General features: G+C 46.3%; 3 protein-coding genes and 4 long non-coding RNA genes across 21 annotated transcripts; 4 read left to right on the plus strand and 3 right to left on the minus strand.

Moving 5' to 3' along the window:
• Positions 1-58,452: 58,452 nt before the first annotated feature.
• On the plus strand, positions 58,453-65,825 carry LOC309618974. Its single transcript, XR_014238695.1, has 3 exons — positions 58,453-58,590; positions 58,847-58,964; positions 59,217-65,825. It is a non-coding gene; the product is annotated as an uncharacterized lncRNA (long non-coding RNA).
• A 35,749-nt stretch (positions 65,826-101,574) lies between these two features.
• Positions 101,575-137,426, minus strand: LOC309617951. 2 transcript variants are annotated; one of them, XR_014238213.1, is made up of 4 exons: positions 137,186-137,426; positions 115,627-115,746; positions 112,480-112,616; positions 101,575-106,438 (listed from the first exon to the last, which is right to left on the minus strand). It is a non-coding gene; the product is annotated as an uncharacterized lncRNA (long non-coding RNA). The 2 variants fall into 2 exon arrangements; XR_014238214.1 differs by having other exon boundaries at positions 112,471-112,616; positions 137,186-137,422.
• A 64,669-nt stretch (positions 137,427-202,095) lies between these two features.
• On the plus strand, positions 202,096-366,733 carry HELZ (helicase with zinc finger). Of its 12 annotated transcripts, XM_082370949.1 has the most exons (35): positions 202,096-202,176; positions 203,491-203,546; positions 204,552-204,628; positions 207,511-207,567; positions 213,644-213,701; positions 225,753-225,980; positions 228,313-228,349; positions 238,523-238,647; positions 241,101-241,157; positions 245,294-245,345; positions 246,740-246,815; positions 248,830-249,028; positions 249,499-249,606; positions 250,664-250,961; positions 257,943-258,210; positions 265,909-266,242; positions 267,110-267,240; positions 272,216-272,395; positions 272,938-273,042; positions 278,567-278,745; positions 281,637-281,755; positions 282,909-283,054; positions 284,194-284,341; positions 288,195-288,378; positions 289,530-289,758; positions 296,076-296,280; positions 302,867-302,918; positions 303,701-303,891; positions 305,629-305,836; positions 317,040-317,119; positions 321,059-321,602; positions 322,000-322,258; positions 323,057-323,573; positions 348,627-348,879; positions 352,651-366,733. In XM_082370949.1, exons 6-35 carry the CDS (start codon positions 225,771-225,773, stop codon positions 352,983-352,985), a joined length of 5,829 nt encoding a protein of 1,942 aa, XP_082227075.1. In that variant the 5' UTR covers positions 202,096-202,176; positions 203,491-203,546; positions 204,552-204,628; positions 207,511-207,567; positions 213,644-213,701; positions 225,753-225,770; the 3' UTR covers positions 352,986-366,733. The 12 variants fall into 12 exon arrangements, with proteins under 12 accessions (XP_082227075.1, XP_082227074.1, XP_082227077.1 ...); XM_082370948.1 differs by lacking the exon at positions 213,644-213,701; XM_082370951.1 differs by lacking the exon at positions 204,552-204,628.
• A 5,250-nt stretch (positions 366,734-371,983) lies between these two features.
• Positions 371,984-383,204, minus strand: CACNG1 (calcium voltage-gated channel auxiliary subunit gamma 1). 2 transcript variants are annotated; one of them, XM_082370958.1, is made up of 5 exons: positions 382,849-383,204; positions 376,398-376,466; positions 374,367-374,441; positions 373,100-373,237; positions 371,984-372,670 (listed from the first exon to the last, which is right to left on the minus strand). In XM_082370958.1, exons 1-5 carry the CDS (start codon positions 383,081-383,083, stop codon positions 372,444-372,446), a joined length of 744 nt encoding a protein of 247 aa, XP_082227084.1. In that variant the 5' UTR covers positions 383,084-383,204; the 3' UTR covers positions 371,984-372,443. The 2 variants fall into 2 exon arrangements, with proteins under 2 accessions (XP_082227084.1, XP_082227085.1); XM_082370959.1 differs by lacking the exon at positions 376,398-376,466 and having other exon boundaries at positions 382,849-383,196.
• Positions 381,500-397,316, plus strand: LOC309617952. The gene is made up of 3 exons (XR_014238215.1): positions 381,500-381,841; positions 387,336-394,119; positions 397,180-397,316. It is a non-coding gene; the product is annotated as an uncharacterized lncRNA (long non-coding RNA).
• On the minus strand, positions 394,909-452,382 carry CACNG4 (calcium voltage-gated channel auxiliary subunit gamma 4). 2 transcript variants are annotated; one of them, XM_082370956.1, is made up of 4 exons: positions 452,063-452,371; positions 406,616-406,699; positions 401,757-401,897; positions 394,909-397,664 (listed from the first exon to the last, which is right to left on the minus strand). In XM_082370956.1, exons 1-4 carry the CDS (start codon positions 452,280-452,282, stop codon positions 397,126-397,128), a joined length of 984 nt encoding a protein of 327 aa, XP_082227082.1. In that variant the 5' UTR covers positions 452,283-452,371; the 3' UTR covers positions 394,909-397,125. The 2 variants fall into 2 exon arrangements, with proteins under 2 accessions (XP_082227082.1, XP_082227083.1); XM_082370957.1 differs by lacking the exons at positions 394,909-397,664; positions 401,757-401,897; positions 406,616-406,699 and adding exons at positions 448,946-449,882; positions 450,714-450,950 and having other exon boundaries at positions 452,063-452,382.
• On the plus strand, positions 452,171-462,939 carry LOC309617953. The gene is made up of 3 exons (XR_014238216.1): positions 452,171-452,283; positions 453,522-457,017; positions 457,650-462,939. It is a non-coding gene; the product is annotated as an uncharacterized lncRNA (long non-coding RNA).
• The last annotated feature ends 41,939 nt before the right edge of the window (positions 462,940-504,878 follow it).

Genomic DNA, 504,878 nt, shown 5'->3' on the forward strand with positions numbered 1-504,878 from the left:
AACCCTAACCCTAACCCTAACCCTAACCCTAACCCTAACCCTAACCCTAACCCTAACCCTAACCCTAACCCTAACCCTAACCCTAACCCTAACCCTAACCCTAACCCTAACCCTAACCCTAACCCTAACCCTAACCCTAACCCTAACCCTAACCCTAACCCTAACCCTAACCCTAACCCTAACCCTAACCCTAACCCTAACCCTAACCCTAACCCTAACCCTAACCCTAACCCTAACCCTAACCCTAACCCTAACCCTAACCCTAACCCTAACCCTAACCCTAACCCTAACCCTAACCCTAACCCTAACCCTAACCCTAACCCTAACCCTAACCCTAACCCTAACCCTAACCCTAACCCTAACCCTAACCCTAACCCTAACCCTAACCCTAACCCTAACCCTAACCCTAACCCTAACCCTAACCCTAACCCTAACCCTAACCCTAACCCTAACCCTAACCCTAACCCTAACCCTAACCCTAACCCTAACCCTAACCCTAACCCTAACCCTAACCCTAACCCTAACCCTAACCCTAACCCTAACCCTAACCCTAACCCTAACCCTAACCCTAACCCTAACCCTAACCCTAACCCTAACCCTAACCCTAACCCTAACCCTAACCCTAACCCTAACCCTAACCCTAACCCTAACCCTAACCCTAACCCTAACCCTAACCCTAACCCTAACCCTAACCCTAACCCTAACCCTAACCCTAACCCTAACCCTAACCCTAACCCTAACCCTAACCCTAACCCTAACCCTAACCCTAACCCTAACCCTAACCCTAACCCTAACCCTAACCCTAACCCTAACCCTAACCTAACCCTAACCCTAACCCTAACCCTAACCCTAACCCTAACCCTAACCCTAACCCTAACCCTAACCCTAACCCTAACCCTAACCCTAACCCTAACCCTAACCCTAACCCTAACCCTAACCCTAACCCTAACCCTAACCCTAACCCTAACCCTAACCCTAACCCTAACCCTAACCCTAACCCTAACCCTAACCCTAACCCTAACCCTAACCCTAACCCTAACCCTAACCCTAACCCTAACCCTAACCCTAACCCTAACCCTAACCCTAACCCTAACCCTAACCCTAACCCTAACCCTAACCCTAACCCTAACCCTAACCCTAACCCTAACCCTAACCCTAACCCTAACCCTAACCCTAACCCTAACCCTAACCCTAACCCTAACCCTAACCCTAACCCTAACCCTAACCCTAACCCTAACCCTAACCCTAACCCTAACCCTAACCCTAACCCTAACCCTAACCCTAACCCTAACCCTAACCCTACTCTACCCTAACCCTAACCCTACCCTAACCCTAACCCTAACCCTAACCCTAACCCTAACCCTAACCCGTACCCTAACCCTAACCCTAACCCTAACCCTAACCCTAACCCTAACCCTAACCCTAACCCTAACCCTAACCCTAACCCTAAACCCTAACCCTAACCCTAACCCTAACCCTAACCCTAACCCTAACCCTACCCTAACCCTAACCCTAACCCTAACCCTAACCCGTACCCTAACCCGTACCCTAACCCGTACCCTAACCCGTACCCTAACCCGTACCCTAACCCTAACCCGTACCCTAACCCGTACCCTAACCCGTACCCTAACCCGTACCCTAACCCGTACCCTAACCCTAACCCGTACCCTAACCCTAACCCTAACCCGTACCCTAACCCTAACCCGTACCCTAACCCTAACCCTAACCCGTACCCTAACCCTAACCCGTACCCTAACCCTAACCCTAACCCGTACCCTAACCCTAACCCGTACCCTAACCCGTACCCTAACCCTAACCCGTACCCTAACCCGTACCCTAACCCTAACCCGTACCCTAACCCGTACCCTAACCCGTACCCTAACCCGTACCCTAACCCGTACCCTAACCCGTACCCTAACCCGTACCCTAACCCGTACCCTAACCCGTACCCTAACCCGTACCCTAACCCGTACCCTAACCCGTACCCTAACCCGTACCCTAACCCTTACCCCTAACCCTACGTACCCTAACCCGTACCCTAACCCGTACCCTAACCCGTACCCTAACCCGTACCCTAACCCGTACCCTAACCCGTACCCTAACCCGTACCCTAACCCGTACCCTAACCCGTACCCTAACCCGTACCCTAACCCGTACCCTAACCCGTACCCTAACCCGTACCCTAACCCGTACCCTAACCCTAACCCGTACCCTAACCCGTACCCTAACCCTAACCCTAACCCGTACCCTAACCCTAACCCGTACCCTAACCCGTACCCTAACCCGTACCCTAACCCTAACCCGTACCCTAACCCGTACCCTAACCCGTACCCTAACCCGTACCCTAACCCGTACCCTAACCCTAACCCGTACCCTAACCCTAACCCGTACCCTAACCCTAACCCGTACCCTAACCCGTACCCTAACCCTAACCCGTACCCTAACCCGTACCCTAACCCTAACCCTAACCCTAACCCGTACCCTAACCCGTACCCTAACCCTAACCCGTACCCTAACCCGTACCCTAACCCGTACCCTAACCCGTACCCTAACCCGTACCCTAACCCGTACCCTAACCCGTACCCTAACCCGTACCCTAACCCGTACCCTAACCCGTACCCTAACCCTAACCCGTACCCTAACCCTAACCGCACCCTAACCCTAACCCGTACCCTAACCCTAACCCTAACCCGTACCCTACCACCCCTAACCCTAACCCTAACCCCTAACCCGTACCCTAACCCGCCTAACCCGTACCCTAACCCTAACCCTAACCCTAACCCTAACCCTAACCCTAACCCTAACCCTAACCCTAACCCTAACCCTAACCCTAACCCTAACCCTAACCCTAACCCTAACCCTAACCCTAACCCTAACCCTAACCCTAACCCTAACCCTAACCCTAACCCTAACCCTAACCCGTACCCTAACCCTAACCCTAACCCTAACCCTAACCCTAACCCTAACCCGTACCCTAACCCGTACCCTAACCCTAACCCTAACCCGTACCCTAACCCGTACCCTAACCCGTACCCTAACCCTAACCCTAACCCGTACCCTAACCCTAACCCTAACCCGTACCCTAACCCTAACCCGTACCCTAACCCTAACCCTAACCCGTACCCTAACCCGTACCCTAACCCTAACCCTAACCCGTACCCTAACCCTAACCCTAACCCGTACCCTAACCCTAACCCTAACCCTAACCCGTACCCTAACCCGTACCCTAACCCGTACCCTAACCCGTACCCTAACCCTAACCCGTACCCTAACCCTAACCCGTACCCTAACCCTAACCCGTACCCTAACCCTAACCCGAACCCTAACCCTAACCCGTACCCTAACCCGTACCCTAACCCGTACCCTAACCCGTACCCTAACCCGTACCCTAACCCGTACCCTAACCCGTACCCTAACCCGTACCCTAACCCTAACCCGTACCCTAACCCGTACCCTAACCCTAACCCGTACCCTAACCCTAACCCTAACCCTAACCCTAACCCTAACCCTAACCCGTACCCTAACCCTAACCCTAACCCTAACCCTAACCCGTACCCTACCAACCCGTACCCTAACCCTAACCCGTACCCTAACCCTAACCCGTACCCTAACCCGTACCCTAACCCGTACCCTAACCCGTACCCTAACCCGTACCCTAACCCGTACCCTAACCCGTACCCTAACCCGTACCCTAACCCGTACCCTAACCCTAACCCGTACCCTAACCCGTACCCTAACCCGTACCCTAACCCGTACCCTAACCCGTACCCTAACCCGTACCCTAACCCGTACCCTAACCCGTACCCTAACCCTAACCCGTACCCTAACCCTAACCCGTACCCTAACCCTAACCCGTACCCTAACCCGTACCCTAACCCTAACCCTAACCCTAACCCGTACCCTAACCCGTACCCTAACCCGTACCCTAACCCTAACCCGTACCCTAACCCTAACCCTAACCCGTACCCTAACCCGTACCCTAACCCGTACCCTAACCCGTACCCTAACCCTAACCCGTACCCTAACCCGTACCCTAACCCTAACCCTAACCCGTACCCTAACCCTAACCCTAACCCTAACCCTAACCCTAACCCTAACCCGTACCCTAACCCTAACCCTAACCCGTACCCTAACCCTAACCCGTACCCTAACCCGTACCCTAACCCGTACCCTAACCCGTACCCTAACCCGTACCCTAACCCTAACCCGTACCCTAACCCTAACCCGTACCCTAACCCGTACCCTAACCCGTACCCTAACCCTAACCCGTACCCTAACCCTAACCCTAACCCTAACCCGTACCCTAACCCGTACCCTAACCCGTACCCTAACCCTAACCCGTACCCTAACCCGTACCCTAACCCGTACCCTAACCCGTACCCTAACCCTAACCCGTACCCTAACCCGTACCCTAACCCTAACCCGTACCCTAACCCGTACCCTAACCCTAACCCGTACCCTAACCCTAACCCGTACCCTAACCCTAACCCTAACCCTAACCCTAACCCTAACCCTAACCCTAACCCTAACCCTAACCCTAACCCGTACCCTAACCCTAACCCTAACCCGTACCCTAACCCGTACCCTAACCCTAACCCGTACCCTAACCCTAACCCTAACCCTAACCCGTACCCTAACCCGTACCCTAACCCGTACCCTAACCCGTACCCTAACCCTAACCCGTACCCTAACCCGTACCCTAACCCGTACCCTAACCCGTACCCTAACCCGTACCCTAACCCGTACCCTAACCCGTACCCTAACCCTAACCCGTACCCTAACCCTAACCCTAACCCTAACCCGTACCCTAACCCTAACCCTAACCCGTACCCTAACCCTAACCCGTACCCTAACCCTAACCCGTACCCTAACCCTAACCCGTACCCTAACCCGTACCCTAACCCGTACCCTAACCCGTACCCTAACCCGTACCCTAACCCGTACCCTAACCCGTACCCTAACCCGTACCCTAACCCTAACCCGTACCCTAACCCTAACCCGTACCCTAACCCTAACCCGTACCCTAACCCTAACCCGTACCCTAACCCTAACCCGTACCCTAACCCTAACCCGTACCCTAACCCTAACCCGTACCCTAACCCTAACCCGTACCCTAACCCTAACCCGTACCCTAACCCTAACCCGTACCCTAACCCTAACCCGTACCCTAACCCGTACCCTAACCCGTACCCTAACCCGTACCCTAACCCGTACCCTAACCCGTACCCTAACCCTAACCCGTACCCGTACCCTAACCCGTACCCTAACCCGTACCCTAACCCGTACCCTAACCCGTACCCTAACCCGTACCCTAACCCTAACCCGTACCCTAACCCTAACCCGTACCCTAACCCGTACCCTAACCCTAACCCGTACCCTAACCCGTACCCTAACCCTAACCCGTACCCTAACCCGTACCCTAACCCTAACCCTAACCCGTACCCTAACCCGTACCCTAACCCTAACCCTAACCCTAACCCTAACCCTAACCCTAACCCTAACCCGTACCCTAACCCTAACCCGTACCCTAACCCGTACCCTAACCCGTACCCTAACCCTAACCCTAACCCTAACCCGTACCCTAACCCTAACCCGTACCCTAACCCTAACCCTAACCCTAACCCGTACCCTAACCCTAACCCGTACCCTAACCCTAACCCGTACCCTAACCCGTACCCTAACCCTAACCCGTACCCTAACCCGTACCCTAACCCTAACCCGTACCCTAACCCTAACCCGTACCCTAACCCTAACCCGTACCCTAACCCTAACCCGTACCCTAACCCTAACCCGTACCCTAACCCTAACCCGTACCCTAACCCTAACCCGTACCCTAACCCTAACCCTAACCCTAACCCTAACCCTAACCCTAACCCTAACCCGTACCCTAACCCTAACCCGTACCCTAACCCTAACCCGTACCCTAACCCTAACCCTAACCCGTACCCTAACCCTAACCCTAACCCTAACCCGTACCCTAACCCGTACCCTAACCCGTACCCTAACCCGTACCCTAACCCGTACCCTAACCCTAACCCGTACCCGTACCCTAACCCGTACCCTAACCCGTACCCTAACCCGTACCCTAACCCGTACCCTAACCCGTACCCTAACCCGTACCCTAACCCTAACCCGTACCCTAACCCTAACCCGTACCCTAACCCGTACCCTAACCCTAACCCGTACCCTAACCCGTACCCTAACCCTAACCCGTACCCTAACCCGTACCCTAACCCTAACCCTAACCCGTACCCTAACCCGTACCCTAACCCTAACCCTAACCCTAACCCTAACCCTAACCCTAACCCTAACCCGTACCCTAACCCTAACCCGTACCCTAACCCGTACCCTAACCCGTACCCTAACCCTAACCCTAACCCTAACCCGTACCCTAACCCTAACCCGTACCCTAACCCTAACCCTAACCCTAACCCGTACCCTAACCCTAACCCGTACCCTAACCCTAACCCGTACCCTAACCCGTACCCTAACCCTAACCCGTACCCTAACCCGTACCCTAACCCTAACCCGTACCCTAACCCTAACCCGTACCCTAACCCTAACCCGTACCCTAACCCTAACCCGTACCCTAACCCTAACCCGTACCCTAACCCTAACCCGTACCCTAACCCTAACCCGTACCCTAACCCTAACCCGTACCCTAACCCTAACCCTAACCCTAACCCTAACCCTAACCCTAACCCTAACCCGTACCCTAACCCTAACCCGTACCCTAACCCTAACCCGTACCCTAACCCTAACCCTAACCCGTACCCTAACCCTAACCCTAACCCTAACCCGTACCCTAACCCGTACCCTAACCCGTACCCTAACCCGTACCCTAACCCGTACCCTAACCCTAACCCGTACCCTAACCCGTACCCTAACCCTAACCCGTACCCTAACCCTAACCCGTACCCTAACCCTAACCCGTACCCTAACCCTAACCCGTACCCTAACCCTAACCCGTACCCTAACCCGTACCCTAACCCGTACCCTAACCCGTACCCTAACCCGTACCCTAACCCGTACCCTAACCCGTACCCTAACCCGTACCCTAACCCTAACCCGTACCCTAACCCGTACCCTAACCCGTACCCTAACCCGTACCCTAACCCTAACCCGTACCCTAACCCGTACCCTAACCCTAACCCTAACCCGTACCCTAACCCTAACCCGTACCCTAACCCTAACCCGTACCCTAACCCTAACCCGTACCCTAACCCGTACCCTAACCCTAACCCGTACCCTAACCCTAACCCTAACCCTAACCCTAACCCTAACCCTAACCCGTACCCTAACCCGTACCCTAACCCTAACCCGTACCCTAACCCTAACCCGTACCCTAACCCGTACCCTAACCCGTACCCTAACCCTAACCCGTACCCTAACCCGTACCCTAACCCGTACCCTAACCCTAACCCGTACCCTAACCCTAACCCGTACCCTAACCCGTACCCTAACCCGTACCCTAACCCGTACCCTAACCCTAACCCGTACCCTAACCCTAACCCGTACCCTAACCCTAACCCTAACCCGTACCCTAACCCTAACCCGTACCCTAACCCTAACCCGTACCCTAACCCTAACCCGTACCCTAACCCTAACCCGTACCCTAACCCGTACCCTAACCCTAACCCGTACCCTAACCCTAACCCGTACCCTAACCCGTACCCTAACCCGTACCCTAACCCGTACCCTAACCCTAACCCTAACCCTAACCCTAACCCTAACCCTAACCCTAACCCTAACCCTAACCCTAACCCTAACCCTAACCCGTACCCTAACCCTAACCCTAACCCTAACCCTAACCCGTACCCTAACCCTAACCCTAACCCTAACCCTAACCCTAACCCTAACCCGTACCCTAACCCTAACCCGTACCCTAACCCGTACCCTAACCCTAACCCGTACCCTAACCCTAACCCGTACCCTAACCCTAACCCGTACCCTAACCCTAACCCTAACCCGTACCCTAACCCTAACCCGTACCCTAACCCTAACCCGTACCCTAACCCTAACCCTAACCCTAACCCGTACCCTAACCCTAACCCGTACCCTAACCCTAACCCGTACCCTAACCCGTACCCTAACCCTAACCCTAACCCGTACCCTAACCCGTACCCTAACCCGTACCCTAACCCGTACCCTAACCCGTACCCTAACCCGTACCCTAACCCTAACCCGTACCCTAACCCGTACCCTAACCCGTACCCTAACCCGTACCCTAACCCGTACCCTAACCCTAACCCGTACCCTAACCCTAACCCGTACCCTAACCCGTACCCTAACCCTAACCCGTACCCTAACCCGTACCCTAACCCGTACCCTAACCCGTACCCTAACCCGTACCCTAACCCGTACCCTAACCCTAACCCGTACCCTAACCCTAACCCTAACCCGTACCCTAACCCTAACCCGTACCCTAACCCGTACCCTAACCCTAACCCGTACCCTAACCCGTACCCTAACCCGTACCCTAACCCGTACCCTAACCCGTACCCTAACCCGTACCCTAACCCTAACCCGTACCCTAACCCGTACCCTAACCCGTACCCTAACCCGTACCCTAACCCGTACCCTAACCCGTACCCTAACCCTAACCCGTACCCTAACCCTAACCCTAACCCGTACCCTAACCCTAACCCTAACCCGTACCCTAACCCTAACCCTAACCCGTACCCTAACCCTAACCCGTACCCTAACCCGTACCCTAACCCGTACCCTAACCCGTACCCTAACCCGTACCCTAACCCGTACCCTAACCCTAACCCGTACCCTAACCCGTACCCTAACCCGTACCCTAACCCGTACCCTAACCCTAACCCGTACCCTAACCCGTACCCGTACCCTAACCCGTACCCTAACCCGTACCCTAACCCGTACCCTAACCCTAACCCGTACCCTAACCCTAACCCGTACCCTAACCCTAACCCATACCCTAACCCGTACCCTAACCCGTACCCTAACCCGTACCCTAACCCGTACCCTAACCCGTACCCTAACCCGTACCCTAACCCTAACCCGTACCCTAACCCTAACCCGTACCCTAACCCTAACCCGTACCCTAACCCTAACCCGTACCCTAACCCTAACCCGTACCCTAACCCTAACCCGTACCCTAACCCGTACCCTAACCCTAACCCGTACCCTAACCCTAACCCTAACCCGTACCCTAACCCTAACCCGTACCCTAACCCTAACCCGTACCCTAACCCGTACCCTAACCCTAACCCGTACCCTAACCCGTACCCTAACCCTAACCCGTACCCTAACCCTAACCCTAACCCGTACCCTAACCCTAACCCGTACCCTAACCCTAACCCGTACCCTAACCCTAACCCGTACCCTAACCCATACCCTAACCCGTACCCTAACCCTAACCCGTACCCTAACCCGTACCCTAACCCGTACCCTAACCCTAACCCGTACCCTAACCCGTACCCTAACCCGTACCCTAACCCGTACCCTAACCCTAACCCTAACCCTAACCCAACCCTAACCCTAACCCTAACCCTAACCCTAATTGTCTAACCCTAACCCTAACCCTAACCCTAACCCGTACCCTAACCCTAACCCGTACCCTAACCCGTACCCTAACCCTAACCCGTACCCTAACCCTAACCCGTACCCTAACCCTAACCCGTACCCTAACCCGTACCCTAACCCTAACCCGTACCCTAACCCTAACCCGTACCCTAACCCTAACCCGTACCCTAACCCTAACCCGTACCCTAACCCTAACCTGTACCCTAACCCTAACCCGTACCCTAACCCGTACCCTAACCCTAACCCGTACCCTAACCCGTACCCTAACCCTAACCCGTACCCTAACCCGTACCCTAACCCGTACCCTAACCCTAACCCGTACCCTAACCCTAACCCGTACCCTAACCCTAACCCGTACCCTAACCCTAACCCGTACCCTAACCCTAACCCGTACCCTAACCCGTACCCTAACCCATACCCTAACCCGTACCCTAAACCTAAACCGAGGCCTAACCCTAAACCGAGCCCTAACCCTAACCCTAACCCTAACGCTAACCCATACACTAACCCATACCCTAAACCGTAACCTAACCCGTACCCTAACCCTAACCCCTAACCCCTAACCCTAAAACCCTAACCCCTAACGCTAACCCCTAACCCCTAACCCCTAACACTAACACTAACCCTAACCCTAACCCTAACCTCAGACTAGGGCAAAGAGTCAAACTTGGACGGTATGTTGGACCTGCTAGAAAGGTGTTCTTCGACCAGTGGGAGTGCTGGGGAAATCAAGCTGTCCCAAGAAACAGTGCAGTCTGTTGCCCTACACTCGGCATACACAGAGTGGCTCCGAAGGGCCACGGGCCTGGATGTGGCTTCGCAGGCCCATGGGGGCCTGAGGGTAATCAGTGTTCTTGCAGAGAATAGGGTGCCCACGCGAGGCTCCTAGATGCCCTGCCAAGCGTCCTGACGTTAAAATAATGCAGAGCAACGGCTATGGCCTCCTGAAAACTGCTGCACGCCTCCGCTTCTGCATGACAATTCAGGGCCTTTCCTCGGGACAACTGCTCACGCTGAGTGTCCCGTTAGCGACACAGCATGGTAGGATGCTAACTTTCTCCTCGAGCAGAGTGACTTCTGGTAAGAGGTCCTCGAAGAATCCTAAGCAGAGTGTTTTGTCATGGCAGCTCAGACGGGGGCCATGACGAACACTTCCATGGTACGTCGCACTGGCTAGAAACGTAGTCCTGAGGCTGTTCCGGTGCTCTGGAAACGTAGCTCTCCTTAAAGAACGAGCAGTGTGTTGCCCATCACTCGGCATACACACAGGGCCTCCGAGGGACCGACCTTTGGGCCTCGATGTTGCTCAGCAGGCCCACAGGCTTCTGGAGGTACTCACTGATCTTGGAGGGAAACTGATGCACACCCGAGGGGCCTAGGAGTCCTGAAAAGGGTACTTCCCTTCAAATAAAGCAGAACAGGGGCTTCCCGGGTGGCGCAGTGGTTGAGAATCTGCCTGCCAATGCAGGGTGCACGGGTTCGAGCACTGGTCTGGGAGGATCCCACATGCCGCGGAGCAACTGGGCCCGTGAGCCACAACTACTGAGCCTGCGCCTCTGGAGCCTGTGCTCCGCAACAAGAGAGGCCACGATAGTGAGAGGCCTACGCACCGCGATGAAGAGTGGCCCCCACTTACCGCAACTGGAGAGAGCCCTAGCACAGAAACGCAGACCCAACATAGCAATCAATCACTCAATCAATAAATCTTAAAAAAACAATAAAAAATTTAAAAAATAAAATAAGATAAAGCAGAACAGCGACTAAGACCTCATGGAAAGAGCTGCATGCCTCCCTTTCTGCACGGCTACTCAGGGACTTACCTCGAGGCCAGTACTCACGTTGAGTTTCCCTTTAGCTCTAGAGCGTGGCAGGATGAGCTCCACCCCGGCCATCGAAGCACCCGGCTTACCTGGAGAAAACTCATTTTCTTCCCAGAGCCATGCCTACAGTGGCTAGTGGCCTGTCAACAGCAGTCAATTTCAAGTAGCTTCAAGGCAGCATGAACGGAGCTTTCAAAATGGGAAAGCAAGGCTAGTTCCATCAGGCCCCCATTTCCACGGGCACACGCAGCATACATCCCTGTGCTTTCTAACAAGTCCAAAGAGACACAGGTTACCCAGTGGTTCCTTCCCTGAATCAACTCCTCGAAGCAGGGTGTTCTGCATCTAGCGAACTGCCTCAACCAAGGAAAGCCCCAGCTAGGCTTCCGGCCCCGTGTCTCTTCAAAAGCCTGCAGTGTTACCCGAGGAACTGGGCTTTAGTTGCAGTCGGAACGCAAGACGACATTCTCCTGGAGGCAGGGTGACTTCAGACAGGGGGTCCCAGATGGAATGCGAAGCCGAGGGTTATTCTCAGTGCACCTCAGACTAGGGCAAGGAGTCAGACTTGCACGGTATGTTGGACCTGCTAGAAAGGTGTTCTTCGACCAGTGGGAGTGCTGGGGAAATCAAGCTGTCCCAAGAAACAGTGCAGTCTGTTGCCCTACACTCGGCATACACAGAGTGGCTCCGAAGGGCTACAGGCCTGGATGTGGCTTCGCAGGCCCATGGGGGCCTGAGGGTAATCAGTGTTCTTGCAGAGAATAGGGTGCCTACGCGAGGCTCCTAGATGCCCTGCCAAGCGTCCTGACGTTAAAATAATGCAGAGCAACGGCTATGGCCTCCTGGAAACTGCTGCACGCCTCCGCTTCTGCATGGCAATTCAGGGCCTTACCTCGAGACAACTGCTCACGCTGAGTGTCCCGTTAGCGACACAGCATGGTAGGATGCTAACTTTCTCCTCGAGCAGAGTGACTTCAGGTAAGAGGTCCTCGAAGAATCCTAAGCAGAGTGTTTTCTCATGGCAGCTCAGACGGGGGCCACGACGAACACTTCCACGGTACGTCGCACTGGCTAGAAATGTGGTCCTGAGGCTGTTCCGGTGCTCTGGAAACGTAGCTCTCCTTAAGGAACGAGCAGTGTGTTGCCCATCACTCGGCATACACACAGGGCCTCCGAGGGACCGACCATTGGGCCTCGATGTTGCTCAGCAGGCCCACAGGCTTCTGGAGGTACTCACTGATCTTGGAGGGAAACTGATGCACACCCGAGGGGCCTAGGAGTCCTGAAAAGGGTACTTCCCTTCAAATAAAGCAGAACAGGGGCTTCCCGGGTGGCGCAGTGGTTGAGAATCTGCCTGCCAATGCAGGGTGCATGGGTTCGAGCACTGGTCTGGGAGGATCCCACATGCCGCGGAGCAACCGGGCCCGTGAGCCACAACTACTGAGCCTGCGCCTCTGGAGCCTGTGCTCCGCAACAAGAGAGGCCACGATAGTGAGAGGCCTACGCACCGCGATGAAGAGTGGCCCCCACTTACCGCAACTGGAGAGAGCCCTAGCACAGAAACGCAGACCCAACATAGCAATCAATCACTCAATCAATAAATCTTAAAAAAACAATAAAAAATTTAAAAAATAAAATAAGATAAAGCAGAACAGCGACTAAGACCTCATGGAAAGAGCTGCATGCCTCCCTTTCTGCGCGGCTACTCAGGGACTTACCTCGAGGCCAGTACTCACGTTGAGTTTCCCTTTAGCTCTAGAGCGTGGCAGGCAGGATGAGCTCCACCCCGGCCATCGAAGCACCCGGCTTACCTGGAGAAAACTCATTTTCTTCCCAGAGCCATGCCTACAGTGGCTAGTGGCCTGTCAACAGCAGTCAATTTCAAGTGGCTTCAAGGCAGCATGAATGGAGCTTTCAAAATGGGAAAGCAAGGCTAGTTCCATCAGGCCCCCATTTCCACGGGCACATGCCGCATACATCCCTGTGCTTTCTAACAAGTCCAAAGAGACACAGGTTACCCAGTGGTTCCTTCCCTGAATCAACTCCTCGAAGCAGGGTGTTCTGCATCTAGCGAACTGCCTCAACCAAGGAACGCCCCAGCTAAACCTCCGGGCCGGTGGCTCTTTAAAAGCCTGCAGTGTTACCCGAGGAACTGGGCTTTAGGTGCAGTCGGAACGCAAGACGACATTCTCCTGGAGGCAGGGTGACTTCAGACAGGGGGTCCCAGATGGAATGCGAAGCCGAGGGTTATTCTCAGTGCACCTCAGACTAGGGCAAGGAGTCAGACTTGCACGGTATGTTGGACCTGCTAGAAAGGTGTTCTTCGACCAGTGGGAGTGCTGGGGAAATCAAGCTGTCCCAAGAAACAGTGCAGTCTGTTGCCCTACACTCGGCATACACAGAGTGGCTCCGAAGGGCTACAGGCCTGGATGTGGCTTCGCAGGCCCATGGGGGCCTGAGGGTAATCAGTGTTCTTGCAGAGAATAGGGTGCCTACGCGAGGCTCCTAGATGCCCTGCCAAGCGTCCTGACGTTAAAATAATGCAGAGCAACGGCTATGGCCTCCTGGAAACTGCTGCACGCCTCCGCTTCTGCATGGCAATTCAGGGCCTTACCTCGAGACAACTGCTCACGCTGAGTGTCCCGTTAGCGACACAGCATGGTAGGATGCTAACTTTCTCCTCGAGCAGAGTGACTTCAGGTAAGAGGTCCTCGAAGAATCCTAAGCAGAGTGTTTTCTCATGGCAGCTCAGACGGGGGCCACGACGAACACTTCCACGGTACGTCGCACTGGCTAGAAATGTGGTCCTGAGGCTGTTCCGGTGCTCTGGAAACGTAGCTCTCCTTAAGGAACGAGCAGTGTGTTGCCCATCACTCGGCATACACACAGGGCCTCCGAGGGACCGACCATTGGGCCTCGATGTTGCTCAGCAGGCCCACAGGCTTCTGGAGGTACTCACTGATCTTGGAGGGAAACTGATGCACACCCGAGGGGCCTAGGAGTCCTGAAAAGGGTACTTCCCTTCAAATAAAGCAGAACAGGGGCTTCCCGGGTGGCGCAGTGGTTGAGAATCTGCCTGCCAATGCAGGGTGCATGGGTTCGAGCACTGGTCTGGGAGGATCCCACATGCCGCGGAGCAACCGGGCCCGTGAGCCACAACTACTGAGCCTGCGCCTCTGGAGCCTGTGCTCCGCAACAAGAGAGGCCACGATAGTGAGAGGCCTACGCACCGCGATGAAGAGTGGCCCCCACTTACCGCAACTGGAGAGAGCCCTAGCACAGAAACGCAGACCCAACATAGCAATCAATCACTCAATCAATAAATCTTAAAAAAACAATAAAAAATTTAAAAAATAAAATAAGATAAAGCAGAACAGCGACTAAGACCTCATGGAAAGAGCTGCATGCCTCCCTTTCTGCGCGGCTACTCAGGGACTTACCTCGAGGCCAGTACTCACGTTGAGTTTCCCTTTAGCTCTAGAGCGTGGCAGGCAGGATGAGCTCCACCCCGGCCATCGAAGCACCCGGCTTACCTGGAGAAAACTCATTTTCTTCCCAGAGCCATGCCTACAGTGGCTAGTGGCCTGTCAACAGCAGTCAATTTCAAGTGGCTTCAAGGCAGCATGAATGGAGCTTTCAAAATGGGAAAGCAAGGCTAGTTCCATCAGGCCCCCATTTCCACGGGCACATGCCGCATACATCCCTGTGCTTTCTAACAAGTCCAAAGAGACACAGGTTACCCAGTGGTTCCTTCCCTGAATCAACTCCTCGAAGCAGGGTGTTCTGCATCTAGCGAACTGCCTCAACCAAGGAACGCCCCAGCTAAACCTCCGGGCCGGTGGCTCTTTAAAAGCCTGCAGTGTTACCCGAGGAACTGGGCTTTAGGTGCAGTCGGAACGCAAGACGACATTCTCCTGGAGGCAGGGTGACTTCAGGCAGGGGGTCCCAGATGGAATGCGAAGCCGAGGGTTATTCTCAGTGCACCTCAGACTAGGGCAAGGAGTCAGACTTGCACGGTATGTTGGACCTGCTAGAAAGGTGTTCTTAGACCAGTGGGAGTGCTGGGGAAATCAAGCTGTCCCAAGAAACAGTGCAGTCTGTTGCCCTACACTCGGCATACACAGAGTGGCTCCGAAGGGCTACGGGCCTGGATGTGGCTTCGCAGGCCCATGGGGGCCTGAGGGTAATCAGTGTTCTTGCAGAGAATAGGGTGCCCACGCGAGGCTCCTAGATGCCCTGCCAAGCGTCCTGACGTTAAAATAATGCAGAGCAACGGCTATGGCCTCCTGGAAACTGCTGCACGCCTCCGCTTCTGCATGGCAATTCAGGGCCTTACCTCGAGACAACTGCTCACGCTGAGTGTCCCGTTAGCGACACAGCATGGTAGGATGCTAACTTTCTCCTCGAGCAGAGTGACTTCAGGTAAGAGGTCCTCGAAGAATCCTAAGCAGAGTGTTTTCTCATGGCAGCTCAGACGGGGGCCACGACGAACACTTCCACGGTACGTCGCACTGGCTAGAAATGTGGTCCTGAGGCTGTTCCGGTGCTCTGGAAACGTAGCTCTCCTTAAGGAACGAGCAGTGTGTTGCCCATCACTTGGCATACACACAGGGCCTCCGAGGGACCGACCTTTGGGCCTCGATGTTGCTCAGCAGGCCCACAGGCTTCTGGAGGTACTCACTGATCTTGGAGGGAAAATGATGCACACCCGAGGGGCCTAGGAGTCCTGAAAAGGGTACTTCCTTTCAAATAAAGCAGAACAGGGGCTTCCCTGGTGGCGCAGTGGTTGAGAATCTGCCTGCCAATGCAGGGTGCACGGGTTCGAGCACTGGTCTGGGAGGATCCCACATGCCGCGGAGCAACCGGGCCCGTGAGCCCCAACTACTGAGCCTGCGCCTCTGGAGCCTGTGCTCCTCAACAAGAGAGGCCACGATAGTGAGAGGCCTACGCACCGCGATGAAGAGTGGCCCCCACTTACCGCAACTGGAGAGAGCCCTAGCACAGAAACGCAGACCCAACATAGCAATCAATCACTCAATCAATAAATCTTAAAAAAACAATAAAAAATTTAAAAAATAAAATAAGATAAAACAGAACAGCGACTAAGACCTCATGGAAAGAGCTGCATGCCTCCCTTTCTGCGCGGCTACTCAGGGACTTACCTCGAGGCCAGTACTCACGTTGAGTTTCCCTTTAGCTCTAGAGCGTGGCAGGATGAGCTCCACCCCGGCCATCGAAGCACCCGGCTTACCTGGAGAAAACTCATTTTCTTCCCAGAGCCATGCCTACAGTGGCTAGTGGCCTGTCAACAGCAGTCAATTTCAAGTGGCTTCAAGGCAGCATGAATGGAGCTTTCAAAATGGGAAAGCAAGGCTACTTCCATCTGGCCCCCATTTCCACGGGCACACGCAGCATACATTCCTGTGCTTTCTAACAAGTCCAAAGAGACACAGGTTACCCAGTGGTTCCTTCCCTGAATCAACTCCTCGAAGCAGGGTGTTCTGCATCTAGCGAACTGCCTCAACCAAGGAACGCCCCAGCTAGGCTTCCGGCCCCGTGGCTCTTCAAAAGCCTGCAGTGTTACCCGAGGAACTGGGCTTTAGTTGCAGTCGGAACGCAAGATGACATTCTCCTGGAGGCAGGGTGACTTCAGGCAGGGGGTCCCAGATGGAATGCGAAGCCGAGGGTTATTCTCAGTGCACCTCAGACTAGGGCAAGGAGTCAGACTTGCACGGTATGTTGGACCTGCTAGAAAGGTGTTCTTCGACCAGTGGGAGTGCTGGGGAAATCAAGCTGTCCCAAGAAAGAGTGCAGTCTGTTGCCCTACACTCGGCATACACAGAGTGGCTCCGAAGGGCTACGGGCCTGGATGTGGTTTAGCAGGCCCATGGGGGCATGAGGGTACTCAGTGTCCGTGCAGGGAATAGGGTGCCCACGCGAGGCTCCTAGATGTCCTGCAAAGCGTACTGACGTTAAAATAATGCAGAGCAGTGGCTACGGCCTCATGGAAACTGCTGCACGCCTCCGCTTCTGCATGGCAATTCAGGGCCTTACCTGAAGGCAATTGCTCACATTGGGTTTCCCGTGAGCGACAGAACATGGTAGGATGCTGACTTTCTCCTTGAGTAAGGTGACTTCAGGTATGCGGTCATTGAGGAATTCTAAGCAGTGTGTTTTCTCATGTCACCTCTGACGAGGGCCATGACGAAGACTTCTAGAGCACGTTGGACTGTCTAGAAATGTGGTCTTGATGCTGTTCGAGTGCTCTGGAAATGTAACCCTAACCCTCTAACACTAACCCTCACCCTCCCCTTAACTTTAAACCCTAAACCCTAAACCCTAACCCCTAACCCTTAACCCTAACCCTAGCCCCAACCCTAAAACCCTAACTCTAACCCTAACCCTAAACGTAGTCCTAACAAAGGCCACGAACCTGTGCCTAACTCAGTCCCTGACACAATAGCTAACAAAGGTTCTGATGCTAGTCCTAACTAAGGCCCTGACACTGTTCTTAACTAAGGCCTTGAAACTACTCCTAACTCAGGACCTAGTCATGTCTTTAACTAAGACCCTAATGCTGATTCTACAAAGGCCCTGATGCTGCTCCTAAGTCATGCCCTGAAAATGTCCCTAGCTAATGCCCTGACGTTATGCTTCACTCAGGCCCTGTCACTCTCGCTAAGTCAGCCTCTGATGCTGTCCCTACCTGAAGCCCTGACACTGGTTCTAAAGAAGGCCCTGATCCTCTCAGTAACTGAAGTCTTGACACTATCCCTAGGTTATTCCCTGACACTATCCCTACATGTTAACCTGACCCTGTCCCTAGCTAACCTCCTGCCTCTTATGCTAACTAAAGCCTTTATGCTGTGCCTAACTCAGGCCCTGAATTTAGTCCCAGGGACGTGATACTGTCTCTAACTAAGGTCTAGATGCTCGTCCTAAGTCAGTGCCTGATACTGTCCCTAACTATGGCCCTACCCCTATTCCTAACTCAGGACCTGACACTGTACCTAACAGAAGGACCTGACACTAATCCTAACTAAGACCCTAACACTGTTCCTAACAAAGGCTCTGATGCTAGTCCTACCCAAGGCCCTGACACTGTCCCTAACTAAGGCCCTGACACTCCACCTAGCTCAGGCACTGACACTGTCCCTAACAAAGGCCCTGACACTACACCTAACTCAGGCCCCGACACTGTCCCTAACTAAGGCCCTGACACTACTCCTAACTGAGGCTCTGACACGATTCCTGACATAGACTCTGATGCTGGTCCTAACTAAGGCCCTGACACTGTTCCTTACTAAGGCTCTGACACTACTCCTAACTCAGGCCGTGATACAATATATAACAAAGGCTATGATGCTAGTTCTAACTATGGCCCTGACACTCTCATAACTAAGGCCTTGACTCTACACCTAACTCAGGCCCTGACACTGGCCCTAACTAAGGCCCTGACACTACTCCTATCCCAGGCGCTGACAGGATACCTAACGAAGGCTCTGATGCTAGGCGTAACTAAGGCCCTGACACTGTCCCGAACTAAGTTCTTAACATTACTCCTAACTCAGGCCCTGACATGATACCTAACAAAGGCTCTGATGCTAGCCCTAACTAAGGCCATGACACTCCACCTAGCTCAGGTCCTGACACTGTCCCTAACAAAGGCCCTGCTGCCGTCAATATCTAAAGTTCTGACACTATCCTGAGCTTATATCCTGACCCATCTCGTACTAAGGTCCTGAAACTGTCCCTAAGTGAGCCTTGACGCTGTCCCTAAGTGAGGCCCTGAGGCTGTCCATAACAGAGACCCTGATAATGTCTTTTCCGAAGACCCAAATGCTGATCCTACAGAGGCCTTTATGCTGCTCCTAAGTCATGCCCTGACACTGTCCCTAACTCAGGCCCTAAAGATAGGCCTCACTTAGGCCCTGTTGCTGTACCTTAGTTAGGCTCTGATGCTATCCCTACATCTAGCCTTGACACTGGTCCTGATTAAGCCCCTGACGCTGGTTCTAACTATGTCCCTGATGCTCTCAATAACTAAGGTCTTCACGCAATCCCTAGCTCATTTCCTGACACTATCCCTGGCCTGGAACCTAACTCTGTCCCGAGCGAATGTCCTGCCCCTTATCCTCCCTGAATCCCTAATGCTCTCCCTAACTAAGGCCCTGACTAGTCCTAACTAAGGCCCTGACACTGTCCCTAACTAAGGCCCTGACACTACTCCTAACTCAGTCCCTCACACTGTACCTAGCAAAGGCTCTGATGCTAGTCCTCACTAAGCTCTTGACACTGTCCCTAACTAAGGCCCTGCTGCTGTCAATATCTAAAGTCCTGACACTATCCTGAGCTAATTTCTGCACCCATCTCTTACCAAGTTCCTGAAATTGTCCCTAAATAAGCCCTGACGCTCTCCCTAAGTGAAGCCCTGAGGTTGTCTCTAACAGAAGCCCTAATAATGTCTTTAACAAAGACCCTGATGCTGATCCTAACGAGGCCGTTATGCTCCTCCTAAGTCCTGCCCTGACACAGTCCCTAACTCAGGTGCTAACTGAGAGAGTTCTCAGGTATTCCCTGTCACTGTACCTTAGTCAGTCTCTGAAGCTGTCCCTACATCAAGCCCTGACACTGGTCCTGAATAAGGCCATGACGCTGTTCCTATATAAGGCCCTGATGCTCTCAATAACTAAGGTCTTCACACTATCCCTAGCCCGTAACTTGGCTCTGTCCCTAGCTAGTGTCCTGCCTCGTATCCTAACTAAGAACCTAATGCTGATCCTACGAAGGCCCTGATGCTACTCGTAAGTCATGCCGATACTGTCCCTAGCTAAGTCCCTGACGCTCGGCCTCACTCAGGCCCTGTCGCTCTCCCTAAGTCAGGCTCTGACATTGTCCCTACCCGAAGCCCTAATGTTGGTCCTAAATAAGGCCCTGATACTGTCAGTAAGGTCTTGACACTATCCCTAGGTCATTTCCTGACACTATCCCTAGACCTTAACCTCATCCTGTCCCTAGCTAATGTCCTGCCTCCCATCCTAACTGAAGCCCTATTGCTCTGCCTAACTAAGGCCCTGACTAGTCCTAACTAAGGCCGTGACACTGTCTCTAACTAAGGCCCGGAAGCTGTCCCTAATACAGACCCTGTGGCCGGCAATAACTAAAGGCCTGACACCATCCTGAGCTAACATCCTGACCCATCTCTTACCAAGGTCCTGACACTGTCCCTATGTAAGCCCTAATACTGTCCCTAAGTGAAGCCCTGAGTCTGTCCCTAACTCAGGCCCAGACGCAGTACCTAACTCAGACCCTCAAAATGTCTTTGAGACCCTGATGCTCTTCCTAAGTCATGTCCTGACACTGTCCCTAGCTAAGGCCCTGACGCTAGGTCTTACTCAGGCTCCATCGCTCTCCCTAAGTCAGGCTCTGACGCTGTCCCTACCTGAAGCCCTGACACTAGCCCTAAGTAAGGCCCCGATACTCTCTGTAAGTAAGGTCTTGACACTATCCCTAGCTCATTTCCTGACACTATTCCTAGACCTTAACCTAACCCTGTCCCTAGCTAATGTCTTGCCTCTTATGCTAACTAAAGCCCTGATGCTCTCCCTAACTAAGGCCCTGAAATTAGTCCCAAGGCCCTGACACTGTCCCTAACTACGGCCTGGATGCTTGTCCTAACTCAGTCCCTCACACTGTACCTAGCAAAGGCTCTGATGCTAGTCCTAACTAAGCTCCTGACACTGTCCCTAACTAAGGCCCTGCTGCTGTCGATAACTAAAGTCCTGACTCTATCCTGAGCCAATATCCTGACCTATCTCTTACCAATGTACTGACACTGTCCCTAAGTAAGCCCTGACACTGTCCCTAAGTGAGACCCTGAGGCTGTCCCTAACTAAGGCCCTGACGCCCAGCCTAACTCAGGCCCTCATGCTAGGCCTAACCCTGGCCCTGACATTGTCCCTAACAAAGGCCCTGACCCTAGTCTTACCTTAGGCCCTGATGTTTGGTCTAACTCAGGTTCTGACGCTGTCCCTAACTAAGGCCCTGAAGCTGTCCCTAACGTCAGCCTTGCTGCCGTCAATAACCAATGTGCTGACACTATCCTAAGCTAGTATCTTGATCCATCTCTTACCGTGGTCCTGACACTGTCCCTACTAAAGTCCTGATGCCGTCCCAAAGTGTGGCCCTGAGGCTGTCCCTTTGAAACCCTGTTGCTGTACCTAACTCAGGCCCTGATAATGTCTTTAACTAAGGCCCTGATGCTGATCCTAGCTAAGATCCTGACGCTAGGCCTCACTCAGTCCCTCACATTGTCCCTAATTCAGGTCATGACTCTGTCCCTAACTCAGGCCCTGAAGCTGTCCCTAACTCAGGCCCTGACACTTTGCCTAACTCAGGCCCTGACACTTTGCCTAACTCAGGTCCTGGCAATAACTTTAACTAAGACCATGATGCTGATCCTAACTACAGTCCTGATGCCGGTCCTACGTCATGCCCTGACACTCTCCCCAGCTCAGGATCTGATGCTGTCTGTTATATCTTGGTCTCTCCCTCCCTAATTCCCTGAGGCTTTCCATAACTATAGACCTGACACTATTTCTAACTAACTGCCTGACTCTGGACCTAACTGATACTGAATAATCAGCCTCTCTGCACCGGTTCTGAATCAAATCTTGAGAACAGTGTTTTGGAAAAATAGAAAAGATTAGTTTTATCACTCTGCCAGCCAATGGAGGACACAGCAGTCTTGTGCCCTCAACAGCTGTGTGTCCCAATGCGGGAGGATTTGGTGTTTTAGAGCGATGGTTCAAGGGTGTGGTTGCTCATAAGGATCAGTGTGAATGCAGGGCCTGCACTCCTTTAATCTGGTCTCAGATAGTTTCTTGATGAGCTTCTCTGGAATGAAGAATGCTAACATCTTCCACTTGTTGGGGGTTTTAGTTCTTTAAGGAGCTCAAAGATATTGTTATGTGTATCCCTTGAGGCAGAACCAGGATCCTGCCACAAGGCTGCACTATTGTTTCTTGACTCTTCCTCCCTGTCTCTGCATCCCCTCACTTCCCTGATTAGCAACTGATTAGCAACTGATTGCCCTTTGGAACTCAGGGAAGGTCCTGGAGTCTCTAGTCTATTCCCTACAAACAAGTTAGGAGGCACACAGAAAGGCTTCTGTGCCCAGGAGACCACAGAGTCCCTCTCAGTATCACTCCTCCTCTTCTGGATACTCCTCAATCTTGAGGAGAACAGATTTTTGACAAGAAAAGGAATAATCATTTCAGATTGAGACATTAATCATAAACTTGGCACAGGAACTCGGTTTTAAGGGGACTCGGTTTTAATCCCCACTTCACTTTTATCTTTCCCCACATCCTTCAAGGAACAGGGTGATGACCGCTCTGGCTACTCCTCGCGTAAATGGCGCACAGTCCTGCCTAAATCTAGGGGAATGGATACCAAGTTAGAAATATTTGAGTTCCAAGTCCTGTACCTGAGACTCGTATGATTAAGATCTCAGTCCCTTGGTCCCCCATTTTGGTGCAACCAATCCAGTTAAAATAGGAGGGGTAACAACTGAAATTTTAATAGTAAAAATAGATCTCATTCCCTTAGGAATTCAGGAGAATAAGTCTGAAACCTGGTCTGGAACTGGCACTTCAGAGAGGCTTCGCAGCCAGTTGTCTAATTCTACCTAAGTAGGTTTTAATTTCTGATGTATTATTGATGTATCCATAACAGGAGCTATTGACCACTACACATATGTCTCATCTTTCTATTAGTATCTGATCTAACGTCATTGTTTGAAATTTAATCGTTAAGAGAGGAGTCCTTGAAAACGTACAGTTGCAGCTACCAGCAGACATTGTTTTGAGAATGGCTAGCGGCATCCTGAGTCTGATATAGCTCAGAAATTCAATTTCAACAATACAGGAACACGGGGACTTACCTGGTGGTTCAGTGGTTAAGACTTCGCCTTCCAACGCAGGGGGTGCCGGTTTGATCCCTGGGCAGGAAGCTAAGATCCCACATGCCTCGTGGCCTAAAAACCAAAACATGAAACAGAAACAATATTGTAACAAATTCAATAGACTTAAAAAATGGTCCACATCCAAAAAAAAAGACTTAAAAACAAAAAAAAAAATACAGGAATGCATCTAAATCACATCTACAATGGTCACTTAGGTTTATCTTGGATGTCTAAACCATAGTTACTTTCTGACTGTCAAATGCATTCCCCTCCTCAGTGCCAAAGCAGATGTACAATTCAAAAGGCCAAAAAACAGGCCACTTTGGTCAGTAAAATTTAAGTTAAACCATGTAGAAGCCAGAGTGACTTCCTCACACCTCAATACGTGAAGAGTTTTTTTCCCTTTTGATTACAAGTCTTTCAATAGAAAGCATTGATGATCAAAATGTCAATCCGTCAGTGCCAGAATGATTCAGCTGTTTGGCCCAGGTGCAGATCATGGCCCTCAGCGCTAGGCCTCCTTTATATTTGCCTAGTTAATCCACATTGGGGGAATACTGATCAGGTATCGTGAACATGCTCAGAGGTATGTTAATGAGAAAACGCTTTATATAGGCCATACATTTTATTATTCATACCCAATTGTCACACAAGCATTGTACATGTGCTTTTAGCAGTAGACCTAAAGCAAACAGTGATACATCATGAGTAATTACATTCTGATAACTTCACTAGGTAATTTTCCTTTCCTCTTAAACATCAGGGCAAAATGAAGCCAACACAGTAACTTTCATAAATACACACTTCAGTACAGAGGTGTCATTTACCCAATTGCTCCAAGTCCTAAGTAGCTTCAGGTGAAGGACTTCCCTGTGTCTGGGAAACACAGATCAAAGCCAGTAACAAAAAAACAAAAACATTATAACCATATTCACCAGTTCACTCAGTAACCAATCCTTTTGCTAACTTTTTATGAAGCCATCCGATTCTCCATTAAGATTTTTCATTTCTTACCCAGTTTGGCATTATGATATGAAATTTATCAGAGACCTGTGCTTGCCAAAAGGTCCTTCACATAGATCTTCTTGAAGATGGAGCAGTTTTGCAAAGTGTTAGAGCACAACAGTAACTATCTATAAATCACATAAAGACTTAAAAGGTCATGGTTAAACATTTGATCACAATGTAAATGACAAAAGAAACCATTATTGCTGTGACATACAACATTTAAAAATAACTAGAATTATGACTGATAAAATTTTACCAGGACATACTAGATTTTTAGGAATTCCATGTAATTTAACATACTAATCAAACATTTCTCTCTGAGATGGCTCAAGGGCCTTCTAAAGCATCTCCAAGTTAGCTGGAGATCAAAAGAACCGTTAGAATTGGCCAAACAACACTCATTCACTGAACCAAATTAAAGAGATTTCAAACAAAAATACAGATCACAGACACAGGCAAAGAAACTCACAAGCTGTCCACAATCAAAAACAGCATTCCAAGAAAACTTTGGAGGGAGAAACCAAATCCAGGCTTGCCCTAACCCACTTCCAACAAAATCCATCTTAGAAAATCCCGGTCATGCACAACTCTTTCCTCAGTGTTCCCTTTTCACAAATGTTCATCACTTCTGTATCCATCTTATGTTGCCCCTTATTTTTTTCCACATTCAGACACAACCAGCTCTAGTACAAAGTGACTTTCTTTTCTCTTTGTACCATCAGCCTGTTACCTAGCTGCTCACTTTCTTTATTATGTAGCTTCATAAATGCTTGAACATACAGAACTTCTTCTGTCTTTCTCTTCCTCTGACAAAATAACTAGCTGAAGGATAGTATAGTCATTTAGGCTACCATTCAAAGACCACCTTTCCACATTTTTCAAGAATGTATCCATACACTGGCCAGACAAAATTACAATAGAATTTCATTCTTTTCTTAGTCTTAGGTTTACAACTATAGGTTGACCAGTCTGCCAGGATTTTGCCCATTGGCTATCAGATGGAACCGAAGAAGAAGCACTTCTTATGTCTGAACCATAGAACACTCAAATGCGGGCTAAGAACAAAACAAAATCCTAACCACCAATGGAAGCCTCAAACCAAAGGAACCAGAAACCAAACAGAAACCAAAAACCAAACAGCACAAGACTCAAATCAGCTTCCAAGTCTCAACTTAGCCTGTGGCCTCTGTCCAAGTGGTGCACCTTCCAAATGAGATTTCCTGGAATGAAAAGTCACCCAAATGGGAACCAAGGTTCCCCCAAATGTACAGGGCTAAAAGGACCTCAGAGTGCCTGCCAGGGGAGTTACCACATGCTGGCTGAGGTGCTGCAACATCCCAAATGCTATTTTTCTGGTTCCCCAAAATAATCCCTTGGAGTAGGACATTCGGGGCAGTCCAGGCAGGAGGAAGAGAGGAATGTCCTCAAGGCAAAGACAGCCTCGGCAGCTGCTAGGGTGGTCCCTCTTCCACCATCGACTCCTGCCCCAGAGTTCTAACTGCTGGGATGACTAGGGCTTGGCCTTTCCAGGCAAGGGTCCCACGTGGTCTGGCCTCTAAAGGAATTCTCCAACCCTACACTCTCTCGAAAGAGGCTGGCGTGGAGAAAATCTCAGTGTCCAATCAAGTCAGGGGACCCACAGGGGCCATCACCAAGTCAGTCCCACACTGGGTACTAAATTTGATGTCGAAAACTCAACCTCTGTGCACCAGTGCCAAATCGAATCTCAGAGAGAGAGGTTTGGAGGAAGTAGAAAAGAATAGCTTTACTGCTTTGGCACCCAAAGGGGGACACAGAAAACTCGTGCCCTCAAAAACCGTGCGTCCCAATGCAGGAGGATCTGGTGAGGAGTTTTACAGAAATGGTTTAAGGGCACAGTTGATCCTAAGGATTAGTGTGTGCACAGGGCCTTAACTCACTTTAATCTGGCCTCAGATGGTCTCTTGATGAGCTTCTCTGGAATGAAGAACACGAAAATCTTCTATTTTGTGGGGGTTTTAGGTTGGTAAAGCGCCCAAAGATACTCTTAAGTGTATCCCTTGAGGCAAAACCAGGACCCTGCCCCAAGGCTGCACTGCTGTTTCTTGGCTCTTCCTCCCTTGTCTCTGCATCCCCTCCCTTCCCTGATTAGCAACTATTCGAATCTGCCCTTTGGAACTCAGGGAAGGTCCTGGAGTCTCAAGCCTAACTAAGGCCCTTACACTACTCCTAACTCAGTCCCTGACACTGTACCTAACAAAGGCTCTGATGCAAATCCTAACTCAGGCCCTGACACTGTCTCTAACTAAGGCCCTGCTGCCATCAAAATTTAAGACCTGACATTATCCTGAGCTAATACCCTGACCCTGATCTTACCAAGGTCTGAAACTGTCCCAAACTAAGCCCCTGGCGCTGTCCCTAAGTGAGACCCTGAGGCTGTCCCTAACAGAGGCCCTGAGAATGTCTTTAACGAAGACCCTAAGGCTGATCCTACAGAGGCCCTTATGCTGCTCCTAGGTCATGCCCTGACACTGTCACTCACTCAGGCCCTAAAGATAGGCCTCACTTAGGCCCTGTTGCCTTACCTTAGTTAGGCTCTGATGCTGTCCCTACATAAAACCTTGACACTGGTCCTGATGAAGGCCTTGACGCTGGTCCTAACTAAGGCCCTGATGCTCTCAATAACTAAGGTCTTCACGCTATCCCTAGCTCATATCCTGACACTACCACTGGCCTGGAATCTGACTCTGTCCCGAGCTAATGTCCTGCCCCTTATCCTCACTGAAGCCCTAATGCTCTCCCTAACTAAGGCCCAGACTAGTCCTAACTAAGGCCCTGACACTGTCTCTAACTAAGGTCCGGAATCTGTCCCTAATATAGGCCCTGCTGCCGGCAATAACTAAAATCCGGACACTATCCTGAGCTAATATCCTGACCCATTTCTAACCAAGGTCCTGACACCGTCCCTAAGAAAGCCCTGTCACTGTCTTTAAGTGAAGACCTGAGGCTGTGCCTAACTCAGGCCCTAAAGCTATGCCTGAGGCCTTGACGCTGTGACTAACTCAGGCCCTGATCATGTCTTTAACTAAGACCCTAATGCTGATGCAACAAAGGCCCTGATGCTGCTCCTACATCATGCCCTGACAGTGTCCCCAGCTAAGGGCCTGACGCTAGGCCTCACTCAGGCCCTGTCGCTCTCCCAGAGTCAGGCACTGATGCTGTCCCTACCTGAAGCCCTGACACTGGTCCTAAATAAGGCCCTGATACTGTAACTAAGCTCTTGACACTATCCCTAGGTCATTTCCTGACACGATCCCTAAACTTTACCCTAACCCTGTCCCTAGCAAATGTCCTGCCTCTTATGCTAACTAAAGCCCTTATGCTGTGACTACCTCAGGCCCTGAATTTAGTCCCAAGGCCGTGACACTGTCCCTAACTAAGGCCCTAACACTATTCCTAACTCAGGCCCTGACACTGTACCTAACAGAGGCCCAGATGCTAGTACTAACTAAGGCCTTGACACTGTCCCTAACTAAGGCCCTGCTGCCGTCAATATCTAACGTCCTGACACTATCCTGAGTTAATTTCCGGACCCATCTCTTACCAAGGTCCTGAAACTATCCCTAAGTAAGCCCTGACGCTGTCCCTAAGTGAGGCCCTGAGGCTGTCCCTAACAGAGGCCCTGATAATGTCTTTAACAAAGCCCCTGAGGCTGATCCTACCGAGGCCCTTATGCTGCTCCTAAGTCATGCCCTGACACTGTCCCTAGCTAAGGCCCTGATGCTAGTCCTCACTCAAGCCCTGTCGCTCTCCCTAAGTCAGGCTCTGACGCTATCCCTACCTGAAGCCCTGACACTGGTCCTAAATTAGGCCCTGATGCCCTAAGTAACTAAGGTCTTGACACTGTACCTAGGTCATGTCCTGACACAATCCCTAGACCTTAACCTAACCTTGTCTTTAACTAATGTTGAGCTTCTTATGCTAAATAAATCCCTGATGCTGTTCCTAACTAAGGCCCTAAAATTAGTCCCGAGGCCGTGACCCTGGCCCTAACTGAGGCCTGGAGGCTCATCCTAACTCAGGCCCTGACACTGTCCCTAACTAAGGCCCTGACACTACACCTAACTCAGTCCCTGACACTGTACCTAACAAAGGCTCTGATGCTAGTCCTAAGTCAGGCTGAGACACTGTCTCCAAGGCCCTGCTGCAGTCAATATCTAAAGTCCTGACATTATCCTGAGCTAATATCCTGACCCATGTCTTACCAAGGTCCTGAAACTGTCCCGAAGTAAGCCCTGACGCTGTCCCTAAGTGAAGTCCTGAGGCGGTCCCTAACAGAGGCCCTGAGAATGTCTTTAACGAAGACCCTAATGCTGATCCTACAGAGGCCCTTATACTGCTCCTAAGTCATGCCCTGACACTGTCCCTAATTCAGGCCCTAAAGATAGGCCTCACTTAGGCCCTGTTGCCGTACCTTAGTTAGGCTCTGATGCTGTCCCTACATAAAACCTTGACGCTGGTCCTAACTAAGGCCCTGATGCTCTCAATAACTAAGGTCTTCACGCTATCCCTAGCTCACATCCTGACACTACCACTGGCCTGGAACCTGACTCTGTCCCGAGCTAATGTCCTGCCCCTTATCCTCACTGAAGCCCTAATGCTCTCCCTAACTAAGGCCCAGACTAGTCCTAACTAAGGCCCTGACACTGTCTCTAACTAAGGCCCGGAAACTGTCCCTAATATAGGCCCTGCTGCCGGCAATAACTAAAATCCGGACACTATCCTGAGCTAATATCCTGACCCATGTTCTAACCAAGGTCCTGACACCGTCCCTAAGAAAGCCCTGTTGCTGTTCCTAAGTGAAGACCTGAGGCTGTGCCTAACTCAGGCCCTGAAGCTATGCCTAACTGAGGCCTTGACGCTGTGACTAACTCAGGCCCTGATCATGTCTTTAACTAAGACCCTAATGCTGATGCAACAAAGGCCCTGATGCTGCTCCTACATCATGCCCTGACAGTGTCCCCAGCTAAGGGCCTGACGCTAGGCCTCACTCAGGTCCTGTCGCTCTCCCAGAGTCAGGCACTGACGCTGTCCCTACCTGAAGCCCTGACACTGGTGCTAAATAAGGCCCTGATACTGTAACTAAGCTCTTGACACTATCCCTAGGTCATTTCCTGACACGATCCCTAAACTTTACCTTAACCCTGTCCCTAGCAAATGTCCTGCCTCTTATGCTAACTGAAGCCCATATGCTGTGCCTAACTCAGGCCCTGAATTTAGTCCCAAGGCCGTGACACTGTCCCTAACTAAGGCCTAGATGCTCGTCCTAAATCTGGCCCAGAATTGTCCCTAACTAATGCCCTAACACTATTCCTAACTCAGGCCCTGACACGGTACCTAACAGAGGCTCTGATGCTAGTCCTAACGCAGGCCCTGACACTGTGTCTAACTAAGGCCCTGCTGCCATCAATATCTAAAGTCCTGACATTATCCTGAGCTAATATCCTCATCCATGTCTTACTAAGGTCCTGAAACTGTCCCAAAGTAAGCCCTGACGCTGTCCCTAAGTGAGGCCCTGAGGCTGTCCCTAAAAGAGGCCCTGAGAATGTCTTTAACGAAGACCCGAATGCTGATCCTACAGAGGCCCTTATGCTGCTCCTAAGTCATGCCCTGACACTGTCCCTAGGTAAGGTCCTGACGCTAGGCCTCACTCAGGCCCTGTCGCTCTCCCTACGTCAGGCTCTGACGCTATCCCTACCTGAAGCCCTGACACTGGTCCTAAATTAGGCCCTGATGCCCTAAGTAACTAAGGTCTTGACACTATCCCTAGGTCATTTCCTGACACGATCCCTAGACCTTAACCTAACCTTGTCTTTAGGTAATGTCGAGCCTCCTATGCTAACTAAATCCCTGACGCTGTCCCTAACTAAGGCCCTGACACTACACCTAACTCAGTCCCTGACACTGTCCCTAAGGTCCTGACACTACTCCTCACTCAGTCTCTGACACTGTACCTAACAAAGGCTCTGATGTTAGTCCTAACTCAGGCCCTGGCACTGTCTCTAACTAAGGCCCTGCTGGCCGTCAATATGTAAACTCCTGACATTATCCTGAGCTAATATCCTCACCCATGTCTTACCAAGGTCCTGAAACTGGCCCAAAGTAAGCCCTGATGCTGTCCCTAAGTGAGGCCCTGAGGCTGTCCCTAACAGAGGCCCTGATGTCTTTAACGAATACCCTAATGCTGATCCTACAGAGGCCCTTATACTGCTCCTAAGTCATGCCCTGACACTGTCCCTAACTCAGGCCCTAAAGATAGGCCTCACTTAGGCCCTGTTGCTGTACCTTAGTTAGGCTCTGACGCTGTCCGTACGTGAAGCCCTGACACTGGTCCTGATTAAGGCCCTGACGCTGGTCCTAACTAAGGCCCTGATGCTCTCAATAACTAAGGCCTTCACGCTATCCCTAGCTCATTTCCTGACACTTTCCCTGGCCTTGAACCTGACTGTGTCTGGAGCTAATGTCCTGCTTCTTATCCTAACTGAAACCCTAATGCTCTCGATAACTAAGGCCCTGACTAGTCCTAACTAAGGCCCTGACACTGTCCCTAACTAAGGCCCGGAATCTATCTCTAATATAGGCCCTGCTGCCGGCAATAACTAAAACCCTGACACTATCCTGAGCTAATATCCTGACCCATCTCTAACCAAGGTCCTGACACCGTCCCTAAGAAAGCCCTGTCACTGTCCCTAACTCAGGCCCTCAAACTATCCCTGAGGCCTTGACACTGTGACTAACTCAGGCCCTGATCATATCTAAAGATACCCTAATGCTTATCCAGCCAAGGCCCTGATGCTTCTACTAAGTCATGACCTGACAGGGTCCCCAGCTAAGGCCCTGACGCTAGGCCTCACTCAGTACCTGTCGCTCTCCCTAAGTCAGCTTCTGATGCTGGCCCTACCTGAAGCCCTGACACTGGTTCTAAATAAGGCCCTGATACTCTCAGTAACTAAGGTCTTGACACTATCCCTAGCTCATTTCCTGACACTATCCCTAGACCTTAACCTAACCCTGTCCCTAGCTAATGTCTTGCCTCTTATGCTAACTAAATCCCTGATGCTGTCCCTAACTAAGGCCCTGAAATTAGTCCCGAGGCCATGACCCTGTCCCTAATTGAGGCCTGGAGGCTGTCCTTAACAAAGGCCCTCAACTTATCTTTAACTGAGGCCCTGACACTCTCCCTCACTAAGGATTGAGGCTGTCTCTATCTAAGGCTCTGAGTCTGTCTTTAATTAATGGCCTCATTCTTTCCCTAACAAAGGCCCTGACACAGTCCCTAACTAAGGCCCTGACACGGTCCCTAATAACATGAGCTGTCCCTCATTAATGCCCTGATGCGGCCCATAAATGATGTACTGAAGACGGCACTAAGGTCCAGACAATGTCACTAATGACCCAAAATGTCTCTTACTAAGGCCCTCAAATTACCTCTGAGGCCCTAAAGATGTCCATAACTAAGTCCCTGACACTATCTCTAACTAAGACCCTCAAGTTATCTTTAACTGAAGCCATGACAGTGTCCCTAACAAAGAACTTGACACTGTCTCGAACTAAGGCCCTGAGTCTGTCTTTACCTAACGGCCTCACTCTTTCCCCCAACTACTCCCTGACGCTGCCCCTAACCAAGGCCCTGACAGTGTGCCTAATTGCCTGAGCTGTCTTTCACTAATACCCTGACCCTGTCCATAACTAACGCCCTGATGATGTCCCTAATGAACAGCCTGAAGTGTCTCTTACTAAGGTCCTCAAGTTTTCTCTGAGGCCCTGACACTCTCCCTAATTAAGGCCTTGACACTGTCTTTAAGTAATGGCCTGATGCAGTTCCTACCTGAGATGTTGATGCTCTCACTAAGACCCTGAAGTCTCTACCTGAGAAGCTGACACTGTCTGTAACTGATTTCCTGACTTTTTCCTTAACTAACATCCTAATTTTGCCCCTAAATAACACCCTGACACTGGTCCTAACTACGGCCCTGATGCTGAACCTATCTAAGGCCCTGACGATGCCCCTAATAGACTTAGATGTCCCTCACTGTGGTCCTGATCCTGTCCATTACTAAGGTCCTGAAGATGTGCCTAAGTACGTCTCTGACCCTGTCCTAAGGCCCTGACCCTCTTCCTAACTAAGGGCCTTGACGCTGTCTCTACAGAAGGCCCTGACACTGCCCCTAAATAACGGCCTGACACTGGTCCCAAGTATGGACCTGATCCTGTCCATAACTAAGCCCCTGAAGATGTCCCTCATTAAGTCTCTGACACTGCCCTTAATAAGCCCCTGACACTGTCCCTAGCTAATGGCCTAAGCTATAACTTACAAAGTCCCTAACACTATCCCCAAGATGCTGACACCCTTCCTAACTTAGGCTTTGATGCTGCCCCTTAGTGCCTAAGCGATGACAAAATAACACCCTGATTCTATTACTAAGGCCCTGAATATATCCCTAAGAAAGTCTCTGAAGTGTCCCTAACGGCCTAAACTGTCTCTTACTAAGGCCCTCACGTTATCTCTGAGGGCCTGACAACACTGTCCCTAAGGCCCTGTTGCTGGCCCTAACTAGTGTCCTGATGCTGAACCTAACTGAGGCCCTGATGCTCTTCCTAACTAAAGCCCTAAAACTGTCTGTAACTAATGACCTGACTCTTTCCCTAACTAACACCCTAATTTTGTCCCTCATTAATGCCCTGACACTGGTCGACACTACAGCCCTGATGCTGACCCAATCTAAGGCCTTGACGATGTCCCTAATAGCCTTAGATTTCCCTCACTGTTGGCCTCACCCTGTCCCTCACCAAGGCCCTGACCTCTTCCTAACTAAGGCTGGCTGTGATGACGTCTCTACCTGAGGCACTGACACTGTCTATAATAACGGCCGACTCTTTCCCTAACACGCTGATGCTGTCCCTAATAGCCTCATGTATCTCTCAATAACGCCCTGATCCTGTTCATAACTAAGGCCCTGAATATGTCCCTAAGTATGTCTCTGACGCTGTCCTTAACTAAGGCCCTGATGCTCTCTCTACCTAAGGCACTGACATTATCTATAATAATGGCCTGACTCTTTCCCTAACTAACACCCTGATGCTATCCCTAATTGAGGCCCTGAAGATGTCCCTATTACCCTTAGATATTCCTCTGTATCACCCTGATCCTGTCCATAACTAAGGCCCGAATATGTCCCTAGGTAAGTCTCTGACGCTGTCCCTAACTAAGGCCCTGATGCTGTCTCTATCTCAGAACCTGACATTCTAATGTCCTGACTCTCCCTAACTAACATCCTGACGTTGCCCATAAGTGAGGCCCCGACACTCTTCTTAACTAAGGACTTGCCGCTGTCCCTACCTAAAACCCTGACACTGTCTGTAACTAATGACCTGACTCTTTCCCTAACTAACACCCTAGTTTTGGCCCTGACTAACGCCCTGACACTGGTTCTAATTATGGCCATGATGCTGGCTCGAAGGCCCTGAAGATATCCCTAAGTAACAGCCTGAACTGTGTCTAACTAAGGCTCTCACATTATCTCTAACTGAAGCACTGACACTGTCCCTAACTTAGGCCCTGACGCTGTCCCTTATAGTCTAAGCTGTCACTAAATAATGCCCTGATCCTGTCCATAACTAAGGCCCTGAATATGTCCCTAAGTACATCTCTGATGATGTCCCTAACAGCCTGAACTCTCTTCAAGTTATCTCTGAGGCTCTGACACTGGCCCTTCCTAAGGCCTCACCCCGGGGTTGTCCCAGGCTGCTGGGCAGTTTTCTCTTGTCCGCATCTCTAGCCAGCTGCCTGCCATTGGCCACTCTAAGATTCTGTGATGCAGTGGTCCCACGTGGGATTTGCCTGTGTAGGCTCACCTGCGGGAGGAGAGTCATGGCCACTCCGCCCTCCAGGGGACTGCGGCTCAGGGTAGGAATCTCTCAGCCAGTGTCTGGACACAGGGTTCTGTGTCCTTGTTTGTTGTAAATCCCTTGGAGTTACCTCTAACATTTTTTAAATGGATCTCCCCCTCAGCACATTTATGATTTAAATTATTTACCACATTAAAATACAGGAATGACATTATTAGAATGAGCAGGAAGATATCGGATGCCCCCCCCCCACCATGATCTATTACTTGGAGGATTTAAAATTCTAATGAGAAAACACTCACTCTCCTCACCCTCTTGGGCGTCAGCACAAGGCGGGATTCAGCTGCATTCTTTATTTATCCCTCTGATTTTCCAGAACCTTTCCTTCAAGGAGAAATCTCTGGGCTCTGCGGGAACTGTGAGTGGTGACCATCAGGTAAATATGAGACTGAAAAGCAAGAGGAAAAGAGAGAGGGGAGGAGATGAGGATTGGTGATGGGGAGAAGCAGGATGCTGAGAGTCTGAGTTAGTCTCCAATGAAGCTAAGGACTACCAGGATCTGGCCCCACCGGCCTTGTCACCTGGTGTGGGGATTGGGGACAGCCAAACCACCATGGCCACTCTCAGAGAAATAAAGAAGGTGGGAGGGCACCCCTGAGAGCCAGGTTGAAAATGGTCATGCTGTGAAATAATAAGATGCCCTTTTCAGAAAAGTGAAGACGGTTCTCTTGGTTCTCAAAGACTTGCAAATACTCTGTGTCCTTCTGGAGGCATGCTGAAGCCGTCAGCCTTTGAGGGCAGTAATGGGAGTGCATCTGGGCTCAAGACCATCCAGCGCTCACTCCTTGAGGGTGCTGAGGATGACCAGTGTCCACCCCTCGGGTGCTGTGGGGCCTGAGATCCCCTGATCACCAAGGACGGGAGGGACCACACAGACACTCCACTGGACCACCGGGGGCTTGACTGGAGGGCTACAGTCCTTTATCAGATACATGGTTTGCAAATATCTTGTGCCATTTTGGATGGTGGATTATCTTATTCCTTGCTCCTTTTATACACAACTGTTTTTCATTTTGAGGAAGTCCAATTCATCTATTTTGTCTTTTGTTGCTTGTGCTTTTGGTAGCAGATCTAAGAAATCATGACTAAATCCAAGGTCATGAAGATTTACTCTCATGTTTTCTTCTACGAGTTTTATAATTTTGGTTCTTGCATCTAGGCCTTTGGTCCATTTTGCGTTGATTTTTGTATACGGGGTGAGGGGAGGTAAGGGTCCAAGTTTATTCTTCTGCATGTGGGTATCCAGTCATTCCAGAACCTGTGCTAACTATTTGGGAGAAAATACGCGCAAACGATGTGACCAACAAGGGCCTCATTCTAAAATATACAAACAGCTCATACAACTCAAAAAAGAAAAAAAATCAAAAAATAGGCAGAAGGTCTAAATAGACATTTCTGCAAAGACATACAGATGGCCATTAGGCACATGAAAAGATGCTCCACGTCGCTAATTATTAGAGAATGCAAATCAAAACTACAGTGAGTTATCACCCCATAGTGGTCAGAATGGCCATCATTAAAGTGTCTAGAAATAAATGCTCGAGGGGGTGTGGAGAAAAGGGAACCCTCCTACACTACTGGTGGGAATGTAAATTGATGCAGCCACTATGGAGAACAGTATGGAGGTTCCTCAAACACTAAAACTAGAATTACCATATGAACCAGCAATCCCACTCCTGGGCACATATCCAGACAAAACTATAATTTGAAAAGATACACGCACCCCAGCATTCACAGCAGCACTATTCACAATAGCCAAGACATGGAAGCAACCTGAGTGTCCCTCAGCAGATGAATGGATATAGAAGATGTGGTACATATATACAATGGAATATTACTCAGCCATAAAACAGAATGAAATAATGCCATCTGCAGCTACATGGATGGACCTAGAGATTATCACACTAAGTGAAGTAAGTCATAGAGAGAACGACAAATACCATATGATATCACTTATATGTGGATTATAAAATGAGACCCAAATGAACCTATCTACAGAACAAAAACAGACTCTCAAATATAGAAAACAGACTTGTGGTTGTCAAGGGGAAGACAGGGGAGAGGGATAGATTGGGAGTTTGGGATTAGTAGATGCAAATTATTATATATAGGATGGATAAACAAGGTCTTACTCTACAGCACAGGGAACTGTATTCAATAACCTGTAATAAACCATAATGGAAAAGAATATGAAAAATATGTATATATGTATGTATGTATATATGAATCACTTTGCTGTACAGTAGAAATTAACACCACATTGTAGGTCAACTATACTTCAGTATCAATTAGTTTGAAGGCACTTTTATAAATTAGGCCTTATTTCTCTTGTCCTTTCATCCTGGGACAAATGTATAACAGAAACTAACCTGGATTACTCCAGGATGAACTCATATCACACAGAACTTTAATTGTTGAACAAACCATGAATATCAGTTACACCATGGGATGTCCTGATCCAATATGAAGTTTGTATACCTTGTATCAAGCCTGCAGAATCCACGAAATTTGGAAATTCAAACTGAAATGAAGCCACCTATCCCATGACTTCTCCACAACTAGTTATACAACATCAATTGGAAACCATATACAATCAAATGAATGCAGACAGAAACAACTATAGCCTTCCTTTTTTTTCGTTTTAGATAAAGACGGTACTTAAGGTGATGTCTTGGGCCGTTTCAGGGTGTTACTCAATTTCCTGGGTATCTGCCATGCACACAGGAGGTACACATGTTAGTTAACTTGTTTGTGCAACTATATGAAGGTAGTTAATACCACAAAACTGTATACGTAAAGTGAATTAAATGCTAAAGTCATGTTTTGTATTTCTAATGACAAAGAAAAAAAAAGTGTAGCGCTGATATTTGTTACAAAAATGAACATTAAAAACATTCTTAGTGAAAAAAGCCATACAGAAAAGGCCACCTAGATCCCATACTCATCTTGTCTGCTTCAAATCCATCAAGGTTGTCCAAATGAGGGGGAAACTCAGTAATGGTTCCAGAAAAAGAAAACTGGATCAGGATGGAAAAAGACATTTTCATACAATTGGGACAGCAGGTGAAAGTTGAAGTGGGGCTGAGTATTAAATTATAATGTGGACATCAGGATTTCCTCATTTAGGGGTTATGTGCTGGTTCCTTGGGCAAAACACACAGAGCATTTTGTGTGAAGTGGCAAATGTGAGTACTTTTTGCCATTATTGCAACTTTTCTGTACATTTTAAATTACTGGAAAGTAAATTACTTTTCTAGACAACCATGTCAGTATCATGCCAGAAAATCAGATAAGACAGACATCAAATTTTGTTATAGAGGCCAAGACTCACCCAGACCAAGTTCAACCAAAGTTGTGATACTTATTTCCCTTGTAGGAGTCCGCATGGTATTAAGAGGCACCGTGGGAAGAGTATATTAGTAGCTACCATGTCGTGGGTCCTGTGGATTACCTGGGGTGCAGTAGAAACTGAGATTTTAGTATTGCAATTTTTCACATTACTTCAAAAAATATGTTAAAAAATAAATTCAGTAAAGTTGCAAAATATGGAATCAATATACACAAATCAGTTTTGTTTCTATACACTAATAATGAACCACCAGCAAGAAAAATTAAGAAAACAATCCCATTTACAATTCCATCAAAAAGAACAAACTATTTAGCAATAAATTTAACCAAGGACATGAAAGACCTACACTCAGAAAACTATAAAGCATTGATAAAGAAACTGAGCACACAATAGAAAACAATATTCCATGCTCATGCATCAGAAAAATTACAATTATTAAAATGTTTATTCTACCCAAAGCCATCAACAAACAGTGCCAGGAAAACTAGACACCAGACTCCAAAGAACGACACTGGTCACCATCTACATGGCACATAAAACTAACTAAAAGCGCACAGTATTCCACATTAAACCCTTTCTCTCCTGAGGCCCCTGAAGATGCACCCCACCCACCCAGCAGCCAGCTGCACAGGAAGATTCTCCACACTTGCTCATTTTTTCCTCTTGTGGAGTCTCCTCACCAGTGGCTCCTGAGAAAACCCAGCTCCTGTCAGTGTGGACAATGCCTCATGGTCCAGAAGCCTCAGCCCTGACAGGAGACAAAGCTCCTGTCTGCTTGTCATGGAGCAAAGTCTGTGGGCAGGGTGCACCTGTGCCCCCAGGGTCAGACAGGTGGGTTCGGCGCCCCCTGTGGGACATCAGAGAAGTGCTGGGAGCGCCGCACTCACAAACCCAGAGGCCTCATCCGGAAGGCAGTTCTGCTGTATATACTAAGTTTGGAAATCCAAACTGAAATGGAGCCAAGTATCTCACTGTATCTTCTCAAAAGATGGTTAAGGAGCAATTAATTACAAACCATATGTAATGAAATGAATGTAGACACAAACTTTACAACTTAAACAAAAATTCACTCAAAATTGCCCATAGACAAATTTAAATTACCAAACTATAAAAGTCCTAGAAAAAAAAAAGATAATCTACATGACTTTGGGTCTGGTGACCTTATTCAGAAAACCGGAAGACAAACCACAAACTGCAAGAAACTACTTCCAAAACACATATCTGATAAAGGATTTGTACTCAAATTATGCCAACAACGCCATTAAAATTTGGTAAAGATTGAAACACACACCGGGCCCAAGAAGATAAACAGGCAGTAAATAAGCATACAAGAATATACTCAAGATGCTGGTGGAATGCATGTACAACCAACTTTGGAAGACAGTTTGGCAGTTTTTTCCAAATCTAAAAAGTCTCACCTTAGGATCCAAGAAGTGTACCTCTTGTATTTAGACAACTGCTTTGAAAAACTGTGTTCAAGCCAAAACTAGCATCAAGTAATGCACAGCAGCTCTATTCATAATGGCTAAAAACTTAAAGATATCAGGATGTCCTTCTGTAGATGAATTCATAAGCAAATTAGGGCACATACATGTCAAGGGGAGAAGAATACACCACCCCAAAATATGCCCATTTGACAAAAGGATTATTTTGGACTGATTAATTTAAGAAACAGCAGACCCAGGAGAATCTTTCAAAACCAAGTAGAAAATGCCCTTTTAGGAGGTAAATTTACATTTTTTAAGGATCTCTCCATTTATAAGGGTATGTCCCTCTCTGGACCAGGAATTGAATGATGACTAAATATCAAGAAAAGCTTGTTGGGACTTCCCTGCTGGTCCAGTGGTTAAGACTCCATGCTCCCAATGCAGGGGACCAGGGTTCAATCCCTGGTCAGGGAACTAGATCCCGCATGCTGCAATTAAGAGCCCGCTAGGAATAAACCTACCTAAGGAGACAAAAGACCTGTATACAGAAAATTATAAGACACTGATGAAAGAAATTAAAGATGATACAAATAGATGGAGAGATATACCATGTTCCTGGATTGGAAGAATCAACATTGTGAAAATGACTCTACTACCCAAAGCAATCTGCAGATTCAATGCAATCCCTATCAAACTACCACTGGCATTTTTCACAGAACTAGAACAAAAAATTTCACAATTTGTATGGAAACACAAAAGACCCCGAATAGCCAAAGCAATCTTGAGAACGAAAAATGGAGCTGGGGGAATCAGGCTCCCTGACTTCAGACTATATTACAAAGCTTCAGTAATCAAGACAGTTTGGTACTGGCACAAAAACAGAAATATAGATCAATGGAACAGGATAGAAAGCCCAGAGATAAACCCACACACATATGGTCACCTTATCTTTGATAAAGGAGGCAAGCATATACAGTGGAGAAAAGACAGCCTCTTCAATAAGTGGTGCTGGGAAAATTGGACAGCTACATGTAAAAGTATGAAATTAGAACACTCCCTGACACCATGCACAAAAATAAACTCAAAATGGATTAAAGACCTAAGTGTAAGGGCAGACACTATCAAACTCTTAGAGGAAAACATAGGCAGAACACTCTATGACATACATCACAGCAAGATTCTTTTTGACCCAGCTCCCAGAGAAATGGAAATAAGAACACAAATAAACAAATGGGACCTAATGAAACTTAAAAGCTTTTGCACAGCAAAGGAAACCATAAACAAGACCAAAAGACAACCATCAGAATGGGAGAAAATATTTGCAAATGAAGCAACTGACAAAGGATTAATCTCCAAGATTTATAAGCAGCTCATGCAGCTCAATAACAAAAAAACGAACAACCCAATCCAAAAATGGGCAGAAGACCTAAATAGACATTTCTCCAAAGAAGATATACAGATGGCCTACAGACAATGAAAGAATGCTCAACATCATTAATCATTAGAGAAATGCAAATCAAAACTACAATGAGATATCATCTCACACTGGTCAGAATGGCCATCATCAAAAAATCTAGAAACAATAAATGCTGGAGAGGGTGTGGAGGAAAGGGAACACTCTTGCACTGTTGGTGGGAATGTAAATTGATACAGCCACTATGGAGAACAGTATGGAGGTTCCTTAAAAAACTACAAATAGAACTACCATACGACCCAGCAATCCCACTACTGGGCATATACCCTGAGAAAACCATAGTTCAAAAAGAGTCATGTACCAAAATGTTCATTGCAGCTCTATTTACAATAGCCAGGACATGGAAGCAACCTAAATGTCCATCGACAGATGAATGGATAAAGAAGATGTGGCACATATATACAATGGAATATTACTCAGCCATAAAAAGAAATGAAATGGAGGTATTTGTAATGAGGTGGATGGAGTTAGAGTCTGTCATACAGAGTGAAGTAAGTCAGAAAGAGAAAAACAAATACAGTATGCTAACACATATATACGGAATCTAAGGAAAAAAAAAAAAAAAAAAGCCATGAAGAACCTAGTGGCAAGACGGGAATAAAGACACAGACCTACCAGAGAATGGACTTGAGGATATGGGGAGGGGGTGGGGTGAGATGTGACAGGGTAAGAGAGTGTCATGGACATATATACACTACCAAATGTAAAATAGATAGCTAGTGGGAAGCAGCTGCATAGCACAGGGAGATCAGCTTGGTGCTTTGTGACCACCTAGAGGGGTGGGATGGGGAGGGTGGGAGAGAGGGAGATGCAAGAGGGAAGAGAAATGGGAACATATTGTATATGTATAACTGATTCACTTTGTTATAAAGCAGAAGCTAACACACCATTGTAAGGCAATTATACTTCAATAAAGATGTTTAAAAAAAAAAAAAAAGAGCCCGCATGCCGCAACTAAAGATTCCACAGGCTGCAACTGAGACCCGGCACAGCCAAATAAATAAATGTTTAAAAAAAAAAAAGCTTGTCAATGAAATAGGCCTGGATGTAAATCTGTGTAACAACCATACCCTTGTTTACTGGGCTTTGACTAATAACATCCCTTAAATGGCTTCCTCCATTCCCTAACATCTTTCTTTTGTTCTCAGCAGAAGATAGCATTTAAGGTAATGGCTTGGGCCATTTCAGGGAGTGACTCAGTTTTCCTGGGTATCTTTCAAGTATACAGGAGGTACGCATGGTATATATTAAACTTCTGATTGTTTTCTCCAGTTCGTCTCTTTTTCATTACAAGGGGGATCTCAATAAAGAACATAGAAGTGTAGAGGGAAAACTATTTTTCCTCTCATATACATGCAATGCAATAGTATTCAGAGATATAAAGGAATGGAACATCAACCCGTGCAAAAAAAAAAAAAAAGTAGATGCATCTAACACTTGCATTGCTAAGTGAAAGAATCCAGTGTGGAGTGCTACACACTGTATGACCTCATTTATATGACATTCTAGAAAAGGCAAAACTGACAATGGTAAACAGTTTACGGAATATGTGGTTGAAATAGTCCATATGATACTTTAGTGGTGAATACCTGTCACTATGCATTTGTCTACACCCACAGATTTTTACAACCCAACAAGTAATTTACAATCTATTCAAACTTAGCTACTTAGGATATGGGAGTGTCAAAGACTGGAATACAGAACGTAACAAAGAATCTAACTGATTCAGAAATGTATGAAAAAACTCACTGTTGGTAGTGGGACAAATGGGCTGACCTAAGTTAACTCTGGAAATGTACAGACTCTGTAGGCCAAAGACAAAATGTGCCATACATACACAGTGGACTCTATGTTCTTTCCATAAGGGGTAGTAGCTAACGGTACCGAAACTACTATATCAGTAATCGAATGGAACAAGCACTGAATTTAATAAATGAAAAATGGTGGAAGCCAGGTTTCTTACCACTGGAGTGGGATGTTACAGTCAAACAAAGGGAGAAGGTTACAATATCCATGTCATAACAGATCCGGTTGGAGACATCAGTATAAACTATCTTTAGCCTAATAGAGATACACACAGTTCCACATGGAAATCTTTATAATTACGGGTATATGCATAGGCTGGGATACATGCATATATTTCCGTGCACTGTCAGCTGAGCATATTTAGCTCCCACGCGTAAGTTTTTAATACCATTCTCTAATAAAAGGAACAAGGGCTCTTTGAAGAAAGGGCTGATGCTAGGACTGAGACAGTAAATCTATGAAGCAGGATAATCTTAAAATATGAGAAAGTAAAGAAGTACCAAAAATTTTAAAAACCCACAAAAGGAAAATTATGTAAAATGGAAACAGGAGCAAATGGAAAAAGCTCTCAACAGCCAGAGCAAGAATTAAGTAAGCAGTCTAATAATGTAGTGCTGGATTATAACCAAAAGTTTACAGTAATTATTCACGTGTCCAAACTGGTAATATAAATTACATAGTTTTTGATGAACGGTGTTAAATAGAAATCTCCTATGCAGAAAGCTTCTAAGCAATGTATATAGCCACTCAGCTGTCCATCAAGGATGTGAAGCTAACCCCTCTCTCCTCAAGTGTGGGTTCTGCATTATGACTTCCTCCTAAATAAGGCACACAGGATGGACATGGGAAAAATTAACCTCACTGTGGGAAAACTTGACACACACTACTTCAGCTAGGTGACCAAAGTTAAGAATATAAGTGAGAAGTTTCTTTAAGAGCCTGTCCTCTTGATATATAGTGAAGAGGAAGCACTTCACCTCTGTGGTCTGCTTTTTCAAAGCCAAGTCTAACCATGACAAAACCACCAAGCAAATCCCAGTGCCCAGCAGTCTATAAAATACCTGACCAGTCCTCCTCCACACTGTCAAGGTCATGGAAACAAGGAGAGTCTGAGCAACTGTCAAAGCCCAGAAGAGACTAAACAGACATGATGGCCCCATGTCCTTTGAGATCCTGGAACAAGGAAAGGTATAACAAAGGGAACATGAATAGGGACTTCACTTAATAATAAAGTATCAATATTTGTTCATTATTTGTCATGATTCTGTAGAAAATTAGACAGGAAAGATTAAACGTCAAATAAGAGAAACCTACTGTAACAAACTGGAAATCTAGAGGAAAAGGGGGATTTCTTTGTAAAAACACATTACCAAAATGCACCCTAAATTAAGGAAAATACAAAAAGACCAATTAATCACTGAGGAACCTCTTCCCCATACTGGTTATCCTATCACTGTTCCAGGGTTTCCCTCTCCTGGGACAGGGAAGGAACAGGGACAGAGCTGTTTGGCAGCTCCCCTAGTATCTGACCCCACCCAGTGTCTTCATCTCCCCCAGCCACGCCTACCCAGTGAGGACACCTGAGGAAGGATCAGGGAGTATTGATTCAGATGTATCAACCAGGACTTTTTCTTTTCCCAGCGACTGGACACACTTACTGAAGTAAAATAAATTAGTATTTATTTTAAGGGTAGAAATAAATTAATACTTGCAAGTGGCAAGTTGAAGAATGGGTTTGGACCTGGCAGGTCCAGTGGCTCACACTGTCTCAGTGTGACCTTGCTTCTCTCCAAATCTTTGTCCTGCTCAGTGCCTTTAGGGGACCCCATTCACAGGCACAGGCTCTCTCACTGCCCTTGGGCCAACAGCAATTCTAGGCTGACAACCACTCACCATCCATTTTCCGAGAAAGAGTTTCTCCTTTTCTTGGATTCCAAGGAAGTCATGGTTTTAAATGCCTTTGATCTGGCTTGGGTTGCATTCTCATCCTTGGCCCATCACCAGAAGATGGAAAATGGGACTGGCTAGATGTGGGCTGTAAACCCATCTTCGAGCTGGGTGGAACATGGGCTTATCCTTCTGCAACTGTTTGGACTGGAAGCAGGTGAGATGTAATTCCCAAAGGAAAACTGAGGCACTTGGGCCTGAGAACAGATGCTGGCTGGGAGAAAGCAGCAGATTCTAAGTCAATGACAGCTCACTGCACAGCACAGAATCTGACACAAAAGGAAGAAAGGGGTTCACTCAGGTTCAGGGGCTGCAGCTACTCATCCAGTGCTCTTACTGTCCTCCCAAGACTGCAAGAAGTTCTTTCACTTACTGAAAAGTCAGGATCGTTGGTGGTGGTAAACTCAAGTCTCTTTCCTTGGGCATCAGGTCCTCACATCTCAGAGGCGGGCCCAGAACAGCCCATGTGCCCTCAGAAGACACACAGACCTCATTCCTGCCCCTGAGAGGTGGGAGCCCTTGAGTTATGCCATCTCCATGGCCATATTAATTGCCCATCCCTGAAAAACAATACTGCTCCTTTTCCAGTTTCTTCTCTCTCCTTTACAAAGAGGAAGAAACCAAATGCTAGGGTGGTAAGGAAACTCTGGTGCAATGATGTAATGGGAGGCTCCAGAATTATTCCAAGCCATGGCACCCATAATTGGCAGGCTTTCCAGAGGCCACATGGATGCATACGGCTCTCCAGGACAATGCAGTGTCAGTGTGAACCTTCCATTGGGAGGTCCAGTTGCCTCCATATCTTTGATTCTTAATGACTATGAATGTCAAAAGCTTCTAATGACTGAAAGGACAAAGGATTTCAGGGCCATGGTCTGCTGTATGGTTGTTGGGTCAGGGACACACTCCGATGTTTAGAGGATTATTACTTCTCTTGGCAGCCTATGAGGCTGTGAGCAGGAGGCCTTTTTCTCAACCACATGCATGTTGGTAGTTGAAACTTCTCAAAGGAATGTCTACACTGACCAGGTAGCTGTTCAATTGCCCGGAAGCATGGTCAGCTCAGTAACTGTACATGAGGGCCTGACAATGCCCAGGCTGGACTGAGCTAGAGGACCACAGATGTCTGCCTGGATAGTCAGAGGTCAAGGGCTGTCCTGCCCGAGACTTGATCATCTATTCACGCCCACTCAGATGGGACAAAGGATGCCTCCAGTGCCAGGAGGGCCCCACCAGCCCTTAAGAAGGCAGCATCTGGGGGCTGGCAGGTCACTGCACCCAGTCCTGTATAAATCCACACATGCCCACTGAGTGCCCTGCTGTCTGGGCTGTGCTGGAACCTGGGGCTGCCCAGGCAGAGTAGGGCCAGCGTCACCCTTCCCAGGTAGGAGGGCAGAAGGAAACCATGCATGACTTCTGACACCCTCCCTAATCCTTGACAGAGGTTGAGTTGGATGAGAAACAGTCCGAGACAAGAACAGACATTTCATTCTTCTCTCAGAGCCCAGGACTGGGGGAAGGGAGGCCAGAAAAACAGCTACTGACCTCAGCTCCCTGACTCCTGTTTGACCCTGAGCAAGTCCTATCCATTCTGGAGGCTTAAGAGAGAAGAACAGGGGAGGGCAATGAGGGTCAACTGTGCTTAAACCTAACTCTAACCTTTACCCTAAGAACCCTAACCTCTAACCTTAATCCCCTAACAACCCTAGCCCCAGACCCTCGCCCCTGACCCTTTAACCAAAACCCTCTACCATAACTCTCGAACCATGACTCTCCAACAATGACCCATAACCCTAAACTGTGACCCCTGAACCCTCACACTGACTCAACCCCAGGCCTAAAGCCTGGCCTAGTGGGTACCGAGGGATGACTGTATGAACTCTCAAATAAACCAAGGAATTAAATCTTCCTGACCACGAATTTAGCAATGGTTTCTTAGATTTGACAGTAAAGCATAAGAAATGAAAAAAAAAAATAGATAAATTGGATTTCCTCAAAATTACAAACCTTTGTGCATCAAAAGAGGTTATCCAGAAAGTAAAAAGACAGCCCACAGAATGGAAGACAATATTGGCACATTATATATCTGATAAGACTCTTTACCTAGAATATACCCAGGGCTTTTACAACTCATCAACAAAAAGACCAACAATAAAATTTATGAAACAAATGGCTTGCACGGACTGCTCTCCAGGCAAGACATACAAATGGTCAACAAGGACATGAAAAGATGTCAAACATCAGTAGTCATGATGAAAATGCAAATAAAAGCCACAATGTGATGCCCCTTCACACACACTAGAATAAATAAAAATAATAAAAATAATTTTAAAAATAAATAGAAGTAACAAATGTTGGCAACAATGTAGAGAAAATGGAACCCTTAAAAGTCACTTGTGGAGATGTACAATGGTGCAGTCTATGTATACAAAACTTTAGCATTTATTCAAAAATATAAAATATAATTACCATGTGGTTCAACAACTCTACTCCTACATATATACCTAAACAATGGAAAACAGGCATTCAAACAAAAACTTGTACACCAACTATTCATAGCAGCACTATTCACAATAGCCCAAGGTAGAAAAGATTAAACGTCCATCAGCAGGTAAATAGATAAGCAAAATAAGGAAGATACCAATAAGCTGCATTATTCTGTCATATAAAGGAATAAAATAAAATTATACAGCTGCTGTGGAAAACAGTGTGGTAACTCCCCAAAAACGTAAACATGGAATTAACGTATGATCCCTTGATTCCACTCCAGGATGTACACCCAAAATATTAGAAAGCAAGGACTGGAACAGACATTTGTATCCCATATTCATAGCAACATTATTCACAATAGCCAAAAGGTGGAAGTAACACAACACATCCTTCAACAGATGAATGGATAAGTACAGTGTAGTATATACGCAATGAAATATGATTCAACCTTTAAAACTAAGGTAATTCTCACACCTGCTACAATGTGGATGAACCTTGAAGTCATTATGCTAAGTGAAACAAGCCAGACACAAAAGGACAAACGTTCTATGATTCCACTAGTACGAGGTATCCAGATAAGTCAAATTCAAAGACAAAGTAGAATAAGGTTGCCAGGGGTTGAGGTGAGTTAGTGTTTAATGGCTACGGTTTCACATGGGGAAAATAAAAAAGCTCTGGAGATGGATGGTGAGGATATTTTTACAACAATGTGAATGGAGTTGATGCCATAGAACTGTATACTTAAAAATGGTTTAAATGGGGCTTCCCTGGTGGTGCAGTGGTTAAGAATCCACCTGCCAATGCAGGGGACACGGGTTCAAGCACTGGTCCTGGAAGATCCCACATGCTGTGGAGCAGCTAAGTCCATGCGCCACAACTACTGAAGCCAGCGTGCCTAGAGCCCTTGCTCTGCAACAAGAGAAGCCACCGCAATGAGAAGCTTGCACACCACAACGAAGAGTAGTAGCCCCTGCTCACCGCATGTAGAGAAAGCCCGTGCACAGCAATGAAGACCCAACACAGCCAAAAAATTAAAAATAAAATAAATTTTATTTAAAAAAAGCTTTAAAAAATGGTTTAAATGGTAAATGTTATGTGTTTTTAATCACGATGGAAAAAATGAATGAAATAATGATCAATGTTACAATGTGGATAAACACTGAAAACATCCTAAGTGAAAGAAGCCACACAGAAAAACCACCCAGATCATGCTCATCTTGTACACTTTAAATCCAGCAAGGTTTTTAAAGTGAGGAAAAGCCCCAGTGATGGTTCCAGGAAAAGAAAACTGTATTCGAATGGAAAATACATTTCCACAAAGCTGGGGCAGCTGGTGAAAGTTGAAGCAGGTCTGGGGATAGGATTATAACGTGGAAACCATAATTATTCCTCATTTTGGGGTTATGTGCTGGGTTCCCTGGAAGAGTGGCCCTCCCACGCTCACAGGGTAAAAACAAACTGGAGTATTTTGTGAATGTGGAAAACTTGATACTGCTATTTAAAGTTTTTTTGTTTTGTTTTGTTTTTTTAATAAATTTATTTATTTTTATTTTTGGCTGCATTGGGTCTTTGTTGCTGCGCGCAGGCTTTCTCCAGTTGCGCTGAGCGGGGGCTACTCTTCATTGTGGTGCGCAGGCTTCTCATAGCAGTGGCTTCTCTTGTTGCAGAGCATGGGCTCTAGGCGCACGGGCTTCAGTAGTTGTGGCACGTGGGCTCAGTAGTTGTGGCTCGCGGGCTCTAGAGCGCAGGCTCAGTAGTTGTGGTGCACGGACTCAGTTGCTCCGCAGCATGTGGGATCCTCCCAGACCAGGGCTCGAACCCTGTCTCCTGCGTTGGCAGGCGGATTCTTAACCACTGCACCACCAGGGAAGCCCCTTAAAGTTTTTTATACACTTGAAATTTACTAGAAAATAAAGTACTCATCAAAACAACCATGTCATACCACGCCAGAAATACAGACATCAAACTCTGTTATAGAGGCCAAGCCCTACCCAGATCCAGCTCACCCGCAGTGGGGATGCCAATCACCCTCGTAGGAGTCCACATACTACGAGAGGCACCGTGGGAAGATTATATTGGGAGCCACTATGTCTTGGGTGCTGTGGATGACGTGGATGTAGCTGAAACAGTGGGATTTCTGAATTCTAGTTTTCCACATTCAACCACCAAAAAACTGTTACAACTAAAAAATGAATTCAGTAAAGCTGCAGGATACAAAAAAAAAGAAAAATCAATGCACAAAAATCATTTGTGATTCTATACACTGATAATGAACCATCAGAAAAAGAATTTAAAAAAAAATCTCACTTACAATTGCATCCAAAAAGAAAACTAGGAGTAAATTTAACCAAGGACGTGAAGGACCTGCACACTGAAAACTGGAAGACACTGATAAAGGAAACTGAACAGACAAAAATAAATGGAAAGATACTCCGTGCTCATGGGTAAAAAGAATATTGTGAAAATATGCATTCTAAGGTGGGACTTCCCTGGCCGTCCAGGGGTTGGGACTCTGCGCTCCCACTGCAGGGGGCGCAGGTTCGATCCCTGGTTGGGGAACTAAGATCCCGCATCCTGCATGCCACATGCTGTGGCCCAAAATTTTTTTTTAATTTAAAAAAATTATGCATTCTAGCCAAATTAATGTACACATTCAACGCAATCCCTACCAAAAGTCCAATGACATTTTCCATAGAAACAGAGCAAACCATCTTAAGATGTGTGTGGAGCCACAAAGGACCCAGAAGAGCTAAAGCGACCCTGAGGAAGGAGAACGGGCTGGAGGCATCTCGCTCCCTGACTTCACACTTCATCACGAAGCTACAGTCCCAAAAAAGTGTGGAATCGGCACAAAAACAGGCGCACAGACCAGAGGAACAGAGCAGAGAGCCCAGGAATCAACCTACAGGTACGTGGTCGTTAATTCACAAGAAAGGAGCCAAGAACACACACCAGGGAAAGGACAGTCCCCTCAATAAACGGTGCTGGGAAAACCAGACGCCACACGCCAAAGAACAACACTGCACTCTGTCTACACCGCACACAAAAGGGGCCAAAAACCCAGTTTTCCACATCAAGCCCCTCCTCTCCTGGCTCCTCTGAAGACAGACACCCGCAGCGGTCAGCCACGCACAGGAACCTTCTCCCCACATTTCCTCACCTTTTCCCCCATTGGCATCACCTCCCGGCAGGTCCTGAGGAGACCAGGCTCCTGTCAGCATGAACTGGACCCCACAGTGTCCCAAAGCTGAAGCCCCAGAGGGTCCTGAGGAGACCCGGCTTCTGTTAGTGTGGACTCGACCCCGGCTTGTCCCGAAGCCCGGCCGTCAGCATGGACTCGGCCCCGCGTGTCCCAAAAGCCGAAGCCCCAGCGGGTCCTGGGGAGGCGGGGCTCCCGTCAGCTGCGCGCGGGCGCCAAGTCCGCAGGCAGAATGCGCGATCCCGGGGAGGGTCAGGGAGGCGGGCTCGCGTTCCCTGCCAGCCAATGGGAACGTGCAGACCAAGCCGCCTCCCAGTTCACCTCCCGCCCCCTGAGGGCACTTCCACTGCGTCCACTAAACTGCGGAAATTCAAACTGAAATACAGTCAAGTATCCCATGACTTCTCCGAAATAGTTAAGAAACAATTAACTGGAAACTGTATGAAATGAAATGACTAGACACAAACTTTAAACTTACACCAAACTCACTCAAACTTATTAACAGACATTTAAAATGTGAAACTATCAAAATTACAGAGATAAACACAGAAATACATGACCTTGGGTTTAGTCTCTAGATCACGAGCTTTGAGTTTTAACACACAACGCAAAAAGCCAATCCACAAAAGAAAAAAGTAATATTATGGACTTTATAAAATTAAAGATTTCTACTCTCAAAGACGTTATTCAGAAAATCAAAAGACAAGACACAAACTGGGAGAAAAATATTTGCAAAACTTGTATCTGATAAAGGATCTGGACTCAAAATAGACAAAGACCTCTAAAACAACCCCATAAAAAAAATGGGTGAGGATCTGAACAGACACCCAGCCAAAAAAGATATACAGATAGTAAAAATCATACAAAAACAAGCTCAACATCATATACCATTAGGGAATTACAAATTAAAATCATGAGATATCACAGCACACCTATTAGCACTGCTAAACTCCAAAAATATGACAATACCAATGGCTAGAAGATGAGGAACAACAGAACTCTCCCTCATTGCCAGTGGGATGCATGTGCAGCCACTTTGTAAGACAATTTGGCAGTTTTTTCCAAAGCTAAACAAGTCTCACCTTGGGATCCAACAATTGTGCTTCCGGTATTTAGGCAACTGCTTTGAAAATCTATGTCCAAATGCAAACGAGGATGCAATTATGCACAGCAGCACTTTCATAATGGCTAAAAACTTGAAGAAATCAGGATAGCCCTCAAAAGATGAATGCATAAGCATCCATGTCAAGGCGAGTAGAATATGCCACCCCAGAATATCTCTCTCTGGCATGAGGATTATTTCAGTCTGATTTTTTTAAAAAAGAAAAAAAAAGGAATCTCAGAAAACTGAGTAGAGATTGCCCTTTTGTGAAGGACATTTACAATAGAGAAATCTCCATTTATAAGGGTCTGTCCCGCTTTGCACCAGAAATAGAAGGATAATGAAATCTCAAGTAACACTTATCAATGGAGATGTCCTGACTTAAATGTGCAAACAATCACATTGTTTACTGTGCTTTGCACGATAACCTGACATAACTGGCCTTCCCCCCCTTCCCCAACATCTTTCTTCTGTTTTTAGCTGAAGACAGTATTTAAGAGGATCATTTCAGGGAGTGACTCAGTTTTCCTTGCTATCCCCCCTGTATTCAGAAGGTATACATGTTATTAAATTTCTGTTTTTCTCCTGGTAATCTGTCTTTTATTTCAGGGGCAGGGGGGCCTCAACCAAGAACCTAGAAAAGTAGAGGGGAAATTGTCTTTCCGCCCATACACGTGCAGTGGAGTACTACTCAGCAGGAAGGAATGCACCATCAGCCCATGGAAAGACATGGATAAATCCTCAGTATGTACTGCTACGTGAAAGCATCCAGGCTGAGGAGGCTGCACACAGTATGACCCCATTGGTGACACTCTGGGAAAGGCAAAGCTACACAGATGATAAGCAGATCATGGGGTGGGGGTTTGAAGCGTTCCATGTGACACTCTAGGATGGATACCTGTCACTGTGCATTTGTCTAAGCCCACAGATGTGTGTAGCCCAAGGGGTCAATCATAATCTATTCAAATTTAGTTATTTAGGATGTAGGAGTGTTGCAGGATGGAATACATAATGTGACAGAGTCTAAATGTATTAGAAATATATGGAAACACCTCACTGTAGGGGATGGGGTAAAAGGTGCTGACTTAAGTTACCTATGGAAATGAATGGAATCTGTAGACTAAAGGCAAACTGGACCGTATATAAACAGTGGGCTTTATTTTATGAAGTTCTCTCCAGGGTGTAGTAGCTAACAATTCTGAAACCTCTGCACATGTAACCTGGAAAGGAGCAATGCATACATAAACGGCAGATGGTGGGAGCCAGGCTCCTTGCTGTGGGAGTGGGAAGTTACAGATAAGCAAGGGGAGAGCCTCTGCCCTCGTAATCCTGGATCTGGGCTTCCTGGGAGGATGCTGACTGGCCGGGGGAAACACACAGATCTTCACGCTGGGAAGACCCTGCAGACATAGGAACTTCACGCCCCATCTTTCCACCCATACCTGCTGGAAACACTCAGCCCTCCGTAATCAGTCAATTGCAGCGTTTAAGACATTCTCGCCCCCAGGCAGATAAAGGAGCATGAGGGTCTTGCTTACCCCGAAGCTGTCCCAGAATCCAGGCCCTGGGGGTGGAGCCAGGTTGGGGCTTCCTGGGCCTCTGACCAGCAGGTGAGAGGAAGGAGGAAGACCAGTCCTGAGGACAGAGGTTCCCTCAAGTCTGTGAGCCCAGGAGCCCCGATGGGATTCATTCCCAGTGCGGACATGGGCGGGGTCTGCAGTGGTTCTGTGCTCCCCCTGGACCCCTTTGATGAAGCCATGGCAGCACTGGCCCCAGACGTCTCCTGGCAGTGTCTCAAACTCTGACACAGCGGTTTTACAAAGGAACAAGAGAATGAAGGTCAGCCCCTGACGGCCATTCCTTTCTGGCTCTGAGTTGCTTCCAACAGGACCGCAGTCACCTGCACGTAGTCTGCTGTGACCTACCTGCCCCCATTGGCCTTTCCTCTCCCTCCCTACGATGAGTCCCGTGACATTTCCAGCCTGGACCCCTCTCGCAGGCCAGACGCCTCTGTCCAGTCACTGCACCCCTATCTCACCTTGGGGGCTAACAGGGCCCTCAGGGGACCGGGATCCTGCAGCTCCCCACACCCAGGAGCAGCCCCACCTTCCCAGGTTGCCGAGCCCAGGCACCTGGTGTAACCGAGCAGGACCCTACGGGGCCTTCCCAGGACAGACCCTTCCCCCACATCCTCTGCTGTAGCTCCTCTCTGAAGTACCTGGATAACAGTATCTGAGGCACGCTTCCTGAGTTGTTTTACAGATGCTGAAACCACCACAAAGGGAACAGTGAACAGGCTAGAGAAGAAACATAACCTGGCCTGAAAGAGTTCATCACGCCTTGTTTTACTTTGTCACTAATTTGTAGTAACTAGATTTGTACTTTACAAAGCTAACCTCACTCCCTGACACTATGTAATTTACCTCTGGCACCCATCACCCCTAACTCTGTGTCAGTTACATCCCCTGCCTCTCACTCCCTAACCTTATTATGTCCAGCACTTACATTCTATACGCGCCTCATAACAAATCACCCCCTATAGTTTTTGCATTTCAGAAACAAGGTCACCGGCCGATAAACCAGAGGCAAACGGACGCAATTACCAGACTGCTGGACCCCGATTACCGGGCAGCCTGATGCCAGCTATGACTGTTTTGAAGTAATGCAAAGGAAAGGAGGAATGCAAGACCTTCACTACTTCGATCCTCATCCTATACCCCGGACTGCGAGAGCCCCACGTATAAAACCTTCCTTGATTCTCAAGGAGGGCGGGCCCAGTTCTTGAGGCGCTAGCTGGCTGTGTCTTCCCTTCTGCCTGGCAGAAGAATAAAGCCATCTCTCTCTTCCTCCAAAATCCCTGGCTCCGTATTTCCATTCGGCCTCGGTGCACAGGGAAGCCGAGATTTCGACAACAGTCTGTGGCCAGTTCCCACACTAATTCACCTCTACGCCCACAGCCCTGGCCCAAGCCCGATCCTGTGCCTGGTTCCTCCACCAGGCCGTGACAAAACTCCCTGCCCGCACGGTGCACCTCACATCCCACCCCAACGTGGTCTTTCTGAAGCATAAACGAGACTGTGACTCTCTCCCACCTGTAATCCCCCAAATGTTTCCCCACCTTCGCTAGGGTATCTGCTGGGAGAGACATCTGCCAAGGCCCTGAGAGTCCCCGGGATCCCCATTAGGCTGCTGGCTCCTGAGTTCCCTGACAAGGAGCACCTCAGCCGGCCAGGCGACACGGCAGGAAACCCCAGAACTGCTCACCTCAGGAGGGGACTGGCACGGCCACGGCCTGATCAGAGAGAGCAGAGAAGGGCTCCCCAGCTGGGACACAGACTCTGCACGAGTGGCCTCTCCCTGAGCCACTACATCACCTCGTGTGACTTGAGGGAAGGAAGGACCGAGGCACACCTTGTTCCTAAGGAGGATGGGATAGGCTCAGCCATGTCCCCCCAAATTCACATGCTGAATCCCTAACCCCCAGGACCCCAGGATGTGGCTGTATTTGGAGATGGGATTTTTAAAGAGGCGATCAAGGTAAAAATGAGGTCACTAGGGTGGATCCTAATCCAATAGGATTGATGTCCTACAAGAAGAGATTAGGACACAGATAGGCACAGGGGGAGACCACGTGAGGACCTGGGGAGAAGATGGCTGTCTAAGCACCAAGGAGAGAGGCCTCAGGAGAAGCCAGCCTGCACACACCTTGATCTCAGACAGCATCCAGGACTGGGAGATAGGTCTGTTATTCAAGCTGCACAGTCTGTGGTATTTGTTACGGCGGTCCTGAGCAGACTCACACGCAGGGTAACTCAGGGCTCAGACTGGACAGAGCCCACTCTCCATCCCCCTGTACGGGAGTTACAGGATCCCCAGGAACTGAGGAGGGGGTCCCTGAGGAGAGGCACAAGATAGAAGATGCTAGGCATTAACATGACTGCATTCATGTTAAACGTGCCTGAAGTCCATCCACACGAGATGGTCTTGTCCTGTATGTACATCGGCACCTTCGGTCTGAACTGAGATCTTTAGCTTCACCACCTCCACTGAGAGCATTAGCTTCACCTGCTGTGGACCGTCTCCTATAGGATTTCCAGAACCACAAAGCATCGAAGCTTCACAGGACCCAGAGTCTGTGCGCTACCGTCCAGGTGACCCTCACAGCAGGGCCGCACAGATGCCCACCAGATCCCATTTCCCTTTTTCCTGTTCACAGCTACCCTGCGCCTCCCAGCCTTCCCACCCCTTACAGCTGGGGCACAGTGTCTCGTGTTACCAAGGGGAAGGGGTGGAGGCGGTGAGGGCCTTGCCCAGCCTGCATCCTGCATCCTAGGACGGAGGGCATGATGCCCACCTGGTCACCCCACCCTGCTGGTTGGAGTCCTCACCTGGAAGCAGGGAAGAGAAACAAGGGGGACAGGGCCTGGCACCTGACACCCACCTGCCCTGGACTCTCACAAGAAGGGGACACAGACATCTTGAGCTTCAGTCCAGTTTTGGGAGACACTTTGTTCCAGCAACAAACTTTTGCCTTAAAAGCCAAGGTGCTTTACAAACCCCTCCCCAGCTGTCACAGAAAGGCTTAATCTCATCACACTTTTCTCAAACCCCAGCTCACGGTGAGACCACCTCTCAGGTGATGGTGCTTCAGAGCAGCCCCTTTACAAGATCCCTGGAGTTCAGCTCTCCCAGCCCTGCCTTCAGTTTAAGGAGGAAGTTTCCTTGACAACCTTGACAAACCTGCTCAGTTTCCTTGACAACCAAGCTTTTCAATCTCCCAAACTCTTCTCCTTCAAACATTCCTATTCTAGGCTTGATGAGCCTAAAGTGACTAGTGCTGTCATCATGTGCCAGAGAGTGACTCCTCCAAGCCCGTAGTTACTGGTTACATGATGCTATTGATGACGAAATCCCAAAAGAGCCAGCTTTGCAAGGTAACCACTTCTGGACTCGGCACTGGGTCCCTTTCCATGGACAGAGTGGAGTGGCCGTTTCCACGGACCCTGTGGTGGAAAAGCTCACCTAATGAAGCCAGGACTTCATCCCTTCCAGGTGATTCCAGGGTCCTCATTCTCCCCAGACCCTCACCCACAGGGCTGCTGTCTGTGCCAGTCTATACGGGACCTTGGTAATCTCCTAAAATGAGGGTTATTTTATACACAGGTAATGGGTTGAATGCTGGCCCCAAAAGATGTGCCCCCCGAGAACACGTGAACAGGACCATATCTGGGAAAAGGGTCTTTGTATATGTAGTTAAGGATCTCAAGGTGAGGTCATCTTGGGTTAGGGTGGCCCTCAATCCGATTGAGAGAGTCCTTGTGAGAGACAACAGAGGAGAAACACAGACATAGAGGAGAAGCCACGTGAAGATGAAGGCAGAGATGGGAGGGATGCAGCCACAAGCCTGGGGACGCCTGGAGCCCCCAGAAGCTGGAAAAGGCAGGAAGAACCCTATCCTGGAGCCTTTGGAGAGACTTCCATCCTGCAACACCTTGATCTCAGATGTCTGGTCTCCAGGCCTGGGGGAGGATGAATTCCTGTTGTTTTAAACCACCCAGCTTGTGGTCATTTGTTACAGAAGCCACAGAACAGTCACACAGACCCTGCTCTGTAGGATGCTGGAAGTGCGGGTCTCATTAAAGGCCAACAAAGGCTGGATCGCAGAGCCCTGAGAGTCAGCATTGGGCCCCAGAAATCCTAAAGCAGTGTCTGGACACCAGAACGTTGAGGGGTCAGTCGGAAGCCCATCCCTAAGGGTGCCGGCTGCACACGGCCTCCCCAGGTTTTTACGCCTGTGCATGTTGGGGATAAGTATTTCCATCCTGATTCAGGACTTCTGATATCACTGTTCACATTGCTAATTAAGAACCCACTAGTTACACAGAGGAAAACCCTACCAGGACACTTGCTCCAGTGGTAAACAATTCTGAAGTTGGTCACAGCTGGGGAATCGTCTCCCATGCAGCCAGCAGCACCCCCGCAAGGAGCGTCCTCATTGCAAAGCTGGGGGACCATGCCCAGGCGTCTCCGAGTAAACGTGAGCTGAGCCCCAGGCCAGCTGCTGCTGAACTTTTCCCACCCTTCCCAGGTAAAACACCTGAATATGTACAAAGACTTTAAAGCCTAGAGGAAAGGACTTGGAGTCAAACCAGTGACAGCACGCAGGCCGAGTTGGTGCCTGCAGGCCAGGCAGGATGGTCCTGGCCCCAGGCGCTCTTCTGGAAGCCTTCCATTTCCCTACCTGAGTTACCCCTCCTGTCCTGGCCCCCACAGCTTTTTTCTTTCCTCACCTCTACCTGGGAGAAATTCCAACAGCAGGTATGGGTGACACATCCTCTTCTTTAGCAGGTAGCAGACTGGCAACTCCTGCAGAAAGTCCAGCAGAGCCCCATTCACACCGGGCCACCCACAAAGCCGTGACCCCTCACTCCTTCCCACCACCCCAGCCCCGAGACTGCTGACGGGGCAGAGCATATGGCGTCAGGCACAGCTGCAGGGGCTCTTGCTGCCTGGAGGGGGTGTTTATATTGACCTCAACCCAGGCACACCTGGGGAAGGTTGGCCGGCAGGGTCAGGCTGCCCAGGTCAGCCAATCCGTGCCCATCAGGGACTCAGAGGTGCAGAACATGGGCCTTGCTGCACCCGCCAGGTCCAAGGAACAGGTGTGGGGTCCTGAGGGTCAGGATAGACATGGGGCTGCAGCTCTGCTTGTTTTCTAATCATTTTGTCTGGTCCATGAGTGGGAGACAACTTCAAGAAGACCCTCTCCTAATGAGAGGAACCCAGGAGTCAGGGAGAGGAGGGGTGGCGGGCGAAGACAGAGGCCTGGTGCCCCGGCTGCAATGGAAGCCTCTGGAAGACCCAGTGGAGGGAGGCCGCACAGAGTGAAGCCCAGGGTCACAGACCTGTCGGAGCTGCTGTTTGTTAGTTCGGGTCCTGCTCTGAGGTGCTCTGTGTCAGCTCTGACCAACAGGTGGGCTGGGGGTGCTCTGCAATGAGGGCTACGTGCACGGTTCCTGTGTGCCCAGCCCTGCCGGGTGCCTGCCCAGGGGAGCTCCATATCCTGGAAGGGGCCTGACCACAAGAGCCCCGTGGGCTGCTGGTTACCTGCTCAGGTGAGCTCCATATCCTGGAAGGGGCCTGACCACAAGAGCCCCGTGGGCTGCTGGGTACCTGCTCAGGTGAGCTCCATATCCTGGGAGGGGCCTGACCACGAGAGCCCCGGGGGCTGCTGGGTGCCTGCCCAGGTGAGCCCCATATCCTGGGAGGGGCCTGACCACGAGAGCCCCGGGGGCTGCTGGGTACCTGCTCAGGTGAGTTCCATATCCTGGGAGGGGCCTGACCACGAGATCCCCGTGTGCTGGGAGCGGGGCGTGTTTATGAGCGTCCTCTCTGTGCAGCCGGCACAGAGTTGCTTAGCAACTTCCCTGTGGGCAGTGCTGGGATGAAATGAGGACCAGGACATGCCACGGACCCCCTGAATCCCTGTCCATCCAGAGTGATGCGGTCAGTAGGCAGGTGCTGGCCACTGGGCTGCGTGAGGGGGGCCCCACGGGTACCTCTTGTGTCTTCCACCTGACACCACGGAGGCCTCCCCAGGACAGAGCAGACAGCTCTACCTGGGGCAGGTGGGAGCTCCTGGTGACCCTGCAGGGTACATGAGAGGGACGGACCAGGCAGGAGGGGGTGGGAGCCCAGGCAGAGCCATGGGGCTCGGGGCCGAGGGGGCTTTTCTGGGTCTCAGCTGGGAGTGGACATGCAGGTGGTGAGTGTGATCCAGGAAAGCTGCCCTGGTGACGTGAGGCTGAACCTGCTTCAGAGTGACAAGCCTTCCGGATGATCCCAGAACAGGATAGTGAGACGGATCCTGTTAGAAGAAGGTGAGTGAATCCCCCCAAGAGGAGGCTCTGTGAGCTGGCCCCGGGAGGGGGGCGAAGGGAACAGGTGTGGAAGCTGCGGGGAGTGGGCAGTCCCCCTGGGTGGGCGGCGGGTGCAGACCCCACTCCGTGGGCTCACGTCTGTGCTTCCGGCTGGATTACTTGGCCTCTCGGAGCCTCAGCTTCCTAGTCTGCTCGTGGCGTGATGATGCTGAGTGACATTCTCCGACTCTTTTTCACTGTCTGCCCCTCAAGCCTGTGAGAAATGGAATATTTCTTGCCATATCAGTAAACAAAGGATGTCATGGTCTTCAGCACTTGCAGCCCCCCAATGAGAGCCGGCGGGCCCTGAGGCACTCAGGATATGCAAATACAGAATGCAGGCCCCAGAGAGCTGAGGTGCACATCAAAGGAAGGATTTCAGCGAGCCCAGACTCTTGCATCTTCCCATACAAAGGAAAGCGCTCCATTCCTCACCTTGGGAGAGCTGGTTTTCCTTAGTTAACAATCACCTTTTGATGTTCCCCATTACCTGCGCCAGTCCCCTGCCCTGTCCCCTCCCCCCGGTACTTTAGCTCAGGGAGGAAGGAGCGCAGAGGGACTTGGCTAAATAAGGGGCCTGCACGCCTCGGGAGGAGTTTTCAGCCGCTTTCCCCGCAGTCGGGAGGAGGGGCGCTGACGCTGCAGCCGGACCCTGCGCCTCCCTTGCCCCGTTTCCCCTCAGGACGCTCACGCCGACCCCCTCCCCACGCCCACCAGGCCCCGCGAGCCAGGCCGAGGGCAGGGGCGAGAGGAGGGACCGAAGTTCCCCGGGACCAGACGCTGGGGGCCGCTCTTTCTGCACAGCAGCAGCGGGTGGCAGCGAACCCCTGCCCCTCAGAAGCTGGTCTTGTGCTGCCGCCCGGGCACCGGACCAGGCGGAGGGTCGGCGCCCACTCACCCGGCCCGCCGTCCCCGCGACTGTCACGGCTTCGGCCGCCGGGGCACCTCCAGAGCCGGCAGCCTCAGTGAGGCCGCCCTCCCCTCGGGCTCCGGGGCAGTTCCGTGAAGGCGGAGGGAAGAGACCCCCAGCCGGGAGTTCCAGCTCTGCGGAGACACGGGCTCCGTTCTGGGCTCAGGGGGTGGAACCGCTCTGCCCCGAGGCCTTCCGGGAGGGAGCGGGGCGCCGGGGGTGGAGCCAGGAGCGCAGGGCCCCGTCGGGGGTCCTGGAGGGGCGGTCCGGCCTGGGGGCCCCGCCCACTGTGGCCGCAGCCCAGGCCTTTTTCCTGGAATCCTACACCAAAAAGTTAGAAAGATACACGGTCTATAGTAAATATTCACAAATGATTGTTGCTGCTCTGCTTACTATTCTATTAAAGGTGTAAAATCCATAAAACACTTTAAGTTCAAAATTAAATATGAATTTTTACCTTTCTAATTATGTCTCTGCTATTCCCAACTGTGGTTAATGAATCAGAGACTGTGGCATCACTAGTTAAAAATGAGCTTGTTAAAAAAATAGAACTCAGGCCCACCGGACCTACTGAATCACAATCTGCACTTTTACAATCTCCCCAGTGTACTTGTGTACCCATGAATAGTTGAAAGGTACATTTCTACCCCAACATGTCTTTTCTGTCTGAGAAATACACACATTTTATCCAGTTTGATATAAATAAAACACTCAAAAATGCATATGCCTGTGTTGAAACCATCTTTTTATCATTTCTTTTCCAGACAAGTATAGTCTCTATACTGGTTTTGTGGATCACATGCCATACTCTTTTCTTGTAGTTAGAAATAAGATAGAGAAAGTTACTTTGTAAAAAAAAAATATATATATATATATATATATATATATATTAGTGGATAATTGAAGACACTCTTCTAAATTAAAACCAGTTCTCTTAACTTGCTGTTTTCTTCTTGGGTCACATTATGAACTCTTCCCATGGCCACATGGCATGTGTACTTTGAATTTCAGGGACTGCTGACATTCCAGGATGTGGCCATAGATTTCTCTCAAGAGGAGTGAGAATGCCTGGACCAAGATCAATGGGAATTGTACAGGGATGTGATGTTAAAGAAGTATAGGAACCTGCTCTCCTTGAGTGAGGATACCTTCATTCCAGAATTCCTTATCCACCCACAAGGTTTAGAGTCCTTCATTTGTAGAATGTCTCCTGGAACCTTCTGCTTCCTACAATAGGGTTTCAGATTACAACGTTTCAGGAAAGATTGGGAGTTTGTGAGTATAATTTATCTTATTCTTTTAAAATTGCAGCCTCCCTTTTAATATACTTTATAACTGCTTGGGATGTGTCTATAGGAACTGTGTACTATATGCTTCTGTTATAGTCCTTACAATATTTTATTGTCTTATTTTCTGTAACACTTTTCCATGGATTCTTTGGGCTTAAGGTATATTAAAAGGGAGACTGCGATTCTGGGACTTCCCTGGTGATGCAGTGATTAAGAATTCGCCTGCCAATGCAGGGGACCCGGTTCGATCCCTGGTCCGAGAAGTTCCCACGTGCCACGGAGCAACTAAGCCGGTGGGTCACAACTACTGAGCCTGCGTGCCACAACTACTGAAGCCGGTGTGCCTTGAGTCCGTGCACCATTTATTTTTTGGAGAATAAAACCACCTCTGAGTGATTAAACTTTAGACCAGCTAGTCAAAATGCTTTATCACCTGTTCTTCTAAAACACTGATCAACGGAACAAGTTTTACTAGGGATAACAGTGTAATTGTATTCTAGAGTTCATATCGGCAATATGGTTTATGACCTTGATGCTGGATCAGGACATTTCAATGGTATAACTGCTATTAATTGTCTGTTTGTTCAACGATTAATGTCTCACGTGATCTGAGTTCAGACTGGAGTCATCCTGGTTGGTTTCTGTCTATTGCAGATTTCTCCCAGTATGAAAGGACAAGAGCAATACGGCTTACTTTACAAAATGTCTTCAAACTAAATGATGATATAATCTACATTCAATTAATTTATACATACCCAACTGTAGAACAGGGTTCGTTACGGTGGCAGAACCCAGTAATTATGTAAAACTGAAACTTTTTCTCCACTGGTTCAAGTCCTCTTCCTAAGAATGTGTTTATAATCAACATTCTTTCACAAATTACCCAATTTAATTCACCATAGCATTCCTCATATTAACTAAATGGAAAATCCTAGGCTATATACAAATCCAGAAAGGGCCAAAAATCATCAGCCCCCATGGATTATTACAACCCATTGCTGAGGCATTCAAATTACTTATTAAAGAACCACTATGTCCATCAACATCATCAATTTATATATTATTGCCCTAATGCTAGCCTTAACCCTGGCTCTCACAACATGAATTCCTCTTCTCATATCTTATCCACTAATTAATATAAATGTAAGTATATTATTTATATTAGCCATATCACACCTAGCCATCTATTCCATCCTCAGATCTGGATGAGCTTCAGATTCAAAATACTCACTCACTGGAGCTCTAGGGACAGTAGCACAGACAATCTCAGGTGAAGTAATGATAGCAGTTATTCTATTCTCAGTCTTACTGATAAATGCATCATCTACACTTTCAACAGTAGTTATTACACAAGAACACCTATGACTAATTTTCTCCTGACCCCTACCCAGAATTTGATTATCTCCGCAGTAGCAGAAATCCAATGAAGCCCCACTTGATTTAACAGAAGTAGAGTCAAAACCTGTATTTGGCTTCAATGTAGAAAATGTAGCAGGCCCATTCACCCCGTCCTTCCTAGAGAATATGTCAATTTCCTTATAATAAGCATTTCCACAACAATCTATTTTTAGGAGCATTCGACAATACATTCCCTTGTATGGATGGGCCATGTTTTGCTTCTCCATTCATCTGTTAATGGACACATGTAATATGTGTCATGCTTCCTCCTGCGCTCTGCTCACACAGGGGGACTGTGCACCCTGTGGAGCTGGGCTTTCAGCCTCTGCACAGGACCCCTTGGTGTTGGTTTAAAGTTCAGCTTACACCCCAAGAATGACGAAAGGTGAAATCCTCATCAGCCCTGTGCGGTGCAGGCAGGGAGTCACAATTAATTATAGAGTTAAAAGCAGAGAGGGTAAGGGTGACTCAGCCATGGAAAAGGACTGAAGCACTGACACAGGCTATGATGTGGATGAACCTCGAAAACATGGTGCTCAGTGAGAGAAGACAGACACAGAAAGACAATTAGTGGACTCCACTTACATGAGACATCAGAACAGGCAAGCCCACAGAGACAGAAAGTGGACTGGGGATGCCAGGGCTGTGGGAAATGAGGGGGGACCTCTAAAGAGTGAGGTTTGGGGGAGATAATGGAAATGTTGTCAAATGCATTGTGCTGGTGGCTGCACAACCCTGTGAATATGCAAAACACCACTGAGCCTAATACTTAAAATGGGTTAACTAACTGCGTGGTACAGAAGTTCAATGTCAATAAAGATGTTATCAAAAGCGAAAACCTGGAGGCTTCCAGGCCCACCTCCAGAATGTGAGAGCAGAGGTGCGGGGTCGGACAGGACCTGCGTGTCTGAAAGCCCCATGCATCCAACCAGGTGGTCTGAGGGCACCTTGCGAAATTTCCCCTGTGGCATCAGAAGCATGGGGCGCTAGTGTGGCCAGGCCTCAGGCACAGAGGCTGGATTCCGTGGCCTTGCTGTCCTCTCTTAGGGGCTGTGGCATCGTCTCCGTAGAAGGAGGTGGGTCAGCTTGAAGCCCGGTTCCCTCTTCTGCATGTTTCTTCTTTCTCTCCCAGCGATGGTGCCGGCTGAGCTGTGCCAGAGCAACCAAGGCAAAAGGGTCATGCACCGAATGACTGAGAACTTTGACCAGTCACATCTCCTGGTGGTCGGGTTCCCCCCTCCAGCCTCTTTCCTAACTGTCTCCCCACTTGGGAAGAAGCACCCTGAACGTAAGAATTTCTCTCTCTCTCTCTTTTATCTTTTTTTGTAACTTGTCTTTATGTTTAGAAGGGGGTGTAGCTGAATGTCAATGCTGCGTTTCTTTCTGCTGTACATCCACTTGAGTCACTTACAGAGAGACATCAGTAAACTCTTTTTCAGATTCTTACCAGTCTCGTGTATTGTTTTCCTGTGATTACAGTGTGTTGAGTCGAGTTCTGTGTGCTATACAGTCACTTCTTATCAATTACCGCTTTTGTCTATGGAAGGGTAGGCATTCCAATTTCAACCTCCTGGGTTATTCCTCCCCCACCCCCACCTTTCCCCTTTGGCAGCCATAATTTTGTTTTCTATATCTGTGACTGTTTCTGTTTTGTAAGTTAGTTCATATGTATGCATTTTTAGATTCCACCTATAAGTGATTATCTTATGATAAGTCTCTTTTTCTGTCTGACTTATGTCACTTAGAATGGTTGTATCTAAGTCCACCTGAGTTGCTACAACTGGCCTTATTTCATTGATTTCATGGCTGAGTAATATTTCGTTGTACATATGTAGCACATCTTCTTTATCCATTCTTCCTTCCAAGGGCATTTAGGTTGCTTCCATGTCTAGGCTCTTGTAAACAGGGCTGCACTAAACTTTGGGGTGCTTCTGTCTTGTGGTTGTTTGGTTTTCCCAAGATATATGCCCACCAGTGGAATTGCGGTATCCTCCGTAGCTTCATTGTTTAGATTTTTAAGGAAACTCCATTCTGTTTTCCAGAATGGCGCTGTTAGCGGCTTACAGTCCCATCATCAGTGTAGCAGGGGTCCCTTTTCTCCACACACTCTCCAGCATTTCTTGTTTGTAGACTTTGTGATGATGGCCATTCTGACTGTTGTGAGCTGATACTTCTTTTTTAATATATAATTTATTTATTTATCTATTTTATTTTTCATTGAGTTGGGTCTTCCTTGCTGCGTGCGGTCTTTCTCTAGTTGTGGCGAGCGGGGGCTACTCTTCCTTGCGGTATGTGGGCTTCTCACTGCGGTGGCTTCTCTTGTTGCAGAGCACGGGCTCTAGGACTGCAGGCTTCAGTAGGTGTGGCTCGCAGACTCTAGGGTGCAGGCTAGTTCATTAGTTGTGGCACATGGGCTTAGTTGCTCCGTGGCATGTGAGGTCTTCCTGGATCAGGGCAGGAACCTGGGTCCCCTGCTTTGGCAGGCTGATTCTTAACTACTGCGCCACCAGGGAAGTCCCCCGATACTTCTTTGTAGTGTTGATTTGCATTTCCCGAATATTTGGTTGCCCAAAAAGGGCTTTCAGTTTTTTCCATAAGTTTTTATGGTCCTTAAGCTGGCCAGAATGGTTCCACCTGCTTGTTTATTAAAGTGAAACATCTGCCCTCGGATTATTAATCTGAGGGGCTATGAGGGATGTAATGCAGCTGCTGGTTACCTTGGTAACTGATGAACCAACCTGTCGTCACTTCCCCGTATAAACAGTGGTCCCCTCCTCCCCTGAGGAGCGCAGATGGCTCGCTCCCATGGCCTACCTGCCGTTTGCCATTAAGTGGTGCGCTGGTGCTCCGGACCTTTCTGCTTTGCAAGAGTAGGATCCTCTATCCAACAAATCATTGACGTCTCTGTTGCTATCTCCTGGCTCTTTTCGGTCTCAGAGCTGGGCAAGTATAGGCCTTGCAGGCCTTCTGGGTGCAGCCCACCAACCACATAGTGATTCAATATTTTTATAGATTATACTCCATTTAAAGTTATTTTAAAATAATGGCTATATTCCCCTGTGCTGTAAAATATATCCTTGTTGTTTATTTATTTTATATATGGTAGTTTGTCTTAATCCTATACCCCTATCTCTCCCCTCCCTACTTCCCTCTTCCCACTGGTAACCACTAGTTCTCTATATCTGTGATTCTGCTTCTATTTTGTTATATACATTGATTTGTTTTATTTTTATTTATTTTATTTTATTTTTTTGTCTGTGTTGGGTCTTCGTTTCTATGCGAGGGCTTTCTCTAGTTGTGGCAAGCGGGGGCCACTCTTCATCGCGGTGCGCGGGCTTTTCACTGTCGCGGCCTCTCTTGTTGCGGGGCACAGGCTCCAGACGCGCAGGCTCAGTAGTTGTGGCTCACAGGCCTAGTTGCTCCGCGGCATGTGGGATCTTCCCAGACCAAGGCTCGAACCCGTGTCCCCTGCATTAGCAGGCAGATTCTCAACCACTGCGCCACCAGGGAAGCCCTGTTTTATTTTTTAGATTCCACATGTTAGCGAGGATGTGGAGAAAAGGGAACCCTCTTGCACTGTTGGTGGGATTCTAAATTGGTGCAGCCACTATGAAGAACAGTATGGAGGTTACTCAAAAAACTCAAAATAGAACTACCATGTGACCCAGCAGTTCCACTGCTGGGTGTATATCCAAAGCAAACGAAAACACTAATTCGAAAAGATACATGCACCCCTATGTTCATACCAGCATTATTTACAATAGTCAAGATATGGAAGCAACCTAAGTGTCCATCAACAGACAAATGGATGAAGAAGATGTGGTATGTATATATAGCAGTACAATGGAATATTACTCAGTCATAAAAACAGTGAAATTCTGCCATTTGCAACAATGTGGATGGACCTAGAGAGTATTATGCTTAGTGAAATAAGTCAGGCAGAGAAAAACAGAAAAATGCCTTCCATCATTACTATTGAAAAATAGTTGACTATTGTTTAGAGGTCAGTCTAACTGCCGTGCCTTTAAAGGTAATTGTCTTTTTTACTCTCAGGATTTTTCTCTTTACCTTTGTTTTTTGCCATTTTACTATCATGCATCTAATTGCAGATTTTTGTTTTATTCCTTCCAGTTTTATTGAGATCTAATTGACATACAGCATAATGACTTGACATTCGTATATGATGCAAAATGATTATCATAATGTTTAGTCCATCACCTCATACGGTTACAATTTTTTTTTCACCTTGTGATAGCTTTCGGGGTCTACTTTCTTAGCAGATTTATTTAAATTTATTTGCATGGGGTTCCTTGGATCTCTTTGATCCATAGATGAATGTGTTTCTTCAGTTCTGGGAAATTCTCAGCCATTTTCTCTTCAAACATTTCTTCTGCGTCATTCTCTCTTTCTAGGACTTGATCAGATGCACATTAGATCTCTCATTGTACCCTCCTTGTGTCTTACTCTCTTTTAGATTTGTTTCTACTCCATGTTTCGAGCTGGATAGTTTATTCTAATTTATAAATTCTAATTTATGTTTAACATATATTTATATATTATACATAATTGACATAAAATTAGTTTCATATCAAAAAATATGTCTAATTAATGAGTTCATTAATACTTCCTATATTTTATCCAATCTGGTGTTTATCTCATTCACTGTACTTTTTTAAAATTTTTATTTATTTATTTATTTTGTTATTTATTTATTTAGGCTGCATTGGGTCTTTGTTGCTGGGCGCGGGCTTTCTCTAGTTGCAGTGAGCCAGGGCTACTTTTCACTGCGGTGTGTGGGCTTCTCATTGCGGTGGCTTCTCTTGTTGCAGAGCATGGGCTCCAGGCACGCGGGCTTCAGTAGTTGCGGCATGCGGGCTCAGTAGTTGTGGTGCATGGGTTAGGTTGCTCCGCAGCATGTGGGATCTTCCCCGACCAGGTCTCAAACCCATGTCCCCTGCATTGGCAGGCAGATTCTTAACCACTGCACCACCAGGGAAGCCCCTCATTCACTGTATTTCTTTTATCTTCTCTGCAACCTGCCACCTCTTTCTGCCCTTAGCTCTAGCAATCTGAGTGCTGGCTCCAGTGCAAACTCATGGATTTATAGAGTCTAATTTAGACTCACAGTTGGTTAGAAAATAGGACCCATAAGCCTAGGCTCATCTTTTCTGAAGAGGAAAATATATATTGTGTGCTGTAATGTGAGGGAGAGTTGGTGTGGGAGTGGGGAGCTGAGTGGAGGGAGGGAAAGGCAGCACATCAAGTACAGGTGGCACTGATGTCAACGTGAATGGCTGTCGTGCTGTAGCTGCCACACAACAGCATTTGGCCTAAGGTTACATTAATAAAGATATTGTCTCTAGAATAGGGAGGTGCTCTACACTGATCATTCATTCAACTGATATTTGTTGTGTGTCAGATATATTACACGGTATTTTTGCATCTAGGAAACCTCAGTGAAGTAAAAACAAGCAACCATTGCTGTCTTCGTGGAGCATATGTTCTATTGGTAAGGGGCAGACTGTATACTGTAAGCACAGTAAATGAGGGAAGTGTTTATATTAGAAGTTGCTAAATGCTTTAAAGCAGGTGATTCAGAGTACAAGTGTGTGGGGAGAGGGAAGATGTCTGTTGTGGTCAGTGTGGGCCTCATTGAGAAGGTGACCTTTGAGAAAAGATTGAAGGACCTGAATTTTCCAAGAGGATGTCTGGGGGATGTTCTTTCCAGGCAGGGAGGACCTCCAGTGCAAATGCATGAGAGCAGCAATGTGCCTGTGTCCATTCACTGTATTTTTAACATTGGTTATTTTAATATTTGTTTATAACAGCTCTGTTTGTTTCTTTTTCAAGTGTGCTACAACAAATTTGATAGTCTCCTATAATGTAATCTGTTTCCTATGATATACCTGTTTTCTGCAGGTATTTTCAAGTTTGTCATTTAATTCTTTAAGCTTGGTAATGAAGGTGATGTTTTAGTCTGTTTGATAGTCTCCATGTCTGAGAAGAGTGCAGCTGTGTTTCTGCTTTTCTGCTTCCTTTTGGTTCTTCTGGATCTGAGAATGGAGGGGTGCTTCTTTCTGTTCCTGCTAACCTTTGACTGCTGGCCTTTTTTGCCTTTGTAAAGTTACTGGTAGGGTAAGTAAGACCTGGCACAGGTGTTCCTGCCCCCAAGAAGCTTTGGGTTCACTCTGTCAGGGACCTGGGTCACTCCCACTTGGGATCACCTTAAACCATTCTCACAATTTGAGATTCCTTAGCCAACTCAGGTTGTGAGTCCCTAGGAGTCAGTTCTCTTGAGGCCCAGTCTGGGCCCAAAAGTCCCCCGGTTTTGGGGAAGGAGGGATAGGCTTCCACTAACTTTTCCCTGATGTTGAAAATTCAGCTTTTTGAAACCCCAGCTTAAAGTGAGCAGGTTTCCTACAAATTTTCACCTTTCATGGGCTTTGTGCTCTGACTCTTGCTGCCCCTCCTCCGTGCAGTCCCTGAGCAGAAGCCCGAAACAACAGTAACTGGACATGCTTGCAGGCATGAGCACTTCCTATACTCCACTCTTCTCTCTGGTTACGTGCCTTTCTCCAAAAATTGGCCTGGGAACAACCTACTGCTGTTTGGGCTCGTCAGTCCATTTCAGAGATGTTGAATGTATTGAAACCACTGTGTGCAGGGTGTGTGTGTGTGCAGGGGGTAGTGATCTGAATGGCGGTTGTTTTTAGTGTCTCATATCCTTAAACGTGTTCAAGTTGGCATGGGATCCCCAGAACATAATGGAATTTGGGTGCTTATGAAGTGCTGTACACATGGCCATGGACCAGCACAAGAGAAAATGCACTTTGTTTAGACTTCTTACCTATTTCCAGCTGTTTAAGGATGTGTTTCATGTCTTTACTAGACAACTGCTTGCATGTCTCAAGGCTGTATGATTTCCACAAGTCTTTTTTTTTTTTTTTTTTTTTTTTTTTTTATTTATGGCTGTGTTGGGTCTTCGTTTCTGTGCGAGGGCTTTCTCCAGTTGCGGCGAGCGGGGGCCACTCTTCATCGCGGTGCGCAGACCTCTCACTGTCACAGCCTCTCCCGTTGCGGAGCACAGGCTCCAGAAGCACAGGCTCAGTAGTTGTGGCTCACGGGCCTAGCTGCTCCGCAGCATGTGGGATCTTCCCGGACCGGGGCACGAACCCATGTCCCCTGCATTGGCAGGCTGATTCCTAACCACTGCACCACCAGGGAAGCCCCTCCACAAGTCTTAATACAAGAAGCTGAACAGTCTTTTTAATTGTTAACATATTTACTGGAGAGAAAATAGATTCATCTGTACAAATGATCAGGCTTGAGAAATGAAGCCTTCAAAGACACACAGTTAAGGAATCGACAATTGCTCTTATTTATTAGGAATACAAGCTGTATGTTATATTTTAAAAATGTCAGTTTTCTCGTGCATGCTCTTATGCAAAGTTAATGAAATAGAATATTTTCATTAAACTATTTTCAAATAGCTGTTACTGAAATGAGGAATACAGTGAAGACTAAAAAAATTTTAACCCAAATTATAAAGCATTTTGTTCGGAAGACATAAGTGTACTCTTACTGTCCTGTGCTTACCATATTGTAAAGTTTAAAATCCTTGTGAAAATTGCAAGTGTCAACTTTCCTACTGATGCAGTGCACAGATTTCAAAATCCAGTCTTTATTCTGTTTTATAGTACATGCTTTTTGAAGGGAACAGTCCATCACAGAAAAAAATATTTCTTTTTCTTACTTATGCAACACATGTGTTCATGCCATTCAGTTTCAGAGTAGAGTGAGTTGATTGTTCTTCACTCTTTAAAAAGTAAGGTGAGATAATAATCGCCTGAAAGTACCTCTCATAGAAGAGTTATTTCCTTTCCCTGTGGGTTCCCTCAGCGATGGTGAAGTCAGAGCAGCGCCCTGAGTGGAGGTCGTGGGCGCCTTTCCAGGGCCCAGGGCAGTGGTGTGGAGCAGCACAGGTTTCTTTCCTTGTGCAAGAAGCCAGGCCGACTCAGCCCTTCCTGACTCCGTAGCCTCTAGATGACCCACCTCAAGTTCCAGAGGGCGGAGGTTCTCAATGACCCCTGAGTAGCTGACTCGCGTCATGGTGGGTGATTTCTTCCACATTGCTTTTTGCACATTTACTTAGAAATTGCAATCTCAAAGGGGAATGCACATCTCTCTCTTTAGAGTCAGCAGGGCAGAGTTGGGGAGGGGGCAGTGTGGTCTGGGGGTGGGGGACTGGGACTGAATGTTGATTCACAACTTACGGTCTTTGGAACTTACACAGACGCTCTCTTCTTTCTCTGCCTCAGTTTTCTTACTTGTCAGAGAAGAACAAGGACTGTTTCCACCTCATGGACTTGCTCTGAGGAAAAAATGAGATCATAAGTGGAAGGAATTTAGTCATTGGCATATAAAAAGTGCTCAATAAATGTTTGATTTTAATATTCAGACACAAGAAATGTTTTGCACAGATTTGGTTAACTCACCTGGGGAGAGTAATATTCTTGAGAGAGAGTTTTGAATGTAGTTCAGAAATAATTAAATGCCTTCCTTGATTGAAATAGAAAGGCAATTAAGACAATGAAGCATTTTTCTCTGTGTTATCTAGGACATATTTTTCTCATTTTCCTCTTGTAATGGGAAAATTTTGAAACTCACACATAGTGGTGACAAATTATACATCCTGAGGTTGTTCCCCAACAAATACATTTCGAGTAGGGAAGGTGGATGATTCCAGGGGTTTCAGAATCCAACTGTGGGTAGCATGGTGCTTGGGACTCACACAGGCCTGGGTTTCTGGTGTGGCCAGCATAGGATTTTGGAAAAATTTTTTTAACCTCCTGCGGTCTCAGCCTCCCTCACCATAATTAGGGGTAAAAGTACCAAAGTGCCGTGGTGGTATCTGCAGGCTTGTAGGTGACAGGCTGTCACATGCTATTACATCATAGCTGAGCCACAACCGGAAGCTGACTCTGCAGTATGTTCCAGGGGCTTTTACTTATTGTAAGAGCGAGCAACTGTTCACATGAAATGAACCAATTAACCAAACTCTGTTCACTTTACCCAAGCAAACTGTCTCCCAAATGTGTGTCTCTGGTAATCTGGGATGGGGCACAAACAACACTGATGTGTGTCCAGGAATAGGGTGAGAGAATGGAGGGGACAGAGGTGACTTTCAATATCATAGCTGTTGCATCTATTAATTTCCCCATGCACATGATTATCTATTTGATGGTGTTTTTTTTATTTCACTAATATGTATCGGGAAGGCTTTGTGACAGATGAATAACCCACAGTCTCTGTCTTCAAAGGAACATAGGGCAGAAGAGGGACTTATGTGGTTGGGTATGATATCTGCTGGTTTAAAACCTCAGGAGCTTCCCGGGTAAAATCTGGCCCCTGTACACGGAGGGCAAGGGGAGACCGAAGAAAGAGGCAGACCACTCCAGATTTGTAGGTGGTAGGTTTGATAAGCAAGAGAACTTACATACGAGGCTTGTCTTGGGTGGCTGTAAGATGAGTAGATCTCTGCACGTGCCCATCCGAATCTTAAAAGTTTAGGTAGATTTGGGATAATGGGATTCAGTCACGTATCCTGTCCAGATGGTCTCAACAACACATTGCTCACTCAAGGCCGTGTCCTTGAAAACAGTTCCCACTGTGGGAACAGAGGACAAACGTACATTTCAAGGACAGGGGAGGGGGTGAGGAGCCTCAGATTGCCCTTATGCAGCTCGAGGGTCAACAGGAGGTCACAGCTTCTCCATGACCTCCTCCAAGGAGGGGGTCAGAGTAGGCTAACACTGACCAAACCCTAAAATCTCTTATGAGTTAACATAAGAGAAGTTTATTTCTTGCTTGTATTAAAGTGCATTTCCTCACACAGTTTTAGGGACCCAGATTCCTTTGACCCTGTGATTCTGACATCCCAAAGCAGGGGTCAGCAAACTTGGCTCATGGGTCAAGTTTGAATACTTTTTTGTGATGTTTTTTGGAAATAAAACTTTATTGGAACACAGCTACATCCATTTGTATGTATTACCTGTGCTTTGTAGCTGCTCTCACACTGCGACGGCAGAGTGAGTACTTGTGACAGAGAGAGTATATAGCCCATGAACCCTAAAATATTGACTCTCAGCACTTTACAGAAAAAGTTTGTTAAGCCCTGACTTATAGCATTGGAATCTTCTCTTGGATTCTCTGATTCAGCTCACAGAGAAGGGGGAAGAAGGGTGGAAGATTCTGTGGGAGGTTTTTATAAACTATATTTGGAAATGGCTTCCATCAATTCCACCTACATTTTATTGGCCAGAGCTCAGTTGGAGCCATACGTAGCTGCTAGGGAAGCTGAGAAATGCAGTCTTAGCAATGGCCCAGAAGGAAACACATAGCAGTTCTCCACAGACTGGTACTGTGCTAGACTCTTCCATTTACTCTATCTTCGTTGTTCCTCAAAACAACTGTTTAATGAGTACAGTACTACTTTGCTGATGAGGTACCTGAGATTCAGAGAGGTTAAGCAACTTGCCTCAAGGTCGCTCAGCATCAAAATAGTTGGAGTGGGGATTTGATAGTCAGGATATCTTGCTCTGAAACTTGCACTATTCTCTCTGAAAAAAACTTTTTTTAAATTGTGGTAAAATACACATAAACATGTACCACTTCAGTCATCTTTAAGTGTACAGTTCAGTGGCATATACAATATATTTTGGAGAGTGGGGAGTTTCTTAGATTTTGACAGGAATTTAAAAGCTCAGGGCTTTCATTTCAATGATAATATTAAAAAGTTAAGCATAGTCAGACTTATCTGGGTAATTTCCATAAAACCGAGTACTGACATAAAAATTTTTTAAGGTTATTTATTTATTTATTTTTGGCTGTGTTGGGTCTTCGTTGCTGTGCATGGGCTTTCTCTAGTTGCAGTGAGCGGGGGCTACTCTTCGTTGCAGTGCGTGGGCTTCTCATTGCGGTGGCTTCTCTTGTTGCGGCACACAGGCTCTAGGTGCACGGGCTTCAGTAGTTGTGGCACGAGGGCTCAGTAGTTGTGGCTCACAGGCTCTAGAGTGCAGACTCAGTAGTTGTGGCACATGGGCTTAGTTGCTCCGTGGCATGTGGGATCTTCCCAGACCAGGGCTCGAACCCATGTACCCTGCGTTGGCAGGCGGATTCTTAATCACTGCGCCACCAGGGAAGTCCCCATAAAATTTTTAATCTCACATTTTAGTTTGTGTTTATTGGTGCCAACAGTGATTCTTTATTGTCATAAGCTGGTAAGAAGGAGACAGAGGTGGATTTGCTACTGAAATAACTCCTTTAAGATCTTCCTATACCACATGTATTAAGGAATGCTTTGTGGTGGTTCAAAAAAAGAGAAAAATGGCAGAAGAACTGAGACATTACGTCAGACACAATTATACAGACATACCAGCCTCAAAGAACCTACTTTTTTTTTTTTAATTTATTTTTGGCTGTGTTGGGTCTTCATTTCTGTGCGAGGGCCCTCTCCAGTTGCGGGGAGCGGGGGCCACCCTTCATCGCGGTGCGCGGGCCTCTCACCATCGCGGCCTCTCTTGTTGCAGAGCACAGGCTCCCGACGCGCAGGCTCAGCGATTATGGCTCACGGACGTAGTTGCTCCGCGGCATGTGGGATCCTCCCAGACTAGGGTTCGAACCCGTGTCCGCTGCATTGGCAGGCAGACTCTCAACCACTGCGCCACCAGGGAAGCCCAGAACCTACTTTTTTGAACTCAGAACCATCTTGACATTTGAGTGGCAATTTAGTTTCCACAAAACAATGTTTTCCAGCGTTTTATTATTGTTCATTTATAAATCTTTGCTTTTGTGGTGTTTTTCATTATTTTTATAATTTGTTTTCACAGTTGTTTGTGCCATATGCATAAAGAATTTATCCCTAGTTTTATGCTTGTGCATATTTAAGTAAGATAGTAAAATTAATTTAAATAAAAACACGAGGGATCCAGGAGAATATTTTCTTTTTAAAAGGTATGTGTACAGTCGTCCCTTGGTATCCGAGGGGAATTGGTTCCAGGACTCCACAAATAGAAAAATCCAAGGACGTTCAAGTCCCTTATGTGAAATGGTGTAGTCCAGTCAGCCATCCGTATCCACCACAGGGTTCCACATCCAGTGGATTCAACCAACCTTGGATCCAGAGCACAGGGATATGGAGGGCTGACTGTATATGACTCAAGTTTACAAAAGACCACCCCACAGAGACAGTTTTCTTTTACAAAAGAGTTATTTTTGAATTAGGAAACTGTACCAGTCAGGACAGGCTAATCTAAGCTGCAATAACAAGCAAACCCCAAATCCCCAGTGGCTTAAATCACTTGCTTACATGAAGTCTATTGGGTATTGGCAAAGACCTCTGCTCATTGTGATCATGGACAGCAGGACCCCAACTGGCGGATCTACCCTTGGTAATGCCTCTGGTTGAGGGGAGTGACTACTCTGGGTCCTCTCACTTCTAAATAAATGCTCTAGCTCAAGTAGGTCAGATGACCACACCTAACTACAAGCAGAGGACTGTAATTTGGGGGGATACCCAGAGGAGAGAGAAACCAGGAATCAGCTCACAGCAATAATGTGTGTAACAGAAAGCATCCTTCATCTTTCTGTAAAGTAGTACCCTGTGCCCTGGTTTCAACACTTTCTATTCCCTGGTAGAGTTGCAGACAGTTTTCTTAATTTCATGGGCAGCTGTGGCTCTTGGGTTACAGCCAGGCCTGGCCGCTTACTAGCCACGGGGCAAGGGCACATCTCAACCTCAGCTCCTACCTTGTGAAATGGGGGAGAAATGTCACTTGCATGGTTTCTTGAGAGGAGTCAAGACAATAACTCATGTGAAACCTCCTTCTCAGTTGTAAACTATTACCCAAAGGAAGGTAATAGTATTGCTTCTGGTAATAAGTCATACCACACTGAGGATAAAGAACAGATAGTAATGATTTCACCCTACAGCACTTGTTACACGATCAGTATTTTCTCACAAAAAATTTCCTGAAAATTCACGAGAAATATTTCCTTCGGTGATCTGCTCATGAAACCTGAAGAGAATAGCTCTCCAGTGAAAGAGCAGAATGTTCCTCTTGGCTAGAAGATGAAAAAGCATTTTACATGGCCCCAAATCTATATGGTCCAATTTTCTAGCAGATTCCTACATTAAAAAATGTGAGGTTGAAGAAAAGAGGCACTATCTATTTTCTTAAGGAGCAGTAGCTTTAAGTTGGGGTTCAGTATGAAAAAAACTACAAATGTCTCACAAAATAGTGCTGAAGATAGAAACACAGGAAGATTCTCGTACTACTGTAGCATTGATTCCTAAAACTGAAATCACCCAAGTATCTTGGAGTTCTAATTTAGTAGAACTGGATGGCATCCTAAGATGGTCTTGTCCAACACTCTTATTTTCCAGATGAAGAAAGTAAGGTCTGGAAAAGTTAATTGATTTGCCCTAGATCATGTTCCTTAGACACAAGTTGATAAGTCAAGTATTTTTTCCCTTTCCCCAACCTGAAATTATAGAGATGAACACAATGGAGGAAGAACTGTTTCTCTGTTCCCTCATACAATTGCTAATAAAAATCTCTTCTAATCAGAGCCTATGAAATTCCCTACATTGTGTACCTGCAAGTGGACAAAGGGCCCACTGGAAATTCTTGTGAAGGTCTAGCAATGATTTTGAGATTCCTTTTCTGCATATCTAAAATTCAATTGTTTCCCCATTTCAGAATTTTCAAAATGATGTTTTGATCCACAGGAAATGTATGAATTGAGTAAGAAAATAAGATACCAATTTCTCATTGAATAATTTCATTATCTGATTATTCTATTTAATTAGATGTGGAAGTGTACTTTTCATCCTAGGAGAAGAATTTTCACATTGTCCACAAAAAGAAAAAGAAAGGTAAGCTACCTTCCTAGGCATATTAGTCAGGAGAGGCTCGATTTTGCTGCAGTATAAAATCTCTGGGACATACAGTAACAAAAGATTATTTCCCATTCATGTTAAAAGTCCACTGTGGGTTGGAGAGCTCTTCACTCCACATTATCTTTGCAAAGAGTGGCAGGTGGAGCGAAACTCCATCTGGGGGTGGCCAGCAGCTGTGACACAGGGAAGGGGATTTGGTGAATTGCACACTGGCTCTTACAGCTTCTGCCTATAAATAACACACACTACTACTGCTAATTCCTCATTTGTCAAAGCAGATTACAAGGTCACAGCTAAATGCAGAAGGATCAGAATGCTTTCATCTTACTCTGCACCTGGAAGAAGAAAAACCCTAATTCTGGTGAGCATCTCTAACGGCTACCATACTAGGAATAAAAAAAGAAGAAAATAAACAGAACAGGACCCACCGCCGCCTGCCACCTGACCCAAATGTCAAAAGGCCAGAGTCTCACACCATCAGCATGAATCAAATCCCCAATCAGGGGTAATAAAATATCTGTCAGCTATACAACAAAATCTCTTAACACATTAATTTTAGGCAGGTAAAATTTCCTGAATTCATTTCTCCATCTTCATACGTTAGTATTGCATAGATTAGGAAGCAGGTACAAATAAACTAAACTAAATGTGGGGCTGGGATGAAGTTTCTAGAAATTCATTGTGGGCCAGCTTAATGGGGAGACACATTTATGCCTTTTGTGGATTTTATTAGACTCATTTCTTTAAGGAGAAATCACTTCTTTATGACATAATTATACCAATCAATAGAGTCTTTCTAAAATAATTTGACAGTAAAAAAGTTAGAGCCTGATCAGACAGAAACGTTCATATTCACTTAAATTGCTAATAAGAGTAATTGTTTAATGGGTCGCTCTACAAAGACACCCTGAGCCTTTAAAACTTAGCCTTTTTGGGAAATGTCTGAAGGTCTGGAATATGTTTAAACAAGCTTCATTTGTTTCTTTTATTTGGGTACAATTATTTGCTTAGATACATATTTTTAAACTTTTAGTGTATTACTAGCAACAAAGTGTTTCAAGTGGGGGGAAAAACTAGCCCAGAACGTTCCCAAAATTAAAAAACAGAGTTTTGTACTTTCCAGAATAATAAGCACTTTTATAGTCTTTCTTTAAATCCTTCTTGGTAAAAACCTACAAAGCAAAAGGAAAGGGTGAGAGTCGAAGTCTGCTGATCTGCTGTTTAGTTATATCTTCCCCCCACCACCACCACCACCCCTTAAAATCCTATAACAGTGCAGGGTTAACGTTAACACTCCAACCACAATAAACCAAACATATTTTATTACGTATTTTATGTTCAAGATGAAAATGAAGATATAATAGTGAGACGATTTTATACAGAGGTACCATGAATTCTCTGTGAATAGGCGTAAGTCGATTTTGTGTTTTGTGCTTTAGTTTTCTAAACTATCATTCCTGATTATATAAATAGCAAACTTTTATTGAATATGGACTACAGTACCAGGGGCTATACCAAATACTTTACGTTTTCCCCTCACTTATTCCTCACAGCAAACGTACTTTTACAAGCAAGGAAACTGAGGATGAAATGACTTGACCAAGGTCACCTATCTAGTTAACAGTGGAATCCTCTTTTGGGATAAATCATCGTGGTAACATTTCAAACAAGGTATCTGATAATTGCAGTGTTTTTCTAATCCGGCTGTCCTGGAGAGGAAAGAGTTTAAATTGGCAGTGGTTCCTTTATTCATAAATATATGAATGCCCACTCTGTGCCTGGTCCTGTCTTAAAGCCTGTGGATATAGAGCTGAATAAATCTGCAAGGCACAGAGGTTAAGAAAAGTGGGTTCTGGCATCAGACCAGCAAACTTGGTTTGGGATCTTCAGTGCAGCCTTGGACAGGAACCCTAGCTTCAGCTGAAAACTGGGAAATTATGTTGATGCTTCACTTCATGGTTTTCCTGGTAAATTAAATGAGATAATGAAAGTCAAGTGCTTAGAACAGTACACTGCATAAGACGCTCCATGGTATGCGCTCAGTGAACACTAGCTTTTACTGTCATTTTTGTCATTGTCGTTGGTATAAGCAACCACAGACATTGTCGAGGAGCTCCCTGATTACGGAGGACGGGGAGACATTTAAAGGATATTTCCTGTCCAATATGATATGAGCATTAGGCGAATCAGGAAAAGGCGCGAGTGACTGCCTATCCTATGGGTTTGGAAAGTTTTCGCGGAGGAGGTGAGCTTGAGCCGGTGATGGCAAGAGGAGACGAGCTTCTCCAGGTGGAGAAGGGTGTAGGCGTTCCGCTCCTGTACAAAGGTGCGGCGACAAAGGTGTGTTTGGAGGAACCTCTAGGCTCTGGCGAAGTGGAACGTTCTAGTGAGGGCAAGAGGAATGAAAAGCGAAAGGAAAGCCAGTAGTGGGAACTTGGGCGGTCTGGACCAGGAAAGGCTCTGCCTTGGGCGGCAGTGACGGGAGGGAGGCAGGGTGGTCGCGAGGTGGCGCTGTGGCTCCACGTAAAGGGAAGATTCGGGCACCCGCGGGTCACTGCGCGCCCAGGGCAGCCTCGGGGAGGCGGGGCACGGCGGTCTTGGTGGGCTTGGCACCATCTTCATACAGCCACCAAATAATGACGGTGATAGAGATAGTAAATACGCAGATAACCCGAAGCAGTCTCTTCTAGGACACACGGCATCAATAATCAGAAAGTGTCGCGAGGAACAATTAAGAGCGCGGAACTGTCCAGCAGGGATCAGTGCGCGCGCATTCCGGATACTTTGTGGATCCCGGCGGAACCTGCCTCGCCCGCCTGGAGCCGAGCTGGGCGCTAACCTGTAGCCTCGGGGCGGCTCCTGCGCCCCGTGGGCGACCTCCTGCTACCTGCAGGCCAAAGGAGCCCCAGTTTCCACGCCTGCCGTGGGGCGCTCAGTCCGCAGCCTGCCTGCACCTTTCCTCTGACTGGACCTGAGATCTCTGGGGGACTACTTCGCTGGGTTTCACATGCACATATGGACACACGAATCACATAGGAGCTCAGGCTCAGACACGTGTACCATGCTTTTGCACACACATTACATGCACACCCACTCACATAAACGAGGAATGTCTACACGTGACACATGCACACACTATACACATGCACTCGTGTACTCACTTTTGTGTGCAACAATCCTCCTCAAGCACAGGCGCACACATGCACCCAAGTGCGCGATGTCACTCACTGCCACACACTCGTATTCCACAGACCCACAATCTGCAACCACTCTTCGTTTGTACAAACATATTTGCACACTCACATCACACACATCCAGCAAAGACCTCCAAGCGCGGAGCGGTGCGTAAACACCCAGTGAATTGCACCTTAAAGAAAACACACTGGAGAACGTTTTGTGACTGGGACGTCTCGAGCTTGTCTGCTAACTCCTCCTCCCTTCTACTTTCCTCTAAGCGAACAGGCCTTCTCCTCCTTCCCTCCCGCTCCAAGTCCTCGGAGGCCTCAACTTCCTTCTTTCGGATCTGCACTTCTGAAGGGATGCTAATTTCCAAACAGCCCGGCAACCCTGTTCTCCCACCCTGGAGGCTCCTTCTGTGCGGGGAGCGAGGGCCGTTCAGGCTCCAGAATCAAGCAGCCTGGTCAGACTGCAATCCCGCGGGCTGGAGGACTGTGGGGAAGGGTCAGGGGAGGGGGAAGGTCGCGCCCTGGGGCAGCCTCGGACTGGGACCTTTCTGGCAGTGCCCGTAACTGTGTTCTCTCTGCACAGAGTAACTTCAGCGTTTAGCTATGGTCATTCCAAGGCCATGTGGCCTTCCTCCACTACAGCACATCCGCAGGTGTCCAGATTTCTGCCCTCTGATGGGCGTCCCTGGCATCCCCGCAGTCTTTTATTTAGCCTATTTCGATTAGGCGACGTTGCTTGCGCCTGGAGCTCTAAAACTTCAGCTAGGGCTGGGGAGAAGCGGCTAACTGGAGGTCACATAACAAATGTGGCAGAGCCAGGGCTGGAGCTGGCACGACCCTAGCGCGCCCTGCCGCTGGCGGCCCCGAGAGACGCGGGCATCTGTATCCGACGCTGGAATGCGCATACAGTCCGCGTATTATGGCTTTTCAGAACCGTTTACCCTCCTCTCTACTCTCTGCTGCCTGCCTTCGGGGGGACAACTTGCGCCCACGCTCCTTTGTCATCCAGGATACCTACAGGCCCGAGAGCTAAAGGGATCTTCGAGCCATGGGGGGCACGCACCAAGGCGAATGCGGGAGATAAGCGCCGAAGCTGGGTGAGTGGTTTGGATCCAAGGTTCAGAGCACACATAGGCTCTGGAGAAATTTCGGCTCGGCGAGTTTATTAGCAGTGCGGCTGTGGACAAGTTTCATTTTAATCACAGAGCGTCAGTTTTCTCACCTGTAAAATAGGGGTGATCTTACCTGCCTTGTTTGTCTGTTGTGGGAATTCAGTGAGTTTATGCCCATAAAACCTTCAACAAATGGGATCTGTTCTTATCTGGGGACCACCCCAGAGGAAACCCGAGAGTCTGCAGGCTCGATCTGGGAAAGGTTCTTTCGAACCCCTGGCCTCAAGCCCTCGTCCCAGGCAGACTAAGCGCTCCCAAGCCAGAGCCCCAGCGGCGTTATTTGCCTGATTTCCACCTCCTAGCTCTCTGTGGGTGACTTTGTCCCTCTCTAGGCCTCAGTTTCCCTGTTCGTGCTGTGGGAAGAGGCACGGCCCCAGGGTCTGGAAGTATCAGCCAGGCTGGGCGAGCAAACCGGGACTTCTCTGCAGCGCTGCGGGTCGGAATCAGGGTTCATGGTCCAGGGAAATGCCCCCTTCCCTTTGCCGCTTGCCGGAGAGGACTGAGAGCAAGGAGGGAGGACAGATGGATCTCCGGTGGAACCGTGGCCTCCTGCTCCTGCGCATTCCTCGAGGGCAGCGGGTAGAGGTATTAGGAGGGCAGGGGCAGGGTTTTGCCGCGGGCGACCGGGGTCCGTTGTTTGACCACCCCCGCCGGCGTCTGGGTGCTGCTCAGGGGCCGCTGCGGAGCTGCGCCCCGCTCAGGTCCTCTCTTTCCCAGGGCCGCGGGCCACCACCCTCCACCCACCCATCCCTCTCCTCTCTGGGGCAGTGTCTTGGTCTCTGTCCAACCCTGCCCGTGGCTCCAGGCCGTGGAGGGACGCCTTCGGAACTGGCCGCGTGCGGCAGGACTTTGCGCCTTTGGCCTTCATCGCCCCATCTTTCCCTCTTCCCTTCTTCCCAGCTTTGGAGGAGGCGTCTCTCCTCCGGTTTCACTCTGGTCTCTGGCTAGCGGCAAAAGGCAGGGGGCATTTCCCCGACAGGCAGGCGGCCCTTCGGGAGCGTGTCTTCACAAGGGGGACCAAAACGAGGGAATTTTCTAAATGACGGGTCCCAAGTCTGGCCTCCTGGGGGCGGACTAGCGGAGAAGATGCCCTCTTTCCCTGGGACGTCCCCCTAGTCTTAGCTGGGCAGTGTCTGTCTTGTCTCCGCTCTTTTGGGGGGCGGATGTGTTTCCATTTGCTCTCCCCGGAAGTCACCGCGGCGACTGACGCTCGTCAGGAGCCGGAATGGAGCTCTTTGTGCCTTAAGAGGGTCGGGATAGCCAAGAGTGAGAGGGTTTCAAAGGCCGGGGTGGGGAGAAGGGCTGGCTCACAGGGCCTGAGTTGCCCGCAGCGCGGGGAGACCCCGAGGGCTGGGCAGCCTTGTCTACTGTTGCGAGCAACTGAGAGGAAGTGGGTGGATGCTAAATCGCGCCCACCACCAGCTGGAAGAAACTCTGAGAAGCCCCGAGGGAGTCTTCACACCAGGGGAAATATCAAGCCTTTCCAATTGCTCCTTCAACATCTAAGCTCATTCTGCTGTATATTTTCCTCATGCACGTGTTCTTTAACCCTCACTTTCTTCCTCCCTAATTCTGCAGGTCTGGACAAGGCCTGGAAATCTGCATTTCTAACAAAATTCCTCCTTCCCCTATTTGATTAAGCCGATAAGCAGGGTTTACCTTATAAGTGATTCCCGTTATAAGTTACCCTAAAGTCATATCACAGATATGCTATAAAGCCTGGGCAATGCTATACATACAAGTTTGTCTCTCTACAGAGGATGTGACTATAATGTAAAAAGGATGAAGACAGTCTCAGTACATACTTTATAGTCACCCCTGTACACACATGTTTTGCTTTCTGCAGGTGGTGCAAACCTTACATGAGGGAAGACTGAAAAGCGTTTAAGGGATTTTTCAAAGTTTAAAACTGTCCGTGCTAGTTCATTATCCACCAGAGGAAATCCACAAAAAGGTACCATTCGGCTGGCCTGGGTGTTGTTCCCAGTTTTCTATCACCCTCTTCGTCTCTTTTCCACCTTCTCTTTAGCTTCCTTCCTACTTAAACATTTCTTACTGGGTAGGAGAGCAAGGTTGACAGCACTAGGATGCCCAGAAGAAAAGCTACGAGGTCGCTCGGCTTGATTAAAATAACGTGCACTCACCATCCCAGGTGAAGCACCTGCTGCCTCTGCATAGCCAAATGGACTTGGTCGTAGCAAAAGACACCTGCCCCCTTTTGTTTTTCTTCCCATGGCCTGGAGGATGTGGAGGTTGCCTTCCTCTTATTTAGTTCCTGGAGATTACTGGCTCTGGGGCAGGAACTGGGCTGCTGAAGCTTCTTTCTCTGGGCCAGTTTCTCTTTTGGATCACGCAGCTTCAGGCCCCTCCACAAACACATCATTTGCAGAGTGCTTCTAGATTTGCTTGACCCCCTAGAAATCCAGCTGTTGTGTTACTCTCACTGATGCTGGTCCTCAGAGTGGCTGTGTCTCTCCTTTCTCTGTCACCTTTGGCAGTGACCAGATGCCCCATCACTGGGGTATGTACCTCACCAGACAACTTGGGAGCCCTAACATTGTTTACTGGAGCGTGAAATGGAGGCTCAGGCAATTAAAGAGAGGGAGATCTCGGTCTTACGCCGGTGCTCCCTGGGACTCTTTGATAGGAGGGTGGCCTCTGCTTCCTGGTCCCCCTTCTCTGAAGGAGCCCCTCAGAGAAGGCAGGGGATGGTCCAGGAAGGGGAAGGGATTGGCTCTGGGGACCCTTTGGGCCTTGGAGGTTAAACTTGGAGCTTTGGGAAATTTTCAGCAGGCCAAGATTCAGCTGTGCACTTAAGTTCTATAGAGATGGAGAGTGTCCGGCTTCCCCTTCCCCTCTTCACAAACCTATAGTCCTTCCAGTGTTTCCACCAACGTACCTCTCATGAACGTATACTGGGTGCCAGGAACTCTGGCGGGTGGTGTGGGGATCCTGATGGATCAAACAGATCTCTTCGAGAGCATCTTGGAGGAAATGGCATTAATTCTGGTACCAGGGAGGAAGAGCTCAGCACATGAAGTGGTCCAAATTAAATGGTATGAGACTGGGCAGGCTTTGTGCACAAGAGATAAAGCAGTGTTGAAGACAGTGGCCATGTATCCTCAGGCCTGAAACACAGTCTTTCAACTAGGTTACGAATCTGGAAGTGGCTCCCACTTTCCTGCTCTGCCAAGAGTACTAAGTTTAACTTCTGCCTGTCTCCGTTCCATTCAACATGGGCATGTGTACTTTTCCATCACTGACCCCACGAGCTCCCTAAATCAAAGGGCCAAGAAAGGCCGGCAGAAAGGGGACCTGGATTTCTGGCAGACAATTTCCCCGAAGGAGCCCTTAGCAGACTTGGCTGCAGTCAGGGAGTTCCTTTGAGGGCAATGAAACAGAAGTTCACCATGTGCTTATTAGAGGTTACAGCCTGCTTTAAAATGATGGGGCATGTTACCCAGAAACATCTACCTATTTCCTTTGCCAGCCACAAGCGTATATGCTGAAAAGTCTGAGGAAGGAGATCATTTCGTCTTCCCTTCCTTCCTCCCTTCTTTCCTCTCTCCCTCCCTTCATTCCCTCCTTCCCCAATCTCTCTCTTTCTTGACAGGTGGCAGAGGCCGAAGTTGGGGGGAAGGTTTGTTCAAGCCCCCCATTTTAACAGAAAGAAGGAGGAAGAGAGAAACTCTACACCAGATAACTAATCAGAGACGTTGTTTTTGCTTTGGTAGTTACTCTAAGGGAAAAACTGTTTGGGGGGCGGGGATGAGGGGGTGGGGATTGAATCCGAGCAAATTTTAAAACGCAGCCTGGCACAGCTCCAGTGCGAGCATTCGTTAGGTAAACGGTGGTTTACGTATCCCGCGGGATGCTCCAGAGAAGTGAGCATGTGAGGACGGTGCCTAACGCCGGCGGTCTCCAGGCTAGCGGCGGAACGAGAGGGGCTTCAGTGGCTTGACTAGGGGCAGAGCCCGGGTCCCCCACTCCCTGGGGATCCACGGCGCCTTGCTTGCCGGGGCCCAGGGTCCACCCCTCCCTCCCAGCGTGGAGGCAGTGCCGTCCGCGAGCTCCCAGCGCCGATCTCACACACCCATTTTTCCAACCCACCAACCCTCCTCAAGCGAAGAGGTGGGCGCCTGGCATGCGCGTCCTGCTGCTTCCGCCCGGGCTCTCCCGGCTCCTCCACTTTTGCCCCCGACGTCCCAGAACAGCGGAGCAGGACACGACTCCGGGAGGGCGCAGCCTGTGCGCCTCGAGCGCGCTCAGGGCTCGGCGAGGATGCTTAACGGACTGCAGTGGCCGGGATGCAGACCCCAGCTCAAATCCCTGAGAAGAATATCCTCCTCCCCTTCCTTCTGCCTCCCTTCTCCTGCCCGGCTCTGCCCAGCTCAGCCCCGCTCCTCTCCAGCTCGGACACGGGCACTAAGCGATCCTTCGCGCGCCACTTTGCGAGGAACTTTGGCCAGCTCCCCTGCGCCAGCCGGAGAGGGATGTTAATGAGGGGGCGTGGCCCTGCGCAGAGAGCCCCAGGCTCCTGCGCCGCGATTGGCTGCGGCGAGGCGGAAGGATGGCGTTATGCAAATGAAAGGGCGGGCCCTTGCCGCGCGGGCCCCGCCTCCTCCCTTTGGGGTTAGTGTGCTTGTGTTTAGCTCTGGGGAGAGCCAAACTGGATTCCATAGGGAAAGCCTGCAAATCACTTCTGTTTTAGCAAGGAGAAAACAATCTCCATTCTGCAGGGTCCACCTCTCTCTCTCCCTCTCCTCTCCTCTCCTTTCCTCTCTGTCTTTCCCTACCCCCCTCCCCCTTCCCCCCACCCCACTCTCCCTCTCTGGTGTATCTGTCTAGGGCAACCAGCGTCCTCCTCATCTATACGCACTGAAGGGAAAGAAACATCTTTGGTTGGGAGAGAAGGAGGAAAAAAACAAAAAAAGAGAGAGAGAGGAAAAACTTGCCTGGTAGCGGAAAATGACACTTGAAGTAGCAAAGCCGGCAGCGCGAGTTGAGTCTATTATTTCTTAAATTGCCATCAGAGTTTTTTTTTTTTCTTCCTGCTTCTTCAAGTGAACGGTACCTCTACAAAAGGAAACTCCAGCCCCTCCTGTCTTCCACCGGCCTGTGATCATTACAAAAAGAAAAAGAAAAAAAAAAGAGCACCTAAACCAAAAATTAACCAACCAAACAACCCCCAACAGCCAAGCATACATCTCTGTTTTTTAAATTTTGGTCTTTTTGTTGGATTTCCTCTTCCTTTTTTCTCTCCTTTTTTTTTTCCTTCGGGTTATCGCTCAGTTTTGAGCGAAGGTTTACATTTTTTAAAAATTTGCTTTCCAGCCGGCCTTGATCTTCTAGCACGAGTTCAACGACTCAAAAAAAAAAAAAAATCTCTGGCTGGCGTTTTTCTTTCCTTTTTTTTTTTTTTTTTCAAATTTTCAAGGGGGAGGAGATTTTCCACAAGAAAAGGTTGTTTTCATGTTTGGGATTCAGGAACGGATCCAACGGAGTGGAAGCAGCATGAGGGAAGAGCCGCTGGGCAGCGGCAGGAACGCGGCGCGGACGTGGATGCAGGGCGCCGGGGTGCTGGACGCCAACACGGCGACGCGGAGGTGAGTGAGTACCGCTCGGGGACCGCGGCCGGGAGGCAAGCCGCGAGCAGCAGAGCCCGGAGGTGGTAGCGGAAGCCGCCGCCCCGGGGCCGGGCCGCGCTCGCGCGTCTGCCGCTCGGCTCTGCTCGTCTCCGGGGCCGCTCTGTCTTGGTTGCCTGCGGCCGCAGAGCCAAAAGCTGCCTGCGAGGAGCCCGCGCTTTACCGGCACTTTTCCCTGCCTGGTCTGTGAGTGTTTTCATTTTGTTTTAAGCCTGAAGAGGCGTCTCACCAATATGATGTTGGATATCTGTGTTTTTCTGTGATTGCTGTTTCTTTTCAGGCCGCCTGTCTTTTCTTTCTTTCCTTCCTTTTCCTTTCCTTTCCTATTTTTTTCTGTTTTCTTTCTTTCTTTTTTTCTTTCTTTTCTTTCTTTCTTTCTTCGTTCTTTTCCTTGCCTTTTCTTCTCTATTTCTTTCCTTCCTCCTTCCTCTCCTTCGTTCTTCTTTTCCTTCCTCCTTTCTTTCCTTTTCCCCCTTTAAAAAACTTTCCTTCTCCTTCCTTTCTTCTTTTCTTCCTTCTCCTTCCTTTCTTTTCTTCCTTCCTCCTTTTCCTTCCTTTCTTCCTTTACTTCCTTTCTTTCCCCCTTTCTTCTCCTTCCCTTCCTTCTTTCCTTCCTCTTCTTTCTTCACTCTTTCTTCCTCTTTCCTCTTTTTCCTTCTCTTACCTCCTTTTTCTCCCCTTTTCTCTTTCCATGTCCCCTTAGAATCATCTCTTATTTCTCGTCTCTGGTTCTCCCTCCCTCTCCCTTTAGCTTTCAGTTTTTCTTGGTCCACCGGAAGAAGAGCAACTCCTAACTTTAATTCTGATGTCTCCTGAAAGTCTTCCCCACCGTCTATGACCATGGCCCCTTCTAGCCCCTCTGCCGCTCTCAGCTCCTGGATGCTAGGCTGTATGGCCTAGAGGCACTGCCTTTGGAGATTGACCTGGGGGAACTTTCCTGGGCACCCTCGGTACCCTTTCTGGGGACTCCTGGTCCCAAGTGAGAAATGGTGTCCCCCCCCTTTTTAGGCCACCAGCTGGGCTTGGGGGAATGGGAGATCTGGTGGCTCCATGCTCTCTCCGGCCCAGAGAGGGCGGAAGGGGAAGAATGAAGATGACTAATTACATCACCCTCATCTTCTCCGGGCTGGGGACAAGTGTCCACAACACTGTTCCCATCCCCGATGATAATAAGGATGGGGGTGGTTGGTAGTGAGAGTGAGTTGGGTAACTGGGCTAGAAACGAAAGTGTGTGTGTGTGCGTGTGTGTGCGCGCGCCCTTGCGTTGGGCAGGTCGGGCTGTCAGTGGCCTCCCTGCGCCCCCGGCGCCAGCCCCCGGGAGGGCGCGCTCAGCCGTCAGCCCTTATCCATAGGATTTCTGGAAAGGGTGTGAGGATTTCTGCGGAACAGCGAAACTTTGTCAGGACAGGTCTTTTAAGAAAAATCCCCAATTCCCTTTCCCCCAGCGACCACTCCTGACTGCTCTGAGTTCCACCCGCAGATCCTTTTTCTCCACATGCTTTATTTGGGGGCGGGGGGGACAGAGGGCTCCCCGAGGCCGGGCACCCGCGGCTGGCCGGGGGCGGGGGGGGCGCATGAGGTTTCCCGGAGGATGGCTGCTGCAGCGAGGAGCTGAGCATTTTCCCCATCCATTCTCACCTGCCCACGGGAGATTCGAGGGGGTGGCGAGAACCAACTCCCATGCCCACCCTCCGTCTACGTTGTAAACGGCCGGCTTTGTTCCACGATCGCGCGTCACCTCATCCACCGCTACTTTTCTTCCTCCCCACGCACCGCGCTTCAGGTCGGAGTAAACGCGTACAGCGTATTGTCTCTTGCACAAAACCCAAGCAAAACTTTCACACCTCTTCGTCGGGCTCGGGGGGCGCGCAGGTCCTCGGCGGGGAGGACTGGCCAGGCGAGAGCGCGCATGTCCCGTCGCCGGCTGGGCCCGGGGCGCCTGAGGGGGCGTGTAGGGGGCCCACGGGGCGTTTTGGGGGAGAGGAGGCGGGTGTTGGAGGGTACGCGCGTGTGTAAGGGGTGACAAGGCGTCGCGGTTGTGGTCCCGCTGAGCCGTCTAACTGCGTCTTTGGCCGCAGCGGGGTGGGTCTGGCCCGGGCTCACTTTGAGAAGCAGCCGCTTCCAATCTGCGGAAATCCACCTTCTTCCGCTTCGTCCTGGCCCTCTACGACAGACAGGGCCAGCCCGCGGAGATCGAGGGGACAGCCTTGGTGGGGTTCGTGGAGAAGGAAGAAGTAAGTGGGCGCAGCGCCGCTGCCCCTCGCCCCCGGCTGGGGAGCAGGCCCAGGCGCCTCGGGGGGCGCGCTCCCCCGCGAGTGCAAAGCATCGGTAACACGCCCCCGCGCGGGGTCCCCCAAGCCGCTTCCCGTTCCGGGCGAACCCGGGCTCCTAGCTCCTGAGGTTCTGCTGCAGAAAAGTTCGTGCTGAGTCCCGAAGGATGGAGAGAGGCGAGCCCGGCTTCGCACTCCAGAGTCAAGGGCGCCGGGACGAACCCGCCCTCGGCCGCGCGCCCACGCGCGGCTCCTGCCTCTGCTGGCGCGGGCTCGAGCCCCCAGACCCCAGGAACAGGATCGCCCGTGCGCGCCCCACGGACTTTTTTGGAAAGTTGGAGCAGTAAGGGTCGGAGGGCGGCAGAGGGGTCCCAGCTGGCCGCAATTTCTGCTGCTCCGGGCCTGTCCGGCTCCCAGGCCAGGGGTCCCCGCGTGGGGAAAGTTGCCTCGAAGTCGGTCCACTAGCTCACGCCGACCTCCCTCCCGCGCCTCTTGTGTCTGTGCGTCCTGCTGCGACCCAGGACGCCAGCAGCGAAAAGACCGATAACGGGATTCACCACCGGCTCCAGCTCCTCCACAGCAGTGGTGAGGCTCCCGTCGGGGCTGCGCCGGCACCCCGGGGCTCTGGGTGAGGGTGGGGGGCGCGGGGAGCTTCCGGTGGACGAGGACCGGGAGCAAATCTCAGTCATCCGCCATCCTCGGGGTAAACCGACGTCTCCTAAGTTCCGCCAGAAGAGGTTTCACCTGAGTGGCTCGAGGGCGGCCGCATCAGCGAGCGCGTACCTGGGCCCAGGTGTGGCGCCTTGGCCCCGCTGGGCCGCTTTCTTTCCTCTTCCCCGTCCTAAGGCCGGGTTCCTCCGCTTAGCATAGTCTTCACGCCCAGGTCCCTTGCGTTCAGGGGGCTAGAGCGATCAGGGCCTTGGTGGCTCCCGGAGAGCACGCGGAGGGACTCCAGCCGTGGGAAGGGAGAGAACATGGGGGTGGGGGGGGGGCGGGGTCCGCCCGATTCCCAGCTGCTGTGCTTGGGGGCGGGGCTGCCTTCCAACGCGCTCGCGCTGGGCCAGAGGCCCTCGTCCGGGAACTGGGGAAGGGGGTCCTGGCTGTGCTTCTCCGGGACAGTCGGCCTTCCATCGGCCTCGGAGCCCCATTCTTTGTGTGTTTGTTTCATGCAGATCCGCTCTCACTTAATTCTCCTTCGTTCCCCGCCCCTCCCCTCCCCCAGGAATGAGGACGCAGCGGGATTTCTACGTTCGCCTCATTGACTCCATGACAAAACAAGTAAGTTTCTTAAATTCGCGCCGCGGGGAATTTGGGAGAGTCAAGAAGCCGGCTACTCCTTAGCGGGAGGGCTGGGGCTCGAACTCTCAATGCCAGGGCGGCCCGCGCGCTCAGCGCAGCCTTGCAAGCGCCCCGAAGCACGTGGACGCGCCGCGCGGGGGAGGCGGCTCGGCGGTTCCTTCTTTACGAGGGAACTTCAGACCTTGCGATTTGAGGCTGCGGGGTGCTGCTCGGGCAGAGTACGGGCTGAACTTCCTTTGACCCGGCCGGGGGGCCCCAGGGGGCGCAAAGGTGCCCAGAGACCCTGGTGCAGACCGGGCTGAACTGTGAAACCCAAACCTTCAGGGCCTCGCCCGGGGGGCAGAGGTAGAGGAAGCGGGTGAGGGGCAAAGGCAGCTTCCCCGGGAACGGTGCGGTGGTCTGAGAGCGCGCTTGCCCCACTCTACACATTTTTTAAAGAAGAGATGGTGGTGGTGGTAGTGCTGGAAGACGGAGCGACAACTGTTAGAAGCTATCTTGCAAAAATCCCCCTGCTTTTGCCTCCAAGTTTGGCAAGAAGCCAGGCAGCGTGAGCGAGCTTGTGGTCTTAAAGGTACATAGACAGCATTTTCTTACGCTCCCAGCACGCGGGTGCCGAGCAGTATACGTTAAGGTTGAGTTATGGTTTAAAAGACACAATTATGAGGCGAGTCAGAAAAGAGGTCTGACATTGTTACGAGGCGCAGGAACATTTTTTAATTTTAAGAAAAAGTTTAGGAATTAAATATCTGGTTAGGTAGTTGGAGGATTTAGTTACAAAAAAGAAGACAGTTTTATTGGGTGGGGGACAGAAATCAGAACAAAGAGAAAAGTTAACCATTGTGTACTAACCACCAATTCAGTGAGAGGGTTAAGACTGGTTCGCTTGGTGGCGGTTCTAAAACATTCCCTTTAAAATAAGGGAGGTAGTTTTCATAGATACTGGCTTGGAAGGTTTCAAATTAGAGTATACATGCATATTTAAAAATTGTTTTTAGTTACCCATGGCTTAAATATGTTGTACAAAATGCACGTTAATAACCTGTTGGGAGTTTTAAAATCTACTCAGCAAGAACCAATTTAATAACAGCTAATTGTAATTATTACCTTCATATTTCATTGTGAACCAAGTGAAAAACATGAGGGTATGACATGTATTTTTTAAAATGATAAATACATATCTCTTGAAATCTATTTCAAGTTGTTAGCCTAAAATATTTGACTTTCTTGAAGATCTGTTTTATTCCTTAGTTGATTGTTCAGAGTAAACGTACATTTATACTTTTACTCTTGGTATTACTAGTTTTTTATTATTATTACTATACTGGTTTTGATCATCACATAGGATAATTCCTTTTGATTTGGACGCTCTGTATTTTGTTAAATTTTTTTCCTGCCAAGCAAAAAAATGCAAAAGCCTGATTTCAGTAACTTTTAAAACAAATGATAGCAAAACAAAAATGTCTTAAGTGGAGTTTTGTTTTTAAAAAGTTGTCTTTGATACCCTGGATATCTTTTCCTGCCATTCCCATCAGAGGAAAGAAAAGATGGGAGGGGGAGAGGGAAAGTATGATTTCTAATACATATTCCTTATGTGCTTATTAGAGTTTATTTTTTAAAGAATAAAAACTCCCCACAAACCAGTATGTAAGACCTGTCTGCTTGTGAAACATTGGCCACTTAAATATTAAATTATCGGCAACTCTATGAAGTGAACAGCTGTAAGGTGCACAAAATTGGGACACGTTTGAAGTGATAACTTCTCTCAAAACTTTATTTTAGGCCCCGTAAACAAAGAGCGCCGCAAGAATTGATCTTCCCATTATGAAATGAACTGACTTTACACACCCTTCTAAGGAGGAAGAATAATCTTGATTTTTATAAAGCAATACATCTAATATCATTTTACTAACAAGGTCATAGAGCTTAAGAAAAACTATAGCTTAAGGCATTCTTTGACTGCTTGGTTTCATAAATTCTATCGTGGTGGGGATGGGACCAGAATAAGATACAGTGTAGTAATAGCAGGTATAAGAGAGTTACTTGCCATACTGTGACATCTCACTGAAAGTTAAAATTATAAATGTAGGCAATTATATATTTTGGTGGGGAGTGACCTGAACAAAAGGCTTAGTAATTATCTGAATTTAGTCTAAAAATATCAAGAAAAAAGATTTTTCCAGGCATACCTGTTTGCTTTCATAATAGTTGTCTAATGCCTTCTCTGTAGCTTTTACTTTGAAAGGCAATCCCTGCCTGTTATCCGGTTGCTTGTTCCTTGATTATGTGCTGTAAGAGTTTGGGAAGTAGGTTAGCTTCTTGTGTACACAGCTAATACAATAGTCTTCAAAAAGCAGGTCAGCGTGAAGAGCGTGACTTTCCTTAGCTGTGACATAATTTTTTTTTAATTTTATTTATTTATTTATTTATGGCTGTGTTGGGTCTTCGTTTCTGTGCGAGGGCTCTCCCTAGTTGCGGCGAGCGGGGGCCACTCCTCATCGCGGTGCGCGGGCCTCTCACCATCGCGGCCCCTCCCGTTGCGGAGCACAGGCTCCAGACGCGCAGGCTCAGTAATTGTGGCTCACGGGCCCAGTCGCTCCGCGGCATGTGGGATCCTCCCAGACCAGGGCTCGAACCCGTGTCCCCTGTATTAGCAGGCAGACCCCCAACCACTGCGCCACCAGGGAAGCCCTTAGCTGTGACATAATTATTATGTTTTAGCTTTGATGAGTAAAACAGTGGATTCTCATCTAGCTTGAAATTATTCTGTGATAATTAAATGCCAAGTCTGATTTTTAAATTTCTTAAATTTTTTATTTTAGTTAAGTGTGCAGTGACCCCTTCAATCAGAAGTAAGTCTTGACATAAGGTGACCGATTAAATGGTTACTTTTTTTTTTCCCCTGTGAAATTCTTCCAGGTAGATTGACTCAGGATTTTGAATTTAGAGTGCAGAATGGAATAATTTCAGTGATGTGATGAGTTCTAATAACATCATAAATTTCAGTGGGAATATCTAAGCATAGTTCAAGTGTCTTCTCTTAGCTGCTTATTTATCATAACATTTTTCACATCAGAGATGCAGCTTTATGTATGTGATGTCATATCTTTGACTCACAAGTTGGGGTTAAAACTTGAAGGGAATCTTTGGCAAGCAAAATTCAAAACTAACTGTGCAGTTCATATTTTCATAGAATGTTTGTGATCTTGGGTGGAGTTAGCAGCATTGAGATCAAACAGAAATGTACTCAGTCAACCAAGATGTATTGGTAGGACACAGTATTTCACACCTTTTCAAAGTGTCTCTTTACACTATTTGGGGTAATGACTTAATTTTGGACTCTACCAGGAAAGGGAAAGCTTTATTAGAAGTGAATGTGTAAGGATCTGAGCCCTCTTATCCCTATGCTTTTCTTATAAAACACTAAGGATATAATTATATTTAAAATATTTGTCCACCAACTAGAAAATAAGAAGCTTGCTTTTGGGAAGGGTTTTTCAAAACCAAGTTTAGCTGGACTAAAAATAGGGGTTTTTTTTGTTTTTTGTCATTGCTGTTTTTGGTATTCCATTAGTGAGCATGCAGAAAGGCCTGTAGGATCCAGAAGTTTATGGCTGTTGCATCCGGAAACAGTATCTACTGCAGAAACTCAAATGAACTCAGTGGGAGAGGTGTGAGTTTTAATGTGCCTCAGTTCAGATTTTCCTGTAGTATTTGAGATATAATTACATTCTGTGATTGCTTCAGTGAGTTATCTTTAGTTTTTTTTTTAAAAAAACCTTTAACTTATCTGCCCTCTTACCATCTTGCTTTGAAAAAAGGGACATTTTTACAATTCAACGAGAGTACCAAATTCCATAAAGTTATCAAAAACAAAACATTCCCTGCCCCCAAACCAAAGCTCTTTTTTGGAAAGGGAAAAATAGTAAGTCACATAATCCTTGTGTGTATGGATTTGAAGGTAGGTGATATTGTGAGGGGACCCCTAAAAAGTCCCAGCACAGTGGGAAGTCTAAGGTACAATAATCAGAACTGCTGTCATAGTTCTCTTTCCAGCTAATCTTTATATATTTGTTTTGATGTTCCTGGTACTTTAAGTTATTGATGCAAGTGCATTTTTTCCTATTGATTGTTTCATCATATCCTGCCACAGCTACATAGATTTGATTAACAGCCCTTTCTGTTCATGGTTCTTCATTGGTAGATAAGCACATTTTTAGTTTATCAATAAGTTCCTAAGGAATTCAACTAGGCCAGCAGAGAGGTTCTTTCATATATTTGGGGAAACAAACAAACAAAAAATGACACGGCAAGTTTATAGTTAGGAGCCATATTTTAGCAGCTGTCTCTCTTCTTTGGTAACATGTCAAAAATGCAGGTGATTTGAATTTCCTTGCACATAGAGGAATGAAGAAGTTTGGAATTTTTATGCATGATCAGGACCTGTGTTTGGGAAAATGTAAACTCATCACAGTGGAAAATGTGTTGTTTGGAGTCTGGGGGTGAAAACAAAGCTGATGGTTTTGGAGAGATTGCTGGAGCCAGATGGCCTAGTACTTTCCCAGTCTGGCGGTCCGACTGCTGCCTCCTGGATAATATACAGCCATTTGTTTGGGGATATTTACACTAGAGCTGTTTCCATGTGAATGTTTGAACAGCATTTAAAACGAACGTATTAGTAGTGATGCATTTATCGAATTTGTATGACTACACGGATAGTCTGTTCTTGTGTCTTATATTGCTGAGAGGAATGAAGGAGTATCTCGATGTTGGTGAATTGTTTATATAGTTGTTGAGCAAGAATGATTTGGTCTTAGTTATTAAAATATGTAAGCATTTGGAAACTAACTGAAGTAATGGTAGCACCTACCTGGAAGCTCAGTTGTGAAAATTAAATGAATTCATACATGGAAAGTGCTTAGAACAGTGACTAGCATACATTAAGTGCTTAATAAATTAGCTGCTTTTATTATTTTATTATTATTACTATTATTACCCCATTGAGTTGAGAAAGCCAGTTGTATCTACTAATATAAATGTAAATGTAGTTATCATATGGGTGAAATATCTTTTATTACTGCTAGAAAGAGAAATATTGCATGATATTGTTAGAATGATTCAGTTTTTATCTTGGTGTTTGAATAATATGAGAGATTTTATTTCTTTGAGACACAAAAGATGCATTCTGAAGCTAACTGCTTTTGGTACACATTCTCTTTTTATTCAGGGCTGTGATGTAACTGAACAGCATACTGAATATGATGTCATTCCTTTGCAACTTTCCTAATTCAGTTCTGCAAACAGGCCTGCTTAGCTGCTGAGCTTAAATTACATCTTTGTAATTTGTTCACCAGTAGCCAAGCTGCTAATTGAAGCAAAATAATTTTTTATTTCACTATTAATTTTGGATCGCTGTTTGACACAGTTGTTTATGAAACGTCAAATTTGTAGTGTTTTCTTTGGCACAGGTTAATTTTTAACTAAGGCTCCCTCACCTACTGGAAATTTCTCAAACTGCATTAGCTAACACTTTTTTTTTTTTTAATGACGAGCAGTGGAACTTGGTGGTTGAAAGTAATGATTAATATTACAGCATGTTGATAATGTAGGTGTTCATATTTTTTTTATTAGTTTTGATTCTTGGTAATTTGCTGCCAAAGTCGTGTTGACAGTCTGTATTTAGAGGACACTTTACTTCTGGTTGAAGGAGATACTTTGTACATTCATGAATGTATTCTTTAAGGTGACAAATTAGGTTTGGCGTTTTATTTTGTATTTGGAAAAAAGAGTGATGTATTTTCAAGGTTACTGTTTTGATTTAAATGGAAAATTAGGAGTTTTTGTTAGTTATAGGTAACCTATCTACCCGTTCCTTCTTCCCTTCCTTCCTTCCGTCCTTCTTCCCTCCCTCCCTTTCTTCCTTCCTTTCTTTCTTTCGTTTCATTCTCTCTGTCTTTCTAAATTAATGAGGACAAGTCTCCGATTGTTGGTTTGTAAACCAAGAAAGACTCCTAATGAAAACATTTTGTTCCTAAAAACCTTTCAGATTTTAATGAACCAAAGTCAAAAGTATTCTCTTTGCCCACTTTATTTTTGCATGGAACACGAAGAGTTAAAATTATTTGAAAAGTAAACAAAGAAAACTGTGCTCAATTCTCTGTATTTCTTTTGGCATGCCATTGAAGTGTGATCCCTGTGTAAGTTCACCCTGTATTTTTTGTTTTACTGTGTGCTCTTTATCCATAGTAAGTTTCAATTAACTTTTAAGACCCAGTGATATTTTAGAAAGGTGGAGATGAACCACAATTCACAAGATGCCTTCTAAAACAGTGGTAACAGAGGCAGATTTTTTCTATTGATTGATTTCTTTTCAAAGATGGTATAGGTTAATGTGTAATTGGGCATTTGAAACTGATGGCATTTCATCCTCTCACAGCAAACCTTCTGGCACTATTGTTGTGTAAGAATGTGAAAGTTTAACAATTCCTATTTTTTCCTTCATTTTTGTTAATTATAAAAAATTATGCTTGAAAAAACCCTCAATCAGAAAGTCAACAATTAAAAATAATTGTGATATTTTCATTATGCTCATTAGAGGAGAACATTAAGGGAGGCTGGTATATCAGAAGAATAAATCTGCTCCAAATATGTCAAGTTTTGACAACTTGTTTATCAATTTCACTAGGTTTTTAAAGTTGACATGAAGTTCGTGCTGTTTATTCTTTTACTTTTTTCCTGTACAAGCATTCCTGCCACCTTAAGGGATTTATTTGCATTGGCAGGATTAATGTAAACATCGTTTTCTATTTGATATTGTATTTTGTTGTTGTTGTTGTTTCTTAGGTTAAAACCTCAACTTGCTTCACCATCAATTCATTTATTTAAATAATATATTTGATATGCTTTCTCTCCCCCTCCCGCCCATCTCTGTAACAGGCCTCCCATCCTTACTCCTGATGAACACACTGATTTCTTCAAACCACTGTTGTCTTTGTCGCTCTCACAGCAGACCTACCTTCCTCCCAGTGAGCAGACGCGTGGCTTACTATGCAGGACGAAGATAAGCCTTCTTCTTGGTGTTCCATTGTCTGGGTCCTGAACCAGCTGTCTGTTAAAATGGTTTCACTTAAAGTAGTCAATGCTGTTTATATGCTTCTGTGATCTCCCAACTGACCCCGCCTCAACAAGCTTCACTCACACCCCACAGAGGCACATATTAAATTGGGAAAACAAGCAGAAACTTCTCCCTAAGCTGGTTAGAGGACCCCTTTCCTTTTAGGCTCGAAGTCTGTGTTTGCTGAACTGTGAACCAGTCTTGACGTGTATACTAAATGTACATGGTAGAGATTTGATGTGTGTGAAAGCTGGAGGGAGAACTTGTTGACATTTTTTTTTTTAATTTTATTTATTTATTTATTTATTTTTGGCTGTGTTGGGTCTTCGTTTCTGTGCGAGGGCTTTCTCCAGTTGCGGCGAGCGGGGACCACTCTTCATCGCGGTGCGCGGGCCTCTCACTATCGCGGCCTTTCTTGTTGCGGAGCACAGACTCCAGATGCGCAGACTCAGTAGTTGTGGCTCACGGGCCCAGTTGCTCCGCGGCATGTGGGATCCTCCCAGACCAGGGCTCGAACCCGTGTCCCCTGCATTGGCAGGCAGATTCTCAACCACTGCGCCACCAGGGAAGCCCGGGTGTGTGTGTTTTAACAAGCGTTTTCAGTAACAAAAACTCCTTAGGCGAGGTTGGAGGTGGAGCTGCCTTTGACAGAGTTTCACTGTATAGCTAACTCTATTACACTGAGGTTCTAGATTATTACTCTATTTTCCAGGATTTTAGTTCTACTCCTTAGGAGAGAGAAAAGACTCTCTGTTTCACTTGTTTTTATTTCAGAAGTCACAGAAGCAGCAAGCACTTCTTTGTCTGTGTTTATGTGCTGAAAAGTATTGTTCTGCTGAGGCCCCAAGGAAAGGGACAGAAGAAACTTCATGCTTCCTCCATACCCAGAGTTTAACTATTTCTGAGCAAATCCAAACTCATGCTTTCACTTTTCTATGATTGATGTAGAGAAAGATTCTCCATTTTGACTCCGCTGCCAGAAGCGAAGTGGCAGGTTGACATTTGGTAGAGATGTATTACGGAGGCCCTGGGCCTTCAACGAATGATGTTCAGTCACCAAAGACAAAAACATGGAATACCTGGGAGACCATGGATCATCTACTGTCTGGGGGGGTCGTCAACATATTTTCACTGCAGCATATCTTTAACTGAGTATCATCACAGGCCCACTGATTTCAGTGGAACCAGCAGCCTCAGTAAAAAATAATATTGGTATTATCTAGAAAGACTCAAAATGAGGTCTGATGTAATTGATACTCCTTTCTCCTCCCAAAACCAATTTTTTTTTAAACAGGAAGGAAAACCCCATTAATACCTGTGAATTTTATTTACCAAGTTACTTGTATTAGTTTAGCACGACAGAAAACTAAAGTTGAACCAGAGGTTTTCAGGGGTATTAAGAGAACATAGAAAACATGTAGTGATAATAGGATTTCGCAGAAATGCATGATAGAATTTTTTAGCACCATGTATGAGATCTAATCAGTTATTTACAGTGTTTCTTTGATTTTTTAAAGCAGTGATTGCAGTAAATAAAGCAGGCAGATGTAAGTTTTGGTTTTTCAAACATTTTCAATTTACTTAATGCATTTTCTTGAGTAAAGCAACTTCTTGGGTATTTAAAAGGTCTTTTAAGATTGCAGGAATGCATCATCAGTGCATGCTAAAACTAATGGGTGAAAATTTAAGTCATAATATGATGTTAACATAATCTAGATGATTTCCCCAGAAGATAGTTATGAATTACTTAAAGTGAAGTAGTAACTTTACAGTACACAAATCTGGCTGTGCTCTCTGATGGGTGGCAGGCACCCCCTTAACCAAATGGTCAGAGTTTACTGGCATTAGTGGAACGAGTTGACAGTGTGATGTGATACAGGGAGAAGAACTCAGCAGCATGTCTGTGGTATTCCGGCCCTGAATTACAGAACTTTAGTCTAAGCCTGAGGAAACATTAGACAAACCCAAATTGAGGATGTTCTACAAAATGGCCTGTGTTCTTCAAAAATGTCAGTGTCATGAAATACAAAGACTCAGGAATATTCCTTTTTAAAGGAGATATGACAACTGAATGCTGTGATTGGTATTGGTTTTGTTGTTTGCTATAAAGGACATTATTGGGTATTTGGTGAATCTCAGGTGTTGATTAGATTATTGTATTGTATCAATGTTAATTTTCTGATTCAGATAAGTGTGCTATGGTTATGTAAGAGAATTCCTTGTTTTAAGGAAATACATTCTGAAGTATTTAGGGCATGTCTGCAGTTAACTAATAAATGGTTCAGGAAAAGAAAATAGAGAAAGAAAGAAGAATAAAGCCAATTTACTAAAATGTAAACACTTGAGGCATCTGGGTAAAGAGTATCTTGGGGACTTCCCTGGTGGCGCAGTGGTTGAGAATCTGCCTGCTAATGCAGGGGACACGGGTTCGAGCCCTGATCTGGGAAGATCCCACATGCTGCGGAGCAACTAGGCCCGTGAGCCACAACTACTGAGCCTGCGCGTCTGGAGCCTGTGCTCTGCAACAAGAGAGGCCATGATAGTGAGAGGCCCGCACACTGCAATGAAGAGTGGCCCCCGCTTGCCACAACTAGAGAAAGCCCTCGCACAGAAACAAAGACCCAACATAGCCAAAAACTAATTAATTAATTAATTTTTTTAAAAAAGTAACAAATATTCAAATACAATTGGTGTCTTTAAAAAAAAAAGAGTATCTTGGAATTCTTTATATATCCTTACAACTTTTCTATACATCTAAAATTATGGCAAAATAAAACATTAAAAAATATAGGGTTATAACAGGCTAACCATAAAAAATGCTTTTGATGGGCCAATGGTAGAGAAATGTTTTCTCCTTATACAGGTTTTTCATTTTTTAATTTGTTGCAATTTTTGTTTTGTAATGGAGTTAGGTAACAAAGCCAGAGCCTGCTCTGAGGGTCTGCACACATAGTGTCATAAGCTGTCCTCCATCATTTACAGTTCTAAAAGTCTCAGGTTCATAAACAAGCACATTCCAGATAACTATAAGTTAGTTACTGCAGTTTTTGTGTGTCCTAAAAAAAGGATGGTCTCTGGTTAATTTAAGTAGTTTCGTCACCAAGAAATTGGGAGTTATCTGAATGTGTGAAAGTAATTTTATTAACAGTCTGAAGCTGTGTTACATTAGTATTACGCAGTACTACATTGTTAAGTGAGTTAAAATGTATCCCCATGCAGAGCACTGCTCTACCCATAGCTGTGAGCTTTTCTTTGGCCCAGGTATCAGCATGTAGATCTTCCAGTAAGCAGAGGTCTCAAGGAAACTTCCGGTGACCTTAAGTAACATGTTTGTACACATATTACTAAAAACAGACAAAAAACATCTTGGCTGGGGAGGTGGTTTGGGACTCCAAATATTAAGAGTCAGATATAATTCTTCTTAGTTGAGGGAGATAACTATGGCTTAACTCCCCGCCCAACCCTGCCCTTCCCCCAGCATATGCGGGCGAGTATTACTGTTTGGGTGGTTATACACCCCCGAGAGCACATGTTTTCAACCTGTAGGCAGGAAGGATTTCCCGACTGATGGATCATCTCAAGACAGTGAGTGGACTCATTAACCATACCCTCACTTGTTTTCTACTACTTACCTCTAGAATATTACATGTTGGAGTTGGAAGTAGTAAAATGAGGCGACAAATACGAATCATTTAAAAATAAAATCCATGTGCTTTTCTATATTTTAAATCACTAGTATCTCAGTCTGCTAAGCCTTCTGGGTTTTTCCTTCCCCATTGGTTAGATTTATTTTTATTCTGAATTGAAGAGAGAATTGCGGTTGTCTTGACGGCAGAAGCCCATCTCATACAAGGATCCAAAGATGTGCGTTATAATAAGGTGGTTGATGGGACAAAGAGGAACATATCCCCTTCCACTCAATTTGGGTTGATCCTTAACAACTGTCTTAAAACAATCAGCCCAGTGAGGCCTTTGGCTCTGAAAGCCAGTTGGCCTTGCAGCAGTGGTGAATGGTCAAGAACTCGATTGTGGTAGTTTGTCCTCTGCTACTTGGTTACATTCTTAGCTCAAATTGTGCCTTTGTTTACAGGCCATAGTATATTGAAGGCCAAGACAAGAACCCAGAAATGTGCCAAGTCTTGCTCACACACGAAATCATGTGCAGGTAAGAAATACCTTGTTCTTTCCCTTTAATTAGCAAAGAGAGAAGAAGAATTTGTATCTCAAATCTAGGTGAATTCAGGTCTATTTTTGGGTATATGTTTATCTTCTGTTAGACAGTCTAAAAACTGTTAGGTGTGAGTATTTGGTAGTCAAGTGTCAGGCATCACAGTGGTTCTCAATTATTTATTAGACTTCATCCTAAAAGACGTGTTTCCATTTTGATATCACATTGTTAACGGGTGCGAAGCAGTGCTGTCCCCTTTTTCCTTTCAATCGAGTAAAATACAATATAACCCTTTTACTGTTAGTATATGTGCTCAACTGCATTGCTGGTAAAATAAGGGTTCTATTGATGTCAGCAGAAACCTCTGTTTGGATAAGACGTGAAAGTTACAGTTCCCCTTTTTAATTCTTCCACTTAAAAATGTGACCATCCGTACATAGGCATCATTCCTCCCCACACCAACTCTGCATCTGATCTCTTAATCTTAGTTACCTTTTACATAACTATGACAATGTAGCTAACATTTCTTAAATGTAGCAAGCTTTTGGAAGGATGGCAAAGATGAGTCACTGAAAGGTATAAACATTCATGTTGTCCACAAATGAGTATCTTTATTTTTGTCTGAACTGTCCCTAACTAAGGCCCTGATGCTACTCCTAACTCAGGCCCTGCCTAGTCCTAACTAAGGCCCTGACACTGTCTCTAAGCCTGGAAGCTATCCCTAATATAGGCCCTGCTGCCGGCAATAACTAAATTCCTGACACTATCCTGAGCTAATATCCTGACCCATCTCTAACCAAGATCCTGATATTGTCCCTAAGTAAGCCCTGACGCTGTCCCTAACAGGCCCTGAAGCTATCCCTAACTGAGGCCCTGACACTGTGCCTAACTCAGGCCCTGATAATGTCTTTAACTAAGACCCTAATGCTGATCCTATGAAAGCCCTGATGCTGCTCCTAAGTCATGCCCTGATACTGTCCCTAACTAAGGCCCTGAAGCTGTCACTAACAAAAGACCTGCTGCCATCATAACTAAAGTCCTGACACTATCCTGGGCGTATATCCTGACCCATCTCTTACCAAGGTCCTGACACTGTCCCTAAGTAAGCCCTCACGCTGTCCCTAGGTACAGCCCTGAGGAGGTTCCTAATAGAGGTCCTGACTCTGTACCTAACACAGGCCCTTAAGCTGTCCCTAACTGAGGCCCTGATAATGTCTTTAACTAAGACCCTGATGCTGATCCTAAAAAAGGCCCTGATGCTGCTCCTATGACATGCCCTGACACTGTCCCTAACGAAGGCCTTGATGCTAGTTTTAACTCAGGCCCTGACACTCGGCTTCACTCAGGTTCTGACATGGTCCCTAACCCAGGCTCTGACGAAGTCCCTAAATCAGGCCCTGTTGCTCTCCCTAAGTCAGGCTCTGACACTGTCCCTACATCAGCCCTGTCGCTGGTCCTAATTAAGGCCCTGATGCTCTCAATAACTAAGGTCTTGACACTATCCCTAGCTCATTTCCTGACACTATCCCTAGCCCTTAACCTGATGCTGTCCCTAGCTAATGTCCTGCTTCTTATCCTAACTAAAGCCCTGATGCTGTCCCTAAATATGGCCCTTATGCTAGTCCTAACTCAGGCCCTGACACTGTCCCTAACTAAAGCCTTGATGCTAGTCCTAACTCAGGCCCTGACACTAGTCCTAACTCATGCCCTGACGCTGTCCCTATAAGGTCCTGAGACTGTCCCTAACATAGGCCCTGCTGTTGTCACAAAGTCCCGACGCTATCGTTAGCTAATGTCCTGATGCATCTTTTACCAAGGTCCTGACACTGTCCCTAATAAAGTCCTGATGCCGTCCCAAAGTGAGGCCCTGATGCTGTACCTAACACAGGCTCTGAAGCTGTCCCTAACTGAGGCCCTGACGCTCTGCCTAAGTCAGGCCCTGATAATGTCTTTAACTAAGACCCTGATGCTGATCCTAGCTAAGGCCCTGACGCTAGGCCTCACTGAGGCCCTGACATTGTCCCTAACTCAGGTCCTGACTCTGTCTCTAACTAAGGCCCTGAGGCTGTCCCTAACACAGGCCCTGAGGCTGTCCCTAACTCAGGCTCTGACTCTGTCCCTACCTCAAGCCCTGATGCTGGTCCTAACTCAGGCCCTGATGCTCTCAATAACTAACATCTTGACACTATTCCTAGCTCACTTCCTGACACTATCCCTAGCTCTTTCCCAGACTCTGTCCCTAGCTAATGTCATGACTCTGATCCTAACAAAAGCCCTGATGCTTTCCCTAACAAAGGCCCTGAAGCTACTCCTAACTCAGGCCCTGCCTGTCCCTACCTAAGGCCTTAATGCTAGTCCTAACGCAAACCCTGATGCTAGGCCTAACTCAGGCTCTGATACTGGTCCTAACTAAGGCCCTGAAGCTGTCCCTAACATTGGCCCTGATGCTGTCAATAACTAAAGTCCTGACACTATCCTTACCTAATATCCTGATGCATCTCTTACCAAGGTCCTGACACTGTCCCTATGTAAGCCCTGACACTGTCCCTAACTGAGGCTTTGAAGCTGTCCATGACTCAGGCCCTGACAGTCCCTAACTCAGGCCCTGACCCTGTCCCTAACTCAGGCCCTGACAATGTCTTTAATTAAGACCCTGCTGCTGTCCCTAACTAAGGCCCTGACGCTAGTCCTAACTAGGCCCTGACATTGTCCCTAAGTAAGGCCCCGACGCTGTGCTTTAAGCCCTGTTGATGTTCTGAACTAAGGTCCTGACACTGTCCCTAAGTAAGGCCCTGAAGCTGGTCCTAACATAGGCCCTGGTGCCTTCAATAACTAAGGTCCTGACACTATCCTTAGCTAATGTCTGACACATCTCTTACCAATGTCCTGTCAATGTCCCTACGTAAGCCCTCACACTGTGCCTAACTCAGACCCTGACAATGTCTTTAACTAAGACCCTGACACTGGTCCTAACTAAGGCCCTGAAGCTGTTTCTAACATAGGCCCTGGTACCATCAGTAACTAAGGTCCTGACACTATCCTTAGCTAATGTCGGGACGCATCTCTTACCAAAGTCCTGTCACTGTTCCTAAGTAAACCCTCACACTGTGCCTAACTCAGGACCTGACAATGTCTTTAACTAAGACCCTGATGCTGTCCCTAACAGAGGCCATGATGCTGTCCCTAACTCAGGCAATGATGCTGTCCCTAACTCAGGCCCTGATGTTGTCCCTGACTCAAGCCCTGATGTTGTCCCTAACTCAAGCCCTGACACTGGTCCTAACTAAGGCCCTGAAGCTGTCCCTAACATAGGCCCTGATGCCGTCAATAACTAAAGTCCTGACACTACCCTTAGGTAATGTCATGAGGCAACTCTCACCAAAGTCCGAACACTGTCCCTAAGTAAGCCCTGAGGCCATCGCTAACTCAGGCCCTGAGGCTGTCCCTAACTCAAGCACTGACCCTGTCCCTAATGGAGGCCCTGATGCTGTGCTTAACTCAGGTCCTGGCAATGTCTTTAACTAAGACCCTGATGCTGATCCTAACTACGGTCCTGATGCTGGTCCTACGTCATGCCCTGACACTCTCCCTAACTAAGGCTCTGACACTGTCCATAATATCTTGGTCTGTCCCTCCCTAATTCCCTGAGGCTTTCCATAACTAAAGACCTGACACTGTTTCTAACAAACTGCCTGACTCTGTACCTAACTGATACTGAATAAGCAGCCTCTCTGCACCGGTTTTGAACCGAATCTCAAGAACAGTGTTTTGGAAGAAATAGAAAAGATTAGTTTGATCACTCTGCCAGCCAATGGAGGACATAGCAGGCTTGTGCCCTCAACAACTGTGAGTCCCAGTGCAGGAGGATTTGGTGAGGTGTTTTATAGCAATGGTTCAAGGGTGTGGTTGCTGATAAGGATCAGGGTGTATACAGGGCCTGCACTCCTTTAATCTGGCCTCAGAAAGTCTCTTGATGAGCTTCTCTGGAATGAAGAATGCTAACATCTTCCATTTGTTGGGGGGTTTTAGTTCCTTAAGGAGCTCAAAAATATTGTTATGTGTATCCCTTGAGGCAGAACCAGGACCCTGCCTCAAGGCTGCACTATTGTTTCTTGACTGTTCCTCCCTGTCTTTGCATCCCCTCCCTTCCCTGATTAGCAACTGTTCGAATCTGCCCTTTGGAACTCAGGGAAGGTCCTGGAGTGTCTAGTCTATTCCCTACAAACAACTTCGGAGGCACGCAGAAAGGCTTCTGTGCCCAGGAGACCCACAAAGTCCCGCTCAGTTTAACTCCTCCTCGGTTTTAAGGGGACTCAGTTTTAATCCCCACTTCAGTTTTATCTTTCCCCACATCTTTCAGGCAACGGGGCAACAACTGCTCTGGCTACTTCCTGCTGAAATTGGGGGCAGGGGGTCGTCCTGCCTAAATCTGGGGGAATGGATACCAAATTACAAATATTTGAGTTCCAAGTCCTGGATCTGAGACTCGTATGATTAAGATCTCAATCCCTTGGTCTGCCATTTTGGTGCAACCAACCCAGTTAAAATAGGAGGGGTAACAACTGAAACTTTAATAGTAAAAGTAGATCTCATTTCCTTAGGAATTCAGGAGAATAAGTCTGAAACCCAGTCTGGAACTGGCACTTCGGAGAGACTTTGTAGCCAGTTGTCTAATTTTACCTAAGTAGGTTTTAACTTCTGATGTAGTATTAACATATCCATAACAGGAGCTATTGACCACTACACATATGTCTCATCTTTCTATTAGTATCTGATCTAACGTCATTGTTTAAAATTTAATAGTTAAGAGAGGAGTCCTTGAAAACGTACAGTTGCAGCTACCAGCAGACATTGTTTTGAGAATGGCTAGTGGCATTTCGAGTCTGACATAGCTCAGAAATTCAAGTTCAGCAATACAGGAATGTGGGGACTTCCCTGGCAGTCCAGTGGTTAAGACTTTGTCTTCCAATGCAGAGGATGCCAGTTTGATCCCTGGGCAGGGAGCTAAGATCCCACATGCCTCGTGGCCTAAAAACCAAAACATGAAACAGAAACAATATCGTAACAAATTCAATAAAGACTTAAAAAATGGTCCACATCAAAAAAAAAATCTTAAAAAACAAAAAAACAACACAGGAATGCATCTAAAATCACATCTACAATGGTCACTTAGCTTTACCTTGGATGTCTGAAGCATAGTTACTCCTTTTTGACTGTCAAATGCATTCCCCTCCTCGATGCCAAAGCAGATGTACAATGCATGTCCGAAAGGCTACAAAACAGCCCACTTTGGTCAATAAAATTTAAGTTAAACCATGTATAAGCCAGAGTGACTTCCTCACACCTCAATACGTGAAGTTTTTTTCCCTTTTGATTACAAGTCTTTCAATAGAGAGCATTCATGATCAAAATATCAATCCCTCAATGCCAGAGTGATTCAGCTGTTTGGCACAGGTGTAGATCATGTCCTTCAGTGCTAGGCCTCCTTTATATTTGCCTAGTTAATCCACATTGGGGGAATACTGATCAGGTATCATGAACATGCTCAGAGGTAATGTTAATGAGAAAATGCTTTATATAGGCCATACATTTTATTATTCATACCCAATTGTCACACAAGCATTGTACATGTGCTTTTAGCAGTAGACCTAAAGCAAACAGTGATACATCATGAGTAATTACATTCTGATAACTTCACTAGGTAATTTTCCTTTTCTCCTAAACATCAGGGCAAAAGTAAAGCCAACACAGTAACTTTCATAAATACAGACTTCAATACAGAGGTGTCATTTACCCAACTGCTCAAAGTCCTAAGTAGCTTGAGGGGAAGGACTTCCCTGTGACTGGAAAACACAGGTCAAAGCCAGTAACAAAAAAACAAAAACACTGTAACTATATTCACCAGTTCACCCAGTAACCAATCCTTTTGTTAACTTTTTATGAAGCCATCAGATTCTCCATTAAGATTTTTCATTTCTTACCCAGTTTGGCATTATGATACGAAATTTATCAGAGACCTGTGTTTGCCAAAAGGTCCTTCACATAAATCTTCTTGAAGATGGAGCACTTTTGCAAAGTGTTAGAGCACAACAATAACTATCTATAAATCACATAAAGACTTAAAAGGTCACTGTTAAACATTTGATCACAATGTAAATGACAAAAGAAACAATTATTGCTGTTACATGAAACATTTAAAAATAACTAGAATTATGACTGATAACATTTTACCAGGACATACTAGATTTTTAGGAATTCCATGTAATTTAACATTCTAATCAAACATTTCTCTCTGAGATGGCTCAGAGGCCTTCTAAAGCATCTCAAAGTTAGCTGGAGATCAAAAGAACTGTTAGAATTGACCAAACAACACCTATTCACTTAACCAAAGTAAGGAGATTTCAAACAAAAATACAGATCACAGACACAGGCAAAGGAACTCACAAGCTGTTATCAAAAGCAGCTTCCAAGAAGACTTTGGAGGGAGAAACCAAATCCAGTCTTGCCCTAACCCACTTCCAACAAAATCCATTTACCCAACTAAATTTAATCCAATCTTAGAAAATCCTGATCATGCACAACTTGTTTCCTCAGTGTTCCCTTTTCACAAATTTTCATCACCTTCTGTATCCATCTTATTTTGCCCCTTATTTTCTTCCACATTCAGAAACAACCAGCTCTAGTACAAAGTGACTTTCTTTTCTCTTTGTACTATCAGCCTGTTACCTAGCTGCTCACTTCATTACGTAGCTTCATAAACGCTTGAACATATGGAACTTCTTTTGTCTTTCTCTTCCTGTGACAAAATAACTCTACCTGAAGGATAGTATAGTCATTTAGGCTATACCATTCAAAGACCATCTTTCCTCATTTTCAAGAATGTATCCATACGTTGGCCAGACAAAATTACAATAGAATTTCATTCTTTTCTTAGTCTTAGGTTTACAACTACAGGTTGACCAGTCTGCCAGGATTTTGCCCATTGGCTATCAGATGGAGTTGAAGAAGAAGCACTTCCTATGTTTGAACCATAGAACACTCATACACGGACTAAGAAAACAAAATCCTCACCACTAATGGAAGCCTCAAACCAAAGGAACCAAAAATCAAACAGAAACCAAAAACCAAACAGCACAAGACTCAAATCAGCTTCCAAGTCTCAACTTAGCCTGTGACCTCTGTCCAAGTGGTGCACCTTCCAAATGAGATTTCCTGGAATGAAAAGTCATCCAAATGGGAACCAAAGTTCCCCCAAATGTACAGGGCTACAAGGACCTCAGAGTGCATGCCAGGGGAGTTACCACATGCTGGCTGAGGTATCGCAACACCCCAAATGCTACTTTTCTGCTTCCCCAAAATAATCCCTTGGAGTAGGACATTCGGGGCAGTCCAGTCAAGAGGAAGAGAGGCACATCCTCAAGGCAAAGACGGCCTTGGCAGTTGCTAGGGTGGTCCCTCTTCCGCCATCTACTCCTGCCCCAGAGTTCCAACTGCTGGGATGGCAGATGGGGTATGACTGAGGCTCGGCCTTTCCAGGCAAGGGTCCCAGGCAGTCTGGCCTCTAAAGGAATTCTCCAACCCTACACTCTCTCAAAACAGGCTGGCATGGAGAAAATCATAGAGTGTCCAATCAAGTCAGGGGACCCACAGGGGCCATCCCCAAGTCAGCCCCATACTGGGTACTAAATTTGATGCCAAAAACTTGACTTCTGTGCACCAGTGCCGAATAGAATCTCAGAGACAGAGGTTTGGAAGAAGTAGAAAAGAATAGCTTTACTGCTTTGCCAGCCAAAGGGGGACACAGAAAACTCGTGCCCTCAAAAACTGTGTGTCCCAATGCAGGAGGATGTGGTGAGGAGTTTTATGGCAATGGTTTAAGGACACAGTTGCTCCTAAGGATTAGTGTGTGTACAGGGCCTTAACTCTCTTTAATCTGGCCTCAGATGGTCTCTTGATGAGCTTCTCTGGAATGAAGAATGCTAAAATCTTCTATTTTGTGGGGGTTTTAGTTTGGTAAAGAGCCCAAAGATACTCTTACGTACATCCCTTTAAGGCCCTGTCCTTAACAAAGGCCCTCAACTTATCTTTAACTGAGGCCCTGACACTCTCCCTAACTAAAGACTGAGGCTGTCTCTAACTAAGGCCCTGAGTCTGTCTTTAACTAATGGCCTCACTCTTTCCCTAACTAAGGCCCTGACACACTCCCTGACACGGCCCCTAATAACATGAGCTGTCCCTTATTAACGCCCTGATGCGGCCCATAACTGATGTACTAAAGATGGCACTAAGGTCCTGACCATGTCACTAATGACCCAAAATGTCTCTTACTAAGGCCCTCAAGTGACCTCTAACTGAGGCCCTAAAGATGTCCATAACTAAGTCCCTGACACTATCTCTAACTAAGACCCTCAAGTTATCTTTAACTGAGGCCATGACAATGTCCCTAACAAAGGACTTGATGCTGTCTCTAACTAAGGCCCTGAGTCTGTCTTTACCTAATGGCCTCACTCTTTCCCTAACTACGCCCTGACGCTGCCCCTAACCAAGGCCCTGATGGTGTGCCTAATTGCCTGAGCTGTCTTTCACTAATACCCTGACCCTGTCCATAACTAACACCCTGATGATGTCCCTAACGAACAGCCTGAAGTGTCTCTTACTAAGGTCCTCAGGTTTTCTCTGAGGCCCTGACACTCTCCCTAATTAAGGCCTTGACACTGTCTTTAAGTAATGGCCTGATGCAGTTCCTACCTGAGATGCTGATGCTCTCACTAAGACCCTGAAGTCTCTACCTGAGAAGCTGACACTGTCTGTAACTAATTTCCTGACTCTTTCCTTAACTAACATCCTAATTTTGCCCCTAAATAACACCCTGACACTGGTCCTAACTACGGCCCTGATGCTGAACCTATCTAAGGCCCTGACGATGTCCCTAATAGACTTGGATGTCCCTCACTGTGGTCCTGATCCTGTCCAATACTAAGGCCCTGAATATGTGCCTAAGTAAGTCTCTGACCCTGTCCTAAGGCCCTGACGCTCTTCCTAACTAAGGGCCTTGATGCTGTCTCTACAGAAGGCCCTGACACTGCCCCTAAATAACGGCCTGACACTGGTCCTAAGTATGGACCTGATCCTGTAAGGCCCTGAAGCTGTCCCTCATTAAGTCTCTGACACTGCCCTTAATAAGCCCACGACACTGTCCCTAGCTAACAGCCTAAGCTATAACTTACAAAGTCCCTAACGCTATCCCCAAGACCCTGACACCCTAACTTAGGCTTTGATGCTGTCCCTTAGTACCTAAGCAGTCACAAAATAACACCCTGATTCTATTACTAAGGCCCTGAATATATCCCTAAGAAAGTCTCTGAAGTGTCCCTAACTAACAGCCTGAAATGTCTCTTACTAAGGCCCCTAAGTTATCTCTGAGGTCCTGACAACACTGTCCCCAACTAAGGCCCTGTTGCTGGCCCTAACTAACGTCCTGATGCTGAACCTAAGGAGGCCCTGATGCTCTTCCTAACTAAGGCCTTGATGCCGATTCTACCTGAGGCCCTAAAACTGTCTGTAATTAATGACCTGACTCTTTCCCTAACTAACACCCTAATTTTGTCCCTCATTAATGCCCTGACACTGGTCAACACTACAGCCCCGATGCTGGCCCAATCTAAGGTCTTGACAATGTCCCTAATAGCCTTACATGTCCCTCACTGTTGGCCTGACCCTGTCCCTAACCAAGGCCCTGACCCTCTTCCTAACTAAGGCTGTGATGAGGTCTCTACCTGAGGCACTGACACTGTCTATAATAACGGCCGACTCTTTCCCCAACACCCCGATGCTGTCCCTAATAGCCTCATGTATCTCTCAATAACGCCCTAATCCTGTCCATAACTAAGGCCATGAATATGTCCCTAAGTATGTCTCTGACGCTGTCCTTAACTAAGGCCCTGATGCTCTCTCTACCTAAGGCACTGACACTATCTATAATAATGGCCTGACTCCTTCCCTAACTAACACCCTGATGCTATCCCTAATTGAGGCCCTGAAGATGTCCCTAATACCCTTAGGCGTTCCTCAGTATCACCCTGATTCTGTCCATAATTAAGGCCCTGAATAGGTCCCTAGGTAAGTCTCTGACGCTGTCCCTAATTAAGGCCCTGATGCTGCCTCTACCTCAGAACCTGACATTCTAATGTCCTGACTCTCCCTAACTAACATCTTGACGCTGCCCCTAAGTGAGGCCCTGACACTCTTCTTAACAAAGGACTTGCCGCTGTCCCTACCTAAAACCCTGACACTGTCTGTAACTAATGACCTGACTCCTTCCCTAACTAACACCCTAGTTTTGGCCCTGACTAACGCCCTGACACTGATTCTAATTATGACCATGATGCTGGCTCTAAGGCCCTGAATATATCCCTAAGTAACAGCCTGAATTTTGTCTAACTAAGGCTCTCACGTTATCTCTTAGGCCCTGACGCTGTCCCTTACAGTCTAAGCTGTCACTAAATAATGCCCTGATCCTATCCACAACTAAAGCCCTGAATATGTCCCTAAGTACATCTCTGATGATGTCCCTAACAGCCTGAACTCTCTTCAAGTTATCTCTGAGGCTCTGACACTGGCCCTTCCTAAGGCCTCACCCCGGGGTTGTCCCAGGCTGCTGGGCAGTTTTCTCTTGTCCGCATCTCTAGCCAGCTGCCTGCCATTGGCCACTCTAAGATTCTGTGATGCACTGGTCCCACGTGGGATGTGCCTGTGTAGGCTCACCTGCGGGAGGAGAGTCATGGCCACTCCGCCCTCCAGGAGACTGCAGCTCAGGGTAGGAATCTCTCAGCCAGTGTCTGGACACAGGGTTCTGTGTCCTTGTTTGTTGTAAATCCCTTGGAGTTACCTCTAACATTTTTTAAATGGATCTCCCCCTCAGCATATTTATGATTTAAATTATTTACCACATTAAAATTCAGGAATGACATTATTAGAATGAGCAGGAAGATATCGGATGCCCCCCCCCCACCATGATCTATTACTTGGAGGATTTAAAATTCTAATGAGAAAACACTCACTCTCCTCACCCTCTTGGGCGTCAGCACAAGGCGGGAATCAGCTGCATTCTTTATTTATCCCTCTGATTTTCCAGAACCTTTCCTTCAAGGAGAAATCTCTGGGCTCTGCGGGAACTGTGAGTGGTGACCATCAGGTAAATCTGAGACTGAAAAGCAAGGGGAAAAGAGATAGAGGAGGAGATGAGGATTGGTGATGGGGAGAAGCAGGATGCTGAGAGTCTGAGTTAGTCTCCAATGAACCTAAGGACCACCAGGAGCTGGCCCCACCGGCCTTGTCACCTGGTGTGGGGATTGGGGACAGCCAAACCACCATGGCCACTCTCAGAGAAATAAAGAAGGTGGGAGGGCACCCCTGAGAGCCAGACTGAAAACGGTCATGCTGTGAAATAATAAGATGCCCTTTTCAGAAAAGTGAAGATGGTTCTCTTGGTTCTCAAAGACTTGCAAATACTCTGTGTCCTTCTGGAGGCATGCTGAAGCCTTCAGCCTTTGAGGGCAGTAATGGGAGGGAATCTGGGCTCAAAACCGTCCAGCACTCACTCCTTGAGGGTGCTGAGGATGACCAGTGTCCACCCCTCGGGTGCTGTGGGGCCTGAGAGCCCCTGATCACCGAGGATGGGAGGGGCCGCACAGACACTCCACTGGACCACCGGGGGCTTGGCTGGTGGGCTACAGTCCTTTATCAGATACATGGTTTGCAAACATCTTGTGCCATTTTGGATGGTGGATTATCTTATTCCTTGCTCCTTTTATACACAACTGTTTTTCATTTTGAGGAAGTCCAATTCATCTATTTTGTCTTTTGTTGCTTGTGCTTTTGGTAGCAAATCTAAGAAATCATTACCAAATCGAAGCTCATGAAGATTTACTCTCATGTTTTCTTCTGTGAGTTTTATAATTTTGGTTCTTACATCTAGGCCTTTGGTCCATTTTGTGTTGATTTTGTATACGGGGTAGGGGGGAGGTAAGGGTCCAACTTTATTCTTCTGCATGTGGGTATCCAGTTGTTCCAGCACCTGTGCTAACTGTTTGGGAGAAAATACCTGCAAATGATGTGACCAAAAAGGGCCTAATTTCTAAAGTATACAAACAGCTCATACAACTCAAAAAAGAAAAAAAATCAAAAAATAAGCAGAAGGTCTAAATAGACATTTCTCCAAAGAAGACATACAGATGGCCAATAGGCACATGAAAAGATGCTCCACATCGCTAATTATTAGAGAATGCAAATCAAAACTACAGTGAGTTATCACCCCATAGTGGTCAGAATGGCCATCATTAAACTGTCTATAAATAAATGCTGGAGTGGGTGTGGAGAAAAGGAAACCCTCCTACACTGTTGGTGGGGATGTAAATTGATGCAGCCACTATGGAAAACAGTATGGAGGTTCCTCAAAAACTAAAACTAGAATTACCGTATGAACCAGCAATCCCACTCCTGGGCACACATCCAGACAAAACTATAATTTGAAACGATACACGCACCCCAGCATTCACAGCAGCACTATTCACAACAGCCAAGACATGGAAGCAACCTGAGTGTCCCTCAGCAGATGAATGGATATAGAAGATGTGGTACATATATACAATGGAATATTACTCAGCCATAAAACAGAATGAAATAATGCCATCTGCAGCTACATGGATGGACCTAGAGATTATCACACTAAGTGAAGTAAGTCATAGAGAGAACGACAAATACCATATGATATCACTTATATGTGGAATCTAAAATGAGACCCAAATGAACCTATATACAAAACAAAAACAGACAGATATAGAAAACAGACTTGTGATTGCCAAGGGGAAGACAGCGGGGAGGGATGGATTGGGAGTTTGGGATTAGTAGATGCAAACTATTATATATAGGGTGGATAAACAACAAGGTCTTACTGTACAGCACAGCGAACTATATTCAATACCCTGTAATAAACCATAATGCAAAAGAATATGAAAAACAGTATGTATATATGTATGTGTGTATGTGTGTGTGTGTGTATATATATCTGAATCACTTTGTTGTACAGCAGAAATTAACAACTTTGTAGGTCAACTATACTTCAATAAAATAAATTTTTTTAAAAATAAGGTTGAGATTATACCATCAATTAACTTAAAGGCACTTTTATAAAGTAGGCCTTATTTCTCTTGTCCTTTCATCCTGGGACAAATGTATAACAGATAGAAACTAACCTGGATTACTCCAGGCTGAACTCATATCACACAGAACCTTAATTGTTGAACAAACCATGAATACCAGTTACACCATGGGATGTCCTGATCCAATATGAAGTTTGTAAACCTTGTATCAAGCCTGCAGAATCCACTAAATTTGGAAATTCAAAGTGAAATGAAGCCACCTATCCCATGACTTCTCTAAAACTAGTTATACAACAATCAATTGGAAACCATATGCAATCAAATGAATGTAGACAGAAACAACTATACCCTTCCCTTTTTTTCATTTTAGATGAAGACGGTATTTAAGGTGATGTCTTGGGCCATTCCAAGGTGTTACTCAATTTCCTGGGTATCTCCCATGCACACAGGATGTACACATGTTAGTTAACTTGTTTGTGCAACTACATGAAGGTAGTTAATACCACAAAACTGGATACGTAAAATGAATTAAATGCTAAAGTCATGTTTTGTATTTGTAATGGCAATGAAAAAAAAAGCGTAGTGCTGATATTTGTTACAAAAACGAACATTAAAAACATCCTTAGTGAAAAAAGCCATACAGAAAAGGCCACCCAGATCCCATACTCATCTTGTCTGCTTTAAATCCATCAAGGTTGTCCAAATGAGGGGAAAACTCAGTAATGGTTCCAGAAAAAGAAAACTGGATCAGGATGGAAAAAGACATTTTCATACAGTTGGGAGAGCAGATGAAAGTTGAAGTGGGCCTGTGTATTAAATTATAATGTGGACATCATGATTTCATCATTTAGGGATTATGTGCTGGGTCTTTGGGTAAAACACACTAAGCATTTTGTGTGAAGTGGCAAATGTGAGTACTTTTTGCCATTATTGAAACTTTTCTGTACATTTTAAGTTACTGAAAAGTAAATTACTTTTCTAAACAACCATGTCAGTACCATGCCAGAAAATCAGATAAGACAGCCATCAAACTTAGTTATAGAGGCCAAGACTTACCCAGACCAAGTTCAACCAAAGTTGTGATACTTATTTCCCTTGTAGGAGTCCACATGGTATTAAGAGACACCGTGGGAAGAGTATATTAGTAGCTACCATGTCGTGGGTCCTGTGGATCACCTGGGGTGCAGTAGAAACAGTGAGATTTTAGTATTACAATTTTTCACATTACTTCAAAAAATATGTTAAAAAATAAATTCAGTAAAGTTGCAAAATATGGAATCAATATACACAAATCAGTTTTATTTCTGCATACTAATAATGAACCACCAGCAAGAAAAATCAAGAAAACAATCCCATTTACAATTCCATCAAAAAGAACAAACTATTTAGGAATAAATTTAACCAAGGACATGAAAGACCTATACTCAGAAAACTGTAAAGCATTGATAAAGAAACTGAAGACACAATAGAAAACAATATTCCATGCTCATGCATCAGAAAAATTACTATTATTAAAATGTTTATTCTACCCAAAGCCATCAGCAAACAGTGCCAGGAAAACTAGACACCAGATTCCGAAGAACGACACTGGTCACCATCTACACGGCACATAAAACTAACTAAAAGCGCACAGTATTCCACATTAAATCCTTTCTCTCCTGAGGCCCCTGAAGATGCGCCCCACCCACCCAGCAGTCAGCTGCACAGGAAGATTCTCCACACTTGCTCATTTTTTCCTCTTGTGGAGTCTCCTCACCAGTGGCTCCTGAGAAAACCCAGCTCCTGTCAGTGTGGACAATGCCTCATGGTCCAGAAGCCTCAGCCCTGACAGGAGACAAAGCTCCTGTCTGCTTGTCACGGAGCAAAGTCTGTGGGCAGGGTGCACCTGTGCCCCCAGGGTCAGACAGGTGGGTTCGGCGCCCCCTGTGGGACATCAGAGAAGTGCTGGGAGCGCCGCACTCACAAACCCAGAGGCCTCATCCGGAAGGCAGTTCTGCTGTATATACTAAGTTTGGAAATCCAAGCTGAAATGGAGCCAAGTATCTCACTGTATTTTCTCAAAACATGGTTAAGGAACAATTAATCAGAAACCATATGTAATGAAATGAATGTAGACACAAACTTTACAACTTAAACCAAAATTCACTCAAAATTGCCCATAGACAAATTTAAATTACCAAACTATAAAAATCCTAGGAAAAAAAAAGAAAATCTACATGACCTTGTGTCTGGTGACCTTATTCAGAAAACCGAAAGACAAACCACAAACTCCAAGAAACTATTTCCAAAACACGTATCTGATAAAGGATCTGTACTCAAATTATGCCAACAACACCATTAAAATTTGGTAAAGATTGAAACACACACCTGGCCCAAGAAGATAAACAGGCAGTAAATAAGCATACAAGAATATACTCAAGATGCTGGTGGAATGCATGTACAACCAACTTTGGAAGACAGTTTGGCAGTTTTTTCCAAATCTAAACAGTCTCACCTTAGGATCCAAGAAATGTACCTCCTGTATTTAGACAACTGCTTTGAAAAACTGTGTTCAAACCAAAACTAGCATCAAGTACTGCACAGCAGCTCTATTCATAATGGCTAAAAACTTAAAGGTATCAGGATGTCCTTCTGTAGATGAATTCATAAGCAAATTAGGGCACATACATGTCAAGGGGATCAGAATACACCACCCCAAAATATGCCCATTTGACAAAAGGATTATTTTGCACTGATTAATTTAAGAAACAGAAGACCCAGGAGAATCTTTCAAAACCAAGTAGAAAATACCCTTTTATGAGGTAAATTTACAATTATTAAGGATATCTCCATTTGTAAGGGTATGTCCCTCTCTGGACCAGGAATTGAATGATGACTAAATATCAAGAAAAGCTTGTTGGGACTTCCCTGCTGGTCCAGTGGTTAAGGCTCCATGCTCCCAATGCAGGGAACCAGGGTTCAATCTCCGGTCAGGGAACTAGATCCCGCATGCTGCAACTAAGAGCCCGCATGCCGCAACTAAAGATTCCACAGGCCTCAACTAAGACCCAGCGCAGCTAAATAAATAAATGTTTAAAAAAAAAAAAAAAAGCTTGTCAATGAAACAGGCCTGGATATAAATCTGTGTAACAACCATACCCTGTTTACTGTGCTTTGCCTAATAACCTCCCTTAAATGGCTTCTTCCATTCCCTAACATCCTTTTTTGTTCTCAGCAGAAGATAGCATTTAAGGTAATGGCTTGGGCCATTTCAGGGAGTGACTCAGTTTTCCTGGGCATCTTTCAACTATACAGGAGGTAAGCATGGTATATATTAAACTTCTGATTGTTTTCTCCAGTTCATCTCCTTTTCATTACAAGGGAGATCTCAATGAAGAACACAGAAGAGTAGAGGGAAAATTATTTTTTCTCTCATATACATGCAATGCAATAGTATTCAGCGATAGAAAGGAATGGACCATCAACCCAGGCAAAAAAAAAAAAATAGATGCATCTAACACTTACATTGCTAAGTGAAAGAATCCAGTCTGAAGTGCTACACACTGTATGACCTCATTTATATGACATTCTAGAAAAGGCAAAACTGACATGGTAAACAGTTTATGGAATATGTGGTTGAAACAGTCCATATAATACTTTAGTGGTGAATAGCTGTCACTATGTATTAGTCTACACCCACAGATTTTTACAACCCAACAAGTAATTTACAATCTATTCAAATTTAGCTACTTAGGATATGGGAGTGTCAAAGACTGGCATACAGAATATAACAAAGAATCTAACTGATTTATAAATGTATGAAAAAACTCACTGTTGGTGGTGGGACAAAATGGGCTGACCTAAGTTAACTTTGGAAATGAGCAGACTCTGTAGGTCAAAGGCAAAATATGCCATACATACACAGTGGACTCTAAGTTCTTTCCCATGAGGGGCAGCAGCTAACAGTACTGAAACTACTATATCAGAAATTGAATGGAACAAGCAGTGAATTTAATAAACGACAAATGGTAGAAGCCAGGTTTCTGACCACTGCAGTGGGAAGTCACAGACAAACAAAGAGAGAAGGTTACAATATCCATGTCATAACAGATCAGGTTGGAGATACCAGTATAAACTATCTTTAGCCTAATAGAGATACACACAGTTCCACATGGAAATCTTTATAATTATGTGTATATGCATAGGCTGGGATACATGCATATATTTCCGTGCACTGTCAGCTGAGCATATTTAGCTCCCACGTGTAAGTTTTTAATACCATTCTCTAATAAAAGGAACAAGGGCTCTTTGAAGAAAGGGCTGATGCTAGGACTGAGACAGTAAATATATAAAGCAGGATAATCTTAAAATATCAGAAAGTAAAGAAGTACCAAAAATTTTAGAAACCCACAAAAGAAAAATTATGTAAAATAAAAACAGAAGCAAATGGAAAAAGCTCTCAACAGCCAAAGCAAGAATGAACTAAGCAGTCTAATAATGTAGTGCTGGATTATAACCAAAAGTTAAAAGTTAAAGTTTCATGTGTCCAAACTGGTAAAAATAAATTACATAGTTTTTGATGAATGGTGTTAAATAGAAATCTCCTATGCAGAAAGTTTCTGAACAATTCATATATACACTCAGCTGTCCATCAAGGATGTGAAGCTAACCCCTCTCTCCTCAAGTGTGGGTTCTGCATTATGACTTCCTCCTAAATAAGGCACACAGGATGGACGTGGGAAAAAAATTAACCTCACTATGGGAAAACTTGACAAACATTACCTCAGCTGGGTGACCAAAATTAAGAATATTAAGTGAGAAGTTCCCTTAAGAGCCTGTCCTCTTGATATATAGTGAAGAGGAAGCACTTCACCTCTGTGGTCTGCTTTTTCAAAGCCAAGTCTAACCACGACAAAACCACCAAGCAAATCCCAGTGCCCGGCAGTCTATAAAATACCTGACCAGTCCTCCTCCACACTGTCAAGGTCATGGAAACAAGGAGAGTCTGAGCAACTGTCAAAGCCCAGAAGACACTAAACAGACATGATGACTCCATGTCCTTTGAGATCCTGGAACAAGGAAAGGTATAACAAAGGGAACGTGAATAGGGTCTTCAGTTAATAATAAAGTATCAATATTTCTTCATTATTTGTGATGATTCTGTAGAAAATTAAACAGGAAAAATTAAAAGTCAAATAAGAGAAAACTACTGTAACTGGAAATCTAGAGGAAACGGGGGATTTCTTTGTAAAAACACATTACCAAAATGCACCCTAAATTAAGGAAAACACAAAAAGACCAATTAATCACTGAGGAACCTCTTCCCCTACTGGTTATCCTATCACTGTTGCAGGGTTTCCCTCTCCCAGGACAGGGAAGGAACAGGGACAGAGCTGTTTGGCAGCTCCCCTAGTATCTGACCCCACCCAGTGTCTTCATCTCCCCCAGTCATGCCTACCCAGTGAGGACACCTGAGGAAGGATCAGGGAGTATTGATTCAGATGTGACAACTAGGACTTTTTTTTATTCCCAGCAACTGGACACACTTACTGGAGTAAAATAAATTAGTATTTATTGTAAGGGTAGAAATACATTAATACTTGCAAGTGGCAAGTTGAAGAATGGGTTTGGACCTGGCAGGTCCAGTGGCTCACACTGTCTCAGTGTGACCTTGCTTCTCTCCAAATCTTTGTCCTGTTCAGTGCCTTTAGGGGACCCCATTCACAGGCACAGGCTCTCTCACTGCCCTTGGGCCAACAGCTATTCTAAGCTGACAACCACTCACCATCCATTTTCCGAGAAAGAGTTTCTCCTTTTCCTGGACTCCAAGAAAGTCATGGTTTTAAATGCCTTTGGTCTGGCTTGGGTTACAGTCTCATACTTCACCCATCACCAGAAGATGGAAAATGGGACTGGCTAGATGTGGGTTGTAAACCCATCTTCGAGCTGGGTGCAACATGGGCTCATCCTTCTGCAACTGTTTGGACTGGAAGCAGGTGAGATGTAATTCCCAAAGGAAAACTGAGGCACTTGGGCCTGAGAACAGATGCTGGCTGGGAGAAAGCAGCAGATTCTAAGTCAATGACAGCTCACTGCACAGCACAGAATCTGACACAAAAGGAAGAAAGGGGTTCACTCAGGGTCAGGGGCTGCAGCTGCTCATCCAGTGCTTTTACTGTCCTCCCAAGACTGCAAGAAGTTCTTTCACTTGCTGAAAAGGTAGGATTATTCTTGATGGTAAACTCAAATCTCCTGCCTTGGGCATCAGGTCCTCACATCTCAGAGGGTGGCCCAGAACAGCCCATGTGCCCTCAGAAGACACACAGACCTCATTCCTGCCCCTGAGAGGTGGGAGCCCTTGAGCTATGCCATCTCCTTAGCCATATTAATTACCCATCCCTGAAAAACAATACTGCTCCTTTTGTAGTTTCTTCTCTCTCCTTTACTAAGGGAAGAAACCAAATGCTAGGGTGGTAAGGAAACTCTTGTGCGGTGAAGTAATGGGAGGCTCAAGAATTATTCCAAGCCATGGCACCCATAATTGGCAGGCTTTCCAGAGGCCACATGGATGCATACGGCTCTCCAAGACAATGCAGTGTCAGTGTGAACCTTCCACTGGGAGGTCCAGTTGCCCCCATATCTTTGATTCTTAACGACTATGAATGTCAAAAGTTTCTAACGACTGAAAGGACAAAGGATTGCAGGGCCGTGGTCTGCTGTATGGTTGTTGTGTCAGGGACACACTCCAATGTTTAGAGGATTATTACCTCTCTTGGCAAGCTACAAGGCTGTGAAGGGGAGGGAGGCCTTATTCTCAACCACACGGATGTTGGTAGTTGAAACTTCTCAAAGGAATGTCTACACTGACCAGGTAGCTGTTCAATTGCCCGGAAGCATGGTCAGCTCAGTAACTATACATGAGGGCCTGACAATGCCCAGGCTGGACTGAACTAGAGGACCATAGATGCCTGCCTGGCTAGTCAGAGGTCAAGGGCTGTCCTGCCTGAGACTTGATCGTCTATTCATGCCCACTCAGATGGGACAAAGGATGCCTCCAGTGCCAGGAGGGCCCCACCAGCCCTTAAGAAGGCAGCATCTGGGGGCTGGCAGGTCACTGCACCCAGTCCTGTATAAATCCACACATGCCCACTGAGTGCCCTGCTGTCTGGGCTGTGCTGGAACCTGGGGCTGCCCAGGCAGACTAGGGCCAGCGTCACCCTTCCCAGGTGGGAGGGCAGAAGGAAACCATGCATGACTTCTGACACCCTCCCCAATCCTTGACAGAGGCCGAGTTGGATAAGAAACAGTCCGAGACAAGAACAGACATTTCATTCTTCTCTCAGAGCCCAGGACTGGGGGAAGGGAGGCCAGAAAAACAGTTACTGACCTCAGCTCCCTGACTCCTGTTTGACCCTGGGCAAATCCTATCCATTCTGGAGGCTTAAGAGAGAAGAACAGGGGAGGGCAATGAGGGCCAATTGTGCTTAAACCTAACTCTAACCTTAACCCTAAGAACCCTAACCTCTAACTGTAACCCCCTAACAACCCTAGCCCCAGACCCCTAGACCCTCGTCCCTGACCCCCAAACTCTAATCCTTGACCATGACCTTTAACCACAACCCTCTACCATGACTCTCCAACAATGACCCATAACCCTAAACCGTGACCCCTGAACCCTCACACTGACTCAACCCCAGGCCTAAAGCCTGGCCTAGTGGGTACCGAGAAAGGACTCTATGAACTCTCAAATAAACCAAGGAATTAAATCTTCCTGACCACGAATTTAGCAATGGTTTCTTAGATTTGACAGTAAAGCATAAGAAATGAAAGAAAAAAATAGATAAATTGGATTTCCTCAAAATTACAAACCTTTGTGCATCAAAAGAGGCTATCCAGAAAGTAAAAAGACAGCCCACAGAATGGAAAAAAATATTGGCACATTATATATCTCATAAGACTCTTTATCTAGAATATACCCAGGACTTTTACAACTCATCAACAAAAAGACAAACAATACAATTTTTGAAACGGACAAATGACTTGCACGGACTGTTCTCCAGGCAAGACATACAAATGGTCAACAAGGACATGAAAAGATGTCAAACATCAGTAGTCATGATGAAAATGCAAATAAAAGCCACAATGTGATGCCCCTTCACACACACTAGAATAAATAAAAATAATAAAAATAATTTTAAAAATAAATTTAAAAATAAATAGAAGTAACAAATGTTGGCAACAATGTAGAGAAAATGGAACCCTTAAAAGTCACTTGTGGAGATGTACAATGGTGCAGTCTATGTATACAAAACTTTAGCATTTATTCAAAAATATAAAATATAATTACCATGTGGTTCAACAACTCTACTCCTACATATATACCTAAACAATGGAAAACAGGCATTCAAACAAAAACTTGTACACCAACTATTCATAGCAGCACTATTCACAATAGCCCAAGGTAGAAAAGATTAAACGTCCATCAGCAGGTAAATGGATAAGCAAAATAAGGAAGATACCAATAAGCTGCATTATTCTGTCATATAAAGGAATAAAATAAAATTATACAGCTGCTGTGGAAAACAGTGTGGTAGCTCCCCAAAAACGTAAACATGGAATTAACGTATGATCCCTTGATTCCACTCCAGGATGTACACCCAAAATATTAGAAAGCAAGGACTGGAACAGACATTTGTATCCCATATTCATAGCAACATTATTCACAATAGCCAAAAGGTGGAAGTAACACAACACATCCTTCAACAGATGAATGGATAAGTACAGTGTAGTATATACGCAATGAAATATGATTCAACCTTTAAAACTAAGGTAATTCTCACACCTGCTACAATGTGGATGAACCTTGAAGTCATTATGCTAAGTGAAACAAGCCAGACACAAAAGGACAAACGTTCTATGATTCCACTAGTACGAGGTATCCAGATAAGTCAAATTCAAAGACAAAGTAGAATAAGGTTGCCAGGGGTTGAGGTGAGTTAGTGTTTAATGGCTACGGTTTCACATGGGGAAAATAAAAAAGCTCTGGAGATGGATGGTGAGGATATTTTTACAACAATGTGAATGTAGTTAATGCCATAGAACTGTATACTTAAAAATGGTTTAAATGGGGCTTCCCTGGTGGTGCAGTGGTTAAGAATCCACCTGCCAATGCAGGGGACACGGGTTCAAGCACTGGTCCTGGAAGATCCCACATGCTGTGGAGCAGCTAAGCCCGTGCGCCACAACTACTGAAGCCAGCGTGCCTAGAGCCCTTGCTCTGCAACAAGAGAAGCCACCGCAATGAGAAGCTTGCACACCACAACGAAGAGTAGTAGCCCCTGCTCACCGCAAGTAGAGAAAGCCCGTGCACAGCAATGAAGACCCAACACAGCCAAAAAATTAAAAATAAAATAAATTTTATTTAAAAAAAGCTTTAAAAAATGGTTTAAATGGTAAATGTTATGTGTTTTTAATCACGATGGAAAAAATGAATGAAATAATGATCAATGTTACAATGTGGATAAACACTGAAAACATCCTAAGTGAAAGAAGCCACACAGAAAAACCACCCAGATCATGCTCATCTTGTACACTTTAAATCCAGCAAGGTTTTTAAAGTGAGGAAAAGCCCCAGTGATGGTTCCAGGAAAAGAAAACTGTATTCGAATGGAAAATACATTTCCACAAAGCTGGGGCAGCTGGTGAAAGTTGAAGCAGGTCTGGGGATAGGATTATAACGTGGAAACCATAATTATTCCTCATTTTGGGGTTATGTGCTGGGTTCCCTGGGAGAGTGGCCCTCCCACGCTCACAGGGTAAAAACAAACTGGAGTATTTTGTGAATGTGGAAAACTTGATACTGCTATTTAAAGTTTTTTTGTTTTGTTTTGTTTTTTTAATAAATTTATTTATTTTTATTTTTGGCTGCATTGGGTCTTTGTTGCTGCGCGCAGGCTTTCGCTAGTTGCGCTGAGCGGGGGCTACTCTTCGTTGTGGTGCGCAGGCTTCTCATAGCAGTGGCTTCTCTTGTTGCAGAGCATGGGCTCTAGGCGCACGGGCTTCAGTAGTTGTGGCACGCAGGCTCAGTAGTTGTGGCACGCGGGCTCAGTAGTTGTGGCACACGGGCTCAGTAGTTGTGGCTCACGGGCTCTAGAGCGCAGGCTCGTTAGTTGTGGTGCACGGACTCAGTTGCTCCGCAGCATGTGGGATCCTCCCAGACCAGGGCTCGAACCCTGTCTCCTGCGTTGGCAGGCGGATTCTTAACCACTGCACCACCAGGGAAGCCCCTTAAAGTTTTTTATACACTTGAAATTTACTAGAAAATAAAGTACTCATCAAAACAACCATGTCATACCACGCCAGAAATACAGACATCAAACTCTGTTATAGAGGCCAAGCCCTACCCAGATCCAGCTCACCCGCAGTGGGGATGCCAATCACCCTCGTAGGAGTCCACATACTACGAGAGGCACCGTGGGAAGATTATATTGGGAGCCACTATGTCTTGGGTGCTGTGGATGACGTGGATGTAGCTGAAACAGTGGGATTTCTGAATTCTAGTTTTCCACATTCAACCACCAAAAAACTGTTACAACTAAAAAATGAATTCAGTAAAGCTGCAGGATACAAAAAAAAAGAAAAATCAATGCACAAAAATCATTTGTGATTCTATACACTGATAATGAACCATCAGAAAAAGAATTTAAAAAAAAATCTCACTTACAATTGCATCCAAAAAGAAAACTAGGAGTAAATTTAACCAAGGACGTGAAGGACCTGCACACTGAAAACTGGAAGACACTGATAAAGGAAACTGAACAGACAAAAATAAATGGAAAGATACTCCGTGCTCATGGGTAAAAAGAATATTGTGAAAATATGCATTCTAAGGTGGGACTTCCCTGGCCGTCCAGGGGTTGGGACTCTGCGCTCCCACTGCAGGGGGCACAGGTTCGATCCCTGGCTGGGGAACTAAGATCCCGCATCCTGCATGCCACATGGTGTGGCCCAAAATTTTTTTTTAATTTAAAAAAATTATGCATTCTAGCCAAATTAATGTACACATTCAACGCAATCCCTACCAAAAGTCCAATGACATTTTCCATAGAAACAGAGCAAACCATCTTAAGATGTGTGTGGAGCCACAAAGGACCCAGAAGAGCTAAAGCGACCCCGAGGAAGGAGAACGGGCTGGAGGCATCTCGCTCCCTGACTTCACACTTCATCACGAAGCTACAGTCCCAAAAAAGTGTGGAATCGGCTCAAAAACAGGCGCACAGACCAGAGGAACAGAGCAGAGAGCCCAGGAATCAACCTACAGGTACGTGGTCGTTAATTCACAAGAAAGGAGCCAAGAACACACACCAGGGAAAGGACAGTCCCCTCAATAAACGGTGCTGGGAAAACCAGACGCCACACGCCAAAGAACAACACTGCACTCTGTCTACACCGCACACAAAAGGGGCCAAAAACCCAGTTTTCCACATCAAGCCCCTCCTCTCCTGGCTCCTCTGAAGACAGACACCCGCAGCGGTCAGCCACGCACAGGAACCTTCTCCCCACATTTCCTCACCTTTTCCCCCATTGGCATCACCTCCCGGCAGGTCCTGAGGAGACCAGGCTCCTGTCAGCATGAACTGGACCCCACAGTGTCCCAAAGCTGAAGCCCCAGAGGGTCCTGAGGAGACCCGGCTTCTGTTAGTGTGGACTCGACCCCGGCTTGTCCCGAAGCCCGGCCGTCAGCATGGACTCGGCCCCGCGTGTCCCAAAAGCCGAAGCCCCAGCGGGTCCTGGGGAGGCGGGGCTCCCGTCAGCTGCGCGCGGGCGCCAAGTCCGCAGGCAGAATGCGCGATCCCGGGGAGGGTCAGGGAGGCGGGCTCGCGTTCCCTGCCAGCCAATGGGAACGTGCAGACCAAGCCGCCTCCCAGTTCACCTCCCGCCCCCTGAGGGCACTTCCACTGCGTCCACTAAACTGCGGAAATTCAAACTGAAATACAGTCAAGTATCCCATGACTTCTCCGAAATAGTTAAGAAACAATTAACTGGAAACTGTATGAAATGAAATGACTAGACACAAACTTTAAACTTACACCAAACTCACTCAAACTTATTAACAGACATTTAAAATGTGAAACTATCAAAATTACAGAGATAAACACAGAAATACATGACCTTGGGTTTAGTCTCTAGATCACGAGCTTTGAGTTTTAACACACAACGCAAAAAGCCAATCCACAAAAGAAAAAAGTAATATTATGGACTTTATAAAATTAAAGATTTCTACTCTCAAAGACGTTATTCAGAAAATCAAAAGACAAGACACAAACTGGGAGAAAAATATTTGCAAAACTTGTATCTGATAAAGGATCTGGACTCAAAATAGACAAAGACCTCTAAAACAACCCCATAAAAAAAATGGGTGAGGATCTGAACAGACACCCAGCCAAAAAAGATATACAGATAGTAAAAATCATACAAAAACAAGCTCAACATCATATACCATTAGGGAATTACAAATTAAAATCATGAGATATCACAGCACACCTATTAGCACTGCTAAACTCCAAAAATATGACAATACCAATGGCTAGAAGATGAGGAACAACAGAACTCTCCCTCATTGCCAGTGGGATGCATGTGCAGCCACTTTGTAAGACAATTTGGCAGTTTTTTCCAAAGCTAAACAAGTCTCACCTTGGGATCCAACAATTGTGCTTCCGGTATTTAGGCAACTGCTTTGAAAATCTATGTCCAAATGCAAACGAGGATGCAATTATGCACAGCAGCACTTTCATAATGGCTAAAAACTTGAAGAAATCAGGATAGCCTGCAAAAGACGAATGCATAAGCATCCATGTCAAGGCGAGTAGAATATGCCACCCCAGAATATCTCTCTCTGGCATGAGGATTATTTCAGTCTGATTTTTTAAAAAAAGAAAAAAAAGGAATCTCAGAAAACTGAGTAGAGATTGCCCTTTTGTGAAGGACATTTACAATAGAGAAATCTCCATTTATAAGGGTCTGTCCCGCTTTGCACCAGAAATAGAAGGATAATGAAATCCCAAGTAACACTTATCAATGGAGATGTCCTGACTTAAATGTGCAAACAATCACATTGTTTACTGTGCTTTGCACGATAACCTGACATAACTGGCCTTCCCCCCCTTCCCCAACATCTTTCTTCTGTTTTTAGCTGAAGACAGTATTTAAGAGGATCATTTCAGGGAGTGACTCAGTTTTCCTTGCTATCCCCCCTGTATTCAGAAGGTATACATGTAATTAAACTTCTGCTTTTCTCCTGGTAATCTGTCTTTTATTTCAGGGGCAGGGGGGCCTCAACCAAGAACCTAGGAAAGTAGAGGGGAAATTGTCTTTCCGCCCATACACATGCAGTGGACTACTACTCAGCAGGAAGGAATGCACCATCAGCCCATGGAAAGACATGGATAAATCCTCAGTATGTACTGCTACGTGAAAGCATCCAGGCTGAGGAGGCTGCACACAGTATGACCCCATTGGTGACACTCTGGGAAAGGCAAAGCTACACAGATGATAAGCAGATCATGCGGTGGGGGGTGTGAAGCGTTCCATGTGACACTCTAGGATGGATACCTGTCACTGTGCATTTGTCTAAGCCCACAGATGTGTGTAGCCCAAGGGGCCAATCATAATCTATTCAAATTTAGTTATTTGGGATGTAGGAGTGTGGCAGGATGGAATACATAATGTGACAGAATCTAAATGTATTAGAAATATATGGAAACAACTCACTGTAGGGGATGGGGTAAAAGGTGCTGACTTAAGTTACCTATGGAAATGAATGGAATCTGTAGACTAAAGGCAAACTGGACCGTATATAAACAGTGGGCTTTATTTTATGAAGTTCTCTCCAGGGTGTAGTAGCTAACAATTCTGAAACCTCTGCACATGTAACCTGGAAAGGAGCAATGCATACATAAACGGCAGATGGTGGGAGCCAGGCTCCTTGCTGTGGGAGTGGGAAGTTACAGATAAGCAAGGGGAGAGCCTCTGCCCTCGTAATCCTGGATCTGGGCTTCCTGGGAGGATGCTGACTGGCCGGGGGAAACACACAGATCTTCACGCTGGGAAGACCCTGCAGACATAGGAACTTCACGCCCCATCTTTCCACCCATACCTGCTGGAAACACTCAGCCCTCCATAATCAGTCAATTGCAGCGTTTAAGACATTCTCGCCCCCAGGCAGATAAAGGAGCATGAGGGTCTTGCTTACCCCGAAGCTGTCCCAGAATCCAGGCCCTGGGGGTGGAGCCAGGTTGGGGCTTCCTGGGCCTCTGACCAGCAGGTGAGAGGAAGGAGGAAGACCAGTCCTGAGGACAGAGGTTCCCTCAAGTCTGTGAGCCCAGGAGCCCCGATGGGATTCATTCCCAGTGAGGACATGGGCGGGGTCTGCAGTGGTTCTGTGCTCCCCCTGGACCCCTTTGATGAAGCCATGGCAGCACTGGCCCCAGACGTCTCCTGGCAGTGTCTCAAACTCTGACACAGTGGTTTTACAAAGGAACAAGAGAATGAAGGTCAGCCCCTGATGGCCATTCCTTTCTGGCTCTGAGTTGCTTCCAACAGGACCGCAGTCACCTGCACGTAGTCTGCTGTGACCTACCTGCCGCCATTGGCCTTTCCTCTCCCTCCCTACGATGAGTCCCGTGACATTTCCAGCCTGGACCCCTCTCGCAGGCCAGACGCCTCTGTCCAGTCACTGCACCCCTATCTCACCTTGGGGGCTAACAGGGCCCTCAGGGGACCGGGATCCTGCAGCTCCCCACACCCAGGAGCAGCCCCACCTTCCCAGGTTGCCGAGCCCAGGCACGGGGTGTAACCGAGCAGGACCCTACGGGGCCTTCCCAGGACAGATCCCCCCCCCATATCCTCTGCTGTAGCTCCTCTCTGAAGTACCTGGATAACAGTATCTGAGGCACGCTTCCTGAGTTGTTTTACAGATGCTAAAACCACCACCAAAGGGAACAGTGAACAGGCTAGAGAAGAAACATAACCTGGCCTGAAAGAGTTCATCACGCCTTGTTTTACTTTGTCACTAATTTGTAGTAACTAGATTTGTACTTTACAAAGCTAACCTCACTCCCTGACACTATGTAATTTACCTCTGGCACCCATCACCCCTAACTCTGTGTGAGTTACATCCCCTGCCTCTCACTCCCTAACCTTATTATGTCCAGCACTTACATTCTATACGCCCCTCATAACAAATCACCCCCTATAGTTTTTGCATTTCAGAAACAAGGTCACCGGCCGATAAACCAGAGGCAAACGGACGCAATTACCAGACTGCTGGACCCCAATTACTGGGCGGCCTGATGCCAACTATGACTGTTTTGAAATAATGCAAAGGAAAGGAGGAATGCAAGACCTTCACTACTTCGATCCTCATCCTATACCCCGGACTGCGAGAGCCCCACGTATAAAACCTTCCCTGATTCTCAAGGAGGGCGGGCCCAGTTCTTGAGGCGCTAGCCGGCTGTGTCTTCCCTTCTGCCTGGCAGAAGAATAAAGCCATCTCTCTCTTCCTCCAAAATCCCTGGCTCCGTATTTCCATTCGGCCTCGGTGCACAGGGAAGCCGAGATTTCGACAACAGTCTGTGGCCAGTTCCCACACTAATTCACCTCTACGCCCACAGCCCTGGCCCAAGCCCGATCCTGTGCCTGGTTCCTCCACCAGGCCGTGACAAAACTCCCTGCCCGCACGGTGCACCTCACATCCCACCCCAACGTGGTCTTTCTGAAGCATAAACGAGACTGTGACTCTCTCCCACCTGTAATCCCCCAAATGTTTCCCCACCTTCGCTAGGGTATCTGCTGGGAGAGACATCTGCCAAGGCCCTGAGAGTCCCCGGGATCCCCATTAGGCTGCTGGCTCCTGAGTTCCCTGACAAGGAGCACCTCAGCCGGCCAGGCGACACGGCAGGAAACCCCAGAACCGCTCACCTCAGGAGGGGACTGGCACGGCCACGGCCTGATCAGAGAGAGCAGAGAAGGGCTCCCCAGCTGGGACACAGACTCTGCACGAGTGGCCTCTCCCTGAGCCACTACATCACCTCGTGTGACTTGAGGGAAGGAAGGACCGAGGCACACCTTGTTCCTAAGGAGGATGGGATAGGCTCAGCCATGTCCCCCCAAATTCACATGCTGAATCCCTAACCCCCAGGACCCCAGGATGTGGCTGTATTTGGAGATGGGATTTTTAAAGAGGCGATCAAGGTAAAAATGAGGTCACTAGGGTGGATCCTAATCCAATAGGATTGAGGTCCTACAAGAAGAGATTAGGACACAGATAGGCACAGGGGGAGACCACGTGAGGACCTGGGGAGAAGATGGCTGTCTAAGCACCAAGGAGAGAGGCCTCAGGAGAAGCCAGCCTGCACACACCTTGATCTCAGACAGCATCCAGGACTGGGAGATCGGTCTGTTATTCAAGCGGCCCAGTCTGTGGTATTTGTTACGGCGGTCCTGAGCAGACTCACACGCAGGGTAACTCAGGGCTCAGACTGGACAGAGCCCACTCTCCATCCCCCTGTACGGGAGTTACAGGATCCTCAGGAACTGAGGAGGGGGTCCCTGAGGAGAGGCACAAGATAGAAGATGCTAGGCATTAACATGACTGCATTCATGTTAAACGTGCCTGAAGTCCATCCACACGAGATGGTCTTGTCCTGTATGTACATCGGCACCTTCGGTCTGAACTGAGATCTTTAGCTTCACCACCTCCACTGAGAGCATTAGCTTCACCTGCTGTGGACCGTCTCCTATAGGATTTCCAGAACCACAAAGCATCGAAGCTTCACAGGACCCAGAGTCTGTGCGCTACCGTCCAGGTGACCCTCACAGCAGGGCCGCACAGATGCCCACCAGATCCCATTTCCCTTTTTCCTGTTCACAGCTACCCTGCGCCTCCCAGCCTTCCCACCCCTTACAGCTGGGGCACAGTGTCTCGTGTTACCAAGGGGAAGGGGTGGAGGCGGTGAGGGCCTTGCCCAGCCTGCATCCTGCATCCTAGGACGGAGGGCATGATGCCCACCTGGTCACCCCACCCTGCTGGTTGGAGCCCTCACCTGGAAGCAGGGAAGAGAAACAAGGGGGACAGGGCCTGGCACCTGACACCCACCTGCCCTGGACTCTCACAAGAAGGGGACACAGACATCTTGAGCTTCAGCCCAGTTTTGGGAGACACTTTGTTCCAGCAACAAACATTTGCCTTAAAAGCCAAGGTGCTTTACAAACCCCTCCCCAGCTGTCACAGAAAGGCTTAATCTCATCACACTTTTCTCAAACCCCAGCTCACGGTGAGACCACCTCTCAGGTGATGGTGCTTCAGAGCAGCCCCTTTACAAGATCCCTGGAGTTCAGCTCTCCCAGCCCTGCCTTCAGTTTAAGGAGGAAGTTTCCTTGACAACCTTGACAAACCTGCTCAGTTTCCTTGACAACCAAGCTTTTCAATCTCCCAAACTCTTCTCCTTCAAACATTCCTATTCTAGGCTTGATGAGCCTAAAGTGACAGTGTTGTCATCATGTGCCAGAAGGCGATTCCTCCAAGCCCGTAGTTATTGGTTACATGATGCTATTGATGATGAAATCCCAGAAGAGCCAGCTTTGCAAGGTAACCACTTCTGGACTCGGCACTGGGTCCCTTTCCACGGACAGACTGGAGTGGCTGTTTCCACGGGGCCCGTGGTGGAAGAGCTCACCTAATGCAGCCAGGACTTCATCCCTTCCAGGTGATTCCAGGGTCCTCATTCTCCCCAGACCCTCACCCACATGGCTGCTGTCTGTGCCAGTCTATACGGGACCTTGGTAATCTCCTAAAATGAGGGTTATTTTATACACAGGTAATGGGTTGAACGCTGGCCCCAAAAGATGTGTCCCCCCAGAACACGTGAACAGGACCATATCCGGGAAAAGGGTCTTTGTATATGCAGTTAAGGATCTCGAGGTGAGGTCATCTTGGGTTAGGGTGGCCCCCAATCCAATTGAGAGGGTCCTTATGAGACACAAAAGAGGAGAGGCACAGACACAGAGGAGAAGCCATGTGACGACGAAGGCAGAGATGGGAGGGATGCAGCCACAAGCCTGGGGACGCCTGGAGCCCCCAGAAGCTGGAAAAGGCAGGAAGAACCCTATCCTGGAGCCTTTGGAGAGACTTCCATCCTGCAACACCTTGATCTCAGATGTCTGGTCTCCAGGACTGGAGGAGGATCAATTCCTGTTGTTTTAAACCACCCACCTTGTGGTCATTTGTTACAGAAGCCACAGAACAGTCACACAGACCCTGCTCTGTAGGATGCTAGAAGTGGGGGTCTCACTAAAGGCCGACAGAGGCTGGATTGCAGAACCCTTAGAGTCAGCATTGGGCCCCAGAAATCCTAAAGCAGTGTCTGGACACCAGAACGTTGAGGGGTCAGTCGGAAGCCCGTCCCTAAGGGTGCCGGCTGCACACGGCCTCCCCAGGTTTTTACGCTTGTGCATGTTGGGGATAAGTATTTCCATCCTGATTCAGGACTTCTGATATCACTGTTCACATTGCTAATTAAGGACCCACTAGTTACACAGAGGAAAACCCTATCAGGACACTTGCTCCAGTGGTAAACAATTCTGAAGTTGGTCACAGCTGGGGAATCGTCTCCCATGCAGCCAGCAGCCCCCCCGCAAGGAGCGTCCTCATTGCAAAGCTGGGGGACCGTGCCCAGGCGTCTCCGAGTAAACGTGAGCTGAGCCCCAGGCCAGCTGCTGCTGAACTTTTCCCACCCTTCCCAGGTAAAACACCTGAATGTGTGCAAGGACTTGAAAGCCTAGAGGAAGGGGCTTGGAATCACACCAGTGACAACACGCAGGCCGACTTGGTGCCTGCAGGCCAGCCAGGATGGTCCTGGCCCCAGGCACTCTTCTGGAAGCGTTCCATTTCCCTGCCTGAGGTACCCCTTCTGTCCCGGCCCTCACTGCTTTTTTCTTTCCTCACCTCTACCAGGGAGAAATTCCAACGGCAGGTACTGGTGACACATCCTCTTCTTTAGCAGGTGGCAGCCCGGGAACTCCTGCAGAAAGTCCAGCAGAACCCCGCTCAGACCCGGCCACCCACAAAGCCGTGGGCCCTACTCCCTCCCACCAGCCCAGCCCCGAGACTGCTGACGGGGCAGAGCATATGGCGTCAGGCACAGCTGCAGGGGCTCTTGCTGCCTGGAGGGGGTGTTTATATTGACCTCAACCCAGGCACACCTGGGGAGGGCTGGCCGGCAGGGTCAGGCTTCCCAGCTCAGCCAATCCGTGCCCATCAGGGACTCAGAGGTGCAGAACATGGGCCTTGCTGCACCCGCCAGGTCCAAGGAACAGGTGTGGGGTCCCGAGAGTCAGGATAGATAAGGGGCGGCAGCCCTGGCTTGTTTTCTAATCATTTTGTCTGGTCCATGAGTGGGAGACAATTTCAAAAAGACCCTCTCCTCACAAGAGGAATCCAGAAGTCAGGGAGATGAGGGGTGTTGGGTGGAGACAGAGGCCTGGTGCCCCGGCTGCAATGGAAGCCTCTGGAAGACCCAGTGGAGGGAGGCCGCACAGAGTGAAGCCCAGGATCACAGACCTGTCGGAGCTGCTGTTTGTTAGTTCGGATCCTGCTCTGAGGTGCTCTGTGTCAGCTCTGACCAACAGGTGGGCTGGGGGTGCTCTGCAATGAGGGCTACGTGCACGGTTCCTGTGTGCCCAGCCCTGCCGGGTGCCTGCCCAGGGGAGCTCCATATCCAGGGAGGGGCCTGACCACGATAGCCCCGTGGGCTGCTGGGTGCCTGCCCAGGTGAGCTCCATACCCGGGGAGGGGCCTGCCCACGTGAGCCCTGCATTACCCTTCCCAGGAGGGAGGGTGTAGGGAAACCCTGCATGACCTCTGAGGCCCTAAGAACACTGGACTGAGGTTGAGTTCAATTTGAAACAGCGAGGGACAAGAGCAGACATTTCATTCATCTATCAATCAGAATCCAGGACTGGAGGAGCAGAAAACAATGGCCTAGCTCAACCTTGATGCTAATCCTGACATTGACTCTAACCCTAAACTCTGATCCTGACCCTAAGCCCTGACCTAACCTTAGCCCTAACCCGTACCCTAAACCTGTACCTTACCCTAACCCATACTCTACCCGTATCCTACCTGTACCCTAATTCTCGCCCATGTCCTAACACCCACTCTAACACAGGACCCTAACACACTGAGACCAAAACCATAAACCTTAAGCAATAAACAAAACCACAACCATAACCAAAACCATAAACCATAAAATGTATTCATTAACCACAGGCATAAATAAGTCATAACTGTAAACATAACCATAAGACGTAAACCATAACAGTAGCCATAAGCCATAACACAGCCCCAGCCCTAATGCTAACCCTCCAAACCACTTACACCAAGCCAAGTCTAATCAGATTATACAACTACATCTTGAAAAAGAAAACTACCCCAGGATACCTTATAAAGATGAATGTAAACATCTATCACAAAATAATAGCAACATGAAACCAGAAAAACATTAAATGGATAATGCCATAAGCAAGTATCTCTACACCAGAAATTTCAGGTTGTTCAACATATTAAAATTAAGCAATGTAATAAACCACAATAAAAGTGTGAAGTAAAACACATGATCATATCAATTAATGCAGAAAAAGCTACAATCAAAAACCAGTGTTAGGGGCTTCCCTGGTGGCGCAGTGGTTAAGAATCCGCCTGCCAATGCAGGGGACACGGGTTCGAGCCCTGGTCTGGGAAGATCCCACATGCCGCGGAGCAACTAAGCCTGCGCACCACAACTGCTGAAGCCCGTGTGCCACAACTGCTGAAGCCTGCGTGCCTAGGGCCCGTGCTCCGCAACAAGAGAGGCCACCACAGTGAGAAGCGCGCGCACCGCAACGAAGAGTGGCCCCCCGCTCGCCGCAACTAGACAAAACCCGTGCTTAGCAACGAAGACCCAACACAGCCAAAAATAAATAAATTTAAAAAATTAGAAAAATAAAAAACCAGTGTTATTTCATGATACAAACACTCAAGAAAGCAGGAGTAAAAGGAAATTTGCTCAATATGGAAAAGAGTAGTACAAAAAGCCACAGCAAACACCATGCTCAATGTTAAAGACTGAAAGATTTACTCCTGAAATCAGGAACGAGGCCAGGAAGCTGGTCTTCATCATTGTTACTCAATAGGATGCCGGAAGTCCTACCCAGAATCTTGAGGAAAGAAATAAAAAGCATCCACGTGTGAATGGAAAAATTCAAACTGTGTCTCTTCACAGAACACAGATCACATCATTTTATATATATAACTACCTATAATGAACAAAAAATTATTTGAGCTAGTCAACTAATGCAGCAAAGTTATAGAACAAAATATCAATTCACAAAAATCTATCTTATATATGTATACACTAGCAATAAATAACCTGAAAAAGCATTTATGGTAACAATTCCACTGTAAATAATGTCAACGTCAATATTTAGGAATATACTTAGTCAAGATACAAGACTTGTTTTATGTGTGTAAATTTGTCTGTTTGAAATTACTGGAAAGTAAATTACTTTTCAAAACACCATGTCGATAGCATGTCCGAAAAGCAGAGAAAACATCAAGCTTCCATAGAGCAGCCAAGCTTTACCCAGGTCCAGTTCACCCAAAGTCCACATGTCACTTAGAGGCACTGTGGGAAGGTTGTATTAGGAGCCGCTGTCCTCCGTGTTGTGGACGACCTGGATATGGTAGAAACAGTGGGATTTTTGAATTCCAATTTTCCACTTCATTCTACAAAAAAACTATTAGAACTAATAAATCAATTCAGTAAAGTTGCAAAATCAATACACAGAAATCAGTTGCCTTTCTAAACACTAATAATGAACCATCAGAAAGAGAAAGAAAGCAACCCTATTTACAACTGCATTCAAAAAGAACAAAATACCTGGGAATAAAGTCAACCAAGGAGGTGAAAGACCTGCACACTGAAAACTTTAAGACGTTGATGCAGAAATTGAACAAGACACACGAATAAATGGAAAGATACCCTGTTCTCAGGGAACGGAAGAATGAACGTTGTTAGAATACGCCTTCTACCCAGAGCGGTGCGCGGTGAGCGCAGGCCCTCCCGAAACGCCATGGTATTTTCCACAGAATCAGAGCAAATCCTCCTAAGGCGCGTGTGGAGCCACAAAGGACCCCGAAGAGCCAAGGCGACCCTGAGGAAGGAGAACGGGCCGGAGGCACCTCCCTCCCTGACTTCACACTACATGGCGAAGCTACAGCCACCAAAACAGTGCGGAACGGGCTCAAAACAGGCGCACAGACCAGAGGGACGGGACGCAGAGCCCAGAACCCACCCCGCACGGGGGCGCCGTTAATTCACGACGAGGGGGCCACGGACACACCGAGCGGAAGGGCAGCCCCACGGTAAACGGTGCGGGGAAGACTGCACACCCCACAACCCACGCGGCTCCACCGCGCACCAGCCTGACCGAAAACCCAGCTTTGCACGCCAAGCCCTTCCGGGTCGCACGAAGACGGGCCCCCTCAGCCGTCAGTCGCCCCCAGGAAACTTCTCCCCACTTTTCCTCACCGTCTCCTCACCTTATCCGCCGGCGTCGCCTGCGTCCTCAGGAAACCCAGCTCCCGTCAGCGAGGACGCAGCCCCACGTTGTCCTGAAGCCGAAACCCCAACGAGTCCTGAGGAGACCGAGCTCCTGTCAGCAGAGACGCTGAGCCCAGCGTCCCAGCCGCAGCCCCAGCGGTACCTGAGGAGACACAACTCCCCTCAGCTGCGCTCAGAGCCGAGTCGGCGGGGAACGCGCGTGCGCTGTGGGTCAGAGAGGCGGGCTCAGCGCCACCCTGTGGTCGGTGCGGGAAGTGGTCGGTCACTGGAGACAGCGCCCCCTGCTGGCGGAACTGCTGAATCTGTTAAACCGTGGAAATTCAAACTGAAATGGAGACAAATATCCCAAAAGTTTTCGGAAAACAGGGAACAATTAACTGAGAAAGGAGGAGAGGCTGGAGGCATCTCCCTACTTGACTTCACACACTGTTGAAAAGCTACAGTCGCCGAAACAGTGTGGAATTGGAACAGAAACAGGCGCAGGGACCAGAGGAACCGGACAGAGAGCCCAGAATTCAACACGCACGGATGGGGTCAGTTAATTTATGACAAAGGGGCCAAGGACACACCGAGGGGAAGGACAGTCCCCACGTAAGCAGTGCTGGGAAAACTGGACACCCCATAACTCCAACAAGTTGGAAACCATTTGGAATGCAATGAACATAGATGCAAACTTTACAACTTACACCAAATTCACTCAAAGTTATTCACAGACAAAATTTAAATACAAAACTATTCAAAATTATGGAAGCAAACGTAGAAGACAATTGACATGAGCTTGAGTTTGGTCATGTAGATCATGAGCTTTGGAGTTTTAACACACAACACAAAAAGGCAATCTACAAAGAAAAACAAGGAATACTCTGGACTTTATAAAATTAAAGATATCTACTCCATGAAAGACCTTATTCAGAAAATCAAAAGACAAGTCACAAACTGGGAGAAAAATGTTTGCAAACACACATCCAATGAAGGATTTGTCTCAAAACATACAAAGAACGCTAACACAAACAACTCCATGAAAAATAGAGAAAGATCTGACTGGACACCTGGCCAAAGAAGATACGCAGACAGTACACAAAACTATGCCCAGGACTAGGGGGCAGAAAAACAGTGTCCCAGCTCAACTTTCTGAGCCATTTGTGACGGTGGACTAGTCCTGTCCTTCCTGGAGGCCTCAGAGGGATGGAGAAGGAGGAAGGGGAAGAGGGCCAGTTATGCTTAAACCTAACTCTAACCCTGCCCATTCTCACCACTTTCATTCGACATGGTCTAAGAAGTCCTAGCCATAGTAATTAGATTTTAAAAAGAAATAAAAGGAATCTCATGGCAGAGGAAAAAGTAAAACCGTCACTGTTTGTAGATGACATGATACTCTATACAGAAAATCTTGAAGATGACACCCGAAACCAAATAGAACTCATCAGAAAATTCAGTAAAGTTGCAGGATACAAAATTAATCTACAGAAATTGGTTGCATTTCTATACACTCACAACAAACTGTCAGAATGAGAAATTAAGGAAACAACCCCATGGGCAATGACATTAACAAAGATAAAATACCTAGGAATACACCTAACCCAGGAGGTAAAAGACCTATACTCAGAAAACTGGAAGACATTGATGAAAGAAATGAAGATGACACAAACAAATGGAAATATATACCGTGCTCATGGATTGAAAGAATCCTTATTGTTAAAATGATTCCACACCCCAAGGCAATCTAGAGATTGGATGCCATTTCTATCAAAATACCAATGGAATTTTTTTGGAGAACTAGAACAAAGAATTCTAAAATGTGTATAGAAACACGAAAGAACCTGAATAGTCAATACAATCTTAAGAAAGAAGCACAAACCTGGACATATCATGCTCCCTGATTTCAAACTATACTGCACATCTAGAATCATTAAGACAGTATGGTATTGGTACAAAAGAAATATGCATAGAGCCATGGAAGAGAATTGAGAGCCCAGAAATAAACCCACACTTATACAGTCAATTTATCTATGACAAAGGAGGTGAGAATATACAATGGGGAAAATATAGCCTCTTTGATAAATAGTGTTGAGAAAACTGGACAGCTACATGCACAAGAATCAAACTGGAATCCGTTCTTAAATTTGATTTATTTATTTATTTATTTATGGCTGTGTTGGGTCTTCGCCTCTCTACTAGGGCCCTCTCCAGTTGTGGCAAGTGGGGGCCACTCCCCATCGCAGTGCACGGGCCTCTCACCGTCGCGGCCTCTCTTGCTGCGGAGCACAGGCTCCAGACGCGCAGGCCCAGCAGTCGTGGCCCACGGGCCCAGTCGCTCCGCAGCATGTGGGATCCTCCCAGACCAGGGCTCGAACCCGCGTCCCCTGCACCGGCAGGCAGACTCCCAACCACTGCGCCACCAGGGAAGCCCTGGAATCCTTTCTTATACCATCTACAAAATAACCTCAAAATGAATCAAATACTTCAGTGTAAGACCTGAAGCCATAAAACTCCTAGAAGAAAACATAGGCAGTACACTCTTTGACATCAGTCTTAGCAATAATTTTTGGATCTGCCTCCTCAAGCAAAATAAACCAATGGGACTCCATCCAACTGAAAGGCTTTCCAGCAGCAGAGGAAACCATCCACAAAAGAAAAGGCAGCCTACTGAATGTGAGAAATATTTGCAAACAATATATCTGGTAAGTGGTTCATACACAAAATAGACCAAGAACTCATTCACACAAGTCAACCTCCAAAAAAACAAAAACCCAATTAAAAAATTGGCAGAAGATGGAACATGTTTCCAAAGAATATATACAGATGGCCAAAAGACACATGAAAAGATGGTCAACATCACTCATCATCAGGGAAATGCACGTTCAAACCACAATGAGAGTATCACCTCACACCTGAAAGAATGGCTATCATCCAAAAGACAACACATAACAAGTATTGCCAAGGATGTGGAGAAAAGGGAACTCTCATTCACTTTTGTTGGGAATGTTCATCGGTACAGCCACTATGGAAAACAGTATGGAGGCTCCTCAAGAAATTAAAAATAGAACTACCATATGATGCAGGAATTATACTTGGGGGTATCTTTCTGAAGGAAACAAAAACACGACTTCAAAAATATATACGTACCCTTATGTTCATGAAGCCTTTATTGACAATAGTCAAGTTATGGAAGCCACCAAACTATCCATCAATAGGCAAATGGATAAAGAAGGTTTCATATATATATGTATATGTATATGTATATGTATATATATATATATATATATACACACATATATATATGAAAACTGGACACACACACATACACACACTGAAATATGACTCAGCCATAAAAAAAGAATGAAATCTTGGGCTTCTCTGGTGGCGCAGTGGTTAAGTATCCACCTGCCAATGCAGGGGACACAGTTCGATCCCTGGCACGGGGAGATACCACATGCCACGGAGCAACTAAGCCCGTGTGCCACAACTACTGAGCCTGCGCTCTAGAGCCCGTGAGCCATAACTACTGAGCCCACGTGCCACAACTACTGAAGCCCGTGTGCCTAGAGCCCGTGCTCCACAACAGGAGAAGCCACCGCAATGAGAAGCCCACCCACCGCAACGAAGAGTAGCCCCTGCTCGCCACAACTAGAGAAAGCCTGCGCGCAGCAACGAAGACCCAACACAGCCAAAAATAAAAACAAATAAATTTTTTAAAAAAAGATGAAATCTTGCAAGAACATGAATGGACCTAGAGGGCATTATGCTAAATGAGATATAGCAGACAGAGAAAGAGAATTACCTTATGATGTCACTTATATGTAGAATCTATAAAACAAAACAAACGAAGAAACACAACAAAACAGAAATGGACTCGTAGATGCCAAGAACATGCTGGTGGTTGCCAGATGGGAGGTGGGTGGAGGGATGAGTGCAATAGGTGAGAAAGATTGAAAGGTTCCAAATTCCAGTTATAAAACAAACGTCATTGTGTGTGATGTACAGCATAGGGAACAGAGTCCATAATACTGTAAGAACACAGTATGGTGACAAACGGTAGCTAGACTTGGTGATTATTTTGTAGTATATAAAAATATCAAGTCACTATGTTGTATACCAGAAGACTAATATATAATAATTGCCATCAAGTATACATCAATTTTTAAAAAGAAGAAAAGGTACTATCTTAAAAAAAAAAAAAAAAAAGAGTGTTGGGGAATTCCCCAGCGGTCCAGTAGTTAAGACTCCGCCCTTTCACTGCCGAGGGAGCAGATTCGATCCCTGGTCAGGGAACTAAGATCCCACAAGCTGTGCGGCTCGGCCAAAAAAAAAAAAGAGTGTAGTGAGATAAAGAGGGGATGTCAGATGAAACTATGAAAGGATGCGGGTTGAAAGGCCATCTGCGAAAGTGTCTGCTGAAGTTTGACTCTCAAGTGGCCCAGACAAACAGGACTTGAAGAGAAGCAGCCATGTGATGCTACCGGAATGTTCATTTGTTTCTTTGTTTAAATAGGGTTTATTTTTTTTTAAAGAAGTTTTGAGTTCACAGCAAAATTGGGCAGAGTACAGAGAGGTGCCACGTGCCCCCTGCTCTGCTGTTACTGCTCTCCCCATCTACCCCCTCCCTCCCACCCACACAGGTGTTCAGAGTTTCCCTCTCCCCAACTATCCTATCAACATTCTGGGTGTTGGTCATTATCGATGAATCTACATGGACACATCATGATCACCAGAGTCCAGAGTTTACACTAGGGTTCACTCCCGGTGTTGCACAGTCTATGGGTTTTGACAAATGTATCTCGCCGTGAATGTATCACACTGAATAGTTTCACTGCCTTAAAAATCCTCTGTGCTTGACCTATTTATCATACCCCACCCCTTAACCCCGCCACAAACCCCTAGCAACCCACCCTCTCCGTGGTTTGCCTTTTCCCAAATGTCATATGTAGTTGGTACCCTAAGATATGCCACCTTTCCAGACTGGCTTCTTTCAGTGACTGATATGCACTTAAGGTGCCCCTCCCATCTCCCATGGCTCTTTCTCTCTTATTTCTTTTCAGTGCAAAGAACATTCTGTTGCATGGATGGAGCCCAGTCTATGTGTCCAATCACCTCTTGAAGGACATCTTGGTTGCTTCCAAGTTCTGGCAGCTATGAATAAAGCTACCGTAAACGTCCACATGCAAGTTTCTGTGTAGATGGAAGCATTCGACTCATTTGGGTCCATCAGTACCAAGGAGTTTGAGGGCTGGATCGTATAGTAAGAACGCGTTTCATTTGGAAAGACGCAGCCCACGTTCCCAGAGCTTCTGGAGATGGTCGCTGAGAGCATGGCAGCATGCTGAGGAACCAAGCCAAGGAAGGAGGCAGAATTCAGATGCCGGCGAGGAAGATGTGGCCGGGACAGGACCTGACCTCCACCCTCTTAGAGCTGGAGGCTGGTCCGGAGAAGTAGATGGACACGACACAGACTCACGGGAGGGAACCATACACATTTATTTCCCGCAAGTTTTACCTGACCCAGGGCGCCCTCCTAAGGAAATGGAGAAAGACCCAGAGAAGTGGCGAAACCTAAATTCTTTTCTGTTGGGTTGAATAAAGAGAGGCGATTGTGGAAAAGGAACTGCACTAAGTGGGGAGGCTAAGGAGGTTGAGAGTTATGTTGAACAAGGTCTGTTTGTACAGAATTCTCTCATTCTCCACTCTCTGCCCCTGATGATCACAATGTCACTCTCCTTCCAGCAGAGGGGGGACGTCTTCCTGGGGGGAGGGGTGGGGCAGTGGCGGGGGGGGACATGTTACCTGCTGCTTCCAGGAAGAAGAAGGGGAAGGCTCAGCACGCCCTTCTTGGACCTGCTTTACTGGGGGGCGGGGGGGTGTTTATTTGTTTGTTTTGGTTTTGCTTTGTTTTTTGAAGTGTCTGTAGCTCAAGACAATATTCTGGTTCCCTTTACATCTAAGTCCTTTACCTGGGGTTAGGCTTCTGACAGGAGGAGGGACACATGTTTCTGACATGACGGGCTGGGCAGGCAGAGGAGGATAAGATGGGTGCGGGCCCGTACCTGTTCTCTTCTCATGTGTTGGGAAGATGATTCTGCTCTTGCCAGGTGGGATCTAATTTCTCCATGAACGATCTAGCAAGATATCAGCTGAAAAGAGGAAGAGCAGAGGTCAGAAGAATGTAGAGAAGATGGAATATAGATGCTGGGGTCTCCTGAGCAACGATTTCATCAGAGGTGCATGCACATCCCTGGTCTCTGGACCACCGTGTTTAAGGCCGATTTGGTGTGTAGGTCATTTTCAATGTACGGTGGTACCATCAGGCCACTTTGGGGTACTGTCTCCGGCTCACCTGAGTGGTGCCGTCGTGCCCACATAAGACGGGGCTCACCCAGGGATGGCATGGTGCCAGAGAAAGGGAGACGGCGGTATGTCATTGAACTTAAGGTATTTCCAAGAGAGTGACTCTCTGAAGTGGCTGAGGTAGGAGAGCAGCCGGATATCTGTCTGCTTGTTTGTTGGATATGGGGGTGGGGTGGGGGGGGTGGGTGTTGTTTATTTTCTGGACGAGGTGAAAGAACTCTTAAAGTGCAGGCATTTGTACAAGGGGTCTGGCAGGATGGGAGGGAGGGGGTCCATGTGCCATGAAATCTAGAGAATCTAGAGTGGTTCAGACTCAGGCCTTTTCTCGTAAACAAGCAGAGACAGGAGTTGGCTTTGGTCATGGCAAAGCTAGCTGGCACCTCAGTAGTCACAACAGAGGGTTCCCAGAATGAACTGATTTGAAGGGGCCAGCACACCTGCAGCCCTCCCCCCTCAGACCTCAGGCCTCAGCCCCCAGGTGCTGTACCTTTCACAGGAGAGATTTATTTCCTCCTTGCAGGGAGACAGAGAGGAGATCTTTTGCATGGGTCTTTTCTTAAGTAACATTAATTCAAAATAATCAATATGTCATTAAGGCCTATTTAGAAGTGACCTGCCCTGGACCCTAACAATATATACATACATACATACAAGAAAGAGAGAGAGAAAGAAGAGACAGAGAGAGAAGGGACAGAGAAATAGAGACAGACAGAAACATAAAGAGGCAGAGAGAAATAGACAGAGAGACAATGAACACAGGAGACAGGGAATGAGTAGAAGTCACACAATTTTCATCAATCAGTCCGCACGTTAGAACCCAGGCGCAAGGTCCACCCACCCTGGAGGGGCGGGGATGGCACAAGGACAGGTGAGCAGGAGGCATGAATGCCGGGAGCCATGGTGGGGGCGGCCCACCCCAGGGCCAAGATGAGACTCGGGGACCCGAGTCTAAACGCAGCAGGAGGACCTGGAAGGTTGTTGCCGGAGGGCGCGATGTCTGAATTTTATTTACTTTCAATCCTCCCAATGGGGGGACTCAGAAACAGGCAGGAAAGGGAGTGACTCTCCCTAGATCCCGAGCAGAGCCAGGCCTGTTCAGTTGTGTTCTGTGCTACGCCAGCCCTTCATGGAATCTTTCCTTTGCTAAGCCTGTGCATGAGCTCCACGTGATACCAGCCCACGGGTTTTACAGGCACTGTGGGTGTTTCTGGGTCTGTACACCTGATGGCCTCCCTGGGAAGTAGATGCCAGAATGACCCCCACTGTGCAGATGGGGAACTGGGGGGACCCTGAGAGGCACATGGCTTGTCCAGGGCCGCATCACTGGTGAGGAGGAGGAGCCAGGTCTGAAACCAGCTGTGTCCTCAGAGCTGGGGCCCTGGCGGCACCCAAGCCTCCTCAGGCTATGGGGTGGGTTGTGTTGGTGTCACAGTGCCTAGACATGGCACGGGGTGGGGGTGAGCGGTCAGCAGCCCAGAGGTGCCCTTGGGGAGCTGTGTGTAAGGAGGAAGCCCGGGTAAGGGGACCCCAGGAAGGGACCTCACTTCCCTGGCCATAGAGCCAAGCAGAATTGGAACCTGGGTGACCAGGTGCCCACTTCTAGAGGAGCTCCCTACCCAGCTCACTTGGTTGGCAATGCTCGAATGGACATGTTGTGCTGTGTCCTGATATCCCGAGGCCGTGGCCTCAGGAACGGCCCCAGAAAGAGCATTTTCCGATGCTGCAGGCCTTGCGTCAGGTCTCACCCCAGACGCCTTTGGCCATCTGCCCAGAGGGACCCAAAGGTAACACTGGGAGGCCCAGGGCAGGCCAGCCCAGGCCAGGCCACCGCTCTGATCCCATCCAAGTAGCCCTATGTCCCCCTCCTTGGACGTGTGGAGGTCGGGGCTTCTGTGGGCTGGGTCTGCCTGCCGCTAGAGCAGGCTGATGAGGGGTCAGAGGCCAGGGGCGCCGGTCATGTCCACACCTCCAGTCAAAGCTGGCTGGGCGGGATGTGGAAAGCCAGGGCAGCGCCCTTCTGCCCGAGGTCCACCCCAAGCCGTCTAGGTGGATCTCTCTCCTCCCGGGTGGGGGGAGAGCAGACACAGGTCTGTGCCTGAGCCGGGAGCAGAAGGTCGAGTGGGCGGCGGGAGCAGCGGCGATCACGGCCGGGCGGGGCTCTGGTACCTCCGGGCCGGGCCGGCCGCTGGTCCCTGTCATGGCAGAGCCTCACACTGGAGATCGGCGACGAGCTCATCCAGGGGGACACCCGACCCACCATCTCCCCGAGAGAGGGGCCGGGGCGCCACGCTGCCCGCGAGGGCCGGCGCAGCCTCGGGTGAGTGTGGCCGTGGAGGGTTCCGCGGAACCGGGGCCCAGAGGTAAGCGGGGAAGGCCTCCTGCCCAGACGCCCCCCAGGCCACTCCCCAGGCTCCAGCCCCGGGCTTCCACGGAGCTCAGCACACCCGGCTCTGACCTGGAGCACCACGTGCACCTTCCCCCGAGTCAGCTGCAGGACCTGGAGCCCACCCAGGCAGAGCACAAGGGTGAGAAGGCCGGGAGTGGGTGCATGTGAGGGCGTGGGGAGGGGTGAGTGCTGGGCCACACGGGGGGGGGGGGGGGGAGTCCCCAGAGGCTGGGGTTGGGCCCGGAGCCAAGGCTGGCCTGAGGCCACCCATCTCATGGACTGCCGTCAGAGAGGACATCCTGCTGTGAGTTCCTGGACCGGGAATTCTCTGGGAAGCTCTGGGAAGAGTTCTGTCCTCGGAAGGGCACATGGAAAGGCAGGCGTGTGGGTCATCTTTTCTCCTCTCACAGCTTCAGCACTTCCCCGGACCTTAAACCTGGCTCCAAATCCCAGACCTGTCTATCTGGAGGCATTAGCGGCAGGTGCAGGACCAGGGACCAACGAAAGGGAAATCCCAGCCTAAGGAATAGCTTGCCAAAGACCCCGCGCCAGGGGAGGATTTACCAGCCCAGCAGGAAGAGCCGGCACGTGCGCCTGCAGGAGACCCAGAGCCATTTCTGGAAACATCACCCCCAGGGGCGGAGCCGGCCCTGCAGCCATCATCACCCGATGGTGATGGTCTGCTCCCAATGTACACCACCAATATGCTCCCCAACCCGAAATTTACTTCCCTTGCCCTGTTGTTATTTTTATTTTTTATTTTTTGTAGTTTTGTTGTTTTCTTTCACATGGTTTATGGCATTTTGCACTTCTCTTTTTAAGTTTAAAATAATAAAATTCATGTTCTTTCCATTTTAAATTGTGCAATTCAGGAGCATTAAGTACATTCACAATGCTGTGCAACCATCACCACGGTCTAGTTTCGGACCATTTCATTCCCCCTCCCCCCAGTAAAACCCTGTATTGAAATCATGCCCTCCCCGTTCCTCTCTCCCCCAGTCCCTGACAACCCTTAATCCTCTTTCTTTCTCTGTTTCTTTACCTATTTTGGGTGTTTCCTATCAACGAAATCATACAAAAGGTGGCTTTTTGTTTCTGCCCACATATTTTAAGAGGGGACTGGTGAATTCTTGTATTTTTTTTTTTTCATCTGAAATAGCATTTTGGTATTTGAAAGGGAAATCCAGGTGGATTAAAGATGTCACGTACAAAACGAAGCCCGTTTAGTAAATATGTGCATAGTCTCAGGGTCCACGCTGCTGTTCTAAGTGTGACACCCCAGCCAGAAGACAGAAGGGAAGCACTGAGCTCTTCCTGTGGCCCAAAAATAACTAACAAAACGAAACCAAGAAAGACAGCTGGAAAGACAAACCCCAACACAGACTGGAAAAGCATTCCTCGTAACCCAGAGCCAGAGAAAGACCTAACATCCCTGTGGCCCCAAAACCCTCTCGAAAATCAAATGTTCTGAAAAGAAACAGAAAAACACATGCAGTTGCAATGAGGGGCTATGCACATGGCCAGTGTAGCTTAGAGACTGCTTGACCTCTCAGACGAGGACACACGCAAATGTAAACACTGGGGAAACGGCACTGGTCATCATCACAGAGGTAGGTGTTTAGTCTGGTGACCACCAGCCCTGGGGACCACAGGCCCCAGCAGATCCCCCAAAGGGAAGAGTGAACAGACACTCCTCCCCGGAGGAACAGTGTGCAGGACCCATCACAGTGCCGCAGGTGCATCCCTTTACTAGCAGTGCGGATCCTTGGAGGGGATCCCACTCCAATTCTTGCACAATTTTTCCTGTCAGCTTAGATGCCAACCCTCAGCATCCCAAAGCTGCAGCCCTGGTGGTACTTGAGGAGACAGAACTCCTTTCAGGTGTGCACACGGCCAAGTCCACCACGGAGGGCGGACGTGCCGGGGGTCAGAGAGGTGGGCTCAGCGCCCCCTGTGTTCACTGTGGGAAGTGCAGGCCACACCTCATTTCCAGTTCACTGGACACAGCGCCCCCTGCTGGCAGAACTGCTGAATCCATTAAACTGTGGAAATTCAATCTGAAATGGAACCCAGTATCCCATATGGTCGCCAAAACAGTTAAGGAACAATGAATTGGAAACCCTACAGGGTGAAATGAATGTAGATGCAAACTTTGCAACTTACACCAGATCACTCAAAATTATTCAGAGACACATTTTAAATGCAAACTTCTCAATATTATAGAAGAAAATATAGCAGAAAATTGACATGAGCTTTGAGTCTTAACACACAATACAAATAGGCAATCCACAAAGAAAAAACAAGGAATACTGTGGATTGATAAAATTAAAGATTTCTACTCTGTGAAAGATCTTATTCAGAAAAGCAAAAGACAAGTCAAGAACTAGGAGACAAATATTTGCAAACACACGTAATAAAGGATTTGTCTCCAAATAGACAAAGAACGCTAACAAAAACAATCCCTTTAAAAATAGGAAAAGATCTGAAGGGACACCTGGCCAAAGTTACCCAGATAGCACGCAAAATTATGCGCAGGACTGAGGGGCAGAAAAACAATGGTCCAGCTCAACTCCCTGAATAATGTGTGACCCTGGACTAGTCCTGTTCTTCCTGGAGGCATCAGAGAGATAGAGAGGGAGGAAGGGGAAGAGGGCCAATATGCTGACACATAACTCTAACCCTGACCACACTCCCCACTTTCATTCAACATAATTAAATAAAAAGAAATAAGAGAAATCTGATGGTAGAGGAAAAAGTAAAACTGTCACTCTTTGTAGATGACATGACACTCTATGTAGAAAATGCTGAAGGCAATACCCAAAACCAAATAGAACTCATCAGGAAACACAGTTAAGTTGCAGGATACAAGATTAATCTACAGAAACTGGTTGCATTTCTATACACTCACAACAAACTATCAGAATGAGAAATTAAGAAAACAATCCCATGGACAAAGACATTAACAAAAGTAAAATACCTAGGGGTACATCTAAGCCAGGAGGTAAAAGACCTATACTCAGAAAACTGGAAGGCATTGATGAAAGAAAATGAAGATGACGCAAACAAATGGAATGATATGCTGTGCTCATGGAACGAAAGAATTCGTTAAAATGCTTCCACACCACCAAGGCAATCAAGAGATATGATGCCATTCCTCTCAAAATATCAGTGGATTTTCTCAGAAAACTACAACAAAAAATTTCAAAATGTGTATGGAAACACAAAAGAACCTAAAGAGTCAATAAAATCTTAAGAAGAAGCACAAATTTGGACATATCATACTGCCTGATTTCAAACTATACTGCAAACCTAGAATCATCAAGACAGCATGGTATTGGCACAAAAGAAATAAACATAGATACAAGGAACAGAACTGAAAACACAGAAATAAACCCACGCTTATATGATCAATTCATCTATGACAAAAGAGGTGAGAATATACTGTGGGGAAAAGACAGCCTCTTCAATAAACGGTGTTGGGAAAACTGGACAGCTACATACACAAGAATCACCATTGGATTCCTTTCTCATACCATCTACAAAAACAACCTCAAAATAAATCCAACACTGCAAATACTTCAATCCTGAAGCCATAAAACTTCTATTAGAAAACATAGGAAGTACACTCTTTGACATCAATCTTAGCAATATATTTTTGGATTGGTCGCCTCAAGCAAGGGAAACAAAAGCAAACTAAACCAAAAGGACTCCATCCAACCGAAAAGGTTTTCAACAGCAAAGCCAACCATGCACAAAACCAAAAGAAAGCATACTGAATGTGCAAAAATATTTGCAAATAGTGTATCTGATAAGGGGTTCATATCAAAAACAGACCAAGAACTCACACAACTCAACTTCCAAAAAAACCCCTAACCCTAACCCTAACCTGTATAATTCTTCCTTTTAGGGGGAAACATTGTAGAAGGCAGACCAGGTTGCTGTTAGCAACAGGTTCTTGTCCTTTACCCACAGTATTAAGTTTGTGGGGAGATTCAAACTGATCCTTGACTCTGAGTGTACTCATTTTAATCATTCCCTAGACTCACAATAAAATAAGTACATTAATGCAGGAAATCAGCCCTTTCTAACATTAATAATGAATTTTAGCCTTGCGTATTCTTGAATAAACAGTTTAGAAAATGCTTTTCTAAAATTTTATTGTCTAAAATTATCTTGTCTTAATTTGTTTTTCTTGCAGGATTCAGAGGCTTTTCTCTCAAATCTAGTAGTTAGCAAGACCATCTTTGCTAAAGTAGACAGTTTAGCAGAAATCATCAATTTCCAGGGACCCAAGGATTTAAATAATTTTTTAAATGACTGGTCTCAACGAACTTATGGTTACCAGGGGGGAAGTGAGGAGGGAAGGGATAGTTAGGGAGTTTGGGATTGACATGTACACACTGCTATATTCAAAACGGATAACCAACAAGGAGCTACTGTATAGCACAGGGAACCCTGCTCAATGTTATGTGGCAGCCTGGATGGGAGGGGAGTCTGGGGGAGAATGGATACATGTATATGTATGGCTGAGTCGCTTTGCTGTGCACCTGAAACTATCACAACATTGTTAATCGGCTATACTCCAATATAAAACAAAAAGTTTTTTAAAAAAAAATAAAATGATCAAATAAATAAATAAATAAAAATTAAAATAAACTAATGGTCTCAGAAACTGAACTCACTGATGTCTCTAGTTAACAAAACTACACACCTCATTGCCAAAGAGGAGATGATACATAATCTACAATAAGGGTCTCCATGCCCTTAATGCTTTTAGAAAAGATTTAAAATCAGAAGTCGTATATTAAAAAAGGCTTTTATGATGTATATGTTGGGGTTGTTTTTTTTCTATTCTCAGCTCTTTTGTCTGAAATTTAAAAGATAGTCAATATATTTGAGGCCCCTTTCAATCTTTCTATTCCTCGATTTCATTGTTAACTTTGCATTTGCAGTTGGTGCAAAAATATATAATACATTTCTATTGTCTGAGGACTCAAAAAATTGTCAAACCTTACCTAAATATGTTTTTCTATCATTTGAAGCCTTTTTTTACCTATTATTTGTTTTCATTCAGCTAACAACCCAAATTATAATAATAAAAGCAGTATGTGAGCATGAGTGCCTTGAGAAGGGGTCACCACGTTGTCGTCCTTGCAGTTCTCTATTTGTTGTGAATTGTACAAATTTCTCCTTTCAGAGCAGTCATCTTGTTTTTGCCAGGAATATATTATGGGGCATGGTCCTTCTCATGTCTACTTATTCAGTGAGTGTGAGATGATTTGTATCACTTTCATTGGTTTATTTTGACTGTAATGTATTTTTTTCTGCATTAAAGTTTGAATTACTTAACAGAAAAAAAAAAGCAGTATATGCATATTTACTTTCTAGGGTTACCTGTGTTTCTAAACATTTTGTGGGATAGTGATTTAAGTGTTTTTTAAGTAAATAAATTTTGTTTAAAGCTATTGATTATTTAGTAGAATTTAAAAAGCAACGCAGAATCTATAAGAACATTTGGGATAAAGCTGTGATTTGTGAAGAATTTGTATTTTAGTATCATGTCAGAAAGTCTCTAGATGGTGTACAGAGCTATCAAGTAGGCTATAGACTTTTTTTTTTTTGAGTCAAACTAGTTTCAATCACAGTAGCTTATTTTTACCCCCTTTCCTTGACTTGACCAGTCGTTAAACTAAATCAACTGACATTGTGTTGACACAGTTTAATACACCAAGTCATTTTGATAAGACTCCTTTGTGGCTTTAACTTCCATGTCGAATTACATCATTAACGCTCCAAATTCATTTCCTCCCTATAGGAACTTTAGTTCCATTATAATGCGTGCTAGATAACAACCTAAGATGCATTAAAAATGACCAAAAAAAGAGACTTCAGGCCACCCTCTCCGTAAATGGTATAGTGTTGACATTTTTTTCAAACAGAATTAAACAAAAGTAGTTTCTCTGTCAAAAGAAACATCTGAGATCACTTACTATGAGCAAATTTTAGAAATTTTAAATTTTGATTTCAAAGAAAATAGAAAAGGAACCAATGTTAGGATATTTTAAATATGTTTAAATAAAGAAAGTGTAAGGTCTATTTTTTTAAAAATACAAATAAGGAGAGGCGGGGAAGGCATTCTGGAAACAACAGTTCTCATAATTCATTTTCCATTTAATGGTCACTAAATTGCCATATTTCATGATCCCAGGGGCTGGAGACAATTGTGGAACCTCTATTTTTTTTTTTTTTTTTTTTGTTTCTGAGTCATTGTGAATAATAACATCATACTGATCTAATTTTATTCTTTGGAAATGTAATGTCTTGGTCACGTTAATAACAACATCTACTATCACTATCTTTAAAAACTAACCAAAAATATGGCAAGTTCAGAAACATCAGACATTCACACTAGCAGTGAGAATATGATTTTAATTTTCTTTTGAATGAAAAGGATAGAAAATAAAATCCTTTGCATTGTTAATTTGTAAATTGAGTTGGAATTAATTTGAATCTAGCTTCTCCTTAACTTCATCTTTCTAGGGACTCATTCACCTTGTAGTTGCCAAACCTAGACTATTTGGCCAAATATGTTGCTGTAAAGATCTCAAATGCTCCTTTTCTTTGTTTTTTATTTAACATGCTCACCCGCAAACTAAGTTTTTTGTGTGTTCTGATTTGGTGCCATTTGTAACTGTGTCCCAGGGGCCACATCCCACTTGACTTAATTAACTGCTTATCCATTTTTTTGCTTTTTCTGTCCAAGCAAACTGAAGACTTATTACCAATTTCTTAGTGTTACAAAGAAGACTCCATTATCCTAAGGCAGTGAAATGTATGATATGTTCAGAACCTAAAATCCTGGCTCCCATTTCAGACCTAAAGCTGGCATGCATGAAAAGGATAGAGCCACTTTGTTTTAATATGGAGAAGAGAATACTTGACTTATTGTTTTCATTAGGTTACTAACCAGCAGGAGAGGTGATGGGCCACTGTTTTTGTTTTTGCTTTTTTAACGAAACACCTTTTACCCCTTTATTTCTATATAATTTATGTTTTTAGAGTTCAATTGTTATTTCTGTAATTATCTTCAATTTCCATATGCTTATTATTGAATCACTGAAAAACTCGTCTTTAAAATTCATATCATTCCATTCTATCTCTTAAAAGTGTTAAATGTATGATAAAAGTACATATTTTAAATTATCTTCAGCTCCTGGATATAACTGCAAGAAAAGTACTAATTTGTAGGTATTTAAGAAAAGCTGGAGAATGAACTCATACTTTAAAATATCACATCTCTTTTCAATTCTTTTACTGTTTATAACAAAAAGCCGTAGATAATTTTCATTTTTCTTTCAAAATCATGTTATCTCTCTAAACCTGTTTTTAAGCAGTGGGAAAACATTTTGTACATTGCAACTGGTTGGCTTTTTCCCCTGGATTCTTTCTGATTCGGGGTTGGTGAAAGGCTGTGCCTTGTTGTGTTTGACCAATGGTTCTCTAACTTAGCACGCTTGGGAATCACCTTCGGGGCTTGTTCCAACACGGATTACTGGACCCACCCCCAGAGTTCCTGATCCAGTAGGTGAGGCCCAAGAATTTTAATTCCTAACAAGCTCTCAGGTGATGCAGATGTTGCTGATCTATGCACTACACTTTGAGAACCTCTCCTTGATGATACTTGCAGTAAATGCTAGAAAAGAACCATGTTGAGTTTTTGAAAGATATTTTTGTGAGAAAAATATACTGAGTGAACATGGACATCAGTGAAGTTAGGATTGTGCTGCAGGGTGATGCTTATCCAGTGTCAATTGTTTTTGAATCTAGTTTTATGCTGCCCCCTGAGATGCAGAGAAATGTCACTTTTTGAGTGGACATAAAACAATGTCCCTAACTTGGAGTTTAGCATTTCCTGTGTTGAAAGAATTGAATGACATCTCTTTGAAGATTGCAGAAGCTTTATCATCTTGCTATTTCCTCTATATAAGATTGGGAACGATGTTCTTATCTTTGTATCCATCATTTTGTTACATAGTAGAAACCTAGATAATTGTTGAGTTAAATTGTTTTAACCAATTAATCTTTTTAACCCTTCATTAGCATAACTTACTGCAATATTTTAAAATAAATTTATTTATTTATTTGTTTATTTATTTATTTATTGGCTGCTTTGGGTCTTTGTTGCTGCACGCAGGCTTTCTCTAGTTGCAACGAGCGGGGCTACTCTTCGTTGCGGTGCGCGGGCTTCTCATTGCGGTGGCTTCTTTTGTTGCGGAGCACGGACTCTAGGTATGTGGGCTTCAGTAGTTGTGGCACTGAAGTTGTGGCTCAGTAGTTGTGGCTCGCGGGCTTTAGAGCACAGGCTCAGTAGTTGTGGCGCATGGGCTTAGTTGCTCCGCGGCATGTGGGATCTTCCTGGACCAGGGCTCGAACCCGTGTCCCCTGCATTGGCAGGTGGATTCTTAACCACTGCGCCACCAGGGAAGCCCTGCAATTTTGTTTTGATCCTCAACTTCCAACTTTTAATTACCCTGTAAGCATGCAGCTCAGTGGTATTAGTTATATGCACGGTATTGTACAACCATCACCACTATTTCCAAAATTTCATCATCCTAAACGGAGGCTCTGTAACCATGAGCAGCAGTTCCCCACTCACCTCCTTCCCCAGCCCCTGGTAACTTCTGATCTCCTTTCTCTTTCTGTGAATTTGCCCACTCTAGATATTTCATATAAGTGGAGTCATAACAATATTTGTCCATTTTGTGACTGGGTTATTTCACTTAGCATGTTTTCAAGGCTCATCCATGTTGTAGCCTGCATCAGAACTTCATTCCTTTTATGGCTGAATAGCATTTCATTGTGTGGATATACCACATTTTGTGTCTTCATTCATCTGTTGATATTCACTTGAATTTTTCCTACCTTTCGACTATTGTGATTAGTGCTGCTGTGAACACGGGTGTACAACTGTCTGTTTGAAGTCCTGTTTTCAGTTCTTTTAGGTATATTGGCTTAAAAACAGCAACAACAAAAAGATTCAGAGGAAGTTGTAAAGATTGTGCAGAGAGGTCCTTTGTACCCTTCACTCAATTTGCACACTGGCTTTTAAAACCGAAAGGAAGTTTAGGCACAAAGGAATAATGTGGTAGACCAGAGAGAGATCAATTCCTGATAAAGCTGTTACTATTTAAATCTTATCTCGCTAACCATAAAGACAAATTCCAAAAGAACTCCTGTTCTCTTGGACCTACTGTCTCGGGGAAGGGGGGGGGGGCGGTCCAGAGTCAATGGAATAGGAACCACTTGTGATCAGCGTGATAAGACCAAATGTCAGCCATGTTGAACGTGTATCAGGTGCATAAGTCCCAGTAGTGCAATCGGCATTAAGTAAAGCACTCCTATCTTCAGAATAGGTGGTCTTATATCTGAAACGCACTAAGGATGTTTTAGAGTTTTAGAACCCTAAAAAATCTAAAGCACATTTGGCATCACTGGGACAAAAGAAAAGAGTATTATTTAGATCTTGGGCCTACTTGGTTCTAACCAGTTTATGTCATATCCTCAATGGCTATGTCCTCTAACCAGTTTATGTCATATCCTCAATGGCTATGTCTTCTAACCAGTTTATGTCATATCCTCAATGGCTATGTCTTCTAACCAGTTTATGTCATATCCTCAATGGCTATGTCTTCTAACCAGTTTATGTCATATCCTCAATGGCTATGTCTTCTAACCAGTTTATGTCATATCCTCAATGGCTATGTCTTCTAACCAGTTTATGTCATATCCTCAATGGCTATGTCTTCTAACCAGTTTATGTCATATCCTCAATGGCTATGTCTTCTAACCAGTTTATGTCATATCCTCAATGGCTATGTCTTCTAACCAGTTTATGTCATATCCCCAATGGCTATGTCTTCTAACCAGTTTATGTCATATCCTCAATGACTATGTCATTCTTTTAAAAGTTGTGCCGTGCCTCCTTCTCTCCTTTCTCACAAGTATTTTTTCAAGATTGAGTGTTGACTCCCTCAGGATTGGCTGTGGAGGGAGAATCTTGATGCATAGTGAAAGCACGGAAGTTAGGCTACATATAAGGTGAATCTTGGACAAAAAAAAATCTTGGTCAGCTCTACTGAATGTGGGTGGAGACACCCAAGGCCATGAATACCAGGAGAATCTGAAGAGATGCCTTTCTGCCTACAACAAAAGCTACTGCCATTATTTGGCCAAAAGTGGTGCCCCTGGGCCACAGGGCCACAGGCATCTCCATTTCAGAAGAGTAGCTCTGCTCTGCATTTGCATAACTAAAAGTGCCCTTAAGGGGTTCCCCTAGAATGAAAATGGATTAACGTCAGCTTTGAAATGACAATTTTTCATTTCCTATCCGTGGCAAGGAGAGCTCAGCCCCAGGAAGCCGCTGTCAGTTCATTCAGCCAGGCTTCTCCCTGACAGAGTCAGGCCCAGGGCAAGAGTGCAGATGGACACCCATAGACCATATGTCTAATATTTAAAAATTATAAGCCAGCACACGGAACTATACTCAGTATCTTGTAACAACCTATAATGGAAAAGAATCTGAAAAACAGCATATATATATGAATGACTTTGCTGTACACTTGAAATTAACACATTGTAAATTAACTATACTTCAATTTTAAAAAGAGCATTAAAAATAAATAAATAAGTATTAAAAATAAATAAAAATTAAAAAGCATTATTTTGTACGAATAATAAAAGTTGCTAAATAAACATTATTTATACATCACACACACAGAATAATCTGGGCCAACTTTTCAGAAACTTTAGGATGTAGAAATAACGTTCTCAACATGAGAAGCTTTATCTACAAGGAAGAAAGTAGGTGTCACAGAGACATCCTTTCTTAATTTTTCTGTATTGCCATACATACAGCCTTGTTATTTAATACATGACGAGTACCAGCCCTGCAGTAAAAATCCTCTTTGTCTTTAAGTCTAATATTTCTGAATTTAGTGCCCTGTTTAATTTCACATCTTAATTTGAACTTTGGACATTTTCCTTGAACTGTGAAAGAAAACTTTCTGGTTTCATAATGCCTTTTAAAAAAATGCTTAAATGTCACTTGAAAGTACAGAACGTTTAAAGGTTAAAGCAATATGATGTAAACTAATTTTACTTGATCAAGACTTTAGTATTGTATTCATTTAAAATTTTTGAGGATTTGAAGGATTAGATAAGTTTAAAAGAGCTAACTAATCTTCAAGAAAGAGCAAAGATAATGCTGGGAAAGAATAGACGTTTCTTAAAATGCATATCATGTCTGCCACTGCTGAATGCACAGTGTAATGCCTCACTACAGAATACTAAACAGCTGGTTTCCTGGTGTGTCCACATTGATTTCCATTGTGTGTAGAATGCAGGGCAGGTATTTTATTCAAAGTGTTCCCACTTAATGAAAACGCTATATAAGACCACATCCCCTTCACTTTTTGAATGCAAATCTTGAAAGAGAAGGCTAATGTAATTTCCTTCTGCTGTCAGTACTTAGGGATTATGGTAAGAGTTTGGAAATAAATTCTTCCTCTAAGATTTAGATTGCAGTAGCAATATATTCTGGACCAAAGCAGATAAGCAGATACATAATGACTCCCTGGCTGACAAAAATCTGACTATAAGAAGGTAAGCTTCTAACAGAATATGAAAAATTATATATATGTATAACTGAGTCACTGCTGTACAGCAGAAATTAAACATGACATTGTAAATCAACTATACTTCAATAAAATTTTTTTTAAAAATTAAAAAAAAAAAAAAAAAGAAGGTAAGCTTCTAGAGGCCCAGTTTCATAACTAGTTGACAACTAAATTCTCAACATCTGGAAGGCAGCTATGCTCACCACTATACCACCAACGCTAAATTCTCAACATCTGTAACTAGTTTGCTTAATTTTATGTTATGGAAATTTCACCTTAGGTTTTTTTTAAGATAAGATCACAGCTCATGTAAATATAAAATACATATATCAAGAATTTTATTCAACTTACAATTAATAAGGGAACCAGTAAGATGTAAAAAGATGTTCAAAGGGATCTTTATATAAGAATAAAACTGCTAGTTAGATACAAAATTGGTTAATGTCCAACAAGGCCATGCATTGTAATGTCCTGAGGTTATCTATTTTGCCAGACAGGAATTATTTGAATCACTAGTGGACAGAAATCTGTATTCATCTCTGCTCCTACAGAATTTTATTTATTTTTTTTTAATAAATTTTATTTATTTTATCGATTTTATTTTTGGCTGTGTTGGGTCATCGTTGCTGTGCTCAAGCTTTTCTCTGGTTGCAGTGAACAGGGGCTACTCTTCGTTGTGGTGTGCGGGCTTCTCATTGCGGTGGCTTCTCTTGTTGCGGAGCACAGGCTCTAGGCGCGTGGGCTTCAGTAGTTGTGGCACGTGGGCTCAGTAGTTGCGGCTCGCGGGCTCTAGAGCACAGGCTCAGTGGTTGTGGAACACGGGGTTAGTTGCTCCGCGGCATGTGGGATCTTCCCAGACCAGGGCTCGAACCCATGTCCCCTGCATTGGCAGGCGGATTCTTAACCACTGCGCCACCAGGGAAGCCCCAGAATTTTAAAATAGCCCAGAAAGTGTCAAGATCAGCACTACACTGAAAGAAAACCCAGCAATCTCTTTTACCTATTTCCAAGTTTTAAATACTTTTTCTATACTTAAAAGTGGTTTAGAGACTGTCATACAGAGTGAAGTAAGTCAGAAAGAGAAAAACAAATATCGTATATTAACGCATATATGTGGAACCTAGAAAAATGGTACAGATGAACCGGTTTGCAGGGCAGAAATTGAGACACAGATGTAGAGAACAAACGTATGGACACCAAGGGGGGAAAGTGGCGGGGGGTGGTGGTGGTGTGATGAATTGGGTGATTGGGATTGACATGTATACACTGATGTGTGTAAAATGGATGACTAATAAGGACCTGCTGTATAAAAAAATAAATAAAATAAAAATTTTTTTTAAAGTGGTTTAAATGGTACATTTTATGTTATTACATTTTACTATAATAAGAAATCAAATGAGGAATATACATACATACATACATACATGTTTTTTCTGATATTGTGTATGTCTGCCTCCCAGGAGAGGAAGGGTTACTCATGTGGATGACAGTTAAATTCTCATTAGTGATGAACAAATGGTCATTCTGGTGTTATACACCAGCATTGCAATGGATAGATAGTGCATATTCATCCCTGAAAGATGGATCTGCTCTTTGAGCTGGAAACACTGGGTTTCCGCGCCTACAAGGCCAGAGGTCAGACTTGGTAGAAAATTCACCAAGGTAACATATGTGAACTGGTGCAGCCTTTCTTGATAGACAGCTCTTTGTACTCCCCCTGCTCAAAGAGAAAAGAGAGTCCTTTTCTTATTTTGAACTTTAACAACTTCATGTTGGCCCTGAAGCATTTTTTTTTTCAGATCTTGAAATCAAATGTTTAACCATTTATCTACTTCTCTGACTTTTGAGATATACCATACGGTTGAAATAAGTTTACTAAACTCCAATTACTGTGGAATGTTTGCTGAGATATTCAGGCAAATTACTCACTACTTGAAGTCATTCAAAGTATACTCAATTGTGAAGTAAAAGTTGGATGGGATACAACCGCCTATAGAACACTTGTGCCTTTGTAAGGAAGTTCTGTTCCTTCCCATGAGATAACTATCACTCATTTCCTTACTGGTTTTTCAATTCCCATGCTCTTTGTGAACGTTTACGGCAGGGTTTTATGTTGAGGAGAACATTGGCCGATATTACATTCAAGTGCTCTTTCTGTCAAAAGCGTTTTCAAGCTCTTTATTGGTTATAGTAGTTACACTACAGCTTGGTAGAGTTGCATTAGATGCTACTGCTTTGGAGATGGTATCATCATGACGTGTATGTTTATGAACTACCTGCTTCTCCGATATATGGTAAACTGACTGTCAAAACAGTTTCCTTGGGATCCCGGGGTTTGGATCAAAATCATCCAGTTCTGCTACTCAAAGTGAATTAAACTAGGAGAAGTGCTGAGAGCTGTTTCCATTTCCTTCTTTCAGATGCACCTGGAAGCACTGAGTCACAGGGCTGTTTTCAAAGTTTATGTCCTATAGTATTTCCCATCACTTTGGGCAAGAAAACTCTCGGTGTCCTACACGGGCTAAGTGAACTGAGAGGAGGTGATGGTGCATTGATCTACCCAGGAGAGAACCGGGCAGACAGCCAGGACTCTGGGAGTCTCCCTGCCAGTTACCGATATGGAGATAATTTATCAAGACTTTTCTGCTGTGTTCCCACTGCCATGGAAGACTCAACAACAAACAAGCAATGTATTTTCTCTCTTTCATTCCAAGAAGCCTTTGTGTTTCATGGCCCATCTCCCTTTCCCAAAGGGCTGTGTCGTATGGGCTGAGAAAAGAAGTTATGGGGATGCTCTCCCCTCCACCTCTGGGTTCATTTGAGGAATAAGCAGTTTATTCGGGGAGCCAGATGTTGTCGGGGGATGGGGAGAAAACAGGCGTAACTCCCCTGGGGAGGAGAGAGTTGGTTACACCTTGAAACCCACTCCACTTTTGGTTTTATAAATTATGAGATATAAGAAATTTTTATGGTTTAAGCCATTTCGAGTCTTAGTTTTCTGTTATTTTGCAGCCCCAAATATTGTAACATACTTACATATATAAAATCTGTCCAAAAATGTACACAAGTGAGACCATTCAGACACACTGCTCGGTACTTTGCTTTGTTCATTAGATATGTCTTGTGGCTGTTTCCATATCTCCTTGTACAGATCTACCCCTCCTTTTTTTAATGGGTGTATGGATTTTCAATGTATTAAATACCATCATTTATCAACCAGTCCCCAGTGATTGAATGGTTGTTTCCAGGATTTTTAATTTTTAATTTAAAAATTATTTTAATTATTTTTTCCATTTTTCCCCAGCTTTAATGAGGTATGATTGACAAATAAAAACTATATATATTTGGCACTTCCCTAGTGGCGCAGTGGTTAAGAATCCCCCTGCCAATGCAGGGGACGTGGGTTCGAGCCCTGGTCCAGGAAGATCCCACATACCACGGAGCAACTAAGCCCGTGCGCCACAACTACTGAGCCTGTGCTCTAGAGCCCGCGAGTTACAACTACTGAGCCCGCGTGCCTAGAGCCCACGCACCGCAATGAAGAGTAGCCCCTGCTAGCCGCAACTAGAGAAAGCCCAGGCACAGCAGCAAAGACCCAACGTAGGCAAAAATAAATAAATAAATAAAACTATATATATTTAAAGTGTACAACATGATTTTTTTGAGAGTTTTGAAAATATTTTATTTCTGATGGTTACATAATTTTAATGATTTTATGCACACTAAACATTTAATACAGAGGAATAATAATGTATATGTCTTTTGCTCCCTTTGTAATCCACATTATCACATAACTGTGTAAATAGCAGTTCTAACTGGGCCATGAACTGAGATCGGAAAAGCCAAATGATTCAATAGAAACTTAACCTGTGCCTAGTTGAGCCTAATCTTCTTGTGGTAGGAGGAATCCAAAAAAATTTTCAAAGCCTTTGGAGTTAATTCTTGGCGTTACATGTTGTTCCACAGAAATGCAAGGGTAGAGGGATCTGTTGATAAAAGCTTGTCAGGAAGAGAATTTTATTATTATTTTTTTAAATTGAGGTGACATTGGTTTATAACATTATATAAGTTTCATGTGTACAGCATTCTAATTTGACTTCTGTATACACTACAGTGTGCTCCCCACCAAAAGTAGTTTCCATCTGTCACCGTAGAGTTGACTCCCTCCATCTCACCATAGAGTTGACTCCCTCCATCTCACCGTAGAGTTGACTCCCTCCATCTGTCACCATAGAGTTGACTCCCTCCATCTCACCATAGAGTTGACTCCCTCCATCTGTCACCATAGAGTTGACTCCCTTTACCCATTTTGCCCTTCCCCCACCCCCTTTCCCCTCTGATAACCATCAACCTGTTCTCTGTATCTATGTGTTGGTCTTTGTTTTGTTTGTTCACTTACTACTTTTTAAAAAAATTTTATCGAAGTATAAGTTGATTTACAATGTTGTGTTAATTTCTGCTGCATAACAAAGTGACTCAGTTCTACATATATATTCTTTTTCATATTCTTTTCCATTATGGTTTATCACAGGATATTAGTTTCCTGTGCTATGCAGTAGGACCTTGTTGTTTATCCATTCTCTATATAATAGTTTGCATCTGCTACTCCCAAACTCCCACTCCATCCCTCCCCAACCCCTCTCCCCCTTGGCAACCACAAGTCTGTTCTCTATGTCTGTGAGTCTGTTTCTATTTCATAGGTAAGTCCAGTTGTGTCATATTTTAGATTCCACATATAAGTGATATCATATGGTATTTGTCTTTCTCTGACTTAGTTCACGTAGTATGATAATCTCTAGGCCCATCCATGTTGCTGCAAATGGCATTATTTCATTCTTCTCAATGGCTGAGTAGTATTCCATTATATATATGTATGTACCACATCTTCTTTATCCATTCATCTGTCAATGGGCATTTAGGTTGTTTCCATGTCCTGGCTATTGTGAACAGTGCTGCTATGAACATAGGAGTGCATGTATCTTTTCGAATTATGGTTTTCTCCAGATATATGCCCAGGAGTGGGATTGCAGGATCATATAGTAACTCTATTTTTAGTTTTTTAGGGAATCTCCATACTGTTCTCCATAGTGGCGGCACCAATTTACATTCCCACCAACAGTCTAAGAGGGTTCCCTTTTTTCCACACTCTCTCCAGCATTTATTGTTTGTAGAATTTTTAATGATTATTAGCCCCCAATTTAGAGATGAGAAAGCTAAGGCTCAGTGAGGTTCAGTGAACTGCCTACAACATGATGTTTTGATGTATGTGTACATTGTGAAATGATGACCACAATCGAGCTAATTAACATATCCATCACCTCATATAGTTACCTTTTATGTGTGTGTGTGTGTGTGTGTGTGTGTGTGGTGAAAACGTTTATCATCTACTCTCAGGACATTTCAATTATATAACACATTACTATGTCTTATTACTGTAGTTACCATGCTGTACATTAGAGCTCCAGAAATTATTCCTCTTGTAACTGAAAGTTTGTACCCTTTGACCAACATCTCTGTATTTCCTCTGCAGCACCCTCAATTTTTATTATTTTTACAGCTTTATTGACACACAATAAACTTCCCATATTTGAAGTGAACACGCTGATCTGTTTTCAGATCTGTATACATCCCTGCAACTCTCACCAACAGCAAATAGTGAACATATTTGTCACCCTCAAAACTTTCCTGGTTTTGAGGAAACCCTTTCTTCCTGTCTCCCCCCACCAGCCCCAATCATCCTTCTTTTTAATGAAGCCATAGACTTTCATTGTGTTAGATATCATCATTTATTAACCAGTCTCCATTTTGGGGGGATGATTTTCCCTAGTTTTTGTTCTTAATTTTAATTTTTTTTTTCCTATTACAGACACTGCTCCTGTAAACATCCTTGAACAACTATCTTGGTTTGGTTGTTCTCTTAAAGACATAAAGCCTCACTGACATTTCACTTCTTATGTTCTTTAAAGTCACAGTTCAAATTATTATTCGGATGACCCGCCAGGTACCTCTCATGCACCATTTGAAAACTTCTCGGCCTCATCTGTCACTTTTCCAGTCACCAAGGCAGTGATCATTTCTGTGTAGACGTGACGGATTTCAAGCTGGTGTGGCTACGCCAGGTTCTGCCCTGGGTCTGCTTCACTGCTTCCCTCCTCCTGCCCTAGGGCTTCCCTGTTGACATAGCAGGACCCCAGCTTGGCACCCACGTGAGTCTGTGCTACAGAAAGGGAGGGGGGTCAACATCCCATGAGGCAAATGTTTGACCAGTTGGAGAAGGGAGTCAGGTGCTGCTTCTCCTTCCTCCCACCCCCTGCCCGGGCAGACTGTCCTAAGATGCCAGTTACGTGACTGCTTGGAGGATGGTTCCCAGGACTGAGCAGCCAAGCACACTGAAGAGCAGCAGGTTTAATGATGCCTCTTCCTCCTGGTAGCTCCTCTCCCTCCTTCCAGGCCTCCCTCCCCCGGCCCCTCACTCCTGCTCCCTGAAATCGCACTCCCTAACACATTAGTAGCACATACGCTTTTGCCTCAAGCTGTGTTTTCTGGGGAATCCAGGCTAAGACAACTGGACTTTCCACATGATTACACTGACTTTAAGCCATCTGTAAATCCTCCTAGTTATCAACGTTGTCATTAAATACTGAGTTCTTGGGATTGTAAAGGATGGCATATAGCAAATGCAGACCTGCTCCCTACTCTTCCAGATAAGAGAGGTGTAAGAGGATGAGGGGTCCAGGAAGTAGCAGAGACTTTGACAAAAACGTGTCCTATAACCTTGTTCACTGTCTGCCTTCTCCTCCTCTTCTCTCCTCTGTGCCCTGATGTCTGTCCTGCATCTCAACCATTCTTCTGAAGAGGCCCTTAGGAGGACAGCCACACCATCCACATGTCACATCCAGTGGTCAGGTGTCCTGTTGCTGTCTTACTTGGTCTCTCAGCAGCATTTGGCTCAGTTAACTGCTGCCTGATTGAAGGCTTTTCTAGGCTTCTATGCCAGAGTCACCATCACACCCTACCTCAGGGACTGTTTCTGGACCAGATTCTCAGACCACTGGCAGTTAATGGAGGGCCCAGGGTCTCTCCGAAGTTGTCTTCAACTTCTCTGTCTGTGCTCTCTCCCCAGATACTCTCATCCAATCCCATGGTTTTAGATGTATCTCTAGGCTGATGACTTTCAAGTCTCTGTCTTCTACTTTGTCTTTCTCTCTTGAACCTCAGACTCCAATCATCAACTCATTTCTACTTGAATATCTACTTGGATATTTCCATCTATCAACTCATTTGTCCTTGGATATCTCGAACATGTTGACTTTTCTTGGGTCAGCATCTTTCACACGGTAATCTCTCTTTTCTGAAATACTCTTCCCCAGATCTTGACATGGTTGGTTCTCCTTGGGCTCCTCCTTATCACTTGGGTCTCTGCTCGGATATCATTCCTCCAAGAGGACTCCCTTGACCTCTCTGGTTAAGGTGGTCCTGGTCCTGAGATCCTCCCTACCTCGTTACCCAGCTTTATTTTAGCCACGTCATTTATCACTGTCTGAAATGATCTCGTTATTTGTTTCCTCCTTCTTTCTTCCTTTGTCTGAGTACTGACTGTCTCCCTCTCCTAGACTACTTGACCTTTGTCCTGTTCCCTACTATGTCCCTGGAGATTAGAATAGTGTCTGGAATACAATAGGAACTCTTATTCTTTGGCTACAAAATACATATTTGTGGAATTAATGAATATGTGTGGTAGCATTCTGGGTTGGCTACTTCCCTGTGGCAGGCTGTTTTAAATGACTTGAAACAAAGGAGATCAGAGGGTGGTTTGCAGTCTTTGGAAATAACTGTCTTTTCTGCCCATTAAAAGGAAAATTTCCCTGGCCTTCCTTTCATTACTTTTACAATTATTATGCTTTTGCCCAAAGAATTAGGGTCACAAAGACCTTATTGGATTGTGAGGAATAAAAATCATCCTGTGCCTCCCCTCTGTATCTGATGGGTGTGGAGAATGTCGGAGCTTGGAGGAGGGACCCGAGACGAAAAGGAGGGAATGTATGGTGAACCCAGTGTGCAGGAGTGTCCTGAGAACACTTTAGTCTCAGTGCTGGTTGGCCCAGTAGAGGGGTTAATATGTGGCCCTATCGTTGAAGCCTGGACACGGATCCCAACTTCAGACTTCCCTATTCAATAGCTCTGTACCCCTGAGTAAGTCAATTCTCTTCTCTGTACTCCAGTTTTCCCATTTATATGGAGATGATGATGATGATAAAAATAAAATACCTCTGTCTAGGGTTTGTATAAGAATTAAATAAAATTATCTATCCCAGTAAAATATTTGACAGTTACCAAACTGGATTTCTAGCTAGTTTGGTAAAAGGCGCCAGACTTGAAGTGTCACAGAGCAAGTAACCTAATAGTTCTCCTGGGGGAATATTTAACTTTGCCTCACATTTATTAAACAGGTTAAACATCCCCTTGGTCCCTCCTGCGCCCCTCCCATGTTGCTCCTTTCTCTCCTTTCCTGTCTCCTTCTTCTATTCCTCAGAGGTATAGGGGAAAAGAGGAAGAAAAGAGAGAAATAAGTATTCCCTCCAATATTTTTTTTTTTTAAGCTTTTATTCATTTGTTTTTTAAGGAACTCTTAATACGTGACTTCCTGGAAAAGCCGCCCGGCCCTTAGAAGCCACTAGAGGGCCAGTTCTGCTCGCTGGTCCCAGCCAGTTCTCCCACCACCTTTGCTGCAAGAAAGATCTGAAATCCCCTCCATTCCCGCTCCTGCTCTCCAAAGGAAAAGCTGGCATGTGCTGGGTAGGGTCTCCACTCTCTCAAACAGCAGCAGGAAACGGCTGGTGTCTCCTTTCCGCAGCGGCCAGTGGCCTAGGTGCTGAGGGGTCGAGTCGCCCAGGGCCTTGGTGCCCATCCCATGAGCTGCGGCTCACCCACCCCCCACCCCCGCCCCGCATGAAGCAGGGCTGCAGGATGGGCAGCGGCCGAGCCCTTGGGATCTTCCCTTTGCCACGTGGGGGGGCAGGACTGAAGGAACCACGTCGGAGACCAGGAAGGAAAGGAGACAGACAGGTGGTCTTCTCCCTCTCCTTCCTACAAGGTTGAGGTCAGCTGTAAGGCGAGACCCAGGACCAGGGTTGAGGTGGCCGCCCTCCCTCCCCATCCCGAGCAGGGAATCAGAGGGCCCTCACTGTGGACCTCTCACGGACAGGAAGGGGTGTTCCTTCCACAGGCCTTTTAACAGCCCCTCCACCTCCGCAGACAACCTCTTGCCTGCCAACTAAGGGGAAGGGGCTGTCCTGCGTGTGTGTGTGTGTGTTGGGGGCGCGGTTTGCTCCAAGATGAAGTCCAGAGGCCCCCGGGCCTAGTGAGGACTGTGGGACTGTGTATTAGTTCGCTCAGGGCACAATAACGAAATACCAGACCCGGTGGCTTGAATGACAGAAATTAATTTTCTCACAGATCTGGAGGCTGGAAGTCCAAGAGCAAGGTGTCTGCCGGGCTGGTTTCCCCTGAGGCTTCTTGCTACCTCTTCACGTGGTCATGCCTCTGCCCCAGGAGCCCCTTCCTCTTCTTTTATGGACACCAGGCATATTGGACTAGGGCCTCACTTTAACCAAATCACCTCTTTAAAGACCTGTCTCTAAATAGGTTACGCTCTGAGGTACTGGAGGTTAGGCTTCCATCGCATGAGTTTGGGGGACACAATTCAGCCCATAGTAGACTGTGACTCAGGGGCCTCAGTTCTCTTCAATGTCAAGAATGTCTTAAAAGTCCACCAGCATTCACATCCTCCAACTGGGGTGACAGAGGCAAGGAGGGGAGGCAGTGGTGGGGAACTCTGGTGAGGACAGGGGTGACCGTCTTCTGGTGGCCAGTGGGAAGGCCAGGGAGGATTGTGAAGGTGCTGGTGGTGGACAGAGGGGTGGTGTGAATTGTGCCCCACTTCGTGTGGTCAGTGCCCTGCTGTTGGTGGGCAGAGCTGGGGCTGTCCTCCTGCCCTGGGGCACGAGGCAGGCCCTGCAGAAACCCATGACGTGACACAAGAAGGCACCGCCTGCTGTGGCCACCTGGTCCCTCAAGTGGGGAATCCAATGCTCTTCTTAGTCTCACCTTCCTAGGATGAAGCCCTTTGTGTGTCACGGGAAGGATGGAGAATGAGAAACGTACTCGGGGTCCAGTTCAGGCCAAGAAGACTCATTAGAAAATCCAGGAAGGTTGTTAAAGGGTCCTAACTTGATAGGAGGGTGGGAAAACCAGGACCTTCCTTGACATTTAAACCCTCCTCCCGTCCTCTTTCCTTCATTCCCATCTCTGGAGCTACACCTCAAGAGATCATAGCAAGAGACAGCCTCCAGCATGATGGTCTAAAGATGCCACCTCTTCCCATCTGCTGTGATGCTGTGATATGTGTGTGTGTGTGTGTGTGTGTACGTATGTGTGTGTGTATGTATGTGTGTGTATGTGCGTGCGTGTGTGTGTGTATGTGTGTGTATGTATGTGTGTATATGTGTGCGCGTGTGTGTGCGTGTGTGTATGTATGTGTGTATGTGTGTGGGTATGTATGTATGTGTGTGTGTACATGTGTGTGTATGTGTGTGTATGTGTGTGTGCGTGTGTGTGTATGTGTGTGTATGTGTATGTGTATGCATGCGTTTGTATGTGTGTGTGCGTGCGTGTGTATGTGTGTGCATGTGTGTGTGCGCATGTGTGTGCGTGCGTGTGCATGCGTGTGTGTATGCGTGTGTGTGTGCGTGTGCGTGTGCGTGTGTGTATGTGTGTGTATGTGTGTGTGTGCGTGTGTATGTGTGTGTGCATGCGTGCGTGAGTATGTATGTGTGTGTGTGTGTGTGTGTGTGTGCACGTGTGTGTGTGCGTGTGTGTACAATCAGGCCACCCAGGACGGCTGTGCTCTTGCTCTCTGTGCATCCCCTGCTGGACCAGCCCCGCCTCACCTACACTCTGCTCACGTGGCTCACCTTCCCTCTTAATCGTAGAGCCTGATCAGTAAATGCCTACACACCTGCCCCGCCCAGCTAGTGACTGTGCTAATCCTCAGATCAGAACTATCCCCACCATGATGGCTTATCAAGGGGGCAGTGGGGGGCGGGCTCCGCTGCTGGTCTCTCTGGTGACCGCTGAGCCCCCCTGACATCAATTCCCTCTCTGACTGGTAACCTCCCTGCCCCCCAGCAGCGCAGGCTGCTGCCCTGTCCTGCGTGCCGTCTGCAGCCACGGTGGGGTGCTGCTCCGGGCCCTTGAGCACGATCCCTTATCCACTAAACCACCGACGTCTCTGCCGCCGACTCCAGGCTCTTTCTTGCGTCTGGGCAAGTACGGGGCTTGCAGGCCTGTGGGGAGCAGCCCAGCACGGACTGTGTGTGAGCTGCCGCTGGGGGAGGTTCGGGGGGGCTGCGGCGGTGCAGGGACGTCCTAGCTCTCCCCGCCACACGCCCCTCCAAGACCGGGGCCGCTTCCGAGCACTCACCCAGCTTCAGCCTTACGTGCATCTCCTCACGGTAGCCTTATCTACCGCACCATCCTCCAAAGCAACTGGAACAGTCTCAAGGCCACATTCTACGGCTTCCCCCAGCCCACCCAGCTGTAAGAGGAGAGCTCTGAGGGAGCAACTTGAAACTAAGTTACGAAGAGGCCACGATTCTGCTATTCTGAGGTGGCTGTGAAATAGCTTCACCAGCGTGTTTATGGGAAGAAAATTCATTCTTTGGGAAATTAGGGGCTACAAAAAGATGTCTAATGATAGAAGAAAAAAAAAAAAGCCAAGAAATGGGTTTCTGTGGAATCCAGAGATGACTGTACTATCCCCAACTCTCTCCTGTTTCTTGGGATGAGCTCAGTTTTTCCTTCCAAGGAACATGCCAAATGTTTTCAAAGGACAAACTGTCCATGTCATTTTCCACGGTGGCGGCTGGTGTGCACAGCACGGCCCCAACGTGGCTGAGAAGGCAAGAAAGGTGGTTACGCGGGAGCAGAAAACAGCGTCCCTCCCGCCGCCGCCCCCGCTGGGCTCACACTCAGAAGTGTTAGAAGGTGGAGGTGGTGGGAAGTTTTCCTGGGATGCCAGGGGACGGCTGTGGGCCAGGGGCTCAGGCGAAGCATGAATTCTGCTCTGGGAGTTTGGGCTACATTTTTCTGGGGACAAAAAGGCTGCAACCGTGTTTCTTGCTACGTAGACCTGCAATCAGGGAAACCAGAGTAACTCTGAGAGAAACTATGGGGCAACAAAGCCAGGGGTGTACTCTGCCTCTGGCCTCCCAGAAGTTTCCCCCTCCCCCTCAGCAGCAAGCTCATTGCAACTGCCAATATTTCCAAGAGCCCTCCCAACCCGTCTTCCGCAGCCCGCACCTTCCCCCATGCTGAGGGGCTTCTGCGCTGGTGGAGTTCAAAACGTGTTTATGACTAGTGAATAACCCTTCTAGCTGTAGGAAGATTTAAAACCACAGAAAAAATGTCAACGTGAGATAAATAATTACCTGTTATCGGACCACCCAGAGAATACCACTGATAATATTGTAGTGTATTGCCTCCTGGTCTTACTTTTCAATGCATGCTTTAAAAAACTTTTAAAACATACATGATGTATACACACACACACACACACACACACACACACACACACACACACATATATATATATAAAATCCTTTTATCTTCACTTTTCTATTTAACATTATATCACGAGCATTTCTTCCACGGGTGGTGCCCCCTTGAGAGAATTCCTCAGACGTCAGGGAAATGTTCCAGGCAGAGCCTGCGGGGACAGGCCGCCTCTCTTTCCCTCACTGAGAAAGCACAGGGGTCAGCAGTCGGGACTGAGCAGAACCCTGGATCTTACCCCGGCTTGGTGCTCCCTTCCAGGTCGGGCAGCGCTGTTCGCCGGCTCGTGCCAAGTTCCCTCCCATGGGAGCTGCTCAAGCTTTCCACAGTTTCAGCATCAACGATACTTTTGTCTGCTCCCCTTGGGGAGAGGGCTGGATAGTCCGCTTTTGTGTCCTTGATGGATCCAGCCCAAGTTCGATGGACCCGTGTACTTGCTCAGTTTCCCTTGATGGCCCGGTTCCAAGAACAGCTCAGAAGCCAAGGAAACCAAAATCCATGCCTCTGCAGCCCAAATGTACAGGCTGTTTCCTGATACTCAGTGTGTGTGAGTGTGTGTGTGTGCGTGCGTGCGTGTGTGTGTGTGTAGTCCCAACCTGTGATTTTATTTCTGTCATAGTATAAAACAGCTTAGTGCACAGTTTTCTCCCTGCTTTCATGCAAATAGATGATCTATCCTTCCCCAGCTGACTCAGTTGTGAAGAATAAGTGGCTGTGAATGAAAATTTTTGCAAATGAATCCAACCAACAACTGAACCAGAGCTTTGTTGATGATGAAAATCATCAATGTTTTAGTAGATGTATAGCTGCTTCCTCGGGTGTGAGCTATATATATTGTAGGTAACTTGTTTCTTTTTTTAAAAATTTTTATTTGTTTATTACTGTTTATTTTGGGCTGTGTTGGGTCTTCGTTGCTGCACGCGGGCTTTCTCTAGTTGTGACGAGCGGGGGCTACTCTTTGTTGCGGTGCACAGGCTTCTCATTGCGGTGGCTTCTCTTGTTGTGGAGCACGGGCTCTAGGCACATGGGCTTCAGTAGTTGTGGCACGTGGGCTCAGTAGTTGTGGCTCGAGGACCCTAGAGCGCAGGTTCAGTAGTTGTGGCACACGGGCTTAGTTGCTCCGCGGCATGTGGGATCTTCCCAGACCAGGGCTCGAACCCGTGTCCCCTGCATTGGCAGGTGGATTCTTAACCACTGCGCCACCAGGGAAGCCCTGGTACCATTGTTTGCAAATAACTTATTTTTTAAATTGTGATAAAAGATTTACCATTTTAGCCATTTTAAAGTGTACAGTTCTGTGTCATGAAGTACGTTCACATTGCTGTACAACCATCACCACCTGTCCATCTCCAGAACTTTTTCATTTTTCCCAACTGAAACTCTATACCCATTAAATAATATCTCCCCGTTATCCCTTCCCCAGCCTCTAGCAACCATTCTTCTACTTTCTGGAAAATAACTCATTTTTCACATCAATTAGAGTGTATTCTAGGTTATGCTTATATCATTGCTCACATTCACTCACTCATTTATTCATTTTACAAATATTTATTGAAGGCCCGTACTGGTGAGTAGAACAAAACACCTGCCCATGTGAAGCTTATGTTCTTAAACAATTAACTGATAAAAATAAAATAAGTGTAGGGTAGTAACAAATGCTGTGTAGGGAAACAGTTCCCAGGTGGTCCAAGATGGTTTCTCGCAGGATGTGAAATTGTTGATGGAGACTTAAGTGAAGTGAGAGGGAGTCATGCAAGAATCTAAGGGAGGAGGGCTTCCCTGGTGGCGCAGTGGTTGAGAATCTGCCTGCTAATGCAGGGGACACGGGTTCGAGCCCTGGTCTGGGAGGATCCCACGTGCCGCGGAGCGACTAGGCCCGTGAGCCACAACTACTGAGCCTGCGCGTCTGGAGCCTGTGCTCCGCAAAAAGAGAGGCCACGATAGTGAGAGGCCCGCGCACCGCGATGAAGAGTGGCCCCCGCTTGCCACAACTAGAGAAAGCCCTCACACAGAAATGAAGACCCAACACAGCCAAAAATAAATTAAAAATAAAATAAAATAAAATAACAAGTGTTCAAGTACAATTGGTGTCTAAAAAAAAAAAAAAAAAAGAATCTAAGGGAGGAGAATGGGGGGAAGGTCCCGGGACGGGGGAAAGCCTGGAAGGGATAGATGCACCAACGCTGAGGAGGTGTATCAATTACAGGATTTTCGCTCCAGGTAGTAGACTATCCAATCAAGAATGGCTTATGGGGGTTTCCCTGGTGGCGCAGTGGATAAGAATCCGCCGCCAATGCAGGGGACACGGGTTTGAGCCCTAGCCCAGGAAGATCCCACATGCCGCGGAGCAACTAAGCCCGTGCGCCACAACTACTGGGCCTGCGCTCTAGAGCCCGTGAGCCACAACTACTGAGCTCGCGTGCCTAGAGTCTGTGCTCCGCAACAAGAGAAGCCACCACAATAAGCCTATGCACTGCAACGAAGAGTAATCCCTGCTCGCCGCAACTAGAGAAAGCCCGTGTGCAGCAATGAAGACCCAACACAGCCAAAAATAAATAAATAAAATTAAAAAAAAAAAAAAAAAGAATGGCTTATGGGAACTCCCTGGTGGTCCAGTGGTTAAGACTCCGCGCTTCCACTGCCAGGGTCCTGGTTTTTGATCCCTGGTCGGGGAACTAAGATCCTGCAAGCCCGTGGCGTAGCCAAAAAAAAAAAAAAGAATGGCTTAGACCACCCTTTCTCAAAGTGAGATCTGGGGATCCCCTGGGGATTCTCAAGACCATTTTAAGGCATCCATGAGGTTAAAGCATTTTCATAATAAGACCAAGACCACCTTCATTCTTTCACGAGTGTAAAGTGGAGGTATTCCAGCTGCTATATGATGTGTGATATCACAGAGATGAAGTGCAGAAGCAATTATTATTAGAGCCCAGCCATCTCCTGTTAACTCAGACTTAAAAAGATTTGCAAAAATGTAGAACAACCACTCTTCTTACTAATTTTTTCTTTTGGAACATATAATTATTTTTTCATAAATCCATGCTATTTATATGAACAACAAATGGGTTTATTATCTTTATTTATAAATATTTAAACTTTTTCTCTGTCTCAGTTTCTAGCATGGTAAATACTGAGCCATAGCACACATAGACAGAAGCTCTTTGGGATTCTCAGTAACTTTTTTTTTTTAAGATCTATTTATTTATTTATTTATTTTTGGCTGCGCTGGGACTTTAGTTGCAGCACACGGGATCTTCGTTGAGGCACACGGGATTTTCATTGAGGCACGCGGGATCTTTCATTGTGGCGCGCGGGCTTCTCTCTAGTTGTGGCGTGCAGGTTTTCTCTTCTCTAGTTGTGGCGCGCAGACTCCAGGGCGCGTGGGCTCTGTAGTTTGTGGCACGCAGGCTCTCTCGTTGAGTCGCGAGAGCTCAGTAGTTGTGGCACACGGGCTTAGTTGCCCCGCGGCACGTGGGATCTTAGTTCCCTGACCGGGGATCGAACCTGCGTCCCCTGCACTGGAAGACGGATTCTTTACCACTGGACCACCAGGGAAGTCCCGCCTCAATCATTTTTAAGAGCTGAAAGGGGCCCTGAAACCAGAAGTCTGAGAACCACTAGCTTAACCAATAAGGATATTTGCTATCTCACATGATCAGAGGTTCAAAGGCAGAGTGGTGGCCCCTGGGGTAGATGCAGCGGTTCAGCCATGACATTGAGAACAAGGGTGCTTTCCAGCTTCCCACCTTTCCATCTGGCTACTCTCAGCTTGTCAGCAGCGTCCCTTCTTCACGGTCAAGAGGCAGATGTTTGAGCAGTTATAGACAGTGCAGATACGCACACATCTAGCCAAGAAAGGAATCTCCTCCCATGAGTCTTTACAGTAGGGGAAGATTTTTGCCTAAAAGCTTTCCTACAGAAACAGTTGGCCCGGATCAGGCCACATGCCCATACTCCAGCCCTAAGTCCTAGAGGCGAGTCTTGGCATTTTCAGCTTCTATGGAAGGGGTTTCTGCAGCACGAAAGGTGGGGGGTGGGGAGGTGCGGGGGGAGGGTACTGTGGGGCTGGGGCATGGGAACAGCTTGGTCTGTTGGAGAAGACACAAGCCATCCACAGTGGGAGCATGGGAACACTGTTGGTGACACATGTGGAAGAAAGTGAGGAGAAGGTTAGGATCTACTACTTTAGCTTAGAAAATGTTATTATAGCTGGGTCCGAGGTTGACCTGGGCCCTAGGTAATATTTGATAAGGTTCAGTCAACAGCAAGAATGAGATCCAGCTGTTTTGCTGGATGAAAACTTGATATGAACTTAGAATCCATTATCCTAAATTCCTTAAAACTTAAGCCATAAACTCAGCAAGTTAAGGGTTGGACTTTTTGTGATACATTTTAATTTCTTCACCAGACTTTTAATTAAAAGGTAATCTGATATACAATAGCCGAGATATGGAAGCAACCTAGGTGTCCATCAACAGATGAATGGATGAAGAAGACATGGCACATATATACTATGGAATACTACTCAGCCGTAAAAAAGAATGAAATTTTGCCATTTGCAACAGCATGTATGGACTTGGAGGGCATTATGCTGAGTGAAATAAGTCAGAGAAAGACTTATTTCTGTATGATATACTGTATGATATCACTTATATGTGGAATCTAAAACATACAACAAACTAGTGAATATAACAAAAAAGAAACAGACTCACAGATATAGAGAACAAACTAGTGGTTACCAGTGGGGAGAAGGAAGCGGGAAGCAGGCAAGGTAGGACTAGGGGATTAAGAGGTACAAACTACTATATATAAAATAAATAAGCTACAAGGATATATTGTACAGCACAGGGAATATAGCCAATATTTTATAGAATAACTATAAATGAAATATAACACTTAAAATTGTAAATCACTATGTTGTGATTTGCTAATTAGGACTGGACTCCAAAAAACTGCCCAAACAAACCCAAGCCAGATGGATCACAATTTTGCTTGTCCTTTGTATTATCATTTCCCATCAATGATTTTTTTTTTTTCAAATAGTCAATCAAATGTTTATTGATACTCTTCTAAATACTGGACACTGGTTAATTGATCCTCGACACAAAAATAGACTTAAGTGTCATAAGCTCAAGGAATCCCCAAGTGGAAAATTTTCATGGTCTTAAGAAGTTAGTTTTTAGATATAGTGTCACATGATTTCCTTTAGTCAAAATGACCCTGTATCTAAACATCTCTGTTAGAATGTACTTTGCTTGATTTTACAAAAGCCCTCAAAAGGGCAGTCATGGGCTTTCATGATGGGAATTCTGATTTTGAAAATGATGACCCGGACATGGGAATGTCAGTGTGATGATGGTGGGTGTATGTTCTAGAAGCAACGCAGTAAAGTTCATCCGGTAAATTTGGTTATCTGGCCTAGTGCAGATAACAAAATCAAGGCTGAAAAAAATATAGATTTGTTGTTGTTACTGATGTTGTTTTGTAATTGAAGTTCTATTTATTAGAGGTTTACTATTGAGGTCAGACATTTGCTGATTCAGTTTTTAAAGAATTTGCAAACATTGCTTCCTCGGGCTCACCCAGCCTAGGGGTGTAGAGCACAGAGGCATGAATAATAATTGTAGTTATAATAAGGCTGGGAACACTGAACTTTTACCCTGCCCCCATCCCCAAGGCACCAGGCCTGGGGGCAGGGAGAAACGTGCTTGCAATTTGGGCCTGCCAGCACTGTCATCTGAGGTAGGGTGCTTTGTCATGTAACGGAGGGCAAGGAAAATGTGCATGTTCACGAAGCACAGGGTTTAACGGATTAGTTTATGGGACCAGTCAAAGCTGTGTTAATAGAAGGAATGCAAATTTCCTATGTATTCCAGACAGGAGAGGGTTTTGGACGAAAATTAATCCTGGTCAAGGCAAGAGATGTTTGATTTTAAATACGCTAAGAGAAAGCAGCTGCAGTTCCAAATGGAACATCCCCCCCTCTTTGAAATCAGAGCTCACTCCTCCCATCTCCCTGCAGCCCACTGGCCGCTCTGCAGAAGCGTCAGTAATCTGGGAGAGATGAAAGGGCATCAACATCCTTTTGACACCAGCGGCTTGTGAAATTTGCAAGACACAGAGAAGGAGAAAGAGGGGAATTGAGGCTTGATCCTTTCTGTAAAGAAGGGTGATGGATGGGGGAGAGGGTAGGGGAAGAGCCTTGGAAGGGGAGGGGGTTTATGGGCAAGGGCTGCCTGAAGAGAGAGAAGGGAGAGATTTGCAAAAAAAAAAAAAAAATCTCTTTCTACTACAACACAGAACATTCTAGATGTTTCTAAATTCAAAAGAAAAAAGATTGAACTATATTCAGGATTCTAATAGATTTAGTATGCTTTACATGTAGCAAATGGCGAGGTGTCTGTGGCTAAGGTTTGCAGATGTATGGAAGGAGTGATGACCTGAATGTATCTTGGATGTAATGCATTCTCCAGCAGATACCAGAAATAGTTGGTTCAATACAAATCCAAGAAGTTCCCTAAGAGAAATGGCAAAGGGAACTTTGCAGGATGAGTAGTTGAACCTGCCTGCATGGATGATTTAGGCTTCTCCGACAGGCCTGCTCCTCTTGGGTGTAGATGATGGACACTGGTTGCTCTTAATTTCTTTTTCAGAGGTGAAAAGGGGATGTAACATTGGTGGTAAGAGAGCCCATCCTTACCTCCGAGAGAAGAGTAGTGGCAACTCTGAGACAGATGAGGTCAGGGTAGTTGGCTCTGGTTTCTACACAGGCAGAGTGGGAGAATCTGTCCAACCTTCTCTCCCTGGCAAATCTGGCCTTGGATCCCAGCCCAGGCCAGGAGCTCCGTCAGGGCTGGGCTTGAGGGAGAGCGTGCTTGGTCAGCAGTTATGAGACAATGGAACAAAAGTGAAATTGGGTCCCAAGCAAGGGTGGGTCAGACCTGGGTTCTGGGTCATAGTGTAAAGTGGAAACTGGTGTTGAGTCTTGGGAAGGGGCAAACAAGGAAACAAGTTTGGACTTGAAACATCAAGTTTAAAACCAGGATTTGAAGGGGTAGGTTGGCAGCCCTGAATTGGCAAGAAGATGAGGCTGGGAGGATGGGCTCAGAAAGATCCCAGAAGAAAACCTACACGGGCAAGAACATTTACGCAGTGGAACGGGTAGAACTGTTGAGAGCCTGCATGAGGGCTATGGAAACTAGGACCTGCTCCGGCCCGTGGAAAACCAGAATGGCTGCCAAAGAGAAAGGGCAAATCCTCTGGGATACCTCCCCTGGGAGAGGGGAGGACAAAGTCTAGTAGCATTCAGGGGGCCCTCCTCTCCTCCACTCCCCACCACGCCCTGGCCTTTTCAGTCCATATGGTGTCTCTAGTTGTCTTTGTGGAGCCCGTAACTGGACAGGTTTCCCTGGTGTGTGCTCACTCTTGGGTGGGTGTTGTTTGTGCTAACGACCCATGAGGAGGGGCTGCTGATGCCTGCGGGGGGTCCTGGACAAGGAGGGGCTCTCTGCCTGCTCTGCAGACCTTGAGGCGTCTCATCGTCCATAATTGCGTGAGCCAGTTCCCTATGCTAAACCTGTCTGCCTGTCTGTCTGTCTCTCTCTCTTTGTACACACACACACACACACACACACACACACACACACACACACAGAGGAAACAGGAGATCTCTATATTCTGTATATCTGTATCTCACCGGTTCTGTTTCTCTGGAGAACCCTGACTAATACCTTCTCTCACTCCTCCCTTCATTCTCACTGCTTATCCTCTTTGACTCCTTTTCCCTCCAGAGTTCCTCCCCTGTTCCTTCTTCTTCCCTATCATTCTTTCCTACAGAAATAATCATGTTTCAGTCCTTTTTATTCTTCCTTTCAACTGTGCCTCTGAGTCTTCCATAGTGTAGAAGAAAAAGCTCCACATGTGAGTAAAGGCACTTGCATTTTAATCCTGGCTCTTTCATTTATTAGCTGTGTTGACCTGAACATGTGTCATCGCCACTGTAGTTAAGCTGAGTGGAAACCTCACTGCCCCAGGACCTGTGTCAACCCTGGAAATGTTCTAAGCCAGCTGTTTCCTCAGCTTCCTGAGAACAGAGTGTGTCTTACACTATGACAGTAGCCTCGACCTCCAAGTATGCATGAGGCACACAGTAGGTGTTCAATATATGTGTGCCTTGTGTCAGGAGCACAGGTTATAAGCACCAACTTTGAGACCAGCTGTGCCATGAACCCACCTCTGAGACGCAGAAATGGTGCTTTACGGAGAATGCCTGGAATTTCTAAAAGCCTGGAAAATCACCCAATGTGTGTCTAAATCCAACTACAAATTTACCTAGGCTCCCACTCACAATGTCATCCTTGGTTTCTTTCATGTTTGTTTCCCTCCTGGTTTTAATGTCTCTCTTGTATCCTGCCTTCCTAGATCCTGACCTTTGGCTCCTGATATATCTCTCATTTCACTCCTGGTTTTGGCTTTGGCCCACCTATCTCTTTGGCCTGAAGTCCCAGCTCCAAATTCTGCCTTGGAGTCCGCAGCTGCTTTCCCCCCATTCCTAGGCCCTTGCTGGATCCTGAAAAACTGCATCATCAGGAATAGTGCACGGGGCCCCATTGTACATTGTACATGGATATTGGTGACTCGCTCTTTACCAGTCTGTGAATACAGGTAGAGCCTCATTTAAATCAATGCCCAAATCTTAGTTGCTCTGAGGTCTCACCTTTTCAATCTTTTATAGTAGCCTCTCCTACTTTTACAGAATCACTTAGGAAATACCAGGTACTTAGACATATTCACAAACTAGTGCCGGTCACTGCTTGCCACTCTGGCTACTTGAACTTGGACCTAGTGATCCAGATCCTACAGTTGTACACATGCTGCTGCATGGGCAATACTTAGATTCCACCGCTATGACCTCCACTAGATGCTGGTGGAACTGGAGACCCACCATGCACAATGCCAATAAAACTGGAACATCCCTGGTGCTCTAAACAGCCAGAAATCCTTTTTGCTACCTTGGGAAGCAGAAGGCTGCTACTCTCCTTGCAAGAAGCAAGCTTACTGTCTGAGCGGTCTGCGGGGCAGGTCCAAGTATGAGCAGTTACACCATACCTGGAAATAACCGCTTTTCCCTACTTCTCAGACCCTTTCACTGGATCTAGCTTTCAGAACCATTGTAAAATTCAGGTGCCAAGACAAGTCAATGGGAGAAAAATAGTCTTTTCAACAAATGGTGCTGGGCCAACTGAATATCCACATGTAAAAGAATTCAGTTGAATGCATATCATATACCATACACAAAAATCAACTCAAAATGGAAAAGAAACATAAATGTGAGAGCTAAAATTATAAAACTCTTAGGGACTTCCCTGGTGGTCCAGTGGTAAAGAATCTGCCTTACAATGCAGGGGACGTGGGTTCGATCCCTGGTTGGGGAACTAAGATCACATATGCCGCGGGGCAACTAAGCCTGCGCACCACAACTAGAGAAGAGAAAACCCGCCGCCACAACTAGAGAGAAGCCCGCGCGCCACAACGAAGAGCCCGCATGCCGCAACCCGATGCAGCCAAAAATAAATAAAATAAATTAAAAAATGATAAATAAATCTTAAAAAAAATAAAATTATAAAACACTTAGAAGAAAACCTAGGAATAAATCTTTATGATCTAAGGTTAGGCAATGATTTCTTAGATATAACACTAAATGAACAAACAATGAAAGGAAGAATTCATAAATTGGACTTTATCAAAACTAAAAACTTTTACACTTCAAATGACATCATCAGGAAAGTGAAAAGATAACTCCCAGAACTGGAAAAGCTAGCATATTGTATAACTGATAAGGGACTTGTATCCAGAATATATAAAGAAAGAACTCTTACTTAATAAGAAGAAAATAAATACTTCCATTTTAAAAATGGGCAAAGGATTTGAAGAAACATTTCTCAAAAAAGATATACACGTGGCCAGTAAGCACATAAAAAGATGTTTGACATCATTAGTCATTAGGGAAATGCAAATTAAAACCAAAATGAGATACCACTTTATACTTGCTAGGATGGCCAGAATAGAAAAGCCAATAACAAGTGTTGGTGAGGATATAGAGAAAGTGCTGCTGGAATGTAAAATGGTGCCATCGCTGTGGAAAAGTTTGGCAGCTTCTCAAAACGTTCCCCCATGACCCAGCAATTCTCTTAGAGAAACAAAAATAAATGTCCCACAAAGACTTGCACAAAATGTTCATAGCAGCATTGCTCACAGTAGCCAAAAAGTGGAAACAACCCCCTTGCCCCTCAACAGGTGAATGGATAAATAAAATGTGTTATATCCACACAGTATAATATGAATAATAATAAAAAGGAATGAAGTACTGATACATGCTACAACATGGATGAACCTCAAGACCATTAGGCTGAGTTGAAAGAATCCAGTCATAAAAGACCACGTATTACATGTCTCCATTTATAGAAAATGTCCATAAAAGGCACATCTATAGAGACAAAAAAGTAGTTTAGTGGTTGCCAGAGATTAGGGGAAGGGTGGGGAGTGACTTTCAGTGGGTACGTGGCTTTCTTTTTGCAGGGATGAAACGTTCTAAAATTAGACAGCGGTGTTGGTTGTGCAACTCTGTAAAGGTACTGAGGACCGCTGAATTGTATACTTTACATGTGTGAATTTTATGGTATGTAAATTATATCTCTGTAAATTTTGTTTTAGAAGAGGTTTGATTAATTCAGGGATATTTGTCTCCGAGACAGATAAAACTTCTTGCGACTTAAAAAAATACATCAGTTACTTCAGGTGCAGTTCCTGGGGCCTATGACCTTTGTGTGAATCTACAAAAAGATTTTTGAGACCTAAAAAAAAATGTATTGGCTTTAAACTGTAAAGACTTATTTGAAATAAATCAAAAGCTGACAAAATATAATAATACGTCAACGAACCAGTGAAAGCCAACTCATATGAAACTAATATGCATACACATAAATTGATGTAATAGGGGATGTGGGTGTATTTCCCGTGTGACATGAAGGGGTGAGACCCCAGGAGCAGGGAGCTAGGACTATGAGAGTCTTGGGACAGGGAAGCTACTTCACGTAGCCAATTTTTTCTTTCCTTAAAGTGAGGTCTGGGCTTCCCTGGTGGCGCAGTGGTTGAGAGTCTGCCTGCCAATGCAGGGGACACGGGTTCGAGTCCTGGTCTGGAAAGATCCCACATGCCGCGGAGCAGCTATGCCCGTGAGCCACAGTTACTGAGCCTGCGCGTCTGGAGCCTGTGCTCCGCAACAAGAGAGGCCGCGACAGTGAGAGGCCCGCGCACCGCGATGAAGAGTGGCCCCCGCTCGCCACAACTAGAGAAAGCCCTCGCACAGAAACGAAGACCCAACACAGCCATAAATAAATAAATTAATTAATTAATTAAAAAAAAAAAGTGAGGTCTTTCTTAAGGCTTCTGTTGTCCTCCCCTGTCGGCTTGCCCCTTTCTGGGCTCCCAAGTTCCTCAGACATAACAATGATAGACAGGGTTCAAGTTTTTGCCTTCCAGAAAGTTTGTTATCCACATAAACATGAGTGGATGCAAAGTCGTTTCATAATAGAGCAAATCAAGCGCTCTCATTCCACTCAGCAGAGGAAGCCAGCTCCGCCGTGCAAGGCACCTCATTCCAAACGACCCCGGAATGGCCCTTACCGTGTCGCAGAAAATATATGTCCACGTTCGTGTCCTCCACATTAAAAATAGTGTGCTCCCTGAGGACTTGGATGTGTCTCATTTACTACTGGACCCCAGGGCCCAGCGCAGTGCCAGGCACACGCTCTGGGCCCAAAAAAGAAATGTCTTATTAGGTAAGTTATTTTTATTTATAGTGTTCAGGGTGACAATCACCACATGCCTGGGTTCTTGCTTTCACGTTCTAAACTTCTACCCTCACATACCAATAAAGTGGCTCAAAAAGTAAATAAATTAAAACCTTTAAAAGTAAATAAATTCCAATCCTCTTTGGGAAAGACTATAAGAGAAAAAGTGTTATCATATCACTATTGGGCAACCATTATAGTAATATTTCATTCATGCAAGAATCATCAATGGATGCTAAAGTTAGTGGGTGAAAGTTGAAGGATTCACAGGATATTTACACAGTCTCGAAGTATCTTTCCACAAGATGGTGATATCATGGTTTATAAGAAATAGGTATTTGGTCATTCAGATGACCAAAATATATGTTTCTCATACATTCGGTCTTCACCTACAGTTCCTGGCTCACAGCTCCCCAAACCTTTGGAATTTCCTGAGCTATAAGAGCAATGGGATGATTATTTGGTCTCTTGTCTTCAGTTCCTGAAAATGCTTTGGGGAAGGTGACTTTTGGATCCCACCCAAGAGTGGGGGCTGGTTGCCAGGAAAACCAACCATGAAATCAGAGGGTTGGAACTTTCGGTACCATCCTCCATCTCGGTGGAGGGGAGAGGGACTGGAGGTTGAATGAATCGCCAGTGGCCAATGATTTAATCAATCGCACCTGTGTAATGAAGCCTCCATTAAAAACCCCAAAGGAGAGGGTTTGGAGAGCTTCCGGGCTGGTGAACACGTGGAGATTTGGTGAGAGTGGAGTGTTTGGGGAGACCCTTTCCTCATACCTCACCCTACGTATCTCTTCATCTAGCCATTGATTCATATCCTTTTATGATAAATCTGGTGAGTAAACGGGTTTTCCTGAGTCCTGTGAGCCATTCTAGAAAATTAATCAAACCTGAGGAGGGGGTCGTGAGAATCTCTGATTTACAGTCAGTCGGTCAGAAGCACAGGTAATAATAACCTGGGCTTGTGAGTGGCATCAGAAGTGGAGGGTGGTCTTGTGGGACTGAGCCACCTCCCTGTGGAATCTGATTCTATCTCCAGGTAGATAGTGTCAGAAATGAGTTGAATTCTTGGACACCCCACTGGTGTCAGAGAATTGCTTATTGGTATGGGGAAGCCTACACACACAAGTTACTTATTAATTTTACAAAGAGAAAATAATAACTTTTCAGAGCAAACACCGTCCCAACTGACGGCCAAAGTTAACGTCACCAGTAATGGGACAAATTGCCACCTCTTGAAATGATGCACTGAGAATAACACAGTATTAGTTCTGGAGGATTCTGGTGCAAAATACACAAACTGACTCTAATCATGAGAAAAGCATCCGATGTATCCAAACTGAGGGACATTTTACAAAATAACTGACTCCTCAGAAATGTCAAGGCTAGGAAAAACAGGCCAAAACAGAAATTTTTCCAGGGTGAAGAGGACTAGGAAGAGACTAGAACAGAATGCAGCCTATAATTTGGGGTTTCCTCTTGTCTTTCTTTTGGGGCATTAAGGACATTATTGGGCCAATTGGCAAAACCTGAAAAGAGTCTATAGGTTAGCTAATAGTATCGTATGAGGGTTAATTTTCTGATTTTGATTATCTTCCTGTGGTTATGTTGCACATAAGCCCTTGTTTAGGAAATACCCACTTAAAGTGTTTACGGGTAAAGGGGCAATGTGTCTGCAACTTACTCTCAAGCGTTTCAGGAAAAAAATTTGATATACAAAGAATGATAAAGTGAATGTGGTAAAACGTTAACATTTGGGGAATGTGGGTAAAGGTCATATGGAACTCCGTGTACTATTCTTGCAATTTGCTGGGAAGTCAGCAATTACGCCAAAAAAAAAAAAAAAAAAAAAGGTGAGAAATGTTAAAATATCTTTTGTCTCTGGTCATTAAAGCCATTGTTGGATGTCATTTGTGGCACTGAGGGAGTCTGGTAAACATGTGAAAACTCGTCAAAAGGACTCGGAGTCATTAGCATTTCTTACCTTTCTATTTTCTCTCTTGGCAAGGCCCATCCTTTTGCGTGGGTCCAGATAAATTTGATTTCTGTGCAATATGAATTTATAAATTCCATATGTTAGAATGTGCATTTGGATACATATCTTCCAAAATAACAGTGGCTTAAATGGGATAGAAGTTTAGTTTCTCTCTCGAGGAACAGAACTCAGCAGTCTGTCAGCCCAGGGCTGGTCTGGATGGAGGCTCCTTTATCAACAGAGATCAAGTCTTCCTGCTCTGATGTGCTCGGCGTGTGGCCTCATGATCCAAGTTGGTGACTCAGGCTCCAGACAGCACATCTCTATTCTAATCAGTAGGAAATGGGAAGGAACCAAGAAGGGTGTCCCCCAGCCCCCATTTAAGGACGTTTTCTGGACATTGCGCACAACGGTTTTGGTTACATCTCTTTGTTCCACGGCGACTTCTAGCGGCAAGAGGGGCTGTGCATTGCATTCTGGGTGGTCACGTTCCATCCAAAAATTAAGGAGGAAGAGACTGGTTATTGGGATGTGAGATAAGCCCATGTTCCAAAGCGAGATAAAGATACTCCATAAGGAAACTCCTGCAACTATGACTCAAGTGACAGTATTGGGGCTGCCTGGTGGCATAAAGGATAGTAGATTTGGGGGTGGCCTAGGACATGTAAGTGGAGACAAGAGCTGTTTGGAAAGAGGAGAAGAAAATGGAAACAACCCTATGGATGCTGTGGGAAGTGAGATGAAATAGAGCCAAGACCTCTGCTTAAGTGACTAAGACTCCAGCTGAATAGGGAGAAAGGGAAGATAAGGAAAACAGGAAAAAGGAAGAGACTGGGAAGAAAGGACAGGAGGGCCTGAGCAAGGGAGAGATCAGGAGTGACAGGAGGGTAAAGTCCAGCTGTTCTAGCTGCTGGAGGCTGGCTCTGGGGTCCCTGGGACTGTGGTCTCTTACTCACCTGTAAGGAGAGTCCTGGGAAGCACAGCTTGGTCTGGTATAAGGAACCATCAGTCATTTGTAGTGTTGGAGACTCTCCTGACTTCATGAAAAACCTTTACACAACTAAGCTGGGTGAGCAGACACAGTACCAGGGCCAGAAAAAAAAGTTAGGCTAGGGCTTCCCTGGTGGCGCAGTGGTTGAGAATCTGCCTGCTAATGCAGGGGACACGGGTTCGAGCCCTGGTCTGGGAAGATCCCACATGCAGCGGAGCAACTGGGCCCGTGAGCCACAATTACTGAGCCTGCGCATCTGGAGCCTGTGCTCCGCAACAAGAGAGGCTGCGACAGTGAGAGGCCCGCGCACCGCGATGAAGAGTGGCCCCCGCTCGCCGCAACTGGAGAAAGCCCTCGCACAGAAACGAAGACCCAACACAGCCATAAATAAATAAATTTAAATTCATTCTAAAAAAAAAAAAGAAAAAAGTTAGGCTACACTGAGAAGAAATCCTAATTGTGTGCTAGTAGGAGTTTTAATGACTCCTGATAGATCAACCCATGGCTCTGCTGCCGCCTTCAGGGATATCGCGGGGATGGCTGGAGGGCTCCGTGTGGTGGCCAAATATTGGGAAAGCTGCTCACAAGGCTTCTGAGTCAATAGATTTTTTTTTTTTTTGGTCCCCTTGAAAAAAACTGCCTTTCATCCAATAAATACTTCCCTGTGAGGAGAATCATCAGGGATATTTACCTTTCAGCCAAGCCTACGGGGCAAAAAGATGTATTGAGGTAAAATTATGCACTTGAAGTTTCCTAGGGAATAGGCAAGCTTGTTCATAAAGCACTTCATTTAGAGCAAAATGGTTACATTATAGCATCCTAGAGGTGGAAGGGACCCTTCTCTTTGGGTATAAATATTTCTACAGAAGGCTGCAGAGACTGGAGTTTGCTCTGTTTATGGAAATCCGCTCCACCTCGCTCGTGAGAATTTCACGATGGTGGACCTTCCCTGTGCCAATAACTTCAGTGTCGAAGACTGGCGAATGTTTGCAAGTTTTGCGGAATGTTATGCAAATCTGGACTTGAACCCCTTTGAAGAGTTTAGGCCGCGGCGGAGGGCCTGTGCCTGCTCCCAGGACATCACTTCCCTGAGGCCTCGAACTGTTCTTGAAAAGGACGAGGGACACCAAGATACTAATCAGAGTAGTGACAAAGCAGCGGGAAAGTTCTGGCGTCTCAGTCTAGACCCAAGCATTGCAAACTGCTTGGCCTAATAAAAACACACTGAAGGCAACACATTTTTGTTTCGTAACATGTGAGAGGGCAGGTTGCCAAGCACTTGGTTATGAACGTGGAATCCATTAAAAAAACATCCCTGCACTTTGTCACTGTCCTCAGACTGGATTAACCCTATAGCGTCAGAGTGACACCAGAGATTCGCTCAAGTCATTCTAATGTGAAGCTTTCTTTCTTGGCAGCGACTTTCTGCAAAACTGGCAAAGCAGCTTCCAGGGAGTCCTTCCAGGTGTGTACACTGGCCTGTAGGTGGAAAGTGTAAGAAACCTTCCCCAAACCTTTCTACTGAAGAGTTATCTGCTGGGGAGAAAGATTAAAGTTAAACTAGACAGAACAAAAAATGCCTAAGTGTTGTTTGTTTTCCTGAAAGTAAAATTTGACTTATAATTAAAACACACTTTTTTAAAAAAATTTATTTATTTTTATTTTTGGCTGTGTTGGGTCTTCGTTTCTGTGCGAGGGCTTTCTCTAGTTGTGGCAAGCGGGGGCCACTCTTCATCGCGGTGCGCGGGCCTCTCACTATCGCGGCCTCTCTTGTTGCGGAGCACAGGCTCCAGACGCGCAGGCTCAGTAATTGTGGCTCACGGGCCTAGTTGCTCCACGGCATGTGGGATCCTCCCAGACCAGGGCTCGAACCCGTGTCCTCTGCATTAGCAGGCAGATTCTCAACCACTGCGCCACCAGGGAAGCCCTTTTTTTTTTTTAAAGGAGGACCTTAGAGGCCTTTTTTTTTTTTTTTCCCCAGCTCATTCTTAGCCCAAACCCTCATGACTCCTTTTTATCTTTGGGGGTGATATTGAAGAGTGGAATCCTTCATCATTAAACTGAAGGAACTTTAAAGACCATTCAATCCAACACCCCAGTTTGATGGGTAGGGAAGTGCAGTAGTTAGCCCAGGGTCTCCTGGCCAACCAAAGCCCGGGTCCCCCGTCTCCGAGTCCCAGCATCTCCCAGCATCCTAACACTTCTGAAGAGTAGGCTCGCCACAAGAGAATTCATCACTGAACTGTGTACTTCTTGCTGTCTCTGCGAATGAAAAGCTCCGCTCCGAAACTTCAACGACTAGAAATAAGGGAGTTAGACTTGTAGGCCCTAAATGCCATTGCCAGTTACAATCAGGTCTAGGAAGAAAATGTCCTCAAACATATTATCCTATTTGAGTGCCATTTTCCTGTGGAAGAAGTCTTGGTTCAATTGTGAATGCCAAAAATAGGTTACCAGGGTGTTTCTGGTTTGTTTTGTTTGTTTGCTCGTGTGATATCAGTTCTTAATTGGAACATGGGAGGTGAAAGGCAGGAAGAAAAGAAATGGGTATTTTTTAAACTCTCTACTTGAAAACTGAAAGCTTTGAAAGGAGTAAGAGCTAGCCTTGCTGCAGACTTTCTCTAACCAAGCCATGGCTGGAGATGCCTGTAACCCTCAAGCAATCGTTCCCATTTTACATATGGGGAAATGACAGCAGAGAGAGGCAAAGGACTTGCCCAGGGTCATCTGATCGCAGGAAACAGCATTTCAGGTGACTTGTTCCAGAATTTGTGCTTCTAGTCACAGATGATGGGACTCTTCTCCAGACCTATTGAGAGGCATGTGTTCTGCCTTCAAGTTGGCTGCTTCCTCTTCGACAGTTCTGTGGCCTTTATTTCCTTCCTGCTCTGCTGATTCAGGACCCCAGGAACCCTGGCTTCCTGTCAAGATCATTTTGAGGACTGCCAGCAGAAATGCAGACTCAGCAAAGCAGTGCTCACCACGGGAGAGGCTGCAAAAGGTCAGAGAACCAGAGGCAAAGGCAGACCCACAGAAGTGCCTGTGCACGCAAACATGTGCTGAAAATAACCTTCTAGGGGAGACAGGGAAAGGGGGCGGGTACAAGAACTGAAAAGCAAAACAACACGGATGAACCTGGGGGAGATTATGCCGAGAGAAATAAGCCAGACACAGACTGATAAACACTGCATGATCCCACTTATACATGGAACCTAAAAAAGTCAAACTCTTAGAACCAGAGAGTAGAATGGTGGTTGTCAGGGGCTAAGGAGTGGGGAAAATGGGGAGGTGTTGGGCAAAGGGCACAAACTTTCAGTTGGTAATAAGATGACTAAGTTCTAAAGATCTAATGTATGGCATGGTGACTATAGTTAATAATTTGGTACGATGTACTTGAAATTGGCTAAGAGAGTAGATCTTAATTGTTCTCACTCCCCATCCCTCCCCAAAAAGGTTAAAGTGATGAACGTATTAATTAACTTGATTGTGGTAATCATTTCACAATGTATATGTATGTTAAGTCATCATGTAGTACACCTCAAGGAACTCGCTTTGTACAACCTAAAAGAAAAAAGCAAGAAACAGCAACTAGATAAGTTTGGGGATGCCAGAAATTCTTTAAAAGTCTATTTATTTCCTTTTAGAAAGAAATATTTCTGCCTTTATTAGGAAGGAGAAAAATATAGTCTTTTGTTTGTTAAGTCTATCCACTGAGTTTTAAATTTTTATTTATTTGTTTTTAAATTGGAATGAAATTCACATAACATAAAATTAACCAAAGTGCACAATTCAGTGGCATTTAGTACACATTGGTGATGTGCAACCCCCAACTCTAGTTCCAAACATTTTCATCACTCCAAAAGAAAACTCCATACCCATCAAACAATTGCTGCCTCTTCTTTCCTGCCCCCAACCCCTGGCAACAACAGAAACTTTTACATAGCGGCTTAATGAGTTTGGGGACTTTATCCCTCATGGATGGCGGGGAAGAGTGCATGACAGGACCGTAAAACTAGACTAAGGGCCTGCTTCTTCCGTTCTGCCTTCGCTGGGGCTGGAAAGGAAAAATCCAGTGGTGGTTTTGGTGCAAAGACGCTGCTGCTTCTCCAGGGCAGACTGGTACCATGTGCCCACCCATAATGTCTCTTGCTGCAACCTGCACTTCTTGTGCCCCAGATTATTTCCCCCGACACCAAATAGTCTGCCCAGGGAGCAGTAGGTAAATGTTAGGACCCTCCACAGAGCATCGAGGTTTAAAAAAAATAAGATAACATGATAAAAAAAAAAAGCCAAAAACTCAAATATATAACATACAGGGTTTGCAAACATTCAGCCCAATATTTTGTAACCTTTTCTGTTTTCTTTCGACCTGTTTTATTGTTAAATAGAACACACACAAAAACATATGAAACAGAGATGGACAGCTCATTGTTTTATCACAAAGCAAAGATCCACGTTCCGAAACATTACGTAAGGCAACTAAAGAATGCTCACATGTGCTCCCTAACCTCCCTTTGGAGGTGACCTCAGGCCTGAATTTTATGGCAATCATCTCCTTGCTAAGCATGTATCTCTCAACACTATAGCTGAATTTTGCTTGCATTTTGAACTTTGTATAAATGGACCACAGGGTATGGACTCTTTTGTAACTGGTGTTTTTGACTCAGCATCCTTTGTGAAATTCATTCATGTTGTTGAATGTAACAGTTGTTCATTCTTTTCATGGCTGTGTAGTATGCCATTGTATGGCTGTAGCAGTTTACTTACTTTTTTTTATAGGTACACTTTTATATAGTTTCTTTTTACCAGCTTTATTGAGTTATAATTGACAGATAAAATTGTATATATTGAAGTTGTACAACATGATGATTTGATTGTTTACTTATTCTCCTGCTATGGCTAACAGGTTTTACCCAACTTCCGGCTATTACAAGTAATGCTGCTATGAGCACTCTTGTGCATGTCTTTTGATGTACAAGTTCACATATTTCTGTTGGGCATATTCCTAAAGTGAGATTGCTGGGTTATAGCATAGGTTCATTTCAGCAGATGCTGCCAAACAGTTTTCAAAGTGGTTATACCAATCTAAGCTTTCACCCAACTCTATTTGAGAGATTCCCTTGCTCCACATTCTTACCACCAGTCTGCTTTGTCAATCTTTTAGATTTTAGCCATTCTGCTTGGTGTGTCATGCTATCTCATTATGATTTTAATTTGTATATCCCTGATTATTGCTGAGGTTGAACACTTTAAACATGTTAATTGTTCATTTGGATTTTTTTTTTTTATTGGGGGGGAATTGCCTGTTGAAGTCTTTTACCTACTTTGGAGTTGTTTGTTTTTTCCTTTTTATCTGTGGGAGTTGTTCATATATTCTGGGTATGAGCCCTTTGTTATGTGTTGCAAATATCTCTTCCTACTTGTGACTTGCCTTTGCGCTCCTTTTCTTTCTTACGTCTTTCTTTCTTTCATCAAAGTATATCATATGTTTACATGCACAGAAATTCTTAATTTTAATGCAGTTAAGTTTATTTATTTTCTTTTTGGTTAGTGGTTTTTTTTATTTTTATTTTTTTAAAAATTTTTTATTTATTATTTATTTATTATTATTTTTTTTTATTTTTGGCTGTGTTGGGTCTTCGTTTCTGTGTGAGGGCTTTCTCCAGTTGCGGCGAGTGGGGGCCACTCTTCATCGCGGTGCGTGGGCCTCTCACTATCGCGGCCTCTCTTGTTGCGGAGCACAGGCTCCAGACGCGCAAGCTCAGTAGTTGTGGCTCACGGGCCCAGTGGCTCCGCGGCATGTGGGATCCTCCCAGAACAGGGTTCGAACCCGTGTCCCCTGCATTGGCAGGCAGATTCTCAACCACTGCGCCACCAGGGAAGCCCTGGTTAGTGGTTTTCATATGCTGTTGAAGAAGTCTTTTCTATCCTCAGGTCATGAAGATAGTCTTCAATATTACCTTCTAGTTCTGAACTATCCAATATGGCAGCCACTTGTGGCTATTTAAATGAAAGTTAATTAAAATGAAATAAAATTTTAGAATATTCAGCCCTTCAGTTGCCTGTATTGAACAGCACAGATGAGAGAATATTTCCATTTTCTCTTGGTCTGTACTGTTCTAGAAGCTTTATTGTCTTGTCTTTCATAGTTAGATCTACAATCCACCTGGAGTTAATTTTTGTTTATGGGGTGGGGTGGAGGTAAGGCTTCATTTTTTTCTGTAAGGGCATCCAACTGTCCTAGAACCACATAATGACAAAGACTTCCATCACTGGTCTGCAGTTTCACCTTTGATGTAAATCAAGCATTCAAATAGGATCTGCTTGTCTCTGGGTTCTCTCTTCTTTTTATGTATTTGTACCCAAACCCCATTGTCTTCATTTCTGTAGCTTTACAGTAAGTTTTAATATCTGGTAGAGCAAGTCCACCTACTTCCTGTTTCTTCAAGAGCGTCTTGATAATTCTTAGCCCTTTGCATCTCCTAATAAATTCCAGAATTGGTTTATCATTCTATTGTGTTTGTATCTTTTGGTCTATTTTATACCTTTTTATAATGTTTGCTTTTGTCCTGACCATATATATATTGTATAGTATATAAAGTGTTTCTCCTCCAAATCTGTCAATCCTTGAATATAGTCCCACAGAATATTTGTTTACTTTCTATTTTCAAAAACTTACTATGGGCAATACTCTTTGGGAATAAATGTGTTATATGAGCAAAAATATTGCAAGAAGATCAATATTTGGAGATTCTGATATGGTTGTATATAATCTATAGAGCATTTGTGGGTGAACTGACCTCTTGAAACTTTTTTGAGTCTTTATACCCAGGAGTATGGTATGCAGGTCAGGGTGTCCAGAAACAGATGTTTAATGGAGTTTGGAGCACACGAGTTTATGAGGGAAAAGGAAAGCAGTTGAATTGGGCAGAGGAAGAAATCAGATCCAGAGCTGACAAAGCTTTGGCTACCCTGGTGTGTTTTGGAGCATTTATTGTTGTGAGAGTGTCCGGTGTTGGGCTGAAATGTCCATGCTGAGTCATGAAACCCAGGCTGCCCGGGAAGGGCAGGAAGAGAGTGACCCCAGGCCAAGCAGCACTCAGCAGCTGAGGCAGGCCCCAGGTTGTGCATTCCCCACAGCTGGGCAGTGTCCTTCCCTGAAGGAGGACCGGGTGTGTCTGGCACTCCCAGGTCTACACAGCTCATTGTTAAGCTTTTTAATTTTCTCCTCCACCTTCTTTCCTGGCAATTCTGGGATTTCAACTTTTCTAATAGTGAGTTTGCACCCGAGACCCTTACCAGGATGTTGAATCCTGTATCCCAGGAGAGCACTCCCAAGTCAATAGACTCCTCTGCACCCACGTTTATATTCTGGCCCCCTTGATCAAGCACCCTTAGAATCCAGTCCCTGGCATACTGGCTAGGTCTTGCAGCACTTTTGTGGGATATAATCCCTCAGCATGTCCCTAGCTGCCACAGACTGTGACTTAAGCTAGTGATAGGCATAGTGCCCAAGGAGGGGCAATTCCGAGGAACCTAGGCTCTTCTGCATGGTGTTCCAGCAAATGGGGGTGCTAGCTCTTACTGGGGATTCAGGGGTGATGAGTCACTTCTGCAGGCTCAGAAGGTCCACAGGAGTCCAGGAAGCCGAAATACTCAGTGTCGTCGCCCATACGTCTCCATCCCGTCCAGGGACCGACCGGCCTCTGCTGGGTGTTTAATCTTCTTTGTCTTGGCTCTTAGCTTTCTCTGCCTTGTCACTGTGGGAGACGAGAGCTTCATTTTATGCAACCAAGGAGGCCTCTGGTTTTCACACCTGGCTTTCAACTGCCCATTACCTTCAACTCTTTATCATCTTTCTGTAGAACATTAATGATGCGTATCAATAGTCATCCAAACCAATCATCTCTATAGCAATGATTTCCTCCGTAAGTCTCGAGTGCCTGATACACTACCTCTGCCAGGGCTTTCACTCTGACCAGGACACCCTCCTCATGTGCCAACAGAAGGATGGGAACAACAGAACCAGCACCTTGTGCCAAGGGCTGTCTGAGCCCCACGCACCTACCATCAGTAAGGGGGACCTCCTCGCTGGCCAGCTCCAAACCCCATCTTATCACCTGCTTTCTCAGACCTCTCCTGAGCCAGCCGTCATGGGTGAGAGGCTTCAGAAGCAGAGGCAGAGACCAACTTTGAAGTGCAAGATGCTTATGAGGGCTCGACACTTGGGGAAGGGAGGGGAGGCAGCAAGGTCAGGCACAGCAAAGGGTCAGACAGCAATGCTGGCCCCATGACACTCTGTCAGTGCAGCAGGGAGTGGCCAAGAGCTTTGGAATATCGTGCATTAGCTGAAAATGGCCCTAAGTATGTCCCTGTCCCGTGTGTGTCACTGGATGTGTGCTGCTCTGGGACCCGTGTAACCTCAGGCAAGGCAGCTCTCTGCAGCTGGAGGCTGCAAGCAGGCCACGTCTGCATGGCTGGGCAGAAAGCTCTCTCCTGAGGGGCATCCAGATGCCAGCTCCAGGCCTGCCACGCACGATGCGTCTCATTCATGTCGACGTCCGCCATGGTTAGTTCTGCACAGAGTTCTGGTACACATTCCAACAGATACCTTCCTATGTATTCACTATTTTACCACTGTTGTAAGATTTTTTTTTTTTGGTGATTCCCCGTTATTTAAAAAAATTTTTAACTAAACTATAGTTGATTTACAATATTGTTAGTTTTCAGTGTACAGCAAAGTGATTCAGCCACATATATATATATATATATATATATATATATATTATTCTTTTTCAGACTCTTTTCCATTACAGTTTATTACAAGATATTGAATATAGTTCCCTGTGCTCTAGTGAATCCTTGCTGTTTATCTATTTTACATATAGTGGTGTGTATCTGTTAATCTCATACCCCTAATTTATCCCTCGCCCCCTTCCCCTTTGGTAACCATAAGTTTGTTTTCTATGTCCGTGAGTCTGTTTCTGTTTTGTAAATAAGTTCATTTGTATCAGCTTTTTTTAGATTCCATATATAAGTGATATCATATAATATTTACCTTTCTCTGACTTACTTCACTTAGTATGATAATCTCTAGGTCCATCCATGTTGCTGCAATGGCATTATTTCATTCTTTAATGGCTGAGTAATATTCCATTCATCTGTCGATGGACATTTAGGTTGCTTCCATGCCTTGGCTATTGTAAATAGTGCTGCTATGAACATTGGTGTGCATGTATATATTTTTAAACTTTTTATATTCTACCTGATTATTGTTTTATATAGTATATACTAGTATGTAGAAATACATTTTAATATTGATATTAGTAACCTTACTCACCTCATTTGTTAATTCTAATTGTATACTTGTGGATTTTTAAACATATATATCAGGTCATCTTGTACACAGTGTTTCTTCTTTTTCAAACGTATACCTTTTACTTTTTTCTTGGACTGCTTTCTGCACTGGCTTGGTCCTCCATTATGATGGTAAATAGAAGTGGTCAGAGCAGGCATCCTTGTTGCCAGTTCAAAGGGAGAGCTTTCAACATTTCACTACTTGGTATGATGCTTGTAGCTTTCTACACTATTTGGTGTGTTTGTTGAAAATTTTGCACACACTTTATCAAGCTCAGAAAATTCCTTTTTATTACTACTTTGCTAGTACATACATTTAAAAAAATCATAAATAGTGCTGAATTTTATTCAACATTTTTTTCTGACTGATTTTTGAATGTTAAACTAAACTAACATTCATAGAAAAGCCCACCTTGGTTGTGATGTATATTAACTTCTTTACATATTGCTGGATTCATTCTGCTGGTCATTTGTGTAGTTTTACATTAAAGTTTATGAGTGAGATTAGCCTGTTATTTTTCTTTTTGGTAATGTCTTTGTTAGGTTTTGGTATCAAGGTTGTGCGGACCTCATGGAATGGTTAGGGATTATTTCCTTTTTCTATTCTTTGAAGGAAAATTAGATTGGTGCTATTTTTTCCTTAAATATAACTCAGTGAACTCACTGATGAAGCTGTCTGGGCCTGGAGTTTTCTTTGCAGGAAGATTTTAAATTATAGACCTAATTTAAAATAGTAGATATAGGACTAGTCTGGTTTTATATTTCTAATTGTGCCAGTTTGGAAAATTGTATTTTCAAGGAACTGGTCTATTTCAATCAAATTTTCAGACTTATTGGCATACAGCTGTTCATAATGTTATCTCAGTGTCTTTTTAATGATTGAAAAATCTGTAGAAATGTTCCCTTTTTCATTTTTTGGCATTATTTGTGCTTTAATTAGTCCCATGAGGAGTTTATTAATTTTATTAGTCTTTTCAAAGAATTAACTTTTGACTGTTTCCATTTATTTGCACTTTCTTTGTGGTTAAAGCAATCTCTCAGAAGAATACTTTGCTTATTCTTATATCAGGCTTATTTTTTATTACATGCTTTTAAAAACTTTCCATGTTCGCATGGCTCTAGCTACATCTTAATTCTTGGATGTAATATTTTCAAAAACTTCCAGTGTAAAATATTTTCTAGTTCCCACTGTGATTTTCTAAATCCACGAGTTATTGAGGAGTATATAGAGTTTTCAAATATGTAGATATTTTCTTACTTTTTTTCTTGTTTTCTAGCCTAATTGCATCACTGTCTGAGAATGTACTCTGTATGATTTAGAGCATTTGAATTTGTTGAGACTTGCTATATGGCCCAGCATTTTCATAAACATTCCATGTAGACTTGAGAAGAATTTGTGATCTGCGGCTGCGGGTGTAGTATTCTATATATATCTATTAGGTAAGGTTTGCTTATCCAGTTGTTCAGATCTATTTCTTACTAGCTCTCCATCTGCTTGTTTTAACAGTTACTGATATATGCATCTTCCACTATATTTGTAGATTTGTCTCTACCTCCTTGCAATTCTGTCCATGGTTTTGCTTTCTATATTTTGACGCTATGTGTATTCGGCACACACAAGTTCAGAACTGTTACGTCCTCTTGGTGAATGAAGCACACCGTCATTATACGTCCTCTTGGTGAATGAAGCACCCTCTTTACTTCCAGTTATGCTTTTTTGCCATACAGCCTACTTTCTTTTGGTAGTTTTTGCATGGTTTGTCTTTTTAAATTTTTGTTCTTCTTCCAAAAATTGTGGTACAATGCACATACAATTTACTGTCTTAACCATTAAAATTTTTAAAAACTGCGGTAAAAACTCTGTAACTTGAAGTTTACCATTTTAGTCATTTTAAAGCATACAGTAAAGTACATTTGCATTGTTCTGCAATTAATCTCCAGAAGTCTTTTCATCTTACCACACTGAAGATGCTATATATGTATCCAGTTAACAATTCCCCATCCTTCCTCCCCACCCCCTGCTTGGCAATCACCCTTCCTACTCTCTAAGAATTTGTCTACTCTAGATGCCTTCATACAAATACAATCGGACAGTAATTTGTTTCTTGCTGCTGGTTTACTTCACACATAGCACAATGTTGTCAAGGTTCATCCATGTTGTAGCATGTGTAGCATTTCCTCCCTTTAAGGCTGAGTAATATTCCATTGTGTGTATATACCACATTAAAAAAAAAATCTATTCATCTGTTGATGGACACTTGGGTTGCTCCCACCTTTTTTGCGATTGTGAATAACGCTGCTATGAACATGAGTGTATAATATCTGTTTGAGTCCTTGCTTTCAATTCTTTTGGGTATATACCCAGAAGCGGAAGTGCTGGGTCATATGGTCATTCTGTTTTAATTTTTTGAGAAACTGCCATAATGTTTTCCATAGTGGTCGCACCATTTTACATTCCTACCAGCAATGCACAAGTATTTTAATTTCACTACATCTTTGCCAACACTTGTTATTTTCTGTTTTTTGTTTTTGATTTGATAACAGTTGTCTTAATGTGTGCGAGGTGATACTTACTCTGGACTTAAGTTGCTGTCAAAAGCAAAGGACCTTAGGGCACAAGGACCCCAAATCTTAGAATCACCTCCCTGTTCTGTCTACCCCTGCTCGTTTTCACTTTTGTTACCCTACCAGATGTTTCCAAGCAGATGTTTTGAGGAATACCTTGTCTATTTTGTTTTAGTAGTCCTTAGTGGGAGGGTTAGTCTGAATTACCTGGACCACCATCACTTCTTTTCTGTATTTCAAGAAGAAATGAAGTGGGCCTTAAAGGTAGAAGGAGAGTAGGAGTCCACGGATTTAATATTTCTTTATTTTTTCACCCATGTTATTTCCCACATCTATATTTTAAGTAACCTGGAGTAGATATCCTGGCCGAGTACTCGCAGTAGCTCAAATTAACAGGCAGTGAATTTTTTTTTTTTTTAGATTAAGTGGGAATAAAAAGAGAAGAAAATCCATGGAAGAAAAAGGAGTGGAAGAAGAAGGGGAGAGTGAAGGAGGACCTGGAGGGATAGAGATGGAGAAGGCAGAAAAGTGGGAAGAAGAAAAGAGAAAGATGAAGCGGGGAGAACAGAATTAAAGGAAGCTCCATTTAGCTTTACCAAGACCTGTAGCCAGTGCTCCTCTAGAAATCCAGTTACTACTTGTTTAACAAGCAAACAAACAAAAAATTCCTTTCGCATTGTCCTTTCCTTGACAACCATTCACTTATTTTCATGATTGGTCGTGGAAAAAGAAATTAATTCATTCACTCAACAAATATTTATTAGGTACCCACTATATGCCAAGCTCTGTTCTGGGCACTGAGGATAAACAAATGAACAAAACCTACACAAGCCCTTGCCCTTGCTGAGCTTCCGTTCTAGTGGGCCACTGTACCCAAGGTACAGTGACTGAGGTGCTAAATGCTATAACTAACAGATCACAACTTCTCAGCAGGTTAACATAATAAAGGTCTATTGTCTGCTCAGCTGAGAGTCCTTGCATGTATTTTTGGTCATGCAGATCTGCCCTGCTCATTCAGAGTCACACTTCTGCTTCATGTCTATTGGCAAGAACTAGTCACATGGCCCCAAAGGCAAGGGCATGGCTGGGAAATGTAGTTGCCAGTAACAAACACAAGTCTTTGGTGATCAGCAAACTGATTCTTCACATGGAAAGATACAGACAAGAAACTGAATAACAAATTATTTACTACTTTAGGAGGTGATAAATGCTACGGGAAAAATGCAGGAAAGAAATAGAGTGGGGGGGGAGTATTGAAATTTTAAATAGACTGGCGAGAGACGGACTCACTGGGCTGAGCAAAGCTTGCAGGAAGCAGAGGAGTGAGCCATGTGAATATAGGGGAGACGGTGTTACTGGAAGAGGAAACACTCAAAAAGGAGCCCATTATGGCTGAAACAGAGCCAGCGGAGAGAGGGAGGAGATGAGGTCAAACAAATCAGAGGCATATTGTGTGGGACTCTAGTTTCATCCTCTGAATGAGATGAGAAGAAATCAGATGGGTGTGAGCAGAGGAGAGCTAGGATTCGATCTGCACTTTATCGAGACCAGTGTGGTAGCTACATTGGGAATACACTGAATGGGGGCAAAGGGAAGGAGATAAAAGTGCATGGGACCAGAGTGGCAACAACGGAGGTGATGAGAGATGTCGGTTGCTAGATACATTTTGAAGGCAAAGCAGGATTTGTAGATGGATTGAAGATGGAGTTTGAGAGAAAGACAGGAGTGACTGTGGCCTGAGCAATTAAGAGATGGAGCCAGGGAAGACCGTGGTGGAGCACGTTTGTGGGGGGAAGTCAAGAACTCATCTCTGGACATGTTGAGCTTGCGACATCCATGCGAGTTTCACGTGGAGACGCTAAGAAGCTGCTGGATTAGGGTCTGAAGCTCAGGAGAAAGCCCTGGGCTTGAGCTACAGGCTTAGAGTCCTTTCTCAGGGTAAAGACGCTATTCAAAGCCTTGAGACCGAAAGAGAAGGGCAGGCAGTGTAGTTGAAAAAGAGAGACCCAAGGACTGCGCCTTAGGTCTGGAAAGAATAAGATGTGGCCATTGTTGGGGATGGGGAGAAAAAAAGTGAGGGAAGGAAGCGGGCGTGAGTGGGGAATTATTTGGGGCTGTGGTTCATCAGATCAGAATCAGAATGGAGCACCATTAATGGTGACCAAGCGGTCTGTTTCCCCCCAACTCCGCTCCTACCTGCCTGCCTCTAGCTGTGTACAATCCCAGTGGTCTGATGATGGGCAGGGCCCTCAGCTGCTCATTCCATGCTTCTGCACTTTCACCACCACCCCTCGCTCCCATAAAGGTTTGGTCATTCATTCAACAATTCTTTGCTGAATGCCTATATATGTGCCAGGTCCTGAGTGAACAAGCTAGACGAGGCCTGTGCCCTTATGGAGCTTATACTCCAAGGGGGCTGGGGCAGATAACAAACAATCAACAAATAGACAAACAAGAACATTCCTAACCCAGGGTAAAAGAATAGAGAATGCCCTGCTTTGGTTAAGGGGATCATGAAAATTCTCTTCCAGGAGGGGACATCTGCGCTGAGACCTGAGCGCTGCAAGGATGACGGTCATCAGATCCGGGGGTCAAGGGTCTGGCCGCAGGGAGGCTTTTGCTGTGCTGCCGGGGAATGCTGAAGGCCAGCGTGCTGGTCACGGTGAGGAGCCGCCTCACACAGGACCCTGCAGGCTGCGGTTAGGAATTTGGTTTTATTCTAAGTGTGACGAGGACACCTCCCGTGGGTTTACGCAGAGGACTCACGTGACAACATTTCACAGACCTCACTGGGTTGGTCAGATGGAGAGCAGACAGTAGGGGGCAGAGTGGAGGCAGCGAAAGGAGTTAGGAGGGTTTTCTAGCTCAGGCCACAGGTGGCATCTTGCACTAGGATGGGCCAGGATGCACGTTGTATTGGACGAACGGGTGGGTCAGGCAGTCGCATATACCAAGCTCTTCTCTGGGTCCAGGCCTATGCAAGGCCAAGAAAAGCACCTACTAAAGAAACGTCGGCGAGGTACAGTCCTTGCCCTCAGCTTACTGAGTGCTGAATTACAGGAAACTCAGACCACACATATTAAGGTGTCGGGTAAACCCAAAGCAACTATAAGTCAGTGCATAGGAGAGGCTGACCAGGTGCAGAAGGGGGAAACAGTAACTGGCTCCCGCGTAAAGAGGAGACTTCGGAGCCTTCTCCAGACGGGCGGGGCGGCCCATCTTCCAGCGGGCAGCAGCAGAGGGTCGCGAGCAGCGCTGCCCCCCCGCCCCCAGCCCACGGCCCCGCGTGGCGGCGGGGCCTGGATTGTCCAAGAACTTGGCTCCGGGCTCCAGTTTCCCAACTCACTCGGAGCTCAGAGAAGCGGTGACTCAGGCGAGGGCCCTCCCGGCACGTCGCGTTCTCAGCCGGCCTGCAGTGACTCACCACCTCGCTCCCTCCCTCACCGCTGACCCCGGGCCAATCCCTTAATGAGTCTACACCCCACTCTTCTCACTTGGCCGGGACAATTGCCTGGTGGAGTTTTTAGCTCCCCGGGGGCAGGGCTTCTGTCAGCAACCGTCCAGGTTCCTCGAGAGAGGCTTCTCCTAGGGTCTGGAGGAGCATAAAACCCTTGGGTGGACCCGAAGGCCCCAGGCCCTTCCCGTGCACCGAAGGAGGGCTTTAATGCCTGTGCATTCTTCTAATTTCAGAGCCTTTCAACAGCATTTTATACCAAACACAATTTCGCAAGTCTTGGTGTCCTGGAGGAATTTTCCCTTGGACACCTCTTGGTCAAAATTTGCTTGGGGGAAACAAAAAAGCAACCAGAGTTGGTCCCCAAAGTCTGCAAAGCAGAGACCAGTGGCAATGGGAGGTGAGAGTGCGGCGGACTGACCAACGGGCCCCGGGGCAAGGGGACCACCGCGCGAGGGCGCGGGCCGATGCTCTGCTCGCCCGCGCAACCGAAAGCAGGCGGCGAGTATCGCGAGAGCGCTCAGCTCCCCTGCAGCGAGCCCTCGGGCAGGAGCAGAGGCCCAGGCGGCGGGCGTGGGCTGCGGGGTCGCTCGCCTGGTTCCCCGGCTGGCGTCTCGGCGCCCCTACTTCCAGCGCGCCCCGTCGCAGCCAGGCGACCTGAGCGGCCCCCAACCAGCTTTGGGCCGAAGTGCTGCCCGCAGTCCTCCGCTCGCCCGGCCGCCAGCGCTCGCCGCCCGGCTGGGACCCGGCAGGTGGACTGCGGCGGGCGCACCCTCCTTCCGGCCCCGGCCCCTCTCCCGGACCCTCCCTCGAGCCCTGGCGCGCCTCTGCTCCCCGGCCAGAGCTCGCAATCTGCGCCCCCGAGTTACCTGCCTCGGGAAGTCCCAGTTCGCAAGCAGCCCGGACTGTAAAAGGGTGGATTCGGCAGAGCCCAAAACCACATTCCTAGGGGAGGGGTGGGGTCCCCATCTAGAGGGTCGCGGATCGCATTACCGGCCGAGGGGAGGAGACAGCGGAAGGGAGAGTCAACAAGGGTAAAAGTTGCCTTTCGCTTAGTACTCCCCCTCCCCCTCCCTAACGCGCTGCGATGCCGGCAGGCTCGGGGACACAGTGTCCGCCCAGGTTCCGGAGCCCGACGGCCCCGGAACGGTTTGGCAGGACAGAGGCATCTTTCCATCCGCGGATGCGGCAGTCAGAGCGCCGGTTGGCCTGCAGGGCTGCCGGGCTCCGGGGCCCCGAGGGCGACCCCCGGCTGCCCGGGGGCGGGAAGCAGAAGCCCGCCTCCGGGCACCGAAGATCTAGAGCAATAACAGACGCATAAATAAATCAATGAGCAGCTCTTTGCTGCCAGCAGCAGGGAAACCTCGGGCTGATTAAATGCAGACGTGGGGTGTCTGCCAGGACAGGAGGGCGGCGGGGTACAGGGAACCGGCCTGGAGGCGAAGGGTGGGGGGAAGGGAGGCCGGGGCAGGAGCGACGGGTAAGACCCAAAGCCACGTTTTTAAACATGGGGGGGAATTTTAAAGGCAAACAGTACGGGGGAGGAGGGGGGCCGGGCTGCGGGCCTCTGGGCCTCCCAGCCACCCGGGGCAACTTTCCGGGCGGGAGGTGCGGCCCGAGGGGCGGCGCCGGCGGCGGGAGGCGGGAGTCCGAGGCCGAGGGGGTGGGGGGAGTCACTTTAAAGGCTCTTTCTTACCCATAATGCTTTGTGGGGACGTTGACAAGTGGATCCAAGATGGCGTAGAAAGTAATGACAGGTAAGTCCTGACTTCCCCCTTCTCTGCTGCTGGGACCGCTCCGCGAGCTGCCGGAGCCCTCCGGAGAGGGGACCGGACTCCCCTCCGGTCCCCCGAGTCCCGGGAGGGGCGGCCCCGGGGCGGGCCTGGGGCCCAGACGGCCCGCGGCGGGGCCTGGGAAGCGGGGCTCTTCGAGGCGAGGCCCGGACGCTGGGGCTGTTTACAGCTTCTTCCCCTCCCTGGCCCCCTTCCCCTCCGCTGGGGGCCGCGGAGCCCTCGGCCCAGGCCGTGGAGGGGGCCTCGCAGACCCCGGCCGCGAGCCTGCGGGAGGTTTGTCCAGCCCACGGCACGCCGGGAGGGGGAGTCGAGCCGCCTTGCACGCTCCCCTCCTCCGGGTCGCGGCTGGGGGTGGGGAGCGTGCAGGCCTCCCACGCCCCGCTCGATTGCCCCCTCTGGGCTCGGACTTCTACGCGGGGTGGGGCGGGGGCCGGAGGGTGGGCGCGGGGAAAAGTGGGTCAGGGGTGCACCCCTCCCTCCCCCGCCGAGGGCTGTTGCCTGAGCTCCACTTTCTTTACCCCCTTTCTCCGCCCCCTCCTCGGAAATTCTCATTGGCCCACAAGCACATCAACAAAAATAAAAACAGACGATCCTTTCCTGGAGATTCCTTCAAGACTTCCCTTTTCTTGAGCTAAGGGACCGCAGTTTTATCTAAGGAACTTTGATTGCTCTCCCCCCAAATTATTTGAGCTTTCTGCACCCTCCCCTTTGCTGAGGATCCTCCAGCCAGGGTTGGAAATCAGGGTCTTAGGATTCTTCTTGGATTGAGATCCTCAGGTTTTGTTTGAAACTCAAAACTGTTGTTCCTTCACCCTCACCACTTACACTTTTCAGGCAAATCGTTAATAGATGTGTAACTCCAGAGACAGTGGAATCCTAGAGTTGGGCGGGGGGAGGGGGGAGGAAGGCGTCGTCCTGGCTAGTTCTTAATTTTGCCCTCTCTTAAACTCGTATGAATGGATTTCTTCTTCATCTTTTCATTTTTCTCCTTCTTTTTCATTTCATTTTTTGAAAGTAAGGTCAGTCAGATACGACATTTTTATGTTTGGATTTTAAGAGCACTTTATAATTATTCTTTTATCACACAGAGAGGAAATGTTTTTGTTTTAAAGTAAAGCAAACAGACTCATTTACAAAGCTTGCATACTGTACCATTTTGGTAACTTTTTCCATTTGAAATTTATATGCCCTTTCACTTCAGGCTGATAGAATGTTTGCTACTGATCATGTCTCTTACTGGTGTTGTATAGACACATTTTACTTTTCTGTTTATCTCAGGAATTGGATGAAGTAATTGATCACTAAAGAACTACAGTGCTGGTGAGATGTGTAAGGTGAGACTGCAGTTAAAAATGATTTACCGTTTTTCCTTCTTTATTTTAATCAAGTCATGAGGGTGAGACTGAAACTAAGTAATTTGATGGGGCCATCTTTATTTCCAAATCACTCACTCAGTCAAATGGGAGTAGAGGCAGGGCTAGATTTGGAAAAGACAACTGTGTCAAGTATACCAAACTTTTCAGCTCCTGGAGCTTATCCAGAGCCAAATGTTATTTGCAGCCATCCTTGATTAGTATCTTCACCAGGGGTAATTATAGTTTGCCTATTTAAATTCCCTTGTGTAACTTTAATTGAATGTCTTAATTTTATCTGTCCTTTGGTGTCCATCACTTAGTCTGCATTGAGTGTTAGTGACTGTGTATGTGGATTTTGTGTGTCTGCAGTTTGTGGGACTCGTGTAAAGTACACCCTTTCCATTGGAAAGAATTATTTCAGGCAAATCCTGCTTTTATTTTCTGAAAAATGGAACAGTGCTTGTCTCTCTCATAATTATTTGGAAATAAAAATGATAGTGGTGCATTTTGGTTAGGTTATTAGGGATAAGACTGGCTTGTTATTATCTTCTGGTCACATGTAGTGTGTGAATTCAGAGTGTTGCTCTATTTAATCTAACTTATAAGGCTTTGGATTTATAGAACATTATTAATATAGTGTCAATGAACAGTCAGTATTCTGTACTGGTGAGAAGGAGAGTGGTTTGCTAATTTTACATTCTTCACAAGCAATTTTCTCAACTTTAAAAATATATCTTTTTTTTTTATTTTAGGCATTGTAGATGTACTATACTACAGTGTGTGAGTGTGTGTGTCTGTAAAATATTTTACTATGGTTTATTGAGAAAATGTAAGTTGTTATGGTAGGTTGGTTACTGCAGGGTTTTGTTTTTTTTTCCTTTAACACATCTGGGTAGCCTTTGTATTTTGAAATCCACTCACAAAGTTTTCATCTCTATCACACATCTGTTTAAGAAGAGTAAGCTGTGCTTTATTTTATTCCAGATTGAGGCATACAATTGACATTTCTGCCTTAAAAAAAAACTTGGGAGAGGAAGGTGGACATAAAGCAAGATCTTTTTGTAAGTGCACACACCACATTTGCTTGTGTTTGAAACTCAGAAGTGCTTGTGTGTATTACATATATTTTTATTTTTATTCTTAGCAGAGCAGATATGGATTTTAAAATTTATTTATTTTCAGCTTACAGATGGAGGCATATTCATGCCTTAGACCTCCCAATCTGTACCTTTTATCTTTTTTTTTTTTTAATATACATAATATTTTGTGGAAAGAACCAATGATCTACTTTTGGGCCTATGGAGATGTTTGTTTATAATCCAAAAGGGAATATTTAGAAATAGGTAATCTTGTGTGGCTGGTGTTGTTTGGCCTGAGCTGTGTCAAGACATTTTCCACAATTTTCACACGTGTGGACCATGTGAAGTGTTAGTATTCACTTCAAAGTGAAGTTGGTGGTTGACCACCGAACAGGTTGTCACACGAAGCATTCTAAAATGGGAAATGCCATAGTACTGAAGTTTGTGGTGAAGCGGGGGTCTGTGTCTTTGAGCTGAATGAAGACATAGCTTTCTTAGTCTGTCCTTTTGGCTGGGAAGCTGGGACACTATTTTTAGGTAAGGCGGGAGTTTTGGGGAGTCAGTAAGTGCCTCTCCATCAGCTGGTGCGCTTGATTTTTGCAGTTGTTAGCAAGAAGTTTTATTTCTAATACCATAAATATTCAGTCTACATTGTTTTAAAGTATGTATACATTTATGGACAGTCCAGTGTTTTACTGGAGAAGGGAGTGATGCCAAAATAACAGGGGAAATCATTCCTACTTGCAAAGGGCCTTGTGTAGTTTAAAAATATAGAGCATATTCATGAAAGGCTAAGAATATTGCAGAGGGACCTACAAATAAGTAGACCAGATCTTACAGATGCATATTTGTTCTCTGTTTAAGAAGTAGGCATGGTATTGATATTAAATGCAAATTAGTCTATAATTATCTGTCAGACTATATTTAAGATTCTAAATACAGGCCCAGCACAAGAAGTAAGGTCCTTTGCCTGTTGTTTTAAATGCATAGCAGTTTTAAATGCATAGTAGATTTGGGGCCAAGTTTATCAACTTGTCGATAAACAAGAGATGGGGAGGAGCTACTTAAAAAATTATAAACAAATTGTTATGGCTGTTTATTTCCATAAACTTAGATAAGTGTACATGCAAATATAATTTGATTTCTAAGTAATAGTTTGAATTGTTTTCTAGGAGAGAAGTATGATACGTGTGGAGAGTGCGGCCACAGCAGCTTGTAGTTCATTTAAACTGCTGGCTGTAGTCAGGGTGACTCCTGTAGCATTGGCTAGGAGCAGCACGAAACTTAGTGGTCTGTCACTTCACCGGTGGCTGAGATAATACTTTTGAGCTATCCTGAATTTAATAGAGTTAATATTCCTCTTTCAAAAATAAATAGTAGATATAACATGAAGATTTTTAATTTATATATATGTATATATATGTGTGCATATATATTTATATATGTATATATCTTTATTTTAAAAGCTACCAATTGTCTAAAGCAAATTGAAAGTTTTTCAGCATACTACTAAAGAGTCATACCAACTTGTTTACTGGTGTAAATTGTACTGGGTCAGTTTCTCCAAGGGCAGGAAGTTGTCTGGTAAAGCCAGAGTTTGTGTGTTCAACTTGTTTTGACCCCCAAAAACCCTGATTCATCATTAGGTTCTTCAAAGAATGCACGGCAAATTTTTTGAGTAAACCATTGTGACATGTGAATGTTTGTGATTTTTGTTATTTCTGTGCCATATTTTAGGTGTTCTCGGAACTTCTGAATTTGCCTTTTTGCTTTCTTCTGTCGATATTCTCCTTGTGGTGAAAATATTCCTGTGAGGCGAGCTTCCTTTCAGTAGGCAATACGTGTAACTAATACAGTTAAAAAAATTATTTATTTTTATGTAAAACTGATGCATGCTATGGTAAACAAATCCGAGCAGTGCTAAGTGTATATAGGAAAAAAGATGAAAAGCCTCTGCTCTCCTTCCTCCATCTTTAGCCATGTCCCCCTAATCTGACCGTAGAAAGCAGTTGGTGTTACTTGGTGTTTGGAAGACCTCGCTTGCCTAGGTGCGCGGGCAGCAGTGAAAGCAGAGGGAGAAGTCAGGGACGGCGTGGCCACTGAAACCGTTTAGATGTTAGGCAGGGACGATTCCGCCCTTATTTCCGGTGATGTTAATTAATATTGATAATCTTAAACTTCCATTCGTTTAAGATAACTGTAATTGAATTGTTAGTGAAACACTCAAACAGTTAATTGCATTGTCAGGTTGGTAAAGTTTTGATTTGTTGATCTTGTAAGGAAATAAATATTTGGAAATTGAATTCACGTAACCTTAGGGCTGGGAGTAATGTTGGTAATTATCATCTGTGGAATTTTATGATGAGATGCACAGTATATTTACTATAGGCTTTTTATAACTCATTATCTTTCCTTTAGTTTTCAGAACAACTCCAAGGTAGCTGTTATTTCTGCTTTGCAGAGGAAATTTAGGTTAAATGTGAATTAACGAACATAACGTCGCAAGACTAGTAAGTAGTGGTGCTGGCGTTGTGCCTTGGAAAGGGCGTTCTCTTTCCATTGCAGTCTGCTCTGCTGCTTCTATCTAGTCTGTCTTATTTTCCAGATAAGGAAATTGAGGCCTGGAGAAGTCAAGTGACTTGCCCAAGGTCACACAGCTAATTAGTAGCAACATTAAACCAAATTTTTATCTCTGGACCCTTATCTCAGGACTCTGGGTCCTGGCTGGTTATGCTACATTTTATTGAAGTACTGTGGACCAAACAACCATGCGCTGTGAGCACTGGATACAAATGCTTCAGAACTGATACATCAGCAGTCTTGTTTTCTAGTATGTATTAAAAGGTTCCTTCTCTCTCTTTCAGAAATTATAAAGAGCTCTGATGGGCTATTTGGGTGATACCCAGTGCAGTGAACTGCAGGTGAGTAAGGTCTGGGAGAGCCTTATTTACAAAGCGAGGACTTGGTAATGCCTGAGGAAGAGACAAAAGAGACTTAATCTAGAGGAGAGTGTCTGGTCAGCAAGATGAGGTGGGACAAGGTGGAGGAGGTAGGGCACTGGTGCAGCAGTGGTGACCTGGCTGAATTGGCGACTTCTGGAGCAGACTGGATGATGGTGAACATACTCCAGACAGACTGCCTGACGCCTTGTCAGTTTGTTTGAAGAGAAGTGAGGGTAGGTTAATCTTCCACTTCTGTTTTGAATGAGTAACTGCACAGGGATTCAACCTATCTGCATATGATTGGATCTTCAGAGGTCCTTCAGTTTTTGTGTCAACATTCTTGAGTGTTGGTCACCCAGTGCTCTGATGAACGGGTTAAGTATTCAGTTGTTTGTTTTTCCTGTTATCTGCTGTGTGTATTGTCAGGAATGACTGTATATATCTGCATTTTTGAGGATCTGGATCCCAAGAACATGTCAATGGAAACAAAAGGTTAAACTTTTTTCCTAATGGTTGTATTAGTCCTTCAGATTATTTGTTTTTTGCTGAAATGCCCTAAGAATGACATTTTAGTCTTGAGTATTTATTATTTCACAGTAATTAATCTTCTTGGTCCATTATAGTATCTTGGCCATTCAGTGTTAAACTAAGAAAATGGTAATACTACAGAAAAACAATTAGAAGACTGTTTTAATATTGTCCTTGTGGGGCATCAGTGCTAAAATTATTTTTTGATATATTTTTAATACTAGTCCCAGAGACTTTAATGAGACAATGCTATATACTTTTAGGGTTTATAATTAAACTTAGGCTTGGCTACTTATTGATTGCTAAAGGAAAACATTGTTGTAGGGGTTCTTTGTTTCTTGAGTTAGGGTAGTTTTGCACAATTCATCCCCCACAGGTTCATGGGAATGATCAGAAGACTAGTTGAGCTGGCTTCTTGGTCCTTGGAAAGCTGGAGTCTGGGTTGTCATAGGTCGTTGTGATAAGGAGTGCATGAGAGTTCTCAGTTAAGGCCAAAGTGAGCAGTAAAAGAGAGGTGTGGACCTCTTCCTGAGACTATATCAAGTTTGCATCCTGGGACCCCTAGTTTCTCCTCAGTATGGTAGAACTTTTTCTCTTAAATTATAAAATCATTTAAGAATTGTTATTAAGTAAATTGTTAAATATTTGGGTTACTACCCCTAAAACAGTTGATTTTGTTTTTGGCATTCTGTTAAAAAAAAAAAAAAAAAAATATATATATATATATATATATCTATATATATATACACACACACACACACACGCACATATATATTATTGTACTCATTTTTAATTATGCATATAATTTGAATTTTTCCTATTTATTAGATTATGAAACATTTCCATGTTATAGTTGTCACAATTTTAATTGACATGATTACACTTTGAGAGGCTGCAAAATACTTCATCGTCATGCCGTCAATAATTTACTTAAATCTTTTTATGTTAGATATTTATGTTGCTGGCTGGTTTTCAGTTAATACTTTAACCTACGTTATTGTAGATACTATTGTATTTTTTTTCTGGCTGATTATATCTTCTGGGATAAATTTTTGAATGCATTATTGTGTTAAATGGTATGAATGTTTTTATGGCTTTTGATGTATATCGCCATACTGTTTTTCAAGAATGTTATCCCAGTTTGTACTACTAACAGATATATAGATGTACCTGTTTCACCATAGCTGGATAGAAATACATTTTTAACTTAAAAGTTTTTGCTTATTTAATAGTGTAAGGTGGCATTTGTACTTCTTTGTTCTATAATGTTGAATTTTTCTCTCTGAGTCTCTTCATGGTGAATTGTTTGTTCATATCCTTTGCTATTTTAATCAGTAAACTATCGACGTGGGCTTTGGATGGTAAGGCAAGTATAACCAGCTAATAAACAGGTGATTATTAAAAAGATGATCAGAACGTGTTCAGTGAGAATGTTCAGAGGGAGTCGAGTCTAGATGGTAAACTTTCTTGAGAACTGGCTGAAGGGGAACAGGCGACTTATTCCGAGATTCAGCTCAGCAGGTGTTCAGTGCGCATGCGCTGCGTACCACGCGTTGCGGCCTCTTAGTGCTTCTCAGGTCATCATGGCATATACGTGGTCGAAGGAGGGGGCTGCTTGAGGCCTGACTCGTTGGGGCTTTGGCTGCTGAAGTCGCTTTGTGGAGGGAGGGCTGGGGGGATCGCTGACGAGGACATCTTGCGCTCATTCGCGGCATACCGCAGTGCCGTGGCCCAGTCTTTGAGAAGCTCTGTTCTGAAGGATACAAAGATGAATAAAACATCATTTCCTCTGACAAGGAACGAATCATCTAGTAGAGACAGTAGGGGCACCAAAAAAAGAAAGGACTAATAGGAATCTGAAGGGTGCTGTAAGAGGGGTTCCGACAAGGTGCCTCGGGGTTCAGTGGAGGGCGCGACACTGCCCCCTCGGGGATGTAAGGGAACACTTCAGCTGAGGAGGTGGCATCTAAATTGCACCACTGTGAAACTGAGGCGCCGTGGCAAGAAGAGGGCATTCTGGAGGGAAGGGTAGCTTGAGCCAAGGCTGAGGGGCGGTGTTGGAAATGAGGCGGATGTCCGGAAACGGAGTGTCCAAGTTACCTGGACCCTGGGTTTCGTGAAGGAGCATGGCGGACAGTGAGGCGGCTGCGAGGTCACGACTGGGGTTTGGAGGGTGAATATGGTGGGTTGTCAGCGAGGAGAAACTAGAGACAGGGTTTTCAGCTGGGTTCAGGGTTCTACTCCGGGCGAGGGATGATGAGTGCCTGAGTTGGTGTACTTGGGAATGAAAGGAGGTGGTGGAGTCAGGAGAGATTTCGGAGGTTGAACAGAGAGGTGTGGTGACTGATTAGGCAGGAGGGGAAGGGAACAGTCAGTCCTGTGTCTCGAGTCAGAGGTGATGCTGAGGCTTTCATGGTTGGGTGGCGGCAGAATGGGACAGCAGGAGCACAGGAGCCAGCAGGGAGAACGGGCAGGAGCACAGGAGCCAGCAGGGAGAACGGGCAGGAGCACAGAAGCCAGCAGGGAGAACGGGCAGGAACACAGAAGCCAGCAGGGAGAACGGGTCTTAGGGGTTCAGCACAGAGAAAAGACGAGTTTGGTTTTGTGTGTTGAGTTTAAGGAGCTAGTAGAAAGGTGAAATCAGAACCTTAACCCTGGAAGGAACAGAAGAGGAAGTTCAGGGCCCAGAGGAGCTGGAGGGGCCAGTGAGGTCTCACAGTTGGGCAGAGCAGCGCGAAGACTGAAGCTTCCTGATTCCCACTCCAGCGCTCTCTTCACTGCCTCAGACTGAGACGCTTCTCTGCTGTGCTGTTTTCCTCGCACCCAGGTGTGCTCAATAGGAAGTTGGAAGTGGCAGAGCTTATGTTGGGAGTGAAGAGTTTATTTTTTAATTACATTTTTTTTATTATGGAAAATTTCAGGTGTATAGAAGTGGAAAGGGTATAATCAATCCCACTGTACCTGTTGTTCAACTTTAATAGTTACTAATGTTGTTTCATCTGTTTCCTCCCTCTCCATCAATTATATTGAAGCAAATTGGATAAAGTGTTTTGGTGAACTTGAACTCTGGGTATTTGTAGTTAAGGAGAATTGAACAGTTCAGCAGGGTATGTTCTGAGCTTTCTGGGTGGGGGTCTAGAGTGAACAGAAGTAGGATTAATTGCCAGAATTCCTGGGCAAATCACTTACGTCTTCTGAGCCTTCGTCTGTCTGTGAGACGGAGGTAATAATGGCAGCGTCACAGTCACCTGAGATAAGGTGTAGAAAACCCTCTGTGAAGTGTGAGCCTCAAGTGTTATGCAGATTTTAGTTGTTGGTAATAACGGAAAGGTAGTGCGATTCCTTTGGGCTTCTGTGTTGCTGGCGTCCAATACATTCTTATTATTCAGCAAAAATTATGCGAGGTACCTGAGGCTTCAACAGGGAACAAAACAGACAAAATCTCAGCTCTCCTGGAGCTCATGTTCTAGGTCTGGAGGAGAATAGGAAGCTAATACCTTAATAGTGATTAGTGTGGGCCAGACACTGTTCTAAGTGCTCTCATATTTTACCCTATGTAATTCTTGCAGCAGTGCCTTGAAGTGTGTAGCACTGTTACTATTCCCATTTTGCAGATTTGGAAATCAAAGCAAATTTTTAAGCAGATTGCCTCAGGTCACCATGCCAGGATTCAGATTCAGGCAGAGCTGGCTTCAAGCCTATACTCTTACCCCTGTGCCATTAGAACGCTTTAGCTCATTCATGGCGTACTAGTGTTTGATACAAATTAAAAAGGTAGGCCCTGATTGAAATTATTCCTAAACAAGTAAGTGTTCTCTTCTTGTGGGAGAAGAAAAGACAAAAACAAATGAAAAAAATGGCAGTACATAATTCTCTGTGGAGGGAGGTATATTAATATTCTTATATAGAAAAGTATTTTTCTTCCTAACTTTTTATAGGCTTCACCAACTTTCTAGGTTTCTTTAGATACAAATGGCCACCTCAGTGGAAGGAAGTCATTTTCCTGCTGGTACTTGGGAAGACTCTCTTCTTGGATGGATCTCCTTCATGTTTACAGTTCTTCTTTTTTCTCCTACTGCTCTCTTTCCTTACCTTGGGGCAGTTCCCTTCTCTGATTTCCCCTGTTCTCTGAGCCTCCTTTTCCTCACAGCTGTGGTGTCCCTTCCCAGTCTCATCAGCTGCCCATGTTCTCAAGGATTTCCTTCCTTCTGCCTTTGCCTTCTCTTCCCTAGCCTGCCTCTGTCGGTCACCTTGGGCCTTACCCTCTGTTTTGACTTTTCTGAGTTGATTCAGTGGGAGTAACATCAGGACCGGTTTCCGGCCTCTGCTCTGGCTGTGCCCTGCCAGCTCTGGGTTCTCCTTCATGAGCAGGGAAGATTGGGACATGGGCAGTGAGCGTTCCTTAAGTTTGCATCAGAGTTAGGGCGTGGGCCTCACTCCTTTTAAGGAGGGTTAGGAGGGTATTATGGCTTGCATACTTGTGGGGTGTTTTTTTGAATATTGTTAAAATGTACATAACATAAAATTTACCATTTTAATCATTTTAGCATATAATTCAGTGTCATTAAGTGCATTCACATTGTTGCACAACCATCACCACCATCCATCTCCAGAACTTTGTCATCTTCCCAAATTGAAGTTCTGTACTCGTTAAACACTAACCCTCCATTCCCCTCTCCCTCAAGCACCCGGCAAACATCATTCTACTTTCTGTTTCTAAGAATTTGAATAGGGTCCATTCATACCATAGGTACCTCATATAAGTGCACTGATACAATATTTGTCTTTTTGTGACTGGCTTATTTCACTTAGCATGTCTTCAAGGTTCATCCATATTGTAGCATGTGGCAGCATTTTCTTCCTTTTTAAGGCTAAATAATATGCCATTGTATGTAAATACCACATTTTTTTTAATCCATCCATCTTCTGATAGACACTCGGGTTGCTTCCACCTTTTGGCTGTTCTGAATAATGTTGCTGTGAACTTGGGTGTATACATATCTGTTCAGGTCCCTACTTTCAGTTCTTTCGGGAAATACCCAGAAGTGGAATTGTTAGATCATATGGTAATTCTGCGTTTAATTTTTTGAGGAATCCCCATATTGTATTCCATAACAGTAGCACCATTTTATGTCCACCAGAAATGTAAAAGGGTTCCAATTTCTCCACACCCTCGCCAACAGTTATTTTCTATTTTTTTGATAGTAGCCCTCCTAATGGGTGTGAAATGATAATATATACTTGTTTTTAAAGGTGTTTTATGTAGAATAATAGAATTTCAGGACTAGAAATGGTATTAAAGATTTCTAATTCAATTAGCTGTAGGCAGCAACGAATGTTCTCGTATGTCTTAGCATTTTCACTTCTTTCTCAGTTGGAGAAAGGCATTTTGGGCAGATGGGTCTATACTGGATCTTCGGCTCAAGATGAACTATGTCTGACCCAGGCAGGGTACATGGAATGCAGCTTTGTAAGAGATCTGCTCTTCTCTTCTGCCAGTGACTCTATTTCTTATACTTCTTTACAGTTTCCAACTGTGTCTTCTGGGTTATTTAATCTTCTTTCCGGCTTCTTTAAGGGATAAGGTAATTGTATTCAAATAAACATATTTATTTTAAAAAACTAGGTAAGTTAGCAGTTAATGAGCCCAAGATCAGTATAAACTGCTCAGATGATTAAAAAGACTGTATTCAATATCAATTTGAAGGAAACCTAAATATTACTCCTGGATGTTAGCTATAATTCTTTACTATGTAAAATAAGTCACCCCTTTTCAATCTTTTTTTTTTTTAATTTGGAGGAGATGAATTAAGCAGCATAAAATAAAATATATTTTATATTTACGAGAATATTTTAACTTCTGGATTAGTTTGGGTTTTGAATCTTTTTTAAGTTAAAGAAAACTGTTAGTTTAATTTATATTATGAAAATCTTTACGCCTACAGCAAAGTTGTAAGAATAGTATAATCAATACCCAATTGTTGGCGTTATGTCATAATTTGCCTTGTCTCTCTTTCTCTGTCAAATAGATAGAATTCTTTTTTTTCCTGAGCCAGCTGAAAGTAAGTGGCAGACATCTTAGATGGCATTTCATTCATACTTCATCGTGTGTCTCCTAAGAATGAGGACATATTTCTTCATAAACATAATACCATTATCATACCTAAGAAGATAATTCAGTAATACTAATAGTTATACTATCAGATATCAAGTCCATGTATAATTTTTCCTATTTCTCCCCGACATGTATTTTATTTCTTTAGTTTTTATTTATTTATTTATTTATTTTTGGCTGTGTTGGGTCTTCGTTTCTGTGCGAGGGCTTTCTCTAGTTGTGGCGAGCGGGGGCCACTCTTCATCGCGGTGCGCGGGCCTCTCACTATCATGGCCTCTCTTGTTGCGGAGCACAGGCTCCAGACGCGCAGGCTCAGTAGTTGTGGCTCACGGGCCTAGTTGCTTCGCGGCATGTGGGATCTTCCCAGACCAGGGCTCGAACCCGTGTTCCCTGCATTGGCAGGCAGATTCTCAACCACTGTGCCACTAGGGAAGCCCCTCTTTAGTTTCTTTTAATCTAGAATAGTTATCCCTTCCCTTTTAGTTTTTCATGATAATTAAGCATGTTGCTTGTTGAAAAATTAGAAAATGGAAATGAATTTAAAAAAATTGTAATCCACCACTCAGAGCTACCTACTTTTAATTTTGGAATAATTTTAGACTTACAGAAAGTTGTAAATGTAGGTCAGAGTTCTCATATACTCTTAACCCACCATTGTTAACATCTTACATTTTTAAGGTACATTTGTCAAATCTAAGAAACCATCATTGGAACATCAGTATTAACTAATTTCCAGATTTTATTTGGATTTCTCATTTTCCCACAAAGTTCTTTTTCTGTTCAGGGATCTATCTAGGATCCACGTTGAATGTGGTTGTCATGTCCTCTGGGCTCTGACAGTTTTTCAGACTTTCGTTTTTTTGTTTTTTTTTTAATTTCCATTTTATTCTTTTTTAATTTTTATTTTATTATTTTTTAAAAAATAAATTTATTTATTTTATTTATTTTTGGCTGCGTTGGGTCTTTGTTGCTGCGCCCGGGCTTTCTCTAGTTGCGGTGAGCGGGGGCTACTCTTTGTTGCGGTGAATGGGCTTCTCATTGCGGTGGCTTCTCTTGTTGCGGAGCACGGGCTCTAGGCGTGCGGGCTCAGTAGTTGTGGCTCGCAGGCTCTAGAGCACAGGCTCAGTAGTTGTGGCGCACGGGCTTCATTGCTCTGCAGCATGTGGGATCTTCCTGGACCAGGGCTCGAACCCGTGTCCCCTGCAGGCGGATTCTTAACCACTACCCCACCAGTTATTCTTTTTTTAAAAAATTATTTCCTCATTTGTTTTTATATGATGATGCCTTTATTTATTTTTTATTATTGTTTATTTTTGGCTGTGTTGGGTCTTTGTTGCTGCGCGCGGGCTTTCTCTAGTTGTGGCAAGTGGGGGCTACTCTTCGTTGTGGTGCGCGGACTTCTTATTGTGGTGGCTTCTCTTGTTGCAGAGCATGGGCTCTAGGTGCACGGGCTTCAGTAATTGCAGCACCCAGGCTCAGTAGTTGCGGCACACAGGCCCTAGAGTGCGCGGGCTTCAGTAGTTGCGGCGTGTGGCCTCAGTAGTTGTGGCTCGCGGGCTCTAGAGCGCAGGCTCAGTAGTTGTGGCGTACGGGCTTAGTTGCTCTGCGGCATGTGGGATCTTCCCGGACCAGGGCTGGAACCCGTGTCCCCTGCATTGGCAGGTGGATTCTTAACCACTGCGCCACCAGGAAAGTCCCAGACTTTCCTTTTTTTAATGACAATTTTGAAGAGTCCTGGTTCAGGTATTTCATAGACAGTCCCTCAATTTGGGTTTGTGTGATGTTCTCCTCATGATTAGAATGGAGTTAGGGTTTTGGGGAAGGAGATATTTACTTTTAATATTTTGTTTCATCTCTATTTCTTGGCTTTTTATATAAGATATTCAATGCATATAGATATATATTTACAAAAGTAGGCTTATAGACTATTATTTTATAATCTGCTTGCTATTTTGTAGTCTGCTTGGTATGATGATGGTCGTGGTGGTGGTACACTTTTGTTTTAATTATGCCGTTGGCTCTCTTGCGTTGATTTATAAAGCTCAACTGCTTTGGATTATGATGTGTTTACAAGGCTACACAGATAATCCGGAAGGGAAAATGAAGAAATACAAATGACAGAAAATGTTTCATAATAATAAAATTTTCTTGGCAAGCAGCAACCTTTTCTCAAAGTCAGTCTTTTAATATAATTTGCTTCATAAATTGGGTTTTTTGTTTTTTCATATCTTTATTGATTAGTAAGCATGTTAAATGACTTGGGAGGAATCTCACTCTCTTCAAGAAATAATTTGGAATTATTGATCCAGAATGCTGACAATTCTCAAAAATGGGTCAGGAAAATCAAAGTAATAGATAGAAAAAAAAAATCTCAATTTTAGCTCTTGATATAACTTTTCTTAAATTTAGGGTTTTTCTTTTTATAATTTAAGTTACTAAAACAGATGGTGGAAGGTCCATCAAGATATTTATTTTATGTATTTAAAGCATTTTACTTTGCTGTATTGAATTCCATTCATTCTGGAATTTAGGAGAATTTACCTCTTTATGAAAGAGATTATTCAAAGTAGAAAATGATTGATGACCTTCGCTGCCAGTTTTCTTCTCAATAGACTTAGTTTCTCTTCTAATGCTTCTTGCATACTCAGTAATTTTATAAGTTTTAGAGAAAAATGCAAGTCTGGCTGAATATTAAGCACAGTACAATAAATAAACCTTTTTTACTTTGCAGAATATTTTACACGTGTGTCCCATAGATTCATCACAGATTCTAGTTTTGGATAAAGGCAAGTACATTTAAAGACAATACAACATCCCTGTCTATGACATTGGCATTCGAATGAGAAGTGAATTTGGTTCAGGACAGTTCTTGGAATGCTTGGCATTTAGGTTATTTTAGGTCAACTCTTTCGGAAATTCAATTAGAGTACTTATTGAATGGTTTTAGTGAGCTGAATGGTTGTCATGGGGATATAGATGATATAAAACATGACTCCTATTTATAAAATAGTTGTGTTGGTCAGATAAGGCATCTTGCATGGTGTATTTAATCCAAGATAATGGATGAGTAAGAGGCAGATCATTCTATAGGAAGTAATTTTGGTTTTGAGAGAGGCATTCTTAGGGAAATAGGCCTTGAAGTGTTCATTTAGAGCTGGGCAGGATTCAGGTCCGGAGAGAGGAGGGAAAGGATATTTGGGTAGAGGGAAGGGCATTGGCAGAGCCTCAGAGGCCTGACGGTCCCTGGGGCCTGTGTGGGAATGGTGGGAAAGTTGGGTTGCAGTCAGCCTGTGGGTGGCCTGGACGTTGGGTAATGAGCGTGGCCGTCAGTTTATGGGCGCCGTCTCTAGAGTGGTCTGTAACTTGCTTCCTCCCTGAGGAAGTGTGACACGCTTCTGCTAGCTGCAGTGTCTTCCCCACAGCTGTGCTGTCCGTTGAGGAGAAGGGGGCCTGCTCTGCCATGGCTTCCTTACTCCTCAGGGTATGGCATGTGAGTTATTTTAATAATGTATCAATCTGCCTTTTCTTTCTTTTGTCCCAATGCATTTACTTTCTAAAATGGTCTTGTTTTCAGGATAATAATTGGGTTTCCACAGGGAAAATAATAAGGTATGAGGCAAATTACTGACTAAAGGCAAACTACTGACTTAAAAAAATGAATCTCTAATCTTTTTTCTAGTAGTTCTTCTTTTGTTTAAATTTTTGTTTTGTTAGTTACGTAAAGAAACTTATGTGTAGTAATTTCTGCTCAGGTGGATCGTGGTAATGTTTAGCACAGCTCATTGGTCTTCTGGAACCTTCACAAATGCAGTCTGATTCATTCCAGCCAAGTTAATTATGAGGTGGATAATTTTTTTTCCCCTAATGGAGACAAATGTAAAAGACAGAGATACAGAAATCATCTTCAATTTAGATTGAAGAAATTTTAGTTACTACTGTTTGTTCCTGCTGTTTGATCACAGTTTATTTTTATTTTTTGAAGTCTGTCTCTAATCAAATAAGATTTAATTTTTTAGAAGTAAAAGAGGACCATGACTAAATTAATAAGAAAAGTTAATTTAAGGACAATAATTGATTTTTAAAAATATAAAAGTACATTTCATGACTTGATCTCAAGATGATCTGGTGGTTATCCTTATACTGTCGCAGAAGGAAGTCCACAGTGGGACGAGAATGATGCTTGCAAATCACCACCCTTCTTATTATCTAGTACTGAACATGTCTTAGTCCAGGCCAGTCTGCCTGCCACCTCTGTGGTACACTGTTGACTTCATTTTTCTTCCAGTATTTACTTTTGGTCCTGGACCAATTATCTAGCTGTGATGGAATTCTTCAAAAGTATTCTTCAAAGTATCCTACATTTTGTACCTAGTGAACTAGTGATTGTTCTGTTTGCAGACATTCTTTCTGAGGCTCTGCTCTTGCCTCGAAAACCTACATTTGCAGAAAGGGAAATGTATAGGTTTTCCTTTTATTAACAAACTTATCCTTCTTTATTTCTTTCCAGTTTTTAGAAACCGTGTCCATTGTGACATTGAGATTCATATTTTAAAAATAATTTAAAAATTTTATTCTTAAAATTATCATACAGTAAAACTAACTTTTTTCTTTTATTCTGTTAATTTAACACGTGTAGTTTGTGCAACCATCACTACAATCAGAATACAGAATAATATTATCACCCCCCAGAATTCCCTAATGCTATCCTTTTATAGTTAACTGTCCCCATCCTATAACCTCTGCAACCACTGACCTTTTCTCCGTCCCTATAGTTTTGTCGTTTTGAGAATGTCATATAAATGGAATCATACGTGTAAGCTTTTGAGACTGGGTTCTTTTACTCTGTCTTTGAGATTCATCTAAGTTATTGCATGTATTGAAAGTTTATTCCTTTTTATTACTGAGTAGTTGTCCATCGTCACTCATTAAAGGACATTTGGGTTGTTTCCAGTTTTTAACAATTACGAATAGAGCTGCTGTAGACAATTTGTGTACAGACTTTTGTGCAAACATAGTTTTCATTTATCTCTAGGGTAGCTGTCTCTGGGGAGAGGGACTCACTATATCATCTGCTGGGTGATATAGTGAGTATATTTTTAACTTTATAAGAAACTGTCAACCCTTGTTCCAGAGTGTCTGTACCATTTTATATTCTCCCACTAGCAATGTATGAGAGTTCCACCTATTCCACATCACTGATATTATCAGTGATTTTAATTTAGCCATTCTAATAGGTATATAGTAATATCTTATCGTGGTTTTAATTTGCATTTCTCTGATGACTAATGCCATTGGACATCTTTTCATGTGCTTATTTGCCATCATTAGATCCTCTTAGTGGAGTGCCCGTTGAAATCTTTTGCCTAGCTTTTAATTGGGTTGTTTTCTTACTGTTGAGTTTTGAGAATTCTTTATATATTTGGATACAAATCCTTTTTCAGGTATGTGATTTGCAGTTGGTTTTCTCTCAGTCTTTAGCTTGGCTTCCCATCCTTCTAACATAATAGTGTCTTTCAAAGAGCAAAAAGGTTTAATTTTGAGAAAGTCCAATTCATAAATTTTTTTCTTTTTTATATTATACTAAGATGGGTAGATTTTAAAATAAGTTTCTGTTCTATAAAAGTGGTGAAAAGTAACTTAGTGACGGGAATGTTCTCCTCAAGTTGACTTTGTGGAAGGTGCACATGTTATTTTCTGGAAAGGTAGTGCTAATTAATATACTCCCTAGTCTTGGGAACATCTAGGACTTTTGTTTAACCAAAGGATGCAGTTGGTTTAGGTTTGTGAGGGTTTTCACACTTTTTTTTTTAAAATGATAATCACTAATGTGGTTAAATATGTATACTTTCATAATGCAGAACTATGTAGGAATTAGTCCTTAAGACTCTTCCAGGGTTAAAATAGTGGTATATTACATTCACATTTGATGCTTTTGGGAGTGCCTGAGTTTGTTTCTGCTTCACTGGAACAGCATTAGAACTCTGAGTGTAGGTTCAGATTCAGTGTCATGGCTAAAAGCACGAGCTGCATCAGAATGTCTGGATTTGAATCCTGCCTTTTATTTGCAGTGTAACTGTGGGTGAGTAACTTAACTTCTCTGTGCTTCAGTTTCCTTATCTGTTAGTGGGAATGATAATAATAACATCCACCTTGTAAGGTTATTATGAGGAATCAAGTAGATTACATAATATAGTCATTTCAACAGCATCTGGCCCACAGTAAGCATTCAGCAAATGGCTCTTGTTATTATTTTTATTATTATTGCTGAAATAGCTTTATGATAAAATTGTTTAAACAAATGTTTTGGAATATTTTCAAGAGTCAGAATAACCACATATCACACTAAGTCATTTCTCTCCCATGCCCACTTTTTTCTCTTTACACTTGTTATTATTAATCAATACCTGTGACCAGTGTTTTTAATAATCACGTGTATATACACTGTTTTACAAGACAACTATCCGTTCATTCCATTTTTCACATCTTGTGAGGTACTAATCAGATATACACATATGCATCAGTTCGCTTCAGCTGCCTGAAATATCAACCTAAATTGGCTTAAGCTGGAAAGAAATTTGAGTTAGGCTCACCTAACTGCAAAGTCAGGCACAGCGAGCTGGATTCAGGGCTCAAGTAAAGTCATCAGGACTCAGGTTCTCCCCACGAGTCAAGTCTGCCTTTTCCTGTATGGACTTTAGTTGTAGGAACTGTGTGTTAGAAAAATGGCTGTAGCACATTCACCCCCTGTAGCCTGTTAGCGCTTAGATTCAGCCGGAAAGAGCGCCTGTCTCTTTCCCAGAAGCCTCAGTAAAAGTCTCGTGATGTCTCATTGGCTCTTATGGGGTCACGTGTCTGACCTGGAGCCGATCGCTGTTTGAGGCTGTGAGACTGGGATTGACCAGTTCTGGTCACGTGGCAGCCGTGGCTCTTTGGCGGAGTCGACGCCGCCGGAGCCACGCTGACTGAGGGTCCGGGAGAGGTGCCTACTCTGAGGGAATTTGTGGGCTTTTATCACCAGAAAAAGGGATGGACGCTGGCTGGTCAAACGACTAATGTGCTATTAGGCTCTTTTTGTAGATCGGCAGCAGATCACAGGGGTTAATGGATTTGAATTAGAATCTTGGTTTCTGATTCCAGCTTTTTTGTCTGTGAAGTTACATCCTCCAGGAATGCGTTCCCCACAGGGGCAGGAGTTTGCAGAAGGTTAGCGTTGTGTATTCTTCTGGTGAAAGTTGGATAATTTTCAGCAGGAAGAGAAAGAGTCGAGGCAAATCGGGGTGGCCCTCGCAGTGGGTGGACGTGGTGCTGCTTCCCACAGTGGTGGGTGCAGGCGACTCGGCGCCCTTCTCCGGGCCTTTCTGTCCCCGTGGCAGAGGCTGTACAAGACCCAGCTTGGTCAGCGTCTGTCCGCCACGTGGCGGGGTCGCGTGCTGTAGACACGGGTGTATCCGTGTATCCTGGCCAAGAGTGTCGGCTACATGGTGAGGTGTGTCCGGGAGCTGGCCTCGTGTAGAGGTAGTTTCTAGATCTCTGTGTTTTTTGTAGTCCGTTTTAGCGTGGCTTGAGACGTTGTCTCACTTTGACTTCGGCTGGCAGTTTTTATTTTATGTTTTTCAAGAAGGTGCTTGAACTTCTTCAGGAGTATGTGTAGCCAGGTCATGCTGTTTTCTGAAGAACCAGGGAAGCCGGTTACCAGAGACCTGCCTTGTATGCAGAGCTGCACTACAGGAGTACCCGCAGTGAGGTTCAGGGAGACCGCAGTTAGAAATGAACTGTTGGACCTGATTAATTAACAGACGTAATTGTGGTAGGCGTCTTCATATCCAGTGCTGAGGTGGGCACCTGAGCCTACATATCAGAGACATTAACTCTTGAAATTAAGTCACTTCCCCCCATAGCTCCCGGAGTTAGTAATTCTGTCCCTAATCTCTACTTCTGTGTTACTTTTATTGAGATTTCCCTGGCTAATATGTTTGGTGATTAATGTTGACGGTAGTCTTTGTGATCTCCCCTCAGAGCCAGTTTTAGGGGTTAGCTTGTCTTTGTCAGCGACGTACAAGTACACTTGTTTCTCCAATGGCTATTGGAGAGCATGATCATTATTATGATCGCATAATCATAACCATTATTATTTTATCGAGATGGAGAAAATGGGTGAAAATAATTCCTCTGTCAAGTAGATAAAGTAGTTACATAGCATGATATTTTATTTTCTATAAATACAGTGTTGTATGTTGAAATCTGTAAAGTGATTTCCACTTTATATAAATTGAAAATATGGAATTTTAGTGAAATAACAGTAGCTAACACTTACTGAGCACTCACTGTATGCCAGGCATTCTTTTAAGCACTTTACACGCATTATTTCACTTAATTCTTAAGTGAAAATAAATAACCATAGGAGGTAGGTATTAGTTGTCTTCTTGCCATTTTAGAGGTGAGCAAGTTGAGATGCTTGAGGCTAAGTCATTTGCTCCAGGTCACACAGCTGGTGAGTGACACAGTTGGTGAGTGACAGCTGGTGAGTTCTGAATGTAAGTCCTCTGGCTCCAAGTCTGTGCTTTGGATCACTGTGCTGTGTTCTCTCCCTAGTAAAGATTTTAGCTACTGTGTTGTTAGTTTTTCTTTTCATTTTATTTCTTTTCTTAATATTTTCTAGATGTGGGCTAGGAGTTTTATAGAGAAGATTTGCTAATTCTAGGACCTTTGGAATCCATGGATTTATCCATCTTCTGTTGCTGTTATCTGGCAAGCAAACACTATATGCTTGTTTATATCAGTAGGTCTCAACCAGGAATGATTTTGCCCCCCAGGGGACACTTGCTGATGTCTGGAGACAGACATCTTTAGTTGTCGTAAGTCAGGAGACGTGCTCCTGGCACCTAGTGGTCAGAGGCCGGGATGCTGGTGAAACGTCTTGTGAAGCACAGGACAGCCTTCCGCAACAAAGAATTGTCCAGCCCAAAATGTCAATAGCATCAGCTCTGGCCTATAGAATAAGTTACTGATGATCTTGTAATGCCATTCTGATCTCTAATGGGCAAAGTCACGTTAGTAATGTAGAAATGATTACTTTTGTTGTTTGTTTGATAATTGATTTCCCCAAATTAATGCATGTTTGTATAAGGGACATAAACACCAACTATAACTTAAATATTTAAGTTCCCTTAAAGTAAACTGGGAATTATAGCCCAGTGAGGGAGAGCTGAGGAAGTTTAAAGGGAGGCCGGGTAATGCCTGAGGGTACAATACTCTAAATATTTGTTGGATTACCTTGTGAATAACACAATTAGATTTCATTTTTTGTGTTGTGTTAACTTGTCAAATGTATAAACATTTTAAATATCCTGTAATTTTAAAAACCGTGTTTTGGTATTTTTTTAATTAAAAATTTCATACTGAGAAAAGTGGAGAATACTACATCGTACCCCATGTATGTACCACCCATATTTAACAAATACTAACAAATACTGAAGTCCATTTTGAGCTCTTTCTCATCCCATCCCTTAGGTGTTTCTACATTTTTTGTTACACCAAACATCTCAAAAGTTGAAGGGGCCTGGACCTCTTCCGATGTCTGTCATCAGGCCTCACTCACTGCTGCTGCCTTTTGTCTGCCTGTCAGCTTCTCCCCTCATCGTTCGCTGCAGCATATAGGCGGCACAGGGCGGAGCCAGGTTGTCTTTTCAAAGCTGGAAAGGCCAGGCCGAGAGTGGATGTGTAGGCTGGAGAGAGGCGGGAGGACCATAAGCATGGGTTTCCCCCAATGTCTGAAGGTAGAGCGTTCCCGTGAAACCTTTCATAGGCCGAAATGGCGTAAAGCGAAGAAGCAATGACCATAGGACACACCTTGCTGATGGATGCACAAAATAAACTGAGCTAAAGCGCAGAAGCTCAGCGACAGTTGAGAGCTGTGGCGCTTTGGTGCCGAGGTGCTGAGTGTGGCTCCGGGAAGGAGCCGGGCGGCGCCCCTTTCTCCCGCCTCTGCCGCTCACGGTGCGAATTGCCCCTGCGAGCGCTGCTGCCGAACGCGTGCGGACACTGTTGTCACTTTCCCCCCTTTTTTGTAAAAGTGGATGTCCTCTTTGGATTCCTTTTGGTGAGGAAAACAGGCACTAACGTGGGTCCTTCTTAAAAGCAAAGCGACATAAATCGAGCTTTGGAAAGATGGAGGAGACCTGTACCTTGGGGCCATTTGGTAAGGTGGAAAGTGGGGAGCGTGAGTGAGGGTGGGAACAGGCAAGAAGAGCAGCCTCCGCACCGACAGAGATGGTGATCAGAGGCCAGCAAGAGTGATCCTCCGAAGCAGCGTTGTGACTGTCAGGTCAAAGGAGTTTAGTTCTTCTTTGCCCAGGTTTTCTGCTCCCTGCATTGTGAGTGGTATAGCTCAGGAGAGGCTGCGCTTGAATTCTCAATCTCTTTTACTTGGACTGCTTAGTGGTCTGTTATTAATGGCAATGCCTGCTTCTCACCAGTTGTTCACAGGACTTCTACATGATAGGTTCCTTCTTTTTTTTTTTTTTTTTGACCGCACCATGCCGCCTGTGGGATCTTAGTTCCCCAACCAGGGGTCAGACCCTCCCCCCGCCCCTTTCCGCCGTGGAAGCACGGAGTCCCAACCCCTGGACTGCCCGATAGGTTCCTTCTTTATTTAAACACCTCCCATCATGCTCCATTGCTATGGAATAAAGCCCTCACTTCTTGTGGCATTGGAGGGCATTCTTAGCTCCTTTCCCTCCTTCTCTGACACACCTGGAGTTTATCATGTGCTTTCTCTTGTCTTGGTGATTTCTTGTGCATTCTCTCTGAAGAACTCCCCTGTGCTCTCCCTGTCATCTCTGCACAGTGAACTTGTGTTCTTCTTTTGAGGTCAGCTCATGCCTTTCGGCAGATGGAAGGTATTTCTTGCTATTTTTCACTTGTGCTTTGTCTGTCTTGCTAGAATCTGAGTTTCTTGAAAGCAGTGATGACATGCTTCCTCTTTGAGTTTAGTGCTGCTAACACAGGGCCTGGCCTCAGGAAGTGTTTGCTGAACTGAATTAATAGCCAGTTCGAACTTGCCCTTGAGCCAGTTTTTTGTACTGGTGGGAAAAATCCTACACGGTATGGACTTTGATTCTCTGCAGTCTCAGTTACAGAATTATAAGACCGAAAATAGGAGGCTGGGATAGGAAACATTTTTGCACCTTCTGGTTTAAAAGAAAAAGAGACGCCTTCGTGGCTTATTACACTTTGTAATATTCAGCATCATGTTTCATTTATAAATTTGATGTGTTGTTGGCATGATCCTGACTTACGGTTGATATTTTGCTTGGATTTTAGTAAAGACTTCATAAAATATAAAAGAAAAGTATAGAATTTGTAGCATCAATAGTTGCTGCTCAGCTCTGACCTTGATCAAAAGGCTGGTTGAGAGTAACTATTTAGATAGATAGTTGAGCCAGTTGAGTTAGGAATGGGGCTAGAATTGATAATAAGTTTTTAAAACCTTTTCTTACCTGTTCTTTCTCCCTGTCTTTAGGATTTTTGTCCCTGAGTCATGGAAGACAGAAGAGCTGAGAAGTCATGTGAACAAGCGTGTGAATCACTTAAGAGACAGGACTATGAAATGACCCTCAAGCACTGCACAGAGGCCCTCCTTTCTCTTGGCCAGTACTCCATGGCTGACTTCACAGGGCCGTGTCCACTGGAGATAGAAAGCATCAAAATCGAGAGTCTTCTTTACAGAATTGCCTCCTTTTTGCAGCTGGTGAGTAAACACTGTCAATGAGCCAGTGCTGAACCATGTAAAATGGCTGTTTTCTGTGAGTGGGGACTATCGCTGATCACTGCTTCTACAAATCACCACATTCTGGGCTGAGGACATGAGTGAAGTGGCTAGTGATTGCTGAATATCTTTGATGGCAAGTAACTGTGTTTTTCAGCCTTGAAAGTATTACTATTGTATAGCATTTTGGATTATTTACTCCATTCAACAAATATTTCAACAAATATTATTCACTCAATTCAACAAATGTTTATGCTGTTCTAGGTATTTGCTATACGTTGGTGAAAAAGAAAGAGAAAGATCCCTCCTTCATAGTACTTTTTCTAGTGGGGGGGCAGACAGTAAACCATAGGCATTATAAATAAGTAAACACTTTAGATTGTTAGAAGGTAACAGTCTGCATGGAAAAAAAGAAGAATAGAGGGTTACTAGGATTAGGGATAGGGTTGCAGTTTTAAATTGGGTTAAGATAGGCCTCATGATAAGGTGATACGAAGGAGGTAAGGAAGTGAGCCACGCTGAAATCTGGAAGAAGATCATTACAGGCAGAGGGAACAGTCAGTGCGGAATTCCTGAGGCGGAAGCATGCCTGCCACGTCTGACGAACAGTTGGGAGGCCCTTGTGCTGGAGTTAAGTGCCCAAGGGGGAGAGTGCAACAGGGCTAGATCCTGTGGGACCCTTCAGGCCACTGTAAGGGCTGGTGTCTGCTCTACTTGAGATGGGACGCTGTTGTGGGATTTTGAGCAGAGGAGTGGCATGATCTGCTTTAATAGGAGTTACTTGGCCTTTGTGTTGAGAATAGACTGTAAAAGAGTAAGAGCAGATGCAGGGAGACTAGTTTGGAAGCTATTAGAATAATCTAGGCCAGCGGTGAAGTGGCTCAGATCAAAATGCTAGCAGTGGAGATGGTGAGAAGTGGTTTGTTCTGGTTACAATCTGAAGATAGAACGAAGCAGATGTCCTGACGTACTGAAGGCAGGGAGTGAGAGGTACAGAGCAGTCATAGTTGACTTACTTCGCCCTTTTTCTGTCTGAGCAATTGGCAGCGTGGAGTTTCCTTACACTGAGATGAGAGGGCTGTAGGTGGGGAGATGGGAAAGAGTTCATTTTGGACATACTGATTTGAGATGACGTTTAGATATCCAGCTGGAGATGTCGAATAAGCAGTTGGATATGCAGGTCTGGAGTTTGGGAGAGAGGTCTGGGCTAAAGATGTTAATTTGAGAGTCTGTGGCCTGTGGATGATATATAAAGTCTTACGCCTGGGTCAGATCAGCAGGGGAATGAGTATAGGTAGAGAGAAGGGGAGGGCTGAGGACAGTCTTGTGGCACTAGTTTAAGAGGTTGGGAGGAGAAGCAAAGCATCCTGAAAAGCAACCCATGAGGTTAAGGAAAACTAAGAGAGTAAGCTGTCCTAGGAACCAGTCAGAGAAAGCCTGTCCAAATGAGGGAATGTTCAGTGTCCATTGCTGTGAATAGAGTCGTGAGAACTGAGAATTGACTGAGAGATGACAGTGTGTCTAAATGGGTACATGTAAGTGTATCTAACTGGATTCACTGGCAGTCACTGGTGACCTCCATGAGAGCAGCTTCCATGGAGCAGTGGGTGAAAGCCTGATAGAAGAGTGTTTACGAGGAAGTCAGAGGGAAGGGAATTGAAATACATGATATAGACACTTCTTGAGGAGTTTGCCCCATTGAAGCACAAAAAAATGGAATGGTAGCTGGTGGGAGAAGTGAAGTCAAGGGAAGGATCCTTTCAGATGAGAGAAATAAGAGCATGTTTGTTTATAGGACTGAACCGTTGGGAAACAGAAAATTAATGACGTAGGAGAAACAGAAGAAGCTTGCTGGAGCGCTGTTCTTGAGTAGGCCCTGGAGCAGATCTGCACGGGTGGTAGGATGGGCTTTAGGAAGGAACAGGGCTGGCTCACCTGGTAACAGGTGGAAGGCACGGTGTGCCGGGAAGTGGGCAGCCATGGTAGTGGCCATCCGCGGAAGGTCTCTTCTCAGGGCTGCAGTTTCCTCAGTAAAGTCATTAGCTGAGAGCGAGGATGGGGAGGAGATTTCTGGTGACTTGAGGTTAGAGAGGGCGAGAGGGAGGAGAGTGAATAAATGGCCTAGAGACGTATACTGTAACGTTTGTTTGTAGAATATTGTGTAATCCTCAGCACATGAGTTAGCTTTGCTCTGTGAATATTAAATTTGCAACATTAATGATTAAACTTTGAAACAAAGCTGAGCTTTTTGATAAAATCTGTTTTAAGCAGCCCTTGAACTACTTAACTTTATCTTGTATCTTTTATTTTGCAGAAAAACTATGGGCAAGCTGATGAAGATTGTAGGCATGGTATGTTTAAAAGCAGGATTCTTTTCTGCTGTGAAGATTTTGAATTATTTAATTGAGCAGTGTTTAAGATTTGTTTTTTTCACATGCTAATTTCAAAAGTGATCATAATATTTAAAAAACCCACCTCACGGTGGTGCCTGGTGGCTAATTTGGACGGCGACTTTCCTGCTATGGTGGGTGCACACGTGAACACTGTTCCTAATCACAAGCGTTGGCACTGCTGTCACTCCCTTGGGAACACTGATAATGCCCTTTTAAAGTTTGCGTGAGTATTTTCAGTCAATAAAGAGCCATATTTTAAGAACTGTAGCACATAACACACATTGATTAAAACGTTAAGCTTGGATAAATTGAAAAGCTGGGCCTCTGCCTCCTAAAGTGTTCTTTTCCCCTTCATTAGAAGATTTCCCTTAGAGAGCAGAGACTGACTGAATGCTCTTTAGTGCTTTTTCCTGTTTTCTTTTGGGCAGGAAATTGATTAATAAGATTCGTGCTCTTTGGGTACTCATAGAATAGGAATCCTTTTCTTGGAGATTGCTGCCAACTCACTAGAATGAATCTAGAAGTGAGTGGGAGGAGGGTTCAGTGTACATTCTCACACACTCTTGGTGGGAGTTTTGCACAGCTCAGTGATTTGGATAATATAATGTTTCAGTTATCCAAATTGGGGTTGGGGGGCTGAGGAGTCTAACATAAGTTAAAGTTTTTTTCCTATTTGCTCCTTTGTGTCAAAACTTTTAAAAGTATTAGCTCTTTTTGTTGTTAACCTTACAAAACCATCTTATCTACTCCTGGGGCATATTGGACATAATTTAACCATTCATTAAAGATTCAGTGACCTCTTTGTAAACCTTGCTTCATCGAATTGTATACTTTGGGAGTTAATCGGCCTGAGAGATATCTAGTACAGTCTTCCGTTAAAAAAATCTTTACTATCTGTGGACATTTAAAAGTTACCAACAAGCCAGATAATAAGTCAGATAATATAGAGGAATATGAAGGAGGGACCCACTTCCCTTTCTCCCCCCATCTGAAGGAACCATGTTATTAGTTTGCTGCATCTTCTTCGCCTTTCTCTGTAGTGGTAAGCACAAATGCTTATAATACATAGGTAGGATCTGCCTTTAAAAATTAAAAAAGAATTATGTGATCATCACAAAGTTTCTTGCTTTCTTCTGTAACAATAGATCATGGGCATCTTACTAAGTTAATAATACATCAGCTCCAATTCCTGCTGAATATTCCATGGCGTAGATGTGCCGTAATTTATTCAGCTATTCCCATATTGATGGGCATTCAGGTGGTTCTAGTTTTCTAGTTTGTAATAGTTCATCCTGTAATAAACATATATTCTTTCTTACTGTTGCCTTTGTTTCTTTATGGTAGTCTTAAAAGTTAGATATCTGGGTTAAGGAGTTTTAAAAGTTGGATGTCTGGGTTAAAATATACTTGAATGTCTGTTTCCTGTGATCTCACTAACTGGAACCTCTCAGTCTTGACACTGTGACAATCTTGTGTGTGAGAAATGGCCCCTCTTTCTTTAATGTTCCCTTCCTTGAGTACTGGTGAGGTTGTTGCTTTTCATTTGGAGACACACAAAGTCCCAGAAGAGTAACTGACTTGTGAAGAGTTGTGGAAGGGTAAACGCTGTGGGTGAAGGAGCATAAGGAAGAACGCTGCATTTTTTGTTAATTGTTTTACTTAGCGTTTTCAAGTGAGATACTATTTTACAGCTGCTGAATTACCAAAATAAAAGCTTAACAGGAAACCTTGGAGATGAAGGATAAGTCTGTCACCTGGATTGTGATCATCGTAACATGAATGTATACATATGTCCACACTCACCAGACTGTATGCATTAACTGCGTGCAGGTTTTGGATACTGATTATGTCTCTGTAATGTGGGGAGAAAAGTTTAACCAATGTCTAAGATAAGGTTGCAGTGAAATGAGTGTAGGCTTGTGGTGGTGGTAGAGTATGAAGCGGAATACAGCTTGGTAACATGTTCGTTCCTTTGACCCACTAATCTTAGTTCTGGGATACTGTCCCAAGTAAATATTCCAAAAGAAGGAAGAAATTGTACGTGGAATGGTTTTCATTGCAATACTGTGTGGAAAAGAGGAAAATCGGTTAGCTTGCAATAAGGGTTCATTGATTACACTCTGTGCATTCCTTGTTACCATTTATGTGATAAGTAAGAACATGGAAGTGCTTATTTAACGTATATAAACTTTGTCATTTGAAATAGACATTTGGGAATATGGGCAAAGTTTACATGTGTATATTGCTAATTGTAGAGTTCTGCTTTTATATTATGTACATGTAATTTTTTTTCTTTTCACCTTTTGGTAACTTGTGTTTTTTTTAATTGAAATACCGTTGATTTACAGTATTAGTTTCAAGTGTACAGCAAGCTTATTTTTATATAAGGTAAAATACCACAGTTAAGCAGTTAGTAATAAAAAGCAACACGAGAATCTCAATCTCTGTTAATTATTATATTGGTTTGTAACGCTAGATAGCCCGAATAACTCCTGCCTTAATGGCCCCAGAGCTTTGTTTGAATTTTATGTACTAGAGTATCATCCTGGTGTCTGTTCCCTCACTGTCAGGCTATCAGTTTGCATTCCTTACAACTCTCAACATGCCTCATTGCAACTACCCTCCCCCTCTTCTCCACTTGCTGCTTCTGACCCTGATTTCACTTTCTTAGGCAGGGATAGGAAACCAGACAGGCAATCTTTGTCGTGGAGTTAAAAAACATTGAAAAATTTTTTCATTATGAAAAATTTAAAACATACGGGAAACTAGGGGAAAGAGTATAATAAACATTCATAGTCTCGAAACTTAGGTTGTAACCTTTTGCCATATTTACTTCATTAGTTTTTTTCTGAACTATTTAAAAATAATTATAGACATCATGATATTTACTCCTAAATACTTTAGTACGCATCTCTAAAAAATAAGGTCATAACTGTATAACCACAATATTATTATTAACCTAATAAAAATGACCATAATTCCCTAATATCAAAAACCAGTCCATAATCAGATTTACCTGGTTGTTCCCAAAATGTTTTTTTTTTAAGATTGATTTGTTTAAGCCAGGAACTAATCAGAGTCATAAGATTTAATAGTTGGAATTCTACTTAAATAAGACATAGATTCTGAGTGAGGACTCAAGGGCATCCTGGAGATAAACTACACAGACTTTAAGTTCATGGAGTTTAGTTCTGAGTTTGGTGCTGTGTTCTGGGTAGTGAGGGTTGTCAAGCCAGTGACCACTGAGCAAGTGAGGTGGTCAAGTCTGTTTTCATTATCTGAACATGCGCTGTATTTGGCATAACAGGACAACTTTCATAAGATAAGGATTCTTTTTCTTCCTCTGAAATATTCATCATATAGGAAACTCACATTTTTTTTAAACTAACAAAAGGGAATGAGGTAAATGGAGAAAGTGAAATCAAAAGATAGTCTTATCAGCTAAGAGTTTTGTGCTACATGTAACGTGTGGATCAAACTCAGTCATTCTGACATCAATGAATATTCTTCATAAGGCTGCAAGATTTCCAAACCCTAGGTGAGAGTGTCATTAATTTAAGAAATTAATATGAACAAAGGAGTTTGGGCCATCAATTGATATTTATTATATTGATACTTGCCCTGTGAAGTAAGTGATTCAGTAACCAAAAAGCCCTGTTAAATAGATGCTGACTGTATTACAAAAGGCAAATTGATACATGATTGATTGCACCTTCTGTACTTTCCTTCTCTGAAGAGTTTTGATTAAATAGATTTTATATTTTATGGTAATTAAAAATGTTTTGGAAAAATAGTTAATAGGGGTAACAGTACTTATTCAGAATTATCTCTGGGTAAGACCCTCTGAAGTATTTTGTTTAATCACACTGTAATATCATTCCAGTTTTATGGGTGAGGAAACAGATTTTGTGAGATTAAGTAACTTGCTTAAGAGCATAGAGACAGTCCAGAGTGGAACTGTTGTTGTGAAGTGAGGTCTTTCTGATCCGAAAGGCCATGCTCCTTCTCTTTATCCCAAGGTGCAACCTATTTATTCTTCAGGGTTTTACAGACATTATTCTATTTAGTGTCACAAACCTGGGGGGGAAAAAGGCAAATGGGTATTTTATATTCTAGAAATGAAAAAGACTGAGGCCCAGGATCACGTAGATGATAGTGGAGTGGGGCAAGAGTTTGGATCTTCAAGCCTCTAGTTCATCCAATTTTTCCTGTCGACCAGAATGTTAAATAGGGATGCAGTTCAATAATATTCCTTAATTACTTGTTCTTTAGATCCATTTGCGGTAACTATTTTAAAAATTGCATGTATATAAGCTTTATTTCTCCAACAGGAACTTTAAAAAAAACTTTTTATTTTGAAATAATTATAGATTCACAGGAAGTTGCAAATATAGTACAGAGTGATCCCATGTACCTTTCCCCCCACTGGTTACATCTTACATAACTGTGGTACAATATCAAAACCAGGAAGTTGACACTGGTTCCATGAATATGTGTAATTCTATTTCATTTTATTATGTGTAGATTCAGGTAACCACCAGCACAGCCAAGATACAGAAGTGTTCCATCACGGTGAAGGTCTCTCTTGTGCTACCCTTTGTCGTTACACTCACTGTCTTCCCTCCCTGTGTAACCCCTGGCAACCACTAATCTGTTCTCCACCTCCATAATTTTGTCATTTTGAAAATACCACATAATGGAACCATATTGTACGTGATCTTTTTAAGGATGACTTTTTTTCTCTCACCATGTGTTTGAGACCCATCCAAGTTTTTGTGTGTATCAGTAGTTCATCCATTTTTATGGCTGAGTAGTATTCCACAGCATGGCTGTACCACAGTTTGTTCTTCAGCAGGAACCTAAGGCTTTCTGGAATAGGACCTTAACTTCCACTCTTCATTTCCCCATAATGCCTATTAACTGTTTTAAGTAAAGTTCTTATATGTAAGTTGATAGGGATAGAATATAAATCAGGAAAGTGTTTTTTAAATATTTAAGTTAAGTTGGAAACCATCCTCTAAGTGTGCAGACTCTCTTTTGCATGAGTAGGTAGATATTTAAGTAAGCAACAGTCTCTGAACTACGTCCTTTGAACTCAGCTGCAAGAGCCTCACCGTGGTTGTATGACTGTCTGTTCTAGACCTTTTCTTATTTATGCAGGGTGTCAGTTATAGTCATGAGTGACATAAATGTATTTCATGTTGTTTTTCACTTATGGAATAAATACTAGCATTAATTTTATATTAGCTCAAATTATATGTATACCATAAAAAGAGAAGATTTAAAATGAGTGGTACCTTGCCTTGTAAAATCTCAATGAAAACCATACCAAAGCGGGGCGGGGTAGCGGGGGACGGACGGACACGGACGGACAGGACGACGACACTGAAATTAAGATTACTGTGAACACCTGAAAACGTAGCCCTCTCGCATAGTGCAAAGAAAATAGTCAGAGGAGGAGCAAAATGTCAGTTCTTCTCAGTAAGCAAATTATTTTTTAAAAAAGGTAAGCAAATCAACCATGGAAACAATGAAGTAAGGGAGTGCCTCAGCAGAGGATTTTCCACACTCAGGATTTCCTCTGAGCGCTTACAGCGGACATAGCAAGGTGTTGACTTCTGACGTTGAAATAAAGGCAGTGAAAGAGTTTTAAGATAAAAAAAATACAGTTAAATTGATTTTTTTTAAATAGAAACAACTTCTTCCAGTTTTTGAACAGTTAACAGAGATTAACTTTCCTGTAATGATATAGCAAATGCATCTTGGAAATTAGGGTTCTTTATAACGAGGAGGCTGAAGGCTCTGCAAGCAGCATGCTCTCTCTCTCTCTCTCTCTTTCTAATGCACACACCGTACAGCAGGCTACTCAGGAGTCCAAGAGCCTTTATGCTGAGCTGCAGTTGAAGGAAAGAGTACTTTCAAAAATATACAGTAAGGTCTCAGCTTCAAAGTTTATGGCGCACACAAGAGGGCTGTAAAAGAGATACAGAGATTTTTGTGACCAGGTTAAGGACCGAATACTGGAGGGAGCAAAAGCAAGGTAGCAGGGATTTGGGGGAAAGAAAAGAGAGAGAATGAGAGAGAGAGTACATTATAGTATTTAAATCTGGAGGTGAAATATTCAGAAGAGGTCTGTGTGATACCTGACATTGAATACTGTTAGGGCTTTTCATTTTCCAAAAGCGTCTCATAAAGGAAAGATTTTATCTGCAAAAGACCTTGGTAGGAAGGACATAAAATGCCACAAAAGCTGCGGTCCGCATGTCTTAAAGTATTATGTATTACAACTGGAAGTAAAGAGAGGGCAGGGGGAAAACGGGTTGAGACAGAGGAGAAGGATGGTGGAAAAAAAAAAAAAACTATTTGGAAAAATGGACCCGGGTGAGAGATTTGCCACAGAGTTCTTATTCTGGTTTACATGATACTTTTTGTTACGTGTTACAAGTGGACATTTTAACCTGATTTAGGCCTTCTGCTGTTTGGAGTCTGTTTATAAACTCCTCCCCTAACCCCACCCCAGTAGATGTTTGGCAATAAGTTTATTGCCCAAAAATTAAATGGCTGATATTTAGGAAAGGAATTTATTTATAAATTATAAATTTGTTTTATATATTTATTAAATGAATCTATTTTCATTTTTGATTCAGTTCCTGATGTGTTGGTTCTGAGAATGTGATTATATCCAAGTGGTAAATAACTTCACTTTATTAATGACTCAAGGATTTAGTTTAATGGTAATTTTAAAATTTCTTTCAAAAATTTTAGAAAAATACTACCTTGATTAGGCTATGCTCTTCAATAAAAGGCTTTAGAAATAACTAAGGACTTGATAAGAGAAATAACCTTTTGTGGTCATGTTACTGAAAAAATACAGACTAATACTCAGCATTTACTGAGCTTTAAGCTTGCTTTAAATTATCTTTCTCATCGCAGGTAATTCCTTACAGGCAAGGGGAATTACATTTTAATTGTCGATCCTCTCCTTTTGGTAGCCAGGGGCTGTCAAGCACTTACAGAAGCTGTTTTTGTTGAAAACGGTTGAATGAGTACTCCTTTAAGATTACTCATATTCTGGTCCAAAACATTCCAAGTAAGACAGATTTCAAGTGTTAGAAAATCTTACAAAAACTTAAGAATGAGAAGGGACAGAGACTTGAATTTAGCAACGCAGCTAAGGTGTTCAGATTTCTCCTTTGTAACTCCCAGGGGAAGGAAGGAGTTATGTGCTCACAGTAGAATTTCACAGATAGTTGGGGGAAGAGAATTTATTTGTAAGGAATCATAACTTTTTTACAGTTGCCCAAGATTAGGTTATGTTTTAATGTCATCTCTTTTGGCAAGTTCAATTATTATAGCTGAGGCAAGTTTAAGAATACACTAGGCCATACTTTGTTTTCTTTCAAGCTTTTTCAAGATGTTAAAGGTAATACAGGACCAGATTGGCAGCACTGCAATTTGATTTTATCATATGACACCATAGCAGGATAGCTTTTTATCTATAGTAGTTGACTGTTTCTTTGCCATAGTTCTTCATGTGGGATCCTACAAGACTTAAACTGAATTGCATTTAAAGACAGCCATTAGAAGAAAGTACATCAGTAGTGTTTCTTGTCTAAAATGTTTAGAGAGAGGAAAGGGAAACATAATTCTGACAAATCTGGAGACATTTAGACATCAATGTAATGGAAGAACTTTTGCAAAATAAAATTCAGCATATACCTTGTACAAAACCAAAGATCTCTGAAAAGTGCTTGTAAAATATCATGTCATTTAATACTCTTTAAACATGACATAGTCATCTGAGACTGAAATATTCTTACATTTTTTTTCATTTCCCTGAAACATTCTTCAGCTCTGGACAACTAGTTTCTTAATATCCCAATTACTGAAAAGGAACTAGGATAGTTCCTCAACAGTTCTTAATACTATTTTATAATTTTTAGAGGGGAACGTAACATCTAGGGAACTCTTGAGGAGATTGTGCTAGATACTTCAGATAATTAACACAGTTAGTCTTTACCACAACCTTATTAGGTAGCTACTGTCACCTCCATTTTACGGGGGAGGAAACAGGCTTAGCGAATGTGAGTGATCCAGACCTTGGTAGGACTGTCATTTTTCTTCAGAGCATTTTATTAATGCTTGCATTATATTATTTGATCCTTGCAACACATGTTTTCATCTTGCAGTTCTACAGATGACCACACTGAGGACCAGAGAGATAAAATGACTTGCCAAAGGTCATATTTGAATAGTTTCAGGAATAGTAAGATCTGAGGGAGATGTGGGCTTACTGTGGAATTTTCTGAGATGCTCAAGACATTCGAATTTAAGGATGCTCCGTTGTTGTTAGTCATGTATTGGAATTGTCAGTTGAGATAAGTGATCTGTAACATGGGTGGTGTGACAGCAGGTTGGTCTAAACTGAAAGTAGTTGAACAAAACCTTCTTGAATACAGAGACTGCAACTTTCAATTTAGTAATCTGATTCAATAATATATATATGTAGAAAGATGTTTATTACAGTGTTCTTTTTAATAGCTAAAAATTGGAACTGTTCTGGATCAAGGGAATAGTTAAGTAAATTGATGTATCTACTTGATGGAACATTATATAGCTAATAATATGGTAAATATAAACACTGTAATATGGAGAATACTGAATGTGTCAAGGGGAAGTAAAGTAGGATATAAACTGTTATATCAGTTACAGTCATGTAAAAATTATGTAAATATTGATCAGAATTTGAAGAGAACATGAATAAGTGAAAACAGTTTTTTGGTTGAGTGGTGAGTTTATAGTGAACTTCTGTGTAGAATTTTATTAGCGTTCTTTTGTTATGTTATTTGGGTAATAAAAAAATTGAACCATATAACAAAAGGATATATTCAGTACCACCAAAATCAATATATTAAGAACAGGGCTTCCCTGGTGGTGCAGTGGTTAAGAATCCGCCTGCCAATGCAGGAGACACGGGTTCGAGCCCTGGTCCGGGAAGATCCCACATGCCTCAGAGCAGCTAAGCCCGTGCGCCACAACTACTGAGCCTGCGCTCTAGAGGCCGCGAGCCACAACTATCAAGCCAGCGTGCCACAACTACTGAAGCCCCTGCGCCTAGAGCCCATGCTCCGCAACGAGAAGCCCGCGCACCGCAACGAAGAGTAGCCCCTGCTCACCGCAACTAGAGAAAGCCCACAGGCAGCAACAAAGACCCAATGCAGCCAAAAATAAATAAATAAAATAATTACATTTATTTAAAAAAAATATATATATATTAAGGATGGACCCAATGGACTTTAAATGCAGTATATTATATTGATACTTAAACAAAACATTTCCTTGAAAATAATTAGAAAAAATGCAATTTCCAAAATATTTTCTTTCAGCAAATTATCTTTTTGCAAAGGAAGCTGAAGTGTGTATAAACCAAAAATAGAATCTTGGACTTAGCAGTAAAGAGAAGGGTACAGATTTTTTTACTGGTTGAACCATTAGCAGTTGTGGGAAATCATCTCAAATGACATGGCATAAAAATGAGTATATTCTGTATTGTTAGAAATATGTTCTCCTTGTGATTGTATTAAATTAAGTCAGTAAACCCTTGCAGACAAATTCGGTAGCATTTTCTCTGGCCATTTGACAATTGGGTTCTTAGTTAATCTTGCTGGTTTTGATAAAAGCTAATTCTTAATTGCTTAGGAATATCGAAATATTGAGGTTTGCAGTTTCTATGCTTATGCATTTTAATGGCACTGGGTCTCTTTGTCAAAAATGCAAGAACTTTATTCAGCGAATATCTATCCCTGCAGTTTAAAAGCCCTCATTTACCCAGAAATCATAGGGTGAACAGTATTTTCACTGGAGAGCTGTAAGATGAATTCTCCTCATGATTTTGCGGTGATCCTACCTGACTATAGGCTGTAGTAGGTTAGGTATGTTGATTGTCCCATGCTTTTTCTTGCCTTTATGCATGTCATGGACAGAACTGAAACATCACTGCCTTCCTCTAGTAGTTATAGTTATTCTTTTAGTATAAAAGAAGTCATGCTTGGGATAGTGTGCTAATAATAAAATTGAGAAAAATGTGTATCGAATGTTACGTGGTTAATGATGGCTGTTCTTTCATGACAGTGCTGGGAGAAGGACTGGCCAAGGGAGATGGTACCTTTCAAGCAGTGCTTTGCTGCATGCAGCTTAAAGGAAAGCTCCAACCTGTATCCAGCATTCTTGCCAAGTCACTGACAGGAGAGTCCCTGGTATGTTGATGAGTTCTAAATTTGAATGTCTGAAAGCGGATTCATCCATTTGACTCCTTAGGTGTATACCTACGTTCCTCTAGGTTCTGTCAGAAATCAAAGTTTATAAGTATCTTGAGATGCTTATTTCTCTTCAACAAACTGATGTTTAATCATTGGATTCTTGTAGTTTGTGATAATATATATAAGAATTGGAGATATTTTTTAAGCTTTGAAAGTATAGAATAACTAAATGATTTTCTTTAAAGGTATAATTTAACAGAACCTGGAAATATTTTTGAGTTTTAAAATGCTCCCGTGGACATATGATCTTATAGGATTCTTAAATTCAACAATTTATAAAATGCTTAAATTTATCTAAACTAAGTAATAATTACATTTGTTTCTGAAGATGTCATATGTGTAAGTTAATATTCATGACTGCTCTGATGGAGTTATCTAATTCTTTTCAGACTTTGGGATAAGTGTTTGTATGTAGTATTTAATTTTTGAGAGTTTTTGTTTGTTTTTGGATGAGATAATTGAAAGACTACTTTTTTTGTACTTTAGAGTTGGCAATCTATAGAAATTGGAAGAAAAGAGATATTATAACTTTTTTTTTACCAGTTGGTAACTGTTACAGAATTTGCTGATATTTTTCAGGAATCATAATGAAAAACAGTGAAAGCAAGAAAATACATGTATACTTTGTTATACAGCATGAATTCTCTATACTTTTCTTCTGAATTAACATAAATTGTGGAAAGCTGGAGCAAAGTTGTGTTTTCACTGCAAATAAATATATATTTGGTAAAAAAAAAAAAAAAATGGAAATTAGGAAAGTACTTTGTATATTGTTGAGTGCAATGTAATGACCCGTCTCAGAGGGTAATTTAGTTATTTTCTAAGGAATTATTTGGCAGTGAATTGTTTAGTTGGTTTAACAATATTTTTGGATGTCACCATTTTAACAAATGAATATAAAAGCTAAGATGTGTTATTAATATAGCAAAATTGTATGGGTATTTAGTTCTAAATAGATGATAAAGAATAGTTCTCTTCTTTATTATTTAGATAATTCTATCCTTAAGGAACTTTTCTATACAAGTTAAGCATATTACACAGTTTTACCTGTTGGATTTTTACTTATTTTATTTTAATTTTTTAATTTATTGGGGTATAATTGCTTCACAGTGTTGTGCTAGTTTCTGCTGTACAGCGAAGTGAAATAGCCATATGTATACACATATTCCCCCCCGCCGACCCCAACTTCTGGATTTCCCTCCCTTCTAGGTCACCACAGAGCTGTACAGCAGGCTCTCAACTAGTTATCTATTCCATACACAGCAGTGTATACACGTCGGTCCTAATCTCCCAATTCATCCCACCCCCCCTTTCCCCCCTTGGTGTCCATACGTTTGTTCTCTACGTCTGTGTCTCTATTTCTGCTTTGCAGATAGGTTCATCTGTACCACTTTTCTCGATTCCACATATATGCATTAATATACGATATTTGTTCCTCTCTTTCTGACTTACTTCACTCTGTATGACGGTCTCTAGGTCCATCCACATCTCTACAAATGACCCAGTTTCATTCCTTTTAATGTCTGAGTGATATTCCGTTGTATATATGTACCACATCTTCTTTATCCATTCATCTGTTGATGGACATTTAGGTTGCTTCCATGACCTGGCTATTGTAAATAGTGCTGCAATGAACATTGTGGTACATGACTCTTTTTGAATTATGGTTTTCTCAGGGTATATGCCCAGGAGTGGGATTGGTGGGTCATACGGTAGTTCTATTCTTAGTTTTTTAAGGAACCTCCATACTGTTCTCCGTAGTGGCTGTATCAACTTACATTCCCACCAACAGTGTAGGAGGGTTCCCTTTTCTCCACACCCTCTCCAGCATTTATTGTTTGTAGATTTTTAAATTTAAAATTAGGAAGAAGCAATTTGCTTTCAAATCTCAAGTGAAATTTGAATTTCAGAAGAGTGAATGTTTTACGTATTTTCCTTCAACAGCTTTGTTAATGAACCATCTTTAAGTAGTGTGATCATTGTATGTGAATCTGAGCCATAAGTAACTGAGTTCACCATTTTGTAAATATAACCTATTAGTTTTAGAAAAAGGAGTTTTAAAAAATTGAGGTTTATTTTTTTCTTTACTTACTCTATCTTGCTCTTCAGTGATACCCTTTGTGAATATTTTATTGAATTAATCTTAACTTCTTGGGCAAGGTGAATACAGTGTTGTAGGGCACACTGTATCTTTTGTCCTGTTAATCTTTTTAACTTTGCGCATAGATGGTTAGCTTTATCACCACCTCCAATGGTAATGAGGATGGGAGATGAGCATAGCATCGGTTTTCTTTTTACAGATAAACCTTAGAAACAGCTGAAGGGTTAAGTCCCCATAGTAAAGAACTAATATACTACTTGGTTTTTCCATTTTTCATTTGCCCTTTCAGAATGGGATGGTAACAAAAGATTTGACAAGACTGAAAATACTTCTCACAGAAACAGAGGTAAGACTATTTCACTGGATCTCTTTGGGAAGAGTTTAACTCAGTCTGGCTAGTACGTGTTCTTTATGAAAGTTTGGAAAATCACTGGGCATCAGCAAGGCTTTAAAGATGGGGTAGTGCAGCCTTTAGACTTTCTGTAACCAGGCTTGGTCCCATCCTAGGAACTTTGCTTCCTATCAAGGTGCCTCTGCATCCCAGGTCTTCTGTTTTGTCCCTAGTTTTTGTTAGCTGTCTCTGGCCAATAAATGGAAAGATAATGGGGAAATTTTAGTTTTTAACTACATCTGGCAATTAGAAAATTCTTTTATTAAAAGTGAGATACTCCTCAAGCCTTCTGTGTTTTTAAGTAACTAATAGAAGTCTGTGATTTGAGGAGTATCTTTAGGGAATGAGTTTAGCTGATGGAGATAATGTGTATCAGGGTAAATGGTGAACAGAAATGTGCTCTGGTGAAGCAGTTGAAGGCCGGGGACAGCAGCGGCATGTAGAAGGCCCGTGGCTTTGTAAGTCTCAAATTTCTGTTCCTCATACGGGCATATAAGAGTATTTTTATTTAGATGTCTCATTTTAAAAACAGCCATTTTTGTCAGTTTTTATCATAAATGGAAGCCCATGTAAAGTGATCGATTGATTGGCTTATTTATTTAAAAAATGGCATCTACTATGTGCTAGGTATTACGCTTGGTGCTGAGGATACAGCACTGAACAAGACACTCATGGTCCTTGTCGTCTGGGAGGTTAGAGTCTTGGGGAGGAGATAGACAATAAATACATACATCAATTAAACAAGTATAGGTATAATTCTTACTTACGTTGAGGTAAGTGGTATGAGGGAAAAGAAGAAGCTTTCTGTGATGGGAAAAGAATAAGCTTTCTGTGATGGAAAAATAACTGGAATGGTGGTGAGGGGACGAGACACTTAAGCTGAGTTGAGAATGAGAAGGTGCTGGTCTCGTGGAGAGTGCGGTAAGGGTGCTCCTGTCGGGCCAGGAGGATGAGAAGAGCCCCCGGGTGTAAACCTTGACCTCCTGTAGGTTACTTTCCCACTTCAAATCTAATCATACATCGCAGTTCACACCAACAAATAAGTGAGCAAAGAAGACAGTCATGGTGAATTATATAAGCTGCATAAAGATACTGTTTGTTTTGCTACAATTAAATAGCCTTTTAAAAAATGTTATTTTCTTAGTCTTATGTTATCTTATTATGAATTAACTGAGAATCAATAAGCTCTAATTAACCTCGAAGCCATTTCCCTTCTGGTATATACGTAGTCTTTTAATTTCTAAGAAGTAAAATATGACAATTATAAGTGTTTTAGACTCTTAAAATGAGAACATAAAATAAGATGATTTTTGGCCTTGTTCTCCTCTTTTATTACCTTAGTTGAACTAGCAGCTTTACATCTGATAATCATACACAAATATATATAAAATTTTATTTTTAATATTTATAATCCTGTTATGTATAAGGTCACAAATATCACTTGACTCTCATTTTGTGACTGTACTTTTGGAATAAGTGACTTAAATTTTGTTTATAATTTCTTTTCTGTGTAACCAGAGTAGTAGTATTTTTGGTTAGTGCACTGGTACTATTAAAAAATCCATCTAGAAAAAGCTAACAAACAATGCTACCCTTACTTATTATTGCACCTGACGTATTTAAAAATAGCAACAATGTGTTATTTAAAGATTGGGCTGAGCTGACGTTTGACCTGTAATGCTAGTGGATGAGAATAAAGACATGGAACTAAAGGCTGACTAATGAAAAGAAAAACAACACATATTCTTTAGGAAAACTTCAAATATCCAATCAATAGATTTGGTTGTAACTTTACAGGAATTCTAGCAGTGTGAACTTCGGCTGCCTTCCCTGAAGGTCTCAGTAGAGACTGAAGATCACAAACTAATTGATGTTGCCTTTCTGTCTTAGGGTCTGAGCATATAAAAAGGGTGTTAAAAAAACAAAACTAAACACAGTACCTGGAAACTAAAAGCCACAGTGGCCGAACATTCAGCCCAGGCTCGAGCTGCTCGTTTTCACCAGCTCTTCTGATGTGGATGTGCTGCTCCCCAGAGCCCGCCAGGCTGAGGGCTGCAGTGTCACCACAGGCGCGCTCCGCCCGCTCGCGGGCTGTTGTAGACGCTGACTCACGAAGGGCGCCACGCGTGTTTCCCTTCTGACAGTTATACATGCTTTCAGCTTTATTTCATCACCAAAACATTGTCTTCCCATTTTTTCTTGCATATTTGGTAAATTTATTTTGATAAATTTTTTTAGAGGAGATACTTTCAATTCATACTTGTAGTGAATTTTTAGCTCTTATATTTATAAATTCTCTGTAGTTAGAATCATATTTTAAGGGCTAGTGTGGGACTATGCTGCTTAGATCTTGCTTATAGAATTTTAAAGGATCTTTTAATATACCTTTTTGGTGCGCATAGAGTCCTTATAATGTTAATAATTACTCCTGATTTATTTGTTAGCTTATGTATTCTTATATTCAGTCCTCATTTTGCAAAAAGAATGGGTTGTCTTTAAAAACTTGTTAGTAAGTAGTTTGAGAATCAGAAGGCATTTTCCTGTTGAAACAGTATTATAGTGATTTAGTTCCAGCCCAACCTAAAAAGGGTCCAATTTAATCAGTGACATGTAAATTATGGTGATATTATTGTTTCAGTTATACCCAATTAGCATTTATGCCATTCTTTCTATGGTACAAGGCATTCCAAATTTCATCTTGGGATACCATTTCCTCCTTCTCATTCAGTTCGACATTTACTGAGTGCGTGTGCTGTTCAAGGTTCTTTGGGTTTTGGAAAGCTGAGAAATCCATGAAAAACAATCTGAAGGGCCAGCCCAAGATGTGCATAGCTAATGTAGCCACAGGGCAGCCTGTGGTCAGTAGGTTCTGTAATGGAAGTACAAGCAGGGAAAGGAGAGATAAACACCCTGCAGGGAAACCAGGGAGTCTAGTGTCAGAACTGACGTTAAAGGATAGAGGCAGCTAAGTAAAGAGCCAGGAGTGACTTGGTACAATAAGTTGGCAGTCAGTTGGTTCAGGGGTAGATGAGACCAGTAGTAATGATGCTCTTACCTAGGATAGTGGCAGGGGGTGTTGAGTATGAGACAGACGTGAGAGGCATTCTAGACCTGGTTGGGCAAAGATTTGGAGAATACTCGGAGCAGGACAGAGTCTGAGATGGCTTTCAGGGTTTCAGCCTGGCTCTTTTGGGGGAAGGTGAATCCATTAACCTGAGATAAGGAGCGCTGAAGGAAGATGAGATTTGGGGTTAAAGTTGATGAACTTCACTTACACGTACTGTGTTTGAAGTGCCTGGGTGGTCATCCATCCATGCACCCATCCACCCGTCCACCCAGATTTACTGAGCATTCATTACGCGCCGGATCCTCTGAGGCGCAGGGATGCAGGAAGGCAGTTGCAGGCTGTGGACAGTGGATCTGTGCATGGCTGACAGTGGCCCAGCACGTAAAATGCTATAGAATAGTTAAGCTGGCACTTACCTGTTCTCTAGCTGGCACTCAGTTGCAATTGGGGGTGTGGAGCTTAGAGTAAAGTTATAGCCCAAGGGGCACGTGGAGGACTTACGTGCATTAGAGGGGAAGTCAGGGCGAGCGGGTCCCCAGCCGTGGGCTCCACTGTGGGAGAAGGTCTCGTCCTAGAGCAGCGAGGGGGACTCGGCCAGGACAGGCTCCCAGGTCCTCAAGTGGTGGTGGTGCTGCACTTGATGCAGGAGAAAAAGCCCCTCGCCGGCTGGTCATACTGTAGGCGTTAGCAGAGGAGAGTGCAATACGTACACGGATGGAAGGTGCTACTCCACAGGGTTCAGGACTGGGGACCGAGACTTCTCTTGCTCCCGGGTAATTTTTATGTAGGGAAGGAATCTCTATCAGTTTCCTTAATGAGGGCCACAGAAGTACTTCTTTTCCATATTTACGTATGGAAACTAGAGCAAGGAGCAAAAGATACCATTTGCATATTAATGTTTATTAAAAATTTCTAAATATTCAATCTCAAGCTTTTTAAAAAAATGTTAAAACTGTCCAAGTTTAATTCAACATCAACTAGTTATTTCTTATTATAAAAATTTCTTTCATTTGAAAAATTGCAGACAGCAACCGGTAACGTCCTCTCTGGATATCATGTGGAAGACTTAGAAGAGGGTAAGTACGAAACTGTATAACTTCTGGTAGCTGTGATTTTGGGCATTGCTTCTTTATTGATTATTGGGAGGAAATTTCTGAGTTAGATTACATGTTAGTGGAGGTACAAGAGAGAATATAAAGATTTAATTTTAAGAAGTAGTGCGGATGGAAGCAGTTTGTTCACTAGCCCCTGTCATGGAGTAATAGAGTACGGAGATGGGAGGTAACCCCGGAAGTGACCTATTTTGCCTTCTTTCCTCCATGTGCACAGTTCTGAACTTGAACCTTGCTCTTAGCAATCTGCAGAGGGAGGTCTTTTCTCCTTTCTCTCTATCACAGGCTAGTACAGTTACTACTTTTTGGAAGTTCTGACCTGTAAGCTACGTTGTTCCTGCCACAGTGAAAGTCTGTGATCTCCTCTTCTCCTGCCAGAGGAAGGTGAAGAGAGACGGGCATTCATTGAGCGTTTGCTGAATGATGTCTACCATGTAGTGGCTTTCACAGAAACGAGTACTGACTTCATAGAGTCTTTCTTCATCTCTTTGATAGGTGATAAAACTGATGTTCATTAAGGTTCGGTAATTTTCCCGGTCACGCAGATAGGAAGGGGCGAAACGCAGCTTTAAGCTCAGCCGGGCAGAGTGTGCTTTGGGGGCGGCGGAGCGCAGTGAGCGGTGAGGACGTAGAAAATGGCTACAGGGTCCTGGGAAACTTGCTGCTGCCCAGCCTCTGGAGCTCAGCCGTTTCTCTCTGACGCTTTATTTTCCTTGGCTTATTTGGAACCTTTTATCCAAGTGCACTAATTAAAACTCATTGTATTCAGAAGGAAACTAATGTTATTTTTTAGCTCTTATCTCAGAATTCACCTTTTTGAACTTTATTTCAATTATTAAAAAAAGATTACTTCATTCAGTGCCATGTGTCAGACAGACCCTAAGGAACACGGATGGTAAAGTGGAACTTCTTCTCACTCCATATGCAGTACTGGAATTTGTTTTACAAAATTTCCTTCCAGGATACCATAATTTTCTCATTCCTGAAATAGTTCCTAATAGAGACACGGCTCATACTTAAGAAATGACAAGCATGCCAACACGTCCCCCCTTTAGATGCCAGGCAGGAGACTGCACTTGGAAGTGTGTCCGCCAGCCGCTGGGATAGAGTAAGGGTCATTGATTTGTCTTAGCTGCCGTGTAACTGCTTCTTCAGTGATTTCTAAGTTTCATATGGCTAAGTGATTTATAATTCGTTTGACTGGTAGATGACTCTTTTGGTAGAGGCAAGCATGTCATGTTCTTTTTACATCATCTGAGATGATGTGTATGGAGGGTTTATAGTATTTCTTACACATTAAAATATCAGAATTATCAGCAAGCCTCAAATGATAAGACTATATCCTGATTACTCTCTAGGATCTTGTAATGGTTGGCATTTCCGCCCACCACCTAGGGGAATCACAAGCAGCGAGGAATATACTTTGTGTAAAAGGTAACGTGAATTTTTTTTTTAAACCAATGACATGTCTTTATTCAAAGGATAGTTAATTTTCCTTCACTTTTTGAAAAGTAGTAATTCAGATTTAAAGAATATGTGAAGGAAGAAGCATAACAATTGAGTAAAATGGTTTATTTTCAATTTGAAACAGAAGCCAAAATGGTCATTATCATTAAATAATAATCAAAACCATATTGATGATCCTTCTTTTAATTATAAACAACAGTGATCTAAATGGAGATTGTTAAGACTTCTGTAATACCAGTTGGATTAATATGACTCAATTTAATTGCTGGTCTCTTGTTTATGTGAAATTTACCTAAATTATGGTGATTGAAGTTGAAGTTACCTTATTTAAACTGAAATGGAGCATAAAATAGATAAAGAAATCTTAAATTATTTTAATAACTTTTCTAAAAAAAAAAGAAAATCTATTATCACGTAATCTTATATAGAATTTATGAGTAATTTATATTTGAAGGGCTAACCTTTCAAAATTTAATAATTATATGTTAAGGTAGAAAGAATTATTAAAGTTACATCAAGAAAGGTTCTTTTTATAAGAACTAGAAACTATTGGTTCTTTAGATATAAGTTCTAATTACTCTAGGTTGCTTTTGATAATGAAGGAAGTTTGATATGCAGCTTTGATGATTGAATAGTCAAGAGGTCAGGTTTGATTTTATTGTAGAAATAAAGAAACTAGGTAGTAAATTTTTAAAATCCTGGTGGCATCAATGTTGTAGGAGAGGTAGAACGCGATCCCGTGCAAAGGAAGTATGAGAAAATTTATAGTCCAGATGAGAATATCAAACCTTCAATTTTTAGGGAAATAATTTAAAGCAAAGCAATAGAAAGACAAAGAAATATTTGGCTTATTACGACATACTGAAGAGAAACAAATGCATGATTTTAAATGTGTCTTAAGCATAAGAGAACTTAATAAATAGCATAATTTAAGTTCAAGTACTTTATGTATCATCAAGAAAAGCTTTAAATACACTCGTCTTTTCAAATAGGGTGAAACACTTGATAATTTACACTGTGCTGTGGTTCATTTTGTATTTCTTATATTTTTCCAGTTGAAAAATTATCTATAACATAACATTGCTTTTATCCATTTGCTATTTATAGTTTGATTTTCATTTTTTCTCTCAGAAGATCTTTTATTAACTTTTGAATGTTTAAAAACTGGCTGGATCTATTATTTTATAGAGTATTTAAAAGTTAAAAAAAAAAAGTTACTGATCAAAGTCTTGCATTTTTATCTGTTTTGACCATTGAATTATCAGTTGAATTTTATGAATTTACCCATTGAAGAATTTAATCTGACTATTGAATTAATTGTGATTCTTACATAAAACTTTTATTCTTAATTTATTTAAAACTTCAAGCAAATTAATATAGTCCAATATTCTCAATGAAATATAGGCAATAGTAATGTAGGGAAGAGTGAAAGCATTACATTTGAAGGTGAAAAGTAGAAGCCTTGAAATGTTAATTCAGTGACATATTACTTTTTTTTTTTTTTTTTTTTTCCCAGAACAAAATTTCTAGTATGTGGAAAATTTTCTTTAGGTCGTATCATTTTGGGAAGTAGGGCATACCTGTGCTTGACAAACTAATCCACTTGATGTCAGTGTTGCTTTAGAAAAATTCTGCTCTAAGAGGAATTGTCTAACAGAGTTGTTATACCATGAAGGAAGCTACCTTTGCAATGCCAGTGTTTGTGGGTGGGGGGCGGTTATGAATATGTTCTGCTTTGTCATCCCCTTACTCCAGAGAAAGAGGTCAGTGAACATGGTGGGGGTTGCTGTTTTGATTAACTGTTACAAATGTTTTCTAAACCTCTTCTTCCTCTTCGGTGCAAGACATGTGATAAATATGGCCTTTCAGGAGATGAAGTTTTGTTTTTGTTATTGGAGAGTCGGAGGGCAAATGCTGGAAGTTTATCTTTTAAATGGTCCAACAAAGTATATGATAAAACAGTCTTTCCTATTCTACTTAGATTTTTAGAGCAAGGAATCTGTAGGTATGGTGCCCAGTGTACTTCAGCACATTCCCAGGAAGAACTAGCAGAATGGCAGAAAAGATATGCTTCACGGTTGATAAAATTGAAACAGCAAAATGAGAATAAACAGCTCTCAGGCAGTTACATGGAAACCTTGATAGAAAAGTGGATGAATTCATTATCTCCTGAGAAAGTGGTGAGGAAAATAAACTGCATTTTTTTGTTTGTTTGTTTTAAACAGTGCCCTTGTTTGAGTCTTGACTTTATTTCGTGCTGTATCTTGGTTTATTTCCCTATCCTCTATGTGAAACACTTGATTCTTGATAAAGTGTTTTTAGTAGCAAAAGTAGACCCATTTGCTAAAATAAAGAGCAGAACTAAGCCATTTGTTTGGAGACTTGCAGGTATTATATTAATTTGTCTTCATTCAGGGAGTTTTTATTGCCATTTTTTGTTGTTGTTGTTGTTGTTAGTTTTCTTATGTCTCTTATTTTAGCTTTATTATATTTTGTGCTTATAAAAATAACTGAAAATTAATGTATAAAATACCTTGCTTTGTAAACAGTTCCATCAGCATCTTTACCGTTGACATTTATTTACCATGCCAAAAGTGTGTGTTTGTGTTTTTAGGAATAAAACATAACATTAACTGCTCTCTGTTTTCAGCTTAGTGAATGTATAGAAGGAGTAAAGGTAGAGCATAACCCTGATCTGTCCGTTACTGTCAACACCAAAAAATCTCACCAGACATGGACCTTTGCTCTCACTTGTAAGGTATGAATTTTGTGATAGTTGAAGAATATATGTGTCTTTCAATTTTCGTAAAGGTTTTTTGGACCTTTAAATCTGTGTGTTGAAAGAGCATTGAAAATGTTTTATTCTAAGTGCATTTTTATGTAGGTTCTATATTGTGATAAGCATATTGCTGTATTTTGATCATGAAGGGTACAGGTTTTTCTTAGATTTTGAGATAAAAACTTTGTAGATGTTTAGATACTTGCTTATTTATTTATTTGGTGAAGAGGTCTTCGACATGTTGTCTTCCAAACTTAAAACATAGGATGGGGTTCACGGCTTGTAGTTAACTATTTAAAAATTGAATTGTTTAATCTGGTGGTTCTAAGATATTCAAACAATGAGTTTGTTTTTAATTTTGATTTAATGAAACCACAAATTCTGTAATAACGGGTTTTTAATATGAGACATTTTCTGCAGTGCTTCCCAGCCTGAATTATAATGTTCAAAGTTTAAGAATGAAGCAAAGTAAAATATTTCTGTGAATATATGCAGTGGAAAAATTTTGTGTACTTTTTGGTGATGTTTCTTCCACTGTACCATCTGCATCTTGGGATGAAAAATCTGGGAACGTTTAGCTTCGGCCTTGAACCCAATCCAGTGTCTTCAGAGGTCACTGCTCTCCTATGAAGACTTCCTCCTTGAGGCTAGATAAAACTTTTTTAGGCCAAGGGTATGGAAAGTTGGAGGTGATGGTGATACAGGGTGAAAGCTTTTGCCACAGTGAAAGATTAATGTATCACAGAAAGAGCAGGGAGGCTAGTAATGTAGTGTAAATGTATCATTTTTGAAAATGTCAGCCTTATTGAGATATAATTGACATCATAAATATATCATTTTAACAACTGATTTTTTTTTAACCCTTCTGATTTTTTTTTCTTAAATGGCTTACGAGTACAACTTGTATTTTTAACGTAGTGTCTTAGAAGCATGGGAAAGTAAAAGTCCCTTATGGAAATATTTTCATTGAAGAGCCCAATTACAACTGGATTTTTCACCCCCTTGTACTCAACAAATTATTTTAACTTCCTTGTAGCCTGCAAGAATGCTGTATCGTGTAGCATTGCTTTATGACGCTCATCGTCCTCATTTTAGTATCATTGCAATATCTGCCGGAGATAGTACTACCCAGGTATCACAAGAAGTCCCAGAAAACTGTCAAGAATGGATAGGAGGAAAGATGGCCCAAAATGGATTAGATCATTACGTGTATAAAGTCGGGATAGCATTTAACACAGAAATATTTGGAACTTTTCGCCAAACCATAGTTTTCGACTTTGGATTGGAACCAGTACTCATGCAAAGAGTAATGATTGATGCAGCTTCTACAGAAGGTAAAATTTAGACTTTTTTCCCCTGATAACGATGTATTAAAAGGCACTGTAACAGCAACATTAAAAGATATGTATTGGCCCCTAAATATACCATGGACAGGGAGGGAATAGTAAAGAAAAAGATCCCAAGTTTATTGACTCATTTACTGTGTAATGGGATTCGAATGGTTTGCATTATGCCCTGGTCACTTCATACAGTCATCAGGCAAAGCTTGCTTTGAGGTTCCCCAGACTTGTATAAGTAGATGATCAGGTCTCTTTTGGTCTACCAACTTCATTTGATGATTTTAGCACAGTAAAACCTTTCAGTATTAGTTTGGGTAGAATATCATTTCAGTGGTAATTGTGAATACACCTACAGTGTCTATTTCCATGTTCAACTGATGGTCCAATTAACTTTGCTGATATTAGTACATTATCTCTGAATGGAAAGTCCTAAAAATAAGCTTTCACAACTTGATTTTACTAGTATAAAGGAGACCAAAGTGCCTTTAATAGGATCTGCTTCATGTTCTTGGGAAGAGGTCCCTGGTTTTAACACGCAGGCACCTGCAGAAGATGGTGAATTACTTTGTAAATTGTCATGTTACTGCCTAAACCTAAATTTTATGCCAAGATCCAACTGGATAAGGGAAGGGCATGTTAGCCTACCTTTCTTTGGCTCTTGGTTGGATTTATAGGTGCTTTATTTTATTTCATGAGCACTAAATATTTATTTAACAAACATTTCATATAGCAGAGCTGTGTGAAACTTGCTATTATATTGGCTGTAACTAAGCATATTGTGGAGGATGTTTTTCATTATGCCCACAGTGTCCCATTTATGAGAACCTAGAAGTTTTTTTCATGAGTAACTGCTAGGACTTTATTTTTTGGGCATAACGAGCAGGTGAAACTGATTCTGTCCCCTTTACCTTTAGCTGTGAGGAGGGTTAAAGCAACATTTGTGCCAAAATGGAACAAGTAGGTGTTACCTTCTTGTATATGTGCTAATATTATTACCCATCCTTCATTTTACCCATACTTTTCATTTACTTTGATCCCTTTTACCTGTTTTTATTCTGTTGTGTTCTGCTTTTGTCATCTTTTTACTACTCTTTGGAATAAAAACATGTTAATTCCCATAGCCAAACAGATACAGTAGTTGATGAAATAAAAATACTTGATTTATATTTACTAATAAAGCAGTTAGTTGGCATATTTTTTCTGTAAAGGGCCAGATAGTAAATATTTTAGGTGTTACAGGGCAGATGATCTCTATTCCAATTACTCAGCTCTGCATTATAGTGAGAAAGCTGCCATAGACAGTATGTAAATGGATGGGTGTGACTGTGTTCCAATAAAACTTTATTTTCAAAAACAACGCAGGCTGGATTTCTCTTGAATGCAGTGGTTTGTTTACTCTTACGCCATTACGTTGCTTTTAGAGACTAGAACTTGAGAACTACTAGATTGCACCCTTTTTAAATCATAAGGAGATTTAAAATCATAGAGATACTGACATGCATCTCCTACTCTCAAATATAATACTAAAAGGATGTTCTTGGCTTACATGTGGGTTGTACTTTAAAAGTTTGCTTTTAGATTGTGGCTTTTAACTCATGACTCATTTCCCATAAAAATAAGTTTGTAAGTGTTGTCAAAAATCTGTACTAGTTAATAAAAGCCTATTTAATTAATAATATAAAATGTTAAATATCTGCAATAAAAAGAGAAAACGATACTGTTAAAACATGATAAGGGAAGTGGTGATGAAGAGGATTTCAGGGCACCCTCATGGGCTTGAGAGATTGAGGGTGCTTTGGCTACTTTTGCCCCAGCTATGTGCTACTTTTCTAGTTGGAGAAACAGAGCAGTGGACAGACTTCAGAGTTAAATAGAATTGGATTCAAATCCTGATTTTCTACTTAATTCCTGTATGACCCTGGGCAGAGAACTTAACATCTCTGAGCTTCATGTGGAAACATCTGGTAAATGGGGCTAGTAATGTCTGTCATAGAGGATTATCGTGAGAACTAGAACTAAACCTTGCACAATATCTGTCACATAGTAGGCATTTAGTAGTAGCTGCTGATGTTATCATTAGCCGTCATTAGGATAATTTCTGATTTGCAAACAGAAAGAAAAAAGGAAGAGAGAAGCGTTTTTTGTTTTGTTTTGTTTTTGTGTTTTTGTTTTTTTTAGTGAGGACCAAGACTAGGGTGCAGCCAAGGGACTGAAAAGCAGAGATGAAGACCCAAGTTATTGAGACGGCAGCACTTAGAGATCTTGGCAAGAGAAGTTGTCCCAAGATGAATGATGTTTTGAGACTGGTAACTGGAAGAAATAAAGAGTCTCATTTCTGATGTTTCTGATATATCAGTTTGAAAATATAGTAAAATTTATATTTGATTCAGATATGGTAGCGGGAATTAATACAGACAGGGATGTTCTCCCATCTGGGACCAATACTTTATACCCTCCCCCCTTTCTGTAATACTATATCCTTTTTCTTAGTGACCTTTTTGCAGTTTGATATCTTTGCCTATTTTCCTTTAAACAAGGTCTTACTTCTAAGTTGTTATGTTATGGAAAATAATTGAATAAAATCAGGCATTTTCTTGAACTAATTTGGAAACATTAAAACAATTTCACCTAGTGAAATTTGTTTTTCAAGGACATAGGAAAAACAAATATTACAAGAGAACAATATAAAATCTACAAAATGTATTTTCTGATAAGATATTTTGAACATTATAAAGAGAAAAACTTAAATCTAGGTTTAGGCAAGCTAGATGACATTTGATTGGCTTTTTTTGGTCATTACTTAAATTAGCTGACCTGTTGTGCTCATTTTTAGTTCTGTCTTTGATATTTTTACTACTCTTACAATTGATGTCGTTTTTTTTCATTGTTTTTTCCTTGTTGGTGAGGTTCAGGTACAGAAAAAGGCACTATATGAACTAAAGAAAAATTTTTTGGGATTGAAGATGTGCTTCTCACAAATTTGTGGCAAAGGACATTTACAAAAGAAGGAAGTTAGTGAGTTTTCCCCTTGCTTAGAACACAAACTGCGTTATACACTTTATACCTCAGTTTGAGTAATAGAAAATTTTTGCTTGACAAAACTGATCTGGAATTCTGCTTTGAATATCTGGAAGCTATATGTTGGAAATCAGTTCTTATATTTAAATTTGAAAACGATATTTATTACACATTACTTTTAGTCTAGCAATGTATGTTAAAATTAACATTAAAAGTTAGTACGTCTTAAAAACTATCTCTGGCTGTCAAAGTTGTTGGTAAATTAAGGACATGTTTATATATATAAATATATAATGTTTACTATTATGGGGTCAGAAAATTAATAGAAAAATTGATTTAAAAAATAGGGGCTTCCCTGGCAGTCCAGTGGTTAAGACTCCACGCTTCCAATGCAGGGGGCACGGGTTCGATCCCTGGTCGGGGAACTAAGATCCCATATGCTGCGTGGCGTGGCCAAAAAGAAAAAAAACAGAACAAACAAACAAAAAATAGTATATTTGTCAATAAAAGATAAATGTAACTGAGTAGAAGCATGTAAAAAGTGTGAGGTACTCCTATGTTGTTACTCCGCTGTTTTAACTTTTTATTAGCCTCATTAAGAGAACAGACAACATGGATAAGCTAAGAGATGTTCATCTTACGTCTGAGTAGCTCTTTTAGTGAAAGGAACGATGTTGAAATGGATAGCTGAAGTCGTAGTTTGGGTTTCCTTTGGGATTTTGTTTTATTGTTGATTTGGGCTGTGAAGATTTGTAAAGCCACAGACCAAAATGTTTCCTAAGGAAGAGTGTTGTATCCAATTTTGGAATTAGGAATCATTTCATCTCATTCTCTTTAAGTCCTAGATAAACATACCTGTTTTTAATAAACCCTACATTTGACATGCATTTACTGCATGCCTCTTGTGTGTCAGCCTTTGTGCTGGGTATGTAGGACACTGCATGTTTTTCTCCTAACTTCTTATCCACGGTCCAGGGTTTGTTAAGGATAATTTTCAAGTCTGCTGTACTACATACTTCAAGATAAAACAAGCCAACCCTTTGGATGCTTTATTAGAATAGTAACTATGCGGCTGAAATGAGAGCATTTGCTATTCACAGTAGTCAGAAGGGTGAGGGAAGTTGGGAAGCGAATCTTGTGTCAGACTAGTTATTCCAACCTTGAATTCTATTTTTGGTAGTAACAGTTCTTCCCATATGTTATCTTCAGGAAATTAGGTATGTTCTAATTATCTTTAACTTTTTCTTATGAATTTCTCTTAAAATACGTGTGTAGCTTCTGCCTATCATATCTCAGGGTAACAAATTCCGTAGGTTTATAATTTGTCAGGGTTTCAGATTTATTATTATAGGAGTTGGTTAATAAGTCAGTGTTAAACTCTCCCTAAGTGATTTTATGCATATTGATTCTAACCTGTTCACTTTTCATCTTCCCAGAATGTTTTTTTTATTTTATTTTAGCCTAGTTTAGACTGAGGAAGAGTGCTTTCTTACCACGGATGGACTGGCTTAGGTTGCCCTGAGCAGTGTTCACGTCTGGGTTGCATGTTAGCTGGTGCATGTGCTGCACGGGGTGGGGGGGGGGGTGAGATGAGCCCCAGGACTAGCGTGTCCAGTGTCCCCCTGGGGGAGCCTCAGCTTCCTCCTTTGTTTAAAGAGGAGCTCTTGAGACCTAATGACCTTTAAGCACTCTAAGTAGGTGGGTAATTGAGCAGGTTTAATGAGAAGCTTTTTGCAGCTGAGGATTGGAGGCAGAAGTTTGTCTCCAGTTGAACATGAGCAGGGAAAGAGAAGTGGCTTTTGCAGAAGGTACCCTCAGTAGTCACTGGCCCCAGGCCATCTTGGACGCCTGAGTGAATGGCCAAGGTCAGTGGGTTGTAGACGTTTTGATGCCGGCACACATGGATTTTCCCAAGATTCTTCTCTCTGCTCCCCTAGCTCTCCCCTCTCCTATATTGTATTTATAGTTATTAAAAAGATGGAATAAAATTTAACATTGTTTCGGAATTGTTTTGAAATTGTTGTGCTACCTGCTAAAGACATTCATGTTAAGAATTTCATAAAATCAGGGTGGGAATCATGGTACTAAATAGGTAAAATGAGAAAAACAAATACTGTTTCTCATGCCACTTTTCCCAAAAAGCCTGAATACTTTTAGCCCAGAGTAGAATGATTTTCTGTGAAATTTGCTTTGTATATTAAATAGGTGATACAAAAAGCTTTTTTAAAGGAAAGCTGTACCATTTTAAGTTTGTTATTATCCCAGTTACTTAAATGGCAGTTAGGAATAGCTAGTGACTTTTTAAAGAATGTGAATATAATATTGATGTAGGTATAGTCTGAATCAGTTTCTTATTTAAAACAAAATTATGAAATATAATTTCCCTATGCCCAAAGAATAGACATCCTTTTATTACATATTAAATAAATTCTTCAATAATGCACAGAGTTTAGTGTTTTTTTTTAAAGAGCTGGTTATTTGGTCTCTGTACCATTAGTGTTTCTCCTTTTGACTTTTGAATTAAGGGAAGAAAATTATGTACATCCTTGCTATTTTGTTAATAGTATCTGATCTTTAGTGATGGTATAATCTGTTTTAGGAATGTTGGCGTTTGTATAATTTAAATATTTTTTATAGCTATGATCTAATAAAAGGATAGGAAGGGCCCAATTTTGGAGTGATTTAGGAAGAAAATGTGGTTAGTTTATGAAACTTCTCGTGAGGCTATTGCAAAAACAGACCATCATTATCTCATCCAGAGGATTTTAAAAATGCAAAATTTTAATAAGAAGACCATCTTTATATATTGATGGTTATAGTTGTGTTGATATTGCCATTTGATGAATAATAAAACTGGCATGTAAAAATGCCTTTTCAAGGAACAAAGATTAGAAATTAAGACTTTTACATTTTAATCTTTATTATGATACTAGGATAAACTATTTTCTAATATTGAGAAATTTCTCTTGGTGGATGACTATACTTATATGTTTATAATTTATATATAACATTTAAATATAGCAAAATCTGTCACTAAGCAAGACAAGACAATTATACAATCTGCTCTCATTTCAAAGATAGCACAAGATAACTTGTCTTTGCACCTTGGAGACTGATCTCTGTTTAAACTTTTTATTATTTCTTCCTAAAATTTATCTTGAGTTGTAAAACCATCTTTCCAATTAGGTTATATTAAAACTGGATCTTGACCTAATGAGTTAGTTAAGCAACTTTTTTTCCCCCCTCTTGGTCAAGTTTCATGCTTATAGGTGTATGTGTGTCCCACCCAATAGGAAACTGAAATGCTCTGTGGATAGAGAGAGGCTACCCAGTGCTCGGGGTTTATGTTACGGTGTATGTCACCCGGTGCTGGTTTTCTGCTGCATTTTTTTTCCAGAGCTGTGAGAACTTGATCAGTCATTCATTTTGACATGGTGCCCTACTTACCATGCAGTTTAACTGAGGCTAAACTGGATTTTTCTGAAATGGCATTTGAATAGTACATTTTATCACTTTTAATGTGGAATTTAATGTGGGAAAAAAACACGGAAGGTTTTTGTTTCTCTAATAGGAAGAGAAAAGTGATTATCACCTGATGAGATTTTGTCTTATGAGAAATTTACCATACTTTCTTCCTGCAGATCAGATTTCTCTTGACTAAAGAGTTAAGTTCTAAATGTTAATCTGTATTTTTAAAATGTTAATAACTATTTCTGGTATGTCCTAGCCTGAGGTACAAAAAAATATTTTTTACATGAATTCCTATTTATGTTATTTTGTTAACCTAGACAAAAAAATATTTCTGATATGGGGAAAACACTCTGTCAAATGGGGTTTTATATTGTTTCATTTTTAAGAACTTTAGCATACAAAATTCTCTTACCAAAATGCACAGTGTATTATTTGAGAATTTTAATGTTGTGTTCCTTTATAAATGTGTTTTTTGTTTCCATTTAGATCTTGAGTACCTGATGCATGCAAAACAACAGCTAGTAACCACGGCTAAGCGTTGGGATTCTTCTTCTAAGACTATTGTAGATTTTGAACCTAATGAAACTACTGATTTGGAGAAGAGCCTTCTTATCAGATACCAAATTCCTCTCTCTGCTGACCAGCTATTTACCCAGTCCGTTTTAGACAAATCATTGACCAAGACCAACTATCAGTCACGGCTGCATGACCTTCTTTATATTGAGGAGATAGCCCAGTATAAGGAAGTCAGCAAGTAAGTTACTTTAGAAACACTTTTCTTTTCTTTCTTTCTTTTTTAAAATCTCCCCTTTGGATAGTATTTTTCATGTTTAAAATACGGAGGGGGTGCCGAAGCGCAGCCCGGTAGTGAAATGGCTGTTATTCAGTAGCTGTCATCCAGTATTGGTATATGAGCTTAAGGGAAGAACTGTGCTCATCTTGGCATCCCTAGTGTATAGTGCCTTGCTCACCTCCACAAGCCTTGCTGCCGTGCGCTGGGAGTATAAACGCATGGTCCCTGCTCTTCCGGAGGTCTCTGTCAGTGGGAGAGCAAACACTCGATGATTATTTGTCCAATAAATGTACAAAAACTGAAGGAGGCCACATATTTTGAAACGTAATCATGAAAGTAGTATTGAGGGAATTCATACTGGTTTCTTACATTTTAATTATAAGGATCGGACTATACAGGAACACCTCAGAGATAGTGTGGGTTCGGTTCCAGACCACCACAATAAAGCAGATATTGCAGTAAAGCAAGTCACATGAATTTGTTGATTTCCCAGTACATATAAGAGTTAGGTTTACACTATTCTGTAGGCTATTAAGTGAAATAGCAGGATATCTAAAAAAAAAAAAAAGGTACATACCTTAATTAAAAAATACTTTATTGCTAAAACATGCCAACCATCATCTGGCCTTCAGCAAGTCATAATCTTTTTGCTGGTGGAGGGTCTTGCCTCAGTGTTGCTGGCTGCTGACTGATCAGGGTGGTTCGTGGTTGCTGAAGGTTGGAGTGGCAGTCTTATTTTAATTTCTTAAAATTGCTGCATCGAATGACTCTTCATGAACAGTTTCTCTGTAGCAGCAACGCTGTTTGATAGCATTTTATCCACAGTTAGAACTTCTTCCAAATTGGAGTCAATCCTCTCAGACCCTGCCACTGCTTTATCAACTATGTGTGTGTCATGTTCTAAATCCTTTGTTGTCATTTCAACAGTCCTCACAGCCTCTTCACCAGGAGTAGATTCCACCTCAAGAAACCACTCTCTTTGCTCATCTGTAAGAAGCAACTCCTCATCTGTTAACTTTTTATCACGAGATTGCAGTACTTCAGTCCCGTCTTCAGGCTCCACTTCTAATTCTCGTTCTCCTGCTGTTTCCACCACATCTGTAGTTTCTTCCTCCACTGAAGTCTTGAACCCCTCAAAGTCATCCATGAGGGTTGGAATCAGCTTCTTTTATTAAACTATGGTTAATGTTGATATTCTGCCCTCTTCCCATGAATTACAAATGTTTTTAATGGCGTCTAGAATGGCAGATCCTTTTTAGAAGGTGTTCAATTGACTTTGCCCAGATCCATCAGAGGAATCACTGTCTATAGCAGCCATAGCCTTATGAAATATATTTCTTAAATAGTAAGACTTGTTAGTCGAAATTACTCCTTGATCCATGGGCTTTAGAATGGATGTTGTGTTATCAGGCATGAAAACAACATTAATCTTGTTGTTCCTCTCCACCAGAGCTCTTGGGTAACCAGGTGCATTGTCAGTGAGCAGTAATATTTTGAAAGGAATCTTTTTTCTGAGCAGTAGGTCTCAACAGGGGACTTAAAATATTCAGTTAACCACGTTGTAAACAGACGTGCTGTCATCCAGGCCTTGTGGTTCCATTTATAGGGCACAGGCGGAGTAGATTTAACATATTTCTTAAGGGCCCTGGGATTTTTGGAATCGTAAGTGAACGTTGGCTTCAACTTAAAGTCACCAGATGCATTAGCCCATAATGAGAGTCAGCCTGTCCTTTGAAGCTTTGAAGCCAGGCATTGACCTCTCCTCTCTAAAGTCCTAGGTAGAGTCTTCTTCCAACAGAAGGCTGTTTCATCTACATTGAGAATCTGCTGTTTAGTGTAGCCACCTTCATTAAGTATCTTAGCTAGATCTTCTGGATAACTTGTTAAAGCTTTTTGCATCAGCATTTGCTGCTTCACCTTGCACTTCTACTTACATCGTGGGGATGGCTTCTTTTTTAAACCTCGCGAACCAACCTCTGCTAGCTTCAAGCTTTTCTTCTGGAGCTTCTTCACCTCTCTCAACCATCATAGAATTAAAGAGAGTTGGGGCTTGTTCTGGATTAGGTTTTGGTTTAAGGGAATGTTGTGGCTGGTTTGATCTATCCAAACCACTAAAACTTTCTCCATATCAGCAATAAAGCTGTTTTTCTTTCTTACTATTTGTGTGTTCATTGAAGTACAACTTTTAATTTCCTTCAAGAACTTTTCCTTCACATTCACAACTCGGCTAACTGGTACAAGAGGCCTAGCTTTTGGCCTACCTCAGCTTTTGACATGCCTTCCTCACTAAGCTTGATCATTTCTGGCTTTTGATTTAACGTGAGAGACATGTGACTCTTTCTTTCACTTGAACCCTTAGACGTCGTTATAGGGTTATTAATTGGCCTAATTTCATTACTGTTGTGTCTCAGGGAATAGGGGGCCTGAGGAGAGGGAGAGAGATGGGGGAACGGCCAGTTGGTGGAGCAATCAGAACACACACAGTTGTTTGCTGTCTTGCACGGTTGCGTTTTGTGGCATCGCAAAACAGTTAAAATGGTAACATAAAAGATCACCATAACACATATAATAGTAATGGAAAAGTTTGAAATATTGTGAGAACTACCAAAATGTGACACAGAGACATGAAGTGAACAAATGTTGTTGGAAAAATGGCACCTATAGCCTTGCTTGACTTAGGGTTGCCATAAACCTTCAATTCGTAAAAAAACACAGTATCTGCAAAGGACAGTGAAGTGCGATAAAACAAGGTAGACCTGTACTTTTACACGGTCACCTTAGAATTCTCTTTTTGAAAATGGATTGAATGAAACCTCTCAAGATTAGAAAAAATGTATTTTGGCTTGAGGCTGAATTTGATAATCAGGTTTATCTTTTTTTTAATTTTTTAAAGAAAGATGATTTTTTTTCAAAACAGTCCAGATATTAAGAGTTCTTTTTATGTTAAGTTTTAGTATGAGATGTGTGGAGATGGTAGGAATAATACTGCATTTCATTTAAGTGTTAGAATATGCTTCTGAGTTCTTTCAAGATTTTTTTTCAACTTCTCTTGTCCTCAGCTACATGCTGTTGTACATTCAATAATGATTCCACCTTGAAGTGAAATCGATTTCATTCTCAGATATACATTTCCAAAAGAAATTGGCTCTGGCTGAAGCCGTCATGTGCATGTGCATCAGAGTGTGTCGTGTGGCCTGCAGGACTGGGGCATTGTGGCCGCCCAGCAGTGAAGCTGGCAGGACAAGCCCGGTGTGCAGGTGCTCATTTCATCGTTGCAGCGGCTGAGGCCTCTGTCGATTCAGCCTTGGTTCTGTGGCTCTGCCTCAGTAGACCCAGCTGTTTTTTGGCTTATTACCTTGGTTGACTTTTGTTGTCATTCATTTAGTCAGAAATTGCATGAAGGGAAACTCACTATATATAGCTTTGAAGTGTTTTTAAAGTTACACTCAAGAGGTATAACTATTTCTAACATCGATGGAGCCATATTTCTTTGAGCTAGAAGTATGGTTTTAAATCGGTTGAAAACTTTCATGGGCTACTATTCTGCCATTTCCAAAAATGTTAGGAATCCTGTAAGCTTTCAAGTTGATTTTAAAATGTGACATGGAACCATGGAAAGATGGTTTTTCTTCTTTTTAAGATATATCTTTGTTAATTATAGGATATATTTTGTATTTTAGGTATTTCTGCGTTACTAAATCTCAAAAATGCATATTGTTTTAATACTTAAGAAAGCTTACTAATGTCTTTTTAGTTTCAGCCTGTTAATCTTTTAGAAAAATTAAATATTAGTAGCTGTAACTTTGAGAAGGTCTCTAATGTCTGCATCTTGAACATATGGTGACCCTTCTGTGGGAAAAGCTGTATTTCTTAGTTCTAGTGTCTCTGCCTCAACAGTTTTGTTGCAAGGCACAACTCAATGTCATAAAAGAATTCTCTTTATTGCTTTAAAACTGTGAGATTAATTTTTCATGCCTGCTGAATTGTGATCAAGTGTTTTGGGATGGTAGATTCTAAAATAGATGTAACAGTAAAACTTTAATATATTACCCAAGTTAGTTGAGAAAACATTATAGGATTACAAGAAATTGTTAGGGAATAATATGAAGTAGTTGAAATGGGAATATGGTGCCTGGAAAAAAAATCAGATTATGACAAACATGTAAAATTAATTCAATGAACAGAATTTATTGAGTATTCAAAGTGTTAGTTTCTAGGCTGGTCATTGCTGATTCTGAGGTAAACAAGTTACGTTTCCTCATTTCGCCAGAGCTTGAATGACATATCAAAGTCAGCTTTCTGGACCAGGTGGCATTTAAGTTGAATTTTGAAAAACAGGTAATTGTCAGGTGAAGAAATAGGACAAAGATATTTAGTTTGAAGACACAAGATAGGAGAATAAGAGCATAGAGTTGTGGGGGAAGCTGCAAGTCGGTCATCGTAATTTTAATGGAAGGGGGGACGTGTGTGGTGGGGTGGTGAGATAGAAAGCTGTTTACACTTTGCCCTCGGAGCCGCCTATCATCAGACTCGCATTTTACAGAGACCCTCTAGTGGTGGCTTGGAGAATAGATCTGAAGCAAGACATCATGGTAGGAGTTTGTTAAAGTAATTCAAGTTAGAAATGTTGAGATGCAGATAATTTAGGAAGAAGAGGAACTAACAGGGCTTGGTGGTTGTATGATGGGGAATGAAGGTTGGTGAGAGAGACAAGGTCAAGGATAACTTGGTTTCTGGCTGGGGCAACTAGGTGGATAGTGCCATTACCTGAGCTGTCTAATACACGGGAGGATTGGTTTGGGGTGGTACGTGGGGAAGTCAGATGGTGATTCTCTTTTGCTTTTACTGAGTTTGCAGAGCATGTAATCCAATGTGCGTATTTGGCAGTTAGGTTTACAGCCCAGAGCCGAGAGACCTAGGAGAGGGCGTCCTCGTCTTGGGAGAGCCGACAGGGTAAGAAGAGGGCAGGTGGATGCTTAGAAGGTGGGTGGTGCTTGGATGGAAGACGGAGGAACAGCCAGAGAGGTAGGAAGAGAACCAGGAGAGTGTGACTGTGCAGAAGCCAGTGGAAGAGGGAGTTTAAAGGAAACGGAAAGTGGTTGCAAAGTAATAATAATTTTTAAAAAAGATCAGAAAGCTGGACATCAACTTTAGCAACAAAGAGGTCATTTGTGAATTGAGAATGGACTGTAAGGAATCCCTTTTCTCTGAGAAAGCTTTTAATGACCACACATCTCAGTTACGTGGATGGTAAAAGCAAAGTAGAAGTTTAAGTGCATTTGAAAAAACATGAGAAACCCAGGGGTTCCTGTTCTTCTGTAAAGCATATATTTTATTTTTTTTAAAAAAGGAAGGTGGGGGCTTCCCTGGTGGCGCAGTGGTTGAGAATCTGCCTGCTAATGCAGGGGACACGGGTTCGAGCCCTGGTCTGGGAAGATCCCACATGCCACGGAGCAGCTGGGCCCGTGAGCCACAACTACTGAGCCTGCGCGTCTGGAGCCTGTGCCCCGCGACGGGAGGGGCCGCGATAGTGAAAGGCCCGCGCACCGCGATGAAGAGCGGTCCCCGCACCGCGATGAAGAGTGGCCCCCACTTGCCTCAACTAGAGAAAGCCCTCGCATGAACCGAAGACCCAACACAGCCAAAAAAAATAAAATAAAATAAATAAATAAAGTAGCTATAAAAAAAGAAAAAAGAAAAAAGTGCTAAAAAAAAAAAAAAAAAAAAAGGAAGGTGAACATAGATTATATGTAAACTGGGGAGGGTAGTATACTTTTGTTTCATTTTATGACTTATTTTTATATGAATCCTTAGTGCACATTCCAGTCTTCAAAGAATCAAACATAACTAGATAACATACAATCTGTGTTTCTTTAAATTATATTGTACTTTTCTAGTTTGGATCTAGTGAAATATGGATAGAGAATGAGAGAAATATAACATGATTTTTAAAAATTCCACATATATATATATATATGAATGATACACAGAGCAAGTACTCCTAGAATTCATTTGATCCTCATAGAAAGCCACGTTATTAAATACTAAATTTATATTTATAATAAAGTATATTTTTACATATCCTTTTGGAGCCTTAAGTTTTCTATTTTAAGTGTTTTTTTAAAATTTATTTAATTTATTTATTTTGGGCTGCGTTGGGTCTTCGTTGCTGTGCGTGGGCTTTCTCTAGTTGCGGCGAGCAGGGGCCACTCCTCGTTGCGGTGCGCGGGCTTCTCAACTGCGGTGGCTTCTCATGTTGCGGAGCACGGGCTCTAGGCGCACGGGCTTCAGTAGTTGTGGCGCACGGGCTTAGTTGCTCCACGGCATGTGGGATCTTCCCGGACCAGGGCTGGAACCCGTGTCCCCTACATTGGCAGGCGGATTCTTAACCACTGCGCCACCAGGGGAGCCCTGAAGTGTACTTTAAAATAACTAATGGAGCTTATAAACGCTATGACTTGTTACGTGCATAAATAGCTGTTGAGATGTGTTATTTTCCTTGAGTGTTTTCTTATTTCTATTAAAATATTTCTCTAGTCTTACAGTTTTCTAACTTTAAAGTGTATAAATGGAAACTCAAAATTTTAATATAATGTTTTAATTAGAATTGGTTTCCTAATATTGTAAGCAGTACAAATGTTTGTGTTACAGAAGTGTATAATGTTTTAGAAAAGGGTTTTTTTTTTCTTTTTCTTTAAGAATTTATAAGACATTCTTGACATCACGTATCCAAAAGAAGATCTGAAAAGAAAATTCAGTAGTACCATTAAAAAGTAGCCTTTTCCACAAAAGGGTGTATAGATTATAGAACAATTAAATTTTTTCATTCAAATTTTTTAAACCTTATTAAGAAAAAGGAGAGAGTGTTCCCATTGTTACCACTTTGTCTTCTCTCTCACAGCACCATTTCAGAATGGCAAAGGAGAAGAGCTATTAATTAATTTAAATCTTTCTTTCACTTCATCTTTCTTGACTGTGTGAATTAATCTTGATTCTCTGTGCTTCTTGCACACACATGTTCTCTTTCATGCTCACATGTGCTCATGGAAGTGGGAGTGAGTGCACCAGCCATTGTCTAATAAGATAGCCTTTAACTTTTCTTTCCATAAGTTGGGCATGAGACCTGCCTTGATGTAGCCATGAATAAAAATGTATTCTGGATGTTATTCGCCAACGGTATTGGAAGAGAAATTTAATGGTTAGAATCTTGGTAAGATCTGCTTGGAAAGCAGCAGTTTAATAAAAGTCTGTTGTAGTTTCAATACAGGGCATTTCCTTCTGGCTTTAGGTGATTTTAAAGTCTTGACTGTCCTAATGGTATATTCAAACAGACTTTCATATTAACTAATACATGATATTTCATTTTATTAAAAAATCATACTTAGCTTCATTTTAAATGCTCAAACCTAAAAATATGTGTATTCTTCAACACAACTAAGCATGCATTTTTATAAACTTGGAGAGTTTATTCACTTTAAGTTTTGTTGTTTCCAGCTTGGATTAAAGACAGTATATCATTTTTAGCTCAGTGGAGTGGAATTGATAAATGAACCTTTAATTTTTCTATGCTTATATTTGATTTATTTTGTTTTACTCTCTTATTTAGTTTTAATGTTTTTGATGTGAAATATTCAAACTCATTTTCTACTTCTGACTTAGGTTCAACCTTAAAGTGCAATTGCAGATTCTAGCAAGCTTCATGCTCACTGGAGTTTCTGGAGGTGCAAAGTATGCTCAGAATGGACAACTTTTTGGCCGTTTTAAGCTTACTGAAACACTTTCTGAAGATACTTTGGCTGGACGGCTGGTGATGACCAAAGTCAATGCTGTTTATTTATTACCAGTCCCTAAAGAGAAGTTAGTACAGACCCAGGGAACCAAAGAGAAGGTTTATGAAGCTACTATTGAAGAAAAAACAAAAGAATATATATTTTTAAGGATATCCAGGGGATGCTGTGAAGAACTTAACCTTCGGCCTGATTATGACGCACAGGTACGTTCTGAGGTGCGACAGCTTCGCTGTGGCTGTCTGGAGTTGCCCTGTCAGCAGATGCTCTTCTTCTGGTTTGGTTTCCCTCCATCTGCCACAGCTAGAAGTGCACTTGACTTTGAAGTATTGATTCTGGTGGGTGGAGAATTGGACCTTTGATAACTTTCCGAGAAAATCGATTCTCTTTAAGTAAAATCTAAAATGTTACAGTTTTATACGAGGTCAAGCTTTCTGATATCTGTTTTAAATCGGCAATGGAAGAACAGATTAAAATAAACTAAGCTAGATCCTGGGGCAGTTCTTATCTGAAGTTGTATCTGCTGCTGTTCTTTTTGTCTTTATGGATTTTTAGGTAACTATGCTCAGTCTGCCATATTTAACTGGAAAGCTACTCTTTTCTTCCTTTTAAATATAGCATTTGGTGAATACTATCCATTCATAGTAAATCAGTACAGTGTCATAGGCCTGGTTTTAACCCTTGAGAGATGATATTTCACAGATGTTCTACTAATTTTATCAAATATATTCTTCATAGGAATGGTGGAATCAGATAATCTTTATTTAGAGATTAAGTAATTTACAAGTGCCTCAGTTTCTTTAGATGAAAAATGAGGTTAATAATAGTATACACGTCATTGGTGCTATTAAATGGGATAATCTATGTAACGTGCATACTACAGCGCCTGGCACTGAATAAGCAAAGCAAATATTAGGCATAATAATTATTATTACACTATGATTACACTTTAAAGGCATCTCTGCACTTGGCCCCTGAAAAAGGGTATCTCCACAGAGCATTCTAGGAAGCTGAAAAGCGCTGATGTCTGCTTTAACGCTTGTAAAAAAAATTTTTTTTATTTTGTCTTTCAGGTTGAACTTCAGTTTCAGTTAAATCGATTACCCCTCTGTGAAATGCATTATGCGCTAGACAGGATCAAGGACAATGGGGTTTTGTTTCCAGACATCACTATGACTCCAACCATACCTTGGAGTCCCAACAGGTACAAAAAAGAGATATCTCATTCCAGAAGTTATATAAATTTTAAATTTAATATCTGTATCAAATAACTCAAATATGTTTATAGGAAAGTTTCCATATATTCTTCAAGAGACATGTTATTAGTTGAGAAAAGAGAGTACAAGAACCCTTAGAATGAAGCATTTGAAGTTCATCATCGATTTTCTTCACTTTTCCTCAGAGTCTAAATGACTTCTATTGCTTTTCTCAACAGCCTTAATTTGATAGAATGCCAAGCAATTTAGGAATATTCCTGAGTAGAAGCTGAATAGGGAAACTAGGGCCTTTCTAAAGTGGTTCAAATAGTTAATTTAAAATAATTTTTGAATAGGGAAGACATTTTTGTAATTTAGGAAAATGGAGGAAGTATCATGGAAGATGCTATAAAGTTAATTGTTATGTAAATATTTTTCTGCTTAATTCTCTTTACACATCTTTACATGTGGTTAAATATGATGCCTCTATTTTGTTTCCAGACTAACTGTAGTGACAGCTCTATGACTGCATCTTTTTTATTCTTTTACTGGATTTTATCCTCTTGGCCCCTGCCCATGCCCAGCTCACTCCACCTTTTTTTTTTTTTTTTTTTTTTAAATCTCAGTGGCTCCACAAAATAGTTTATTTTTTAATCATTTGTGTCAATCTAGTCATGGTAGGGTGGCCCTGCTCCATCTCTAATGGAGGCCCTGGTATCTTTACTGAGTGGTTTCCAAGGTCACCCTGGGTGCTGACATGAGCTGGCAGACAGGGGAAGCAGGAGCACAGAGGACCATGTGGGAAATTTTTATGGGCCAGGCCTAGAAGTGACTTATATCATTTTCCCTCACACTTCATTTCTTCTGGTCCTAAAAACAGAACAAAGCAAAATATGCCTTATAATACAAAATCCAAATCATTTCTCCCTTGTTTTCACTTTCCTCATTCTTCTTTTTATTGCCAAAATTCTTGAGCAAGGATAGTCAGCCTAATTGTGGTATTCTTATCTACTCATCCTGTAATCTGTTTTCTACTTCCTCACTCTCCTGAAAGTAATCAGTGATCCACCAGTTGTAAAAATCCAGTGACATCTCATATTTGTAGCTCTCATTTGATTCAGCTTCTCCGCACCCTTCCCTTCTCTCCATCCCTACAGCCAGTGCGTAACTGAGAGCTGGGCTATTTCAGTAGCCTTCTACTCGTCAGTCCTGCTGTCTGTGTCTCTGTTCTGTGGTCCAGCCCACATGCTTCTTCCAGAGTTAGTTTGCTAAAATAATCATTTCATTTCACTGCTTATAAACCTCTGAAGGGCTTCTCCTTGATACGCAGATAAAGTCTGAACGTCCTAATACAAAACTCATATTATGTGGTCTCATTGACAATGCTTCTCAACAGTATCTTTTCAGATTTCTTTTACTTTTTTCTTCTTACTCTCCCTTTCTTCCTCTAAATCCTCATGTTCTAGCCATATAGAATTACCTTGACGTTTGTTTAATTTGCCCTGAACTTATTTGCCTCCTTATCTTTTTTAAAATTCTTTAAAATTAAAAAAAATTGTGGTAAAATCTACGTAACGTAAAATTTACCATCTTAACCATTTTTAAGTGTGCAGTTCACGTGTATTCACACTTGAAGTGTGCTAAGTGTATTCACATTGTTGTATTCACACTTCAGGTGTGCTAAGTGTATTCACATTGTTGTGTAGTTTATCTCCAGAACCTTTTCATGTTGTAAAACTGAAACTTTATACTCATTAAACGCTGCATTTCCCCCTCCCCCAGGCCTGTGTTCTATCTGTGGTTTTTTTCTCCCTGAAATAATCTTTGCCCAATATTGATCTATTGGAGGATCTACCTGTCCTTTAAAATTTAGTCCCGCTCAAGGGCTCTCTCCTTCTAGTAAATGAATCTGCTCTTCCATTTCATTATTTCAACAAATATTTATTGATGCCTAGTATGTGCTAGATTCAGTCAGTTTTGTACTTTCAAGCATAATTTCTCTAAAATTAATTTTTCTCAGTTGTGTACATTTCTGCTGTTCTCATTAGACTCGGAGCTTTTTAGAAGAGACCACATCTTATTTGTCTTTGAATCTCCAACATAACCTTGCACATTATTAATATATGACACATTTAAGTTAATAAGAATATGTTTAAAGAAGAAAATTAGGGTTTCAAATGTGAGGCCATACCAGTAAACTTATAGGCATTGACTTGGTATGTTCACTTCTGAAAAATATATTGTGGATAGCAGTATATTCAAATACCACTGATTGCAGGTGTTAACTGCAAAAGTAAGGAAATGTCAAGTAGCAGAAAACTTTCAAGCAGGAAGAGATTTCATACCACTATAATTTAAATAGTAATTAAAATGTATCTAGGTCTAGGAACGCTGAGAAGCTATTAGCCATTTAAAATCTTTTCTGGAATAAGGTGGAATATAGAAAGATAAATGAAATTGAGAAATTATTCTTGAGCATGTAGTCTATAAATTAATTACAACAATGTGTCAGACTAGGAAAAAAAAAGAACTTAGAATTAATTTGGTTCAGGGAATAAAATAACTCTCATTTTATTCAGAGTAAACTTGAAAAGACTTTGTTGTTTTAATTGTGAAAATCAGAGATGACTTTTACCAGCATGTTTATTATAAATCTTCTTCCCTTTATTAAGCAGGTAGTATAATAAATAGAGACAGTTTGTTTTACTTATTGGCTTTCTATAAATGTTCATCATTCATGACAAGGAACTATAGAGATGACTCACATTGGTAAAGTTTCTGATCTACTCTGAAGCATTTATTTGCACTGAAACAATTGACAAGTAGAATGGTCTATATAAATAAAGAGATATCGACATATTTTGGAATTATACCTGTAAATCTGTCACTAATCTCTTAGATTTATACTTATGTATATAATCTAATATCGATCTCATAAGTTCATTAAAGTCCCCAAATTTGTGAGATTAGAGGGTATTCTAAAAACATTTTTTGATTTTCAAAAGTGTGTGCTGGTCAAGTAATATCTTATTTTTCTGAAATCCTCAGAAAATATTATAGTAGTAGAAGTCAAAGTTAATTTTGCACTTATTGCTCAGTTATTTTTCTTAACAGCTTACGTGCATTATCTTATTTGATCCTTTAAAATATCTATCTGATGCAAGTATCATTATCTCCATGTACAGATAAAGGAACCATTGGGGTCAGGTATCATAGAATCACAGTGGTCAGGTATAGATGCAAGCGACAGTTTGTTGGATTGACTGTGGCTTAAACAAATAGAAGTAGAGGCCCAGAGCTGGGTGGTCGAGGGCTGGTACGGGGGCTCAGCAGTACCTTTGCAGACCTAGTCTCCCTTTTCTCTCTACTTAGAGAGCATATTAGTTTTCTGCGTGATGCCTGTTGTTGCCTCATGATTATAAGATGGCTTCTGCGGTTTTATTTATCATGAGCTTTTTCCAGCAAGGTGAAGGAGGAAGGCAAAGGAGCAGGAAGGCTTTCTTCTAGAGAGGCTTTGTTTTGTCTTATTGGGTATAGAAGCTCTTCTGAGGGACTTTTACGTCTCGTTGACCAGAGTTGGGTCTCCAGCCACAGAGGCTGGAAAGGGAGTATATAGCTGTCTGGGCTCAGTAGTAGAGGAGGAAGAGATGGGCACTGCGGGTGGTTTGGGGGTAACCATTCCACAGTGTCTGCCACGTGTATTAGCTCTGGACTTAGCACTTACCTAAAGCAGTTTCCTTGTTTATAGGAGGTGGAGCATTGCTAGGTAGTGGCAGAATTATGAGTAAAGAAACGGGTTAATGCTGAGGGGTTCTTTGGAGTTTTAGTGAGTGGCTTCCAGGAAATCTAGTGCCACTGGTCAGAGTCCTTTTGTTTTTTACTTAAAAAAAGTTAAATTTCAGAAAAATAAATAATGACATGTTTATATGCTTAAAATTTGTTTTTAAAATTTGTTTTCTAAGGTTTTACATTAGGAGAATTTTGTTTGTTTGAAGTTATCTATCATAATATATAGCATTAGTTATAATTTTTTAAAACTGAAAGAGTTAAGAAAACTTTCCGTAAATAACTAGCTTCTGTTTAAGTAGAGAGTAGCCTCACAGAGTGGGCATTTTGCTGTCTAAACTGTGTCCTCCTATTTCAGGGTTATTTTGTAGGCATTTTGCAGATTTTCTAAGAGTCTCTACACGCCCTTCCTATTTTGGTTTACATCTCTATCATTTTTACCATAGTGGTTGTAATATTTAGTATCATAATTGTAGTTACGAGAAAGAATGCTGTTGATTCTCCACTTAGTTTGATCCCTTTCAGCATCTGCCATCCATTTAAATCTTCAAAACTTAGCCAAGTCATAGAAGGGACACTAATAAGATAGATTTCATTGCAACAGCCATTTGTGTTGCCATGACAGGTGTTCTCTACCCAGAAAAATAGGACATACGTATGTTATTTGTGTGTGTGAAAATAATCAGAAAACATTTCATATTGTTTGACCTTAAAAAAAAACCTGCTTTTTTCTGAATTAAGAACTTTATAAAAGTTTGATGTCTCTTAACCAGTGACACAGGTTTTTTTCTTTTTCTTTTGTTTTAAATTTTACTGAGAGATCTTTCAATGGGTTAGAATTTGAAAATCAGTTAGTTTCCCTTTTCCATTTTATTTGCTATGCAAAGAGACTGCTGCTACTTAGCAACTAGACTGGAAGTGTGTTGTGATGTCTCTTGGTTAGTTACCAGAATCTTTTTGCACTTGGAAAGGACAGGATAACTAAAGTGAATTTTGATCAGAGTAGTAAAACACCCTACACCGACTTTGTTGGGAATTTTTTAAAAAGTAGTTGTAGAATAAACATTTGTTTTTATAGATGCTATGTTATTTCAGTATTTTTAATGGTTCAGTGAAATTCAAGATACTTGTGTGCCATGTTCTGCTTATGAATAAGATGCATGTGTTTAAAATAACTTACATATTAATTTTCTTTAGACAATGGGATGAGCAGTTGGATCCTCGACTAAACGCAAAACAGAAGGAGGCTGTTCTGGCCGTTACGACCCCACTTTCAATACAGCTGCCTCCCGTTCTCATCATCGGCCCCTATGGCACTGGCAAAACATTCACCCTAGCTCAGGCCGTCAAGCACATTCTCCAGCAGCAGGAGACCAGGTGAGGTGGCGTTGTGTGTGACCTGGTCTCGTCAGCAGGGCACAGTTTCTGTGCTTGTTGTGAAGACAAAGCAAGGGCTAGCGAGACAGTTTTCATCTTGCTTGTAAAAATTTTTTAAAAATACAAATAAAGAAAAAGAGCCACACTCAAACCCCAAAGCACTAAAATTTGAATTCTCTGAAAACGTACTGTTTTTAAAAATTGGCAACATAGAGAATGGTAGCTTTTAAATAGTCCTCAAAACGCCAAGTCTGCTAAGAGATTGTGATAAATGTTAGTGCCAAAAGGGTTGGGTTTTTAAAAAATAATTTTATATGATAGATTTAAAAATAATTTGGGGGAACTTATCTCCTTTATAGCTTAAAGAGTAATTAAGCTTTAATAATAATTTCCTAAAAGCATAATTGAGTAATATGTTAGAGGTTACCGAGTAGGTTGAGGGAAATGTATTATATTAAAATGGCCACTGCTTTTTTTGGGTATTATACTGCTTGAATAGTTTTGTGTTTTATCATTCTTTTTATTTGCACCGTTTATTTCAGCAGGATTCTCATTTGCACCCATTCTAATAGTGCTGCTGACCTCTACATAAAGGATTATTTACATCCATATGTAGAAGCAGGCAATCCCCAGGCAAGACCTCTCAGGTATTTTTTTAAGGCTTATTATGTCTCTGTATCATACTTTATTATTCTTAAGAAAAGGTGTCTATAAAGATTTTAGTAACTTTGAGAAAACCAAAATCTTTAACTGTGCATTGGCATTTGGAGGTTATGCCTTTTGAAGAAACCATTTAAATTAAGGAAAAATTTAAAAATCTTTGACCATTCATTTCTTAAACATTAAGTAAAGAGAAAGACATCCTTTTTTAAGTTCTGTATGTAAAAAATGTTGTTACAATCTGAGCCGATTTTGATGTGTTCCTCTAAAAGCTACTATATATAAATTTATGATTTAATAAATTATGGTTAAATCAATTTTAATTAAAATTCTAGCATATTTTGCATGGCAGAGTAGTCATGCAGTGATAGTTGTTTATGGAAATAAAATTTTGACTGTGATCATGCAGGTAATTTCATAGACGCTACACATTAGAGAAGCATGAAATTGAAGTGATTTCTGCAGCACGGTGTAACCGACTGGTACTTACAGCTCTTTGCTATCATTTAAGAGATAAAGAAAGTTCTAGGTTAATACAGGTCTTCTAAGTGTCTATGGATATGAAATGTTCTTAAATATAGGGTTGTGGGGGAATAAAATCCTTTTCTTCAGAAAACAATAAAGAACCATTAAATGGTTATTTATTATACCATTTGCTCTCATTGTTATATGAATTAATGTTTAGTTTTGCCATTTTACAAACTAATGTGTCATGCCCTATGTTGTTCAAATACAATTATTGTTTAAAAATTAATTTCTAACCACACTTTTGAATCATAATTCACTAACTTTCTTTCTAGTTGAGCCCAGGCATGGAAAAATGAGGTTACGCTATTTAATTCTTTAATAACCGTAAGCAAAGCCATTTGAATGATTTTGCAATTGCATTAAAAAGAACAAAAAAGGAAAAAGTGGCATGGCCTGTTAACACAGGTTTTTATGCCACACTCTGTTTCTACTCTGAAGACAAATTAGAGAAGAAATAAGTATTTTAAGTAGAACCCAGTTTTATTTGATAAGAAAATATCACATGTATACAGTCACTATAAATGAAAATGTGATATTTACCAATGGATAAATTCATCGATAACTAGTTTGCTTCAGATTCTAATCTTTTTTAGCTCATAAGTGAAATTGTTAGCTAGTAGCATTTTTGCTATGAGTGTTCTTACTTCAGTGTCGATAAGATGTTTTATTGTTGGTAGAGCTTGTGTGTGTGCTTATGTTTGTGTATGTATGTTATGTAGGAACTGTGACAATCTCATTTATCATTGTACTTGGCTTGGAAACAGTGGAGTGAAGACCCCTCAAAGCTTGGTTGACCTAGCATAGGTCATTTGATGTTTGGGGCAGGACAGCTGTGGTTGATAAACACTGAAATCCATTATTTGGCTAGCATTATGTTTAGCTTTTCCCATGTAAAATTATGTTTTGGGCATTACAATCCAACATGTAGTGCATCTAAATATGTAGGATAAGAAGTTATGTTCCAGTAGGGTCTATGTATAGTTGTAGTGGCCCAAATACAGAAACTTGCCCTCTAGTAGAAAATATTTAAATTATTTAAATACAAATTTCATGTTATTTCATTTAGTAAGTGGAATAAAATAAGAAAAGGCTTGGCCTTTATGTGGCGCTGTATTTTCACCATAGTTTTTTTGTTCAGGAAAGATGTTAACTTGTGAATGTATTTCCTAGGAGGGTTAATACATTGAAATGTTAGGATTTATTAGCACCATCTATTATTACATTAACTGAGATTAATTTATAATTTTCCTGATGGACAACAAATATGAGTGGTATGGGAGATGGAATAGAGAAAATTAGAATGGCTGAGCACGCTGGGGAGATCAGCTTTACGTGAATTGTCCCAGAATGCTGGGGAAAGAACACAAGAGGGCCCGAAGTGTCCGCATGTGAACTTGAAGATTTGTTGTCTGTGGAATAAGAGTGATGATGACAAGTTTACCTTCTCACACTGTAGCTTAGAGTGGGCCCTAGTAAACGTGACAAAGTAGGAAAATAGCCATAAACATTAAATAGTTAAAACAGTAAATATGTTTAAATATGCACACTTGTGGTTAAAATGTATAAAATTCTATTAGTTGCCAGGAGTTGAGCTTAAATTATTTTGGGATGGAGGTTTTAGAATCCATTTTAATTACATTTAGTTTCAGTTTTTACTTCTTACTTTATTAGAATTAGAAGATTTTAAAATGGACTAGAGAGGAAAACATAGTTTCTGTGTATGGTTCTGAAAATCAGTAGCTGATTCTGGCAGTTATCACTTATTAGATAAAGGCTATCTATGGAGAAAGTGTACATTTACTGTTTTCTGGACAAATAGAAGGTATATGTTATTTTATAAAGATCTTTAAATAAATAAATAAGGTCTTTCTGATTCTGTAGTATCTTATGTAATAATATTTTGGGGGTGTTCATTGCATATGAATTCAATACATGAATACAATTTCAGTGAATTAAGATGATATATTACCAGACAGTCTTCTGTTTTAAATTTCATTATAATTCATGTGGGGTATGTGGACAGTTTATTTCTAGAAATATGTAAATTACTTAGTTGGTGTCACCTTTTATACCGTGGACTTGAAAGTGTCAATTCTCCAATTTTGAAAAATGTTGTTGGATGTGTTTTAAATAATCTTATAGACAGTGTCTACCTTAAATGTTGCACAAAATGAAGGTACTGAGAAAATATTTAAGTCTTTTTTTTAAGTCAACACTAGACTATTATTTTTTAAGGAAATGGGCCAATGATCAAACTTTGTATTCTTACTAACTTCATCTTGAGCTAGCTTTCCAAGGTAACTACAAAAAAGTCAGTAATGAGGCTTAGAACTTCAATTTCTATTTTTTCTTTGAGAAAGAAGCAGTGCCTGGAGTTAGATTTGATAAGTAATTTGAAAAATGAATTTTTCAATTTTATAATGAAATGTTCATTTAAGAAAATATGGAAAATATAGGAAAGCATGAAGGATAAAAATTATCTATAACCTTACCAGAGATAAATACTACTAACATTTTACAGTTTAATTTCTAGTCATTTATATGCTTAAATATACACACGTAAGTTAATATTAATGGAATCATAATTTGTAAATACTTTTTCAGATAATTTGTAAAATGAGATTTTTCATATATTTAAAAGTAAATTCTGCTTTGCTGATCTGATTAAACATTTTTTATTAAATCCTAAAGCATGTTTAAGATTTTTACATCTTTTAGGAGTGGTGTTGGTTACTTTCACAGTCCTTCCTATCATAGTAATGCTTTTAAAATACATTACTTTCCTCTATTACAATTTATTTATAAATTAGGGACATTTATTAAATGCTTTTTTTTTTTTTTTTGCTTTGCTTACAAAAAGACAATAACCAGTTTTAATTGCTTCATGGAGGGTTAGAACACATTGTAGAAGATCATGAGGTTAGTATTTGTGCATATGACATTTGAGCTGCCTTTGAAACATTCTAGAGGAGACAGATGTCAAATAAATAGTTGGATATGCATCTTGGAGCTCAGAGGTGAGGTCTTGGCTGGAGAGAGAAGAATGTGTGAGTCATCAGGGTATTGGTGGTAATTGAAGCCATGGGCCTGGGATGAGATTGTCAGGTGAGAGGACAGAGCTTGACGAGAGCACTAAAGGCTAAGCCTTGAGGAACCAGCTTAGAGAGGTGGAAGGAAAGCAGGGAGCGGTTGAGTTATGGCAGCTGAGGGAGAGAATATTTCAAGGAGGGAGCAACCACAGAGCTGGATGCTGCTAATAAGTAACTTGATGGGCCTGGAAAATGTCCAAACGATTTAGTGATGTGGAAGTTTATGTCCCTTGATTGGACCCTCACAGTCTCCTAAGTTCTTTGCTGTTTCGCTGATTGCTCCTTCCCAGTCTCCTTTCCTGTGTCCCTCCGTTCCCCAGCCTCTACATGTGGAAGTGGTCCATCAGCCATTCTTCCAGCTAGTTTCCTTTTTATCTACACTTACTCTCCAGGTGAGCTCTTCTAGTCTCAGGGTTTAAGTATGATCTCAATTGTATATTTCTTGTCTTAGGCATTCTTCTGAACTCCACACTTACAAATACCTCTGCTTACTGGATACTTGGAGGTCTGCTACTAAATATGTCCAAAACTGAATTCTCAATTCCCACCCCAGATTTGTTCCTCCCTATCACCACTGCTGCCACTCATCCAGTTTCAAAGCCATGGAACATCCTTTCTCTTAAATTCCACATCTAGTGTATCAGTAAATCCTGTCAGCATTACTCTCAAAATGTGCAGTGATCTGACCATTTTCACATCTCTACTGTTACCACCCTGGTTCAAGCTGTCATTTTTTCTTGTCCGGATCCTTACAGCGGCCTCCTAATGGGTCTCCTTACTATTGCCCCCTCCCCCTGCCTCTCTCCCAGTCCCTGGTGTGATGGAGCAGCTGGTACTGGTTTGTGAGAGCCAATCATGTGCACGTCTGCCCAAGTTCATGTGAAATTGGCCATGATAGTAGGTTTTATACCCCAGAAACCAGCAAACACTGCCGATCAGGTCACCCCTCCCCACCCCTCCGAAGGCTGATTGTTCAACATTTACCACACACCACTGTCCAGCCCTCTTCCTGCCTCCAAAACTGCGTATTCCGTCCAAAGAAACAGAGGGGTCCTTTAACAACGTAAGGCATGTCTCATGACATGTGCCCTGTTCCAACTCTCTGATGGCTTTCCATTAAAATCAGAATAAATCCAAAGTCTTTATGAAAGTTTGCAAGCCGTGTGACTTGCCTCTGTGCTGGACCGTAGTAGATTCCCAGCAGATCTTTGTGATGTGGGGGGGGGTGGTTAGGGATGGGGGGAGGTGGGCGGGCGGACGGATGAGTTGGTTCTGTACCATCTTAGTAATCTGTTGTATGAGTCCCGTTTCTGTTTTTCTTTTGCAATTAATAGAAGAGATGCTCTTTCTTAAGATTTTCTGATGGTCCAAAATTTAAATTTATTTTTAAATTTCCAGAACTTTAGATAGAGGTCTATTTAAATATAGGTATAAGAATATATTCTAAAGTGAAATGCAAGTAACTTTTAAATTTCTCTTGTAAGTATGCAATTCACTATATTTTATTAGCATAGATAATTAAAATATAAGTATATTTTTGTAAGAATAATCTAGGAAAAAAAAGTAATTCCCAAATGGGAATGTTTTGAAGTAAAAAAACTAATGCTTATGAAACTCTGTGTGTCATTCTGTTGTAAGATTATTCTGAACACTTAAAAATAATTAGATATTTATCTTATCATAGTGTATATACTTTCTGCTTGATTCATTTTTTTGGTGGGGGGGAGTTACAGTTGTATGTTAAATTCTAATCCAGCAGAGTGTTAACAGTTACCAGACTTATTTGTTAATTTCCAGGTATTGTAGTCTTAAAATCATAATGTCGATATTTTGATAATCAGATACTGGTAAGATGTTAATAAGTATAAATAGGAAATGTTATCTTCTTTTATAGGGTATATTTCAGAAATCGCTGGGTAAAGACTGTCCACCCAGTTGTGCATCAGTACTGTTTGATCTCAAGCGCACATTCCACCTTTCAGATGCCACAGAAAGAAGACATTCTTAAACACCGAGTGGTTGTTGTTACATTGAATACTTCCCAGTACCTCTGTCAGTTGGACCTTGAACCTGGTATGCTGACTCAAGACACAGAAAGGGTGTCTGAATGCACCGGGCTCTGCATTCAGTTGAGATCAGGGGTTGGCCTGTGGGCCGTATCTGGCCTACTGTCTGTTTTTGTAAATCAAGTTTTATTGGCTGGAAACACAATCATGCCCATTTATTTACCTATATTTTCTATGGATTCTTTTGTGCTACAGCAGCTGAGTTGAGTAGTTGCAACAGAGATTGTATGGCCAGAAAAACCTGAAATGTGTACTGTTTGGCCCTTCACACACACAAAAATTATCAACCCCTAGTTTAAACATTTTAGTGACTGCTACTCTATTTGTTCTCTAATTGATCAGATGGTATTTACTTACTATTGATCATGTGAAAAATGCAAATTTGGACAGTGTTGGTTTTTTTACAATTTTCTCAAGTTTTTAATTTTAAAGTAGTTTTCCGTTAATACAGTGTAGAGACAACAATCATGATAGGTTTTTTTATAACATACTATTAAGATTATTTAAGTACAGAAACTATGTAAAATCAAACTAATATTATACAAAGTACAGACAGATGGTGACCAGAAGTTCTGATAAATATGGCAGAACTTAACCATCAAAATGTGATATCACTTTAAGTTAGTTGCGTTGGAAGAATATTCATTTATTACCGCTGTATTATAATTGTTGACATTGGTCAACGCCTTTTTGCTCTCTCCTTTTGGAATTGCTTTCAGAGCCAGTGACAAATTCTTTTAAGTCTCTGGAAGGTAGAGACAGTTCTCTTCACCTTGTATTCCTGGCACTTGGCCCAGGGTATAGACACCTGGAGGCCCTTGATAAACCTCTGTTTATCTTAAAGAATGAACAGTGGCCAAACTTTCTTTTTTGAGGGTAGAGTTAATTTTAGAAAAGCTTCAAAATCTTTCTGAGACATGTCTGGTAAATAAGGTAGGTTATCAAACTGAGCAATACCATTAGGGGTTGAAAAAAAAAAAAGAGAGAGAGACGTGCCTCTCATGTAATGAGACTTATTTTTCTTGTGCACGCAGCTCATAGCTGGCTGGTGAGGGCAGTTACAAAAGCAGAGTTTCAAAAATGTTTTGAACAGTGGCTGCATCCATTGGAATGAGTTATATTTCCTCTCAACTGACTTCTTTGATGGAACAACACTTATTTGCAATGTAAATTTTGGTATGTTTATTTAACAATCAGTCTCATTACTTCATGATTATACTCTGCATATTTGCCACGTAAATTAAATACCCAAGCCTCCTAAACAGTATAGTTTTGAGGAAGAGTAAAGAATGGCTTTGAAGAGCAAGAGTGTAGAACATTTATTGGAAGTCAACTATCTGCTTTGTTTTAGGCATTGTTTATACTTTAATTCTCATATCAACTCTGTGGAGGGTTATTTTACAGCTAAGACAACCAAGGCTCAGGCTAAATCAGTTTGACTAATTCAGGTTTCTTTTACTAGCTTAAGCAACAGTATAACAATTTCATGATTTATTCAGTTCCTGATTTAAGCCTAGCTCTATTTAATTAAAATGTTATCTAATGAAAACAGTAGATTTTTTTCACTAGTCTCAGTTTTTTCCAATTTGATCCTGTAATGGTATAGTCATCTTCCTTAATTAGTCTTGTAGAACAAAAAGCACAAATTCTCCTCAACAGGGAGAAAAATGCATGTGTCCAAATCATGCTTGGGCCACTGTCGTTAAATAGACAACAGTTATTGATGCTTGTACTGTCAACATAGCCATTTGTTTGCATGGACGTGATGATGGTGGTGATGGTGGTCGTGGTTATTACTGCCAGTCAGTAAGGTTTAGAAAGTTCCCAGCCTAGAAACAAGTGGCATTAGGAAGTTGTATAAACAGATTGTTTGGAACTTGTTGCTATTCATAGAAATAGAGGTTAGGTTCTTGGGCCAACTCACAGGAGGCTAATTAACCTAGAGAGTCACACCTTGTCATTCTGTTGAGAAGCTACTTTGTGTTCTTTGCTGTGCTAGTAAAAACAGGGCCCCCCTCTCCCTACCTCAGTGAGCTAGCCATCGGGGGCAACATTCACTTCTACACATTGAGACAACAAGAAGATTTTTCTTCTGTCTCCTCTTTAGGGGCAAAGAGGCTTTTCCTCCTTTCTGTGCACAGATTCCTGCGCCTCCGTGTGAGTGGCAGCAGTAACCCAGACGTGGGTGTTTGCATCTGGGGGATTTTTGATACTTGTTGTGTCACTTTCGTTTTTTTCTTTTTCAGACTGGTGATATTTTTACAGCCAGGATAGGGTCTTAGGCTAAAAAATTGTGTATAATCTGTACGCACACACGCGCGCGCACACACACACACACACACACACACAATAAACCTAAATAATCAAAATAGTGAATTGGCTAACAGATAACCTTTGTTTTTGATCAAAGTTAGATTATCACTTTCTCCTTTATATTAGATTTTGGGTATGATTTTCTTTAATGTCGAATGTGTGTGTTTAAGCTAAAGTTACTTATAAACTACCATTGTTTTATTTTTGGTGTTTTAGCAAATAAATAGTGAAAGGATTTTGGGCCTATCACTGTTTTGTTGCCAGCTTTTCTTTGTGGTGAAAAGCTGCTATCTTGTACTTTTAAAGTCTTTTTTATGTGTCCTGATTTAACTGTTAGTCTTGGGGCCATTAGTACCAGATGCCATTTACATATCTATTGTTGAGTAAAATAGTTATTCCTTTCAACTTCTATTTTTTAAATAATGATTTAAATATATGATCTTCTAAATTGAGGACTGGCATTAAAAGTACTCACAGCTCTTAAATCAGGACACTAAACTCTCTCCTTAACAGAAAAGAAAGACACCACTCCTGCCTTTATCACTGCTGTAATATGCGGTCCTGTGTTTACACTGTGCTTCGCAGGGTTTTTTACGCACGTTCTGTTAGATGAGGCCGCGCAGGCCATGGAGTGTGAAACCATCATGCCCCTGGCGCTAGCAACTAAGGGCACCCGGCTTGTCCTGGCTGGTGACCACATGCAGGTGAGTGCCCTCGGAGTCACCATGTTGAAAGAAGCTTCTGTTATATTTTGATGTTTAATATTTTGTTTTCTAAAACAGCCTATGAAATTGTGCCATGCGCATATGTCAGTTTAAGTACTTTAAATATTTCTGTACTAATAGTGGAAGATGTTGGTGATTCTGAAGGAAAATTGCTACCTGCCCCGCCCCACTTGTTTTCCTTCTTTGGATAGAGAGTGGAATGAATGAGTCTATCCGTGTCCTAATTGCCATGTTTATTAATTTGAAGTTCAGTTCTCTGTAGTATGAATATTTGATTCTTACTTTTCTTTATCAAATAAATTTCAATGGTCCTTCTTAGGATTCCCCAGCTCCTGTCTCCAACATTTGTTTTCCTGAAGGGTTAATGTTTCATTATCATGGGAAACAAAGTGCTTAATTAAAAATAATAACCGAAATCTCAAAGAACTTGTCTGATCTTAATACCGACGTATGAAAGAAACTTACAGTTTTTCTATTAAAATATCAATTTTGCGAAGTTTCAGTCTGAGGTTCTCTCTCTTTTGTCACGGTCGGCTGAGGTTGAAGCTACACAGCATTGTGGCTGTCCGTTTAGGAAAGAGCTGGAGGTAGAGGGACAAGTTCTGTTTTTGTTTCTTTGCCAGAAGTTTAATTTTGTTCTTAGCATCAAAGTTACAATCAAGGATGGCTCCTTACACTTTACGAGATAAAGATGGCTTTTTTGCTAATTATTAAAAATAAGTGTTTTAGTCATAGGCGGTGTATCCTGCTAGCTCACTGTTTAAAGTAGTTGCTTAATTTTAGTGAGACAGTTGATTGACTCCCCCAGTGATGCAGTGGGTTGCATCCCTAAAATTACTAAGGTAGGAGCTATTTATTATTAAGTTGGAAGAGTCCTTTATTAACCTATGTGTAGAAACTCTAGGTTAGTGTTGGCATGCTGAAACGAAAAGTTAGACAATTTAGCCTCATTCTTTATAGTAGTAAAACTGTTCCTAGAAAATATTTTTGACTCTGCTTATTCCAGCATTCAGCATGTTGAGGTTTAGTACATCAGAAGTTTCAGCATGGTGGATATTTTTTAAAGTATGTTAAAAAAAAAATACTACTTGTATATTTAGTTAAATTCTCTCCATGTGTCTCTCTGTTACAGCTCAGCCCTTTTGTTTACAGTGAGTTTGCCAGGGAGAGAAACCTTCACGTTTCATTGCTTGACCGGCTCTATGAGCATTACCCTGCCGAGTTTCCCTGCAGGATCCTCCTGTGTGAGAACTACCGCTCCCACGAAGCTATCATCAAGTAGGTGTGAACTGCCCCTCTGTCACACTTCGTGTGGTCCGGTGGAAGGGGACTCAAAACAGCACTGTTCCTAGAAAAATAAACATATTTTTCTGTGACTAAATATATAATGTATACGTAAAACTACATGATGTCATAAACAAATATGTTGACAAGCCACATAATGGTTTGCATATGTGTGTCTGGCTGTGTTATACAAGGAGTCTATTTTAAAAGAAAGGAAGGCTGGGAGGGAGGAAGGAAAGAAAACCATGAAACTTAGTAGTAAAGTTTTAAAAGGTCTCTATTAAATATAGTATGCATCTATACAAGTATCATAAGTGGTAGCCCAGTGAAAAGTCGCAAACCGAACGCACCCCTCAGCCGGCATCCAGACCGAAAAACAGTGTTCCCGCACCCTGGGAAGCCCCTTCGTGCTGCGCTCCTGTCACTGCCACCACCAACAACTTAGGAGTTTTTCACGTTTAGTATAATTTAATAATATTGACTATGGCAATCATGTGAAAATAATTTTTAGGTTTCTCTGAAAGCAGTAGGAGAGGTATAAAAAAGTTTAGATTTAAATATGGCTTTTATCAATATCTCGAAAGGTGATTCCTCTTTTGTTGTTGCCAGTCATTTGCTGCAGTCAGTGATGAATCGAGTACTACGTAGTATCTTCATTAGTAAAGAGTATTCATTTTACAGTTGAAGACTGGAATACCCTTTACTTGTGTGTATTGTTTCAGTGTCTATAGATCTTTGTGATTGCATAAGTATATGATCCACATAAATAAAAATATACATTTAAAAATTTTTAGTATAGAAAACCATAACAGCTAGCAAATTTCCTCATGAAACAAGAGTTTCATCTAGTACTGAACTGTCATCATTTCTTCCTTTTCTTTCTATGTTCTGGCTTCATGCCTTCCCCAGATCAGTTCATTTATCAGTGGTATACCAGGAGCCCAGTGTGTTTTCATTGCTGTGGCTAATTTTGGTGAAAATCTTGGCATCATGGGTATTAGATGTTTGGATTAAAATTAATCATGGGCATAAAGCAACGTGAGATTTGACTGGTAATTTTTTCTTATGGGTAAAATTAATTTTGATGATAGATTACTTTTTATTTATTTATTTATTTCGGTCTTTTTCTGCAGTTACACCTCTGAGCTCTTCTATGAGGGCAAACTGATGGCCAGTGGAAAGCAGCCAGCACACAAGGATTTCTACCCATTAACCTTCTTTACAGCACGAGGGGAAGATGTACAAGAGAAAAATAGCACAGCTTTTTATAATAATGCAGAGGTACCTTAGTCCTTTTTGCAAATTGTTGACGTTTTTGCGGTCATATATATAGTCTGGTCTTATTAAGCGTTTATTTAAATTTTGGGGTTGATATTTTATTGTGTGTGGACTTCATTTACATGAAAATAGTATGGAAGTTTATTCTTTCTTGTGTAACATTGATTTGTTAAGATGAATCTGCCATGGGAAACACAAACTTTGATTTACATTTTGTCTTATGCCAAAATACAGAACTTCATTTAAAAGAAGCCATCTAAAATGGACTGTGGTGACATTTTATAGCGCACACTCCAGTGAGGAAGACTTGAATTGTGGAGTCCTGTGCTCCGGGGGGTCGCACAGACCCAGATGATGATGGAGCTAACCCATTACGTGCTGCAACTTGTGTGGTTCTCTTACAGTTTCTGACTTTTTAAGTTCAGAGAAAATGTGGGAAGTATGAGGGGTCAGATCAGGTAGCAGACAAAAACCTGTGATGTCTTTAGGGGCCAGCAGGCCAGAGAACCTGAGGTTTGGTTCTGGCTGTCACAAGGGAGTGGAGTTCTGGACTTCAGGAAACCCAGGGGAGGATGTGTTCATAGTTGGTCATTAGAAGAATGATTCTTGATCTGTGATCTCCATCTCCCTTTCTTCCCTTGAGTCCCGTGCTTTACTCATTTTATTTACCAAAAAAAATGCCATTTATTAGGTAATAGTAATTCATCTTTCCATTAAAAAATTGGTTAGAGGCCTGTAGTTAGAAGTCAGTACAAGAAAATTGACAGTACCCACGTGATAAAAGCCTAGCCAAAAGTAAAGAAACTTGACATTTTAATTAGTCTGTGCCAATTAATTTTAGGAAAAGGTAAACTTTTCTTACCTGTTTGAAATATTGACAGATAACTCTAGGGTTTCCTTTATTACTTTTGCACTCAGGTTGGAAACTGCTGGCTGGAAAATCAGTTAAGAAGAGAAAGGAGAATAAATATACTATTATACTGTCTTTTATAATTAACCATGTAATTACCTTTAGTAATATGCTTTGTTTGTGTGGATTCAAATTACTGTCTGGTGTCACTTGCTTTCAGCCTGATGAATTTCTTTAGTGTTTCTTTTAGGGCAGGTCTGCTAGTAAAGAATTCTTTCAGTTTTTGTTTTTTCTGGGAATGTCTTTATTTTGCCTTCATTTTTAAAAAGTAGTTTTGCTGGATATTAGATTATTGTTTGAGTTATTTCTTTCAGCACACTGAAATATGCTTTCCTGCTGCTTTATTGCCCTCATTGTTTCTGGGGAGCCGTCGTCTGTTAATCTTACTGGCGTTCTTTGTAAGTGATGAGTTGTGTGTTTGTGTTGCTGTTAATCAAGATTTTGTCTTTGTCTGTGACGTCTACCATGTTGACTATGATGTGTCCGGTGTGCATCTCCTTGCATTTACCTTACTTGAAGTTCACTGATGAACTTCAGTGTTGATTAAAGTTTTTCATCAAATTTGGAAAAGTTTTAGCCATTATTTCTTTGAACTTTTTTCTGCTCCTTTCTGTCCCATTATATGTATGTTGCTGAGCTTAATGGTGTTCCATGTTTCTCTGAGGCTTTGTCCTTTTTATTTTCCCTCTGTTCTTCAGATTGCATAATCTCTAAATATTTTTGTGTTTCCCAGTTTGTTTTTCTGCCAGCTCATGTCTGTTGTTGAGGCCCTCTAGTGAATTGTTCATTTCTGTTAGTTTACTTTTCATCTCCCTGGGGCATAAATTATTCCACAGTGTAATCCAACTGAAGTTGGGCCCCTTGGCAGGGACAGAGGTTGCCGTTTGCGAAGTTTACTCGGACCCTCTCCTAGGCAGGACTTACGGAGCAGTTGGGATGGGGGGACGTGGAACTCGTTCTTCACTGGCTGTCTCTTACCCCTGTGGAAGGAGCTCTGTGAGTTTTGTATATGTGTGTAGAATCTGTGTTGCCATCCAGGGGCCACCATCCAGCTGCTGTACCACCAAGAGTGGATCCTCTGCAGCCCAGAGCTGGGGAGGTTGGGATCTGCTGATGTTCATTGGCGGCATTGAGTCCACAGAGTGAGTCTTCTGTCCTCGGAAGCTGGGGGAGATGGCAGCTGTCACTTGGCTGCCAAGCCTGCTGGATCAGCTCTCCTGTAATACATCCTGTACGAGCAAAGGAGACTGCTTGCTTCACCCACTATCCCACTCAGATCCTCCCTATGTAGCAGGAGACGGGGGTAGGGGAATAGGTACCACCCAACTGCTGCTAACCGCTCGTAGGCCTCCTGCCGCACGTTGCTGGGGAAACGAGATCTGACGCTCATCCGCTGCTGTAACCGCCTGGAGTAGCTCTTTCACCCCAGGGAGCTGGAGCAGGTGGGAACTGCCCCTCGGCTGCTGAAACAGTCCTGTAAGACAGGGCTGTGGGAGAAGGGGGGCAGTCCCAGCCTTCCACTCTTCTTACCGACTTTCTATAGATTTTGTTGAAACAATGCTTCTCAATTTCTTGGAAGCTCTTTGATCAATCTCCAGAGACTTTGAATGATTATCTGTTGGTCTTGACCAGCTTCATAGATGTCTATCTGGGAGAGAGGTTTCCCCAAGCTCCTCATACCATTCCAAGTCTGTGTATTTTGACTACAGTTTTATGCTGCCTGTGATATAAGGGATAACAGAGGGACGAAGTGGAGAAATGGTTACGTGTTGCTTGTTCCTTATGGGTGACAGCACCGTGTTTTCAATCCAGTTGATTCATCAGAATCCTTGGACAGTCCGGGTTGTTTCACTTGCTGTTATTTCATTATAACAACAGGATGACTAGAGTCTATTCCTCTGTCATTCATTGAATTTACATGTGGAAGTGGGAACTGCATCCTGGCCATTAATCCTCGAGTTCTTAAAAGGAATAAAACTATCAAATTTTTGTATATTTACTATTATAAATTTAAGTAGATATTACTAACAAATAGTAAATAAATAATGTATTTAAAAGACATTAAAAAATTTCTCCTTCCTCTCTCTGCCCCTGGACTCTTGTCTGACCCTCTATTGAGCTTGCCTTATAATACGTATTTTAAATTAGGAATCTATTTTCTAAATATACAGTCATCTCTTCACAGGCAAGGAGCGTGTTTTAGTAATCATTTTGTCCCCTGCTGTGCCAAGCATCGACACTATTTGTTTGATGAATTCATTGAATTAAAGTAGATTAAACTACACTAAAAGTTCTACTCTAATGCACTAAGTGGGGTCCAGAAAATCCAGATGGTAAAATATGGGCTTACTTCACTGCCAGGTGAATGACAGGGCTGGGGCGGAGTTGTACCATGAGAAGGCAGTGAGCTCTGAAAGTCTGCCCTGAGGTCCAGATTCGCCCCAGTCCCAGCTGCGGTTTGCTGCCAGCTGTTGGCTGTTCTGTTTACTCACATCCGCGGGGAGAGGAGGAAGGGTAGCCCTCGCACTGCTGAGATGTTGGCGGCGCTGGCTCTAGGGCTCTCCTAATGGGTTTCGTCGGCCTGAGCTACAGAGTGGACTGAGAAATACCGGGAACGTGGGGTTGCCGGTCCCACGCGCCTCTCTCTAAACAGGAACCCGAACCTGTCCCCATTTGAGAAGGGGGGCCAGGTGAGGGGTGGGGCCAATGGCCAGTTACATCGTCTCCGATTTTCATGTTTTCACTGGGTGCACTGTTGTAGAGATTTACTGCTTGAAATGTAAACAAAAATGTGTTCACATCAGCAAAGCGTTATTCCTGGTTCGAGGTGGTTTTAAAACGACATTTGCCAAAATGGAATCCTTTGCACATCGATTTCAGTTACCATATTCTTTTCTCCGAGCACTTGTATAACTTTAATATGTATACGTGTACGTTTGTTTAAAGGTCTTTGAAGTGGTGGAACGTGTGGAAGAGTTAAGAAGGAAGTGGCCAGTAGCGTGGGGGAAGTTAGATGACGGCAGTATTGGTGTGGTGACTCCGTATGCCGACCAGGTGTTCAGGATACGTGCTGAACTTCGAAAAAAGAGATTATCTGATGTTAACGTCGAAAGGGTGCTAAATGTTCAAGGTAACTTTTAATGGAAATGAATTAAGTTATTCAAATGGTTAGATCTTGAAGTGTGTGCACATTTGATTTTTAGTTTTCAAGATCTCTTTTCTGGACAAGCAATTATGTATTCATTTCATACCAAGTTCTTTAATGCCAAATTTGGCAATTCAAGGTCGAGCTCATTTACATGTTCGTTAAATTTCTATATCCAAATAAAAGAAGTATCAACAAATGGACTTCCTCCATGACTGTAACTGCAAATGTCTGTATGCTATAGCTGCAATCGCAGTAGCATACAACACCTATTGTTGTTATAATGTATCCGAGAACTAATTTGCTTATAAAGATTTTTAAAAACTTGTACCTGTCAAGCAAATTTTTAAAGGCATAGCTTGTTCTTCATCTAGATTTTCCTAAGTGAATAAAGCAACTCTTTTAAATTTTCATGTAATTAGTTGCTATGAAATTTGTGCATTTTAAGTAAGTGAAGCAACACTATAATGTGAGTGCCAGAAAAGCCCAGTACCATCTGAGGTTTCATGGTAGTATACAATAATAAGAGTAATACAATTTCTAGATCATGGGAAAAAAAAATAACTCCAGTATACCACGCATTCAGATCACGCAGAATTTGGGTGTGCATTTTAGAAAGAATATTACTAATAAACTAGGAAGCGTCCAAAGACGACCTAGCATAGCTAGTGGTCTAGAAACTGCCCTGTGGAGTCAGAAATGGTTGAAAGAACTAGGATTGTTTGGCCTGGAGAAGAGAGAACTAAGAATTGACGCTAGAACTGTATTCGCATCTGTGGAGACTTGTCATAGAATGAGGGAAGAGATGTGTCGATGTAAGAAAGAACATGTACAAACTAGTCTCTCTCTAGGCTTCCTTATGGAATCAGTTCTTTTGGGTATATTTCCAGAAGTAGAGTTGCTGCATCATATGTTAGTTCTATGTTTAATTTTTTGAGGAACTGCCATGCTATTTTCTATAGTGTTTTACATACTATTTTATATTTCCACCTACAGTGAACAAGAGTTCCAGTTTCTCCACATTCTCATCAACACCTCTTATTTAGCAATAACATTTAAAAAATGAAATGCTTTTATTATATCAGTGGTTCAGAATAACAGTCCTCTTTTATTTTTAATTTTTTTTTGTTTTACAGGAAAGCAATTCAGAGTTTTGTTTCTTAGCACAGTACGTACAAGACATACTTGTAAACATAAACAGACACCAATTAAAAAGAAAGAGCAACTGCTGGAAGATTCCACAGAGGACTTAGATTATGGTTTTTTGTCTAACTATAAGCTTCTCAATACTGCCATCACAAGAGCGCAATCCCTGGTTGCCGTGGTGGGTGATCCCATTGCGCTGTGCTCTATTGGAAGATGCAGGTAATTATGTGTTAGTGTTTGAGACATTAAAGGGGGAAATGTAGAGTAATTTGCATCCCTATGCACATATTTATATGACCTCCTGGCTAATTAAAATCAAGTTTAGTCTTAACTAATACCCAGTGGGAACACAAAAATGTATTGCTTTGAGCCTATTCATTATGTATGTAAAATTGTGTGTTCATTGAATCAGTCATCATTCATAAGATGTCTCCTGAGTGCCTACTGTGTTCTAAGTACTCTTCTAGCCACTGAGGATACATCAGTGAACAAAACAGACAAAAATCTCTGCCTTTGTGGGGCTTAACATTTTATTGGGGAGGAGAGGAAGACCGACGACAGTAAGCAAAATAAAAACACTTTGTAGTATTTTATGTGGTAAGTTCAATGGAAAAGAAATAGAACATCAAGGGGCATTAGAAGTGATGGGGTAGGGCGGGCGGTTTGTGATCTCACATGGTGTGTGTGGTCAGAGAAGGCCTCACTGAGAAGCTGACTCTGGAGTTGAGGGTTTGAGCTACGCAGGCTCCTGGGCTAAGAGTGCTCCGGGACAAGGGACTGACCAGTGCCAGGGTCCTGAAGGTGGTTTTGTGTGTGTGCGTTGTCTTTGGTGGAGACTGAATTTCATACCCATACTCCCCTTTTTTTTCCTTCATTATTGTTTTAGCTCGTTTTTGATGAGTTTCCTTCTCATTTTCTCTCAAGGCTTCTCAATGCAAATCTTTGTGTCTGGTTAATCCAGAGGATCTTAAAATTAGGGGGTTAAAAAGGGTTGTTATTTGCCTTTGGAAAGAACTGTTAGTATTCCTTAGATTGTAGTCATAAGGAATGTTAAAATATCAACATAAATAAAAAATTTCTCTTTGTACACTTATGATTTATACTAGTTAATAGGAATTTTAATTGTATGAAGCCAGTAAGACTTGGCCTATGCAGTGTTGAAAAACTATGTTACAAAAAAACATTTACAAAAAAACAGTTGAACAGAAATTTAGAATATTCTTTATGAAAAAGAAAGAAATACACGAGGGATTACTTTAAATTTTTAAAGTATTCTAGTACCTGTCAGAGTGAGTTCAGAAAAACAGAAAGAGGTACCGATGGTCTCAAATACGCCTTGGGTAGTTATTTCTTCGTGATATGTTAAAGTAGACGAGGTTGTTAGGAAGTGGCCTGTTTAAACCAAGTTTTCTGTTGCGATATAGATATAGCAGCATTTTATTATCTGTTTTCCTGTCTCAGCAGGAAAAAAGTATTCTATGGCAAAGGAGACAATTTGGGACCTTTAAGAATAAGCTGCATACATTAGAGTTTAAGATTCCAAAAGAAGTTAATATACTTTATAGGGGAAAGCCATTAACAAATGAATCACGTAGAGTTTAATTTATGGTTACATTCTGAAGAATAACCTTTTATTTTTAAGGAAATAAAACTTGAATGGTCCATGATTTGTTTATATATAGCTAGACAATTCTATTGTAAAATATCTTTAATTTCTTATTTAAAAAATAGATTTCCATTAATTTTTAGCCACTAATGACAAAAAGTTGGGGAAGGAACTATATTAATTCCAAGATACCAATGAATAAAACTAAGTCTATTAATTTGGCTTCCCTCCTGAGAAGTTCACTTTAGTTACTTTCCTATTCATTGCAAATATATTTGGTTAGAATATTGCTGTGGTAGTTTACCATTTTTGTTTATATTTACCATTTGATAAATGTGAGAGCACATACAGTTTGATTAGAATTTTATTAGATTAAAACATGTAAAATAGGCTGGCATGTATTAAAAGCAACTAGAAACTGTTGTGGGAATAAATAGATATAACAGTAGTCTTGAGTGACATTACTTTTGGACAGTCTTTATAAATAACCCCAAACATTTACCAACATGCGTATTTTTTAAAACCATTACCCCTTTCCATAGAGGTATATTATACTGTGAATTACATGAGATCAACATTTTTCACCCCTTCTCTGACATAAGTCGTTATTTTCTCAGAGCAAATAGGTGAATGATTCTTCCTGAGGCCATGCTATCAGAATGATCCAGGGCTAATTTTTAACTTGAAGCCAGGTCTACTGGTTGCTTATTTCTTACTACTCAGCTGGAGTGTGTCAAGTACCTCAAATTAATTTATAAGCTAAGTAAAATATTTTCAGAGAGGTCAATACATTGTGTAGGGAGAGAAAATCATGTGACCCATAGCTGAATGGGAATGCTGATAATCTGTGTTATTTGGACAATTTAATCAGCTCTAACCCAGGAGCTGATAGTTGAGGCTATGGATATTTATGCTATACTCTTTCCAATTTCATTAGAAATTAAATTAATCTCATAATACAAGTAAACCTGGAGGACATAATGTGATTCTTAGGTACTATACTAATGAAGGCGTGAATTCTTTGTATCAATAGTTTGAGTTAATCAGGATGTCTCCCTCCCTTGCTCATTTGATATTTATAAAAAACTAATATGATATTTCCAAATATTGATCAAGTTTTCAAGGAATAATTACTGTGTATACTATACCAGTTTAGAAGGCAACCAGTTATATAATCTTTTTTGTTGTAAAGGATTTTTAAACAGAATTTTCCTGTTATAACCCTAAGTGAATGGAAGGAACTTTCCCTTCTCCCACTCGCCAAACAAACAAATATTAATGTAGTAGCTGCTGTTTATTGACAGCTTTCTCTTTGCCAGTTGCTAGGTCAAGTGCTTTTTACACTTTGCCTCGTTCATTCATCCTAATAACCCGGTAATGTGGGTATTTTATTTGCATTTTAAATGGGCAGCCTGATGTAGAGTTTAAATTACTGCCCAGGACCACATAGCTACTAAGAGTCTCACTCAAACAGATGTCAGATTGACCTCACTGGGTTACCCTGCCTTTCCGAGGAAGCGAGGCATGTGCGTGGATAAATCTACACTGAGTGAGGAGAGGTGATTGCGGGGTGGGGGGGGGGGGGAGGCGGGGCATGTTCATGCGTTTTTCCAAACCAGAGAGTTTGGAAGAGATCTCCCTTTGAACCAAATTTCTTCATTAGCGAATTCCACCTGCTCAGTGAGATATAAACCTATTTCACACGTGTAGAGGTGTGTGTATGTGCACACACACCCTCTCTCTCTATGACCTGAGGACACCAAGTGATTTTTCAATGTTTTATCAGCGATCCTAGAAGCAAGGTTAGCGTGAAAATGAAAGCAGACTTTGGGTTCATGCGGTGATTGAAAGTAAGGTTTTGTCTTCTGAAAGTAACACTTACATCACAACGTAGAGACACACTTGGGTTTTCTAACCAACATTACTAGAAAAAAATATTAACACGTTAACATTTTAGGGAGGCACTGAGAATTGGTGAAGCCTTTAAATAATCATAGTGGTGAATTCTTCAGTCTGAGTGTTGTTGAAATTCTCAAGTGATCTTCCAGTTACGTGTTCTGAAATGCCTCATAATGCCATGTGTAGTATTTCATTAAAGAATTGAGTTCAAGGATAGTGTGAAATGGTCTTTGAAAGAGCCTTCACAAAGAGAGAAAAAAGGAATATTTTTGGCTTTAAGAATTTTTGAAGGAAAGAATACATTTCTCTGAAAGTTTAAAAGTGAGAAATAAAAGTCTTAGTGATAAAGTATAATAATAATAATAACACTGTTGGTGCCGTGTTTTACACATGAGGAAACTGAGGTATGAAGAGAGGTTAAATAACTTGCCCAGCGTTACAGGGCTGCTGAATGACAGAGCCGTGACTGAAGCCCAGGCAGCCTAGTGCTGGAGTCCACGTGCTTGACCATTTTGCTCTTCCCTGGGGCTATCAAAAGACAAGTGAGATTTAAGATAGAAATTCCAGGTTGCTTTTGGAATTCGTTGAACTTGATTAGCTTATAGCAAGTGTTTAGTGTTACTTCTGAAACGGTTCCTTTAACTCGAAGGCTGTTTCCTTGAGATCCCTGGGATCTTGTAGATGAAAACTGTCACCAAGCTACCAGCTTCTTGTGACGTGTGAGGTTGTTTAAAGGTTCTGCTTAACTCGATGTTACTTCAGTGCAGTTGAGGTCAGTAAGAGCCGTATAGGGACAGGGTATGGAGCTTAAAAAGGAGCTTGAGATAGAGCAAGTTCTAGCATTTTGGTTATGTAAGCTGGAAATGAAAATATGTTATAATAAATTAAAATTAAAAACTGGGCTGTAATAAAGTCAATCCATTCTCTCCTCATTTTGCTGTGTCTTGAAGTTCACACGAACATGAAATGCCACTCTATGAAATTGTTACTTTATCAACCAGACCAAAAAAACTTCCTTTTTAATACAGGATGTAGTAGAATTGTATTGATCATATAAATACAGTTGAATATTTAGGGGTTCTTTATCAAAAGGGTAGGGAAGTTTTTGGATTTTAGATCCTGAGTGCTAAGTTGAAGGTAGTCTTTCCTTAGCTGTCAGACTATGAGAAAAAAAACTTGATGCCTATGGAAGGTTCTTAAGAATAAAAATAAAGGGCAGCTTTCAGTGTGCATTTTTCTTAGCAACACACACTTCCTGTAGCTGAATGAGTATCTTGTTAGCCTTTATGTCTTATTGTTGGAAATACATATTTAATATTTTATAGCATTTTTACCTTTCCTATTGTCGACATGGAGGCCTGAAATTTTTTCTGGACCCATTTCTTACACCCATCTTTAAAAAATTAGAAAAGATGGTAGAAAGCATATGTAAGAGAAACATAGTTTGAAATGAAAATCTGCAAAGTTTTATGAATATGTTAATAACTCCATTCCCATATTCATATACTAACTTTTATAATATAAACCTTTTTATTTATGCTTCTTGAAGCCGTCGTGATTACCTGCTGTCCACCTGGACACAAGGGTGCCAACTTGGGAAGAAACCATATCACATGTCTTTTATAGCATAATAAAACATTATTTGAACCTCATACTAAAGATAGGTATGCATATTTATAATAGTCATTTAAAATCCTAAAACTTTTTATATGTTATCTTTTGTAATATATAATATTTTTAATATTTGGAGATCAATTTTCAAAACTTTAGGAACAACAGTATACAACTGGATTAATTTTGAATGTATTTTTCTCCTTTAGTGTTTATTAATTTGATTAGGAGATAAATAATCATCATTAAAATTAGCATTCCAGGGCTTCCCTGGTGGCGCAGTGGTTAAGAATCCGCCTGCCAATGCAGGGGACACGGGTTCGAGCCCTCGTCCAGGAAGATCCCACATGCCACGGAGCAACTAAGCCCGTGCGCCACAACTACTGAAGCCTGCGCTCTAGAGCCCGTGAGCCACAACTACTGAGCCCACGTGCCACAACTACTCAAGCCTGTGCGCCACAGCTGCTGAGCCTGCGCTCTGGAGCCCGCGAGCCACAACTACTGAGCCCGCGAGCCACAACTATTGAGCCCGCGTGCCGCAACTACTGAAGCCCGCACGCCTAGAGCCCGTGCTCCACAGCAAGAGAAGCCACTGCAGTGAGAAGCCCGCGCACCACAACGAAGAGTAGCCCCTGCTCGCCGCAACTAGAGAAAGCCCGCGCACAGCAACAAAGACCCCGTGCAGCCAAAAATAAATAAATAAATATATTTATTTAAAAAAAAAATATTAGCATTCCAACTTCCTGTGTTTTTCATAATTTAATTCTTTTAACTTAGTCAATTAATGTTATGAGCTTTGCTGTGACAAGCGTCAGTTAATTAAAAGAAAACTATAGGAATAACTGGTTATTTCTTAAGTTCCTTATGAGACTTATTTACTTTGTGGTTCAGATTTATGTCTGAATTGGCTTTTCTTAGTCACCCAGCACCAGGCTACTTTGGCCCCATAATTCAAGTCTGTGTGTGTGTGTGTGTGTGTGTGTGTGTCTGTCTGTATATAGTATATATATATATGCATACATACAGACGTGTATATGGTGAGTATGCCTGGAAGTACACATCTTTGATAAAATGAGTCACCAAGTTTGAAATCCTTGCTAACTGTGTGGATAACAAAATCCGTCATTCCAAATCAGTGTGCATAGTCGAGCACTGACCATGTTACTTTCCTTGACCAGCCAGAATTAATGGAGAGCAGAATTTGTATGTTCCACAGTACTAGAGATGACTGTAGCTTCAGAACCGAACTTCTGAAGCCTTGTGATCTGGTGGGAAGATTATACCTGAATCATAGATGAATACGGGCCTAAGGATTTGGGGTTGGGGTGGGGGAACTCGAAATTATCTTTAGTTGCTTTTAGTCATTTCTGTGATCTCGTCCACTGAAATTATAAACTGATCTTCTAAATCTTTTCTGTAGGAAATTTTGGGAGCGGTTTATTGCCCTGTGTCATGAAAATAATAGCCTACATGGAATCACTTTTGAACAGATCAAAGCTCAGCTAGAGGCTTTAGAACTAAAGAAGACGTATGTGTTGAATCCACTGGCACCTGAATTTATCCCCCGGGCTCTAAGAGTGCAGCACACGGGAAATACCAACAGATTGCAGCAATCACCCCCCAAGGTAAAGCCTGTCAGTGAAATTGAAGAGGTTAAAGAGAGAGAACAGTGCAGAGACGTCAGAGCTTTCTTGGGCTGCAGGTTACTTTACGTGTTGGAATTGAAGGTTACGTTTGACGGCAAGCAGTTTCTGCAAGGAACTCGTCCAGTGTGGACATTAAGTGAAAATACAGTGTGGTGTTTAGCCATGCTGCTTAATGGCATAATCATCCTCAAAAAGTTTTCAAGGGGACTTCCCTGCGGTCCATGGGTAGGACTTCACCTTCCAATGCAGGGGGTGCAGGTTTGATCCCTGGTCGGGGAGCTAAGATCCCACATGCCTCGCAGCCAAAAAAACCAAAACATAAAAAAGCAGAAGCAATATTGTAACAAATTCAATAAAGACTTTAAAAATGGTCCACATCAAAAAAATCTTAAAAAAAAAAAAAAAAAAGTTTTCAGGTACCTGATTAGGTCTGGTGCCCTTGGTATAATATAACCTCCCGGTCCTCTCTACTGATAGACTTATTTTAGCAAGATGTGAATAAAACAAAGCCGTTTAAAAGACGGCCACCCATATTAAAAGTATGCTCTTACAGAATATTATATAGCATGCTGCTATAGCATATTTTTTTACAAGGAATAATATAATAATAGCAATATCTGTATCAAGAAAATAGTTCTGACCTCTTGTTGATGACCAAGTCAGGTGGTTTTTGGCACAGTGAGAAAACGTGGCTGGCTGCTTGAGGGTTACTTTAATCCACTTGGACCCGTGTTTGCTGTGTGAGAAGTAGTCCAGCCATCGGGATGGGATGGGGGGGAATCAAGGCCCCCATGTCTGCTTTTGAACGATAGTTATTTTGGGCAGAAACAGCTGGTTTATTTGCTAGATTGCCTGAAAAAAAAAATGCTTGCACTTAACATCTAGAAAAGAAAGTTATGAGAGTGGCATGTTTAGTATTTCTTCTGGTTTGTGGGTGTATTTATAGTCATCAGCATGATATTAAACTTATTGACATGAATTAAGAGAGTATGCCAGTTTGGGGCTTCATTTTTAAAATGTAAAGCTTAATGTGTAAGAAATAGTTATTGGTTTAATAGCCTGAAGATCTTTTTTAGCTGAGTAAGTATTAAACTGAGACGAGAACTGCTTTCTGTTTTAATGTACTGTTGTCTGAGTTTAATAAAAATGGACCTGATACACAATAATGCTTTAGTGACTTGGAATTAAGCAGATTAAGCATTTTGCATAACTGAATCCTCTAGATTTCTAAAGTTTAAACTATTGATAAATTAATAATCAACTTATTTATCAAATAGTTAAGTTTCTTCTATGTGACAGCTGTTATGGTAGGTAGTAGAGAAGCAAATTCGCCCCAGTCTTCTTGTGGCAGACGTTGGAGGGTAACGGTCAGGGGAAGTACCACTCCACCACAGTGGAGATTCAGGGTAATTTCACCGAGTGGATGGAGTGAGTGGGAGATTGGAGAGACTGTCAGAAACTAGAACAGAAGCTCCCTTAGGGCAGAGATTTTTGCCTGTATTATTTGCTGCTCTAGCCTCTGTGCCTAGAACAACATCTGGCTTATCACAGGTGCTTAGAAGTATTTTTAAGATTAATGAGTGAAGCTTAACAAAGAGCTCATACGAAAAGCAAGAGTTGTGAGAGGGCAGGCTCTCCAGGGAACAGCAAGTAGCTTAAAGTAGGTGAAGAGTGGGAACCCAGTTAGAAACTTTTAAATTTTATTGTTTTTTTATTTAAATGTTTCAGAGACATTATACCTTTTGCACATTCTTAAATACAGTAACTACAATAAACTTTTTACTTAATTGATCAATGTTAGCATCAATTAATGTACCACAGATGCAGCTAGATTCAAGCCATCATATCAAATGTGTACTGACCCTAAGCAAGATCCTGTGATTTGCTTTTTGTTTTTATTTTAAAGGTAAAGAAAATATATGTTGAATCCACTTGCTTTTCCAACACTGTAAACTCCCCGAAGACAAAAATCCTATTCTGTGTACTTCTTAGGGCCCCTAGTGCCTAGCCCCACTCTGCACATAGTGGGTGCTCAGTGAGTATCTGATAAGTGAATAATGGTTATGATGCATCCAGGAGAGCGTAGTGGTGCTTTCTTCTTTCAATAGGAAGGCTGTGTAATTAAAGACCATAGCAGCCATCTCCCCAGTTTTCTCTTTTTAACTTTTTGGGAAGTTTTCTTCCCTGATCCAGTAGATATCATCTGTTATTTCACTGTCACTAACACAGAGGTTCACTCAGTTGTTTATATACCTGGTTATTTAAAGTTCTTTATATCATATATAATAATAATAATTTTAGGTAACTAAGTTATAGTGAGCCACAGGTTACTTTTGTCATCATCTCTCCCTTCACGCCCCAGTACTGTATTTTACTTCTATTAAATTGTTTTGAGGATTGAATTTGTACTGGAGTCTTTTTTTATCCAACTTTCTATTGTAGAAAATTTCAAATATATTGAATTCCCTATCATCCAGCTTCATTAACTATCAATTTATCCTTGATCTTGTTTCAGCTATCAGCCCACCACTCCACCACCACATATACGCACTGGAGAATTTTGAAACAAATTCCAGATGGTTTATTTCATATGCTAGAGTCTTTTGATGAAGGGGAATTTACTTCCTTGCAAGAAAAGCATGCTGTTTCTGAAAATGGGATACTAAGCCATATAATTTCCCCCCAAGTTTCCTTAATGTTTAACTTTTAATGCAATTCTGTGCATAAGAAATATTAAAAACTAGTGAGGTTAATGTTAGCCTAAGACTTAAAATCCCGGTAAGATTTAATGTAGACAGAATCATCGGAAGGCTGGATGATGGTTAAACGTGCTCCACGACCTGCTCCCTCAGGACTGTCTGGCAGCAAAGCCTACCCCGAGCTCTTGACCAATCGAATGGCTTTACTCTCCTCACTACGGTGTAGGTTCTCTGGTCAGGGTTAGTGAAGGTACAGATCTTAGGGGATCCAGGAGCAGGTGGTCCTAGCTAAGCCTCATTGCCCCACTCTCCAGGCATCATTTATTTGTAGGAAGGCGTCTGTTTCACGGGCGCCTACAGAATCAGCACGTAGGAAAACAGTTTGCTTGTCTTCAGTCTGCTTACTCCTGGGCGCGTGCTGGGAACAGTGTTCAGAAACTTTGCAAGGATGGGACAGATTCATTTGTACATACTGTAAAAACTGTTCAGAGGGTAGATGATATTCAGAAGTGGGTCCTCTGAGAAGACCATAGCATTGTTTCATAGATCTTAGTTGGTGAATTGTTCTTCACTGCCTGTCTCCAGCTGCTTATGTTGTGTCTCGGTGTCCAGACATCAGAAGACGTGTCAGACTTCTGTGGCTCCGTAGCCCCAGTGCCCAGCCGGGGGTGGACATGTCGTGGCCCTCGTAAACATTTGTTGAATGAATAAATGGAAAATGATGAAAGAATGAGTGAATGAAAAAATAAATACTTGAATGAGTAAATGGTTGAGTAAAAAAAATGGTCCTCAAAAAACAGATGATGTGAACTACATTTGCTTATAAGCTTTCTACCAAAGGTGTACATACTTTCTGAGATTTATTAGCAGAAGTTTGGAATTATCATTATGGAATGACTTTTCTACATAGTTAGCTCTAGCTTACTGCTGCATTGTTATTTTGTTATATGCTACCAAACACTGTATGTTTTGTATAGACCAAGCACACTTATTGCTCTACAGTTGCATGTGAAGTCTAAATATGCTAGAGGAGTTTTCCCATATTGAACTGTACAGGGTGCTGAATTATGCTTGCAGATATGCCACTGTCTTTTTGTGAGAGGCCCCAAGTTGCTTTTTTCCCCCCATTTGTTCAACAGTATTCATTGAGCCAGGCGATGTTCTAAGCTCAGGGAATCAATAATGACCTAAACAGATGAAGTCCTAGGTGTTTAGGGCCTTTTATACTTTATATGCAACAGCTCCGTCAACAGAGTCATCATGACAGCACGGTGATGCAGATGTTCCCTTTCCAAGTTTCTTTTTCGCTTAGTTTATCACACAGCACCCGGAGTGCTGGTGTCTCTTGTCTGGCATGCTTCCAGCTTTACAGTGCAGGGTCAGTCCAGGCTGTGGTTATTCTTTGTATTGGTTTCCTATTGCTGTTGTAACAAATTAGCACAAACCTAGTGACTTGAAACGACACCCATTTATTATCTCACATTTCTTTGAGTCAGATGTCCAGGTTTTTGTTGGTTTCTTGGCTCCAGGTCTCACAAGGCCAGGATCAAGGTGTTGGTCGAATGGGCTCTTATCTGGAGGCTCTGGGAGGGCTCTGCTTCTAAGGTCATGCAGGTTGTTGGCAGAATCCAGTCCTTGTGGTTGTAAGGACTGAGGTCCCTGTTTCCTTGCTGGCTGTCAGCTGGGAGCCATTCTTAGCTTCTGGAGGCTTCTTTCCAGTTCTCGCATGTGGCCCTACCTCTCAGAGCTGTCAACGGTGCATTGAAGCCTTCTCCCTCTTGGCGCCTCTGACTTCCCCTTCGACCACTTGTATCTCTTCCTTCCTTTTCTGCCGCATCTCTGACTGAGCTGGAGAGGTGTCTCTGCTTGTAGGGCTCATGTGATTAGATTGGATCGCCCCAGATAATCCAGGATAATCCTCCTATTTTAAGTCTTTAGTTATATCTGCAGAGCCCCTTTTGCCACATGACATGACAACTCATGGGTTCCAGGGAGTAGGGTGTGTATGTCTCCGGGGGACTGTTGTGCCTTCCACACTGACCCAGCGACAGCGTTTTCTCCACCTGATACACAGCCGCCCCTGGCTGACGAGTCCACAGAGGCTAAGAAATCTAAATGGTTTGTTAGCCTCCTGGAACGGTCTTATCTCTGCTGTGCCACTGCTCTCCTTTCTTCTGTCGGCGCATCTGCCTCTGGCTGCCCTTGCGGTCACGTCTCATTGCTTACGCTTCTCGTCTTCCACCTGTTGCTGCCGTCCCTGCTGTCTGCCATTTTCTCCTTTCCTCTGCCTGCTTTTCTTTTCACTTCTCTATTCCTCAGAAGCTTGTTTTTTTGTGTTTTTTTTTTTAATAGCTAACGACAATCACTGTGAACATTCTCTTCTGGTTAATGGACCAACTCTGATTCTTTCTTGACTATTTTTCTTCTGACTTTTGAAGAGTTAGAGCTTAGCTGCCCTTGCCTCCCCGTCGCTAACCAGCTGACCATAAGCCTCTGGTGTTTAGTGCTAACCTGAATATTTAAAGTTGCTGACGGATGGGGAGATAAGTGAAGCGTCACTGTACCTTTGCTTTGGTCAAGAACAAATTCTTCTTCTTGCTGTAGACATTATCCCCCGACTTAAGCTTTCAGATGTAATGTACAAATAAAAAATTTACGTGGTCGAAGGGTAAGTTGTATAATGTGCTACTTGTGTTGTGTAATGGCTTTGTGTGTTACATTTAACCAATGAGAAGAGAAAAAACATTTTTAAAGTCTAGAAACTCAGAACCATATGTTTCTTCACGTATTTCTGCCCCGAAGTCATCATTTTTAATGGTAGACTAGCATGCCATTGTATGAATCTGCCATTGCTTATTTAATAAATGTTCTACTGATGGACATTTAGATTCCTGGAGGTGCAATTATTGGGTTAAAGCATGTGTACATTTCTGATGCTTTTGACATCCACATTGCTTTCTAGAAAATTTGTACATTCTCTTAAGCAGATTATGACACTGTGCATTTTCCTGTTCCTTCAGTAAATTTTACGGTTTAAGATGCCATGAATCATACTCAAAATATCATAAACCCCAAAGCATATTTACATTCATGTTATTATTTTAAAGGTTCTCATCCTCAAGAGTTGAAGATTGATATTTTTCCCTTGAAAACGGCTTTTACACTTTATCATTTAATTCATAGAAAATTTATAGAGAAGCTGCAAAGGAACAGAATTTAGGTTTCAGTCATATTGATGCATATTTCTTTTTATAAAAAAATTAATTTGAAAAGAAAAAGGAATTTTAGATACCCTTAATTTGAAGTTGAGGAAACTTGAGGCCTAGCACCATGACTTAATGTTTTTATTTTATTTTATTTTATTTTATTTTATTTTATTTTATTTTATTTATTTTTGGCTGTGTTGGGTCTTCGTTGCTGCGCACAGGCTTTCTCTAGTTGCGGCGAGCGGGGGCTACTCTTCATTGTGGTGCACGGGCTTCTCATTGCGGTGGCTTCTCTTGTTGCAGAGGACAGGCTCTAGGCGCGCGGGCTTCGGTAGTTGCGGTGCGTGGGCTCAGTAGTTGTGGCTCATGGGCTTAGTTGCTCTGCGGCATGTGGGATCTTCCCAGACCAGGGATCGAACCCATGTCCCCTGCATTGGCAGGTGGATTCTAAGCCACTGCACCACCAGGGGAGTCCCTGACTTAATGTTTAAAAAGAAGGTTGGCTCAAAGGCATCTAACGGTTATTAATTACAGACTCACAGTCTTTAAATTTTAATTGTTGCTATATACATTTATTTTGCATGGGATGAGGAAAATGGTTATTGTTCTTTAATACTAGGTGTGTTTTAAATTATTATACATTTGTGTTTTTCTGTAAAGGGGAAAAGCCTCCATCATATCCAGAATGATCATTTCCAGAATGATGGAATTGGTAAGTGGAAAAATTAGCCCTATGAAAACTTGCTTTTATGATGTAAGACATTTATTCCAAATTTCATCATTTAGAAAGAGGAGGATGGAGAGGGACACACACACACACACACACACACACACACACACACAGTCTAACACTTTGAAGCTCATGTAACTCTTTTATTCAACACATCTGTTCTTGTGAATGCTTTGATATGTCATTTCTGAAAAGGGGTGATTTTGTAGGTACCAAGGTACATATATAGAAGTTTTGAGGATGAACATTTAAGCCTCCTATGCAACGTAAGTTTTTGGAACATATTTATATCCTACAAATGTTGGTTATACAAATTTTCAAGATGAAGTTTATTTATGTGATTTAAAATGTTGCAGAATTATGCTTTTAAAACAATAATTGCTTAACTGTTTTGTATGTGGCTGTGTTACAGCTGCAACTCAAAACTTTATTCTGAAGAATTGTTTACGTTTTCTAGTGTCAGAAGAATGTTTATTGTATGGTTTTCTCTCTTGAAGGACACATCTCCAGCTCCTTGCAAGACATTTAAAATTATGCTAGTTTTTAAAAGGAATTCTTTGTATATCTCAAGCTAATTTTAGGGAATATGGTAAAATGATTGTTTTTTTAATATGCTCTACTCTTTCACGCTGATAACTCTTTGAATATAAGATACCTTATGGCAAAGCTGGGGAATGTGTTTTGCTGTTGCATGATTTTAATTATTTTTGTCTACGTGAATATGTACAGCTATTGAGTGCATCCTTTCTCTGTTTGTTTTTCAGTTCAGCCCAATCCTTCTGTACTTATTGGCAATCCTATTAGAGCATATACTCCTCCACCTCCTCTTGGACCTCACCCAAATTTGGGGAAATCTCCAAGCCCTGTTCAAAGAATAGATCCTCACACGGGGACAAGTATTCTTTATGTACCTGCTGTCTATGGAGGGAATGTAGTTATGTCCGTGCCTTTACCTGTAAGTAGATGTTTAAGATACTCTCTATTGAATTAGATAAAATAGGCTTCACTAAATTAGTGGCTATCTCAAATAGTGTTCTACTAATCTCTCTCTCTCTTTTTTTTTTTTTTTTTTTGGTTTTCAGTGTCTGTAAGCTTCTTTCAAAGCAGCTCTTATGACCAAAGAAATGTGAACTGTTGCTTAAAATTTGTTACTATATTGTCAGTGGCTATGAAGAAATCTGTAAATTGGGTGTTTTGATTGAGAAGCCTTTGTATTGTCTTAAATATTTTTACTGGGGAAAATTGGGCTAAAAGTTAACAGAGCTAGTAAATTGGACTCTTGTTTTGTAAAGTGATGTTTTATTTTATCTTTTGCTTTTTCATTCTTATATAATTCACTAACCCTAAGAAAATACAGTTCTTTGGAGGAAGGAAAAAGGTTTGGATTAGCCTAGCTCCCTTGGATCTAAATTTATCTGAGAAATTCCACACCTTATGAAACCCTACTGGCACTTAAAAACATTATTAAATCATTTCTAAGACTATAGATTTTTAGAGGGCTTCCATCTTATGTTAAAACTCATTTTTCTTTTCTTTAAGATTTTTGAGTATTTTGGTAATTAAAAAAATTTGCTGTTTACTAATATTTCCAAATTCAGGAATTTTAGCCTAGAAAATATTTCTTTCATTTAAGATAAGTACTGCAGTTTCAGGTAGAGGTGATCATTGTCAAGGATCTTTGGCACCCCTGCCTACACCCCCAAAATGCAAAAACGCCTAGCTGCCAACGTTTTTCAGCCATCTTGGTCATGATGGTTCACATTCCCGGCAGCCAATGAGAATAACTGTCAATAAGAAATATGTCATTTATGTCGACTCCCCATAGACTTCCCATTTTAGCTGAGTTATTTCTTCCCAGACAGCCTGGCAACATTATACATCATCTGCTTTAAATAGTAAGTCCCTTGGGATTTATATTTCATTTTACTAGGTCAAAGAGACTTTTAAAGATTTCTAAGAGTCTGAATTTAACAGTTGTATTATAATAAAATAATAAGGGTGGTAGCTCAGATGTCATTGTGTTTATTCTTTTTATATTAATATGCAGAGGTTATATATTTTGACACAGCTAAGGAAATTTTCTGTTTCTGTGGTTTAATTAATCAAAAGCATTAATTAAATTAATGACCTGTTGGAATTTTGCCTACAGTAAGTGAACATTAAATGATTTGGTTATTCATATAAAATAGTAATACATATTTTTTGAGTTGAGACTCCTTAGACTGAATTTTTTCTTAAATTTTTTCCCTGTTCTCTTATTCGAGTTTATTAAACTATATATCTATGCAGTTATGACTTTAAAAGACAGTTTTCATGGTAATCAGTGACATATATGCATTCATATTGAGGGAAAATGATTCAAGACTATAAAATGATTTGATGCCTCAAGGAATAATTACCAGTTTTAAGTCCTTGATTTCTTCCTAACCTAGTGTGTAAGGGGAATGGTCAATTTTCCCTTACATACTAAAGATTCAAGGAGTTTTTTTTTTTTTGGTTTTTTTTTTTTTTGCCAGTTGAGATATAGCAGTCATTCTACCAATTGTTACTATTAGCATTCATTTTGTAGTTATTCATTTTGATAAAATTAACATCTCTGTGTGTGTTTGCTCTTTCCTAATTAATAGCACTATAGCAGTTTGCCTTTCAAAATGTACTGAAAGGAATTATTCTATTTCTTATAATAACCTAGGTACCATGGACAGGATACCAGGGTAGGTTTGCAGTTGATCCTCGAATCATTACTCACCAGGCAGCAATGGCCTACAATATGAACCTCTTACAGACACACGGGCGGGGGTCTCCTATACCTTATGGCCTTGGGCATCACCCACCTGTCAGCATAGGGCAGACGCAAAACCAGCATCAGGAGAAGGATCAACATGAGCAGAGTCGAAACGGTGAGTCGCTTTGCTGTTCTCGTGTCCCTAAATTGATGGTGTGCCAAGTTGTGTCAACATACGAGGTTCCTTTAACAGTGTGGTTGTCAACTCGTTCATAGATTATAACCCTTTCGGAGGAGGGATCTGATGTAAACACTATGGATCCTCTCTCCAGAAGATAGGATATGTGCACAGACACAAAATTTACATGTAACCTACCACTTAGGATTGATGGGACCAATTTCCTGGAAAAATGTTAATAGTTAGATTTTTTTTAAATGGTAGTCATTTAAAATTGAGACAGAAAACCCTCTCCTGTGAAACATTTTTGTTGACCCAAAATATTTTTGTAGCATACTAAACATTAATGCTACTGTGGCAATAGTTTATTCTCATGCAAATCGTAGTCTCTTGTCTACTAGAATTATAAATAAGGAACAATTACCCTGTGTAATTTTTAAAGTCAGGTTTATTGAGGTATAATTTATATAGAGTAAAATTCACCCTTTTAGAATGTAGTTTGTTGTGTTTTGACAAATATACAGAGCTGTTCACCACCACCAGTATCAAGATTCAGGGTGTTTACATTTCAAAAAACTCCCTCATGTCCCTTTGCAGTCACTTTCTTCCTCCAGCCCCAGCCCTGGGCAACCACTGATCTGATTTTTGTGCCTATACTTTGGTCTTTTCTCTAGTTTGTCATATAAATGGAATCATAGTGTCTGGCTTCATTCACTTAGCTTAATGCTTTGGAGATTTATTTGTGTTGTCTGTGTCAGTTGTTTGTTCCTTTTTGCTGTTGATTAGTATTCCCTTATATGGATGAACCACAGTGTTTTTTTTATCTCTCCATCAGTTGTTTTTCTCTATCCTTAATTATTTCTAATTTTTGGCTCTTATGAGTAAAGCTGCTGTGAACATATGTATTGAACATATTTTCATTTCTCTTGGGTAAATACCCAGGATTGAGCTTGTTGAGCACATTTGTTAACTTTGTAAGAAACTGCCATGCTGTTTTCCAAAGTGGCCAAACCATTTTTCATTTCTAGTAACGTGTGAGATTTCCAGTTGCTCCGCATTCTCGTTAGTACTTGGTATTGTCAGTCTTTTTAATTTTACCCTTGCTTATGGGTATCTGATAGTATCTGATTGTTGTATTAATTTGCATATTCCTAATGACTAATGATGTTGAGTATCTTTTCATTGGGCTTATTTGCCACCTGTATATCTTTGATGAAGTGTCTATTTGTATCTTTTGTCCATTTTTTTACTGGTTTGTCTTACGAAGTTATAAGAGTTCTTTATACATTCTGGATACAAATCTTTAATTAGATATATGTTTTGAAAATATTTTCTCCCAGGATATGGCTTGCCTTTTGATTTTCTTAACAGTATCTTTCAAAGAATAAAAGTTTCCATTTTTGATGAAGTCCAGTTTATCCAATTTTTTCTTCTTTGGGTCATGTTTTTGGTGTTATGTCAAGTTTTTTTCGCCTAATCCAAGATCACAAAGATCTTCTGTGTTTGTTTCTAGACGTTTCGTAGTTTTAGCTCTTATATTAGGTCTCCTTTGAGTTAATTTTTATATGTGGTGTGAGGTAAGAATTGAAGGGTTTTTTTGTTCTCATTTTGTTTTGTTTTTGCATATATGTATGTTCAGTTGTTCTAACACCGTTTGTTGAAAGTACTCTCCTTCCTCCATTAAGATGAGTTGGTGCCTTTGTTGAAAATCAGTTTACTGCCTGTGTGAAGTCTCTATCGTCTTCTATTGATGCATATGTTTGTTCATGCCACATATACTGTCTTGATTACTGTAGCTTCATAAAAGTCTTCAAATCAGGTAGTATGAGTCCTCCAACTTTGTTCTTCTTTTTCAAAATTGTGTATTCCAGGTCCTTTGCATTTCCACATACATTTTAGAATCAGCTTGTGAGTTTCTACAAAAAAAAGCCTGCTGGGATTTTGATTGGGATTGTGTGGAATCTGTAGGTCAATTTGGGGGAGAGCTGACATCTTAATATTTAGTCTTCTGTTATATGAACGCGGTGTCTCTCTCTTCTTTAAGGTCTTTACTTTCAGCCTTTTTTAAAAAAAAGTTTTCAGAATACAACTCTTGCACTTATTTTGTTAAGGTGAAAGCTTAGATTAATAGAGGTATCTTAGTGTTAGAATTTTCCTCCTCAGTAGTGCATCCCACAAAATTCCAGTGTTCTATTTTTATTTCATTCAGTTCAGTACACTTTCTAGTTTCTCTTAAAATTAGATCCGTGGATTATTTAGAAAGGTGACTTTGGGTGAGTTATTGGGGATTTTCTAAGAATTTTTCTGTTAACTGATTCCTAGTTTTAATTCCATTGTGGTAAGGGAGCATATTTTGCATGACTTGAATCCTTTTGAATTTATTGAGATTTGTTTTATGGCTCAGGATACGGTCTGTCTTTATAAACGTTCCATGTACATTTGGGAAGAATGGAGTGCTCTAGTGCTGTAGGTCAAGTTGGTTGATACGATTGTTCAAGTCTACTTTATCTTTGCTGATTTTCTGTCTACATTGGAAAAAAAAGAATATTGAGAGAGGAATATTGAATTCTCCAAATATAATTGGTATTTATCTATTTTTCCTTTAAGTTTTAAATTTTAATTTAATTAATTTATTTTTTATACAGCAGGTTCTTATTAGTCATCAATTTTATACACATCAGTATATACATGTCAATCCCAATCGCCCAATTCATCACACCATCATCCCCCACCGCCACTTTCCCCCCTTGGTGTCCATACGTTTGTTCTTTACATCTGTGTCTCTATTTCTGCCCTGCAAACCGGTTCATCTGTACCATTTTTCTACATTCCACATATATGCGTTAATATACGATATTTGTTTTTCTCTTTCTGACTTACTTCACTCTGTATGACAGTCTCTAGATCCATCCACGTCTCTATCAATGACCCAATTTCATTCCTTTTTATGGCTGAGTAATATTCCATTGCATACATGTACTACATCTTCTTCATCCATTCGTCTGTCAGTGGGCATTTAGGTTGCTTCCATGACCTGGCTATTGTTAATAGTGCTGCAGTGAACATTGGGGTGCATGTGTTTTTTTGAATTATGGTTTTCTCTGGGTATATGCTCAGTAGTGGGATTGCTGGGTCATATGGTAATTCTATTTTTAGTTTTTTAAGGAACCTCCATACTGTTCTCCATAGTGGCTGTATCAGTTTGCATTCCCACTAACAGTGCGAGAGGGTTCCCTTTTCTCCACACCCTCTCCAGCATTTGTGGTTTGTAGATTTTCTGATGAGGCCCATTCTAACTGGTGTGAGGTGATACCTCATTGTAGTTTTGATTTGCATTTCTCTAATAATTAGTGATGTTGAGCAGCTTTTCATGTGCTTCTTGGCCATCTGTGTGTCTTCTTTGGAGAAATGTCTATTTAGGTCTTCTGCCCGTTTCTTGATCGGGTTGTTTGTTTTTTTAATATTGAGCTGCATGAGCTGTTTGTATATTTTGGAGATTAATCCTTTGTCTGTTGATTCATTTGCAAGTATTTTCTCCCATTCTAAGGGTTGTCTTTTCGTCTTGTTTGTAGTTTCCTTTGCTGTTCAAAAGCTTTTAAGTTTCATTAGGTCCCATTTTTTAATTTTTGTTTTTATTTCCATTACTTTAGGAGGTAGATCAAAAAAGATCTTGCTGTGATTTATGTCAAAGAGTGTTCTGCCTATGTTTTCCTCTAAGAGTTTTATAGTGTCTGGTCTTACATTTAGGTCTCTAATCCATTTTGAGTTAATTTTTGTGTATGGTGGCAGGGAGTGTTCTAATTTCATTATTTTACATGTAGCTCTCCCGTTTTCCCAGCACCACTTATTGAAGAGACTGTCTTTTCTCCATTGTATATCCTTGCCTCCTTTGTCATAGATTAGTTGACCATAGGTGTGTGGGTTTATCTCTGGGCTTTCTATCCTGTTCCATTGATACGTATTTCTGGTTTTGTGCCAGTACCATACTGTCTTGATTACTGTAGCTTTGTAGTATAGTCCGAAGTCAGGGAGTCTGATTCCTCCAGCTCTGTTTTTTTACCTCAAGACTGCTTTGGCTATTCAGGGTCTTTTGTGTCTCCCTACAAATCTTAAGACTTTTTGTTCTAGTTCTGTAAAAAATGCCACTGGTAATTTGATAGGGATTGCATTGAATCTGTAGATTGCTTTGGGTAGTATAGTCATTTTTACAATATCGATTCTTCCAACCCAAGAACATGGTATATCTCTCCATCTGTTTGTGTCATCTTTGATTTCTTTCATCAGTGTCTTACAGTTTTCTGAGTACAGGTCTTTTACCTCCTTAGGTAGGTTTATTCCTAGGTATTTTGTTCTTTTTGTTGCAGTGGTGAATGGGCTTGTTCCCTTAATTTCTCTTTCTCATCTTTTGTTGTTAGTGTATAGGAATGCAAGAGATTTCTGTGCATTAATTTTGTATCCTGCAACTTTACCAAATTCATTGATTAGCTCTAGTAGTTTTCTGGTGGCATCTTTAGGATTCTCTATGTATAGTATCATGTCATCTGCAAACAGTGACAGTTTTACTTCTTCTTTTGCAATTTGTATTCCTTTTATTTCTTTTTCTTCTCTGATTGCCGTGGCTAGCACTTCTAAAACGATGTTGAATAATAGTGGCGAGGGTGGACATCCTTGTCATGTCCATGACCTTAGAGGAAATGCTTTCAGTTTTTCACCATTGAGAATGATGTTTGCTGTGGGTTTGTCGTATATGGCCTTTATTATGTTGAGGTAGGTTCCCTCTATGACCACTTTCTGGAGAGTTTTTATCATAAATATGTGTTGAATTTTGTCTAAAGCTTTTTCGGCATCTATTGAGATGATCATATGGTTTTTATTCTTCAGTTTGTTAATATGGTGTATCACATTGGTTGATTTGTGTATACTGAAGAATCCTTGCATCCCTGGGATAAATCCCACTTGATCATGGTGTATGATCCTTTTAATGTCTTGTTGGATTCTGTTTGCTAGTATTTTGTTGAGGATTTTTGCATCTATATTCATCAGTGATATTGGTCTGTAATTTTCTTCTCTTGTAGTATCTCTGTCTGGTTTTGGTATCAGGATGATGGTGGCCTCCTAGAATGAGTTTGGGAGTGTTCCTTCCTCTGCAGTTTTTTGGAAGAGTTTGAGAAGGATGGGTGTTAGCTCTTCTCTAAATGTTTGATAGAATTCACCTGTGAAGCCATCTGGTCCTGGACTTTTGTTTGTTGGAAGATTTTTAATCACAGTTTCCATTTCATTACTTGCTTGTGATTGGTCTGTTCATATTTTCCATTTCTTCCTGATTCAGTCTTGGAAGGTTATACCTTGCTAAGAATTTGTCCATTTCTTCTGGCATAGAGTTGCTTGTAGTAGTCTCTTACGATGCTTTATATTTCTCCGGTGTCCGTTGTAACTTCTCCTTTTTCATTTCTAATTTCACTGATTTGTGTCCTCTCCCTCATTTTCTTGTTGAGTCTGGCTAAAGGTTTATCAGTTTTGTTTATCTTCCCAGAGAACCGCTTTTTAGTTTTATTGATCTGTGCTATAGTTTTCTTTGTTTCTATTTCACTTATTTCTGCTCTGATCTTTATGATTTCTTTCCTTCTACTAACTTTGGGTTTTGTTTGTTCTTCTTTTTCTAGTTCCTTTAGGTGTAAGGTTAGATTGTTTATTTGAGATTTTTCTTGTTTCTTGAGGTAGGCTTGTATTGCTATAAACTTCCCTCTTAGAACTGCTTTTGCTGCATCCCATAGGTTTTGGATCGTTGTGTTTTCATTGTCATTTGTCTTTAGGTATTTTTTTGATTTCCTCTTTGATTTCTTCAGTGGTCTCTTGGTTATTTAGTAACGTATTGTTTAGCCTCCATGTGTTTGTGTTTTTTACATTTTTTTTCCCTGTAATTGATTTCTAATCTCATGGCGTTGTGGTCGGAAAAGATGCTTGATATGATTTCAATTTTCTTAAATTTACCGAGGCTTGATTTGCCACCCAAGATGTGATCTATCCTGGAGAATGTTCCGTGTGCACGTGAGAAGAAAGTGTAATCTGCTGTTTTTGGATGGAATGTCCTATAAGTATCAATTAAATCTGTCTGGTCTATTGTGTCATTTAAAGCTTGTGTTTCCTTATTAATTTTCTGTCTGGATGATCTGTCCATTGGTGTAAGTGAAGTGTTAACGTCCCTCACTATTACTGTTTTACTGTCGATTTCCTCTTTTATACCTGTTAGCAGTTGCCTTATGTATTCAGGTGCTCCCATGTTGGGTGCATATATATTTATAATTGTTATATCTTCTTCTTGGATTGACCCCTTGATCATTATGTAGTGTCCTTCCTTGTCTCTTGTAACATTCTTTATTTAAAGTCTATTTTATCTGGTATGAATATTGCTACTCCAGCTTTCTTTTGATTTCCATTTGCATGGAATATCCTTTTCCATCCCCTCCCTTTCAGTCTGTATGTGTCCCTAGGTCTGAAGTGAGTCTCTTGTAGACAGCATATATATGGGTCTTGTTCCTGTATCTATTCAGCGAGCCTGTGTCTTTTGGTTGGAGCATTTAATCCATTCACGTTTAAGGTAATTATCAATGTATATGTTCCTATTACCATTTTCTTAATTGTTATGGGTTTGTTTTTGTAGGTCCTTTTCTTCTCTTGTGTTTCCCACTTAGAGAAGTTCCTTTAGCGTTTGTTGTAGAGCTGGTTTGGTGGTGCTGAATTCTCTTAGCTTTTGCTTGTCTATAAAGCTTTTGATTTCTCCGTCGAATCTGAATGAGATCCTTGCCGGGTAGAGTAATCTTGGTTGTAGGTTCTTCCCTTTCATCACTTTAAATATATTGTGCCACTCCCTTCTGGCTTGTAGAGTTTCTGCTGAGAAATCAGCTGTTAACCTTATGGGAGTTCCCTTGTATGTTATTTGTTGTTTTTCCCTTGTTGCTTTCAATAATTTTTCTTTGTCTTTAATTTTTGTCAATTTGATTACTATGTATCTCGTTGTGTTTCTCCTTGGGTTTATCCTGCCTGGGACTCTTTGCGCTTCCTGGACTTGGGTGGCTATTTCCTTTACCATGTTAGGGAAGTTTTCGACTATAATCTCTTCAGATATTTTTTCGGGTCCTTTGTCGCTCTCTTCTCCTCCTGGGACCCCTATAATGCGAATGTTGTTGCATTTAATGTTGTCCCAGAGGTCTCTTTGGCTGTCTTCATTTCTTTTCATTCCTTTTTTCTTTATTCTCTTGCATGGCAGTGAATTCCACCATTCTGTCTCCCAGGTCACTTATCCGTTCTTCTGCCTCAGTTATTCTGCTATTGATTCCTTCTAGTGTATTTTTCATTTCAGTTATTGTATTGTTCATCTCTGCTTCTTTGTTCTTTAATTCTTCTAGGTGTTCTTTAATTCTTCTAGGTCTTTGTTAAACATTTCTTGCATCTTCTTGATCTTTGCCTCCATTCTTTTTCCGAGGTCCTGGATCATCTTCACTATCATTATTCTGAATTCTTTTTCTGGAAGGTTGCCTATCTCCACTTCATTTAGTTGTTTTTCTGGGGTTTTATCTTGTTCCTTCATCTGGTACATAGTCCTCTGCCTTTTCATTTTGTCTGTCTTTCTGTGAATGTGGTTTTCATTCCACAGGCTGCAGGATTGGAGTTCTTCTTGCTTCTGCTGTCTGCCCTCTGGCGGATGAGGCTATCTAAGAGGCTTGTGCGCTTCCTGATGGGAGGGACTGGTGGTGGGTAGAGCTGGGTGTTGCTCTGGTGGGCAGAGCTCAGTAAAACCTTAATCCACTTGTCTGCTGATGGGTGGGGTTGGGTTCCCTCCCTGTTGGTTGTTTAGCCTGAGGCGACCCAGCACTGGAGCCTACCCCCCTCTTTGGTGGGGCTAATGGCGGACTCTGGGAGGGCTCATGCCAAGGAGTACTTCCCAGAACTTCTGCTGCCAGTGTCCCTGTCCCCACGGTGAGCCACAGCCAACCCCCGCCTCTACAGGAGACCCTCCAACACTAGCAGGTAGGTCTGGTTCAGTCTCCTGTGGGGTCACTGCTCCTTCCCCTGGGTCCCGATGCCCACACTGCTTTGTGTGTGCCCTCCAAGAGTGGAGTCTGTGTTTCCCCTAGTCCTGTCGAAGTCCTGCAATCAAATCCCACTAGGCTTCAAAGCCTGATTCTCTAGGAATTCCTCCTCCCGTTGCCAGACCCCCAGTTTGGGAAGCCTGACGTGGGGCTCAGAACCTTCACTCCAGTGGGTGGACTTCTGTGGTGTAAATGTTCTCCAGTTTGTGAGTCACCCACCCAGTGGTCATGGGATTTGATTTTATTGTGATTGGGCCCCTCCAACTGTCTCATTGTGGCTTCTCCTTTGTCTTTGGATGTGGGATATCTTTTTTTTTTTTTAAACATCTTTATTGGAGTATAATTGCTTTACAATGGTGTGTTAGTTTCTGCTGTATGACAAAGTGAATCAGCTATACATGTACATATATCCCCGTATCCCCTCCCTCTTGCATCTCCCTCCCACCCTCCCTATCCCACCCCTCTAGGTGGTCACAAAGCACCGAGCTGATCTCCCTGTGCTATGCGGCTGCTTCCCAGTAGCTATCTATTTTACATTTGGTAGTGTATATATGTCCATGCCACTCTCTCACTTTGTCCCAGCTTACCCTTCCCCCTCCCCGTGTCCTCAAGTCCATTCTCCATGCCTGCGTCTTTATTCCTGTCCTGCCCCTAGGTTCATCAGAACCTTTTTTCTTTCTTTCTTTCTTTTTTAGATTCCATATATATGTGTTAGCATACGGTATTTGTTTTTCTTTTTCTGACTTACTTCACTGTGTATGACACACTCTAGGTCCATCCACCTCAGTACAAATAACTCAGTTTCGTTTCCTTCTATGGCTGAGTAATAGTCCATTGTATATATATGCCACATCTTCCTTATCCATTCATCTGTCGATGGACACTTAGGTTGCTTCCATGTCCTGGCTATTGTAATTAGTGCTGCAGTGAACATTGTGGTACATGACTCTTTTTGAATTACGGTTTTCTCAGGGTACATGCCCAGTAGTGGGATTGCTGGGTCGTATGGTAGTTCTATTTTTAATTTTGTAAGGAACCTCCATACTGTTCTCCATAGTGGCTGTATCAATTTACATTCCCACCAACAGTGTATGAGGGTTCCCGTTTCTCCACACCCTCTCCAGCATTTATTGTTTGTAGATTTTTTGTTGATGGCCATTCTGACCAGTGTGAGGTGATACCTCATTGTAGTTTTGATTTGCATTTCTGTAATGATTAGTGATGTTGAGCATCCTTTCATGTGTTTGTTAGCAACCTGTATATCTTTTTTGGAGAAATATCTATTTAGGGCTTCTGCCCATTTTTGGATTGGGTTGTCTGTTTTTCTGATATTGAGCTGCATGAGCTGCTTGTATATTTTGGAGGTTAATCCTTTGTCGGTTGCTTCCTTTGCAAATATTTTCTCCCATTCTGAGAGTTCTTTAACTTAACACAGTTTACTTTCCAATTTATGTTTTACCACTCAGGTACAGAAAAGGAACCTCACAGTATTTCAGATTTTCCTCTTCTGGTCTTTTATCTGTTGTTATCATGCATTTATTTTACTTTTACCTATGTTATAAGCCTCAAACATTGTTATTATTTTCATTTAAAGAGCCAAGTATCTTTTTAAAGAGTTTTAAATAATAAGACAAATAATCTTTTATATCTATCCATGTAGTTAGTACTTCTGGTAATCTTGATTTCTTTCTGTATATTCATGTTTCTATTTCAGTAATTTTTCTTCTGCCTGAAGGACTTCTTTTAATATTCCTTGTAGTTCAGGTCTGCTGGCGATGAAGTCTTTCAGCATTTGTATGTCTGAAAATGTTTTTATTTACAGGGCATAGAGTCTTGGTTGATAGTTTTTATCTTTCAGTATTTTAATGATGTTACTCTACTGTTTTCTTGCTTACATTATTTTTAGTGAGAAATCTGATGTCATCCTTATCTTTGCTTTTCTGTATATAACATGTCTTTTCTTTCTCTGACTGCTTTTAAGAACTTATTTTTATACTGGTTTTAGTAATTTGTTTATGATAAAATGATATTCCTTGGTGTAGTTTTCTTCATGCTGCTTGTGTTTGTGGTTTGTTGAGCTTCTTGTATCTGTGGGTTTACAGTTTTCATCAATTTGGTAATTTTTGACCTTTATTCAGAAATTGTTTCTGTCTCACCTCTTTTTCTCTTCAGGAATTCCAACTACCCATTTATTATGCTTCTTAAAGTTACCCCACAGTTCATGGATGCTCTTTTCATCTTTTAAAAAATTCTTTTTTCTTTTTGTGTTTCACCTTGCAGTGTTTCTATTTCTATGCCTTCAGGTTCACTAAGTTTTTCTTCTGCAGTGTCTGAACATCTGCTAATTCCATCCAGTGTATTTTTCCTCTCAGACATTGTAGTTTTCATTTCTTAAGGTTTAGTAGTAAGGCTATTCTGGCACAAAGTTCCAGTGGCATTCTTAAAAGAATGTTTTCAAGGAAGAATCCAAATTAAGGATTTGGTTTCAAGGGATTTAAAATATCCAGTAGTTAGTTCTTATAGATTAAAAGCCTTTCACATGCGTGAACTAGCATTATTTGTCTATTATAATTGTGATTTTTTTAACCTGAATATTGCTTCCTTTAATGTTTGTCATCCACTTATATTTAGTTTGATATCTATTACTTTTAAAAGTATAACTGCATTCTTTTCAGAATATCTTTATTTAGTTTAGATTCCTTTACTAAATTACATTGACGCATTATTTGGATTTTTGCTTAATTACATTCGTAAATGGCCAAAGTAGTAAGCCTTTATAAATAGGCCTTTTCTATGTCTAGTTTAAGAAAATGAGGCTGTAAATTCCTGGAGAATGGGCAGTTATCTTTGGAGTTATTTGATATTTTAAGGTTATTCCCTTATTAAGTTTTTGCCTTGTCAGAGAGATTTGCTTCATTTACAAATTTTCTTTCTTGCAGAGAAATTGCAACTCTGAAAATTTAAGAACAAAACCCAAGCAGTAATAATCAATTAATAATTGTTGAAAAATGTTTAAAATATTCTACTTCTTTGTCTAATATTGGATAGTCATTGGCATTTTGTAACATCTACTGGAGACAATTTATAAGAATTTTGAAATATTTTCTTAGGTAAAAGTGATACAAATAATCCTGGACCTGAAATTAATAAGATTCGGACACCAGAGAAAAAGCCTACAGAATCAAAACAGGTATGTGGTTTACCTTTAGTGAATGTATTGTTCTAATGGAGTTAGTTTGATTGATCGTCTTGGAATCCTGGTGTTTTAAAGAAAATTATCTACCTTTTTATGTATATCTTTTACGTTTGTTGTTTCATGAGGATCTGGTGGGTCATGTTGCACTCTCTCCCTCCACCTTTTCTTTGGCTACACTATTTTATTTATCAGAATACTTCTCTCAAATTGTGTTATTTAGCAATAGACTTGAATTCAGAGACTTCCAATGGTAAAGTAATAAATGAAGACACCGCTGTAGATGTGTTATTAGCAATTATCTCAGATGGAGAAGAGCTGTTGTGGTGCGGACGGGAGACTTAACCTCCTCAGTCCCTCACCTTGTTCTCTCATCACCCCTGCTGTGTGCTGCATCCTTCGCTCTTAACCTGTGTGTTCATCTGCTTTTTCTACTTCTGTGCTCGTGAACCACTTAGGGAAAATCAAATCATTGGTTGAATTAGTGCCACTGGAAATGCATGCTTTCTAATCTCAGGGAACCCGTGGGGTGCCTCCCCATTTCTTTTGTAGGTGGCTGGCTCCCTTTGCCCAGTTTTCTCAGCAGCTCTTCTGATGCCTGCTTATTACCTTCTACCTGTTCTGCTTACGATCAGGAGATGACCTGGCCTTAGAGTGAAATTCATCAGGATTTCACGCTGTTAACTCAGAACTTTAGTCCTCACACTTTTCCTGGGTCCTTGAACATCCTTCTATATCACCGATCTCAGAGGAAGAGTTTCCATTAAGACTTATCTCTCCTCTTCCGGTCACCTCACAGACCTTGTCCCTTCTCTTCATTTATCTTCAGATTCTTTCCAGCTACTGGTTCTTCCTCCTCAGCCTGTAAGTAAATTGATTGATAGACTGTTTGTTTAAAAGACACTTTATTTGGCCTTTATTTCCTTTATATAGCTACTGCCTGATTTCTCCTTTTTCCCCTCATCTCTTATTTGTCCCTTAACCAACACAGACTAGTATTAGGCCTTAACATTTCACTAAAACTGTTGAGCTCAAAGTGACCAGGGACTTCCCCGGCAGTCCAGTGGTTAGGACTCTGCACTTTCCCTGCCGTGGGCCCGGGTTCAATCCCTGGTTAGGGAACTAAGATCCCGCAAGTGGCGCAGCCAAAAACAAACAAACAAACAAACAAACTCAAAGTGACCAAATCTTATGAACATGCTTCAGTTGTAGCCTTACTTGACTTTTCTTTGGTATTTGGCACTATTTTCTACCTCTTTCTTCTTGACCATCTTGTTTCTTTTGGTTTCTTTGACACACATGTCTACTTATCACGACTCTTTCCAACATGACCTTCTGTCTCTTTTATAAGGTCCTGTCGACCCCTTCCCATCTGTCCCTAGTCCTAGTCCTTAAGTTGGGGTTTCCGAGGCTTCTCTCATGGTCCCATACCTCTCTTTGCATTCTGTGCTTTCTTACCATAAACTAGTCCAATTCCACAATTTCCATTACTTGCTCCCTGATAGTGACTTCCAAATCTGTATCTGCAACCTCAGGCTGGCTTTAAGCAACTGTTCTCTGTATTCAGTTACTTATGCCTCATAAGCAGCTCTGACTCACAGTTTATACAACTGGAAGGGCTCAGTACCCACTGGAGGAGCTGCAGTGCCAATTAGGCGGCCAGGGGAGCTTGCTGATAGAGTAAGAGGGAAGCAGCAGTGAAAGTAGGCGTCCTGTGTGTTTGGGGAAGGGTGCAGAGAGAAAGCAGATGGCGTGCGGGGCGGTACAGCAGCAGCACCTGTAGTCAGAGGGCCAGGGTCAGGGTTAGGACAGACCCAGCCAGGAGAGTCGGAGGTGCTGTCAGAGCAGCTGAAGCCAAGATGGCCAAACGTCTCTCACGTCCTTTTTAAAATTTTCTGTTGTGGTCTTTCCCTGTTAGGGGACTAGGCAACCTGATAGACATGTTTCATTTTCTTTTCCACCCTGATGCTTCGTCCTGGGGCCTAGGGGGAACATGTCCTAGCTCTCCTTGACTCAGGATTAAGAGGAAAGCAATAGAGGAGAATCTGATTCTGATAATATTAGAGTCGGACTCCTTCAGATTGTACAGTCGTCTCCCCTGCTCAGCCCCTTGTAGTATCACAGAGGAGCACAGTCTTGATCTAAACTTCTACGACACTGGCCCAGCGTCTTGTCCATGTCAAAGTCAGAAGTGAAGAAGGCAATTGAAACATCAGCTTATCCACAGACAACCTTGAATCTAATCATGGTCTCCCTCATGCGGTCAGAGTATGCCTGTCAACAGTATCTGTTGGAGAAAGGTGTATCTCAGCTGAAATGTCGCTTCAGTCATTAAAAAGATGAAGATTTATAGGGGAAAATGTTTGTTTATAAAGAGCCTGAATCAGGTTCTGAGACAGTTGAAGAGCAGGCGTGGCAGCTGCTTGGGAAGACTGGGACCGAGTTACCATCCTTCTCCTTTCATTTTCTAGATAATTTACATATACCCAGTAGTCTTCAGGATCTTATTGGCCAAATTTAACGTTGGTCCATTTGAGCTCGACATGAGAATGCTCTTGGGGCATGATTGGCACATCGCAGCCATTTGTGGCAATAGCTTGCTTGCCAGGTTACCCCAGCTTCAATTCAGGAACAAACTGCTTGTTCTGTCTTCTTGAGAGTGGTCAGTTTCACGTCTCCTAAGATCAGACTTGTGTTTCAGAAGGATGACAGCACTCCCTAGCTTAAAAACCTTTGGTAGCTTGCCACAGTTTACAGGATTAAAAAAATGTTTATTCTCAGTATTGACTCATTCAGGGTCTTGTGTAATTGGGCTTCTGCAATTTCATCTGATTTCAGGGGGAAGATTAGCATGTAAGTCCAGTTGTAGCTCTATGTGCACGGAACTTCTCGTCTCAAATCTGCTTCAGTGTATAAGGTGTTACCTTTATCTAGTATGTACTTCCCTCATACTAGATAAAAAACTCCAGTTTTTTATGCAAGATTATCATTATCTCTGTGAAGTCACCTTTAATTTTCTCAGGCTCCAGAATGTCACCTCACGTCCTCTTACAACACCTCTAATTTTACGTTTGCACGTTGGTATCCTCTACTGGACTCCAAGCCAGAGCTGAGAGCTTAGCAGACTTGTTCTGTGAAAGGCCAGATACTAAATGTTCAGGCTTTGTGGGCCGTGTGGTTTCTGTTGCAGCCGCTCACCTCTGCCGTTGTAGTGAGGAAGCAGCCGTAGACAGTGCGTCAACTTGCACAACTGTGGCTGTGTTCCAGTAACGCTTTATGCACAGAGATCTGGCGGACTGGAGGTGGCCTGGGGGCCGTCGTTTGCCGCCCCCGCTCTGCGCCCCTGGGGTACAGACCCAGTCTGACTGCTGCTTTATCTCCAGCCCCAGGCACAGTGTCCTTGGTAGGCCCTCAGTAAGTGTTTGTTGAGGAATAATGGCAAACATTGACAGCCAAGCTTTTAATGCAAAGGTGATATAGTACTTTTTTTTTGGTTCACTTCCAAGTTATTTAGACTGAGACTTTTTTTATATTAATATAGATATGTTTGAGGAAGAGATGTATAAAAACAATAAAATCAGAAGGAAAGAACACATTTTAATGATTTATATCAGAAGGAAGTAAATGGTTATCTTTCCAAGGAAGAAAGTGTGAAAATAAAAATAATGTTTTTAAATGAATTAAAGTGGATATGCTAATAAAATAGTAGTATCTTTCCTTGTGACTCACATTTAATATGCGGGGTTTTTTCTGTTTCATCTTTCCTAATTTAAAGAATATTCCCTCATTTGATTGTCAGAAAGTGATTTATTGGGCCCCCAGCACTCCTGCTATTATGGATAAGAATGGATCATATCTTTTAGATGTGCTAGGGGTGGGAAAAGGTGGTGAACCACAGACCTTCTGCAGCTAAAGAATACTTCTTCTTTTTTTTAGATGGATTTGGAATCAAATCCACAGAACAGAAGTCCTGAATCACGTCCTGGTGTTGTTTATCCCAAATTTCATCGCAAAGATAATCTCAACCCCAGACACATAAATCTTCCCCTTCCTGCTCCCCATGCACAGTATGCAATCCCCAGCCGTCATTTTCATCCACTTCCCCAGCTGCCGAGACCACCATTTCCAATTCCACAGCAGCACGCCTTGTTAAATCAGCAGCAGAATAATTTGCCTGAACAACCAAATCCGATGCCGCCCCAGCCGAATCAGGCAGTCCCGCAGCAGCGGGATCCGCTGGGTCAGCTTTCTGCTGCCTGCCAGGCAGGCCCCAGCAGCGCTTTTTTTAATAATGCGGTTTCTCACCGACCGCAGTCCCCTCCTGCAGAGGCTGCAGGTCCTGAGCAGCAGCCGCCTCCCATGCTGCAGGGGGGCCACAGTCCTCTGCGAGCCATTGCGCAGCCCGGCCCCATTCTTCCTTCACATCTGAATAACTTCACTGATGAGACCCCGCCAGGATTGCCTGTAGGAGAGGCTTTAGGTAAGTTCTCTGATCACTGCTGGATGTGACAAACGCGGAGATGATTTACTTAAATGACGTGTGCTATACAGTATTTTTTGAGTCAGGATTGATTCATTTCTTCAAATAACATCAGAAAAGAATCAGTCAGTTAGTGTAGTAATCAGAATCTAGTTCCAAATGCTATATAATACTAAGCATCCAGTTGATGTCAGGTTATGTCGTAATGTAGGTAAGGAAGAATCATCATCATCACCGTAACTTTAGTTACTGGCAAGTTTAGAAAACATATGCTTTCTCCAAAACTCAAATTGTAGCCACTTCTTTGTGGAGAATATCTGGTTGTAAAAACTCTTGAAAGAATTAACTTGAAACCCTAAATGCTGAAAACATAAACTTCGCACCAATGTTTCTACAGATCGTGTGCATGGGAGTGTGGCTCTGGAAGCATTGCGGCAGCAGCAGGTGCGGTTACAGCAGTGGAGTGAGCACCACGCCTATCTCAGCCAGGGCAGCGCTCCTTACCCACACCATCACCATCCTCACCCGCACCCGCACCCGCACCCGCACCTCCAGCATCTTCCCCAGCCGCCCATTGGATTGCATCAGCCACCAGTGAGAGCCGACTGGAAGCTCCCCAGCAGTGCCGAAGATGAAGCGGAAACGACTGACTCAAGGTATTTCAGCAGACGGACACGAGCTCCTTACCCTTACCTTTCTTGAACGGTGTCCTTTTAGCCTCAGATTGGAATATTGTCCCAAAGAAATTGGATGCCAGCCTTCTAGGTACATTGCTACACAGTTCTGTCGATTGACTCTAAAATATAGAGCATCTTTTGAGAAGTAACTCTTCTGAAAATCTAGGCATGGACGACCCGCTGTGGCTCGTAAGTTAATATGGCCCCTTGCTTTGCAGTCCTTCTGAAAGAAACATACCATCACTGTGCGTGGTTTTTTCATACTCAGTCATAATGCAAAGAATGCAAAGAGGACAGAATTAAATTAGAGGTTAAAAGTTAAAAATTATAAATTGATCATCAATATCTTTTTTTCTAGTAGCACAAAATTCTCTCGTCTTTTAAGTATAGATGTTTGAGTGTTCAGTCCTCATTCTAAACTTGTTTTTATGGTGTCATGTGAATGCATTGAAGTGTTTCCTAATCCCTTCTGAATCAGATCCACCATTATGGTGACCTTTTATAGCCGTCAGTTACCAAAGGCATGTAAAGACCAGGACAATTGTTTTTAACACCAAGGGAAAAGAAAGAAATCAGATACTTGGGCATATTTAGTGTCTTCAGTTCAACACCTATGAGCATTAATGCTTCCTATTCTTGAGATGAATTAACATTCGTTTTGATTAAGTAGTATGCTACTGTTTGTAAAAATTACACATGTAGTTGCTTAAGCTCTCCTTAATGTGATGAAGCTTTTCTTTTGTTTTCTCCTCCTCCTATTTCATCATCCTTATGTAGGTTTCAAGACTTAATCAGAGAACTGTCTAATCGTGATCAAAGTGAAACGCGGGAACTGGCTGAGATGCCGCCACCTCAGTCAAGACTTTTGCAGTATCGACAAATTCAGACCAGGAGCCCACCAGCAGTCCCCTCGCCCCCATCCAGTGCAGACCACAGTTCCCACTTCTCCAACTTCAGTGACAGCAGCAGAGACCTCGAAGTAGCCAGCAGCCCAGCCTTTGCACAGCGCCTGCCGCCGCAGCTGTTCAGCTCGCCTTTCTCGTTGCCGGCTGAACACCTCGCCCCTCCTCCCTTGAAATGCCTGGCACCTGACGGAGCCTGGGCTTTTGCCAGCTTACAGCAGAATCGCCTGATGGGGCCGGGTGTTCCCTATGGCCTACCTCCACTGCCGCCCAGGCCACCGCAGACCCCTTTTGTGCACATGCAGAGCCATCAGCCTGCTGTCAGCCAAGAGCCCTTCCACCCGCTGTCGGCGCGCACCGTGTCGTCCTCTTCGCTCCCCAGCTTAGAAGAGGTAAGTGCCTTTCTTCTGCGCTCCTCCTTTCGGGATTAGTTGATGGTGAAAAATACCAATATTTGTTGGTTTGATAATGACGGTGGACAGATCTTAACTATATTTAATAGTCTTGTAAAGATAATATTTTCTTGCAACTTATTTATTTTTCAGCTTCATTTTAAAGAGTTGTTTATTTTTTTATTGAAGTCTAGTTGGTTTACAGTATTGTGTTAGTTTCAGGTGTACAGCAAAGTGATTCAGTTACATATATATATTTTTTCAGGTTATTTTTCATTGTAGGTTATTATGAGATATTGAATACTATTCCCTGTGTTATACAGCAAATCCTTGTTGCTTTTCTGTTTTATTTATAGCAGTCTGTATCGGTTAATCCCATACTCCCAATTTATCCCTTCCCCCTCTCCCTTTCCCTTTTGGTAAACCGTAAGTTTATTTTCTATGTCTATGTGTCTGTTTCTGTTTTGTGTATAGATTCATCTGTATTATTTTGTGGATTCCACATATAAGTGGTACCATGGGATATTTGTCTTTCTCTGTCTGACATACTTCACCTAGTATGATATTCTCTAGGTCCATCCATGTTGCTACAAATGGCAATATTTCATTCTTTTTTATGTCTGAGAAATATTTCATTGTGTGTATGTAGGTGTGTGTATAGATTGTGTGTGTGTGTGTGTGTGTGTGTGTGTGTGTATGTATGTATGTATATATATACCCCATCTTCTTTATCCATTCCTCTGGACACTTAGGTTGTTTCCGTGTCTTGGCTGTTGTAAACAGAGCTGCTATGAACACTGGGGGTGCATGTATCTTTTCAAATGAGAGTTTTCCGTCTTTTCTGGATAAATGCCCAGGAGTGAAATTGCTAAATCATATGGTAGCTCTATTTTTAGTTTCTTAAAGAACCTCCATACTGTTTTCCACAGTGGCTGTACCAACTTACATTCCCACAAACAGTGTGGGAGGGTAACCGTATCTCCACACCCTCTCCAGCATATTTATTATTTGTAGGCTTTTTTTTTTTTTTTGTAGACTTTTTGATGATGGCCAATCTGACCAGTGTGAGGTGATACCTCACTGTGGGTTTGATTTGCATTTCTCTAATAATTAGTGATGTTGAGCATCTCTTCATGTGCTTTTTGGCCATCCGTATATCTTCTTCAGAGAAGTGTCTGTTTAGGTCTTCTGCCCATTTTTTGATTGGGTTGTTTGTTTTCTTGATACTGAGTTGTATGAGCCATTTGTGTATTTTGGAAATTAACCCCTTGTTGGTCAGGTCGTTTGCAAATATTTTTTTTCCATTCCTTAGGTTGTCTTTTCGTTTTGTTGATGGTTTCCTTTGCTGTGCAAAAGCTTTTAAGTTTGATTAGGTCCCACTTGTTTATTTTTGCTTTTTTTTCTTTTGCCTTGAGAGATTGGCCTGAGAAAATACTGCTATGGTTTATATCCAAAAATGTTTGGCTGTGTTCTCTTCTAGGAGTTGTTTGGTGCCATGTCTTATATTTAGGTCTTTAAACCATTTTGAGTATATTTTTGTATATGATGTGATGAGGGAGTGTTCTAATTTCATTGATTTACCTGAGGCTGTTCTTGGAACTTATTTTAATTTTCCTCTTTTTATTGTGCTATTTCAGGCTTTGTAGAATGGTCATTGTTACAACATGAAGCCTTTTATTGCTGTTTTAGAACATTTAACATCTGACTGACTTGAGGAGGCTATTCATTCAAGAAGCTTCATCCTGTCTGATCTGAGGAAATGGTTTTTAGTGGCTCATCTTTTTACTTACATTACATTTGTTAATTACAAATTTGTTCATTAAGGTTTTCCATAGATGTTGGCTTTCTCAGCCAGTGGTCTGTTGCAAGGGCTGTGCTCTTTCTCCTGTCATTCATCCTGGTGCTTTCTTAGACTCGGGCAGTTAACACACAATGACACTGATTCCCAAATATCAGCATTTGCAGTCTTTAACGTAGAATTGACTCTGCTAAACTAAGCAATTTAGGGTAAACTGAATTATACTTTGGTATTGCCAAAGAGCATCTTTATGGACCTTCACTGATATAAAAATCTTAGTAATTCTAGATTATATAATTTCAAAAATGGTACCATTCGGTGTGGACTATAAAAATGTTGTCTAGCTGTTCCTGTTAAGCTTACAGTGATTAAAGGTAAGAATGTGTAAAGCTCGTGTGGTCATTATCAATCACAGGTGTCTTCTTAAAGCAGGGTAAACATTTTGAATTTTGAGATATGAAAAATATTTTTTTGACATTAGCTTCATTTTGGCTGTTCCTTAATGATTTCTAAAGGCTTTAGAAATAATTTATTCATGTTTTGCAAATTTTCTGCTACAGATGCTGATTAAAAAGTCAAGTTTCATAGGGAAGCTTCTCTATCTTATTTGTAGGGTTTTGGAGGTAATTTGTTCAAATTGTTCCAGTATTCATTGATTGGCTCATCCTGTGTAATAACTGTCATTAAAACAGCTTAATTGCTGTCTTAGCCTCCTAATGTAAATTGTAAGCATAAGATGAATTGGTATCTGTATATATGTATTGTGAGGATCTAAAATTTGGAACCATACTTTTAAAGACTGGACAACACATATATGACAGTATTTCAAATTATAATGGAATGGCTTCACAACTGAATAGTAGTAATTTTCAGTTAAGCAGTGTTTTATGTATGTGTCTACCTGTGTATTTGTTTATTTATGATAAAATTCATATAACAAAAAAAATCACCATTTTATCCATTTTGAAGTAAAATTTAATGGATTTTAGTATATGCACAATATTGTGCAGCAACCACCGCTATCTAATTCCAGAACATGTTTGTCACCCTAAGAGAAATGCTGTAACCAATGAGCAGTTACTCCCTGACCCTCCTACTTGCAGTTGCCTAGCAGCGCATAATCTATTTTCTGTCCCTGCAGAGACTTCTGGTACAAATGGAATCGTGCAATACGTGATCTTTCGTGTCTTGCTCCTTTCATTTAGCATGATGCTTTTGAAGCTCATCCACTTTGTGGCATGTTATCAGTACTTCATTATTGTTTATGGCTGAATGATATTCCGTTGTATGGATAGACTACAGGTTGTTTATCTGTTCATCAATTGATGGACATTTGGGTTGTTTCCATTTTTTCGCTATTATGAATAATACTGCTGTGTACATTCATGAACAAGTTTTGTGTGAAAGTATATTTTCAGTTTTCTTGTACCTGAAGTTCTTGGGTCAAATGGTAACTCTGTTTTTGAGGGGCTGCCAAACTGTTTTCCACAATGTCTTGCGCCATTTTATATTCTCACCAGCAATGTATAAAGATTCCAATTTGTCCATTATTTAATTAGAGGCATCCTAGTGGGTGTGAAGTAGTATCTCGTTTTGACTTGTGTTTCCCTAATGACTAATGATGCTGAGCAGCTTTTAATATGCTTATTGGCCTTTTGTATATCTTCTTTGGAGAAATGTCTATTCAGGTACTTTGTCTGCTTTGAAAAACAATTGTCTTTTTGTTGTGGAGCCATAAGGGTTTTTATGTATATCCTGAATACTAGGTTCTTATCGCATATAATTTGCAGTATTTTCTCTCATTTTGTGGACTGTCTTTTCCCCCTCTTGAGAGTATCCTTTGATGCACAAAAGTTTTTAATTTAGATAAGGTCCAATTTATCTGTTTTCTCTTTGGTCGTTCTGCTTCTGGTGTCATGTCTAAGAAACTGTTGTCTAATCCAAGATCACAAAGATTTACATCTACCTTTCCTAGTTTTATAGTTTTAGTTCTTACATTTAATTCTTTGATCCATTTTGAGTTAATTTTTGTACATTTTATGAGGTACGTGTCTAATTCACTATTTTGCATGTGGTTGTTCAGTTTTCTTTGCACCATTTATTGAAAAGACTGTTCTTTCTCCATTTTATGGTCTTGGCAACCTTGTCAAAAATCAGTTGACTGCAGACCTATGGGTTTATTTCTGGACTCTAAATTCTCTTCATTGATCTATATATGTCCTTATGCCATACCACGCTGGCTTGTATACTGTAGCTTTGTAGTGAGTTTTGTATTTGGAAGTATGAGTCTTTGGTACTTTGTTCTTCTGTTTCAAGATTGTTTTGGCTATTCTGGGTCCCTTGAATTACCATATGGAATTTAGGGTTAGTTTGTCAGTTTCTGCAAAAAAAAGCCAGCTGGGATTTTAAAGGGGATTGCATTAAATTTGTAGATTAACTTGGGAAGTATTGCCATCTTAACAATATAAAGTCTTCTAGTACCTGAACATGGTACCTTTCCATTTATTTAGGTCTTTTAAAATTTCTTTCAACAGTATTTTGTAGTTTTCCAATTATAAGTCTTACACTCCTTTTGTTAAATTTATTCCGAAGTATCATATTATTTTTTGTGCTATTGTACATGGAATTGTTTTCTTAATTTCATTTTTTGGATTGTTCACTGCTAGTGTTTAGAAGTGCAACTGATTGTGTATCTGCAAACTTGCAGAGCTCTTTGTTAGCTCTAATAGATTTTTTTTTGTGGATACCTTAGGATTTTTTATATAGAAGATAATGTCATCTGCAAATATAGTTTTGTTCTTTCCTTCCAATCTAGATGTCTTTTATTTCTTTTTCTTGCCTAATTGCCTGGCCAGAACTTCTAGTATAATGTTTAGGGTACATTTTTGGCAAAATTAGGGGAAGACAAGCATTTCCGGCGTGAGTTTTCCAAATTTCCTTCTGTTATTGATTTCTAATTTCACTCCATGTGGTTGGAGAACTTACTTTGTATAATTCTTATCTTTTAAAATTTATTGAGACTTGTTGTATGGCCTATCCTGGAGAATGTTTCCGGTACACTGGGGAAGAATGTATATCTTGCTCTCGTTGGGTGTCATGTTCTATAGATATGTTAGGTCTATTTGGTTTATATTGTTCAAATTTTCTCTTTCCTTTGGGTCTGCTGTCTAGGTTTTATATCCATTATCGAAAGTAGGATGTTGAAGTCTCCAAATATTATTGTTGAATTGTGTAGTTCTCCTTTTAATTCTGTCAGTTTATGCTTCATGTATTTTGGGCTTCTGTCCTTAGGTTTACATATGTTTATAATTCTTACGTCTCCTTGTCTACCTTTTATCGTTATATGGTATCCTTTCTCTCTCATAACAACTTTTGTCTTCAAGTATGTTTTTTTCTGATATTTGTATAGCCACCCCAGCTCTCTTTTGGTTACCGTTTGCATGGAATGTCTTTTCTCATCCTTTTGCCTTTTGATTTTGTTGTCATTTGTTTGTTTAGTGATTTTTCTGAACTAATTTTTTAAATTTAATTTTAAGTTAATTTTTAAATTTTGAACTAATTTATTAAAGTCAGTATTTGTTGTGTGTGGCCTCTGAAATTTTTCTTCCATGGGCTTAATGATCAACTAGTCATTGCCCAGAGATTTCCTGAAACACCCCATTCCAAAAACATTGCCCAGTTTTTGCAGAGGCATCTGTGTGTATGTGTGTTTGCGCACACCTTCCATACTCAGCCAGGCAGTTTACACCTCTGCTTTAGCTTTAACTTCCTGCTTCTCCAGCCTCCAGATCAGCCAGAGGTGAGAACTTTTCAGGCCTTTCCTGAGCACGTGCACAGCATGTGTGTGGTCTTCTAGATGCCCAGGGAGGAACAGGTCGGAGCTATTCAAAGTCTTTATTCCCTAAAGTATCTTATAACCCAGGCTTTCCTCCAAAGCTTTTTGTTAGTCTGTTGTTTGGTCCAACTGCTATCCATTGCTTCAGGCAGCAGCAACTAAAACATCGGCCTTGTAAATATTTTCAGTATGGCCCCTTCAGCACTGGTTGAGTTCTGAGTTAGATAAGTCAAGTGTTGTTTTGTACCAGACAGGTCAAAACAAATAATTACAGCTCTTTGACAGTGAGGCCCCTTCTGCTCTGATAGTAGTGCTGGAAACGCAGGGTCTTATTTTCAAGGCTACCACTCAGCTGGAGAAGCAGGGGCATGGGACTACGGTAAATGAAAATACCGCAAATCTTGCTCTTCTTACTGAAATTTTCTGGTTTCTCTTGATTAAGTGCTCCCCTGGTTGCTGCAAGCTTTAGTTTCCTAAATTCCAAGAAAGTTGATGTGACGGTTTTTGTCAGTTTTTTTTGTTTGTTTTGGTTTTTTTAAATTAATTAATTTTACTTTATTTTTGGCTGTGTTGGGTCTTCGTTTCTGTGCGAGGGCTTTCTCTAGTTGCGGCAAGCGGGGGCCACTCTTCATCGCGGTGCGCGGACCTCTCACTATCGCGGCCTCTTTTGTTACGGAGCACAGGCTCCAGACGCGCAGGCTCAGTAGTTGTGGCTCACGGGCCTAGTTGCTCCGCGGCATGTGGGATCTTCCCAGACCAGGGCTCGAACCCGTGTCCCCTGCATTGGCAGGCAGATTCTCAACCACTGCACCACCAGGGAAGCCCTTTGTCAGTTTTTTCATTGCTTTTATGGAGTTCCTCGTTCCACCATTTTTACTGATAACCCTTGTGATATTTTGATCTAACCAGTAGAATGAGTTCATAATGTTTGGGGGAAATAACATGCCACAGTTTTTATAAGGTTTTATAAAGTTGTGTACTTTGCTAAATAATGCTGCATACTGAATAGTGTACTTTTAATCATTGATCTATTTAAATGTTTCTTAGTTTTGGAATTTAAGTTCTCTGTACCTTCGAGCTCTTAACATTTGTTATTACTGTTTAGCTGTGAGTGTATGAATAAGTACCTTCAATTGTCAGTGGGTTCTTAGAGTGCAATTACTTTTGCAAAAACATTTGGTCACCTTTATTTTGATGCATGAGATTCACAAATGATGACTGACTTGCAACACTGAAGAAAATACCTCGACAAGGAAAATATTTTTACCACATTTGCAGGATTTGACGTTTTCAGTACATTAGGATAACTTCTGTCTGTTATGTTGTACAAAACGATTTTGCATGAATCATCTCACAGAATGAATGGTTTATATGCTTGCTGTTTATTTCCAACCTTTTAAAATAATTTCCTTAACATTAACAATACAGAAAAATGTGTTATTTCCCTACCTGCTGTGAATTCTTTCATTGCTAGAAACCTTGGTAGATGAAGCTTATGTTGGATGAAAACATCTAGATGTTAGCTTAACAGTTAACTTGAACAGATGGTTTTTCATATTGTGTTTCATTAGTTTTCTCTTTTTTTATAATAATTTTGATTTTCTTTTGACAAGTGATATATCTGGTCAGCATGGAAAATGTGGAAGTTAGAGAAGTTATTCCTCATTTCACTATACCAAGATAGCTACTGTAATGTCGGGGAGTAAGAAATTTCCTCTACCCTTCTAGGTTCTTCTGGCTGGTCTGAGAAATAAATTGACATGAGACAGCTTAATAGGAGAAAAATCAAACAAAGTTTAAAATCATCTGTACATGGGAGAGACCCAGGAAAACTGAGTAACTCACCAAAATGGTCAAAGCCCTCACCTTAAATACCATCTTCAGCTAAGACAAAAGGATGTGGGGTGGTGGTTGGAGTTCAGAGCGCAGGAAGGCAGTTGGCTTGGAGATGGAAAATCAAGTGTGTGGTTTGCCGGCGGTGCAGCCAGTGGGACCCAGAGAGGAATTTTAACAAACAGGCTTTGCTGGGTTCCTCCCTGTCTAGACACTTAGTTCGCACTATAGTGATCTCTGGTGACAGCTCCCTTCCTGGAACAGGTCCTCTATCTGCATTCTTTTAGGCAGTTAGCGGGAAGGTCAGAGGTTCTTCCTGAGTCTTTTGGGCCTTAAAAACAATCAGCCTAAATTAATCCTCAAGCCAGAGAGACATTTTGGGGTAGCCAATTTTGTTCACCTACAGTAACAGATAGCTTTTCATAGCATTCGCAGGCGAGAACATGTAACTGTCATGGAGGGGGGATTACTTGTTGGAGACGTGAAACAATTTTTTTCCCTAATTGCTGTGCTCAGTTATATCACCCCATCAGACCTTTCTTTCTACCAGGTCAAGATCCCTAAACATGATCTTGATCCTATTCTATGACACTTTTTGCTACTTAAAAATTTTAGAGTCTTCTCATTTAGATGCTTAGGGCATCAATCCATGGATTTTCCTTACCTACCTCAAATGCAGCAAAAGCCCTGGCCCTCAGCTGCCTGGATGAAGCCAGGGCTCTGTGGCTTGGTCCTAGTGCCTGCAGCCTCTCCCACTTCTAGTTCTTCACTGATGTGAGGAGATAAGGAGAACAGAGGGCAGAGGGGCCGCCTTACCTGGACCAGGTTACAGACCATCCCTGATTGGAAAGAGATTGAGAAATTGCTCCAATTGGATTTCACATTTCAGTGTAAGCTTGAGGTTATGATTTAAGTTTCTCCAAATATTTAGCCAGTTGTTTTCATACTCTTTATTAAATGATTGCATATTCACTCAATAGAATAGTAGCTTTCTTGTCAAATACTAAATTCTTTATAATACCGCTGTGTCACATTTGTGTTTCAACTCACTGCTGTTAGGGGAGGGGGAAATGAAATGCAAGGAGCAGCGAATGAAGTTAACTCTTGGCTTCTGAGCTTCCAAGGATTCAGTTTCTAGTAATTTTGGCATGATTTGGGATTCTTTCAAGGGTAATTTTGATCTGAATGAGGTTTTTCATTTTGCATGATAACTTTAGAATCTAATCTCTGAGTAAGATGCAGTTCTTCAGTATATGCTGCAATCTGTTTCTGGACTTTCTGTTTTTCTCCTCATCTGTCTATATGTTTCTGTACCAGAATTACACTGTTTTAATTTTTGAGGCTTTCTGGTATTCTAATTTGATAGTGTGACGTCTCCCTTATTACTTTGTTTTTTTCTTCCAGTTTCGGTTTGGGGAGTGCCGGGGAGAAGAGGTTATTCTCTGGTTTTTCTACTAGAAGTTTAGAATACCTACGTGAACTCCTCCCCCCGAAACAGAAACAAAAACCTTTCTTAGGTTTTAATTTCAGTTACATCAAATGGATAGCTTAAATTGGGGGAAATTTTGTCTTTACAAATATTTTAAACCTCTCATTTAGGAACTGTACAGTCTTCAATATTTTAATTTTTTTTTTTCCTTCTTCCCTCCTTCTCTTCCTTTTTTCTTTGTTTTCTGAGTGTTCCTCTGTAAAATTCTGTAGTGTTTTCATTTCTCATTAAGTTTATTCTTAGGTTGATTTTTCCTTGCTTTGTGTTTATGAACAGGACCTTTTTTTCCCCCCATTTTACTTTCCAGTTATTTTATCTCGAGAGATAAATCCTCATGCTTCTTAAGTGGAGATAGTTGTATCACGTTAAAAACCTTTTGTTTAACATAGAGCCAGCAGTGCAGAACGCTGGTGCAGAACAAAGCTTTTGCCATTTAAGAGGTACTTTGCCGTGAAATAGTTTGATTAAAAGTCCTCACTAGTAATAAATGGAAAATTCCTTTTAAAAGTGTCATTGTAAAAGTCTCCAAATGTTTATGAAGCTGCACATTTTTGTGCTGCAGTGGTGGCATTGTTGTAATGGCCTTCTAACAAAAACGGAATTCTCGTAAGTCACTTATTCTGATCAGCTTCCTATAAATCAGCATTTACTTATGCCATCTTAGAGATGACGAGTAAGCCTCTGTGAGGTGTCTGCTTTGAAATAGTTCTGTCTTATGTGTTGGCTTTTGAACAAAGACACTTTTTAACCCATCTGTTTATTTTCATGTTTTCTTTCAAACAGCTAGTTTTGAGGTTAGTTTTCAAAACTATTTTCAGGAAGTACTTGTCCTTCAATACGCAGTGATTTCAATACTGCTGTCTAATCATCCTCCCCCTCCCCCGCCAAGTCTCCTTCTATGGAGCAAGGTATTATTGTACAGATGTAGCTTGAAGATTATATTCTTGGCTGATCAACATAGTCTGTCTATTCTGACTTTAAAGGTGGATGGATGATGATAGGTCATGATTTATGTTGCATAACCAGGTAGTGTTGCTGTCTTCTCAGAAGTGTCTTCTCAGATCGTCACTGTGTGGTATCTAATAAACCATCTAATGCATGTAACAGAGACAGTGATCAACAAATTAATAAATTAGACCTGTAATTTAAGCATGAATATGCTTAAATTATCAAAGCTAATCATTTAAATGAGATGCTCTATTTTAATTAAAGTTTCTGGCACCATAGTTAATGAGACTTGGAATTTCCACCAGAGCATTTAGCTCTTCCTTAGTGATTAGCTTTGATAGTATAATTATAAATAGAGCCCTAATTCATTAAGTTGCTAACCTTTCCCCCAGTTATTTATTTATACATATACACGTGAATGGCTTGCTAACCTTATACATTAGAGGTGTACCTTATAAGACAGTGGTAAGCAGATTATGAATTTTTACTTAAACTGACAACAATCTCTAAAAATAGAAATTCATACATGAGTTTAGTCATTTAGCTTTTTCTTCTTAAATGGCTTTTGAAACTTTAGAATTACACTATGATTTTTAGAAGGAGATATTAGCAGTGGACTTAGAAAATAATGATCATATGTTTAGCAACATAACAAATTCACAGTTTAAGCATGAAGAATGTTTATAAACACACAAACATATATGGAGTCCATACTGAACCCAGGACTAAGGATCTCCGACAGAGGAGGATAAGCCTTTAAGGAATAAATAATGAAATTATTTAAGACCTGAGGCCTCTAAAATTAAATTCTGCATGCCAGTCATTGACAGAGTTGCCATCTAAAAGTAAAGGAACAATCTGATCGGCAGGAGATGTACGTAGAAAGAGTAGTCTTACTCTTCAGGAAAAAAACTGAGAACTGGGCAAAAGCAACAGGAAACAGAAAGTGGTCAGGAAATAAGAAAAGAAGAAAGAAAATAAAAGGTGAAAAGTATAGTTTATATATTTGAACAGCCTAAGGGCCCACAGGACTGAAGTGTAGGGGGAAATAAAAGGGTGTTCTCTGTCAGAAATATATATATTTTTTATAGGCGAAGGATCTTTTTCTCAAATTTTTGTTTGCGGGCCCTTCTCTTTTCAGTGTACTTCACAGGCATTTCCCTCTGTGGGGAGAAAATCTGAAATTTTAAACTCATTGCCCATAATGCATTTTATTGTAATCAGTTAGCGTGCTCTCTATAGTTTTTTGAATTTAAGTAACTTAAATAGGCTTGTATATGTCATAACACTTTAATTATTTTAGCAAATACATCAAATTGTTGATGACTGTTAAGGTCGGTGATGGATTATGTTTGGACTTTTTAATAATAAAAAGTTAAAATATATTCTCATTGACAAAGACTTTGATTTATTGAAGGCTTTAAAGTAAAACTTAGAACTTTGGGATTAGTCAAGTCCTTGAAGATCATTTATTCTAACTCCTCCTTTTAAAAAGAAACTGAGGCAGTGAGATGTTGAAGGACTTAAGAGCTTAAGCAGTTCCTAATCACAGCAGAGCTGAGACTCCTGACCTCCGGTCTCGCGTTGTTTCTGGAGCATCACACTGTTGTTCAGATCCTGATGCCACAAATAAGGTTTACTCCGAGAAAGCAGGAAGTGATTGCAGTTACATGAAGTAGACGTGGCAGGTGGGTGGGTGAGGCCAGGGGTGAGACAAATCATGTTCTTGGGACCAAATAATTAAATCTTCAATTATATGAAGTTCTCCTTTTCGGAGAAGGGGAGGGATGGTGGTGGAGAGAGAAGGAGATGGTTCATTTTCGAATTCCATATTCTTAGAGCTATCCAGTTCTACCTACTAAATGTTTGACAGCTCAGATAATTAATTTGGAGATCTCAAATATCAGAAGATTAACTATAAGGAATTTATTTCTGAATGTTCTTTAAAAATTAAACAAAATTCTCTGGCATTACCTTGTTTTTTGAAATTAATTATGATAATTGTGATTCTTCATAGTTACAATTATTCTTCAGAGTTGTCATAGCTGTGAGTTGAAGGTAAACTTCTGTGTACTGTTTTATTTATGTCAAGCTGACATATTTTCATTGTAAGAGGGATTGTGGTCTATAATTGATAACTTGACTGTTTCACATTCAAGAAGAGTTGACAAGAGCCAGAATGAGTCAAGGTAGCTCAAAATGTCACAGCAGTGAACTTGACATTTCTCTCTTAGATGTAATATTGCATTCCTTCTAGTATCTCCTCTATTACCTTGTGTTTGGATGTAGGAAAATAACATTGCTTGGTGGGAAAATACTATTTGCAGAGTGTAAGTGCCCTTGCCTGTGAAATGCTTTCAAATGGTATTTTTCTTTATTTAGACCTAAACTGATTTTAATGCACTTTGGTACAAAGTCACGTTCATTTTAGTATACCTTTCTTTCAAGAAAAACAATAACAAAACCCAGAGATAAATGTAATGTGGTTTTGTGACATTGACGTTTTCAAACTTCTGTTAAGATAATGCATTTTATTTTAAAAATAATTATTTTAAAATAATATAAAAGAAATGGTGGAGAGTGGCATAATTATTTAGGTGAGAGATGATGGTGGTTTGGACTACGATGGAGCAGTAGTGATGGCGAGAAGTAAATTCAAGGTCCGCTTGTAGCTGAGATCTACAGGGATTCCTGATGGATCCGATGTGATGTGAAATGCGGTGAAATAGAACCACCTCTTTCTTGTTTCTGCTCGCCACGTTTCAGTTGCTCAACAGCCACGTGTGGCCCAGCGCCGGTTTACTGAACAGTGCAGGACCCCAGCATCTCCCACACCACGGGAAGGTCTTTTGGACAGAAATTGCTCAACTGAAAGACTCACACCCTTCAGCTCTTTGAAACTGTCTTGTATTATTTCTTTGCTAATTGTCTACCATCTTTTTTTCTCTGTTTCTCACTTCCTGAAGCTTCTGTTGATAAGATGTTAGACTTCCTGGATTCTTCAAATTCTTTCTTTCTCTCACATTTTAATGTTTATATTTTTCCTGCTGTCTGAGATTTCCTTCATCTTACCTACAGACCCTTCTATCACACTTTACATTTGAGCCCTCAAATTCTTTCATTTCCAAGAGTTCTTCCTTCTCAGGTTTTTCCTGTTTCATATCATCTTATTTTTGTTTTTATAAATGCAGTGCCTTTTCTGAGGAAACCAATTGAGAGTTTGTTGTTGTTGTTTTGTCTTAGATTTTTAGTAAGAACTAAAAAAGCATTTAAAAAATATTTTTAAAACATCATTGCTACTTCTTTTTCCTGGGCCTTCCTTTTCTCCTGTTTGTCTGTGACCATCTTTTACGCTGGAGACTCCCTTTAAATGTCCGGTAACCCTTGATTATCTGTGTCCCTGAAAAGAAGTTTGGGAGTTTTATGTTTCCTTAATGACTCACTGCCTGGCAGGCTTTTCCCTGGGGACTTTTTAATGCTTGAATCTTCTAGGAGTGCAGAGTGAGACTACTTGTTCTCTGTACAGACTTTCAGTTAATCCCCCCAGTTTTATCCCTTCATCCTGCCTTCACTTTCCATTGTAGCTTGTGTTTCTGAGGCCCGAGCCTCTGTGGAATTCTGCAGAGTGGACTGATTCTCCTCTCAACCGGCAGCTCTAACTCCATCCTTCTTCCACAGACACAGTCTTCCACGTGTTCCAGAAATGTGTCCTATGTTGATGGGCAGTCATCCAGTCTTGATTGTTATAGATCCTTTATGTTCATTTATTATTATTTTAGTGGAGTCTTGGGCCAGTCTCCACCATTAACTGGGAATCATGCCTTTAAAAAAAAATACTGTTTCAGAAGTTATCAAGTCCTTTTCAATAGATTACATGACATGAACCCATAGACATTACTGTTGCAAACTACAGTTTATCCAACACACATTGCCTGGCTTGCTAATACTGATTGTTTTTAATCTTATAGTGGTACTCCTCTCCTAGTTTCTTTCTTCCCAGGTAACTCGACAAAACTATAGCACATTGCTTTAGATGTAAGGTGATAACCTTACTGGGAGCTAAACTGAAGTAAGTTAGTAGAGCCCAAGAGTGTTCTATAGTCAGGAATTTCTTCTTCAGAGCTTGGGGAAATTAAATAGAAAATATGGTATGTATTCAACATTAAACGTTTAAATCCTTTTGTCGAATACTTATTGAGGACTTTTAGGTTCTAGGCATGGTGTTTAGGTGCCGGGAATACACAAGTGAGTAAGGTCTGATTTCTGCCCCAGAGTCTTTGCGTGTCCTTGACATTTTAATTTAGGTCAAGGTTACATTGCCTCTTCTTGGATCACACGAATCCAGGCCAAAAACATATTTTTAGATTAAAAGAAAAACGTGAGCATCTCCAAAGAATCAATTTTGTTAGTGAACCAATAAACTTCATACTGTATGAAAATTTATAGTTGAACAAGATGTAAAGCGATGGAATTTAGTGGTATTTTAGACCAGTAAATTTGTAAAGTTGTGAAAAATTATTAAATATCCTAGAAATGAGATAAAACTCAGAGAGTACAGACTGATAGTCCAGATTTGTTTTTTTTAACTTGTTCAGTGGTTTTTTAGAAAATTAAATTTGACTAGTTTGAGTGCCAGGCATGTATTCTTTAGTTTATCACAGCATAACTCCATATTGTTCAACACCTGGTCTGATTTACATTACACATTTAGGTTATAGACTTTGTCCTGCGGCATTAGAATTTTCCAACTTTAAATGAGTGAAGAAATAAAGTGCAGCTATTAAATATGATGTAATAAATGAGTTTTCATGACATAAAAAGATACCTGTGATATTTTAGTGAGAGAAATCACCAGGCTGTGTATATCATTTTAAATGAATGCGTATGTTTATATGCACACAGGGGAAGATGCTCATAGTACCTGGTTTTCTGCTTGTAGTGATGTTAAGTTGATTGACACGTATCAGTGATCAGATGACAGCAGTCTGAGCCACCGATTTTAAAAGTTCCCAGCGACCTTTCGGATTTAGCAGCTATTGACGACTATCGTTTAGAACAGTTGTTTCATTAGAGATGGCAAAATGGCGATTTTAAAATTCTTTTAATTTCTTTTGTATCTATTTTTCTTCTATAAAAGAGAACTTCTCCTCACTAAATGTTTCATTCCTTCAAATCTGGTCTATATAGAAAAAATGAGTAGTTCTTGCCCTTTGTTTTCTTGCCCTAAATTTTCAGAGTAATGAATTGGTGCCTTAGCAGGCCCCAGAGATGACCACTCAGGCTCCCCTCACCTTTTTTTCCTTTGGAATATCATCATGCATCAGGTATCATTATATATTTGAGTTTTCAGTTCATTATAGCCATTCTACAGTGTGACACACTGTTATGTCTCTGGCCAGTGGGAGCCCCTTCATATTGGTGGCTGTGTTCTTTGACATATTGACAGTGACCTTTGGTAGCGTCCTTGCTTTCAGTCAGGACAAGATGTCTCTAGCTCATCTCGTACATGTTCCGCTCCTGACCAGGAATCAGGTGTTTCTCAGGGCAGCCCTGATGGAGACTGTAGTCTGGTACTGGAGGTGCTCTCTGGTACTGCTTGTCCCTGCTTTTTCACTGGGCAGAGCCGGGAAGTACTTTGTTTTTTGAAAGAGAAAAATAAATCATGAGTTCATATTGATATTTCCAAGTCAATGAAGGATTATAAGGTTTTTAATATTTGTGTTTTGCACTTTACACAAAAGATCATTGTTCCTAATAAATGACTAACAACTAGTCATTTGCTTTATATGTATATACATACACATAGGTAAGATATAGATAGAAAAGGGTGTGTGTATAATAGTTTCATAATAACAGTACTGGTGTTAAATTAGCAATAAATGCAGTTGAAGATATCTGCGTGGTTCATTTTGTCCTAAGGCTATATCCCATAGATATATTTAGTTAAAATACTGGATTTTAAAGGTATCTGAAATAATTCTTCTATGTGTGGTTATAGTACTCATTCGATAAACATTTGAGTTTATTTCTATTTGTTTTTAGTTTTCAAATCTAATTTTGATTTTAAGAAGCACTTATCAGTACATGGTCCCAAAGTCCAAATTATAAAACAAGTGATATTCACAGGTTAAACTTCCATTCCTGTCTCTACTCCTTCCTTATCCCTTCCCCCTATAGAAAAAAAATTATTATTTTTTAAAATTAATCCTCTCATTATTTCTTTTTGAAAATAAAAGCAAATACTTATATATGTACATGTACCTCCCTTTCTTAGATAAAAGGTAGCATGTTATACATATTGTTGTGTATCATGATAGATCAGAGCTCATCCATAGCAGTACTTAGAAATCTTCCTCATTCTTTTTACAGCTGCATAGTACTTTCATTATATAGCTGTACCATAGTTTATTGAACTGGTCTCTTATTGACAGACAGTTGGATTGCTTCCAGTCTTTTGCTATTAAAAAATAGTGCTTCATTGAATAGCTTTATGCACACGTCAGAAGGATCTCAAAAACTTTTGTTTATGTGATGTTTAAATATCTATCAACAGTTTTTTTAATATAAGCTATCAGTGTTTAAAACTAATAATTTAAAATAAATATCAATTCATTTAAAAATTATAATAATGAACTCATTACTTGTTAACAAAAATAACTGTATTTTCCAAAACAAAAATGTTTAGTGAAAAGAGTGCCATTTTTTCAATTTTGCAAATCTTCTGCAATATGTCATTTTGGTTGAAGTATATGAAGGAAACTCTGTCACGCAGATATGTACCTGGAAAAGGGATTTTAAATTTTAATGACTTTTTCAGACAATTATAGATATTCTCCCTTGATACTGCACCAAAACTTGGCAGTTAGTAGTTTCTTAAAGATTAGTTGCAATATGGAGTCAAACATTTCACTGTGATGGCCTTGATCACAGCAAAAAGCTTGTAGGAGCCAGAACTCTGAGGGAGGGGAGCCATCTCAGCTTGGTGGGCCTGTGGTGCCAGGAGGGTGGGGCCAGACCTTGTTGCCTTTTCCTGTCTGTCCTCCTGCCCCTTGGCCCTAGACACTGCACGGTTGTGGGAGTGGGTGGTTTCTGGTCAGAGGACTATCAAGGGGGCTCCCAAGGACCTAGAAATCACCAGGGAGCTCATGGAGAGGAGGCGCTTAAGAAAGTGACTCTGTGGAATTGTTTATGAATTCATGGGCCCAGGTCTGACGTACACATACATGGATCAGATCCTAATTAGCATACCAAAGACATGGAGAACTGAGCTGATGGATGGACCTCTGCCCAGATCACAGACTGAATCCAGAGTGGCAGGCACTCAGTACAGATCCAGATAGCACCACAAAGGCTTTGAAAACTAAGCTGACTTTGAAACCATAGCCCACAGAAGACAGGTTGGAACTTAACCTTACCAGATCAGTTGCCTGCTAAAACAAAAATATCAGTATCGACATTCTCTGTAGGATTTAAACAAACCCAGGGTCTCATAAGCTAATATTTAAAATGTCCATAATACAATCCAAGATTACTCAGTATATAAGAAATTATGGGAAAGAGAATTCAGCCTAGATTCTAGAATTGAATCTTCCAATATCTATGTGCAACTTAAAATGGTCATTTCATTTTTCTATTAGTAAATTCCTTCATTTGTAAAATGGCATAGTAGGATTTGATTATCACTGAGATTTTTTTTTCCGAAAGGCATAGTATAAACTCAGCATTCAATATAAAATATGCACTTAAAGTACATTAGAAAAATCCATTTTCACTTTTAATTTAGAACTAACGGATTCCAACAAAATAGTCTCCTTCTGTATAAGAAATGGAAAATACTTAATGTTGGTGGAAGGGTTTGCCTTATAGGGACAACTTGAGTAGATAATCACTTTATAAGAACACTGAAAAATTTAATTATATCTTTTTAATATACTGATACTCTCGATATTAATTTCTGACTCAGTGTCACAATTTTTCAAAGACTGTTAGTCTAGTAGGAAGAGGCTACATACATGCACACACAAAACAAATGCACACACACACACACCTGCTAAATATTCCGAGTTTGTTTAGCTAAATGAAAAACTCAACGAAAAGCAAAGATGTTACCAGAGTTGATAGAGAAGTGGCTTATCCATGTGATGCTTTTCTCCTGTCTTGTTCTGTTCTGTTCCCTGCCGGTAACAAACTTCACTAATACGTCTTGTATAAGAGTTGGAAAAGAAGTCAAATGTTCTTGTATCACTAATCTTTTATTGTGGCTTTTCCATCAACATTCCAAAAGAACTTACGCTAGCAATCTAATTGTTAATCTTAAAAAAATGTTCCCTTGAAAGGTTTCCTTTACTCTTAAAATAAAATCAAGATCAGTAAAAAAAAAAAAAAAAAAAGAAATTATGGAAATCTCAGCTCACCCAGGAAAAGCCCATCAACGGGTGCCAGCAGTAAGATGATACAGATTTTGGAATTATCTGAAAAACACTTTAAAGCATCTTATTATTAAAATGCTCCGAAGAGCAATCACAGACCTCTTGAAACAAATGTTAAAATAAAAAGTCTTAGCAGAGAAAGAGAAGATATTTTAAAAAAACAAAACAAAACAAAACCAAGTGGACATTTTAAAACTGAAAAATGCAATAACCAAAAATTTAAAACTCACTTGATGGTCTCAATAGCAGAATGGAAATGACAGAGGAGAGAGTCAGTGAACTTGAAGATCAATAGAATTTGTCTAATCTGGACTACAGAAAGAACAAAGATTGGATAGGGTGCGGGGGTGGGGAGGAACACAGAGCCTCAGAGGCCTATGGGACAAAAACAGAGGTTGAATATTCAATCTTTTGAATTTCATCAGAGTCCAAGGAGGAGAGGAGAAAAAATGTGATGCTGAAAAATATCTGACAAAATAATAGCAGAAAACTTCCCAAGTTTGGTGAAAGACATAAGCCTACAGATTTAAGGAGCAGAGTGAATCCCAAATAGGATAAAACCAAAGAAATTTACACCTGGGCATATTTATAATCAAATGGCTAAAAGCAAAAAACAAAGAAAATAATCTTGAGAGAAGCCAGAGAAAACACATCTCATTAGAGAACAGTAATTCAAATGACTAATGATTTCTCATCAGAAACCATGGAAGCCAGAAGGAAGTGGCAAAACATTTTTAAAGTGCTGAAAGAAAAGAACTTTTAACCCAGAAATGTATATGCCGCAAAACTGTCCTTCAGGAATGAAGGTAAAATAAAGACGTTTCCTGATAAAGGAAAACTAAGAGAATTTTTAGCCAGCAGACCTTCTCTAAAAGAATTGTTAAAGGAAGTTCTTCAGACAGAGGGAAAATTGATACCAGAAGGAAACTAGGCACATCAGCAATGGAAGTTGAGCAACAGATACAGTAAATATCTGGATAAATATGATAAACTGTTCTCCTTGAGTTCTATCAAAATTCCCAGTTGAGAGCAGAATATATAACATTGTCTGATTGTTTTTCAGTATATATAGATGTAATATATAAAACAACTATAACTATAGCATAAAGAGGAAAAGTAAAGAACCTAATATGGTAATAAGTTTTCTACATCTCAACTGAAGTGATAAAATATAGATTCTAAGTAGATGATGAAAAGTTTAAGTATGTATTCCATTATCCCTAGAACACCTATTAAAACATCATATAAGGAGACATAGAATCACAAAATTAGAATGAAATTACAAAAACATGTTCAAATAGCCCGAAAGAAGGCAGGAAAAGGAAAAAGGAACATAAAACAGGAAATGAACAGGAAACAAAAGACATAAGACAACTGACTTTTAAATCTGAACATATCAGTAATTACATCATATACATGATCTAAACATACCAATTAAAAGTCAGAGATTGTGAGGATGGGTTTTTCAAATAGTTCTAATTATATGCCATCTACAAGAAACGTTAAAAATATAACAGTATAGGTAGTTAAAAGCAAAGGATGGAGAAAGGCATACCATGCAAAGACTAATCAAAAGAAAGCTAGAGTGGCTATATTAGTGTCAGACAAAGTAAACTTCAGAGCATAGGAAGTTATCCAAGAGGGACATTAGTACTGATTAGAGGGTCAGTACATTAAAAGGAAATAACAGTCTTAAGTGTGTATGCATCTAACAACAGAACTTCAAAATACGTGAAGCAAAATCTAAAAGGAGTAACAGACAAATCCACAATTATAGTTTGAGACTTTGACTCTCCCATCTCAGTATTTAATAGATCTAATAGACAGGAAATCAGCCAGGATATAGAAAAAGTGAGCAACATCATTAACCAACTGAATTTAGTTGACATTTATAGAACACTCCAACCAACAATAGCGGAATATATGATCTTTCCAAGTGCAGATGTAACATTCACCAATAAAATATGTTATCTGACCATAATAGAATTAAACTAGAAATGTATAACCAAAGGATAACCAGAAAATCTCCATAACTTGGAAATTAAACTGCATATATCTAAATAATTCATGGGTGAAAGAGTAAGTCTCAAGGGAAATTAGAAAATATTTTGAACTGAATGAAAATGAAAATATAATATGTCCACATTTGTTGTGATGCAGCTAAAGTAGTCCCAGAGGAAATTTTGTAGCATTAAATGCTTATTTTAGAAAAGAAGACATGTCTCAGATCAATAATCTAAGCTTCTATCCCAAGAAATTAGAAAAGGAAGAATAAAATAAATTAAAATCAAGCAGAGGGAAGGGAATAATAAAGATGCATAATAAAGATGAGAACAGAATTCAATAAAAAATGAAAACAAAAATAATAGAGAAAAATCAGTGAAACCCAAAGCCAGTTCTTTGGAAAGATCAATAAAACTGATAAAGCTTTAGCAAGAGTGACAGAGGAGGAGAGAAGCACAAACTACCAATATCAGGCACGAAAGAGGAGATACCGCTGAATCCAGTAGCCATTAAAAAGGGTAATAATAGAGGAATACTGTAAACAACTCTTTGCATAAAATTCAGCAACTTAGATAAGATGGATCACTTCTCTGAATACCACGAACTACAAAAACTCACTGAAGATTAAATAGATAGCATACGAATAGTCTTATAACTGTTAACAAAATTGAATTTGTAGTTTAAAAACCTGCCAAAGAAGAAATCTGCAGGCCCAGATGGTTCGCTGCTGAATTCCTCCAAACATGTAAAGAAATACCACCAATTTACACGATCTCCTCCAGAGAATGGAGGAGAAAGCCACACTTCTTAACTTACTGTATATGGCTAGCATTACTCTGATACCAAAACTAGACAAAGACAGTACAAGAAAGAAAACTACAGACATATCTGTGAACATCATTGCAGTATCCTCAACAAAACATTAACAAATTGAATTCAGCAATATATAAAAAAGAATGATACAGTATAATCATGTCGGAGCTTATTTCCAGAATGCAAGGCTGGTCCAGTGTTTGAAAATAAATCAATGTAATCCACCATACTAACAGTCTAAAGAGAAAAATCACGTGATTATATCAATAGACACCCCCCCCCCAAAGAAAAGCCTCTACACATTTGACAGAACAGAACATCCACTCATAAAAACTCTTGGCAAACTAGAAGTAGAAGGGATATTCCTCAACCTCTTAAAGGGCACCTATAAAAATCCTGCAGCTGGGCTTCCCTGGTGGCGCAGTGGTTGAGAATCTGTCTGCTAATGCAGGAGAGACGGGTTCGAGTCCTGGTCTGGGAGGATCCCACATGCCGTGGAGCAACTAGGCCCGTGAGCCACAACTACTGAGCCTGCGCGTCTGGAGCCTGTGCTCCGCAACAAGAGAGGCCGCGATAGTGAGAGGCCCGCGCACCGCGATGAAGAGTGGCCCCCACTTGCTGCAACTAGAGAAAGCCCTTGCACAGAAACGAAGACCCAACACAGCCAAAAATTTAAAAAAATAAATAAATAAATTAAAAAAAAAAAAAAACACCAACACACAAATATGTTTAAAAAAAAAAAAAATCCTACAGCTACCGTCACGATTAATGGTAGAGACTGAATGCTGAACGCTTCTAAGATTAGGAATGAGTTTAAGATGTCCACTCTCAACATTCCTGTTCAACGTTATCCTGGAAGTCTTAGCCAGTGCAGTACAGCAATAAAAAGAAAAGACACGGAGTTTGGAAAGGCAGAAATAAAACTGTCCCCATTCACAGATGACATGATTGTCAATGTAGAAAAACCCAAGGAATCTACCCAGAAAACAAACCAACAAAAATTAATTTTGACTGATGTGAATTTAGCAAGGTTTTGAGGTAAAAGGTCAACACAAGTCAATCCCATTTCCATATATTAGCAACATTCAATTGGAAACCAAAATGTAAGAGCAAATACCATTACAATAGCCCAGAGGAAAATGAAATGCTAGGTGCAAATTAACAAAACCTGTACAGGGTCTGTATGCTGAAAACTACAAAACTGCTAAAAGGTAATTTATTTGGTGTATAAACCATTTCATTCAGTTGTCAGCAAGATTTATCTGCTTATCCTCAAATTACCTTTGAGGACAGATTCCAAAGTAGCAAATCATATTTTCATGCATTTACCTACATCTGTGTTGTATGAAATAGGTATACCAGGAGACCATCTATATATTATATTTATATATGTACATATGTATATTATGTGTGTGTGTGTGTGTGTGTATACATACATATATATATATATATATATATATATATATATATATATATATATATATATATATAAAATCTTCAACATATCTAATTTTGAGAACATTCAGACAATTCCAGGTTTTGGTTCTTTTTCTAACAGAGGATCAGTTACATTCATAATGTCATTTGAAGTTGAATTTTATACTTATCTACACATTCATCTTTGTCAGCAGCTGCTTAGGAGCTGTTATAAACATGTTACACAATACTTCCACAAGTACTGTGCGTGTCAACTGTGTGATTTTTTTGTATTTCAGTTTGGAAGATATAAATGACACACATTTTTTTTAAAGTTTAATTGAATATTTTCTCCTTTTATATCAGCTTTCCATTGCTTTCTGATTTTTAGTTTTCCTCATTTAAGCATTGTGGTTCACATATCTATTCATTGCAAAAAGGGGCTTATAATGTTAATGCGTGGAATTCATATGAGTATCACCAGGGAATTGGATTATTATAACCTGTTTTCTGAGGCCGTAACAGATTTTAGTTTTGTACTTTAGTGTTCACACATAAAGCCTTTAGAATGTGCTGCCCTGCAGTTTCTGCCTGGGCTGAACACTCAGGGCATGGTAATAAAAAGAAGCACTTCACTCTGAGTCTAAGAGCTAGTCATCTTCATAACAAACCTTGATGAAAAAAGGCGCCCTGCACAGGCTGCTGTGACTGGTCGTTCATTCACTGCCTAGCCATACAGAACATAACGCAGTTTAGGAATGTTGGTTATTCTGCTCAATACCATAAGCTAATAACCTTGATGAAGAAATTTCAAATGTGCTGATTAAATTCACAGTTGACACTAGTTAGAATGGTTACTATTCTAGAAAATAGGAATCAAATTTGGAATGATCTTAACCATTGGAAAAAAATACCTTTAAAGCAGCGTGAAACTAAAGATGAATTTAGATACTATACATAAAGACAGAAGAACAATAAAAACATATGAGAAAAGGTATTAATGGGATGGAAGTATTAGCTCTCGCCTTTCTCATCCAGTAGCTAAAACTTTGGAAATGTAGAAATGACCTGGACATCCTCATTTAACAGTGAGAGGATGTCTCTCCTCCCTCCCCTTCCTGCCTTTCTGCTCAAGGGCAGCCAGTGCAGAACTATTCCCTTGCCCAGTTTGTACCCTTGTGTTTCCGTCTGTGATGACTTTACTCTCACATACTTAGGCCCACAACTTCCCCCATTTAATTGGCCTGACAATATCTGCTTGTGCTATCTTATATTCCCCCCAAATCCTGCTATTTCTGTGCCTATCTCTCTCTCTCTCTCTCTCTCTCTTCTTTGTAATCTAACCTCTAGTTCCTGATTTCCAGTTATTTGTAACAACAGTGGTAAAAGAAAGTTTCCTCCCAGTCATAATGACCACGAACTGAATAGCAAATCTGTTACTTCCGGGGGAGGGAGAGGGGGCAGTAAAAAGCCAGTCCCATTCTGTCATGTAAGCCCTAACACGGAAGCTTAGCCTTTATGTGACATCAACAACCAACCTTCCTACGTGGCAAATGCTATGCGTGCTGACCTTGCTCAGGTCTCACAGCAGCGCTAAGAGGCAGGCACTGTGGATAGGGAAGCCACATTTACAGATGAAGTTCCCAGGAGGCTAGGTCAGTTGCCCGGGTGATACCGCGGGTAGAACTGAACACCCGACTGCTACTCCACACTGCCTTGCTCTTAGAACTGAGCCTGAGCGTGGCCACGGCAGTCAGGCCCGAGGACTTGGAGGGCACTTAAGTAGCAGTAAAAAATCATGAAATGCTGGCAAATACATCCTGTCGGAGGGTTGAAGAAATTTTCGTTGTGCCAGTGTAGGGAGGAGAAAAACGTTAATTGGGTTTCAAACATACGAAGGATTTGTTGAAGAATAATGAATGTTCCGTTTCAGTCAAAGACTTTCCGAAGGAAGGCGTGCAGAGAGGGCGATCCGGAGTACCTCTGTTGGGTGGGAGGAGCCCTCTGTCTTACCATCAGGTCTAAGGAATGACAAACCGGGAGGTTGTGAAGGGCCCATGAGATGAGTCTCGGACGGACGAATGCGTTCAAGATGTTGTGATTCGGTTGATTGTGACTGTAATTTCCCCATTTAATTTTGAGCAGATATGTTTCTTCATTCTTATTCTTAATGTAATGTTACCTAAAATGTGGATAGAACTTTAGAACTGAAGACAGGTAGTTCAGCCCCATATTTTACAGACAAGAAAACAGAGTCAGAAGTTAGACATGTGTGTCATAGGAATACCTGCTAAGGGCCAGAACTGAGTTTTGACCCCAAGCCTCCTGACACCATGTCCACAGCTCAGGCTGCTTTTTGGGGGTTTTGATAGTCACAGAAGAAAGTGTTTTTGAGAATTTCTACTTAGTAGAGTGAGATTGCTGTGTGCATAAGAGAGTGGGGTGTAAGTTTTCACTGATTTATGAACTGTCCTTTTTCTTTGTGTAGTATGAACCCAGAGGACCTGGTCGGCCCTTGTACCAAAGAAGAATCTCATCCAGCTCAGTCCAGCCTTGTCCTGAAGAAGTAAGCGCTCCTCAAGACAGTCTTTCTCAGTGTAAAGAGCTTCAGGACCACAGTAACCCATCTTCCTTCAACTTTTCCCCCCCGGAGTCCTGGGTAAACACCACCTCATCTACCGCCTATCAGAACATTCCGTGCAATGGATCCAGCCGGGCAGCTCAGCCCAGAGAGTTGATCGGTAAGACCGGGCTGGGGGTTGCCGCAACTGCAGTTTTAACTGCTCAGCTCCTGGGCATTTATGGAGTTTTTCTTCTCCCATTCCTTCCATTCGCATTATTATCTTGGGACAGTGTTTAATGCTCACAGCTCGCAGGTGTGCCTCAGGATACATATTAATTTAGGACTGTATCGGTTCCATATTTACGGTCTGGAAGGTAAGTAGACCTACCCGTATTTGGGAACTGATCATTTTGATCTTTTTAACCTGTGAATGCGTGAAAGAAGTAAGGGAACCTAAAATGTATTTCTAAATCAGATCACCTTTGCTTGGGAAAAGCTTGTTTTCTGGATTTTTGTGTTTTCTTCTGGGTTGGGGGTGGCAGTTGGTTAGGTCAATTTCAGTTTTCAAGGACTTATTGTCATTAAAGTTGTTGACAGTTTGCTACACAATAGAGTTTGGCCGTAAGAGAAACCAGTGAAGTCTGACATTTTGAGATTTAGAAATCCAGTGTTTATTCCTTATATTCTAATGAACTGAGAAATCCAAGTCCAAAGAAGAAAAAAAAGAAGGCATAGGAAGGCCTTGGAATGGATATGGCTGTAAACCTGTGTGCTGGGAAGTCTGAAGTCTTCTTCTTCAGCCTTGAACGCCAGTGCACGTTTATCTTTCCTTTGTTTCCCTCTTTTTTTATGTGGAATGTAAAGAGTGATACTGTTTGAGTTTTCTGATCTATATAGCCTTCTCTTTGTAGGCTGTAGTCGTTGATCTTTGTGAACAAGTCTGTGATCGTAGGTGAATTTCTGCCTTGATAGCATCAACCTTTGTATTTTAAATTAATTTTGCTCATCTTTAGAATGTGAACCCATTGTGCCTGTAACTGACCCATTTTGGAGTATGTGCCATACAAGCATATTTTTAGAACAATAGACATGGTAGGTGAAAAAGCATTAAAGAGGATTGGTTTCTTTCCTGTCAAGAGACATGGTCATTTTAATCTTTAAACATTCATTAGTACCTTCTGTGGATAAAGTGTTGTATTTTGCCTGGGATTGCTTTGTCATTTTAAAGGTCTAATAGAAATGCACTCATCATATTTGAATTTCCTGAGAAACATCTAAATTACAAATAAGTGATGAAAATTTGTTACTTCTTAGTTGTTTTGTGCATTATAATTTATTTTAAAGACAACATCATTTCTCCTTTTTTTTCTGCCTAAATTTTAAGATAGCTTTTGGCCGAAATCAGTAAAAATCTGATAAAGTTGAAATTTCCTGAGCAAGCGCCCAAAGCACATGTCATTTATGGTGTCTTCACCACAAATATAAAATTATTATTTTCTTCATTGCTAGGAGACAAATAGTAGTATTCTTTAGTTGAAAGTAACACTTAGCTAAGTATTTAAAAATTAATTCAAAATCACTAATATCCTGAAGCACAGCTTCTTGTCTAACAGTATGTATGTATGGATGGATGGATGGATGGATTTCTTATTTTATTTTATATTTTCATTTCATTTCATTTCATTTTTAGAGGAATGTAGCAATTGCCGGTGGTGAATCAGAAGGAAAATAATCACCACTTGGGAAACTTCTTTCTGAAGTTTGAGACTTATTTCTTGAGTTGAAGGAAACTGTTCATATTATATTGGTTTGGAATTTGAAAGAGGTCATGATATGGCCATATTTTCTCCACAGTTGCAAGCCTGAGAGCAAAGATCATGTCTCTGACCTTTTTGAACTCTGGATTTCCCATTTTGGTACTGATCACACTTGGTAAATGCCTGCCTGCTGAGTAAGGAGATCATGAAAATAGACCCTGTGCGATCGAGGGGGTGATCCAGTCTCACTGCGGGACCTCTGTGTCCACAGCAAGGGTGGGGTTCGTCTCTCCAACACATATGTGTTCGGGTTCTATTCACTTCTCTTGGTGACAAGGCATACTTTATCAAGCATTTTCTTTTTATGCACAGATGAAAATTAAAGATTAGGTAGAGATATGTATTTTGAAAAAAGTCATTGGTTGCCAGATTAGTAAAATTCATAGTTTTAAAGAATAGTTTGTCTTACCTGGAGCATATATGGTAAATCAAATTGACAGAGATCTTACGTTCATGATTAGATAAGCGTGTAGGCATTAGGCTAAACTGCCTCTAAAATATTATTTTGTAAGTGTTTATTATTTACTTGAAAACATTCTAAACTCTAATTATATTGTCATGAAGATGAGACTATGGGTAAATAAGAAGACTTAGTAAAGTAAATAAAAATAGTAAGTTTTTGAACAGCCAGTAAAATGTTTATTTTGTATATTAGGCAGTACAGGCCACTTTTATACTGAAGTGTTTGTTAAACTAATGCTCTTAAAAACAATTGTTTCATTCACAAAATCAGTGACATTTAGACAGAAAAGGTGGTAAACGTTCCAGAAAGCTGTTAAATGGCTTACAATAATTTTGAACAATTCTGTGAATTTTTAAAGTTTTAAAATAATAATGTGAAATTAGCATATTGAATCAATGAGACACTAAAACTAAAAAAATGACATATTTTCTCCTTAACTTTCCAGTCCACAAATAGGTAATAAACACAAGGAAAAATGTCCATAAATATCAGTAATCAAAGACATGCAAAGTAGAACTACAAGATAATTATTTATTTATACAATAAGCTAAAGTTAAAAAAAATAGTAACACTAGTGTTGTGGTGTAGGAGGGAAATGAGCAAGCGTTGTTGGTTGAGTATAAATGGGCAGTATTTTCCTGCAGGGAAGCTTGGCCATAGTTAATCAAAAACTTTGACTGTGTATGTACTATATGACCCAGCCATTGTACCTCTAGGGATTTATCCTAAGGGAGCAGTCGTGAATATTTAGGAATATTTATCTATAATAACATTTAGCACAGTGTAGAAAAGTGAAAAATTGACTATTATCCATATTTCTAAAAATGAGAGATTACTTTAAAAAGTTGTGAAATATCTGCATTATATGACATCCTTAGGGAAAAATGCACCAGCAAGTTAAGGCTTATTAGCTCTGGTATTTGGAAATATGAATGACTTATTTTCTTCTTTGGCCTTTGTGTAATTTCCATGTTATCCTCAATGAATATGTATTATGATTTTAATCCAATCTAATGTTAGTTAAACTTTTAAAAGATTGAAAGCAAAAGCAATGTTTAAAACAAGTTATGATTTAGGGGGCCATAAAATTAGTTAGGAAGAGTGGAGTCGAATATTAAAGGACCTTGGAATTTGGCAGATGATAGGAAATGTGAAGTAAAGTCTACAGCAGTTTTCCCCACCTTATTCCATGTTTACTTACATATTACAAGAAAAGGTAGTATTTTTAAGAAATAGAATCCAGGTGCTGCTGTTTCTTAGGTTAATAATAGAAGCTGTTTTAACCAGAAGTCTGCATATAGAGCTCATTTTTATTTAAGAACCTGTTTGTTCCCATTTTCGAACTGTGAGCAGTTAATATAATAAATACCGAAGTGTACAATTGTACAAGTTAGTTTTTTGAAGCAAACCTTCGGACTTGGCCTTTAGTTTTTATATGTTTCGTTATCGCAGGTCACATAGTTAATTCTTCCTCAAGTGTTTTGAGATGGAGAAGTTCAGTTAGATGTGTTGTGATTGCAGAGTTTTGTGGCAGAAGTTGTCTGTCCTTGTGGCTCTCCTGTCGCTGAGTTCCTGGAGATGAGAACCAGCTGTGACACACTGAGCTAGTGAGATGCCTGAGTGTCGCTGGGCTTGCCCTTAAATCGGTGCTACTCTTCTCTGCTTCTAGCTCCGCCCAAGACCGTCAAACCCCCTGAGGATCATCTGAAGCCTGAAAACCTCGAGGGGTCCAGTTCCTTCAATTACAGTGTCCTGCAGCATCTCGGCCAGTTCCCCCCACTCATGCCCAACAAGCAGATCGCGGAGTCGGCCAACAGCAGCAGCCAGCAGAGCTGTGGAGGCAGCAAGCCCGCCATGTCGTACGCCAGCGCTCTGCGGGCCCCGCCCAAGCCCAGGCCCCCGCCGGAGCAGGCCAAGAAGAGCAGCGACCCTCTGTCTCTGTTCCAGGAACTCAGCCTGGGGAGCTCATCGGGCAGCAATGGCTTTTACTCCTATTTTAAATAATCACTTTTTTTTCCTCCAGGGAGAGTGTTTTCATTTCTGTTTGTATCAGTAGAATTAAGATAGCTGGACTTCACCTATAGATGCACAGTTCCCTTTGTTTTAATATTAAGTATGTTCTCAATTGCTTTGCTGCTAGACTTGCAACTAATTTTTTTTACAGTATATTCCATTATTTTGCATTTTTGACATGAGTCGGAATTTTGACAGCTTTTATGTGGAATAAAAAATATTTTTAAATTTGTGTATTGTTACATATGTTTGCATCAAGCTAGCAGCTAAGAGGTTAATTGTGCAACTATTAAAAAAGGAGAAAAAAAGTTTGTCTAAAATGTATTTAAAAAGAAAAAAAAATTGTAAGTAGCATTTACATTTATTCAGTAATATTACCATACGCTGGGTTTCTGTACCAGAAATGGCCAGTTGATGTACAAATGTATGTTATTTTTGCTTAAATTCATTGAAAATTTTTTAAAAAAAAGGGGGCAGCATCTTCTAAATACTTTAAGTTTTATCAGCTTTTTTTTGGTGACAAGATGCTGCATTCTAAAACTTTTCTAGTTTTAGACTATGTAGATGTGCTGTTGTAATCTCCATCCACCGTAGGATAGAGTTAAAGGCATTCTTTGCAGGTGTATTTCATATGCCACTGTTTTTTGTAACATGAAAAAAACAGTGGCATACTTAATTATATTTTGGACAAGCTACACTTTAAGCTTGTTTTTAATGTTAATTTGATAGTGTGTGTTTTTTTTTTAAACAAATCATGAAGCTGAAAAATTTTTAGGATTGTTGGTGCTTAGTAGACTTGATAACTATTTTAAAAATGCGTGAATTTAGTAAAATCTTCTTTTCCTCACTATGCATGTGTAAATGTTCGTAATCTGGCTTCCCCCCTCTCCAGTGGTATAAAGAGTTGTGCCGCTTTAAGGTTTTTTTTCCCTCCAGTAAAAATTTTGGTACCTTTATTTGATGTTTACATTAAAATGTGACATTATACATGGCAATTCAGATATTTTGCTAACTGTTTTGTTTGAGGAACATCATTAAAGAAGAAATGTTTGTCAAAGATGTATCAAAATTCATCAAAATCTGGGGCAAGAAGCTACCCTTGTTTTCATGTCTTTTGATTCTTCTAAAAGAACCCCACTGAACTTGTACAAAACTATAAAATTTAAACAGCTATCTTAAATATCCTACAGTCTAAACATTGTTTTGAATGAACTTTGGTAAAATCCAAAGAAAAACGTTTACCCTCTTAAAACTCGTGGTCTTGTAACACTTCTGAAGCGACGCATGTCCATATTGTTTTCCTGATCTAGTAGTACTGCTTTTATACTTCAGAGATATCTTGAAACTACAATATAACCTTTTTAAAAAAATAATAAGGTAAGGTTGGGAAGCATTGCAAATCCTGAATGGATCCTGACGATCTGTTCAGAAATAGTGTTTTTTCGGAAGACTTGCCTCTGAGTAGGCCATCCTCTATTTGCGGTCCATTTTTAAAGCAGAGTTGAAACGTGGAGGGCAAAGAAAAGCGTCTACAACGGGAGTTTAGTTGGTGTCGGCCAGCAGTAGTCCCCTGTAAGCCTCAGACAGTTTGGGAGAAGAGAGTGCCTTTAGTTAAAGGCTGTCAAGCTGCAGGACAAATGAAGAGAACCTCTTTTTTTATTCAGTTCTGTCTTTCTGCCCAGAGTGCAGTTCACTTCTCTGTGGCTTCCCGTTACAGGCTGCAGGTCTCTGTGTAAGGCAGCAGATGTAGACGTGTAGACTGCAGACGTGTTAATGGTTAGTATAAATCACAGTTGGAAAACGGAGCCAGCGAGTTACAGCACCTCGTTTTCTCTGTAAGATGTCAGATCACCACATTTAGTGATGTCGGATTTTACTCGACATAGTCACAAGAAAAGAAGAAAAAATTTTGCCATATAGCTGTGTATTTCTAACTCTGTGACAAAACTCAAGATACAGCCCAAATGAAAATGAGATCCCCCTGATGTGAGGATGTCGATGAAAAGTAATGTTCTTGTCAGCGATGATTCTCCTCCCCCGAAAATACACAGGACTGCAACACAAGCCAGGTAAATGGTCGGAAGCACGCTGATCTGACGAAGACAGAACTGTCCCATCAGGGCTGTCAGTTAACCCCTTGTCATAAAGTAATTGCCTAATCATCTGTTTTCCGTACTTGAACCTTTAAAAAATACCAGTTTTAAAATTATTTATATTTAAATGTGCCCACCCTACCACCCTTACATATTGATGGAAGCTTTGGGTAAGGAAGCTGTTACACTGTTGTGACTTCACTGTTCTAAGCAGTTGTTTCTAAAAAAACTAAAAGGAACAGCTACTTCTTAGCCCACTGCTCTGCGGAGAATGTCTGAGTGTCCCTCACTTCCTTACTGTTTCTACAGCCAGTCGAGGATTCGAATGCCGTTTCCATCTCCGCTTTACTTAATGCCGTCTTTCCAACTGTGCTTTACATGTAATGTATACATAATAATACCTTGTAACGGTTTTGAGAAAGTCTTACTGCAAGAATCATTGCAAGTTTCCATTGAAATGAGGCGTGGCTTCTGAGTACCATTCATCCTGTTGGATATTACTTGGGTAATGTTAGCAAGTGCCCACGAATCAGACTTAAAAAACAACTTACAGTTGGCCCTCCGTATCTACGGGTTCCATGCCCACCGATTCAGCAAAGCATGGATCAAAGATATTTAAAAAAAAAAAAAAAAATTCCAGAAAGTTCCAAAAAGGAGAGCTTGAATTTGCCATATGCTGGCAACTATTTGCATAACATTTATATTGAATTAGGTATCATAAGTAATCTAGAGATGATTTAAAGTATATGGGAGGATGTGTGAAAGTTATATGCGAATGCTACGTCATTTTATATAAGGGACTTGAGCATCCTCGGGTTTTGGTAGTCCTGGGGGTCCTGGAACAGATCCCTTGCAGACACCGAGGGGAGACTATGTTTTATATACTAGGTCCAACCTTAGAGTTCAGATGGAACTTTTTTTTTTAAAGCTTGATGTTAGCTCTGGGATAATACCAAGTATCACCAACTTCCTTTTCTTCCAAAACATATTTCTTCTAAGTGAGGTTAGTTGTTCACATGATGTCTTTCTACTTCTTTGTTCTTTGTTATCACTCTGAAGTTTCCTTTATCTTGCCAGAACTATTTTTTTATTCATTTTACTTTTTAATTTCAGTGCTACTGAGATTTTCTTTTTTTACCTTAAAGAAATTATTTTGGGTGATAGAATTTGTAGAGTTTTCATGCTTAATTTTTTTTCCCTATCTAAAAATGAATTTCTGTTAAGATTTGAATGAGCCTCATTCAGTGTAACATGGATATTTTCTGGTGGGTTTTTCAAAGGGGTTTTGCTTGCCATTTGGCATGTGCTTTGCCAATTGTTAGAGTAGAGCTTTGTTTTTGATTAATCAGCAGTTAATTATTGACCATTTAAACAACATGACTTTCATTTTCCCTTCCTCAGACAGATATGCTTTCTCTCCAGGTCATTTTGTATGTGTGAAATAATAAACTGCTTTGTGTGGTTTTTTTCATCAGAGGTTCTAGAATAAGTTTGAGTTTGGTGTGAACATCAATTGGTCTTTTCAGTTCAAAGAACTGCAGAATAAGTAAAATAATCAGAATTCCCACTGAATAAGTATTACCTAATTAAACATAGCGATCTCCAAGACCTATTTGTGAAAATAGTTTCCTTTTTTATGGTGGCATTGAAATTGCTGAGAAAGTAACTGAATTCCCTAACTTGAGATAATTAAGATATAGTATTATCTTGCTCTGGTATAGTCGATCTTACATGTTTAATATTTTCCACGTATATACATTTCAAGGGCAAAGCTATAAACATATAGGAATGTATCTCTAGCGACCTGCGCTGGAGAGAGTCACCTTGCCTAAGAGCCAGGGTGTGAAAACCAATTTCAAGATAAATTTCAGATTTCAGCTATTGTTACTAAGAAAATTAAATTTACTGAAATCGCCATTTTAAGAAGAGACACCTGTTATCCTTAGATAGAATTGTTTCCTACTGGAGTTGTTTTTAAAAAGAGAACCCAGAAAAAGCCTATAAAAATACAAGATTAAAACTTTAAATGTATTGCAAGATACAAATTGCTACCTTAAATGTTACTTAGGCGCTCTGGTTTTTCTTCTAGCTCCACAAAGGTAGTACTTTGTCTTTTATGATTTACCAGACGTTGTTTCTTGCTAACCATCCCTTTAACTATTGAGAAACCCTCAATTTCTACCACCACCCTTATGTGCGCTCCTAAATCTCAAAGGATATGTCTTAATGGATCTGATTGTTCACTCCACTTTTTGCCACCTGACCCACACACTATTGAGCAATTAGAAATGACGGATAATGTTCTAACCATGATTTCTTGTTCAGAATATCAGCTAGTGACGTCCGCCACATACTATAAAGGCAACAGGAAAGAGTAAGTGGCACGTTAGTCTTCAGAGTACTCGTGATACTAGGTTTCTCCAGTTCTCCATCTACTTGGGGTTGGATATTTATTTGCTGAGGTTTCACTCTAAAGCTGCTAAATTCACACTACTTTCATACCTGTTTAATTAGCAATTTCAAGACCATTGTTATAAGGAGTGAATCAATCTTACTGACATTTAACATTCTCTTAAAACATTCAGGAAGTGGCATTGTTATTACTTTAAATTAGAATCTGAGATTAAACAGATTACAAAAAATTTTAATGTAACATTTAAATTTTTTGAAATGTTTGAAAATATCTACTTTGGAATAAACTTTAAGGAAACAGTCACAGGAGCTTCTAAATTTTTCTGAAGGGAGGTACCTAACAGAAAAGAATATAGACTTAGTAATGTGAACTGTGGTTAAATCCTAAACCCAGTTATACAGTATTAGTCTAAAGCTTCAAAAACTGGAGTGTTAAGAAAATCCAGAGACATTCATATACTTACAGCTTCAGTAATGTATTAGACCAGACTTTATTTGCAATTTGTTCAACAGAGAGATTTTATTTTGATACGAATATTAAGCATAAAGCATAGTAAGTTTTATATAATTCTATAAGTTCATTAAACAATATTACGGAATTTTCATTATATTCTTTGGGAGTCTTTTTAGCTGTTTCTACATCTCATATATGAGGTGTCTTCTGTATTTTATTTTGCATACTAGCATGTGACTGCCTGCCTTAGAACTATGTATAGGAGGGGAAACCAATATTACTTAAAAATTTTTTTTTGATGTTTTGAAATAAATTTCATCATTAGTTCTTTTTTTTTTTTTTTTTTTTTTTTTTGATGTTTGAGCAGTTGAGGGGAAGGGGCAAATTCCATAGGTTTCAACACAGAATAGAAGGAGTATCTGTTTACAAATATGTCCTGTTTTAAGATATGCAAAGTTTGAGCAGGATAGAGCTAGTGGATCTCGAACCTTAGCCAGCGTCAGAACTACCTGGAGGCCTTGTTGAAGTCCAGGCTGCTGGACCTGCCCCCCAGTTTCTGATTCCAGGCTGGAGCCTGACCGTCTGTGTTTCCAGCAGGTTCCCAGGCAGCACTGATGCTGCTGGCCCAGGTACCACACTTTGAGAACCGCGGGTCTAGAGAAAGTCTGAGGGTCTTTTCAGTCATGCATTTATTTACTCAGTGTACAGAACTGATCTCTTGAGACGTTTTTATAATTCTGATGCCGTGAGGGGGACGTTCATGGAGAAAGACCTCTGTGGAGCGCCGGGTCCTTTGGGGGGCGGCCACCACCACTCCCCCCCGCCCCCTCAGCGCTCACCCGGTTGAGGTCTGTGCCGCTTTTCCACGTTACGGGGCAGGAGCGCTCTCATTTGTAGGGTGAGTTTGCTTTTGTGTACACTGCAGCCTGGGCTTTGGTCTGGAAGCTGTGCATTTGCTTGGAGCGCTTAGCGTCAATCTCCTCCTGAGGACTGTGGAAGGAAGCCATCCGACTGTCACGAGAATGCACTTTGCGTTTATCGAGGCCCTAAGTACCGGAGGCCCCGTCCTAAGATGGCAGTGACCTGAAGCATGGAAAACGATAGATTATCCCCAAATGATGTAGTCGTAGTTTTTAAGTTTTGGGGGATGAGGGAGGTGAGGGCAAAGGATTTGCTTTTCAAATTATGTGTTTCTCAGGTTAACAAAGTTATTTTGGATTCTCTGCCATGCCGGTAGGTGTTAGGGGAGCCTGAATTGTTGTATATGGCAGAAGATTGATAATTGTCTCTGATTACTTTGCTACCTTTAAAAAAAATCTATATATGTTTGCAAAAAGAGTCTAGAGGAATCTACCACCTACACAGCATGAGTTATTCATAAACCATAGGTGCACATGTATGAGCAAGTTATTTTTGAGAAAGAAACTGCCTACAATATAATAAACCTACAGGTCTTTGGATATTTTAAAATTCGCGTGCTGTTGTTGTTGTTAATATTCCCCCTGGAGTGCAGCTTGAGGGGTATTGGTCTCTGCCTCTGGTTTCTTGTTTGGCTTTGAATTTACCGAGACACTAGAAAGAAAAGAAATTATTTTTAAGGTAATAGATTCTAGAATGACTTAGATGTAGACCGTATGATAAGCATCATAGGACACACAGCTTTGGAATTCTTAAAACCCAGCACTTCCTCCTTGAAAGGCAAGATAACCTTTGGTGGGACTGTTTGTATGTTCAGCACAGGTTACTTTATCCAAGTCCAACTCATAGGGAGCTTCGGTTTGTTTATTCTTTGCACGATGCCTTGGATGTGAAGACGTCTCCGTCTTTCAGCTGGTCACAGGGCTCTTTTGTCCAGGATGAAGTCCTGACGTGTCAGTTACACCTGACTGTCTCTCAGCCTGCCCCCCCCCACCCCATACAGAGCAAGAGTCTTGGATTTTTTCATGTCCAGACCATGCCTGCTTCCTATAAACCCGTGTGAGTGACATTGTACTGTATCCACTTTCTGTGCCAGTCATCCCACCCGATTCTTTGAAACCCATGAAGGTACTGGTTAAGTGTAGTGGTTGTATCCTAGGTAAATCTGGTGATTAAAATACCTCTCCTCTCAATTATAAAGGTAATGGGTTTTGCATTTTATTAAAGGGTTCTGTCATTAGTGACACAGGTTTTGTTTTTGTTTTTGTTTTTTTAATGCTTCAAGAATACAGTTCTTATCTAAACTTGTTCAGCTAACTTCATGCAATCACTTGGCAAATTCATACTGGGTCTTATTTTGGCAAGCCTTCCAAAGGAAGGTTACATAAAACTGAGATGATCAGTTTCCATCTCTTAAAAGTACCAGTTGTACAGCCATCTAATAATCATAATTTATGGCAAAATTATAACAAAATTATTATTTTTTTCTTTGCAGTTAATGATACCTCATCTGAGAGTTCTAATACCTAAAGAGTTTATGCTTAAAAGTAAAAATGACTTTGTACCATAAAATAACCCCAAAGCCACTCTCTAGGGTTTTTATTTTCTTCCTTTTTTGTCATTTTCTTTTTTAACTTCGTTTTGGAATTACTTTAGTCGCTTTGGTTCCTTAGAACAAGTTTTCGATTTGGAGGTCTATAATTCCTACCTTGTGATCATTGTCTCAGTGAAGTTCTTTTGTTTTACAAGATTCATGGTAACACAAAATGTATTTTACTGCTACAACTAAAATGTATTTATAATAAAATGCCTTTTTAATAATTTGGAGATCTGTTTGTTATGTGTGAACCACAATCCTCTGCTTCCTTTTAAGAGCAAAGGTCTGACAGAAGTTAAGCACAGCACTTTGATTTTATTCATGATATTAATCAGTAAAACCAGCTAAAGTAACAGAACTCAACATTAATTTGTAAAATTGTGACTCTATAGTTTCCAGAAATTTGCAACTTTACTTGTATCTCTGAACTTCAGCAGAAGCAAAGGCCTAAAGGCTTCAAGTGTTACCTGAAAGTTTAAAGATCATCAGTGATCAGTGAGAAAATGAGCCCTTTTCAAATTGTCATTCAACGTGGTTCTTAGGAATTAGAAGTAGTGATCATGAATTAGTCTTAACAAGTCACTTGTTGATGCTGGGCTTGTGGAGCCCAGAATTCAGTTCAGAACTTGTAAACCTAGTTGGTATCAATATGTTATGAGGGTGTAATAATACACTTCACAGGGGTGCACGACGTGCATTACTGCCTCCCCACCCCTGCCCCTCCCCTCCAGATGCCGGCGGTGCAGAAAATTGCCCTGAGTCAGGGTCTTGTTTTTGTTGGGGAAATAATTCTTTGCATCTGCCATGATACGATTTTGAGAAGCATTAGCAGGTCAAAGGATGCTTTGTGTGCCTGGCTCTTTTATTTTTAGCACCCCGTCAATGTGGCACCGTAAGTCTAACTTGAATATTGTGTGTGGGCAGTCAGCCTTTCCTAGGGACAATTTCTAATTCTTACTCATTGCAGTGAGTCAGTTTTTAAGCTAGGTATCTTGCTTTCTTTGACTTGATCTGATACAACATAAATCGTCTCTGGATTTTGGAAAGAAACACACTTCTTTACAGATAAACCAAATGGCTTTGGAGGACCCCCTGGAATGCCGTGTGCTCGACAGGAAGTGAGCAAAGCCCCGTCATCAGTGGGAAAATGCAAATAGGACCGTCTCAGGTGTTAATTCCTATGCATTATTTGAAGCCTCTGAAGCATTTTTCTGAGAATGATGTTAGTGTGCAAGTTATTGGGAAAATGTAATTTCATCAAAACTTCAAGGCGGGAACTGTACGTAGTGCAGGTCAGGCATGAGAATGGAAGGTTGGCCTCGTGGAGGGGGTGCTGGAATGGAGACTTGCTGGCACTCAGCTTGGTTAAACTGGAACATTCTGATGCCGCTGTGGTACCGGAGCTGAAGAGCCCTGGGTCTGTAATGGGCTCTGCCACTTGATTCACACAGTGGTACTGTCCTAATGAACCACTTCCCAAATGGACGGACATCCTCTCTTCGGACGTGAAGACCCCATCTCGATTGCATAGCCTCAGTTCCAGTTCATCCTACCAACTGCAGCCCGAGTTACCTTTCTGAAACGGATCCGATGGTGCCACTCTTCCCGAGAAGCCCTCGGTGGTTGCCCATCGCACCCTAAGTTTCTTAGCTGCACTTTGGAGACACCCCCGTGTCTTATTCCTGAGCACTGCACAAAGCCCTAAATCAGACAGCTTGCCATTCCTCGCCTGGACGAACCCTTGACCTTCTTGCTTCTCTACTTTGTTTGGAGCACGCCCTTCAGCCCTCAGACCCCCCAGATCTACTTTGGGGAGTGTTAGTTGTTATTCAAGGCTCTGTAAATTCCACCTCCCATGCTCCCCAGTTGGAATTAGTTCCCTTATCTCTGTGCCTCCATAATGGGCTTATATCTATGTTAGCACAGTTTTTATATTAGAATTAGGAGTTTGTGAGCTTCTGGGTGACAGAGATCTTGTCCTAAGACCCCAAAACCTACAGCACTGGCTCTGTAGTTTTTACAGAGCAGGCCCTCGAATGCCTGCCGAACTGGCTCAGAGGGTTTGATTGAGAGAAGAACTTCAGGACACTCTCCGCTCCCCATGGATGCCCTTTGCCACTGTGGTGTGGCCAGATGATAACCGTGGGCAGGAGCGATGGCCTGGGGTGCAGGAGTGAGCTGTCCTGTGCAGTCACATCCCCGCCTGCTCCGCTCTGCTCTCTGAGCGATGACAAGCATTGGCATTCACCAGGTATCGCTGTTAGAAGCCTTGGTTTGACAGCTTCACCATGGTTACGTCAGTTTGGTGGATGCCGCCTGCTTCAGCGTATCCCCGTCTGTAGGCACATTCCTACATGCAGGCTTCTGGGAGAGTGATGGAAGTCCCCTTTGTCTGAAGCTCTGGTTGATTTTACATCCACAGAGGGAGATAATTAGGTTGAAGAGGAGCTGCAGTTGCAAAGTCTGTGGTATTACCCCATTCTTAGCTCATTAAAACAGATGCTCTGCAAATTTATTTGAACCATCGTTTCGGGAAACTGCACAGCTAGTTCCTGAGAAGAAAGGGCGCTAATTAGACGATGGGGTGAACCATCCGAGAGCTCTGGAAAGCGGGCGTGGCTGACTGGCCGGCCGCGTGGCTCCCACTCTGGGCCCCTCTGCAGAGGGAAACAGAGGAGAATGTGGTTCGGTGCTCTTTGCTCACTAATTGAACAGAAATGTAATCGGAGGCCTCAGCTGACAAGCCCTCCTGCTGCAAGTGGACGCCAAAAGGGAAGGGCCTGGAGTCTGGGGAGTGGCTGTCTTGCCTCTGGGCCTGCTCGTCAAGCCCACCTGCTGTTAGGTCTTCTGTCCGTTTGGAACCCAGACATGCACGTGTTTCTACAAAGCTAAAGAGAAGTGGGTGCTCTCGGCTGAGGGTCCTCTTGGAAGAGAAAGTTTTGAGGATTCAGTCCTCTTCACCTGGTGACTGGGCTTAGAGGGAGTGGTGACCTGGGACCAAAGCAACAGGGAGCTATTGGCAGGTGTGTTAGTAAACAGGCTTTACCTGAGGAATCAAATCTCCCTGTGACTCGAGAGGCCTTCTAAGACCCAGATAATTCCTACTGGGTTGGTTCTGTTAACAGGGTGGGAGAGACACTATTTTGAAAAATATTTGTGATCTAGTGTCGTTAAAGGTAATTTTGAATCATCCAGCAAAGCCCTTGTGGAAAGCCGTCTGTTCTTTTTTTTCTTTTTAACTGAAATACAGTTGATTTACAATATCGTGTTAGTTTCAGGTGTACGGCAGAAACCTGTCCGTTCTTAAGGGCCGACGTGCTCCAGCTCAGAAAACCATCTCACCCAGGGATACGCAGCCGTGCGCTCCGCCGTAGGGAACACAGGGGCTCGGGCCGAGCGCGGGACCCCTGAGGCCAGGGAACCAGATCCCGAACGAGCTCTAGAGGCCTTCTTACTGCACTTCCTGCTGCGTCTTTGCAGCACCTTTGCACGCACTCCTGCCGGCCCTTTCCTAGTTCACGCACTTGTCCGACGTACCAACACATCCCGAGGGCGCTGTAGGCCGTACGCTGTGCAGAGCGTGCGACTGGGCTGGGGAAGGTTCTAGCTGCGGGAGGGTTCAGAGGAAAATATAATCCAGCGAGGCAGGCAGGCACAGGGAGCCGCACAGAACGGGGTGAGAACTGGGAGAATCAGCACAGTGTTACGGGCACAAGAAGGAAGAAAGCACAGATTTTGCACGGCGTGGCTGGAGCATGTGTCACCTCGTGATGTCCGAGCTGGGTCCTGGGGAATAAGGAGGACTCCGGCAGCTTCAGAAACGGGGCGGGCCACATGCGGCCGAGGAACCCACCTAAATCGCACAGCACTTACGCCTTACTTTCACATCACCCACGATTGAACTCTCAGCGCCCGAGGGACCATCCCTGGGTTTTGTCCAGGACCAGCTCGTGTCCTGGTTTAGCACAGTGCTTCGCACACACTGTTGTATTTAGTGGGGTAGACAGGATAATGGTTCCCGAGGATGTCCACAGCCTAACCCCTGGAAAAAGGGACTCGGCAGATGTGATTAAGCTAAGGATCTTGAGACGGGAGCTTAGCCTGGATTATCTGGATGGACCCAGTGTTATCACAAGGGTCCTTCTAAGAGGGAAGCCGGACAATCAAAGTCAGAGAAGTGGGAGCTGTGGTGAGGGAGCCACAGACCAAGGACAGTGGGTGGTCTCAGAATAGGAACCGGACACGCTCAGTGGGCGTGCATTTGCTTAAGTGATGGACACCCCCTGTGGGAGAGACGTGAGCCGGCTCAGCGTGTTTGGGAAGCCACGTCCTCCGGGGCGGCCAGTGCTCAGGGCACAAGTGGCAGAGAGAGGGCAGGAGAGCCGGGCCTCGCGGTGGCAGGGGCACAAGATGTGGATCGGCAAGTCGTCCCAGAAGTGGAATCTGTGAGGCGTGCCCAGGAGCCAAAGAAACCACAGGGCTTCTCGGCGTGGGGGTGAGGGGATGCAGGGCCATCGAAATGAGGGCGCAAGAAAGGGAGGGCAGGTTAGGGTGCAGGTCCCTGCGGGAAGCACCGCGGTACCCCAGCACTGACACCGGCACAGAGGCGGCCTGGACACAGGCGGGGACCATGGCCCCAGGCAGCCGACAGCCTGGAAGGGAGTGAAACTTCTCAGGAGTTGTATTGTGAGCTGAGAAGGTCAAAGGCAAAAACCTTGGAAACATGCAGGTTTAAGGGGCAGGTGGCAGAATGACTACGGTAGAAAGGGCCAGGACAAAGGGAGAATTCAGGGAATCTTAGGGAGGAAGCGGAAGCAGAGGCCCGAAGTACAAACTCCCACAGAAAGGAGTTGTAGGGTGCCACTGGCAACGGAGGGGTCCCTGGTGACCTTCAGGAGGGCCCGTTCCATGGCGTGGGGCATGAGAACCAGCGTGTGGCTCGGGAAGTGAACGCAAAGTCAGGCGGGGGGGGGCACGAGGCGTGGAGAAGGATCGTGGTTTCAAGACTCTTGTCGGTTGACGGTTGACGGGAGATGAAAGACCAGGCGGCAGCTCTGAAGGAAGGGACACTTACTCCCCTACCTGAGGCTTTCTGGCTACTTCCCTGCCTGTAGCCTCTGGCCCTTAGCGTCTCTCATGCGCATCTCTGTTCGTTTGCCTTTATCATAGCACTTCCCCCTCAGACACCTTCCCTGGCCTTCCATGAGACAAGCAATGTAAACTTTAAGGCTGTCTTTCTTTCTTGAACTCTGACAGTTTGGACTGCTTCCCTGGATGGAACTAGGAGGAGCTTAAAGACCACCTAATGGTTAAACGACTGTCAGCTGTTTCCAAAATGTTAAGCAGCAGTTTTCTTTTTTCTAACAAAGTCCTATGTTAGAACCTAAATTTCTCAGCCCAAAATATGTAAAATACAAAATATATATTTTTACTTTTATAAATTTATTTAGTAAACACATTCTGTAACAGCTTCTTGTAAAATCAATTTGTAAGGGCAATGGTGATATTTTGAGGAACACAAATATTGGAAAACGGAGTTTATGAAAGACAGATGCAGTCTGACATCTAAATCTAACACTAATTTATTTTCTCTGCTTTCGTTGGGCAATGTGAGCAAACATTGTGATTTATAAAGATAAACAGTAGTATATCTGCCTGCACCATTGTGTCTGAGCAGACATGCACAGGCCTGAATTTTCCAAAGACCAATGCAGAACTGACAATCCTAATCCATGAAACACAGACAAGAAGTCGAAACGTATGCAGAGAAATGGCTGAAGAAACTTTGTTTTAAGGCCTCCTCGGGAGAAAATTACAGCACAAGTTTCAACTCTTTGCAGGTCTTTAATATACACACCAGAGTGATGCGCATAACACAGGTAAAAGCCACGTTGGGTTTTGTTCCAGTCAGAATAAACTGGAGGGGCTTCCCTGGTGACGCAGTGGTTGAGAATCCGCCTGCCAATGCAGGGAACACGGGTTCCAGCCCTGGTCCGGGAGGATCCCACATGCCGCAGAGCAAATAAGCCTGTGCGCCACAACTACTGAGCCTGTGCTCTAGAGCCCGTGAGCCACAACTACTGAGCCCATGTGCCACAACTACTGAAGCCCGTGCACCTAGAGCCCGTGCTCCGCAGCAAGAGAAGCCACCGCAATGAGAAGCCCGCGCACTGCAATGAAGAGTAGCCCCTGCTCGCCGCAACTAGAGAAAGCCTGCGTGCAGCAACGAAGACCCAACGCAGCCAAAAATAAATAAATAAATAAATTGATTAAAAAAAAAAAAAAAGAATAAACTGGAGTCCAATATCTGCACAGCTCACAGGGAACCTCCGGGAACCCTTGGTCTCTCCAGAAAACTGGGACCTGGCGAGACTGACTCATATTAGCCAGCAAGACGGCTAACAGCTCAGCTTCTGGAAGGAAGCAGACAGGAGCCTGGCTCTCCTTCTTTCCTCTGCTGTGTGCCTCTAGGTTAGCTACTCAGCCTTGCTGAGTCTCAGTTTGTTCATCTGTTGAATGGGAATAAAAGCGAACACACGGCTGTTGCGAGGCTTAGGAGAGAGAACACATGTCAAGCGCTCAGCCAGGTCAAAGGCCGTCTTACCATTTCACGTGTGTTTCATGGCGAATTTTAAAATGTGAGATTTATGTTTCCCGAGGTATGGGACCACTTCGTGCATCTCCTGGTATTAACAGACACAGAGAACGGCAGAAGTGGAGGGAGCGTAACGATGAGTTAGTCTAACACATGCTCTGGTCTCGCAGGAGTTTGTTAACGTTTACAAGTGAGGGAACTTAGGCCCAGAGCAGGTTGACAGCGGCCCTAGTCTGGATTCTGCCTACCACAGCCCCTACTATGTGCAGGCAGCACATAGTAGGGCCTCGAGATGAGGGCGACTGAGGGGACACCTGAGCCCAGGAGACCCTGGCTCAGCGCCCTGGTCGGTTCAGATGGGACGCAGCCCCGTTCGTCTTTCCTCCACAGCAAACCCTGCATGCGTCCCCCAGAGCAACTTATTTCCCGTCCTCCCTCCTCTCCATCCTTTCAGGTGCCTAGTGTGCGCCGGGCCTGGGGTCAGCAGTGGATAAGCTTTCCGCCCTGTGCTGCAAGCGGACCCTGAATGAGGAAATGACAAGAGTGACGACTGTCAACCGGAGCCTGTGCCGTCCTGAGCGCGTCTCAGCACGCTTTACAGGCCGCCGTTTCTGGTCGTGAGACGCCTTCTAACTACTTGAAGAAAGTAAGAGGGAGAGAAGCTTCCGTCAACCAACTTGGTGGTTGGTTCCCTTTCCTCATTTTCCTCCACCTTAAATGGAGAGGATCATACGCTGCCACCTCCCTGCCTCTTGGACGTTTCTCGGTAGACTGTGTCCCTGTTTTGTTAGCTTCATTTGGTGCTTGAAGCACGCGCGGGGTCACCCTAAGACCCTCTGTTCAAAGCGCAGTGCAGGTTGGCTTCCAACTGCCTCAGCCTGGCAGGATGGGGCGGGAAAGGACCGGGCGGGAAGGGCGTTAGCTGTTCAAATCAGTGACTTGGATATTTGTTTCGAGCTCTTCAAACTCAGGAGTGAGAACGCTCAGACTGTGCTTGCAGACCAATCCCCCGAACTCCGTTTATCCTGGGGCTACCAGGGCCATTTGTGGGCAAAGCGAGAGGCAGGTTTAAAGCCAAATCAACGAGCGTTTCCAGGAGGTCAGGGCTTTCATAGTCAGGCCAGAAACTTGTCAGGAGCAAAGACAGAAGAAAACAAAGTATCGCTCCTTGTAATGGCAATTACCTTAATGAACTTCCTTCGCCAGGCAGGATCCGTGGCCGGCGTGGCCATGAACCTGCGGCCTCGGTGGCTGCTGCTGCATGAGGCTGCGAAACGGGGGCTGGAGGAGGTCACGGCAGCTGCAGCCCCGTGGCTCGATCGCTTCCACATCGTGGATTCATTCAGACCTCGTCTCTGCTTCAGATCTCTTCTGAAAGCAGGCAGGGTATAAATTAGAAATGAATTGGTAAATAAAATATTTGATCAAAATGGAACAAGTCACACCAGCAGGGGAAATATTGCAGTAGGATGTGATCAGAACCCCTCTTTATTGGGGCAGTCAGGAAACATAGAGGTAACAGAATTGAAATGTTCAATCCCAAGGAGGGATTAATAAGGACCAAACCACTAGGGCAGACCCCATTATGTGTCAGCCAAGGAGAGGGTGCCGTGTCTCTCGGTCCCCCTAGTTACCTGGGCAGAGGCTAAGCGAGGACTGGACAGGCCCCTGGTTACACAGGTGGGCACCAGTTAACCAGATCTTGCGAAGCAATTCCTTCTCAGGTCTTCAGTTTTTCCCTCTGTCCAATGGTCACAGGAGAGGAATCAAAAGGAAGAATCAGTAATATGGATCCAGTCTCTATTTAAAATTTTGATGCTGTCTTCATCCTGGATATTTTGCAATAATTTTGATTTTAAAAACTCCCACATCACCTATCCAAAAGAATGTAAAGCAAGCTCCCAAAGACATATTTGTACATCCACGTTCAGAGCAGCATTATTCACAATAGCCAAGAGGTGGAAGCAACCCACGTGTCCACTGATGCATGAATACGTGAACAAACGTGATGTACCCATACAGTGAAGTATTATTCGGGCTTGAAGAGGAAGGAAATTCTGACACAGGCTACAACATGGATGAACCTCGAGGACATTATGCTAGTTGAAATAAGACAGACACAGAAGAACAAATAGTGTATGATTCCACTCATGTGAGGCACCAGAGTAGTCAAATTCAGAGAAACAGAAAGTAGATGGTGGTTGGGATGGGCGGGGAGCTGTTAAAGGGGACAGAGTTTCTGTCTGGGGGATGAAAAGGGTCACGGGGAGTGGCTGCACGATGACGTGTAACATGACTGAGCTGGGCACTTAAAAATAATTCAGATGGTAGATTTTATGCTGGGTCTGCTTTACCACATTTCTTAAAAAGTCTCACACTTCAATGTTATTTATCTTGACTGAGTTGCTCGTCCTGGCTCCCTTACCTCATGGGATCTGATGAATCTGAAAAAGCTGAGAGAGTGAGAGCGTTACGGAACCTCAGGTTTGATGATTTCGCCGTCCGTGTCCGTGCCCGTCCCGCTTGGCTGCTGCCGGCCCGCCTCCGAGCCCGTGGCGCGGTGTCCGGCGGCGGGCCCGTCGGCAGGGCCCCCGGCCGGGCGCTGCGGTGGAGCCCGGGGACGCCGCGAATCCCGAGCCTGACCCGTCACAGCGTCCTGCCCGGCCAGCGTCGCTGAGCGCGCTGGACACGAAACGACGTCTTCCCTCGTTGGTTTCGTTGATCTCCTCGCTTTTCAGCGCTGGGCTCTGTTCCGCTCTGTCGAGCCGTCCTCTTCCCGCGGCAGAAGCTGGCGCAGACGCGGGGCTGTGTGGTTCCCTGGCTGCAGCCGGCCGGCCCCCCGCATCCGCCCAGCAGCTCCGGGCCTGCGGACACGTCCCGCGAAAGCGCTAGACGCTGGGAAACCAACGTATTCTGCGATGCAGCGGAATAGTCAGTGGATATTCCACGCAGAGTGATTCCGGCTGCTAAAAACACAGCTATCTAGGTGGAGACACAAAGCGCACACCAGTCTAATTCCCCTAAGAGTAATAATAATAATAAAAACAATAATACTGGACCCCAAAAGGGAGTTTGTGGGACGACAGCACCCTTCCTGCTCGCAAACCGCGGCCCCACCGCCCAGGCTGGCGCGGACGCTGATCTCCGAGTCTCTGACCCGGAGCCAGCGGCTCTCAGGCGCCGTCTTTGCCTCCCCGGGACGCGTCCGCCCTCGGCTGCGGGGCCACGGGGAGCTGAGCGGCCTCCTCTGCGTCTCGCCTGCCACCCGCCCTTCTCGGCAGCGCCCACCCTCTGGTGTCACCCCTGCTCTCCTTGACCCTTTCGGCTTCACAGCCACGCACCGGGCCTGTGCACGTTCCCCGACTCAAAAGCAGGCTGGCTGGGCCCTGTCCGCCCCTCCGAGCGCAGCCCGGACCCCGGAGATGTCAGAGGGCGACCTTCACCGGCCCCGCCATGGTCGCTACCCAGACGCCCCGGACTCTGCTCCTCCCTTTTAAACTGTTCTCAGCACAACGATCGAGTTTCCTTCCTCTCGCTTTACAGAGGCGAACAGCTAGGGGTTAATAAGCTGGCTGATGAGAGTGGTTACTTCAGAACAGGACCGGACAGTAAGTATTTCTGACGTTGCGGGCCGGTCTTAACCCGGCCTGGAAGCAGGAACTAGCATCGGGGGAGGGGGGGGGGCGCGGCTGCGTCTCGGCGGATTCGCTCCTGGACCAGACTCCAGCCAGGCCACTCCGAGCCCTCCCCTCCAGCCACCTTGGCCTAGAAAGACGCGAACAGACACTAACACAGTTTCTAACAGCTCAAGGCCGCACCCCTAGGATGAGCCCAGCCCCCCCTTAAAGTGTCTGCCTGAGAAAATTCAAGGCTGCCTAAAGAGCTTGCTGTTTGTTCCAGCCAACACCTGAGGACAGGGCCCTTATCTCCCAGCCTCTGTGAGAGGGTCGGCGCCTAACTTTGATCATCTCCAGTTCGCCCAGCCCCTTCCAGCCCTTCGCGATCTCTGGCTTCTCAGACCCTGAGGAGCCCTCCTCACCCCTCCCTCACTCACCCTTTAAAGCTCCCGGGCGCCTCTGTGCACACAGCTGAGTTCAATTCATCCCAGACTCTTCCTGTTGCAACAGTGCCTTACTGATTAAAATCTGCCCTGACCACTTTAATTGTGGCCTTGTTTATCTTTGGCAGTTCTGGTAAAACTTTGCTTATGGACACTGAAATTTGCATTTCATGAAATTGTCACATCACGAAATCTTTTTCTTCTTTCGATTTTTCTTAACTATTTAAAACTATAGAAACCATTCTTAGCAGGCAACGGGCCCCAGGTTGACCCACGGCCAGTGGTTTGCTGACCCTTCTCTGCAAGAAAGGTCTTGACATGGACCCCTGGCGCACGGTGAAGGCAAAGGGCGGAGGGGGCCTCTCTGCCCACCGTGTCTGACTCACCATCTCTGAGGGCTGGCCGAGCACGGTGAGGTTTGAAGGCGGAAGGGTGTAAATTATGAAACTCCAGGAGGCCCTACGTGTCTAGCTGCTAAAGCCCTGTTTCCTGATGTTCATTGCAACAAAAATCCAGTGTCTGAAATCAGAGCCTTGCAGCTGCGCGGCTGGAGTGCTGTGTTGGCACTCGGATACCTGGCATGCCAGCAGCTCTGGAAATAACCCTCTTTATTTGTAACGCCCGTGGCTGGTCAGACCGCCTCTGGTTTCTCCCAAAGACAACCCCAGGGCCCAGAGTTACAAATTGGAATTCAGAACCTCTAAGTCTCGTTGGTAAGCAGACCCTCTGTCCCTCTCATCCCCACAAAAGTCCTCAACATCCCCGGGGGCTACGCCTTCATTTCCCCTGCTGGGTCACGGGGCCCCTGGGCTGTGGTCAGGAACCCAACAATTTCTATGCAAGGCCAAGGAAAAAGCAAGTTTTTGAAGAGGTTTTATTTCAAACCACAGTCAGAGTCTAACCAGTTAAAAACTGCTTGTTGGGGCTCCCAGAAGCCAAGGAGGGGCTGTGCGGGTCACCAGGAAGGAGAGGGGGTCTGGCCATTCACACAGCTGAACACCCAGAACAGGTAGACGAGCCACAGAGGACAGTCGGTGGGCTTATCAAGGACAACGGGGAACTCCAGCGGGAGGTCGGGCCTCTCCAAGCGCCTGTGCACCTGCCTTCCTCCTGCGTGGGGCAGGTCTGGACCACGGCCACTTGCTGGGTTCACCGCCCAGAGAAGTGCTCAGACAGGGCGAGCAGCTGTGCTGCCGGCGGGGGTGGGGAGGCGGGGGGGGGGGGAGGGGCGGGTGGGAACAGGGAGAAGTAGTGCTCCCGCCTCCTTCTAGAATGTTCTGGGCTGGGGACAGCCCCGAGGAGGGTCGGGGCCCAGGAGGGCTAGTGCTCGGGCTCGGCGTCCATGCAGGACTCCCAGGGGTTCTGGGGCATCCGCGGCAGGGAGAAGAGCAGGAGGGCGAGGCCGCCTAGGAAGAGGAGGACGAAGGCCGCGCAGGCGCAGGCGAAGGACCAGGAGTAATAGTACTTGATCCAGGCGGTGTCCTCGCTGTCGACCATGCGCTTCACCGACTGCCGTGTGACCTCTACCGAGACGAAGATGCAGAGACCTGGGGGCAGAGCTGGACTCAGGGCCCCGCTGGGGCTTCCGCGTGGGCTTCCAGGTGGAGACCCCGCCGGGGGAGGCGCGGGGGCGTGAAACGGCCCCGGGACTGAGGCCCCCATCGGGAAGCTGCAGAAGTGCGCCCTTTGCCTTTAGCGGCCTTGCGTTCCTTCCTGCGTTTCACTATTTCAAGGTTAACTGAAAGTTTTGTTAGTAACTAGCACCCTCCCTGCCTTGAGGTTTAAGTCTTGGTAAGAAATGGACAGATTGCCGAGATCTGCCCCCTCCCGGCCCACCGGCCCTGGCTGAAGCCCTGGGCAAGCTCGCCCCTGGGTGGAGCCTGGGAATCTGTCCCCACCCGGGCCCCAGGTAGGCGTGACAATGGGGTCGAAGCATCCCCGCAGACCCGGCCCCCGGACGGGAGCCCCCGTCCTACCCGCGAAGGCGAAGAACATGGCTGCCGGCCTCAGCAGGTAATCCCGCTTCTTCCGGAAGGACAGGAGCGCGCAGGCGGTCCCCACGATGACGAAGCCCAGGCTGAAGATGGCAATGGCTGCGGCCGAGATGCTGTACTCTGCGGCACACGAGAGGGCGGGGATGCCGGGACCTCAGAGGGGGCCTCATCCCCTGCACCTTTCGTCACCACTGCTTGTGCCGCAGCCAGGTTAGTGACAGCACCACATTCTACTGTTCCCTTTTCCCAGGTGAGAAAACTGAGGTCCGAGAGGTTAAATCACTCCTTCAGAGTCGCACAGTGGCTAAGGGGTGGGACCAGGACGTGCACACGACCTAATTCCTTCTCCCAGGTCAGGCACCAAACTGAAGTTCCTCCCTCCAGGGGCAGAGGCCTCGGAAGGAAGCGTGAGATTTGCGGCTGGAGACCTTTCTGGAGCAGAACCCTTCCTCCGAGTGTCAGGGCAGAAGGTGGCACTCAGGCTGGTGTGGTCTGTCCTGGGACTGACCAGCAGCCTCTGGAAGGATGACGGAGTGCGGCTTGTTACAGAGCTCGGTGCCCAAGACGATCTGCGTGTGTGTGTGTGTGTGTCAGAGTGTGTGCACCTGTGCATGTGTGTGCACGTGTGTGCATGTGTGCGTGTTTGCATATGTGGGCATGTGTGCGTGTGCGTGCATACCCGTGCCACGTGCAGTCTTCTGTACACATGCACATGCGGGTCCCTACTCAGCCCAGGGGGTGCCTCCGAGCTCGGCGGTTCCCACAAGGGCCCCCAGGGCTCGTGTGCCTCAGGGGCCCTCACGCATCTGCCCCAGTCCCCACCCTCTGATTCTCGGGGAGTGACTTATAGGCGAGGGAGGGACTCAGAGGGACTCCGCGCTCACTCTGAGCCGCCAGCCCTGCAGACCATCACAGGGATCTTGTGTCCTTGTTCCGTCGTCAGAGCTCCTGTGACAGTGGCGTCCCTTGGGCTCTGTGGGCAAGTGGACTCCTTCTGCCCTTTGGGAGCTACCAGGCAAGTCCCTTTCACAAACTCGCCCGAGCCCTGATGCAGGACGCTCAGGGTGCCTGGAGGCGGGTGAGGCTGTCTCGGGGCGCAGAGGGCGACCAGGCCGCTGCTCAGACGCATCGGGAGGGGCTGCTTGTCATCGAGACCCGGAAGTCGGGGCATTTGCGCCCGTGATTTTCCGGTTCAGCAGCGTGACGGGAGCCACTTTTCCTCCCCTCCCTGCTCTCCACACGGGCTCACCTTTCTGAGTGGTAACTTCGAAGATCTCCGAGCTCTCGCCTGGGTTAAAATGCCTGAAGTAGGAACAGTTTTTCTCTGCAAAGGAGGGAGACGGGCTATGAGTTGAGAGAAAGGGCTGCAGCCGGGGCAGGAGCTCAGCCGAGAGAGGGCGAGTGCCGTCCCCCAGGGGGCTTCTGCTCCCCAAACCCTGACTCTGGGCTGAAACAAACATCTTTCACCAACCCTGAGACCAAAACGTTGGTAGGAAAGGGGGTTGCATTAGAGGCTGGGAGATCATCAGGGAGCTGAGGCTGATTGAGTCCAGGGGGCAGAGAGCACTGGGGTACTGAGCCCATTAGGCAGACAGGGAAACTGAGGCCCAGAGCTCAAGTCATCTGTTAGGGGGTACAGGACCCGTGGTCAACCCAGGGCCAAACAGTGGTTCTCAGCCAGGGCTGATGCTGCCCCCAGAGGACACTGGGCAGTGCCTGGAGACATTTTTATGTCACAACTGGGCAGGGCTGCTACCGGCATCTGGTGGGTAGAGGCCCAGGATGTGCTGAACGTCCTACCATGTACAGGACAGCCCCCTACGACATAGAATTACAGGCCCCAAATGTCAGTAGTGGTGAGGTTGAGAAACCCTGGTTCACATCCAGTCTAGGGCTGGGTTTCTTATCTGCATCCAGGCCCACCTGAGGCACTGGGTGTGACCTGGGAAGCAAAGTGTTTTTCAAGAACTTTCCAGGAGATTCTGATGTTCAGCCAGGTTTAGAAGCCTGGCTCGCAGCCCCTTAAAATGCCCTTCAAAGGGCTTTTCTGAGTAGGCCATCTATATGGACTTGGGTGAAGGGCAGAGAACCTCTAATTGAGGGCCAAACGTGATCAAAAGCTCATTTCATTAGGCCCTCAATGCCTGTGGCCATAGAAACAGCCCAGATAAGACCTCCCCAGGTGAGCTGCTTGGCCCACCTGATTAGTGTCAGAAAAGCCATAGAAGATCTGTGCTGGCAGTAGGACCAAAAATCTGGATTTGATAGGGGGCAGAGGAAGAACTCAGAACAAAGAAATTCACACTGATTTTCAATATAATTTCTCTTCCGTTCTTCTCCTTTAATCTCTCTTATGACTAGATATACTGTAAAATCAAAGGATAGTCTTATTGCTTATTGAATACAGTTTACTATTCTATACTCTTGATTTAGGAAGTAGATGAATGGGTTATCTTATACTATTTTGTTTCTTTAAAAAAAAAAACTAAATTAGGTTGCTTTTTTTTTTTTTAAAGGAAACTTGATGGCAATGTTGGCATTTTTTTAAAAATTTTATTTATTTATTTATATTTATTTTTGGCTGTGTTGGGTCTTTGTTTCTGTGCGAGGGCTTTCTCCAGTTGCGGCAAGCGGGGGCCACTCTTCATCACAGTGCGCGGGCCTCTCACTATCGCGGCCTCTCTTGTTGCGGAGCACAGGCTCCAGACGCGCAGGCTCAGTAATTGTGGCTCACGGGCCTAGTCGCTCCGCGGCATGCGGGATCCTCCCAGACCAGGGCTCGAACCCGTGTCCCCTGCATTGGCAGGCAGACTCTGAACCACTGCGCCACCAGGGAAGCCCATAGGTTGCTTTTTACTTATGTGAGGCCCTTCATTGAATTCTTTTTCCTGTGGATCCTTGAACCTCAATAGAAAAACATCTCTGCTCCTAGTCTATATGGCATCTAGTTTGTGCATCCATTTCTTTACCTACATTCAAATGATCACCAGGTGTTTGATGCCTAGCTTCTTTTGGAAACAAACCTGAGATTTGCGAAGTCATAGCTTTCACTGGGGTCCAGGCTTCCGTCTGCCTGACCTGTATAATCTTGCTCCACTGAAGCCTGTGGCCTCCCATTCCCCCTCCCCCAATGTCAGGGTCACTGCTGCTCCCCTAAGCCCAGGAAGAGAGTGACCCCGGGAGATGGAGCCCAGTTTAGCAGCAGTAAATGTTCCATGAGGTAAACAGCCTTTTCTTTGAGCTTCTATATTTAAATCACTTTCCTTTTGAGCTGAGTTACCTGGGGTGTGTGACTGCCACTGGTGATTCGGGATTGATGCTGTGCTTTTCTCTCTTGCAGCTTCTGGTGCTATTTTAAAGCAAAATGGAACCCTCTTATATTTGTTAGATTATTAGCTATAGATTCTCTTGAATCCCTGCTTCAAAATGGCTCGTGCGGAGTCACAGGTCTCCTCGTGTCTCCCTCTGGACAGAGGAAAACTTCTGTTTCCTTCTTTAAGGGCCAATCTCGGTCGTCATTGAAAACCGTCTGAAAAGAACTGACTGAATTCAAGTGTGTTTCACGGTCAGTTCCCTCCCTGACGACGCACAAGCCAAGTGAACAGTGTTCGGCATGAAAGGCCCATCGAGAGCCTGGCCAAGGCCCAGCTGTCTGGCAGGTCCCCGTTGCCAAGGCTCCTCTTGCACAGGTAGAGTTCGGGGTGTCGGCCCCCCCGAGACAGACACCAGGCTCCTGGGGGAGCCACCCTGCAGATTCGGGGGTGGGGACGGGGGCCCAGGTTCAGTCTTCCCCTCCCTCCCCTCCTCTCTCCAGTGCTCTCTCACATGGGCGCTGGGGGGCACCCACGCAGGGCACCTGGAAGCCTCCGCTTCTCTCTGATGTGGCTGGTCCTCGGGCTTGAGGAGGGGCGAGCCAACCCCGTCTGCTCTCTTGCACTTAGCACACGAGGAAGGCCAGCGGCCTCTGCGCTGACCAGGAGAAGCGTCCGCTGCAGGGCCCGTGGCTGCCCGTTGGAGGCCACGGCCCCTTTGTGGTCCCGTTCGGGTTAATCAGCTCGGGCACCTGCCAGTGTCACTCAAGAACTGCCCACGGTCCTGCTGGGATGGGCAGTCCCCGCCCCCGCCCTTAGCCTGGGTGCTGTCTGGGTGAACCGCATCAAGGGCAACTTGAAAAGGAAGGACATTTGAGACGGGCCCCGCATGGGTAACGGGTGGGAGGGAGAGACTGCGTGCAGTCTATGAGCCTTCTCGCCTCTGCCTCGCTGACGTCCCTCTACCCCGTGCCCCCGGCCTACATCCCACTTGCTCAGGACCTGCAGCTTTGCCTTGATGGGCTCCAGCCCCTTCACTGGGCAGAGGGAGCAAGGGCTTTGGACCAGGTTGGCGGAGACACCAAGGCCGGGGTGGTGACCTGGGGCCATAATTAGCAGCTCCGAGGCTCCTGCAGCCTCCTTGTCTCTGCAAATGGCTCACAGTGATTTTAATATTTGTATTTCTTTTTTTCTGTGTTTCTACCATGAACAGTCATAAGACTCAGTGATCTAAAAACTTTAAGTGGATTATTCCTTAAAAAAAATGTCGTAAATCAGTTATTGGGGTTGGAATATTCGGCTAACCAAAGATTCTGATTAAGGGAGGGACTATCTATGCAGAACCATATCTGTGCCAATTTCAAAGAACTAGAACAGAAGGCACATTTAACTCCAAGCTGAACTTGAGTTAATATAGATCTTTCTCTGATAGTTGGCACAGCTTGTATGATTAGGGGATGCCTCTGGGTTATCACTGAGAATGTATCAACCCAATGCTCGTTGATGCAGACTTTAATATATATTAAAAAAAAAACAAAACCTTGTTGATTTGCACAAAACCAAGGGAACGAGTGCTCTGAGGGTCAGAAGAAATGTTTCACCCACTTGTTACTTGCATCAATGCCAGGGTTATCTTCACCCTTTTGGTAAAAGCAGTGCTTGATTCTCCCGATAGTGGTTTCTCTGTGCTCTGTGTTTCCCCATCCCTCTGATTGAAAGGGGCTGGAGAAATCCTCAAGACCTGACCCCAGAGCTTCAGAGCATTGCTGTTGTATGGGGGAGAAGTCTAGTTATGGCCAGTCTCCAGTATGGGCTCCTGCGGATGGGAAAGGGAGCCTCTGAGATTCTTGAAGTCAGTAGTGTCATGTTCTTCCATTTGGCTCCAGTCCTGCCCCACGTACTAGAAGAGAAGATGGGCCACTAGAGAAACTGGGCACTGCTGCTGCCTTGTGCTAAAGAGGCAGAGTCTGAAAAGAAACAACATTCCACACAGCCCAAGGGCACGGGATGACCTTTCTGAGGATTCATTTGGGCTTTCAGACTAGCAGCCTCTTCTGACAACTGGGAAGCCCCTGCTCTCGTTCTGGAGACATTGGAATTGACCTCAGATGCTGATGTGGTGCGTGGCAGTCCTTCTAAGACTCGTGGTCAGTGGAAAACCCAAATTAGACAATTTGTGTCCTCAGAGCCTCCAGCTTTCTATGACTGAGTGGGACCTTGAAAAGCTTCCTCTATTTCACCAGCTCTCGATGCAGCTTCCTCTAAATCACGTCATGTCAAAGTTGGTCTCTCATGTGTTTGCTTGGGTCAGCAGCTTTTGGGAATATGGTGTTTGTATGTGCCGTGGAGGGTGTGGGGAGGGACTGGAGAGCAAAGAGACTCTGGATTTGAGACTTTAGCCTCAGGAAGGCCGCTCTGAGCCTCAGTTTTCTCACACGTAGAATGGGAACCCCTTGCCTCCTCACCGGGTTGTTGTAATAAGTAGTATAATGTAGCAACTAAGGTGAACTTTAGGTGTACGAGTCCTGGCTGCTCTGCCATGGTAACTGTGTGACCTTCGTCAAATCACTCAACTTCTTAGTCCCTTGTTTATCTGTAAGATTGGATGATGATAATAGTATCACCTTGTAAAGGATTTTGTGAGGATTTGATGACCCTGATTACTGTCATCTATCTATCTATCTATCATCTATCTATCTATCTATCATCTATCTATGTATCTATCTATCCATCATCATCTGTCATCCCACTGCCTTCCGGCCTCCATGGTTTCTAGCAAAAATAAGCTGTTTAATCTTACTAAGAATTTCTTGTATGTGATGAGTTGCTTCCTCTTGTTGCTTACAAAATTCTCTGACTTTATCTTTCAATGGTTTGATTATGATGTGCCTAGGTATGAATTTATCCTGCTTGGAGTTCATTAAGCTTCATGAATTTGTAGATTAATTTGTAGATTTGTTTTTCATCAAATTTGGGAAATTTTCAGCCATTATTTTTCACATAACCTTCCTGCTCCTCCCCTGCCCCCACCTCTCTCCCTCTCTCCTCTTTTTCTGAGACTGCTATTATGCATATGTTAATACATTTGATACTGTCCCACAGGTCTCTGAGGTTCTGTTCATTTTTCTTCATTTTTTTTTCCTGTCTGTTCCTTAGACTAGCTAATCTCAACTGACCTATCTTCAGGTTCACTGGTTTTTTTTCTTCTATCTGCTATATAACCCCTCTAGTGAATTTTTCATTTCAACTGTTGTACTTCAAAACTCCAGAATTTCTCTTGGGTCTTTTAAAAATCGTTTATATCTCTTTATTGATATTCTCTATTTCATGAGATATCATTCTCATCTTCATTTTAGTACTTTAAACATGGTTTCTTTCAGTTCTTTGTATCTAAAATAGCTGATTTAAAATCTTTATCTAGTAAGTCCAATATCTGGGCCTCCTTAAGGATCTATTGGCTGCATCCCCCATCCTGACCCCCACCCCATGTATGCGCCATGCTTTTTTAGTTCTTTGTGTGCCTTGTAATTTTTTTAATTTAAAATTTAAAACTCAACATTTTAAACAATATAATAAATGTAGCAACTCTGGAAATTAGATGTCCACTCTTCCCCAGGGTTTGCTCCTGTGGCTGTTGGTTACTGTTGCTTGTTAAGTGATATTTCTGAATTAATTTTGTGAAGTCTGTATTCACGTACGGCCACTGAAATCTCCTCTGCTCAATTAGTTTGGTGGTCAGCTCACAGAGATTTCCTAAAATGCTTGGAACCAACACATCTCCCAGTGTTTACTGAGGTGCTTTGTGCTAAGCAGAGGACCAAGCATTCAGCTAAATAGCCTACATTTCTGCCTTAGTCTTTTTTTTTCTTTCCCTCCCTCCCTCCCTTCCCTTCCTTCCCTTCCTTCCTTCCTTCCTTTCCTCCTTCCTTCCTCCCTCCCTCTCTCTCTCTCTCTCTTTCTTTCTTTTCTCACACAGCTGTTGGTTTTCATGGCTATGACAGAGTCGGGGAGGGGAGAACAGGAATAGTGCGCGTTAAGACACCACAAAGCTCATTGTTCCCACTGAGATTCACCAGTTTTTCTTGAATAAGCACTTGCTGGATTGCTGCAAGACTGGTTAATTTCTAGAGTTCTGAAAAAGTTTATTCTGACCATTTTGGCTAATCTTCTCATTGTTTTTATGGAGAAGAGGATTTTTAGAGGTTCTTACTCTGTCATTTTTTCTGATGTCATCCGAAGTTAATATATGTAAGGCACTTAAAAAAACAATGTTTGGGGGACTTCCCTGGTGGTCCAGTGGTTGAGAATCTGCCTTCCAATGCAGGGGACACAGGTTGGATCCCTGGTCGGGGAACTAAGATCCCACATGCCGCGGGGCAACTAAGCCCACGTGCTGCAACTACTGAGCCCTCGCACCTCAACTAGAGCCCATGTGCCGCAAACTACAGAGCCCACGTGCTCTGGAGCCTGCACGCCACAACTAGAGAGCCTGCTTGCCACAACAAAGACCCCATGTGCCACAACTAAGACCCAATGCTGGCAAAAATAAATAAATAAAATATTTAGAAAAAGAAAATGTTTGGCAGACAGTGCTAGGTTTGTATTTGCAGTTGTTGATGTTGTTGTTAATAAATGAGAGAACACAAATTAACTCTGTTCCTCCCTCTGGAAAAGAGTGATCCAACAGAGCACAGGAAGGATGGGTGGGGAAGGAAAAAGATGTCCACTTGCAGAGAAAGGAGGGAAGAAGGCAGGAATACACTTCGGAAGCTTGTTGGGGGTAAGGCAGTGCTCACAAGTATGGAAGGTATGATTATGGACCAGGATAAGACAGCCTGGAGATAGAGTCTGCTCAGGCTCAAGGCCAAACCATGCTGGCTCGTCCCCTGCGGCTGGTGCACTCGCCTCCCTCCCGCCTGTCTCCTTGTATAGACTCACCTCACCTCTCTCTTCTCCTGCTCTGTAAACTCACCAGGCTTTAAAAGCCTGGCGCCAAGGACAGGTGGACAGGACCTTAACAGTGCGTTCCCATGCATGGTCCCTGGAGACTCTGCCCTGCCCTGCCCTGCCCTGCCCTGCCCTGCCCTGCACAGGGGAGTTGGCTGGGTGAGGCACCTGTTTATGGGTGTGCTCAGCAGTGGCTGAGGGGCGTGGGCATCTGGGCTACGTGATACCCTTCAAGCACATGTCTGTGCCTGTTAAAGCCCTCAGGCCTGGGACTTGGTGTTTCCAAGACAGCTGGGTGTTTATGAGTCTTCCGGGTGTCCAGTAGGAGCGAGCAGGGCAGGGGTTTCCTGGAGCCAGCAGGAGGGGAAGGAAGAGGAAGGAGCGAAGTGGCGGAAAGGGGTTTGGGCACCTTCCTCCCCACATGGACTGCAAGATCTTTGGGGACTTAGCAGTGACTTTCTTGAAGGTAAGGGCTCCAGGAACAGCCCGTCCGATAACAGAGGGCATAATTCTGAAAACCAGGTGGGATGCTTCACTCACCCTGGTCCACTGTCACCTTGGAGTGACAGCTGTAAGCACTGGAAGGGACTTTATGTTGCTGAGCCCAAGATCCGTGTTTTATAGGAAGAAGCAGAGGCTGTGATGGGCTTTGTCAAGCCCCATAGTCCTTTGGGGGTCGTGGCCTCTGATTCCCTGCACAAGCCTCTGTCCTCAGCACCCACTCTGTTTGCTATGCATGGGGAGGGCTCCACGTCTGCGGAACAGACTAGCCACCCTCATACCAGGTGCTCTGGACAAAGAGCTCTCCTTCAATGTGTGCTTCGCTCACACGGTAGGAAGTCGAGGACGGCATCTAAATCACAGTGGAAGGAAACACTTTCTAATTCTGAAGGGGCCCTGGGTCAGGGAAGATGTGCAGGAGGACCCACAGTTCTGGCAAAAAGGCAGGTGGCTGGTCCACAGCCCGGTCCTGCCGCACAAACATGCGAACTGTGCCCAGGAGGGACTCCCGCTTGGTTTCGTGCTCTTGCCGTCTTGACATTCTTAATAATCGTGACAAGGAGTCCTGCATTTTCATTTTGCACAGGGCCCTGTAAGTTCTGTGGCCGATCCTGTCTACACCGCAGCCTGGAGGCTGGAGAATGAACCGCCCCCTCCCCCGCGCCGGGGGTCCCTTTCACCCGAGGACAGGGGCCTGCGTCTGCAGGGAGAGGGTGGGGCCTGGTGCACCCGGAGCCCTAGTCTGGTTTCTTTGCTGAGCCTCTGCCCGCCCGTCCAGACCTCCGCTCTGGGCGCCGAGCCCCGAGCCCCAGCCGGACGCAAACAGCTGGGGCCGGACGCCCTCGCTGCCGGGCCGCCGCGGGCCACCGACTGAACCGCGCGCCGCCCAGCTCGCGCCCCCGGGCCCACGGGCGCGCGGCTTTCCCGGGACGGACCCGGACGGGCAGGAGGGGGGCTGGGGAGGTACGTTACCCCCAGGCAGGGTGATGGGTCCGCAGCTCCTGTCCCTGCCGTCGCCCGGCACGATCCGCTTGGTGCAAATCCGCCAGAGGCCGAAGTGCGCCGCCTGGCAGCTGGCGTTGCGGTGCTCCACGTGGGGGCTCAGCACGGCCCAGTGGTCGGTCACCACGGCCACCAGCGCCAGCACGATGCCCGCCAGCACGCAGAGGAGGGCCAGGCGGACCTTCAGGGCCTCGGTCTGCGGCATGGCGGGCGCGGAGCGGCGGGCGCTGGGGCAGGTCCGGCGGCCGCGTCCTCCCGGGCAGGTGGCGGTCGGGCCGGGGCGGCCGCAGCGGTTCAGTGTGCCCGGCGGGGCCGGAGGGGGCCGGCCGTGGGCGGGGGGGCGCTGGACGGGCCGAGCAGCTGCCCAGACGTGTCAGCGGCCTGAGGAGGCTTCTATTAATGCCCATCCCGGCGCCTGGCCCAGGACGGCTGCTCCTCGGGTTTCAGGGCCGTCTTCGCTCCTGGAGCCAGAAGCACGCTGGGGGGGGGGGGGGGGGGGGGGGGGGGGGGGCGGGCGCTGGCGTGACTGCAGGACTCTCCTCGGGGGACCTGAGCTGGGAGGGGCGAGGGGCAGGCAGCCGGGCCGGCTGTGCGAGCGTCTTCCTTCTGGGCCTGAAAGGACCCCGGGGGGCGCAGACTGCGTAGCCTCTGTCCTTGCACCGGGCGGGCCGGTCACGGGTGGCGGGGGCGTGAATGGGCCCTCGTCCCGGGGTCTGGGGGGAGCCTGCCGAGGGACGCGTCGGGGCTGCCCTGCCCGGGGCCTCTGGAGCCCACCGCCCAGGCGGGCGCTCCAGCCCTGAACCCCACCACACCCCAAACGGCAGGAGGACCTCCGGTGGCTCCGGAGCCTCGCATCAGCTCGCACTATTTCCTTATCAATTCTCTTTCCATCCCCCCAGTGAGGTCTAGAAGAAAAGCTCTGTCTGGGGTTAGTAAGTCTTTAACACCTTTCTGATGCTTGTAAATCCAAGACTAGCCTAGAGAGGACAAAAAACCCAGCTGGGGGCTTCCCTGGTGGCGCAGTGGTTGAGAATCCGCCTGCCAATGCAGGGGACACGGGTTCGAGCCCTGGTCAGGGAAGATCCCACATGCCCCGGAGCGACTAGGCCCGTGAGCCACAACTACTGAGCCTGCGCGTCTGGAGCCTGTGCTCCGCAACAAGAGAGGCCGCGATAACGAGAGGCCTGTGCACCACAATGAAGAGTGGCCCCCGCTCGCCGCAACTAGAGAAAGCCCTCGCACAGAAACGAAGACCCAACACAGCCATAAATAAATAAATAAATAAACAAACCCAAAGTTAAAAAAAAAAAAACCCAGCTGGATTTGACTGTGGTGCTGTTGGCACTGTACCCTTTTAGTCGCACCTTCTATTAATGGCAGGTAATAAAGATTTTCCAGTTACATTGTCATTTACAAAATAAATATACTTAAGTAGGAAGAGCAGAAGTAGGTCGATTTACAGGTGACTATTAAGAGGCTAAGGGGCGTGTGCTGCCACAGAGGACACGTGGGGTTTGGGGACCGCCTGCCCACACCCCCCCCACCCCAGGGCCGGCACTCCAGGCTGGAGACCCTACAGCCCTCCCAGGCTTCTGCACCTCCTTTCTCAGGTCACCAGGGGCCTCTTTTGGGGTGTATCCAAGAAGCTGATGCACGGCCAGGAAGAGACCCCTGAGCTGGGCAGGGGTTTGACCTCTAAAATCCTGGCCTCTGGTTGACACAGCTTACAGAAAGACTGCCTGTGTGACGAGGACCATCCAGGGGTCCAGCCGCGAGGTCACAGACTGCTAATAACAATGCTGGTCATAGTGAGAGCTCAGCCTCAGTGAGTGCTTACTACCTACCAGGCCCTCCGCTAAGCCTTACCATACCACTGCAGTTAATCTTCACACCAGTCCATGAGGTGAAGACAACTATCACTCCCATTTTACAGATAAGGACCCAGACGCTCAGAGACATGAAGTAACTTGTCCAAGGTCACACAGCAGGTGAATGGTGAAGCCAGGTTTCAGAACCCAGAGCCCAAACTCTTAACCAGTGGCTGGAGCTGGGAGGAACTTTTGAGATATATTCTGACTGTAGGGGAGGAAAAATACCTTTGTCCTTTACCCTAACGAAAGACAAATTGACAAGAGAAAAGCATACAAATTAATGGGTTTTTAAAAATTAATTTATTTTTGGCTGTGTTGGGTCTTTGTTGCTGAGCGCGGGCTTTCTCTAGTTGCGGCGAGCGGGGGCTACTCTTCATTGCAGTGCGCGGGCTTCTCATTGCAGTGGCTTCTCTTGTTGCGGAGCACGGGCTCTAGGTGCACGGGCTTCAGTATTTGTGGCTCGCGGGCTTCAGTTGTTGTGGCTCGTGGGCTCAGTAGTTGTGGCTCACCGGCTCTAGAGCGCAGGCTCAGTAGTTGTGGTGCATTGGCCCAGCCGCTCCGCAGCATGTGGGATCTTCCTGGACCAGGGCTCGAACCCATGTCCCCTGCATTGGCAGGCGGATTCTTAACCCCTGCGCCCCCAGGGAAGTCCTAATGTAAGTTTTATGTGGCACAGAAGTCTTTGTAAAACATGAAGACTTAAAGAATCTGTTAAACTTGAGCCTTTTTTTTTTTTGAGTAGTGTATTTATTGTAATACTTTAATTTTTTTTCCCTGAATGAAAACATGTTCATTATAAAAATGCAACCACATACATGTATATGGAGAAGAAAAGTGATACTTGTTTTTTTTGTATTCCTTGTCTGTAATACCCCTTTCGTCATCCAGAGAGAAACGCTGTTCACGATTTATACCTGAGCGTTTTAATGCGTGCTGTGTGTGATGAAGAGTGGGTACAGGGACTTCCTTGGTGGTCCAGCAGTAAATAATCCACCTTCCAATGTGGGTTCGATCCCTGGTCGGGGAATTAAGATCCCACGTGCCGCGGGGCAGCTAAGCCTGCGCGCCACAACTACAGAGCCCACGTGCCCTGGAGCCCCGGCACCACAACTAGAGAGAAGCCCGCATACCCCAACTAAGACCCAACACGGCCATAAATAAATAAGTAAGTAAATAAATAAATATTTTTTTTAAAAAAGAGTGGAACATACAACAGGACAAAAGGATTGAGCGAAGGGCAGGAAACTGGTGGGGGGTGGGGGGAAGCAAAGTCTGTTCATTCAGATGCTCCTCTGCATTTGTGGGACGTTTGCTCCTTTCTTCTGGGCATAAGGAGGGCACCTCTCATGTGAGTGTCTCATGACCTGCTTCAGGGGAGGGTCAGAGAGGCCTTCTGCACCTGCCGTTTCTCCAATTCCTTCAGTTTAAATGTGCAGCATGCCAAGGTACCATATCTTGGGGCACCGTGTCCTGAACCCCGTTGTGACTGATTAAGGAACCTGTGGGCTAGAGACAGGACGTCACAGACCAGGACCCCCGTGAACAAGCACAGGGCGGAGACCTCAGGGCTCCAGCCACAGACCGGCCTGAACCTCTGCATCACACACCAGCCCCTCATCCAAGCTGTAATCTCCCGACAGCGTCTCTCTGAACCTTCCTCACCTCTGCCCCCTCCTCCCCCTGCCCGCATCCCCCACACCCGTCACAGCCCAGTGACCTGCCGGCACCTGTCACGGCTCGCTTCAGCTCAGAGAGTGCCCGTGTGCCTTCAGGCAGCTGCCCCCAAGAGCACTCTTGGAAGTTGGCACGTGACGCGCGGCCTCAGGCCCCTGGCATCGCCCCTGTGGGCCCGGCTCCAGGGCCCAGGCGGCCGGGGTCTCAGGGGGCGCTGGGTAGCCTGATGCGGACCCGCGGTGTGCCAGGGACCCCAGCCCAGCAGCAGGTGAAGAGCAAGAAGTAGATGCTGGAGCTTTAGGACTGACCATCCAGGAAGAAGCGCATTTCCTGGTGTGGTGGGAGTGGCACCCTAAGCTTACCAGCGCCGGGAGCCCCCCGAGGTCTCCGAGAGCGCCCTCGGGGGGCCTGGCCCGCAGGCGCACTCAGCCTCGGCCACAGCAGCACCGCAGGCCCCTCCGAGAAGCCAGGCTGTCTGCTCTGCTCCCCAGGCCGCACCGGGCCGGGTGGGGGCCTCCGTGGAGGCCGGAGCTGGGCCACGCCAGCAGCCTCCGCTAAGGCCCTACCCTTCCCCGGGGACTGGCCTGTGGGTGCGGGAGCCAGCCAGCTGCAGGGTCGGAGCCCTGCCCTGCCAGCCTCCAGCTGTGTGGCTTTCAGCCAGTTAACCTCTAAACGCCTTTTCCTCTAGGACTTGAGATAATGCACTTCAGCAGCTCAGCCCGCGGTAGATGCTACGTACCGAATTAGGTCCCCCTTAAATGCGTACGTTGAAGCCCAAACCCCAACCGGATAGTATTGGGAGGTGGGACCTTCAGGAGATATTTAGGTTTTGATGAGGTCACGAGGGTGGGGCGCCCGTGACGGATTATAAGGACAGACGCCAAAGAACTTGCTGTTTCTTCTCTGCCACAGGAGGACTTCGCGAGAAGGCAAAAAAGCCCGGAAGAGGGCTCTTACCAGAACCCAGCCGTGCGGCACCATGATCTAGGGCTTCCAGCCTCCAGAGCTGTGAGAAAACACATTTTGTTCTTTAAGGCGTTCGTTCTGTCACGGCAGCCTGAGCCGACTGATGTCGTTGGCAGTTTGTCCAGCTTGGTTATTGCTACGACTGTTGCTTATAGACTACAGATGAATCAGCTTTCTCTGATGGGCTGTAAGCTTCTGGAGACTATATTATGTACTCATTCTGGATTCCCTCAGAGAACCCCCTGGATTTGAGCCCAGGGTTGGCTCTTCATAAAGGTTGGTTGAATGACGGATGGATGGATGGACAGATGGGCTGAAGGAGCTCAGATAACTGCCTCCACTAGATGAGCCAAAGGACGTTTCCATGGCCACAGGGGCATAAGAAATGGCAGCCCGGGCTAACCCAGTACAGCTTGGACCAGAGGCTAATGTGCTGCCAGGTGCTGAGGGACAGCCCAGGAGGGCACCACTGCCACCTGTGTGATCAAGTGCACGAGGGAGAGCCGACATTTTCCGCAGACATTCTTCAGATAGAGATGCCGCACTCAGCCCATCGGGAGTTGGCTGCACTTCACTCGTCCAGAGGAACCAGCTTCCATTTGCCCCAAAAGACTGCTCTTTTTCCAAGAAGGACCAGACATAATTGAGGGAAGGAAACACCTCCCAGAAGGGGGCCTCATTTGGAGCCGGGGCCAGGGCACACCTGGGTGGGGGAACCCTCTTCAGAAACGTGTTGATCTGATTTTGAGCTCAGGCTTCGTTAGGCTGAGAAATGGCCTTGGGTGTATGTCTTAAAAGACTATAAAACAAGGCGCCACCCTGCTGTCTCAACCTCTTTTCGCAGCTTCATCTCCCTCCCTGCAAGGTTCAGCGTGGACCTTCTGTCGCCTCAGGCCTGCCGTCCCCAGTTCTAACCTGTGAGCCAAGAACGGTCTCTGCCTCTGTCCAGGGGCCCAGACTTCTCCCGTCTGCAAACTCAGAGATCCCATCGCTCGACCTCTGCTTCCATCATCACATCCCCTTCTCTGACTCTCCTGCATCCCTCTTTCCCTTAAATGGACCCTTGTGATCATGTGGGGTCCACCCAGATAATCCAGGACAATCTCCCTGTCTCAAGATCCGTAATTCAATCACATCTGCAGAGTCCCTTTTGCCACGTAAGGTGATATATTCGCAGGTTCCAGGGATTAGGACTCGGACATCTTTGGGGGCCACTATTCTGTGTGCCACACGCACTGACTTATGATTTCCTTGATTTTTTCTGGCATCACGTTGCAGCTCAGGTGCAGGGATGGAGAAGGTGGGAGGTGACACTGAAGGAGGGCTGCGGCTCTTCCAGGGGGAAAAACTAGAAGGAAGAGGCCGAGGGAACTGAGGGCAAGCGTGGGTTTAAAGGATGATTTGTCAGGTCTGGTTAGGATTGGTTAGGTCATGGTTAGGGTCGCCCTGCGACCTGGGAATGTCACCGTGTTGGGAGAAAATGGAGAGGTCAAGACCCTGAAGGGCTTGGTGAGGTTGCAAAGCAGGTATAGTGGGGGGATGGGCAAAGGAACTGGGTGCAGTGGAAGCTGTGGTCAGAGGAGGATGGGGGCCCCGATGATCCGGCGGGGGGGACCGTCAGGGGAGATGGTGAGATCCAGGCTGGGGATGAAGGTGAGTGGACACGACAAGGTCAGGTGGTCCCTGGAGGTGCGCAGGCCGGAGAGCTGAGAGGCCAGGAGTCGGAGTGTTGGCCCCGTGGACGTTGACGTGGCAGGACTTGGGCTGCAGAGGAGGCCTCGCGCCAGAGCGGAAGCCTCTGATGGCGTGAAGGAGAAGCCGGGAGGGCGTTCAGGAGGTGACAGTGGTGAGAAAGCGCTCGCGGGGTCTGCCCAGGCCCTCTGAGAAGACTCTTCCCCAGGAGGGTGGAGGAGCGATGGTCTGGAGCTGTCAGCATCCCCCCACTCTCCTCTCCTGCAGTTAGAAGTCCAAGGACATGAGTTCAGAACCTCCTCTGATCGCAGGCTTCTGTTCCTGAGGTTGCATCGGCAGTTTTGTTGGGCGCTGCAAGTTTAAAGGTGTCTGAATCAGGTATATCTGCCCCCCAGCTTCCTCTGGATCCTAAGGTCCCTCAGATCTCCCTTCTCCCTTTCCAGCCCCACACCTCTTGGGACTGAGGATGGGGCTGGGCAGCCTGCGTGTTACACTGGGACCCTGGCAGGGAAGCCCAGCAGGAGGGCGGGGAAAAGGAGAGTCCTTGGGGGAAAATAAGTTTTCATCTGTCCCGGGAGGACAGTTCCAGAGGACACAGTGGAGACGGAAGGTGGAAGGGAGGGTTGGCGGGTGGAGAAGCCTGCAGAGACTAGGGGGCCAGAGTGCATCTTCCCAAATGGCTGCAGCTGCCTTCCTGCTCTCGCACGTTCCTCCGGAACATGCCGCTCCCCGTCAACAAGAGGAGTCCCTTCCTCTCCCCTTGACCTCAAGCAGGCTTTTGACTGGACGCTTCAAGTGCAGTGGGAGTGACGCTCTGTGACCTCTGAGACTCCCACCGTTCCCTCTTGCTCTGGGGACACCCGCCCTTGGACCTGGCCACCGTGCTGTGAGAAGCCTCGTGTGTAGACATTCAGGCTGAAAACTGGAGCCAAGGTCTTTGTCAGCAGCCAGCATCACCTGCCAGGCCTGTGAGCCGAGCGGCCTGAGATGATTCCAGCCCCCACCATCGGGCACCGAGTCTTCCAGCCGAGGCCCCAGGCACAGGAACAGAGCTAAGCTAGCCTGACCCTGCCTCTGTCAAGCAGAGATAAGATTCTGTGACCGTATTTAATGGTTGTTTAAGAGCACAGAGTGTTGGTGTCATTTGTTACATAGCCTTACTAGCTAATACACTCAGTGACTGGAAGGAATGAGGTTTTGTAATTGAAGAAGCAGCCCTAGCTTTCCAAGAAGCACTCAGTGTGAAGACAGCCTCCTGGCAGGGAGTGGAGGAGGAAGGCCACGATCGCCACAGCCCAGACCCCCCGTGCGTACGCAGACAAGATCCTGACTCTGTTTGGTGGTGGACGAGGAGCCTGGTCTTCTCACCAGCCGCTGGGATAAAGCTGGGCCAGAAGGTCATCGTGTGAAGTCACCAGATCATTCTGTTTTGTTTTGTTTTATTTTGTTTTGTATTGGCTGTGTGACTTGCAGGATCTTACTTCCCCCACCAGGGGTTGAACCCTGGCCCTCGGCAGTAAAAGCACGGAGTCCTAACCACTGGACTGGCAGGGAATTCCCAGAGAAGTCACCAGACCTTAACCAAAGGCAGCCTGAATATCCCCGAACTTTGGTCTCATCCAGACACTGTTTAAGATCTAGAGACCCGAATCCGGCAATAGTTATATAAATGGTGGGATCTCTGTGTCATGCAGTCATTAAAGATTATGTTTTCGAAGAATAATCTAAATTAAAGACATGGGAAGATTCTCATAATGAATAACAGTGAACAGGGGCAGGGTATTGACCCCACGTACATTTGGGTGCAGTGAAACCTTAACTGTGATTACATCTTAGGTGGTGGGATTTTGGCTGGTAGTGTCTTCTTCTTTAACTTTTCTGTATTTTGCAGATTCTTTTTAAAGGTAAAATGTAATACTCTTAGAATGAGAAAAACATAAGTATTATTTGTTTTAAAAAGCACCTAGTTATTTGCAATTTAATTTGTGGACTCTGGAGATCTCACAGGGGTTAACGTATCTCCGAGAACCCTTATCAAGGGACAAAGGTCAGGACGTAGGTCCCTCCCAGCCCCCTTTCCTGAAGTTGTGAGCACGAGGGGGTGGGTTTTTCACCCTCTTTGATCACAGACTTCTGTTCCTGAGGTTGCACCAGCAGTTTTATTGGAAGCTGCAAGTTTAAAAATATCTGTATCAGGTGTGTCTGCCCCGTCTCCCGCTCTGGATTCTAAGGTCCCCTCGGTGCCTCCCCTCCCCCGCCCAACTCGAGGGCTGGGCGGCCAGGGGTGCTATATTAGGAACCAGCTCAGGAGCAGAAGTCACGTGGCTGGCTCTGAGCCCCCTGCAGGGAGGCCTGCCCCCACCTTCTTCTCCCCGCCGCCAGGCCTCTCCTCTTGCCAACTGCACACTAGGGACCTAAAACAGGACCTCTCCCCACACAGCCTGGGGACCACTGAGGGCAGAAACGGACGGGCACCAGCCAGAGAAGCCACTGGGACAGGAGCCTCCTCCCGGGGGCACCACCCAGTGCCTGGATGGGCTGGAAGACGGGCTTCTCCCCTACCGACGTGCTGCCGGCACAGACACCCCGCGGGCCCGGCTCTCAGAGCACCTCCTTCCAGGGCTGTTCTAGAATAATTCTTTTGGGGAAATTCCTTGAGTGTTGTTAGTCGACAGACGCTCCTGAAAGCTCACTCTAAGGCCAGTCCCCAAGCTGGCGTATTTATGAATGTTTGCTTAAGTTAAAGTCTAATTCGTTCTCCCAGCGGCCCTGGGAGGGAAGCATTACCCTCCTTCCTCATTTGCCCCGGGAGGGAACTGGGGCTCTGCGAGAGCTTGGGTTACTGGCCGGTGCTGCCCAAGGGTGGCTGGGGGATTTGGTCTCTGTCTTTCCGGCTCTTGGCCACGTCGCTGCAGCTGCCGGCAGTGGGTGGTGAGGCCCAGTGGCCAGCTGGGCCAGGATTCTGGGCTTATCCTACCACTGCCCTTTGGTTCAATTCCATCAGCATTTTGCCCCCAAACCCTGGGACAAGGCACACCTCCCCTCCCCCAGGGAAAGGTGGCCCTTTTCCCATTTCCTTCTTCAACCCCCAACTTCTGTTTTCACAACTGTTGGCTCAGAAGTGAAGAGGAGAAAGGCAGAAATCCAAGTGTGTTGAAGGGAAAGGAAATACTGAGAATAAGTACGTGAGTTTTGCTAATGTGGCCACAGCCTCGATGCAGCACTGAAAACCCGCTGTGTGATCCTCCCCCTTTCTGTGCCTCGGTTCCCCTCATTGTAAAACCAGCCGGGAGTTACTGACATTTTGGACCAGATTATTCTCGGGGACGGTAGGGAGTTGAGCAGCATTCTCAGCCTCCACCTGAGACGCCAGGAGCATGCCCTCCCCCGCTGTGACAGCCAGAAATGTCTCCAGACATTGGCAAATGTCCCCTGGGAGTAAAATCACCCCCCCCCCCCACTTGAGAACCACTGGGCTAGTGGTGTCTCCCTTTTGAGTTTGTTCTGAAGATCCTCAAAAAATTTTCCTTCCTTCCTTTTATTCTCCCTTCCATCTCCCTCGCCTCCTTCTTTGGACTTGATTCCTCTTCTATGATGAGCACATTGAATGAGATGATTCCTAAGATACCTGCCACCCCGGCTGGTCTTGATGTCCAGTGATCCTGAGATTCCTGTTTACGTCAAGGCTTGAGCTCAAGCCTGCTCCTCCAACCTAGGAAGAAGGTAGCATGGACCCATTTTACAGATGGGGCATCCAGAGCAGAGAAGAGGCCCGACTTCAACTCTGGAGCTGGAGGAGGGGCTCTGGACACACAGAGGCTGATGCAGTCCCAGGCAAAGGGGTCAGTTTCAAGTAGGCACTCCCAAAATGATCTGGGAGGGGAGGCAAAAGAGGGAGATGCCCAAAGACCCAGACCAGGAGCTGAGACTGACCAGCTGTGCCCCAAACTGTATTCCTCCCCTCCCCAGCTAGACTACACAGCCCATCTCCCGGCTCTCAGGTGGGACCACGTGATTGAGCTCTGGCCAGTGGCATGTGTGCAAAAGGGGATGTCACGACTTCCTGGTCCATTAAAACCTCTCACAACACCCTCTACCCACAAGACCACCTGCCGTCCCCCTTCTCCATCTGCCCGCTGGATGTCAACGCCAAGGGCAACCTTAGACACCCAGGTTGTGGATGGCAGAGCCTCCACGGCGGGTCTCTGAACCTCTGAATGACAGTGTGTATTCTGTACACAATGTACCCGCCCCATGGACCGGACTCTATGAGTGACAAATAGACTTCCATTGTACTAAGCCATTCTGCACTCGGGGTGGTTAGCTACACCATTAGCCTACTCTGAGTGATACAGGGAAAGGGTAAAGTGAGGGCCGGAGGGGGCTCTGGGCCCTAGACCACCCACTTCCGTGTCGGTTCCCGCGGCTCTAACTCTGCCGGTTATGGAGACAGAGTTTTTCGTTGAACTGAAACGCGTGGCCGCGTGAGCCCCGCGTCGGACGGAGGCCGTACCGTGGCGCTGAATGCAGACCACACAGGAGTCCGCCCAGGACCGCTGCAAAAAGCGTGTGCTGAGCCAGAGTCTCCTCAGGGCTAAAAATAACCAGAAGTTCTGGCCCCTGGTGCCAATGCCGAGTGTCATGGCTCCGGGCTGGCAGAGCCGTGAGCCCGGAGCTTGGCAGGGGTCAGTGGGTGGGACAGGGCAGAGGTCCCCTGCCCCAGCACCGGCTGGCTCAGGGCCTCTGGGAACACCAGTGTCCCCGGGTGCCTGTCTCAGGAAGGAGGAAAGAGGGTTAAAAAGCCAGGGCTGAAAGTTCAGACAAGCCGGTTCCTGCAGCCACAAGGGCCGGGATGTGGGGACACTGGGACCTCAGCCTCGCTCCCAAAGCCCTGGGAAAGGCCTTCGTGACACCAACGTTCTCCTGAAGGAAGCTCAAGAGTCCAGTGCATCTTGGCTCCAGGAGGACCAGAGAAGGCCACGGCTCTCAGGAAGAAAATTCTCCTGAAAGAGAGGGGAACGTGTCACTGGATGTGAAGGTGCGCTGGGCTGCAGCTCCAGTGGGACCAGGGGAAGATGCTGATTATCCGGCCTCAATGCCTGTCCAAGGGGTGGGTGGACGTACAGCCGGTGCCCACCTGCCAGCGTGAACCTGGCGGGTTGCACCATGACCGGCGGGGGTCTGTGCAGTATCTTGATCAGAGGGGTCTCTCTGGTCCCCCTCTCCATCCCTGATTTCTCTCCTCCCGGTGGCTGGGAGCGGGGGCAGGCAGCTGCCATGCCTGGGGTTGGGTGGCTTCCGTGCCATTTGACCTCTGGTTGGAGCCGCATTCTCCCGTCCAGTTCCTCCAGGCATAAAAGCTCACACTCTGGGACAGGACCCCTCTATCTGCTCCTCATTCATTTTGGAATTGGGAGGGGAAGGAGGCTGGTTCTGGGACTTTTTAGGAACCCACCAGGCAGCCTGGCGCCCCTGAGGCTGCAGCCCGGTCCAGCCAGCGCCTGCCCTGCAGACTCTAAAGACAGGCCTGGCTTGCTCAGCTGCCCAGACGCTTCCGCCACGCCGGGGGTGGCCTGTCCCTCTTCTGCCTCGTCTGTGACAGGGCACCTCCATGGCATCACCCAGGAGCGTGAAGCCAGCTGGCAGTGCCGGGGGGGTGGCCAGTGACCCGGACAAAATCCAGAGAAACTGGCCTTGACCAGCACAGGGTCCGCTCTCGCCTCCCCTTCTCCTGGAGGGTCCCCAGCGTCTCCTAGACCTGAGGACACTAAGTGCCCACTAAGACTTGAAGGGACCTCCCCCCTCCCCCCTCCCACATCGAGAAGAGAACGTTTCAAAAATGTTTTTATTTAATTAAAAAAAGACAGAACTAACAACCCAAAACCAGTAGTAGGTACGGGATTCACAGGGGCTTAACTGGCGAGACACACAGGGGCAGGATGGAGAGGGCGTGGGGTCGGGGGAGTGTGGGGGGCACAGGCCACCCAGTGCCCCCGTGGGCGCAGGTCTCAGAGCGAGGGCAGGCGAGGAGGAGGGGGCGACCAGAACCTGGGGCAACGGTGGGAGAAAGGCTGTGAAGACCAGAGGCGCTGAGGTGGTTCTGCCCCCTGCTCTTCTGTCCCTCCTGTCGCTTCTTTCTACTTTCTTGGCCCCGAAAGTGGGCCCTGCGTTCTCTTCCTGGGACTGGGCAAGAGGTAGGATTCATTGGAACACAGCTTTCTCCACGAAATGATGGAAACTTCCAGGGCAGCAGGTGGGAAGGTGGCTTACGTGGAAGAAAGGACAAGGCTGCCTGCTTTTGGAAGTGACCTTGCTGGGGATGAGTCCCCAGATTTTGCCCCCATCCTTCTAGCTTGGTGGGATGGTGTCATGGCCTGGGGAGGGGGAAGGCGGGCAGGGGCAGGCCACGAGCCCGGACACTCCAGCACTCACTGCTGTACATGCTTGGACAAACCACACAAAGCCAACCTCGACGGGAGGGAAGGGTTTCGAGCAAGCGCGGAGGGGCCCCGGCACGCGGTCACTGGGGGCGGGACATGTGGAGGTCCCCTCTGGGGGCGGCGGAGGATGGCGACGACCATGACCCGGATCTGAACTCCCGGGGCCGAGTCCGCCTAGGGGGTCCACGAGCAGGTGGCTGAGGTAAGAACTTGCTTGTCACTTCTGAGTACGACAGCTACCGGGGTTGCGGACAACTGCTTCAGAGGGATTACCAGGTCTCAAAAAGTAAGAAAGGATCTGTCTTCAGAAAGCACGTGTTTATATAAAAGAGGCTCAGCTCCGTGTTCCAGAAAGCTTTCCTTCTGAGCCCGGACACGCTTCCACATTCTCTGCTTGCCTCCAGAGGGGAGAAACGGTTGGAAAAATGTCAAGCATGGAACCTGCCGCCTCACTTCCCAGGTGCTTGGCCCTTTCATCCAAACTTCCTCGCTGAGTGCTTTCGGGGCGGGGTGGGGGCAGAAGAAGTGACAGGAACAGGGGCTGAGGCAGGGGCTGCTGCCACTTTTCAAGAGGGAATTGATGTAACTGCTCTCCTGGCATTTCTGCAAGAAATCAGGATGAGTGGCCACCCCGGAAACGGGGGTTTGTTCTGATCTTCTGGTCTCTGTTCACCCTCGGGTCTCCCTTTCTTGCACAAGGTTCGGGCTCTTGTTGCCAAACAGCTGGAGGGAAGGTCTGTCCCTATGGCCCCCCAGGAGGGGCAGAGCTGCTCCTCAGGCCAGTGCGCAGAGGTGGGGGGACAAAGTAAGAGACCACCCTTCCTCTGACCCGTGGAATCTTCCTGACTCTCAAGTACAGTCAGTGACTTCTGCCCTTTCCATGTGAGGCAGAACCTTCCAGAAGCAGAGAGGAGAGCCTTTACCTCACTCCCAGGCCAGCGAAGACGCCCCCAAACCCCACGGATTCCTCCGCAGGCCTCGACGTCCTCAGGCTGAGGGAAGCGGCCCCGGACAGCACAAAGGCCAGAGCACCAGGTGGTCACAGGCTCTCTCCTCAGCGTCAGTGTTACCTCAACAAGCGGCCGCTGCCAGAGACAGACAGACAGACAGACAGACAGACAGAAGGAAAGGGGGCAAGCTTCGGCTTCCTCGCCTGCGGCTCACAGACGCCAGAACCTTGGGTTCAAAAGCAGCTGACCAGCATCCAAAGGCCCCTGCGGGCCTGGTGAAGCCCGGGCAGGGAGGGAAGGCCCCGAAAGCCTGTTCTTCTGGCAGAAGATTTGTTTCCAAGAGGAGATAATGGCTCGATTTTGTTTTCCCGGGTGGGGCAAGGCTGTGCAGCCTCAGGAGAGCTCTGGGGCCTCCTGGGAGATTTCGGAACCCCGGGGCATCAAAACACCCTTTTTGGGGATAAAATCAGCCTTCTTGCTTCTGATTCCCATCTCCGGGGCTTCGCTCCAAGCCAGCCCGCGGCCCATTCTGGAGACCCGGGAGGGTGGGGTGTGGCCTCAGTCTGTTGTTGGTCCGTCTTACGGGTCAGATGCCCCCTGTGGGGTCCAAGCCGCCCACCTGGGGAGAGGCCGGTGCCGAGAGGACGGGGCGGCTCACACCGGGGTGGTCCGCCGGTGGAGCATGCTGATGCACACGTCTCCCTTCAGGTCCTGCTGGAAGACGTCGTGCACCTGCAGGAAGCCGGCCTCCTGGTCGGGGCTGTAGCTGGCGGCCGTGGTCACCTTGAGGGGCTCCCTGGACAGCGTGTACATGGCCAGCTCGCCCATGGGAATGGCCCCGGCGATCTTGAGCCCCACCGGAGACGCGTCCCTGGACGGGGAGGCCTCGGTGGACCTGGAGCTGGACCGCGAGTGCCGTCGCCGGTACCGGTAGCTCGGCATCCTGGCGTAGGGCGACGAGGAGGGAGCCTTAAGGAACTCCCGTTTGGTCTTAAATCTCAGCTCTTTGTTTTTCTCAATGTAAATGTTTACGGCCAGGACGCCCACGGTCTCAGCCACAATGAAAGACAGGGCTCCGAAGTAAAAAGACCAGCCGTAGTTGTAATGGTTTTTTTTGTCTTCGTCGCGCTTGTCGCTGGGGTCTCCCGTGTTGCTGGAAATGTACACGATGATGCCGATGATGTTACTGAGGCCTGAAAGGGAAGCAGGAGGGGGGTGGGGGTGGGGGTGGGAACAAAGGCAGAGAGAGGTTAGACCCACAGCTGGGCAGGGGCAGGTGGGTGGGGCAGGGGCTGGTGGGCGGAGCAGGGCAGGTGGGCGGGGCGGGGGGCTGGTGGGAGGGGCATGGGCAGGTGGGCGGGGCAGGGCTGGTGGGCGGGGCAGGGCAGGGGCTGGTGGGCAGAGTAGAAGGCAGTTGGCAGAGCAGGGTCAGATGGGTGGAGCAGGGGATGGTGGCCACTCCCCTTTTTGGTGGGTATGTCTTTGTTCTGGTTGCTAATTTTAAGTAAAAGTAGTTGATTTTGAATGGGTAATGAAGTACAGAGTTTGAGTGAGTATATAATAAAACACAGGCTCTTACTACCCAGTTCCCCTCCTAAGGCAGCTACTGTTATCTTCTCTCGTATACCCTTCTCATATCCATATCCAGTCTCTCTCCCTCCCTCCATCTCTCTCTCTCTCTCTCTCTCTCTCTCTCTCTCTCTTCCATTTTTTGCTTTGCACAATGCTCTTTGGCCCCTTGCCTTTTCACTCAACTGTCTCCACCCGAGAGACAGTTCCCTATCAGGACAGGAAGAGCCATCTCTGTCTTTCTAACTGCTCGTGGCGCCAACCCCGCCGCAGGGGCATCTACCCAGGCCTCTGCTCCGGACATGCAGGTGGCTTCCAGCCCTCGGCTATGAGACAGCCTTATGTCTACACCACTCCACACACACGTGAGTAAAAATGTGATGAATTCCTTGAAGTGAAACTGCTGCCTCACTGGGTGTGTGCATTTAAAAACAAACTTTTATTTGGGGATAATTTTAGCTTTATTGAAAAGGTGTGAAGTCAGTACAGAGAGAGCCCCTTTCCAACTCCCCGTTCCGTTTTCCCCCATTAACTTCCTAGGTTACCATGTACATTTGTTACAACCAGGAAGCCCATCTGGTGTGCTACTATCCATTTACCTTCCAGACTTTCCTCGGATCTCACTGGGGTCTCCACTAATGTCCTTTTTCTGTCCCACGATCTTGAGTTGTGCTTAGTTGTGTTTGAATTCAGAGTCCCAGCCCAAGCACCCTCCACAGTGGCACACGATGTCTCATCAGCCTATAATTCATAGTATCAAACTTCTGGATCTTTGCCAGTCTGGGAGGTGAAACCCGTTAGTGTGTTTATGTGATTTTCTCTCATTATAAGTGAGGTTGAGCAGAGCCGAGCTGCCTGGGTTTGAATCCTGGTTCTACCAACTCTCATCTCTGGCACTTTGTGCAAATTACTTACCTCTCAGGGTCCTCACGTGCAAAGTGAGAATGCCAGCGGCACGCACTCCCTGGGTGGGTGTGTGGACTCAACGAGCTAATGCATACAAAGCACCGCGCCCAGCACACAGAGAGCATGCTTTGAGTTCTATTACAGTCTATTGTGTTTTATCGTAATGTGTTGTATCATCTGTGCCCTGCCCAGGTCCTCTGTCCATCTTCCTACTGCACCAATCCCAGCGTGGATGGGTTAGAGTATTTCCTGCTAAGGGCTCAGTGATCCAGCTGTAGGTCTGGACTCCTCGCCCCTTCCGCTGTGCTCCAGAAGAGCCCCCACTGACACGGGTTTTCACAATCATGGTTTGCTTCCTTCCGTCCCTCCTCTCCCTGCCTGCTGGCTTTGTCTCTCCTTCCCCTATTCTGCACAAGTCATAAGAATGCTCTGTAAATCACACCCCAACTGATTCCATGTTCGCAAAGAAGTTACCGGCGTCCTCTTCTGACTCTCCCAGCCTTTAGACCACACTTCTCCTGAGGCTCCGATCATTTCCCACCTAGAATTATGCACGGCCTGTCTCACCTCACCGCCGGGCCCTGCGCGTGAATCTGGGTCTGCGCTGCCTTGGCCCACGATCAGGGCTCCGTGATCCAGGGAATAAACGGGAACCAACGAACAGCCCCTTGCTTGCCTGCACGGCCATTGTGTTACCTCGCTGCCACGTCCTCTCCTCTGTGGCTAGACCTGTGCTTTCAGCTGAGTGTCTTTGTGCCCCGGGCGCCACAGCCCCTCTGGAGACCCAGGGCATCTGGAGATGCCTTTGAGAAGGTTCCTCTGGGGGGAACAAGCAGTGCAGGGGGCAGCACGCTTTAGAGGCTGACAGCCCTGGGCTCAGCCTGTCTTTGCCGCCGGGTGACTTCAGGGAAACCGCCTGGGGCACGTGACCACCTCCTCAGGAGCTGGGGTGATGGGGGTGCACTTCCTCGGGAAAGGAAAGGGGACAGGATTCAAACGGCACAGCAGGATTCAAGTCCACACCTTGAGCGATCTGCCTGCTTGGAGGAGGAGAGAGAATGGGGTGTGTCCCTGCCTTCCTGCCTTGGCGCCCGTTCTGGGCTAAGGTGAGGAGAAGGGACAGGACGGGGACCTGGCCAGGAAGGAGCGTCCTGCTTCTCCCTAAGGAGATCCTCCTTCCCAACACATGCTCACACACACACACACACACACACACACACACTCACACACGCACACACACATGCTCACACACACACATGCTCACACACACGCTCACACACACACACACACATACACTCTCACACAAACGCACATGCGCGCACACACACCCCGCAGATGCGCACACACACACACATCCCGCAGATGCACACATGCACACTCACACACACACACACTCACACATACATCCCCCGCAGATGCACACACACATATATTTACTGCCCCGGAAGGAGACAAAGACTGAAGTGGGCCGGGAGAAAAAGCACAGGAATGGCAGCCAGGAGCCCTGGCCCTGAGATTCTGAGCCGGTCCCTGAGTTGCTGTGGCCCGCAGTTCCGCGATGCAAACGGCAGTCACCTTCCTTCTCCAAGAGAAGCCATGAGAAGAGACGAGGATGAGATGACCTCTGGGGACTTACGTGGGCCGCGCAGCTCGCAGGCCCCTTCCTGGGCCAGTGAAGGACGCCCGGCCCGGTGGCTGGGAGTCTCACTGTCACCCCCATGGTGCCACTGGGCTGACTTAGGGTTCAGAGACCGGGCACAGGGACTCTCGCACCGCTCTGCCTCACGGGTCCGGTGCGAGAACAAGGCTCTTGGAAAGCGAGAACGCCGTTAGGACAGTGCAAGGAGCTTTGATGACAGTTCAGGAAAGAGCTGCGGGCGGAGCTGTGACATTGCTCACGCTGATACACGGGGACGAGGCCTACGAAGTCAGTGGCTCCCGCCGCAGCACGACCAGCCCTGCTGCACCGTCTTCATCCCGCCGGGCCGCCCGGAGTCTTGAGGACGCCACTGGCCGAGCTTGGCCCCTCAGACACCCCTCCACACCCCCAGCCCCAGCGACTCAGGCCACTGGGTTCTCCCCTGGACCAGGCGTGAGCTCTGACCCACCTCCGGCCTGCAGCACAGTGTCTGCGGCTAGACTCAGAGGAGCGACGGTGTCAGGCCCTTTCGGACCCACTGGGCAGGGAGCGGGTTACTCTCACCCGCAGCTCTGGGGGCCGCAGAGGTGCTGTTGCCTGCCTCGGAGCCAGGAGACTCGGGCGGTCAGGGTGGGCAGGTGGGGCTGCCCCCTCGCTCACCCTGCCCCGGGCGCGCGGGCTCCTCTGCTCCTGCACCCGCGCCGGCCCTGTGCCCCCCCTTGTCTTCACCGGGTCAACTCCTTCAGGCCTTGGCCCCTGAGAGTCCCTCCGAGGGCCGCCCGACCCCCAGCTCAGCCAGGCTCCCCGACGGGGGCTTGTGAGGCACCAGCGCTGCCCCTCTGTGGCCTTCCGCGCACCGGGGCTAGTTATTCTTATTTTTAATTGAGGTGAAATTCCCGCAACGTAAAATTAAGCCTTTAAAGTGCACAATTTAGTGGCATTTAGTTCATTCACAGTGTTGTGCAACCACCACCTCCGCGTGTTCCAGAACATTTTCATCACCCAGGAGGAGACCCCGTACCTGTTAAGCAGCTGCTCCCCACTCCCTGCCCGGCGCCCTGGACTTCTGACCTGCGTCACCCGCGGCGACGTTGCGATCTGCCCCCCGTCATCCCCGCCGCGCGCCGCAGGCGAGCGGTCTGTGCAGCGGGGACCAGAGCGGACGGCTCACCTGCGGCCACGAAGAGGATGCCGGCGCTGAGGACGATGTTGTTCTTGCGGCTGTGGAGTCTCCCGGCGCCGATGCAGAGCCCACCGAGCAGGAGGAGGACGGTGCTGAGGATGGGGAAGACGCTGGAGGCGCGCACGAGGCCTGGCCGGCGGGAGACACAGAGAGAGGGCCGTGGGGCTGGCCATCCTCCCGGCCTGGCCGTGGGCGTCGGCCCCGAAGCTCTCAAGGCCCTTCCGCTGACTTTGAAGATTCCCATCCCGCCCTGGAGGCCCAAGGTGGGTAGGGAGCTGGGGTGGGGCAGGGTGGACCACCAAGTGATGGCCCCGGCCTGCTGGTCAGTCCCTCTGGGTGCCACGTGGCCTGGAAGCACATCTGCCCACGTCTCAGGCTCTCCCTGGACGTGGGCCCCGCTTCTGCCAGCAGGACAGGGGGAGACCCCCTCAGCGCCACCAGGGAGACCACAGCAACAGGCACGAAAACATTGTCAGACGGCCCGTCACAGCTCGTGGACCCCGTCTCCGTGAAGCCTCCGGGATGCTGGGAGCGGATCCGAGAGAGGCAGCTCGGATGGGCGGCCGAGGGCACGGGCTTTGCCTTCGGTGGGGCTGGGTACCCTGCTTTGTGACACGCTGGCTGTGTGGCCTTGGCCAAGGTGGGGCCTCCCTAACACTGGGTTTCCCTAGTAGTGGAATGCAGTTCATAACAGGCCTACGTCTAGGGTGGGTTCTGCACACCTAACAGGCTTGTTTAGCAAAGGCCCTGCTCACAACACACACTCCTTAAGTGACAGCCTTGATCTCCCATCTCCGTCAACACCAGCGTTATCACCCCAGACCTCGTGAGGTCACCGAGGAGGAGGTGGCTGGACCGAGGTGCACGTCCACGGACTGCGGGGTCCCCCAGAGCCAGATCTGCAGCTGTGCACTGCCCAGCGGGGCGACCAGGGCAGCTAGCTTCAGACCACTTCACTCCCCTCTTTTATAACCTGGGGAGAGTAGTAATACCTACCTGTAGGGGTTGAACTCTGGCCTCCCAAAATCTATGTCCACATTCTAACTGCTGGTACCTATGAGTGTGACCAGATTTGGAGAAAAGTCTTTGCAGCTGTGAGTAAGTTAAGGCTCTTGAGATGACACCGTCCTAGATTACGGTGGGCCCTAAGTCTAGTGACAAGCGCCCTAATATGAAGAGGAAGCGACACAGCAGAAGAGCCCATGGGGGGAAGCCATGTGAGGACGGAGGCAGAGGAAGGAATGATACAGCTCAAGACAAGGATGCCGGGGCTGCCAGAGCTGGAAAAGGCGGGAAAGATTCTCCCCTAGAGGCTCTGGAGGGAGCACAGCCCTGGCAACGCCTGAGTGAAGACGTCTGGCCTCCACTCCGTGTGAGGGTAAATTTCTGTTGTTCTAAGCCCCCCAGTTTGTGGTGATTTATTACAGCGGCCTTAGGAAAAGAATACACTACCTGCAAGTGTTGTGATGAGAATCTGGTGGAATAAGGTACATCAGGTGCTTAGCAGGGCCCTAGGGGATGCGGGTCCCCCTTCCTGAGCATCTGGCTGGGAGAGGAGGCAGGAGGAAGGGAAGGGGCACGCGAGCAGAGCCCCGAGCTCGGCCTCCCAGCCCAGGAGAAATCCCGGCTCCGTGGACCCTGGGGGCACTGGCATGCCCCCCTCCAGAGCCAGCTGAGTTCGTTTGCGGCCTTTCAGCCTCTGAAGGCAGCGTTTGTCTCCCTGTTTGTAAGCCCACCAGTGTGTGCCCTGCTGCACAGAGAGGGGCTTGTCCGGGGCATTGAATGAAGCTCTTCTCTCCGCCTCCCCCTCCTCCTCCCTCTGCCTTCTCACAGCCGCAGGTTTTGGGCGGAGGTTTCCTGTGGGCTTTTGAAATGCGCCTCTGATCCGTGCGGGCCCGCAAAGGGGGACCGGGTCCCCCTCGATGCCCTCGTTCTGCAGGTGAGTCAGAGGGGTTGCAGGGAGGGAAGCCTGGAGCCTCTAACATCCCCGGGGTCGGGCCGGGCCCAGAGCCGTCCATCCTGCCCACGGAAGTCACGTGAGCGCCATCCTTTGCCACGTGGGCTCACCCGGAGCTCTAGACATGCAGGCACCAACCGCGGTGCAGGCTGGGCCTTGCACAGAGCGGGGCTGAGGTCCAGCCCACGGCCCTGTGGCTACATCAAGCCCTGGCAAGGATCTGTGTTTGCCCAGAGCGGGGGCAGCTCCTCACTCGCCCTCAGGCTCGCCGTGGGCTCCCAGCAGCCCTGACACCAGCACTCTGGGGTCAGCACAGAAACCACCCACCAAACCCAAAATGCGGCGCCTGGAGAAGGGGGACCAGGCCCAGGGCAAGAGGGACGGGAACCCCTGAGGCCAGCGGGGTCAACAGAGGGAAATGGCAGGGAATCAGGGAAACTCAGGCCGGATGGCCGCAGTGACCACGACCTTGCTCTGTCCTGGAATGTTGCCCACCCCCTCTGGCTCCAAGCTCACAGGTGCCTGCACTCCGGGGCTCGATTTCAGGGCCAATTCTCGCTGTGTCTGCAGCCCGAGCGCCAAACCACCTCCCTGATGGAGAGTCAGCTCTGCCCTCCCCACCACCTCCACCGGCAGCCGAGATCACAGGCCCCGAAGCCGTCACCCCTTCTCTTCCTTGGGCTCCTTAATGAACCCCGCTGGCCCCCCGCAGTGCACAACTGAGGAGACATTTCCTTCCCAAATGAGCTTTGATTGCTGATGTGCAGCTGCCATCATTTTATTTGGGGAAATCGCTGCTGGGGCCCTCCCAGCCCTCACGCCCTGCCCGGGGCACCGCCGGTGGGGTCTGAGGACAGCAGGAGCCTGACGCTGGATTGGCGAGCGTGCAGCACACGCTTGGTTTGCCCCTCCCGGACCTCGGACCACCTCTCTCCATCCTGCTCTGGGCCCTGGGAGGCTGAGGCCAGGGGCCGGGTCATCGGGGTCCCCTGACTCCGGCTTTGGGAGGAGAGTGCAGGGGACACGTTACCCCCCCGGCTTCCTTCCTGCAGGTGAGGACGAGGAAGAGGCGGCTGCACCCCGTCATAAAGGCCGCAGCCCCTGCCAGGCCGCCTGTCCTTGCAGCTCCCCTGGCGCAAGTGTCCACACCTGCCTCTCCCACCTGTTCCGGCCGAGGGCTGTACGGGGTCCTTCTGTTGCTAGCCGCGGTGTGTTCACCGCCCCTTGTAGGTTTCCCTCAGCCCCGCCCACACCTCTGTAATTAGTCCTTCACTGAATGCCCTTCCTTCATCCATCCGAGCGTCCCCTCTGCTTCCTGCTGGGACCCCACGAAGCCACATCGTCTGACCTCTGGGCCGATGTGCCACGAGGCCCATCCAGAAAGAGATCCCAGCACTCTGGGGACCATGAAGGGGAAGGGCAGGGGAGCAAAGAGGCAGAGCCCGCGCCGATTAACCTCAGGCAAGTTCACGTGGGAAGTGGGGAGGGAATGGCGTGTTTCTCCAGGAGCTGCTTCCACGCAGTCCCAAGGTGACCAGGGAAGCAAAGCTGCCCTCAGAGCCTCGGGGACCATCTGACTGCCCTGGGGCGGCAAACAAGGGGAGGTCCCGCGTCAGGGCTGGCTTTCACCAGCCACCGCCCCAGATGGCTGTGCAGGCCATGCACCATGCAACTCACAGAGTGTTATGTATACGCTAGTCTATGCAAATGACAGCCCTTGAGTTGTGCAGTGTGCAACCTGCACAACCATCTGTGGCGGCCCTATGGACTATCATTTGCTGGGTTCAGTGGTGGCCCGCAGAAAGCAGAAAGAGAGTACAGGTGTGAGGAAGAGGAGAAGGTGAGGGAGGAGGATTGGGGGCAGATCTGGCTAAATTATTTCAGGTTCTGGGCCTGGCCAGAGCAGCCTGACGCTGCCCCAGGCTCCAGGGGAACCACACGCTGTTCTACTTCACTAGATGACTCAGAACCAAAATCCTTTCTCTTAGAAAAGAACGATCCATAAGCAGGTGCAGAGTGAACTCTGCTCCCTCTGAGGACACTGGTATCGATTCTCCATAAATGAAGCTGGCCTGAGCCCCTGGGGGAGCTGCTGGGAGCAGCTCTGCGTGCGTCTTGGCTAATGCAAAAGGGGAAAATGACTTCAAAACGGTGCTGTTTTTTCCATTTCCAGGTTCCTCCCCAGGCTGAGGCTCCATCCTGTCTCCCAGGGAGGTGCCCACGGATGAGATCTGGATTTAGGGTGTGGGGCTGGGTTTGTCCTTTGAGTTCCGGGTTCCAGTCTGGGGGCCAGCCCCGCTGCAGGACCCGGGCAGGGGCAGCTCATGGGCTCTACCAGTCTGTGCCGGAGACACTTAGGGCCACATACCCGAGGCCGGTCCCGGCACCTTCCTCACTTTCTCCCACAGGCTGCCTGGCACCCAATGGCTGTTTCAGCGCGTGACTTAATCTGATTTTTCAAGACTAGAATGCTGGGTGCAGATGGGGAGGGGTGGGTAGGTCCAGGGCTGGCCGGGCCGTGTGCTTGGGGTGTCACAGCCCCCAGGATGCCGGGCCCGGGCAAGCCTACGTCCTGACCTCTGGACCAGCCACAGCAATCAGTTCCTCTGAAGACAGCGGCCCTGGGGAGCAGGGATTCCCCACCCTCACTCCATCTTCCCGGGCCGCAGCCGGGCGTGGTCCTATCAGCCAAGTAACTCCACCGGGACACCCAGCACATCGCGGCAACCGTGAACAACACTCCATCCTCTGGACTAACAATTCGGAATCAGAAAGGGAGGGAGGGGAGCACCCAGGGACCGGCCCCCTCCACCCCCACGGGGCCCATCGGCCTCCCCGCCACCGGCTCCCGCTGCACCCACGGAGGAAGCGGGGGGTCGCCGGCACTCACGCAGGAGATACTCCGAGCTGTCGTGGTCGTAATCGTTGTCCTCCGGGAAGTGGTTGATGCGGAAGCAGTGCCCCTTATAGACCCCTGCGGGGAGCGAGGGAAAGAAGGGCGTAAGTGTTCCGTGGGCTCCACGTCCTTGCGCCCCAGACTCGCCGGCCGGGTGTGCCTGGCTCTGGGCGTGGAGGGCGCAGAAGGGCCGCTCCGATGGGGCGTGGGGCGCAGAGGAGGAGCGCTCAGCGGGGGACGCGCCCCAGGCTGACCGCACCGTTACGCTCTGCGTCTGGACACCCGCGAGAGTGAGGGGCACCAGGACACGGGGACAAGAGGCCTCAAGCAGAACATCCTGGGCCAGCAGGACCCAAGGGGACTGCGGAGCCAAGGCTCGAAAAGTGACAAAGACCTTCCCAGCGGGATGGCGGAGGGGCCAGCCGGGCAGAGGCGGGGCTGTGAAGAGGCAGGGCTGGGGCCGGCCGTGTGTCTGGGGAGGGTGGGAAGTCCAGTGCGGCCAGAGGTGAGAAGGACCCGCGCAGGGAGAGGGGCCGTGGGCCAGGATGAGATCTGCCGCCCACCTCCCTGCGGCAGTGTCCGTCTGTCTGTCTGTCTCCCCTTCTCCCGCGAGCACACAGTTACGGTGAATCTCTCCTAAGTTACAGGCCAAATCTGCACACGGTCGGCAACGTGACTGTAATCCCCTCACTCGGTGTGATAGAAGGAAGAGAAACTTCCGGAAAGGCCCAGACCCTCTCCTGCCCGGTTTCCCTCCCCGCTCAGAGAAGTAGCCTTCGCGGGACACCCTGAGTAGCTTAGTGACGGCAGGAGGACTGCCCAGTCCTCCCTTCTGGAATCTTCCACCAGCTCTCCCAGCGCCTGCTCCCCTGCAGTGTGGGAGTGCCCGGGGCAGAAGCGGACACAGGTCGGGGGGCACAGGGTGCCGGGCTCTGTCCTGCCAGCCCACCCCTCACGCCCAGGCCGGCCCCCCGGCCCTACAAGGAGCTCGTGCTGACCCCCGCATGGGCCCGCCTGCTTTCAGCTGGAGGCCGTTCTCGTTCTGCAGCTGCTGCTGAGCGACTCGCTGACCCTCCCACGTCCCGGCCGCACCTCCTGGTCGGGCACACGGTGCAGGAAGCAGGGCCCGCGCCAGGCCAGGCTCCGTCCCCGTCCTTCCCAGGGAGAAGGGCCTCGACGAGCTGGGGGCACCTGCAGCGCCTCCCGTTTACCAGTCAGCTGCCCCCCAGCCTCCCCTCAGCTGGGCCCATGAGCTGCTGCCTTCAGAGAGCTCGGGGGCTGGTCTCCAGGCCACTGCTGGGCAGGCTGGGTTCGGTCAGGGACAGTGGGGGACAGTCTGAGGGTGTCAGAGGTGGCGCCTTGAGTGGGATATGCTTCCACAGTGTCGTCTGAGCCGGGTCAAGCGTGAGCGTTTTAGCTACCTGCCTCAGTCTCCTGCTCTGGAGAATGGGGACAACCACAGGCCCCCTCTAGGGATCTCGGGAGAGTCATGTGAGACGCTACTGAAAGGCACTTCAATGATTCTTGGCCGGCGCTGACGGCTCAGGGGAGATTTGCTGCTTTGGGACGCAGATGTCACCCACCCTCTGCTCCGTGGCTCTTACTCTGGTGGAGAGCCCTGAGTACCTGTGAGCCAGAGGAAGGAGCCCAGGGCAGGCTGGTGTCAGGATGGCCAGAGCGGGCCGAACCCCAGATTCAGGACGTTCGTGGAGATGCCGAGCAAGCGTCTTCCAGGCGTGGCTGGGCGAGGTGGTGCCCTCTGCCCTTCTTCCCTCTCCCCCTGCACACTTTTGGGGCTACTTTACGGGTCTAAACAAAATCACCAAGTCCCCCGCGCTTGTGGGAACAGTCAAACATTAAGAGGCTGAAAAAGAAGTAAATAATCTCTCTTCAGAGTTGATCTCCAGGGTCAACAGTCGGCTGTGCATCTTCCCACGTGTGCACGTGCGTGAGGCTCCCCGTTTTTTAAAAATTAATCTTTTTACTTGGAGATAATTGTAGATTCACACGCAGTTGTGAGAAACACTGCAGGGCGATCCCGTGTACCTTTCACCCGGTTTCCCGGATGAGAACATCCCAACCAGGATCCTGACATGCTACAGTCAGGAACATTCTACCACCTGGAGGATCCCTCGTGTTGCCCTTTTATAGCCACACCCACCCCCTCCCGGTCCCCAACCTCTGGCCCTGACCCGGGGCAACCACTAAGATGATCTCCATTTGCACAGTTTTGTCATTTCAAGAAGGTTCTATACATGGAATCTTACAGCATGTAACCTGTTGGGCCGGTCTCTTCCACTCAGCATAATTCTCTCGAGAGTCACCAAGTTGTGGTAAGTATCAGTAGTTTGCTCCTTCTGACTGCTGAGCAATATTCCACAGCACGGATGTACTAGAGTTCATGACCTCTGGATTGTGTCCAGCGATTACACCTGTGGTTTCCAGCTATTTCCAATAACGCTGCTATGAACAGGTTTTGGGATGAACCTAACTCTTCATTTCTCCGGGCTAAATGCCCAGGAGAGTAATTGCTGGGTGACGTGACGGCTGCGTGTTTGTTATAAGGGACTGCCAAGCTGGTTTCCACGATGGTTATAGCCCTTATTTTGAAAAAGGAATAATACAATACACTTTACTCTGTAACCTACTTTTTTCATGTAATAATGTATACACACTTCTCTAGGTCAATACCTATAGATTTAAAAAACTTGTTTGTTTTTAATAAAAAGTAATAAGTTGATACTAATCCAAAAGTTGCTGCCAATCTTAGAAGGAAATAGCACAGGGACTAGGGAAGTAAAACTTTTGCTCCACCACTGACCATGCTAAAACCATGCTTTGCCAGGAAACCACACATTTACATATTCGATCAGAAAACAAAGCAGGTTTTGAAACTAGCTTGCATGTAGACACGTTAGTTCCAAATGCCCTTCCAATGTATTTTGCGAACCTCCACTCTGCATTTAGGGTGCTATTTTCTATTTGATAGAAACTAAGTAGGGATCACACTGCCCAACATATTAGCAGATTTTCTGACACATTCTTCTTAGCGGCTGCGTAACCATGCGTACTTATGGCTCATCGATCCAACTATACGATAGGAAGAGACATTTCCCTTTCTCGGGGCCGTGTGTACACACTGCAGATCCCACCGCCCGGGATTCTGCTCAGAGCGTGCTGACAGCCCGCTCTCCCGCGTCCCCCCCGCCCCTCCTCTGCTTTCCTAACTCCCCTCCGTTCCTCCTTCCACACCAAGCTTTTGTGCACAGACTGAAGGAACGAGCATTGCCTTGGGTTAAACTGTGTCCCCCCTGCACCCCACCTCCCCCCCCGGAAAACTCATGTTGGAGTCCTAACCCCTGGTCCCTGTGAATGGGACCTTATTTGGAAACAGGATTTTGAAGATGGAATCAAGTTAAGATGAGGTCACACTAACTTAGGGTGGCCCTAAATCCAGTGACTGGTGTCCCTATAGGAAGAGGGAAACCTGGACCCAAGGGAAAAGGCCGTGTGAAGACAGAGGCAGAGGTTGGAGTGATGCGTCTACACGCCGGGGGATGGCAGGGATCGCGGGCAACCAGCCAAAGCTAGGAAGAGGCAAGGAAGGAACGTACCCAGAGTCTCAGAGAGGGCAGGGCCCTGCCGACACCCTGATTTCTGGACTTCGGGCCTCCAGAACTGTGCGACAACTGTATTCTGTTGTTCCAAACCTCCTGCTTCGTGATGGTCTGTTCCAGCAGCCCCAGGACACTAACACAGGAGCACTGCTGGGTGAGAGGAAATGCAACACGCCTCGTTCACTCACTGGGGGCCAGCCTTGCAGGAAGGCAAGCAGACGTGCTGGCCCTGCCTGCTCCTCTGTCAGCGGCAGGGGCCCTCACGCGATGTTCAGGAAGCTGCGTGTACTGCATCCGCAAAAGCATCTTCCTGTTGCAACGAGACTCGTGCAGTCTCTCAGGCTCACGCTTCCAAAGCGCCTGGAGCAGGTTCCCCACCAGGGACTCGAATCCTCTCCCTGTACCCTCCAGCTAGCGACAGGGACCTCGCCACCTCCCACCCAAGGCCTTGTTTCCAAACAGCTTTAACTTCCAGTTCCTGAGAGTTTGTCCGCCTCCACAAGACCCTATCCACGGGTATTACTTATAATCCCTGGGAATAAAAGAACCATCCTCTATCGTGCGTCAACCCTTCAAGCCACTGAAGAGAGGAATTGTATCCAACAGGATGAAGGACAAGCTGGTTTTCCAGCCATCCAGGGTTTGCGCAAAAAGTGGGGCCCGAGGTCGAGGACGAGAGGAGGCTGGCAAGCTGCCAGCAGTCGGGACCAGACGCGTCCCCCGGCCCCAGTCTAAAGAAGTGGGGTCTGAGGAGGAGGAGGGCGCCTCGAGCAGAGAACGTGGGTACCTCCCCTAAACGAGCGTCCTCTCTAGGTCCACTATCCCCATTTACTTCAGCCGTTTCTTTACTGATGCTTCCAAGACCCTCGCCCGGCCCCGCCCGCTGCTCTGGGTCAGCCCCGGAGCGCAGCCCTGCCCCTCCTCTTCTCGGGGTCCCGGCTTCTGTTCTCGGGACCCGCTCTTCCTGGACTCGGCCTCCCAGGATGTGTTCATGAGTGGCCTCACCTCCCCCAACCTGTTCAGTTGGACTAAAGTCCTTTAGTCTGAAGGACTTCACATCTATCCCTGTCAAATTGAATTTTGTGAGTGTTGGCCTCAAGGCATTTAATAGGGGAGAAAATTAATGGCTGATGTGAGAAGAGAGAACGCCATTTCCCATCCGTTTCACACGTGCTCTCTCGGTAATTGGGCCATTTGCTGCGTTATCTGCTAAGTGATGAGCAGGGGGCGCGGCTAATTTGGAGATCCCAGACGGACCACACAGCGGGAATGCCGCAGCACTCCCGGGGTCGTGGCCTGTGCTCCCGGGGACACGGGGGTCCTCTCCTTTCGCGGGACAGGGAACCACTGCGTGAAGAGACTTCTTGAGACACGTGGCCCCAGACGAGTTACTTCTTCATCTGTTAAAGCTCGGGAACTGGGCCCAAAGGCGTCCCTCCTGCTCTAAGATTCTAGGACTATTTTGTGTGCCGATGTTAACATATCCATTCATCTACATACATCATACTAGAGGTATTTCTCTAAGCCTAGGAAACATCTGGAAAGAAATATCCTAAAAGGTGTCCACTGTTTCATTTCTCGGTGAATTCAGATTTTCCTCTTTACATTTTCTCTGTATTTTCTAAATTTTCTACAGTGTCTGAAAATGAACCAATGAGGTTTATTGAAAGAAAGAAAAGAAACTGGATCTTTGACTCCAGGGAAAACGTGGGGCTGTGTCTGAAGTGACTGCAGGGCCGCCCAGATGTGGAGGCTGGTGAGTGGCGGGTGACCCGCTGGGGGGACGTGTGTGTGGGTGACGTTTGCCCCCGTGGGGGAACATCCCCATTGCTTGCCTCTGGGCGGTGACGGTTGTGCCCTGGGGTTACGCCCTGATAGACCGCGAGGGTGACCGACCCCCAGGACTCAGGCGGTGACGGGCACGTAGGACTTCCAGTGCTAAACCCAGGAAAGTCGCAGGCAAACCAGGACGAGTTGGTTACCCTGTGAGTCATTTCAGGGTGTGACAGAAGGCTCCATAACAGGCCGCCTCAGAGGTCGGTCGCAGTTAGGGGAATGCTGGAGAAAAGGATGTTGGACGGTGACTTGATAATAATGGCGATCTTCGTGTCATCCCTACGGCTGCTTGCAAAGCGCTCCCACAGGCACGGCGTCTCCCGCTCCTCCCAAGCACGGAAGCAGCGTCGGTGCCGGCTGAGCGCACAGACGCCCCGGGCCCACCTCTCACTTCTCTGCCCACCTTTATCCCAGCCGCTCCTCAAAGCCGCGACCAGCTCCCTGTGGCATCACCTGCCCGAACCTCGACTCAGCTGCTCCAGTTGCTTCTTGCTTTTTTGCCTGCGGTACCGGGTAGGTCACCCGGGGGGAGCTGCACACACACTCACTTGCTTGCGGAGCTGGAGGTTTGGGGGGCGAGGGCCCCCCAGCGCCGGGGTGACCTTGGAGCAGGAGGGCGGCAGCCGGCAGACAGGCGTTCCCATCCTCCACCCATTCTACTTGCTTCTGGGGGCGTGTCCCGGCAGGACCAGACCAGTGATGGTCAGCTCAGGGCCACCCCTCGCACCGCCTTTCCCTCTACCTGGGTTCCCTCTCCCACCCTCCCCCAGGCCCGCTCCCCAGGACGGCCACCCGGGACACCCCGCCTGCACACAGGCCCTGGTTTGGGCTCAGATGAAAGCTGGCCCATCAGCCCATCTCATCTTTGTAAAAACACACCTTTGAAGATGCAAGAAAGAGGCCTAGAGGTGTCACAAGCCCTGCTTTCCCAAGTCCCAGGGCAGAGGCCCAGCTCGGAGAACTAGGCCCTACCTTGGGCCGCAGAGGAAAGACATCTCTGCCTCGTTTTAGAGAAGAGGAGGCTCGGGGCGCCCGTGGCACAGCAGCTGCTGAATCCAGCTCCTGACGTCTCACCACACGTTCTTCCCAAGTGCCCGATGCCAACGCCCTTCCAGGAATCCTCGCGAGTGCGGGAAAGGGCTCTGATGCAGGGAAAGGGCTCTGATGCAGGGTGGGTCCTCCCCAGACACATCAGGGAGTGAAGCCAGCTAACAACCGCGAGTGCTGGGTTAGCTTTAAGACAATGGTTTCCTGACAGTGAAGCAGGAGGCAACTGGCGTCTCCAGGCTTTGGAAGAGGCAGCTCCGGGCGGCAGGGCCGGGGAGGCCCGGTCGGCAAGGCCCCTTTGGGCTCCAGGACGGGCGAACGTGAGTCGAGTTGGCCCTCTGTATGGGTTTCCAGCTGTGCCGTTTCAGAGGGAGATCCGGTCGGACAGCAGGGGAGGGATGTGAGGCGGTTTCGGTCCTGGGCTCTCATCCCCGAGTTGAGGCTGAGCTCCGAGCCCGAGGTCGGGGCTCCGGTGGGAGGCCCGCACCCGGGAACAGGTGCTTCTCAGCGTGGGCTGTGGGGAGTGCTCAGACTTGTGACTTCAGAGCACCCCTGGTCACCAGAGGAATGGGAAAGCCCAGACGAGGCCCAGCTGCTGGCAAAGGCCACCCAGACCGGAGAGGAGGTGAGGGAGAGAACCCCATGTGGACCAAACATTCCAGCAGCCTTGTTCGAATCATCTTACGTGTGGGAAAATAATCAAACTACATTAAGCGTTCTAAATAGCTATCAATTTGGACTTTATAATAATTCGAGGTGGCCGTGTCCTAACTAGTCCAGATCAGGGAGGTCTCACTGGACCTGAGTCAGACTGTCCGTACCAGCCGCAGCCCTGGTCCAAGGGCCAGAAGGACCAAGTCCGTGTCTCAGGCAGGCAGTGGGAGGAGCTCAGAGCCCGCCTGAGCCTCCGCTGCCCCCGTGTTTCCCCAAAGCTGCCCGGCCCCTGGCCCCAAGCCCCATGGGAAGGGCGGGAACAGCCCGGCAGGCCAGGAGGCCTGTACGTTCCCAGGAGGGCACAGGCCTTTCCAGAAAGGACCCAGGGCTTTGTGGAGGAGGTGGGGGCTGAGGGGTACGGGGCTGCGCTGATGGGTGAGGAGGGGAGGGGACAGTGTTATCCTCAGGATAAGAATAACATCAGGGGTTCACTCAGCACCTGCATGGCCAGGCACTATTTAAGCACCTGACATCTGTTAACTCACTTCGTCTTCATACTAACCCTGTGACGCAGAGACGATCACTGACACCATTTGCTACCAAGCGCCCTAGCCGGGATTCGAACCGGGGCCGCCCAGCTCCAGAGTCCGGGCCCTAACCCTCCCTCCCACACTCGGGAGGCAGAAGGGCATGGCGTGGCCTCAGGGCTACGGGTAGTTTTGATTGGCTGCAGCGTGACGGGGAAACATGGGTCCTCGACACTCTTTATTGGTGGGAAACCTGTTCTTCCAGAGTCTTGGGCTAAGGGCACTGGCTCAGGTTCGAGGCTGGGTGAACCTTGCACTGGAAGTGGAGGTTTTCAAGAGTGGGTCCCCTCCAGTCAGGACAGAGAGGTCAGGGAGAGGTGGAGGAGGGCGCGAGGGCAGAGCTTGGCTACGGTGGCAGCTTAGGGTTTTCCAGAGGTGCTGATGTGTATAGAGGGGCGCTACAGGGGTCCGCATACGCGAAAGGGCAGAAGTGGACAGGCAGGCCGGCCTCGTGTTCTGGAGCCCCGGGTGGCCTGGCCTGGGGGGAGAGCGGCCGTGGGGGTGCGGTGGAGGTCCCGCAGGGAGGCTGAGGAGATGGGGCCTAACCGCACAGCCGCCAGGAGGGCGACGGGGTTGGAAGGCTTGAGCGGCAGCCTCTCCTGAAGGGAGCTGCCTGGGTGAGGGCGGCAGGCAGGTGCGAAAGGAAAGGGCAGCCCAGGACGACGGCGAGCGGTGCGCCTGTTTGGGGGAGACCCTGGCTCCTGGTCTTAGACGTGTCTGCAGATGAGGGACCGGAGCCCAGGATGGAAGTGACCTCGACCATTCCAGCACAGGGAGGCAGGGGAGCTGCCGTTACAAAGCACCACAGACGCATTCACGGTCTCGCGGTTCTGGAGGCCAGAAGTCCTAGAAGACGGTGCGGGCAGAGGTGGTCCCTCCCGGGGCTCGGGGGGCATCCCCCGCACCACTCCCCGTCCCCAGCGCCTAATGGCGTGCTGTCCACCACTGGCACCCTGGGCTTGTAGAAGCATCACCTCGATCTCTGCCTTCACCTTCACACGGTGTTCTCCCTGTACGCCTGTCTGTCTCCAAATTCCCCCTTTTCACAAGGACACCGCTCATATATGACCAGGCCCATGCTCATGACCTCATTTTAACTTGATTAGCCTCTATAAAGACCCTATTTCCAAACACGGTCACACCCTGAGGTACTGGGGTTAGGACTGCCGCATACGAATTTGGAGGGACGCAACTCAGCCCGTGACACCAGGTTAGGGGCAGACGCGACTGGCCAGGCGTCCGTGCTCCCGGCTGCCGCCGCAAAGCCAGGCTCCAGGCCTCCCCGGCCCCGCCCCATCTCCAGCTCCCTGTAATTCCCCCTCTGAACGCCCCCTCATTATCGCTCCACTTCCATGCTTATCTCCAAAGAACCTCCTAATAACTGTGATTTCCCGGCTGGCACACGCTGGTGTTCTCCTGAGGGCTGGCCTCTCTCCAGCTGTAAGGCGGCAGGCTGTGGGAAGCCTCTCCCCCGGGCTCCTGCAGAGAACTGCCAGGCTTGGAGTGGCAGCGAGGGCTGGGCTGAACTTTCCTGGGGGAGCCTTAGCTCCCTGGCTTGTAAGTGACCCTGTGAGACCCTGTTAAGCATTACGACCTTATGCATTATGAAGTTCCTTCATCCAACTTACATTTTTGAGCACCTGCTACGTGCTAGATGCTGGGGACTCAGATGTGGCAGAGTATCTGCTCACTATCCTTCTTCCTGGGCTCAGGGCTACACTGGATCTCTCAGCTTCCTTTGCAGGTAGAGGGGCCACGGGACCCAGCTGGCCAATGGGGAGTGGGCAGAAGTGATAGGCGTCCTTCCTGGAGAGGTGGGTGCACCTCTCCCTCTGCACGGCCTCCCCCGCCAGCCCGGGGGGTGGTGGAGCCACAAGACGGGCACAGCCTGGGTCCCTGAATCCTTTGTGGAGGAGAGCCATCCCCAAAGAGGACAACCCACCTTGCATCAAGGGCAATAAGTCCACTTCGATTTCGTCTCAGACAGTCTACGTTTTGGCGTGTTTCTGTTTCATCAGTAATCAAGAAGACAAGAAGAGACAAGACAGGCGTGGTCTCTGCCGTCCTGGAGCTTTCCAGGTACACAGCCATCCAGTGACGCCTGAGGACGGGGTCTGAAGGCGGAGGCCAGAGTTCCAGAGAGCACGCCATCCGCGGCTGCAGAGGAGCGGTGAGGAGAGCTTCTCCTCGTCGGGAAGGTGGGAAATGTCTTTACCACCTTTCAGAGCGGAAGCGGGGCCTAACCCTAACCCTAGCCCATGCTGGTCAGAGCACTTTGAGAAGATCGATTGTGATGATGTGGAGGGTAAGTCTATAGTTTGAAACTTCTCGTTTCTCGGAGCTGCCTTCAGACCGGACTGTGGAGTTTGGGGAGGAACCCCCGTGTCCTCCCCACGGCCAGGTGCTTGGGCTTCACAGCCTGCGCAGTTGCTCTGAGCCCCAGCGCCCGGGACAGGTTTCCCTCTCGCTCTTTTCTCCTTTCTAAAATGAGCTCGTAGGTCACTGAAGGGCCTTGCTGTCCCTCTAGGATCTGTTTGGGGTCTTTTTTTTGATGTAGATGTCGTTTATCCATTCAACCCTTTGCCCACTCTTTCCTTTAATTCAGTAGCCATCTACCGATGCCAGGCCCTGCGGGGGCCCAGAGGCGCGGGTCCGGCCGGCAAGAATGCATCGCCTGGTTGGGGAGGTGAAGTGCCCACATCACCTCAGAACAGGGAGCTGGTGACACGTGCTACGGGGGAAGCCGCAGGTTCAGGGGGCTTCAGGAATGAGGGCTGGTGCTGGACGGGTGTCTGGGCAGCTTGGGGGACGGGCTGCGTTCACACAGAGCTGAGGAGTGAGCGTGGCAGCTGGGGGTGGCAGCGAGGGGGGAGCCCAGAGGCATGTTTGGGGAGTGAGCTTCCGGAAGAGAGCGTGGGCGCAGGGTGGGTGGGTTGAGGGAGGAGGGACGCATTTAGACTTTGGCTCAGAGCCGGCAGCTTCCTGCAGCTGCCAGACAGACTGTGGCAGCCTCAGGGCCCGCGGGGGCAGGAGCGTGGGCCGGGGGGGGACCTCGGGGCAGCCCGCCTCACCCCTCGCTCACCGTCAGTCATGAGGAGAGAACGTCTCAACTTGCGTCGTGTCAGGCCCAGCAGGGGAGAATGAATTACGCAGACACCTGGACCCGCCCTCAGCTCCGGGCTGTAAGCAGGTGGCAGACAGGGGCTCCCGCTCCGAGATCCTTCCTAACTTCCCCAACGGTCTAGGGGAGCCACCAGGTCCAAAGGGCGTTTCCCCCAACGGGACGGTCGGAGTGGGGCTAGTGGAGGATTTGGGAAAGAAGTCACCCTTGTCATCGGCAACAGGAGAAAGATGGCACCCGTTTCAACGGGGCCGGACTCTGGTTCAGTGTCCACCAGGGGACTGGGGTCTGTGGTGCAAGCTCCTGCCCCCAGGCGGTGGGATTCACAGAGAGACGATTTCTGTCCCCAAATTCTGTCTCTGTAAACCCGGAACCTAGAGATCACAGTCTGGTAAATGGAGGCATCTCTCGAGGTCCTAGACTCTAAGGATCTTGTGCTGAGACAGGTGGGCTGGGGCAGGAGATGGGGAGAGAAGGGCGGGCCATTGCCGGTGCTCAGCCCATCCTGAGGCTCTGATGGCCCCCTGGGGTATGCCCGTGGAGCCCCTTGCGCTGGGAATGGGTCTCTCACAGAGTGCCCCCCGCACTTCCCAGCGGCTGCATCGCATGGCCCTGCCCCAGCCAGGGATCCTGGGCACACATCCAGCCCGAGCTGGACCAATCAGAGGTACTCTCAGGAGTTTGGAGTTTGGATCAGAAGCAGAGGAGACCCAAGGGCAGAGAGACTTTGGGGGTGCTCATGAATGGGGAGTTCTTGGTGGTCCATGAGGCCAGTTACGGAAGATTCTCCCCTTTTTCAGTCTTGGCTGTTAATCTCGTTTAATCCCTTGGGACCCTCCACACACTCCCAGTAAAGTCTTCCTTTGGGATTAAGTCAGAAGAAGTTGGTTTTTTGCCTGCAGGAGAGCTTGACCCACAACGAGCTGCACCTTCATCAGAGATTCCAACCCAGTTCTCGCGGGCCCAGGTCATACTTCATTCCTCAGGGCAGGTCTGTGATGCTTTTACGAGACGTGAAAATGACTGCAGGTTTCCGGGCGACCACGGAACCCCGGGGAGAGAGGGTAGAGGATACCGGGGGACGGCAATGCCGAGCGTCAGCCCCCAGGTTCCCACGTGGAAGCACGTGGCCTGTGAATTTCAGCCTCTTGAGATCACCGTCACCTGGGAAAACGCTCGCTGGGCTGGTCGGTTGGTCGTTTCCTTTCTCCTCGTCTATAAAGTGGGATCCCCACAGATCTGGCGCCGTTGCCTTGAGGAATAAGGGGAGAGTGTGTGACCAGCACGGACAATGTTCCCATTCGTGGTGGCTTCTCCTCCATCTCCATAAAACAGAGCCTTCCGGGCTTCCCTGGTGGCGCAGTGGTCGAGAATCTGCCTGCCAGTGCAGGGGACACGGGTTCGAGCCCTGCTCTGGGAAGATCCCACATGCCACGGAGCAACTAGGCCCGTGAGCCACAGCTACTGAGCCTGCGCATCTGGAGCCTGTGCTCCGCAACAGGAGAGGCCACGATAGTGAGAGGCCCGCGCACCGCGATGAAGAGTGGCCCCCGCTCGCCGCAACTGGAGAAAGCCCTCGCACAGGAACGAAGACCCAACACAGCCAAAAATAAATAAATAAATAAATAAAATTTAAAAAAAAAAAAAGGGCCTTCCTACCTGCTGGTGGCCCACGAACCAAGCCCTGGACCCAAGTCTCCTCCCATATACGTGCTGCTGTTTCAAGGAACGCCTGCTGTGAGGACCCCAGAGCCCCACCTCACAGCCCAGCTCCCTGGCGCTTGGCTGCAGGCGGGACCCCGGCCTCCCTCTCTCATCATCCGTGTCCCTCGTCTCACTCTCCAGCCTCACACCTCCTTCAACCCTTCGCTCCGGGGCTGCCAGGATTTTCCAGGCTTCCTGCCGAGATTCATAATTGAACGGAGCCGGGGAGATTTCCCCGAGAGCTCGTTCTCTCTCCTAACACAGGGAAGTGGGTGTGCGCTTATTGTCTCTGTGATTTTTCTACTTGAATCTGCTTGATAACTGCTGCTTGGATGAAATCTCAGTACCAAGGTTCAGGGTTTTTTCTTCTTGTTTCTTCCCTTTAATGAGCAAATATGAAGCTCCGAGGGGCAAAGCAGCTCGCTGCAGATTGCAGGCTTTTCTGCTGGTTGGGCTCTGTGGATCTCTGGAAAGTTATGTTCCAATAACCGGAGAGTTTTAACTGAAGGGCTTGGGTGAGGGAAGGAGGATCATAGTGTGGAATTACAAACTTCTAGAAGGAACCCTTGGGACCATCTACTTCATCTTGTTCACTTTACACATAAAGAACCTGATGCCTGGAGAGACGAAGGGCCATTTCTATGGCGACAGGCTGGTTGGTGCCAGAGTCAAGCCTAGAACCCTGGTCTCTGGACTCCAAGTTCAATGCTGTTTGGCCCATTGTCCTCACTGCCTGCTCTGGTGCAAGGGTTCACAACCAGGGAAGACTTTGCCTTTCAGGAGGAGACAATGTCTGGAGACAGTTTTGATTGTCAGAACTTGGCGGGGAGGGAGGAGTGGTGCTATTGGCAGCTAGTGGGTGGAGGCCAGGGATGCTGGTAAACACCCCACCGTGCACACAGGACGGCCACCCCCAGCCCACAGGGAACGATGCCGCCCAAAATGTCAGCAGTGCTGTGGTTCATGACGTGCCAGTGGCCTGCACAGAGCTGAGTCCTCCCTTCCCAGGCCCACGGCAGACTCTGCGAATCCATAACAGCAGTCTTCTCCTTAATCACGGTCTAAAGGCTTCTCAATGCAGTTCTCCATGCAGGAGCTACGTGTCGAGATGATACCTTTCGATCATCCCAGCGCTAGAGACCACGGAGATGGTAGGTTCTGAAGTCGTTCTGCTGGGTCGAGTCCTGGCTCTGACGTCACCTACTAGCTGTGTCATCTTGGGTCCTAACTAATCTCTCTGTGCCTCATTTTCCCCATCTGTGAAATGGGGATCATCCACGGGAAAAACTTCAGAGGGCTGTTTGGCGGATTAAACAAGTTCATGCAGTCTGTAAATGTCACCGTGCCTGGGACAACATGTAAGCTGTTATTATGATAATCAGCCCTGCTCTAGTGACAAAGAGGCAGCTGGTCCTATCACAGGGGAGCAGGCCAGTTCTGTACCCTGTAGGACTGACATGGACTCTTCCTTGTCCTCATATGCCCGTGACGTTGCAGCTCAGAATGTGCAAAGCCCCCCAACCCTTAGAAGGCCCAGCAAGATGACTGCTGCCCCCTAGGCCCATGGCCAATGGACTGACCGACAAGGGCTGGCTCCCCCTGGGCACCGACTCCCTGCAAAGCCCTGTGCTAAGCTCTTTCCGTTTTCTCATTTACGCCTCAAAATAACCTATGAAATAGGAGCTGCTAGGAACCTATTTTACACACAAGGAAGCCGAGGCTCTGAGAGGGCAGGTAACTTCTCCAAGGTAGCAGAGCCCCAAGCAGCTGAGCCGGATTCTCACCTGCCCCGGGCTGACTCCGGAACCGGGGCCCCAGCGCCAGTGTCCTGAAGGCACACACCTGCCCGCCGACCAGCAGCATTTTCTGACAGTCTGGGCGGGGCTGGGGGCTGCAGGGGCTGCATGTCCGCTTCCCGAGTCTCCCCAGGTCGGGAAGAGCTCCTCCTGGGCAGCCAGAGACTGGGTCCAAACCCAGTTTTCAAGACCGGCACCTGCAGTCCAGAGTGCCAGGTTCAAATCCTCCCTCACCTGGTGGAACCGGGGCTGCCAGGGCACTCGGTCAGGAGACACCAAGTCGTGGGCTGAGACCGGACTCAGAGCACCTGGGCTAATGAGCCACACCCCGCGCCCCATCCATTGTCGCCAACCCCCAGAGCGCCCAACGTCCGGCCTGTGCCCCGCCCACTGTCGGCGACTTTCCAGGGAAGGCGTCACGATTTTGGATCCTGTGCCTTCCATCCTCTTTGGAGCCAGAGAGAGCGTGTCCATCCCGTTCCCACCCCCCACGAGGACCCCCGATGCTGGCAGAGCAGCTGTGGACGCCCAGCCCCCCTCAATTCAAGTCTGCACCCACACTCCGGGGCCTGCACGTGCCAGGCCCCCGGCGGCGCTGGGCTACGGCGGGGCGTCGGCCAGAATCTCTGACTTGGCACCAGTGTGCTGGGGAGCCCGTAACGGGGTCAGGAAAGCTGCCCAAGGAGCTGGCACTCGAGCTGAGCCCTGAAGGATGACCGCAAAGGCAGTGCGGACGCTCCAGGCAGAGGGAACGGCACTGCCAAGGCCCAGAGGCGAGAGGTCAGGAGGTCGGGGTGCATCTGAGGAGGTGAGAGGAGGCCAAGCAGTGTCTGGAGGCGGAGGCCGGGGAGGAGATGGGAGGTGGCGGGTCCTCGGGGTCAGAGGGAGCCTTGGAGAGTGTCAGACCAGCCATCAGGTGGGATTCTCAGAAGGTCTGTCCCTCCCCAGGGAGGGGGACAGGGCGGCAGCTGGAATCCAGGCTCTGGGACAAAGTCTCACCCAAGGTCACCTGCTGGTCTGGGGCCGAGAGGGGGGATGCCCCGCCCATCTTCAGAGTCACCCCCCCCTGCCCCCCGGGGAAAGCAGCCTTGGCCCCCTCCCAGTGGCCTTCCCAGGCTGCTGTGCCCCCTTCCTCCTGGCTGTGCCCAGACTCAGGGCCTGGAGGACTTGGCCACCAGCCCTCACTTGTCCTGTGCCCCTCCCAGTGGGTCCCAGAGGCCACACCCGCACCGTCTCTGCTGCTGGCTCGGGTTCCAGGGCAGGTGCCCTGCCCCAGCCCCAGGCCCTTTCATTCCCAGGCACAGCTTACCTTCCCTCCCATTCCTCCAGGAGGCTTGGAGCTGAGGCCTGGGGCTTTTGCTTGCATGAAAGCAAACAAACTGCAAAAGCCAGCTTCCCTCCCTCCAGGGCCCAGCAGGGCTGGCTGGGGCATTGGTGGGCCGGGACACAGCAGGTCCAGGCTGGTTGGGAGCGAGAGGATGACAGAGAAACGCCCAGAAACAGAGCAGAACAATTGTGTGAGTCAAGCAGTCCATTTACGGGGAGGATACAAGTTAACGGGAAGCCTTAGTGCAGCTCCTCAGCATTAAGCAAGAGAAATGCTGTCAAGAGACACAAAGAAAAGGCGAAGAGGCTGGGAATGCAGCGGGATTCTGCTCAGAGGGAGCCCGGGGTCAGGGTGGGGAGGAGTCCCAGCCATCACCTCATTAGGAAGCAGTCAGTGTTTGGACATAACTCAATTATATGTCATCTCCGGGGGCTTCTCAATCTATTACTCACCACTCCGTCCCAGGCCCACTGAAAGTCGGGGGCGGAGTCGGCCCTCTCCTTCCATCATCTACGGAAAGCCCTGCTCCCCAGAGGGCGCCCGGTCAGACAGCCTGAACCTGGAGCCTCCCCCAGCCTAACAGTTTGCAGGTGCTCCGGTTTCTTACCAGACGCACAAGGGACACGGGACAAAAGTCTGCAGAGGGGACCCTCGGGGGTCAAGCAGCTGCTCCCATGCTAACTACCCCCGTTACTAGGACAACTACCACCATCCCCAGCAGCTTGGTCCTCACCACAACCCTCTCCTGTGCCGGCTGCGATTATCATCGACTCCATTTTACAGATGAAAACACTGAGGCCCCAAGAGGTTAAGTGACTTGCCCAGGGCTGCCCAGAGCTGGCATTAGGACGCAGGCAGCCACCCCTCAAAGCCTGAAACCACTCAGCCCTACCGCCATCCACACACTCTCTATATCAGGGGTCCCCAACCCCCCAGTACCGGTCTGTGGCCTGTTAGGAACCGGGCCGCACAGCAGGAGGTGAGCGGCGAGTGAGCGAAGCTTCATCTGCATTTGCAGCCGCTCCCCATCGCTCGCATTACCGCCTGAGCTCGTCTCCTGTCAGATCAGTGGCGGCATTAGATTCTCATAGGAGCGCGAACCCTACTGTGAACCGCGCGTGCGAGGGATCTAGGCTGCGCGCTCCTTGTGAGAATCTGATGCCCGATGATCAGAAGCGGAGCTGAGGCGGTGACGCTAGCGCTGGGGAGCGGCTGCAAATACAGATTATCATCAGCAGAGAGGTTTGACTGCACAGAGACCATAATAAATCAATTGCTTGCAGACTCATATCAAAACCATCCCCTGCCCCCCGTCCGTGGAAAAACTGTCTTCCACGAAACCAGTCCCTGGTGCCAAAAAGGTTGGGAACCGCTGTGCTAGATAATACTTACGCACGGGCACCCGCTGGCCCGGCAGGGGCCGAGGGAGGCCCAGCCGTGTGGTGGAATGTCCCGCCAGCCCCGGGCCATCTCAGGAGGGCTGCCTCTCACTGGCTTCCGTTTCAGGCAGGCACCAAGTGGACCGAGGTGACGGATGTGTCTCTTGGGAATGTGCGCAGGAGGGTTCTGGGGGAAGCAAAGCCCCAGAGGGAGAAGGACGCACACGAAAGGGACCTGGAGACTTGGAGCAGGAGGCACGGAGGGGACTGGGCAGGTCCCCAGGCCGGGCCCCAGGTGAGCCCAACCCCACGCTGCTGCTGGCAAGGAGCTGCCTGCCTGGGGGGACACTCAGGAGGCACAGACCGCAACGACCAGAACCGATCGGGGCTCAGGAAAGCACACGTGAACATGCCTCTGAGACCTGACCCTGGGGACGCCCAACGCAGGGGCCTCCGGATGGACGCGCCCCCCGCCCCCCGGCACACTCTGTCCAGAGGAGCCCTCGAGTGTCCTGGACCCCGACCAGTCAAGCGAGGGGCTCAACACCCCTGACCCAGGCAGCTCCTCCCGGGTGTGGTTCCCTTGCTGGCTTCCATGGCCCTTCTCTGCCGCGCTCTCTCGACTTCTTCCAGATGGTCCTGCTCGGGCCCTTTCTCGGGCTCCTCCCTTGGCAGGGGCGGCGGTCGGAGTTTCTCTGCTGCCCTCACTTCCCGTGCTCACAGCCCCTGGGTGACATTCCACCACCCTGGGGGCTCCGGTCCCCCATCCATCCACAGCTTCTCTGACTTCAGACCCAGCCTGCAGCAGCAGGTGGACACTGCCACCCAGATGTCCAACAGGGACCAGACCATCGCCCTGCCCTGGGCGACCCTCGTCCTCCTCCCTGTCTTCCTGCCCCCGCCCGCTGGGGGGCACTCTCCTTCCTGCCTGCGTTTCATCCACCAGCCAGTCTTGCAGCAGTTTCACCTCCTGAAGATGCCTCTGACCCCTCCCCGCCTGCACCCCCATGACCTCGCCGGGGCTGGGCTTGCACGGCCTTCCCCTAACGGGCACCCTGGTACAGCCTCCCTCGAAACTTCCTGCCGCGGGGACTCTGACCACAGCGCCGTCGGCGACTTTCGGGGCCCCCGGGATGGAGTTCGGGCATGGCGGCCACCTCGGGCTGCTCCCTCTGGACCCTGCGTCCCCTGCTGGCCGCACCCTCCAGCAACCGCACAGGGGTCCTCGCTCCCGTCCCGAGCCATGCTCCGCTTCCGGCTCTCCCTGGCCTGGAGTTTCCCCCGCCCCTTCCGCCTTGTACACTCCCCAGGTCATCAGGGCCAGCGCCACCTCTTCCCAGAAGCCCTCCTGGACCTGCTTCCCTTCCCTTTTGAGCAGCCATAATGCTCCGCGCACTCCCCCATCACTGCTGCGTTCTGCACTGTATTGAAATTGTGTCTCCCCCGAGCCAGAAGGTCAACAGGTCTGAGACTCACCTGTCCTTGGACCTCCAGCTCCTGTTCCCAGGTGCCTGATTCATGTCGGCGAAACTGCACTGAACTTCTGCCGCCCAAGGGGGCTTCCATGGGGCCGGGGAAGTCGGGGAGCACTGCTGTCTCCTGGCCCCCTGGCTCCAGGCCCACGTGGGAGGGTGGAGAGAGCACCCACGCTGCACTGCCCTGTCTTCCCCTCCAGCGAAGCCCCCAGAATGCCCCATAACAAGTCCTGAGAAGCGGTGGGAGGACGTGTGCAGTGTCTCTGCTCATGAGACGCCAGTCAAAGCGCTGCTGTCATCGACCCTCCTGGGCCAAGACTTCACTGCAGGAAGCGCGACCGAGGGTAACATGGTGAATGTGACTGTTCTAGAGGAGGATCCCCTGGAGATCCTCCCTCTGAGAACCACCGTTGTGAATCCAGCATGACCGGCTGTCAGACAAGCTCCATTTTAATCCACTCCGAAACCAAAGGTTGAAGTGAGAGCCGCAGGGAAAAGGAAAAACTCCGAGGTCTGTCTGGATCCCATTTTCAACACAACACAGACTGTCCTAAATCCTAGAGTCTTGATGTTTCACAAGAAACGCTGGCCCCCACGGAGAGGCGCGGACTCACAAATCCCGACCCTGGCAGGTCTGGAAGGGTCTGGTCCTCCCACCTTGCCCTCCCCATGCCTCCCCTTTTTCAGCCGGCACCGTGAGAAGCCGCCCTGGGATGGCAGGGCGCGGGTCACTCAGTGAGCCGTTTCCCCCCACATTGAGACCCAGATCCAGAAACAGGAATGGCAGGCACATCCCTCGGCGCCTGGCAGGACCGCTCCCGTCTGTGGACAGAAGCCCGCGACACCCACTTCCAGGCTTCAAGTAACGGCGGGAAAATGAAGCTCGTTCAGGTGCCTCGACCCAGGGCAGCACAGCCGTGGAGGCCTGAATATTTTAGATCTAATGCCTCTGAGTTATGGCCTTTATACCTTTAGATACCAGAATAAACTTGATTTGAAATCGCCCTCAGGGGAAATTCGTTAAAGAGAAATAAAGATGTCAGATGGAGTCTAAGGTACTTTGCAAAGTCGCTCTCACCACCGGTGCTCATGAGGCCATGAATCTCTGGATAATCTGGGGGTGGGGGGGGGGAGACTATTCCCGCCCTCCTCGTATCGATGCCCTGACTCCCCCATTCCTCACCACCTCCCCCCTGTACTGGAAATATCACTTCTTCACTCACCCTCTGCCCCCTGTCAGCCTCTGAGAAGGAAGGGAAGCCGAGAGCTGGGCGTGTGGCCCCGGCCACGCTGCTGTTCTACTTACTGCCTGTCTCCATTTTACAGAGGAGGAAACTGAGGCCCCAGGAAGTGCTATGAAGAGCAAGTGGAGAGAGCCAGGACTTCAACTCAAATATCTGGTTCCAAAGTGCATGCTTTCTACTGACATGACACCCAGCTCAGGGCTCACCAGGACCCGGCCACTGGAGGAGCCAATTTGGCAGTCAGCTGAGTCTATTACTGTTCATACTCAGCAAGTGGCTTAACTCCTCTGTGCCTTGTTTTCCTGCTCCAAACGGCCTGGATAATCCCAGGCCCCACCTCCGCGGGTGCGGATGAGGTCCTCGGGAGGACCTCAGCACAGGGCCTGATGTGGCTTCTCCACGTGCGCCTGCGCCGGGAGGGAAAGCACTTTGTAACGTTATCCCCAACCTTAAAAGGCTTCTGTCCTCGACGGACAGGACGTGCCCAGCTGCCTGTGTGTGGACAGGTGTGTGGGTGAGTGGGTGCCCGGAAGCTCCAGCTGGAGGACCATGCGGGGTGGTGGATGGACAGACGTGCACCCGCCCAGGGCCCAGCCCAGCCCCAGCGGGGCTGAGAAGCTGCCTTCTTCCCCAAGCGCACGCGCTTTGCTCTGCGTGGACAGGCACTTCGGGTGCGACCTGCAGGCAGGAGCAGACGGGGCAGATGACAAGGCCCCGGCAGCAGGCGGCCCGGCCTGCCCAGCCTGTCAGAGCCACGACTCCCACGAGCCCTAACTCACAGGCTGCTGCCAGCGCTCATTCATAAATGATGGGAAGCCACTCAGCAAATGCCGAGCCCGGAAGCGGCGCAGCGCGGCCCCCGTGAACCCAGCCCGGCAGCCTCTGGGCTGCGAGGCCGGCCCGAGATCTCTCCTGACCCGTCCACGCCCGGGCCGGCGACCCCAGGCCAGCTGCTGACACGTGGGGCCGCTGGGCGCGGGGCCGGGCGTCCCCTCGGGGGTCTCCCTGCGGGAGTCGGAGGCAGCCAGGTTCCGAGGGCTCCGTTTGCTGATGGGGATCAGGACGGCGGCTGCAGTCGGAAAGGTCAGCCAGGTGTTTTCCAGATGTCTGGGGAGCCGCAGAACAGAGAAAGGAGAGGGAAGACCCACAGTCCTTGTTGGGAGACCCTGCCTGGTCTGGGGTCTGGGGGCAGTGAGGTTACAGGGCCAGTGGGCTGGCTTCGGCCAGGAGGCGCCCCCGATTCCATCCAGAGAGCCCGGCCCTGTTTCAGTGCCAGAAGCCCCCATCCCTGTCCTCATATAACTGGATTTAGGAAGACCTTCTGGGGGAGAGCGGGCTCCCCCCAGAGGGGTGCATGTACTTTCTGGGCCCCTGAACCTTCTTCCATAAAGGGCCTCCTGGTGTCGCCACAGACAACGACCCCATCTTCCAGAGGGTCCTGCGTGGGTCACGTTTCCACCTACGGCCCAACTGAGACAGAACCAGATTTCGTTGGGCCCTGAAGTTTGTGTAATTAGACAGGCCCTCTTAAAGAAAAAGAACACACAATTACACATACACAGTTAGAATCCGGGACTAGGAAGGGCCCCTGCAAGGCAGGACCTGAAGCTTTGGCTTCTGAAGCCTCAGGGTAAGCCCACTTCGTGCTGATCTTGTCGCGAGAAAGCAATGCAAACACCCCCCTCCCAGCTGTCACCTGTTCAGGAAGCCCCCACTAGACCGGTGGTCTCTACGTCAGGCTCTGGGAGCCTTGGGGGGCCTCAGAGGCGTGCACACAGGCGGTTCCTGTCTGACGCTCTCCCAACCCCTCCGTGGCAGGGCTGCTTTTAGCTGGCTTCTGAACACAGACCCCTCAGTCTGAGAAAGATGGGCATGGTGGCAGGGCTGGGTCCGTTTTGTGCAGCTGGGAGGACTTTCTTATTTGATATACACCCTGTGCTTGGGGGAATCAGTGCTAGGTCAAATGCACGAATGAATGAATGAATGAATGAATGAATGCGGTTAGGGCTTCGTGAGGAAGGCCGCCTCTAGGTGAGCCTTGAGGACAGAGTTGGGTGGGCAGGCAGCTCCCTCGGGGAGGGCCCCATGGCATTCTAGCAGGCGTGGAGGGATGTGAGGCTGGAGATGTGAGCAGACAGAGGGATCTCAGCCTGGAACTCTCCTCTGAGGTGCCCCAGAAAGCTCGGCCTGCAGACTGTGTCTTGGTACCTCTGATTTCTCTTCACTTCAAAACCTCAGGGCCGGGCTTCCCTGGTGGCGCAGTGGTTGAGAATCTGCCTGCCAATGCAGGGGACACAGGTTCGAGCCCTGGTCTGGGAAGATCCCACATGCCGCGGAGCGACTAGGCCCGTGAGCCACAACTACTGAGCCTGCGCGTCTGGAGCCTGTGCTCCTCAACAAGAGAGGCCACGATAGTGAGAGGCCCGTGCACCACGATGAAGAGTGGCCCCAGCTTGCCACAACTAGAGAAAGCCCTTGCACAGAAACGAAGACCCAACACAGCCAAAAATTAATTAATTAATTAATTAATTAATTTAAAAAAAAAAAAAAAAAAGAACAGGTTCCCCAGGACATAGTAAAAAAAAAAAAAACAAACCTCAGGGCCATGTCATGCCCTAAACATAGAAGGTTTCTGGCCCTCGGACGGCAAGACGCCTTGCTGGTTGCCCACTTGCCCAAGAATCACCGATGAACATGAGGTCAGGAGCGGTCAGGTCCTCTCCGGGGCTAATGCCTGAGGGCTGCCCAAGGAGGTCCATGCCCTGTCCAGGTGGGAAATCTCTGGTCTGTACAAGACTCTCCTGAGGGTCACGACAGAGAACGGGCTGAAGGGGCCAAATGCACAACGAGTGATCACGCAGGAGGAAAGACACCTGCCGCCACTTCCCCGCCGCCACTGCCTGGCTCGGCGCCTGCAGGGGACAGCACCCCTCCCCCTGTGGGATCTGGCCTCTGGGAAGAGGGGAACCAGGCTTCACACTGCACAGGGAGGAAAGCCTCTCCGGAGTGTCTGTTCTGTCTGGGGATCTCATTTCAGCTTCACTTTTCCAGACAAAGCTGCAGTGATTCTTACTGTTTGGGAGCAGGGGAAGGGGCAGCAGAAACTGAGAGACACTCGGGCCTGAGATCAGGCTGGAGCCCGGCCAGGCCTTCTGGCTCCAGGGCCAGGTGCCTTCCACGTGCTCTGCCCAGCCCATGCTTTCCTTTGTGAAGGAGACACCCTTGCAAAGGGAGGGGAGGGAGCTGCCATTTACCGAGCTCCTAGCAACTTCCAGCGCTTGATGGTTTCACTGATCTCATCCTCATGACACCCCCTGGAGTCTAGTATTGTCATCCCGCTGTTGTAAACAAGGAGAGTCAGACTTAAAGGGTGTGGGGAAAATTCTCCAAGGTCACACCCCAAGTCAGGGGCAGAGCCAGGGCTCAAGTTCGCCTTGGTCTCCAGGTCAAGTTCATCTGAGCTTGGTAGGCAGAATCCTAACATAGCTCCCGGAACCCCACCCCTCGGTGCGCTCCCCTCGAGTGTGGGCAGCCTCTGTGAATAGGATGATTGGGTGCTGTTACGTAAGGCTCTACCCGGGCAGGCTGGAGGGGAGAAGAAGTCAGGGGGACACTCCTGGTGGCCTGGAAGAAAGCAGATTGTCAGGTTGTGAGCTGCCAGGGGGCCGTGTGACAATGAGCTCTGGGCACCCCTAGGAGCCGAGAGGCCCCTGGCTGACGGCTAGCAAGAGAACGGGGCCTCAGTCATACAGGCACAAGAAACGAATTCTGCCAGCAGCCAGTGAGCTGGGGAGAGGAGCGCAGCCCAGGAAGGAACACAGCCCGCAGGCACCTTGATTACAACCTCGGGGGACACAAGCAGAGGACCCAGCCAAGCTGGCACAGGCTCCCAGTTCGTGGACACCGTGAGACAATCCACCTGTTGTTTTAAGCCGCTAAGCTCGTGGTAATTTGTTAAGAAGCACAGGATACAAACGTATCTCTCATCCAAACAAGTCCATTTTGCCCAGTGCAGCCTTCAAAATAGCCACAGAGCCAGAAAGGAATAAAAATATTCATGTCGCCTTGGGAGAAGTATTTCGTCTCTCTGAGACTCAGTTTCCTCAACTGTCAACAGGGATAATACTGGTGGTACCTACGTCGCAGGGCTGGTGGGAAGGTTCAACGAGGCGACCCATATCCCTTCTCAGCCCACCCCGCGAGTTCTCAACACACCATTGCTCACAAAACTGCATTTCTTTCGTTCAAGGTTCCCCACTCCTGGAGAGTGGCCTGGGCAACACTTTGGGAGGCTGGTTGATTGGGTAGCCATTTGCGGGGTTGAACTAACTTCCCTGTATTCGCTTCCTAGGGCTGCGTAACAAAGCACCACAAACCGGGGTTAAAACAACAGAAACGTATTCTCTTACTTTCCCAGGCTAGAGGTCCAAAATCAAAGTGTGGGCGGGGCCCTGCCCTCTCTGAAAGACCCAGGGAAGAACCTGCTTCACGCCCTTCCCTAGCTCCTGGCGTTTGCCAGCCATCTTCGGTGCCCCTGGCCTTGTAAGCTCCATCACTCCCATCTCTGCCTCGGTCTTCTCGGGCCTTCTCCTTCTGTGTGTCCCTCCTCCTCCTCTAAGGATCCAGTCTATGGCACTATAGCCCATCCTGGTTATGACCTCATCTTAACCTGATCACATCCGAAAGGACCCTGTTTCCAAATAAGGTCTCATTTACAGCTGCCAGGGTTAGGACTTCAATCTGTCTTTTGGGGGACACAATTCAACTCATATCGCACCCCAGTGCTAAAGATGCTGGGAGGAAAAGTCCCTCAGCATCCTCCTTTTCTCTTTCACCGCCTGCCTCTTCAGTGCCTTTCACGTGACAGACCCAGAAATGGGGAGCCTCCACCCAGGCCTCCGTAGGACACTGTCCTGGAGCCGTGAGGAGCCCCGCTGAGGTCCCCTATCGTTGGCGACCCTCTGAGGAGCAGTGGAGACCGTGATCTGTCTGCCGCTGCCCGACAGCTGCCGGGGCCAAACCAATCGCGGAGGCGACGGGAGACGCGGGCCCAGGTGCCGGGCGGCAGGCCCCGAGGGAGGCCCGGCCGAGCTGCAAAGTCACAGGCAGATGCGGCAAAACCTCCAGAGGTGGAGCTGGAGCTCGGAGGGCAACAGGAAAGCTGCTTCCTCTCTTCAGAGGAGAGCGAGCGCCGCAGGTTCGGGCCGGCTCCGCCCTCTCTCGCGCCCGGGGGTTACAGCGGGAAGACGCACGCGTCCGGCCGGTGGCTCAGCTGAGCAGCCCAGCGGAGTCGCGGCGCCCTGCGCCCTGGTGCTCGTGCCCCAGCCGGCTCCTCCCGACGGCGCGGGCGGGCTGCAGGCGGGCGGGCTGCAGGCGGGCGCCGTCCTCGCCGGCACGCGGCGCCCGGGGCTGGCCCGCGGCACTCGTGCGCTCCGGCTGCGCGCTGGCGGCTGGGGGCGCTGCCGGCCGCTTCCCCGCGGCAGAGCCGAGCGCGCGCTCGCCAGGCGCGAGTCTACCCTCCGCAGGCCCGCGCGCCTGGCTCGCCCTGTGACTCCGGGCAGCTCTGCCCGGGGGGGCCTGGGACGTGAGGGAAGGAAGTGGGGGGTCGGCGCGTCCCTCCCCGCTGCCTCGGGCAGGGTCTGCGGCAGCCGCTGCGCCACTTCTGGGGGTCCAGCCCCTCCCGGGAAGTCCCTCCCTCCGTGGGCCCTGCTTCCCCCAAGACCCAGACGCTTGCTGAATGGCCTGGCCTCTGGCGAAGCCACCTCCTCCTGCCGTCTCGCCACTGTCCGGCCGGCAGGGCCTCCTGTAGTGACTCACGTCCGGGCGCCCCACGGCTCCTACGGTCCGCTTCTCAGCTCTTGCATCACCTGGGTCGTCTCTCCCTCCGTTACAGTTCCTCTGTCTAAACACACAGAGTGGCTTCTGTGGTCCTGGATGGAGCTCGACTGATGGAGGAATGAAAACGGCGAAGCACTTAGGCCGTACCAGCGGCTCTTACGTGCACGGGCTCCTTGCACTGGCACGTGGGTAGAGGCTGGGGTTGATATATGGACTCCATTTTGCAGACGAGGAAGATGAGGCTCGCAGGAGTTAAATAACTTGCCCGAAAGAAACGTCCGCCTGAACCCAGTTGTAGTGGAGAGAACACGAGCCACGGGGCAAATCCCATCTTACCCACTTAGCAGCTGTCTGTCTGCAGGCAAGCTACCTAATCTTTCCAAGCCCCTGTTTCCTAGTTCCAGAACGCGTCCATCACCCCAAATAGAAACCCCGCACCCATTAAACAGTTACTGCCACTCCCCTCTCCTCCCAGCCCCTGGCAACCACTAATCTGCTTCCTGTTTCTACGAATATGTCGGACATTTTGTGTAAAAGGAATAATAACACGATATGTGAGCCTTGAGGGTTGGATTGTGTCCCTTTCCTCCCAAATTCCTGTTGGAGTCCTAACTCCCAGGACCTCGGAATGCGGCCTTATCTGGACATAGGGTCACTGCCAAGCCAGCTAAGAAGGCCATTCGGATGGGCCCTAATCCACATGACTGATGTCTTTATAAAAAGGGCGCATTTATACACAGACACGCGCACACAGGGCGAATGTCCTGTGAAGATGAAGGCGGAGGTCGAAAAGCCAGGGGACACCTACGATCGCTGGCGGCCACTGGAGCTCAGGCAGAGACACAGAGAGATGCTCCCTCCCAGCCTCAGAAGGAACCAAGCCTGCCGACACCTCGATCTTGGGCTTGTGGCCTCCAGAACCGAGACAATACGTTTCTGTCGTTCAAGCCACGAGGTGTGGCACTTTGTTACAGCAGCCCCAGCTTCTGCGTCTGGCTTCTTTCACTTAGGATGCTGTTTACGCGCTCCTGCGTGCTGCAGCGTTTCTCGTCACTGGGTTCCGGGTCCTCTGCGGCTTCGTTCTCGAGTGTTGAGCACTTCAGTCCGTCCCAGCGAGCACTGCGGGACGGAGGCGTGACCAGTGTGGGGAGGCCGGCTGGAGGCCTCCGTGAGAAGCCACGCCTACGGGGGCCTGGGGGGCGGAGTTACCCCTGTCCTGCTGAGACACAGCTCCCAGCCCACAGGGCTCCTCTCACTGCCCCAGAGAAGTTTCCAGCTCTCACCCTGCGTCCCGGGGGCGGGGGCCTCTCCAGGGTTGCCTCGCAGTGTGATTGGTGGTCAGGAGCTTGGGCTCAAAGCCCAGGGCCAGCCCTGCCGTTTACACACTCTGCCACTTGGGAGAGTTACGGTCAGCCGCTGTGCCTCAGTTTCCCCATCGGTGAAATGGGGATAGTTAAATAGTGGAGAAATTAGTTAAGACACGAGAGCCTTGTATGGTCTCGTATAGACCAGCTGCTGTAAGGGGCCCCGCTGTTCCCCTCGTGTGCCCCGCGCTTTTGCCCTGGAGCTGGACTTTTCATAAGGTCCAGCTCATTAGGTCCTCTTTCCTCCCAGGTGTTCCGTCTTGCTTGGTGACACACCGTCCACGGTCACCCTGTGATGGGCTCTCCCCCCGCTCACCCGTCCATCTCCAAGATGCAACTCACATGCATCCTCTTCCCCATGCCGTTGTCCTCCTTCAGGGTTCATCACCCCTGGTCTGGACTCTCCCCGCATTTTCCTAACAGGTCTCCCTGCCTCCAGCCTGGGTCCCTCCTCCCCGTCTTCTGTCGTAGAGCCACAGAATCTGGGTGCCCAAGGGCCGAATGCAGGCCCCTGACATGTGCAAAGGACTCCAGCTTTGGGCCCCGCCTTCCTCCTAACACTGGCTCCTGGGCCTCTTCCCATATTGGCCTTTGGTTTCAGCAGACCCAAAGTTCTTTGGCTTTCTAGAACACACTGTGTCCCGCGCCTCTGCAGTGCCCACTTGGGACCTGGGATGTGGGAGGCCTGTGCCCATGCTGGTGCTCTGCCTGGAAATTCTCCTCCTTCCTGTTTCTCAGTGGATTCATGCTCATCTTTCAACACTGGCTCAGATGACCCGTTGTCCAGAAAGACTCCTGTGACCGCACCCCGGGCCACGGAGGCCGCCCCCGCCCGCTCTGTGCGGCTGCAGCTCCCTGCCGCGTTTCCTCATGGACGTGTTATGGATCTGGCTGTCCCTCTGTCTTCCCACTCCTTACTGGACGCTGACTTCTTCGAGGAACAGGGCTGGATTCTACTTTTTACCCAGGTGCTCAATAAAATGTCCTCTGAATGAATAAAGGATGAATAGATGAGTGAATGAACTTGTGAACGAACGAAGACGCGTGACTCTGCATGTTCAGCTCCCCCTGCCTGCAGACTCGTGCGTGTTCTGCAAGACACAGACCAAATGTCACCGCCTCTGGGAAGCCTTCCCTGACTTCTCTGTGGAATCGAGAGCACCATGACAAGTTTCTCTTAATTAAGGATCCCAGAAGAGCCCCACCCACTTAAGAGCCACCCAAGGGCAGGCCCCACCCTATTCAACATGATAGCCAGAGGTATCCTTTTGGAATCCAGGTGGAAGCCCCTCAGGCCTCTGCTCCAAGCCCTCCATGGCTCCTCCCTCAGAGTAAATGGCCAAGTCCTTGCCAGTGGCTGCGGTCCCCTCTCTGACCCGCATCTCCTGCTCCCTGCTCAGCCGCTCAGGCCTGGGACAGGCTCTGGAAGGGCCGTGACACCTGCTGTCCCTCTGCCGGACACGATGGTCCCCGAGGGCTCTCCCTCCGAGGCCCCCCCTAGCCACTCTGTCATCACGACCTTCACCCTGACGCTCCTGGTTTTTCTCGATTACTGTGTGTCTCTCCTGTGACGATACAATCATTCCGTGTACTGTTGTCTGTTTTATTTATTTACTGCTGTGAAAGAAAATTTCCCCACCACCTGAAAGGCTGCCTGGTAAGTAGCAGGCACTCAATAAATGTTTGTTGAGTGAATAAATGAATGAATCTTTGGGTGCCCATGACTCAGTCTGGGGTCTGGTTTTTAAATTCCCAATGAGTATATGCTGGATTTGAATAGAAACTTAAAACATATACTGGCGGAGCTCTGGGGGCCGATGGGGCAGGACGAGGGCTGGTGGCCGAGTCCCCCAGGGCAGGGTACCAAACAGTCTCTCAAAATCACAGCGGCTGGGCCAAGAGAGAAGGTCTCCCTAGGGGTCTTGAAGGTTCCCGGAGAGGCTATAGATCATGACAGGTCCAAGTGGGAGGTCTTGTCCTTCTGAGCAGCTCTGAACCACAGAACTCGCTGAAACAGGAAGACTTTTTTCTTTAGCAGGTCACGCAGCATTTCCAAGAGGTCAGGCACCAAAATAATAGCTGAATGAATGAATGAATCAATGAATCCTTGAGTCCTCAGAACTTAGCACGGGTAAGCGCACACATTCCCAACGAGTATTTGCTGGATTGACAAGAATTGAAGAAAACACAGGCCAGTAGGTGAGGAGCCATGGGGGCAGGTGAGGGCTGGTGGCAGGCCACGTGAGGGGTCTTTGTCACCCCAGACCTGTATTTGTCTGTTTTCAATTTTTGTTGAGGCTAATATACACTAAGTGCGGCTTGATGGTTGTATGTCCACATGCATGCAACTACCACCCAGATCAAGGTACAGACACCGTGTTCGCCCTCCTGGAGGTTCCCTCTCGCCCCACGCCCCGGCAGCCAGCCTTCACACGGGGAGCCACACGGCTGACCTCCATCATCCCAGATTAGTTCTGCCTGCATTTGAACTTGATATGAATGGAAGCATACAGTAGGATCAGACTCTGCTTTTCTATCTGCCTTTTGTGAGCCGGGAGTCACCACGTGAGTGCCAACAATCGCAGTCTGGGTGTGAAAGCCTGCTGACAGGTGGCATCCCCTGCAAGACGTGGGTTCCGGGGGCTTGAAGTGCACACTTACTGCCTCCGTAAAGGAGCTGTCTTGAGCAGAACAATTTTCACCTTCTTTGCTGAGAGCACCCCGTCTTAAGAGCCGCCCTCGGTCTGACAGCTGAATCTTTCCTTTCCAGGCTGCATGAGTCAGCCCCAGGGCCCGGCATCATGCTCTGTTCTGGTCACGATGCTGTGCCCACCTCTTCCGAGAAGCCTGCCGTGCCAGCCCGGCCCACAGCCAGCATCTGGCAACCCCTGGGCTGCGCCTGTGGGGTGGGTATTGCTCTGTCTTCACATCCAGCCCTCCGCCCCCGTCACCCCCGCCCCCAGCGTCCGTGTGGCCCCTGGGTTCCGGGCCCTGCGCCACCCACAGCCTCTCCTCAGGGAGCCGGAGGCTGCTTCTCTCCCCAGCGTGCAGCGGGCACAGGAGGTGTCAGCAGCGGGCTGCAGAAAAAGCTGGGGGCGGGTTTTGGAGTCAGAGACTGGGGCTCAACTGCTGGCTGTGTCCCAGGCGGGTAAGCCTGCCCCAGCCTCCCCACTGCCCACACAGGAAGTGTTACCCTCGCTATGGTGCACAGATGAAACAAACTGTGCACATAAGAGATATTCAGATGTCATAGCTGCCGCTGTCACAGCCCAGGGACGAGGAGGGTGAACCTGGAGCTAGACTGCGTGGGTCTGAATCCTGATCTCAACACGTGAGGGCTCTGGGGCCTCGGGCAGGTTGCTTAACCTCTCCGTGCCTCAGTTTCCCCACGTATACAACGGAAGTAGTGATAGCACCTCACTCATGGGGGACTGAGGATTAACTAAGTCAGTCCATCTGGCTATCTAGCCGTCTATCTAGCTACCTGGTGCCTGGGACAGTTCCTGGCACATAGTAAAGGCCGTGTAGGTAACAGCTCAAACTATAACGAATAGTTTGACAAATAATTAAGTAGTATTAAATCATGGCTGTTATTAGGATGACATAACATGTGGAAAGTTCCTGAGATAATACATGTCATGCTTGGTACACGATGAGTGCTCACCAGACAACCCTTCGTGCTTTGGGTCCTACACGGAGAAGTGGGCGGGAGGGTGTGGGATGGATAAACAGGTAACCGGGTCAGGGGAACAGGGCGCCGTGAGGGCTGAGTAGGGCTGGCCCGGCCACCTCCTGCTCGTGGGCAACTCGACGCCCCACCTCCGATAAGGAGAGGGTCTCCTCCGGGTCTCTGGACCCCAGCCCCTCCCAGAGCCCTTTGCACCGGCAGGCACGCCCCGAAGGCTTGCAGACTGAAAGCCAGAAATGAGCTAGAGAAAGCACCCAGGTTTAAAAGCAAAAAGCAAGAAAACCAGGTAGATTTCCTTCCCGATCCTCCAGAGATGGGGAGACCAAAGGCGGGCATAAACACCACTTCCGAGAAGGTGAAGGGCTTTCAAGGCTGAAGATGAGTGTTTTGTTTTCAGCTCCAGGAAAGACTGAACAAGAAGGAACAGACATCACCATTAGAGGCACAGAGATTCTGATGAGATTCGAGAAACAACTTTCTAGTTCAAGTATTGGCCGTCTCAGCCACAGACGCCAGATGTGGACCTCGCTGGTGCTTGTATCTTAACCACAACTGCCGCTAATGGCTAAAAGCAGCATTAATGAGCAACAAGGACCATTAACCTGGCAACGAGGACCCCTGGAAGCTGATACCCCAGCATCCACTGGCATTTGACCTGTCACCTGACTCACTGGCACAAAGAGCAGGGTGTGGTTACAGCGGCGGTACAGGTCACAGTGGAAACTGCCTTTCCTCCAATATCCACCAGGCAAAGACCTTTTCTAAAGAATTTACACAAATGGAATTGGCAATGGAAAAATTTTGACACAGAAGAATCCTTTATTTTAAAGCATTTGAGGATTTTTTCGTGCAACGGAGCATGCTTAAATTTGCCACAGGGTGATTTTTCAGGGAAGGAAAAAAAAGCAAGCATCTTCTGTTCAAACTCCATTGGATTCGTATTTTAAGAAACCTTGGACAGTCTGGCTCAGGCAGAAAAATTCCCCCAAAGGAAGATTTCATGGCCAAGCTTTTATATTAAGTACTTGGTTTTACATATGTGATAAAAGTTTGTGAGAGCATATATCTGGGTTTTATTTGCTTTTCACTTACTGTTGCAGTCACTTTGGGCACTTTTATTACGTGAGATGGATGTCTAAGAATGGAAACCCAATGTGTAAATTGTGCTTACAGGAAATAAAGATTTGATGGTGGATGGCTCGAAAAGGCTTTCATCCAGCAATCAATTTGGTTATAAGTCAGGGGCGACCCGAAATAAAACACTGACAAAAGGTGACTGGGCGTGATGTCTGGGGCATGTTCCTGGATGCGGTTAAGGAGAGAGAGAGCAGACACCATGGATGCTGAATGAACATACTGAGCCATTCACCTGTCTGCGGGCTGGAGACTGGCCCTGGTGCTTTTTAAAATTAAATATCAGGTTCATGTATTGCCCTCCCCCCCCCCCCAAACAGGGTAGAAAATGAGAAAAAGACAGAAGGAGATAAGATAAATCACTCAGAGTTCCCATGACCATCATTAAGAAAAACCATTTTGGCGAATTTTTTCCCAATATTTTTTGCAGGCCTCGGAGAACAGCCATAGCCATATTCACATCTATTTTGTACCAGATAACCTTTAGAGGTTTCACATCTGTGGGTGTCTGACTCACTCAATTTGCTATTTAATAGAATTCTCCTCATGTTTAATAACCCTCCTAATAATCGCAGAGTTAAAAGAATACATTTTTATCTAGTAAATGTCTCAAGAACTTTCAAAAAACTGCCTTGAACAGGAAGGAGGAGACGGCGTCTGTGCTTTAAGTATGGCAGACTCGAAAGGAAAAGGGGAAGAAATAATCAGAAACACAAGTTAGAGAGAAAGAAACAGAAGGCGGGGCGGGGAGAACTGGGGGATGGGCGGGAACAAAGGAGCTGGGTTTCGGAGGAGGGGGTGATGGTGGGGACAGTGGGGATGGAGGCAACCCAAACAAGGACCCTGGGGACACATCACAAACAGCCACTGAGTGGGAAGAGGAGCTGACCAGCATGAAGGTGGGGGACAGGCCAGGGGCCCGCAGGCAACGCCCCGGGAGCCGGATCGCCAGGGCCGCGGCCACCGGCCACAGGGGCGGCCTGGCGGGAGAAGGAAGACCCTCCCAGTGGTTAAGCCGGTGCGGCCTCTCCACCCCCCCGGCGTCTGGCCTTGACTCGAACGCATGAATCCGTGGGCAGAAAGATAACAAAAGCTATTTTTCATGCAAGAGAAGTTGGACATCAGGGGAAATCAGAGCCCCTTTGTATGACATGCCAAACTGCTGAAGCGAGCAAATGTCTCGGGCGAGGGCTCAGATGCGAGCCGGAACGGCACGCTGGCCCCGGGGAGCCGGCGTCAATGTGCGCTTGTTATCGGCGGAAGCAAGCCTGGGGCACCCTCCCCCCACTGCGCGGCCGGACGAGCTGGTGACACGGCCTTGGCTGGACTGTCCCGCCCCTGGAAGGAAGCCTGGGTGTCCTGAGATGTCCTCGGGGAGTCCCGTTCCCCTCCCAGCTCGCAGTGTGGTCTGGGCGCTGCGGATGGGCTGGACGCGCCCCTTGGGCCCCACCCTCACGGTGGGCCCTCCTGTAGCCCCAGGCACAGGGCAGCCTCCGGGGCGTCGGGCATGTGTTCCAGCCCCAGGCCGACCGCGGACAGCTCACCTCGGCCCCCCCAGCAAATCTGCACAGGAGGTGTTGCTCACGTACCCATTTTGCCGAGAAAGCAACTGAGGCTCAGAGACGGTGCAACGGCCGGTCGGAGGCCATTGGGAGGTAGAGCCTGGACTCAAAGCCCGACGCACCCGGGCTCCGGGCCCTCCGCCTCACGTCCACCAGACGTCCTCCAAGACACCACTCATAAGCGCTGCTGTGTATTTTGCGCCTACGGCGAAGCAGGTGTACGCAGAGCGCCGTGAGTGTTTCCCACTTGATCCTCCGGACGACCCTAAGAGACAGGCCTTAGCGGAACCCCTGGGAGGAGGCCCTGACATCCGGATGTGTTCTGAGGCTCTGTCCTCACTTTGCCGCCTCTTCTCCCGTGGCTTCCCCAGCACCGGACAGTAAGCTCCCCAAGGCCTTTCTGTACCCACAGGGTCCAGCACGAGGCCAGGCACTCAGCAGGTGCCCCATAAACGCTAACAAGGCGCTCTCCAATCTCCAAGGCAGCCCCGGCCCTGCGTGCTGTTTGCGGGGGCCCTTGGAGGAAACAAGAGAGAGGTGGTTCCAGTAACAACCCCTGCTCCCCCCCCCCCCCCAGCCACCAACTTCCGTGCAAACTCAGGACCCTCCAGCATCACCCCCTCCAGTCCCAGCTTACCCGGCCCACCCTTCCTCCAATCGAAGTCTTCTCTGGGGAGAGAACAGGACACCCAGGCCTGGCTATGGAATTTTGGGGGGGTCCAGTGCAAAATGAAAATGGGGGTCCTCTCTTTCAAAAATCATTAAGAATTTCAAGATGGCGACAGCAGAGCGTGAAATGATGCAAAGGTGCATGAATACAGCCCTGGTGACACCAATCATTCTATATCCTTTGCACGTGACCCATTATTAGGGTCTGGGTTTTTTGTTTGTTTGTTTGTTTGTTTTTTAACATCTTTATTGGAGTATAATTGCTTTACAATGGTGTGTTAGTTTCTGCTGTATAACAGAGTGAATCAGCTATACGTATACATATATCCCCATATCCCCTCCCTCTTGCGTCTCCCTCCCACCCTCCCTATCCCACCCCTCTAGGTGGTCACAAAGCACCGAGCTGATCTCCCTGTGCTATGCGGCTGCTTCCCACTAGCTATCTATTTTACATTTGGTAGTGTATGTATGTCCACGCCACTCTCTCACTTCATCCCAGCTTACCCTTCCCCCTCCCCATGTCCTCAAGTCCATTCTCTACGTCTGCATCTTTATTCCTGTCCTAGGGTCTGGGTTTCTCTAGGGCAGTTTTGATTTAAAATTTTCTGGATCGTTCTCCCTTCTACGCCACCATCTCCCCACCAAATCTAAGAATGCCAACATTTCAGGATCTCAGTAACACTTCCTACACCATATCACCATATACAACAACATGGGAGAATTTGTCCTCTGCTCTTTTGTCTAGAACTTGGGTTCAGACAATACAAAGGCCCCAGTGCCATTGGTCCCATCAGGGAACCGAGACACTGGGGTCAACAGGCACAGCCTGACATCCCGTCACAAGGGGAGCTGTTTCCATCCATCAAGCAGGTGACTGCCATGTCCCGGTGTCCAGGCCAGCCCCGCCTCCACCCTGCAGAGGGGGGGCCCTCAGCCTTGTGCACTCAGCCCATCTGAAGCTGAGGAGTCTCTCAGGGCACTCCTCTTTGGTTGTGTCTTGGGGAGTGGCTCCATCGGCTGGGGGTGTCTACCGCTGTATCTCCGTTTTACAGATGAGAAAACAGAGGCTCAGAGAAGCCAAGGAATCTGCCCAAGGTCACAGAGCTAACACAGGGCAGAGCAGGATTCAAACGCAGGTCTCGGTGACTCCCCTGCCACACACCCAGCCCCTGTCCCATTAACCATCCCGCAGACTTGGTTCAGAGATCACCTGACCTGACTCTTCAGTACAGTGAAGCCCCTGGTGGGAGGTGTCAGAGGTGTGTGGGGCTAGATCTGCGGAGCTTCGCAGATCAGGGAAGGAGCCTGACTTTATCCCAAGTGGGACGTGGCCCCATTGACGGCCATCGAGCTAGGGAATGACACGATCTGATTTCCATTTTTCCAAGCTCTTTCTGGCTGTGTGTGAAGAAGGGCTAGCATGGGGGCGGGCGGGAGGGAGGGGCGGGAAGACGGGTCAGGACACTCCTTGGGGCATCCAGGCAAGACATGACAGCAGCTGGGAGCCAGGTACAGGGAAAGCTGTGGGTGGGTCTGGGCGGTCTATAAGGAATCCCAAGGGGATGTCGCAGGAAAGGGGTTTTTTCTCATCTCTGCGGTGGCCAGCTCCAGGCTGAGCACAAAGCAGGTCATCAGTGTGTCCTGAGCACGAATGATCAAGTGGGTGGGAGAGGGGACCGGCTGACTCTCTGGAGGTGAGAACAAAGTAGCCAGCAGCAGTGCATCCGATGGGTGAGGCTGCCACCAGCATGCGGGTCCTCACTGAGGTGTCAGGGTGAAAAGAGGCCAAGCCGAGTGTTTCCAAGAAAATGAGCCCGAAATCCCGTACCCTCTGCAGCGCCTCTGTGGGAGCCCAGCCACCGTGCTTTTCACGACACTTTCCCAAGTACCCTCTCATTGGGTATTCGCACAACCCTGGGAGGGCACGGGAGGATGGAGGGAAGAGGGGGAAGAACAGATGCAAGGAGAGAGGAGGACAGAGGGAAGAGGGGGAAAAAGATGCAAGGAGAGAGGAGGATGGAGGGAAGAGGGGGAAGACAAGGTGCAAGGAGACAGGAGGACGGAGGGAAGAGGGGGAAAGAGGGAGACAGAGGTAGAGAGGCGGGAGGATGGAGGGAAGGATGGAAGGAGAACGGAGGATGGAGGGAGGGATGAGAGACGGATGAAGGGAAAGACAGGTGTCATTTGCCCATTTGACAGCCAAGCAATCAGAGGCCCTAGGAGGTTAAGGGATACCCAGAAGACTGTCCGGATGTTAGTGACAGAACCAGAACCAGGCACAGGTCTCCTGACTCCTGCCCCAATGTTTCCACACCCGGCACCCTCTCCTCCTTTATCACAGACAGCCCTGATCCCCCAACACTGGAGGTCACAGCTGTAGCCCCGGTGCCTGCCAGGAAGTGGGATGGGGGGAAGCGCAGTCTGGGTGGCTGCCATCAGCGCTCTGGGCGCTGCCTTGGTGCTAGACCCTATTTCAACTCTTAATTGAGAGCCCTCTGGTTCTGATTTTGTGGCTCCCAGAAGCCATTCAGCATGGTTTTGCCTCTGAGAGGTGATGAAAGAACACCACGTTCTACAGTGGCCTGAACATCCCCGGGGACACTCAGCTTCCTCCATTCCCAGACCCTGGAGGCCCGTGAGCTGACCTGGGGCCCCACTCAGCTGAGCTGCAAAGGTTGGGTGACTTATTTTTTCTGGGAAAACTTCCAAGTTTCAGGAAATATGGAAATAAGGGGAAGGCAATCACACCTTGAATATCTACAAGATGCTAGGCACCATGAGGGTTATTTTGCATGCATTTTCCCATAAAACCTTTACAACAATCCCAGGGGTTGATTCAATGATGCCTCTATTTTACACTGAAGGAACTGCAGTTCAGAGAGGTTAGCTAATTTATCTGAAGACACACAGCTGACTAATGGCAGAGCCTGGACTCAAACCGAGGCCCATGTGACTTCAGTGCGAGCCACCTGACACTGCCACTTCCACGTGGACTAACGCAGGTGGGGGAAAGTGAGCTGAGACAAGCGCGCAGCCCCTGTCTGTCTCCCCAGGGCCAGGAGGTGACAGGCTGATGGCGGGGGAGCTAGGGAGGCAAACAATTTTTAATCATTTGTTTTCCTTCCAGGCTCTGGAGCTGGGCTTGAGTCCAGAAACTCCCCTGGGCCTCTGCACACTCTTTTGTAAATGGGGCAATGGAGGGGCAGGGGGTTGTAGTGGGGTGGGGGAGGACACATAAACGGCACTTTCTGGGCACCTCTGCCTCCGTGGGCTTGGTGAGGTAGGAGGCACAGAGGGTTGGATGCTGTGACAGTGGGGACCTTGCTCTAGTTCTGCAATCGCAGAGGTGGGGGAGGGGAGTGATGAGCGGGGGAGGGGCGAGAGCAGCTCCAGTTAGAATCCAAAGCCCTTTCAAGCCCGTGGGCAGTGAGGTCCTTTGCAGCTGGGGGACAGAATGCTCAAGGAGCCTGAAGAAAGAGCTGTGGTTAACTTTACGGAGGACGCTGACTTGAAGGACAGATAGAAGTTTGGGGTGGGTAGATGTGAGGGTGATGGAGAGGTCCTGATGTTTTGGGGAGCAGAAACAGTCAGAGGGTTCTTCTGACCCAAGCACAGCTCTGGTTCCAGCATCCCAACAGGGCGGCTCCCCTGCCTCCATCCTGGCTCCGGGGAAGGGGGAGGGGCGGAGGAGGCGGCCTGATGCCAAGGCCAGGCATGGCTAAGTGTGAGGTCACACCCCACATCCTCGGGCCAGCTGGGAGCCGTGGGTCTCAGGCGAGGTGCCGTCTGCTTTGCAAAGACCCTGGAGCTTCATTTGGTGTGTTGTCTGGACCCCAGCCCCGTCCCGATGCTCAGGGAGCCCTCGAGATGCCATGGGGCAAGGACAGCAGAGAAAGGCCCAGGGGGAGGGAGTCCCCTTCGTCCTTCTGTATTTCTTGCTGCTCACCTCGCGCTACGGTGGTTGCTAGTTGCCTGGTCTTCACCCAGGTGCCGGCCCACAGGGAGACTGGGCCGACAGAGCCCTAACCAGACGGCCCCAAACCTCCTTCTGCCCCCGGCTCTGTACTAACCAGCTGTGTGACCTTGAGAAAGTCCCTCTGCCTCTCCGGCCTTGGTTTCCTTTGCTTGCAGAGTGGAAGGATCCAGCCACATCTGCAGTGCCCACCCGTGTAGACACCTGCTGGGGCGTGACAGGCAGGGTGAGCTGGGTCACCTGCAATTCACGACTCTTAAGAAAGGAATGGAGCCGGGTACCAGTTATATCTGCGGTCACCTAAAGCAGATGCCAGGTCATCCCCTTAACAGAGATGCTCCCCAACACCCCCTTCCCCCCACCCCCCGAGGTTCCGTGTGTTTTCTCGAAGGAAAGAGAAATAAGTGGAGTTCCTTTTAGTTGCCGGGAATCAGATCAGCCCTTGCCCTCAACCGAAATGACACTTCCCTTAGAGCAGCGGTTCTCCATGGGGGGCAATCTTGCCTGGGCTCCCTCCACCATCCAGGAGACTTTTGGCAAAGTCTGGAGACGTCTGTGGTTGTCACAACTTGGAGAGGCGGGGCTGTAGCTGGCATCTAGTGGGTAGAGGCCAGAGACGCTGCTAACCTTGTACAACACACAGGGCAGCCCCGCAGAAAAAACGATCCCGTTCAAAATTTCCAAGGTACCGAGGGTGAGAAATCCCGCCCTGTCGTGAGGGCAGCGGTGGTGAACCCACAACACCTGGACGGGTACGAGCTACTGTGGCTCCCCTGAGCTGTGCTCTATGGAACTTTCCGGCACGCTTTTGGCTGTGGGGGCTGGGCAGTAGTGTGAAAACCTGGGACCCCCGCGGGCTCACACTTGATTTCCTCTCCCAGCCGCGCTCCTTCTTCCATCTTCCCCATGTGGACAGAGCACCGCTGCTCGCCAGCTACCGAGCCCCCCGTCCAGGCAGCTATGCTCGATCCCTGCCCCCGCCCCAGCCTTCCCCCCACGTCCCCCCATCTCTGCTGCTCCCACTTGGCCCCAGGCTTCCAGTCCGGGCACCTGCAGCAACGCCCACACTGGCCTCCTGGCGGCCTCCCTGCCTCCTAGAATCTCTGTTCTCCACAGGTAGCCAGCGGACTTTCTGAAAACGTAAATCAGATCCCAACGCCATCCCCTCCCCACCCCAAGCACAGATCCCTTGTCATACAAAGCAGATAAAGCAGGGTGCTGACCCTGACCTCAAGGCCTCTCCCAGCCCCTCCGCAGGGATGGAGCCCCGCCCCCCCACTCCTCGTGCTCCGCCACCCGCACCAGGTTCTTTCCTGCCTCGGGGCCTCGCCTGCTTCTTCCTCTTCCTGGAAGTGCTCCCTCCAATCCTCCTCTGACAGCTCCTTCATGTCCCTCTGACCAATGGCCACCCTCCCCAGCCTCTCCCAGCGCCCCCGACCCGGCTCTGTTTTCGTCAAAACACTCATCAGCACCTGGAAGCGTCAGCGACCCCATTAGAACTTCGGCTCCAAGAGAGCAGGGGCCACGTCTGTCCTGTGCCCCCCTGTGACTCAGAGCCCCACACGTCTGACACAGAGCAGTGCTCCGTGAGCATGAGTAAATGAGGGGGTGGGTGGATGGATGGATGGATGGATGAGGCATACCCAGCAGGCAGGTGACGTAGCCTTTACACGTGTGTCTTAGCAGAAATAAGGTGGAGAGGCACTGAACTAATCTCAAAGGCTCTCCCAGCTGGAGAACCTGGCTTCCTGTGGGCCACATCAAGGCCACGCTGAACCTGGTTCTAGCTGGAGGCTGTGGGCAGGGCTCTCTGGGGCTTGTGTGGCTGAAAGACAAAGGTGGGAGGAATGTTCCAGATCAGCCAGGCCCCACTTTCAGATGAGGAGACAGGGGCCCACCAGGCTCTCTGACACCCTGGATCTGATGACCTGAGGCCCCTTCCTACTCTGTGTCTGTTACTACGTCCTAGATATCCCCAGAGTCTTGGTCATCTGAGCAGACTGACACCAGGAGATTTACTTTAAAGAGCTGCTGGTTTCCTACTGAGCCTTTCTGAAGCCCTGGACACGGGGCTCCTCCAAAGCCGGCTCTGCTGCGAGACCATTAAGTCAGGCTGGGGTCCACCAAGATCCCCAGCTTCTCTTCACTAAGTCAGCTGGCTCCAGCTGGGTTTTTCTTGTCAGAAGAGAGAAAAGAGTGAAGAACAGAGGAGGGTGAAGAGACAGAGCAGGACATTAAGGGAAGGTAGACATGAGAAGGGACTGCCAGGGCCCCTTCCTGAACGATGAGAGACTGGGCACCAGCTACAGAGCAGGGACAGAGGAAGAGCAGGCCTGTCACAGACTGAATGTTTGCGTCCTCCCCAAATCCATATGTTGAAGCTCTAACCCCCAACGGTGTTCAGAGGTGGGGCTTTGGGAGGTGACTAGAGAGATGAGGTCATAAGGGTGGGGTCCTTATGATGGGATTAGTGCCCTTACAAGGAGAGAACAGAGAGCTCTCTCTGTCACATGAGGACACAGGGATAAGGTGGCCGTTTGCCAGGAAGAAGCTCTCACCAGGAACCAACCGAATTGCCCAGCACCTTGATCTTGGACTTCCAGCCTCCAGAACTGTAAGAAATAATGTCTGTGGTTTAAGCCATTGAGTCTATCACATTTTGTTATGGCAGCCGAGCTGACTAAGGCAGCCCCCTTACCTGTCCCTTCCCAAATCTGTGTGGTTCAAACAAAGGGCATCCCCTGGCTGCGGGAAAGCTGGGCTCATCTGCTCAGCCTCAACCGTGATCCAGACAGAGGCAGGCATCCCTGACACCCAGGAGCCGTGGCTATCTTAAGCCTCATTTTCTCCACCTATAAAAGGCAGATAATTAAGATTTACCTTGCAGAGTTGCTGGCAATTATACAAACTAATGCTAAGTCCTGCACGGAGGTTGACGTGATGGCTGTTACGAGCAACCCTGGAGGGCAAAGGAGGGCCTGCGGACGAGGGGACCAGCTGATGGGCTGGGTGCTGCGGGAGGGGAGCCTGCTCTCTGCTCGCACACCCCCCGGGCCTCACTGGACAGGCTGCCTGTGAGTTACTGCAAGAGAAAATGAAAGACAGGAAGAGCGCCCAGCCCAGTGCCTGGCCTGGGGCAGGAGGGGAAAGGACGGCATTCAGATCGAAACCTCCCTGAACGGGCCTGTGTCCGGAATGTGGTATAAGGCAGAGCTTCCCAGCTGACCGGCCGTGAAAGGGTTCCAGATGTGCCAGAAAAGCGTGCCCCCCAGGAACTGGGCAGGGCCTGGGGTGGCTGGTGCCCCGGGGTAGTCACCGATGGCTGTCCTCTCCTCCCCCGCCCCCAGGATGCAGTGCAAATACCTTCTCTTCCTCTGGGGGCCGTGGTGTGAATGAAGTTTGGGTACACTCATTGGTGAGAGATGCTGCCCGTGGGGGGGCGGGGGTGGGAGTGAGCATGATGGGGCAAAGGAGCCTCTCACTCGCAGGGGCCAGGGTCTCCCTACCCCCTCCCCAGTAGGTGCCCAGGACAGAGCTGACACAAAGCAGCAGGCCCGGGGCCACCCCTGGCACTGAGACTGCCATCTCAAGGCTCTGACCGAGCTGCAAGTGTGCTGACGGCAGCTCCGTCTATGGGGGACCTGGGCGGGTGGTACTGCTGAGGCTGAACTTTGCCAGGACCCTGTATTCTGGGCCCAGAACTCTCCCGATGACAGCACAGTGACCGGCTCGCTCGGGGACCCTGGTGTCTGGCAGCCCCCGTGAACATCTCGAGCTCCCAGTGGGCACGGGGGCTTTGCCGCATAAGCTGCTGCCCTCGGGGCCCAGAGTCTCCCCTTCCCTTCCCGTGTCTACACGAGGTCTCCGGTCCCCGGCACACAGTGCGTGCTCCGGAATGCCTGTTTACCTTCTACACCTTGCCTGATTCCAGAATGCGTTAGAGACTGAACAAATGTTGGTGGGTGGTAGCTTTGGTGGAGAAGTCCACAAAGATTTGTTACTCCTTTCCTGTGTCCCCAGCCTTGGGCTGAATGTCACCAAAGATGCAAAGAAAGAAGGAGGTGGGGGTCTAGGGGATGGAGGAAGCAGAGGGCTGTTTGTGGTGGGAACAGGCTAGTCCAGAACGTGGTAGGAAAAGAGAGACAGACAGACAGAGACAGACACACAGAGACAAAGACAGAAACAGAGAGAAGCGAGAAGGGAGTGTGTGTTATGCAGTTTGTGTATCAGTTGTACATTCTCACTTCCAAATGCCTTCACGCTGCCGCAAGCCAGCCTCAGAGCCGGGCTCCTCCACTGGATAGTCAAGTACTTGGTTCTATTTTTAATGGTAACCCAGAAGATGTTTGGGAAAGGGCAGGACAACACAGTGGGGAGAGCTTTGTAGTGAGACAAAGGCTCGATGCTGGCCCTGCAGCCTCCTACCTGGGTGCCTCTGGGCAAGTGCCTTGCCCTCTCTGAGCCTCTGTTCCCCACGCTGCAGGTGGAGGTGAAGAGGGCACCCTCTCAGGGCTGTTGTGAGCGTGCCATGCGGTAACGTGTACAAGGCTCTGTGCGCTGGAGGATTTTGACACTTGTCCTGTGGAGGGGCAGCGGGGAGACCCGGCTTTGGGGGCGGAAAAGGGCCATGTCAGCCGTGGTGAGTCTGGGAGCGGCAGTCTTCTGCACGCGGCCCTGCCAGCCTGCACGGACACCTTAAGTACACAGAGGGCTGGGCTCTCCTGACCTCACAACATCATTCCTGTGAAACAGCCAGGGAACTGAATCTGCTGTTTGTGAGATGCCAGCAAACCCTTCAGAGTCCCACTGTCACAACTGGTGTTTTATTAGCTGCCCGCTGCAGTATTTCTTCAGTTTCAGCTTAGAGGTTGGAGCTTTTCATTTTTTCCCATGAAATGCTTTGGGGTACTTTGCTAGAGAGCAGGTGGAAATAATGCATTGTACACACAGAAGCCAATACTGAGGTGACCATGTCCCCAGGGAGCGGCCCGGGGTTAATGTGTCGTCCGGGTCTCGGCCTGGACCCTCGCTGGCAGGTGGAGACGTCATAGATGGCAGACGGCCGTCGGACTCTGCGATGTGCTTTTGTGAGATAAGCTGGCAGTTTCCACCCAGGCTGAAGGACTGCCAGGATGATTCTAGCGCACCCCGAGGGATCCGGAGCCAGCTCTCCCAGCCCTGGCTTGGTCCAAGGATGTCCTGGCCCTTGGAAGTGGCCTGGTTTGGCCCCCAGAACCCCTGAGCTCCTGGGGGATGACAGAGGCGGCCCAGTTCTTTGGGTGAAGTCCCCAGATGGCAGCTCCCCACCCTCCCTCCGCCAGCAGAGCCAGCTGCCCAGATCAGCTTGGGGCTCTCTTGATGAACATCGAGTGCAAACGGCTCAAGGCAGCTGGCAAGATGCTAAGTGCGGCATCAATCCTAATTAGGATGAGAAATTAATAAAGGAGGCATTCGAGCCACTCTGCAGAGGCCAGGCTCGCCGGCATGGAGGAGTGACTTCCAATTTCGACCGGGAACCTGGAAGGCCTGGGGCCCACATGCGTGGGCTTGGGTCATGACAGGGGCTCGACTTACTGGACCACATACGCAGCACCCAGTGGGGCCTGCGAGGTAGAACACGGGGGCCCAGCCGCCCTTGCTCTGTGTCTAACTCAGGTGCCCTGGCAGGCAGTGACGTGGGCACATCCTCCAGAGGAGAGGAGTAGGTGTTCGTGATCTGAGCATCTGCAACCAAAAATGATGTTTTTCCCAAAGAAAAGAGGGGGGTGTGATGGTGGGCCCACTGGCCCTTTGTGTGGCTGTGTTTCCCAAACTACTGATTGCACATGCCTGCTCCTGGAAGACTCCACTCAGCCCGGGCAATAAGCTCCAAATTCAAAGGTCAAAGCACCTCCGTTTGGGAGAGAAAGTGGGGGGCAGGGGTGGGCAGGATTCCGGATGAGAATAGGCATCATGGGGGTGGGGAGAAAGGGAGCAAGCGCCACCTCACCTGGCGACCCTGCTTTACAAAGCCTCCTTTTACCCGACCCCAAATACGGCCAGAAGAAGGGCCATCTCTTCCAGAGCTCCCTACCAACCTCCAGGAAGACGCCACCCCGCCGAACTCTTCGCAGGGGCTGGAACTGCAGGAAGGAAGGCTGGGGGTGCGGGAGAACCTCCCCGACCACGGAACGCGGAGTTGACACACGCGGAAAGGTTACAGAAAAAGGAGGAGGAAACTCTGTCCAAGGATTTTTGAGAGGAACCCTCCACTAACGTCCCCCACCCCTTTTCCAATCTGAAAGCCAAGACCAAGCGGCGAACCCGTGCACAACCTGGAGGGGAACAGACCGCCCGGACAAAGCCACCTGTTAGTTCAAGTTCCGCAGCGGGGCGGGCGGGAGGCGCTGAAGTCTGGCGCACGTCGCCGCTGGAGGAGTCCGGGTCCCTCCCCCGGAGGGAGCGGTCCCCGCAGTCCGGGGACACCCAGTCCCGGCCCCCAGAGGCACTGCATCCGTACACCACCTACTACAGGGCCCGGCCGCGCACCTGGAGGGCGCAGCGCCGCGTCCCTCCTGCCGGGACCCGGCGGCCACGCCCCTCCCAGGCAGTTCGCGGTCCGCGGGTCGCCCCTGCGCGCCCCAGTTCTACCGCAGATTCCCGGCCTTGGGACGACGGCGGCGGGCTAGCTGCCCTACTCGGGGGGGTGGGGGGGAGACTTGGTGACGCTCCCCTCCCCTCCCCACCGAGCGGGGAGGAGTGGGCCGGTGGCCCCCTGGAGGAGTACGTGGCGGAGCAAGGTCTCGGCAGGCGCCAGGCTCGGGCGACCCGGGTCCCCAGACCCGCTCGGAGCCCAGCGCCCCCTCCCACCCCTCGGCCAGGCCTCGAGCGAGCGCGGAGCGGCCCCGGCGCTCCCCGCCCCCGGCCGGCCCCGCCCCAGGATGGCCAGTTCCCATAGCAATCGCGCAGACACCGGTTGCCAAGCAACCTCTCCCCCTGCTCCCTCCCTCCTCGGCCGTCCGCTCCCCCCCACCCTAGCTTCCTCCCGCCCCCTCGCCAGCCTCCGCCTCCCCCGGGGGCGCTGGCGCGGCCCCTCGGGATCGCTCCGGTCTCGGGCTGCGCGCGCGCGCGTGAGTTTCGGTGTGTTTCATTGTGTCTGTGTGCGAGGGGGTGTGCGTGTGCCAGCGGAGAGTTTGTAGGGCCAGTGTGTTGGGGGGGGCGTCCCCAGTCGGGAGGGACCGCGAGGTGCTGCACAGCTGGCCGCGAGGGGACCCGCCCGCTCGCCCCGGCTCCTTTGTGTCTCGCGCGGAGCCAGGGCCGCGCCCACCCCTTCCCGGCCGGCGCCCCGAGCAGGGCGTGTGCGTGTGCGCGCGCGCGCGCGCGTGTGGGTGTGTGTGCGCGCCTGGGCGCGCGCGCGCGTGGCGAGGGGTGCCGGGGCCGGCCGTACCTTCGATGCAGCACACCCGCCACAGCCCCGAGTGGGTGAGGTCGCCGCGGGTGCGGCGGGGCGGGGGCCCGTCGTCCATGGTCAGGTTGGTGCCGTTGCAGATGTACGCGCTGGAGTAGAGCCAGTAGTCGGTGCCGATGGCGATGGCCATGAGCGAGAAGGCGGCGAAGGCTCCGGCCGTGGTCAGCAGCATCTGCAGCCCGCGGTCGCATCGCACCATGGTGGGCGCCTCATAGTCCGCCGCCCGCCGGCCCGGCCCGCCGCGCCCGCCCGCCCTCCTCCCTCCGCGCGCCGCTCCGGGGGCGCCGGGGCCGGGGGGCGCCGAGGGCCGGGGGGCGGCGCCGCGCCGGGGCTCAAACTCCGAGGCGCGGCGGCGAGTGCGGGCTGCGCGGGCCGCCGGGCGGCAGGCGGCGGCGACCGGGGCTCCTCCCTCTCGGCCCGCCCTCCCCGCTCGGCCCGCGCCTCCGCCCCGCGCCCTCCGCGTCGCCGCCGCCGCCGCCGCGCCCCGCTCCTCTCGGCGCCGCCCCTCGAGCCTCGGCCCCCGCCGGGTGTGCGCTCGCCGCTCTTCCCTCTCGCCCGGCCCGGATTTTCTCTCCCTCCGCGCCTCTCCGCTGCCCGCGCTCGCGCGCGCTCCGCTCTCCTCTCCGGTTCGTTCACATTATCAGAGCGAAGGGAGCCGGGGCACGGGTTCCCCAGGGGGATCGAGGGGAAACGGCGTGGCCAGCCTCCCCGCTTTCCCAGCCCAGGACACCGCGCCTTCCTTACATGGCCCTGGGGGCTCTTTAATATGTGGTGTGCGTGTGTGTGTCCCTCCTTCCCCGTGCCCTATCCGCGCCTTTACCTGGTGACGAATGAATAGGCGTGAGTGTGGGAGTGGGAGTGTTCAGGTCAGATTTCCAGAAGCCCCAGATGTGGGTCACAGCTGGGAGACAGGCCAGGCCCCGGCCACTTCCCTCCCCCCACCTAGGTGGCTCCGGGCCACCAGCTCCTGCAGATCCGCCGGCAGGGGCTGGAGGACCCAGACTTTACATTTGAGGCCGAAGGGAGGTGTCAGCCAGCGGCCCTTCGGGAAGAACACCTGATCCCTGTTTTATGGACAGACGGGGAAACTGTGGTGGAAGCTGCGACGCTCCTCCCCCATTACACTTCGGATGGTCCATGTCTGCCAGTCAGGAACACCCCACTTGTACTGGATTCAAGCGTCTCCACCCCCAGCTGGTTCCCTCTCTCTCCCAGCTCCCTCTTCAATACCTTTATTTCTTTTTCCCTCTCACTCTACTCGAGCTTAACTAGCTTTCCCTCACCTCCTCCCTTTATTGCCAGACTCTGCCTCAGGCCCTGCTGGCTTCACTTAATTGCCTCTGCTGCTGGCACGATCCCAGCCTGGACACGCTCCCTTCTCCAGAGCCAACCCGGGCTCCTCCTCCTTGAAAATCCAGCTCCAAACTCTTCCCTCTAGGAGGCTCTCAGAGACCAGAACCTGGATGTCCAGCGTGCCTTTACTTCATCCCCTCCCAAAGCTCACATCGTTGGCATCACTGACGGGTGTCTTGCGGGATGCAGCCCTGGACCCCAGGAAAGGAGGTCTACGGAGAGCTGCTTTCTCCATGCAAGATGCAGATTTCACCTCCTTTTGGCACTTTCCGTGGCCCCTACTACCCAAAGAAAGTTAATTACCCCATGCTGGAATTACTGGTCTCTCTTCCATGAGATTGTGAGCCTTTCCCATACCTGACATATATGAGAAGTGTTTAAGAAACATTTGCTGAGTGAGCAGTGTTTCTTGGCCCCATGGGAAATGGTAGTCTGAGTGGGGAAAATAGAGTCTGTAAATAAGAGGGGGGAAATTCCAAGATAGTATAGCTGCATTAATTAGCACTTGTTGGCCCCTTCTTCTGCCTTTGGGGTGTTTGTTCTGCTTCTTCCAAGTCTCAAAGGACAAGAGCCATCATGTGTATTTCACTGTCGCCCACCCACCACCTGGTCCCGGGGTCTGCACACAGCAGGTACCCAGCGTGTGTCTGAAGGTGTGCACCAGGTGTGAGACCGCTCGCTCTGGCCCAGAACAGGGCTGCCTACCTCTGCCCCTAATATCCACAAGGATAAATTCTGGGTTCTGTTCTCAGAAGCTCCCAGAAAGGCGGATCTCAAGCTTCTCTTTTCTTCTTCTTCTTTCTCTTCTTTTTTTAAAAAAAGCAGCAAATCTTTGCTTCAAATTAAATCTTAAACAGAAGCCCACTGTAAACAAGCCAGGTCTCACACCAGTTAGCCCTGTAGGCGATAGCTGGAGTTGCTCTGGTTGAATGGGGGACCCAAGGTACCTGTACCCACCCCCCACACCATCCCCTGCAGCCCCCAAAGCACCCCTGTGGACCTAGGCTTCCGTGAAACATGGTGTGAAAACTGACACCCTAAGTCAGCCCCTGAGTCACTCGGGGACAAGCACTCCCTTCTGTTCTGCTTGCAGCCTTCCTCGGGGACTTCGAGAGAAGCTGATCTGATCTGTGGGAGTGGGGGAGTGGGGCGAGTAGCTTCCCTCGATCTCCCCTAAGGTCGGAGAGGTGACATCTGGATGATGGGGTCCACCTCCAAACAAGCGACCTTTGGGTTGGTCCCACGGAGGCAGAACCCTGTTCATCGGAGCAGTGTTAGACCAGCTCCCACCCCGCCGTTCTCAGAGGAGGTGTGGGAGGGTTGAAAAAGCGCCCAGCTCGGAGCCAAGACAGTCGCCGTGTCGTGCTGGTTCCACGACTAACTAGCAAGGTGATCTTGGACAAGCCAGCACCACTGGGGAGAAGGACAGGTCTCCAGCCCCCCTTCCAGAATTGTTTTAAGGGTCAAATAAAGTAGGTTTGCACACCGCATCCACTTAGCAACCCTTCATGGAATGAGCAGTAGATGTTCCCTTTTCTACCTTTCTTTGGAGACCACCAAGCAAATTACTTCTCTGTGCCTCGGATTCCTGAGGTGTTGTAAGGGGGGTAATGGTGCGAATAACAGAAAATGTAATATACATCCCCTAGAGGGTAACTTCCTCAAGGTCTCACACCTTGAAAGATCCCAGCTCAGACCCCGATGACCTTAAGGCCAGAGTTTTCCAAGGACACTGAACAGCCTCTTTGTTCTTGCTGAGTGTTGCTTGATTGTGTTATTTTTACCTGTTAATTCACTAGAGGGGAGGGGACTCCAACGGGAGCTTGGTGGTTTGCTTTTCTATCTGTGGGCCCCCAGCTGGCAAGCATGCCTCGTCCTGAGGTAGTGAGGGTGCAGAGTCACAGAAGGACCTGGCCGCCAGCGAGGGGACTTAGAACCAACTCAAGACCGTCTGAGACCATTCATCATGCCTGGGTGAGCACAATTTAAATCCGGGATTTCTGCTGCGCTGGGTTAGAGAGCTCTAAATGGCAGTATGTAACTCCCACCTGAGGTCCCTGGAGTTTCTCCCGGGTGACATTTCCAGAGCTGAGGGGGGATGTGCCCTTCGCTGTCTCTGGAGGAGGCTCTGGACCGCTCTTGTTCCGGAGAGGCTGGATGCTCGGCCTCTTCCCCCAGGGGGCCGCCCAGGATGCGTTTTCCTGTTGGAGTGAGGGGACAAATCATCATACACATTATTACCTCTCTGGACAGCTGAGAAGGTGGAGGTATTTAGACCGGCCCTCCAAAGCTGTCTTTTTCAAAACAAAGTGGTTTCCTTCCCCCTCAGCAGATCACTTGGGTAGTTCCCACAATTCTTGGCTTTTTACTTTGGCTGTGGAGACAAAGCTTCAATGAGCTCAGAACCGTCTGACAATCCCAACTGCAGGGTGACGCAGCGGGCAGCGGCTGTGGGAGAGGAATACAGTATTAGCCAGCTCCCACCCCGTAAGATGCATATCAAAGCCGTGGGGAGGCTGCCTTTGTGGCCACAGGCAGAGGAAGGGGAGCAGGAAGGGAGCCGCCCTTGGCTGGTTTGGGGCGCTCGGTCGTTGTGCTGCAGCAGCGGCTCCGAAAGCCTTTATCAAAAGCTTGGTTCTCCCCCTTTGTCCTCCAGAAATAATGACCTTGTGTGGCAACGTTTTGTCATATCTCATTTCCATGCCCGGAGTGGGTGGTTTGGCTGATTTCACAAGGCTTAATAAGGGGATTTGGGGAGCCTGGGAGGTATGTCAGGTGAACAGACATAAAGAGTGATTCTGAGTTTTTATAGCGAAGGGTTGGGGATGAGTCTTAGAAGGTTCCGGGGCTTGGCTCAGTGTGGAGGCTTATCTGCAACACATCCAATCTGCTCGGAATCCGAGAAGAATGACCCCAGATCCCGGTCCTGACAGCCTCTCCCCATCAGATTAGGTACGCCACAAGAATGACCTTTTTGTTTTTTCTTCAGTATTTCAGCAGGATCCTTTGAGGGAGAGCGCAGATCAGAAAATGGTACTCGGCTTTATGTATTCGAGTTTATTCCATTTCATTTGCGTATCACTTCGGTCTCAGGCAAGGTGACTGGAGCTGGATACGTTCCCTTCCAGCTCTGCCGCACTGAGGCAGTGGCGGGCTCAGTCTCCATGCCAGGCCAGCCCCTAGAAGTGCAGAGGGAGGAGAAGCCGCCTTTCGTGAGTGCCCTCTGCGTGCCAGCGCCTGTGTGCACATCAATTCATTTATCACGACAGCAGCTGTGGCAGGTGGACGCTTTCCCCCGCCAGTTTGTAGAAGAAGAACCTGCAGCTAGACAGAGGGTAACCCACTGAGCCCGGGCACCACCAGGCTCTGTCAGCTACACACTGCACCCCACCCCCCGGGGGTGGCAGAAACTCAGGGTCTTCGAAGTCCCTCCGCCCACATCTGCTTCCTCCCCCACTCCTTGTATTTATCCAGATGAAATCGAGTTCAAAGTCACACGGAACTGGAGAGGTTAAGAAAGGCCTGCACCTTGCAACCCAGGTGGGACGAAGCAGAGTCCCCGTTTCCCCGGGAAGGCGGAGGTGAGCTGGGCCGATGGCAGGTGATGGGAGCCACTGGCCTCGGGAGCCCCCCACCCCCCCAGCTGCTACGCCCATCGCCCGTCCTGGTTGGCCAGAGTGGAGGACAGGGGCCGCCCCCGGTTCAGGAGCAGCGGCTTCTTCGTGACAGCTTTGGCCTCGGACTGCCACCCTCCTGGACCTGTGGGCTTATTCAAACCCATGTGTTTTCAGGCTAGATCCCGTCAGGCCTGCGCTCACTCGGGTCACCATACTGGGTGGCCTCCCCCTCTAGAATTTGTTCGGGAACCAGCCCCGCTGATGAGTGTATTGGTATTTACGACCTGACTTGGCCAAAGCTTCCGGCCCCGCACGCTGACAGTTAGCCAGTTATTCTGAGAACATTCTTTTCAAAACAGTTGACATGACAAACAGGCTGAGAGGTTCCTTTGTCCACAGCCACCTCTGGAACTGAGCCAATGCTCAAAGGGCCGAGCCGAACTCCAGGGAAGGGGTCGGCAGTGCAGGCGGCGGAAACGCTTGAGAACGGGGCTGGGGAAGGTGGTCAGTGACCGCTTGTTCTGCCGCGAACGTGGATCATTGTGCTCTTAGCAAAGCGGAGCTTTTCATTCCTAAAATATAACTGCCCTGTGCAGGAGCTCGAAGAAAAGGCAGCCTCTCCAGCAGAACTTTGCTGCCAAGCGCCCTTCCGTGGAATGAAGGCTTTGGATCAGGGTAGGTCTGGCGACTTCCGACACCGCCTTTCTTTTCATCTCCGGCTTCCTGTGGCTGCGGGCTGCCCGCTGGGGTAGGGGCTGAGGCTGCCCTTGGCCCCCTTGGGGCTGCGCTTGCCACTGGGTGGGAGAGCTTGCTTTATTCTGCAGACACCTTTCTGGATCATGGAAACCGACCGAATATTGGCACTCTGCTTCCTCTTTTGGCGATTCCCACTCTCTTTGTTATGGAAGAGCTGCTGGGTCTTTGCTGCTTTCCTCTCCGAGGCCGTTTCTCATGAAGAGGAAAGGGAAGGTCATTGGAGTCGGGTCACTGAAGCTTTCCGGTCCTGCTCTGCCACTGGCTGCTGTGTGGCCTTGGGCTAGTGGCCACACCTCTCTGGGCCCTGGTGAAATGGGGAAGGAAGCACCTGCCTCATCGTGGGGCTGTTGCACAGATTCAAGAAGCCCAGGCAAGGCACTGACAGGAGGCTTCCAAGAGCTAAGGTTTCCTCAGCACTTCGTGAGCGTCAGTCTCCATCCTGAATGCCTAACCCATACTAATGCACCTGATTTTCTCCAGAACTCCTTGAGATAGGTACTATGATTGGTCTCGTCTAACCGAGGAGGTAATGAAGGCTCAGAGAAGGTGAGTCCTTCTCCCAGGGTTGTGCAGGAGGGAGCCTGATTCTGCACCGCGGCAGTCAGCTTCCAGAAGCCACACTTATAATTTTGACTTTACTAAGTAAGTGGTATCATTCTGTCCCCATAGGAACCTATGACTGTGGAGCTTCTGGGTGACAAAGACATTATTAAAGTCGTTGCCGTCCTTTGCGAAAACCCTCTTGGAGATCTTGCTGTGGCCAGAGAGCTGGGCCGGTGGCACACAGTGGGGTAGGGAACAGCCCTGGGGCATGTCACTCAGTGCTCCTCCGGTACCACCTCCTTGTAGGGCTGCTGTCAGACTGGAAGGAGATGATCTCTGAGAAGTGTGGTCCCAGCTGACCCCAACCACACCCCTCACCCGTCTCCTTCAAATCTGATGTCACTGCTAGATGCACATAACACGAACTGAGAAGTCACGTTTATTGTGCAGATAAACAAGGCAGCCGAGACTCTGGGGCCCTCTTGAAGCGGTCCGAAAAATCACTGGTGTCTTCCTGGGCGTGTCTGCCACAGTACCTGTTTCCCGGCACAAGGGCCGTGCCCCTCTCAGGCCTCCTCCACCCACCCTGGCACAAGGCAGCACCAGGCAGAGTGAATTTGCAGATGCTTGCATCTGGCTCCGTACTCGGCTGGATCTGATAACAGGCCGTTTCCACATAAACAGAGGATGGATAATGAATTGACTTCTTAGAGGAGCTATTTCAAATGCTCTAGATCTTTTAAAAATTCAAGGAGAAGCCTTCTCTGGGCTGGTGCGGTATCTGTAGAGAGTGCTGTCGCCTGTGGGATGGCACTGCCAGGGGGCTGAATTGCCTGCCCTCAGCCTCCACCCAGAGACAGTTCTGCAGGGAATGGTCCTGTGCGTCTCAGCTCCCTGACCTGCGTCCTTGCTGGGCTCTTCTGCGTGTCCAGCTTCAACAACCTCTGTCCCACAAGATGGGTTCATGATGGGATATGATTAACAGAAGCTCTAATTTACTGAGCAGTTAATATGCCAGGCACTTTATAACAAGAAAGATGTTGTCATCCCCATTTTATAGATCATAAAACTGAGGCTCCAAGAAACTTATTCAAGGTCAAAGCTAGTAGATAGAAGAGCTCGTGTTCCAGTCTAGAACTGGCTGTCTCCATGGAACATATTCTTCCCACAGTGCAGTAGTTTTCAACACTGGATACCCTTGACAATGGCCTACCCTAGAAATGTACGCCCCACTCCCAGAGATTCTGACCACTCTGGACACACTCAGGGCATCAGTAATTTTTAAAGCTACCAAGGAATTCCTAATGTACAGCCTGGGAAAGAATCAGGGCACAGGGCCAGCATGGCTTTGGACCCAAGTTCTCCTGGAAAGTGTTTGATTCTCAGCTGAATTCATCGCTGGCACCTGCAGCCTGGCTCAGTCTCTGTGCTAACTAACAGGGAATGGCGGGAGGGTGTGTGTGTGGTGGTCCTGGCATCAGCTGGGCTGGCTATGCCCTCGGATCAGTGGGGAAGGCAGCTATTAATCGGGTGTGATCTGGGAGATTCTATGAGGCTCTCCCTCCGCCCTGGGGTGGGTCACGCTGTCTGGCCCTTTGTCTGCCTTTCCGCCCAGCAGGTGGGAAATGCTCCTTGGTGAGGACAAGGGGGCTGTGGCTCTACCTCCAGGCCACCTCCTGGGATGGGAGAGCCTGGGGAGAGAGCCAGCCCCTCCCTTCCAGCACCCTGCGCCACAGGTAACAAGGGAGCCGGTTCCCACCCGCGTGGCTTACCTGGGAGAGTGGAGGAACTCTGGCATCAGATCAGAGGGCTTGAAGGATGAGAAGCAGGTGGGGTTGCTCTGAGGGTCCTGTGCCTGGGCTCCCACGGGGGCTCGGAGCTGTGGGACACCAAACGGCGGAGGCACCCTGCTCTCTCGCAATGCCCGGACCCCATGCGCCAGGGCATCCCAGAGCTGGGTGCCCGGGCTGGGGGCTGCGGGGCTGCCCACCCTGGTCTCCTCTTCCCTCTGCCTCGGCCGATTCCCAGCAAGCTGCCCGCTGCACTTGCCAATGGAGCCAGATGCTGCTTTGGGGAAAATACCTTCTGGAGTTTGTTGTCTGAGCCCTCCCAGCTGACACCCACGGTGGAGAAGATGTGTCAGGATAAATGGAAAATCTCTTCATAAATATTTGGAAAAAAGCAAAAAGGAAGAGAAAAAAGGAACTAACCTTTTGGGATGCGTTTGGAAGCATCTTAGTGATGGCCCTAACAGATGGGGGAAGCAGGTCGTTAACGTTCGTCACTTTGCAGGACGGTCCCTGCAAGAGCAGCCAGGGGCCGTGTCTGGCTCAGGCTGCCTGCACCGAGGGGCCCGTGGCTCGCCCGCGGCTCCGGGGGGAGGCCGGGCCTGCCTGGGTCGCCAGCAGACGCCGAGCACACTCAGGTGCCGACTGCCCTTTATTCATAATGCACAACTGTGTCTCTAAACCCAGCCGCCTGGGACTTTCTTACAAGTGCAGCACGGGCTGAAGAGGCTTCTAGGGGAGCCCCTGGAGAAGAGTAAAGAGGCCCTGGGGGCTGAGGCGCTAACAGGGTAGAGCTGGCACCCGTGCCAGGAGGAGAGAGCCGCACACCTGAGCTGGGAGGCCCCTGAGCTGGGGCCTCCACCTCCCCGGGGACTCGGCTGAGGAGAGACAGGGCGTTTTAAGGCCGGTCAGTGTCATCAGCAGTCCCAGGCCCTCCCAGGCCTGGAGACCACCTTCGCCTCACCCCTGCCACTCCCAGTTCCGGACACACCAGCCCGTGCGTCCCTGGAAAGAGAAGCCGCCGCTCCCAGCTCCACGAGGCCTTCCGGCTCCTAGCATGCTCTCCTGCCTGCCCTCCTGCAGGGTCACCTGCCCCACTCAGGGGCCCGATGCCCGTCCGTCCTGGGTCACAGGAGGCAGACCCGTCATACCGGAGGAGAGGATGGTCCGCCGGGCAGCCACTGGGATGGGCAGGGTCTCCAGAAGACAAACCCTGGGGAGAACTTCCTTGGGAGGAGTGGGGGGTCCCTAAATCTAAGCGTCGGTGCCTGTGGTTAACTTGCGAAGGCAGACGTGCTCCGGGCACCTTTGCCCGGGGGGTGGGTGCACATACTGCCCTCCCAATCTGTAGTGACTGCCGTTCTTTAGTCTCCATGGTTGGCGCCATCGCACCGGGAGAGGGGCTTCCGCGCATCTGCAGTCGGGGCCGGGGGCTGGCGGAGGAGGCTGCGGAGGAGTGATGGGGCGTGAGGAGATGTCTGTCCCCCAGCATGGAGTGGAGGCCCCGGGGACCTTGACCGAGACATTCGGAGGAGCATTTCCTGTTACCTGTGTATCAGTCAGGGTCCTGCAGAGGAGCAGATCAATAGAGCACATACCTGTATGTGTGTAAGAGGAGATTTACTGTGGGAACTGACGCACAAATATAGAGGCTGAGAAGTCCCACGATATGCCATCTGCAAGCTGAAGAACCAGGGAAGCTGGTGGTGAAAACCAGTCTGAGTCCCAAGGCACAAGAACCAGGAGCTGTGCTGTCTGAGGGCAGGAGAGGACTGATGTCCCAGCTCAGCAAGAGAAAGAGAATTCGCCCTTCCTCCACCTTTTTGTTCTATTCGGACCCTCACAGATTGGATGATGCCCACCTGCGTTGATGGGGGTGGCTCTTCTTGGTCTCCTGACAAGTGCTTTGCTTTTTTTTAAAAATTTATTTATTTTATTTATTTTTGGCTGCGTTGGGTCTTCGTCGCTGCACGTGGGCTTTCTCTAGTTGCAGCGAGCGGGGGCTACTCTTCGTTGCGGAGCGCGGGCTTCTCATTGCGGTGGCTTCTCTTGTTGTGGAGCAGGGGCTCTAGGCGCACAGGCTTCAGTAGTTGTGGCACGTGGGCTCTAGAGCACAGGTTCAGTAGTTGTGGCGCACGGGCTCAGTTGCTCCGCGGCATGTGGGATCTTCCCAGGCCAGGGCTCGAACCCGTGTCCCCTGCATTGGCAGGCGGATTCTTAACCACTTTGCCACCAGGGAAGTCCCGACAAGTGCTTTTCTCTTCAGGAAACACCCTCACAGACACACCCAGAAACCATCATTAACCAGCTGACTGGGCATCCTTCAGCCCAGCTAAGATGATGCAGAGAATTAACCGTCACAGCCTGTCTCTTCCTCAAAGTGCAGATGTTGGAACTATTAACTGCTTCCGGAAGGGTTTAGAACCTTCGAGCTGGCACTCGTTTCTCTGTCCATCTCGGCAGGAAGAGGGCTTCAACCACAGGCTGGGTCTGTGTCCACCGGTGGGACGTGAAGTCTGCCTTTCTGCGTCAAGTTCTGTCCGTGTATTGACAGTGAGTCAGTTCTACCAGACAGAAATTCTGGGCTCTGGACACAATTCTAAAAGATGGACTTAGAGAAACTGATGATGAATTAAAAACACCCTGAAAATAGGGCTGGTTGAGAAGCAAAGGATTTGCTTTCTTTCTTTTTTTTCTTTGTAGTAATACATCATTTATATATATATTTTTTAATTGAAATATAGTTGATTTACAATGTTGTGTGAATTTCTGCTGTACAGCAAAGTGATTCAGTAATACATATATACATTCTTTTTAAAAAGATATTCTTTTCCATTACGGTTTATCACAGGGTATTTGACACACAGTAGGACCTAGTTGTTTATCAGGATCGGCTCTCTGAGGGAGCGCCTGACTTACACTTGGCTGTTCATTCAGCCGACCTCGTCCCACAGGTTCCTCCTGGTGTCTGGCCCTGGGCTGGTCGCATTCTCTCTGATGAGTGATTAAGCAGAGCAAATGTGATGCATTTATTTATTGACCCAGGTGACACATGTTGTGGGTTGCATGGTGGCCCCCCCAAAAGATACGTCCGTGTCCTCACCCCCAGAACCTGTGAAGGTGACCTTATGAGGAAAAAGGATCTTTGTAGGTGTCGTCAAGGACCTTGAGACGAGACCATCCCAGATGAGGGGCAGGCCCTAGGTCCAGGGACAAGTGTCCCTACAAGAGAACGGGGAGAGACAGAGGGGCAGAGGACAGTGGGGGGCCGCTGTGAGTCCAGGACGGCCAAGGTTTCCAGCAGCTACAAAAGCTGGAGGAGAGGCATGGGATGGGCTCTTCCTCAGAGCGTCCAGAAGGAACCAGCCCCGCCAACACCCTGACTTTGGACTTCTAGCCTCCAGAATGCAAGAAAATACACATGCGACGTTTAAGCCACGCAGCTGGTGGCAACTTGCAGCCCAGGAAACTAACGCCGCGCACCTGTGAGGCCCAGAGGCAGGAGGCGCTGGGCTGCCCAGTCGGAACCGCAGGGCCCGGCCCTCGCAGACCTTCTGCTCTGGAGCAGGGACAGACCTGCAGGGGACACTGTGCCCAGGGCGCTGGCACCACGGAGTCTGTCTTCTTCCAGAGCTGCTTCTTCACCTGAACGGCATCGCCCGCTCTGGCTGACTCACCTCCCCCGGACGCCCTCGACCTGCGTCCTCTGCAGTCACTCACCCTCGGCAGCCAGAGGGCTCTGGACAAATGCTAGTGACTTCGCTCCTGCTGGACGCCAGGTCCCAGATCTCCCAGCCCGGAGAGTCAAACACTAAGGCCCGACCTGGCCCTCCCGCCCCTGCTGTCCTCTCCCTGCACTGCTGGCCGAAGCTCACCTTCCCTTCTCAGCCTGCAAGCTCTTTCCCAGCTCAAGGCCGTCACACACCTGGCTTGCTCTCTATCTAGCAAGTTCTCTCTTCTCCTTGCGGGTCTCGACGTCTGGTCTCGACTTCAGTGTCACCTTCTCAGAGAGGCCTTTCCAGACCGTCCGGCCGGGGTTGAGCACCTCTTTCTTCTTCCTCATGTACTTTTCTTCTCGGCTGTGATCGCCACCATCACTTAGTGATTAAGAGGGGAGACGTTTCATGCCTGTCTTTTCCACACACGGCAAACCCCAGGAGGGCAGCGGCCGTCTCTGTTTTATTCAGTTCTGATTCTCCACCACCGAACGTAGGACCTGGCAGAGAGAAATGCTCCATAAATATTTGCTGAGTGAAAAGGTAAATGAACAGCTTCCTTGAACCATATGGGGGAGGGGAGGAGAAAAAAGAGCCCCCACTTAGGTGGCAAACTTCTCCCGAGACCCTACAAGCTTATTGTCTCATGACAGCAGGCTTGGAAATGTAATTACTTTGTTTTTCTCTCTCCTCCAAAAGCCTTTTTTTTTTAAGTTTGTTTTTTTTCCCTGGGGAGTAAATATGTGCATTAACCCTTAAGGCAGCAGCAGGAGAAGGGTTTGCGGGTTTAGAGCCAGCTTGCGGAAGTCAATCCCCCAGAAGGAGAAACTTCCCTTTCAACAGAACATTGGATGAAAGTTAAAATGCACTTGCAGAAATAAATTGGTTGCTATAGCAACTGGTCCTGGTTCTCCCTCACAAGGAAAACATAGAAAGACGAAAGGGGAAAAAAAAAAAAAACAGAGTTACCTAACTTTGGTCTAGGCTTGAGAGAAGGAGCTGTCCAAATAGAATCAGCGACAACATTGTGAAATGTTCACATCACCAGCATAAAATGACGTTTGCGTGCTTGCATCGGTCTGGCTGCTGGGCTGTCCTCCCCAGCCTGATCTGTCATTTCCATTGCTTCCCTGGCTCCTACGGGTGGCAGAATGTTTGATGCCCGCCTGACAAGGCTTCCCGACCCTCTCAAAGTGGTACAGTTTAATACAGCTCCTGTATTAAAACGCTCCTCTGTGCCAGGTCCTTTGGTAATGAGTAATCTACTTCTAGAAGACTCTCCTGGTAAATTCAGATTTTTATCGATATATGGTTTCCCAGGGTGGCATCCACCCACCTGCGCTGGGAGAGTTCACCGAAAGTATCAGACGGGGGAGTGAAGTCTCAGAGGCGATTCTCAACGGTGCGTTTGGGATTCGTGGGGAACAGTGACCTGCTTACGGGGGGAGGGCAGCGACGGGAGGGTGCAGGCAGGCACCCTGACCTGGCCACGTTGTTGGTGAAATGCAGGGGTCCTCGTGAGGGGACAGCCCAGCCTCGGCTGGTTTTCTCCGAGCAGATTATCTGTAGAGCGTGTGGTTCTACAGAAGCACTTTTAAGTGACAAAGAGGCACAAAGAATGTTCGTGATGAAGGCAGTTGGGGGTGGTGGTCCGTGACGTTTGTAGGTTCATTTCACCCTTCGTCTTTGTTCAGCGTGCGTTTATCGAGCCCCCTCTGTGGGAAGCAGAATCACGGCTCCACGAAGAAGCCCACGTCCTAATCTCTGGAACCTGTGAATATATGTATATGTTATGAGATAAGGGGGTCAAGGCTGCAGATGGAATTAAGGCTGCTAATCAGATGACCTGCCCGCAGGGGGTGATCCTGGATTAGCAGGGTGAGCCCAGTGTAATCACACGGGTCCTTGAAAGCAGAAGAGGGTCAGAGTGACGTGATGTTGAAAGAGCTGAACCCGCCGCTAACTCTTAAGATGAAGGAAGGGCTGAGCCTCGGAAGGCAGGCGGCCCCTGGAAGCTGGAACGGAGGGAAACGATGCTCCCCCAGAGCCTCCGGAAAGGAGCACGGCCTGGCCGACACCTTGACCTCAGCCCAGGGAGGCCCGCACAGCTGTAGGATAATAAACCCGTGCTGCTTGAAGCCATGAAATGTGTGGTGATTTGTTACAGCAGCCCCAGGACACTCCGAGTGCCAGGGAGGCGTGCTACCCACATCCCCACCCCGGCGTTACAGTCCAGAGAAGGGACAGCCGGGCCTCTTGGGGGCCAGTGGGAGAGGGGCAGGGGGAGGACAGCCCGGACCAGGGAGCCGGCAGGGGTCGGGGGCTGGGAAGGCCGCAGAGACGCGTAGCCCTGAGCCCGCAGCAGGGCTGGTGAGCTCGCCTAAGCGGCTTGAATTCCCTCTGAGAGCTGCAGGGGGGCCTCGAAGCTTCTGAGCAGGAAACTGACATGTTTTGATGAACCCGACCAGAGGAATCAGGCAGACGCGAAGCAAGTCCAAAACAGAGCCAAGTGGATGGAAATCAAAGCTCGTCGGGGCCCTGGGCCGAGCCGGGGCGCCCTCCCCTCTGCTCGTCCCAGCTGAGTCTGGACACCTAGGGTTGCCTGACCTGCTGCAAATAAGTCCTACAGCTCCGGGGACCGTCCTGCACCCCAGCACACGCTTTCCTCTCCTCAAGGGGCCCCGAGGCAAAAAGGCAGTGGGCAAGGAGCCGTCGTCACAGGCCGAGCACTGGGCCTGCCGGCCCTTCATAAATTAAACGTGAACTGTAAAAATTGAGTATTTAAGGCATAATTGCCATGATTTTCTAATATAAAAAAAGCAGGAAATGGATCACCAGCCAGAATGAAGACAGGCATTTAATGCATTTCTCGAGCCTGCTGACAAAGCAGTCCCCGGGGAGGGGGCGGCCTCGGGCCGCTCGGGGCTGCAGCTGGCTCTCCCAGGCGGACGGACACCCCCAGGCCTGGGGGCTGCTCGACCGGAGCCTGTCCTTGGCGGGCTGAGGCCTGGGTGGCCCGAGCCGGGAAGGAGCAGCAGGTTGCTGCCCTGGTGAAGCTCGGGGCCCTGGGCTGGGCTCGGGCTCGGGCTTCGTGTCCGAGTTTGCGTGGCGGCCAGAAGGGCTCTGGGCAAGTGGGAGGTCGGTGGAGAACCGCAGTCTGGGCTCTGGAAGGTTGAGGTCAAGTGCAGACGCTCAGCTGAGCTTCTTGCCCTCAGCCGAAGCCACGGGGCCCACAGGTGGGCCTTGAGGAGGAGCCCGAATTCACTCCTCCTGTGACTGAGCTCAGGGACCCTCAGTCCTTCTGAGCAAGTTCCCACTGTCCTCTGCGGCTCTACTAGTTGGGTCCTGCCTTGTCACTCCTTCTCCAGTGTGTCCGGGTCCCTGGGTCACCGTGGTGACACCACCATGTGATTCAAACCCCACCACGACCCCCAGGTACTATGATAGCAAGTGCTCTGTACACACCCTCGAAGGTTTCAGCAGTTTTCCACGTACACGCTGTCAGGGGCACGGTGAGGCTTCAGACCCAGGTCCCTGGCATCTCCTGAGCCAGCCTCTCCCCTCTGTCCCAGCCACCGTCCCAGCCTCCTCCCCGCAGTCCCCAAGGGTCCTTCTTAGACCCGTCCTGGGGTGGGCTTGCTCTACCGAGAGGGGAGATTTCTGGGGTTTGGGGCGGCCACTTTTGGAAGCAGCGGCATTCAGGAGCGGCGTTTTGCGGCCGCCTTCAGAGCTGGGTTGTCTCCCAGCCAGACCTGCTTCCCGAGTCATCGCGTGCTTGCCAGACTGAACAGCAAAATGCAGGTGAGAGGCCTGGCCTTGCTCCTGGTTTGGGGGGCCCTCTCTTTCCCTGTCTTCCTCTCCTGTTTCCATCTGGCTCACACCGTCTCTCACCGGCACCCTCCAGCACCAGGCCCAGAAGACACACATTTTCCTTCGCCAGAAGCCCCATCCCTTCACAGACAGCGATTAAACTGAGCTACAGGTACCAGTCAAAGGCTGGAGTCTGCCTTCAGAAAGCTCCCAGCCAGGAGGGGAGGCAGACAGGTGACAACAAATTCTACATCCAAGTGCTGTGACGGGCAAGGCAGGGGCTGAGGGAGTCCAGCCTGGGCGGAGGTGTGGGGAGGGAGGGGACAGTTATGCAACCCCCCACGATGAGCGGAGCACAGGGGAGACTTCCAGGCCAGGCGCTCAGCACAGGTCTGCTCAAGGGAGGGAGGAGCGTTTGGGGAGTCGGGGGTGGTGGGGACAAGCTGGCAGGAGGGGAGAGGGCTGAGGCTGGCACGGACTCAAGAGTTGGGTCGAAAAGGATTTTGCATCTTTTCTTGAAAGGGTGGGATGTCATCGAAGGAACTTAGGAGCAAGAAACTGAGCGACATGGGCAAACCTTTTGGAGAGCTGAAACTAGCATCAGCGTGGAGCAGAGAGCAGAGGGTTCTAGGAGACCCTGAGCTGGGAGGCTGTGGGCCTCTGGGCAGGAGAAGGTGCTGGCTTGGGCTGGGCAGGGGCAGTGGGATGGAGAGGGGGAGAGACTTGAGCTTGGACCGGGTGGGGGGCGGCACTGGGAGTTTGTCCCGGACAGAGGTTTCCATAAAACCGAACCGAGAAGGAAACAGCAGAGGGACAGCAGCCACTTACATCCCAGACCGTTTCCCGATCCCTTCTGGTCCCGGGACACACACCGTGTTTATTTTCGTGCCCAGCTCCAGCTCTCAGGATGCGTCACTCAGAATTGAGTGAACAACGCCACCCTGACACTGTGTGATTCATGGCCCCTGTGAAGGGCGCTTGGGAAGCTGGCGTGGCCTCTGTGGCCACTGGCGTCTAATTGATTGAATACATCAGCTAAGGAACTGCCGTTTCCTCAATGAAACCTAAAATCGCATTGACACTGCAGCTGCAGCTGAGAAGGGCTTCAACCGTCCAAATGCTTCAACAGAGGTGGGCTTGCTGGGACTGTCGCTGGAGTTTATCACCGCGCCCTTGAGCTGGTGTCGCCTGCACTTCCCCAAGGGGAGGAACAGACACAGGGGAAGCAGTGAGCTGTGTGGGAGACTCTTTAGAGGGTGACGATGGTCACTTTTCAGAAAACAGGCCCCCCTGCCCCCAAAGCACACACGCACGCGCACACGCATGCAAGCACACACACGTGCACACACACACACGTGTGTGGCGGGGCTAAGACAACGAATGTTCTATGAGCAGCTCTCATCTGAAGGGAACTAACTGATCCCACTTTTCGTTTTACCAGTCCATTAATTCTTTATTAAGCCTTCTTTTACGACTTGGGAGGCTTTGGGGCCGTGTGGTTGCATCACAGGAGAGCTGTGTAATCCACACGATAATCATTTATTCACCGGCAGGACAAAGGGCGCTTTGTATCGTTAAGAGTAGCCCCTGCTCTCACCCTGTCACTCCTGTCTCACGGGAGACCGGTGTGCCAAGCTCAGAGCTCCCTGAGTCATCTTCCCCTCTGAGAAGAAAGAAAGGGAACAAGACGCCTCAGAGGAATCTCAGAGATGGATCCCAACTCGCCATCACCTCCCCTCAAGCATTCCAAGACAAATGGTAACATTTCCAGGAAAATCGCGCTTCAAGATGGTTCCCTGATGGCAGGTGGCTTGAGACAGAATTTATTCCAGGAGAAGGGACTCAGCTCTGTCTGCACGTGGGCAGGGCGTTCTGCCCCCCGGAGCTGCTGGGCAAAGTTCCAGGAAGCCGGGTTGTTAAGCAGGTTTTCAGAGGCTGAGGTCACTGCCGTTCTCTCCTCTGCAAAAGCACAAGACGTCAGCTCCCCCCAGCAGCTGACTTCCTAGCTCCTGAACGCACGGCCCCGTTCATTCACTCACTCATTCACTCCCTACTCCACACAGTTTATCACGTCCCTGCAGTGTGTCAGGCACTGGGGTACAGAGATGGATAACGCACGCGGTCTGCTTGTCAAGGAACTGGCTTTCTGGTAAAGGAGGAAGGAAAAAGCAGGCCAGTAAAAGAGCGATAGAGCGTGGCGTGAACAGTGAAAGAAGCGGGTCCAGATCCCACCTGGATCTGGGCCGGCCTCTGCCCCGGGGCCGGGGGGACAGAGTATGGCAAGGCTTGGGGTGCGTGGCCAGATGGCGACTTCAGGGAACCGTTAGCAGAAGTTCAAGGAGAGGAATGGCTGAGGTTCGCGAGCCAGGTCTTGAGGGCTCTGTCCGCTTTGCTAAGCAGTTTAGGTTTTATTCTGGAGGCAGTGGGGAGCCTGTACAAGTTTTGAAGCCAAAAAGGGACACTCCTCAATGTGCAATGTATGCATTTTAGAACGATCCCTCTGGCTGCAGTGGGGTGAGGCTTAGGAGAGGGAGACGGGCAGCATGAGAACCTGACCTTTGATGTGGGCAGTGAGCGTAGCCAGGAGAGAGGAGGTGAGATCTCCAGGTGACTTATGAGACATGGAGGGTGAGGAAGGAGGGGGTGGATTTTATTCCTGGGATCCCGGCTTGGGGAGCTGTATAGGTAAGATTGCCCCTATCTGTTTCGGGAACGCTTTTGGTAGCAAGACATAGAAACCTAACAGTGACTTAAGCAATAAAAGCATTTAATTATCCCATACACCGAGAAGTCTGGTGGTGAGCCATCTAGGGCTGGTTTAACATCTTGATAGTGTCATTAAAGATCTAGGGTCTTTCTTTCTGCTCTCCCATCCTCAATGTATTGGCTCTTTAACCTCATGGTTGCAAGATGGCTGCTGTAGCTCCAGACGTTTTCATGGCACTCAAGACCAGAAGAAGGGGAAAGAGGTGGTCACAGCCATGTCTGTTCCCTTTAATCAAGAAAAACAAAGTTTCCAGAAGATTCTGCCTATAGGTCAATGGCCATCCTTAGCTGCAAGAAGGCTGGGAATGTGAGTTTTTAAATTTCCAGCACCAATAGTGAAGGCAAGTAAGGAAGAAAGGGATTGGGAATGGGTATTGAGTCAGCAGTGTCACCAACCAAGATGGAAAGGTTCAGAGGAAAAAGCGGCAGAGCCCCGTGCCCTGGGGTGAGTGGGTCGCAGAGAAAGGGCAGCCTCTACCCAAGAAGGTTATGCGGACGTGGGTGCTGGGTGGGGGGGTGTTGATTTCCGGCCTCAGTGTCTCCTACCCACGGCTTGCCCTTCCCCGTCTCTGAGGCTGTGTTTCCTAACTCATTCCGCCAATGGGACGCACCAGAGGGGCCTGGAGGGCAGGGGGAAGGGAGAAGTAGGGGTCTTCCCCTTCTTCTCTGTCTCCAGGGCCTGCATCTCCTTGCTCCGGTCCCAGGTTTCCCCGCTTGACCCCAGGCCCTGTTCTCCGTCCCTTCTGCCCAGCGGTGAGGGCGGCTCCCTGCTCTGCTGGCCTCGGGCACCCTGACTATCACAGTTGACTTCCCAGTGACTCTACCTCCTATGGAACCAATTCCCTGGATTCAATTCTCTCTATTTTAACTATTCAGAATGGTTTACGTTTTCCAGGTTGGACCCCATCTGAGCCGCCTGTCTTTGAACAGGCAGGGGATCAGTGGTGGTGGGAGGAGGGTTGTGTGTAGGAGTTTCTTTCTTGAAACAATGGCCCCAGTAAATAGAGGTAGAAAGAGAGCAGCGGATAGGGCTGGGTCAGAGGAAAGGGGAAGAGGGACGATGTCCTGCGGGTGACAGGATGAGAGGCCTCTCGGGAGGGACCCACGGTTGGAGACATGGCTGGGCTGGGGGCAGGGGGTGGGTACCGGGTGCAGGTCCAGCCGCTTCCAGGTTGTGCTGGAATCTGCAGTCTTTCGACCCTCCTGGAGCCGGTGCTCATGGAGCTGCAGCCACTGTTTACACCCAGAGTGAATCCGAGACATGGCAGCCGTCCAGCCTGCCTGGATGGACAGAGCAAGGGAGCAAGGCAGGAGTTGTGCGTTGGCGTTCTCTGCCTAGGGACCTACTTTCTTCAGTTTCTGCTTCCTGTGGACCTGCTAAGACGCAGCTACAGAGAGGAGACCATGGAAGTCTCTGCAATGCCCCGGCGGCAGGGGGTGGGGGGCATTTATCCATCAGTGCAGCTCGGTCACACTGCCATCATAGGCAACCCTCAAGTCCCAGATTAAACCAGTGGTTTAATGCCACAGAAAACCTATGTCTCTCTCACGCTACCAGCCCACTTGAAAGGCCGGCAGGGAGGGCAGCTGAGAAGTCCCCACAGGGGCACTGCTCCTCTCTGTCACCAGGGGCCTGCCTGTTCACAGCATCCGTGAGACCCAGCGCTGTGCACTGGTTCATAAAGCTTCCACCCAGGACCCCATCACTTCTTCTTTCTTTTTTTAAAAACTTTTAAAAATATTTATTTATTTATGGCTACATTGGGTTTAATATTTATTTTTTTATTCATGTATGTATGTCTGTCTGTCCGTATTTATTAAGACCCCGTTACTTCTGCTCGTGTTGCTTTGGTCAAAGCAAGTCCTGTGTGCCCAGAAAAAGCGGTGGAATCTTTGTGAACAGTCGTGATGAATGCATACCAACAGAGGTGCCCTGGAGCTGCCAGCCAACCGTGCTGAAAGTCACTCACACTTTAGTAAGAAGTAGAGCACCTACCTGGTGGTCATGGCTCTGTTTCTATCCACTAAAATGTAAGCTGCATGAGCGCAGGTGTCTATTTTGATCACTGATGTATCTCAAGCACCCAGAACTGTGACCAACACATATGAGATGCTCAACAAATATTTGTGGAATGAACGATTAACTCATCAAACCTCACAACAGCCCTGATGAAGGAGGTGTTATAATCACCTCCATTTTCCAGGTGAAGAAGCTGAGGGTCAGAAAAGCGAGTCAATCACCAGAGCTGAACACCCGGGCTCAGAAATCAGCACAGAAATCATCAGGGAAGTGAGCCCCCATTGGTCTGGAGACCCCATCACCCATCCCTCACGGACACTGCACTCCTCTGAGGCAGAATGCTGCTGCCCCCCTTTGTCAGTCTGGAAATTTCATCTGCGCGGGGATTGCTTGACCGTCTCCATCGGTTGGCTCCTATCAAGGACCTGTGTGTGCTGGACACTGTGTCAGAGCTGAACGCCAGGAATTCCCAGTGAGTGGGATCCTCCAAGACAGAGCTTTTTGGTGATGATGGAAAACCCACCCACAGAAAGTGACCACGGGGAGACACAGCCTCTCAAAGCCTCAGCAGCAACCGGCCTAGTTTTCCCAGGTTGTTCATCATCTTGGGTAGAACCAGAAGTCAGAGCTTCCAGACCTCAGTCTCACCACCCAGGGGGGTGGGTGTCTGCTGGTTCTGCCCCCAGGGCTCTCGTTCTCCTCTGTGGGCCACAGCACCCCACCTCCCCTGGAGGACCTGGTCTCCCCTGAGTGCAGCCTTGGGGTCCGGTTGATCTGGGTACCCTGCTCTCTGCTGGCCAAGGAGTGGGGTCTCCTGAGGGTGAGGCGAGGACCCAGACCCCCTGCTGGTGCTGGTTCCCTGGAGAGGGTGTCAGTGGGGTCCACTGCCCTGATTTCAGACCCTCTCTGGTTCTTGCCCCCCAGTTCTGTGAGCACCCCCTTCCCCCATCCCCTTCTGCAGAGCTCAGCCAGAGTTGCAAGTCTGCTGCATATAACCAGAAAAACCTAACTGATGTACGCAGGGTTACTGGAGGGCGACTCAGAGAGCATCTGATCCAACCGTTTTATCCTACAGCTGAACGAATTGATGGACGTAATGGCCAGCAGCCTGAGCGCTCTCTCTGAGTCAGCGCTTTTCCTAAGCATCCCAACAACCCAATAGCCCAATACGGGGCGAGCCTTTGTATCCTAGGGACAGGAGCCGTAGCACAAAGGTGCCAGCAACTCTCCCCACCGCTGTGAAGTGGCAGAGCCAGCGTCTGCCTCTGGGGTCTCTGCTGTCTTCCTGTCGTGGCTTCCCAGGGCTCCTGGGTCCTGCACAGGGGCCCATCACAGGTCTTCATCGAATCCATGGTCAACAGGCTGATGGCAGACTTGTCTGTTCCTTCCCTCCCGCCCTCCTTCCCTTCCTGCTCCTCTGGGTCCCGTGCGGTCCCCACTTTTCTGTTTTGAAGGCCGTTTCTTGAAAGCCTGCTGAGCAGTCAGGGAACGTGGGTGTCCGCTGCCCCCCACGCGGGTCCCCTGCCACCACGGTGGAGAGATCATGCCCGTCCCCTGAGGGGTCATGCCTCCCAGGCCCCAAAAGATGACCGGGGAGCAGCCGTGACCTCCCCTCGGGGGCCCCTGCGTCATGCCCGACTCTGTAGAGTGTGCCACTGGGTAGGACGCACAGGGCAGTTCCCAGGAGGAGGCTCACTGACCACGTGGCCGCGACCGCGTCCCGCGAGAGGAGGGCTCACCCCGCCACGGAGCCTTTCAGGGCTCTTGCTGAGCCCCCTCCTGTCTGCCCCAAGAAGCACGTGCCCCTCCCCAGCAGCTGTGCTCTTCCTCAGGGGCGGCTGGTGCCACCTTGCTCGGGGAGGGGCTGTCCCTCTGTTAGCAGGGCTTCGACGGTGCCCCTTGTGAAGGAAGCACGGACCCCAGGATTTTCTATCCGGGCACAGGGCACTGTATAGCTGTCTATCTACGTGGCTCTTTCAGTGCTTTCCAAGAGAGGGGAGCAGAGCTGAGGGGGGTCGTGCTCTGTTCTCTGGGGGGTGGGTGGCTTTCTGTTACCTCTGCCATCACCATCCACTTGTCGGGTCCTCAGGGAGAGAGGACGGGGTGTGTGACAGTCCACGAGGCAGGTCTCACCTCCGTTAGCACCGAGCAGGGCAGACAGGCAGAAAACACACAGTGACAGGTAGAGGCCATGAGCATCACGTGACACACCGCGGGCAGCTGGGCCGACCTAGCGGCTGGGAGGCCTCCCTGGGGAGGGCACATTTAAAGTGACATCTGGGGAGGTCAGGGCAGTTTAGCAGGACCTGACAGGTGGGGTGGAGAGAGAACAGGCCAGGCGGAGAACGGGTCCCCTGATGAATAGTAAATTAACATACTTTTCTGCCCTTTGCTTTTTTTCACATAACACTAAATCCTAGAAATCCTTCTATTTCAACACACAGAGAGCTTCCTGGTTATTTTTAAACACGCATATCATTCCATGGTATGCGTGCACTATAACTGATTTAACTAGTCCCCTTTAGATGGACGTCTAGACTGTTTTGCTGTTTCAAACAGCACTGCGATGAATAGCCTTGTACAGATGCCATTTCTCACTTCTGACTTCCCAGAATGGTAACAGCTATGTCCTTTGCTCTCTCATCTCATGATGGAGGAGTAACCGAGGGGCAGTACTTGGGAAGGCTGCCTGCTGCCCTCTGCCGCCCGATGTCACAGGCAGGATCTGAGGCCCAGGGCCGTTTCAGAGGACATCCTGCATCTCTGTAAAGCTGGAGGGTGGCTCAGTGTGAGATCACGAGGATTGGACTAGGCAGACCTAGAGACCCAGCTCCCTGACAGTGTGACCTTGGGCAGGTCACTTCACCCCGAGAGCTTCGGGGTCTTTTACCATGAGACGGAGGTCACACTACCTGGCACCCTGCGGCTTCCCGTGCATCGCCTCACTGAATCCTCACCACAGCCCTGAGAGACTGGCATCCTCAGCAACCCCATTTCGCAGAGGAGAACACTGAGGCTAAGAAAGCCCCCTGACTAGTAAATAGCAGATGCCGAAATCCAACCAGGCCTGTCTGACTCCAGAATGTGGGTTCTGTCCCATCACAGTCTTTTCCACCAACTGAAGCTTTTATTCATCGTGAAGGCAGAGTCCGCTTGGCCAGCAGGTGGACGGTTGGCCAGAGGCTGGAGAGGAGTCCGGGGCCGGTGGGCTGGAGGGCCTGCCGTTTCTGACGGCGCCGCCTCCAAACAGCCCAAGTCCCTCGGCACCCTCGGGCAGCTGGCAGCGAGCTGGGGAGAGATACAGTCGGCAAGACACGCTACCATCTTCCTCTCTGCTAATCAGTTTTGTTAAAAATTATTTGTCTATTAATTTTCACCAGAGAGCAACTGGGGCTGCGGAAATGTGGTGACACGTTTTACATGAAAGGAAAGGAAGATGCCACTCAGCCAGAGCTCGAAATCAGCTCCCACGTGGGTAACAAGCAGGGGTCTGGGAGGCCCACGTGCAGGGGAGTGTCGAGGAAACGGAACCATCCCCAGGCGTGAATAAGGGGGGGCGCCCACACCACAGGGGCTGGAAAAACAGGCCCACAGCCCTGGACAATGTCTGCCCAAGGGTCACACGACAGGTGTGGAATTGACGGCCGTCCCCCACCCGCTGTCCTGTGAGTGCTGTCCCCTCTGCCTGGACCACTTTTCCTCACCTGTCTGCCTAGAAAACGCCTCTCCATCTCCCAAGTGCCAGCTCAAGCAGCATCTCCTCCGGGGAAAGATTTCAGACCCTCAGGAGTAGAACACAGTCTTCCCTTTATATCCTTTTCTAAGTCCCTCTGGGCCGTCCTGGCACCTGGAAACACGTTAAGCATCTCAGTGGTTTCCAGGGTTGTCTCATGACGGAGCATGCGTGGTGCTCTGTAAATGCTGGTTGGAGAAAGGGCAACTGGGATGAGGCCGTGCCTGCAGGCTGAGCAGGTGAAGGAGGGCTTCCCAGAGTAGGAGGCCGGGAGCTGGGCGTTCCGGGATCGAGGGACGAGGCCGGGTGGCCTGCACACGGCACCGGCTGGCTCACGAACCCAGGGGCCCTCCCCGCGGCACGTCGGCTTCCTGAGGACAGCAGCGAGGTCTGACCCTGGGCCCCGCCTCAGCACTGGCCTTGCTAGCGGAGCTGTGTGTCTGAGAGGCCCCACTACCGTGGGCGTTCACTCAGCACTTGCTGAAAGAATGAACAGAGACACTGATGGAACCAGAAGACACTGCCCAGGAGTCAGCGCGGGGGAAGATGCTGGTCGCGACCTCTCACCCTCCGTGTGATGCTGGACCAGTCCTTTCCCCACTCTGGCTCTCAGGTTCCTCGCCTGCTGATGGAAGGCGTCAGGCTCCGTGCGGTCTCTAGGGTTCCGTTTGTCTTGGTGAGGACCGCCCTTCCCATGTTTGGAGAGCTTACCGCACTATGAGGTCTCCTCCCCCGCCCCGGGTAAAAAGCAGAACTCACTTTCCCAGCCTGCCTTGCAGCGCCAGTGCTGTCACGTGACCTGGACCCCGCGATCAGACGCACCTGCGCGGCTCGTCCACTGGCGAGCAGCGTCAGGCAACGGAGAGGCGCTGCCTGCAGCTGCCGTTCGCTGGGGAGAGGTGGCGCTCTCCGGGCAGAGCAGAGGCGCAGGTCCTGGGGGGGGGCGCCCGCGCAGGGAGGGTGCGCTTGTGGTGTGAGCCAAGGTGCCTGTGTTGGCGGCAAGAGCATCTCTACCCGGAGCCTCTGAAGGAACGTGGCGCCTCCTCCAAGTCTGATTCCCTGGCCTCCTGCAGAATTTGTGATTTGCGTAATAGTCCGTAACAAATTCCTCTTCAGCTGAAAGCAGCTAGACTGGGTCCTGGTGCTCGCGCCTGAGGACTGCGGTGGGTGCACCCACTGACTTGCAGATGCCATGCCTCCCAACAGGACCTGGCGGTCTAGGACGAGGTCTTGTAAGAGAGACACGGAGTAGCTGCTCCACGGTATTGATTTACAGCAGGCCTGCTAGCCAGCTCTCATTACCCGTTAGCACAGACTTCCTGGTCATCGTCAAAAGTTTGAGTAGCTGTGTTTCTGAGAGACCACACCGCCACTTCAAATCAGCAATTTTGAGAAAATGTCTGAGGCCATGATTTTGACCTTTATGTCTCACAGAGGGCCAAGGCCAGTGCCATGTAGTTTTCTGACAAATGCATTCAGTTTCACGCAAGACCAGAGAAGGACATGCATCCCCTCTCTTGGAAACCTCATTTCTTTACACATACAGGGGTCAAAGCTGTGGGTGCTGAGCACTGAGCCTGAAACAAAAGCCTTTGGAATTTGACAGCCCTGAGTTCAAATCCCACCTCGACCACACACAAGCTGTGTGACCCTGGCCACGCAACTTAAACTCTTTGAACCTCAGTTTCCCTATTTACAAATCAGAACAGTAATCCCTACGTCAGTGGTTGTTATGAGGAGGCTGAGTGCTGCATGTATCCTTCAGAGCTAGTCTCTAAAAACAAGCAAATATATTTTTCTCTTCCTTTTTTTAAAGAAAAATAACAACACACTATAAATGATATTCTGTATCTTACTTTTAAAAACCTTATCAATATATCTTGTAAATGATCCGATTTCTGTATATAAGATCTTTATTATTCCTTTTTAATGGCTGCATATTATTCCATCATGTAGACGTATCATCATTTATTTAAGTCCCTATTGATTCGATGTTCCTAATCTTTAGTCAACACAAATAATGCCATAAAATCCTGTACATATGTCGTTTCACACACGTGCAATTCTGTAGTGCTGATAGTGGGCAAGTGCGTTTATAATCTTGATCAGTGTTGCCACGTTGATCTAGACAAGGTTGTACCGTTTTACGTCAATGTACAAGAGCGTCTCCAAAAGTGTAATCAAACTTTTACTTCTTTGCCCATCCTCTAGGTAAAACATGGTGTATCAGGATAAATTTTCTCGTATTATGAGAGCAGGTTCATAAGAACTTTCAGTGCCTTTTCCAGCGAACGCTCTGATCAAAGCCTTTGCCTAGTTTTCTACTGGCGTGTAGGCTATTTTCTTGTTGATATGACAGAGTTATGCCTTCAGTGGGGAGCTTGCAGCCCTGCCTGTTGGTCCTCTCTGACCTCCTGGCACGGAGTCTGGAATCACACAGTGCTTTGAGTCTCACTACCAGTGTTGTCCTCCCTGATCTTTATTTTCTTGGAACCTCTCTGTGTTGTGATGTGTGATCGGCGTTTATGTATGTAGACCACCCCTAGACGGACCCACTAAGGCGGGAGCAGGTGGGGGGCGTGGGGGAACGGGAACCCACACTTAGTCTCTATTTCCCTCGGTCTAACACGGAGCCTTGTGTGAAGTGGATACTCCACAAATGTTTCTGAAATAAATAAATGAGAGAACAGATAGACGGTGTTCTTGAGGCGTTTCACATTTGTACATCTCGCCCACTTTTGTGAGCAGAGATGGTGTCATCTAATTCTTCTGGGTCCCCGACAGCCCCCCTGCAATGGACAGTAATAATTTCTTAAAATCTATGGGGACCGGAACTGAACCAACAAAACCTCCTTCACAGGGTGGTTACTGAGCGATCCGAATGAGTTGGAGAATAGTAAATGCTTGTAGCAGGAACTCAATAAATAGTTGACTGTTACAAATAGTGACAATAACAATAACAGTGCCACTTACTGATTTAGTTGTCTTGACTGTACAGAAGCTATTTATTTCATGTCTTATTCAGTGCTTTTATTTCACTGTCAATATTAATACATTATTTATACCAGTTAGCTTTGGCTGTGTAACAAACAACCCTGGAACTTAGTGGTTTAAAACAATAATGATTTATAGACTTCAAATGGGTACTTTATAGTATGTAATGTATATCTCAATAAAGGTTTAAAAATAGCAATAAAGAGAGCCTACTTTTTGCTTAACAAATTAGGTTTTTTCTTTCTTTAAAGATAATGTTCCATGGACTGCCCCCCGCCACCCCAGGGCTCCCAGGGCTGAGCTGTCATGGGGTGCAGCCCAATCCAGTACAAGGAAAGTGCTGCCTGCTCCACTTTAAGAGGAGAGAAAAAGGCGAAGATCTATTCATTTAGGAGAAAATCATTATTCTGGCTTGAGACACAGGCAGACAAGCATATGAAAAGAATACATTTCTTCGGTGTTGCCACTGGTACCAAGCCTAGACACCCCGGAAGACAGCCTTGCTAGGCTGAGTATCACAGACAAGCTTCTGAGAGAGGGGGAGGCTGGGGAACGTGTGTGCGAGAGAGAAGGAGAGAGGAGAGAAGTGGGAAGCTTCAAATCTTTTCACTTCTGAGAACAGCAAGCACACAGAATGTCTCTGAAGATGTTGGTTTACTTTGGGTTTTCTATTTTTAAAAACTGATGACTTCTTCTCCAGGGAGAAGGTGCTCGGCACAGCTGCTCCTGAGTCTGCCGTCTGCGTCTACCTCTCTGCCTGCGCCTTCCGAGGCAGCCGCTTGTGGTGGCCGCAGTCTGTACCCCAGAAAGCAGACTCTCCCTCCCTCGGAACAGCCCACGGTGTCTCCTGGAATAGAGAGACGCTCAGCTATGACCCGTTCTGTCCTGGTCCTCTTGTAGCCCATGAATGCAGAACACGCCGCGTTTCTTGCAAGGCAGAGAGGAGGAGGCTGGTTGGGAGGAGTGGAGGGGTCTCAGGCTGACGAGGTACCCAGGCAGGACCGCGGGTCGTGGTCAAGAGTATGGACTTGGGACCCTGGCAGCTCTGCCCCTTACTGACTGGGTAAACTTCAGGCAAGTTACTGCACCTTGCCAGCCTCCGTTTCCTCACCCATCAAAGGAAGCAGTAATTGTACCTATTGAGCATATAGTAATTGTCTATCTAGCATATAATAATTATTAGACTGTTAGCACATACTAAGTGCTCAATAAACAGCCGTGCTAGTCTGCATCTTTGTGTCCCCTCAAAATTCGTGTGTTGAAGCCTTAACCCCCAGTGAATGGTACGTGGAGGTAAGGGCTTTGGGAGGTGATTTGATTTGGGTGAGGGGTGCGGGTGAGCTGCTGTGGCGGGACTGATGCCCTTAAAAGGGCATGCAGAGAACCGTGCCCTCTCTCTCCAGCGCGCACGGAATCCAGGAAGAGAGCGACCCCAGGACCGACCAGGCTGGCGTCGTGCACTCAGCCTCCCCAGAGAGTGAAAAGTGAATGTTTGATGTCTGTCACCCAGTCTACGGTGCTCCTGTTAGAGCAGCTCAAACTGAGACAAGCAGTCCCAGTGCCATAGGACACAGCACGCGGTAGGGTGCAGGGAGGGACCCCAACATTCAGGTCTTTAAGACCCACCTTGGCTTTGGGTTCTCCACCCTAGACGTGCATCCTCCCCCCTTTTCCCCCATCCCCAGGGGCTGGCGGGTTCCAACTCCAAGGGCAGAATGAGATTAGGAAACTTGGTACATGTGTTTATGTTACCTTTCAGCCATGCGGGGCTCTCCAGAGCACAAAGGTATTTCCCTGTGTGGTAGTGAGTCTCCCATCCCTGGGGATATTCAAGCAGAAGCTGGGTGACCAGTCGGCAAGAGTGTGTGAGGGCGATTCGAGATGGTGGGTGGAGAGCCGCTGCCTTTCCCTCTCTAGATCCCTAACTAGGTGAGCAGTGCCCAGCGTTGAGCTAAATGTTTAATAACTGATTCACGTCCATTTTACTGATTCATGAGTTTAACTCGTGCCCCCTGTGCTCCATGTGAGTCCCCATGAGTTCCCCAAGCCTGTCCCTCCCACGTGAGCTGGCGATGAGGTCCTGGAGATGTCCGCGTTCGTGATGGGCTTGGAGAAGAAGCAACACCCCTTGTTTCTTTGTTTGCTTGGTTTTTAAATCACAACTAGCACTGTGTTTTCCTTTGTGGGAAATAATATGTTAAATTGAAGTTAGGATCTCGAGTCCTATTAGCTCTATGTCCAGACACACTGGAAGTTCACGCTGGTCTTGGGAGCTGGACACAACCCACAATTTCAGGGAACCTAAGAATCTTGCACGGGGCCATTTCTACTGGAAAGTGTCTTCTAAGCTCTGAACCTGCCTTGGAGGCAAGAACTGTCTGTAGACAGAGGTAGGTACGGACTTCAGGTCAAGGTCATGGGTTCAGCACTTGAATGGCCCAGTTAACTTTTCTCTTCCCTCAAACCACAGGAAGCTCCTCCAACCTAGACCAGCGTCTTCCCCTACTTGGACGCTTGGTCCCAAAAGAACCAGGCGCCTGAGTCCTGGTGGCTTATCCCATCTCGTGTGCACCATTCTGTCCCACGCCAGCCCAGCTCATCCAACCTCACCTCACCCTTCTCCTGGAGGGAGAGCTAATTTTGAGCACCTGCTCTCTTGAGAGACACCCAGTCCCACTGACGACCAGATATCACCTGGGCTCACGCTGCCCCTTAAAATTAAGACGAGACGTGCTTGAATCCCTGTCTCACTTCCCTGAGCCGTTTGCAGGTCTCATCCGGCTCCTGGTCTGCGCCTGTTGTCTGGCAGGATGGCCTCTAGCTCCACCCTGAGCTTGACCCCACCGTGGAGAATCACCTTTTCACCTGGGGTCCTTCTCAAACTTCCACTGACATAGACTTTTGCGGGGTATTGAAGGTGTGGCAAAAGGAAGGCACATCTCAGCACCACCAGAAAGATCATTGCACGTTGACTTTGCTATTTTAAATGGTCCCTTGGTTGTTTCCACTAACCTGGGCTACACTGTCCTGCCTCTGTCCTGCGTGCGGTCCTCCACACCCCGTTCTCCATGCATACCCACCACTAGACTTTTGCTCCTCTTTGGCTTTTGTTCTCTCTCTCTAATCCTCCCCCGGGCTTCCCCTCCCCCCACCCCCAAAGTGGTCGATCCTGGTATTTTCCTAATCAAAGGCTGCTCTTCCTTCCCTCAGAGCAGCTCTGGTGCAAACTAGTGGAAAACGTTCCTTCCCTCTCTACACTACCATCTTTACCTGTAAATAACAGTATTTATTAATCAGATATTTATTGGTTCCACCGTGGCTTCTGGGACAGTAAGTAAAATTGGATCTCTGCCCCAGACAGACTGGTCAAGTAGCCTTTGGAAACACGGCTCACATTCTGTGCCGGCGACCACCAAGGAACCAAAGGACGACCAGTGGTCCACGGGGCAGTTTCATCAGGCGGGCCAAGAACCAGCATCCTGAATGAGGGATGAGGACAGAAAATCCATTCCCTTGGGGTCGTGGCTGCAATTTCCTAAGTATTCATTCCAGACACACAAATACCCAATTAAGATGCCAGAGTAAAGGATGTGGGGACTGAACGGGTCACGTGATTTCCTTTCTTAGTACTCTAACAAGTTATTAGCTTCACCCCAATTAAGGAGCCCAAGTATGCAGGTCCCAGCTGACTCCCCAATGATGGGCTGGGTTCTCTCTCCACTATATCACCTGTCAGGACCAAGGTTCCGTGGGTCACCCCTGTGGCTCCCCTTTCTCCCCAATCACACCAGCACTCATCTTACCTCTTCATTCCCCTGGACCAGCCCCCAGACTCTGTGCCCAGCCCTGCCGTCTTCACCAATACCTCTTTTAACTGTCATAGCAGGGCATCAGGCAAGGAGGAGGAATTAAACTGGTTTTCTCCAAGCCAAGACCACGAGTGGTCGAGCAGTTTATTTCGTATCCTATGGGCAAAGGAGAGCCATTGGAAGTCATCAGATTTGTGTTGTGAAGGAGTCACACTGATGGAGACAGGAAGGAGGGACTGAATGGGAACACAACTAGAGACAGAAAGGCCCAGAGGCACCCATGGATATAGGATCAGATCTGGCTGCAAGGAACAAAGAAAAAAAGCCAAAATAATAGTTTAACAAGGTAGAATTATACTTCTCTTTCATAGTCAAGAAATCTGGAGGTATGGCTAGTGTGTTTTTCTTGGTGTCAGGGCCCCAGACTTCTTCTATCTTGTTGTTCCTCCATAAATGGTTTCCACTCACACAGTCATCTTGTGATCCAAGATGGCTGCTTGAGCGCCAGGCTTCACATCTACATTCCAGTTAGGAGGAAGAAGGGAAGGCGAAAAGGAAACAGGTGCCATTGCTGCAAAGAGAGGCTAGGAAATGTCATCTTTATTCATGGCAGCCACGTGTCCAGCCAAACATCAGGGGCTCTGTGACTAGGGAGGAAGGAAAGAGCAACAGACCGGCTTTAGCTGGGAGTGGCATCCGTTACCTTGACCACGTGAACGTATTCCCCTCCCTCCTTCTCCACACAAATCAGGCTGTGGAACCCATCTTACTCCTCGCACTGGTCATCTCAGGGGATGGAGAAAGGCAGAAGGCACTCCTGGTGTCTCATCTTGTTGTTCACAACTGTATGTCCTACGGACAGGGGTAGTCGGTGGGCAAGAGATGTTTTGTTTTTAAAGACTTTATTTTTTTTAGAGAGAGGTTTAAGTTCACAGTTGAAAGGAAGATACTTTGAGGGGAGAAGACAACAAAAATCACTCTGGCCCACTTAATTGAAGAAAACCTGTTGGAAGGATACAAGGAACACAAGATATTTGGATGACGGCTAGGAACCAGGTTTCAGCACAAGCCGCCCCCCCCCCCCGCCCCGGGGTTCCACCTGGGTCTCTGTCTTTCCTCTGCCCCCTGGATGTCTTAGCCTCTTTGCCTGCCTGGCCAAGGGGCTACCCATTCTCTACGGTCCAGCCCAAGCATCCACTCCTCTGTGACCCGCCCATGTACCTCTGACAGCCCACTTGTGGGCGCCCATGGTGCCCAGTAACTGTGTTAGAGCCTCTACCCCCCGGGGCTGCTCCCCCCCCCCCGCCCCCGTCCTCAGTGGACGCTGAGCACTTGAGGGCAGGGCCTGCAGCTCCCTACTTCTGGCCGCCCTGGGTGCAGCACAGCGCCTGACACACCACAAGTGCCGCCGCCTGCTAGCGGGACACCGATTCTCAAGCACTAGCAGAAATGATTCCGATTGATCCTAGAAGGCCACCCCTAACTGCTCCGGGACCATGTCCTGAAGGCTGGTCTTGGTTCTCCGTGTTGGGCCCGAGGGCCTGAGGAGTGGGCGTGGGCAGCGTGCAGGGCTTCTGGGTGTGAGGAAGTCTCCTTGTGACCTGTGTCTCCAAGAGGTCAGAGCAAGTCGGGGGCGACAACTCCTAGAGAGGACGGGGAGAGGTGTGCGCGGGGCAGGTGCGTCTTTCTAGACAGGGAGGAGTCGCAGGGGCCTGCGGGGTGAAGGGGTTGGGAGAGACCCTTCCTGTTCTGTGCAGACACACACATGTGTGTGCTGGTGGGGAAGGATCAAGGGCGTGAGACGCCAGGGTTTGTGCTCGTGCATTTACTTCTGTGCGGAGGGAGGAGGGGTGTGTGCCCTTTGTGTGTGCGAGGGAGAGGGGTGGGGACGGATGACTGTGGAGGGAGGGGGAGGGGAGAAGCAGCAGCACAGGAAGAGGGGGAGGGGGAGGGGGAGGGGGAGTGGAAGGAGGAGGGGGAGGGGAGGAGGGGAGATGAGAAAGGAGCAGGGAGAACGCACGTGAGATGCAGAGCCTGTGAGATGCGCCGGCCGTGTAGGACCTCTATGACCTTTCTTAACGCGAGAATGAGAACCGCTGGGCTTTGCGGGTCATGTGTGGGTGGTGGGTGGGCGTCTCCTTATTTGGGAGGTGAATTCACCAGTTACCGGGGTCGCGCTGTTTGTGCACAAAGGGCACTTTTCCTGCCCTGTGTCCCGGCCGGGAAGCCGCGCGGCGACCTGGAGCAGGGCCCGACCATCCCTCCCTCCGGCCGCCCTCCCCGCCCACGTCCCGCTCCTCCCGCCTCCCCCGGGCTTAGCGCTGGCGAGGGGCTCCCTCTCCTGGGCCCGCGAGGCGGTGCGGAGGGGCTTCTGCTCCAGCCTCCCTCCCCTGCCCCCCTCCCCGGGGTCTCTCCCCAGGTCACGATGCCCCGGGGAACGCTCTTCCAGGCATGCTCTCTTCGACCCCTCCCCGTCCACCCCGGCCAGCGCGGAGAGGTGGTGAAATATCGGACCAGCCGCGCCTGGGGGCTTCCTAGGAGTGCGGAGACTGCCCTCCTCCCGGACCTCCCGAATCCGAGTCTCTGGGCTGGGGGCCAGCAGTCTGTCCAGCCGGCCCTCGGGGTGATTCTGACTCTTGCTAAGGTTTGGGAAGCACTGTTCTGGGCAGCCTACGGGAAGCACAGCGGGGCGAGGTCACCTGCCCCTGGTTCTACTCACTCATTCATTCACTGAGGATTTATGGAGCACTTGATACCTGCCCGGCACGGAGGATGCCTCAGTGAGCAGAGCAGACAGAAACCCCCAGCCTGTGGCTTATCTTCTAGTGAGGGAGACACTCAACATAGGAAGTTAGGAAGCAGAGTGTGTAGTTTGCTAGAAGACGGAGGGAATTCCACCAGGGAGGAGAGCATCGGGGCTGGAATGGACCAGAAGAGAAGCTGGCCGAGTTGGTGAGGAAAGACTTAAGGAGGTGAGAGGAGAGGGGTAAGCCTGGCAGACACTGGTGGGAAGTGTTTCCGGAGAGGAAGCAGCTGGAGCAAAGGCCCTGGGGCAGGAAGGCTGAGGGCCAGCGTGGCTGGGAGGACTCACAGGAGGAGGGAAGGGGAGGGCATGAGGTCAAGGAAATCACCGAGGCGCAGGTGCAGACTTAGGACTGGCTCCTCTCGCTGCCTCTGTGTCCCATCCAGACCCTGGACTTGTGTGCTTGGGGACAGCCCGGGAACCGAGCCCGGATGTCATAAGACCACCAGGACCCAGAGTGAGATGGGAGGGCTGGCGTGACCCGGCTTCACCCAGGTGCCCTGGCTGCTGGGTGGATTCGGCTCTGAAAGGAGGCCGGGTGCAGCAGGAGGCCCCGGCGACAATTCAGGCAAGAGATGTCGGTGGCTGGGACCAGGGCGGTAGCTGTGAAATGGGTAAGAAGTGCTCGGATTCTGGGTGTTGTTTTTTAAAATTTTAACTGTGGTAAAATACACGTAACATAAAATTTACCATCTCCACCATTTCTAAGTATACAATTCAGTAGGATTAAGTCCATCTGTTGGGCAGCTATCACCACCATCCATCCGCAGGACTCTTTTCATCTTGCAAAACTGAAACTCTACCCACTAAACACGAACTCCCCATTCCCCTCCCCCCACCCCCTACTTTCTGTCTCTATGGATATGACGGCTCTCGGGACCTTGTATAAGTGGAATCAACGCAGTGTGATGTCCTCAAGGTTCGTCCACATGGTGGCATGTGTCACGTTTCCTTCTTTTTTTAAGTCTGAATAATATTCCAGTGCGTGGATAAACCACATCTTGTTCAGTGTCCGTCAGTTGGTGGACAGCTTCTGGATGTATTTTGAAGATAGAGCGAAGAAGACTGGATTGGGGGAGGCTGGGGGGGAGAGAGAAGAGCTAAAAGTGACTCCAAGGATGGTGCTGACATCACCAAGATGGGGAAGACCAGGAGGAGGAGGCTTGGGGGAGCCGGAAGTTCAGGTTGGTACAGTTACCTGAGTGATGTCTACTCGCACTCCCAGTGGAAGTGTCACCAGGCACTCGGGGTTCAGAGCTCACGAGGGAGGTCCTGGGGGAGATACTCATTTGGCAGGTGCCAGTGCACGTATGTACATGGCATGGAAATCCATGAGACCGGATGGGGTCCCCAAGGAGCTAGTACAAAGAGCAAAAGTCTAAGAACTGAGCCCTGGGACACCCTTGGCATTTAGAGTTCTGGAGAGGAGAAGGAAGCAACAGAGGAGCTGGACACTGAGTGGCCAGGAGAGGGCGGCGTCCTAGAGGCCACGTGAAAGACACGCTTTGAGGAGGGGCGCTCCTTAATCCCGTGAATCCAAAGCAGTTGCTGGGTCTGAAAATCTGGAACCATAAACCCTGAGTTTGAAAAAGACACTATTCAGAAAGAGAAAGACAAATACCATATGATACCACTTGTATGTGGAATCTAAAATATGACAGGAATGAACTTATCTATGAAACAGAAACGGACTCACAGGCGTAGAAAACAGACTTGTGGTTGCCAAGCGGGAGGGGTTGGGGGAGGGATGGAGTGGGAGGGTGGGATTAGCAGATGCAAACTATCATATACAGGATGGAGAAACAACAAGGACCTACTGTACAGCACAGGGAGCTATACTCAATACCCTGTGATAAACCAGAATGGAAAAGAACATGAAGAAGAATATATAGATGTATAACTGAGTCACTTTGCTGTACGGCAAAAATTAACACAACATTGTGAACCAACTGTACTTCAATAAAATTTTAAAAAAGAAAGACTATCACACTACAAAATAAACAAGTCCTGAAGGTGGAGTGGGGACCCCCTGTCCCCAGGCCCCCTTGGAATGTGGGTACTATTTTCATGAATGGTTGAAAGCAGAGGTTCCCAAATGATGGGCCACAGACCCTGAAGGGACAGTGACTGATTGTCAGGGTCTCAAAGTCGACTTGGAGAAGCAGCTCTGCCCACAGACAGAGTAAATGCCGTGTCTCGCATGCACAGGCAGAGCTCAGAGAGACTGCGGGTTCAGTTCCAGACCAGCGAGATAAAGCGAATATCACAATAAAGCAAGTCACACAAAGTTTTTGGTTTCCCAATACATATAAAAGTTATGTTTACATTATACTGTAGTCTATTGAGTGTGCAATAGCTTTATGTCTAAAAAAATATGTGCATACCTTAATTTGAAAATACTTTATCGCTAAAAAGTGCTACGCATCATCTGAGCCTTCAGTGAGCTGTAATGTTTTTGCAGTGGTAACATCAAAGATCACCGATCACTGATCACCATGACAAGTACAGTAGTGATAACGAAAATTTTGAAATATGACAAGAACTACCAAAATGTGACACAGAGACGTGAAGTGAGCAAATGCTCGTGGGAAAAGGGTTGCCACAAACCTTCAGTTTGTAAAAAAAAAAAAAATGCAATATCTGTGAAGCACAATAAAGTGAAGTGCAATAAAACAAGGTCTGCGTGGGTACAGATTACTGTTTTTTGAAATTGTGTAGATGCCATTGTGATGAATCAACCACATGTATGTTCCAAAGCACTACGGAATTCGTAGTCACTTTCAGTGGACTCTGTACGTTCTCAGTCAGCGCGTACTAAGTGGCAACCACCAGGATGTGTGCTCTGAAAAAACAAGGCACCTTCCAAATCCAAGAGGCTTCTCGTCCAAAAGCTGTAGAAATGTGAGGTCTTCACAGGCCTCTCCTGCCCTCTTCCTCCACCGGGAAATCAAGGCCGTTGTCCTTTTAGATTCTGTGTTTTCAGAGCAGAGTTGGGCAGACAGAGGAGCAGACAGAGCCAGGTGATGTGGAAATCTCATTTTCCGGCTGCCAGATCGCGGAGTTCTACTCTCTCCCTTGGAGAACACCCAGAGATGGGGGGAAAGAGCCAGTCTTGGTCTGTATGGCACCCCCTGCTCAGAAAAGTAACCCTGTGGCAGACGAGACGTACAACCTGATCTCCTTCAGTCTTCAGAATCTCATCTTTAGCTTCCTGACCTTGTAGGCTGGGTCGGCTTTTTCTGTTCTTATTCCCAATCAGATTTTTATAAGCAGATCCTTTGCTTCTGGAGATTTATTTATTTTATTTATTTATTCATTTATTCGTTTATTCATTCATTCATTCATTTATTGACTTGTTTGTTTACTTACTTACTTGTTTCGGGGTTGAGAATACGCACCGTACAGTCTCTGAATTGCAGGGGGCTTATAAAGGGTTGGGTTTCTCTTGCGCGTGTGGATGTTAAATGCGCCGAGCCTGCAGGCGCCATCCATGCAGTTGCGGGATCCTGCCGCTAGATGGCGCTCTCCCCTTGTGTCCAAGCAGGTAGCCTAGACAACGGCTCCGCACCGAGTTATGCCACCATTTTCTGAACTTAATCCAAACCTTTACTTCTAACAGATTCCACAAATGTCCCCTACCGTACAGGGCTCAACCCAAATGTCACCCCCTCAGAGAGGCCGCCCCCACTCTCTTAGCCCTGATCCTGTTTTATGGGCCTCATCGCACCTGCACCTACCTCAGGTGTGTGTTACCGGGTTCCATCCCCAGCCCCGCCCAGTGGAAGGTCCGTTCCTGGGGGGCGGGGGCTCTCGCCGGAACGGCCTCTGGCGCGCAGTGGGCGCTCAACAGGTGCCTTTCGATTAGGTTAAAGCTTAGTTGAGGGAGGCAGGCGATCCTGGGAGCGTGAGAGCACTCAGGCTTCTCCACCTGCAGGCTGGGTGGTTTGGGGCAAGTTATTTGTTTTCTCCAAAACTCCAGCTTCTCGTGAATGCAGTGGAAAAAAGAGTCACTATTCCATCGGGCCATTCTGAAGAGAAGGCTGGAGACCATAGACCTGAAGTGGCCCCTCCAGCACCTGGCAGATGGCCGACACCTAACACGTGTGAGTGACTCTCCACCTTTTCCTGGGGCAATAATTCAGAATAAACACAAAATTCACACTAAAAACGTGACAACATTGTTCTCTGCTGAGTTCTCTTGCAGAGTGTTCAGAAATAGACAATTAACTCAGAACACCCGGTAGAGAAGGACTGAAACAGGCCCTTGTGAACTAGTGTGTCTGGTCCGGGCAGTTTCGACTTGACCATTTTTACGGAAAGTGGTTCTGTAAAGTGCTTTTTTTTTCCTCTCCAAAAAATACCAAGTAGTGTGTCCAATAGTTATAATCTGCACCCTTACCCTGTCCCTAACGCCATCTCTTAGCCCCTCCGCCCTCCTGCTCGCTGACCTGGGCTTCCTTCAAGTTCTCAAACACACCTCAGAGCCTTTGCACGGGCCGGTGCCAGCCTGGAAGCATCTGCCTGAGGCCTTTCCCCAGGAACTCTTACTTGTCGGGGCTGGGTTTCAAATGCCACTTCCTTGGGAAAGACTTCCCTCGGAAAGACTTCCCTCATCACGGGCCCCACTAGCTCAGCTGCCCCTTTAGGCTCAGCCCTTTAAATTTGTATTTACAGCCTCCATGTCTAGCTCTCCCATCCCCTGTGGACCCTCACTTGCTAGTGGACAGTATCTGAAAGTTGAAGCGGTTGGTTCTCACCCACAGTCAGAGTGTCCACAGCACCAAGATGGCTGCATCAGAAGAGCAGGGCACTTATGTTCCATCCCAGAATACGCCAGAACCTACATCTGTGCGCTGGGCGTTTCCATGGCAACCAGCTGGGCCCTGCTGCGGAGGATTTGTTTCTCTAAACGGACCCCCGAGTTAATTACAGATGTGCCTCTTTAAGGCAGGGAACTTCCTGGGAAGTCATGGTTTGTGAATTCATAGAGCTGGGTCTCTGCTGTTGAGAAGTTCATTCTCAAAGACAGAAAGACTGCAGGGGGGGACGGGTGCATGCCCGCATCCGAGGTTGTGAGCCCCAAATGGGAGAGCCTGCAGCACTGCCCCACCCCCGCCCCCAGCCTCCTCTCCCGCTGCCCCAGACACCGGCTCAGACCTGGTGCCCAGGGCCTGTCCTCTCCCCGCCTTTCCCTCCGCCCATCACCGGGTACGCTTTCAGAGGTAATTGCTAGATTCTCCACATTTTCCTCTTTCTAGCTAGAGATGATGGGATTTCAGAGCAATCTGCAATGTTCTCTGGCCAAAGAACTGTCTCCATACATATCTGCAGCTTAATTATGAGCCTCCTGATTGCACCGTTCTCCCAGCGGGACACACCTGCTCTGCCTTTGGAAGCTTGGCATTTGTGTGTGTGTGTGTGTGTGTGTGTGTGTGTGGCAGCTATCTTTTTTCTTCATGCTATAAATGTTCTGTCTGTTCAGGTAAATGCGTTTGAACTATGGTGGGCTTTTGGTGCTTCTTTGAAAGAAATGAATTTAATCCTCTTTGGACTGCTGTCCCAAAGGAAAGCCCTTCCTCCTATAAGGAGCGTGTGCCAATGACTGCAACCAGGAAACGCTGGAGGCACGGCTTCCTTTCTGCCTAGCTTCCCCTCTGTGTCGGAGCGCACCAGCTGACTCCCTGGGAGCTGAGATCGCGCTGGGGCTGTTTTCTCCTCTCCCCAGGTTCCCGGGGTGGGTCCACCCTGAGCCTGAACCCCAGGCTTGAGTCCTGAGGACCCCGGGGATCAACGGGAAGGTCTTCTGTGCTCGGAGTGAATGAGAGACACATGACTCTGTCTCACGCTGTCCCTTCCTCCCCCGCTTCACGCCTGCCAGCCTCTCCCGACTCTGCCCACACCATCCGTCCGGTCTGCTACATCCTGGTCCACCCATGGCCTCTCCTTAGTCTCTGCCCCTCAACCCACCCCCTCGAGTCAAAGCATCTGTTGACCACTCTGCTGGCTTCTGGATGCCAGCCTCCCTTCTGGAATCTTTCCGCCCCTTAGTTCCCCATTCTGCCCCTTCCCCGTCTCCGTCCAAGCTCCTGGAGCCCAGCCCAATATCCTATTTCTTAAGAATTTACTGATTAAACAAATTGTTGGTCCTTATATTGCCTCTGATGAAAGTGACCCCTTCATCAGGACACAGATCTTTCAAGAGGTGCGACATTAGCTAACATTTATTTTACTATTACTCTGTGCCAGGTGCTGGCTAAGAACCAGTGTCTTCATTTAATCCCCAGTGTCTTCATTTAATCCCCATGACAACCCAGAGAGTGATTCTTTTGGTGGGTGAGGAAGGGAGAGCATGATGGAGCCTGGAAGCAAACACAAGCCGTCTGACTTCAGAGCTTCCAGAATTAACAGTGATGTTATGCATCCTGAGAGCTGACCTCTTCGCTGCTGCTTCGTCTAGGTTCTCAGATCTGCATTTGGACAGGTCTGCTTGGAGACCATCAAGTACATGTGTGTGGAGCATCTCCTGCCGTGAGGTGAGCCGTGCAGTTTGTGAGATGAAGCAGAGGACTGGCCTCCATCCTCATGGGCCCGGGTGGGGCAAGAAGTCACCAGGACACGGCTCTTTGAGGGGCCATCACCCCTCCATCCCCGTTGGGCCTCCAGTCGGCTCCACCTGGGCAGGTGAACAACCTCCCACTTGTCTCATAGCCCAGCCTCTCTCCCTGTTCCTCCCCCCATCTGGGCTGTGGCCTGGGGGACCACTGTCAAAAATGTCATACAACTTATAGCAAAAAAAAAAAAAAAAATCAAAAAAATAGGCAAAGGATCTGAATAGACATTTTTCCAAAGAAGACATACAGATGGCCAAGTACATGAAAAGATGCTCAACATCACTAATCATCAGAAAAAGGCAAATCAAAACCACAGTGAGATATCATCTCACGCCTGTCAGAATGGCTATTATCAAAAGAACAAAAAATAACAAGTGTTGGCAATGATGTGGAGAAAAGGGAACCCTAGTACACATTTGTGGGGATGTAAATTGGTGCAGCCACTATGGAACACAGTATGGAGGTCCCTCAAAAAATTAAAAATAGAACTACCATAAAATTCAGCAATTCAATTTTAGTTCTGGGTATTTATCAGAAGAAAATGCAAACACTAATTTGAAAAGATATATATATATATATATATCCCCACGTTTATTGCAGCATTATTTACAATAGCCAAGACATTGAAACAACCTAGATGTCCATTGACGGATGAATGAATAAAGAAAATGTGGTATATATATATATATATATATATATATATATATATATATATATATACATACAATGGAATATTACTCAGCCATAGCAAACAATGAAATCTTGCCATTTGTGACAGTATGGATGGACCTTGAGGGCATTATGCTAAGTGAAATAAGTCAGACAGACAAAGATAAACGCTGTATGATTTCACTTACATATGGAATCTAAAACAACAATAAGAAAACAAAACCCAAAAACAGACAACAAACAAACAAAAACCTGAGTTCATGGCTATAGAGAACAGATTGGGGGTTGACTGAGGTGGATAAAATGAATACAGAGGGTCAAGAGGTACAAGTTTCCAGGTATAAAATGAATACGTCCTGGGGATGTAACGTGCAGCATGGCGACTCTAGTTAACAACACTGTACTGCACATTTGAACGTAGCTAGGAGAGTGGATCTTGAATGTTCTCAGTATAAGAAAAAGAAACGTAGAACTGTGGGTGGTGCTGGATGTTAACTGGATTTACCGTGGCGATCATTTTGCAGTGTATACAAATATCGGATCGTTACAGTGCACACCTGAAGCTAGTATAATGTTATGTCAATTACACCTCAATGAAAAAAAAAAATGAGTCCGGCCTGAAGCCTCTTTGGCTCCCCACTGCCTCCAAAAGGACATCCAAAATCCTTAGTCTGGAGTTCAAAGTTCTTTGGTTTCTGGCCCCAACCTATGTCTCTAGTCTCTGTGCCCCAGTGAACTCACAATTCCCAAATGCACAAAGCTCCCCACTCCACATGGTGTGGCTAGAAAGCCCCTCCTACTAGGACACTCCCACTCACCCTTCACCTAAACGAAGAGTCCCACTAGCCCTCCTGGTCACTCCTCCTTTAGTCCAGTGCGGTCCTTTATCCTGCCCTCCATGGTGGCACTTGGACGGTAGTGATGTGTCACTGTGAACTCTCTACGGTGGTGATTGCACTGGGCTGTGTAGGGCAATGTCCACTTCTGTAGGAAACGCACAATAAGAGTTCAAGGGTGATGGGGCATCAAATCACCAATTTACTGCCCTGGGACCACAGTCCCCAAGCTGTGTACCGGGGTGCCCCAGAGCACTGCAGTGAACTCCCAGGGACGTCACAGGAGATTTTAAAATCTGAGGGAAACACGGCAGCATCTATCAGACTACTGCTATTATGCCTCCCTGGAAATGGCCTGCCAGCTTTGCTCTGGGCCTCTCCAAAGCTGGCAAAGAAGTGACCATTCTTGAGCCATTTAGCCAGGGAAGGCTTCTTAGAGGAAGCTTGTGATCTGTCTGTTTAATGTCCTTGGAGCTGAGGGAAAGCACAGGGACCAGAAAGCGTAACAACATTGATATTCGCTGCTCGGAGACAGGTCTTGAAACTGAAGGTAAGATCAAAGATAAGAAAATGAAAATAGGGGAGGCTTGGCAAAGTGTTACTAGGAGATTTTTTTTGTTGGAATCAGCCCAAATGTTCACAGGTTCCTCTGCACTTCCGCAAGCCAACGTATGTTATTCGGAAGCAAATACACGTGAGGCAATGTCAAAGTCACAAAGGGAATAAGCTTGGTCCTTTCTATCCCAAGGCAATGTATTAAAGAGAAGAAAATCAATAAATTGGCCATAAGAGGGCAGAGTTGTTAGCTTTTTTTCCTTATAAAATTGGAGAAGCGTTCGAAATTTGAAAAAAAAAATGCTTCTTTGTAGGTGCAAGTTCTAGGTTGAATGGACAAGTGAATAATTTGATAAAGGCAGGCGGTAAATGCCAAGTACAGACTTTCAACTCCCAAAACCAATACTCCAGGTACAGGCTGCTAAAGATAGGCTTAAGGCCGGGAAATCACCTTAGGTTACAGGTTTATGTCATCTTCTTGACAAACCAAACAGACAAATGCACAAGGCCCACGTGGAGGGCAATGACGGTCTCCAGCAATCGGTGCTGGAGTTTTGAATCAATTCTTTAAGAAGCCCTTTCCCTTGTACCATAGGTGTACCATAGGTGTAAAGCTTTTAAAAGTGAATGTCAATAAAATTTTCCACACTTTCACCTTCATCTATCAAAAATGCAGTTTAACCACTTGCACCTTTAAAGCCTATGGAATCCTCCCCTAAGAACACATGGTTTAGTGGTTCCCTTGTAGGGCCCTCAAGGAAGATCTTAGAGTAGGATGGTCTATAGCTACCTAGACAAACTTTGACTTGTAGATTTGGTTTAACCGGTATTCCTTGTATTTATTTGACTGCGGGCCCCCTTCCCTTTTCCCTGTCATGTAATGCCTGTTAATACAGCACATTCTTCAAGGAAAAAAAGACATTGCAATCTTACAGGGTCTACAGGGGGCAGTTACCAGGATGATGAAATAGCCCAGAGTCACAGCGCCTACAGATTGGGAAGGGGACGGGGACATAGTTCACCCGGAGAAGAGGTGACCAGTCAATGGGGAGCGACGACTGTTCTCAGCGGCCGCGCTGCGAAGCAGGGCTTCTTTGGCGCGGTCCCCTAAGGGCGGAGCAGAGCCGGCGGACCGCAGAGACCCGAGGCTTAGAGCTGCGTGCAGCAACGGGCATCGGCTACTCAAGAGGCGGCTCCAGAGCCACCTCTGCGGGGGTCGGGGGCGTCATCATGACGCCGGGGGCATCCCGAGATGCCGGCCCAGGGAGGTGTCCGCCCGGCGCGGGAAATCGGTACAGGTTGCGCTGCCCTCCTGGGGGCGGCAGGGGGGCGCCCCACCTTAGCCCGTCCGGTGTGAGGGACCATAATGGACCCAGCTTGGGCCCCTGACCCACTCTGAAGGCATGTTCCCGCCGCTGCCTGAGAATCCGGTCGGCCAGGCTCAGCGGAAGGCACCGCCCGGGAGGTTTAGCAGCAGTTGTGTAATTACAGCGCTGCGCCCTGCAGGTGGGATTCCCGGGGAAGCACAGGGGTTCGGGGTGTATCCGTGGGCCCAGGGCTGGGCTTTGGGGCCCGACCGCCAGGGGGCGCTGGAGGCAGGCAGACACGCCCCCCCGCCCCCCAACAAGGGAGCCTGAGCCGCCCCGCAGAGCCAAGCCTTTATATCCCCCCAAAATGAGCTGTCAGGGATGCGGGCCGCCCGGGAAGGGTGTGACAGTGGGTGAGGCAATTCCCAAAGGAGGGGGGGGGGGCGTGGAGTGTCTGGTCACGGGCCTCCCAGTGGCAGGGAAGGTCCTTCATTGAAGGGGGCCCTGGCGCTGCTCACAGGGTCCACCACTTGGTAATAATAGCCGCCACGCGGTCTGCATCGTGGTCATGCGCTCTGCTCAGCTGTGAGCGTCTCGAGAACAAAGGGACCAGATCTGGGCTTCACCGCCGCTGTCCTCAGCCCCAGCTCCAGCCCAGAGCTTGCTCTTGGGACGGCCCTGTGGCTCTGCCCACCAGACCCATGACCACCTCATATACACACATCCTTGGCAGAATCCTTGTCACGTTTCTAACATGTAACCTAGAGGCGGGCGTCTGACCTCCATCTGATGGGTGAGGTGGAGGCTGAGAGAGGTGAAGGCACCTGCTGGTCAGAGGGAGGACAGTGCACCAGCTCCGGCCGTCACAGGCCACCGTCGCCAGACAGGCCAGCCTGGTGACCAGGCAGATCTGTGCTTGGGCCACCCCCTCCTGAGCCTCTGTCCCCCTGCCAGGACCTGGTGTCCTCTAGCCAACTTGCCAGGAGGCCAGCCTCTGCTCGAGCCCCCTCCTCCCTCCATCCCCCTGGTCTGTCTCCTTGGAGAGATCTTGGCCTTGGGGCTGAGCTGAAGCAGTGGACAGGCCATGAGCAGAGAGACACAGAGCCTGCTTGGGACAGAGCCAACTCTGAAAGCCATCGCCCTAGGCAGGTACCTTGATGTGAGGTGTCTGTAGAGAGGGGGAGGGGAGGCTGGGGAGATATTGTTCCAGGAACATTTGGAGTGGCAGAGCAAACAGCAAAGGGCAAAGGGCATGGGTTTGGGGGTTGGTCAAAGCCAGGCTTTCATATCTACAAGTCCAGTGAGTGGAAGGCAAGTTCCATGACCTCTCCTAGACTCAGTTTGCTAATCTGTCCAATGGGAATAACAACGCTTCCTTCATTAGAGTATTCTGAGGATTCAGTGGAGTTCCATGTGTAAAGGGCCTGGCACATAGTAGGTGCCGAACAAATCTTAGTTCCCATCCTTTTCTTCTTTCCCGAGGAAACAAAGAGGTTCTGGGAGCTTGCTTGGGGCCTCCTTCCGGAAGGACCAGAGGAGCAGGAGCAGAGACAGCCCTGTGTTTAGGGCACAAAACGGCGCTGAAAGCTCCAGACTGAGCTACTGTCTGGGAGTAATGACGGCTGCTGTTTTTGCACATTTGTTTAATAACGTTAATTTGGCGGCAGCCTTCTATTATAACACCTTCTCCCACACAGAGGTGGCTTTAGCTCCCTATTCACCATAAGCCATTTGCACTGTTCCTGGGCCTCAGGAGCTGACGACTCACAGCTCGAGGGGGCCCCCAGGAAAGGCCCCTTCTCCACGTGGGGGCAGGGGCAGCGGGCGCGTGGGCCCCTGGCAGCGTTGCCCTGTGACATGAACTTGACACCCGCCCCCGGTAATGAGGTAGCCTTGCCCTGGGCATCTCCAAAAGCTGAGCCATGTAATCAGGGCAGGCTTCTTAGAGGAAGCTAGTAGTGATGTGGTTTAATGCCCTTGGAGCAGAGGGAAAGCACAGGGGCCAGAAAGAATACCAATGTTAATATTCACGGCCGGGAGATTTGTCTCCAAGATGAAGATAAGGTCAAAGGGCGGCTTCTGGGGGAGGGCTGGCAAAATATTGGTAGTGGATGTTATTGCTGGAAATAACCCAAATGTCCCCCCGCTGGGGACTGGGCACGTGTCTACAACAGGGCACGTGCAGCTACAGAGGGATGACCGAGGGACCGAAACCACAGAGCAGAGGAGGGGAAGTTTCTCTGGGCCGCCGGCTTCCACCTCGTCCATGACGAAAGGGTGATACTAGAACGTCAGCATTCTGCAGCCATCACAGTAAAATAACGGACTTGGGCCGTGACGATCATTGGTCACTAACGTCACAAAGGAAAGACAGCCGGGTTTTCAAGCCTCCTGAAGGAGTGTTATTGCCAGTGGATCAGACCTGCATCCCATCAAACCTCAGCATCCACCTACCGATTTACAGGAAGTGGAAGGAACAGAAGAAAACATCTACCGTTGTGTCTGTAGGGACCCACCGAGGGAGAAGGTGGAATGTCTTCCCAAGGGGGCAGGTTGGAAGGAAGCCCTCCACTGTGGGACAGTCCCAGGCCGGGGAGGAAATGGGCCAGGAAGAGCAACTGGTGGCTTCCAGGAGTCGTGCAGAGCAGACCCCTTGCGGCCCGGGGGGCGGGCAGCCGTGTCTCTGAGGACCGCGGACGCTGCCTCTGCCACACCTCCCCTGTGGGGCTGTGATTTCCAGCTACCTGGCGGCCTCTGCGTCCCCTCCCCGCTGGCTTTCTGAGCCGCCCTCGGGGACTTTGAATTTCTCACCAGCCAGCTGAGTCGGGGCTCAAAGTTAGATGTAATTTGATTTAGAAGAACAAGGTGGCACTTGTCGCGTTTAAGTGTGGTGAAGGGGAATTCATCTACACGCCACATTTTTTCTTTGCACCTCATGCAGCCACTCGGACAAGAGCTCACACATACGGCGCTTCCAGAAATGTTGTGCTGAGCAAACGAAAATGTCCTCCCTCCTTTCCAGCCAGCCAGCGGGGTCTCACTGCCCACGGCCATTGCCCCAGGTGTCCTGGGAGAATGAGGTCTGGGGGCCAGAGCCGGCCGTGAGCTCATCCCCAGGATCTGAGCCCAACGCTTGGATCAGCTTGTGAGGATGCGACAGACGAGCCCTGGTCACGTGCTCGCTGGACAGTCCACACGTGGGCTGTGAGCCCTCCTCCACGTGCTAACAAGCAAAAAGAGTGCGGTGAGGGTCCACCCCTGACTGCACCACAGCCAAGAAAATCGGGACTTGTTCTGCGGCCACTTCCAACACTGGTTGTGTGACATAGCGGGAAATACATATACTGGTCTCCGCCCCCCGTTCCTGGCACAGAACTCCTAAATCCCTTGTAATTTCCTGTCCTAAGGACACTAGGAGCATCCTGTGTACCTAATATTTGGTCTTTGACCCCAGTTCCTGGCACAGAGCTCCTAAAACCCTGGTAATTTCCTGGGTGACCGGAGTGTCTTTTGTTCTAATGAGGCGGCTCTGGGTGGGCTCCTGGGCAGCTCCAGGATGGGGGCTGGTCCCCTGAAAGACCAAGCCATGATCAGAAGCCGGGAACTTCCAGCCGCTCCACCCTCCACCCTCCGAGAAGGGGAGGGGGCTGGAGACTGACCGAATGATCCGTCGTGCCTAAGTGATGCAGCCTCCGTAAAAACCCGGAAGTACGGGCTGTGGAGGGCTTCCAGGTTGGTGAACATGCCCGCGTGCTGGGAGGGTGGCGCACGCCAGCTCCGCAGGCACAGCACTCCCTGTGCTCAGGACCCTTCCAGATCTCACCCCTTGTATCTCCTCATCTGCTGTTCATCTAAATCCTTTTTCATATCCGTTATTATGTAATAAACTGGTAAGTGTAAGTTAGCGTTTCCTTGAGTTCTAGCAAGTGATCAGATCCAAGGAAGAGAGTCATGGGAACTTCTAATCTGTAGCCAAGTCAGACAGAAGTTGTGGGTCACCTGGGGACCTATGTCTCGTGATTGGCGTCTGAAGTGGTGAGGGCAGTCTTGTGGGACTGAGCCCTCAGTCTGTGGGGTCTGTGCTGACTCTGGAGAGTGTCAGGAATGAGTTGAATTGTAGGACACTCAGCTGGTGTCACTGAGAGTTGTTTGGTGTCAGGAAAACCCCACAGAGTTGGTGTCAGAAGTATTGTGTATGGGTAAAGGAAGAAACAGTGAGCTTTTCCTACACAGGCTGGCATCATGAGTAGAGAGGGGAGACAAAGACTCAGGATTAACAAGCAGCTTTCAGGGGAACAAACCTCGCTTTTCTTTCCCACTTAATGAGAGCTTTCCTTCTCTGTCTATCTTTGGATGGAACCTGGACTCTTTCTCTGATTATGGAAGTCGGTGCTTTGGCCATGGTGGGCGCTTAGCACTGCAGACACCAACCATTTGAAACAGGACTTGCAGAGAACTGCAAATGTTATACTATCTGTGTGATCGTGAGCAAGTCCCAACCCCTCTCTAGGTCTCAGTGTCCTTCTATGTGCAGAATTGAGAGTGTTAAATGAGATAATGCTTGCGAAGTACCTACTCTGTGCCTAGCACTCTAAAAAGGGCTTTACATGCCTGTTGATAAGGCCGACATCTGGTGATGCCCATTTGCTGGAGTTGAAGCTGAAGTCACAGTGTTTAAACTGACAAGAAGACGAAACTTTGCAAAAAAGCGTGTCTGGATTCACGATGGCGAATCCATTTTCCCCAAACCTATGACTGACCTTGTAGGACAGCCATCTATCCATCCTTAATCACTTAGGGCACCGAGAATTGCTTTGGATTTAATTTGTGGTACTCACCTGGAGCCTCTTGTGGGGTTTAGACTTTAATTTAGTCTTTGTACTATTTTGTTATAAAAATAACTTAATCCAAGGAGGACTTTACCATTTACATTAAAAAAAAAATAGACTTCATAGCTTTTTCATGCAGATTCTCTTGTATCTGAAATGGAGTAGGGGGCTGATGTGTGAATGTGAGTGGATTTAAGATAAAAATTGACCCAAGTGCAATCTGCTGAGAAGACTGTGATACCTGGCCTCCTTGTTGCCTGACCAGAAACCTCCAAAGCCCTCAATCCTTGTTCTTACAAGTGCTGAGCATGGAATGAATTATTCAAAGATCAGTGGTGAAGATCGGTTTAAACCCTGCACTCTGAGCCCGGAGACTGCAAGGTCATTTCTGCGCCTCCATCAGATGTCCTCGGGGCCAGAGGCCCACCCTGGGCCCTGACAGGGGTGTGGAGAGAACATTGCTCCAGAATGCTGGGTGCTGCCGTCCTCCCTCTCAAGGGCAGGCTCCTGCTGCGGCCCGGCGGACACCAGCTCCTGAGGGAAGGGGCCCAGGAACGGAGACGCTGGGCCTGAGCCCATGGACTTAACATCTGGCCCGAAGCACAGCCTTGTGTAAGGAGGCGGAGCCTGGGGGAGCCGGGAGGGAGCAAGGAGAAAGCCTTGTACCATTTGCCCTTCCTTTCCTGCGTTTCGTTTGGGGAGCCACTACTCCCTGACTAGACTCAGGAGAAAGGGCTTTATTCCCACGTCCAAGGCAGATCTAAGCCAGTGGCTCTCAACACTGTTTCGTGTTATTACTACCTTGGGAGCTTTAAAAAGTTCAGCTCTCTGGAGCACAGCCCCTGGAGCCTGGAGCACTGCACAGCCTGACCTTTCCTGGAAGCTTGTCAGAGAAACAGATTCTCAGGTTGCACCTCAGAACAAAGTCAGAATCTCGGGTCCAGGAGAACAAAGCCAACCATGGTGTAGCAGATCCTGTTTTCCAAGGATGGCTACCATGACAGGTCCCATCTCTCCTTCTTTCCTCCCAGTGGGAACCCTCCTCACATTGTGAACCAGCAGGACCTACGTTCCCTCCCCTTAAGTCTGGGTGGTCTGGTGATTACGATGGAAATGACACCAGGTAGCTTCCCAGGTAACTTTAAAGAAAGGCAATACAGCTTCTGTCTGTCTCTTGGGAAGCTCCTTCTTAAGACCCAGCTGCCATGTTCTGAAGGAGCCCAGGCCTTCTGAAGAGACTGTGCATGGGTCTCTAGCCACTGATTGTAGCTGAGCTCCCAGTGGGACCTTGCTCCGTGTCCAACTGCTGGACAAATGAGCAAGGAAGCCTTGGAGATGACGGTCACTGCCACGGCCTGAGATACCCTGAGTGAAAACCACCGTGCTGAGCCCAGCCAACCCCTGAAACCGTCAGGACTAACCCTGGTGCAGTTGTGACTGTCCTGAGCGCCTGCGTTTTGGGATAATGTGTTATGTGTCAGTAGGTAGCCGGGGCACACTCACCCCTCCCCTTGCCAGACAGTGGTTTGAAAATGGGCATGTGACCCAGTTTTGGTCAATGAGACATGAGGTAGAGCCTTATGGTTGGGTTGCTTCTGGGAAAGTTGCCTTTGCTTCTAGAAGGACGTAGAAGAAGACACAGCCTGTCTCTTCCTCCTGATGCTGTGGCATCTTGATGTGACCCTGGAGTTGCTGCTGCCGTCTTGCTGCCACCCTGAGGGTACAGCCACCCCAAGGATAGCACAACCGAGGGATGGGAAGAACTTGGGTCTTTGAGGGCGTCCCTGAGCCACTGAGTCAGCCAGCCCTTAAATCCACACCGACTCCTGCCTTCCTCACGTGAAGGAAATCAATGCTTTTACTGTCTAACACAGTTTGAGTCAACTGCTACTCGCTGTTGAGATGTCCTATCTGCTGCAGTGCCTAAGCCAGAAGCCAGTCGCCACCAGCTTTGAAAAGGGCAGAGCTCAAGGTCAGGTTCAATGGGCAATGGGGTTTCAGATATCCTGCCCCAAACCACCCCTCCTGCAGGTGAGGAGAGAGGAGAGGGGTGGGGAGAAAGCCAGGATGAGGGCAGGGCTCAGGCAGCACGATGAGCCAGCGAAGCTTGGGTCACAGAGGTGGCGGCTCCAGGCCAGCGCTCAGCCCGCACCAGCACATCCCCTCCACCGGCACCACCAGAACCCCCAGCTAGGTTCTCACTGGGACTCACTCCTTCTCAGGGAAGGGGGCCTGCGGAGGCTGCCCATCTCGTGGATGGAGAAACTGAGACTCCAAGTGTGCCGCCTACCAGCTGGCCCGGAGGGAGGGGCTGGGGCAGTGGAGGCTCGAAGCCCAGCTCCGAGGGCCTGTCCCTATGCATGGGGCTCAGCAGAGGAAGCCGAGATCGTACCCCCGAGTCCTCAACCCACCGGCGTAACCGGCTGGCACCTTGCCTGATGATCCAAGGCGGAGGCCGAGCTCTTCATAGCCTTTCTAGGCTGAACTTTTACAGGGAACCACCGACTCCCTCCCTTCACCCAGCTCCCACCTGGACGTTTTCAGCTCCTGACAGACACAGCCACGACCTGGGTACCTTCTCGCTGGGAAGCGTCTTTCTGCCCCTCCTGTAGCATGAAAGTGGTGCCGCTTGACCTTGAACCCGCCCCTGAGCCTCTGCAGTGGGCTGAACGAGGGCGGCACGCGCCATCACGCTGCCCGGGGCAGCAGCCGCCGGGTGGAGAAGCCCCTCCCCCTTCCCCGTGGCTGAGAGGAAGGGATCGCGTGGCCGCTGCCCCCACGTCCCCCATCCCGCCCGCTGCTCTGGGGCTGTCACGTGCACTCCATACCCATCTCGCTCTTCCTTGGGCTCCTCAAGGATCTGACCTTTTATGCAAATTCCACAGTCTTCGGGGTGTTGCCTGCTTGTTCCTGGCAGGAGGTGGGGTGGGGGTCCCTCGTTTGGGCTTAGCTGGGTTCTGCCTCTAACACCTGCAGTCTTTAGAGCTGGAGACGAAGCATGGGGGCAGAGCACGGGGACGATTTTATCCAATGCCCTCATCCTATGAATGAAAACACTGGCGTCCCCTGGCTGCTGGCAACACACAGAGGGTGGAGCGGTGCCCTGAGGGTAACTCAGGCCCCTGACCGCTGGGTCTATTGCTGCCCTGGAAGGAGCAGGGCAGAGGGCTCCTCGTGTGCAAATACCCCAGGGCAGGGCCACCCAGGCAGAAAATCTTCACTCCAGAACAGACGGGGAGCTCAGGCTTCACACAGACAAGAGAAAGCCTAGGTGGACCCTGGGAGGGTGTGACCTGTCTAAGGTCACAGAGCAGAGGTCTAGGATCCCAGTGCAGGGGTGTGTGGGAATCCAGGGACCTTAGTTCTGCCAGGAGGGGAGGGGCTCTGGCCGGGTACAGCTCACCGCCCTCTACCCAGCGGAGAGCGCGGGGGCTGCAGGTGGTGGCCGCTGGGCCCCCCCACCATGGCTGAGCTCACGCTCCCTGGGCCCTGGCCTGCCTGCACCTGAGCGCAAGTGCACTCAGCAGAATCCACTCATTCACCCACTTCTGCATCCGCTCTCGACGTGGAGAGTTTGTCCCAAAGGCTAATTAACTTCCCAAGCGTCACATTAGCATGTGAGAGTGCATTCAATGCGTGTGGGATAAAAGCCAAGGCTGGGGGAACTGCAAACAGGTTCCACGCACTCATCAGGCAAATGGCCTCAGCTAGAGGGGCAGCCTGTGAAGGAGCAGTGCCCCCAGCATGGCCGTGCCTGGCTGTGCGTGGCCGTGCTGAATCCCCTATCCACACACCTGCCACCCACCCTGCAATTCTTAAGGCGGAATGCTATTTCCCCTGCCCTTTATCCACTTGTGCGGGCTAATTACATGTGTCACTTTGGCTGGGCCATGCTGCCCAGATATTATTCCGGCTGTTTCTGTGAAGGTGTTTTTTAGATGTGATGAACATTTAAATCAGTGCACTCTGAGTAAAACAGATTGCCCTCCGTAATGTGGTGGGCCTCATCCAATCAGTTGAAGGCCTAAATAGAACAAAGACTGACCTCCCACAAGCAAGAGGGAAATCTGCCAGTAGACAGCCTTCCCACTCAAACTGCAACTCTTCCCTGCGTCTCCAGCCTGCTGGCCTCCCCCATCAGATTTTGGACTTGCCAAGTCTCCACCATCATGGGAGCCAATTCTTTAAAATAAATCTATGTATGTATCTTCCTGGTTCTATTTCTCTGGAGAACCCCAATACACCACTTTTATTTAGGGAGGAAGGAGTTACCCAAACATT

Source organism: Balaenoptera borealis (assembly GCF_965194805.1).
Source record: "Balaenoptera borealis genome assembly, chromosome: 20".
NCBI classification, from domain to species: Eukaryota; Metazoa; Chordata; class Mammalia; order Artiodactyla; family Balaenopteridae; genus Balaenoptera; species Balaenoptera borealis.

What these genes read in the sequence shown, in the direction of transcription:
- HELZ (XM_082370949.1), top strand. Translation starts at nt 225,771, where the DNA reads ATGGAAGACAGAAGAGCTGAGAAGTCATGTGAACAAGCGTGTGAATCA. An exon ending in CCTTTGCTCTCACTTGTAAG is followed by an intron (nt 249,607 to 250,663) that starts GTATGAATTTTG and finishes ACTTCCTTGTAG; the next exon opens with CCTGCAAGAATGCTGTATCG. An exon ending in TTATGTCCGTGCCTTTACCT is followed by an intron (nt 303,892 to 305,628) that starts GTAAGTAGATGT and finishes ATAATAACCTAG; the next exon opens with GTACCATGGACAGGATACCA.
- CACNG1 (XM_082370958.1), bottom strand. Translation starts at nt 383,083, where the DNA reads ATGCCGCAGACCGAGGCCCTGAAGGTCCGCCTGGCCCTCCTCTGCGTG. An exon ending in ACCCATCACCCTGCCTGGGG is followed by an intron (nt 376,467 to 382,848) that starts GTAACGTACCTC and finishes GCTTTAAAATAG; the next exon opens with CACCAGAAGCTGCAAGAGAG. An exon ending in CATGTTCTTCGCCTTCGCGG is followed by an intron (nt 372,671 to 373,099) that starts GTAGGACGGGGG and finishes CTCTGCCCCCAG; the next exon opens with GTCTCTGCATCTTCGTCTCG.
- CACNG4 (XM_082370956.1), bottom strand. Translation starts at nt 452,282, where the DNA reads ATGGTGCGATGCGACCGCGGGCTGCAGATGCTGCTGACCACGGCCGGA. An exon ending in CAGCTCGGAGTATCTCCTGC is followed by an intron (nt 401,898 to 406,615) that starts GTGAGTGCCGGC and finishes CCCGCCGGCCAG; the next exon opens with GCCTCGTGCGCGCCTCCAGC. An exon ending in CATCCTCTTCGTGGCCGCAG is followed by an intron (nt 397,665 to 401,756) that starts GTGAGCCGTCCG and finishes CTTCCCTTTCAG; the next exon opens with GCCTCAGTAACATCATCGGC.